The 573,689-nt window shown below is 36.1% G+C and overlaps 3 protein-coding genes and 1 long non-coding RNA gene across 14 annotated transcripts; 1 reads left to right on the top strand and 3 right to left on the bottom strand.

The window, feature by feature from the left end:
• The first annotated feature begins 54,173 nt into the window (after window positions 1-54,173).
• LOC149065636 (uncharacterized) lies at window positions 54,174-148,735 on the top strand. 2 transcript variants are annotated; one of them, XR_016195637.1, is made up of 4 exons: window positions 54,174-54,428; window positions 54,550-54,700; window positions 109,191-109,390; window positions 148,457-148,735. It is a non-coding gene; the product is annotated as an uncharacterized LOC149065636 (long non-coding RNA). The 2 variants fall into 2 exon arrangements; XR_016195636.1 differs by lacking the exon at window positions 148,457-148,735 and having other exon boundaries at window positions 54,179-54,428; window positions 109,191-109,856.
• Window positions 106,170-189,394, bottom strand: LOC149065635 (putative protein kinase C delta type homolog). Of its 10 annotated transcripts, none has more exons than XM_089253959.1 (18): window positions 189,257-189,394; window positions 176,046-176,212; window positions 175,254-175,328; window positions 170,909-171,027; window positions 169,383-169,443; window positions 168,489-168,642; window positions 167,409-167,440; window positions 167,222-167,307; window positions 160,306-160,435; window positions 129,680-129,781; window positions 121,759-121,979; window positions 120,526-120,699; window positions 119,489-119,580; window positions 118,146-118,208; window positions 113,239-113,377; window positions 109,862-110,050; window positions 109,139-109,279; window positions 106,170-106,482 (listed from the first exon to the last, which is right to left on the bottom strand). In XM_089253959.1, exons 2-18 carry the CDS (start codon window positions 176,185-176,187, stop codon window positions 106,336-106,338), a joined length of 2,067 nt encoding a protein of 688 aa, XP_089110085.1. In that variant the 5' UTR covers window positions 176,188-176,212; window positions 189,257-189,394; the 3' UTR covers window positions 106,170-106,335. The 10 variants fall into 10 exon arrangements, with proteins under 10 accessions (XP_089110085.1, XP_089110087.1, XP_089110083.1 ...); XM_089253961.1 differs by having other exon boundaries at window positions 170,909-171,024; window positions 189,257-189,393; XM_089253957.1 differs by lacking the exon at window positions 113,239-113,377 and adding an exon at window positions 114,294-114,435 and having other exon boundaries at window positions 189,257-189,389.
• A 6,531-nt stretch (window positions 189,395-195,925) lies between these two features.
• LOC149065634 (uncharacterized) lies at window positions 195,926-209,233 on the bottom strand. The gene is made up of 3 exons (XM_089253999.1): window positions 209,161-209,233; window positions 203,668-203,773; window positions 195,926-196,382 (listed from the first exon to the last, which is right to left on the bottom strand). The coding sequence occupies exons 1-3, from the start codon at window positions 209,223-209,225 to the stop codon at window positions 196,047-196,049; spliced, it is 507 nt and encodes a 168-aa protein (XP_089110125.1). The 5' UTR covers window positions 209,226-209,233; the 3' UTR covers window positions 195,926-196,046.
• Window positions 209,234-242,450: 33,217 nt separating this feature from the next.
• On the bottom strand, window positions 242,451-571,359 carry Rme-8 (receptor mediated endocytosis 8). The gene is made up of 53 exons (XM_089253740.1): window positions 571,050-571,359; window positions 568,744-568,836; window positions 562,364-562,439; window positions 556,199-556,342; window positions 551,274-551,315; window positions 545,833-546,033; window positions 538,930-539,072; window positions 534,895-534,958; window positions 531,939-532,034; window positions 518,890-518,981; window positions 514,594-514,760; window positions 507,053-507,135; window positions 506,711-506,868; window positions 506,515-506,614; window positions 497,485-497,592; window positions 496,415-496,570; window positions 482,838-482,894; window positions 478,571-478,768; window positions 473,896-473,991; window positions 471,366-471,479; window positions 463,966-464,097; window positions 461,978-462,192; window positions 445,527-445,686; window positions 431,092-431,154; window positions 428,492-428,593; window positions 424,021-424,125; window positions 417,389-417,591; window positions 412,146-412,230; window positions 408,159-408,359; window positions 406,000-406,154; window positions 397,956-398,157; window positions 389,622-389,734; window positions 387,966-388,044; window positions 379,430-379,565; window positions 360,739-360,923; window positions 360,203-360,394; window positions 351,857-352,036; window positions 348,671-348,835; window positions 342,398-342,511; window positions 341,239-341,355; window positions 335,439-335,613; window positions 335,267-335,358; window positions 318,583-318,688; window positions 303,818-303,892; window positions 302,848-303,048; window positions 302,658-302,739; window positions 295,797-295,839; window positions 285,710-285,883; window positions 283,583-283,762; window positions 268,060-268,200; window positions 258,456-258,590; window positions 250,379-250,478; window positions 242,451-243,161 (listed from the first exon to the last, which is right to left on the bottom strand). Exons 2-53 carry the CDS (start codon window positions 568,809-568,811, stop codon window positions 243,079-243,081), a joined length of 6,654 nt encoding a protein of 2,217 aa, XP_089109866.1. The 5' UTR covers window positions 568,812-568,836; window positions 571,050-571,359; the 3' UTR covers window positions 242,451-243,078.
• Between the last annotated feature and the right edge of the window lie 2,330 nt (window positions 571,360-573,689).

The raw sequence follows: 573,689 nt of genomic DNA, 5'->3' as shown, positions 1-573,689 counted from the left end.
CCATTTTATCAAAACTACTGATTGCCTGTGTTCAATTTACTAAGCAAAATAGAGTTGTTTATTCAAAATATGTGTGATAGGAGATCACAGGTTTACGTTTTTGAACTTACTCAGTATTAGAACAATGAAAATTTTATTGTCAATGTCATTCTCACTTTTGCACTTAGAATAAGTTATAGGAGCTTTTTTAATCATCATATGCAATCTGCACCTATAAATTAAAGGTCATTTTAGGCCTAGAATTTGGTATTTTTATTGCTAGCTATATATTCTAATGGTGTGCACAATAAGGGTATTGTTTTAAGTATCTCAGTGATTATCTAGAAAATTTAATAACAGAAATCAACATTATACATATATGGCGTAAGAGAACTTTTTAAACACCTATCTGTTATGAAAAGAGTATAGCAGATGGTTTGTATCAATACACATAAATAAGCAGTTGAAGGAAGTTTGAAAGGTCGAGAATAACGGTGAATTGAAGAATATCAGATACTCCACATAGTTTTCCCTTCGGCTTTTATGTTATGCTTTATTCAAATTGTATATTTTACTTAAAAACAAGCGCGCACTATATACATACAGGACGTTCATAATTAACAGACCTAATTTTAAAGTAGCCTACAGGCGAAACCAGTGATCAGAAAAGTGAAATTTTGTGGAGGACATGAAGTGATGGGAATTTGTTTCGGGGGACGAACATTAGTTGCACATGTCTTCACCAGAGGGCGTTTCACTTTGAATACCTGTAGTAAACATGTAAATCTATGTGATGTCACGCAGCAGCTGTTATAAAACCTAGAAACATTCGCGGAGATCTTATTTCTGAATGTTTGGAAATTGCCATATGATGATAGATGACTAGAGTTGGTGTGCAGTAAAGTAACCATCTAATCCTAACATCTTCGAGAGCCCTGACCTCATTCGTGGTGGCAAGAAGTCTCCATAAAACATCTCTAAAATCCTTTATGGAAAAGAAAGAAATGGAGGAAGAGAGCGTAAGGAGAAAAAATTCTAATCAAAGAAAAGTCATCTTTGGAGATAATCAGCCTGGAACACACACATCAACAAAACCTCCCAAAAATAAAACAAATAAATAGGACTCTATAAATACATTAAAACTGGTAAAATGTTCGAAGTTTGTTTCAAAAAGTGTGGCGTTACAAGATGTTTGATTGCGATTTCTGTAGGGATGACTAAATAATTTAGATGTAATGTATTTACACATAAACTTATTTAACTTATGTATAAACATAATAAATTTTAGTTGAATGAATTAGATGAAAAACATACGAGACCTTAACACTGTTTTAACCAAGTTCCCAATAAAAATAAATGCAAATAATGACTGGAAAATAGGGGACAGGAGTTAGGACACCTTTGAAGAGAATCCGAAATTTGGGTTAGAAAAAATTTAGTACAATCACGCTTGCAGCACTACGAGTTATGGTGTTGAGTTAAACATAATTTAAAAACCGATTTAAATAACTCAAGATTTTCAGAATTGATGATTTTGCTTAGTGGAGCGGTATTTGGGTACTTTCCCTTAGATACATATGTAGCCACTAATGGTTGGTATGTGCTGTGTCCAACCAGATAAGGGCTCTCAGAGTATTAATCTGCCCGGGGCACTGTAAAAATGGCCCTACTCCCGGTAAAAAGAATAGAAAAACTTTTTAGAATTTTTTTCCAAGCTTGAGATACTGTAAATGTTTCTGTTTTACGCATAAGTTACTTGGGTTATTTTGGGAACAGAATTTTACACCTGGTTCAAATTAGATTACACTGGAACATTAGCAGCATAATTATTGGAACCAATCTCAAGTTCAAAAGCACGGGGTCTTGCAAGCGACTGAATTAATCTTATCTATGAATTAATCTCGTATGGGGTAGATGAATAAAAATAACTTCTGCCCCCCCCCCCGTTGGTCCACTCCTTGGTAACCACTGGCGATTTTATCCTCTAGATTTATTCTTTCAATAGTAAACATTAATATAACCTTTCGCTTCAAATTTCTGGATTGTAAAACAATTCTTTTATTGTAGTCCAAAACCTCAAATACTTGACGGCACCAATACAAGTACCTGAAAATTACATAACAAGCTATGTACATAAATCAAAAATATTGACAGATTAGAAGCGAAAATGTTGATGGGAATTTCGCGTGTCGACAAATGTCGGAAAAACTTTAGATTGATGAGAGAAAAATCCAAGTTTGTCGAAAACGTCCAGACATCCTGTAAATTATAGTCTAGCGAAAATTGTTTTTCTCAGACAAAAACTTATATTCGTCCGAAAAACAAACTACACCAGACAATCAAAATACATGGACATTTTCACGTCTGATAAACTCGAAAACACTTTAGATTTAATGGGTAATTATAGTAATATTAAAATTTATATAGACCCAAGTCTACTCAGATCAGCGATCTTATTAGCGATAGAACTTTCACGAAAATTTTGAAATATTACGCAAGAGCTATAATTATGTTAAGGCTAAAGGATCTTGCAGATCTAAAATAACTGTAAGCAATTTATGCCCGCTTTCCATAAGAGTAAAGATTTTAGCCAAGAAAGCGATATATTTCAACTTTTGGATCAATAAAAATTTACCAGAAAAGAAAATTTAAAGGTCTCCGCTAAAAGTTTGTTTTACGTCCCTGTGCGGCTGCATCCTTTATACTAATTCAAGTCCAGCACTAGCTATAATCGTTATGAATTCAAAATAAATGTTTAAAAAACCTTGCCGGCATCAACAATTTCCGGCTAAAATTGACATCGGGATTTAATGCAAATCGAAAAATTTCAAACATCAGAATTTTATCATTTTATTCCCTAAAATGTGCCAAGAATCAGTTTTAACACGCATTTCCACGTTCAAATAACGATCTATAAAAATCAAAACTTGCCTTGAATAGTTCCTCCGGATATGGTCCGTCTTGAGTCATTCCTTTAGATTCAAGTGAAGATAAATGTACCCTTCACATTGCTTGGCACTAATCACAATCTTTGTTGATTAAAATCACACAAAAATGTGACAGTGCCAAATAACGGAAGAGAAATTATATTCCGAGCGATATTTGTTGAGAAGCGAAACACGATTTTCTTTCGTCTTTAGCACCCAAGAGTCCACGATTCATTAAGTCATCTGTGAATTCTTACAGTGCCAAGGACAATAAAAAATCATCCACGTGAAGAACCTTTTCCTCCATTTTTGTTTCGATTAGAAAAAATCTGCAAAAAGTTTCACAAGAAAAACGTACGAGCAAGAACAATTTGCTCCTGAATAGATAAGGCGTGAAAGACAAGCAACGCAAGAAAAGCACAATAGGCTTCGGATTAAGAAGAAAATGATGTCGCGCGTTATATGTGGATTTAGGTACGGTATAAGGCACAAGTCTTAACGTGCTTTGCAAGACAAAACTTGTTTTCATAAAACAGCTTAGTCAGCCAACTATTAACAAAAAAAAAAAAACAACAGCCAAGCGTGAAATTGCTAAATTCCATGACCAGAATCAGTACATACTCGATTTTCGCATTTAATTTCCGGTAAAAATAATAATTCTAAATCAATAAATTGAAATATTTAAAACCCACGGTCCCACAAAGACGAGGCAAACAGCTTCTCTCTCTCAGCCCGAGGATACTCATATCAGATCTTCTACTAGACTATTTTACAGGAAGACCGGGATTACACTATAAAAGTTTGATAAAAGATCTTTTACAAAACTTGAAAAAAACAACCAACGAGATCATCGCTTGCATTTGCTCGAATGTAACCGACACACTTATTGGCTGAATTTTTCAAGTTTTATAAAAGCTTTTACGAAACTTTTACAGTGCCGGCCTATCTAAGGCCAATATACTATAAAAGTTTTACAAATGTTTTTATAAAACTTGAAAAATGCTGCCAGTATCGGTTGCACATGCTCGAATGTAAGCGATTCGCCTATTGGTTATATTGGAGCGAATGTAATCGATAGGAAAAACAACCAATAATCGTAAGTTTTATAAAAGAACTCTTATCGAACTTTTATAGTGTAATCCCGGCCTATGGCTGAGATTATACTATAAAAGTTTGATAAAATTTCTTTTATAAAATTTCAAAAATGCAACCAATAAGCGTCTCGGTTACGTTCGCTCAAATGCAACCGATACACTTATCGGTTACATTTTTCAAGTTTTATAAAAGAAATTTTATTCTTAAAACTTAGTTTATATTTTTGAGTTATCGGCATTAATTACACTATGTATATAACTCAAGTAATATACTAATATAACCTAAGTTTTATAAATTAACTTTTATGAAACTTAGAGAAATCCAACAAATAAGCATATCGGTTACATGAGAAAATGCAATTGATGATCCTATTAGTTGCATTTTCAAGTTTCATAAAATAACTTTTCTAAAAACATTGCTTTAGGCCGGGATTACACTTCAAAAGTTTTGTAAAAGCTTTGATAAAACTGGAAAAAAAATTCAACCAATACGATCACTGGTTGCATTTGCTCGAATGTAACCGATGCGCTTATTGGTTGAATTTTTATAAAAGATCTTTTATCAAACTTTTATACTGTAATCTATAAAAGTACGATCTAATAGTTTGATAAGAGCTTTTACAAATCTTGAAGAAAATAACCGATAAGCGTATTAGTTAAATTTGCACGAATGTAACATGATTATTGGTGGTATTTTTCAAGTTTTATAAATGAACTTCTACAAAACTTTTGTAGTGGAATACCGGCCTAAAAACCTTAATTTTTCGAAGAACAAGAAACATTTGACCAGCGTATTTTGATGAGAATGTCAATTCACGGACACCGTTAAGCAAAATTGAATTGTCACGAAGCGATCCGTTTCAGCTGTTCAAAATAATGGCTTGAAGTGTTTCAACCACGTAAGGATAAGTGTGTGCGGGTAATTGTTATAAATATATGGAGGCGGCAAGCTAAACCTACGGTGTGGAGAAAACATCTTTCAGCGATCGTTGAGTGCATGTACGTGATCAGTTTCCGACGACCGTAGTTTTCTAGGCAAGTAGCCCCCCCATGTCTCAGCTGGGAACACGCGACTGCTGGCAGGTGTTACGGAATTAGCGTCATAAAACCACGTCACTGCAGGTTCAGGTTTTTCACCTTCAAAAATCTTGAAATCTTTTTCTTATGAAAAAGATTTCATATTTATGATCAAAAATTGAGATTAAATACAGCAACAAATTTTATCAAAAACAATCGATAACAAATGCTTTCAGAATCACCAGCAAATGATAAAATATCCATCAAGTTTTTCCCACGCAGCAAAAAAAAAAAAAAATTCTGAAAAATTCATTAGAAGTTCTTAAAAACTATTTTATCTTTATATGCGCAAAAGCTGAACCGAATAGTCCAGTCGATATAATCTTCTATTTAATAGAAAAAAATATTGCATTCGACTAGAATAAAAAGCGGCTTTTATTATACGAAGTTTGCGTGTGTGGCAAAATCGATTTGATGCCTTTCCCCTGTTCGCATTGGGTCTCTCTCTGTAAAAAAAAACCACTGCATTACTGAACTTGCAAAATGTGGAACAAAGCCAGTATCTCTTCGATTTGCTCTTCGTTCCAAAAAGATACACACCCTTACCAAAGATAATTAAGTCTCTCGTAAAAGAAAAAAACTCCATTACAAAATTTATGAAGCATAACATATTTCACAGAATTCTAGTTGGAGCATTCAGATTTTTGCCATTAAAATAAAGAGAAATAAGTTTTTAGTATCCAAGTGCGATTTTTTAGCATTAACTTGAGTGTTCCGATTATTCAAAAGAAAAAGATACGAATGTATGAAAGACTTACCGTTCATCACAGACCGAATCTAAAATAATTTTCAACTATAGAATTCTCTCTCCATAGATTTCTATTCATTTATAACTAAATTGTGTGAACTCGCGGAGAAAAGATTCCACGAGAAATCGGGCCCGAAATTACATTCCCAATATTACATCCGAGTCGTGACCTCGCGTCACCTTTTCGATTGATTACATTTTAATGGAGAGATGGGAATGGTCCAAATACTTTTTTTTTCGGGATTCCCATTTTCGATTGTTTCAGACATATTCATTCGATACAGGTCATGCATATGCTAATTTTCACAACACTTAATAGTGAGACAAAACATCCTTGTGAACCAGAGAGCATTTCGAAAAATCATCCAATTGGACGAATGTTTTTCCCCCTTTGCATATTAATTAAAAAAACCACTTGATATTTCCTGCAATAACCATTAGACACAAGTATATCCAACGAACACGAATGGATAAAAAAAACGCAAACACACACCTAAATCTGTTGTTTTCCCATTTATATACAAGTTTTTATTCCTACTTTTTTTTCCTTGAAGGAAAAAATGTTTATGGTGGTTTTTTTTACTTGTTCCGAGATACGCACGTCACAATCTCATCGTAATAAGATGGCCATAGGAAAGGAAAAAACCCATTGTTAAAAATCTTTCTCCCCCGCACTAGTGTCGTTCCCTAATAACCGGGAAGCCTTAAGCCACGTCTTCGTATTGTTTTGCAACTCTCTAATAATAGGTCTCATTTTATTCTTTTCAAGACATGTAAAAAGCCATACCGTTTGCAGAAGGTCAATGATCTCGTGCTTTGTTCAGGTGACTCATGCTTGTATCCTTCAACAATAGATTTAAAAAAAATAAGATTCCTCACAACTACTTTCACAATAAATAAAAAAAATCATAAACGAGTCCACAATTAGAAATAACTGGAGGGAAAAAAATGCATCGAACCATTTCAGCGGAAGTGGGAAATTCCACGCAGTCCAATCACGAATAATCATCCGCAATATTTTATTGACTTTAACAAGCTTTGTTTTCCACTCAATGTCTCTAGATGAAACACAGCACAGCGCTTTAAAAAATTATAAATCTCAACGGTATTATAGTTTTATTCAGCATGAATGACTAAAAATTCGAGTCATCCATAAGCTTCGGTTTGTTATCAGGAATATTTAGCGCGATACAGGAAGGGCCATGGGAAAAAAAAAAAAAAATAGAACTTATCTTTTAGGGAGTGGATTTCCGCGTAGTTACGAAGTTCAACTGAAATAGGCAAAAAAAAAAACCCAATGCCAATTATAACGAAAAGTTTACCGTGGAAGAGTTTTATTCAACATTAGCACGAAATAAATTTATTGACATTTATTCAATTCCCGATATGTATACTTATAAAAAACCCACACGCAACGTCTCACCTCCACTGTCATTAAAAGCAACTCATTGAAATTGGATAAATTGGTAAAACAGCGATTGTTGAAAATACTTACCTGACCATGTCAAAAAAAGAAAAAAAAAATGACCAAACTTACCTGATAACCGGTCATCGTTACTGTGGTAACGAACAAACATGGATTCCGCGAGACTCTTTGATCTTTTCACATTGGTTAGACACCAGCCGTATTTTAGACTCGTTTTTATTTGTTATTATTTTAATCGCATTAAGCATTTTAAGAATTTACGGTCAAAAATGTTTTATTGGGGAAAAAGAACCAATTAAAGTGAACGGCCATCGGTTTAAGCGAACAACCACTTTCTGCACCGTCTCGATGTTTCTGGGCATCTGTGTTTATTCTAGCCGGTTACCATGACAACACTTTTGGAGTATCACAACGCGCGCAATATCGCTCCGCTTTCGAGCGCCATCTGTCGGAATTGACGTTTTACTTTGGAAATTCCTCCGCCCCTATCGATGGGGCATATTCTACGACGCAGTCGCGAACTCAGACTGGTTTTTATGCCGCAGATCCGCGCGCCAAGTTTAATCGGTGCGTTATCGAATTTAAATATCCGGCACACCGCACATACTCCTTTCGGATAAAAATTACTCGATATGCTGTAACTTTTCGACGATAATTTTTCCGATTTTGTTGAGCCGTATTCAATTAGAATCAACTGACTGATATATAACAAAGTTGGATGTCACACAGGGTAACTAGATTTTGAATTCATAAAATACGCACACTAATGTCCAACCATATTTTATAATACAAAAACGGTGCATTCACGGCCGACTCAATTCAGTAATGTGGTACTTCCGAGTAACAATCATCAATCGGCACACATTGGTTGGTCAAATTATCACGACAAAAGCAAAATCTTGCCAGAAAGTATAGGCTGCTGATTCGGGAACCAAAGAAGGGGACGCATGATCAACCTAGTCACAACTTCATATTTCTTCCTTGAACCATAAATGCTATAGAAAGATTATGTTCATGAAAAGCGTAATGACGCGATGACCGGTGTGCAAGAGAACCCAAGCTCGATTCTTTTTAGAGGAGACAGCCAACTTTTTTTTCCAAAGGTTCGTATCGGCATAACAACTAGAAAAATCGTTTTCCCAATAAATGCTATAATTTATATCACGGTTAAAATTTTTCCCCTTTTTGAAAAAGTTTGATATGCAGGGTGTTCATAATTAAAGTTTCATTGAAGTTCTGAACCGTTAACGCTTTAACTATTCGTCAGAAGATAGTGAAATGGTGCCATGGGCCCGTATTTTTCGCACGTTCCCCCAAGTTCCCCGACACATTTCCCACTAGCTTCATAATACTTATACAAATATTGGGTTTTAGCACTCCCAATGTTTCTAATAACTTTACGCCTATGGACATTACTCCCTTGTTACACTATTCCCCGTTATAACGCACATTCGGATATTTTGCGTCTTTTATTGGAGAGAACTCTGTTAAGAATTTAACTAACATGAGAACTGGATGAGATCGTGATTTTTCTATCGTGCTTTCGATATAAACTATCCCACGAGAGCTTGCTTGGAGACGCTGGGTAAGATAATTAAAGTTAAAGATAATAAAAGTCTTTGTCAAGATCCGCGGTCGTCTCGGGCCTCGGGGAAGCAATAATTTTTATGGCTTTCAATACAAAGGCAGCGGAACGAGCGTCTTCCTTTGAAATGACCGAACAAGTACGGATTACTTCACGCCGGCTGTGGTTTTTGCGGTTTATGTCCAACAAAGACTTTTATTAACTTTAATTATCTTACCAGCATCCCCAAGCAAGCTCTCGTGGGACATAAGCTTTAAAAACCCGAAAGCCCAAGGCTGGTCGTCCTCTGGATGCTACTACGAGAGATAACAAGTCGCGTGTAGGACTATAGAACTATAGAAGTTTTGTGTATACACGCAGCCAGGGCCTGTTCCTCATAAGTTCGTTTCCTCGGCAAACATGAATTTTTGGGGTACCTTTTACACATTATTCTTTGAGGAATTGCTACAGAGTATTTTCATGTTACAAATATGAATAATTGGTAATCAAAATAAATTCCACGTTTGGCAATATTCTACCAAAAACGAGGGAAGGAGTAAGACAAAAATATAAAAGACAGCCGATTTTTGAGCCCCAGAAATTTTTTGGGCACGTGTTCCCCCATTTGCCCATGTGAGAAACAGGCAATGCACACGATGTTATCTATCGCTCGCAGTAACTTTCAGTGGACAACCAGCAATAGGGCCTATGATCCAAAGGGGGAGGGGGGGGGTTTCGATAATTTAACATTTTTATTGATGCATACACAATTTTTAATTCAGAAAATTAGGCTCAGGGAGCCTTCCAATCCGTTAAGACGATTCGTGATGAACGTTAGTGACAAAAATGTCGATATACGAGCGTCAAAAAGCATAACCGTATCAAGTTGGAATTTTTCTAGTCACGAAAATCTTTCGCTTCACACACACACACACACACACACACAATTCAAACAATTATTATTTTTTTTTTTCATGCATTATCGTGACTCCAACATTTTGGCATGGGCAGACTCGATCGTAAGATGTTATGTCGTCCTTGAGAAAACAAATGCGACAAAAAAACCAAAAAAAAAACGTGCTCATATTTCCGTTGTACGTTTTATGCTGATGGGAAATACAAATCCACACACATTCATTTTGATGCGACAATAGTAAAGTCATAAACACAAATGCAATCGTTATTCCGCGTCCATTTTTCAATAACAGTGATTGCTTTGCTGCATATTCAAGTCGAAACAATTGTAGATTCTTTATACACCAAATGATGTGATTTACTATTATTTTTTTATTTCTATAGCTTTCGATATTATCGAATCCATTCTTCTATATTCAAATACCGTATTTTGCATATATAATATATATATAGGATTACAAAATAATCTACAGATATCAAAGCCAGATTTTTTTTTTCTCTTTATGTACTACAATATTCCGAATGAATATCGTAAAATAATGAGAGAAAAAATAAGTCTGCAGTTCAGGGATTTCACGCCGTGTCTCCAATTTTTCATAAGGGCACGAAATCTAGTGTATGACACGCCTATTACTTCCTATTATAGAAATTCCCAACGTGAAAGATATTTAGACAGTCAAAGGTTGTTTTTTTTCCATTCGAATATCCACGGAGGAAATGACAGGGTGGAAGAGAAAAAGGCTATTTTATTTCGATACGGAAGATGGACCAAGCGAGTCAACCAACTCCTAGATAGATCGACGTTCGATTTCGACCACTTTTTTTTAGAAAAAAAAAAAAAGACTTCTAATATATAACTTATATAAAATGAAAAACAAAATGTGGAGCCATGTTCACTTTATATCTGTAGTAAACGATAAATTCAGCAAAAAATGTCGTTTAGAGTACGTGTATCAAATGTCTAGATCTGGATGAAAAAGCTGCAACGGCCAACGGTTTTTCAGCATGCTCCGCTGCTTATAGCATGCCTTGTGCGTATAAATCTTCTTTTTAAATAAAAAACGGTGATTGAAAAAGAAAACGTCATCCTATCAATCTAAATGTTTGGTTCCTTCATATAGCCACGACAATCAGGTTCAGCTCAATGCCTTTCAAAGAACCATGCATAGGTGGCTCGAGTTCACCTCCGTCCAGGTGCAAAGCTTCATATGCCGCCCCTAAAGACGACCCTGTTGGGAGGCTAAAAAAGCTCTAGATTGGGGTACTCTGGGATAAATCAGATTTTTGTTATCCGTCCAAAGCCGTAAACCAATCTTTTCCCAAAAATACCATCGACCATACGTCCCGCTCTCTTTTAAAGAAATTTTCCCTCCCCATTTTTTTGGGTCCAGGATTATTTCATCGTTCAATTATTACGGATAATTTTTCCCACATTCAGCTCTTAGTGATGAGTTGTCATATTCTTCTTTTCCCTTTAGGGTTGAATTTTTCAATTAATCGTAAATCTGCAACAGAGTTGAACTTCGTTATCGCCAAAATACATACTCCAAGGTTTTCAGGGCCGAAACTAGGGAAGTGCGAAGGGTTTCTGGCGCCCCAGGCCCTGCACAAGTAAGAATCCGAATTTATTTGACCGTTCCTGAAAAATTACTGGGTGGGGGAACCAAAATGCGCACTTGTGCGCCCTGTGTGATAGAATCCATCCTTGTTTCCGGTGTTACGGCCCTAAGCCAATACCTCCTACCTTATACGTAATATCTCGGAGATATTGTCCAGGCCCTGTCTGTTTTCTCAACATCTTCGTTGTCAAGGTATGGCTCAAAAAAGAGTAACAGCACGTGGTATTTTTTGTGAATTTTTTATTATACAGGGTGCTCTGTTAATGGACCGACAAACTCAGAGGGATGTTAGTAGACATCAAGAGGAACAAAAATTGCAATGGAACATGGTGTCACAAACCACGTTGAGAGGGTGAAAATCGCGAAACGCATGCGCTGAGGTAGGATCACGCGCTGCGGACGACGTGCATGCGTTTCGCGACGCTGCTTACGTCAGATATGGTGAACGGACCCACGAACGCATTCAGCGATCAACTGACATCCACCTTTCGTCTTCTCTGGACTCAGAGCCTGCATGAGTTTTTCGCGATTTTCACCCTCTCAATGTGGTTTGTGACACCATGTTCCATTGCAATTTTTGTTTCCCTTGATGCTTACTAACAGCCCTATGAGTTTGTCGGTCAATTAACAGAACACCCTGTATAACAAAATTTTAAAATCTCATGTGTCTAAACAAAAGTTTAGGCTGCCGCCCCTTACAACTTGTCACCCGGGTGCACCGCACCCCTTGCACCCTCGCTTAAGCCGCCCCCGGAATCATGCCTTAATACAGGGCTTGGGGAATCTCATGTATCAGATTGTCATGGTGACTAAAAAAATTAGCAACTACATTTTTTTACGTATGGATTAGAAACTGGAGTCTGATGACAATACAAAATGTTTGGAAATTACGTCAGTGTTTTCAACAATACGGAAAGGAGTCACAAATTCCCAGAAAAGATCGAAAAAACCATTATTTTTGACCGTTTCTCATAAAAAAATATACTTGGCTCCTGAGAAATTTGGATGGAGCATTTTTTTTTGTGTTAAGCTTTGCCTCAATTACCGATTTGGACCCCATGTTACTGATATTCGAAAAAAATTCCACATTGATATCTTTATATATATTATATATACAGGGTGATTCAAAACTCAACGTACAATCTTTTAGGAGAGGTAGAAAACACGAAAATAAAACAGAATCACATAGGAATGTATGACAAGAAGCCCGGATAAACGAAAATGCAGAAATGACAAGCCAATAATGGGAGGGAAAACTTAAAAGTTTCATTGTGTGCATAACTGTGGATGGTAAGAACTTTCAGCACTTGTTATGAAACTTAACGTATACACCTACTATCCTCGTGTAAAAGTATAGCTAAATAAAGAGTTTTTCCACCCATTATTGGCTTGTCATTTCTGCATCTTCGTTTATCCTCCAGTTGATCAGGTTGGAATTTCCGGTCATACATTCCTACGTGATTCTGTTTTGTTTTTGTTTTTTGTATCTCCCCTAAAAGTTTGTACGTTGAGTTTTGAATCTCCCTGTATATATAATATATATCCATTGGTTAATAAATTGTTTCCAACATGCAGTACGCAAAAACAACGGAAAAACAGCTAACGTAAAAAAACCGCAGAACGTGAGTTTTGACACAACATACGAGGGAAGTACGAGGGTAAGTCACATGCGCTATTAGGGTGTATTACTTGAGACATGAAAGGTCGGAAACCGCTGTATCGATTCAACGACCACACAATCAGAGTCTATAATGTTGAAAAACAGTTTTTAAAAATATTAAAAACATTTTTTTAAACATTTCTATCCGATGACCAGTCATCTTTGGGTCCAGTCTTGTTTTCGAAAATAACATACGAGTGTTAGTATTTTTCGAGATTTTTAGCTCGCGGTTCTGATTGAGCTTCATTTATTGAAAATTATGATTTCATAAATACTGTATAATAAACACAGTATGATGTCTACTTGCATGATTAATTAACAATGAGATTCCTACACGAATAACAAAGATTATCTATAGAAGACAAAATGATCTATGCTTCGGACATTCATGATTCATTTACATAAACTGTTCAAGATCAAGACAAATATTTTCGTATCAAACAAGATTGGTTTAGTTCCGAATCTTGGAGCGATTCATGGAAGCATTGTCACTCGAAACCGGCTTCGAACTGTAGGACTCAATCTGATTTGCCCTCGTGCACATGAAATAGGTAATCATGGTGCGACAAAAATGAGCAAGATATTTTTCAACCAAAATTTTCTAGAAGCAGCAGAAGAGAATAGTGGCCCACAATCCTTAATAAACGTCTTGAACCAAGGTAGCGTTAATTTATGCTCTGGTGTAATGAAGAAATTCATATCTTTGCGGAAATATTGTAAGTAATCTTAACCTTTGAGCAGCATTGATGAGATATCTTCCCTCCTTAAGGGACTCTTATTTTAGCATTGGCAAGCCCAAATATTTTGTATAGTTGATTTCTCGATGAAATACTTTTCCCTATATACCTTACTTTGTACCTGCTGAAAATCGGAAGAAGGTCTTCTTTTTCGGGGTTTTTTGCCGTATCACAAAACTGTAGAATTTTTCACAGGTATTGCAATAAAAATATGTGCATTTGAAATATGTTCGTGTTTGTGCGGGTTCCGGGGAACGGTCTCGTAACCATCAAGGGTTCCGCATGAATTAACTCTTTCAGCGGCATTGACGAGATACCTCGCCTCTGAGAATCGGAAGAGAGCTACTTCATTAATAAGGATATGACATTTTACAGGGAGTTTAGTGATTTCTACCATGCCACCGAAAAGGTTAAAACATTAGGAACCTCTGCTTTTATAAATACCACGGCCATTTTCCGATATAAGATTAATCTGTATAGTAACAGAACATCTCAATAAAATCTACCCGGTATCATAACAATAAATAATAACGTAATTATAAAAAAAAGACTATTTTCGGCGGGACATTTTTGCACAAAAAATCGAGAAAATTTCTAAAACAGTATAAAAATAAAAACAAATATTTCGAAAAAATTAATTCCGATGATAAATTAGAAAGAGAAATATTGCATACCTTGGATTAAAAGAGAAAAACGGCTGTTGACTTCCTCCTCGCGAGTAGCGGGAAAAATAATCACGATAAAACGTTTCCTTCTCGAAATCGTTCTTTTTTTTTTGCCTTATTTCAATAAATAATTTATACCTCCATTTTTTTTTTTTATCGCGTTGTTTTTATATTTTTAGGAAAACTGTTTAATAATTTTAATGAAGTCAGTTAAAATATCAGGCGACGATAATGAAAAATAATCCGTGGCTCGATATGTTAGATCACACAGCGGCTACCAACCAACCATCTAAAGCAGCAACGGAGCACAAGACGGACGGCCAAAGGCACATTTTCATGTAGACACAGCTTATTTTTTTTCTTATAGTGACGTAAGCACACATTGTTTCCAGGTGGTTTTACCTTTGCGCATGCGCCAGTAATAACGGGGTTTAGTCATTCAAAAGAAAAAAAGGTTTTTCTTTTCTTTTTTTCCTCTCTTTCATTTATTCATTATTTTTTCTTTCTTAGTTTTTTTTTATCTTTTTCCAACCAAAGTGGTAGCATCGGTATGGCGTAAGTTGTGTAAAGAGATGGCTGTAGGGCGGGCTTTTCATCATGGAAATGATTCAAACATTTTCGGTCCATCTCTCACCAACGTCCGTTTTCAGCTTTACATTATTTCTTTCATAATATTATTATTACTATTTTTTTCCATTTTAGCTCTTTGTTAATTGTTTGTCTCGTCACCTGTGTTCATGTGGCTTACAATTCTTCCGTTTGTGTACATTGCATATGAGACCAATACAGTATGTATAGGCCTACGGTGTTTATTTCAAGCGTTAAATAGCAGCGGTAGTATAGTGGGACCTCGATAACTCGACACACAGATGACTCGACTACTCTGGTAATTCCACACATCTATTATCCACAATACTAAATTTAATGGGAAAAATTCCTCTAACTCGACCCATGATGATTGAAGTCGACTACGATTTGTACTGATTTCAACAGATCACAACTAATTTTCAGAAATTGGTCAGTTGTTGATCAGTTCGAAAACATTTTTACGACGTTGGTCATCACCTGTATCTCAATAATTATGTTTTTTGTCCTTCCTCCTCCCGTTTTTTTTTTTTTGTCAATTGATATGTGTCGAAGATTCGCCTTCGCACTTATGTGGGGTAGGGTTACTTCTCCTACTTCCTCTTGTTTGGAATTTGAAAACTCGACCGATGGACTACGAAAGCCACAGAAAGATATGCATAATTTTTGAGAGAGGAGAGATGGTTAAGAAATCTACCCACTTAAATTAAAATGTTTTAAGTGAGAGGAGGAAAGTTCTGCTTATTTTTGACAATTGCAGTGCTTATTCACAAATAAAAGATCTTCTGGCAATAAAAATATGATTTTTCCGCTGATTTGGGATTATTCTCAATACAGAAACTTTTCATAGAATTTGTAGTTAAAAACATTTTATGAACCTTTAGACATAATATACGTACATACATAAACATATACATATACCTTAGACCAGGCATATTCAACCCGTTGTTCGCGAACATCACTGTGCTCCCTGAAGTACCCATAGTGCTCGATGCTCCGATTTCGTGCTCGCGAGCACTTGATCAACATTCCAATTACACACCTTGGAGCAATTGTATTCAAGGATTGAAATCAGCGCCATTTCATGCATTTGTATGTTAAACTCGCCGTAAGGGTGCTCTTCTTTTGATGATGGGTACAGGCAGTGCTCCCGACTGGAGAAAGGTTTAAGATCTCTGACTTAGACATGAATATATAAACGATTTTAAGAAAAAATCACATTGAATGTGAGATAAAATAAAACCTCGCTAACTTGACGCCCGCTTAAGTCGACATGCTTTACGATCCCCTTGGGGTGTCAAGTTATCGAGGTGCCACTGTAGTAGAGATCTATACTATATAAGCGTTGATATTTACAGTAATACCCGAAGTTACGTGACCGACGATAACCGTGTAAGTTGGGGTACGATTTTACGTACAAATGTATGTAAGTATTAGTTAATTGAGACTAATTTTTTTTGTACACTATGATACGTAGTTGATATGATTTTTTGAAATTTAACTTGTCTTGTGACTGCAATCCGGTCTTTAAAAATAATTTTATTCCCTAAAATCTGTGCGAATTGAAGTAACGTGTTAAAGGCTTTGAATGTTTTGATAATACATTGGTCCATCAAAAGAAATAAGCTGCTTGTACTTGGAGGCAAGGAAAAAAATTTCATCTGCAGGTTGAATCTAATTGAGAGTTGCAGACTAAAGACCCTATATACATAAAAAGCAGTGTTTTATCAATAATAATCACATTAAATTTTTATTTTTTTAACACTAACAATAATGTTGGATTTCAGGCATGAAATTGTGACCTTTCTGCAAAAATGGAAGATGCCATACAAGCCTTGCAATTCCATTTATAAATACGGCCGGGTTACACTATAAAAGTTTTACAAAATTTCATTTATGAAACTTGAAAAATGCGACCGATAAGCGAGTGCATCGGTTACAATCGCGCGAATGTAATCGATGCACTTATTGGTCGAATTTTTATCCCGGCCTAAGACGGCACGGTATTTCATCTTTGTATACTGAAGTCTCTCAAAAATCAGTTTAAGAATTTTGTAAACATTTCTTACTTGATTTTATCACTTTATAATCTCTATCAAGCAATATTCCCGTGATTATGTTTGAATTTCAGAAATGTGCATCTTTCACACAAAACTGCGTAACTACGAAGTCGAGCAATCCGGGGTAATGTATATGTTGGGGTATTTTTATTATTATTATTTTTTTCCAAATCAAATCAAATTTATTGTTATCATATAACAGTACAAAAAAAAGAAAAGAAAATTACCAAGGAGTCAATCAAAAAAATGACCCATTCTGGTAAATGCTAGTAAAAATTAGTATGGAAAACAGGATAGCCAACTAAAAAATCAATATTATTCAAATTAAAATAAAAATTCATGGCAACAGAGGAGTGCAATTTAAAAACAGTTCTACATGCTGCATCTAAAAATAAAAAAAATTTTTGGATGTTCGAATAATTGCTGTAGTATCTGTTTTTGAGAAAAAAGTAATGGAGTGAATTTCACGCCGGGATAACCTGTGGAGCATTTCTGAGGGGTTTTGAAAATCAAAAACTATAAAATTTTTCATTGGTAGTGTAATAAAAGTGCCTGTATTATAAACATATTCATGGATATGTTTGTGTGTGCCACGGTGAAAGTCCGAAGACCGGTGAAACACAGGATTTACCGAAACGAACTGGTAAATGCCCGAAATGGAGATGTCTATATGCATCGCATTATTAATTGATAGATATGGAAATTTTGGGCTCTGTCATTCAGAGAATTTATGATCAGCTAGTAATTATAATCAATATAAGATTAAGTATTTAGTATCAAGTGGTAATATATTTGAGTAATGATTAATTAGAAACATATTGGTAAAAACTCGTGCTCGTTCAATCACTGATAAAATCAAAATGGGTTTTTACTGATTGGTTTTGCCAATTCATTTGGTAAAAGAACAAAATAGGAACATTCGTGAGCATTCTTCGGACTCTTACCAATTTGTTTCTGCAAAACTCAGGATCTACCGACTCTCACTGTGACATAAACAAAGTGCAAACAACTGGATACAACATGGAGATGGATTTTGAAATGAAAATTGGAATGAAATTCTTCTCTTGAATGAACAAAATTTTCCTTTCACAAAATCCATCTCTACATTGTGTCCAATTGTTTGCGCTTCGCATGAAAAGTGGAGAGTGACATCATCTCTCTACAAGCTGTCCCAAAATGTTTGCACAGCAGATATCTCTGCAACCGTTGACCATAGAAACATACTTTAAATTATAAAAAGTTTTCAAATGATGTCATTTACTTGAAATCTTAAAATCAGTTTGAGGAGTGGTATATATAAACAAATAAAGCAATTAACTTTTTACACGGTGTCCCAGTATGATAAAACTTCCACTTATTGAAATGCAGATCCCACTCTGAAAAGTCATTGGCAAAAAATTTCATACTTTTAAATGCAATATTTATAGAGATATTAAATATTCTGTGTAAAATCTCTATGGGCAACTTATCATTGTGATGGCAAGTTTTCACTGGCTCAAAGTTTCTATTTTTAGGGATGGTACATGAATAGAATGAACTCAACCATTTTAGTTTTTTATTCATAATAAATAACAATAACGGTTTTGACAATTATTTTGAGAATTAAAGAATTTTTACAAATTTGAATTTAACTTACGTTCCGTAATTTGACTTCAAAGTCAAATATCTCAATTAATATTGCATTTAAAAACATGCAATATTTTGTAAATGTCTTCTCAGAGCCGTATTTACAGAGCCATTAATTAGAAATTTTAGCACACAGGGTATACATAAAAAATTAATTTTTCTATTTTTTTATGTGTACGATCCTTTGCAAAATTTGGCATTTTGAGTAACATCACGTCACTTGAAAAGTTTTTGTAATTGAAAGTATTTTTCTCCATAGTCAACGGTTGCACAGATCTTCACTGTGCAAACAATTTGGGACAGCCTGTATACTCATGCATGTTTGGGTTAGGCCGGTATTACACTATAAAAGTTTGGTAAAAGTCCTTTTATAAAACTTGAAAAACGAAGCCAATAAGATTAACTGTTGCATTTGCTCGAACGTAACCTATGAGCTTTATTGGTTGAATTTTTTGAGTTTTATAAAAGGGATTTTATCAAACTTTTATAGTGTAATTACCGGCCTTACATGGAATATTCTCATATGCAATCAAAGATTCCGAGCAAAATCCCCAACAGCGGGAGTCCATAACTCAAACGCAGTGAAGGGCCAGTCAGCTAGAAAAAAAAAAACAGACACAGACCATATATTCATTTATATTTTATCCATTCGCGGGTTGTATTCAGGGAGTCAAAACGAAAACCGAAAAAGGAATGTCTGCAACGAAAAACCATTTATTAACGAGCCTTTACGTAAACAGTTGCAGACATTATTTAAATTTTGAAATTACATTCTTTTTACACTAAAATTTAAAAAATATCTCAAATTTGAAATTTAATTCAAGTTCAATTACATTACAACCTGTGGGCCGTATACGAAGCTTTTGAGGGCTGCATCCGGCCTGCAGGCCACCAATTAGTGACCACCTGCTCTAGTGTTGCAGAGAAGGAAAAACTACCACTTGTTAGTCTGTACCAGGGTTTCCGAATTTCTGATGTTTTGGAACCTTCGAAGATTCGGAAACGGGAAATCGTATTTACAGAGAATTCTTCAAATCGTATTTCTTATTTAGTTTTCGTAGATTATTCAGTATAAAGCCCTACCCCACTCGCGCTGAAGCGGGACACTAGGTAAAAATTCTTGCTTAAAGTATAAATTTTCTAGTGTAGATTTACCGTGTATTTTTTTAAATAAGATCCAAGGTTAAAGCTCCAACAGCTCCCTTCTCTTCTATGGGGGTGCATGAATATTAAGTGACCATCAACTGACAGCAAAGTTGTCATGAGACAACTAACTCGGCCTGAGTGCAATCTTACAAAGGGTCCTGAGTCTTTCGTATAAAAGTTCGTCACAAAATTGAGTAATCTTTCAGATAGAATGTTGTCTCTTACACGATTCGGGCGTGGTAGCCGATGTCGATAAGATACTCGCCTACTGTACCAAAAGATGTTCGGAGATGTCACGAATTCTCCATATCCGACTTGTTCTTATCAGAATCTTTCCCGACACACAGGTACAATAGCACAGCGAAGGTTACCGCATCAACCTCTTGATGGTACATGTGAAATAAGAATTTCGAACGCTGACACTCGAAATGAGCAAGAAACTGTAGGTCCCAGCAGGTCCATAATAATGCAAGGCCGGCTAAGGATAGCCTCAGATGCTCAAGGCTCCCCCACAGTGAGATCAGGTACTATAACTCTCGAGATTAATTTGTAAATTAGTAGACTGGTACTTCTAACCAAGAAGGGGGGGGGGGGCAGAATATAGTTTTGCCTGAACCCACGAAGCTTTCGAGATGGCCCTATGTCCCGGTCTAATTAGCTTTCGTTTGCAGAAAATGACTTTATTTGTAGAGCTAAACAGAGCTTTTTTAGCTATGTTCCTGTTTAAAAATAAGAAAAAGTTTTTCTTAAAAAAAAAGTAGCCTCCTTTAAATAGAAAAATACTGATATATATATAATTGATACAAATTTTTATTTGCCCATACCTTATAGTGTACAATAAGTTTTTAAATGCCTCAAGCAATGTATTACACGCTCCCAAACACAAAATAAATATTTTAGTCCAGAAATCAAACATTAAAGAAACTGAATTCAAATATTTTCACCTCAAGAGTTGAACTGATCAATAATACTTCATACTTGATATCTATTATTTGCCATATTTAAAATGTGTAAATTTTAAAGGCATACACCATAGAGCAGAGAATTCTTCGAACTTTTCCAGTCGCGAGCACTGCCTGTACCCATCATCAAAAGAAGAGCACCCTTACGGCGAGTTTAACATTCGAATGCATGAAATGACGATGATTTCAATCCTTGAATGCAATTCCTCAAAGGTGTTTAATCAGAACATCAGAACGTACACCAAGTGCTCGCGAGCAACGGGTCTAGGATGCCTGCCATAGAGCATTAGTTGCTTGATCAAGATCTGATTCAATGTCAACCGATTTTGATTCAGTATCAGAAGTTTTTGTGTTAGGGGTATCTATTTTTTTTTCTTTAAACTTTTCTCATTTGGAGTAAATATTCTTTTTAGGAAGTCTTTCCCTTATTAATTTCATCGAGGATCGAGCGATTCGTTCTTAATCGACAATGTAAATAATTCATCTCCTTTTACCTCACATGAACGAATAACGTTGCTTAAGAATTTTGGTGCTAGACACATGATCTCTCTTTATTTCTACGTAAAATCCAATCTAAATTTATTTCCTTTTTCGAAGAATTTTATATATTAAAATTTTTTTTCTTTAAATTACCAGGAAAAGAACTTGAATATCCCTTCTCTTGTAATGTTAACCTCTTTGTTGCTCAAATTTAGAACTGCTAATCAAATAAGCAGTTCACCATACCTCTAATGTTTCATAATGTACGCTTCTTGCCAAGTGATCAAGTTCAGCTTTCAAGAAATAATTTCGATCAGATTTATGATGGTTTTTCAAATTTTCTCTATCTGTCATAATAAAATTATAAGAGTATATGTTATGGTAAATGTGATAAATCGGTGAGAGAGAGAGATTATCTATAATCACTAATCATCTCAGTAAGTTTGATAAATTTTCCTACATTTATCACTTTTTCCGATAATTATGCGTAATTCCCAGAATGAAGTATGATAATTATGGAAGAAATCATACAGAAATATCACTTAAATTCAACCGCTTATCAGTATCTCCCGTACGTAATGGGTGCACTACACATATATTTCACCATAAAAATTCAACTGAATGAAAATAAGGGTTATAAGGAGTAATTATTATGTCTTATAATGTTAGCTTTCTCTTCACATTTATCAACATTTTGTAAACATTATCAACATTGCCCATCGAATCCTGTAACATATAGTTACCGCATCCCCCCCCCCCCCGTATTAGCCGGTATGCCAGGAAACAGCGAGGGAAAAAGCATGTCAGAAATACAGAAATATCCATATTTTTCGGAGTCTGGACTCAAAGAAGCGATTGAATTCGCTGATTTGAACCTCGTCTATTCTCTGCATTTTAGGATCTTTTGCAGTTAACGAATTATTAAGAATACTAGTTCAAATTCCACATGTTTGCTTTTGCTTCCATAAATCTTAGTTTACTCCAAATGTTGGATGCTAATGCTATTCGTTCTAATAGATCAAATGAGCTGAAAAATTAGTAGACTGTGAACTGTTTTCTTTTATCACATGCGTTTAAGATTTGAATAAGCACAGCAAAAAATTAAATTTCACTGCAAAACATGATATTGTAATACAAAAGCGATGAACATGCAAAAAAACTGGCAAAACACAGTATCTGTATTTTGTATTAGGCTTACGACAGTTGGCTTGCGATAAGTAAATGCTTATCGTTATCAAATTTCTAGACAAAACGTGTTTGCTACAGTGAAAACTTTTACAGCAGACTCCGGATTATCCGGATTAATGTAGGATAATGAAGGGTGAGCCGGATAATCCCAATCATCAAAAACATATATTTTACGAAATTCCACTCTTATTCATATTTTCTGACCTCGAAGTACACAGGCGAGTACTTAATAAATATTTGTTATGTACATTTCTGTGTGTGTGTGTGTGTGAGAGAGAGAGAACTGTACTGTTTTAAAAATTTTACTACAGAAAAAGGAAGTCCAAGAATAAAAATATTGCACGCATTTCAAGAAAAACGTTATAATGTCTAAATTAATTGTAGGAAACATAAAACCATGTACACTGTACGTGTACAACAGTGTATTTCAACGGACTCCTGTAAGTCTGTGGGATCATTTTCATTTACTTCATGCAATAATACCTTCATGCAATAATACTATTATTGCATGAAGATTGCATGAAGGACATATTTAGTGTTGTGAAATTGTAATTTATACTCCCTTAATTTCATTTATGATATGAGAATTATAAAAAACAACACATTTCGGATTTCATGATGAGATTCATCGTGGAAATTGACCTTCACTACAGGGAGTCCATGTTGTTTTGACCTTCACTAAAGAGGGTGTCCTACATCAAAAGAATTGGAAAATACCGTTATTCTACACTACAAATGCACACACTTTAAAAACGAACAAAACACAAACGTAAAACAAGTTCTTATAAAAATTATTTAAATTTATTTTACTGTTCATTGACTACACAAACGTGAAAAGGTAATGTTATAATTCATTAATGTATTATTATTTTAAACTAGGCCGGATATAGTCGCGAGCCGGATAGTCGAGAGTCTAGTGTATTTCCGATTCGTGTATTAATTTAGTATTTAATATAGATTGATATATTGGTCTTCTGAATGTATCACGTGATCCTTATTGAACCTAACTTTTCTCGACATACCGGGAATGGACCAGACTTCAACATTCAAAAAACTGTATTTCCCCCGCCCCCCCCCCCGGTTTTAGGGAGAATACGGTATATGCATTATTAAGTATAGGCCTATATTTATTGCAATAGTTATGTTAATATGTGTGTCATAACTTAAGATTAACTTCTTAACAACTATAAGCCGTTTTTTTTTTATTTCACGTTGTGGGTATTAATTGGTTGTAAAAACAATTTTAACGATTTCCCGAAGGAAATTCTTTCATGACGAGAGCCGAAACCAACGAGTACCTAATGAGGTTTTCATATAAAAAATACAATGGTTGATAAGTAAGAAATTACTTTTTTGGACCAGAAGTGTTGCGTTAGAGGGGAATAATTTAATAGTTATAAAGTATAACATATTCTGAACTCGTCTTCCACGCCGTCAGGGGTGTGCAGAATCGTTGTTAGCGGAGCCCTCAGATGCAAGTTTTTTTCTTAGAAATGCGGTGACGAGTTTAAAAATTATTCCAGTCTAAATTCCTCTAGTACCGAAGTAGACGAGTTCCGAAGCTGTCGAATACCACAGTATGACAGTATACGAATAGTTAATAATTATTGATAAGTAGATAACAATGAAACGTGAATGATAATATAAGGCTAATAATATGGTGAATATTTCAAATCTAATTTTTCAAGAGAGCTAATTTTGCTGAGACAGTTTAAAACTCATTCCAAACGAAAATGATTCTATGTCTATGCCAGAAATTGCAACCAGATCTCTCAAACAGGAGCATAGTTTAGGATAGAGATGACGAGAGTTTTTTCCCGATAATTTTGAATTATTTAGAAAGAAAGATTTTGAAGCAGAGTTTTATAATTCATTTGAAAATCCTTTATGCTTAAGATTTACTTATCTTTTATAGTGGATGAAATCGCGTATTATCGATACAGTACTCATAATACGGAAAAAAAAAAAAACCAAATTTGCCTCCATGTCTTCTTTCGTAACAGTACTTTAGCTTATTTAACGAACGTGAAATTCATAAATCATTCAACCATGACAGATTTAAAAAGTGATAATCCTGTTATTCAGCTCCCTCTACCCTAGGTATAGTACTTTGAAGTACCAGGTTAAATAATTTGCTAGATACTAACTGTAAAACTTGGTACTGACTTAAAAAGCAGTTCAGTATTTTTATTTTTGTTTTTAATTAGAACTGAAATGACCTACTAAATAATTTACACAATAATTGTTTATTATTATCATTATGTTTATATTTTTATTTACATTTATTATTATTTTCTTCTCATTCTACTTTTCATAATGTGGTAGATGAAGGGTTAACATGCTGAAATTCACCGACTTGGCTAAATTGAACGGAATTTTAAAAAAACCATCTTGACGAATGATTTTTTGAAATTTTTGCCACTTAGCTGTCCATTTTATCTATTATTTTTAGTGTTTTATTTTAATATCCATTATATTTTAGCTATCCTTATATCTATTTAGAAATTTGATTGAAAAACAATTTATGAATGAAATATAAATATCATTAAAAAATTAACTGATATTTATATAAAGAACTATTTAACGTCTAGTGCTTCTTAATGAAATTGCAATATGGTATTACTAGTATTAGAATTCTGCTTCGTCGTTTTTAAAATTTAATATGTAAGTATATAAAGTATATAACCGAGAAAGTATTTTGCGTTCTTTTTACTTATTTTGCATTTAATAGAAATGGGTGTAAATATTGTTAACTAGTTACGTATTGGAATCATAGCCACAATAAAAAATAAAATGTTAGTGTGTAAATCTATATTAGCACTATACACCTACGCATTCGTTATTACCTCCTTGATGAAAACATCGCAAGCGTGTATGTTTATTGCAAAAAAGACAAAGAAGAACAAACGCAATGTGACGAAATAAATATAGCAATTTTATATGCAGATTGAAACTTATGCAATTTGACAATGGCAAAAATAAAAGTTCCATTCAAAATTTATCTTCCGTGATGCCACGGTTTTTCTTATTGTCTAGATCACGCACGAAATCGTAGAAATACATGTGGAAAAATTCTAATTCACCATATGATAATGACGTATATATGCAGTACAGTTTTAGTGTAACTGACTAAAAATATATATATATATATAAATTTGATCAACCATGAAATATTCTCGCGGTCTTATTACAGCGAGAGAGCATTAATACAAAATGAAAAAAAATATATTTGCACACAAAATCACGGAAAACAAAGTTCAAATCGGCTTTAGATGACTTTGGAATCGTTTGTTTGCAAGAGATGTTTTCAAGAATATCAGTCGCATCGATCATCAAAAATTAACATGTTATTATGAGTGATGTTTTTCACTTGCACGTGTGTCCTAAGGCCGGGGAGCTCGTCAGGTCAACTTATGAAATTTTCTCCGGTGTCTACTTACATTGTACACTGCCATTCCTGTATTTTATTTCCTCCTATTTTGCAATATAATGTAAATGCATGATTTAATCTTTTGTACACATATGCATATACATGTTTGTATGTCGATGAATAAATTTGAATTGGAATAATGGCCGCACACACACAGCAGTAAATTATCGAAGTTACAAATAAAAATAGGAAAGAAAAGGATTTCTTATTTTAGAATGACAACTTGACAAGCTCTTCAAAGCTGTCGGATGTAGCAAAACAATTCGCTTGGATCGCATATTTATATTATATAGCGTATACTCTATAATCAAGATGTTTATCTTGACATCATGAGCATAACATTTCGAATAAGCGATCAATTTTTATGAATTTTCGTTCTATTTATCGAAAGGTTACTGCTATTCAGTCGTTAAAATCTGCAGTAGATAAGAATCGACACAATTTATTGTGTCATCATAACATTACCTTTTGTTCATCGCTTTTGATTTGAGTACTGAACGTATGAGTACCGAGAGAAATTAAACATGTGCATAAAATAATGTAAAAAACATTTCCGATAAAAACGAGTTCCTATAAGCAAATTGTTTCTATGTCAAATCGAAAAACTAGATAACAATCTATCCATCTGAGAAACTTACCAATGATCGCTATATTCATTCAAATGTAACGCATTATATTCTTTCTAAATAGGAAAATTAAGGTTAAAATCAAGATCTGCGAAGGGTATACGCACAATGAACGTTAAATAGGTTTTTTAAGAACGGTCTGCGTGACATTTACGATATGGGCTCGGAAAACGAACCATGGAAAGTGATGTGACACGAATGAATATACACCAGAACTCTGCCACCGAACTTATCCCGTTGCCAAGATAGTTTCCAGCCCTGCTTAAAGTGACATGAAAGTAACCGATACCATGCTCTTTAGACACATTTTTTTACTTTTATTCACCTTTATAAAAATTAAATTTATATTGAATGTAGATTTAATAAGAAAACAATTTAGAAAGTGCGTTTTTAGATTCGAGTAAATAATGTGATTACGAGATTTTGATCCACCCCTAATCACACGGATATAACGTTTAAATGGCACGTGCAATTACCGATTCATCAGGAATTAGGATTATTTTACTTAAGAATGCATTCAATGCAGTCTGACCTTCACGAATTGAAATGAAGTATTTTTTCTCGCTTGTCACGTAAAACTTTCTCTTTTGTGGTATTTTCCGCCACATAAAAAACACTGCAAAGACAGAACCAATGTGAGAGTGTTCATCAACCCACCTTTTAGAGAATCCAATCCTTAGAAAGATAGCTACACGCATTTACTCGCATAAAATAACATCATCTTGAAAATGTTATTAATACCATAGTTGATAGGTTTGAGCATCATTTAAGATTTTTTGATTGAAAGTGACGTTTTTAAAGACGTTAGGAAATTTTCCACACCTTAAATTTAAAAACAACCTGATGCTATTGATTAAAAGAGTAAATGACTAAATATATATTTAATTATTTAATCAAAAAGAAAATCTACAGCCAACAGAATAAAAATGGATAGGAAGTATAAGAATGAAATGATAATATAGCTTTTTCCACTCAAGTAGAAACTAAAAAAAAGGTCTATAATTACTTGACGTTTTCATTGCCTTGCATTGTCATCTTGGCTCGTGACTGTGAAATAATAAAAATGACTTGCAAAAACAACGAGAATAAAAAAACAACTAAAAACATACCTACTAGATCCTGCAACCTGTTCAGTTGAGAATGAATGAAGTGCCATGTGGATTCACAAAGTAAATAAAATTGAACGATAATAATATTATTGTAATATAGCTGCTTTTTTACTAAACCAAAAATATAATTTGCAACTTCTTTCGTATATACACGATGTTGTTTTGCTGCAATGAATAAATCCTTTGGTTTTTATCTCTCGACGATAGTTCGACTCGCGGCTGTTGGCACAAGAGAAAACACGGATTCCATAATAAGAGTAACCGTGAATTCTTCCAGTGCCATTAGACGCAAGACGGTAGTTCCAACCTCTTGGGATCCATCGAGTTCCAGACACTTGATGAACATACGAATCCATGTGGAATGTTGTGATTTCCAGTATTTTTGGTGAGACAAATTTTACAGTAATATCCTAGAAACTCGTAAGAAAATAAGTTCCCGGTAAAGGTGGTTCAAAAAAAAAATCGAATGCGACTTATATATGAAAACACTCTTTCCCTTCAAAACTCATGGCCTTTCAAACGTATTGGAGAAATGAAAAACGTGAGATGGAAAATTCTTTTCCAATAAATACAGAGAGAGAGAGAGAGAGAGAGAGAGAGAGAGAGAAATTATTTATAAAATTTAACCTTCAAGAGACTTACATGATTCTTCAGAGGGGCAACAACTTGAAATATGTTGTCTGTGCAGAAAGTAAAAAGGATGGGAAAATATTCCGCAATTTTCGGATGATAATGTCTCAAATGAACGGTCAAATTTAAAATCTGAAATTGCAAGCCAAAAATTTATGTTCGCTTGATTCCCAACTTGGTATTTTCGAAAAATGAATAATGGTCTCATGGGACAAAAAAAAAATCCATTGAAACACTAAAATTTGGATTAGCGTTTGGAATATTTTGAAAAAGAATATCATCTCCCCGAATACACTTCTGATCAGTTCGTGAGACAAGAATATCTTCAAAAGAGAAATGCCCACGTGATGCGATGAATGGCAAATGAAAGAATATCGCAAGAGGGAGAAGATGGAGAAGTGGAGCACACGCGAACACACGAAACGAGATGAACGAGAGAATGAAGACTTAGTTGAACCTGAGCATATGAGATCTGGATGATGACTGAGAGGAGAGAAGATGCTCTCTGCAAAAATGAATTAGCGACTAACCTGATCTTTCTCGAGGATCTGGTAGTCCATGACGGAAAGTTGGCTTTACGACTGACAGACTGCGCCTTAGCATTATAAAGATAGAGGGGAAGAAGGAGAGGATGTGAGAAAAGAGTATGGAAGACAAGGGCTGCTGGAACAAGCCGGCCGACCATAGAGTCCAGCAACAGAAGCATTCTCCGGGCATCGACCTAAGAACGACAGGATGGCTGCACGATCACCGAATTCAGATCCGCGTGAAGAACGCCACAAAAGGGCCAATCTCGCCTCTTGAATTTTGCTTCTTTCCTCAACCACTTCCCCACGGTCTGGCTCCAGTGACTTTACCAGGAACCACCCTTCAGTGAACAGTCTTTTCCATGGATGCGCAAAAAAATCGACACAAGCCTACTCATAACGACTGTCACGTTGCTGAAAAATGTTGTTTTACTGTCTCTTTTCGGACCAATTTTTTTATATATATTTTTTCTTTTCACTTGGATTCACAAGGGCGAGTCATATCTTCTCACTGCGCTTCATTCGAAACAGGTTCAAGATGCTCGCGTTAATTGCCCAGACAACGTATACGGCGGTCACCTTCTTAGTCGATGTTGCACATGCATCGACCACCAGTACCATGTTATTCGGATTCGAGAGATATCAAGTCGATAAGCAAAAAAAGTAATGTATAATGGTTCATGTGACGGATGCATTTCTCAACTGAAACTCAATGAAAACTCATTATACTCGCTTGTTTTGATGAGTTAGTACAAACCGGATACCTGTCGACCAAGAAGAGAAGCCTCGAGTTATATCGTCTCCGTCGAACTGATTTCAATTTTTCTGAAGTTTTAAAAATGCATAATCAGATTAGAGAAATCCAGGTTCAAACAAGATAGCATCAGTGAAAATCGAGCTTCCAATCCTTGCACTAGGCAAAAGCTGCTGTCAGAACTGTATCGTGGGATGTATGAACTACGCATGCGTTTCTTGGTATCGTCAATTAACATCTGCATTTTAATACAGTATCTAAGTATCCCGAGGGCAAAAAATTAGTATTAAAATCTGTCGAGAGGGAATTTTTCCACACTTAGGAAACAAATATGAATCATTTCATGCTTCGGTCATGCAGCTGAAAAACTGTTTACTCAAACGATTCTCCGTGGTAAACAGTGGTACATATACGGGGTGATTATAAAAAAACTATCCCGACATATGGGCCCCTAACTATCATACCATTCACAGAAACTGAATGAAATTTTGGCATAAGGTATTTTGAGGTATGCGCTCAAGAATGATATGGAAAACAACAGTGTCACTCTAACAGCTACGGTTACAGTGAGAAAATTTCGAAAATATCAAATGGCAACACCAAGTTTTTTGTATTGGAATGCGATCTCCATACTGAAAAACACTAAATAGCGTTGGAATGGCACCTGTAGCACGAAAAGGACTTTGCCGTGCACCAGAGCATTAATGTTCGTTTCATTCGTCACACCGTTTCTTCGGCTGAGATCCCATCCTCCACAAGGTCATGTGGAAAATTTGTGAAACACAATAAAATGCTTTATTTTATGCTGCTTCTCTGCCCTTATTGGTTGTCCTCACTTTTAGCCTATCTACCGTGATTTTCATGCTACAGTTGCCGTTCGCACGCTATTTAGGGTTTTTCACAATGGAGATCACATTCCAATACAAAAAACTTGGTGTTGCCATTTGATATTTTCGAAATTTTCTCACTGTAACCGTAACTGTTAGAGTGACACTGTTGTTTTCCATATCATTCTTGAGCGCATACCTCAAAATACCTTATGCCAAAATTTCATTCAGTTTCTGTGAATGGTAGGATAGTTAGGGGCCCATATGTCGGGATAGTTTTTTTATAATCACCCTGTATTTAGCAGTTATTCGGTAATTTTACTTTTATAGCTTTCAACAGTTTCAATTTTATTAAGTAGCACAGTGGATAGTGTGTCTTAACGCATGGGCCCACTCGGGCACGGCCCGGAGGCCTCAAGAGAAGAGAGGGGCCTCCTAAAAATGAACTGAATAAAATTTTCTAGAATTTGTCAGGTAGGGAGAGAGAGCCTCAGAAAAATCACTTGGTGCGGGAGCCTATGTTTCTCTAAAGACGGCGCTGACAGGGGATCGCAGACACGAACGAAATTCTAAAATTTGACAATCACAAAGTTGATTATTTTCTCTTTTTTTTCAAAATTAAGTCTCATTCTATCAATTTATAATATTCAGATAAATAGCAAAGCAACCATCGTTTTGAGAGATTGTTAGATTCATTTGATCATTTTTGTCGCACCACGGTCATTTTCTGCACACGAGGGATAATTTTTTAGACCGGGACCTACAATTTATTGCCAATTCCGAACGGCAGGCTTGTTTTTTTTTTATATTCATCGAGAGGTTGGTGCGTCAACCCCTCTATGGGGGACTCTCTGCGGTAGCAATATTTCTTGCGGTCATGTCACCGTTTCTGTTGTACCCCTGTGTCAGTAAAGTTTCTGACAAGGACGAACCGGGTATCGAACTCGCTACAATTCTAAACATCCTTTGTACTTTAGGCGAGTATCTTATCGACCTGGGCTACCGCGTCCTTGCTAGATTCTATTTCGATTCAATTAATTTCACACGAGACTTTGAAATTGATCAGCCCTAGGTTTGTCAAAACCGATTGCAATCAGAATGTTTTATTGACTTTCTTACAGAAAACGGAAAACTTCATAATACCACTTCATAAAGAAATCTTTGTAAGTATTTAAATACACAATCTCTCTCTCTTTGCTCATATTTCAGTGTTCTGTAACGGGAGTATACAGAGTAAGATCAATACCTTCTAGAGCAGATATTCTTCTGCTCTAGAAGGTATTGGTAAGATAGAATCGAGGTCATCAGGAGATGAATCTTATTTCCAGTATGAAAATGACAAATGATAATAAAACATCCGTAGTTGACTTATCGGTGTCAAAATCAGTGTACAAATTCTTTTCATAGTGTTTCACCACGACAAACAGCACTTGGTTTTTGAAGTATCGTAATTTAATTGATAATAATAATAGCAGTTTGTGGTTACACAGATGGACGTTGGGACATCTACTCTACCGGTTTTCGACCGATACGCGGTTGCGTACCTGTGCTGTTCCCCATTTCCTGTTCACAACACATGAAAGACTTGATCCCGCTGACAAGAATATGCTTTTAAAATGCCCATCATATGATAAATCTGTCTCCGACATTTTCGACCCCCCCCCCTTTATCCTTTAACTTGATATATTCTAAATCGTGACTCGAATACGTCATTAAATATTCACTGCTCAGTAATACACCTGTTGAGGTAGATAAATATCGCAAGACAATTTCCTTTCATTGCCACATTATTTTTCAATTGCGAAAAAATTTAATTCCAATAAATGCAATTTTAAGTCAAAATGTGTGTTTATATAAATATAAATAAATAAATAAATAAATATATATATATATATATATATATTTATAATTTTTTCTCTCTCATACCAACAGCAAATAACACAGTGAAGAGATAGAAATTAATATAAAAAACAATATCAGTCATCTCGAAATTTCTGAGCGTTTTTTATAAGAACAAGTTCTTAAACAGAAAAACAAAATAAAAATTTAACCTCTATATTTTGCGAAGCATCTTACGTTTCTTTCCACAACGTTAGGCTATTTTTCCGACACTTCAAATATTCCGTGGAATTTGGCTGGTTTGGAGGTAAAAAAAAAGTAATCGATATGCTTTTGGCAGCATAAATATTCGAAAAACTATTTTCCATTCAGATAATTTTGAAGGAGCTTAAAAAATGAAAGCGAGATGTGCTGTGCCTGTTCAGTATTGTGGATGCGATTAAACATACCAGTCCATGACATGGAATTCGTTTTGATTGACAGAAGAGAAATGGTTTCGTTGCGTTTCAGAAGCATGTCACAAACTAAACATCAATCCATACAGTCTTCCCTCGGACGAGCAGTGCCATCTTAACGTATAGTCCCACCTGGGCACGGCCCGAGGGCCTCACAAAAATGAGATCTGGTTGAAATTTTCGAGATTAAGCATGTAAATTTGCCAGGTAGGGCCTCAAAAAATTACTTGGTCCGGGGGCCCAAGATAATCTTAAAATGGCCCTGCTGATGAGTGCCTTAAAATGTTTATAAACTATACTTTTAGAACTGTTTAGACTCTCTGCTAAATTTTAAATGGTCAAATTTTGGTTTTCTTCGATTTCTACATAATCTGTTGTTGCAAAGAACGATATCACACGACATCGTCATTTGCAACAGCACAAATCATCCTACTCTTTTCCTCATCTTCTGGACCAGGAGTGACTAAACTGTGGCATGCTATAGTACTAAGAGTGACATACAAATGTGTATCAAAAATTTTTTTTCGAAATGGTGAAAAGTATTTAGAGATAAGTTTTTGGGCCCCACTGTATTACTCTGTAAGAAAGAATTTTTTTTTGTCGTAAATTAAGCCATTTTTTCTGTGTGGGTAGCCTATATCCCACTGCTGACAAGTTTCAAGCTCATAATGTGAATCACAGACTATGTCTTAAAGAAAAAAAGGTAAAAAAATTAAAAAAGAAAAATATATAAAATGGGAAATTACGAATACAGCACGTCTAGCAACTCTAAATGAGAACGCTAGTGAAAAATTAGTGACACCTATAAAGATTTATTTTGTTGGAGTAGCACGTGTAAGATTTTTGATCGTAATATTCGCATGGGTTGACCCCCACTGTTCCAGTCTGAAAAATTCCCGGATATAAAACTTCATTAGACCATCGAAATGTTGATTCCCCCGGAAGCATTATCTCCGAAGACTTTATAAATATTCATACAACTCTTTTTTTAAATAACAACATGAAATGTTCAAAATGGAACTTTTGATCAGCCGTATTGAGAGAGAGAACACTCTTTACAAATATTAAAATTACATGGATTAAGATAGGCTAAAAGAGAGAGAGCCAGACTGGGGACACAGCGTTAGAATTGAAAATAAAAGTCACTGGTCCCAAAGATTTTCCCAAATATGTATATTAACATTTTGAAGAGTGATGTATCACCAAGGGGGTTTAAAAAACCATAAAAATCCGCTGCGGTTCGGTGATTCTCCCATAAGAGATTCTTCCGCGATCAATGTATAAACGCGGGAAAGGGCGTGCAAAGTTTTTCGCTACTGGCCCCGCGGACCACCACAGTTTTTTTCTCGATGGTCCGATTGTTTAATCAGTGGTCTCTGACCAGTGGACCACCAATGATTTCGAACACTGAGACACTTCGGTCGACTTTTAACTTCCTCGCGTTGCCCCTACAAAATCTTTATTTTAATATATAACAAAAAGATATCACAGCAGCTGAAACATGCACCTACCAAAAACGTTCGTAACTTTCGGGACTACATAATAATTAGTACGAGGGCTACTTCAAAAATAAAGTCTGATTAGTTACAAAAGGAGGGAAAATGAGAGAAACAAAAATGTTTCAATAGTTTCAAATACATATATAATCCACACTACTTTTCTACGTGATCATTATTTTTTCCCCATATTTTTGATATCATTAAACACGTTTTTTTCTTAGAAAAGCAAATAACACTTTTGTCCCGAAAGGTATACTTTTAATCACCTTTGCTTGAGATTAGATTAGGTTTCTCGAATTTTACCCTTTTGCATTCAGGAATCTGATTAACGAGGGGATTTTTCAGGTTTCGGGAATAATATAATAATTGTATTCACTTTCGCACTCATCACAATTTACTATCGTACAAAAGTGAATAATGATATACCATAAACCGGGGTAACTTTAGGACAAGCATTATTTTCATATTCGAAAATACGTGGCGGGCTGAGTTTTCGTGCTATCGTCATGTTCTTGATCTAGAAAATTGTTCACAATAATTAGCGAAAAACGCTGAGGTGCTTAAATATATTTGGTGTCGTGCTCTAAGCGACCAAATCCTTTCTTTTATGATATCTTAGTGAACAGAGTAATCTTTCGATTAGATTTCCCCCCTTTCTTCCTTTGTATGAAAACTTCCCCCATATTACCAATATAGGTGGAACTATAGGAATATAGTGGATACCGTTTATACGACCTTCTTGAATATTTCCAAGCATTTATACGACGTTTAGCTTCGGTCACAATCGGTGCTCGCCAACACGCTTCTAGATGCGTGATTCACGCATTAAAATTCAATTTTACTCCCCCAAATTTCATGGAGGAGTGGTTTTAAGAAACAAACTGAAAAAAAAGACAATTTTTCATTGTAAAACTCCCCCTGTAAACTTTCTACAGGCTACTATTGGGTTAATAATCAGATAAGAGCATTAATATGGCTTTCAGATTAAAAACAGCCTTGTCTCAAAGTTACTCCACATTCTAAGGTAACTTTAGGACAACAGAATTATGTCTCTCCCTATTTATTTTATAAATAATTTTAAATAATAACATAATCGGGCATGGTAAGCAAGCTGAGGGTTGTAGCAATATTTTCCTCCAGAAATCATGTTTTAACACTCACAGTACGGATACCATGTTCAAAAATGTGCAATTTTTGTCTTAAAGTTACCCCGGTTTACGGTACAGTTGAAAAATTTGTGTCTACATACTCAAAGAATCCGTTAAATTTTTTGTGCATGTTCAAATCTGGAATTCTTTTTTTTTAAATAAAAAAACAGTGCTTGCCTTTTTTTCGGATCTCGTACAAGCAATTAAATTATATACCACAACGATTGATATACTACAATCTCGATTGAGAACAATCAAGTCACACCCGCATACGCACCAAACATAAGCCGTCGATCATTTTTTAAAATGAGCGAAACGGAAGCGAAAATGAACGGAAAGCGAAATTCTTGTTAGAGATAAGGAATGGACACACACACACACACACAACATGTCCATCTCCAAGACGTACAGATAATTTTATCAAGATGTCAATATTTTCATTGGAGAAATAGAAAGAATTATCTATTTCTCTTCTACATTCAAGTAACTGGTAGGGAAAGAATTTTTTCAGGTCTAACGAGATGATTTCATTACCAAAATGAATGAAATAAATACAATATCCTGCTCAAAAAAAAACTTGGTTTTTCACCTAAATCATTTGTATTTTCGATGTTCCAGCATCATTGAAAATACAGAATGCTTAATATACGAGAGTCTCTGAATATCATGAACCCTGGAAATCGTAACATCACGTCTGTTAGGATCAAGATTTGATATTTTACTGCTACTATAAAATGACACATCTTTTTATTCTTATATGATTCTAAAATTCTAGATGTCTAGTATTTCTAGAAATTTAACAGAACAAGAAAAGAAGAAAGAAGTAAAGAGAGTAATGAGATGACTGAAGATAGGACAAAGTTAGATAGTGAACTTGGATTTGGAGTTAAAAAAATCTCTAAGATATTCGATAAAGGAGAGACACGGGGGGGGGGGGGATAGACGCCATCTATGCTATATTAAAATTCTTAAAGTGAACCCCTTTGCTCGTTAAAAACACTACGTAGAATTCACTGATATAAGCTAAGTATGGAGAGAATGAGAAAGAACACGAGACCACTCATGGAGAGGCTCTGGACGCCTCTTGCATTCCATCAGTTCACTAAACACTGCATAGGTGTAGTCATCTGCATACATTAAACACTTGAAAGCATAGAAGAACGGTGGAAGGTCATTCGCAAAGATTAAGAAAAGAAGTTGCAGATCTGAGCCCAGTGGGATGCCCATCTAATTATTACTCTTAGAGAATATATTGTCATGATATAAAACTAGCTAAGTTAAGATGCGTAGAAAACTACTTGATGGAACAATCTGTCGCATTAAGAGAGTATAGTTCTCGGAGCAGAGGCGATTTCAGTCAAATGCTTCTGTAAAAATTGTGCAAGGCCGGGATTACACTATAAAAGTTTTGTAAAAGTGCTTTTATAAAACTTTAAAAATACAACTAATAAGCTGATCAATTACATTCGAGCAAATGCAACCGATCAGTATATTGGTTGCATTACACATTTACCGGTTATTCCAGCCTAAGGCCAGCATTACACTATGAAACTTTTAGAGAAGTTCTTTTAGAAAACTTGAACAATTCAACCAAAAAGCGTATCGGTTACATTCGAGCGAATGTAACCGATACGCTTATGACTGTACGACACATAGGCTTATTGACTTTTTTTTCAGGTTTTGTAAAATAGATTTTATCAATCTTTTATAGTGTAATCCCGGCGTAATAGGTCCTACAGCATTGGACTGTCTGTAGGACCAAAAGACTTTGCAAGATCAGTTTTTCCTTAAGTTTTTAGGTAAAACTATATTTCTTTCGCTTAAATGGCAGAATGGACATGATAATGAGATTTATGGTAGAAAGAATGTTGCTATATATAGCTGTTCATTTATAACATAATAATAATAAATATGCATTTTCAATTAAAAAGGTTTAGAAGAAAGTTATTATTGGATTTTCCTTTTTTTTCCATTGCTTTAAAAGTATATTAAACACCATGCGTTGGTGAGTCTTATGAATGGGTTTTGGGAATGATCTAACAAACAATTCTACGTCATTCTGTGTTCTAATTATTACAAACTCTTTTTGCCAATATTGCGCTACAAACAATATGTAACATAAAACGACATCTAAAACATTCCACCCGTTCTCAAAAATTTTTAACAATATCCCGTTCCTAAAAAGTTGATCGAAAAAACTGTTCTTTGAACTCAATATTACCCGCAATGTAAATAATAAAGTTCTACTTGTGTGATTGGGAAGATCACCATTGGTTATGATACTTAGGCCGGGATTACACTATAAAAGTTTTGTAAAAGCTCTTTGATTAAATTTGAAAAATTCCACCAATAAGATAGCCGGTTGTATTTACTCGAATGTAACCAATGCGCTTATTGGTTGAATTTTTCAAGTTTTATAAAAAATCTTTTACAAAACTGGAAAAACCACCAATAAGCCTATTCGTTACAATCACTCAATTTTAACCGATACGCTTTTTCATTGCATTTTTCAAGTTTTAAAAAAAAAAATTCTAAAACTTTTGTAGTGTATATCCCAGCTCTTTACGCAATCAAAATGCAATCAAAAACTAAAGACTACCCAATGTATACATGATAAAATATAATGCAATGCCCATAAAAAATATTTATGGTTGTCGTTTTGAATATGGATAGCAATCAGAAAATTCCCCGTTCACCATAACCCGTTGTGACCTATCTCTCAACCATGATTCTATCCAATTCAACAAGTTGCCAACAACCCCAATCTCATGTAAACGTTCTTTGAGAATGAGAACAACTTGCTTCAGCTTTGCTCGAAGAGTGGAGGGCTGTTTTAAAACTACAACAGTCCTGCCCTACTGTTTTAAAACTACAACAGTCCTGCCCTACTGTTTTAAAACTACAACAGTCCTGCCCTACTGTTTTAAAACTACAACAGTCCTGCCCTACTGTTTTAAAACTACAACAGTCCTATATATTCTAGAAACCTTGAGTCCTGCCAACACACTGTCGACGCACGCATCAGGCAACAAGAAGGAGATGTCGGCAACCGCACTCAACTTAAAAAAAACTACATTTTAAACAGTTATTCACGTTCTTATTTGTATTACTTTTATATAAATATTGTGTATAGTATATAACGTCTTGTCCTCACATAATATAGTATAAATATTTTTTTTGCATTCAAATTCAATAATAATTCTCGCCAACGTCATCACTTGCAACGATATATATATATATATATATATATATATATATATATATATATATATATATATATATTATACTTGCATTTTAACATTATATACCGATATGATATTTTTGTAAATAGCCCTGTATTTGAACAAGTTCTCTCCAAAATCGGAATTTTCTAAGAGTCTAACTATTGCTCGAAATTTTAAGTCGGCTGCTACACATTCGACTAAGTCTGGGATTACACTATAAGAGTTTGATGAAAACGTTTTACAAAACTTGAAAAAAAACAGCCAATAAGCCGATACATTCGAGAGAATGTAATTAAAATGCATAATGATTGTTTTTTTCAAGTTTTGTAAAAGATCTTTTATCAAACTTTTATAGTGTAACCCCAGCTCAATTAAGATTTGACTGTATATCAATATACTATAGTGATATCACCAAAAATTCTAGCCTAGGCACCCACTTCAGGGTGTGGTGAAGTTTTTCTCTTTATATATTCTCATTATTATTAATAATCTAAAGAAAGATGATTTCAGAGGTTCTCCAGAATTGTTAGGAAATGATTTCCCACATTCCCTATTCCTGAAGGTAAAAAAATTTCGGTGTTTCGGAAACACTAACTGAAAGAGAGAGAGACAGAGGGGCTATTATGACCCCGGTCTTTTTAAGGATTGATTCTATTGCTTTAAACTGGCTAATATTATTCTTCGTCCATACAATTTTGCTGTCCATTAGTCACTAGGCAGAGGCCAAATTTGTTGGAACAATAGCTCAACTACGAATAGCAGTTTTATGATCGTCTTTTGCCCTTTATTACTCTTTGTGTTTATGAATTGAGAATAAGTTGAATATATTTTTGTTGGAAGCTATGACAAGAGGCAAAAACTACCGAAAAAAAAAACAAATACATACACCACTGCGTTAGGGCGGTATTCACCGAGATGGTTTAAACTATAGTAAAAATTTTTTGACAAGAGATCAACATGGATTGGTTAAATTCAGGTTTTTAACCAATCTATGTTAATCTCTTATCCAAAAATTGTGACTACAGTTTAGTCTTTAAACCATGTCGGTGAATACGGCCCTATTAGACAAGTAGCGAACACTCAAGTTCTTTTGTTATTAGCAATCGGATGCCAAAGGCAATTGTTCGATAGTGTTAGCGATAAAATTTTAAATTATTACGTCGAAAAAATTTGAGGGAAGATATTCAGTATCAAAAAATACGTTTTGAAAGAATGTTTTTTTTTTTTGTCTTTTTTAGTCAGAGCAATTTTTGTGCGTGGTTAACCCTGACCACGATGCATCAAACGGCCTTAAACATTCGAGAAAAATTTAGAACGGTTCAACAAATGAAGTATATCATGAAACGAATCCAATTATTTCGATAAAGGTGGCTTAAAAATGAAATGAGACGATGAGCATCTTAAATATAAATGTGAAAGTATGTATGCATGTTTGTTCTTTATACAAATCTACAATTTTAGACCGATCGTCGCCAAATTTTGCATACATACCAAACAGGACCGGAATTGAACCATAGGCTACTTTAAAAGTTTGTCAGAACTGGGCAAATGCCCGAAATGGGCGAGAAACTGTCGGGCAATGGTGATTCCTGAGCCCCAACAGTAACTTTCGGAATATTTACTTCGGTTACCATGGTTCCCAAACAATGCGTTTCAGACATGCATATGCCTTTACAATGGTTTATCACTTTTTTAATGCTGCCAGTATTATGTATAACTAGCTATAATACCCGGCGCGTCCCGGGTTTTCTTCAGTTTGTGGGAGGATTGAAAAAGTGACAAGCCATTTTAAAGGCATATGCACGTCGGAAACGCATTGCTAGGGAACCACGGTAACCAAAGTAAACATTCCAAAAGTGATTGTTGAGGCCCTTGAAGCATTGTTGCTCGACAGTTTTTTGCCCATTTCGGTCGTTTGCCCTGCTCTGACGAACTTTTAAAGTATCCTATCGTTCAATCCGGGCACCGTTTGGTATATATGCAAAATTTTTCGACGATCGATATATATATATATATATATATATATAGTTTATTATAATGGTTTTTTTGTGTCACTTTTCAAATCCTCCCAGTAATTGAAGAAAACCCAGGCATTGCCGGGTATTTTTGTTAGTATACTTATAAAAGTGATTAAATAACCACCACTCAATGGCTACAATGAGAGAAGCTTTAGGTGGTCCGTTGCCGATGCCTCCTCCTTGTTGTAGTAGTTAAGTAGTTTTCTTAAAGGCCATCACTGGACCGTGACGTAAGAACGGCCACTGTGTTGGTTCACTGCCAAGGTCATAATGGGCGGAGGATAGTTTTTAGCTTAGGTACATTTTCCTTCTGTCCGTCCGTCCATCCATTATAATTTTCGACTGAATTCGCGTGATCAGAGATTTTACCTTTGGAGTAAAAATCAAACCAAAATAAAGTAACATAACAGATTCGTACATATAATTCGTAAGTGATCGATTGTTTATTCATCGATCCCGGGGAAGACGCCGTTGTAATCGAAAGCACAGAAAGGAAGGTAACGAGTCCATTACGCCATACCAATAAGAGAATAAACGCTCTTAACACGTGTTTTCTTAAGAATTAAGTCGTAGGTCCATCTAAGAGAAAATATTTGAAATCTTTCAAGACAAGATTAGACACTGTGACATAATACTTTCATAATAACGCTTCAAGTTTGTTAAGATACGGCGTATTTTACAGAGTACATAGGTAATAGGGCGTATGGTATATTACTGATGAACCGTTGATCCTATATTTTCAGTTAAAAAAAGTATCTAAATAACGTGTAGTACTCAGATATGTCATTCATGTTGAAAGCGGTTTTTTGTATAGTTATTAAAATAAAAATGTTAACTTTTCATACGAACACCCTGTGTGCTCAAAAACCCAATTACAGAGTTGTTGCCCTGTCTTTCCTGATGTCAACAAAATACTATCACGTTTTTAAGTGCATTCATTGATATTTTTGTTTCTCCGTTTCTCTCCGTTTTGAATACGAAAAACGGAGGAAAGTCGGGAAAAAACAGCGTTAAATACGGGTAAACCCTTTTCCCTCACATTTAAAAATGTTTTTCCCAACTTTTCCGTTTTTCGATTCGAATATCTCAGCGAATAAAGCACCGCTTAAAAATTTGGAACTTTTTGTCGGTGGCATCAGAAGAGACAGGACAACAACTTTTTAATTAGGTTCTTGAGTATACAGGGACTGTATAAAAAGTTAACATTTTTATTTTAATAACTATAACCCCTTGAAACATGAATGACATAGAAGTATGCCTCCAAGAGATCAACGGCTCATTCAGTAAAATACCATACGCTCTGTTACCTATGCACCCTGTATGTATATGATGAGTTTCTCCTCACACATATAATCAGTATTGTCGCTTCTTGGTATATATTGCCAAGGAATCATAAATCGAATGCATTTGAAGTGATGAAATATGACGACAACCCTATTAATGAAATACTTCTAGCATATAATCCTTCAACTGAATAGATTTTCGGCAATACCACCTTTTCGCTCTCAAAGAGAATCCAATCCCACGCGTTTTTTTTAGTCCTTAGCTGAGGATGAAAAATAAATTTTTTGCACGTGGAATTTTTTATTACCCCACGAATCGCTCCCAATTCAAGACCAAATGCTCTTTAAGGATAAGTAAGTGGGTGGACACTCTAGATTCATACAATTATGTCTGATGGTTCGAGAGAAGTCAGCTCTAACCTTGTTCTTGTTGGTCCTGTTCTAAGCAGTCCATAAAAGCTTATAAAATGATTCACAAAATAAAACTCACAGAATAAGTACAATACAAACATATATTTAGAAATATGATCATGTTCTCTCTTTCTCGGACATTTCAAGGAAAAATTTATCTCATCAGCCATCCACCCACGATAACTCTGGTACCTTGTGATGTATCACAATAAATAAGTTTCGATTCAATGATTTAATTAATACACATACAAACACAAAGGCCACAACAGGCAAATTGTACAACGACGTGGCTGAAAAAATTATGCCCATAAAAAATAGGGAAGTCAAATAACCAAAATACAACAACCCAATATAAAAGCATATATATTACTAAAATAATAATAATACATAATGCACTGCTCATAAAAACGATTATGGTCGTCTCATCTAAGTATGGATAGCTTCTCGATTTATCCTACTATGATTGTAGTACTTCTTTTTAAAAGCGTCAATTACGTTAGAATTCACGACTCCCGGAGATAAGCTATTCCATTTATTAACAACCATTCAGAGAAAAACTCCTTGCGACATCACAACCTGGAGCTGTCCCTTACTAAACGAGACTGGTGCAATCTTGTCGAAGCAGTTTGACGGTCTATTAATAACTCGCGGCCCACCCTATTAAAAATTATAAACACTTTGATCATATCCCCTGACGCAGGGGTGGCTTAAGCGAGGGTGCAACAGGTGCGATGCACTCAGGCGGCAAAACTTAATCTTAATATTATCTTAATCTTAAGTTAGGCATCAAAATTTTTAAACATTTCTAATAGTTAAAATTCAATGAATTGCGACAGATAAACTCGAGCTGCCCGCCCAGACACCTGCATTCCTCCTACGTAAAAATATTCAATCTATCTATAGATATGGACCCTATTATATACATATATATTCCCTCTATAGATATGGTCTGCAAAACCATACGGCATACTACACAAGGGCAAAGTAAACCTCGAAAAACCAGAAGATTGACTTTAATAGAACGCAGAGACCTTTTTAAGAATGAAACCTCGAATTTTATTCGCTTTTTATATTGATATTATAATTGATTATATTATATTATATTGATCGCTTATTATATTGACATATATACCAATATCGATACTTGTATAAAACTTATTTGGCAGTAAAAAGAAGTGGGAGTAAAAAGAAGAGCCCCTATAGAGAATACTAGTGCAGGGGTTTTCAAACTGGGGTCATATGTCCCTCTTGTGGTCCTGGGATATTTTAAGAGGTCCCAGGTGAAAATCAGATGAAAAAGGAGCCATGGCAAATGATGGGGGGGGGGGGGGGTTAGAGAGAGCTGTGAAGATATAAAGTTCTCAGATGAAACATAACGTGAAAAAGTGTGACTACTTTCAGAATTCAGCAGAACTGTCCATATAACTAGAGACAGCTTAATCAATGGGTCTATTCCTGCTTGGCCCGAGACCTCATATCCATAGGAGGAGGGAGCTACAGGAACAGATCTGGTACTATGATTTAGGAGTTTAAGTTTGTTTATATATTTGTAAGCTGATACTTCCAGCTAAATATGGGTGCCAGAACAACACTTTGCTCGATGACCCATGATGTTGAGACGGCCACATGCATAGACCCCCCCCCCCACTCCCCAAGGAGGAAGCTCACAGAAGTGTACGCAGCCCAGAGTAGGCACTGACCCAAGGTGATGCGTCAGCCATTTATCATCCTCACCCAGGTTAATTGGATTGCCGCTGTGGTGGTCGAGTGGTCATGAAGACGGACTCGCATCGCGGGGATCCGGGTTCGAACCCCACCGTCATCGCAGTGGTGGTCGGCTGAAGTTGGTTTCCCGTGGTTCCCAACTTCGAGGCGCAAATGCGAGCCGATCTCCCCATTAAAAAGTCTCGCCACAGAGAGCAGCACGGCTACAACGATAAATTATTCAATCATTACACTTCACTCACAGTTAGAAAAACTGGTGGCAGATGGCAGCACGACACATAACAAGCATTACACAGAAACAAACTTCACGTCAGGTTTCACTACACGTACACACACATTCCGGCATGCACCAATTCGTTAGAGGTTCCGCAGAGGAATATGGACGAGGTGCATGAGTGGTTTAGTAGTAGTAGTAGGTTCATTGGATTGTACCGTGTTTTACAGAGACCTATTTATCCCCATATAATCCGGCCCTGCGGGAAGGATTATCATCCTCCGTTCTGGATCCGTGCTTGTGGCCCAGTATTCCAGAAATAGATCTCATTTATAAAATTTTTTGTTCATTATAAATTTAGTTTTGACTAAATTCAATTCAATAAGTAGAAAGTGTTTTGCTCCTGGATAAGGGTAGGGCCCCTGGATAAGACAGGGGAGCCACGAGAAGAAAATATGGTCCAAAGGGTGGCATGGGCTAAAAATGTTGAAAAACACTGTACTAGTGTATTCAAAGTTTGAGCTCTATGGAGAGAAATTTGATTCATTGAATATGTTTCTTCGGAACATCGTAGGCGTCGTAGAGTTATTATCGAAGTATTAAAGATTTCAATTTCCTATATGGTGGATTATGAAATATGGTTCCACTGTCATTTAATGCTTTGACTCGGGGATACCAGTTTCGGTTAGTTAGGGGCAATTCCAGGGTTATTGTGGCGCAAGGGGTTTTTTGTAATAGGGTTGTAAATACAAGATTCATTGAGAGACTGGTTATTTGTGGAGGTGAAGATTACAAGGAAGAAAATTCATCACTGCCCCCACGGGGACTCGAACCCTGGTCTCTCGCTTGCCCGGACGAGTGCTCTACCATCTAAGCTATGGAAGCAGATAGAATGTTTCACCCTTGGAGCGTATATATATGTTGAAAGACACCGTACATGGACGGCGTCAACAATCAACTAATAGCTCGTGAATGACATAGGCCAACCAGATGGCCACATGAATATAGAAATGTCCTCTCCACTTGTCAATACAAGATTCATTGAGAGACTGGTTATTTGTGGAGACCATCTCCACAAATAACCAGTCTCTCAATGAATCTTGTATTGACAAGTGGAGAGGAGGTCTCCACAAATAACCAGTCTCTCAATGAATCTTGTATTGACAAGTGGAGAGGACATTTCTATACGCAGGATTGTAAATGCATAGAGTAGCTCACCTTCGGTTGTCGTTAATTCCCCCATGATAAGTATCTTCAAGAGCTGAGTGGGAGTAATCGAGAATAAAATACACAGCCATACTTTTATATATTTTAGTTTTTTTTTTTCTGATTTATTTCTAATAGGTTGCTGTATCTAGGCTATGGACAACCATATTTTTATATGGGCTTTTTCCAATTTTATTTTTTTATATGGATTTTTGTGTTGATTGATTTTTCTTACTTTTTTATTAAAATTTTTTTTTTCCAGTCACCTTCTTTTCTTATCCACACCACACTTATGTGTCCACACCACCATAATTTGCCTGTTGTAGCTTCTGATTTTGTACAGTATTTGTGTTTATAAATGCAAATGCTATACAGTCCGACAATCTAGTAATTTAGATTAATCTCAAGTTTAGATCTCGTAGTTCGAGTTACCACTGTACTTACATTCATATAGGAATCGATTTCGGTGTGTGTGTGTTCCCGAGAAAAAACCCTAATATTTTTAGATCTCTGAGCAGCGTTTCTCAACCTTTCTGAACCCAAGGACCAGTAAAATGTCTGAAACAATTCGATGGACCACCAACTTACAGCGTGAGTGATGCGACCATATGTCTTGTAAACACGGGCCATTTAAATTTAGGAATAAAATACAGTAAAAGTCCCTTATAACAACTATCTCTTATAACGACAATCTCGATATAACGAGTGATTTGAAGGTGATTGCTAAAGAGCTCTAATATTACAAAAAAACATCTGCTTATGACGAAAAGTCAGTTATAAGGACAGCTGTCGTTATAACGGACTTCTACTGTACATACAGTATTATACAGGAACGTCCCGTATTTCAAGTAATATTCCTGTATTTGTGGTTGTTCGGACTTTCTTATACACTTGTCTCGTTTTTTTTTTCAACAAAGCATATTTGAATTTACAATCTTTACTAAAATTGTGAATGAAATTAACTTTTTAATCACTTTAAGTTATATTATGATAATTATGACTATAAATATCAATCTAATCATACATTTGTCTTGTTTTAAGGTATTTTTTCGTAAACTACTTTTCAAAACTCACTACGATTCCCAGTAATTCTTCATTACCCACTAATTGCTAATTTTTAAGCAATTGATGATTTTGCCGACTTAATTCAACGTTTTTGGTGAGAATAGCCGATGCTCCGTACTTTATCGTATTTTAAGCTCCCAATTTTAGGTATTTTTCTGAATGAATATGGTCACTCACGTCATGATGAATGTTTTCATTGAAACAAATTCCTGTTTACTGCGATTCTCAGCAGCTTTTAAACTTTATATTCTTCAGCAATATCAGCAATGATTAGCTATTTCGTCGTAAACTGCATTTTCTAGCCAAATAACTGCATATTTTGGCTACAATCATATCCCGTATTTAGGATCGAAATTTCACCTATTTTTTTCGTTGAGATATGGTTACCCTCTAGAGCCGCTCTTACCAGATGCGAGGCTCGGTGCTAAAATAATAATTTCGAGGCTCTCCTTAGCTTCGATTTTATTTATTTGGCGGGGGAATCAGGAATTACAGATATACAGGAATGCTAAAAAATGGTTATACAAAAGATATAGGCGCAATAAAATGTAAACTAACATAAAAATAATGAAAATTTGAAATACCGTAGATGAAAATTCAGAACTGAAGTATTTTTCAAATTGATGAAAGAAATAATTTCAAAATTAATGAGAATTCAGAATTCCAGATTTTTTGATGACAATTCAGAATTAAATGAAAGAAATAATTCCAGAATAAAATAGTTGAAGTTTCAGACACCTGATCCACTACAAAAACTGTGCTATTCGACTTATATTTTTTGCATTTCTCTTTCCGTAAGTGCGGGGCCAGGTGCGATCGACCTATCACACACCCCTTAGGGCGGCTCCATGCTGAGCTTATATCAATTATAACAATTCAATAATTTTTATTTTAGTAAGAATTCAATTACCAAGTCTGCCTGCGGACCACAGGTTGAGTATCACCGATCTAGATTGCATTAATACGTATAAAAAAAGAGAGTATTTGGTCAAGAAGAAATGAAGCAAGTGTTTTATTTTATCAAATATGCATCTTCTTTTTTTGGTCCCGTCGAAGGTGGCCATGTATACGTTTAAAGACAATACAGGGCGGGGATACACAAATATTCGTCATGCCCTTTCCTGTATTGCAATAGCATCAATGGATCATTACCAACAGCTAAACTAAAAGCAGTACAAACAGACGCGCATTTCCTTCCTCTATCTGTTAGTTGATGAGTTTCGCTTCTTTTCCCGGGGGAAAATAAAACATTATTTTTTATTTATTTATTTGATATGTATGTATCAGATACTATGGTATACATATTACGCGAGTGATATTTATCCCCGGTTATATTTCCACACCTGCCAGGAACATTAATCCTTTCCATCACCGGAAGTCGGGCGCCTTGTCCAAGAACTCCATCAAAATGGCTCGAACCGTTAGTTCAGTCTATTGACTCTATCTCTCTTCAACGTAGTAAGTACAATGGCCGAAAAAATGAAAATCTTTAGTCGGAAAAAACTATGAATGTGATGCATTCTATGTCGAGTCACCGAATTAAAACGTGCCCCCTCCCGGGCTGATCTAGGACGATGCGCCGGTAGGGTTGACCGGGGACATTTTTATGCGTGGCTACAACTGGGCACGAAGCCTCAAGTTCACGGAGGCCTCGTGATACCTAGATTCGGTACTATGGCATTTGAGAGCAGGTGTGGAAATTGGGAGGCAGGAGCCAGATAGGGCTCCGCGGAACGCCACTTTCCCGGGGGCTCCATGGTGATGTTAAGATGACCGGGGGGGGGGGGGACTAATATTCTGCAGGTTCGAGGGATCAACCCGTATTTTCCGGGACAGACCAATTTTTCCAAAATTATCCGGCTCTTGAAAGGGAAAATTTCCCCCATGGCCACCCTCTGGATCCGCGAATGCCCTCCCGCTCGATAATCATGGATTGCAATTAACTTGGAACAAGTTTATCGTAAAACTTTGGAACATATCGTTGTCCAACATATGAATTTAGTAGAAAACAATTCCTCCCTGTTATTGTTTCAGTGATTCTCTATCTAGGATCCCTGTTATACTAATGTGATGAAAATGATCCTGATCATCCCATATACACATAGAAATATCTAGTTTTCACGTATCCAAAGATCAAATTCGGATATGAGGGAATAAATATTTACACCGTGGGCGACAGAATCTGGAACTTTGCTACGGCGGAAAGCCCTCCTATTCCCAAATTATCCATTATCCATGAATATACAATATGTAGTAGAATATATTGACGCGTTATAACACTGTCAAAATAATTATACAGGGTGCATAACTAACAGCAGACACCACAAATTACTGGCGAGCCGTAGATCCTAGGGCATACTTCCAATTAGAAACATTATCCAAATAATGTATATATACACCTCAGAAAAAGTAATTTATATTGCAAGGGGTTGTGTATAGTTATTAAAATAAGAAAATTAACTTTATATACGATTACCCTGTGCACGAAAACCCACCTAGAAAGTTGTTGCCCTCTCTCTCCTGAGGCCAACAAAATCCCACGTTTCTAATCACAATATTTACTGAGATATTTGAATTTAAAAAAACGGAGAAAAGTTGGGGGAACAGGATAAATGGAGTAAAACGCGTTTGCCAGTAATTCGCCGAATCATTCGAGGGCAACTTTGACGCATGGACACCCCTCATGCACGAAGTCCCAATCACTGGCATGTTAACAGTTGGGTCAAATAAAGACCCCCGATTATTGAAGAATTTTATTCATATTCTGAATTTTTATCGATTTTTAGAGTGCGTACATTTTTTTAATAACCTTTTAATTTTGAGTGTATTTGCTATTTTTTTACTTTCCACAATATATGAAATCTTTTCTATTTACGTATTTTATTTTTGTTTCACATATCACATATATGTATTGTGAAATGTTGTGCAGGAAATCATATTTAAAAATTTTTGTATACCTTGATATCTTATGGCCTTTATTGGATCATTTAAATTGGTATTGTACGTTGTATTGTACATATGATAGGATGGTTTGATTTTGTTTTTTATAACTATTTTCATCTATTATTACTTTTATTTTTTTTGTATTGCGCCGTATTTGTATATTTAGTTCTATTTCTCTGGATAGTGTATTTTGTTTAACTTACGTTTGTAAGCCTATGACATGCTTTGTGGTGCACAAAAAGTTATAAATGTGTGACTAACCTTTCACCGGCCGAATTCAGATTTAGTTTGATTTTCTTAATTTTTTTTCCTTATATTTCTCTTTCTGATCTTTCAGTTTTTAGAGATATCTACCAGAAAAAATTATTCTCCTGTATGTTTTCTGGACTTGCCCACGTCCATAGCAACAACATTAAAATTATAAACAAAACAATTAAATTTTATTCTTCCTTAAAAACAAATGATTTAAAAAATTTGAATTTATGACAGTGCTCAAAGAATAAAATTTTCGTTTTCTAAATTAAGTTTGTGAAATCTCACACCTTCAGGAAAAAAAAAATCAAGTGAGCAGAAAATATATTTTGTTTGATTAATAAAACCGATGTTCCCAATCGGGAACATTGGCCATTAAAAGGTTAAGTAAAATTTTTTTTATCGAGGATGGGGGGGGAGGGGGTAAGGCACCCAAAAATGTTAAAGCTTCGGGCCTTCTGAACTGGTTGATACGTCCCTGGTCCCAATGTCAATCATGCGTTGTAATTAACGCAAATTTTGGCATGATTCTAGAAGCCCCTGTTAATTAATTCTCCCAGGGATTCCATTATGGCACAGTATAAGGTACACAAAATAAAAAGGGTATTAGTATTAATTAACTACGTATATCATTTTGATTAATCGAAGCCGTATCTTGAAATTCTATCCATTTATAGATACATCATGGAAAATATAAGTCCTATGGCCTCATTGACAAACACAGTCATACACATTCACAGAGCCTCCTTCGCTGAGCCAGATTTTTTGACGGGCTTTCTAGCCAAAAGGCTTTCAGTGAGCTCTCTCCATTGATTTTCTAGTCCATTTGCAGTGAAAGAAGTCAAAAATATAGTGGTGGAAGAAATGATAGGGCCAGGTGAAAATGGTGATTAAAAGAAAATGTATAAAAGCCAGAATTTTTCGAAATTTTTATCAGAGATGACGAATACAATGAGAAATGATATCTTGGAAACTTATTTGAAAAAATTCGCACAATACTTTTTCAGTACTTTCTATTTTCTTTAATCATTATACGACGCAAATGGGAAAAAAAACTATAAGGCCATCGTATCACACTTACCTAATTTGCATATCCCTTTGGCCAGACATTACTTATGGGAGCCTCTCGAATAATTCGGCGGGGTTGTTTTCCCTGAAGCTCTATTCATAAAAATGGGGCGAGGCAAAAGGCTATCTCTTATAGAAAAAGGTACGATCCTCGGTTTAAAATATGTAAATTAATTTCTCGAGAAATTGGATAGAATATCAATATCCCTAAGGCGGGATTACACTATAAAAGTTTGATAAAACCCTTTCTATAAAACTTGAAAAATGCTACCAATAAGATCATCGGTTGCAACTATCCATTATTTCACCCCTCTAGAACAATGTTTCTGCATCTTTGTTAAAAAATTATTCAATATTTCAAAATACACACCAGGTTATATAAGATTAGAACTCGGTTATACACTGCTTTATCTCTGTGACGATCATAAAATTGATAATTAAATACTGGATACGCATTCTTAAGATGCCGGAATCTAGATTTTGTAGGATCTCTTATCTGCATTTTTAAATTACTCAATTACAGAAAATAATTTTAACTGAGCCTCAGATCTCTCTCAAACTTCTCGTGGAAAACTCTGGATTTGCCTTCGTCTAGTTTTCACAAGACCCTAACATAGCTGCAAAATATCTACCTCAGATTTTACAAGTTTATATTGACCAAAATATTGAAAAGAATTTAAGCGCAATGGTAAATAGCATAAGAAATTCTCACTACAAGTTTATTAAACTGCAGATCTTTGCGGAGGATTATATACTTTCGAAACTAATCTGTCGATTAAAAGGGTCCTCTTCAATTAAGAGAACACAGTAAAACTCTATATTCATACATGGTAAAATTTTTAAAATTTCTCCTGACAAAAGTTGTAATTTCTGCAATTTGAAAAAACTTGAAACATGGTCTCATGTAATTATGGAAAGTCAGACTTATAAGTTCTGCAGAGAAAAATATTTTTCTAATATCCTGATCCATAATAATATACATTCCTTTCCAACATACAGACACAAAAAATACCACCAAATTGTAATCTTTTTCCTGTCCACCCTAAAACTAAGAAATTTTATTTTAGCAGAGAGTGAAGGAATATAGATATTCTGAAAGTCTCTGGAGGAAAAGGAAGGCAATGAATAGGCTATGCTATTCTCCTTTTTTTCCCTTTTTTTAAATTACAATTTAATTAATTTTTTTTCATTCCTGAGCCCGGCTTTCTATCATTTTTTTATGAATAAATTTGTATGCTTCTTGTTATATTTAATTAATTAATTAATTTTTTTAATTGTATTTTTCTGTTCGACTATTTTCATTTTACATTTCATTTTGTAAACATGTTCAACGTATATATGTGTATTTTTTTTCCAACTATGTGCCCACTTTTCCATATCTAATTTGTCTATTTATAATGTAACTTTTATAAAAGTTTGATAAATCTCTTTTGTAAAACATGAAAAATGCAACCTATAATCGTACCGGTTAAATTCGTGCAAATGCAATCGATAGCCTAATTGGTTGTATTTTGAGGTGTTGCAAAATATTTTTACAAAACTTGAAAAAACAAGCAATAACTTATTGATTACATTCGCTCGAATGTAACCGATGCGCTTTTTGGTTGAATTGTTCAACTTCATAAAAGAACTTTTATCAAAATTTCATAGCCTAAATCCAGTCTAATTCCGGGATTACACTATAAAGGTTTGATAAAAGATCTTTCACAAAACTTGAAAAATAACCAATAACTCTATTGGTTACATTCGCTCGAATGTACCCAATAATAACAATTGAATGTAACCGATACGCTTATTGGTTGCATTTTTCAAGTTTTATAAAAGAACTCTTCTAAAACTTTTATAGTGTAATGCCGGTCTAAGTGCCAATGCCGGTATTAGGCCGGAATTACACTATAAAAGTTTGATAAAATCCCTTTTATAAAACTTGAAAAATCTAACCAATAAAGCTCATAGTTACATTTGTGCAAATGTAACCGATAATCTTATTGGCTGAATTTTTCAAATTTTATAAAAGAACTTTTAGAAAACTTTTACAGTGTAATCCCGGCCTTACACTATGAAAGTTTGATAAAATCCCTGTTATAAAACTTAAAAAATCCTACCAATAAAACTCATAGGTTACATTCGAGCAAATGCAACTGATAAGGTTATTGGTTGAACTTTTTGTGTTTTATAAAAGTTATTTTATAATACTTGAAAAATGCAACCAATAAGCGGATTGGTTACATTCGTCCTTTAGCTTTAGGCTAGAGACCTTTCTTTTCATCTTCTCCATGTGAGGGCCATGATTACAGATAGGACGGCAAAATTATTTTTTGCACAGGGCCGCAAAAAATCTAAGCCGGAATTTAAATTTTATTAAATTAAGCATAAAATATGGAATACAAATCGGATTTTCTAGAATTAACAAGTTATCTTCACGGTCGAATTGCCTTCAAGGATGTGATACATATATTACGTTTATGTAAATAACAACAATACTTTTTCGGTCCTCAATTACCATAAACTACACGTCATACTGTATTATTCTGGAATATATTTAGAGAAAATTAAAACTCACACTCGACTTCACAATTCTTCACGTACCATAAAAAATCGCATATTCACGGAGCGTTAAAATATCGTGTTTCAATGGAGTATGGTCACTAAATGATGTGTGGCAAGTTTGTGGTAGTGAGTTTAAAAAGAAAAAAAAGGGCAGTAGATACACACAACAAGAGAAACCACTCCGGGGGCCCGAGGTCAAACATTTTTTGCGCCTTCCCCTTTACAATTTTTTACTTCCTTAAAAAACAACTTTATTTAATAAAACATTGAAACGAATCACGAAATAAAATAATTGAGAAGGAATAAAAATTTTAAATAATTATGGGCCAACTGCTTGATTCTGTTGCCTCATTGAAACGCCACTAAATACCACATGGAATTATCATAAAGAAATTTATCTCCGGCATTAAACAACGTAAATTAAACAAAATATAAATTCTTTTTTATAATTGATATTAATTATTTTATAGCATTAATTATCAAAGCGTTCATTCTTATAATAAATAACAATTATTTTGTTATTTATGATGTTCAAAAAAGAAAAAAGCGGACGACAAAATTTCACGATACCTTCACGTAACGGCAGCTTCCATCCAAATCCCGGTTGTGTCAGACGAACTCTTTGTTTTTGTTTTTCCAATGTTGTCTCGCTTTCTTTTTGTTTTCAGAAGACACCTGTTGACCAATAATCGAACGCGTTCGGAAAACAACAACTACTAATTAAAATTATTATTTTATAAAAAAAAAGCAAATAAATACTCTCTCTCTCTATTTTAAAACGGAAAAAAACCGCATATATGTTAATGTTTCTCTTCTCTTTTTTTTCCGTCTTTTATGGCGGAGATTTCAAATCTCGACTCGAAGAGAAATTTGGACTCTCGTCATGATGCTCATCATCATCATCATCATCTGATCCGAGATAGAGAGAGAGAGAGAGAGAGAGAAAGTAGCACGTGGAGGCAGAAGAGCAAATGAAAATTGTGTAATGAAAAGGCCCTTTTCTGGTAGCTGAATATTGTTCCTTTGTTGTTGTTTCGGATTTTTTTCTTTATTTGGGAAAAAAGCCACCAAAAAGGATGGTTAGAGAAGGTTTTTTTTCGTGAAACGCGAAATAATACAATTTCATAAGAGAATGAACAAACTGACTGGACTGACTCACATATAAAAGTAAGCGAAGGAAGGAAGAAATTGTGTGTATGTGTGTGTGTTTATGCCGCGTTGGTATTATTCCATGTGCCGCTGCTTTTTTTATATTTATTTATCTATTATTTATTTTTTTCCCCGCTAGATGGAATACGGACACGGCAAGGTAGCCAAGGTCGAGCGCCCTATGGCAAAATAACAGTTTTTTGAAGCTTCTCCCTGCTGGTGCAACCGCCGGATGGACCACCTCCTCCTCTCTACGCCACATTCGCCTTCGTACGCAAGCGATACGACAGGTACGTAATAAAAAAAAACGAGTGAGTGTTGTTGTAAACCCATCACTGTGTTACGCCAAGTATGGCGTTAAATCGCTCTTTTGGTATAGCAGCGGCTGCGTATGATGAATACGCTGCCGCTAAAGGGGTTGGTTTGGTTTTGGTTACCACACACCATTCTCGTCGCGCGAGGTGAAAAAAACCAAAAGGCGCGATTTTTGGTTCGCATTTGTAATTATAACGTTTTAGCAGTGGTACCAACTTGGTACAGTGAAACGATACTCTATATAACGATAAATTCCTCGGCACCGATATTTTTTCTAATCTTGTTTGGAATTACCTAGTCTAATCTAAACGACTCTCGATATAACGATATCCTTTATAACGATAAACTCCTCTATAATGATAATTTTTGAGATTTCAAAACCGCTACAACGATATTTTTCCAAAATTTCTCGAAATATTCTTCACTAAAATTTTAAAATCGTTTAATTTAATTTTTAAATTTAATTTCACTATAATTAACTCGTCACATATTTTAGTACTTTCGAAAACGTTAAATAATATCGGTATTTGGTACCACCTGATCAATGAAATTGTAGATTAAATTTTTGGCATTGCTACTTTTTTGTGTGATGCATCAAAGCTCATTGCGTTAAGCATCTTTACAGGGACATCTAACTGAGAATTTTGTTTATCAACTAATCAATTAAAATTTTTTGCGGCGAATAAATACTTAAAAGATCTTTTTTTAGTGATACTAACAACGCCAAATTTATAAAAGATGCCAACAGTAGCAGAAGTTTGATGGCACGTGATGATAATGTTACCTCTCGATATAACGATAATCCCTCTCCGACGATAATTTTTCTTGGTTCGCAGAATATTGTTATATCGAGGTTTCACTGTAGTTTTGAAATCTAGTCATTTTGCAAGGAAAAATAGCCATTTACTTGCTGTGGGAAAAATCTAGTCGTTTCAAAAAAAATTCAAAATTTCAAGAAAACAAAGTTTTAATCTAGTTTTTCCTTTTCTTCTTAGCTGTTTTTCCCCCGATTATATCGGGAAAATAAACAGTTAATAGCTAGTATATGTATACACATACATACATATAGAAAAATGTACAAAACGTTCAAAAATTAATTAATTTTTGTCGAAACTTACCAATACCAGTGCCACAGGCAGCTGAAATGTGTAGTGTATAAACATTGTAAATTATTCATTGTTGATATCAAAAATTATGGCAATATATGAAAAATTGAAAACAAAATTGATGATAAGATATGGAGTTTGAAAGCAGTACTTGAAAATTGAAATTAATCAAAACCAATGCCTATATATATAGGGCTCTCATCAGACCTTTTTTTTCACCCGTGAGGCCCCCCCCTTTGCACAATTTTTTGTTTCCATGGTCCCTTTGTCTTCTCCGGGGTCTCTTCTCCCCTCATTCAAGAACGAAACCCTTCCTACATATTAAATTGATTTTTTGAGTGAATTTATACTGAACACAAATTCTTGAAATGAAATATTGAGATAATGATTAAAATATTGAGATATTTTAATAATTACTGTGTTGCAGTAGAAGATGAAAGGGATAAAATAACTGTACTTAGTTTTATAAGCTTATCATTAAAAAAGATGTTAATATAAATGAAATAGTGCAATTGGTTTTTTTCTGAAATTGTTATACAGTAGCTGTTCATAGAAAAATTAATGCTTTTAGCAAAACAGTATTAAGATACAATCTGCAATAAATACTATAAAAGATCAATTTCAATCATTTAAAGTTATCCTCCATTTTATTTTTAAAAAACACCAATTTTTTTGATAAGTGTAATGAATTTTACCCTGCATGGTTCACACGGTCCGATACAGCAATTTAGTTAGTTGCAGTGCATTTTTTAATTGCTAAAATGGTTAATTAAGGATAAAATATACAGTTTGCCTTGATAATTTTTTAAACAGATAAAATTTTGCTCAGCAAAGTTGAATAGTTATTACTTTGAATTTTATTTCCATTCCCCTCAATTTAGTGCGATTTTATAAATCTCTGAAGGCGTAAAATTTCAGCAGTTCTAAAAAATGACACCAACAAGGAATCAACTTTTTCTAGATAAAAAATATTGTACTTATATATCCGTATTTTGTACTGTGAAATGACATTAAAAGATATATAAACTTTCTAAAATATTAAAAAGGCGAGAAAAAAAATGTTATAATATGTTTTTCGACTTTTTCGACCGCGTACAGTATTTGTCATGTATATTCAATTATGCACAGACCAAGAAAGTTGAATAAAAGTTGAAATTCCTTAAATATCAATTTTCAATTTAAAAAAACTAAACTACCAATTTTATTTATAGTTATAATGGTTTTCAAGAAAAGACGATATACAGTATGTTTTTTTAAATATGAAACTATAAGCCAATTTTTACACTGATTTTTTTTTAAATCTAAAATTTTTGCGATTCTTTAATGTAATATTATGCGATTTAAAAGTGCCCTTCGTCAATTATGAAGAAGAACCAGAGTTCTCATGCAATGCGTGTTTCTTTTCATACAGAATATCAGTCGTAAATCTCTATACTGACCGCTAAGATCGGCACGTGGTTTGCAACCTGCGGGCAGTAATGTAATGTAATGTTGCTGAAACAAACGGAGCGTGCAATGAAATACCACGCTTCGACGAATAGGAGGATCCTCCCTAATACGTATAATAATAAAGTGACTCGCCAAGGGAATGTACCAGAACATCAACAAAAAATAAAAAATTTCACAAACCTCCTCTCGTTCTTATGAATACTCACGCCCACTCTTACCTTCTCAGCACATAAAGGTCAATGCATGGACACACAAAAGGTGAACGCTCTTATCACGAATGGACGAGAAATCGACAATAAAAGTTCGACCGAATTGTTAGTTTTTTTCGCCTTGTGTAGATACAATAACATGTATGACACCAATAACAGAAAATCACACCATATTACAATGCATGAATTCTCTCGTATTTCCTGAAAATCCTTACATTTTTTTCTAATTTTTTTGGATATTCCCGGTTGCCTCCCTCATTGAACTTCGAATGCTCCCGTGTCTTTCATAATTAATCATTTTTACTAGTTTTTCATTCATAATCAATGAAAATTGGCGTACGTTAAAAGGGGAGGGGGTGAAGCCTCCCGAGCCAAGATTTTGGTGTTACTTCGCAATAAAAAACGTAACTCCCCACCCCCAACACTTCGAAGAAAAAAAAGAACACCCCCCCCCCCTTATATGAATCCAACGAATATGCCATGGTTAGGGATACGTAAATTTCGCAAAAAAAAAAAAATTTAAGTAGGAAATTTCGCATTTATTCGCAAAAAAAATTTTTTAAATCAGAAATTTCGCATTTATTCGCAAAAAAAATTTTTTAAATCAGAAATTTCGCATTTATTCGCAAAAAAAATTTTTTAAATCAGAAATTTCGCATTTATTCGCAAAAAAAATTTTTTAAATCAGAAATTTCGCATTTATTCGCAAAAAAAATTTTTTAAATCAGAAATTTCGCATTTATTCGCAAAAAAAAAAAAATTCAGATCAGAAATTTCGCATTTATTCACAAAATTCCAAATGAAAAATTTCACTTTCGTTCACACACACACACACAAAAACAACAACTCGAATAAATGAAAATTTTTAAATCAAAAATTTCGCATTTAAAAAAATATATATATTTTCTATTAATTTAATCTTATTTTTCAAATGCTTTTTACAGCATCATTTTCCGAGATCTAAAAAAGTTGCATATACTGTCGCAGACGTGCAAACTTTTGAAATCCAGAAATCCGGAGATTCTCCAGCAGGGGGACCCCCCCCCCCCCGGCACTCACAGACTCTATCAAAAAGAAATTTCGAAAACATTTGTTTTTTTTATCAATTCAGAAAAAGTTACATCCCCCCCCCCCCCAAGACAGGTTCTGCATTGCCTCTGAGCAGAATATAATTCCATGTCAGTCTTTCCTGATTCTATCTTGGGTATATGAACTCTTATAAGCTTTATATTTTAGCTTTATAATAGCTTATTTTATATTTTCTTTCTGAACACGTTTAATCGGAAGAAACAATTAAAAAAAACTCAAATTACAAAGCTGCCGACGAAAAAACGTGTTTATCGCATGGCTGTTAATGGAATACAATAACGATTATACAGGAATTTCGGCAACCAAGGGCTTCCCCCTTATAAATGATTGCGCCGATAAACGCTACGAAAACGAAGTCGCGTCTTTGCCAGTTGCTTAAATGCGGTCACAGACTTTTTTCAAGGCTGCTCGATGGAAATAACCACGGCTGTCTTCTATGGGTGTTTTCCCTAACGACGACGGTAATCATTGACGCCACGGCAACGTGAAAGCTTGCGTAAAATCTAATTTTCTGCCAAAATCCGAAGAAATTTTAACAAATCCGGAGAGCGGGAGAAAGGATGAAAAATCCGGAGTCTCCCGCCTATAAATCGGGAGAGTTGGCAGGTCTGCAGTTGGCAACATAACCGGTGGATAAAAAATACGGTTGGGAAATCCTTAAAATTTGGCTCATTCACGCGTCTACACATACATTTTTATCTCTATTATAATATACCATGCTTAAAACATACACTGTGGATATAACAAAACAAAAAAACGGGCTAAACGAAAAAAATAATCCAGATATAACACTGCAACAAAAAACAAAAAAACCAGGAAAATATAGTCAAAAACAGCCTTTTATGGATAACATTCCTTGTATACGGGTGATATCTTGGACCTAAATTTTTTCAATAAACGCGAAAATACATGGATGGAATAGTTACACTTCCTAACCAACAGATAGTACTGAATATTATAATTGGCAAACTTTAGCGTCTCCTGTCGATAATAAATGTAACTATTTTGGCAATAAAATTTTCGACATTTAAAATCCTGTCTTCCTGTGCAGAACTGTATCGTCTATGCTTTTCGGAATTATGGAATTTTTACTTGTTTTTATAACTTTGTGATCTTTTTATTGGCGGTCTCAATTCAAGTTGAAATTGGTGGAACACTGGTGGCAAATTTAAGTGTATTATTGATTGGTGAATTCATAAACATCGGTGGGATTATTTTTTCGGTATTTTTTAATTGTACAATACTGTCAACTTCAACGGAAAAACCATTAGCATAAATTTAAAAAAAAATCATTAACATCTCAAAAAATATATGTGCATGTTGTTGTATATATTATCTCGTTTTTTCTAAATAAATTTCCAAAATTTTCAGATACCAATCAAAAACTATATTCATGCTACATTATATTTCAATTATGTGAGGCATAAGCTTATTTTTTCCAGGACGATTTCAATAATGCATATATGTCATTGCTACGTAATCCAATTTCAACACCTCCCTTATGAAAACACGTCGGTTATTACATACACTTCTCGAAACACCTAGGGGCTATGTATAACCGAACTCGACTGTATTTACATCTAACACAACATCAAAGGGGAAAGAAGCGATGCTTGTGGTTTCCCTTTCAAGCACGCTCACAAGTACTGCGCAAACTTACTTTTCCACTTCAAAAAGTGTAAATTACGTAGATTTCGCGAAAAAGTAGTAAAAAACAAATTTCAGCATTTATTCATCAAAATTGGCAAATTTCGCATTTATCGCATTTATTTCGTAAATTTCGCATTTATCGCAGTTATTTCGTAAATACGAAATTTACGTATCCCTAGTCATGGTAAATGTAATAAATCCGGTTATATATTATGCATATAATTGCCGGTTATTATTCATAATTACCGACCATTTTGGTAAATTACATAAATTTTGCGAATTTATCACATTTACCGGTGATAATACGTAATCCCCCAGCTCATATTGGAAAATATGATAAATCTTCAATTAATTACTTAATTTTACCAGACAATTTGCTCAAACTTCAGTCAATGATGATGGATCCGATCGGTGATGTTGATTATGTTTTGTTAAGTATGATTATGTTTGATGTTGAGTAATGTGAAGAACGCTAATATTACAATACTAATAATAATTTATGCGTTTTTATCTTTATAACATTTATTTTCATTTAATTCAAATTATGTTAAGTGCACCTATCACGTACGGGAGAACCTTATAAGTAGTTGAATTTAAGTGACAATTTTGCATGATTTCTCCCATATTTGTCATACTTACCAACTTCACTCGGGAATTATGCATAATCACCGATAAAAGTGATAAGTTGGAAAAATTTATCAAATTTACCAAGACGATTCGTAATTATGCATTACCGGCGCGTATCACATTTATCTTAACAAATATATCATAATCGGTCAAGTTTTCTTCGACTCTGGTTGGAACATTTCGTTTGCATCAAGTATAGTTTTGAGATTTTGTTAATTTAAACTTTTGAGCCATGGCCACAACAGGCAAATTGCTCAACGAGGTGTCTGAAAAATTATGCCCATAAAAATTTGGAGTCAAATATTACCGAAACATCCAATATAAAAGTCACAAAAAGTTATAAAAATCACCAAAAAAAAAAAAAATAATACGATTAATGACATATAGGATGCATAGGTAACAAGGCGTGTAACATTTTAGAAAAACTTCCAATTAGAAAAAGTATCCAAATAACGTGTAGCACTCAGATTTGTCGTTTGTGTTGCATAGTTTTAATAAAATTAAAAAAAATTAACTACTTATATGGACACACCCTGTGTTCAAAAACTATTAGAAAGCTATTGCCCTGTACAATATTCACTTAGATATTCGAATTCGAAAAACGGAGGAAAGTTGGGAAAAACATCATTAAATACGGGTAAAACTGTTTCCTCGCTTTTAATGTTGTTTATTCCCAACTTTTCTCCGTGTTTCGAAATCTATATATATATATAATATCTCAGTTAATATTGCCCTTAGAAATGAGATTTTTTTTGTTGGCATCAAGAGAGACAGGGCAACAACTTTCTAATTGGGTCTTTAAGCACAGGGTGTCCATATAAGAAGTTAATTTTTTTTATTTTAATAAAACTATAAAACTCCTTGCAACACGAGTGACAAATCTGAGTACTACATGTTATACTTTTTCTAATTGGACGTGTATGCCTCTAGAATAAACGGTTTGCCAGTAATATGACATATGCCCTGTTACATATGCACTCCGTGTAATACACTGCCCATAAAAAATTATGGTTGTCTCATCTACGTATGGATAGCTCCTCGATTTACCCCACTATCAGCCGCATTCACCTACAAAGTTTAACTGCAATCGCAGGTTGAAAGATTAGAAATCGAAACATATTGGTAAAATTCGGGATTTTAACTAATCCGTCTAGATCTCTGATCCTTTGGCCGGCGATTGCAGTTAAACTCTGTCGGTGAATACGGCCGTACGTCTATCGTACTTCTTTTTAAACGTATCAATTTTGTTTCAATTTACGATCCCCGGAGGTAAGCTAATCTATTTATTAACAACCCTGTTAGTGAAAAACTCCCTGCGACACCACAACTTGGAATTATCCCTTACTACACGACACTGGTGTCTCTTCGTCGAAGTAGTTCATTAACGGTATCTTAATAACTCATGGTCCATCCTATCCATCCTTTTTCCTTTTGAAAATTTTAAACACTTCGATCATATCTTCCCGATACCTGCGATCCTCCAATGTAAACATATTCAAGAAATCAAGTCTTTCTTCATAGCTCAAACTTTGTGTACCAGCAAAGGCATGTGTAGCTCTTCTCTGCACCTCCTCAACCAAGTCTATGTCCCTCTATAGGCACGGTCTCCAAAACTTTACAGCATACTCCAGTCCAGGACGAACCGAGCCTCGGAAAAGTGGAAGAATGACTTTAGAACAACGTGAAGAAAGCTTTTTAAGAATGAAACCCAATGAGAAGTCCCAAATCTGTGATCCTTGTTCCGTCCGGGATAGTAATACTGTACCACTCAACTCATAAGTGAAACGTTGGTTGTTCGAACAAAATGAGCGACCATGCACTTATCAGCACTAAAGGTCATGCTCCATTCATTAGCCCATGCTACATATATTGCCATATATTCAAGTTCGTCTAAAGCATCTCCTAATCGCTTGGATTCCCGACTACTCCCATTAGCTTCACGTCAACTGAGAATTTGCTCACAATCCAATCGATACCCTGATCGAGGTTATTCATAAAAAGTAAAAAGTATGCGCCCCAGGACACTTCATTGAAGAACTCCACTTTGACACCTGTCCAATCAGAAAATTCCCCGTTCACCATAACCCGTTGGGACGTCCCTCTTAACTACGATTCTATCCAATTCAACAAGTTGCCTACAATCCCAATCTCATGTAATCGCTTCAGGATGTTACCATGTTGGACCCGATCGAATGCCTTCTGGAAATCAAGATAAACAACATCAATGTTTCTGTCATTTTCCAAAGCCTTAGTCACGTGATCATAGAAACAAAGGAGGTTAGCTACACACGACTACCCTTTCCTGAACCCATGCTGATTATCCGATATTACATTATTCTCGTCTATCTACTTCACCAATCGCCTTTTGATAATAATTTCCAAAATTTTCAAGAGAGAGAGCTCGTCAAAATCACTGGACGATAATTGCACTTAGCTTCCCTACTACTCTTTTTAAATATCAGAACCACAATAGCAAGTTTCCAATCACACTCAGCAACACTACTTCTGTAAATCTGTGCAACTGGCCCTCAACAGTTGTCAGTACATCCCCTAAGGACCTTAGAATAAATATTATCTAAATATTATCTGGTCCTGGTGCTCTGCTCTTGCAGAGACATTTTTTAGAAGTTTTAGGACTTCCACATCTTCTACCTGAATATCGTTGTGGGCTTTGTCACCCCATGACACACCCGTACTTTAGATATCATCATCCCAATTAAATACCTAAGCGAAAAATTCATTGAAAGCACTACACATGTTTACATTGTTCGCTACCCTAGACCCTCCTATCGAGAGGGGGACCAGCTGTCACTTTACATCCATTATTGACGTACCTGAAAATAGTTTTTAATCAGTGCCAATATTATCTTCCTTGCCAATATTATGCCAACCTTGATTCAACTTTCTTTTTACTATCCCTTATCGCTTTCTTCTTTCAGTAAATGATGACAGATCACCTCTTCCAATTTTATATTCTCTGAATACCCTTCTCTTTTCAAGATAAAGATTACGCACGCTAACCGCGAACCAGAGGAGGTGTGATGAACAAACCAACTTTTTACGAACAAAGGGTATGGCATCATGCAAAACCAAGGAGAGTTTTTTTCCAAATTCTTTTCACTGGCTTATCACACCCACTGATACCAACCGATCTTTGAAAATTAGTCCTAACCTGTCCCTTAAAATTTCAAAGTTGGTTCTTCGGAAACAAGGGACCATTTTTTTATTGTTCGGTTTATCCACGAAGAAGCTACAAAAAAGTTAATAACCCGATGATCACAAAAAGTTCTGTTCACTTGAGTTCAAGAAGAAAAAACATGTTCAACAAGATCCTCGGAGCTAGTGAGAATCAAATCAAAAATAGAAGTGTCCATAACAGCTTCTGACTCAAGAAAACCGACTCAAGAAAATATCTCTCATATTGATCCCTAGCCGTTAAGTTCTCCCAATCGATTCCCAGATAATTAAAATCCCCTAATATTACTACCCTCTTATGTTTACACATGTACGAAATTTCTTCAAGAAGCTTGGAGATGTCGTTTGGATCTGAATTCGGTGGGTTATATAACAAACTCCTACAATAAGCTTATGACGCTTTTTGTTTTCAAGCTCAACCCATGTAGTTTCAATATCACTTCTCTGTACGTTACACTCTCTAGCCCTCAAATATGATTTCACGTAAATCAAGAACCCACCCCCTTTCCTATCAGATCTATTTTTCCAAAAAGTATCGTATCTCGAGATTTGTAAGAAAGATTCATCCCCATCGTTTGCTCAGGATTCTGTAATGGCTACGAGGACTAGGCCCTCCGCAGCTACCATAGTTCTTAAAAATCTTTCTTATTACCCCAGCTCCTGGCATTTATCAGCACACATTTTACTTTGCCCTGTGATTTAGTGCCAATCGAGAACCTATCCATGTCAGAATTGGTTAATTCCACTTCTACATTGTTATTATTATTATTAACTAACCAACATTCTCGCCTACCTTGTCTGGGAGTAAAAACCTGACCTACGCCTATCAAATAATGAAAAACAGTAAAAATTATCAAGGAAACAGTTATTTTCCGGATGTTATGCTGAGGTGAACTCGGAAAGAAAAGTCATCACGTCTCCGCAGGGACTCGAACCCAGGCCCTCTTGCACCCCCTTGGCAAGCTTGCTACCATCTATACCACTGGAGACATGGCCCTGCCTTCCTTATTTCACGCAGGAGTCCCGGCGGAGACGTGATGACTTCTTTCCGAGTTCAGCTCAGCATAACATCCGGAAAATAACTGTTTCCTTGATATCTCGAGCTGAGAAAAAGCCATCTATCTATCTCTCTCTCTCTCTCCACCCCTCTCTCTCTCTCCCCTCTCCCTCTACCCCCCCCCCTCTAAAAATTATTTTAAATATTTCTAGCTGTTACAGTAGATTTACTGATATTTAGATACCTGACTCGCGTGATTCATAACTGTTTATATCATGAAATAATTAATTGGAATTTTAACAAGCAACTGCAGTAAAGTCTATCAAAATGTTTTTGTGGACTTGTTGTCTTTTGCTTGAACGCCGATGATATATTGTAAAAATAAGCTAGCGAATGACATTTTCTACCGATATTTGCATTCAGCCAAGATTTCACGTGGTAGTAGGCTTCTCTGAAAAATATTCTGCCTCCACGCCATGCGCAGAAAGAACTTCAGTGACATTTTAAAGGATAGTCAACTCCCCGTTTACGAACGTCTCGGTTTGCGAACAATTCGGTTTACGAACACGCAAAACAGGACTTAATCACGAGGGAATCATATTTCAGAAATCTTTGATGCTGATTTTTTTTTCTATAGAAGAGTTTGTGGAAGAATAGATTTCATCGGAATAAAGTTCCCGCCTCCAAATACGACTCCTCTTATCCAGCAAGATTAGCATGGATTACCAAGTCATTTCAAACTTTATAAACCTCTGAAGAAAAGATGTTTTTGCAATAATATTTGATATAGAATTAACAGTATAGAAACATAATTGTATTATCTTAAATTGCATAGTTCTTATTTTCAAAGCTTGCCAGCAAATGTTTTACAGAAAAATGAATTTAGCTTGGAGGATAATGGCCAAATTGTGTTGTAGGTAGAGCTTTTGAGGGCTTGCACTGAGATTAAATGTGATATTCATGAATCCAGACATTGCCCTGGCATCGTTTTCATTCCGTTTACATTTCATTTATTTGAAATTATGGTAATTTTTCTCTGTGTTGGTTTATTGGTCACCATTGGTTTTACGTTATGCACAAGAGCTGCTATAAAAGTTCACACTAAAAATCTTCAGTCCCAAGAACGGATTAATTCATTTTACATTCATTCTTATGAGAGAAACTGTTTTGGTTTACGAGCGAATTTAGGAACGAATTAGGTTCGTAAACCGATGGTCTGTACTGTACTTCGAAAGCCCCAGTACATTTCAATTTCAATCGCAACTGATGACTTCGACCGTAAGAAATAAAAGATGTTCCACCTGAATGCTAGATATCTTGATTCTTTTAGTTGTGCTCCTGGAGTTCATTCATCAAGGAAAGGAACTAAACAGCTTACTTCATTAATCGCTCACTTCATAGTCCCAAAACCGGTACCCGCGGAAACCATGTCACCCGCCACGTTTTCTTGACACCTGGGAACGAGTAACAAGTTGCTTGGTGAAAATTAAAACAAATAATGTATTTCATAGTTTAACCTTTAAAAAATGTTCCTTGCGAAAAAAAAAATTCTTCCAGATGAAAAAAAAAACGAAAGAAAAGGCTATTTGCGCAGCTAAACGGTTAAGTGTAATAGACTGTCTGTTATTCCTGCCTATGATTCTCTTTGAGCTAATTCGACTCGTCTGGTATTGTAGTTCGAGCGTGGAAAACGAAAACATGTCATTGCATGTCTATGCGTAGAAGTTTATATTAGTTTCGAATTGTTGTTTTTTTTTCTTTTTTTTAAATGCATTCTAGTAATCAGGCACATCATTGGTCTCACGTGCGCCGGATTAGTATACTGTAGTAATTTTTTACAGTAAATTTAGAAATTTGTCTACCACCAGCCTAATAAAAAACTATACATACGGTCCCTAGCCACAAAAAAGCCTGGGAACCATGGCATATACCTGCTCAACCCACAGTCCGCGGGCCAAATATAGTCCGTAGAGCAATCTAATTTTTTACCATTCTAAACTTTAACTGCAGTTCACAAACCTATCTGTTCTCGAAACACTAGGCTGAGATTTAATGCTATTTTGTGCCCAATTTTAGCTTACACTGAGGGATGCACCTGCCTCTAGTTAAAGTCACTTCGAATTCTAAGGAGCATTGTCCTGATTTTTGCTTTTCTTGATTATCGCAGTTTTAGATATAAAAATTAAGACTTTAGATTTTAAAAAAATGTCACTTTAGATTGTGTACATAATGCAAACTTAATGATAGAAGATGATATGCTATAATTTTATTAATTACTGTATTTTTGCATATTTTAAATACAAACCATCTTATCAGTGTAATCCGATAATATAATCTAAAGGGTAATTTCACTCCACTACAAAATTTTAAGGGGTAATTTTGAAAAAAGATGGATATTTTTTATTAGTGAGAAATAACTACTAAAAAATTATCTGAAATATGAAGGAGTATATTTTCACTCCTCAACAAAATTTTGAGGAATAAACCTGAATTTTGATACGTGAATCACGCATCTAGATGCGTATTGGCGAATACTGTATCTTATCAATTGGTGTGATATTAACGTCCCAAAAAGTTTGCTAAAGTCTGTGTCGTGCCCTAATGAATTTCTCGTATTTCCATGTTCAACCAGTGGTGTAACTCCAGGGTTTAACGAGAGCTTTTTTGTGGTTCCACGATATAAAAAAAGGGGGGGGGGAATTGATGTCACAATAAAAATACTGTATTTTTGTTAAAGAAATATTCGTGTTTGTTTTGTTTCGGGTGTACGCTCTCGTAATCAACGATTGCGCAGGAATCAAAAAACTTTGAAAACCTTTGCCCTAGATAAAAACACTAAAAGTAATTTTTCCGATTCATTAACCGCTATTGAATTTACATGTGGAATAGTGTGGTGTATTTGCCCCCGATTTGCAATATTATTTATTAAATTAGCCTTATAGTACGATGAACCGATTCCTTCAAGTAGTTCTCACTTTTCGCACAATTGCATTCAGTTTCCGTGAGATAATTGTTATCGAGGTATAGAAGCCGTGTGTGTGGGTATTATATACAATTGTATATATATGGGAGATTTGGAAATATACTGAGAGGTTTGCACGTGTCGAAATAGAAAATGGGAAAAGAAACGAAAGAGAAAAGTCTCACACAAAACAGTAGAATTTACTGAAGGCGCCGCCTTGTTGAAAATCACTCGAGTGTAGACGGAATTCGGAAAAAGTTTAACGACTTGGATGCCAAGGAACATAACTCGAGGCGATCATTGTCGTCTGGTTCAACTCCAAACGTGTGATCGTGAACATGTTTTCTGTGGAACAAAAAACCCTACTTTCTCATGGGAATCTATTTAAAAAAAAAAACAAGAGAACACACTTTTTCAGTGCACATGCCTCACATGGAATATTCTCAAGTTTTTAATTCTATAGAGGGGAAAATAGATTCATTCCTATACTTCAATATTACATTGTATGGTAAGAAACTCATAAAAAAATCATGTTGAAAAATTTTTCTAAAAATTAAATATTAATCTTCCTTAATCGGATATTGGCACTCATAAACATTAGGATTTTATATATAAAACGTGCAACACAAATTAAACTCATATAGTCCAATGGTCATCAACTTTCGATGATGATGAGAATGGTCGTGATTTGACGACTGGGGAAAAATAACACTTGCGTCCCCTCCTCAATGAAAATTGGGGAGAGAACGAGCTCTTCCCAATAATTCATGAATATGCATTTCCTAATACAATGGACGCTCGTTATAACAACCCCCCTCCGTAATTCCATGGAAAACGGACGTTATATTAGATGGTCGCTATATATCGAAAGTTTTAAAAACTATAAAATCTAGCTTCTTGAGCAAATCTCATATCCGGTCCAATGTGTTAGATCCTATGCTTCAGGGAGTCACAGGTAAGCAAATTAAATGTAGAAAAATTGAAAGTTAGGAGTGCTAAGGTTTTTTTCAATTTGATTATACAGTTTTTAATGTTTAGAACTGTTTCGATTTGGTTCTATACACGTCAGAACTTTTTCAGTGTTAAATGTGTTAAATATTGATAAAAGAAAATCTAGAAATAACGCAGACACAGAAAATGGTTTTTCAGAAATTCGTGCTGACGTTAGCAAAAGAAATAAGAATTCTTTTTCATTTGTTAGAAATTTTCCTGTCGGAAAAGACCGACATAACCCAAGAGAATGTTGGTGCAATACTACTGTGATGTTACGGTACCTCCATCAAATATATGAACCGGAGTTCTGCCAACCTGATACCTACCCACACCATTACTCTTCGGCCATAGCGATCATTTTCCTTGACATTCTGGTGATGTTAACGAGTTTCCTGCTCTCTCCACATTCGCTAATGTCCGGAATCGTTGTTGTGTGATGCTGAAGCGCAGTTCATCCAGAATATGACTCTGGACCACTGTTGCTGATCCCAACGAAAAATATGCTCATATTACACCAACGTGATTTTTCTCGACGGTGATGTACTCGAAGTAGAATGGATTTTACAGGCTTCAGCAAGCCCGTCATTTGGGGGGCGGGGTCGGGGGGACCGTTGCCTGGCTTTTGAAAATACACTAAAATGGGGGTGTGTGTATATATATATATATAAGTTGAAATGACGGCCCTGGGCTTCAGTGAATATAAGCCAACATTACTTAGTCTTCAAAAAATGGTTCTCGCACATACGCGATGCCAGTAGCACCGACACACAAATCTGGCTATCTAGCGAGGAGTGGTACACATCTCTGTTTCCTTTCACCACTAGGCTGATATATCTGTCTTCCTGAAGTGTGGTGATCCTCCCGCGGCCTCCAGCATGGTATGTACACAATGCCAACTTAGAAATCAGATGACAGCACCTACTGAACAAATGACACGTATAACATTGTTGTATCCACGCCAACACAATTCCGACACAAATCGCCTCTTTGTGGGAGTGAAAAACGGTAGTAAATTGTTTTCGTGGAAGGTTAAAAGAATGAAAAGTTTTATTTGAATCGAATTTGATTTGCGATACACCAAATTGATTAAAATATTGGAATGAAAGCCATAATACATGTAGCGTGGGGGGGGGAGCAATATCACCCACTTAAGCCATCATTTTAATCAGAAGACTAATTCATATGCAATTTATCTAAAAATAGTTCTCATCCATTATGTAGACTGTTATCCAAAAATAAACTCAATTACAACTCTAACGCATAATTTTAACACACCAAAAAAAACCTTTTTTCGACAGCGGCATTTTTCCTGTTAAAAAGTGTTCCTAATATCGCCTGCGTCTAAAATGGATTGAAATAAAGTTTAATTTATGTTATGATAATACTTGACTTAAAGTTGACATACGCTTTTAACACTATTCCTAAATACAACATCAAAATAAAAAAAAATTACTTAGAAGCATTCTATATACAACAAACGCATAACTTTTTATTTTCTTTACTTTCCTCTTATCTCATTTTTCGTGAGACCATTTGTTACATATCACACATTTTAACCATGTTTTTTCATGACAATTGTTTGTGTAAAGTCGATCACAAATTGAATATTGGACATCATTATCTTCTTCGCCACAGCTGGTGTCGTTGTCGTCAGTTGACACATATAGAGGCTTTTCATCATCTTCTGAAGAGGAAAAAACTTCCTTCCGTTTTTGCATTTTAGATGTTTTTTGGAGCTAGTTCCTTTACAGCTTTGCCTGACGTTTTTCCAGAAGTTAACGGACTTTCAAGTGATTGTGCTTTTGCCTTTTTCTCTTTTCCAGAGAAAAAGCAGGGTGTCTCTTGAAAAAAAAAACTGATCCACTTCCTACCTGAACTTTTTGTTTTTCTCAGAAAGGTGGCGTCAATGATTCTAATGACAAGTTCAGATGCCATCCTTTATACATCCTTTGTCGTAAGTCAATAATAAGTTTTATCCATTTGTAACTAATACTCAACAAATTGAAAAAAAAAAATGCGATTCATCTTGGGCCATTGGGATATAGAGTAAATCATTTTTAACTTATTATGTTAAGATAGAGGTGGGGGATGGGGTGGAAATATTTTCCTCCGGGCGGATAAAGATTTGAATTCCTTATTTCGTAGATTTCCCAACATAATATGCATATGCAGATATGAATTAATATGAAAAGTAAATCAATTTCGTTGTCGACGTCGAATGTTTTATGTAAAATATATTAGCATTCTTTTTCCTGTCGGCCAATGTTTTTTTATCTCGCAGCTGCGCTAACAGCCAAAGAGTTATGGGTTCCCATAGTGACTTTTGTGATTTGCACTTCATTTAAATATTCCGATAAATCATGATGTCTATAAAAACCGTGGAATTCCGTCAAAATGTTGAAATACCACTTACAGTGTTAAACAACACACTTTTATTTGGGCCTTTATCCAAGGGAATGTGTAAGTTTTCTCAAATCTGAAACTTATGAATTTGTTTATTTTAATTTTTCAGCTCACAGAAAAATCAGAATTTTAGACATTAGATAAATTGAGTAATGACTTACAATGTTTATTAGTAGTTTTTTTCAATATAGGTGTTTAATATTCGTAAATTATGTACTTTTTACATATAGGGTCAACTCTGTGAATCTTAGTTTTATTCTGATAATTTTAATTTCTTTAATACAAGTGCAGTAGTTGTCGACACTTTCTTCTCGTAAACAACAACGATAGGCTGCTATGAAGTTTTTTTGAATCGTCTTGAAATCACTTGTAGTAGTTCTTCGGATGTTACAGTACAGGTACCATTCTTCCTTCCATCTGACCACGGAACTGACGGCTTACAGATAACACATTTAATTGAATAATAAGGTTGAATCCTCTACACCTTGTACACATATGCTAGCTAGGAAAGGATGTGATATAATTAGAGGAACACACATTTTTATCGTATTGTCTATATAGTCCAGGCCTTTCGATTCAATCAGAGCAACGCCTGAATATAGAGTATCCTTGGTGTAACTCTATTTACGTAATGTCACGGAACATCTGCAGTGAACACTCGTTATTGCGTCTCCGTTCAATGCGTATATAGTTGTCAGCACGAATAATTTCTTTTCCACGATCTTTATAAGTGGACCATTGATTGAGTTAAAGGCATGATTTAATGTGTTCATCTCATCGGATAATATAAATACAAATACATACACAAAGACCACAACAGGCAAATTTCCCAATGCGGATAACACTTTCGCGAAAGTAAGATTTTCTATGGAAAAAAAAAACACCGGTTTTTTTTCAAAAGTTTTCATCATTTTTCTTTTTTTTTGCGAAGAAAACAAAACAAAAAACCGTAAGTCATATTCTTCAGTATATTTTCGGTCTCATGAAAAACCTGTGTGTGAAAGAAATGTCACCGATTAAACGGACCAGTTTTGAGGATCATTATTTATTTTAGCTACAGGTGACGTATACAATGTGATGAATTAACGCAAAAAAATAATTCCGTTGACTCATAATATTTTTTACCCAATTTAATGTGTACTTCGCTTAGTGCGAGCTTCGGAAAATGCAGACAAAAATCGGCGTTTCTCGAAAGTTCACAATAACGAGAGTTCAGTGTAGTAACGAAAGGTCACTTCCCCTCATCGGAAGTAGATATTTCCTGCTTGACAATGTTCTATACCACAAACTCGCACATTTCGCAGATGCTCAGAAGAGCATGACGAAACGTTTACCTTGCTTAATTAGCTTCTACAGTCATGGGTTTTCAATCCAATCGATCATTTATGGGATGGAATGAGCAGTCGAGTTCTAAAGAGGTATGAGCAGTCAAGTTCACAGAAGAGTAAACTAAAACCAAACTGAAGAATACAATATAGGCGTCAACTTCGATTAGACCCATGGGCCCATGACCCCTCACATATTCGCAAAATCATATCCATATAATACCTACAGAAATATTAGTTTTGAGCATTACATTTATAAGCAACCTATTTATAAGCATTCTCAAAATTTTCAGTAAATTTATGATTATGGAGTATAATACTGTAAGTATTTCGTGGAAACCGTACTGAGAAGTATCCCCAATAAATATTCAATAGGTAGTCATAAGCATTTTTCAACTATATATGAATATTTCTGAGTATTATTAATAGTTTTTTACCCTTTTCTTTTGGACATAACCTTCTTTTTTTACTTTATTAGGTTCAATCCCCTTTTACAAATTCTATCAACAAAAAAAAACCTTCCACCACTATCAAACTTACTTTTCAGGGTGGAAAACTAATTTCCACCTTTTTTTTTCTGTAATAATCAGGAATTTCCTACTTCTTGTGATTAATGACTGCAGCTTGATTGTTGTCATTCAGATGTGAAGAAATATTTGAAGAAAGAAAAGAAACAAATACTGAAATTTGCCCTTGTCTCATTAGCCCCCCACTTTCCCCTATACCAGGGGTTATCGAACTTATGGCGCGTATACATTTGCAATAACAATGATTGGCATTGCAATCTGCAATAAACAATGTAATTAATTATAGAAAAACTAAATTTTCTAACAAATAGGAAACACATCATCTAAAGGGTTGTGGGGAGGTAAATCGCATTGCATTCAAGAAGCATATTTACTGGGGGGCTTAGCGGGCTATAGTCTATGGTGGCAAGTTGGGAAGGGGGCGGTAAATTTGAGGAATGAGTGGTCAAGAAAATTTGTAGAATGGAAGAAGCGCTACAAAACTTTTATGGGTTACAGGCAGTGAAACCACAAATCTGCCTCTACCTAGACCAGTGTTTCCCAAAGTGGGCGATGGAATGGTCCAAGGGGGCGATAGAACCTACTGATTTAACATAGGATCCTATGGGTTTACTTGAGTTGGGGGACGATGAGAGGAAAAAATTTCTGATGAAGGGGGCGATGGAACAAAAAGTTTGGGAGATTATGACCTAGACCCTAGAGAGACAGGGAATAGGTAAGTGAGTGACCAAAAGCGTGTCTTAACCCTGTGAAATCTGAGCCAAAACTGTTTTAAAAAGAATTTTTTAATTAATTAATTAGATAATTAATTAACTAACTTAGGTTGATATATTTAACGGGACCATTTGAATTAGATACTCTTACGCATATCTCAAGTCTTAACATGAAAAAAATAATTAAAACCATTAAAAACCGTTAAAAATTATGATACACATACGTGTACCTCTGGAGCGAAGATGTTAAAGAGTGTGTAGCATAGAAGTGGCCTAGAAAGCGTCGGACCAAGTCAGTGAACGACCAAAAAGAGTGACCAAAAACATGTGCAAGCATGTGAATGACCAAAAGATTGACATGGAGAGAGCGTGATCGTGGGAGAAACCAAAAGAGTGACCTAGACGGTGTGTAAGCATGTGAGTGACCTAGACAGTGTGTAAGCATGTGAGTGACCTAGACAGTTGTGTAAGCACGGGAGTGACCTAGACAGTTGTGTAAGCACGGGAGTGACAAAGAAAGTGTTTAAGCATAAGGAATGACCTAGAGAGTGATGAAAATCAGGTCAGTGAACGAACAAAAGAGTGACAAAAAAAAGGATCAGGCAAGTGTTCAAGCATGGAGAGACTAAAAGGCTAGGGCTAAGTGGGCTATAGCTTAGGGCGGCAAAATTTGTATAGCCTACAGGCGGCGAAACCATAAATCCACTTTTGATTGCATATGGCTCTGAGTGGCATTGCAAATACAATGAAACCTCACTACAACGATACTCGATAGATCCCTCTACAACGATATTTCTTCAAATCATATTTGGAATTGCCTATAGTCCAATGTGTTCAACTCCTTTCGATACAACGATAATCTTTAGTATGATAAATCATTCTGTAATGATATTTTTGAGGAAATTTTAAAACCACTACAACGACATTTTTTATATATTTCGCTCGAAAAATGCATTCATGCATTTTTAAACTCGTCACATTTTAATTCTTTCTAGGACGTCTAATAATATCGGTATTTGGTATCACATGATCATCGAAAGTGTTGAAGTTTTCGGTATCGCTACTTTTTGTGTGATGCACCAAAGTGTATTGCAATAAACCTCTTTACATAAGCATTACATCTAACTGAATTTGGCTTACCAACTAATCAGTTAAAATTTTTTACAGTGAATAAATACTCGCAAGCAAATTTTATGATGACACTAATAACGTCGGTTTAGAAAAGATGCCAACAGTAACATAAATTTGATGACACATGATGATAATGTTGCCTCTCGATATAACGATATAATCCCTCTACAGCATACATGCTCAACCCATGGCCTCTCGCCAAATGTGGCTCTCGGAGTCATCTGGTGTTGCCCGCGACCACAAACCTAATTTTGTAAAAATAAACTTAATCGTTGTTCGTATAAGTATTGTCGGGTAAAACAGTGGTGATCCCGCATTGCGGCCTTTTGCTGTGAATGCCAGTTCCAGATCTTAATCGTCCTGCGGCACATTTCCAAATCACTTAAGCGACCCGCGGCACATTTACAGATTGCTTTAGCTACCCGAGGCATAGTTCCATATGACTTGAGTGGCCCGCGACGTGTTTTCAAACTAACGAAGTGGTCGCACTCTCTAAAAGGCTGAGTACCCTTGTTCTACAACGAATTTTTTTTTTTTTTTTTGGCCTGCACTGGCATTTATATTGACATTTCACTGTATTAAGCAAACAGATATTTTCTGGATATTATGCTGAGGTGAACTAGGAAAGAAAAGTCATCTGGTCTCCACCGAGACTTGAACCTAGGCCCTCTTGAAAACCGGGTAAGCATGCTACCGTCTGCACCACTGGAGACACGATCCTGCCATCCTTATTTTATGCACTGTGGCATTAGGCGCTAAAGTAGAGGCATTCGCATCCTCTCTTAACTTTTTAGCAAATGACCCCCGAGTGCGACGGTAGAGAGATATCGACGGGCTTTTTTCTCAGTCCAATGTATCAAGGAAACAGATATTTTCTGGATATTATGACGGAAAGCAAAGTCATCGTCGACTTTGCTTTCCGAGCTCGCTCTACCGCCCCACCTGGAGGCCATTTGCTGAAGTTTGCAGTAAACCCTTTAAGCTGTTTTTAAAATTTTCCTGATCCGCATTAGTGGTCGAGTGGTTATAGTGACGGACTCGCGATGCGAGGATCCGGGTTCGAACCCCACAGTGGTGGTCGGTTGAAGTTGGTTTTCTGTGGTTTCCAACTTCAAGGCGCAAATGCGAGCCGATCTCCCCGTTAAAAAGTCTCGCCACAGAGAGCAACAGTCCTACAACGATAAATCATTCAATCATAACACTTCACTCATAGTTAGAAAAAAACTGGTGGCAGATGGCAGCACGACACATAACAAGCATTACACAGGAACAAACTTCACGTCAGGTTTCACTACACGTACACACACATTCCCGCATGTACCGATTCGTTGGGGGGTTCCGCGGGGGGTTGTGGGCGGGGTGCATGTGTGGTGTAGCAGTAGTAGGTAGGGCTCGTAGGTAGGGTAAAAAAGGGCTCGGGATCCATGATGTTCTTAAGTACAGCCACCTCGTTGGGCGGTTTGCCTGTTGTGGCGTTGTATTTGTATTTGTATAACTGTCACATTGAAAATAAAAGCGTGTTAAGAACCCGAGATATTTCGGGGTGAGCGAAAAAAAGCAGATCAGGTCTGACGAGATATCTCGGGATTGCCGCTGTAAGGGTTAAGAGAGGATACTACCTCTACTTCAGCGCCTAACACTACAGTGCGTTAAATAAGAAGGCAAGGCCGTGTTTCCAATGGTGCATGTAGCATGCTTATGCTTACTTGATTTTACACGAGGGCCTAGGTTCTATTCCCGGTGGAGACCAGATGACTTTTCTTTCTGAGTTTACCTCAGCATAATATCCCGAAAATATCTGTTTCCTTGATACATCGGGCTGAGAGAAAAATATCGGTTTCGCCTTAATGTTAATCTTGATGTGTACAATCACCTCCACCCAATGTTGTATTTAACACGTTATACGATCACCCGCCTAATTTCTTGATAAGTATTAGGGATTTAAAAGGGAATTCAAGTTTCTTTTTACTTGAACTGAGACAGTCAGTGGCTCGATATTGACTTATTAGTCATAGCTGCATACACTTTCAATTCTTGTCTCGCAGAAAAGAAAGAGAAAAGGTTTTCTTTTGTCGGTAGATGTTCTTTTAACCCTCAATCACACAAATGAAAAATATAAAAAGACAGAAAAGCTAAAGAAAAACTGGTTTTTCGCAGACATTTGAAAAGGAAAACATTTCTTTTTATATTCTTATAAAAGAACGGGCAATTTAGAAACAGACATACACAGAAAAAGAAAAGAACCCGAAACCCTTCATCTGAACATAATGAGAGTAATTTTGATGTAGTTTAACCTTTTGTATCAAGGTTTGTAAATTTTTGAATAACAGCCTCTATAATGCGTATTTGCTACAAAGTTTATATTTTTTTATGGATACGTTTGGGTAAGCTGAATAAATTCTGACACCGTAACATTAAAGCATACGATATTTTTGCAGGAGGAATGAAATCTATCCATTGTTTATGCTCAGGAAATATGAATAGTGAATAGGCTCTTTCGACAAAAGAATATATCGCAAGGCTGGGTAACTTTAGGACAAGAATTGCACATTTATGAATCTGGTATCAATACTGTGAGTGTTAACAACATGATTTCTGGGGGGAATATAGTTACATCCCTCAGTTTGCTTACCATGCCCGATTATTTAAAATTATTTAAGAAATAAATAAGGAGAGACACACATAATATATATTATTCTGTTGTCCGAAAATTACACCGCATTCCAAGATAACGCGCAAGTTGACACCCTGTCCTTAGAGGCATACAGGAAACCGGCGTGATTCTTTTCCTAGAGTTGCCCTCATTCCAGAGTAACTTTAGGACAAGCCTTCTTTTCTACTCTGAAAGTCATATTAGTGCTCTTGTATGATTGTTACCCCAATACCACAATTACTAGCCTGTAGAAATTATACAGGAGGAGATTTACAATGAAAAAAATTAATCGATTTTTTAGTTTGTTTCTTAAAAACAATTTTTTTAAGCTTTCAAATACAAATACAAATACAACGCCACAACAGGCAAATTGCCCAACGAGGTGGCTGACTTAAGAACATCATGGATCCCCGAGCCCCTACCTACTACTGCTACACCACACATGCACCCCCCCCCCCCCGCGGAACCCCCCCCCCCAACGAATCGGTACATGCGGGAATGTGCGTGTACGTGTAGTGCAACCTGACGTAAAGTTTGTTTCTGTGTAATGCTTGTATGTGTAGTGCTGTCATCTGCCCCCAGTTTTACTAACTATGAGTGAAGTGTTATGGTTGAATGATTTACCGTTGTAGGACTGTTGCTCTCTGTGGCGAGACTTTTTAACGGGGAGATCGGCTCGCATTTGCGCCTTGAAGTTGGGAACCACAGAAAACCAACTTCAGCCGACCACCACTGTGGGGTTCGAACCCGGATCCTCGCATCACGAGTCCGGCACTATAACCACTCGACCACCACAGCGGCCAAACAGAACCGCATAGAAGACTGGTGATTTATTGTGAATGAAAAATACATGTGGACACTTACTACTTGGACTTTCCTCCCAGTTAAGTTCTTTTAAAGTTTAATAAGAACTATAAATTTTATTTTTGTACAGATTTCAGGAGTTAAGCAAAAAATTTAATGAACCTAAGTAAAAAATTAAATATTAATAACAAGTCAAGTTTTAAGCTACTTTTTTTTAAAATACTGGTGATGGGAAGTTGTAAAAGATTGAAAAATCTTCACTGATTTACAACGTTTTATTGAAACACAGAAAAGGTGAAAATTGTACAAATATTAATTAATTACGATTAAATTAAACCAATTTCTTTATGTCTACAAGAAGTAAATCATACGAAGGTTTTTAACAGATGGCTGATGTGAAGATGAATTTAGGAAAGAAAGAAAATTCAACTGCCTTTGCGGGAATCGAACTCACGTCCTCTCACTTGCTGGGTGAGAGCACTAGACTACGAAGGAAACGTATCTCAATTTTTCCTTAGAGTTCGTGTGTACTGAACGGAATTGTACACGGATTCCAACTCGGTTCAAAGCTCACCTTCGTATGAATAGTGGAGAGTGAAATCATCCTTGGATTGAAATAAATCATCTTCAATTTTTTTGGGTGCAGAAATGTCTTTTATCCAATTCGTAGCAGGTTACCAAAGTTTCCCCTCTTCGTTTGGCCACTTCCAATATTTTTCTGCCATCTGCATATAATTAACTTCGGATTCAAAGGTCAGAACAAACAAAAAAGATCAGGAAAAACAAAAAAAAATCGTTCTAAAATTACCAAAATTTAGACAGCTATATCCTAATATTACTCAGTCAAATGTAATATGTTTATATTTTATTATACGTAAAAAATTACCTAATTAATATACAGAAATAATTCAAACCGGAAGTTAATGTGTGGTGGTGCATGTGTGGTGTAGCAGTATTAGGTAGGGGCTCGGGGATCCATGATGTCTTAAGTCAGCCACCTCGTTGGGCAATTTGCCTGTTGTGGCGTTGTATTTGTATTAATGTGTGAACATAAAGGAGAAAGTTTCATTCCAATTTAAGTATCGGGGGAGGCGGTTTTTTCAAAATCATTACTCGTCACTGGCAGAAATTGAAACCATTCAAAGTGTCGTTACCCCCTTAAAAGACGAATTGGATTCGTTCCAACGCGTTCAGAAACGAGAATAGCTCCAGGTAAATGAATCATAAAGTGACCACTGGCCCTTGTTCGTTGGACCGATATTTCTGATTCCTTCATTTCCCCCTCTTATTAATTAGTCTAATTCTTGAAAAAAGAGAAGAAAAATTGAGACAGAAAAGAATAGAAATTGGAATGAAAACCCGAATGGAATACAAATCCGGAACATGGAGTACCCTTGGAAAACACAAAATGAGTTGATAAAAAAATTAGAAGAGAGGGTATATTTTCAAGCCAAACTAAAAATAAATTTGTAATAACGACGAGCGCGATCCAGGTTCAAAGAACCACTGACTGCTAATTGACCTTACGTATTATTAGTACAGTATTATAAGAGAGCAGCTGATCGATATAATGAGACAATAGCTTGAAAGATGATCTCGAAAATGGCGACAAAGAAAAACTATCTGAACGTGTGTATCTGCAACTCACTATCAATCAATGATTTTCAAATCACCGTTATCTTTATATTTCAAGGTACGGTAACAATGAAAATCAAAAAATCATTACAGGCTGGGACTCATCATGAACAAGTACCATAATCCTCAATTTTTTTCTAATTAATTTCAGACTCGAAATTGTGTCTGAAAGGGGAACGAGTATCAACATTTTCGTATTGTATACAATAACCAAAAAACGATTATAATTTTTGAAAGAAATTGGTATTGGATTTGATTAATTAAAATCGTTCAACTTATTTTTTTGCTTTGTGATAGAAACCATGTGATCCGACTACTTGTTTTGATTCTATTTTCTACAAAACATTTTTCATGAAGAGATTATGATTTTAGTTATTATTACTGTACACGGGATACGGGAATAAAAAATGGGAATAGGGGAATTTAAAATTCCCTGATAATTAACCAGGAGAAGACTTCAAATCTTCTTTATTATGAGGACTTGAAGGAATCGCTCATGAATGGTATTCGACCAGGAATAGAATAGTACGAATCGACACTGTCTCGTGGTGCAGCCCGTAAGTACCCATGTCTAACAAGTACTGAATGGAATAACAAACTGCACTGGCCAGTGAGGATGATTATGGCGTAAAAGTACTCCAAAAAGCAAATAAAATCTGTCAAAAACTTGAAACTCTCAGTCTTCAAAACCCTTTCCGACGTAGTGCCTCCATAGTTGTCCCCCCCCCCCCGGTTACATTGTTTCGTATTGGTTTTGGTAAAATGTCTGCCTTTCAAAAGGTTAAACTACCGAGAAGGCGACCTCATATAAGAAGCGGTGATGAGATCCAGAAGCTGGCTTTGGACTTAATTGGATGACACAAGCATCAGACGAAAGAAAATGGAAAACTTTAGAAGAAACCTACATCTTGCTATATGGATTGAAAAAAGTTGATGATGACGATATGCAAATATGATAAGTAGTAAAATAATTCACTCTGATATTAACGTTAAAAATGTCGGTGAGATGAAATAGAGGCTAGCTTTGATTCATTTTCTCCTACGACATTTTTGGCAGATGGAAAAAATCTGTCCAAGACAGATGATGTGCTTGCCATTTTAGGGTATCTTGAGATATTTTAAAGATAAAATTATTCACACACACACACACACACACACACACAGGATGTGTCCCAAATTGTTTGCACAGAGAATATCTGTGTAACCGTTGAGTTTCGAAACATACTTTCAATTACAAAAAGTTTTCAAATGATGTGCAGTTACTTAAAAATCTGAAAATTCATTTTAGGGGTCATAGACAGGGTGATGCTATCTGACCAAAACTCTTTACCGCTGTCTTAGAAGTATTCAGAAAACTGGATTGAGATAAGAAAGGAATTAAAATAAATGGAGACTTTCTCAACCATTTGCGTTTTGCAGACGACATTGTTGTTATCAGCAGTAATCCAGACAAACTAGAAGAAATGATACAAGAACAGGCGAAGGCAAGTATTCAGGTGGGCTTGAAAATGAATCTGTGCAAAAAACAAAAGTTATGTTCAACCCCTTTGCGTTGAAGAATACAATCTTACTCAACAACACAGAGATAGAAGAAGTAGAAAGCTATGTATACCTGGGACAAGAAATTACCATGGACAACGGAATCATTAATGAAATGAACAGAAGGATCAAGATTGGATGGAGCACTTTTGGCAAAAACTGTAATTCTGAAGTCACATGCCATTATGCCTGAAAAGAAAAGTGTTTAACCAGTGTGTGATCCCAGCACTTACTTATGGAGCTTAAACATGGACACTAACAAGTAAGACGATACAAAAGCTACAGACAACACAAAGGAGCATGGAAAGATGTATGCTAGGTATCACAAGAAAGGACAGACAACGAATCACCTGGATAAGGAACCACACAAAGGTATATGATATCATGGAAAGAATCAAACGTTTGAAATGGAAATGCTCTGGACATATTGCAAGAAGACAGGAAAACAGATGGACCACAAGTGTTCTAGATTGGTACCCCCGTGGTGTTAAACGCCCAAGAAGGCGTCCCCACGCAAGATGGATTGACGAGATCAGGAAAGTGGCTGGAGTCAACTGGATGGCTAAAGTATCAGACAGAGCAAAATGGAAAAATTTAGAGGAGACCTTCATCCAGCAGTGGATTGAGAATGGTTGTTGATGATGATGACACATAAGAAAATTATGGAATTAACTTTCTATTCAGCCCCCGTGTGCTCAAAAACTCAATTAGAAAGTAGTTGCCCTGTCTCTCTTGATACCAACAAAAAAAAAATTTCATGTTTCCAAGTGCAATATTCACTGAGATATTCGAATTTAAAAAACGGAGGGAAAAATAAATGCAGAAAAACCGCTTTACTCGCATTTAACGCTGTTTTCCCCCAATTTCCCTCCGTTTTTTTGAATTCGAATGTCCCAGTGAATATTGCGCTTAGAAACGTGGAATTTTTTTGTTGGCACGAGGAGTGATAGGGCAACAACGTTCTAATTCGGTTTTTGAGCACACGGGGACTGTATAAAAAGTTTATTTATTTATTTTTTCATGTATACGACCCGTCAAATAAATTTTGAAGTTTTAAGTAACTGCACGTTATTTGAAAACTTTTTGTAATTGAAAGTATTTTTCGAAAATCAACGGTTACAAAGATATCCGCTTTGCAAAAACTCTTAGACAGCCTGTATAGGAATTAGTAATCAGGACAGGGTATGCCCAACTTCTTCCCAACAGTTCTTTAGGGTATATCGAGATCGAGAAGGGAGTTGCTACGATATATTTGAAATTAAAATCCCATTCCCAAAGGTGTCGAGAACGTTAAAAAATTGAGAATCCCTGCTCGAGAATTGTGCAGTAGCTTTACGGACAATGATTATCGACGTGAATACGTCTTTTAAATCATCTGACGATACTGGGAACATTCGCAAAGAGTTGCGTGACGAAATTCCTTAAACACTCGTATCTGAGGAAGTACGCATAAACGACGAAACGCAAGTCGAAAGCAATGGTATCGTTAGATGCACATTGCAAAGGTGCAGCATTCAATCACTCCGGTTTTAATCGCTTTCCGTCTGGGCACTAGGGCCGCTACCCTGATTCGTAACAAATGGTTTTACGCTATATGTCGAAAAGTACGCAAAGCAAGTCGAAAGCACCGTTATCGTCAGATCAAGCACGGAACTAGAGGGGGTGATGGGGGCGATCACCCCCCCCCCTCCTAAGAGTCGAATAATATAGGGAAAACTTGTCTGTCCCGTATAATACAGGATACGTCTTTACACCTGCCGATAAGTCGATACACCTACACAATAATCGCTTCTCCGACACATCTCCCTGGATCCACCTGCATCGGCTTCATTCACAGCTGACGATGTCTTCCTTCCTAACTGAAGATGTTTGCCTCATTTTGTGTACCTCCATTTTATTCGCAGCTGAAGATGTGTACCTCCATTTTATTTGCAGCTGAAGATGTGTACCTCCATTTTATTTGCAGCTGAACATGTCTTCCTCTGTTTTATTTGCAGCTGAACATGTCTTCCTCTGTTTTATTCGGAACTGAAGATTCCTGCCTTAGCTTTATTCGCAGCCGAAGATGCCCTCCTTGGCTTCATTCGCAGCTGAAGATGCGCCTTCGCTCTGGGGCGGGACGATAAGGGTGATCGAAGAGCCGAATAATATTGGAAATGTTTCTCCTGTAAAATACGGGACGATCCAATGAACCTACACAATAAGTTGCCCCTCCCAACACGTCGCCCTGGATCCCCACCTGTGTCAGATACACATTGCAAAGGTGCATTCTATGATGTCACTCGGGTTTCAATATCTCTTCCTGTCTGGGCACCAGGCCCGCTGTCCTGATTCACAATAAATTGTTTTCCACTGTATCTCGAGCACTTCACAACGAAAATAGACGCCATTGATATCGTTTGTTAGCTATTTCAAAGACGAAGCCGATGATAATGGCACAATTTCATTATGTCAATACCTACCACGCGATCCAAGGCACAAAAAACGTATTCACGTCAAAATTTGTGGCCCTGTCTATGACACAGCCTACCCCAATTTTTATAGACGAAAAATTCTTTTTAGACGTCTAACTTCAAAAGCTTTTCTTATGTTACTTCCTCCGCAACATTTACGAGATAGCTCGCCCAACTTGATGTTTTGTATTTCGGCAATTATGACATGCGGTATAACCGCACTATAATGGACAGCTAAATAAATTGTAATTCTACATTTTTATCCGACGAGTTTAAAACTCGTTCTAAGTATCTAAAAAAATATTAAAAAATATTAACTCGTTTAAAAAACATTCCCAAGCAAGCGACTAAACATCGATCGTTGTTTTGTTTTGCGTAAATGTGGATGCGCTGCTGTACTTTTACTGATGCACACACCCTGTAGCATTAAACCCTTAAAATAATTATTTATTATAAACCGAACTGTTGCGTTATAATGGACAACCTTTAGCCCCTTTTATTTCGTTATAATGAGGTTCTACTGTATTTCGTTTCGTTAAAATCATCTTATTTCGGCAATGACGAGCCCATAGGCAGGGATCTTTGGTGGGCCTCCAGACTAGAATTTTCACAGACAGACCATTTTTACTATGGCAAATTTGTGGGGACCATGAAACTCGCACCAGTAAGAGCGAAAGAAATGGATCACAAATTTGAGTGACCATTATGAAACCAATGGTGTATCTATCCTTTTCTCACAATGGAAACATTTTTAAAAAATAATTGAAAGGCACAGTGTTTTTTCTTTGTTCCTGATATGTAGTTTACTCCGTTATCATGAAAAACTCTTTTTCCCAGTAAAAAATCTTCCCATTTAAACTAATTGATCTTTAATTCCTTACGCTTAATAATATTATTCTCATACAAATCGATAAACATGGTATAGCATAGTGTATTTTACGCAGAATGAAAGTAGTTTTTTGATTACAAGACAAATACAGTATCGTCCGACAATCGTTGTTAGTTTCAGCTTGTTCAAAAATATCGAGATTCCATGTATCGAATAAGCTTCACTCGTACGTTTCAAGCTCGTATAATCGAGTATTTACTCAGAACTTGAAGTATTTTAAATCAATATTCTTTACTCGTAACTTGGATTACTCGCGATTCGGTTGATTCGAGGTACCACTGCAATTAGCAACTCGGTCACTCCCAACTTCATTAAATCATAAATAGCTGAAAATGACCTTCGTAAAACTCTGTAACAATAGCCAGGGCTTGAAAAATTGAAAAATAATCGAAACTCCAGCAAAATTTCTTAGTTACCCAACAGAGCACATTTTTTCGAGAAAGAAACGATTCCGAAGAATATCATTTTTCCCCCGAATATGGGATTTGGATATACATTCCATGCTGGTTTTGACAAGCTGACATAAATTTGGAAATTTTGTTTCATCCTCAGATCTGAGGATGAGGTCTATATTTGTATGTGAGAGAGAAATGAGCTAACTATATCACATAAGCACACCACCTCACACACTTTTTTTCACTATTGCTCACGAACCCGACTGTATAGCATGAATAGTGTAAAATAAGAAGATCGGGCAGGGCAAATATTCCAGGTGCCAGGTCACCATGGTGTCTAAAAAATTGATATTTATGCGCCTAAAAACTTTTCTTTGTATAGTTACAAAATTGCAGACCGAGAGCAGCACAAAATGTTTGGAATTTATAACAACATGTAAAAGGGTCACTACGCCCTGAAATAGTCAAAAGAGGCAATGTTTTGGACCCTTTTCTCCGGGTAAAAAATTTTTGGTGCCTAGAAATTTTTTCTGGTGCCTAGATTTTTTTGCGATTTGTCCAGCCCTGAAAAAGATGTGTATAATTTTTCATCTTCCTTTAAACTCTTCCCCCATGCAACTGTGAAGCTTTTTATTTCGGCTTTCAATCAGTATTTGTGTTTTTTATATTGTTTTTTTGGAAATTACTTTGAAATTTTTCGGGCAGTTCCTAGAACGAATTAAACGATTTTCCATAAAAAGTATGGGAAATCGCGTTTTGGCTAACCGAATGCGATTCACAAACGAATCATCTTTGTTAACTAAGACATCACTGTTCAGATATTCCTCGAAATTTGAAATTATAAAAAAATAATTGTAGACTAGGGCCTGCATATATAACAATGACAGAAAAATTTCGTTGCTCTAAGTTGAAGGGCATAGTTACCAGAGTAAAATACGTGAAATGTTTAACAATTCTCGCCATATCTGACGTCAGCATTCTTGTATCGTGTTCTGCAACTAACGAATTAAATTTGAATATTGTTTTTAATACTAATAAATATTAACGCGTGATGATACCTTTGTGGTGAAGTGTGAAAAAAAACTCGCCAAACCAAGTTAAAAGATAAAAAAAGAAATGGATACCGCTATATTGCAGTCGTAATTTGTTCCTGTTGACTGTGCGCAAAAGCGTTAAAGTTGTATACAGGGGTCACCTTTGGAGGCAGCCAACTGTGAAAAACGTCACCAAATTGCGTAGCTGTGCAGGTATTCTTCTTGTTCTAACTGACGAGTATCAGTCAGTCCCTATGTCTAACATTCAGTATCCATGGTGTCTCGATTATATCGGTAGAGGTAACGTAGTGTAGTGGTTGTGTTTCACAGAGAGAGAAAGACTTCTCGCTAATTTTTTTTCCTTTTTCGCTGCATGGATACTCAGACAACGAAGTTATTGACGGATTTAGATTTGCTTGGATACCAGGCGAAAAAAAAATCACACACACACACATATATATATATATATATATACGTACTTATTTTTTCCCTGAAAAAAGTATTCATTTTTGTTAGTTTTGTTCGTATTCTTGACCGATGTCCATAACGTATTTTTAAAAATTAAAGGAAGACACCAGGAACTGCGTTTATTTCCATGATGGCTTCTTCCTTTTAGACAGTTCCCCAAGAAATATAGCTTTTATTATACGTGAACGAAATTGTTTTTATTTTATTTTTTTCAATAATGTTATTGCATGTGATATATCATCAGCAGGGCCCGACTTTGGAAGCCGAATTTTTCACAGACAACTCCTTTGGTGGTCATAGGGGCTAGGTATCGTTTCGTCTTTTCCCGATTCATCATTAGGTCAAAATAGTCCCGTTTCATCCGATCTCTTCTTTCCCCTTCCCTGGATTAATGTCAATCAAGATAAAACACCACTGAAAAGAAAGGCGAGTGATTGACGTACCAGCAAAATGTCTGAAACAATTCCACGGACCACTAATCTACAGCATAAGTGGCCTGACCATATGTACAGGGCATTTATATCATAGGCGGTGATAGACTTGGAGGTCTGGGGGGGGGGGCAAGGTCATTATTGCTGGGGAGGGCACGATGATGATAATGATGATGCCAATTCATATATACACATATACATTAGATCTGCACACTCCACTTTTGACCCTGGGGGGGGGGGGGGGGGGGAATGCCCCCCACGCCCCCCCCCCGTATTTCCGCCCATGATTTATATTCAGGAGTGAAATACATATTATACAGGAATGTCCCGTATTTTTAATGGTATTCCTGTGTTTTTGGTAGTTCTCACTTTTTTATACACTTTTCCCATTTTTTTTTTCAACGAAGAATATTTGAATAGACAATCTTTACCGAAATTATGAATGAAGATCATTTTCTTCACTTGTAAATTATATTATGATAATTACGTATAAATATAAATATTCATCTTAACAATCATTGTTATTTTCTAAGTTTATTTCCCTAAGTTGTTTTTGTTTTATTGAAACTACATTGCGATTTGGAATAAATTCTTCATTACCCTCTAATTTATAATTTATGAGCAATAATAGGTGATTTTGCCGTCTTGTGACCACGTTTTTGGTAAAAATTTCCCGTTTAAGCTCCCAATTTCTCGTATTTTTCTGAAAGAAATATGTTGGGTGTATAATAAAATATACACCCAAGTGATGATAAAATAAATTCTATTGAAAGATATCTGTCAAAATGATTTTTTTACTGTGATTTGTAGCTGCTTTTTCTCTGTCCTCTTCAGGAATTTCAGCAATAATTATCAAATTCATCATAAATTGCAGTTTTGACAATAATTATGTCCCGTATTACGGATAGCCATTTCCCTTATTTTTCTCGTTTAGATATGCTTGCCCTTAGAACGAAAAGGTCTAATTTTCTAATTTTCTATTTTAAATCATAGATATTACTGTACTTGAGTCAATTATATAAGAATTCATTAATTTTTCGGTCCGTTAGAGTTAAATTACCATATCTGCCTGCGGACCACCTGTGTCATAGGTTGACAAACGCTGCTATATAGAAACAACTTCTATGGTAGTGATGCCTCCATTAGAATAAAAACATTTTTTTGAAAATTCGATTATTCAAAAACAACGAGCTTCTTAAAAAACTTATACAGATAAAATTTGTAGGACAGAAAAAATATGTCACGGTTAAGTTCTTTCGTATCCAAATATAATCACTGTGCTTGTTTGTGTTTTTTTTTTTTTTTTTTTTTTTTTTTAAACTGGAAAAACAGAAGGAAGTTTTTTCTATTCAGAAGATGATGGAGAGCCTCCATATCGTAGGCGGAGATAGACATGGAAGTCTGGAGGGGCACGGTCATTATTGCTGGGAGGCACGATGATGATGTCAATTCATATATACATATATACATTAGATCAGTCGACTCCACCTTTGACGATGGGGGGACAATGCCCCCCCCCCGCCCCCCGTATACCCGCCCATTCTCCGTATGTGTCAACTACGACAACGACACCAGTTATGGCGAAGAAGATAATGATGCCTAATATTCAATTTGTGATGGACTTTACACAAACAATTGTCATGGAGAAACATGGTTAAAATGTGTGTTATGTAACAAATGGTATCACTCTCTTTTTTCTCGTCTTCGTGGTTGGGAACGGACGTGCTTTTATCGCGCTCTGCTCACCAATCAATAGCAGCAGTTTTATCTGAAACCGTTGCCGGGGGATTACCGAAGGACTATCTGTCACGTCAGTGCGCCATTTTGTGTCTTTCTTTGTGTTTTTCAATTTCAATTTTCAATTTTATTCATCACATCATAAAACTTACATTGGCAAAACGAAGACAATACATCCAAGGGGTCGTTGTAGATCTATACTGGTGGACACGATTATTATTGAGTTAATTTTCAGACGCGAATAGTAAATATTAATAATAAACTAATCATAATTAAGAAAAAAATTAACAAACAAAACAATGAAAAAACGCAAGACAGAGAAATCATCTTTTCTTCGTTCGAGTTTTACTTAGCGTGTTGTTTATTTTTGGTGTTTTTGTTTTTTTTTAATTGGGTTGCTATAAATTTTTTGGAAATATATGACATGCATATTTTTATGGGCATCTTTTTCACAGCCACCTCGTTGGGCATTTTGCCTGTTGGGGTGTTGTATTTGTATTCTGCGGTGTTTTCTTTTTTTTCTAGCACACGTTGGATTGCGAGATAAGTGGTTTTTTTATTATATTGCTCTAAATTTTGTTAATTTTCGTGTGTATTTTCGATCGACTTAAATTTTTTTTTCTCGTTCGCATTTCATTTTCGTTGTATTTTGGGTTGCCAGGTTTGTGTTTTCTCGTTTCTTTGATATAAATTCGTAGGTTTTTTTGGACGTTAGTGTTAGCAAACAGTGTATACTTTTTCCCGGGTACTCTCAATAACTTTGTTTTTCCTTCCACTTGGGCCTATTGTTGTAGTGTAAGTGATTTGTGTGAGATAGTTAGCTGATTCTAATAAGTATAAATTGTACTTTGTAGCTTAATACTTTTTTTAGAGTGTGCTGTATTCTTTATATATATACATATTTTTTTCTCCGTGATTTAGTGTTGAGCATTCTATTTTACGTAATTTTTTCGTACAATCTCTTACGTATATTTCGCATAGTAATGTATTTTACATTATTTTAATTTCCTGTTAACGTTTCTCATTTTCCTATTTTTAATTATTATTATTATCTAGCTTTAGCAATAGTGTTAGTATGCCTCGACCTCGACTAGTGTTGTGTAGAGCTTGCGACGGGAGGTTTCCCTGATCTAGGGGTATAGTAGCTGATAGTTTCAATTGTAAAGGGTGTTTGGATACGGCAATTCTGGAACTCGAGTTCGAAGCTTTACGGGAAAAAGTTAGGGTGCTAGAGGGCCCGGTTATAACGGAGCCGCTGGTCGTCGAGCCACCTGTTGATGAATAAGCAATCTCCACGAACAACGGCAGTTTAGAGGGCGAATGGAAGGTCGTGGATGAGGTATGAGTGATAGGGGTTTAATCATCTGCGATTGTATGGTTAGGGAACTTGGTAACAGAGTGTGTAGGGATTTTCGGGGTTTCGAGCGCTGTTGTCTTCCTGGGGAAGGATTGGCAACGTTCGAGACGTTTTTCATCGTCGAAAGTTGCCATTGCGGGTGATTCTGTGGGTGGGAACGAATCAGGTAGGAGCGAATATTAGTGAGTCTCTGTCAGAGTACCGGGATTTACTATTATCCGCTGGGGGGGGGGGGTTCAGATGTGGCAGTGATTCCAGTGCTGCAAAGGGATAGTAGGGGGTATAGGAGTAGGATCCACCAATTCAATATAGGCCTAAAGGACATTTGCTCCTCACTTGGGGTCATGTTCTTGGAGCTTCCCACATTTACCGATAGGTGGCTTCGTTCGGATGGGATCCATCTAAATAAAAGGGGGGGTCTGGGAGGTTTACGATAGTCTTAGGTTAGGTTTTTCACTCCCAGACCACGTAGTCGGGAATGCGGGTTAGTTAATGATAATCACATCAGTACTGACGGGGAATTACCCACCTCTGACTTGGATGGCTTCTCGATTCATACTAAATCACCGGGCAAATTAAAATGTGTGGTAATAAATGCCAGGAGCTTGGGTAATAAGAAAGATTTTTTTAGAAACTATGATGATTGTGGAGGGCCTGGATCTTATAATCATTAGAGAATCTTGGGCAAACGATGGGGATGAATCTTTCTTACACATCTCAGGATACGATACTTTTTTGAGAAATAGATCTGATAGGAAAGGGGGTGGAGTGTTGATATACGTGAAATCATGTTTGAAGGCTAGAGAGTATAACGTGCAGAGAAGTGATATTGAAACTATATGGGTTGAGCTTGAGAACAAAAGGCGTCATAAACTTATTGTTGGGGTTTGTTGCAATCCACCAAATAGGGATCCAAACAACATCGCCAAATTGCATGATGAAATTTATGTGTAAGCGTAAACGGGTTCTCATACTAGGGGATTTCAATTACCCAGGTATTGATTGGGAGAACCTTTCATCTAGAGATCAGTATGAAAGAGACTTTCTTAAGTTGGTGCTCGGAAATTTTTTGTATCAGAAGCCACACTAAGGGTACTGCTATTTTGGATTTAGTTCTTACTAGTTCTGAGGATCTTGTTGAACATGTTTAGGTGGGAGAAGAGTTTTCTCCCAGTGATCATAGTATAGTCAGATTTCACTGTAACGTTTCCTCGAGTAAGGTTGATAACGAAAGACTGATTCCTTGTTTTCGGAGAACTAACTTTGATGTTTTGAGAAGAAGGTTAGCGGAAGTTTTCAAAGACCGGTTGGAATCAGTAGGGGTGGTAAGTCAATGGGAAGAATTTAGTACGAAGCTGTCCTCTGTTTTGCACGACGTCATACCCTTTGTTCGAAAAAAGCGTGTTTGTACATCGTACCCTCTATAGTTCACGAATAGCGTGCGTAACCTTTATCTTGAAAAGAAAAGAGCATTCAGAGAGTATAAAAGTGGACGAGGTGACCTATCATTGTTTACTGATAAAAGAAGAGTGTTGAAGAGAGCGATAAGGGATAGTGAAAAGGAAGTTGAATCTAGGTTGGCGGATAACATTGGCTCTGACCCAAAATCATTTTTTCGATACGTCAATAATGGATGTAAGGGGACAGTTGGCCCCCTCTCGATAGGAGTCTCTAGGTTAGAGAGCAATGTAGGCATGTGTAGTGCTTTCAATGACTTTTTCGCGTCGGTTTTTAATGCAGATAATGATATTCGATATACGGGTGTTGCATGGGGTAATAAAACCCTCGACGATATTCAAGTAGAAGAGGTGGAGGTCCTAAATCTTCTAAGAAATGTATGTGCAAGCAAAGCACCAGGACCAGATGATATCTATCCCAGGGTCCTCAGGGAATGTGCTAATGAATTGTTGGGGCCAGTCGCACAGATATACAGAAGTAGTGTTGCTGAGGGTATCCTCCCAAGGGATTGGAAACTTGCTAATGTTGTTCAGATATTTAAGAAGGGTAGTAGAGAAGCTGCGTCCAATTATCGTCGAGTGAGTTTGACGAGCTCCATCTCGAAAATTTTGGAAGTTATCATCAAAAGGCAGTTTGTGAAGTGGATAGACAAGAATAATGTATTGTCGGATAATAAGCATGGGTTCAGGAAGGGGAAGTCATGTGTAACTAACCTCCTTTGCTTCTATGATCACGTGACTAAGGCTTTGGGTAAGAGCAAAAATGTAGACGTTGTTTACTTTGATTTCCAGAAGGCATTCGATCGGGTCCAGCATGGTAAACTCTTGAAGGTTTACACGAGATTGGAATTGGGGGCAACTTGCTGAATTGGATAGAATCGTGGTTAAGAGATAGGTCACAACGAGTTATGGTGAACGGGTATTTCTCTGGTTGGACAGGCGTCACAAGTGGAGTTCCTCAAGGAAGTATCCTTGGCCCCCATACTTTTTTCACTTTTCATTGATAAACTCGATAGGGGTATCGATGGGATTACTAGCAAATTCGCAGATGATGTGAAGCTAATGGGGGTAATCGGGAATCAATGCGATAGGGAGTTGCTCCAGAACAACATAACAGGATTGCAGAATGGGCAAATGAATGGAGCATGGCGTTTAGCGTTGATAAGTGCATGGTCGCTCATTTTGGTTCGAACAACCCACGGTTCTCTTACGAGTTGAATGGTGTGACTATCCCGGATGCAACTAGGGTCACTGATTTGGGAATTCTCATTGACCAGCGGCTTAGGTTTTCTGAACATTGTTCAGTGGTGGTCAAAAAAACGAATAGAATGCTCGGTTTCATTTTCAAAAAGGTCTCTTCGTGTTCTCCTAAAGTCATTCTCCCGCTTTTTCGAGGCTTAGTTCGTTCTGGACTGGAGTATGCTGTAAGGTTTTGGAGACCATACCTACAGAGGGACATAGCCTTGGTTGAAGGGGTGCAGAGAAGAGCTACGTGTGTCCTTATTGGCACACGGGGCTTGAGTTATAAAGAGAGACTTCATTTTTTGAATATGTTTACATTGGATGAACGCAGGTGTCGAGGAGATATGATCGAAGTGTTCAAAATTTTCAATGTGATGGATAGGATGGACCATGAACTTTTAGTACACCCGACTGCTTAGTATCATAGACTAAAGATATAATAGACAGCGCACGCTATTCATAAAACTTGTCGAACGTGAAGAAAAGATGAGCAGTATTGTCGGGGAAAGAACAGGTTCTGCGCTATTACATTTGGCTCGTTTTCGCAGAACATAGTGATTTCGTGTTAATGCTAGGATGTTGTAACAAAATTTGACTCGATCGAGTTGATGAAAATTTTCCTTCATTTGTTATGAATTTCATTCATTCCTTTCTAAAATATTTAGGGAATGTGGGATTTGAAAAACGAAATTTTTTTATTTCCCAAAAGGGGTAATTCCTAATAATTTAAGACTTTTGAGTTTTTAAATCTTATTATATATATATAACCTATCTCTTATATATACAGCCTATTTCATTTATATTTTTAAATATTATCTTCTCATTCACTTTGCCACTTTTAATTTCGAAAATTTATTTTAACTAGGGGTTTTTAAAACATAATTTATTGTTGTATGTTTATGTAATATTATCTATGTAAAATTATCTTCCAAGAACATTAAAATTACTCTAATCATACATTTATTTTGAGTATATAATTATAATGCATCATATTATGTTATGTAATGTAACACATTCACACTCATACCATATATTTAGTCATGAAATATTTAAATAATAAGCAAAAGTTTCATTTTCAACATTTTCTTGAAAAACCTTTTATAACCTTATCACACAAAAATGTAAACACTTACATAATATTTCAGGAATAAAATGAATTTTTCAAGAAAATTGCAATACCTCATCGTTAGTACTTTTCTAAATTATAAGAAATGAAATTTCGTGTAGCGTGTATATGTAATAATTTAGAGTACGTAAATGTATGTTACATGTGACATATGTGTAACCTCTTCGCTCCAGAAGTATACATATGTGAATCTTCATTTTTTTTTATAGGCATTAAGTAGTTTTTAGAATGATTCCTTCTTCAAGTTAACATCTGAGGTACACATAGTGACGTCAGATATTAACTCAGGTGGTCCTAATAAAGAATTGACTGAAAATTAATTAATCAATTAATTAATTGATTTTCTTGTTTGACGGCAATTTCATATACAACACAAACGCAAATTAATCAATAAAAAAATTTCTTTTCTGTAATAGTTTTATCTCAGGCGTGAAGAGAGGTAAAAATACTATTTTTAGAGGTAGTTATACATTTTTATGCAAAACTGCCATTGTCTAGAGGGTGAGTTTTCATTACATTTTATTTAAATAAAATATTTGCCATAAATTCCTCATTCTGAAAAGCATATTATCTTCAAGTTGAGCGAAACTCGAATAAACTAACTAACTCGCCAAATCTCGCCAAATCGTGCGGAGACGTATACTTCAGTTAAAAGTTAATAAAACTCATTACTTCAATCATTTATTACCAAAAATTCTATTAAAACATTTAATAATGGCTCATGACATTTGAATTTTACCAAAACTTGGAACTTTAATTGAATTAAATCCAAAATGGAATTGTTAAAAACTGCGAATACGTCAGAAATCAATTGAATCGTCAATTTAATATTGCAATTTTTAATTTATAAGAAGGGGAATAAGCAAAAAAGTATTCCTTTGTGAAAGGATACTCGTCCCCCTTTCCTAAACCGTTCAGAACATCCGAAAGCTGCGCAAGTGTTGTCCATTCTAATAAAAAATAAGACAGCACGTGTAGATCGTCATACGAATAGCCATACAGAAAGCATTGCCAGCGAGATTCCCTGACCAGCTTTTTGACCGGAGTCACATGACTCCGGATCTTTGCTTCACATTGTAACCCCTCGCGCGCTCTCTATATTATTCTAACTCTGTGCTTAGTACCAATCGATTGCTTTTACAAGGGGACACCAGTATCGATTGGTGAGGGAAAATGCAAATTTATGGTGTCGCTGGGAATTCTTCTCTAATAGGGTTGTTAATAAATGGAATAGCTTACCCCCGGAGGTAGTAAATTGTAACCGAGTTGACACGTTTAAAAAGAAATACTATAAACATGTTGGGGTAAATTGAGAAGCTATTCATACTTAGAATAAGACAACCATAAGTATTCTTTATGGGCATTGTATAATATTTTATCACGTGTATATGTTGTTTATAATTTTTTGTTAATTGCATTTTTAATTGGATTATTTTTGAAATATATGACATGCATATTTTTATGGGCATCTTTTTCTCAGCCACCTCGTTGGGCATTTTGCCTGTTGTGGCGTTGTATTTGTATTTGTATAAAAGTGACAGCTCACCTGAGTGAAATTCGAACGCTTAACCATCGGTGATAGAATTCTTTGCGTCAACCACTACACCAATTGCGATTAACGAAATGACGTAAGAATTAAGTAAATCTTTTGTTAAGCGTCGCTAGGAAATATGTTGGTGCCAACCAAAGCTGGTTACACAGTAAGCATTCCACAATGCATTGAAGGTGGGCACAAAGAAAACTGTAGCCACCTCACTTTCAGCCACCTCGTTGGGCATTTTGCCTGTTGTGGCGTTGTATTTGTATTTGAAAAATGAGATAACAGGAAAGCAAAGAAAATAAAAAGTTATGCGTTTGTGTATATATAGAATGCTTCTAAGTAATTTTTTTTATTTTGATGTTGTATTTAGGAATAGTGTTAAAAGCGTATGCCAACTATATTTCTAAAAGCTGTCTTGTATTATTTTCAATTTTGTTGAGTCTTAATTTTCCCATTTATTAAAGAAAGTATAATCATAACATAAATTAAACTTTATTTCAACCCATTTTAGATGCAGGCGATATTAGGAACACTTTTTTTTTAACAAGAAAAATACCGAGGTCGAAAAAAAAATTTTTTGTATGTGTTAAAATTATGTGTTATATAGTTGTAATGCAGTAATTTTTGGATAACAGTCTAGATAATAGATTAGAACTAGTTTTAGACAAATTGCACATGGATTAGTCCTCTGACTGAAATAATGGCTTAAGTGGGCGATATTTGGGCCCCTTACCGTATATTAAGTTTGTTCTTAAGCTTACGCCTCGTTAGGGCTTTGCCCTGTAGTGGTAGGTATACACCGATGTCCAAAAGTTTTGCATAAAGATGGCTTATACACATATGCGTAGGAAGGGTTTTCTCAAAGTGGGGGGGTTTCAATTTTTTTTTTGTTCTAAAGGAAAAAGGGAGATTATGTTTTTTCCATAAAAATAACACTAAAATCTTGGTTTGAAGAAGGAGGGTTATAACCCACCCCTCTTTACGTACGCCAATCATTATGCAGATCATAGTTTCTCTAAACTTTTATGTTCATCGCTTCCCCACCTCCAGAAATGTTCTTTCTCATCGACCTTGAGCGATGTCCTATAGTGTACATCCGTAACTATTATATCCTCCCACAAAGAGCGATATTGCTCACTATAGGAAACACTAGTGTAGATACAGGCGTAACTATATATTAGGTGATTTCCCGACAGAATCAGTGCAAACCTAGTCATAGGGTTATGCATGGAGGGACATGGGAGAGGGGCACATTACGATCACTTCTACGATCAGAAAATGAAAACATTTTCGAATAATTTTGTAGAAAAAATAATTAAAATATCAAAAGAAAACACCTTTGCAGGCTAAAATAATCAATTTCTGTTAATTTAAAGTGCTCTTTGAAGGTTGGTAACTCAAAATTTTTCTCTGGAAGAGATAGATTCTTGTGCTCCCAAATGTCAAATCTTGTGTGCAATCAAAATCAAATCAAAAAAATCGATCCTGTGCGGACAGTTCCATAGTACATTTTTATACTATACCTACGGAGAGACATAGACTTGGTTGAAGGGATGCAGAGAAGGGCTACGCGTGCTCTCGTTAACACATGCGGCTTGAGTTATGAAGAGAAAGAGTTCATTTTTTGAATATATTTACATTGGATGAACGGCAGATGTCGGGAAGATATGATCGAAGTGTTCAAAATTTTCAACAGTATGTATACGATGGACCATGATTTATTAATTCGCAGTAAACCAACTGCTTTTACAAGTGGAAACCAGTATCGTTTGGTAAAGAACAATTCTAGGTTATGGTGTCGCAGGGAATTTTTCTCTAATAGGGTTGTTAATAAATGGAATGGCTTACCCCCGGAGGTAGTAAATTGTAACACAATTGACACATTAAAAAAAAATACAATAACATGTCGGGGTAAATCGAGAAGCTATCCATACTTAGAATAAGACAACGATAAATACATTTTATGGGCATCGTATAATATTTTATCATGTATATATACAAGGGGTGGACAAAATAATATGACACCTGTGAAATGAGACAAAATCTTTATTAATAGGCTGTTGGCCCTCCTTTTTCATTAATTACAGCTTGTATCCGTCGTGGGATGGACAAATACAAGTCATGCACAACAGTCACAGGTATACGTAGCCTGCAAAAACGCCACTAATTCAGAACGTCTTTGGAGGTGAAAACCTACTGCACATTTTGGCCTGCAAAATACCCCACAAAGGTTCAATTATATTAAGATATGGGAACCGAGCGGGCCACACTAGGTGTTGCAGTTCATCACGGTGTTCATGTCAACGGGCGAATTATCTTCTTGGAACACAGGTCGAGAATCAGGGAACAAATATTGCACCATTGGATGAAGATGGTCAGCCAGAATACTGACATAAACCGCTGCATTAACCCGCCCATCCAGGACAAGTGGGCCGAGACCACGGTGAGACATCGCGCCCCACAGCATCACTGATCCCCCTCCATGCTTAACAGTAGGAAGGAGATAATCAACGTCATAGGCTTGTGCTGGCGTTCTCCAAACGTAAACACGTCCGTTAGTCTTTATTAATGTGAACGACGATTCGTCTGACCAGATGACATTCTCCCATTGTTGTTGTGTCCAATTCTTATGTTCGTGACACCATGTTCGTCGTTTCAAGGCATTGCATGGTGTCACCAATGATTTTGGAATAGTCGCTCTACCTTGTATGTTTGCTGCATGCAGTTCACGTCGGATAGTTTTTGTCGATACACCTTCCTGCAGATGTGTGTTCATCTCAGATGTTATCTGGGATGCTGTTATCTCGTGCTTTCTGGCCACAATCCGCTTCAAAACCCTTCTGGGTCTATCAACCATCTTCGACTTTCGGCCACTGTTATGCTTGGTAGATGATGTCTTTCCCTGTTTGCTATAGGCTGTCATTACCATCGACACAGTACTTCTCCTGACACCAACAAGAGTGGCCGTTTTCATTACCGTGGCCCCCGGCAAGACGGGCTCCAACAATCATGCATCTTTCGAAATCTGTGAGGTCAGCCATAACGAAGTTTTAACGCCCCAATATACACTGAAGAGCCAAAAAAACTGGTTACCTGCCTAATATCGTGTAGGGCCCCCGCGAGCCCGCAGAAGTGCCGCAACACGACGTGGCATGGATTCGACTACTGTATGAAGTAGTGCTGGAGGTCATTGACACCATGAATCCTGCAGGGCTGTCCATAAATCCGTAGGAGTAAGAGGGGGTGGAGATCTCTTCTGAACAGCACGTTGCAAGGCACCCCAGATATGTTCAATAATGTTCATGTCTGGGGATTTTGGTGGCCAGCTGAAGTGCCTAAAGTCAGAAGAGTGTTCCTGGAGCCACTTTGTAGCAATTCTAGACGTGTGGGGTGTCGCATTGTCCTGCTGAAATTGTCGTCCGTTGGAATGCACAATGGACATGAATGGGTGCAGGTGATCAGACAGGATGCTTACGTACCTGTCACCTGTCAGAGTCGTATCAAGACGTATCAGGGGTGCCATATCACGCCAACTGCACACGCCCCATACCATCACAGAGCCTCCACCAGCTTGAACAGTCCCCTGTTGACATGTAGGGTCCATGGATTCATGAGGTTGTTTCCATACCCGTACACGTCCATCAGCTCGAAGCAATTGGAACCGAGACTCGTCAGACCAGGCAACGTGTTTCCAGTCCTCAACAGTCCAATGTCGGTGTTGTCGGGCCCAGGCGAGGCGTCAAGGTTTGTGTCGTGCAAGGGTACACGAGTGGGCCTTCGGCTCCGAAAGCCCATATCGATGATGTTTCGTTGAATGGTTCGCACGCTGACACTTGTTGATGGCCAAGCATTGAAATCTGCGGCAATTTGCGGAAGGGTTGCACGTCTGTCCCGTTCTTGCATGATCTTTTTCCGGCCGCAGGATTCCCGATATTCACAGTACACTCGTGAAATGGTCGTACGTGAAAATCCAAATTTCATCGCTACCTCGGAGATGCTATGTCCCATCTCTCGTGCGCCGACTATAACACCACGTTCAAACTCACTTAAATCTCGATAACCTGCCATTGTAGCAGCAGTAACCGATCTAACAACTATGCCAGACACTTGTTGTGTTATATAGGCATTGCCGACCGCAGCGCCGTACTCTGATTGGTTCCATATCTCTTTATTTGCATACACATGCTTGTACCAGTTTTTTTTGGCTCATCAGTTTACATCGCATCCAAACGCTACACTGCTACGACTAGACTGATGTGTGCACATTATCGCCCACTAAGTGGAACTCTTCCACACTAGAGGTCGTATACGACAGGTTCCCTCGAGTGTTGTTTTTTGCACAGGTGTTCACATTTTGTCTAATCCCTGTATATATTGTTTATAATTTTTGTGATTGCATTTTTGTGTTGCTATATTTTAATAATATATGACATTTGTGTATTGTGTATTATCCATACTTGTTATGGCTATCTTCGTCTCAGCCACCTCGTTGGGCATTTTGCCTGTTGTGGCCTTTTAGTATTTGTATTACATGAAAAAAAAAAAAAGAGATAAAAAACACAGGATTCATCTCTCTCTCTCCCGGGCCCTATCAGGGCCCTCCATCTCATCCCCGTCTATATCAATTTAACTCCGCGAAATGTTGCGCGACTTGTTGCAAGTTTTCCATCCGAAATGGATTACAAAAAACCATAGGCGGAGATAGACTTGGAAGTCTGGGGGGGGGGGGCACGATGATGATGTCAATTCATATATACATTAGATCAGTCAACTTCACCTTTGACGCTGGGGGGGGGGGGGGGGGGGGGCGTATCTCCGCCCATGCAAAAAACCGGCTATTTTGTCTACAGGAATTTGCGGAACACCAAATTGTTGCAGAATTGTTCTGCGATTGTTGCACAACATGTCGCAGAACACATTGCAAAACACGTGTTGTGACTATGTATATGAGTGTAGACGTGTTCAGCGACTTGGACTTGGAGTGTGTACTCATATATGAAGTAACACGTTATTCTGTGACTTGTTGCTCAACTTGATATATGAGTGTCAACTTACCCTTAGGCCGGCATTACACTATAAAAGGTATTATATACCAGCATTACTGGTAAAAGTACTTTTATAAAACTTGAAAAATGCAACCAATAGGCGGATCAGTGAAGTTCGCTCGAATGTAACAGATGTGCTTATTCGTTGCATTTTTCAAGGTTTATAAAAGAATTTTTATCAAACTTTTATAGTGTAATACTGGCCTTAGGCCGGGATCACACTATAAAAGTTTCCTAGAAGTTCATTTATAAAACTCAAAAAATTCAACCAATAAGTTTATTAGTTACATTTTCGCGAATGTAACCGATAATCTTATTGGTTGAATTTTTCAAATTTATAAATGAACTTTCATGAAGTAAACGGAGTCCATTCTTATCATTGTGTAATACTTGTAGTGTATAATCCCGACCTTGATATTCCAAAATTTTTAAATTGCAACCGGAAAAACATCTCATCTCAAAATTGTTAGCGATAATTTTTCATTTAAGAGGTGTCACGAACCCTGAAGTTGATTTTTCAAACACGACTTTGAAAAATATTTCATTCAAATCAAAATCGAATTTCAAATATTTCCTGTCAATTGGGTTAATCTGCTTTTTCAAAATAAAAAAATAATGAATTAACACTTTTAATTCAAAAGTGAAAATTTGGAGGAAAAAAAAAAGCGTTAAATGCGGGTAAAACGGTTTATCCGCATTTCGAGCTGTTTTTTTCCATACTTCCCTTCGTTTTTCGAATACCTCAGTGAATATTGCACTTGGATGCATGGAATTTTCTTTGTTGGCATCAGAAGAGACAGGCAAACAACTTTGTAATTGGGTTTTGGGGCACACGGGGACTTATTTTTTATGTTGGTAACTATACAACCCCTACGATACAGGAATGACATATCTGAGTACTACACGTTATTTGGAAACTTTTTCTAATTGGAAGTATACCTCTCTATGATCAACGGTTCACCAGCAAAATGCCACACCCCCCGTTTCCTATGAACCTTGTATAATTGATCTTAGCGCTGCTACATTATTCCATTGTTCTAGAATTAGCATCTCTGTAAAATTTCTTGACCATGTTCAAAGTCCGATTTACGAAAATGTGATGTTGATGTAAATGAAAATAAGATTGTGATCTACGTGTTGCTTTTTCTTCTATTTATATTACTTCGCCAATTAATCTCTTTCCATTTGTAACTGATTTTGTAATTGGAAACAAGGCCTCAACTATGGGGGATATGGTGCCCCGGGCGCCGGACCAGAGGGGACAAAATTTCCACACTTTAACCTCTCCGTCCACATTACAACGGGGTGTCAAAATTAGTTCTTGCCCCGAATGACCAAGCAACTATTTGCGGCCCTGATTGGAAGTAACTTAACCGTTTAGAAATTAGGTAGAGTATTACACAATGATAAGAATGGACTCCGTTTACTTTTTCATTTATGTCGCGTGTCGGTAATTTCATGAACACGAGAGTTAATTACACGAACTGACAACTACTGCTTTTATAGCCAATTCTGCACTTAGGTTTGTGAGCTTACTACTCTACATATGCTTATACAATCGTCCTAGTACCACCTCTTTAAAAGACCTGCCCAGACCGGGGGGGGGGGGGTGTGGTGTAGCAGTAGTAGATAGGGCCTCCAAAAAAAAAATGGCTCGGGGATCCATGGTGTTCTTAAGTCAGCCACCTCGTTGGGCAATTTGCCTGTTGTGGCGTTGTATTTGTATTCTTGTATAGAAGGCGGCCTCCGCGCGAAACTCGTGACGTCACTGAAGTTGTTCATTTCACCTATAGCCATTGAATATACTGCAAAAAAAGTAAATATTTCGCATACGTCAGACTGCTTTATTCAATGGCTAGATGAAATGGAGACTTCAGTGACGTCAAAGCTTCACGCGGAGGCTTTCTGCTTTAGAAGGTGTTGCCTCCGAAGCTTGTGACGCCACTGCAGGCCATCTCACCTATAGCCATTGGATATGCTACAAAAAAGGGTAAAGATGGCGCATGCGTCGGCCTAATATATACATGACTACAAGGGCGTCGGAAGCGTTTCGAATCTGTGGGTGCCCATCTTGAGATTCATGTAGGAAATTTCGATTTTTGAATCAATTCTGTGGGTGCTCGAGCACCCACAGCTCCGACGCCACTGCATGACTATGTGAGATGGCCTTCAGTGACGTCACGAGCTTGGTGCTGAGGCCCTCTATAACTAATTTATCAGGGGGGGGGGGGCTGAGAAACGAATGCGTATTTTTTGAAAATTCTTTTTGATCAAAATTAAAAACAGAGATCCACACATACCGCGAATTATTTCTGAATATACAGGGTGGTTATTAAATTCTCCTTGCTGCATTTTACTGGCGAACCGTTGACCCTAGTGTGGCATACTTCCTGTTAGAAAAATTATCCAGATAACGTATAAAACTCAGATATACGTCACTCACGTTGCAAGGGGGTTGTATAGTTATTAAAATAAAAAATAAACTTTTTATACGGGCAGCCTGTCCTCAAAAACCCAATTAAAAAGTTGTTGCACTTCCTCTCCTGAGGCCAACAAAAATTTTTTATTTGTGAGCATTGTTTTGTTCGGTTAACAGTGAGCTTTAATTTTTATCGAGCAAAAAAGGAGGAAGTAGCAAATAGGGGATTCTAGGAACATTTATAAATAATAATTCTTTGTTTTTGATATTCTGCTCTTTTCATCTGCGAAGTTTTCATTTATTTGTACAATTGCACTTGATACTGTGTTAATATAATTTTTTATCTGGTAAAAAATAGAATTCCTTACAATGTTTATAAATATAACACGTTATTCAGTCTGCTCCCTCAAACTTTTTCGGCGCACATTTTTTTACGACCGGCAAATACGTTCAACTTTATTGTCAAATACAGCTAATTCATTAGTTGCAACATAAGCTATTGCAAAGGAATTTTTTAAATAAGTGTTGCTTATTGAAAAAAATAATTTTTATGAATATAAATTTTAATTTAGTTTTAATTTTTAGCCACTTTAAATTTTTAAAAAAATTAAATTTCAATTTTAATAAAATTACATTTTAATTAAAAATTAAATTTAACCTAAATTAAGTTTTCAATATATAATTATTTTTTTCAATATATAATTATTTTTTCAATATTAATTTTTATATTTTAAGTATGTTTGGTGCCTGGTTGAGTGTCACCAATCGACACCTTAAACTGTAAAAAAATAGCCCTCAACACATCACCCAGGATCCGCCCCTGAATTGGGCGGGGATAACTGATGGTTTGGCATCCCAAGGAAAAATTCCAATCGCATTCATAAGCTACAAAATGAACTGAAAAACAGACATTTCTGGAAGAAAATCTACACTACCTGAGGCACCTTTTATATAACTTCTAGACAGTATTTGTTTTAACTGGACAATGCTTCTATACATGTTTCAAAGTCTATAGTCTTGGTTTGAAGTCAATTCGGTGGAACAAGTTGACTGGACAGCCAGAAGTTGTAATCTGAATCCTGTACAGAACTCTTGTGGGGACAGTTTGGTACAAGTGTATAGAAATGGTATCGCAGTATGGAAATAAACAGGGCCTTATGGCAACAATAAAACAGGCTTAGATGATTCCGCAGTAAGTTATTTATGACTTATCTCTATCAATGACATCCATAATGATAAAGAATTGAGAGAAAGGGGGAGATTTTCTTGGTTATTAAAATGGTTTTGTGCATAAAATTTCCCAGTGTGTCCTTACCCTTTTTTCCAGATTTTGACCTTTACTATAATTTGAACAATTTTCTTTTGAAGCAGCACAGCACTCAATTATTTTCACTGGAAATGTTTAGCTCAACTTATAATAATCACTTTGAAATTTTCCTGTATTTACATCTACATGTTTTTGAAATAGTATTTTTTCGGTTGCACGTGAATTTTTTTTTTTTTGCACCACCTTTGTGATTAACTAGATCTCAAAAAACTGAAATCTGCAAACAATGTAAAGCAATGAATGGATAGATGCTTGATGCAAATCTGAAAATTTTTTGAATATTTCATTAAAATGAAAATAGTTTTTTTTTTCTCATCGGCAATAAAATACCACCATGAGAAAAATTTTAAAAAACAAAATATGGATACACCCACATAAACAATATAATTTACTTAGCAGGAATTTTTACCAGAGCATGAAACTTGAAAACTACACTGAAGATTTCGGTAACAAATATTAGTTTTATTAGGCAAAGACAGCTAATATCCTAAACCCGTTAATGCATAGGTCACTGGTGATTTTGGCATAATCCAACACATGAATAAAACAAGCTTCCAAATATTTTTAAAATTGCTGCTTGAAAAATACTAGTAACTGTTCTATTAGCTAATCTGCCCTATATTTCTTACATGTCTTATTAAAAAGAATTGCACAGACAACTCTAAATAATTGAGTATTTCTAATCAGAACAAAGTAACATCAATGCCTTAGGCCGGGATTACACTATAAAAGTTTAGTAAAGGTACGTTTATAAGACTTGAAAGTAACCAATATGCTTATTGGTTGTTTTTTCAGGTTTTATAAAAGCAATTTTACAAAACTTTTATAGTGTAATCCCAGCCTTATACAAATTTAATTAGCTAATGTTAGTATTGAAACACTTAATTTCAGACACTTGGGATTTTTTTAAAAAGTTCATTGTTTCTTTCAATGAATCTTTATACATGATTCATAACAATTACTTGTGAATATAAAACTATGTACAGAAAATATATACTATCATTTTGATATATATTAATGCTAAATCTCATTTACTAATCAATAAAAAATGTACAAACACTTATGAAATTTTTTCAGTCATGATATAATTTTATCATCAATTAAAAGAACGTATCTTATGAACACACTTTTTTGATAATTTAAATATCTTACTAGCAAAAGTTTCCAAAAAATCAATTATATGTTCTTAACTTGCCGATACTTAAAAAAACATGCACAAACACTTTTTAAATTTATACCTGCTGTTTTAAACCTACCACACTTTGTAAGGGGGGGGGGGAAACTATAAAAACTTGGTAAATAAACCAACATTCAAAATGACAGTTTCAATCAACGCAAATATAAAAACACATAAATAAACAAAAAGAATCAATGAAAACTTGAAGTGAATAAAACACATTCATATCATGAAATTCTTATACGAGGTTCATACATGTGAAATGAAAATTAAACTACCATGTAGAAATTAAGAGTTTAATATTCCTACAGATTATTTACATGCAGTATATATATATATATATACACACATCTCATTTTTCATACCAAAAAAAAAATTTACATTATGACAGAACAAATCTTCCATCAACACTTGACAGCCAAAACTAAATGATAAGAGACTCATAAGATTAAATTCTCAACTCTTTTCTTTCTTGATATTATGTGCTGAATGATTTCCCCAGGTAATCATCCAGTTATATTTGGATTTGTGTAAGAGAAACCTTTAAACTGTTCCTGGTCCATTGATTGCAAAATATCAGGATCAATTGGTGTAAGTGTTGCAGTGTCCATAGTGAAGCTACTGTCAAAATTGCTTGTATCACCAGCATATTTCTGAATATCAAGAATGAAAATTGGTTTATAAATTAAAAAAACCAAATAGATGCATAAATTTTCTGTAATAAGCTATATGGAATGTGCATTTTCTGCAAGTGAGGCATAAAAGAAAACATTAAGATGTATTAATCATTTATAGCGCATTAAATCTTTGAGGGGAAGAGAGAAAAGGCCTAAATTTATTTTACACACATTCTGCAAAATATGTATTCTACAATTTTAGAAAAAACATTCTATAAAAAAATCCTTTTTCAGTCCATACAATTTTTTCAGGAAACTAGTATTTGATTGATATATATATATATATATATATATAAAATGAGTAAAGACTAAAAAAATGAGTATATTATACAGGGTGCATAGCAAACTAATCCTAGAGGTATACTTCCAATTAGCAGAAGTTTCCAAATAGCGTGTGGTATTAAGATACATCATTCATGTTTCAAGGGGTTGTGCAGTTATTAAAATAAAAAAAAATAGCTTTTTATAGTCCCTGTGTACCCCAAAACCTAATTAAAAAGTTGTTGCCCTGTCTCTCCTGATGCCAACAAAACAAACTCAATGTTTCTATGTACAATATTCACAGAGATATTCGAATTCAAAAAACAGAAAAGTTAGGAAAAAACAGTTCCAATTGTGGAAAAACCGTTTTACCCACATTTAACACTGCTTTTATTTCTAAATTTTCTCCATTTTTGGAATTCAAATATCTCAGTGAATATTGCACTTAGAAACATGGAATTTTTGTTAGCATCAGGAGAGACGGGGTAAACCTTTCTAATCAGGATTTGGGATACACTTTTGGGACTGTATGAAAAGTTAATTTTTTATTTTAATAACTATATAACCCCTTGCAACATGAATGACATATCTGAGTACTAAACGTTATTTGACAACTTTTTCTAATCGGAAGTATACCTCAAGGATCAACGGTTCTCCAGTAAAATGTAATAACCCCGTTTGCTACGCACCCTGCATGCATGTGTGTGTGTATGTATATAAGCAGTATAAATTACATTTATTTTTCATTTATTCAATACTGTTTTGCAGGCGCCTATACAAGAGAATGTGGTGAAATTTGGCGAAAATGACAGCTAATATTACAAATAAAATCTGAAATTGTAACACAATCAATAATGTTTAATGGGAAGTTGTTCTTACCTGTTATAGTTTCAGGAAAGAAATTAATTTGGAACAATCTGTGGATGCGAAGGGTTTCATTTTTTTGGGAATGGTCGAGGCTATTGAAGATTTGATTAGAATATTGGTAGTGTCAATGTTAAAAAAAAACATGAAGAATTTTTAAAATAGTAAAGTGTTATGGGGGGTCATTCAAGTATCAAGGGGGATTTAGAGTTTGATGACGAGGGGGATTTAATGATGCTTACGTCATTAACCTTTATAAAAATATGAAATATCCTTAATGACATCTTCACCGAGTTAGCCAAAAATGAGAAAAACCTTTTGCTAGTTTGTGGGTACCTGAACTAACATTCTTCCTATTGATAAGTCCTCTATAGAGCCACTTTAGTGATCTCTAAATGTCCCGCTGATCCTTCAAGTGAGCTGGAAATGTGTCTGGGCTGCTCAAGTGTTCTAGAAATATATAGCAGACCGTTTAAGTGCTCTGGAACTGTGCCATGCATTACTCAAATGATCTGTAAGTATGCTGCAGATCACTTAAATAATCTGAGAATGTCCCACAGGTAACTTGAGTAATGTAGAAATGCAGTGCGGGCTGCTTAAGTGCTCCAAACCTGTGCCAAATACATAAACCATCTCTAAATGTGCCACAGACTGCTTACATATTCTGGAACTTTGCTGTGGGTCACTCAAGTGATCTGTGAACATTCTACAGGCCGGCCCAACTTGAGTGATTTGAAATGTGCCACCAGCTATTTGAATTTTCTGAAAATGTGCCACAGGCTGCTTAAATGCTGTGGCATTGTACCACGAGTCACTTAAGCCATCTGTAAATATGTCACTTTTTTCATTTTTACTAAATTATGTTTGAGGTGGTGGGCCACATCAAAGAACCCTGAGGGCTACATTTGGCCTGTGAGACAGAGGTTTAGTATATATGGCTTAGAGGATGGGTCGCCAAGAATTTCTTTAAAAAAATCTGTTCTTAGCCTTCAAACAGCATTGAAACTTGAAACTAGCAGCCTCTTCAACCCCCCCCCCCCCCGCGTACATCTGATACATTAGGAGGAAGTGCTAACGAAAATTTGCTGACAAGGGGGTCAAAAATGGCTAGAAATCTGCTGACGTAATACTTAAATGGCCCCTAATCAAATGATATGTCAGAAGTAAGCGGTTGGATATCAAGTTGAAGTTTGAGCTCCGTAATGGCGACAAAGACCAGCAGTTTAAAATGAAGCGGATAGCTTCTATCTTGTCTATATTGGAGAGTATAATTATAGTATGCTGATTATATAATTTTTTTTACAGTGCAATGGATGGAAAAAAAATATTTTTCATATTTGGGCATTTTGTGTTCACCAAACACCTTTTAAACCAGTTGGAAGAATCACACTGGAGCAGTTAAATCTGTTATTTTACAGTACATATGTATTCAATTCGGAACAAAAATTTTGCAAGCATGAAATTAAACATTCAATAAACTAATTAGTATTTAAATTTTTAAACTTACCACAGTGGGTTTGAAAGGTGGTTTTAATGCTTTCTTTTCTAATTTGTTCCAGTCAATGGATTGAAAAAACTGATGCTGAGTTATTTCACCATCTGGACATGATGGCATGCCTAGCCTTACATTTGGATTTTTAATGAGCAACTAAAAAAGCAGAAAAATTTGTTCACAATATAAATATGAACCAGATGTATATTAGCAATCTACAGACTTCCCATCAGAGTGGATTAGTATCAGACCCTGCTAGATACTCAGGTAATAGTTGTTATAACAAAAACCAAATATTATACTGATGAATTATTTTGTTCTTAAACTAAATATATAGTTCAATTATCCAACATCCTTTGCATTAGTGAGAGAACAGATTATATAGTTTGAACTATAAATTATAGAACTGAAGATTAATACAGCTTCCAGACCTTTCAAAAACTCTTAAAATGAAATCTTAGAAATGTAATTTGAGATAACATTAAAACTTATCAGAAATTTTTCAATTTGGAGATGATTGATAACTTACACTGTATTTCATATACAGAAGTAGTCTGTTATAATGCAAGCTCACAATCACTGGGAAAAGTATTACAGATTTTGTTATAAGCAATAGGTAGCACTTGTGTATTTAGATTTCTCATTATAAGCTGTATTCATTATATCAGACATTTACTATATTTCTCATGCTGGAAACACTGCTGTGACACCTAATAAATAATTTTAGTAGATGCTTACGGATGTTAAAATACTTTTGGCTTCTTTTGACAAAAATCGTGGATAAGAAGGCTCTTCATTACATATACTCCAGAACAATTCATCCTCGTCAGTACCATTAAAAGGAGATCTTCCAGTTAGCATTTCATACAAAAGAACCCCAAATGACCACCAGTCCACAGATTGATTATATTTTTGTCCAGTGACTATCTATGGGTGAAAAATTTATATTTTATTAACAAATACAAAAATATTATGGATAAAAAAAATGTTTTCACTAAATGCATATGAAATTAACTCCATGTGAACTATCCACAGTGAAAATCCTATATAATGATACCTTCTAGAACAAAATTACACTTGATTCATATGCATTGTTTTCAAATACAGGGTCTTTATAATTAAAGTTCCACTTTGAAATTGCCATAAAAGGAAAACTACTGAACCAAATGTTATCAAACTTTGTAATAGTTTACAGGTGGTCATAGGATTCAATTTTCCGCAAAAAAAAGTTAAAAAACTCACCACCACTGGGGAAATGGCTGCTGTATAATATATTGTTAAACAAAATAAGAATCATTTCTAAATTGGCGGAATTGAAAAATGTGATACACCAACATGTTCATAACATTCTTCCTAATATGCCAAGAGCTACTATTGAGAATGCAGTAATGCGATTTAACTTGCTTTCAAAAAATGCTGAATGCCACATTGAAATGCTTTGTAGCACATTTTAGAAACAATTCAAAACATGTTAACCTGATGTCTTCATGTCTTATTTCATTTAACAATATTGCATACATTGCCATTCCCCACTGATGGCGAGTTTTTGAACTTTTTTTTTTTTGTGCAAAATTGTATATAAATCCCATGACCTCCTGTAAACTATTACCAAGATTGATAACATTTTGTCCAGTAGTTTCCCTTTTATGGCCATTTCAAAGTGGAACTTTACAATTATAAAGACCCTGTATTCCATATTCTGTCTATAACAATGTTTCTCTAGCTCCTTGAGTAACAGTTATACAGGCATTTCACTTTATTTGAATTTTAAATTTGTGATTGTGGACAGTTTGGCAAGTTGGTATTAGGTTGTTTTATGGGAAGCAGAGCTGAATGTACTTAAAGGGTTTCTTGTTTGTTAAAAACTTCCAAACACACCAGTGCATTTTAACTCCAATTAAATCTCTAATGGCCTCAATGTTTAGTCACAAGAGTGGTGGTCTTATCTACTTGGTATAATTATCAATCCTGGCTAAGCATTACAGTCATAAAAATTTTCAAACACTAATATGATTTTAACAGAAAGGAAGAAGCCCTTTAGGAAGCTAAGCTTGGTTCACTTATTCTTCATAATACTTAAGGTGAGGTCTCCGGCAAAGTGATATACTTGAGGTTCATGTGTCAAGACATTTCTCTCAGTGACAAGTCCATGGCCAGACACCAACCAGATAGTCCAAACCAAAAAATTCTTCAAATGCCACCGCAACTCTGGCATTTCATCTCTGGTCAGTTGAGGTCATATCACACCCAACCCCTATCATTTATCTATCCTGAGGATGTCTGCTACAGATATGAACTAAATGTTTGAAAATCATAATTCCACTCAGGGCTGTAACTAGGATTTTTGTCGGAGAAAGCACATTTAATTGTCACTGCGCTTTTCTTGTTACCATCAAAAAAAAATTTTGTAACAGCTTTTTTATACATTAGGTTTTATTTTTTTAATATAATTTTTACTTTTCATCACTAAAATTTACCACTCCAAGATTGTTGCCTGGGATGCATACCCCTGCCCCCAACAATGGCCTTAACTCAATCATTTTATTTCAAAAATATACTGGATCAATCCTTTCATATTTGGCTGAAAATGCTGATAGTATCCCAATGGCTCTACCTTCCCGAAGGTGAGAATGGATGAGAATGTGAAAAATGTTCTATAAATAAAGCTGTAAATTTTTCCACATTTACATAGTTCAAAAAAGAAATTTAATAAAAAACAAATACAAAAAAAAGTTAATGAAAATTTTTCATGTGTTCTTAATTCTTCTACAAAATTTATGTATTGTATTTTATAAATCCACTGAAAAATTTTTTTTGCCAATACTACCAAATGTTCAAATTTTAGGAAAAGTTTAAAGTTTGACAAGATTTCTTTGATCTTCAAAATACTGTTCTCATGCAGATGAATGGTAAAATTTTCACGCATAAGAAATCAAAACTTTAACTGTTAAAAAACTCAACCAGAAGTAAATTTTAAAGAAAAATAAATTGGGTTCATTTATCACTTAATTCATTCAAATAAACTGACTAGGCATGATCCACAAAATGTAGAACAGCTAATCTAAACAAACCAGGTTTTGAATTAATATGGGGATAACCCCCCCCCCCCCCACTTTAGTAGTCAGGTGGCACACAAAGCATTTATATTTTCATGATTATTGCCATGCATTTTGTAGCAAAAACAAGCCAAATTTCTGGGGGAAACAAACTAAATCAGATGAATCAAAATATATAAACACTTTATTCTGATATATGAAGTATTTGATACAAAAGCTTTAAAAAAATCACTGGACCTAGCTCGCTTGGTAAAAAAAGTTTAGGCTCTGGATATATGGTCATATGGTGCAATATTTTTAGCTGGCCAACAGATATATACCTACTGATCATATGACAATTTTGTCTTATTTGGCAGGAGACTAATTTTTTTTTTATCACATCAATTGTATTACAATTGTACAGCAATGGTTCAACGAATCTCAAAAACTGCATTTTGTAAAGCCAAGATCTGAATGCATGAGTAGAATGAAAGATTTAAAATTGTGTGTATATACATATAACAAAATGCAAACGCAAAATTAATGGCCAAGAAAAAGTTGATATTTGTTTCCATACATATTTTTTTAGAAATTATATTTTTTGATAAACCGACTTTTATAAACACATAATTAAATAAAAATTGTATAACTTCAAATTTTTATAACTTTCAACAAGGTTTTATATTTAACTATCCTTAAAGAATTTAGCATAGAATGTTATATTATTAACATTCATTTGAAAATTTATTATTAAAATAACAGCTATACGTGTCCCCTGATAACACAAATGCGGCTGGAGCTAAAAATTAACCTTTCAAACTATATGCAAGCCATAAATTATTTTCAAAAAATTAGTGTTAACTGACAAAGATAGTCATTAACTTTGTAATTATAGCACATTAGAAATTTTTGATCAGATTTTTATTGTGTTTATGAAACATTTTGAAATTCTAATGTGAACAAAAGTATAATCTCAATAAAAATCAAATTAGAAAGCAGTAAAAAATTTCACATGCACTGCAAAACTGACTAAATGTGATTACACAAATATATTTATAGTAAATGTGGCAAACTACCAACCTCAGGTGGTATGTAGTCTGGTGTGCCACAAAAAGTAGCAGTGCGCAGACTGCCAGAGACTGCAGGTTTACACATGCCAAAATCTACTAGGTGAATATGTCCATCATCATCCAGCAAAATATTATCCACTTTAATGTCTCTAAATAACATGCAAAGCAAGGTAACATGCAGACTAATATACAGTCAAATCTATTCATGAAGCTGATTGAAGCCATCATCAACCAAGGTACAAAATAAAGCATGCAGTCACAAACTTAAAATTTAAAAAAAAAATACACCCCATTCAGCTTCATTAAATTTAAAAGAATTCATTTCGAGTGTGCATTTGCTTGAAACACCATAAAAACCAAAATATTTAATAGGAAAAAATTTGATTAAAAAAACATGATTTAGCACAAAATAATCAATATAAAAACTTCATGTATACTCATGGATTTGTCATTTGCTATGGCTTATTTATTGAAAATAATTCAATTATTAAATACTATGCATGCATATGAGAAAAAAACTTGTGCCTAATAATTATGTGGTTTGTTTTGGAAGCTCTATTGTTAGGAAAAATCTTCTGTAAAAACTTGTTATCTGAAGCAATATTCCATATTTGCTTGAATTTATTTGAAAAGATGATTCAAACATGCAATTTTATGAAGTAATTAAGATTTGCAATGATGCATAGGAGAATAGAAGGAAGTGAACGTAAGTGTTCTATAATGTAATAATAGAATGCTTCACAAACAAGAACCTTATGTATGGTCACAAACTTGAAACATTTATAAATTATTTGGAGCATTTCAATCTAAATAATTTTCTAATAATTTTAATTTAAGAAAAAAAGAGGGAAAAATGTAACAAAACTATAAACATTTTAAAGCTATTTTTGATAAGGAATTTCGTGCAGAATCAATTCCGGATCATGTTTAGTGAGACAGGTAGGAGGGAACAGATAGGTTATACTGATGAAAATTTTGGGCAACAGACTGATTTACATGCAGAGTATATTTAATGATTAGAGTGCCATGTGATATCTACTATATATGTGGTCCAAGGCAACATACTTCCGGAGCTATATACTGAGGTGTACCACAAAAATTGAATGGCATGCATTCTTCTCGGTAGATGCGGCATTGACACATCCCAAAGTCCACCAGACGAATGTGGCCTTCCTCATCTAATACCACATTGTCCAGCTTGATATCCCTAGAAACAAAATTGTCTGTGTTTGTGCTAAGCAAAAAAATTCTAGGTACTGAATACTTTATGAAATTTACCCTGTTGAAATTTAAAAATTGATTGGGAATCAATTGCATAACAATATTTGTTTCAGCAATTGGACATTTTGAAGACACTTTCTATAAAAAAATAAAATTTTGTCAAAAGAATCTTTATTGAGTATTTAATCTCCAAAATTGATCATTTACAACACTGCATTGCATTTCAATTTCTTAAAATATTAAAAAAAAATTTCATGGTTTTTAATAATCAAATTAAATTGGAATAGCACAAAAAATTGAATCTAATATAATTTAATTTTATATATATGAATTACAAATACAGTAAAAGTCTATTGTAACAAGTACATTTTACAATGAGTATCCTGCTATAATGAGTGATGTATGAATAATTGTCAAATAGCGCTAATGTCAGAGATACAAAACTATTTGGATATAGCAAGTTAAAAATTATGAAGCTTTTGCTATTATGTCAAAAAATTCTCCAAAAAAGGCCATTCTCTTTTTTCCCCTTTAGTAATTTGTGCTTTTAGTTCCATTCTTATAATCATGTTTTATTCCATAATCATACTGCACATGCTCCTCATACATTACTTGAAGTTCTTATAACAAAGGACTCCGACTAAATAGACTCAAAATAAGAGACATTTTACCCCGAATCAAATTTATAAGATTTAACATTATACTCATGGGATGTTATGATTCTATTTGGCTTTTGCATCTTCCAGTGACTAAGAGAGACCATGGTCACTGCCAGGGCTTGTTTGACCAGATTTGCTGTTTAAAGTTGTTTCCGAATGCCTGAATAAATTGTGTTAAAAAACTTTTCGATCAGCAGAAAAATTTTAATGAGTCCATACAGCCTTGGAATTGAGAAGTCAATTTTTTAATTGGTCAATGAGTTGGCTAGAATATGAAATTCTACAAGAAAATATCTTGGAGAATCAACTGCTGCAAGACCACAAAAAAATCAGTTGCATGACTGAAGTTCATTTTCTTCTAGCATAAGTGAATATAGATCTAAAAGATTATTATAATGCAGATATAGCAAAAATTTTCTAAAATTTATAACCTCACAGAACAAAAAATTGAAATCGCTTGTTACAAGAAGTCTGTTATAATGAAAGTTTCATGATTGTGAGCTTTTGCTATAACGAATGTTTACTATATTAGCATAAACCAGAAAATTCTAGAATATACAATAATTACAGTTTACTAAAAACCAGTTTCTATAAAAAGTTAAAACTGAAAGAAGTTTGTTTTAATAATAATAAAGTTAACTAGCTGCATAATATGCTTCATACTTTTAAATATATTTGTCAATAGTTTTGTATATAGTGTTTTGTGAACTGAATATTGTGTTTCTCTACAACTTGATCATTGTTCTCTCTAGATGCTATTTTTCAAATTACATTTCAGTTTTTGAAATTTTTATTTTACACTTCTTGCTAAACAAGTATCAAAATCAACAAACAATTGTGGAATACCAACTGTAAGAACATATTAACATAACATAACATAATTTATTTGTCCCCAGTCAATTTCAATAATACTATACAAATTGGAATTTACAATTAAATTACATATTTTACAATATTTGACAGAAAATGCAAAGAGAAAAATGTTTGAATGGACACGGTAGAAAATAGTTAATTCATAATATGGTGAAGAAAGCTGGGACAGGGAAGAGAGCAATAGCTAAAGCTAGTAAAATTAGTCCCATGTATGGATAAGATAAGCTCATGCCAAAGATATACGCATGATAAGATATAAGCTGATGCCCAAGATATAAGCATGAAAGTTTCATCATTATAGATACATGTATAATACATCCACGAATTAGAACATCTGCTCTTCTACTGGGTCTGCTTACATGTACATATATTTAAGCAGATAAAATTTCTGGCAAAAGTATCAGAGTTGAAAATACTTAAATGAAATCTTGTTGCATTCACAGTCATAGAAAACTAATCTTTTCATTGAATTACTGTAGTTGAGTCTAAGGCAAACTTCTCAAAAAAAAGGAGTCCCATATAAGTTATATCTTTTAAAAAGGAACCACTTCTTGTGTTGTCTTCTTAAACGTTGTTAATGATCTGGAATGAATATTCACTCTCATGAGTTTGGATCACTTTGACTAATAATACGATTGAATAATCAATGTTTGCGTGTACCCAAAATTCGAAAACGAACACAGATATACGCGTTATTTTTCTTTCTTCTTTGTTTCTGCTACTGATGAAGGAACTTCATATAGTTCCGAAACGCGTATAGCCGTGTTCGTTTTTGAATTTTGGGTACACACAAACGTAGATTATTCAATCATATTATCAAACCCAAAAGGCAATTCATTTCTATTTACACTTTGACTAATGACTCTTTGGATAGCGCAATGCCCTAAAGAAAGAAACTTAATATTTTTGATAGCTAGGAATCAAATAAATCTGAAAAATTCTAAATGACTTCAAGCAGGATAATTTTATTTTAATAAAATATTTCAATTTGCCTGCTTTGTATTTCAGCAAAAATTTTCGTATTAGCAATCATTAACAATATTAGGAAATATAGAGGCAGGTTCTCATTCATCACCCCCAACCCTTTTCAAAATCATGATTGTGAAGCTTAATGAAAATTAGTAGCAATCGTGAATATGAAAGAAATAACAGTCAATTGGACTCATTTAAGCAAAGCAAGAAAGTTGTTTTATCTCTTAGTCATTAAATTCCTGATGTAAATGATTTTGATCGACAAATGTTGCAATGCAAACACTAACATATTCAAGATCACATATGTTCAGCAAATACTGTGTGAAAGCTGTGAAGTAATTTTATTTTTGTAAGCTTGTGAGTTTTCATGCATCATGAAACTGATAATCACCATTACAAAAAGAAATTGAAACAAACAAAAGTAACTAAAAGCTGCTGTGTGTGTGTGTGTGATTGTAAAAGAATTAAATCTAGTCAGAATGTTTTCCAAGTTCCAAAATAAAAAATTTTCAATGTTAAAAAAAATTGGAGGATTCAGCTTAGAAAATTCATTATATACAGGGTAATTCAAAACTCAACGTACAAGCTTTTAGGACAGGTAGAAAAATAAATTAAAAAATCACATAGAAATGTATGACAGAAAACCCCAACCTGATCAGCTGGAGGATAAACAAAGATGCAGAAATGACAAGCCAATAAATGGGTGGAAAAACTCTTCATTTAGTGATACTTGACACAAGGGCAGTACATGTAAAGTTTCACAACAAGTGCTCAAAGTTCTTACCATCCAGTTATGCACGCTTTACAACAGTGATGCATTGGTTGTCAAACCCTTTCAAAGATACCTGGCATTTTGCAGATATTTGCAGCTGCAATGAAAATTCTTTTGAAGAGGTCGGTGTCAGAGTCAATCGGTGTTTCATAGACCATGGCTTTCAAGATCCCCCTCAAGAAGAAACCCAGGCTAAATATCACTAAGTAAAGAGTTTTTCCGCCCATTTTGGCTCGTCATTTCTGCATCTTCATTTATCCTTCATCTGATCACGCTGGGGTTTCCCCGGTCATAAATGCCTACGTGATTCTGTTTTTTTTTATGTTTTTTACCTCCCCCTTGAAGCTTGTACAATGAGTTTTGAATCACCCTGTATACATTTGTTGCATCTCTTTTAATGATACACAAAAAAATTCATACCTGTAAACAATACCTCTTTTATGAAGAAACTTAAGAGCACTGACTACCTCTGCCCCATAAAACCTACAAAAACAATTTTTTTTATAACACCAAATGTATATCCTTGTGTGTATGTATATATGAGTACTATATATTTATATCATAAACCAGGGGGCGTAGCCAGAAATTTCGTTCGGGGGGGGCCACTTTCATTTCGGGGGGGGGGGACCAAAGTGACAGAACAATGGATTTGGCCATCTTTTTCCCTTTTTTCGGTCATTTTCTCACATTTCGGGGGGGGACCAGACCCCCAAGTCCCCCCCCCCCCCCCGGCTACGCCCTTGTCATAAACTTAGCCGGATTATGGAATTATTTTCAATTGATTGATTTTATGTTACTGGCAATTGTCTTAACAAAAACTCACTAATGTGAAAACAAATCATCTTAGTCTGGGATTCCTCAACTTTTAATGTTTGTGGTAACCTTGGGAAATTTAAATATTTCCTGACACCCTTGTTTGGTGATACCTGAAAGTGCCATGACACACCGATTGGGAATCGCTGCCCTATAACTATGTTCAGTATAAAATTTTATCCATATACTTTTTTATAGCAGCAACTGACCAATCTCAAGGCTTACAAGGGTGCCATAGCACACCAATTTGGAATCGCTGATTTTGATAGTTTAATTGATCGAGATTGAAAAACCAATATGATTCCGAATTTTAAAATTAACACTAATGTTGCTGTATGATAAAACTTGAGTTGAAAAAAACTTAAAAGTAAAACATTTTTCAGAAATAAAGAATTTTATTTTCATGTCAATTTCCTTCTTTAACAGATCAGGTGTGACAAGATCTTATAAAAATGTATTTGATTTTAAAACATTCTTGTAAAAGATTAGAATTCAGACGTCAAGAACTCCATCAAAAATTATTCAACAAAAAACAAAATTCATAATGAATATTACAAATGAATTTCCTAAATCCATATGTAATTGGAGTTTTTCAAACATTGGGAATTGAACAAAAAAGACGAAGTAAAATCATAGGCGGAGATAGACTTGGAAGTCTGGGGGGGCAAGATGATGTCGATTCATCTATACATATATGCATTAGATCAGTCGACTTCACCTTTGATGCTGTATCTCCGTCCATGAGTAAAATATTTTAAATTTGTTTCTTAAACAAAGTAATGAAGTTAGTTTTTAAAAGTATGTTTAGTTATCTAAAAGTTCTTAAAACTTCCTTCAAATTGGAGTGGTCAAAGTTTGGCCCAATTTATAAATAATAAAATAATCTTGCTTTATCTTAATAAAAGATTCCCTTCCTCCCCCCTCCCCCCACCAATACAGTTTAAACTTACATTGCTCTGTTTTGTTCAAAGCGCCCACTTTCTTGTATGTGAAACATCAGGTCACCACCATTCAAGAACTCCATGACAAAGCATAAATGTGTCTGAAATATAGAATATTTGTAATTTTATCTGAAATACATGAAGTAAAACATACAATATATATAAATTTACTTTCACACAGATTTCATACTTTGGTACTCGTGTAATACAGTTGAGTATTACCATATCAGAATAAGCACAGTAATGAATAAAAAAACATTTGAGATCAACATAAGTGTTACATCTTTATATCCGCTGCACCTTTACAGGGTGAAATTTAGCTTTTAGGAAACTATTCTTGCTTTCTACAAATACTTGTAAGAAAGTGCCTGCTAAATGCTCAGAACTGATTCTCAATATTTGGGAAGCAATTTATTTTGTTGATATTTAAACATTGTGCAATAATTTTTAATACCACAATTTCTTGAACATTTTATTTTTAAAAGAGAAATTCACATATTCAACCACATTAGTTTAAGTGCTGCAAGTGTGTAAAATTATGTTTCTAAAAACCAAAGGTAATGGTGATAATTCTCTGGCCATGGTAATGGGGTAAAAAGTCATGCTACAATTTGTTTATATCAATACTTCAGCAGTTAGGGGAAATTTAAAACATATATACACATAGATAAAATCTCTACAACTTGAATATCATTTCTAAATAATCAAAACTCTCTTGTTAAAACATTTTAGTTGAGGAAATTGTCTATTATTAATTTTTCTCAATTTAAAAGCAAAATATCTTCTCCAGATCTAAAAACTTTTAAAAGAAATATTCGTAGATTCTAGTTTCTCCTCATAGCTCAAGCAATTTATAAGGGCTCTAACTTTCCGTGAATCCACTCAGTAAAGAAAAGATGCACCACCACCAAGAAGCATAATAACTTAAGACGACTTCATATAAAGAAACCTTTGTAGTCTTTCTGGAAAATCCATTTCGTGAAAAAAGAAAAATTATTTCCCTTGGTAATTTTCAGAACATGAAACTATGAGCATATGTAACTTACCTCTGTCTGGAAAGTGCAATATAATGTGCACATGTAAGGATGTTGCGTTCCTAAAGCCAAAACACGTCTTTCAATCATAGTAGATTCTACATCATCATCCTCTAGCACAACATCCTTTTTTAAGCATTTGATAGCAAAATAGATGCCTGTTTTTTTAAGTTCAGCCAGCAATACCTAATAACAAAAAAAATTAAATCTTCATTTTGAAAAAAAAAAAACTTAAAAGAACGAAATGCATGCGGCCAATTATATATACAGGGTGCATAGGGAACAGAAGGTATGGCATTTTACTGGTGAACCGTTAATCTTAGAAGTATACATACTTTTCAAATTAAAAAAAAAAAAAAGTGTCCAAATAAGGTGTAGCACTCAGATGTGTCATTCAGGTTGCAAGGAGTTGCATAGTTGTAAAAATAAAAATGTTAATTTTTTTTTATACAGTCCCCGTGTGCCCCAAAACCAAGTTAGAATGTTGTTGCCCTGTCTCTCCTGATGCCAACAAAAAATTTCATGTTTCTAAGTGCAGTATTCACTGAGATACTCAAATTCGAAAAATGGAGGAAACTTGGGAAAACAGAGTTAAATGCTGGTTAAAATGGCTTTTCTGCATTTAACACTGTTTTCCCCAACTTTCCTTTATTTTTTAATTCAAATATCTCAGTGAATATTGCACTTAAAACATAGAATTTTTTCCTTGGCATCACGACAGACAGGGCAACAACTTTTTAATTAGGTTTTGGGGCACACTTTAAAACTAAAAAGTTATCATTTTTATTTTGATAACTACAACCCCACGCAACATGAATGACATATCCGAGTACTGCACATTTTTTGGAAACTTTTTCTAATTGGAAGTATAATCTCTAGGATCAACGGTTTGCCAGTCAAGTGCCATACTCCGTTTGCTATGCACCCTGTATATAAGTAGCAGCATATTTACAGTAGGCTATATCCCAGGGTAGCAAGTTCAGGCAGCAAATTTAAGTACTTGGTGGTCAAAAACAGTAAATTAGAATGGAAGGAGGGTAGCAAAATTTAAATAGACTACAGTCGACGAAATTAAAAATTCAAATATCAATGAGTTCTATCTTTATTACTTTACTTCACACAGATTTTCTTAGAATTCCAATTACTGTTCATAAAATGCAAATAAAAAATTAATATACACATTTGCAATTAAAAATATTAAAAACATTTGTCATAACTATTTACAAGCAGTCATCAAAATAATACTTTTCCAAAGCTTCCTTTTCCTAAAAGCTTCAAGAAAGTGAAGTCATCCATTCCATACTTTCGAAATCTGAAAGTTTGTGAGGGGGAGTTCATAGACACATGCTTAATATCTTCAGTTGCTTGAGATATATCAGAAGAGATGGTAGAGTAAGTTGTAGCAGTTGACATCACTGATCCATGGCTAATTTTGCGATTTCTATGTTCATTCTCCGAGATGCTCACTAAGAAAAAAATGCAGAAAAAAACTTCTATTTAATCACAAGCAACTGAATAGGTTTTTCTGAAAGATGATAAAAATAAAAGGAATAACTATCTTAATTTTTTTATGCTATATTAGAAACCTATTAATGACAAAAGATTAGATTTTTTTTTATCTCCACCGAGAAATAGACCAACTTCAACGTTTTGCCTGCATAAGAGTCAGACATCTTCAGGATCAACAGCTCAAAAAAAAAATCCAAGCTGGTGGAGGCTCTGTGATGGTATGGGGTGTGTGCTATGGGGTGACTTGATATGGGACCCCTGATACGTCTAGATACGACTCTGACAGGTACGTAAGCATCCTGTCTGATCACCTGCACCCATTCATGTCCATTGTGCATTCCAACGGACGACAATTTCAGCAGGACAATGCGACACCCCACACGTCCAGAATTGCTACAAAGTGGCTCCAGGAACTCTCTTCTGACTTTAGGCACTTCAGCTGGCCACCAAAATCCCCAGACATGAACATTATTGAACATATCTGGGATGCCCTGCAACGTGCTGTTCAGAAGAGATCTCCACCCCCTCTTACTCCTACGGATTTATGGACAGCCCTGCAGGATTCATGGTGTCAATTACCTCCAGCACTAATTCAGACATTAGTCAAGTCCATGCCACGTCGTGTTGCGGCACTTCTGCGGGCTCGCGGGGGGCCTACACGATATTAGGCAGGTAACCAGTTTTTTTGGCTCTTCAGTGTAAAATCTTGTGCCAAAGTTAACGAGAAGCCACCATAGTTGAATATGCTACAAGAGGATATTACTCTGTAGAAAATGAGATTGTACAACAGTGGCTTTCAGGATAGCAACATGCAGGGCTCATAATAAATTTACTAGAACTAAAGCCCATAAAAAAATCCCTACTTAGAGATCTTGCTTGAGGATATGAAAAACCGGTAAGATTTCAAGTATGTAAGCCGCCTTTTTTCAAACAGATTTTGTATTTCCTCACTATGAGGTTTTAAAGGGAAACGCAAATAATTAAGTCTCGAAGACAAGTAGACAGCACTGTTTGAGTTATGGCAGTAATGGGCAGGTCCAACTTAAAAAGTATCATGAGCCTCTGAACCAAGCAATGCACAGAGGCATTTATATAGCCATGGTTACAGATTTTGTATGGCACATGAATTTACTGCCTGAAACTTGTGCAACAGATTTACCTTGCCAAACTGCTTACCAATGGCTGGATGAGGGTCATTTGTAACATGACAAAGATGTAGTCAGGAATAGGGCTTTTAAGAACTCCCCTCTAAAATGTGAAAAAATAACTGTCATAAGCTAAAGTCCCATGATTAACCTTAATGACCTATCTGTCAAGTCGCGGAAGAAATTTCTTGCTCTATGCCTTTCATCCTCCAATGTCCTTGAACAGGAATTTTGTGTTAGACTGCTCGAAATATCACAGTATGCAACACATTCACGTGTTAATTACATATATACTCATTGACAATTTATGACACCACCTACTTGAACAGATAACCTATAACAATACCTTGTGTATACTTAGCCAATACAATTCCATCACTACTTGCCTGTGAAATAGGGGAAAAAGTTGTGAATTGCCTGAATGGTGATAAACCAGGTTTGTAAACATTTAAAAGATGGCTAGGGATGATAAGTCTCCATGAAAATAGGTGTATGTCCCATTGTTTTTAATAGATTTGCCTATGGAAAACATCAACCACTCCATACAACCTTGTTTGTAATATCTCAACAGGACAACACAATCTTTAATTAGAAGAGGGCACTGAAAAGGCATAGTGATGGTAATTTCAAGTTCTGGCCAGAGGCTGATCTCGCCACCTGCACTGGCCTCAACATTTTATAAGTTGATGTGCTTTATGTTTCATTTTACACAACCTGTATAAATTATGATAAAAAAAAATAAAGAAAAAAATTATTATGCACATTTTTGTGGAGTTACACTGCTTTTCAAAAGTTGAGCATTTACTTTTTAAAAATGCAAGAGAGAACTTTTAAAAATTAACAGTTATTATGGAGCTTTTTCTTGGAGATGACCCAATTTTCTGTTTAATGAGAAAGACGCCAAAACATAAAATATTTATATTACTCAATTCACTGAGTCCCCTAACAATTTTTAAACAATATTAAACAGCACTTTGCTTTAAGTTGATATTTGTCTCATTGAAAAAAAAACAATTTCCCTCTTGTTAGCAACTAATTTTTACTGATACTGTGTATAAACAGTTATGAAATAAAATGCAATATTAATATGTAAAACAGAAAAAAATATGGATAACAAAGAATATACAACACTAATTGAAAATACGAGGTGTTCTGTTAATGGACCGACAAACTCAGAGGTTTGTTAGTAGACATCAAGTGGAACAAAAATTACAATGGATCATGGTGTCGCAAACCACGGTGCGAGGGTGAAAATTGCAAAAAACGCATGCAGGTTTCGACGTCACGCTGGGACGACAAAAAGTACAACTACAAAAAAATTTATTTTAATTATTACAAGAGTTGGTGGAAGTGGCGGTCGCTGACGTCAGTCTACAACGATGCAAAAACGATTCCCGGACGCGCTCGAAGATACCAGGTATGCTTTTGATGTCTGACGCGGCGACGGCAATCCGCGCTACGAGATCCTCCGATGCGTTACGAGATCCACAGGCGTCGCATAAACGAGTGATTTAAGGTGACCCCATAGGAAAAAGTCACACGGATTGAGATCTAGCCAATGGTCGATAGAGCCTGGGCGGTGCACGGAATGAAATGAAATTGATTGAGATCTAGTGAACGTGGAGGCCAAGCAACGGGTCCCGCGCGTCCAATCCAGCTCCTTGGGTATGTAACATCGAGATGATTACGCATCTCGCGGGAAAAATGTGCAGGGACACCATCGTGCATGAACCACGTGCCGCTTACGTCAGATATGATGAGCGAACCCACAAACGCATTCAGCCAAGGGCGTAGCGAAAGGGGGGGGGGGACTTGGGGGTCTGGTCCCCCCCCCGAAATGTGAGAAAATGACCGAAAAAAGGGAAAAAGATGGCCAAATCCATTGTTCTGTCACTTTGGTCCCCCCCCCCCCGAACGAAATTTCTGGCTACGCCCCTGCATTCAGCGATCAACTGACAGCCATCTTTCGTCTCCTCTGGACTCAGAGCCTGCATGCATTTTTCGCCATTTTCACTCTCAACGTGGTTTGCGACACCATGTTCCATTGCAATTTTTGTTCCTCTTGATGTTTACTAACAGCCCTGAGTTTGTCGGTCGATTAACAGAATACCCTGTATAGGATATAAATTCTTTAAACATTTTTTCAGCATTGAATAGATACAATTGTAAATCTGAAACTGAATACTGTGAAGTGTCTGAGAAAGTCAGGTGGAGGAAAGGTAATAGCCAAAATTTAAATTGGATATACAGTCAAACTCTGTTATAATGATATTGAAAGTCCGACGAATTTTATCGTTATAACCTTTCGTTTTTAAGATCTTTTTGATTGAAAATAAATTGCAATCAAATACTCTATGCATCAAGTTATTTCATTACGATTACCGTGACAATATTTTATCAAAAAAATTGGGATTATAAATATTCGACGTCACTGATTCACGCCAAAAATATTGCTTGTTGGCAAAAGTGCCAATTATTGATTACAAATATGTACCATTTGGAATGAATTAACGTGCAACGGTAACGGCCGTATTCACCAACAGTTTAAAGTACAATCGCAGGTTTAAGGATTAGCGGTCCTTCAAGTATTACGTCAGCATCGATGGGGGAGGGGTTTCCGATTTGCTGACTTTTCATGACGGGGGGGGGGGGGGGGTTGGATGATGCTTACGTCATCAATCACCTTTTAAAAATGAGATATTCTTAATGGCATCTTACTGGGTGTACCAAAAACGAGAAGAACCTTTCGCTAGCTTGTGGGTACCTGAACTAACATTCTTCCTAAGTTCTCTATAGAACCACTTCAGTGATCTCAATGTCACGCTGATCCTTCAAGTGAGGTGAAAATGTGTCCGGGCCGCTTAAAGTGCTGTGAAACTGTGTTGCGCGTCACACAAATGATCTGTAACTATGCCATTGAACACTTAAATAATCTGGGAATGTTCCGCGGGTAACTTGAGTGATGCAGAACTGCATTGCGGGACGCTTATGTGCTCCAAAACTGCCACATAAGAGATCTCTAAATGTGCCACAGACAACTTAAGTGTTCTGGAACTGTGCCGTGGGTCATTCAAGTGTGTCACGAACGTACCACAGGCCTACTTAAGTGATCTAAAAATGTGTCACGAATTCCATACTCTGGAATTGCGCCGCGAATCAGTTGAGCGATCTGTAAGCGTGCCGCTTAGTTCATTTTCACCAAAATTAGGTTTGAGGTGGCGGAGCACAGATATCCCCGAGGTTCACATTTGTTCCGTGGGCCATAAGTTTGGCATTTGTGGCTTAGACGGTGGATCGCAATGAATTTCTTAAAGAAAAAAATTGTGGGAGATAGATGGGGATATTATGCTGAGGATGACTTTTCTTTCAGAGTTCACACGTCTCCGTCGGGACTCGAACCCAGGCCCTCTTGCATACCGGGCAAGCATGCTACCATCTACACCACTGGAGACATGCCTTCCTTATTTCACACACTGTGGCGATAGGCGCTGAAGTAGAGACATTAGCAGCCTCTCTTAACTTCAGCATGCTTGCCCGGTATGCAAGAGGGCCTGGTTTCGAGTCCCGGCGGAGACGTGATGACTTTTCTTTCCGAGTTCACCTCAGCATAAAATCCGGAAAATAACTGTTTCCTTAAAAAAATGTGTTCTTAGCCTTCAAATAGCATTGAACTTAACATAAATTGATAACAATGTATTTTTGCCCAAATTAAATTTGTTTTTAAATTTTTTTTTTTGTTTTATCATCGGGAGGGTGGCATGAGCCCCACAATGCCCTCCCCCCGGGATTATGTATCTGATTTCAATGCGCGTTAGGAGTGCTGACGAAAATTTTTGACAAGGGGGAGAGGGTCAAAAATGGCTAAGATTCTGCTGACGTAATACTTGAATGGCCCCTTAGAGGCCTTTCACACGGAGCGGATGCGGGTCCGGAAGAAGTTTTAACAATTGGAATATACTGCGCCTTTCAGACGAGCCGAAAAATCTCCGCACCTAGGAAATGTTCATGCGGGTCCGGACGTCGTCCGCATGTGTCAAAACCTAAGTGCGGGCTCCGCATCCGCACATAGAAGTTTTGACAATAGGTTTATTCGGAGCTATTCAGACGATGCGGATGCGGAGCGAATTCGTCCGCATCTTTGGCTACTTTTTGAAGGTGATTTTTCACGGAATTTAATTATTTGCCATAAATACCCTTAAAAACACCATATGATGGTCCCTGCTCATTAATATAATGTGCCTACATACGTCTATCCCTTTGTTTCCTTCTGAGATTGAGATATAGCAACTTTAACTGCCTTTTGTCCATACTTTACAATTTTATACAATAAAACCTAACAACGGACACTGACGGGACCAAAATTATAAGCCGTTCTGTTCATTACGAATATTTAATTGACTACATACTTTAATAACTTTTAAATTTAATTTAAAAATTTTAATTTTTAAATTTTTAAAATTATTTAAAAAATATAAATATGTAAAATCATTTTTTTGAATTTTTAATCTTAATTTTTCTAAACTTAAAAAAAGTACTTTTATTAAACAATGTTATCACTCAGTTATTGTTCACTCACGGCCGGATTAAGACGTTTGAAGGCCCAAAGCACTTATATTTTTGGTGGTTCCCCCGATACCTCTACTAGTATATTTTACACGATATTCGGTCTATGAACTGAAAAAAAATGAAATTTTATATTTCAGAAGTGATTAATCTAAGGATGGGATTTCACTATAAAAAGGTTTATGAAAGTTATTTTATAAAACTTGAAAAAAACAACCAATAAATTTATCGATTGCATTCGAGCAAATGCAACCGATTAGCTTATTGGTTGCCTTTTTAAAAGAATTATAAAATTTTCATAGTGTAATCCGGGCTTAAGGCCGGGATTATACAACAAAGTTTTATAAAAGTTGAAAAACTCAACCAATAGGTGCATCGGTTGCATTCAAGCAAATGCAACCGGTGATCTTATGGGTTGAATTTTTCACGTTTTATAAATGAACTTTTATCAAACTTTTATAGTGTAATCCCGGCCTTATACAGATTTGTGATGTGAATATTTCTAAGCACAGACATTTTGGAAGTCTCCACCCCTACCCTTTTCTTCTACTTACAAATTCTTTGATATCTCCTGAATTTTTTTTTTTTTGAACACCGAATGTTTTGGATGTTTTTGGATTGGATCTTTCGAACATTGGATGTGTTTTTGGAATTTTTCTTTCATATTTTTTTGGAAAAGACAAAATATTTTCTAAAATTTTGAAACAAAATCTAAGATATTTTCTCCTATCGACTACATGTGAGGATCGGAATGAAGGCATCTTTATACCCATATTCTATGGGGCTCTAGATTAAACCACCGAAGAATGCCTCTAGGCTGCCTATGGGCACTGAATCAGGGGTGAAGGAGAAAAATGATTACAAAAATTGCGAAAAAATAGTTTTTATGTACGAATTTCAAACTAAAGATGCGGGTGTTTCGCCCGCATCTTTAGTGCTCGTCTGAAAGGGTACGCGGACCCGCGTCCGCATCCTCTCCTTGTGAAAGGGGCTTTAGCGATCGACACGGATTGGTTAAAATCCTTAACCAATTCGTTTCGATCTTCAATTCTTTCACCTGATATTGCAGTTTAAACCGTGTTGGTGAATACGGCCGTAAGAGAGTAAATGTCCGCAGAGAACAAATGTATTTTATGTAAAAAGTTGACTATGTAATTTAAAAATTATGCAAATCAGATAATGGACTAGAGTAATTTTCGTTGAGAAAAAACGGAACATTTTTATAAATGTCGGGAAGGGCAAAATACGGTAGTGTTCCGTATGCGGATCATGTCAATGAGCAAGTTGTAAGCGTCAAAACATGTAATTTTTTTTATCATTAGGTATCAATAGAACAAACATTGAGGAAATGTTTGTTCGTCTAAACCCAGGGATTTTTTGCTGCGCTTTCAACATTTTGAAAAATAATGTTGAAAACGCTGTTTTAATGTTCAAAATAATGAACAATTATTTTGAACAACAAAATTCATCAATATTGTTCTCTATGGGAAATCATAGGCGAAAAGGAGGGGGGGGGGCGTTCAGTGAAAAAATTTTATTATTGACATAGATGGATGAGCGGAGGTGGACTATCATCCCCCCCCCCCCACGTTCGAGGAACCCATAACCCGCATCCGCTTATGATGGGAATCAACTCGGACCGCCATTTATTGACTTTATAGACGATGTATCATTATAACCGCGAGTTTGACTGAAAATCATATTTTTACCCTGTATGAGCAAAACATTGGGTCATAACAAAGGTCATAAACATTGAGATTAATAAAAATGAATTTTTTGCATTGGTTTTAGGTTTAGTGTCCAGAAGATGTATGCCAGAATTAGAAAGCAAATAGGAAAGAAACAAAACCAAAGGGAAACCTTAATGAAGAAATCTTAGAATATGTCAAAGAGTATCATCAGCGTGTTTTAGAGAAGGTGTCATTAAATATTGTATACAGTTAACAAACCTTTCTTCATAGATTCTAGAACTTCTGCCAAAACCTTCTGGTTCACACCACATAAATTAGGCATGTGCTTTTCGCATTTTTGATGACATGTTACATTGCATTCTGGAATGAAAACTACACTTAGAATTGTTCACGGTGGAGTCTTGATTAGAAAAATACCCACCTTTTTTGAAAACTTATTCCAATTTTAAATGTAATTAATTACTGAATAGCTTATGCGAAAGTCGATAAAAAATATTGATTTTCATTCATATTTTTGTTGGATTTAAATTTTTACTCATATTACAGGATTAAACCTTAATATTCTGTAATATTTAAAATCAAAACGATACAAATTAAAATATTTCTATCTAAGCCAGTGGTTCTCAACCTTCTCAAGTCCGCGGCCCAGTTTTATTCATTTTTGTGAGTCGAAGGCTCAGTCAAACACGCGACCAACGGAAAATGAATGAGGAAAATTGAAACGGCTAATTACTCGCAGCCCAATAGAGGGCCGCGGCCCGGCTGTTGAGAAACACTGATCTAAGCCATCACGGTTATTACTCCAAGCAGGACCACAACTAGAAACGAAAATTTATTCTGCTGCCCTGGACCCAGTGTCGTTTTGGCAGCCTCCCCCCCCCCCCGTAATTTTGAACGGAAAAAAATTAACTCGGCGCCCTTCCGGGGCACCAGACCCCTAGTTGCGACCCTGACTTAAAGGGCCCCTAAACATGACTTGCGATTTTTGATGAAAAAGCCCTCCTCGAAGGAATTTTGCATTTTGGTAGTTCCTTCTAGAACAATGGTTCTCAACGTTTGGAAGCCCGCAGACCGGTTTCATTTATTTTTGTAAGTTTGAGGCCCGGTCAAATGCACAAATAAAAGAAAATTAATAGTAAAAATGGAAATGGATCAGTCACTCGCGGCCCGGTATGAATGATGTCAGGGCCCGGCGGTTGAGAAACACTGCTCTAGAACAGCGTTTCTCTGTCCGTGGACTAGGTGTTCCGCAGGCGGACTTGATAATTCGATTCTAAGTGAACGAAAAAAAAATTATTCGATTGTTGCAATTTATGTTACTGTATACTATCGATATAGGGGTTGGGACTTTTCTGGACATCTGCTCAAGTAGATTGAGTCATACCTTACTGGGAGATCTCAGTAATGTTTAATGGTTGTAAATCTTCTTGTTATGCATGTTATTCTGGTGTTTCCCAGGGGTAGATTTTGGGCCCTTTACTTTTTATTTTATTTATAAATGATTTTATCTGATTGTATCGATACTAAATGCTTAATGTTTGCTGATGTAAAAATTTTTCATGTTAATAATGCTGATGACGCTGCTAAATTACAAGAATCTATTAACAAACTTAATTTATGGTGTGTAAATAAGTTGTATTTAAACATTGATAAGTGTAAATTTATTACCTATAGTAGGAGGCATTCTCCACTTATATATGATTACACACACACACACACAGTATTGATGGTCAATTACTTCGAAGGGTTGATTATGTGAAGGATTTAAGTGTAATATTTCAGTTTTTTCATTTAACCAACATATTAATTATATTGTGTCTAAAGCATCCAGAAGTCTTGGTTTTATAATTCGTAATAGTAAGCCTTTTGAAAGTATGACTAAATGATGACTAAAAGTATGACAATGATGACTAAAGGTATGACACAATGATGACTAAAAGTATGACACAATGATGACTAAAAGTATGACACAATGATGACTAAAAGTATGACACAATGATGACTAAAAGTATGACAAAAATGATTCGTTCCGGAATCTTTGTTATCCGAAACGCGATTTCCCACAGATTTCTATGGAAAACCATTCCATTTGTTCCAGACTGCCCAAAATTTAAAGATAAGTTTTTTAAAATATCAAGTAGTGTTATAAAAACTGACCGATGGTTGAAATGAACAGTTTCAAAATTGGATAAATGAGAATTCACACGAAAATGTGAGGTACTGAAGATGATTGTATTTCACACTATGTAAACCACCAACACCAGCATTAGTCTACTGAAGCTGGTTTTGACACAATCTAATCGAGTTCATAGATGTCCTCCATGGATTTCGTCAGCTATTTTCTGTCTCCGATACATACAGATAGAAAAGATAAGCTTCTAGAATGTCCAGTTTGATGCTAAGACACACTTGCACACTTGAAAGAACGCATGTTCTAAAAACATAAGCCCATTTTTTTTAAATGTACTTTATACACGCAGTGAATCTTTCATTTTGCATAAAATTGTTCAAAACCTTTCAGAAAGAGAAGTGGAAGTATATATGGAAAACGTTCCGAGGTGGGCACGAGTTAATCGGGCTCCAGTGACAATAAGGACTCCCTTACACTAAACGAATCAAGGTGAATCTGACTCGCCACCTTACTAACAAAGGCTACCTATATTTTTTATTTGATTCCATGGTGTAGGGAAGTGGTTCTCAAACTTTTGTCACCCGCGGCTCTTTTTCCCAATTCATGGTTGATCTGCGGTTCCCACAGAACATAATGGTAAATACTTTCCCAAAATAAAAATATAAAACAGCTACTTCGAAGCATATACAGGATGAACGTGACATGCTCTGCCAAACGAAAAAAGGGTGATAGACGAGCCCAAGTGGAACATGAAACACATTACTAGCCCTGTATCGATTATAAAAAAAAATGCGTCAAGTCTTAAACAACCAGAATTTGTGAAATTTCCGAGAGAACTACTCGCAAACTAAGCACATATTTGGAAAAAAAAAATTCTATAAGGTGACGCCTTCATTGAAATATCTGGATTTAATGCCAAGCTACAAGGGCTGAAAGATTGGCGAAGTTCAAAATCAAATTGTCGCCAAAAGTTTTAATCGCCAATTCCGCAAATACCCTTTATATAGCTACAATCGTCCAAATCTACCAAAAACTTGTCTATTGCACCAGCTTTCGAAAGAACCTACAATAAATCATATCGGTGTGCTGGTTCAGGAGAAAATTAGCCTTTTGTTCACAATGCATCACTGAAATCAGCGTTTGTCGAAGTAGATTCAGAATTGGCAGATGTAGATTTTGGTGACAATTTAATTTTGCAGAAAAAATCCTATAAAGGTGACACTACCTCTATCTACAGGATATCCGTATTTGAGAGATTAGTGAAGTTAAAAATCGCGCGAATTGTCGTCAAAACCTACAAAAGTTACTTTGACGAACGCAGATTGTAGTGATGTATTGCAAACAAAGGACTAAATTTCTCCTGAACTAGATCACCGATATTTTTTATTGTACGGTCTTCCGAAAACTGGTGCAATAGACAAGTTTTTAATAAATTTGACCAATTGTAGCTAGGAAGGGTGTTTGCGGAATTAGCGATTAAAACTTTGGGCGAGACAATTCGAATTTGAACTTGGCCAATCTTTCAGTGCTGTAGATTGCCATTAACCCCATGGCGTACAAGCAGGGCGGAAAATTTGTATAACACTCAATAAATCCGCCTCTGCACAGACAGCTAGGGGCAAGGTCAGTGAGTGACTTGGAGTTTGCAAGCACGTGAGTGAGCAAAAGAGTGACCTAGACCGTGTGAAAGCATGTCAATAACCAGAAGAGTGATCTAGAGCATATGCAAGATTGTTAATAACCAAAACAATGACCTAGAGTAGGTGCAAGCATGTGAACGACCAAAAGAGTAACCCAGAGCGTGTGCAAGCTTGTGAATGAACAAAACAGTGACACCTAGAGTGCGTGTAAGCATGTGAGTGACCAAAACAGTTTACAAGCCTGTGAATGGTTAAAGAGGGACTTTAATAGCGTGTGAGCATGGAAGTGACCAAAAGAGTGTCTTTGGGCAGTATTCACCGACATGGTTTAAACTGTAGTCACAATTTTCGAATAAGAGATCAACATATGTAGATTGGTTAAAAACCTGAATTTAACCAATCCGTGTCGATATCTTATCAAAAAAATTGTGACAATAGTTTAAACCATGTCGGTAAATACCGCCCTTAAAAACGCAGGTGTACTTGTAGGATTGGAGGGAGGCCAAGCAGGGTGGCGAATTCGAGAAAATAGTAGTCAAGTAAGTTTGACTAGAATGGGAGATGGGCGGCAAAACCAGAAATGCGCTTCTGCCTGTATAGGCACAAATATTTCCAGTTCGCTGAAACACTCCGACAAAGGTTGGCGACGCCCACTTTGAGAAACACTGGTGTAGGAATATGGGCATATAAATTTTAATTATGTCTTAATTCCGATTGTTACGTGCAATCATTTAGATGACTGAGCAGTTTAGCACAAATTCATTGGGTTAAAAAAATTTTTACCAATTTTAATTTCCGTTTATTTTACAAAAACAAAATTCTCAAAAAAACAAATTTAATTTATACGAATAAAATATCACATTTATAACTGAAATTTAAATTTTTAAGTTTTTGTTGAAGCGAAGATTTCAAACTGAAAACTTGATTTTAATGAATAAAATGTTTTTCATAAACTCCATGTTTCTCAATTTGAAGGGGGGGGGGGGGAAAGAAACTATTCTAAGCTCAAAATTGTCACCGATCACACGACATCACAAAAATACTGTTCCTAATCACGAGTGTGTGTTCGAGCAACACCTGTTGTTTGAGTATGATCCTCAAAAAAGATTAGCTAGTAAAAACATCCACCAACAAAAAAAAACCTACGTGAAGCCATCATGAAGGGTGATAGATGCAAAAAACATCGACACAAAAAAAGCTTGCCAATATCTAAAAACAAAGTCTCCGGAGTTCTTTTTTGGCTCGAAAAAAAATACTCTGGAACAGATCCGGAAAGATGTGCCCGAGAATTAGAGGATTAAAAGAAATAAAAGGGTGAAATAGAGAAAACTTTGTAATCCTCCTCTACAAAATGAAACCAAGAACAAAAACTTCGCAGGTGCCAGCAATAGTAGGTAAAACTTCTAAACACTGATGGCTTCAAGCGATAGGATTTGGGCCATAAATATCAACACATGTGAATATCCTTAAAATAGAACCAGAAACAAATAACGCGAAAAAAAGCTTCATTCTCGGGTCAAAACTTTAGAAATACAAGTATAGAAATTAAATTTTACGTGGAAACATCCTAGTTTTTCCTTATGGGAATTTACAAATTAAATGTTGAAAGTAGCCATCGACGTTAGGCCGCCATGCTCTTGAGTGTTGTCTGGAGACGGCTTTATACAGGGTTATTCCATGATTCTCCCTCGCCGCCATTTAGTGGTGAACAATTGATCCTAGAGAGAGGCATACTTCCAATTAGAAAAATTATCCAAACACGTAGAACTCAGATATGTCATTCATGTTGCAAGAAGTTCTATAGTTATTAAAATTTAAAAAAATAACATTTTACACGGACATCGTCCTCAAAACCCAATTAAAAAGGTGTTGTCCTGTCTCTCCTGAGGCCAACAAAAACATTGTTTCTAACCAGGAAAGGGTCCCAAGGCGTCGTCCTCAAAAAATTATGAAACAATTTAAGCATAAGCATCTCACTTAGAAACACAAAAACAAAAACATTAGCGGTGGAATGCAATCATTAAAGCTGCAAAAAATTAAAATGACAGCACTTGGTTAGTCGCCCCTCTTGCATTGCTTGGCGAGATATCTATAAAAACATTTCATCTCACTGTTATTGCACACTTCCTATAACTCTTTCTTTTCTTCCTTTCTTTTTCTGTGCTCTACCAGCGCCTAGAGATAGAAGGCCTCCGCACGCTGCTCGGGACGTCAGCAAGTAGTCCATTTTCCCTCAGAACATTCAGGAAAAAAAATTCCCAGCTCGTGCCAGTATCATCGTTGAGAAAAAGTGCATTGACTGCAAAACGCAGTGGATTAAAATGAATCCTACGAAATAAAACGTTTACAAATTGTGAGACGATTATTCTTTTTGAGTATCATCGTTGAGGAAAAGAAATGGACTCAGAATTGGCGACTTCTATGCCCCACATCCAATCAGTGTGCAGTATTTGTGAGCCAATCATGAAGATTCAACGCCAAAATAAGAAACTAAATAGGATGCTGTATTTCAAAATGAGGCAAACTTGCTAGGTAGTCCTAATGACGTTACACATGAACTTGACAACCCGTGCGGAGGCGTTCTATCTCTAGGAGTTGCTGGCTGTACCCGATCTTGTGTTGTTTGAATAACGTCGCTCTAGAGAGGGGGGGATTTTTATATTCACTGTTGGCGTCTATTGGAGTTCAAAATATTATTTGGTTTTTTTCTGGGTGTAGCGCATAACTCCGCTGTTTGTTTTATATTTCTGTGCACATTTAAATGGGTAGAATCGTTGGTAATTTTTTCAAAACTTTTCGAAAACGTCACCTTGGGACATTTTCCTTGTAAGTACAATATTCTCTGAGATAGTTGAATTCAAAAATCGAAGAAAAGTTAGGAGTAACAGTATAAACGGGGTAAAGAAGCGTTGTCCGTTGGTTCTTGCTGTTCCCCCCCCCCAAACTTTTTCACCTTTTTGAATTCAAATATCTCGGCGAACTTTGCCCTTGGAAACATGGATATTTTTTGTTGTGCTCAGGAGAGACAGGGCAAAAGCTTTTTTATTGGATTTTTGAGGACAGTGTCCGTATAAAAAGTTTTCTATTAAAAATAACTATGCAACCCCTTGAAATATGACTGACGTAGCCGAGTTTTACATGTTATTTGGATACTTCTAATTTGAAATATACCACCAACCAGATCAACGGTTCACCAGTAAAATGCGGCAAGGGAATTATGTAATCACCCTGTATTGTAGTAAATGTGATGAATCCGGTGATTATGTGTAATCCCTGACCATTTTGGTAAGTTTAATAAATTTTGCGAATTTATCACATTTACCGATGATTATGTATAATCAACTCGTACTTGTAAACATGATAAACTGTCAATGAATTACTTTACCACATATTTTGCTCAAACTTTAGTCTAGGATGATGGATTCAATCGGTGATGTTTAAAAATGTTTAAATGTGAAGAAATCTAACATTACAAGACTGATAATAATTTGTTTTTATCCTTATAAACACATTTTTCATTTGATTCAATTTGTACGGCAAAATATGTGTAGTGCATCCATCATACGTACGGGAGATACTGATAAGTGGTTTGACTGATATTTCCGCATTTATCATGCTTACTTCATTCGGGAATTATGCATAATTACCGGTAAAAATCATAAAATTTCTCAAACTTACTGAGACGATTATTGGTTATGAATAATCATCGGATTTATCATATACTATTAATAATAATAAATATTATTATTATTATTAGTACTGACGGTACTTTAAAGTACCACGAACTTTTTAACCTCCGTAACATCCCTTGGGGCCCTCCTCACCCAAAAGCGAGACACTTTCCACTAATAGAATATAGTTTAATCAAAACTAAATTCATAATAAAAATTTTATAAATAAGATCTCTGGAACCCTGGGTTAGGCACGGATCCAAAAGGTCACCCCTCCCAAGAAAGCCGAATTATATGTGGAAAATAAGTCTAAAATACTGGACGATCCAACGAACCTACACAATACATCGACCTTCCCGACACATCACCGTGGGTCCACGCCTACTCTGAGCAACCAGTTCAATGAGCTTCCTTCTTATGGGGGGGGGGGGGTATGCAAGGCCGTCTCAATATCATGGGTCCCCGGACAAAGATTTTCTGGAGCCCCATACTTAGATGGAGGTAACCATGGAGGAAAGAATTATTCTTTGGGAGGTAACAGCTTAAATACGTGCATTTGAAAATCATAGTACCAGATCTCATCGTGCAGGTCCTCGCGATAGGTATGCGGCCCCGGTACATATCCACGTGGGCCCAAGTGTTAATCCTTAAATGTATATGTTTACATATGAGAAAAGGGTCCTTTAAACGTTCATTACTGCAACCAGTCTGAAGAAGGATGGCGGAGATTATCAGGACAAGATAACTTACTTCGTTATCTGGGCTCCGTATTGCCGAAATGAAAGGGTTTTGAAGCAGCGAGATATCTCGGAATTGCCCGAAATAAAAGGCATCAAGCTGGGTAAAAAATCTCGTCATTGCCAGTGCAAGGAAACGTTCATTACTGCAGCCAGTTTGAAGATAAAATTCAAAATTAACCTTACACATAAGGTGTGAGGTCATATTCTTTACATTTCATATTTTTAATTTGCTGGTCCCAATAACCGACAACTCTGTTGCAGAACATGTGTGGCTGTGATTTCGCTAATTCGTTGAAATGTTTTGTTCTGTGGTTTTTTATTTTTTATCACCTTGAAGTTTACAACCTGAATTTTTTTTTCTTACTATAGTTTGAATCACAAAGAAGATATTTATATATTTGAAAGTAATATTACTTCAATACATCAATTTTATATGCGATTTTTGATTTATAAGCCTTTAAGGCCCTATATAAACATTGCAATTCGAAATAGATTTTTCCGGCTTTCTATGCGTGTCGGTAACTATGAAAAAAATTATCAGCTCGAAAATAAATATCATGCATTTAAGGGTTAAGATGGCCCTGGTTCTATGGATAGCTCTGCTGGATTCTGAAAGTAGTCCCATTTTTTTCCCTACCATGTTTCACTTGAAAGCTTTATTTCTTCACAGCTCTGTGGCCCCCCTTAGAATATCCCAGAACCGCAAGCTGGCCATATGGCCCCAGGTTGAGAAACACCGACGGTTTTCAGGAGGCTAATTTGTTGCATGCCCTTGAGTTTGTTTTTTTTTATTTTAATACTACTGTTGACAAATTAAAAAAAAAAAAAACAGTGCTTTTCCACCCTTCATCTGATAAAAACATCTGACTTAATTCTGTTTCGGGTAATTTTTGGTCGATTTCCCAAATGTTGGAAATTTACACCCCACCTTTTTTTTATAGGTTTTAGCATGTCTGTGAAACGTGAAATCTTTTCTGGTGTAAAAAATACCCATAAAGTCTAATTTTCATTCAAAACAGACATGAGAAAAGCCGAACATGATGGTTGCTGGTTATTCGTAAAGGTGAAATTGTAAAAAAATATCGTGGATAGCTAAAAATACATTGCATACTACTATAAAACCTCAATAAATATGGTATAGTATGTTTCTGTCTATATTTTATGATTTTTTTAAACACACTCAAATTCACGTGATCCACCCTTCATGCCATGCGAGTAAGATTTTTAACACCCGTGTGAGAAAATGTTCCGCGAGTGATCGGGTTTGGTCCCACAGGCAAATCTTCGAATATATATATTATATGAAATATTTAAACAGCTTTTATTTATATTATGACCGATTAATGATCACGTAATTTTAGCCACATTATGAACATAAAATTAGTGTAATTAAATAGTTTCCTAACAACTGTCCATAAATGAAAAATAAATGTGCACTCGAGAGTTAAAGATAAAGTCACAATTCTACATGGAACTGGAGATACAGTAAGAAGCAGCTGCGAAATTCATGCGTTATGGTCAGGGCCGGATTTAGGTTTGATGGGGCCCTACGCTACTGAAGGTAATGGGGGGTCCGTTGTATGTCTAACTACTCTAGCTGTTCTTTGTCAACGACTAATTGTCCGTTTTCTGGGTTGCACTGAAGCATTTTAACACGTTCCCTGACGTGGGTGAGAGAGAACATTCCAGCAAGTCCAAATGACTTTTTATTTAAAAAACACTTTACAAATACATGGCCACAACAGGTAAAATGCCCAACGAGGTGGCTGAGAAAAATATGCCCATAACAAATATGGATGTCATAGAGGGTGGGCAAAAAGTCCGTAGAAAATTAAAAATGAATAAAAACCGGAAAACAAAAAAAGGTTTGCAGGGTTAGCATCGCTAGGTCACGGGAAGTTTTTTAAGACAGGAAAAAAATAACTCAAAAACAGCCGATAGGTAGCGCTGATGTACACAAGTCAAAGAAAAGATACTCAAATAACGAACAGAATGCCTCCAAATCGTTTATTAAAGCAGTATGTGTTCCACATGACCACCACCACAGGGGATAACACATTGCAGGCGAGTCACAAATCCAGCAACGGCATAGTGCAGCAGGTCTACATACACGGTTTACAATGGTGAACTGGTTGTGGATTAGGAGCGCAAGTTCTTATAACAGTCTCATTTGCATATTTCCACTGAAGTCACTCGTACCAGCACCACCTATCGACTGTTTTTTGAGGTTTTTCCCTCTTAAAAAATTCCCGTGACCTAGCGATGCTAACCCTGCAAACCGTTTTTTTGTTAATTTTCCGGTTTTTATTCATTTTTAAAGTTTCTACGGACTTTTTGCCCACCCTGTATTTCTAAAATATAGCAACCCCCAAATAAAAACATTAAAAACTATACATACATGATAAAATATAATACAAAGTCCATAAAAAAGATTGTGGTCGTCTTATTCTAAGTATGGACAGCTCGATTTACTCCAATATGTTTATCGTATTTCTTTTTAAACGTGTCTAGTGTGTTAGAATTCACGACCAGCAGGGGTAAGCTATTCCATTTATCCACAATTTTATTAGAGAAAAACTCCCTACAACGCCACAACCTAGAATTATCCCTTACCAATCGATACTGGTGTCCCCTTATCGAAGCAGTCGATTGACGGCGTATCCTATCCATCCCGTTTAAAATTTTGAACACTTCGATCATATCCCCCTCGACAACTTCGTACTTCCAATGTAAACATTCAAAAAATCAAGTGTTCATTTTTAGTAATATATGACGCCCATACCTGTTATGGGCATATTTTTCTCAGCCACCTCGTTGGGCATTTTGCTTGTTGTGGCCTTGTATTTGTATTTATATAACTTAAGCCCGTGTTGCCACCAAGTGCACGAGCAGCTTTCCTCTGCACCCTATCAACCAAGTCTGTCCCTCTGTATTGGTCTCCAAAAGCTTACGACATACTCCAGTCCATGACGAACTAAGCCTCGGAAAAGCGGACGAATGACTTTAGAAGAACGCGAAGAGACCTTTTTAAGAATGAAACCGCGAGTATTATATTCGCTTTTTTGACCACCGCTGAACAATGTTCAGAAAACCAAAGCCGCTCGTCAATGAGAATAGGAGTACCCAGATCGGTGATCCTAGTTTCCGTGCCAAATCATAAATTAGCCCTCCAAAAAAATTCAGATATTGATAAATAGACATTATTTCCGTGAAACGCATGTGGCTCACACGAGAGTCCCGAGACTTTTTTTTAGCAAGTCCAAGCTCAAAACTGTGCGACCCTAGTAAATTCAGTGAATATATTTTCAATAGAATTTGTATAATTATGTACCGTGAGCTACATGCGGTTCACGAGCATAGTAAGGCATCTCGGTGTCACGTTCCGTGAGTTGCATGTGGTTCACTTGGCAAGGAATTTGTTAAACACTTGTAATGCGAGATAAAAAATTCTAAACTTCCTACTTCAATGTATTAAAATTTTATCTTTGAACGATTTCTTCAAAAAACAGTTTGAGACCCTCTGCAGACCTTGGGGCCCCAAGCTGCCGCCTATTTAGTCTACAGAGAAATCCGGCACTGACTATGGTAACTCTCAAAACACCATTTTAAAATGAGATCAAGAAAAAAAATATTTTGATGAAAGCTCAGATTATTTCCCAGTTTCCATTGCCATTCGTGCTGTAGCTCCAGTGCTTTTTCACCCAAATAATACTAATAAACAAAAAACAGGACCTACCATCATTAATGTTTCCGTTAATTATATTCCCGTTAATATCCGGATTCTCCACGACGGTTTTCAGGTTTTGTTGCTTTGGCTGGATAAATAGTCCAATCATTTTTCGAGGTGGTCTAATTACAGGTTCTGGTATGTGAACAGGCTTGACTGCGGGTTCATTCGATTTTAGTTTAGGTTCTACACATTCAATTTCTTTCCCAGTCTTTTCTTCTTTGGCGGAATTTTTCTCAATTGCTTGCACTTTTTTGACATCGGCAACTGTGGATTTTTCAGCGGAACTTTGAAAAGTATTTTTCTCAGCATTTTTAGCTTTAACGACAGGTTTGTCTGAAATCAATTTCTGATTTTTGTCAGATATTTCTTCTAAATGCCCAATGCGATTTTGAATTTCAGGAGTTTCTTCGGGAGAGATTGGTATTTTATCGGCTTTTTGGGCGATCACTTCGCTAGATATTTGAAGAGTTGATTTCGGTTTTTCGACAACGAGTTTAGATTCATTCTGAGCTTTAGAATCACATTGCGAATCGGAAAAGTTTTTTTGGGTACTGTCGTTCGAAGCTGCTGTTTCTTCACTCTCCAAATTTTCATCGACTTTTTTGTCAATCGTAGTCGTTTTTTCTTCGATAGTCGATGAGCTAGTCTTTCCTAAAATCTTGAAAGAGTGTTCATTTTTTTCCGACTCCGATATTTTAATCAAATTAGTATCGTTTTCGATATGATTTCCGGTCACTGTTATATCATTTTGTTTTTTTTTTGGAGCAACGGAAGTCCCTTTTAGTTTTTCTATGCTTTCCGATTCCTCCGTGTTACCACTTTTAGATGCATTTACACTCTTAGGAAAATCCCTGGTAGCTTTAGATTTTTCGGTTATTCCTTTACATTTTAAGATATTTTTTTCGTCTCTCTGCATTTTCTGAGTTTTTTCGAGTTCTATTTTTGTGGACAAATCCACCGAGACATTAGGAGATTTCTCTTTTGCAGTATCGGAAGACACTATATTTGTTTGCTTCTTCACAGCGTGTTCAGTTTTCAGCACCTTTCTTTCATTGCTTTTCTTTTCTTCATTCAATTTTTGTATATCAAATGATTTCGCTTGCGATTCGAAATGTTTTGGAACATCAGCTGGTGGCTTGAATTTAGTTGGCTCATTCTTCTGTTTTACCGTAACCTCCGAAATATGCGTGAAAACTTCATTTTGACATTCTACGGAAGAATAAGCGTTACTTATATGATTTGATTCGTTCTTTAGTGCAGCGTCTTCAGGTTTCTCCTGAATTTTTGTTTCTACATGTTTCAAGGAATCAAGGGTTTTACTATTAATCATGGAATTGTTGGCATTTTCTTTTCCCACCGTTTTGACTTTAGTATCAGCCGGCATGGAAATGCACTTTTCAGACTTGGAGATTTTAGTCGTCGTTTTCTTGGGTTGCGATTTATTGCTAGATTCGTATTTGTTCTTTTCACCCAATTGCTTAGTGGTAATCGATTTCTTGGTGATGTCAAAGTTTTTCTCCAGTACTGGAACACATTCATATGCTTCGTTCCCTTTATTTTCACCTACTAACACTTTTGAATCCTCAGGTTTAACTTCTGGCATTTTTTGACCCTGTTTAATAACAGTTTTGAGTTTAGTTGACTTTTCTGGCTGTTTTCCTGGTACACGAGCATCGGTATTCTTTGATTTCAGGATCTCTTTTTTATCGAGAAAGGTCACTTTTGCATGAGCCTTTTTCTCCACCAAAGGACTACGTTCACGACTGACGTCAGACGTTTGGATTTCCTGTATTGGTGAAGTAATAGTTTTATCGAGGGCGGTTGAACTTTTTCGAACCTCTCCTTTTGCTACTTTTGGAATGGATTCTGAATTCTGATCAAGCACCGAAACATCTATTGCCTCAAGTCGAGGAGTGTTCTCGTGAATTACAAGCTTGTCAGGTGTTTGTTTCTCTTCAACCAACTTGGTCTTATCTTCCTGTGCTATCTTAGCCTGGTTTCTCCTCACTTCTGTCTCTATTTTCTTAGTTTCGTTTACATATGGGACAGATTTTGGAGCCTTTGGTTTTTCTAAATTTTCTTGTAAATTCTTATCAACTTGCTTAGATTTTAACCACTTTGGAATCTTGCATACGACGACTATTTCGTCTTCACTATTCCGCTTTTCTTTGCTATGAACTTCAGACTTTTTATTTTCTATTCTATGATTTTGACAAATCTCTTTTTTGCTTAGATTAATTTTGAAATGTTCTGTATCGGATAAGTCTGTAGATTCTTTGCGCTTAAAAGTCTGTTCTTTCCAATTCGTTAGAACTTTTTGCTTTTTTTCCGATTCAGTTGAACATTGAATTTGTACAGTGGAATTAGTAGGAGGTTCTTTGTGGATCGACGGAGATTTGTCAATTACAGACGTACCACATGAAATCGTAAGTTCGTTCTGCTCACTTTGCTTTTTCTTAGTTTTAGGCTTTGATGGAACATCTTTGAAGTGTACAGAATTAAGTTTATCAATCGAAGTTTTCCGACGAACGTCATTTCGTTCCTTTAGCTTACCGTCTACAGTAACAGATTCTATATTCGGTTTGGACTTATCTATTGAAGCCTTTCTATGATTAACACCTTTGTTTGCACTGCGGTGATATTCTTTATGATTGATTTCTTCTAAATGCGATTTGGCATCCGTAAAAGGCAATTCAGCACTTGGTTTCCTAGTTTTGTAAAAACACTGTTTTATTTCCGCGTTAAGCTCATCAAGTTGGCTTTCCCGCCTATATTCTAATGGTGTCCCACGACTTCTACTTCTGTATCGAGGTCTATTGCAGTTATTTCGAACATTCATCTCGTCATTGAACTCCAAATCCGATCTTTGTCGTCTACGTCGTCTCACTTCATGACTACCACGACGGCCGGCATCTCGATCATTTTCGTCATTCACTGTTTCACGAGGAAGATTGACATTCTCTTTAGCATCTTTGTCAGTCAAACGATCATCTTCGAATTGACTTTCACACAATTTTGAGGAAGTTGATACGGCATTATCTACATTATCCAAACCCTCAGGGGGTTTTGTGGATCCCAAATATCGAGATTCTTGCCCGAAATCCTCCGAAACCCTATTTGTTTCTCCGTTCGAACGCATTTCAACATGTTGATCCGATATGTCGGCACGTGTCTTTTTACGATTGTTAAAATCACACATACAGATAGTGAAACCACAATTATCACATTGAATATCAAGAATTTCCGCTTTTCTATCGTTTCGCATATTAATCCTCGACGAATCATCGGAAAAATCACTTTTTCCAAAAGAATTCTGGTTTTCTTCATTGTGTGTAGAAAAAGATTTCTGAGCGTCACTAGTTATAACAGAACCAATGTCGGAAGGCAAGTCCCAAGTAATCCTCGAATTTCTTCGCGTTTCATTCTCTCGGAACCTGATAAGTTTTCTTTGTCTCACGATAGGAACAGACGCCTCCTCTCTTTCGGCTCTTGAACGCGGTACATAACCGACTTTCAGCATTGGCCGGTTCTGTAAATATGGCCTAATATAGTCTGAATAATCTGTTCTCTTCGGAATCGACTTACTTATGAGAGATTTAAAATGCACTTGATGTTTGAAGTCACTCGTATAGTCAACGATATTTTGGCGACTATATAAACTGCTATCAAACTGCTTGCGGTTGAACGATGGAGAGCCTGGTAAAGATAATGTCTTTTGTTGGTCGAACCTCACCGGACTTCCAAACCTTCGCCGAACACCGATGTCTTCATCGAAGATAGATAACGGCGACGGTCGTACACGTAAAGGGTTCATACGCCCGGCGAAGTCATCTAAATGATTAACTTTCCACTGTGAAATATCGGATAATCCATAGTCGCCACCTTTCACATGACTTAAAGACGGCGTCATGGTTCGTTTAAAGGTGGAAAAACTAGAGTCCGTCAAATAATTAGAGCCTCTGACACGCGATGCACGAGAATTCCCAAAATCCATGTCCATCAAAACACTCGGAGATGTCTTGTGATAAAACATCTTGCGGTCTTGAAAAGAGAAAGAGTCCAGGAAACGTTAATCGACAATTTTAACCTTCACACTATTTCTTTCTTACGTTTGTCTTTGAAGTTTCAGAGCGAAAAAAAAAGGCAAGGCCTCCGCCACAATTTCAAGCGCATCACTCGTTTGCAAGTCAGGAAGCAAACTGAGCTACACAACAGAGAACGTCTGAGAAAGATTTTGAAGTGCAGCCACGTCATATGGAAGTTATCCAGAAATAGAGCAGTGGGAGAAAGAAAGCTTTTACAATACTTTGATTTCCCCTCACAGACATTGCAGAATATCGCTTCCAGACAAAGTGATCTAGTTTTAGGAATCTGATTCAGGATAATGAATAACAGTCGTATAAAAAAGGTTATCTTGATAACCGTAAAAAGCGGGTTACTCTTAATTCACCGTATTTTTATCTATTTTTCACCCGTTGTTTATTTATACTGCATAATTTGAAAGAAAACTTTCAGCATTTTGAAAATTTCTAATGCATTTCATATAACACGTAACGTAACCATTTTTTTGTCTATTCCAGACCGAAAACAGAAGTCAATGGGAAAAAAAATGAGGGCATATTTTCATACGCCTTAAATTCACTACGCCTTCATTTAAATTGTTATTTTATGGAACGATTATGTGTGCAAATTACTAATTATATATAATGAATTAAACATAATTGAATATTATGTGTACGTTGGGCAATTTGTTGTGGCCTTTGCATTTGTATAAAATTATCTTTTCAGTGCATCATTTGCTAAACTGTCATATGTTCTACGAGTGCATAGACTGGAAGTCTACAGCAGTGGTGCGCAAACCCCCAATGAACTGGGGGAAGGGGGGTCACGAGAGATTCTCCAAGATAAAAACTTCCAAATAAGAAAGTCATTTTTATTTAAAAATATGTCAAAAACGAGAAAGAATGCCTTTATTCAGCTGAGCTAATTGTATCATACAATGTAATTTCATCAAATTCTACTTGTACAATAATCAATATATTGGCTCCGTCATGCCAGAATCAAGAATGTGCAATGTCCTTGCAAAAAAAAAACGTGGGAAATGACATTTAAATATTTACTCTATGGAAGTTATTTTCCTAAAATGTTTTGCAACGTGTTTCAATAGGGATATACATTCGCGTTTCAGGCACAACTTAGATAGCAAAACAAGGTATCCAAACAGCTGATTAAAAAAAGAAAAGTTGTACATTCGTGCTTCTGGCGTGAGGTGGACGATATCGAGTTAGTACTTTTACAGGATGAGAGAATCATCCGATTTCAAAGTTGTATATTTCTTGAAAATTAAAAACCCAGAATAGAATGATGAGTTACGTGAATCTACGGGTGGAAATGTGTACGTTTTATGAACAATTTTTTTAAAGGTCGATTTCAAGTGTAGAATCATTTTGAAATTGGATGATTCTTTCTTAATTACCCTGTATAAGAAAATCAAGGACAATACACCTCGCTATACTTCCATCTTGCATAAACACAAAGTACATTAAAAACAATATATTTAAAAAAATTGATTATCTTTGGAAGTCAATATCGCCTAATTAAAATCGCGACAAGCGTTCTGAAAAGGGCTTTCGAGACAGCAACATTTACTAGCAAAAATCGGAATGTCCCAGAAAAACGGGACACATGAGTAACTTACCCCAGCCGGAAAATATGATTCGCCATACGGGGGTTCTCCGGAGAGAGTGTATTTAAAACGGGGCATATTCAGCCCATGTAGGGGTCGCCGGTAAATGTTTGGTCAAAGCGGGGTAGCGCTTCAAAAAATTTGCGCACCACTGGTCTAGAGCATAATGCAGATTCCACTGGGGTACAAACCCTTTATTTAGCAATGTTGTCCTCAAAAAAGCAGCTTGGTTCTATATTTTTCAAGTAAGTGCATTTTATATTTTGAGCTCGTTTCGGCTATGCTATCTCTGCTAAGCAACCCCTAAACATTTTATTTTTACTTGAGCCATTCATGAAGTCCATAATTACCAGCAAAATAGCTTAAAGACGCACGTCTCCTATTTCCTGACAAGCCAAACAAGAACGATTTTTGAGACTTGCATTCTGGACATGTGTTTAGATATATTGTTATACATTTTTCAGCAATGATAGAAAAGTAGGCAGCCAAACAATGACATTTTTAAACTATTCAAATCTATGTAAGTCATGAAGGGTGCAAAGATAACGGGGCGTATGCATAGGTGGAGATAGACTTGGAAGTCTGGGGGGGGGGGGCACGATGTCAATTCATATATACACATTAGATCAGCCGACTCCACCTTTGAGGCTGGTGGGGGCACGGGTGGGGGGGCATTGCCCCCCCCCCCACCCGTATCTCCGCCCATGGGCGTATGACATTTTACTGGTGAGCCATTGATCCTAAAGGCATACTTAAATTAGAAAATGTATTCAAATAACGTGTAATACTCAGATTTGTCATTCGTGTTTCAAGGGGCGTATAGTTATTTAAAAAAAAAAGTGCAATATTCACTAAGATATTCGAATTCTAAAAACGGAGGAGAGATGAGAAAAACAGCATTTTAAATGAGGGAAAATCGTTTTTAATGCATTTCAAGACACCCGCATTTAATTCTGTTTTTCTTAACTTTTCTCCGTTTTCTGAATTCGAATATCTCAGTAAATAGTGCAGTTAGAAACGTGGAACTTTTTTAGTTTACACCAAGAGAGACAGGGCAACAACATTCTGATTGGGCACACGGAAACTGAAAAAAAAAGTTATTTTAATAACTATACAACTCCTTGCAACGTGAATGACATATCTGAGTTCTACCAGCACCTCCTAGAGATAGAGGTGCTAGAGAGGATCTATCTCCAGGTGCTGGTTCTACACGTTATTTAACTAATTTTGACTTATTGTAAGTGTGCCCTCTAGGGTCAACGTTTCGCCAGTAAAATACCATACACCCCGTTTGCTACGCACCCTGTATAAACGCAGTGTGCTCCTTGAAGAGTGCAACATCCCATATTTTTTTAAATATTGATATTTTTTTGTCATGTAATAGCATTCAGGGTACCTCATTTGCTTAATATAACCCCTCAAACTTTTCTCTTCTAGATATCTCAATGTTTGTCAACTAAAGGATTAACCGGAGGCTAGTACCAGTGGCGTCTTTTAACGGCTGAGTCAAAGGGTCACGGACCAGAGTCAACGGGGTTGGAGACTGGATTATTAAAGACTTATAAACCATTTCCGATCGATTTAATATCGATTACGAAATTTCCCATTATAAATTTTCATATACTGTGAAACCTCGGTATAACGATACTCTGCGGACCAAGAAAAAATATAGTTGTAGAGGTTATCGTTATATAAAGGGGTAGAGTTATCAGTAGCAGCCCAAATTTATGCTATTCTTTACGTCTCTTCTGAATTGCGTTGTTAGTACTAAAGTGCATTTATAAGTATATTTATTCACAACAAAAAAAATTATTAGTTCATTAATAAAATTCAGTTACTTGTTCCAAGACTTTGCCACGAAGCTGGGCTGAAAGAGATTTCGGCAACGGGATAAATCCAGTAGCAGAGTTCTGTCGTTCATTCAGATAGTTGTTCCACACTGTTAAGTCATTTACAGCAAAGCACGTTTGTGTACTACACAAAAAGTAGCTTCATTCACACTTTCGGAGGGAAGGTAGTACAAAATACCGATGCCATTAAACACCCTCGAAATAACAAACTGATTAAGAATTTTTTTTATATTGGTGATTTTGAGCGAAATACAGAAAAGTATCGTTGTAGCGAAATCTATAAAAAATATCGTTATAGATAGATTTATCGTACGAAAGGATACCGTTGTATCGAGGAGTTTAATATTACACGAAGAGTTTAACACTACACCAGTGTTTCTCAAAGTGTGCAACGCGGCGAGCTGGAGATATTCATTTGTGTGCGTATTTAAGCTTTGAAATCGTTCTTTACGGGAAAATATCAAACTATTCTGGAGAGCTGCAGATAAATCAAATCGTGTAAGGGAACGGAAGGTGACAAAAGTTTGAGAACCATTGCATTAGACTACATGCATTCCAAACAAGACTTCAAAGAATATCGTTGTAGAAGGATTTATCGTTGTATCGAAGTTTCACTGCATTCCGAAATTTTCGATCATAAATTTTCATATATTCCGAAATTGTCTTATCCCGAAATTGCATTAATTATGGAATTATTTCTTTCAAAAATTCAAATTTTTATAAATTTTTATTTAGTGTGAGCATATTTTTGTGTACGTATTTTTCAGCATTCAGATGTACATTTTGTAAAAATTTATGCCTTCAGAATGCTTGAAATAACACATAAAATTCGACAAATACTGTCGATGCCGCAACAGATCAATCAAGAATTTCCTGGCCGATGGATTGAACGTTATGGTCCCACCTGTCTCCACAGATTTAACACTTCTACTCTGGTTTCTTCTTGTGGGGATGTATCAAAGATAAAGTTTATGCCTTATGTGTAACCAACATCAAATTGAAGATAAAAATCAAGGAAGTTATTGACTCTTCCACAATCGATGTTAGCAGATACGTAGGTTGAAATTTAGTATCGTTTAGATGTAGCCCGAGCAAAATACGGAATTAGCGGAAATTTTATTCATCTCGTGAAACCCCCTTCCCCCAATTATTTTCGTACCCAGGCCCTACCTGCATTTACCAATTTCTCACAAGCTTTTTAAACTGTTCGATGGATATGAAGTAAACCGAAGACGTTGCGTTAGCCAATTCTAGACTCGTTGTCTGCCGAATTCAGCGACTTCGCTGTTTTTTTAGTCAACCCCATTTGCCTATTCTCTTCAGTCATGCACACGTTTTATTACGCATGAGGTCGACGACTGCTCGTTTTGGCATCCACTGCGTTGAGAAACACTGCTGTAATGGGCCGCATATACGCGAATTCATCAGATAGCTCACTTAAGTTCCAAACCAAAATTAGAGCAATTAAAACTCCCTAATTTCCTTCATGAACTTGGGCGAATAAAACCAGTTCTGATGAATTTCAGTTATGCGTAGCACAATCATGATTATTAGATAAAAATATCCTCCTATATAATAGGATATTTTGATTAGAAAAGTGTAAAGTAATAAGACATTCGTAGTTTGTTTTGTTTAAATGTTTCCAACAAATGTCTTAAGCTATGTCAGAACATTATGATGAAATAAGCAATGATGAAAGAACATAGTTTTACTTAAAAGCAATTCAACAAGAATGAGCCATGCACGAGAAATTTATCTCAATATGAAATTTGATGAATACGTTTTTTTATAGTTTTCCGGTTGGTTAGCATTATAGATATTATTACATCTATTGTGTGTTTATTTGATGCAGCGTAACAAACGATCTTTAGTTTTACTTGTCATAATACCATTTTTATCATTCGAGATAACTGGGCCTCAAAATGTGCATTTGGAATAGCCAAAATAGCTCATTCTTGTCAGCACTCAGGATGGATACGCGACCGATTGGTCTCTATAGCGGCTAATCATATCTGCAGTTAGATATTTACCAATTTATATTTCATTCTAATAAGAGTTTCGGTGATAAAATAAAATTCGCAAACTTGAAAGCATAAAAAAATTATCAGATTCATTAATTATACTGTCATTTTATGGGAAATTTTCAGAAAAGACGAGGGGAGTGAGAAAAGTATCAGTAATTTGAAATTGCTATCTTGTCACGCAAGTTACAGCCGAATGAACTTGGGGACAATACGAGAGAAGCTTTTAATCAGAACTAGATCTATGTGCATCCAGCATAAGCGGTTTTTCCACTGAAACAGCCACCCGTAATACTTGGAGTCGTAAATTGCGATGTTTTCACGTGGAATCTTACGTGAGCATTAAGCGATTCAAATACAAAACGGAGGAATACATAACAGCATCTCCAGCAGGAGAACCTCTTTAACATTCTGCATGAAAGCGTATTTTATTTTTAGGTTGGCGCTCGAATTATTCTTTTATTAGTAAACAAAAGAAGGCCTAAATGTTTACATCCCGACAGTTTATTTATGGACGACAGTTGCTGCTGATGAACGATACAATGAAATGGACTCCGCGCGGACACAATTGTTAAAACCTCAAATTTCGATCTAGAACGATTAAAAAAGAAATATTTTTCTCTCGTGGTCGGTGGCCAACAGCCAACAAGTATTGCGTCATCTGTGAAATGTTCTGTAAAAGCATCTGGATCTAGTGTTCAAAGGGGGAAAACAGGAGAGCAAGAGAGAATGACGTCTATGAAGAATGAAGTCTGCTGGCTTCATCATTACTAAAAGAATGTTGTAGTTCCAGCAGCTGAGCTTTTACCATCCCCCCCCCCTTTTCTTACGAGTGCCAAAAACTGAAAAGAACGTTGAAACCATTTGGCCCTCGCAACAAGATGACAGATTCCTCCCGTGCACATGAAAGGTGACCGAAGATCCAGGAACTCGTATGGTAGTTAGATGATTATGTTAATTGAGATTAAAACGCTGCAAGGAATTTCTGAAAATCTCTTCACTCACAAAGGATACCACAAATAAATCGCTAAGAATGCAATTCCAATGCAAAAGGTATACCGTTAGCTACAATTTTATCCGCTTACTGAGGGCTAATATAGGAAATAAGAAAATCAAGGCAGTTTTTAAATGTTAATTAGAAATAAACCTTATAGTGATTTTGCAATACTACATCCATTTCTTTCATCAAGACAACGAATTCCTTGTATTTAGCGCTGGTGTTTGACAACTTCAAAAATTAGACATTTCTCCGAAGCACGAAGTCTTGTACCGCTTCATATATTTTTTCCAACGAAATCATACGTCAAGTTTCTTGCCAACACGGAATAAAAAATGTTTTCATACAATCCAAGAACTGTAGATCTTAATCACGGTTTTGTAAAAGATGAAATATTTCTCTTAACTGACAACATTAAGCTAAATATTAGCATGATGGATGCTTACGTTGTCGGAATTCTGAAAAAAGACTAGCATGCACTAAATCATGGATTAAAAAAAGCTCATGTAAAACTAACTTTTTGTAATACTCGACATATTGACTGAGCTGAGGTGTTACCATCAGAATAGTGACGTATTTATTTAACGACTAGCTGTTATCCGTGGATTTGGTAATCTGAAAATGACTCAGCGATGATTCTCCCATATAACATATGGACACCTCATGACCCCTTTGGAGGTTGAATTTTCCGAAATCCCGTCTAAATGGCTATATACATTATAAAATATGATGCTGACAAAATTCCACGTATAATAGCTTCAGCGGTTTCGGCTCGGCCATGATTGTCCCATATAACCTTTGAACCCCTTAGGGGTCGAATTTAAAAAAAAACCACCTTATTGTCTTAAATGATACTGACAAAATTTCATATTTATAATTTCAGCGGCTTTGTGTGTTTGGCTCTGTACGATTTCTTTATATAGCTTTTCCATTCCCTCATGAACCCCTCCCCAGGAATCGAATTTCAAAAAACCCTTTCCTAGGGAATCTTTACATCATGAAATAAAACCTACAAAATTTCATACTTGTAGCTTCAATGGTTTCGGCTAGGCGATGATGAATCAGTGAATCAGACATGTTATTTATATACAGGGTGAGTATAATTAAAGTTCCTGTGTACTCAGAGTAGTTTTTCTCAAAAACTGCTCATCCAAATAAAGAAAATTTTTTAGGATATCTTAGCATAGGAGAGATTTATGAAATCAAAAATTCAATTTTCGACCACCACGTGAAAAAAGTGGAGCTTTTTTATTGCATTTTACGTTTTCCCATGGTCCATATAGCGTATATGGGTCATTTCCAAAAAAAAGTACATTCCACATTTTTGAAATGAAAAATTCAAAGTTGAATTTTCATAATAAAATTGATCTCAAATTATAGCCAATGACTTGAAGTTTAATATTTCATTAGCATTTTTCACTTCTACTTTGTAATATTTTATTTTTTGGGTTTTATGACGAAGTCATGGATTTTGTCCACTGTTACGAAAACAAATATCGCTCTAAAAAAATTATTTCTGCTGTTTTTCTCTCTTAAAATGATGAAATCAGCTTATTTCTTACACATATGTGTAAACAATTATTTATCCTCCCTCTCCTGATTTCCACCTTTTTGAACAACTGGAAATTATTCTTGAAAAATTTTATAAAACACATTCTATTCTTATCTCCGGAGACTGGAATCTTCCCGGCATTGACTGGAAAAATATGGAATCCCTGTCCGGCAATCACGGAATTAATAACAAAGTCCTAGATATCTTCCTTAAATTTAACTTGGTCCAATCCATTTTTGAACCCACAAGAACCACCCTCTACTCCAGCTCTACCTTAGATCTCATTGCTACCTCCAATCGAATTTCAGTCCTTTCCACCTCCATCTTTGAGGGTTGCTCCGACCATAATATCCCAGTCATTAACTTTTCCCTCCGCCACTCTATCCCATCCTACAAACTCGCCCCTAAACGTAATTTCAACAAGGCAAATTATCCACTTATGCAAAATATTTTTCGCTCTCACTTCAATGATTTCTTATCCATATCCTCTTCTAACAATATCCACACCCTCTGGACCTCTTTTAAATGTATTATAGACAAATGCTTAACTACAGTTCCAATTAAAAATGTTTCTCCTAAGTCTTTTTTTAATCCATGGATCACCAGAGATATTATTCATTTAAAGAGGAAAATCCGCCGAATCGCCTTCAAATATAAAACTAACAAATCCAATTCACTCAAATCCATAATTTCAGCCTCCACCCGAGACCTCAGAAACCTCATTTCCGTCCAAAAGTCCAGATACCTCTCTCATTCTCTACCCCATTACTTAAAAACCAATCCAACAAAATTCTGGAGTTATCTTAGACCTAAATCTGTTGGTCCCACTTCCCTGAGAAGTTCAAATAAATATACATTTTCTCCTTCAGAGATGGCTACCGAATTCAATTTAGCTTTCTGCTCGGTTTTCTCAATAGACCCCTCTCCTCCCCAATACTCTTTTTTTGATTCTATCCACAACTCACCCCCTATATCCTTCTCCAAACAAGGTATCCTAAAACTTTTGAAAAAACTGAAACCCCATTCTGTTGGCCCTGACGACATCCCAAATTCTATTCTTAAATTCTGTGCTGATGAAGTCGCCGACTATCTTTTAATCCTGTTCAATGTTTCACTAAATTCTGCTACCCTCCCGAACGACTGGAAAATCAATAAAATTATTCCTATCCACAAAACGGGTTCACTTTCCAATCCCCTTAACTTCAGGCCAATAGCAATCACTTCCTCCTGCTGTAAAATCTTCGAGCATATTGTAGCAAAAGAAATCCGTATCCACTTAGACTCCATCAGCTTCTTTTTCCCCAACCAACACGGCTTTAGACAATCTCTCTCTACTACCTCTCAACTGGCCCTCTTCATCCACGACCTCTCTGAAGCCATTGATAAAAACCTACAAACTGATGTCGTATTCCTAGATTTCTCTAAAGCCTTTGATAAAGTTCCCCACGATAAACTTCTTCTCAAACTCTCCCGCCTTGGCCTTAACGTTCAATTACTTAATTGGGTGGAGGCTTTCCTAAAACACCGTAAACAGTTTGTTCATTTTAATGATCATAACTCGTCATCCGCCTCCGTAAAGTCTGGGACCCCTCAAGGATCGGTCCTCTCCCCGTTACTTTTCCTAATTTATATCAATGACCTTCCTCAATCCCTCAACTGCACCACTAGACTTTTTGCTGATGACTGTGTAATTTACCGTATCATTCTCCATCAATCTGATCAAGAACTTCTCCAACATAACCTGGCTTCCATCGCCGACTGGTGTTCCGTATGGCAAATGCCAATGAATATCTCAAAAACGGTTCACATGAAAGTTACCCGTAAACTTCTTCCTCTTGAATACTCCTACTCCATCAATCATTTACCGTTATCCCAAGTTTCACATATCAAATACCTTGGTGTCATTATTTCAGCCGACCTACGTTGGAACAAACACATCGACTACATTTACCAGAAGTGTCTTAACAAACTTTTCTTCCTCCGCCGCAATCTTAAACACTCTACTCGGGATATCAGACTTCTCTGTTACCAAACTTATATATCCCCCGTCCTCTCCTACGCCGCTGAAATCTGGGACCCTTACACCTCCAGTAATATAGACAAACTTGAATCTATTCAAAATAAATCCGCCCGATTTGTTCACGACTGCTGGTCATCTTTCATTTCTGTGTCCGAACTTAAAAATGAACTTCATCTCCTCCCTCTCTCTACTCTTCGTTTCATCTCTCGATTAACATTGCTTTATAAAATTTTCCATGGTCAGTTCAACATGGATACTTCTGGTATCTTAGCCAAACCATCCTACATCTCTAGAAGACTCGACCATTCCCTTAAAATAAAACCTATTTTTGCTTCCACTGACTGCTTTAAATACAGCTTCTTTCCTCATACCATTGGTGAATGGAACAAACTCCCAAGCTCTATTGTTGAATCTCCCTCTATCACTAGTTTTTTATCCAACACCAAACAATATCTTTGTCATTCTCAATCGCATCCTCTTGTATAGGCCCAAGGGCCAACAATATTGTATAAATAAATAAATAAATAAATAAACAAGGCAGTTTAAAATTGACTTTTTTTCCTGTCGTTTTGATGGTTTTTCATGATTTTTTCAAAATAGCACACAGAAAAGTTGACAGACAATGGGTTGGTAATTTATAATTTAACATCTTAGTTTGAAGTGTTTTTAAATTTTTCTGCCAGTTGAACTGCAAAAATGCTTCCCGTAGCAGAGTGGACACCATTATGACAGAGTGGACATCATTGACACAGAAATCTTTAACTGAGAGAAATATATCTCAAATATTCTAAATAGGCCATGCAAATACACTTTTTATTCTCAAAAATTATAAACAAAATGCGATAGGTGACCCAAGAAACTCCTCTTATAACGTTTAAAAAATGTCTTCCCCCCCCCCCCCCCCCCATGACCAAATTCTAAAAACACGTCCAACCCCCCTCGTAGTTTGAATTTTGGTCTGGTAAAATGTTTAAAATCTGGTCAAAGTGGACACTGGCCATATATTATATCATCAGGACGATTTTTCTTTTACTTCAAATTTTTTTGTTGAAATACACTGCTCAAAACAATTAGGGGAGCAAGCAAAAAAGTGAAGAAAACCGTGCGAGACAGCCACGTATTGGCATACAATAGATAGTACACGCGTATCAATGCGCAATACAGAAAAAAGACGTACAAAAATTTGGAATTAAGCTTTAATTCTTTGAAAATATGGAAAAAAAATGAAAAGATGATTTAGGGCAACAATTTGGTTAGATGTAAACGATAAAAAAAAGTACTGTTTAGACATGATGCATGAGTTTTAATAGGGCGTGTGGTCTCCTCGAACAGCTAAGGCTGCTGCACAACCTTTTTGCCATGGATGCGATGAGGTTATCGATCAGACTTTGAGGAATACTGTTCCACTCCTCAAGAAGTGCAATCTGCAAGTCTCGGACAGTAACAGGCGGCCTTGGTCGCACAGCAATGCGTCGTCCTCCTGACCTGAATCCGACGACGGATTCAGGTCAGGAGAGCACGCTGGCCATTCCATACGCTGTATTGTTTCAGCTTCAAGCATGTTCTCCACCAGACGAGCTCTATGCGGTCGGGCATTATCATCCTGGAAAACAAAGGAATCTCCAATGGCTCCAGCGTAAGGGATGACATGAGGTCGCAGTATCTCGTCTGCATACCTTCGGGCCGTCAAAGTGCCATTCCGAATGATATGCAGGTCCGTACGTCCGCCTATGCTGATTCCACCCCATACCATCCAACCAGCTCGTCTGTATTGTGACCTTTCACGAACGAATGCGGGGTTATTTCGAGTGCCCCTGTCCCTCCATACCAGAACACGTCGGGTGTCACACTCCAGACTGAATCGTCTGTAAACAGCACTTGGCTCCAATCATGTTGCTCCCAATCTCGATGTTCAGCAGCCCATCTTCTTCGGGCCGCACGGTGGCGTGGGGTCAACGGAATGCAGACCATTGGCCTACGTGCATAGAGCCCTCCCTCATGAAGCCGATTACGTACTGTTTGGCTGGACACCCTTCGTCCTGTTGCCAAGAGCAACCGTCTTTGCAGCTGCGTAGCATTCTCTGTTCTGTTTCGACGGGCTGTTAACCGTATATACCGGTCATCAGTTGCTGTAGTGGCGCGTGGCCGACCTTGCTCTGGTCGACGTCTAACATTTCCTGTTTCTTGAAATCGATTCCACAGCCTTGCAACAACACTTCTGGCGACTCCAACAGCGTCCGCGATACTACGTTGTGTTTGCCCGGATTCCAGTCTGCCTATAACACGCCATGCCATGGATTCCGGTAAATCCCGTTGTTGAGACATCCTCAAGTCACCTTGTCTCAAAAAAAAAAATACTGCGCAATCTAATTTCACAGTTACGGCAGTAAAACAGACGTTTCTGCAACATCCCGATTTCTGCCCTTATCTTCTTTTTCTGGTTTTTGACGTCATGAACTTTGATTTGCATATGAAGTTTTCTTCCGTTTCCTGCTAGGCTTTAAATTATGGATGATTCATTTTAAGTTACTTATCGGTATGCATCTTTGCGTAATTTTGTTAAACCATGTGCTCCCCTAATTGTTTTGAGCAGTGTAGAATAGCATTTTGATGTTACAAATCTCGCGTTTATGCCTCTCACATTAGTGCTCCAGAGTGGACTTGTGGGGGGGGGGGGAGAGATTGGGCCTGGAAACAAATATGGGAAAATAACGGTTCTGTCCCATAAAATACAATGTATTGTCATATAACGACCTTCACTCATACTAAAATGTCCCTTATGACACATCTCCCTGGATCTGTACTACTTTACTTTCGTTACTTAACTGAAAAAAGAACATGGAGAATGTGGTAAAGGGTTTAAAAATTGAACAGATAATTTAATAACTTATTTAATTTAAACCTTCAAAACCTTTTAACTAAGAAAACTTTACTGTAAATCATAGTTCCCATTCTGTTGCATTACTTGAGGTTTTGGAAGACGTAACAGAGTGGACAAAAATTAGCCTGTATTTTTTTTTAATTATAAATTTAAATGATTGATGAAATTTTATTTTATATTTTGAAGCATATCTCTATGCACTATCACTTGATGTTGATATATATGAAAAAAAAATCTTAATTATTTATGATAATGATGTAACAGTGTACATCCGGCAGAAAAATCTGGGACTAAAGGCGTAACGTGAATCTTGCAAAAGTACAAAATTGTTGATCAAGCATTAAAAGTAAACCTTTAAATCTGATCATTTTTGAGCACATTGAATCTGGTATAAAAATGTATTTCCCAAATGACCGTAACGGAGTGGACATTTTAAAATGGGAAAATTTTGGGACACAAACAAAAATAGTTTTTCATAAGAGAAAAAAAATTTTTACAAAATTTTATTGTCGGTTTTGTTCATCTATGGCACACAAAATGTGATTCCAAGTTTTTTGAAAAAAAATTCTAGAGATTTGCACCAAGTCTTTGTTTAACACTTTTGAAGCCGAGACAGCTTTCTCTATTTTTTCCTCGCTCCTTATCTAACGTTGAACAAGAGCCGACTCCACCCACTGCAGCTGATTGGTTGGGGGGGGGGGTGGAATATGTTTCATTGCAAAAAAAGCTTCATTGCATTTTTTTGAAGAACTATCTCGCGGTGGCAGAAATAAAGTAGATCGAATTTGACGAGATATCTCGGGATTGCCACTGAAAGAGTTGAATAAAGATTAAAAGCTAACTCATATTATAGAAGTGTTTCCCAACCTTTTTGATGTCACTAACCCCCCTGTGGTGAAAGTCAATGCTCCGCGGACCCCTTGCAGAGGTCAATTACGAACAACCCATCTTAGCCCATAAAATCCAAAATGTATTGTTTTCGAAATTTGCATATCATACAAAATTGATAAAGTAAACTACAATTTCACAGCACTAAATTTGTCATTTATGCAATGGTATTTGTGAAAATGATCCCGAGGCAACTGTTTAAAGTAACCTACTCACGAACCCCCAGAGGTCCATGTGGACCAGAGATTAAAAAACACTATTACAGGCAACCTATTGAGTCGAAATTTATTAGCCCCTGCCTGCCCAGTCTTCCCCCAGCCAAATTGCAGCTATTTATGGATATCAGGAGCTTTTCATGATTTCTATTGTTCTTTTATTTAAAAGTGATAAATTGCATGAAATTTTTGAAACAGTGACAAACAAGTTTGTTTTTGTTAGGATATTCATTGGTTTCTGCAAAACCCGAGTATATATTACCTACTTCATTGAAATGGAACATGTGATTACCTGCAATAAATTTCAATGTCGACTGCGGAACACCTGATATAAATATTACAATGAACATTTCATCGAACATCACTGTTCTCGCCCTGTAATGCCACACGAGCGTTAACTACACGTACGCGATTTTTTTTTTTGTGTAGGTTTTGGGGAATGGCGAAGATACTAGAGTTGCGAGACGATCAATGAACGGCGAAACTCACGCAGAAATTGACGGACGAGCGGGTTTTTTTTATCATGAAACCGGTTCCTCTGAAAAAATTCTTGCCTGACAACTGGTTGTGTGTTCCGTCAACTTCGACGTACAGCGATAATCACGCTCGCCTGGCATCACATACCGAGAATAATTATCAATATTTCTTTCCCAAATATATAATCGAGCTTTTTCAACCGACTGAAACCTAAAGATACGCTCGAATATGATTTAGTTCAATCTCTTTGTAATTTTCTATGGGCTCTAAAAATCTTTAAGATCAGTTTAGTTTAGAAAAAAAATTAAATGCGCATTTTACACACCACTAGAAATTTATGAAACGCTTCATTTTCTATCGAGAATTTGAAATGACTTTTACTTACGAGTACATTTAAGCCCTTGTTTACGTAAGCCATACAGAAGTGAACCACAGTGGTCACAGAATGTAGGGCTCCGAAAAGTCCAAACTTGAAATCGATGAGGAACATCGATGTTGAATCTTTCTCGAAGATACTACGAAACAAAATGAAAGCACTTATGAAAAAAAAACAAATAGCGAAAACATTTTCTGAATATAAAAAACGTAATTGAACATCATAAACTAGGGCTCAATTTCAACACACGCGGGATACCAAAAGTACACTTGACCCATCTGCATCCCTCCTTCCAAATTCACTACCTGTCCCGTATCACCACGCATCGATAAAAAAAACTGATTTTTACGTATTGTATAAGTGAGTTTCTCAGCGCTTATTGATCAGGGAAAACCGAAATTCGCGGATTATTCCGCTTACGAATTCAAATAGGTTAATTGCTGGAATTTGATGGTTCAACCCCTTAATGATCGATGAAAAGATCGAGATATCTTTCCTAACGCGAATGGAAGAAATTCATTCCAGCTCTTCCCGATTTTTTTAGTCTTTTCTCAACAGAAGCTTCATTCAAATGAAGTTCATTTTAACCCTAACAACGGAGAAAAGTTTTTGTTCCACTTCCCGTTCTTTCTATAATACTCCTGTTTAGTGACTTCCCCCAACATATATCTTTTTATCTACATATACGTACAAGAGGGAAAGAGAACACATACGAGAGGGTGAAAAAGGGGGAGGGGAAGGGCGAAAGAAATCTATTACACTCTTCCCCCCCCCCCTTCTGTTTATAATATGCGAACAAGAAAACCAGTTTACGTTTTATCGCTTATACTTTAAACACAGATGATCCAAACGCCTGTAAATGAAGGGGGTTGAAAAAGGCGATTGAGAAAGGCTGTCCCCACGAGACCGATTCAACAGTTACTTACCTTGAAGAGAAAGGGCCAGCCATAATATTCTTCTGGGCTTATGTTGCCGTGCATTCAATTTCATGGCAGACGTTTCGCTCACTACTGCAGGAACCATCTAAAGTTTCTAGGAAATCGCAGCATTATTACCTTGTCCAACATCACTGGCATTGTAGATGACCTCTGCAGTAATGGATGAAACTTTAGGGTCTTCTCACAAGGGATACTCAATTCGAACTAGGGTAGCCTGAACTTGAGTTGACTTGAACGAGTCGAGTTGCCCGTTCTCCTTCACAGGCGCAACTAAAAAATATCTCAAAGCCCGGGAAAATGAGTAAAAACGACGAAGTGTTTGTTCACCTTATCTCCCTGTGTACATTATGAACCGGGATGGGGGAAAATCAAATTTTTAGTGATTCTAGCAACGATGAAGATTTATTATAATAAATTATCATCCCACACTATTATGTCCAAGAAAAAGGGATAAAAAGAAAATTAACATTTAAATTGAAAATAACATTCATCGTACACTATTCGTTACGGCCAACAGGCGTTTACGGAATTAGGAAAAAGACTTACCTAGAATTAATTAATCAGCTGATTACCTGTGAGCCCTGGTGAGTGACTTAATACAAGGCCGAAACAGGCAAAATGCCCAATGAGGTGGCTGAGAAATAGATACTCATAACAAATATGGATGTCATTACAGTATATTTCAAAAATACAGCAACCCAATTAAAAATGCAATCGTAAAAACTAAAAACTATATACTATTAATGATCTTTTAAGGTAAGTCAAATTCGTGTTGTAAATAGTCATTATTTGCAGCAATCGTAGTTCTATATGATAAAAAAAAACAATTTCCTTTTAAGAGCTGACTATGCTGCCACCACACCGAGAAAAAATATATAAATGTACTTATCTTGGAGGAGAGAGCACGGGGTTTTCTCATACTCCCACACGCACGTAAGAGTGCGTGACCTACCTTTACATTTCACGCAAGCATTCGAGAGGGATTTGGAGTTAGGGTTTGCATCAGAAAACATTTCTGCAGAAAATAAAAGTTACAATATAACTATCTTGTTACGAAATTCAGCGTCGGGCACCCCTCCTGCAATCTCAACCGACGAAAATATGAAAGAATAATTTCAAGAGTCGCGTTCGTTTTGTTGCGTTCGACTAGTATGCAATGTCGCCAATACGCTATTATCCACACGTGAGGAGCTTCATAGAAATATTCGTGTTCAACTTTCTGGATACCAAGTCTCCTATCAGTCGCCAGACTTTAGTATCCCCGTGTGAAGAGGCCCTTTTAGACACAAACAACTAAACCATGGTATAACTGCCTGGAAAAAATCTTGCGATTCCACATTAACGCCGAGCACATAATGAGGCGACCAAGAGGTACGGGAGTGTATAATAGAGATTAGCGACGAAAACAGTTGTATTATTTTACACAGCACGTACACGAGAAGTATATATACTTGGTATCCTATTACCAAGTTACATAAAAATATCTTCATCAGAATGGGCGCTACATACGTCTGAGTAGTGTCAGTTTATTTTCAACCACCCTGTACTTTCCAAATATTTAACTATCTTCTTTGTAATTCAAACTATAGTAAGAAAATAATTTGGATCGCAAACTTCAAGGTAAAAAATGCAAACAAAACATTTTAACAAATCAGCGAAATCCCAGCTACACATGCTCGGTGATAAAGATTTGTTGACGTAAATACAAGGCCACAACGCCAAAATACCCAACGAGATGGCTGAGAAAAGGATTCCCATAACAAATATGGATGTCATTTCAAAAATACAGCGACCCAATTAAAAATGTAATTATAAAAATTAAAACCTATATATACATAAACTATTATACAATGCCCATAAAACATTTATGGTTGTGTTATATAAGTATGGATTGCTTCTCGATTTACCTCAACATGTTTATCGTATTTTTTTTAAACGTGTCAGTTATGTTAGAATTGACTACCTCCGGGGGTAAGCTATTACATTATTTACCACCCCCATTAGAGGAAAAATTCGCTCCGACACCACAATCTAGAATTGTCATAATTCATGGTCCACCCTATGTATCCCGTTGAAAATTTTGAGCACTTCGATCATATTCCCCCGAGAACTGTGTTCGACACAATCTTGGGACATCTACCAGCAAATTTAAAGCATAAAACGGAAAGAATATGACCACCTTATGTGCAAAGGCAATTCTGAATTTTATCTTCAAACTGGCTGCAGTATGATGAACGTTTAATGTTTACACAGGCAATATGACGAAATATATCTAACTAGATGCCTTTTATTTGGTTAATTCCGAGATACATCGCTTCTTCGAAGCCCTCTCATTTCGGCAATGCCGAGCCAACACCATCTATAGCAGGCCTCCACACGAAGCTCCTGACGTCACTGAAGGTCATCTCACCTATAGTGATTAGATATAGCAAGCCGACGCATGCTCCAGATTTTCCCTTTTTTGTAGTATATCCAATGGCTATAGGTGAGATGACCTTCAGTGACGTCAAGAGCTTCGTGTGGAGACCGCCTGCTATAGATGGTGTTGGCGGAGCCTAAATACCGTTGTAAGTTTTCTTGTCTTGATCCATCACCTCCTAGAGATAGAAGGCCTCTGCACTGTTTGCCATAAACGTCATTCAGACTACCTAGCAAGTTTGCCACATTTTGAAACACAGCATCCTATTTAGTTTAGTCTTATTTTGGCGTAGAATCTTCCTGATTGGCTCACAAATACCGCGTAGTGATTGGATGTGGGGCATAGAAATCGCCAATTCTGAACCCGATCATTTCTTTTCCTCACAAAGATGATACTGAGGGAATTTTTTTTCCCTGAATATTTCGAGGGAAAATGGACTGCTTACTGACGTCACAAGCTGAGTGCGGAGGCCTATCTTTAGGAGGTTCTGCTTGATCCCGTCAGTTTAATTGCCAGTGGGCGGAGTCGGCTTTTGCTCAGCGTTTCAAAATACAGGGTGATCAGCGAATAAGCCCTTATTTCAAAATTAAATATCTCTACAACAAAGATCAATAGAATTATGCGGTAAACGGTACGTTTATTAGCAAAACTGTAAGAATGTTGTACAGGAATTTTGAAAATTTAGTTTGTTTTTTTTAATTTTTTAAAGTTTAAAAAAAAACTGGAGATTTTGGGGTTCCGAAAATCCTCATTTGTGTGAAGAGAAACCACTGCATTCACCTAAAGTTACTGCATGGGCTGCGGTATGCACCAGAGGCATTATCGGCCTCTTCTTCGTGCGAGAAACGACTACTACTGAACGTTACGTTACAATTTTGGAACAATTTGTCAGCACACATGGCGCATACCGCAGCCCATGCAGTAACTTTAGGCGAATGCAGTGGTTTCTCTTCACACAAATGAGGATTTTCGGAACCCCAAAATCTCCAGTTTTTTTTTTTTTTTTTAAATTTTAAAAAATTAAAAAAAAACAACTAAATTTTCGAAATTTCTGCACAACATTCTTACAGTTTTGCTAATAAACGTACCGTTTACCGCATAATTCTATTGATCTTTGTGGTAGAGATATTTAATTTTGAAATAAAAGCTTATTCGCTGATCACCCTGTAGAAAGACACTGTTTTTTCATTCCCTTCGGGATAGTATAAGAATATACGTACAGTATTAGTAATAAAAAAAAGAGAGGAGTATTTCTCCTCTTTGTGTTTCTTATTATTCTCGGTGTTGTGCAGCACTTGTCAGCTGCACAAAAAAGGGAAAAAATGCGCTTGGAAAAGGTGTCATTTTGCAGAATTTTAAATTTTAATAAGCGTAGTCACCACAAACATGGCGACTTTTACTTTGCGTCAAACAATAGCAGCTTTCGCGGCGTCAATTCAAGATGACCGACAACGAACACATGCAATTACATGGATCAATCCAATATGCAGTAATATGCGATTTTCAATAGAAATATGGCGGGTAATGCAGAAAACTACGAAAAAGTTGCACAAAAAAATTTAACAAAATGTTGTTAATTACGGTTGATAAAGGGTAGCCAAAAATAGAAAATATCAATGAGGGTGACAGGGTTAGAAAATTTTTCCGAATAGAAAAAGTTGCCACGTTGGCGCTTACCACGCTAACGGAAAATTAACCGTTAACAATTTAAGCGGTTTTTAAAATTTTCCTGATACGCATTATAACTGCCACATCGGAAATAAAAGCGTGTTAAGAACCAGAGATATTTCGGGAGGGGGCGAAATAAAACAGATCAAGTTCGACGAGACATTTCGGGATTGCCGCTGTAAGGGTTAAGGTTTCGAAATATCTTTCATTGCTGAGAGAATAGCAATTTTTTTCTCAAGTGAAAAGATTTCATTTTTAAGTGGTACTCTGAGATGGTACTTCAATTTTAACTTCTTGAAGTTTCATCTGCCTGTACATATTATGTTTGCCTATGCAGAGATTTAAACCCAGACTCCGCCGAACTGAAAATTAGTGCGTTGACGTGACAATCAGCTGATTAATACTTTTAGACCAGAAAATATTCCTCAAAACTCTTATGATGTACGTATATTCAGTGAGATGTGTTTGGTTTGCACTCGTGTGAGAAATGTCAATCCTTGTGCCAACGGTAGCTTCAAGAAAATGTATCTAATAAAATTTCTGACGCGGTCGTAACGGCTAAAATTGAACGCAGGTAATGGAGTCAGGAACATGGACAACATGCTCTGATTATCCACACTCTAACTACTATTTCCTTCTTTTATTTCGGTTACAACTTTTTTCACGGTTTTGTACACCAGCTAGGGCCACAACTAGATTCTTTATCATCCGAAGCAAGCGCGTATTTGTGTGCCCGTGTAATGTAGAAGGAGCAGTTGTAGGGTTAATTCAGTGCCCCCTACCAGTACAGCGCCCGGGGCATCAGATTCGCTTATCCTCCTCCTTCCCCCCCCCCCCTTGATAAGAACCCGATTGATACACATTCGGGAAAAAGTAAAGAATAAAGTGATATGATCTCCGGGTTGAGTTATTATATCCGATTACTTCTCCGACAAGAGACCAGTACAGCTACAACTGCCAGAGTGGCGTGGTGGTAAGATGCTCGTCTACCACCGTGAGGTTGTCGTCAGGTCCCACGTTCGAACCGGGGGAAGAATACAAATAAGATATTTTCCCTAACGAGCTTGAGGCGATCATCGATAGATGGTGCCTTCATTACCAACCCAACTCGTTAACAGCAATAAATTGCGATATGACCGAAGTTGGTGTTTAGTGAAGTAGTACAGCTACAACTGTATAGTTTTCCTGTTGACAAAAAATATAAGTACAAATTCCGATTTCTTATGAATTTGTCTAAACAAAGCCTGTGTTTCGTAGGAGAAAAAAATCTTGGCATCAACTCAAAAACATGGAACCTGAAGTATGTGGTATGGGAATATGTTTGGTAGTTCAACGATGTTCCTGTTCAACGATGCATAATACGTCTTTGAAAACAGACAGCCGACACAAATCCTTCTTAACGCTTGAAACGATATACTGCATTTCCATGCCATGCACGTTGAATTGTGTTATTTTACCATTGACACCCAGAAAGAAGAATGGAACATGTAAGAGCATTTCTTATGGCACAGACTCAGCTAAGCAATTTTCAGTTCCAAGTTTTTTTTCTCTGGGATGATGCCACGGACAGTGCGACTATTAAAATATTGTTTCGGTCTTTATTGGGTTGGTTGTGCCAAAATGTTAACAACGAAGCACTTTGATGTCGACTGGGAAAAAAAGAAAATACTCGCATTAGCAGTGACACCTGCTAAATACGAATTTTCGTTTTGCATTCAAGGTCATTTTAGTCTGACAGTCGGTATTGGCTAACTAATTAAAATCTATTTATTAGACGAAAAAAAAATTGAAAGGTAATTAAGACCTGTCAACTCAATCCATCCTTCTATGAAGAGACTGTTTTGGCGACGAAGTCCTGAGTTAAGTAATAAGTATTGCACGCAAATATCAAAATACTCACCAAAGTTGCGTGTGATTCAAGAGACGATCCTGGACATTTCGCCAAAAATTTTCCATGACACCTCTTATGAACAGCTACTTCACAAGCTATAAAACCACACAAACAATTTATTTATGTTTAAAAATTTCAATTTTTTTTCAAATTTAAAATTTTTATAAAATCAGTTTTGATATCAAAAGGCACTCACATTGGCACTGGTAGCCTTGCTTGCCGAAACCCCTGGCAATTTGAAAAAATATACATAAAAAATAGGAAATATGTTTAAATACAGGGTATTCTTTTAATGGACCGACAAACTCAGAGGGTTGTTAGTAGGCATCAAGAGGAACAAAAATTGCAATGGAACATGGTGTCGCAAACCACGTTGGGAGGGTGAAAATCGCAAAAAAAACGCGTGCAGGCTCCGAGTCCAGAAGAGACGAAAGGTGGATGCCAGTTGATCGATGAATGCGTTCGCTCACCATATCTGAAGTAAGCAGCGTCGCGAAACGCATGCACTGGGGCAGGATCAAGCGCTGCGGCAGACATCAAAAGCATACCTGGTATGTTCGACAGCGCGTGCGCGTTCGGGAATCGTTTTTACGTCGTTGTAGACTGTGCAATGACGTCAGCGGCCGCCACTTCCAACTACTCTGGTAATAATCAAATAAATCTTTTTATAGTTATTGTAGTTCCAGCACAACGTCGAAACCTGCATGCGTTTTTCGTGATTTTCACCCTCTTAACGTTGTTTGAGACACCATGTTCCATTGCAGTTTTTGTTCCTGATGTCTAACAACCCTCCGAGTTTGTCGGTCCATTAACAGAACACCCTGTATATACAGCATTTTCTTTGGCAGAGATTACAAAGATTTCACTATAAAAGTATTAAAAATTTCTTATTTATGCATATTTTATAAAATTTTAAAAATGCAACGAATAAGCGTATCGGTTACATTCGAATAAAATTCTGGAAAATAATTTTTATAAAGCTTTAGTAGTGTAATCCCGGCATTGGGCTGGGATAACTCTGCCTAATGTCACTTGCTTCATTTTTTTTCAAAAGTTTAGCAATTCTAGATTGCATTTCTGGACTTAGAATTACTGAAAAAGTGACTTACAACCCTAACCCATCTAAATATTGGATGAAGAGGCTAACTTAATAAAAGAAACTTTGAAAAAGTACGTCCTTTATAAAAGTAGATATTACACTACTTTTTGGCAAAAGTATTTTATAACAGAACTCTTATAATGTAATCCCAGCCTTATAAACTAGAAATAAACTCACCATAAAAATTCCTTACAAAATGCACAGAACGTAGGTTGCCGGAAAAACTTAGCTATGAACTGATGGCCCTTAACTTCGTGAATCTTTTGATGTTTTATGGCACCTCTACGTCGTCTTAAACCTTGATTTGCATAAGATAATGATGGACTAGAACCTTGAAATGAAATACAATCACAAAAACAGAATTATTTTATTTAAAGACTTTCTCAATCTTCATAAGCAAATTAATTTATTTTGATAATCCATAAAACCGTACTCCTTCGATAGTTATCGAAGGACGAAAATCATTCTTCCACAGTCGTTTTAGGTGCATCACACATTTAATGCAGCAGGGTCACATCTCAAATGTTCTAAATATTCATGTAATTTGTCTAGAGTACTCAGTTTTAGTTAAAAAAAAATCTAAGCTGCAGCCTTACTGCATATTTGCGGTAGCCCAGGTCGATAAGATACTCACCTAAAGTATCAAAGGATGTTTAGAGGTGTCGCGAGTTCGATACTCGGTTTGTCCTTGTCAGAAAGTTTCCTGACACAGTGGAACAACAGAAACGGTGACATGACCAGAGAAAAAGATGCTACACCGCAGGATGTCCCACATCAAGGGGTTAGCGCACCAACCTCTCGATGAGTATATAAAAAAACCTGCCGTTCGGAATCGGCAATAAATTGTAGGTTCGTCTAATTAGCCCTCGTGTGCAGAAAATGACCGTGGTGCGACGAAAATGATTAATGCATATTTGCGAAGTGATGCATCGCAAAGTTTTATCTAAATTAAATTACATGGCTGATAATGCGGATACTCAGAGCATCACGGATTATAAGATGTGGCCCTGCTGAGTAACACGTATATTAAATATTCGGCAGAAAATTCGACAATCATAACTACATAATTACCTTCTTTATTCACAATCCTTTCGACTTGAATTTTTAGGCGTCCATTTGGCTTGAAACTAACCTACATCGGTAGCGGATTTTTTTTCATTAATAAATATCAATCACGATTACAAACTTTATGATGAAAATTAATAACTCCAACACAAGTCTATGTTCAAATGAACTTATTAATCAAACTCAGTTATAACGATATCGAAGATTCGGAAATTTTGTCGTTACAACCAAGATTTGTTTTCAAGACCTTACAAGCAGTGCCGTCTTAAGGCACGGCCCGGGGGCCTCACAAAATTGTGATCTGGTTGCGATTTTCGAAAATTTACATGGTAGGGCCTCAGAAAAATCATTTGGCCCGGGGGCCCAGGATGCTCTTAAGACGGCCCTGCTTACAAGTATAATCAGATGCAATCAAACACTATATATCGTCGGCGTTCAAGCAAAAGTCACCAAGTTCAGTTTGAGATTTTGTCAATTTAAACTTTTGAGTCTTTATGAAAAATAGTAAAAATCATTTTAAAGATTTCTGACTTAATGGCTTTTGCCTGAACGCCGACGATACACAGTTGAAATTTCATTAAATTGTAGGTCCGTCTAATTAGCCCTCGTGTAACCTCGATTAGGGTGACCATAATTTACCGACGGAAATCGGTATCAAACACAAGGGGGAGGGGTATTCATCAATTGTCAGCGAAATTGCTCATTATCGCTTATAAACAGCCTTGGTACTGATAAAGTGCAACATGAAGTCTGCAGCGAATGAAAATGCATTCGCGAGCTTAGAAGAAAAAAAATGCCATTTTTTTTAATCTAAAAGTCGGAAAGAGCAAAATTACGAGAATGTCCCGTTTACGGGTCATATCAATGAGCAATTTAAAGCTTCGATCACGTAATAAATCATTTTTTTTCATCGTTAGGTCTCAATAAAATAACATTCAGGGAATGTGATATATCAGCTGTAATTCTTGGAATTTAAGAAAATGCCATAGAAACGGAAGAAAAAGCAACAAAAAACTGTCGTTATATCCGAGGTCGGATTGCATTTTCATCGTCGTTATAGCAATGTTTATTAACACTATTTCTTATGGAAATCAGTTGTGATTACGAATTATTGACATATCCAAGGTGTCGTTATAACAACGTTTAGCTGTATTTCATTTTCGTCGTAATTTAGTACTGTACTTAGGTCATTATGTACTCGGACCTCCTAATTAAAGACTGTTCAAGGCAGATTCGACGAATCAGCTACCTCATTATCCGTAGCCAGAGATTTGAACCAAGATGTTGAAATGGAAAACTAATTCAATAAATTAATTAGCATTTATTGACTTACACTATAAAAGTTTGATAGATCTTATATGCAAAACTTGAAAAAAACCAATAATCCAATTGGTTACATTCGCTCGAATGTAATCTATACGTTTATTGGTTGAATTTTTCAGGTTTTATATAAAAGGTTTTTCTAGTTTTCTAAAGCTTTTATGCTTTTTAATGCCGGTCTAAGAAGAAAAAATGAAAAATAAGTCACTCACCCATGCAATTCTGGGTTTGTTATCCGGGCATATGGTTGTTATATTTCCAGCAGTCAACGTCACTGAAACTAACGAATGTCCTGGCTTTTGAAAAATATCCAAAATGATCGGCGAATCTACTAGATTTGAAAAAAGAATTTCAAGTTAAATTCAAAACTATTACAGCCAAATTATTCATGAAAATAATAAAAAATGATAGGAATCGCGAATATAAAATATCTCAAACTTTTACGGGGCACCCGAAAGTATAGTCCTCCGACCACGAGATGAATTTTCGCTGCGTCATGTCACGTCGGATGATTTTATTCAATTTTTTTTTGGTAAAACGATTGCACATACAGAAAAGTTCATCAGTGACTGAGCTTTCACGATTGGCATGTCCTTCTAGGATAAAATAGAACCGTTTGACGTGACATGACGTGCCGTAGCCAAATCTCATCTCGTGGTAGGACGACTATAACGGGGCGTTATAGATCAAGTGTGCTCAACCTTTAGGAGAGTGCGAGCCACTTCATTGTTTTGTAAACGTATCGTGGGCCACTTAAGTGATCTGTAAAGCGTACCGAGAATCACTTCGGCGATATGTATGTGTCACTAAAATGATCTGGAACTGTGCCGCGAGCCACTCAAGTGCTCTATTTAAGTGCCCTGTGGCACAGTTCCAATATGCAGATAGGCCGCGGGCACAAGTGATCTGAGAATGAGCTGCTGACCACTTAAATGATGCAGGAACTGCACCGCGATCACTCATGTGATATGTAAATGCACCGTTTAGTTCATTTTTACAAAATTAGGTATGTGGTCGCAGGCCATGTGTTGAACATGTATGTTCTATCTAGAGATGGAGACTGCTGAACTTACTATTTACAATAATTTTAAGTGTCCGGTAGACAACAGTTCATTGTAACTGTGCGTTCGACGGTACATTTCATAATTTGTCCAGTTTGACTCAAAATTATTACATGATAAACAATACGTAAATTTTATACTTGTAACTTGATAAATTTTTGAATTTGATGTATTTTAAAGAATTTGTAGTGTTCTAAATGACATCTTTTAATTAAGTGATGGCTTATGATTAAAATAAGGTGAAAACCTTTCTTACTTTGTGTCCCGTGAAAAAATGGACGGCCTTGAAGGTGACCACCAAATAGAGGACGCATGATTGTCACCGATTTTAGGCACAGAACTGCCTGTACTGTATTTAGAGATCCGGGGATGACAGGACTGTAGCCCGGAATCTTATTTTTTTTTTACATTAGGAATTTACTATTCAGGGACCGACCAGTGAAAAATTCTGGCTAAAGACAGCCAAAGATTACAGCCTAGGGCCCTGGATCCAGTGGCCTTGGTTGTAATCTTATCGCCTTCAAACTTGCGACAATTGCTTACATTTGAAAAAAAGCTAAATGTTTCAATTTAGTATCAATTCAGTATTTGAAATACGATTAAGGATAATGAATTGAAAGACGTCTGCAGGGCTAAACGGACCAGCTAGGAAAAAAACTTGGAATTCGGCTTTAAGTTTGCGTTCTAGGTCGGCTATATCGTACAGTAACGAGTCGAAAAAGACTTATTCGTGTCCAAAGTTGCGGTCGTGTTAAGAGGACATAGCTAGCCTTAAATTTTTATTTTCTTGCAAGATTTCATTTTCTAGCCGAGCTTTCCCAACATATCCACAGAGGAAGAATCGTTATATATAGCCCTCAATCCTCAGAAATAGATTTTTCCGGATGTGGTCGCTTTTATTTTTTAAAGGGTAGTCTCGAATTAAAACGTTTGGCCGAATAACGGCGTTACATTTTTGCGGAAAATGTTTTTTGGCAAAATAAAAAATTCTTCCCTAACTCAAGGATAACTTCAACATTTCGATGGTGGTGCCTCTGGAATAACACCAATGGTGGCATCTGATCTGCGAGATCCACGCCCAAAAATCGATCATATAATGAGAAGTGCATATCATATCGATCAGGAAAGGATACAGTACCTGATGTATTAATATAAAACACCAACTAATAATACGCGGGGAGAGGACTCCACCATCCCTAACCTTTGGAGAGAATAAAGTTCGAGCATGGATCTCTCAAATACAGCGCCATCATGAAAATGTTAATTGTATCTCCTCTAAAGTTTGAAAAAAAGCAGACCGTCGGCCGAACATTTCAATTCTTTATTTTTAGGATGATTATTTGAGGCATTCTTCGGTGGTTTTAATCTAGAGCCCCATAGAATATGGGTATAAAGATGGCTTCATTCCGATCCTCACAAGTAGTCGATGGGAGAAAATATCTTAATATATTTTCAAAAGATTTTGAAAAAAAATTTCTTTTCGGAAAAATATGAAAGAAAAATTCCAAAAACATCCAATGTTCAAAACTCCAATCCGAAAACATCGAAAATATTCGATGTTCCAAAAAAAAAAAAAATTCAGGAGATATCAAAGAATTTGCAAGTAGAAAAAAAGGGGAGGGGAAGGGTGGAGACGTTCAAAATGTCTGTGCTTAGAAATATTCACATCACAATTCTGTCTTAGGTCGGTATTACACTCTATAAAAGTTTGATAAAAGTCCTATTATAAAACTTGAAAAATGCAGCCAATAAGGTCAACGGTTGCATTTTCTAGAATGTAACCAATAACCTTATTGGTTAGATTTTTCAAGTTTTATAAAATGGATTTTATCAAACTTTTATAGAGTAATACCGGCCTTAGGCTGAGATCACACTATAAAATTTTCATAAAAGTTCATTTATAAAACTTGAAAAATGCAACCAATAAAGTGAACGGATACATTCTAGAAAATGCAACCGTTGACCTTATTGGCTGCATTTTTCAAGTTTTATAATATGACTTTTATCAAAATTTTACAGTAATACCGGCTTATAATAATGTGCATGAAAAACAAAGTTTGGTGAAGGTTGTCCTTGTTAGAGACCAAAGCAATATACTCAACTTCAATTTAACTATTCTTAAAAATAAAATAAAAAACAATTAAAATTTATTTTTAATTTCACTTTAGGCGTCTCTCATTGAAATTAAAATAATTTTTATAGCGATTATATATAACTTCTTAGTTTAATAATCGAAGAGGGTGAAACAGGTATGAAATTCTATCTACTCTTAATGCTAACTGAAATGGTACTCTCATAACAGAATTTTCAATATACTAGTGCAGCGTTTTTCAACCTGGTCTGTGACCACCTCTAGTTAAATTGCATTTCACGAAAAACATTTACACCTGGTGATCATACTTCATTAAGCAAAAATACTGAAAATTGGAATCTTGATTATGGCAAAATACAGGACACATCGCCAATTGAAAGGATCACGTCACTCTCCGCTATACGTTACGAAGGTTTTTAACAACTGGCTGTTGCGAAGATGAATTTTGGAAAGAGAAAATTCAACTGCCTTTGCGGGGAATCGAACCCACGTCCTTTCACTTTCCGGCTGAACGCACTAAACTACATAGGCAACGAATCTCTCAATCTTTCCTTGGAGCTCGTGTGCACTGAAAGGTGCAAGTGAAATGACGTGGGTTCGATTCCCCGCAAAGGCAGTTAAATTTTCTCTTTCATCTTCGCAACAGTCAGTTGTTAAAAACCTTCATACATAGGCAACGTTTTTGTGACAATTGGCGAAGTCAGCAAAATCCCCACCTATTACTAAATTCTCTGAAAAATCACCAATGAGAGGTAGACAAGGAGCTACTTGATATCGTGATGAATTGCAGTTCCCAGAAAAAGGTGAAAAAATGACAAAGTCAAAATCCACCGTAGTTTCAAAGTTATGAAAATTATCTACATTCATAATGTCAGTAAAGATAGATTAAAATGAGCTCTGTTGAAAAAACGAAGTTCATCGGTATGGTTAAGAACCTTTGCTATACTAAATCGAACCCCGATACAACGAATCAGATAAGACCCAACATTTTCATTCGGAAAATCGTTACATTAACACCAAGCATTACGACTTTAAAAAAAATCGTCGTATCAAGGAATTCGTTAAATTAGGAGTTTGTTATATCGGGAGGCTGCTGTATATAATCTCTTACATTTTCATTTATCAAACAAGATTAGAAACAAACTTGGAATTTTTTTTACTCAATTTCTAATTACGTTATTTTATATGTACAGTATATAACCATACATTTCGTACTACACTGGAGAATTATCCTGTTGGGGAATTGTACTCAGAAAATGTTTCAGATGATGAATTGCTGTCAGTGAATATCCATAAACGTCAAGATAGGTAAAGGGTGCTGGCTGATTATTTCTCCCAAGTTACCACGCTGGATAGTTTGAAAATCGCTGAACTAGATAAGTAAAGATGTTAAATATAACTTGCCATCTTCCATTAGCACATCAAACCATGTATTCCATTCATGATAGCGACCAGGTTGATCAAGAATAGACGAGTTTTCTGCAAAAATAAAAGAATTCTAAAATGAGAATTGTTATTTTATATGCATAGTTATTATTGATATGTTCTGATTCATCATGGTCGAGGCGAAACCGCTGAAGCTATAAACACGAAATTTGGTCAGTAGTTTTATTTCATGATATAAAGACTAGCTAAAAAGGGGTTTTTTGAAATTCGATCCCTAGGGGGGGGGGGTCAAAGGTTGTATAGAGAGATCACACCGAGCCGAAACCACCGAAGTGAAAAATACAAAATTAAAAAGTGACCAAATTTTATAATGTAAATACGCACTGAAAGGGGTTTCAAAATTAAACTTCTAGGGGGGGAGGGTTTCAAAGGTTACATGGAGTAATCATCGCTGAAGCTATAAATATGAAATTTAGTCAGTTTTATTTTTCGATGTGAAGACTGGCTAAGGAGAAACTTTTCAAATTTAAACCTCTAAGGGGGTCCATAAGGCGGTTTAAAGGTTATATGGTGCTATCATGGCGCCGAGCTGAAACTGTTGCAGCTATGAATATGGAATGTGGTCTCAGTATTATATTTTATAATGTAGACATCCAACTGAGACAAGATTTCTGAAAATTCAACCCCAAAAGGATCGTGATAGTTTCAAATGGTGTATTGGGGAAATCATCGCCGAGTAATTTTCAGATTACCAAATCCGCGCGAGTGAAGCCACGTCTATTTTTTATATAAATTAAAAATAATTCTTACCAGCATCAGGCGTGTTATTCGATCTAACTGAGCAAAAAAGATTCGACGTGTTGATAGAAGAATTTGGAATGATATCTTTGCCGAATTCAATTTCCAAAAGCTTCATCCGTAACCATCCAATGAGAGGAATGTGGAAAGTCATATTCAGAAAATTTAGACCAATATATCTGAAAATTGAAAAAACTCAAGTAATGATTCGATACATAATTAAAATCACGCGCGTTTTTCAAATCACTGCAAATATTGAAATTTAACTAACGGTCCCGATATCCGTTATAGAAAAAAAAATCAGAAATTGTGAGATATACATAGAATAATTGATCAGCATTTTTAAATTTTCATTTTGTAACAGCTTAGTCAAATTTTGTAGAATTCATTGTCTGAAATTGTTCACAAAATTCATATCACCCCTTAACCTTTTATGGTCTAGGATAATATCGCCCCCTGGTGGGCGATGGAAAGGTCCAAGGGGGCGATAGAAGCCACGGGTATCACATAGGATCCTATGGGTTCGCTTGAGTTGGGGGGCGATGAGAGAAAAATTTCGGAAAACTATGGTCTAGTGCTATGGTTCTTAACCTTTTTCTGCTATGGATGACATTTTTTTCTTTGTAATCCTGGCTATGCACGGATTCAAATGGTGGATTATCATCTCTCCCAGGAGTCAAATTATATTGTAAAAAACGGTTTGTGTAAAATACGGGACGATCCAACGAACCTGCACGATAAATCGACCTTCCTAACATATCAACCGTTGCTCTTGCGGCCCTCCTTACTTAGCTGGAAGTAACAGCTTACGCATGAAAATCATAGTCCCAGATCCCATATAGTGCAGTCCCCCCTCCATTATAGGCATGAAGACCCGGATCATGTCCACATAGACCCAAGAACTAAGATGTCCCTGGTTCTATGGACGGATCTGATGGATTATGAAAGTATTAATATTTTTCAACCATGTTTTTCACTTTTAAAGCTTTTCTCTTCACAGCTCTCTATCAACTCCCTTCACCACCTGTCGTGGGTGACCTTTCTTCTGATTTTCTCCCGTGGCCCCCTAGAATATCCCAGGACCGCAAGGGGGACCATATGGCCCCAGGTTGAGAACCACTGGTCTAGTGCAATGTTCCCAAAGGGGGCGATAGAAGCCACGGGTACAACATAGGATCCTATGGGTTCGCTTGAGTTTGGGGCGATGAGACAAATTTCTGAAGAGGACGATGGAACAAAAAGTTTGGGAAACTATGGTCTAGTCACTAGTGTATATTTGAATATACATGGTCAAAATACCCATTACACCGATTTCTTCTCGCAATTTTTTTTTTTTTGTTATTTCAATGAAAAATACGGCTACATGAATATAATACTTTTTTAATCTAGGAAAGAGTCGATTCATTGTCATTTTGTGAGAGCTGCTGTAATTTTACGTGCTCACAGAATCGCATCAAATTGAGCAAATCGAAATGAAATTCAAGGAAACTACTTATTCAACTTTTTTTGTGTCTCAAGATTTTATCCGTTTATAAATAACAGTAAAATAAAGGCAAACTGTATATTTTACCCATAATTAACAATTTCGGCTAATTAAAAAATTCACCAATTATACAATGTAACAAGAAAAAACTTTTTGTTTTTGGGTTAAAAATAATTCTGTGTTTGCTCGGTCTGAATAATCGTGAAAATGATGATTCTCCTCCTCAAGCTTTTTTTGTGGTGAGGAGATTGGTAAATGACCAATTCACAAATATCTTTGTCTCATTAGTAGACTAGAATATTGAAAATGACAAAAAAACTTTTCTCAGATATACTCTAAAACTTATATTTTTAAAATTAAGTCTCGTATCTGGACGTTTAACAGAAAAAATTTACGTTAAAATTAAATTATCAATTTAAAAAATGAGGGAACTTTTTCCATCTTTATTCCCACATACACTTCATCTTCACGTTTTAGCTCTCAATTGCCATGATTTTTTCGACACGCTCTTCCTTATATAGAGATGCTCCTAGTCAAAAATTCTTTGGTGAATGTGCTCTTTTGGGTAAGCACCCATGCTTTCTTTGAATTTTTCGAGATGAGCGTGGAAGATGCGATGTGTCATTTGGAGAAACAAAGGAAATTCCATTTTTGTATAGAGCTTTGTTTTTCCACAGGCTTAAAATGGTTTTTGGTCCAGCGATTGCCTAGAATAGGTTAAGCATGTGAACAGAGATATCCCAAGCATCTCTATCGGTCTGACCTTTTTTTTTTTTGGGAAGTTCTTTGTATTCCACATTATTTACTGCAGTCATAGTATTCCACATGCTTTGAAAAAATTCCAAAAAAGCACCTTCAACAAAAAATTCGACTTGAAGCATCTGTACAAGGAACAGCATATCGAAAATATAATGGCCATTATTTTTGGGAGCTAAAACGTGAAGACGAAGTGTTTATGGAAATGAAGACGGAAAAGTCCTATCATGTTTTAAACTTAAAATTCTTATCATTTAATTATTTCAACTCTAATTCTATTTTCTGTGAAACATCCAGATACGGAACTTGTATTCTAAAAATTATTCACAGTTTTTAAAATTATTAGTGTGAAAAGTTCTCGTCATTTCCAATATTCTAGTCAACCAATGAGCCTTTTCATGCTAAATGACCAATTTTCACAAATATGTCCTCACCACAAAAACAAAGTTTAAAGCATAAAATTGCCGTACTGTCTTTTTTCAGTCGTAAGCCATTGGAGAAATGTGGTCTGCTAACCAAGGACAAAAATCATTTTATACAGTAGTGTTATATTTGTGTGTTAATGTCTTGTTTTAATTAAAAATATGCTAACACCCATTTACATCCGTTTCTGTAAAAAAAATTCAATGCGTTTTTAAAGGGGTGGTTGATAATCTGAACAATTTTTTGGAAAAAACTTATTGTAAATTAGAAATCGGATCTATAATTACACTACTAAAAACACACTACAACTACATTACATTACTTACTACATTACACACTAAAAATGCATGTTCCCAAGGAAATTTGAACGGTTATAGGGTATAATGGGGCTGCCGATATTAAACTTGGTGTTTGTTTTGCCGAATTAGCTCGTTTTTCAAATAATGCACACTTTTGACATTCAATATAGTCTGCAGCCACTAATTTTTGCGTCGAATTTTTACTTTCTATTTTTATTTATTTTCCTACTTTATTCAATATATTATTACATTTATATCATGATCAGACATCAGTGGTCTTTATTTATTGGTATTACGTTTATTAACGGGTTTACATTTCGCACACTTCCAATGTGATTTGTATGTTACTTATGTATTATTGAAATTTCACTTTATCTCAAAAACTAGAGCCAATCTGACAAAACCAATGCGATTCGGAAATCAGCGTCCTAAAATCACTGAAATATCTTTGAGAACAAAATCAGTGTTGAGCAGTGTTATTAATCTGTACTAGAGATGGGACGAATATTCGGTCACTATTCGGTATTCGGCTGAATGTGTAAATCCCAGCACAACAAACTAATTTTAAAAACTATATTAATTGGAATTTTTCGCATAAATTAAAAATTTGCTGATTATATTTTATATATATTGTGTGGTGTATATCCCTTTCTGTAGAAGAGGCTATGTCCGGGTGAATTTCTAGGATAAAAAACATGAAACTGAAAATAGAATCCTACTGCAATAAGGTGAAAGTGAGCATGAATTACAAAAGTTCACTTAAGACGGGATTACACTAAAGGTTTTCTAAACACTCTTTTATAAAATTTGAAAAATTTAACCAGTAAGATTATCGGTTGCATTTTCTAGAATGTAACTAATAATCTTATTGATGGCATTTTTCAAGTTTTATGAAAGAGCTTTTACAAAACTTTTATAATGTAATCCCGGCCTAACTGAAGGATGTACTTAGACAAGAAACATTAAGCTACTGAAAGAGGCAAAATAAAAATAAGTAATAAATTTTATGATGCAGTACTAGTTGAGAGTAAATAATGGTCGACATTTTTTTTTTTTTTATTAGCTGTAAAATTGTGACAAGTGTTGAAAAAATTGATTCTTTAAGTCATTTTAAAATACTATACAGTAGAACTTGGTTAATTGAAATTTTGGATAATTTGAACTTTTACGAACTCCCCTCGAGTTTTCTGCCTAATGTTAAAAATTTCTTGTTTAATTCGAATGTTTCGGATAATTCGAAGTTGAAGGGAAAAAATTATGATTTTTATATCTACAAATTTAGTTTGAAAAAATTCTAACAGAAGTCACACAGAGATTGTTTTATTTGACCAAGTTGTTAAACAAATTTTCATAGCAAAAGTTTTGAATATTCTGTTTTTCTTTATTCTTTCTATTATAATTTAAATGCCCATTTTGATATTGTGCAGCTGGAGTGTATTGAGAATATGTATGATACCAATTATGTTGTTCAACCTATGGATCAAGGTGTGCCATTCAAAACCTGAATCTTTTTATAATCAAAGTACAAATTGTAATATGTTAACGAAATTTTACTTCCTTGATAGCATAAAAATGACAAGCAAAATTTGGAAATCAGTTTCGTAACTGATGATCATGAATTGTTTCCGTAAATAAGGCTTTAAGCATGGTCAAGAAATTCTGCAGTGATGTTCATTTCGGAACAGTAGCTAAGATCAATTATAATTACAAATTAAAATTTGGGAAACAGTTTCGTAACTGATAAAAATTTTAATAATTAACTATTACCCCCCCCCTCCTTTTTACAGGTCCAGGATAGATTAATTGGATAATTCGAATTTTTGATAAATCGAACTTCTTTCCAGTAACTTCGGATTTTGAATTAACCAAAAATTTGACTATATCATCGTTAAATTTGATTGTCAGTATCACGAAAATAAAAATCTCAATTACTAGTTTTTAATATTTATTTAAATAAATTGCATAATTGTAATGCAATATTTAAAATTACCAATAATTTCATTTTCAATTAAAAACACCAATTTTATTTATAATTTCGATGAATTTTAAGAAAATCTGTATTCGGCGAAAACAGCCGAATATTCGGTATTCCGGCTAAATCACTATTTGTCCCATCCCTAATCTGTACTGGGAAAATATTGACTGATGTTCCATGCATGTTGGAAAGAAATTATTTCCGAAAGAAAATAAATCGGATGCATACACTGTATTAGTGAAGGGAAACCCCAAACAAGATCAGAATTCGGTCGTTCCGGATGAATCTTTAGAAATGTGTCAGCTATTTTTCTTAATGTTCTACGGCAACCCAGTTAACGAACCGAAGATACGTTTTTTTTTTGTCCCGGAACGGGAATTCTAAGATATAGTGGATCACCGATGCGGCAAAAGTAGCATGAAGTATTTCTTCAATAGATCTAACACATTTGGCCTCCGAATATTCGTCGGCAAAGCCTCCCTTAAGGGTGTGCGAAGGGTACAATAGAAGTGAAAAAATATACATATATATTTTTTTTTGTAATAAACACAAGGTGTCCGAGCTTCAACTGATTTTATTTTGGAATTTTCTTTAATTTTGGAAGCATTTCTTTCATCGATTCTGAAATTTCAGCAACTATGCTTTTTGACCAATTCTGCAATTATTTCATTCATTTATTCTGAATTTCCACTGATTTTTTTCTTCCCTCAATTCTGGAATTAATTCTCTCATTAATTCTAAATCTTCATCAGTGCTGAAGTTCTCAATTATTTCTCATTTTTAATTCACCAACTCTAAATTTTCATTAGTTCTCAGTTCAATTTTTAAAAACTAACAAAAATTATAACATTTCTGTCAATTTAAAATTTTCTTCAGTACCGAATTTTCATCGATTACAAATTTCCAGTAATTTGTGTTAATTTACATTTTATTGCGAGTTTATATTTTTTGAGTGTATATTTTACAGCACTCCTGTATATTCTGAGTTAATGCATGAAGCTTTGTGGATGCCGGTTCCCCTTCCCATAAAATATATAAAATTCGGGCTAAGGAGTACCGAAATTTTCAGTCCGGGTCTTGCGTCTAAGAGCAACCCTGTTCTGCGGCACAATCCATCAATGGCAACCGTATATTCTTATTTTACGCAAGAATTAAACAAGAGATAACCTACTCGTAGATCAACACCGATATCAAATATTAGCTTTACCATCGGGACACTTAAAACGAGGCACAACGCTTTCCAAACACTTCAAGCATCATCGTTATCAGATACATCGAACGAATAGTTCATATTTATCATCATAAAAGATAATTTTAGTAGTGCTTTCACGGTTCTCGACTTGAACATGGAGATAAAATGCTCAATATATCATGTCAAAAAAAAATTTTTTGGTTACAAAAGCAGACTTGCTGTAGTAGTTTTTTTTTTTTTATCGCGCCAAGAGTTATTGTTTATAAACAATATTTGGTGGTTTCGTGAACATTTAGTAACATGCTTGGCGTAAAAAATTGGCAATGTCCCATATTTAATTATCCAAATTTCTCGTATTTTTCTCGATCAAATCGGTCACCATAAACAAATAAAAACTTCATGCACACAAATATTTGATTGCCTCTGATTACATTTTTCGTCAATACGGGTCTTGAAAAAACCTCGGCAGTAACACCTGTTATAATAAAATTTTGTGCAATCTTCGATGTCGTTATAACAGAGTTTGACTATTTCATCGATCACAAATTAATTTTTCGATTCTCAAGTTTGCTGTTTAGATTCGATTTTTAAATGTTCAGTTTTAATTCAGAATGTGTTATTTCAACAAACACATTGATAACGTAATAATAACGTGATCCTCACGTATTCCCAAGGGATCAGCATGATCCGTCCAGGGAATTTGTTAGTGTTAGTAAACATCCATGCCCGAACCCAGACAGTGAGAGGCTAGCTCCCTAACTACTCGACTGCCAGGCGGCATTGCACCGTTTATTTCAAGAAAAACGAAATACAAACCTTGATTTAAAAAAGAAAAACCCTGACACAGTAATCCAACCGAAACCAAATCGTTATTTAAAGAAATCAATAGCCCGTGAGAAATTCATGAGAAAATCGCTCTCTTGATGCATGCCACTTCGCAGCACCAATATCTTAAAAATTTTCAATCTTACATTTATATGAATATTAGTATCGATTTATTAAAATCAAAAATCTCAAAGAACTACGTAGAAATTATCGATTTTTTTAAGAAAGCCCCATTTTTTTGCGATTCCAAAACAGGCTTTGTTTTGTTTATATGACGCTTAGAACTGAAATTACGTCCACTTTAGTGTTACGTTTTACATCAAAGTTATTTGTGAATAAAAACTTTAAACTCGTTTTACGAAGAATGCTATTTTTGGCATTTTACTTGGGTTGGAAACTGATCTTAATATTCTATATTCATTATATCACAAAATTTTATGCAATATCGTCATATATTGTAAAGGTTATGGACCAAAATCTAAGGTCTATTGCATATATTTGTCTAATATGTTATACACATGTAGAATGAAATTTAAAAAAAAATTCACATGTACATCCAGGGCCGCAACTAGATGCTTCATCACCCGGGGCAAGCGCGCATTTTGACGCCCCCTTGTAATGTTGAAGGAGGTTTTAGAATGAAATTTGCGCACGAGACCCGCCTGCTCCCCCAGTTGCGGCCCTGTGTACATCAACAGTTCCTGCATTATTAATAGCTGAACGCACTGAAAATTACAAAATATTTCATAGAATTTTTCGTAATCTTGTTTTGAATATTACATGAATTTAGCTCAAAATTTGACAACTTTTTCGCAGAAAATGAAATAGTCCAAATATTATTCGTTTCACCATTGAGACACGTTCTATCAAAAAATTTTATTAAAGTTCACCCCAGTACCAGTTAATAGAAAAGTGCTAGGGAAGGTAGTCCGATACCTTAAATGATAGAATTTATAATTTATATCATTTTTTACTTTCCAGGGTCAATACTCGTTTTTTCCCGTACACCAGAGAACATAAAATATGAAGTTCTGCGAGTGAAATCGGCAATCTATTCATCAATACCGTGATAACGCGTGGACCCGCCCAGGGGTCAAGTCTAGAATGGAGGCCTTGCGAAAATAAGATCTGGTTAAAATTTTCGAGACTAGGCTGGCATTTCCGGCCAGGTAGGGGCATTAGATAAATCACTGCCCGGGAGCCCATGATGCTCTCAAGACCAGAGCCACCCTTAGGGGGTGTGAGACAGGTGCGGTTATTAATATTAAGGAACTCGCGTATTTCCAACGCTGCCAAGAAAAACAGGTACGGCCACACGGAACGACCATACAAGAGGGGCGCTGAATCGGGGATTAGTAAAAAAAAATGTAGAAAATTTTGAAAGTGTTTTAACTATAAAATTCAAACTATGAATGGGTTAATTTGCAGAGAAAAATATAATTTTTGATGCATACGCATGGCGTGTACAAATTTGCGAGTTTTCGATCATTTTACTGATGCGGCTTATACGCCGGAGGGTCCCCGAAAAATCTCACACACGGGTGACAATTTCGTCGACCAGTGGGATCTTAACGGATGGGAGAAAGCAGCTCGAATCCAGAAAGGGAACCAGAATTATTGAAGGATTTCACTACAATAATTCTGAAATAATTTCTTTAATTTTGAATTTTTATCAATTCTGAATCTTCATTAGTATGGCTTGGATTTTTATGACAAGTTATACTTCAAGCATTTTCGAGGAATTCGTCATATTTTAAGCATTTTTGAGCGATCGGTCATAATTTAGGAATTTTCTAGATTTTTTTTTTTTTGTCATATCACCGAAAATTTTAATCTGGGGGCATTTTCTTCAGATGTAGTATGCACTGACAATGAATTCTTTTCTTTTTTTGGGGAAAAAACAACTTCTGCATTTACAAAAGCAACTTTTTTTTGTTCTCGGAGGATCCTTTCGCTATGTTTCTGAATGGCACACACCAAAGTATGGCACATGCATCGGTAGAAGTTCATCTAACCTACACCATGTTGGGCATAACGGAACCTGAGAATTCAGGATGCTGCCCCCAATAAATCTTGTAAAAGGGCTTTAGAGTAGAAAGTTACGGAACTTACTCCGCGATTTTGGGGAGAATATTTTCAGCACCGATGGTAGCCGTGGGTATCGTAAGGGATTTGCATCACGAGGGCCTGGATTCAGATCCCACCGGTAGCGCAGAGTTGGTTGACTGACGTTTGTTTTCTACCTTAAGGCTCAGCCAGAGAGAGCAACATGACTAGAACGGTGAAATCTTCAATCATTCCACTTCACTCATAGTTAGAAGAATAGATGGCAGCACTACACATAACAAGCATTACACAGAAACTAACATCACGTTAGGTTCACAACACGTACATGCACATTTCGGCATGTACCAGTTCATCAGAAATTCCGCAAAGGAATGTGTACGAGGTGCATGTACGGTTTAGTAGTAGCTTCAGGCACAAATTAGAGTCAATATCCCCGTTGAAAAGTCTCAACAGATCCTACAACCGTAGCCGCAACCAAAATCAAAAACTGACACTGTCACCCGGGGCAAATACCCATTTTGAGGGTAGGCACCCCCTTCCTCAATTTCAAACGAGCATAAAAAGCAAACTTGGCACCCTTCCTTGTCCAGCGCACGGGACACCAGACCTGCCCCCCCCCCCCTTAGTTGCGCCCTGCCAACAACTATACAAATATTCAAGCATTATATTTCACTCACAATTCGGAATACATACGGTAGCACCCACTTCACACGCAACACTACATGCACACCTAGATGGTAATTTCTTGTTCGCAACTTTTTAACCATATTTTTTAGTTGCACCTATACTTTTGTCAGGCGACCGTGCGGACCAGTTTGCTGAAGGTCAGTACATATTTACTGTCGTGTAATAAAACATGGAGTGGAGTTTTGATGTCCCTAGGAGAAGGGGGGGGGGATTGCATGGGGTCCCGTATCCGCCCTCCCCACCTCCATAAGGAGATTTCACAGAATGCTTTAGGGGACCAAAGTAGAAGGATTGGGTACCACTACTGTAAAAATTCCCTATATTCATGATTGATTGAATTCAATCCTCCCATGAATTCCCTTCATTCATATAAAACACAAAATAACATTATTTACTTATTTCATTTGAACTGTTCAGCGGACACTATGATGTAAAAACTTTTATTCATTAAGTAATCAACGTACATTAAAATTATAAATTAATACTGTTAAAATTTTAATTCGTTAAAATTAATTTACTACATTTACTACTATTTTAATTTCACTGTTATTAATATTTAATTATTATTAGAATTTCATTTCCTGCAACCTTACTTTGGCTGTCGGTTTCCCCTGGTCCTATTTCCCACAATTTACCAGGATAATCAAGGTTCTGCTATATTTGAAGATATATATGTGCAGTGAAATCTCGATACAGTAGAATACCGTTATAATGAACTTCAAGGGACTGGAAAAATCACTTTCAATTATCATTCCCGTCCTAAGCCGGGATTACACCATAGAAGTTTGATAAAAGATATTTTACAAAACGAAAAAAAAAACCCAATGAGCCTACTAGTTGTATTTGCTCGAATGTAACGGATACGCTTATTGGTTGCATTTTGGAAGTCTTATAAAAAGAACTTTAATAAAACTTTTCGTGTAATCCGGGTTTAAAGGGCCGGGATTACACTATAAAAGTTTCGTAAACGTGCTTTTATAAAACTCGAAAAATACAACCAATAAACAGATTGGTTGCATTTGCTCGAATGTAATCGATCAGCTTATTTGTTGTATTTTGCAAGTTTTATACACGAGCACTTTTACAAAACTCTTATAGTGTAATCCCGGCGTAAGGTAGTGGTTTTCAAACTTTCGGCACCCTCGGCTAATTTGTCCAATTCATGGGTCAACTGCGACTCCCCAGAGAATAGTTTAGTAGATATTTTACCTAAAAAAGCCACTTCAAAACATAAATAGGCACACAAATCTATCTTCAGCTCGCCACGACGAACACTTTGAGAAACACTAAATTAATGTATCCGACTAGGTCGAAAATGTCACTTCAGACTGGGATTGGCACATAAGTTTCATAAAAGTTTATTTATAAAACTTTAAAAATGCCACCGATAAAGTTACATTCGAGCAAATGCAACCGATGCCCTTATTGATTGAAGTTTTCAAGTTTCATTAATGAACTTTTATGAAACTTTTATAGTATAATCCAGGCTGCATTTTCAAGTTTTATAAATGAAAAAATTTTATGAAACTTCTGTAGCGTAATCCCGGCTTTAGAATAAACTATAGTTTTTTTATTTTCACGAAAGTCCCATTTTTTGAGATTCCAAAACAGACCTTGTTTTGTTTATATGATGCATAGGCTGGGATTACACTATAAAAGCTCGATAAAAGATGTTTTATAAACCTTCAAGAAAACCAATAAGCCTATTGGTTATATTCGCTCGAATGCGATCGATAAGCTTATTGGTTGCATTTTCAAGTTTTATCCAAGAGCTTTTACAAATTTTTTTACCGTAATGCCGGTTTTAAAACCGAAGCTACGCCCACCTTAGTGTTGCGTTTTTACATCAAATAATGTAATTTGTAGATAAAAACTTTAAACGAATTTTATATGAAGAATGCTATTTTTGGCATATTATTTGTGTTTTGAAACATGATTTCTAAAAATCGAATCATTGTATCATTACAAAAGTTTAATACAGTCATAGGCGGAGATTGAGTCCCGGCGGGGGGGGGGGGGGCAAGGTCATTATTGCTGGGGGGGGCACGATGATGATGATGTCAGTTCATATATACATTAGATCAGTCGACTCCACCTTTGACGCTGTAGATAAACGTATCTCCGCCCATGAATACAGTACTGTGCCATTCATTATAATGCATACATGTATATTGTTATGAACCAAAATCCAAGGTCTGTCACATAAATGTCTAATTACAGCGGTTTATACACCATATGTTGAATGAAATTTAACGAAATTCACACGTACGTATACTACAGCAGTGTTTCTCAAAGTGTGCGCCGCGGCTCCTAGGAGCGTCGTGGTGAGTCGGAGATACAGTCGAGTCCCGTTATAACGAACTCCTCCGAAATCACTTCGTAATAACGAAATTTGGTTATAAAGGAATTCCAGATTTTAAAATTGTTTTTATGTAAACTTATCTAGGGGATTTAAAAAGTTTTTGTTGAAACGAGATTTTTTTTAGCTTAAAACGGTATTCCTTAAAACGGGAATTGACTGCATTGAACCGATTTGTGCGCCTATTTATGCTTTGAAGTGATTCTTTTGTATGAGAAAATATGCACTAAACTATTCTGGGGAGCCGCAGATGAAACATAAAGGGAACAAGGGAGGCGCGGGTAACGAAAGTTTAAGAACAACTGATCTACAGATTTGGGTGTGGCTAATCTCAACATACTATACAATCCTTTAAATTTCAGTTCACAACCTGTATTAGCTGAATGTACTGGGAAAATAAAACATTTCACTCATAGAATTCTTTGCAATCGTGTTTCGAATATTACATTGATTGTGCTTGAAATTTGACATAAAAATTACTTTTTCGTAGAAAATGAGTGAAAAAAATAAATTTTGCACTATTTTAAGACACTTTATATCAAAAAAATGCCATTAAAGTTCGCTCTAGAACCATTTTATAGATAAGTGCTAAGAAAGGTTGTCGGATACCTTGACAGAGTAAAAATTCCAGAATTGATGAAAATTCAAAATTAAAGGAAATGATAATTCCAAAATTGATTAAATTCAGAATTAATGAAATAATTTCAGAAATCCTGAAACCCTCCAAAAACTTACCGCGAGTGTAGGCCCCCATAAAGTTAGGGGCCGGCTGCGTCCACACTCCTAAGAGCGGCTCTGATGAACATCTACCCACAACGCGCTAAATTTAAACCAAATTGATCTAATATCTTCACAAGTGAACTTCGATAAGCGAACTTCCCGCCAAAACAGCTACAATCTTTGTCCTATTTTTTTTAACAGTATTTTTGACAGATCCGCTTCCGAGAAGCACGTGACTCACGTAAATAAGAGGAAATTCCAATGACAGCTCGAAGAACGTTCCCAACCGCATCGAAACTCTTACCTAATCTCCAAAACATCCCGTGTCCATCTCTTATATTCATTCTTTATAAAATTTCAAGGAAAAACAACAAAATACTAAAAACTACAATACTTTAAATTAAACTTCCTTGATAAAAAAAAATTTATATACTCACCGAGTTCCTAAAAATAAGTTATCCGGAATTGCTAATCGGGAATGTATTGAAGCAAAGTTTTTTTTTTCTCGGACAAATTCCTCTCGCACTTCACATAATGATCAACAAACAACTCTGCGGCTGTCGCTGACCGCTGTGGTAGCGCACGGAAGCAACAGGTAAGAAAAACACATTGCTTGCTTGCCTGCAACATTTGTAGCGCCATCTATTAAATATTCCTGTAGTTATCAAAGAGATACGCTCTTCACAAATTAACTATAATTTAATCCAGGGGCATCAAGGCAACACCCCCTACCAGGCCACCATATTGGCCCGCTCTTTAAAGTGCGGTAGAACTGCCTAGATGCAGCGGAAGCACCGATAAAAATTCTATTCGAATCAGGTCAGGTCCCAGGGCCGTCTTAAGAGCATCATAGGCCCCCGGGCCAAGTGGTTTTTCTGAGGCCCTACCTAGTAAATTCTAGAAGATTTCGACCGGATCTCATTTTTGTGAAACCCATCTTCTTCTCAGGCCCCCGGGACGTGCCCGGGTAGGCTCATGCGTTAAGACAGCACTGCCTCCTCCCCCCTAAAGAAGGAGGGGGTGTTGATCAAGCATGGGCGGCTTAAGCCGCCGCCCTGGAGGTGTGAAACTGGTACAAGGGCTGTGCGACAGGTGCAATTACACCGGGCCCCGCACTTACGGTAATAAAAGTGAAAAAATACTCATAAAATCAAAAATACATTTTTTTCGTTGTAAAACAAGGTATCTGAACTTCAACACATTGATTTGTGTGTGTGATTCTTGAATCTTCATCAATTCTGGAATTTTTTTCACTCATGAATTCTGGAATTTTTACTCTCACGAATTCTTAATTTTCATGAACTCTGGGATTTTTACTCTCATTAATTCTAGATTTCATCAATTACAGGCTTTTTTTTGTATACAAATACAAAAACAACGCCACAACAGACAAAATGCCCAACGAGGTGGCTGAGAAAAAGATGCCCATAACAAATATGGATGCCATATATTTCAAAAATACAGCAACCCCATTAAAAATTCAATTACAAACAATATATATACATGATAAAATATTATACAATGCCCATAAAGAATACTTATGGTCAGAGGCGGATTTAACGGTGGCCGGCCAGGGCCTCAATTTCTAAAGGGCCCAAAAAAACAGAAACTTCACTTTTTTCTAATTTAAGGGGCCCAATATTTTCTTCTGCGTCCGGGGCCTCGACCGACTTTAATCTGCCACTGCTTATGGTTGTCTTATTCTAAGTATGAATAGCTTCTCGATTTACCCCAACATGTTTATCATATTTCTTTTTAAATGTGTCAATTGTGTTAGAATTTACTACCTCAGGGGGTAAGCTATTCCTTTATTAACAACCCTATTAGAGAAAAATTAATATCCATTAAAAATTAATATAAATTAAACTTAAAATTGTCCTTTACCAATCGATACTGGTGTCTCCTTGTAAAAGCAGTCGATTGACGGTGTACTAATAATTCATGGTCCATCCTATACATCCCGTTGAAAATTTTGAACACTTCGATCATATCTCCCCGACACCTGCGTTCATCCAATGTAAACATATTCAAAAAATGAAGTCTCTCTTCATAACTCAAGCCCCGTGTGCCAATAAGGACACACGTAGCTCTTCTCTGCACCCCTTCAACCAAGTCTATGTCCCTCTGTAGGTATGGTCTCCAAAACCTTATAGCATACTCCAGTTCAAGACTAACTAATCCTCGGAAAAGCGGAAGAATGACTTTAGGAGAACGCGAAGAGACCTTTTTGAAAATGAAACCGAGCATTATATTCGCTTCTTTGACCACCGCTGAACAATGTTCAGAAAACCTAAGCCGCTCCTCAATGAGAATTCCTAAATCGGTGACCCTAGTTGCATCCGGCATAGTGACACCATTCAACTCGTGATAGAACCGTGGGTTGCTCGAACCAAAATGATCGATCGGGAAAAAGTTAGGGTTTTAGAAGAATTTTTATGCTTAGAGAAGTGAAGCGTCACAGATTCAGCGGCGAACCTGATGGGACCTCTAAACGAGCCGTAGTTTGCACATCGCAAGGCTAATGAATGGAACATGAGTTTCAGCGTTGACATGTGCATGGTCGCTCATTTTGGTTCAAACAACCTGCGTTTCACTTAACAGTTAAATAATATACGCTGCAAATGTGATAAATCCAGTAATTATAAATAATCGCCAGTTATTATGCGTAATCATCGAACACTCGGGTAGATTTGATAATATTAAGCATTTATCACATTTACCGGTGATTATGCCTAATCCCCAGCTGGTGTTGGTAAATGTGATAAATCGTCAATGAACTATTTAAATTTACCGGGTGTTATGCTCCAACTTCAGTCCATGACAGTGGTTCTCAAATTTTTTTGATACCCGCGGCTACTTTGCCCAATTCATGACTCACCCGCGGCTCCCCAGAGCATGGCGACAACAAGGGCGGGGCTGACAGGGGGCCGGGACGATTCTTATCATATAAATTAACCGTAGAAGGGCTCGTGAAAAGTCTGGCCGGGGGGGGGGGGCTTTCTCTAAAGATCCCAGCAGGGGCGTAGCCAGAAATTTCGTTCGGTGGGGGGGGGGACCAAAGTGACAGAACAATGGATTTGGCCATCTTTTTACCTTTTTTCGGTCATTTTCTCACATTTCGGGGGGGGACCAGACAATACCTTCTAGAGAGAGAAGATACCTTCTGCTCTAGAAGGTATTGGACCAGACCCCCAAGTACCCGCCCCCTCGCTACGCCCTTGGATCCCAGCCTAGGACCCTGCTCCAGTATGTGGGGGCCATGCCCCAGAGTAATTTAGTAGATACAGTAGAACCTCATTTTAACTGACCCCATTGTAACAAACTTCGCTTATAAAGGACAGTTAAGAAAAATTGTAATAATGACAGTAATAAAGGATGCTTATTTTTATCTTCCGAGCTTAAAACTCTTTTGAGTATTTAAAAAAGTATTGCCTCGTTTAACGAGCATCTCCAAAGAAGCGATTAAACATCGATCGTTTTGTTGTTTTGTGTAAACATGGATGCACAGCATAACACTAGAAAATTGATGACAGATGGCAGCACTACACATAACAAGCATTACACAGAAACAAACTTGACCGAGAAGGTTGGGCTACATGTACACGCACATTCCAATATGTACCAATTCGTTAGAACAGTGTTTCTCAACCTTTCTGAAAACAAGGACAGGTAAAATGTGTGAAACAATTTGACGGACCACTTGTGACCCGTATTTTTTTATTACGGGACATTCCTGTAATTTCCGTTGTTCCGATTTTTTTACACGTTTGTCCCGTTTTTTCGAACGACTTATTTGAATCTGTAATACTTACGTGAATACACACACATATACAGCGTTTTCATAATATAAATTTTATTATGGTAAAAATTATAAATATTCATCTCACACACAGTATTTGTTTGTTTTTAACGTTTTGTCCTCAATTTTTTTTTTTTTTTTTTAAATTTTACATTGGTGATTGCGCTTACTTCTGACAAGGTTTTTGCTGACAAATGGCGAAGTCCCGTATATTTTACGGATTATTTTTTAAGATCCCAATTTACTGAATTTTATTCTTCACAGTGAAATATGGTCATCAGATCATTTGAATATTTTTTCGTGAGAAACAAATTTTTCTCACGAAAAAAATATTGTATTGAATAGATAAAAAATATATTGTATAAAAAATTGCACGATTTGTGTAAGAGCCCTTTACTTCTCTTCAGCAGTTTTAGTAGTAATTAGCAAATTGTAAATTGCATTTAAAACAATAGATTGCAATTTTTAACAAAATTTGGTGATATCCCGCATTTAGAGAGGATCGCAATTTCCTACATTCTTTCTCCTCGATGATGTAGGGTGAACCTAAGTATGAAGGTATAATTTTATTTGAATACATATTGATATTACTATAAAACCAATTACAACGATAAAATTAAACAACAATTTTGTCAAGTCTGACTGCGGACCACCTCTGGTCCACGGATCATAGGTTCAGAAACGCTGCATTAGAAATTCCACAGAGGAGTATGAACGAGGCACATGTGTGGTTCAGTAGCAGTAGTAGCATAAAATTCGCGAGCCAGAAAAATTAAGATAATGCAGTGTATTTGTACACATCTCTCTTTCTGAATTCAACCTATGTTTAAGACTCTGTTTTTTTATTAATTATATATACAACGTATATAAATACACTGAAGAGCCAAAAAAACTGGTCAACCTGCCTAATATCGTGAAGGGCCCCCGCGAGCCCGCAGAAGTGGCGCAACACGATGTGGCATGGACTCAACTAATGTCTGAAGTAGTGCTGGAGGTAATTGACACCATGAATCCTGCAGAGCTGTCCATAAATACGTAGGAATAAGATCTCTTCTGAACAGCACGTTGCAAAGCATCCCAGATATGTTCAATAATGTTCATGTCTGGGGATTTTGGTGGCCAGAGGAAGTGTCTAAAGTCAGAAGAGTGTTCCTGGAGCCACTTTGTAGCAATTCTGGACGTGTGGGGTGTCGCATTGTCCTGCTGAAATTGTCCAAGTCCGTCGGAATGCACAATCGACATGAATGGGTGCAGGTGATCAGACTGGATGCTTACGTACCTGTCACCTGTCAGAGTCGTATCTAGACGTATCAGGGGTCCCATATCACGCCAACTGCACACGCCCCATACCATCACAGAGCCTCCACCAACTTGAACAGTCCCCTGTTGACATGTAGGGTCCATGGATTCATGAGGTTGTCTCCATACCCGTACACGTCCATCAGCTCGAGGCAATTGGAACCGAGACTCGTCAGACCAGGCAACGTGTTTCCAGTCCTCAACAGTCCAATGTCGGTGTTGTCGGGCCCAGGCGAGGCGTCAAGGTTTGTGTCGTGCAAGGGTACACGAGTGGGCCTTCGGCTCCGAAAGCCCATATCGATGATGTTTCGTTGAATGGTTCGCACGCTGACACTTGTTGATGGCCCAGCATTGAAATCTGCAGCAATTTGCGGAAGGGTTGCACGTCTGTCACGTTTAATGATTCTCGTCAGTCGTCGTTGGTCCCGTTCTTGCATGATCTTTTTCCGGCCGCAGCGATGTCGTAGATTTAATTTTTTACCGGATTCCCGATATTCACGGTACACTCGTGAAATGGTCGTACGTGAAAATCCAAATTTCATCGCTACCTCGGAGATGCTATGTCCCATCTCTCGTGCGCCGACTATAACACCACGTTCAAACTCACTTATATCTCGATAATCTGCCATTGTAGCAGCAGTAACCGATCTAACAACTATGCCAGACACTTGTTGTGTTATATAGGCGTTGCCGACCACAGCGCCGTACTCTGATTGGCTCCATATCTCTTTATTTGTATACGCATGCCTGTACCAGTTTTTTTGGCTCTTCAGTTTAGTACTTTTGTATAAATAGTACGTTGTATAAATAGTACTTTTTATAGCTAACTACTGAACTTTTATTGATATACTTCTTGTTGCGTTACACCTCTATAAGAATTATTTGTTATATAAAACGGACTTTTTTTTCACACAACCTTCAGCCCCAATTATTCCGTTATAATGAGGTTCTACCGTTATTTCACTAATGAAAGAACCACTGCAAAGCATAAATAGGCACACAAATAAATATATCCAACTCGCCGCGACACCCCTGACAAAGGTTGCCGATGCCCATATTTGTAGATAGACTTGGAAGTCTGGGGATGGGGGGGGGGGGCAGGATGATGGTCAGTTCATATATACGTTAGATAAGTAGGCTCCACCTCTCACTTTCGCACCACATGCCCCCCGCACCTTCGCTCATGAGTCTCCCTGTCCACCCAGTAATTTCCAATGAAAAGGTATTGCCCTAATTTGACCAGCAAAAAAAGTTCCATGTTTCTAAGTGCAATATTAGCTGCGATATTTGAATTCAAAAATCGCTGAAAATCAGGGAAAGAGCAGCATATAATAACGGACGAGCTTGTTCAACGCTTCATGCTCAGTTCTTACTCTCATTTTTAGCAATTTCTGAATTTGAATATTTCAGCTTATATTGAACTTAGAAACGTGACCTTTTTTTTGTTGGGGTCAGCAGAGACCGGACAACAACGTTTCAGTTAGAAGTTGGTGGACGGGGGATCGTATAGAAAATTAAATTTATTATCTCGGCACATGTACAGATAAAACACATGTACGTGGTAAAATACATTGCATATTTAAAATTGGTATGTTATTTGAATACTTTTTCTAGTTGAAAGTATGTTTCTATAACCAACGATTATTATATCAGATAACTTATTTGCCACTTATTTTCAAGATGATTTTTTTCCGATTACGAGCTGATAGCTGCTTTCTTTCCCCCCCCCCCAACCAAAAAATACTCCCCCATCGCTTTTATTTAACTCACTGTGATACAAAAACACCTGCCATGATGTGTGTGGTTTTCCAGGAAGAGGAATATTTTTTGCAAAGTTATTTGAGCTGAAAGGGATTTAAGTTTTACTCAGTAAAACTATCCTTGGCTGCTTCTCTCACTTTTCGACATAACTTTTGAATACTTTTAGCCCGGACACCCTGTATATGGGTGATTTATAAACTGAAAGACTACTAAATTATAAACAATCAATAAATGGATTCCAGTCAAAATGTTTTAATACACTTAACACACACACACGCACACTTCACTATGCAGAGATCAACAGAAAAGCAGTTTTTGATTTGAGTGATTTTGGCATGCACTCCACCATTCACATACGTTGACTATAATTAATATGCACGGCTGTGTGGATTGGCAGATTCTTCTGAATTTTCGATCGTTTCAGCAAGTGGTGAATATCGACTGAAAATGTTTTTGGGTATGCTGTGATAATTTCTATTTCCGATTATATGTTTTTTGTAGGAATCTCTTGAAGGAATTCTGATCATGCCTCGTCTTCCCCGAACTCCAATGAAACCGGGTGGAACATCATCAACTCCATCGGTGCGCTTTGGATGAATCGTTCCGTAAATCAGACCATGGAGATGATGGTTTTGCAAAGGAATGGGATCGATCGCTTGATGCAAAAGAAGTTCATTGAAAGACTGTGCTTCTTCTTTATCAACCTGAAAGAGATAACAAACACATTTTTTGCTTTTTCTTTAGACGTGGAAAATCAACACATCCTATAACTAGAGGAGTATCGCCATCCCAACGCCATCTATAGCTAGATAACTTATTTGCCACTTATTTTCAAGACGATTTTTTTTCCGATTGCGAACTGATAACTGCTTTCTCCCCCTCCCAACAAAAAAACACTTCCCCCATCGCTTTTATTTAACCTACTATGATACAAAAACACCTGCCATGATGTGTGTTGTTTTCTAGGAAGAGAAATACTTTTTTTTTTGGAAAAAAGTATTTTTCTATTATTTATACTGAGAAAGCATATATTTATTTCTCTCTTTTTCTTCGCCCACTTCGCCCACTGGCAGTTGATTGATTAGAAGGGGGGGGGAGAGATGGAAAAAACACGTTTTACAGTATAAACAACTTCAACGCGCGTTTTTAGAAGACGAGATATTTCGGGGTGGCTGAAATAAATAAGATCAAGTTTGACGATGTATCTCAGGATTGCCGCTGAAAGAATTAACTGAGTTTGACGGCATATACACATTCTTTTTAATTCGCCAATTATGGCCTCAGAGATTGGGGAGGAGGCCATATCACCAACCTATATCACTAACATTAACGAAGTTATACGAATGCAAAATAAATTTATCAAAAGTTTATCTAATTTTAATGGAAGTATAACTTTGGCCAACTACATAAACCTTAAAATCATATCCATCAGACACATTTGTGTTTTTATAAAATCTGTTTTGCCGTTCGGGACATTCCATGTCAAATCACCCAGCCATGACACCCATAGTCTCAGATTTCCATAATTTTTTTTTTATTTGTTGCATTTACCATCCTTATTAACCGTGTGAAATATTATTTGCATATCTCTAAAACTTTTTGAGAAAAAAAATGTTGAAATTTATCAAAAACTGATGCAGATGACTTTTCCGAGGCTCGATTTTTAAGCGGCATTGTTTGAGAAAATAAATCACAACTTTTTCAATTTTCAATATATTCAAGTGAAATTTTCACTAAAGTATTCACAAAAACATACAAAATATGAATAAAAATAATTCATATACTTACATTTGAAATTTACATGCAAAAAAATTATGTAAACTTTGTTTTTGTGGAATTTTTCGTTAGAAAAAGTACAATTTTTCAAACATATTTTTAGACCAGTGGCACAGCAGTTACCAAAACAACTTTTATTTTAAATTTCTCTTAAATATATGAAGCAAAATACTGGAGAAAAAAAATAATGGTTTTTTGACCGTTAATATGTTTATTCTGGCTCGCAACACAAAATTCATCGAAATAAGACTGGATCGTTCTGATTTCAAATCATTCAACTAGATACTGAAATGCAACCCATCATCCCGGATTCCAATTATTATTTTTTGTTTATTGCTTCTATTATGCTTGTTGACTATGCAAAATTTCATGTAAATATCTCAAAAACTTTTTGAGAAAAAATATGTTTTCTAACCTCACGAATGACGTCTCTTAGGCTAACCCCATTCAAGCAATATTATTTGTTAAAATATATCATAACTTTGCAGATTTTCAATACATTCAAATGAAATTTCCACTAAAATGCTCACAAAAAAATGCAGATTATGAATAGAAAAACTGTAAACCTTAGAGGAAAAAAGTCATTTAAATTTAATTTTTTTATTAATTATTAATTTTTTTATTTTTAGCACAATTTTTTAAACACTTTTTTTTTGGATGCACAGCATGAATTTCCAATTTTTTTAAAATTTAATCCTATTAATATATTAAGAAGAACACTGTAGAAAAGTAAACATTATTTTGACAGTTAATACATTTGAGTAACAAAACACAATTGTACTTATATGATTAAATTAATTATATTTGTACATTTTGACTTAATATAATGATTCATGAAATCACGAAATCATGAATATAATGATAAAGAAATTTATATTTTATTTTTCATGTACGCTTATACATTTATTACAGTATTCACTAAATTAAGTTTCATTAGTAGTTAATGCAATACTTCAAAACAATTAACAAATTTTAAAATTCAAGGATTAAATGAATTCATGAAATAATTAGAAATGTTAATGTAATGTGTCAAATGGGAGTTAGTGAAAAAAAGGTTTTTGGTGAATAAAATAATTTTTTTAAATTAAACCTTTATGTTCAGATCCTTAGAAGTGTTCAAATTCCAAATAATTTAATTCACTTTTAATTTATCTATAAATATTTCTTATGATGCAACAAAGGCGAACTTCTACAATCTGATATATTTTTGCATAAAGAATTACACTGCTGGCCACCGTAAATGCAACACACTGAAGGAAGCATGCAAATAATATGAAATTTACGACATGCATTAGCGGAGGTGAGATATGCAAATGATTAGAATTTCAGCGCAGACGCACATCACGCGCGCCTGTGGCGCCACTTCAAAGCGCTATTTAAGGCTTGGAGATTTCGACGATTTGAAATACGGCAATTGTGTTTTTCTTGTGGTTTTTTCAAAAAAAAACGATCAATTATGCCTCGTAGAAAACAGCGATCATCTTTTGATCAAGTGTCCGAGTTCGACAGAGGAAGGATAGTGGCCTACCGAGATTGTGGATTATCTTTCAGGGAAATCGGTAGTCGTGTTGGACGAAACCAAACAACTGTAATGCGGATATGTGATGGTTGGATGCAGGAGAGTACGACGGACCGACGTGTTCGATCGCATCCACCTCAGTGCACCACTTCACGTGATGGCAGTGACGGATCGCTCAGCCACATCACGAACCATAGCACAGCACATTCAGTCTGTACCGCATCATCCAGTGTCTGCGCGTACCATTCGACGCCGTTTACAGCAGAGTGGTCTGTCCGCAAGACGTCCATTGCTTCGTCTACCCTTGACGCAGAACCACAGACGTCTCCGCCGCCAATGGTGCGATGAAAGAAGGATGTTCACGGCACAATGGAATGAAATTGTCTTTACTGACGAGTCACGCTTCTGTCTGCAACACCACGATGGTCGGATTCGAGTCTGGAGACACCGTGGAGAGAGGATGCTGAACAGCTGCGTTATGCACCGCCACACTGGTCCTGCACCGGGTATTACTCTCGCACTCCTCTAGTACGCATTGCCGGTACTTTAAAAAGCCAGCGCTACATCTCCGAGGTGTTGGAGCCAGTTGTCCTTCCTTACCTTCAGGGCTTGCCCACAGCCATATTTCAACAGGATAATGCGCGACCACACGTGGCACGCATTGTCCAAAGGTTCTTCGTCAATCGCCAGATTGAATTGCTTCCCTGGCCAGCTCGCTCTCCGGATCTTTCGCCGATAGAAAACATGTGGTCCATGGTTGCTCAACGATTGACCCAGATTACATCCCCAGCTGCCACACCAGATCAACTTTGGCATCGCGTGGAAGCTGCTTGGTCTGCTGTACCCCAAGAACACATCCAAAGTCTCTTTGAATCAATGCCGAGGCGTGTGGCAGCGGTGATCTCCAACAATGGCGGCTACTCTGGCTACTGATTTTGGCAGGAACCACACTTCACAGAAGTCTATAAATTTAATCATTTGATGCTTGGTCAACATGTTATCTACAAAATAAATATTGTTGCGATATCTCTTGTCTTTCTTGGTATTGCAATTTGGGTGGCCAGCAGTGTAGCTTAAAGACACACGTCTCCTATTTCCTGACAAGCCAAGCAAGAACGATTTTTGAGACTTTCATTCTGGACATGTGTTTAGACATATTGTTATACATTTTTCAGCAATGATAGAAAAGTAGGCAAGTAAAGTAAAGGTAGGTAGTAAATTAGGTGAAGAAACTGAATACTGTGAAGAGATGAACAGTGATAGTAATGTAGAGAAGTAACTTGGAAAAATGTCAATTACTAAACAAGAACCACTTGAAGAAATAAATTCATCTCTACAGAACATAGAAGAGTCACCAATTAAACTTCATAGGGTAGCTCCACAGTGTAAGTCAAACAATTCCAAAAGAAAAGTTGAATCTGCCTGTAGCACTTTAAAATCAAAGGTTTGTAAAGTTTTTGAAGAAGAATTACCAGAAAATGAATCTCAAACACACTTAATGAAGATATTAAACAGAAAGCAAATGATATGATTATTTTGATAAAGTTAATTAGAAATAAGACTCAATTTAACCATCACAACAAGGGGAAAACTGCAAATTTTAACTCTGGCCCCTGCTTTAGGAAAGGGGAACAAGGAAAAAAATCTGAAGAGTTCAATGTCACTAAATATGCTGTGCGAAAAGCAGGAGAGCTTTTGTAAATGAAAAAGCAAAGGTGAGCCATTGTGTTTTTATTATAAAAAGAATCAAAAATTAAATTTCAACGATTTTTTTGCAATCTAATTTTTTAATGCAAAGGTTTAAATTTTCTTTCCTAATAATAATCTACATTTTTTTTTGTGAGCATTTTAGTGGAAATTTCATTTGAATGTATTGAAAATCTGCAAAGTTATGATATATTTTAACAAATAATATTGCTTGAATGGGGTTAGCCTAAGAGACGTCATTCGTGAGGTTAGAAAACATATTTTTTCTCAAAAAGTTTTTGAGATATTTACATGAAATTTTGCATAGTCAACAAGCATAATAGAAGCAATAAACAAAAAATAATAATTGGAATCCGGGATGATGGGTTGCATTTCAGTATCTAGTTGAATGATTTGAAATCAGAACGATCCAGTCTTATTTCGATGAATTTTGTGTTGCGAGCCAGAATAAACATATTAACGGTCAAAAAACCATTATTTTTTTTCTCCAGTATTTTGCTTCATATATTTAAGAGAAATTTAAAATAAAAGTTGTTTTGGTAACTGCTGTGCCACTGGTCTAAAAATATGTTTGAAAAATTGTACTTTTTCTAACGAAAAATTCCACAAAAACAAAGTTTACATAATTTTTTTGCATGTAAATTTCAAATGTAAGTATATGAATTATTTTTATTCATATTTTGTATGTTTTTGTGAATACTTTAGTGAAAATTTCACTTGAATATATTGAAAATTGAAAAAGTTGTGATTTATTTTCTCAAACAATGCCGCTTAAAAATTGAGCCTCGGAAAAGTCATCTGCATCAGTTTTTGATAAATTTCAACATTTTTTTTCTCAAAAAGTTTTAGAGATATGCAAATAATATTTCACACGGTTAATAAGGATAGTAAAAGCAACAAATAAAAAAAATCATTGAAATCTGAGACTATGGGTGCCAGTTTGGCATTTTGCCGGGTGATTTGAAATGGAATGACCCGTTCACAAAAATCGAATTCAGTGCAATAAACGCGATGTTATTAATCCCAGAAAACCAAATCAAATTTTAGTTATTCCTAAACCGAACAAAAATATTTTATGTAAAAAATTCATTTACTTAGTCCGCCCCAAAGTAATACAATAGACTACCCAACGAAATCCAAAATGAAAAAAATGAATATTCCTTCAAAAAATTGTTTAAAAAAAATCATACTTTCCATTTAAAATATCGTACTTGGCATCTTGTTGTTTATTTGTCACCTATTTTTAACTCTAATTCTGAAATAACACTGTAATGACTGATATTATATATTTTTATAAAACTGACTCTCCTGTTTGTCACAATAATATTAATATTTTACCCGAGAAATCTTTTTATTATTTATTTATCCGTTTCTTATAAAAAAAAATTGTCATTTTCATATATCTGATAAATTCTAACAATATTAATGAAAACCATTTCATTCATACATGATGAATTGTACTTATATATTTGTGTGAATTATGTACATGCATGAAATGAATTGTATCTTTTCATCTATGATCACCAGTATGGATCGTAAGAACCCTTGGTGATTTTATTTGTTCTCCGAGATGTATATGATATGTATGAATGATAATAGAAAATAAAAAAAAATCCACTATCAAATTCATTATCAACATATTTCAGAGAATTGGTTATACTTAATAATTAGAGAAGCATGAAATGAATTTTAATAATTGAACGTTCATTTTAAAAAATAATTTTTACGGGGAATTCTCTGGTTGGACAGACGTCACGGGTGGAGTTCCTTGGGGAAGTGTCCTTGGCCCCATGCTTTTTTCACTTTTTATCGATAAACTCTATCAGGGTATCGATGGGATTACTAGCAAATTCGCAGATGATGTGAAGCTAATGGGGGTAGTCGGGAATGAAGGCGATAGGGAGTTTCTCCAGACCAACTTAAACAGGATTGCAGCATGGGCAAATGAATGGAGCGTGACGTTTGGCGTTGATAAATGCATGGTCGCTCAATTTGGTTCGAACAATCCACGGTTCTCTTGCGAGTTGAATGGTGTCACTGTCCCGGATGCAACTGGGGTCACCAATTTGGGAATTCTCATTGACGAGCGACTTAGGTTTTCTGAACATTGTTCAGCGGTGGTCAAAAAGGCGAATAGAATGCTTGGTCTCATTTTCAAAAGGGTCTCTTCGCGTTCTCCTGGAGTCATTCTGCCGCTTTTTCGAGGCTTGGTTCGTCCTGGACTGGAGTATGCTGTAAGGTTTTGGAGACTATACCTACAGAGAGACATAGACTTGGTTGAAGTTGTGCAGAGAGGAGCTACGCGTGTCCTTATTGGCACACAGGGCTCGAGTTGTGAAGAGAGACTTCATTTTTTGAATATGTTTACATTGGATGAACGTAGGTATCGAGGAGATATGATCGAGGTGTTCAGGATTTTCAATGGGATGGATAGGATGGACCATGAACTTTTGGTACACCGCCAATCGACTGCTTTTACAAGGTCACAAGGGGACACCAGTATCGATTGGTGAGGGACAATGCAGGGTTGTGGTGTCGCAGGGAATTTTTCTCTAACAGGGTTGTTAATAAATGGAATAGCTTACCCCCGGAGGTAGTAAATTGTAACCGAGTTGACACGTTTAAAAAGAAGTACGATAAACATGTTGGGGTAAATCGAAAATCTATCCATTCTTAGAATAAGACAACCATAAGTATTTTTTATGGGCATTGTATAGTATTTTATCATGTGTATATATTGTTTACAATTTTTGTTAATTGCATTTTTAATTGTGTTGCTATATTTTTAAAATATATGACATCCATATTTTTATGGGCATCTTTTTATCAGCCAGCCACCTTGTTGGGCATTTTGCCTGTTGTGGCGTTGTATTAGTATTTGTATTTGTACATTAATATTATGGGTTTTTACCCCCGTTATTTCAATCCGTAATGAATCAGATTCACGGATATGCAAATAAATTATCTTTGAGATAGGCTGCTCTTACCTTTGACAATGGACTTTCGTCTTCTTCGTTGAAAGCTTTCAAAGATGCAACCGAAAGCAGCATTAGCATTAGGATTCTAGCAACCATATTAAAAGATTTGCAACACCTGTATGAAATGAACCAAATTACTGAAGTGTGTTAACGAATCCATAAACTTTGAAACCATATCTAATCGTTGCATTTCACAGTGGATCATAACATTTTCTAATCAACTAAAAATTGCATACCAGAAATGGAATACCGGAGTATCTGGTTAATAAGACATTATGCTGTTGATACATAAGCCACATTAAGAAAAATTTCGTAGAAACACCGCAATTAATTTTCGTTCAAAGACTTAAAATAAATAAATAACATCGAAATAAAATCAAATTTTGTGCATTTAACTCACCGTTCAAGTTTTCTTTGAGAACTTAAAAATCACGTGACACCAGACATTATACTTTGTAAACATTTAATCTTTTTTTAACAGGATTCAATTAAATATAAACACATCAGAAAAATTCTCATAAGAATTACTAAATTATTCTTAGTAATTACACTATAAAAGTTTCATAAAATTTCATTTATAAAACTTGAAAAATTCAACCAATAAGGCTATCGGTTGCATTTTCTCGAATGTAACCGCTAACCTTATTGGTTAAATTATTCATGTTTTATAAATAACCTTTTATGAAACTTTTATAGTGTAAAACACTATAAAAGATCGTTTACAAAACTTGAAAAATGTAATCAATAGGTGGATCAGTTAAGTTCGCTCGAATGTAACAGATGTGTTTATTGGTTACATTTTTCAAGTTTTATAAAAGAATTTTTATCAAAGTTTTATAGTGTAATACCAGCCTAAGGCCGCGATTACACTATAAAAGTTTGATAAAATCCATTTTATAAAACTTGAAAAATACAACCAATAAGCTGATCGATTACATTCGAGCAAATGCAACCGATCTGTTTATTGGTTGTATTTTTCAAGTTTTATAAAAGCACGTTTACAAAACTTTTATAATCCCGGCCTAAGAAACCCTGCAAGTCAGAGCATCAGGAAAAAAATTTATTGTGTAGGCCGTAACTTTGAACCAGGCCGGGATTAAACCATAAAAGTTTTATAACAGTTCTTTTGTAAAACTTGAAAATGCAACCAATAAGCGTTTTGGTTGCAGATGTAACCAACAAGCTCATTGGCTGTATTTCAAGTTTTGTAAATAATCTTTTATCGAAGTTTTATAATCTAATCCCTGCCTTTAGCCACAAGAGCTAAAACCTAACTTTTGAGGTACGTATATAAGAAGCGACTATACAGTGGAACCTCCCATAACGGACACCTCCCGTTAATAGGCACTTTTTTGAATTAAATCAATAGGCTTTCATGTATTTTACTACTTTAATAGGTAGTAAAGTATTAAAGGACACTCTGCTTTAACGGACAGAATGTTCGGTTCCAAGGGTATCCGTTATCAAGTGATTTCAATGTATAAGGCCGGAATTACACTGTAAAAGTTTGATAAAAGCTCCTTTATAAAACTTGAACAATTTAACGGATAATGTTATCGGTCACATTCGAGCAAATGCAGCCGATGCCCTTATTGATTGCATTTTTCAAGTTTTATAAATGAACTTTTATGAAACTTTTATAGTGTAATCCCAGCCTTACTGAAAATTGATACATTTAAGAAATAGAAATATTAAAAATTTACATGAACACGATAACTCAGTTAAAAACCTCTTTCACGGAATACAGGTTGTTCATTTGTTCAAAAATTCACGACCATTGAGAAAATTCTTCAGCGATTCAGGCTAACTGCGCAACTGGAGAAAACATGAACATCATGTTTCTTCAATTGCGTAGTATTCAATTGCAAACATTGAACATCTTGCAACTCGTAATACCTCAGGTTGTGTTCAAAACAATGTTTTGTGATTGCAATGTCATTTAAGAGAATCAAAACTTAAGGTTGAAATTTAAAAAAAATTAATATTTCTTAAATTTCACGCTGAGGCTATCTACCATCCCTAATGTTAATGTAGAAATGAAGTAAATAAAATTCATTTAATGGCGGGAAATAAATTTTCATTTTATTATCAATAAATATTAATTTCGACCTTGGCTTCTGGCTCGATTATACATTCCATCATTCTGTCCACTGAGTAACCTTTAGAGAAGTGTCAAACTAGTCTTGACGAAGACCCCAAGTCAGCAAGATTACATGTCCCATGTCTTAATTATCTTTATTTTTTATTTTGAAAACTAATTTTTTCACTTTCATTCGTCGTTTCTATCTGATAAAATATTACAGAAATAAATTTAGATAAGTGCTATTAATAATAATAATAAAAACTTAACGAGAGAAAAGAAACATTTTTCTTTAACAAGACTTATTACGTAACAATCGATCGAAACAATGATATTCATGCCTCTTGCCGTTTCCATCATAGAAAAAAAAATTAATCACACAGCACATGAAATAAAATAATTAAATTAATTAAAACAATTTAATAATTTAATAAAATAATTAATAATATAAAATCCATGGAATAATCCCCGCAAAAAAAAAAAAATCCACCAAAATTAGCATGGAGAAGATATAATACAGGGTGATTACTAGAGCCTGGAAGTTCAGGCACTAAAAATGATCGGAATAGGCAAGCAAAAAGGCACTAAAAATACCTAAAATAGGCACTATAAAAAGGCATTTATAATTTTTGAAAGAAAGAAAAAATAACTAAAACTAAGGTATTATAAATGTCCACAACTAGATGAACAAATGGTTAGAATAACTGCATTTTTATCCAAGTTAAACTGATTTTAAACCCAAAATAAAATGGTAATAGACCCTCAGGATTAGGTTAATTATAGGGCCACCGTTACCAGACGCAAAGCCCGTAGAGAAAATGGTCTGTGGGGCTCCTTCGAGTCGCGAATAATTCTTGTTTATTTGTTGTATTATTTGGAATAATCATCATTTCTATTGTTGAAACATAGTTACCTTGTTCTATTGTAGCAAAAAAATTCAACTTCTTTTATATATCAACTGATGACCTCTTGGGATCTTGGGATAGTCATTGGTCAGCTATACACGTACAGTGAAGTCCAATGTCTGAGCGAGACGTGAAGCATGTGGAGAAGCAAAAATTTCTAATTTTCCCCCGTTTTTCTAACGCGGGCCGCGTTCAACTGAAACAAAATCGTTCACGTCTAACACCATCCGGTCAAAGCAAAGTTAATGCATGTCAACACCGATCTCTCAGATCACTTATTCGTATTTAAATGGGACTGAAAGGTGTGGGGGCGGGGAGGTTATTTCTGATGTGGTAAATAGTACCGAGAGAGTCGGAAATTTTTAAAAAGGGCAATAATTTTGTTCTCAATATTTAAAATATCCAAGTTCTACTGATTATGGCCTTTGAAATTCATTAATAAACTTAATAATATGTTAAAATAAGGCATTTATGGCAGAAAAATCTCAAAAAAGGTATTTTTAACAAAAAGTTTGAAAATATGCAAAAAAAGGCATTTATGGCATTTTGCCTAAACTTCCGGGCTCTAGTGATTGCCAAGGCACGGATGTCATTGCTATAAAAAAATTTGAAAAATGACTAAAAAATTTCTCAAAAAATTGTAAAAAAATTGCATCAAAATGAGAACACAAAGTTCTCTTGAAAAACCGGTTATGTTCGAATGTCGAAAAAAAGTTTTGACAGCATCAAAATCCGTATACGTAAATTTTTCTCGAGTTTTTTTCCCCTCGTTCAGACGTCATCAAAAACAATTTTTCAAATGAACAAGTTGTAATTCATGAATCGGTTAGGAACACCGGCGTTATGCCCCCCCCCCACAAGGGTGGGGCTGACAGGGCTCCGAATTGTGAGCCGGAGACGATTCTTCTCATTTTTTGTTTTTCACAAGAAATTCACGATTGAGAAGCCCGTGAAGAACACCGGGTTTTTTTGCAATAAAAAAAGAAAAATGAAACATCCCCCGAAAAAATCCTGTGAATGCCTATGATTAAGACAAAAAATATCTTTTGTTTTATTATCCAAGAAATTATTTTTTCATAAGTGCTCGATGCAATCAGTATTCGTATAATTTTTTCAATCTTTTTCACTTTCAAAAAATTTAAAAAGTGAAAAAATATCGTGAAAATGCCAAAAAATTCCCCAAAAATCAAAAAATGCCGTAACAGTGAAAAAAAAACCAGAAAAATAAAAAAAAATGCAAATGTCATCAACATCCGGTTCCCTGGTGATTGCACATTGAATTTCCCTTGCCGCATTTTACTGGTCAACCGTTGATCCGAGGCATACTTCCAAGTAGAAAAAGTATGCAAATAACGTGTAGAACTCAGATACGTCATTCATGTTGCAAGGGGTTGTATAGTTATTAAATTTAAAAAACAAATACCTTTTTTATACGGACACTTTGCCTTCAAAAAACCGAATAGAAAGTTGTTGCCCTGTCTCTCCCGAGGCCAACAGTAAAAGTTTTTACGTTTGTAAGTGCAATATTCGCAAACATATTTGAATTCAAAAATCGGAGGAAAGTTGGGAAAAACAGCGTGAACACTAACGAACAACGCTTCTTTCCCTGATTTATGCTGTTCTTTCACAACATTCCTCCGACTTTTGAATTCAAATATCTGTGTGAATATTGCAGATAGAAAAGTAGAATTTTTTTGGTTGGCCTCAAGATATATTTACAACTTTCTAATTGGGGTTTTCCTTATAAAAAAGTGTTGTTTTTTTTAAATTTAACAACTATACAACCCTTTGCAACGTGAACGACGTATCTGAGTTCTACCAACACCAGCTAAAGCAGAGTTTTAAGCAAAGCAGAGCCTGCTTTAGCTGGTGTTGGTTCTACACGTTATTTGGATACTTTCACTAATACGATCATCGAAAGAGTGCGACAGATGCTTGCGGATGATCAGCAGCTGCCTGCAGGTAAATTGGGGATTAGCAAGGCCTCTCCAGACTTCTTTTTTGTTTCTCCTGCTCAAGGCCTATACTTGGTAGACGCACCGGACATCCAAGCAAGAGTGACGTCGTTGCTTCGGGTAATTCCAAAGAAAGCTTTTACTGAGTTTTCAGCAGCTCTACAACCGTTGTCAAAAGTGTATTGTAACTAATAGAGATTACTTTGAAGGCCAATAAAGGTATTTTGTTTGTATCTCTTCTGTTTCTCCTTTATTTTCTGAGACCATTCACCGAACTTTTTGACCGCACCCTGTATTTGATAGATGTATATTTTTCCACTTATAATACTATAAGGTCGGGCCCCCAAAACAGCGGGACCCGGTGTGACTGCACCTGTCGCACACTCCCGAGGACTCCTCTGATCCGAAACGACTATTTAACGAATATCCACCAGCTTAAATGCCTAAAAAATTCACTATGAACAGAGAAGGTTTATATTAAATATACATGTATATATAAAAAATGACATGCTAATTTTTCAATATATTGATATCGAAAACACACCACAGCGAAATTACGTACTTTCGACAGTTGCGAAGAGTGTCTGTTAGATTCCTGCGTTGAAATACGGTGAGGAAATGTTCCATGGAATGGAACTCATTCTCTTTATATGTGCTGTAGAATTTTCTTTTTATCTCGCAGCAACAGGTTAATGTGACTAATACGCCAAGCAACATTAATAGGGAATTAACTCAAGACAAATAGTCTACTGCCCTCGTAAGTAAGTTCTATCCTCATAATAGGGACCCAAAGTCGTCAGCCTACTGTTTATCTTACGATAATTATCAGACACACTAACTACGTTAAAGAAACTTGACCAACACTCTAGACGGTGAAATGTTTCGGTTCGAGAAAAAGTGACGGCCTTTGTGAGAAATAAGTAAATAAAAAAACACACACTCTCTTCTCTCTTTTACAAGACCTTAATCGAATAATCACGACGACGTCTATACTTCAATGGTCCCCTTCAGCGGGGCACAAAAAATAAAACACTAACTACATTATATCAATTGCGTAACTCTTAGAAAAAAGATACATTTGCTCACAAAAAATACCTGTCATTTAGTTTTTTTACAAGAAGGATGTTCGAAAAATATTTACCAAATCATGGCAGAATTTACGGATTAAGGAATTCACTTAAATCTATCACACTTACACACAGTCAAGCAGTATTAATATGAACACTAGCTAATAGTGCAGGAAAAAAAAGAATAGGCTGTCGACACTTCCGCAGTTATTTTCATGAAAATGTCAATCGTGTGTAGTAAATATTAACATTAAATGAAATTTTTCGTGCTATAAAATGCTGTGCTGAGGGATCTTAGCTTATGTTTAGGTACGTCACCAATGTAAATAAAAAATTGTAATTCACATCCGTACTTGATCCAGGCCTGTCGGATGCCGCCTGAGTTTTCCAAGCACGTTTACGTTGCCTACAGGGTCAGGGGCGGTCTTAGGGCAGTGCGACCGGTGCAATTGCACCGGGGGCCAAATGAGAAGGGGCGCTCAATAAAAAAAAATGAATGAATTAAAACCTATGATTTGTGCTGACCATTTTAAATAGGGATCCTGTACTTGAGTCTAGTTCCTGCCTGTCACACGAGGAGAAACAAAAATGTGCTCACACGAGAAAACCCATGCACTTTGGCTCCCCCGATCTCTGGTCAGTCTCCCGACTCGCCACTCTTTCCTGTTAGTTCAACCAGGGGCAGCTCGGTAGCATTGGGTGTGCTCTAGAACTCTAGAAGGGCGTCAAATCCGAAGTGAAAGGGCGAAAAAATTAGGAAAAATTATTTGTGCCACTATTGGAAGGGCGCCAAGTCTGAGGTAGAAAGGGCGAAAAAAAGTTAGGGAAAATATTTATGGCCCCCTCTAGCAGGAGCGTCAAATTCGACGTAAAAGTGTGAAAGAAATTACAGAAAATGATTTCTGCTTGCTTTAGGAGGGGCGTCATATCCGAAGTGGAAACGCAAAAAAAAAAAATTAGGAAAACTTATTCGTGCCCTCTCTAAGAGGGGCGTCAAATCCGAGGTGAAAGGGCAAAAAAGTGGGAAAATGATATCTGCCTTTCTATCAATCAAAATCTTTCTAAGGTGTAAGAATTTTAATCATCTTAAAGAGTCATTTTGAAGGTGTCATTTCTTTCTGTTTTCCTCAGTCCTCGACGTTAATCTTGAATAAGAATTAAACAAAACCTATCGAGTTTTGCTGCTTATAATCCACAGATGCAAACTTCGCTAGTATGAGGGAAAAAAGGCACCATGTAGGCCTATAGTCCGCAGCGGTATATAACCCGTATGACCCACATGAGAAAATTTCATTTATTAATATAAAATCTCTCTCAAGGAGGAGGGGGGGGTTATTTAACACAGTTTTGTAGAGAAAATGCCAATTTTTGTACTGGTATCTACCCTATCTAGAAATATTTAAAAAATATATGTTTTTGCAATTTGCAATTAAATTTTTAACGTAATTATAGCTAATGAAACCTCTCTCAGAAAAAAAAGTTGTAGATAACATGTGCAGTGGTTTCCACACTAAAGCCGCTTCAAAGTTGAACTCTTCATGTAGTTTTGATCCCATAGGCGGTGATAGATTTGAACGTCTGGGGGGGGGGGGGGCACGGTCATTATTGCTGGGAGGGGCAATTCATACATACACATATACATTAGATCAGACGACTCCACCTTTGACGGTTGGGGGCAATGACACCCCCCCCCCGTACCTCCGCCCATGTTTGATCCACACTAAGAAACTCATTTCCGACGTTTTGTTTTTATTTAAACGTAATTTTTTTTTTACGTATAATCCATGGGCTATAAGCAGAATATGGTAGGTTAATAGGACTCCATGGAGTTAAAAAAATCTACAGAGAGCAAACAACCCTTTCCCAGTGCCATATTAACACATGGGCCCGCCTGGGAGCCTCAAGAGTAGAGGGGCCTCACGAAAATGAGATATAGTTAAAATTTTCTAGAATTTACTAGGTAGGGCCTCAGAAAAACCATTTGGCCCGGGGGCCCGTGATGTTCTTAAGACGGCCCTGCCCCTTTCCCAGGGTGGTAGAGTGCTTTCTCGGGGACAGTTTTTTCTTGGAGTCTCCTTGAAATGGTTATGCTTAGAAAAAGAAGGAGTTACAAGCGCCCCCCCCCCCCATCCGGCTCGGAGCACAGCCAAAGTAGCCTCAGACGGGGGGGGGGTGCCCAAGTTGCAGGCCTGGTGCTTTAGCTGGTGTTTGCCTGCCCCTTCTTTTTCTTAGTACTGGGTCTGAAAGGGATAACTTCAAATGAAGTTTATGAGTTTTATAAATATGAAAGAAATCGTACGGAAATATCACTTTCATTTAACCACCTTTATTTAGCCTATACGTGATCCGTGCACTATATATATATGTATATACACACGTATTTTACCATAAAATTCAATTAAAATAAATATGAAGAAGATATATCCTTGTGATGAGTACCCTGCATAAATGTGTGACGTTTTGCTTTTTTTAATGTTTTTAAATCTCTGAATTAAATCAAACAAGTTGGGTTTATATTCTTGTTTACAAGTTAAATAGCAATAATCACATTTTAGGAAGAAAGCTTTTTCCCCCGTTTTCTTTGTCCCTTAATATCCAACCAATAGGGGGTGGCGATCTGTACGATCACCACACCAAGTCTGATAATATGGTAGAACGAATCTGTCCCGTATTTTACGGTAAAATAATGACTAGCAAAAATTGCCTCCTCCGACACATCACTCTGGATCCACGCCTGGGGGGGGGGGGGCGCTAACTACCATTTTTGCACCTGGTGCCACAAGGTCAAAGACCGGCCCTGCACAGGGTGATGCCTCAAGTCCCTTCGCCGCAAATTACTGGTGATCCGTTGATCCGTATACTTCCAATAGAAAAATTATCCAAATAGCGTGTAAATTTCATTTACGTCATTCATAATGCAAGGGTCTTTACACTGATTCATACACGATCCCGCCGCCTCCGCGGGACATCGTTAATTAATCGTAAATGATCAATTCGATTTCGCTTTTATGTCATAGATAATTGACGAATAGAAAACGGTATAATTAACCGTTACAAAAACTCCGTTGGATTTAGTGTAAGCGCTAATTACGGTTAATTAAGTGACAATTAATTATTAGCGATTTCGCTTTTATTATGTAATAACTAATTTTCGATTAGAAAAACGATAATTAATCGTTACAAAATTTCGTTGGATTTAGTATTATCTTCTATTTCACTTATTTCACTTCTATTTTGTCATAACTAGTTAAAGATTAGTATTAATAATAGTTAATCTTCCCAAAAATTCCGTTGGATTTAACATAATTATTAGTTATCGATAATTAATTGTTAAATAAAGATTTCGCTTTTATTATGTCATAATTAATCAACGATTAGTAATAACGATAATTAATTGTTACAAATACTCCGTTCGATCTATTATTCCACTATAAAACGAATACTTAGAGGAAAGTATGCGTTTTAAAAACTGCAAATCATCTAACTAAACAAAGGTGCAGTTAATTTCATCTCTTATAAATTTGGGGGCCAACTTTAACTGTAACTTACATCAACAGACAATTCCTAGACCTTAGACCTTGATTGGTGCGAGCCGGGGTTCCACAGTTCCACTGTGTAATAATAACTCAGCAAACCCCCTTCGTCAAATAACTCTGCCGATTGTATGAACAGTTGTGCGATTAAGCCATGATTGGAATAAGCAGAGTTGCCAACAGTCAAAAAAATTTCCAACTAGATTTTTCATCAAAAACAACTAGGAAACGGCCTTAAAACAACGAAAATTAATTCTGCCCATTATTTTAACGACGATACGTCCCGTTTTCCTGGAAAGTTCCCGTATTTTCACGTAATTTAATAAAAAACTAAAAAAGACTGACAGAAAATTTTTTGAAAAAAGATAAAAAAAAAACAACTAGCAACTAGATGGATATTTTTTCTAACTAAATGCCCGAAAAAAAGACCAGGGGAAATACCACATTCTGATTCTTAATAACCAATCTACGGCCGTAACTAGGCAGGGGCAACTGGGGCACTGTCCCAAGGCCCTGAGTCGAATATGGGACTCCAAAAAAATTTGCACTTACTTTGCATCATAATCATTTTAAGCAGGGTCCCCAAGAAAAAGTCTGTCTCAGGGCCCGAAAAAGCATACTACGGCCCTGAACCAATCGTCCATGCATAAGAATCGATTCGTAAGAAGCGCTTTAAGCATCCAGCCAACACTACACTAGAAATATCTTTTTGCTCGCGATAGCTGTAAACAACTTCAGAACCGCCTTCGAGAGTGTGCGTGTAAAGGCGTCATTCCAGCGTGGAGAAAACCTGGAGAATTACGCTCTCAAAGAGTGACTAATTTCCAAGTTCTCAAGCTGGACCAAAATTCACCATCTTAAAATCTCTGTCGAAACATTCGTCAGGAACTTTCATGCCTTCCAGTGCCGTCGTTGTCTTCGATTCTCGCACTTTGCTCATTCCTACGTCAACCCTTACAGATGCATTAAGTGTGCGGACCACCACGAGCCCGGAAAATGTAGCAAAGTGCGGGGAAACGATACTCCGACTGGCGTACTCTGTCTTGGCCCGCATCCAGCCAACTTTAAAAAATGTCCGGAATGTCTCAAAATTCTCAAAGGAAACTCCAAAATCAATGCCTGCCCTCAAAGGACTATTACAGACACCATCAAGTATCAAGTCTACGTACCCAAGAATCCCGTCTCTCAATCATCTTTCCTTCCAAGACCTGTCGCCCTCAAATTCAAAAAATTTCTCGAGACCAAATCCAGCTTTCAACCGGCGATGTCTACGGTCACACTCGCCACAACGAAAGCGGTATCCAAAGCATTTGCCGTCATCCAGACGGCAAATGCTCCGATAACGAACGAGAAACTTAACGGTGAACTTAGAAAGTCACCGAGCCGGCCCAGAAACTTTGAGCATGTAGCTGAGAAAGCGGTCAACGATCTCCATTTCGTCATTTCACTCATGGCAGAAGGACACTTAATGGATGGAGTTTCGGTACAAATTTACCGTGATTTCGTGACTTATGCTGAAAAGCTACGAGAAAGATGGACTTGATTCTTCTCGCTAGGACTTGGTCTAGCGCTAACCTCTATCTTCTCTTCTGCTTTCATTTCCAGGTAACTGGAAATGAAAGCACAAATCTTTGCAAAAAATCAAAAATTCTCCTTCAAAAAGACTAAACTTTCTAATAAAAAAAAAAGCTTTTATTTCATTTTAACTAACATTTTGACTATTTCTCTAACTTTACTTCCTACCATCTAGGATCTATTTTTTCTAAGTTTATTTTAAGACTAGGGGGCCAAAGCCCCCTGACGCCTCCAATGGACCAACTACTCGTCACATATTCTTTAATTGTAAAACAAAATATTCCCCAGGCACTACGAATGAATGCCTGCAAAATAGTCATTCAATTGCCAGTTTCTCACTCTGATTTCGAAAAGCAATGCATTGCCATCATAAATGCAGCATAATTACAGAATAATACTCAATGCACCACAATACATGCGTGATGCACCACGATAGGAAATACAGCACAATAAGTAATGCACCCCTATATGCAGTGCATCGCAGTAGTACACCATGATAAGGAATGCACCACAATACGCAACGCAATACAACACAGTACGCGATGCATCGCAATAGACAAAGTACCATAATATGCAATGCACCACAATACATATATAACACTGTTAAAATTACCAGAGACTAGTAATCTTTCCTGGCTATGCGAACCCAACTCCAGAATGTGAGAAGTGAGAACTACTCTAACCCTTCCCCTAGGGTTTTCATGAGACACAATATATATGGCAGAGATGGAACACATTCGGATTTAACCCATGTGGAGGCAAGGGTGACAATAATTATTATGTGTCAATAATATATTATGTGTATTGTACTTGTTTGCATTCATTCGCATCGGATTAAATAAAGAGCCATCGTATTAATGAATCAATATCGGCAATACAGCACAATAAGCATTTAGAACTCTACACCACTATACGTAATGCACCACAATACGCGTATACAGCACAGTACATGATGCTTAGCAATAAGCAAAGCACCATAATCCACAATCAGCCACAATACACCCTAAGCACTACTACTAAACCAGACATGCGCCTCGTCCATATTCCTCTGCGGAACCTCTAACGAATTGGTACATGTTGGAATGCGCGTGTATGAATAGTGCACCTTCGTGAAGTTTGTTTCTGTGTAATGCTTGTTATGTGTTGTGCTGCCATCTGCAATCAATTTTTTAAACTATGAGTTTTTCCTCAACTCATAGAGCTTGAAGTGTTATGAATGAATAATTATAACGTTGTCACACACCATAGGTACTGAAACACAATAAGCAATACAACACAATACGGAATTTAAGCACCATAATACACAATGCGCCACGATACGTAACGTGCACTGCAACAAGCAATACAGCACATCACAACATACTACAATTTGCAATGAACCACCGTCGGCAATAAATCAATATAACCAATGAAGCAATAAAGCAATGCACCAGTATATACAGTACATCACAATAAGCAATACACCACTATATGCAGTGCACCACAATATAAGCAATACAGCACATCACAATAAGCAATACAGCACATCACAATAAGCAATACACCACTATATGCAGTGCACCACAATATAAGCAATACAGCACACTACGAAATGCACCAGTATACACAGTGCATCGCAATAAGCAATACACCAATATATGCAGTGCACAATAAGCAATATAGCACAATACGCAATGCACCACCATCGGCAACAAAGCTTAATAAGCAATGCTCCACAATATGCAGTGTACAATAGCATTCCACTATAATAAGCAATACAGCACAACGCAATGCGCACTATATGCAGTGCAGCACAATACGGAATGCGCCAGTGTCGGCAATAAAGCACAATAAGCAATGATCCACAATATGCAGTGCAGCACAATAAGCAATTATATGCAGTGCAGCACAATAAGCAATTATATGCAGTGCAGCACAATAAGCAATTATATGCAGTGCAGCACAATAAGCAATTATATGCAGTGCAGCACAATAAGCAATTATATGCAGTGCAGCACAATAAGCAATTATATGCAGTGCAGAACAATAAGCAATTATATGCAGTGCAGAACAATAAGCAATTATATGCAGTGCACCACAATAAGCAATTATATGCAGTGCACCACAATCAGCAATTATATGCAGTGCACCACAATAAGCAATTATATGCAGTGCACCACAATAAGCAATTATATGCAGTGCACCACAATACGCAATACACCACCATCGGCAATAAAGCACAATAAGCAATGCTCCATAATATGCAGTGCACAAAGCACAATAAGCAATGCTCCATAATATGCAGTGCACAAAGCACAATAAGCAGTACAGCACAATACGCAATGCACCACCACCGTCGGCAATAAAGTACAATAACCAATGCTCCACAATGCATTCCTTCATAATAAGCAATATAGCACAATACGCAATGCACCACTATCGGCAATAAATCACAATAACCAATGCTCCACAATGCATTCCTTCATAATAAGCAATATGGCACAATACGCAATGCACCACTATCGGCAATAAATCACAATAACAAATGCACCACTATCGGCAATAAATCACAATAACAAATGCACCACAATATGCATTGGACCACAATAAGCAATACAGCACAATACGCAATGCACCACTGTCGGCAATAAAGCACAATAAGCAATGCTCCCCTATATGCAGTGCAGCGCAATACGCATTGAACCACTGTCGGCAATGGAGCACAATAAGCAATGTACCACGATTGTGTAATTCATCACAATAAGCAATACAACACAATACGCAATGCATTATCAGCAATAAAGTACAATAACCAATGATCCACAATATGCACTACACAACAGTATGCATTACACAACAATAAGCAATTATATGCAGTGCACCACAATAAACAATACAGCACAATACACAACGCACCACTATCGGCAGTAAAGCACAATAAGAAATGCTCCACAATATGCAGTGCACCAGAATAAGCAATACAGCACAATAAGCGAAGCTCCACAATATGCAGTGCACCAGAATAAGCAATACAGCACAATAAGCGAAGCTCCACAATACCCGAGAGAGAGAAAGAATACCCAAAGAGAGTTCAATAAGTTATGCACAATAATTCGGAATGCACCACAATATATATATGCAGTGCACCCAGTGGCGTAGCCAGGTTTTGGTCCGTGGGGGAGCGAAATTGTGAAAGGCGCCATTTTTTTGTTCGTGCTTAAGGCGCAAACTTAAAATTATGCATTAGTGGAAAAAGAACTTTATAAATTTCCCAATTTAAAAAAAATCAAATTTATTTTGTTCTTCAGTTGATATTATTTTTCAAATTATAAATTAATTACTTTTCAGTGTGTGTGTGCGCGCGAGATATATATATATATATTAATGTATTTTAATTTTTTAATTAATTTTAAATTCCATTTTATGTTTTGTGTACTTATACAAATATATATATACAAATATATATAATATATATATATATATATATTAATGTATTTTAATTTTTTAATTAATTTTAAATTCCATTTTATGTTTTGTGTACTTATACAAATGCAAACACCAAAAACAACTGGGAAGTCACCCTGAAAGGTAGTTGGAAAAAAATGTAGATTAAAATATAAAAAAATGATAGGAGAAAATATGCAAATAAAAAGTGTTATGCAAATAAAAAGGAAAAAAATATATTTTTTTCTCTCTCTAAAATTATTCCAAGATATGAAAGCACAGAGAAATCTTCATGCTTCCATTTAATCGCTTTTATCATGTTACACTCTTATCGTAAGCACGTATCACATGTTACACTACTTTCACTACTAATTAATGCATGCCGGAAAGTTCTTTCTTATATTATGCATGACCGTAATGTATATATGATGTCATAGTTATGTATGGTTTCAGTTCGAGAAGTTTTGCCATCTGTCTTCCATATTAGAAGTAAAACTGACAGATGCCTGACGTTTCGTGTTATGCAAATACCACGGTGAAAGCCTGCCTGAGGGGCGTGGTTGCCCGGTCGATAAGATGCTCGCTTAAAGTACCAAAGGATGTTTAGAGGTGTCGCGAGTCGGAGACCCGGTTCGTCCTTGTCAGAACACTTTCCTGACGCAGGGGTACAACAAAAAACGGCAACTTGACCGCAGCCAAAAATTGCTGCCGCAGGGAGTCCCTCCTCGAGGGGTTAACGCACCAGCCTGTCGATGAGTATAAAAAACAAGCTCGCCGTTCGGAATCGGCAATAAATTGTAGGCCCCGGTCCAATTAGCCCTCGTGTGCAGAAAATGACCGTGGTGCGACAAAAATGATCAAAGCCTGCCTGCTCTCTGCGGGAAGGCTTTCCAAACGAAAGGGTTAGCATTCATACCTAGAAATTGAAAAAAAAGAAGATTCCCTCTGGTCACCGCCACTGTGCCACTAGTGGGGTTCAAACAAGGGTGAATCCAACATGATGCCCACATGGTCGCAGTGGTTATCACATACTACTAGATTGCAGACGCACAGAGGGTGGCCTGAATCCAAAAAGGTTTAGGAACCACTGCTTCAAACGAATCAGTGTGCGCCAGAAATAGTCGCATGCGTCCGTAATCTATTTAAGTATCTCTTAGGCGTGTTTGTAATGCCACTGCTCATCTTCTGAATCGAAGTGAAAATGGCAGGTGTATGAATCGATTGAAATATTTTTATGCTTCATTATGTACCGGCTTCCTTTGGAGATACTATTTAAAGGGGAGTTCTCTCTGCTCGAAGTTGAAAAACTTAAAAAGGCATTGTGCATAGTATATGCATATTTATTTCTAGTGAAATAAATTCATTCCATGTTTTTTATAACAAATCAGAAGAATGGAAATGTGTCTAGTAATGAATGGTACAGACTAGCGCAGGGGTTCTCAAACTTTTTCCATCCGCGGGGCCCCGTTTCTTTAATCAATGTTTAGCCGCGGCTCCCCAGAGCAGTTTAACAAAGATTCTCTTTGAAAAACCTTCGGGATGCTCCGCGGTGCCCCCGACAAAGGTTGGTGACGAACAGTTTGAGAACCCTCTGGACTAATAAGTTCTTGGATTTTCCCCCTCGTAATTTGACCAGAGGGCCTTCGGGTAAATAGGCGCCAATGTAGGCAAAATTTAGATTGGGGGAGCAATCGCTCCCTCTGCTTCCCCCCCCCCTCCTGGCTACGCCACAGAGTGCACCACAATAAACAATAGAGCACGGGTTGTAGCAGTACAATATCCAAGAGATCACAATACATGATGCACCTCCATCGGCAATATATCAAAATACGCAGTGCACCACATTAAGCAATGCACCGCAATAGTATAATACACAATTAATCACTATAAGCGAAGCACAACAATACGCAATGAAAAGCAAAAAAAAACCATGAGAATCATCAACGGTCCCTCGAAATCAAGCTTGTCAACTTCCCCCATGAAGGTATCTGTCTAGTGCCCCACCCTGCGTACCCGGACCTTGTGTATTGGGAGCACTGGTGATATATTCGTACTTCTCGGTACATGCAAAAGACTTGGTCCCGACAGGTCAATCAGTTCCCGGTATGTTCAGCAGTTAAATTAAAAAATCGCAACCAATTTCCGTAACAGATTTTTGTTACACAAAAAACGTTACCGACTTCCGTTACATAAAATTATCACTAATTTCCGTTGCCTAGAAACGGGCCCTGAGCTGAATATGATTTGCCGGTATCGCGGCACAATTTTTTATGGCCGCTCTTCCGGTCTTAATCGTGGGCCACTGAAGTACGTGGCCTATATCGGGACGTCAGCGTGTGTAGGATGAAGTGTAAAGACAAATTTGGGAATTAATTTCATGCTCCTGCCTTTTTTGCAATTTCTCACAAGTAAAATGCCGCCGAGTCCTAACAGCACCTAAAAGACAAAAAAGAGAATAACACAAGTCCAACGCCATTGGCCGAGATCCCGCCTGCTTCAGGATTGGCTGCTGCTCTGAAAATAAGCAAGGAGCTAAAAATAACAAAGGCCAGTGGTGAAAGGAAAGAGAGAAGAGACAGAGAATTTTTCTTTTTACAAAATTTTTTAGATTTTTTTTTGAGAGAAGAGAAAATAAAAAAAAAGGATATAAAAAATATAGGTAGAAATAACACTTAGGAAAGAGGACGAGACAAAAAGAGAGGGGAAGAGAAAAGAGGAGGGGTCCGGCCGGAACTATTGGCTGACTGGAACTTTCATCGACTTTTCAAGCGCCAATGACTTCTTCAGTAGCGACATAGACTTGTCTATGCTCATCTGGATTTTCTCAGCAACTTGTTCAAAACTGAGGCCTTCCTTCTCATTAGCTTGATCATGGTAGCTTCGAAGGAGATGGCAAGCTCGTCAACTGGATCCAACTGGCTTTCGTCCGCACTGGTGTCCGGGGAGAAGTTGACCGCTTTAGGCTGTTTTCTCACCACTGGCGCCAGCATTCGTTTCGCCGTCCCCCTTGTGTCTCGGGAGCTGGTTTCTGGGTCTTGGCTTTAGCATCCGGCCTAGATTTCCTGTTGTAGGGGGAAAAGATAGAGTTCCTGTAATTTGCAGTGTGAAACTGTAAACAGTTTACACACTGGGGTTTGTCGACTCCTCGAACATTGGTACAGTTTTTCGTGACGTGTATACGTGTAGGCAAATGCACTTTACGCATCTTTCTGGAGCCAAATAGGTTGCAGAATGGTGTCCCCAGGATTGACAGCGGTAGCACATCGTGTGCTTCTGGGTTCCGCGTGCTTGATATTTCAAAACTTTTACTCGTAGGCAGTCCAATACTGTTAGGTCCAGGATTTTCGCTGATTCCGGGACGTTTGGCATGTCCACTTTTCGGAGGGGCAGCTTGGCACCATCTCGTTTCCGGCTCATCTGCTGGGCTTTGAGTACTTCGTCCTGTAAAGAGAGAATGACATCCTCGGTTGAGAATCTCGGATCTAGGTCTCTGATTACATACGAGTCAGGTTTTTCAGAGTCCGGTGTGAAGGATCGAAAGGCAATGTTCTGCGAATTGCAGTGCCTTTCCTCTGAGAAGTCTCGCCTTGAATTCGCTCGTACAGATGTTACCAAGGTCCCGCGACAAGGACTGCCATTTGCCCTCAGCAGAGATGAATATTGGTGGAATTTTCGGTCGACTGGGTTTGGCTTCTTTCTTCGGGCTGGATCCTATTGGCTCTCTTGCTTTGGGAGGCGGAGTCGCAGTCCTATTGCTCTGAGCTGCAGGAGGTGTCTCCGACACATAGGAGGACACGATTGGCTCGTTGTTGACCATGGGCGTGGCTGAAGCATCTTGAGGGATGGATGTGAGTTCTATCATCGTAGAGTTCCCCGACGGCGGGACCGGCGTGAATAAGGGCCTCGTAGGCACGGTCAGCGTGGGTTCAGGTTCCTTCTTCTTCTTCCTTTTGGCGTACAATATCACAGGTGTTCAAGGGGCATTTATCTGTCAGGCGGAAAAAGTTTTCCACTATTCACTGCATGATCGGGTCCCTTTTACTCATGTCCGTCAGGGTCTTTACTTCCTGAAAAAGAAGAAATGTTTCTCTAAAAAGAGAATCGGCCTTGCATCCCAAGTTGTCGCCTGACGTCAATAAAAACGTTTTTTGGAAGTCATAAAATGTCTCAAGCATGACGTGATAAAATGGTTATTGTGTCCATTTTGGAAACGTCAAAAATGACCATTTGCAAATAGTTAGACTTTCAGAAGATAGATGGCGCTATTTGAAGAGACGGGGGAAAAAAATATCGCTTTCTGGCGCAGGTCGGAGTCAAACCTGGTTTCTTTCCGGATTGTCCCTATGTATTTCACGCCATGCCTTAACCGATCGCGCTATCGTAGCAACTGGTGCTATTAAATGAAGACTTTAAAAGTATTGATTAGTTATATTACAGTTACCGTTTAATCTCTTGCTGAGTTTAGCCGATGGCAGTTATTTTTCGTTTTATTTTATTTTTTTATCCATGAAAAATATAGTAATATAATTATAAATATAATTATTTGCGTTATTTACAATTATCGAAAAAAAAAGTTTTTAAAAAATTCATTTTTTTAGATCAATGAATTCGTTGCATCTTTTTGAATTTTTGACAGATTTCACAGATCTTCTGATCGTCCGTAAAAAACATGATATGGATGCAATTATAATTTATATAACGTACGTTGATAAATTTATATGAACTCATTGAAAAATTTTGCATTTCCATTCAAAACAAAATCGCAATTAAAAGTACTTCATTTATCTTCTGACAACCAGTAACGAATAGGCCTAGGGTAATTTTGAAACACCCTTCATAACACACAGGTTCATTAACAAACATTTTGGATAATTTTGATATTTTCATCCGGAACAGAATTTCTCAGTTGGAAAGAAATTCGTGATTTTTATGACGCAAAATCGTTTACGCCATAAAAAATCACGTCATTTCATGACCTTCATGGCTAATAAGGTCATGAAATGACCTGATATTTCATTAAGGTCATCAAGAATCACGTTATTTCCTGACCTTTATTGTTCGTGGTCATTAAATGACTTTGAAATGACGTGATTTTTTTTTTTGACTGACGTCATTCAGAGAAAATGACCAAATGTTCACGTCATATTTGACGTCAGGCGACTACTTGGGATGTCCTTTGAGTATTTTGGGGCTCCGTGATGTTATCTTTCTGCCCTTCTATCTCGAGCAAGAAAGTAACAGATAGCACTATCGCTTCATTTTCTCTGTCTTCAGCACTAATAGAGACGGAATAATTTTCGTCATTGAGAAACGGGCCCTTTTGACCTGAATAAAACAATTTTCGACGGTGCACCGCTCTACCGTACTTAACTAGCGGGCCAATGGGGCGGCCTAAAGCTGTTTGTGTAGTGCATGTCTGATGTTTAAAGTGTGTGTAAGGTGTCTGTGTAGGAATAGCGTCAAATCTGGGTGAAAGTCGACATCGGGAGAAGTGAAGTCTTTCGATGTAGTATCTTTAGGGGGTAAGGTCTGCACCTGAAATGAGAAAGCTGAAAAGAGAAAATTTTCCAAGTCCAGTGGGTGTTGCGCCATTGGCTCTGAGCTTCCTCTTCTGGATTGAGCAGCTTTATGATTGCCGTCGTCAGGGTACCTAAGAGAGAAAAAATATTCGCAGGTCCAGAGGTGAAAAATGAAAAAGAGAGAAATAGAGAGATTTTTTCTTTATAAAATTTTTAGTTTTCTGGGGGTTTTTTAGAGAGAAGTTAGAAAAATAACATAAAGAAGGAGGACGATACGAAAGGTAAGATGGGAAAGAAGAGGGAAAAATTGCTGGCCGGCCGGAGACTTGAACGATTATTTCGTCATCGATGATGCGAGAGCAGATTTGACGGCTCTATCGATATATTTGCATGGAATCGATTCATGGCTGGCTCCTCGTTGGACCATCTTCAGGAGTGCATTCTTGAAAGGAATGGTGACGTCATCCAGCTGATCTGTCTTACTGTCGTCGATTCTGGTGTCAGGAGAGAATGCTGGAGATGCCGCTGCTTGAACCTCACGGGACAGTGGCGTCTGTATTTTCCCGGCTTGGATCGGGATTTTAGGCGAGCTCTTCCTTGGCTCTCAAGTCATCAACGCCTGGGCTTCGACTGCTCCCCTGGATTTCCCCAACCTAAAATATGGAGAAAAGCGGTAATTCCGATAATTTGCCGTATGGAATTACGCAGTTCGTACACTGGGGCTGATCAACCCCTCGCACGTTTGTGAAGTCTCTGGACGCATGGTTTGTGATGCATTTGACGCATCTTTCTGGAGCTCGGTATCCCAATGAATGGTGTCCCCAAGATTGACACCGGAAACACATAATGTATTTCTGGGCCCCTAGGGATCTGAATCTCTCTACGCGGACACAATCTAGAGTTTTCAGTTCAAGTAGCTTGACAGACTCCGGAGCTCGTGGTCTACCCTCCAGATGGGTAGTTTGCGGCATATCTGCTGGGCTTTTGTCGGCTGGAAACCTAGGTCCTGTAAGGAAGAGAGAATATCCTGTCTAGGCCCTTGATGACATAGGACTCGGGTCTCTCATCGTCCAGGGTGAACGAGTGTAAGTCGAGTTTTTGTTCGACGCAAAACTTAGTAATTGCCCGATGGTCATCGTAGATGGCTGGGAAGACCGAGACCTTCCCATTCCTGAACTCCGCCTTGAAATGAACGGCACATATGTTCTCCAGCTGTCGAGAGATCACCCTCCACTTCCCATTGGTCGAGATGTGTATGGGCGGTATCCTACTCAGCGGTGGTCTGGTTTTTGGATCAGGAAGCTGCCTTATTGGTTCTTCTTTTTCTGGAGAATGAGTCTGAAGTTTGGCCTTGCTGGCTGCATCCCCCTCGATGATCGTCGAGTTCCCTGATGGGGGGAACGGTACCGGAGTGAAGAGGGGGCCTCGTCTCCTCTTTAGAGGGTTCGAACCCTTTTTCTTTCGACGGCTTGGACCTTTTCCACACCACCTTACATACCTCACGATCTCGCAGATGCACAGTAAGCTTGTACCAGTTCTCGACAATGTCCATTCTGGCCTGTAGAATTTTCTTTTTATCCTTCATTCCATTGAGGTCATCGTGGTTCTGAAAAGAAAATCGTCCTTGCAGGACCGCTTGGTTTGAAGAAAGTCCAGGATTTCTTTGCGATCTTTTTCCATCTTGTACATGAAAGTAAGAGTATGATTCATATATATTCAACAAGATACAGTTGAAGGAAGTTGCTGATCATCCTAGATCCGAGATTCTCAACCGAGGATGTCATTCTCTCTTTACAGGACGAAGTACTCAAAGCCCAGCAGATGAGCCGGAAACGAGATGGTGCCAAGCTGCCCCTCCGAAAAGTGGACATGCCAAACGTCCCGGAATCAGCGAAAATCCTGGACCTAACAGTATTGGACTGCCTACGAGTAAAAGTTTTGAAATATCAAGCACGCGGAACCCAGAAGCACACGATGTGCTACCGCTGTCAATCCTGGGGACACCATTCTGCAACCTATTTGGCTCCAGAAAGATGCGTAAAGTGCATTTGCCTACACGTATACACGTCACGAAGAACTGTACCAATGTTCGAGGAGTCGACAAACCCCAGTGTGTAAACTGTTTACAGTTTCACACTGCAAATTACAGGAACTCTATCTTTTCCCCCTACAACAGGAAATCTAGGCCGGATGCTAAAGCCAAGACCCAGAAACCAGCTCCCGAGACACAAGGGGGACGGCGAAACGAATGCTGGCGCCAGTGGTGAGAAAACAGCCTAAAGCGGTCAACTTCTCCCCGGACACCAGTGCGGACGAAAGCCAGTTGGATCCAGTTGACGAGCTTGCCATCTCCTTCGAAGCTACCATGATCAAGCTAATGAGAAGGAAGGCCTCAGTTTTGAACAAGTTGCTGAGAAAATCCAGATGAGCATAGACAAGTCTATGTCGCTACTGAAGAAGTCATTGGCGCTTGAAAAGTCGATGAAAGTTCCAGTCAGCCAATAGTTCCGGCCGGACCCCTCCTCTTTTCTCTTCCCCTCTCTTTTTGTCTCGTCCTCTTTCCTAAGTGTTATTTCTACCTATATTTTTTATATCCTTTTTTTTTATTTTCTCTTCTCTCAAAAAAAAATCTAAAAAATTTTGTAAAAAGAAAAATTCTCTGTCTCTTCTCTCTTTCCTTTCACCACTGGCCTTTGTTATTTTTAGCTCCTTGCTTATTTTCAGAGCAGCAACCAATCCTGAAGCAGGCGGGATCTCGGCCAATGGCGTTGGACTTGTGTTATTCTCTTTTTTGTCTTTTAGGTGCTGTTAGGACTCGGCGGCATTTTACTTGTGAGAAATTGCAAAAAAGGCAGGAGCATGAAATTAATTCCCAAATTTGTCTTTACACTTCATCCTACACACGCTGACGTCCCGATATAGGCCACGTACTTCAGTGGCCCCAGTGGCGGATTACCGCACAGGCGCATGAGGCGCGCGCCTGGGGCCTCGGCAGAGCGGGGGGGCCTCCAAATAGTTGTGTGCTTCATCCTACATATGAATTTACATGCGCATCAACAAATCTCTTGAACTAAGTACAGTATCTGCTCTCCCTTTTTTTTTCAACCGCAATTTTTTTTTTTTTTTTTTTGTTATTTTTTGTATACTGTACGTATGGGTTATGGAAGAAAAACGGGAACTGAAAGAAAAGAACAATTTACAAGACGCAGCTCTCAAGGGCCAGTTCTTCCCCGACAAAGAAAGAAGAGACATTGTAAAGCGATCATTCAGGGAGGGTCATTTTCAAACAGTATTTCCCTAAGGGCACAAGCAGGAGGAGGGGTGAGAACAGCAGGTCCTAATGTCTGTCCGAAATGAAAATTGGAGTGAAGGCATAAACAGATGTCTCATTCCACAATATTAAATGCTTTTATAGGCGCCAATAATACGACAGCTTTGGTGTAAGCTTTTGTATACAGTATAATGGATGACAAGATGGCTATCGGCAAGCGGCGACATCGACAGGAAGAGACACTCGTACTAATTAAAATGAATGTAGTAGAGCTCTTATTGTGATTTTGTCTCCCACTTGTTTGAATGAAATACTATAAGCTGGTTCAAACAACATATACATTTGCAATCTATGACTGGAACCATACGACCATATGACAAAAGAAAAGTGGGGTTTGAAATGAATGCTGAATGACATGCATTCTGAATCACGTGATTTTTCTGTTGCTCTTTTAACACTCCCTCCCCGGCTGAAAAAAATCAAGGGGGTTTCTTTTCCTTCTTTCTAAAAAAAAGAGCTACATTTTTGGATTGGTCAAGGAGGCTTGGGTAGACAACATCTTTGTGTCAGACCGAAAAGTGTTTATTGTTAATGTAATTGTAATGTGTGTTATTGTAATGAAAAAAATTTTCATGCCGATCCTCAAGATTTCCTTTAGGATTTAGATTGCAGAATCTCCAAAAATAACGGTAAGCAAAACTAAAAATATATAAATTATCTGATAAATTTTTATTTGAGCATTTCAATTCAACTACAGTAGTCTCTCGAGAATTCGGTCGTGCTCCAATCCAGCACGTCCAGTAGTCCAGGATATTTAGGTGGTGTGGTGTCACTTTTCTCCTGATGCCCTAACCCCCTTAACACGTTCTAATATTTCTTAATTGCTGATCAAGTCCTGACTATGTCTTTGCACGAAATTTCATATATTATTTCAATGGGTTTCTTCAAAGTTAATCCAGCAATTTTGGTAAAATCTGGCACACCGTGGTGTAATACGTACCGGATTAGCGAGAGTCTACTGCAGGGGTCTTCAACCTTTGAGGCATAGCAGGCCATATTGAAACATTTTATAAAGTACGCGGGCCACAATGTTATACTGTGGCATTTTTCGTTATTAAACGAAACGGGGGGGGGGCATAATATAGAAGATTTTTATTCACTCTGAATACAAATAATGCAAAGGCAAAGGCCACAACAGGCAGAGTGCCCAACGAGATGGCTGAAAGAGAAAATAATAATAATCAATATAATAATAGTAAAAATAAAATAGAATAAACAAATAAAAATAATAATTTCTAAAAAAAATTTTTTAAATAATTTCTTTCATTGACAATAATTTTAATTCATTCTGATATAATTTCTTCCATTAAAAATATAATTCTTATATTTACTCCGATATAATTTCTTCCCTCTATTCCCTCTATTGAAGAAATGTTTTTCTATTAAATATTATCAGTATCTTTATATCAAATCAAATATATTATATTTGAGATATTATCAAATCTTTATTAATCAGTAATATTAAATTACTAAAACTATGACGGATCTCCATTTTTGCCGTGTGGCTGAAGGCACCAGGACGGACATCTTAGATTACTAAAAATATGATGCAGAATTTTACTGTGATTTTTTTTTTTTTAATGGGAGTGTGATTATTTTTCATCTAGTACCAGAGAATATCATTATATTTCCTTATCTTATTTTTGTGTTTATGGTTTTGGTGATGCAAAAATAAAAAAAAAGTTATGATTTTTCATAATATTGTTCATTTTAGTGAACCATCTCGTTCTTATTAGGGCCAAAAGGGTGCAGTGGTGGATAAACGCAAATTTGTGGGTGGGGGCGGTGGTTGTGACCATGTGTTCAATTTTTCAGGACGGTTCTGATTTCTTTTGGAAAAAATTCTGAATTTTTCCCTTTTTTTAAGCAAATTTATTTTCTTGGTTTGTTATTCAGTCAAAAACGTAGAAAACATTTTTCTTTCCATTTAATTTTTCTGATCTCGGGGGGGGGGGGGTCGTGACAGCCCCTACCTTTAATCCGTCCCTGATAGGGGGGCCTCCAGATCAGGTTGCGCCTGGGGCCTCCCAAAATCATGATCCGCCACTGAGTGGCCCACGATTAAGACCGGAAGAGCGGCCATAAAAAATTGTGCCGCGATACCGGCAAATCATATTCAGCTCAGGGCCCGTTTCTAGGCAACGGAAATTAGTGATAATTTTATGTAACGGAAGTCGGTAACGTTTTTTGTGTAACAAAAATCTGTTACGGAAATTGGTTGCGATTTTTTAATTTAACTGCTGAACATACCGGGAACTGATTGACCTGTCGGGACCAAGTCTTTTGCATGTACCGAGAAGTACGAATATATCACCAGTGCTCCCAATACACAAGGTCCGGGTACGCAGGGTGGGGCACTAGACAGATACCTTCATGGGGGAAGTTGACAAGCTTGATTTCGAGGGACCGTTGATGATTCTCATGGTTTTTTTTTGCTTTTCATTGCGTATTGTTGTGCTTCGCTTATAGTGATTAATTGTGTATTATACTATTGCGGTGCATTGCTTAATGTGGTGCACTGCGTATTTTGATATATTGCCGATGGAGGTGCATCATGTATTGTGATCTCTTGGATATTGTACTGCTACAACCCGTGCTCTATTGTTTATTGTGGTGCACTCTGTGGCGTAGCCAGGACGGGGGGGGGAAGCAGAGGGAGCGATTGCTCCCCCAATCTAAATTTTGCCTACATTGGCGCCTATTTACCCGAAGGCCCTCTGGTCAAATTACGAGGGGGAAAATCCAAGAACTTATTAGTCCAGAGGGTTCTCAAACTGTTCGTCACCAACCTTTGTCGGGGGCACCGCGGAGTATCCCGAAGGTTTTTCAAAGAGAATCTTTGTTAAACTGCTCTGGGGAGCCGCGGCCAATATATATTTGTATAAGTACACAAAACATAAAATGGAATTTAAAATTAATTAAAAAATTAAAATACATTAATATATATATATATATCTCGCGCGCACACACACACTGAAAAGTAATTAATTTATAATTTGAAAAATAATATCAACTGAAGAACAAAATAAATTTGATTTTTTTTAAATTGGGAAATTTATAAAGTTCTTTTTCCACTAATGCATAATTTTAAGTTTGCGCCTTAAGCACGAACAAAAAAATGGCGCCTTTCACAATTTCGCTCCCCCACGGACCAAAACCTGGCTACGCCACTGGGTGCACTGCATATATATATTGTGGTGCATTCCGAATTATTGTGCATAACTTATTGAACTCTCTTTGGGTATTCTTTCTCTCTCTCGGGTATTGTGGAGCTTCGCTTATTGTGCTGTATTGCTTATTCTGGTGCAATGCATATTGTGGAGCTTCGCTTATTGTGCTGTATTGCTTATTCTGGTGCACTGCATATTGTGGAGCATTTCTTATTGTGCTTTACTGCCGATAGTGGTGCGTTGTGTATTGTGCTGTATTGTTTATTGTGGTGCACTGCATATAATTGCTTATTGTTGTGTAATGCATACTGTTGTGTAGTGCATATTGTGGATCATTGGTTATTGTACTTTATTGCTGATAATGCATTGCGTATTGTGTTGTATTGCTTATTGTGATGAATTACACAATCGTGGTACATTGCTTATTGTGCTCCATTGCCGACAGTGGTTCAATGCGTATTGCGCTGCACTGCATATAGGGGAGCATTGCTTATTGTGCTTTATTGCCGACAGTGGTGCATTGCGTATTGTGCTGTATTGCTTATTGTGGTCCAATGCATATTGTGGTGCATTTGTTATTGTGATTTATTGCCGATAGTGGTGCATTTGTTATTGTGATTTATTGCCGATAGTGGTGCATTGCGTATTGTGCTATATTGCTTATTATGAAGGAATGCATTGTGGAGCATTGGTTATTGTGATTTATTGCCGATAGTGGTGCATTGCGTATTGTGCTATATTGCTTATTATGAAGGAATGCATTGTGGAGCATTGGTTATTGTACTTTATTGCCGACGGTGGTGGTGCATTGCGTATTGTGCTGTACTGCTTATTGTGCTTTGTGCACTGCATATTATGGAGCATTGCTTATTGTGCTTTGTGCACTGCATATTATGGAGCATTGCTTATTGTGCTTTATTGCCGATGGTGGTGTATTGCGTATTGTGGTGCACTGCATATAATTGCTTATTGTGGTGCACTGCATATAATTGCTGATTGTGGTGCACTGCATATAATTGCTGATTGTGGTGCACTGCATATAATTGCTGATTGTGGTGCACTGCATATAATTGCTTATTGTGGTGCACTGTGGTGCACTGCATATAATTGCTTATTGTGGTGCACTGCATATAATTGCTTATTGTTCTGCACTGCATATAATTGCTTATTGTGCTGCACTGCATATAATTGCTTATTGTGCTGCACTGCATATAATTGCTTATTGTGCTGCACTGCATATAATTGCTTATTGTGCTGCACTGCATATAATTGCTTATTGTGCTGCACTGCATATAATTGCTTATTGTGCTGCACTGCATATAATTGCTTATTGTGCTGCACTGCATATTGTGGATCATTGCTTATTGTGCTTTATTGCCGACACTGGAGCATTCCGTATTGCGCTGCACTGCATATAGTGCGCATTGCGTTGTGCTGTATTGCTTATTATAGTGGAATGCTATTGTACACTGCATATTGTGGAGCATTGCTTATTAAGCTTTGTTGCCGATGGTGGTGCATTGCGTATTGTGCTATATTGCTTATTGTGCTGCACTGCATATAATTGCTCATTGTGCTGCACTGCATATAATTGCTCATTGTGCTGCACTGCATATAATTGCTTATTGTGCTGCACTGCATATAATTGCTTATTGTGCTGCACTGCATATAATTGCTTATTGTGCTGCACTGCATATAATTGCTTATTGTGCTGCACTGCATATAATTGCTTATTGTGCTGCACTGCATATTGTGGATCATTGCTTATTGTGCTTTATTGCCGACACTGGCGCATTCCGTATTGTGCTGCACTGCATATAGTGCGCATTGCGTTGTGCTGTATTGCTTATTATAGTGGAATGCTATTGTACACTGCATATTGTGGAGCATTGCTTATTAAGCTTTGTTGCCGATGGTGGTGCATTGCGTATTGTGCTATATTGCTTATTGTGCTGCACTGCATATAATTGCTCATTGTGCTGCACTGCATATAATTGCTTATTGTGCTGCACTGCATATAATTGCTTATTGTGCTGCACTGCATATTGTGGATCATTGCTTATTGTGCTTTATTGCCGACACTGGCGCATTCCGTATTGTGCTGCACTGCATATAGTGCGCATTGCGTTGTGCTGTATTGCTTATTATAGTGGAATGCTATTGTACACTGCATATTGTGGAGCATTGCTTATTAAGCTTTGTTGCCGATGGTGGTGCATTGCGTATTGTGCTATATTGCTTATTGTGCACTGCATATATTGGTGTATTGCTTATTGCGATGCACTGTGTATACTGGTGCATTTCGTAGTGTGCTGTATTGCTTATATTGTGGTGCACTGCATATAGTGGTGTATTGCTTATTGTGATGTACTGTATATACTGGTGCATTGCTTTATTGCTTCATTGGTTATATTGATTTATTGCCGACGGTGGTTCATTGCAAATTGTAGTATGTTGTGATGTGCTGTATTGCTTGTTGCAGTGCACATTACGTATCGTGGCCCATTGTGTATTATGGTGCTTAAATTCCGTATTGTGTTGTATTGCTTATTGTGTTTCAGTACCTATGGTGTGTGACAACGTTATAATTATTCATTCATAACACTTCAAGCTCTATGAGTTGAGGAAAAAACTCATAGTTTAAAAAATTGATTGCAGAGACGTATCTTCATTAAAATTCTTAAACGAATAAAGATCGATTCAGAACACTATTTTTTCAGTATTCATTTTCAATCATTCAAAAAATTGAAATATTCTGCATAAATGATCATCGTAAGCCTCCGATATATGGGAACTATATTTTGAGGCGAAGGAATACACTCTCTACCTTTCCCTGCACTGCAAAGTTAACCTGAAACGGACTATAAATGGTTATAAATATTTTTGCACTTTTGAATAAAAATTTAATTAAATTTTGATCTATTTGTCACTATGTTCCACAAGTATGTTGATGTTCTTCTTGGCGACCAAATTTTCCGCCAACTACTGCAGCTCGGATTCGTTTTCTCAACCCATTTTTAACATGGGATGACATGATTTTGACATGACAACATCTTCCGATTTTTAACCAAATTGCACATAAATTTTGCATATGATTACTGTTACTTAACATACCTGAGCAGTTTCAAAAAAATGGAAAAAATTGTATGAATTTTGATTTCTGAAAAATTAAAATTAATTTCTTTGTACCTTTTTTTTTGAAATAGTATGACCATCCTACTTTTCTATTTCCTAAAATTATAATTTCTTGGAGAGGGCGATTTCTCCACCCCCACCCTTTTACAAAAATTTGAAAAGTAACAGTAAGTGAAAATAAATAAATAAAAAGTTATGCAAATGAGATGGTTATAACGGATTGGATTGGATTTTGAATTTTTTGGCGCAAGGACCAATTTGGCCAAACTGCGCCAAAACATGACACAAAAATAAGAAAAATGTCCTTTTGTCGTATCAAAAAACTAAAACATATAAAAAGGAAAACAAACGTAAAACAATGACATGAATTGTAAAACTATAATTCGTTATAAAAACCAATGGCTTTGATGAATTTAAAAATGCGAGATGCATCGCTATTGTCATTTAAAATGTCATGATGTGAAAGATGACTCTGACCAAAAGCGGTCGTGAAATGATGACGATGATGTGAACAAGTAAAAGCATGAGCAATGGACTTTGACAATGTGGGCACTGTGGCCGACTCTCTCGTAATAACAAATATGATTGTGTGAGGCGACTGTGTCCTATGCGTAACCGGGCAAGCAGAACTTCCTCCTTTCGGTTAGTTCTGCAGCTCGAACGCCAATGGCCAAGTGTGGGCTTGATGGCATGCAGTTTATTATTAACTTGATTGTTCCAGTGCTCCTGCCAGCGCCGATGCATCACTTCCCGGAGGATTGAGAAGTGGTCACTGGCAGGTACCAAAAGGCTATTATCAATGTTGGTTGTTGTTCGAGCTGCGTTGTCTGCTTTTTCGTTGCCCGGTATTCCTACATGACCTGGTACCCAGTAAAATTTTACTGCAGTACCATGATGAGTGAGGTAATGTAGTTCATGAAAAATGGTATGGATGAGTGTGAAAAGTGAAGGAATACAGTGCTTGCAATGCGCTGAGAGAGTCGCTATAGATGATGCATCGTCGGTGGCGTTTGCGTCGTATATGACGTCGAGCCTGAAGGATTGCGTACAGTTCTGCCGAATAAATAGAGAATGTGTCGTGAAGTTTGAAAGATGTCTCCTCACAGCAGATGTAGGCACAACCGACATGCCCAGGGCTCTTGGAGCCGTCGGTATATATGGGGAAGTACCTGTTGTACCTACCCCTGTGCCTGAAGAATATCTGTCGATATATGACATCTGCTGTGGTGGCTCTAGGGTATAATGATAATGAAAGAGAGACATCTGGCAGAGACTGCTCCCATGGTGCCAGTTGCCAAGCAACTGGGGCCACACGACTGATGTCTAATTCTAGTTCTTCCGCAAGTGCCCTCATACGAAGACCGTAAGATGGAACACATGAAGGTCGAGCAGCAAAAAGTCTATGAAATGAGGGATTAAAAATGACACGATGAAGTGGATGACCTGGTAAAGACTTCATTTTGATATAATATTTCAAAGAAAGTTGTTGGCGTCTTGATGTCAGTGATGGCTCTTTGCATTCGACATACAGACTCTCCATTGGAGACGTCCGGAATGCTCCAGAACAAATCCGCAGGGCGAGATGGTGGACTGGGTCGAGCACACTCAGATAGCTCCGAGGTGCCGACCCGTATACAATGGAGCCGTAGTCGAGCTTCGATCTTATTAAAGCTTTATACAAATACAACGCCACAACAGGCAAATTGCCCAACGAGGTGGCTGACTTAAGAACATCATGGATCCCCGAACCCTTTTTTACCCTACCTACTACTGCTACACCACACATGCACCCCGTCCACAACCCCCCGCGGAACCCCCAACGAATCGATACATGCGGGAATTTGCGTGTACGTGTAGTGAAACCTGAAGTTTTTTGTTTCTCTGTAATGCTTGTTATGTGTAGTGCTGCCATCTGCCACCAGTTTTTCAAACTATGAGTGAAGTGTTATGATTGAATGGTTTTTCGTTGTAGGACTGTTGCTCTCTGTGGCGAGACTTTTTAACGGGGAGATCGGCTCGCATTTGCGCCGATAAGTGAAGGAGCGACTTACGGTCAGCTCCCCACGATTTAGAAGAGATGACCTTCAAGAGGTTCATCGTCTTCATGCAACGAGCTCTTAACTGTGCAATATGAGGTTTAAAAGTGAGTTTCTTGTCGAATGTGATGCCGAGGAATTTAGTGTTTTCTACAATAGGTATTAGATTGTTATTGAGAAACAACTGTGGGTCATCGTGTAGGTCTCGACGCCGGCAAAAATGCACAGCGACGGTTTTGTCGGCGGAGAAAGAGAAACCGTTATCATGAGCCCACTTGCTGATCTTGTTGAGTGCGGTTTGTAATTGTCTCTCGGCTGACCTCATATTCACTGATTGATACGATATCAACAGATCATCCACGTAGAGTGCGCCAGTTACAGACAACGGGAGTTGGTTCAACACCCCGTTGAGTCTTAAAATAAAAAGTGTAACACTTAAAATGCTACCTTGAGGTACAGCTTGTTCTTGAATTTGGGGAGCTGATAATGTGCTTCCGATCCGTACCCGGAAGATGCGGCGAGCAAGAAAGTTCTTAATGAAAATGGGCAAGTTGCCCCGCAAGCCGCAATTATAGAGGTCGGAAAGAATTCCGTGCCTCCATGTACGATCGTAGGCCTTTTCTATATCGAAAAATATAGCTATCATATGCTCCCTCTTTACGAATGCTTGTCTTATTGATGTCTCAAGGCGTAACATATTGCATGTTGTGGACTTGAACCGTCTAAAGCCGCTTTGATGTTTAGATAAAATATTGTTAACCTCAAGGTAGTCCACAAGGCGATAGTTGACCATACGTTCCATGAGCTTACATAGACAACTGGTCAAAGCAATAGGTCGGTAATTGTTAGGTTGCTGAGGATTTTTGCCAGGCTTCGGGAATGCAAGAACAATGGCTGCTCGCCAGGTGTCAGGAAATGAGTGACTGACCCAGATCCGATTAAATAATATGAGTAAATGTGAGAGTGATTCAGATGAGAGATGCCGAATCATGGAATAATAAATGGCATCGGGCCCTACAGCTGAGTCAGGACTTCGCTGCAAGGCCGTCGTCAGTTCATGAAGGGTGAACAATGAGTTGTACCCCTCCGGTGTAAAAGGCCGGAAGGTGTACGATGTACGTTCGGCCGATGATTTAATGGGATGAAACGATGGGGGATAATTCTCATCACTAGAGACAGTGGCGAAATGGGCGGCGATGGTATCCGCAATATCCCTCACATCGCTGATGATAGTGCCATTGGTGTTTAAAATAGTGATCGGATGAGACTGATAATGACCATTGATTTTTCGGATCCGGTCCCAAATGACTTTAGATGAAGTAGATGAATTGATTCCCGTGGTAAACTTGTGCCAGGACTCGCGTTGAGCCTCACGCCTGGTTCTTCTCGCCATCGCCTTTGCTTTTAAAAATGCCAACTTGTTGTCATGGGTAGGATACCGCCGGAACCTACTCCATGCTTTCTTTTGTGCTTTAATCGTAAGATTACATTCGTGGTTCCACCAAGGTTTAGAAAATTTGCATGTTTATAACAACATGCACTCCTAATCCACAATCAGCTAACCGTTGTAAACCGTGTATGTGGACCTGCTGCACTCTGCCGTTGCTGGATTTGTGAGTTACCTGCAATGTGTTATCCCGTTGTGGTGGTCATGTGGAACACATACTGCTGCAATAAACGATTTGGAGGCATTCTGTTTGTTATTTGCGTAGTGTACGTCAGCGCTACCTATCGGCTGTTTTTGAGTTATTTTTTTCCTGTCTTAAACTTCCCGTGACCTAGCGATGCTAACCCTGCAAACAGTTTTTTATTTTGGTTATTTTTCTGGTTTTTATTAATTTTTAAAGTTTCTGTGTGTGTGTGGAATTTTTGCCCACCCTGTATAATACTGACTGAATTTCATATTTATAACTTCCAATGGTTTTGGCTAAGTGGTGATAGCCTTATATAACTTTTAAACACCCCTTCCCCCCCCCCCTCCTTATGACCCCATTAGAGTATGAATTTTGAAAAATATTCCTCGTTCATGAGTTTTTCCATTACAAAAAACTAGACAAAATTTCATATTTATAGCTTCAGCGATTTTGGCTCAGCAATGATTGTCTCACATAACCTTTGAGCCCCCTCATGACAACTTTAAAGGCCGAATTCTGAAAAACTCCTTAGTGAATCTTCACATCATGAAATTATTTATAAAAATAAAATATTGTTGGCCCAAGGTCTATACAAGAGGACATGGTAGATTACACATAGGCCTATGCTTTCAAACATTAGACAAGAAATCTGAGATCGTGAGGGAGTTAACAATAGTAGAGGGGAGTTTGTTCTATTCAACTATGGTATTGGGAAAGAAACTGAATTTAAAACAATCTGTAGAGGCAAAATAGGTTTTAATTTTTTGGGGTGGTTAAGTCTATTGGAAACATAAAAAGGCCTAGACAAAATACTGGACATATCGAAATTTAAATTACCATGAATAATTTTGTAAAGCATGGCTAAGCAGGAGATAAGTAGGTGAGTAGCGAGTGGGTGGAGATTAAGTTCGAGTTTTGAGATCGGAAACTGAACTAAAAGATGACCAGCAGTCGTGAATGAAGCGGGTGGATTTATTTTGGATAGATTCAAGTTTGTCTATGTTACCAAAGGTGTGGGGGTCCCAGACCTCAGCTGCATAAGAAAGAATGGGAGAAATATAAGTTTGGTAGCAGAGAAATAGGACGTCACGAGGAGAATGTTTGAGGTTGCGGCGAAGGAAAAAAAGTTTGTTGAGGCATTTCTGGTAGACATAATGGATATGATTATTCCAACGGAGATCAGCCGAGATTATGACTCCCAGATATTTAAATTGAGAAACTTGGGATATGGTTACTTTATTGATCGAGTATGAAAATTCGAGGGGAAGAGTTTTACGTGTAGTTCTCATGAAAACTGTTTTAGATAGGTTAATAGGCATGTACCAATCTGAGATGGAAACAAGATTACGTTGGAGAGTTTCTTGATCAGATCTGTCATTAATTGCACGGTAGATTACACAATCATCAGCAAAAAATCTAGTGGTGCAGTTGAGGGTTTCAGGGAGGACGTTTATATAAATTAAAAACAGTAACGGCAAAAGAACCGCTCCTTGAGGAGTACCTGAATTTACAGTGGAAAAAGTGAACCATGATCTTCAAAATTAACGAATTGTTTACGATAGCTTCTAACCATTTGAGCAATTGTACATGAAGACCAAGATTTGAAAGTTTAAGGAGGAGTCTATTGCGCGTAACTTTATCATAGGCTTTAGAGAAATCCAATATATCGGTTTGTACCTTCCCGTCAATGTCTTTGGTAAGGTCATGGATGAAAAGAAACAGTTGGGATGTAGTAGAAAGGGATCGTCTGAAGCCGTGTTGGTTGGGAAAGAAAAATTTAATGGAGCCTAAATGAGTGTGGATTTCCTTTGCTACAACATGTTCGAAAATCTTACAACAGGATGAAGTAATAGATATTGGTCTGAAGTTAAGGGAGTCGGAGAGGGGACCGGTTTTGTGAATGGGAATAATTTTATTGATTTTCCAATCGGTGGGGAGTATGGCAGTATTTAGTGAGACGTTAAATAGGATTAGAAGATAGTCACAGAGATTTCTTCCGCGCAATATTTGAGAATGGAGTTTGGAATGTCATCGGGGCCTATGGAATGGGGTTTCAGTTTTTTTAGTAACTTCAAAATACCTTCTTTAGTAAAAAGGACCGCGGATTTGAGTTATGGGCGGAATCCACGAATGAGTATTGTGGTGGAGTGGGATCAAAACTGAAAAAACTGAGCTGAAAGCCAAATTGAATTCAGTAGCAATATCTGAAGCTGAAATTAAATTACTGATAAAATTTCATTTATACTTTCAGCAGTTTCAGCTTGGCATGATTTCTCTATAAAATTTTTTAACCCCCCTTATGAACCTCTTAGGGGTCGAATTTTGGAAAACCCCTACTTAGTTTTTACATCATGAAATAAATACTGACCAAAACAAACATAACTTCAGCTGTTTCAGCTCGGCAGTGATAAATCAGTCTCTCTCAGGACATGTTATTTTACATGTATAGATATCCTATCTTTGTTTGGTAACACCACTACTCTGTACTTAGTAACAACTGTTTGGAAAAAGTGAAAACAATTTACAAAAATTTATCTGCCAATTCATTTAACTATTTGCCAAAGAACACAAAATAAATAATTAATAAAAAAATTAATATGCACTGAAGGAAGTTGACATTTGGGACAAGTGGAACCCAATGCCATTTGTGAAATTCAGTCAGGTTCTGGAAATGTGGTTTCTGGTGGAATTTTTCATTTGTACAGCTGCCCTAACAAGGTTGCAAGGAGACTTCATATGGAGAAGTTAGGTTTGTGATCATGTTGCTACTTGTTGTGTGTCATTTCAATTTCAACCATTTCTGAAAGTGAAAATCGACTTAATATCAATATTTTGTGATGTGAAGTTCTTCCTTCATTATTTATTCTTTCATTTAAATATATATAATTAGGATATTTCTTTTTAAGGAAAGTAGGAATTAAGAGGGATACACTTTTTTCCTCATGTTTTTCCTATGGTGGGCAAGTAGAACATAATAAATTTACGGTAACACTGCACCCTACTTGCATTAGCATTATCGATCATTGTAGGAAACAGAAGAAAAAGATAAAGCTCCAGAGATTAGAGAGTCGGTATAGGCTTCTTCAATAGACCTAAGATGATTGTTGAGAAGTAGGGAAACAACGAAACTTCATAGATAAAGTGTTAAAAACCATTCCAAAAGCAGGTGATTGGGGTCTTTTCAACTTCACACAAAACGTCAGTAACGATGTTTGTTAGGCACGTAACCAAAGTTACGACTCTTCGGGTCGGGAAGCGAAACTTTGAAGAATTGGTGCTACATCCCCCTTTAAATAGCCCAACATTCAAGACAAAAGTATGATTAATAAAAGTTCTATCATTTCCTTCACCTCTCAAGTTTGATAGTCTGGGAAAAATCAAATTGTTTTTCTCTTTTGCCTCATAACAACATAGATTAATTCATGCGGGGAGGATATTCCATTGTGAGTTTTCTACATACCAGAGTTGTTGATTAGCATTGTGAGTTTTCTGCATACTAAGGTTGTTAATAAACTTTGTATACCAGAATAAAATGTTTGGGGTTTTTATGGTCCAAATGAATTTTTCCCTTTTTTTCACACTTCTTTCATTTATGATCATTTTGGGAATGATTTTAAAGCACAATCAGCCATAGGTTCCACTTACCCAACTCATCGAGGCAAGTGGAACTCTTTGCCAAATAAAAACAAAATCAACCTTGAAAAAAGAACATTGTAGAAAATAAGTTTAAAATATTATATATGTACACTGAAGAGCCAAAAAACTGGTACACCTGCCTAATATCGTGTAGGGCCCCCGCGAGCCCGCAGAAGTGCCGCAACACGACGTGACATGGACTCGACTAATGTCTGAAGTAGTGCTGGAGGTAATTGACACCATGAATCCTGCAGGGCTGTCCATAAATCCGTAGGAGTAAGGGGGGTGGAGATCTCCTCTGAACAGCACGTTGCAAGGCATCCCAGATATGTTCAATAATGTTCATGTCTGGGGATTTTGGTGGCCAGCGGAAGTGTCTAAAGTCAGAAGAGTGTTCCTGGAGCCACTTTGTAGCAATTCTAGATGTGTGGGGTGTCGCATTGTCCTGCTGAAATTGGCCAAGTTCGTCGGAATGCACAATGGGCATGAATGGGTGCAGGTGATCGGACAGGATGCTTACGTACCTGTCACCTGTCAGAGTCGTATCTAGACGTATCAGGGGGTCCCATATCACGCCAACTGCACACGCCCCATACCATCACAGAGCATCCACCAGCTTGAACAGTCCCCTGTTGACAGGTTGTCTCCATACCCGTACACGTCTATCAGCTCAAAGCAATTGGAACCGATACTCGTCAGACCAGGCAACGTGTTTCCATAGGCGGAGATTGACTTGGAAGTCTGGGGGGGCACGATCATGATGTCGACTCCACCTTTGACGCTGGGGGGGGGCAATGCCCCCCCCCCGTATCTCCGCCCATGTGTGTTTCCAGTCCTCAACAGTCCAATGTCGGTGTTGTCGGGCCCAGGCGAGGCGTAAAGCGTTGTGTCTTGCAGTCATCAAGGGTACACTAGTGGGCCTTCGGCTCCGAAAGCCCATATCGATGATGTTTCGTTGAATGGTTCGCACGCTGACACTTGTTGATGGCCCAGCATTGAAATCTGCGGCAATTTGCGGAAGGGTTGCACGTCTGTCACGTTTAATGATTCTCGTCAGTCGTCCCGTTCTTGCATGATCTTTTTCCGGCCGCAGCGATGTCGTAGATTTAATTTTTTACTGGATTCCCGATATTCATGGTACACTCGTGAAAATCCAAATTTCATCGCTACCTCGGAGATGCTATGTCCCATCTCTCGTGCGCCGACTATAACACCACGTTCAAACTCACTTAAATCTCGATAACCTGCCATTGTAACAGCAGTAACCAATCTAACAACTATGCCAGACACTTGTTGTGTTATATAGGCGTTTCCGACCGCAGCGCCGTACTCTGATTGGTTCCATATCTCTTTATTTGCATACACATGCCTGTACCAGTTTTTTTGGCTCTTCAGTTTATATAGCCCTTAAAAAACCATTATTCAAAAACCCTGTTGCCATATTCAGGGCCGGTTCCGTACACTTTCCAAGTGTAAGCGACTAATATTTTGATGAAAAAAATCATCCCCCCTTCAGTTAGCACCCTAAAAAATCGGACCTCTTAGCTGGCGCCTTCTGCGGCCACGTAGTTCACAGGATTCGCGATGAGGCCGTGGACATATTTTCAAGAAGTTCTGTCGACTTCTCCAATGTAGGTGGAATTTGCACAACTGAAAAAAACCCAGTTCCACTTACATCAGGTACCTTACCTTTACAGAATTAATAAAAAAAAAAAATCAAAAACATACATATTATATATACATTTTTTATTTAAAACAAACATTTTAGAGACTGCCATAATGAAGATTAAAACTAAGAACAAAAAATAAGTTTATTTTTACTGTACAAATTATTTTACAATCATTTACATGTATGCAAATACACATGAGCATGCATGCCATACAACAAGTTATTTGCACATTTTGATAATAAAATTATTCTGATGTAAATACTTGACTTTGAAAGCATAATGAAAGAATTGAAAAATATATATATTTGTACATTATCTCCTGTCGAATGAGTGGCTCTGAACAAACATGATAAATTTGAATCTCATATGAAACATTAAAAATAGACTTGGAAAAGTACGGTAATGATGAAAGACAAATATCACTTCATTACACTTATTTGTGCATATATTAGTATATAAACTATATATATATTATCTATAAAAAGCAAATGAACATGATTTGAAAGTGTTGTGACATGAAAAAGCACTTTATTAGAACAAATATATGCAAAATCTTTAGAAGTATGGTAGCAATTTCACGATATATCGCATCTTTTTTTTAATAAAATATATAATTAGCATATTCATTTTATAAAAGTTTTTCTATCAATGTCTTTTTTTATTGAACGATTTATTGGCAGGAAGAACACTTTGAATGCTTGAAACTGCAATTAAAAGTACTGATCACGATATATTTCTGTCAAAATATGAATTAACCATCTTCCATTGGAGGTGGTGATGATGGCATGGCTTTTATACCTTGAGTAAGATAACCAGCAACGGCAGGTGTTCCCGCTAAAAATAAGTTAAAAAAAACATGCACAGTATATAAAAAATATTCACATCAAATTACTACAGTGATCGCCTTGTGCAGCAAAGCAGCATTAATTCAAATAAAAGTACAAACACAAGGGCTACAACAGACAAATTGTCCAATGAGAAAAAGCTGAAAAAACATGCCCATAAAACATATGGATGTCAAATATAACTAAAATACAGCAACCTAGTATAAGCTCGCCACAGAGAGCAACAGTCCTACAAACAGTACAAATATTCAGTCATTACACTTCACTTCTGAGATATAGATGGCAGCACTACAAATCATACACAACACTAGATACGCACTCAGACTGTTAGGTACACATACTTACACTTCCGGCACAACCAACTAGGTAGTAAATTGCCCATGGCGATAGACCTGAGTTGTGCTCGGCTTGAAAAAAAAAACCTAGTATAAGAGCATATGTTATGCACTACTGATAATATATATAATATGGGCATGCACTGCCCATAAAAATTTCATGGTTGTCTTATTCTAAGTGTGAATAGCTTATTAATTTATCCCAATATGTTTATTGTATATCTTTTTAAACATGTCAATTGTGTTAGAATTCACTCTGGAGAATTAAAACCCCCAGAGATAAGCTATTGCATTTATTGATAACCCTACTCGAGAAAAACTCCCACCACCACCAAAACCTGGATTATCTTTCACCAAGCGATACTGGTGTCCCCTTGTTGACAAAAATGACTGAAGGTGTATTAATAACTCATGCCCCATCCTTTCCATCCCAATAAAAATTTTAAACACTTTGATCATATCCCCCAAACACCTGTTTCCAATGTAAACATATTCAAAAAATCAAATCTCTCTTCATAGCTCAAGCCTTGCATGACATCACACACGAGTATGTGTAGCTCTTCTCTGCAGCCCCTCAACCAAGTCTGTATCCCTCTGTAGGTATGGTCTCGAAAACCTTATGGCATACTCCAGTCCAACACAAACTAAGCCTTGGGAAAGTGGAAGAATGTCTTTAAGAGAACACGAAGAGACCTTATTAAGAATGAAACTGAGCATTCGCAATTTGCTTTTTTTACCATCTTTGACTTTCGAAGACAGGACACACCCTGCTTCCCGAACCACTGCTGAACAATGTTCAGAAAACCTTAGCCACTCGTCAATGAAAATTTCCATATCGGTGACCCAAGTTGCATTTCGGATAGTAATACCATTCAACTCATAAGTTAAACATGGGTTGCTCAAACCAAAATGAGTAGTCATCCACTTATTAATACTGAAAGTCATGCTCGATTCATTAGCCCATGCTGCAATCATAGTCAGGTTCATCTGGTGCCTCTTCCTTTCGCTTTGCGATTCCTGACTACCACCATAAGCTTCGTCTCACCTGCAAATTTGCTCACAACTCCATCAATACCCTGATCGAGATAATTGATAAAAAGTGAAAAAAAAATGGGGTCAAACACACTTCCTTGAGGGACTCCACTTTTCACACCTTTCAAGTCAGAAAATTTCTCTTTCACCATAACCCGTTGTGACCTATCTCTCAACCACGATTCTACCCACTTCAAGAAATTGCCCTCAATCCCAAGTGAACGCTTCAAGCATTTACCATGTCAGACCTGATTGCCGTGTGGAAATCAAGATAAACAATATCTACGTTCTTGTCTTTTCCCAAAGCCTCAGTCACGTGATCAAAGAAGCAAAGGAGGTTGATTGCACGACTTTCCCTTTTCAACCCATGCTGGTTTTCTGACAATACATTAAGCTCGTCTATCCACTTCCCAATATCGTCTTTTGATGATAATTTCCAAAATTTTTGAAAAACTCATAATACAGGATGCATTATGAGTTCTTGTGCTGTTCAGGATAATACAGGACAGGACGATAATTTGACATGGCTTCTCTACCACCTTTTTTAAATATCAGAACCACATTAGCAAGCTTTCAATCCCCCTAGTATGATACCCTCAGCAATATTAGTCTTGTAAATCTCTGTGTAACTCTAGCTTCAGAAATTCATTAGCACATTCCCTAAGAGCTCTGAGAAAATATCATATGGTCCTGGTGCCTTGCTTGAACATACATTTTTTAGAAGTTTTAGGACTTCTGCATCTTCCACTTGAATATCTTTGGAATTCTTTAATGAATTTTTTTGCGTAGTCTTTACGCTCAGAACTTCATCATTTTTTTTGAGCGAATGCCACAAAAACCGTTTATTGTCAAGATATTTTTTTTTTTTTTTTTTTAATTTATTTGATTTTTAATGAATTTTTTCCCCAAATCATGTATGCAATGTTAAGTCAATGGAAGCAGCTCCTCCCTTCTACGAGAGGGAAATTCTAGAAACCATGAGAGGGAAATTATCAGGAACGCATCTTTACGGAGAAAAAAACATACAGGGAAAGAAAAATATTAGATACATTTGAAAGTGTTTAATAATTTTGGTTTAATTAAAAAAAATTTCTTGGTAATAACAGTTATTATTAATTATAATTTATTATTAATTATAATTTATTATTAATTATAATTTATTATTAATTATAATTTATTATTAATTATAATTTATTATTAATTATAATTTATTATTAATTATTATTAACTAGTTATTAAATAATAATAAATAACTAGTAATTAATAATTAATTACTATTTATTCTTAATTATTAATTACTAGTTATTTATTATTATTATTATTTTGAACTCGCCCACACCTGAACTTGTTTAAACAGTTATAATGTAGTGAAATTGATTCCCAAACAGGACGCCACGAAACCGTGGGTAGGGGCAATAACAAGAGGAAGGGGTTTTCGTTCGTTTTTTAACTGCATTAAAAAAAGTAATCGCGCTCTTTCCTAGTGTAGTCTTAACGCATGGGCCCACCCGGACACGGCCTGGGGGTCTCACGCAGAGGTGGCCCACATGATGATGAGATATCGTTCGAGAATAAGCATGCAAATTGGTAAGCAATCACGGGGCCGTAAGGAGGGGGAAGCAGTCATGTCTGGTACCCTGGACGCTGAACCAGAAGGGGTGCAAATTTCAACCTTTAACCATAGGAGGAGATTGACTTGGAAGTCTGGGGGGGGGGGCAAGGTCATTATTGCTGGGGGGGGCACGATGATGATGATGCCAATTCATATATACATTAGATCAGTCAACTCCACCTTTGACGCTGGGGAGGGGGGGCATTGCCCCCACACATCTCCTCCCATGCCTTTAACCTCTCCTTCAATATTAAAAGGAGGCACTAAAATGCGTGCTTGTCCCGACTGACCAATCATCTAGTTGCGGCACTGTGTAACCATTTCTAGTTAGGTAGGGAGGTCTTCCGGGGAAGAGGTTAAAAGTTGCAAGGGAGGTTAAAAATAAATTTTTCCGGGGACCCCAAGATTGCTCTTAGGACGACTCTGCTCTTCTCGCTGAGTACGGCAGTGCCGCGAGATATGTTAGGGATTATAATGAAGACAGTGAGACGAGGGACTGTGATTCCCGAATGGTGAGCCACATCATCTTGAGATGCCATTGCTATTTGTACTGCAAATATTCTGATATTCTGCTGATACTTTTATTGAAAATTGTCTTATTACTACACATAGGCGTACGCAATATTTTCTCAAGGGCTAGGTTTAATTTTTTTTCTGATGGGGGTGGGAGGCCCGTCATTTCAATATTTTCTGGGGGGGGGGACAAAGAACTTATACTCAATATATGTATACACATATATCGCTTCTGGTGCATTTTTTGAAGAGCCCTGCTTTATAATACGTTTGGTTAAACCTAGCGTGCACAACTTCCGGTCCCCCATGGCCGAAATTAGGCAGCTGCAAAACTTGATGAAATTCATCATTCCATTGATGAAAAATACGTCAATTTATTAAAAGACACAGACATATGGTAGTGAATCTGCAGCACCCCACATCCTTGGATGGGGGCCTTAATTTTTTAAAGGACCCCCAGACTAAGATTTTTATCTGGCTTTCTTGGTTGAAATTCAAGAAATTTTATATTTTTATATATTTATAAACATAAGACCGATAACTAAAGCCCCTACAGCCCGGTCTGCCTTTCCCATAAATTGGCCATGCCACTGTGATGAGCCCTCGTTGCAAGGGACTCACCCTATCAGACTTAAAGCGCCAGTTATCCCGATTCAAAATCTTATTTCACAGCATTAGACATCAGGGTCGCAACTAGATGCTTGGTCAGCCAGGGCAAGCATGCATTTTGGCGCCCCCTCATAATGTTGAAGGAGAGATTAAAGAGTGAAATTTGCACCCCCCTCTAGCACAGCACCCGGGGCACCAGACCCGCATGCACCCCCTCCCCCAGTTGCAGCCCTGTTAGACATTATATTGTTTTACATATTTCTCGTGAACGTGAAACTTTGTAACCACCTGCACTGCCCATACCCAGTCTGCCCATGCGCTAGAACGGCCCTACTTACTGAGGCCTCCTCCTTGGAAATATTTTTTACAGACCCAAATTCAAAGACCCTCCCACGCCCCTAAAAGCAATTTCGGTGGATTTATAGAGCAAAGATTAGTTAACCTCTGGGCCCAACCCCTATCACCAGGACCGCAAAACTGTTCTTGCACCGGGCCGCTGAATGACTAAATCCGGTCCTGCCCCCGGGCCATAGGCACTGGAACCTGGGGTTGAGGCAGTTCGACCCCCTCCCTAATAAATTTTACGAGGGGGGCTGAGCACCCTCCCCATAATTAATAAATATACAATGCAACAACCACTGCCCCACCCGCATAAGGGCTAGAGTCCCGTATATATGGGACTACCAGTCCCCCACCCATAGTGTTGGAATAACAAGAGATTCCATACGGCTCGCGAAAAAGTGTTGTTAAGAAAGTACCAAGTGCTTACAACACAATAATTGTATCAGAGAGAGTTTGTGGCCAGCAGCTAAAAAGTACACGCCTGGGTAACACGTATGCGAAATCGAATTATATTATATAATGCACTAATGATTGCGATGCAGTAGTAACTATGCAGAAATTATTCGAGCATCAATTAAACATTTTGAAATTAATTTTATCCCTGTTTTCATTGTCATATGGCCCGCGAACCTAAGTTTTTGAACATCTATGTCGGGGCCCAAATCAGACATGGGCGTTATCCGTGACCTGGATCGAAGACATTTTGTTAATCAGTGAACGCATGTTGTTTAAATGTTGGAGCTAGTAGGCAGGGCCGTAAACGGGAGGGGAACGGGTGGGTTTGGTGCTCCGGATCATGGGCTAAATTTTATCCTCTGACCTTTCTTTCGACATTACAAGGGGATGCCAAAATACTTGCTTGCTCCGACTGACCAAGCATCTATTTGCGGTCCTGTCCCAGGGCAAATGCTTCACTTCCCCATGCGGAAATCAGGCCCTGTTCTATGTTCAACAAGTAATGTGGGCAGAGCCGCAACCGATGCTTGGTCAGCCAAGCAAGTACATATTCTGGCGCTCCCTTGTAATCAGGGTCGCAACTAGAGGGGGAGGGCAGGTGGGTGTCGTGCCCAGGGCATGCCCCCACAAGGGGTGGGCTGGCAAAGCTCCAGCCCTGGGGCCCCGGGACGATTTTCATTATTTTTTGTTTTTCACGCTATAAATCCATCATAAAAGGGCCTGTGAAAGTCTGGTCGGGGGGCCCGCAAAAGATTCCAGCCTAGGGGCCCCACTCCAGGATGTGGGGGCCATGGCCCAGGGCACTGGACCAGAGGGGGAGCAAATTTTATTCCCAAACCTCTCCTTCAATATTACAAGGGGGCGCTAAAATGCGCACTTGCCCTGGGTGACCAAGCATCTAGTTGCGGCCCTGCTTGTAATGTTGATTGAAGGAGAGGTGAAAGGGTGCCTGCTCTCCCCTAGTTGCGGCTCTGAATGTAAGGCCGAGTTATAAGAAAAAGATGAAAATTTATTCCAATTAATACATTCCCACTGAACGTTGAACATCACAAGGCCATCATTTATGGGGGAAATATTTTCCCCCTTCTGATAATTCCCTTTCCGTTTCCCTTTTCGATTTTACAAACGTGCATACTTCCCATTGATTTAACATTGCATACATGGGTCGAAAAAAAAAATCTGTCAAAAATAAAAAACTTTCAAATACATAAAAAAAATATATTTTGATAATCAGAGGTATTTGTGGCATCTATTCTGAAAAAATGATAGAGTTTTGTGAATTAGAACTATGCAAAAAAAATTATCAAAAAACAGTAATTTTACTCAGTGTTCCAACGGCAGACGGTCGCGTGAGGAATCGGGTGACGTCACTTGATTTTTCGAAAAGAGTAGCTAGAAAACCGGTTTTACAGCACCCCCTGGGATCGACCGTTAGCAAAGGGGGGGGGGCTTGTAAGTTCCACATCTTTTTTTATAAGGAAAAAGGACAAAAAATTTTGTCCATTAATAGGTTGCAGCCAATTATGGAATTCAAAAATAGTGTCTATTAATGGGAAGTATCCCCTATGAGAGGTTCCACTGTATTTTACCTGTGCATGGAAGGCAGGAAGGCAATCTGTGAAGCTCTCCACTTAATGGTCAAACAAGAAAAAACATAGAAACCTGTTTTCCGTCAAAATTTCCCTATGCTGTGGGCTAAAATTAGATTTTTGAGTGGTTCAGTGTAGCTAGTCTAAACAGAGCTTCATTTGCACTGATAGTGTGCAGTCTAGCCTGTGGAACTTGTTTGGAAAAGAATGTTTCATCATAGGTACCACATGAGCTCTGATATGAAGAAAATGGTGTGGGGCTTTAAATAATCACCAATTACTAACTGCTGAAAGACTTCATGCCGATGTTGGTATGTATATATGTAAAGTTACATATTTAAAGGTTAACACATATACGTAAAGGGATATATCCCACCAACAGTACTTCAATTTAAAAAACTACAAAAGAACAAAAAACTACATGAAATGATTTTGAATAGATCTTCTGGCTATAATATTGAAAAATTCTTTTACATTAGAAAATTAGTTTAACACCAAGGAAGACTGCCATATACATTCAAAGATGTCAGAAGATATTAAATAACTTTGGCAATTTTCAAAATGAATATAAAAAATTTTATGCTTCATAATATTTAAAGATTTTTTGACAACACTAGTGATTTCAGTATAATAAACACAATTTATAAAAAACAAAAATGAAGGGAGATTTGTTTGAAAGTATTGTTCATCAATTCTGTTCATTGCTCAATCAACTTACCAGTAAGATAACCAGCAGTAGGGACATCACTTATAAACAAATCATGCTTTTGATCCTTGTACTCAGCCCATACACTTGACTCATTCAGCATTGACAGGATCTACACAAATGGAATGTTTCATGACTATAAAGACTTAATACAGTCAATTCATGATAAGTTTAATATCTGTAACCCATGAGTACAAGGGTAAGAAAATCTTCTGTGAGTGCACAGTTTGGGTCTTACAGACCCATCATGAACAAATAATTAACAAAATATTTAAGTAGCTTCTTTTTTTGTACTTTGACTCATTTATGATTATATCATTTAAGCCAGGGGTTCTCAAACCTTTTCCACCTACAGTACTCCCTTTTCCCTATTCAATGCTTATCCGCGAACTCTGCCAGCTCCCCACAGCTGTTTAACAAAGTAACTCTTCAAAAACCCTTTTTCAGGATCACCAATCCACAGCGCCCCTGATAAAGGTTGGAGGCAGACCAGGGCGCCATGGCCCACAATTTGAGAACCCCTGATTTACGCTATAATATGGACATAAAATCATTATATATAAAAAACAGAAGGGGCTGCGTCGCAACACAGCCATTAGGTTGAAGCTGTAAAATTGCCAGTGGGGCAAAATGACAAATGAGAACTAAGGAAATAATCTATTAAAGCACAATTTAAAGAATTTAATTTCCCCCACATAAAAATGTTCATCATATCATGAATTACAAATACTTACTATTCTAAAATTTCATAAAAAAATAAATTTTATACATTAAATGTTGCATCATTTTTATTTGTGAAACTTGTAATGAGTTGACAGAATTTTCAATGTATGAATCACTGGTCTATGATACGATTGGTATGACATCCTGTTCTCTGCAAAGATACTTTTCAAATGACAGACCGATTTGCATTCACACCACTTAGTTGAAAAACTGCAGAAAATCAACTTCAGCTGACCACCACTGTGGTTTCAGGTTCAAAGCTGAATTCTCACAAAGTTATACAAAATTGCTGAAAGTGAACATTCACAGCGATCCAGCTCCTCCGAAGACTTTGCTGATTATGAGCATCCAAAGCCTGCATCCAACACCGTGGCTGACGATCAGCACTCACTGTTCCCTGCTGCTGTTCATGATGAGCACTTACAGCTTACTGCTCCTATATGCCACCACTGAGGAATAATTTTTCCCACTGCCAACTTCACATCTTTATCAAACCACAGCTGGCAACAAACATAGAAAGGATATCCAAATACGTTATTACAGAGTACTGCATTAAAATATGTAGTCGCGAAATCCTACTGTAACAGGGCCTCTAATGCAATGAAATAGATAAGAAAGAGAGCTACATCCAGTATATATACAATTCAAGGGAGTACGTTGTATAAATTATCGGGATATGTTCCCCCCCCCCCCCGAAAAAACACAGGTTATTTGTTATATGAAAACATTTGGGACTTATCCTAGCAGTTGATGTAATGGAATGGTCGCTATAGCATGGGGTCGTTATAATGAATGTCGAGCGTATATGTAATATATTGGTATTTATAAATAATAATTGGTGAAGAATCTTGATGTCCCGTACTAATTGTCCCAATTTTCTATATTTTTCCTCGATTAAATATGGTCATCCCCTAATCATAAAAAAATAAAAACTTCATGCACCGTATTTGATTGCCTTTTATTATATTTTCTGTCAAAAAATATCTTGAAAACTTCAGTTGTAACAACACCTCGGTTATAATGACAAAATTTCGTGGAATCTTCAATGTCATCATAACCAAGAAAGTTTGGCTATATTTAACAAAAATTCAGAAGATATATTACTTCACAATCATAAATATGGACTCTCATTGATAAGAATATAAACAATATCTGAGACAATTGTTTATCTGAACACGCACACATATAGAAATCTGCATCAAAGAAACTCAGCAACTTTTGTTATTTGAAAAATTTGAAGGAACCATATTCCTATTTATTGAAGTAGGTCCTATACACAGGGTGCCAATAATTAAAATTATAATACTCTAAGCCATCTATGGCTTGATTTTATAACTGGAGCATCACAGTGAACAGAAAAAAAGTGACAAAACTGAAACATCATCCTTTATTCAGGAATTTGAAGTTTATGTTTATTATACCTAAACCAGGGGCCGTAGTTACAATTTTCTTTTAGATGCGGACAACTAATATTTTGGACGGGGGGGGGGGGGGACAGACTTAATGCAGACTGTACAGTGGAACTTGCTATAGCAACAAACATCCATCAACATTACAAATTTTTACATATAACGTTTTTCGTACCATGAACGAGAACAACAATTTCAGCAAAATACGCCTACAACAAATTTACGACCGATTTTCAAACATGAAAAACTGTCAAAAATTTCTTACAAACAAAGAGTCCAAAGGTATCATTTTCAAAAAGTTTTAAAAAAATTATCACTAATTCTACTAATTTAAATATGCACAAAAATATAAAAATATCCAGCAAAATTATTATGGGTCTCAAAAAAAAAATTCAAATATTAATATTTTGAATGCCAACAGAAACCAAGAATGAAATTAAAAATCCTGCAACCCTAAACTCTTACAGTGATGTCATTCAAAAAACACAAGATTAGATACAGCACAGAGAGAGAGAATAAAAGAGAGAAACAACTTGAGTTTCTAGGAGAGGGAACTAGAGAAAAGAAGTTTTTTATAGATACTGCCAAGAAGCGTGAGATGAGTAGTCAACTTGCGAAATTTTTAATAATTTTTTGTAGCTTTAATAACTGCATTCCACCACTAATTTTTTTGTTTGTGTTTCTGGGCAAGATGAATATACTTTAATTTTTTTCAAAATTTTTTGAGAATGACACCTTTGGATTCTTTCCTTGCTAGTAGTCTTATTTAAAAATCTTATCTGCAACTGATAATGTCTCCTTTCTTTGTTTGTAAGACATTCTAATAAGGCTCTTTTGCATACTGTAAAATCCTATTTTGCTCATTTTTCCTCTACTTTTCTCTATTAAATCCTATTTTGATTGCAGAAAACCTCATTCAGAAGAAAGGATTGAGGTCATTTATTTACAAGAATCTAACTTCCAAACTGCCTTTAATGCACATCTGCTATTCTTAAGCTAGATTCGAACGTTGGTTGTGATGTTATGCAAATTAATTTTAAGAATGTCCAAGTGCTACTCCTTGATTCAAAAATTGTAACTATACAGTTGATGAAAACCAAAAATAGAAAAAGAAAGCAAGGTATCAAAAATATTCGAGATTACTGATAGTTTGTTCTCAATTCTTTAAATGGATCAGAAAAATTAGATGAAACAATTTTGCGGTATCCCTGCTCTTACTAAAAGAAAAGGCGTTACACAATTTGCATGCTTACATGGCAAAAATAATTTATATGCAAAATCAGAGATGCTGTTATACTTTAATTTACCTGGGTCCCGGGACCTAGGGTATTAAAAAAAACTCTGGGTTCCTTCTGAGTGAAAGTGGGTCCCTCTTGAAAAAAAGTATTTCCCCACCCCCTCCCCCATAACTTACTGGTATCTCTATGAATTTTTTTCCAGCATGCCCCAGGTCTTTGCTGGGGCTGCTTATATCTCTTCGTTGAGACCGAGCAGCGGGCCATGTCCTGGGTAGGAGGAGGAGGTATCTCTGTGAATCAAATAATTCATTTCTAAAAACATGTTCTATCCAAAGGTTAATTTACACTGAAGAGCCAAAAAAACTGGTAAACCTGCCTAATATCGTGTAGGGCCCCTGCAAGCACGCAGAAGTGCCGCAACACGACGTGGCATGGACTCCACTAATGTCTGAAGTAGTGCTGGAGGTAATTGACACCATGAATCCAGCAGGGCTGTCCATAAATCCGTAGGAGTAAGAGGGGATGGAGATCTCTTCTGAACAGCACGTTGCAAGGCATCCCAGATATGTTCAATAATGTTCATGTCTGGGGATTTAGGTGGCCAATTTAGGAAGTGTCTAAAGTCAGAAGAGTGTTCCTGGAGCCACTTTGTAGCAATTCTGGTAGTGTGGAATGTCGCATTGTCCTGCTGAAATTGTCCAAGTCCGTCGGAATGCGCAATGAACATGAATGGGTGCAGGTGATCAGACAGGATGCTTACGTACGTATCACCTGCCAGAGTCGTATGAGACGTATCAGGGGTCCCATATCACGCCAACTGCACACGCCCCATACCATCACAGAGCCTCCACCAGCTTGAACAGTCCCCTGTTGACATGTAGGGTCCATGGATTCATGAGGTTGTCTCCATACCCGTACACGTCCATCAGCTCAAAGCAATTGGGACCGAGACTCGTCAGACCAGGCAAAGTGTTTCCAGTCCTCAACAGTCCAATGTCGGTGTTGTCGGGCCCACGCCAGGCGTAAAGCTTTGTGTCGTGCAGTCATCAAGGGTACATGAGTGGGCCTTCGGCTCCGAAAGCCCATATCGATGATGTTTCGTTGAATGGTTCGAACGCTGACACTTGTTGATGGCCCAGCATTGAAATCTGCAGCAATTTGCAGAAGGGTTGGCGTCTGTCACGTTTAATGATTCTCGTCAGCCGTTGTTGGTCCCGTTCTTGCATGATCTTTTTCCGGCAGCAGCGATGTCGTAGATTTAATTTTTTACTGGATTCTCGATATTCATGGTACACTCGTGAAATGGTCGTACGTGAAAATCCAAATTTCATCGCTACCTCGGAGATGCTATGTCCCATCTCTCGTGCGCCGACTATAACACCACGTTCAAACTCACTTAAATCTCGATAACCTGCCATTGTAGCAGCAGTAACCGATCTAACAACTATGCCAGACACTTGTTGTGTTATATAGGCATTGCCGACCGCAGCGCCGTACTCTGATTGGCTCCATATCTCTTTATTTGCATACGCATGCCTCTACCAGTTTTTTTGGCTCTTCAGTTTATTTTCATTGTCTACTAGTAGGAAAAGCTTGCAAAGAAGCCCATTAATGAGAAATTAACATATGGAATGTAGCACATATAACAAATCTAAACCAAATATACAGTTAATAGTGCTTATAACGTTCCCATTCAGAATATTTTTCCACTTAGTACAACTGATTTTCATGGTCCCAACTCTGAATAATTCTAATTAATATTTCTTGTTTGAAGTGTTTTCCTGCTTACAACTTTTTTATGACAGTTTTTTTGAAAAATGTTATAAGCAGGATCCACTGTAATTAAAAGCTTGTGCCCAGAAATTGATTGCTGCCTGTTGACAAGAGGCACACATTTATATATTTACTAATAAATCAATCTATAAATTCCCTTCTGATTGACTTTTCATTTGTTTAAAAAAAATCTTAGCTCTTTCAATAATATCTTCTGATTCAAATTTGAAAAAAGCAAATGAGCTTCTCTCTCTCTCTCTCAGTACACTCTCCCTCAGACACTTATCTTCCGATTCTCTATTCATATGAGAAAGGATTTCATACGAACCCTTTTGAAGCGATTTCCTGGTAGAATGATTTTATTTTCCCTCCCGGATGGTCCACCAATTTCATATGTCGTCATTTAATTGTCATATATTTTCACACCTGAATATTGGAGCTATGTCAGAGATTTGTGTTGGGGAAACTTAACAGTGTGCTTATGTGTGTGTGCCCAGCATTTGGCGTGTTTTGTGTTAAGTAGGTGGTGCCATCTATTTAGAGCCATAACTAAATACTTTCTCAAATGTAGCAAACATACATTTTGGCACCCTGTGTAATATAGAAGGAGTTATAAAGGGTGAATTCAGTGCCTCCTCTAGTCCAGAGCACGAGGGGGGCATTAGACCTGCCTGATTTCCCCCCCCCCAGTTGTGGCCCTACATCTATCCTCCAAATTGGTAATGCATGGATTTGAAATTCAATGTATACATATTTGTGTTGTAGGTTTGTGTGATTGTCGTAACAACCAGAGCTTTTTCCAAAGGAACAGCAGACTCAAAATTGGAAAACCTTAGATTCAAAATGATATTTTTAGCCGATTATGGCTGCGCAATCACGGGTTCCAAACCCAGATTTTCACCAAAGGCAAAATCTAGGGATATGGGGCTCGAGCCCCCTAACCCAAGAAAATGAAAAATTGAAAATATTTTTGTAGAAAATTAAAATATCGGAAAAAATAGTCTTATACTATGTTAATTTAAAATTCTTTTTGAGCATTAGTGACAGGCCCGTAGCCAGAAATTTCATTTGCGGGGGGCAAAGTGGTAGAACAATAGATTTGGCCAACTTTTTTCCTTTTTTTTTGGTCATTTTCTCACATTTCGGGGGCAGATTTCCAAGTCCTTCCCCCCCCCCCCAACTACAGCCTTGATTAGTGATCCACAATTTCTGTGGAAGAAATCCTTCTGCCCCTCCAAAAGCTGATTCTGCACACACACCAGTGATTTTTGCGATAAGATGCAGTGACACTACCACATAGCAGCTAGATGATAAAACTGTGGGTATTCAAGGTAGAATTTTTAGATTCACATGTTTTTTTCTGAACGATCTCGGAAAATGTTTTACACTTTGAACAGGCGTTCCAAATACTTTACGATTTTTAAAAAAATGCTCATTTGCAATCTTGTACAATCTAGAACAAGGCAAATTTATGCTGTATAGACTGCTGTCTTTGAATGCTGGCAGATAGCCACGAAAGTACCGTAATTTCCAATATGTAACCGGAGGGGAGAAAATCCACACAGGAGTAACACTCCAAAATTCTCTTTGAAAATTCTGTACACGGCCCCTCGTTAAGGGAAACTAAATATTTTCAACAACCCGTGTGTATATAAATACAATACAGTACAGTATACAGAGTAGTAAAACCACTTTTTCAAGGTTGCATGATCGTGATAGATTGTGATAGACTATAAAAAAAGTTGCAGAGGTTTTCTCTCTACTTTTTTCATCTTGGAACTAGGAAAGGTTGCGTGGACCAAATTTTTATGCATCCTTTCCCAAAATTTGTGGTATTTCAAGCATTATAATGCATCAATGGCATCTCTGAAAATGTACAAAGTTCACAAAGGACTAAAGGAAAAAAAATCAATGATTGATACATATTTTTGTTGATGATTCTCTGATACGCAATTACGTGAGATTTTAATAAAATGTTTAATCAATATTAAAATACATTATATTATTTTAAGAATGCTCAATTTCTTGAAAAATATGTATCGTTTGTGTAGAATGTTTAACTTTGCTTAAACACATCATTTTTCAAGCAGATACAGATATAACAAAGTTTGAGTATAACGAATAGTTTCACTGTCATTTCCAACTTTGTTATAAGTGGGTCCGATTGTATAAAGGATAACACAGTAGACTAAATCACATGATTCTATATACATAATGCCATTTTTTCCCATTTCAAAGGGGCACCAGACTCCTAGCTTTCCCTTCCTAAATATGGTCTCGTACCCATCATTCTTGTGGCCCAATAATTAAACCCTGTGCAAAACATTCTCGACAATAAAATGTAACAACTCTATAGGTATGTTTATCATAGTCATTTTAAATTAATTTCTAAGGTTCTCTCTTGTGGTAGAGATTGCCAACCTGCACCAGGTCAAAGTAAAAAAGATCCAGTTTATTTTATAAATTTCTGGATTATCATTTCCAATGCCTTAACTAAAAGCAGACTCTTGCATGATATTTAATGTGTTCTAGACTCATGAAGAGTGGTTGCTACATTGGACAGATGGAGGTAAAATAATTTCACTAGTAATGGCTGTTGAGGTAATGTAACAAGCCGAATTGATAATCAGAGAATGTCTATCTCAACTCTCTCCTACTTTTAATAGATCAAATTTAAAGCCTTTACAGAATTTGGATTACTACGACCTTAGTTTCATTTTATGAAAAGGTTCTGCTACATAGCCTCTCCCCCCCCCCCATTAGCTGATTTTAAAATTCATTTATTGTTAGCAGAATAATTTTTTTTATTTGTCTTTATTAGTCCCTACACAAAATTTTTGCCATTTCAGTTGTTAGATTGATATTAACAATAAAATTTATTTTTTCTCCCCATACCTGAATATGTTCCCTTTTATTCATTATGGAAAACTAGTAATTAATACTTACCAGATCCCCATACTGGAGAGAAAGGCACATAGCTTTTAGAGCCTGCACAATCTGTGCTTTAGTAGAAGCTGAGCTAGTGTTCAGCTGTGAATCAAGTAAACCAAGCAAATGTGGCACAAGCTTGTTTTCTATAGCCTAAAGATATAAACATTTGTTTTATATCCATTTATACAAATAAATGAACTTCTGTGAACATTAGCAGCAAGAAGCAAAATACTTGGACCATTCAAAAAATTTAAATGGTAAAACTGATTAAATTTAAAACTATAATGAAAAAAAAGTTTTCCATTCAAAAACCTTCAACTTTTTTAATAATTTTCAATTCAGCAATGTTACTGTTGTCAAAATCTAAGATTGATAAACTGAGAAAAATACAAAATATTTTTTTGTATTTATTTTTACAACACGCAATTTATGACATGAAGAGGCTGTAAAAAACCTAAATTAATTTTCAAATTGATATTTACACAGGTGTTTTCTAAAAAACAGCGTTATCTGTAGCATTGATCGGTTTCCATACAGAGTGTCTATACCACATATTCAAAATAAAATTCTGTTTCTGCTATTTCCTTGACCTTTGCTTGTCTAACCCAATGAGCTATAATGGGCTCTTTTGTTATAGCAGCTATATCCAAAGCAGTGCACACTGCACTAATGTGCCCAGAAATGGTAAACAATCTACTTGTTTACAAACACTCTCTCGATCAACTATGCTACAGTTGATAAAGCAAAGCAATTTGCAATAAAATTAGGACATTTGCAACCACCATCCTCATACAAAATTACGCATGCATTTCTAAGCATATAAATACAATACAAGGCCACGACAAGCAAAATGCCCAATGAGCTGGCTGAGAAAAAGATGCCCATAATAAATATGGATGTCGTATTTCTAAAACACAGCAAACCAATTAAAAAATAACAAATATAGTTATAAATACTTAAGGCTGTATATACATGATGAAATATTATACAATGCCCATAAAAATATTTATGGTTGTCTTATTCTAAATATGGACAGCTTGTCCATTTACCCCACCATGTTTATCGTATTTCTTTTTTAAACGTGCCAATTGTGTTAGAATTTAATACCTCTGGGGTAAGTTGTTCCATTTATTAACACAACCCTATTGGAGAAAAATTCCTTATGACACCACAACCTAGAATTGTACCTTACCAATCGGTAGTGGTGTCCCCTTGTAAAAGCAGTAGATTGACGATGTACAAATAATTCATGGTCCATCCTATCCATCCCGTTGAAATTTTTGAACACTTCGTACATATCTCCATGACACCTGTGTTCATCCAATGTGAACATATTCAAGATATCAATTCTTTCTTCATAGCTCAAGCCTTGGCGTCAACAAGAGCATGCATATCTCTTCTCTGCAGTCCGTCAATCCAGTTTATGTCCTTTTATAGGTATGGTCTCCAAAATCTTATGGCATACTTCAATCCAAAATGAACTAAATGCCAGAAAAGCGGAAGAATAACTTTAGGATAATACAAAAGGCTTTTTTGAGAATGAAACCGAGCATTCTATTCAATTTTTTGACCGCTGCTGAATAGTGGTCAGAAAACCTAAGCCACTCATCAATAAGAATTCCAAAATCAGTGACCCTAGTTGCATTCGGGATAGTGATACTATTCACCTCATAAGTGAAATGTGGTTTGTTCGAACCAAAAAGAATGACAGTGCACTTGTCAACACTAAATGCCATGCTCCATTGATTTGCACATGCTCCAATGTAAAAATTTACATTTTGATGAAAATTTTTAAAAATAATTTTTTTGAAATTACTTATGGCGTGGCGTGGGAAAGTTGTGTCTTGGATATATATATATATGTTGCATAATGTTTTTATTGAAATCCACTTATATATTCTGGTGGCCAAGTGCCCAAAAACTAGTTCAAAATTGACATTTTCATGAAAATTTATTAAAAAAAAAAATTGAAATTACTTTTGACATGGGGTGGGAAAGTTATGTCTTGGGCATATATTAGTGTGCATACTTTTTTTATTGAAATCCATTCATATCTTCTGGTGGCCCAAGCACCCCAAAAATAGTTAAAAATGCACACTTTTATGAAAATGTATTAAAAATTGTGAATTAATGAAAAATGTTTATAAATTTTCCAGAGCATTCAGGTATTAAAGTATAAACTTATAAATAATAATTTTATAATACATGAATAAATTTAAAAATCAAAGCAATAAATCATAAAATTTATAAAAGTTGAACTTATATAATGTTTTTAAATGTATTAATTTGTTAGATTTACATACTTCTAAATGTTGTAATGCTTTTTGGTATTAAAATGTCGTAATGCTTTTTGGTATTAAAATGTTGTAATGCTTTCTGGTATTAAAATGTTTGATATGGCTTCTTGATCTTATCCTATTCAATATGAAGCAGTGTCTCTTCTCCACACACACTTTCCAACACCTCAGACACTAGGCGAATGCATCTTTCAACTGCTTAGGTATGACATGAATATTTTCACCATTCCTTCCAACTCTCACTACACTAAATAATTTTATACATTTAATAATAAACAATAAATTATTTTTCATTCTCTGCCTATACTAATTTCCCTGTGAAATCAATTATTTAACTCATTTTTTATTTTTTATTCAAAAATTGGATAAAAATCAATTTTTGTATGCTAGTATGCTTTAAAAAAAACTTTTGCACCTCAAGCCGATTCTTTTATTAGCATAAGCGGATATAGGTTGTTTCTCGAATGGGGGGGAGGGCAAATGTCCACCTTCTGCCTATGCGGGGGGATTGTTCCTATTGCCCCTCTCTGTATCCCCAACCATGCCTTCAACCAACTTTGTGAGGTAACCTAAGCCCTCAGTAGGTCATGAATATTCAATGCAATCCATCCCTGTACATGCCCTTGCGGGTTGTATATATGAATGTCTAGCAACCCTACACTCCCCCCCCCCCAGTGTTTTTGTCGTATCAGAGTTCCTTCAGCACCTATCACAAAACTTTCAAAAATAAGCTCCATGGGGCATGTTCACGCACATTGAAAATGCATCCTGTGAATGCAAAACCACTGATCACGCGATTGAGCAATATTAAGCAGTATGCACAATAGCCACATTGCATTGCAAAGCACTGCTGCGCATAGCAATAATGTGCTCAAAACAGAGCAAACGAGCAGAACAACTTGAATGGAATGAGGCGTAAGTGATGGAGCAATTTGTTCCATCGGTTCAACGATCGGCGCGGCTGTCGCAATCGGCAGTTTGTCATCGAAATTGACACACATTGCCAGACAAGGATGTGCATCGGAAGAAACAATGCCTAAGTAGAATGTGCACAAATGAGCCCATTTCTTTACTGATTGCATAACCACGCGCACACAAAACATATCGAAGCAGGTAAAATAAAAAAAATGTTTAGAAGAAATGTTTCTTATATATAAATTCACTACACTGGGGCCTGTAAAAAATCTGGCATAGGCCTGCCGAAGATCTCAGCTTAGGGGCCCTACTGCAGGATGTGAGGACCACTAGTTCTCAATCTTTGGAATCTTGCAGCACGGTCGATTTCATTTTCTTGATTGGAAGGCCCAGCCTTACACATGATTAATGGGAAATAAATAGGTAAAAATGAAACAATAAATCACTCATGACCCAGTTTGGCCAATGTCATATATACACATATGCATTAGATCAGTCGACTCCACCTTTGATGCTGGGAAAGGACACCCCTGTATCTCTGCGCATGCACTAGACCAGGGGTCGGCAAACTTTTTTAACTGCGGGTCATTAAGACAACGTTTTGGGTATATACTTTATGTACCCAAATATAATTATACTTTATTTTCGGAATTCAAGTAGGTAGCTTGAAATTATGAAATGGGTCACTTAGTAACCTGCAGGTCATAGGTTGCCTAGGCCTGCACTAGACCAATCAAGGGCCCTTTCTGAAGGACGGATTTCACATATTCCTTTTCCCATTCACATTTTTCAAAGTCCAATATTAGATGCTTGTTATTTGCTCTATCCTCATGCTTTGGTGTCGGTCTAGATTGTACGTTTGTCACTGTATTCCAATGGTTCTCTTTTGTCAGCAGTCTCCCTTACGTAATTCATTGTTCATCGGTGGCTCCCCAAAAAGTTTGGCAGATATTTTCCCATATAAAAGAGAATTACTTCAAAACATAAATAGGTGCACAAATCAATATTGCCAGCTTGCTATGATGCTCCTAGAGAATCATAAAAAAATCTGTGATTTTCACTCAAATTTTGTAACTTTTTTGAGACTTCAGTGACCTTTTTCTCATTATGGGACTTCATGACTTTTCTGTGATGGTAGACACCTTGTAAAAGCAAAGGAGGTTAGTTACTCATGACATCATCTTCCTGAACACATGCTGATTATCCGACAAAACATTATATATTCTTGTCTATCCACTTCACCCCAGCTGCCTTTTTATAATAATTACCAAAATTTTTGAAAGGGAGCTCGTCAAACTCACTGGACGATAAATTGGACAAAGCTTTTCCACTACCCTTTTTAAATATTGGAACAACATTAAGAAGCTTCCAATCCCTTAGAACGATACCCTTAGCAACACTACTATCAACATTAACAATTAACTTTACCGGTTCATTGGTAAATATGAATCATTTTTCTGATATAAACATTTTATGAGTCAAGATTTTTATCACAAGAAAATTTTCTGATCTCCATGGCTGTCTTAAGTCATGGGCCCCTGGGCCAATAGACTTTTCTGAGGCCCTACCTGGAAAATTCTCGAAAATTTCAATTAGTTCCCATTTTTGTGAGGCCCTCTTGTCTTGAGGTGCCTGGGTGGGCTCATGCATTAAGACGGCACTGCTGATCTCACCAGAAAGGTCCAGCAGTCCAGTTCTCAATATATAACTAAGCATTTTCAGTCCTCTTTGATGATGGGAAATCATCGGCTTCCGTCAGGAATCGGTTTGCCAGTTATAGACATGAAACAACTTCATAGAAAATTGCCCAAGTTCCCAGTGTGGTTATCCAATGGTAGTTTCAGCAAACTGTCTCACCTCCGAGACTTAGTGAGTTGTGAGTTGTCATAGTTGAGATGAGTTTGGTTGCAATCAGCGATCGTACGATAATTGTGATCGACCTCCGGGGAAACAAAAAGGTAAATATTGATACATATTCTGACAGGTAAACATATTTTACCCAAACCACTGATCAGATTGAATCAAAAGTGGACTTTAGCGCCAAGGGTCAAACAACACGTTATTAGGATGAGTCTGTGGATCAATTACGATATATGGTTTTATTACAGAAACACACATTACTACAAACTACACAGCACACACAAGAACGGTTACAAGAGGAATGAGAACAAACAGTACGCTGATCAGAGCATAACAACATACGTTAATAGGTGCTGCCATCTATCAGACATTATTTACACCGACATATTTCACTGTTGTTATTTACACTAACACCCCCCTTTAATGTCTATCTGAATTATCTTAGTGGAAATCAGGTGACAAGTCCAAGTTCTCTGCAAAGCTTTTGATGAGCTGGTCTTGGCAGTCCTTTCGTAAGTATGTCTGCAATCATATCTTGACTCTGGACATATTCAAGGAGTATGTCCCCTTCTCTGATCTTGGATCTAATATGATGATGCCTTACATCAATATGTTTGGTGCGAGCACGGAAATTTGGGTTCTCGGCAGATTTTATTGCAGATTGATTGTCACAATAAATCACAGTGGATTTCTGATGTCCTTTCAATTTCAGTTTACACATTATTCCTCTCAACCAGGCACATTCCTGAGCTGCTGAACTTAAAGACATATATCCAGCTTCGGTTGAACTGAGAGCTACGGAGTGTTGCTGTTTTGACATCAAGGTGACAACTCCTCCTGACATCACGAATGCATATCCAGATATGGACCTTCTGGTGTCCAAACAATTTCCCCAATCTGCATCAGCATATGCAGAAAGCTCAGAGTGATCAGCTTCATACATCATTTTCATGGAAACAGTTGACTTGATGTATCGAAGAACATGCTTCAGTGCAGTCCAGTGAGCTTTCCCAGGATTTTTGTTGAATTTGCTTAGATGACCAACAGCAAAAGCTATATCAGGCCTCGTTGAATATGCAGCGAAGATGAGAGAGCCAACTAATTCTCTGTAAGGTACATTGGACATCTCTTCCTTTTCAGATTCAGTCTTCGGTTCATCATTCTTGGATAGACTAAGTCCTACTTCAAGAGGAGTGGCAACACCATGACAATCAGACATGCCAAAACGGACAAGAACATCTTTCAGATATTTTTCTTGATCAATGAAAATTTTTCTGTTCTTTCGATCACGAGTGATCTTCATACCTAAACAATGGTTCACTTCACCAAGGTCTTTCATCTTAAACTTTTTGACAAGGGCAGCTTTGAGATCATCAGTAGCAGATTTATCATCACTGAAAATTAGAATGTCATCCACATATATTCCCACAATGATTGTTTTCCCCCTTCGATCTTGAAGTACACACAAGAATCATATTCGGACGGAGAGAACTCAAGGTCGAGAAGAACATCATGTAGTAACATATACCATGAACGACTGGCTTGCTTCAAACCATAGACAGATTTCAAAAGACGACAAATGGATCCAGATGGAAGCTTGACATACAGGTCTTCATCCAACTTCGGATGGAGGAAGGCTGTCACAACATCCATGTGATGCAGTTGCCAAAACAGATGTACTGTCAACCATGGGTTTCTCTTTTAGTATCCTGCAACCGGTCTCATCAAAGATGACTGATAGCTTGGGCTGACTGTGTACAAGTTTGCTAACACTTAACAAATTCAGCGCGAGTGTAGGCACAGACTTGACATCTTTAGCATGCAGTGTTTTTCAAGAGCTGAGTACTATGGCGACGTCTCTGTGCCCTGTGACTGGCAATTTTTCACCATTGGCTAGACGGACCTCTTCTTCGGATGATACATAGTGTGAAATTGGCAATTAACAACTGAGATGAGTTGATGCACCAGAGTCTATGAACCATTCATGTTCGTCAGAGAAAACCGCGGCAGAAAATACAGAAGAAACAGTTGCTCCAGAAGCAATTTCTTTTTCAGAGCAAACTGCATTAGCAGAACACTTAGTTTCAGTTTTCCGGCAATTTTTCTTTTTTGGTTTTGAGCAGGTCGTAGACTTGTGTCTGCGCTCATTGCAATTAAAACAACGGATTCCTTTTGTAGCACTGGCAGGTTTCTTTTTCACGAAAAACACTGAATTCGATGGCAGTTTCGGAACTTCAGTTGCGTCTTCCAGCAGCAGGCTTTTCACGAATGAAGTCGTGATTTCTTGTCCAGATCCGCGAATACCCAGGACGAGAGGCTTGTAATAGTCCGGAAATTTCGCGAGAATGAAACCACAGATGACGTGGTCGTCCAACGGCTTGCCGACGTTTTCGAGCTGTTCCGCGACGATCGTGAATTTATTCAGATATTCGTCTACTGTACGGCAATCGTGAAAACGAATGTCCAGAAGACTCTGATACAGGCCTACCACATGAACAATACATTCATCTTCGAAGGTGTCATTGAGCAAGTCCCATGCTTCTTTGGCAGTTTCACATTTCCGTGTGATCGTTGCAGTCGCAGGCTTGAGAGACAAGTTGATTTTCGCGAGAGCTCGGCGATACAATGCGTTGTCGATTGGTTCGGTTCCCGACACAATACAACTCCACAGACCACAGTCAATCAGGAAGTTCTTCATGACGAATTTCCAATCGGTGAAATTTTTCGGACCTTCGAGATGTTTCGATTCAGGCAACGTGCCTACGGCAAAACTGGTTGTCACAGTCCTGGAAGTCGTCTACATCGAAAGCCTCCGAGTTTCCAATTCCCGCCTCAAGGCTTTGTATTCTTCAGCGGTCGCCATGTTGGAGAGAAAACTAATCGGCGCGAGAAAGATCGTTAAAAAACATCGGAACTCGCGAGTTTGTAGTCACAAAAATAATCTTATGTGGCGGGCCCCATAACCTATTAGGATGAGTCCGTGGATCAATTACGATATATGGTTTTATTACAGAAACACACATTACTACAAACTACACAACACACACAAGGACTGTTACAAGAGGAATGGGAACAAACAGTACACTGATCAGAGTATAACAACATATGTTATAGGTGCTGCCATCTATCAGACATTATTTACACCAACATATTTCACTGTTGTTATTTACACTAACATCTCATTTCAACGTAATGATTCGCACTTGCCATTAAAAAGAAATCTAAGTAGAAACTGATATCACGCTTGTTGACATGTTCCCGCACCAGCATCCGAATATTGTTTAGTTTTCACCTACGGTCACTCCCGAGTTGCATTGACTAAATTGCAATCACAATTTTTCCATTTCTAGAGCATGTAACCTATCTTTGACTCTTTCCCACACTTCTAGTTTTTCATGAGCGGATCTTTCGTGCGCGTCCAGTTCTTCAGTTTCCTTACATTCCCATGCTTTTTCTCTTCAATATTTTTTTTCCCCCTCTTTCCTGTCATTAATGATGAAATTTAGTTGCTCTTTCACAAATTTTTCATCATAATGTTCACTAAGATTATTTTTTCAGCTCAATCAGTTTTATAAATTCGGTAACCGTCTGTCATAGTTCTGCGAGAATTCCAAATCACCTCTCCTTGCCTCTCTGGGATAAGAAATTCCTATCAGATTTTTATTCGGAATCATGAGAAATGAAACACTGCATCAACACACTTGGCGGTGAACTAAACCATAATAATGCATCATCTGCCGTTCAATCTTCAACACCGTCGGGTTGTTACCACGTGGATTTCACTATGCTACAACGCTTTCCCCAACCACACATATCTCACTTCTGAATTATGGAATTCAAATCAATCAGATTAAAGATATATCTTAATTAAAATTTAATTGAAGAAACAATATGAACATCGTTCACATTTGCAGCTCGTGTTTCTACGCAGCAAAGACATCAACAATCCCCATTGTCAGTAAAACTAATATATTTAGTTGATTTGGCACCTCCAAAATATTAGTAGCTGTTGTTCTCTTGCGTAAGACTGTTGAAAAGTTTGCCACTCATGTGAATGAAATGTCAGAAGATAGGAAACTTTCTATAATGTCAGCCTAAAAACAAAAAACTATGAATTTTTCATTAAATAATGGCCATGAAAACCTTGATAGTTTATTTTATATGAACAGGGCCACAACTAGCGGGGAGCAGGCAGGTCTGGTGCCCCGTATGCTTTACCTGAGTATGCTTTTCTGAGGAGTCAAATTCGCTGAATTAAGTTTCTTCTACATGGCAAGGGGCGCCAAAATGTCTACTTGCGGCCCTGTATATGAAGACTGAACTTGAAAGGCTACCCAAAAGATAATGTTCAAAACAAAGTGACAAAATAAAAGGATTCATCACACATCGAATGTTCTTTTTACCTAAAATCTATTACTTATGAGTTATCACAGCAAAAATATACATACATGATATGCAAAAATCTATCAGATGAAAACTGATTCTCCTACCTAGTAACTATTTCTATTCACACAATCACGACAGAGAATGAAAAATATATTTCTCACTTGTTGAATCAAGTCTTCATTGCACTTGCGGAAAACATTATTCAGGGTTTCACATGCCACCCCAATAAGATCTTTACGTATTTTCATCGCTTTCATGATCAAAGTAATAAAATCTGACTGGGATAAGCATCTAGTACAGCTCTGAAATGAGAAATTGTAACTAATATATGTATTATGAAAAAAAAATCATTTTTGAATATAACTCAAAACTATAATCATTATCCTTTTTCAACAATGGAATATAAGGTGTGTCCCAAAATGATAGAGCCACCTGTATTTTTCGGTTTTTCCTGATATATAAGAGCTACTATATAACACCTATACTTAGCTTGCATTAAATCTTTTTCAGAAATTGTTTTTGTTGAAATTTCAAAGGATCAAAAAATTATAAAATATTATCTATTAAAGAGTGTCCCAAAATGATAGAGCCACCTAGGTTTATCGCACCATCATGCAAATCTTTTTTGCTGCTAGACTAGAGATGGGAAAAAACAGGTTTTATTGCATCAGCAACAGCATAGTTTTCTGTCTCGAATTTAGTTTTGCGTTTTTTTCATAATGGGTAGAGAGAAATCTTTAACAGCTCGAAAATGAAACAGAATTGATGAATCGCATTGGAATAAGCTGTCGTTAATTGAATTCGAGCAATTGCAAAGTTGATTTGCCAATCCCGAGCACTAGTTTCTAATTATTTAAAATTAAAGGGACTGTATGACACCAGAAAGACTAAAGATCGTCCTTCTGCATTGACAAAATGCCAGAAAAGTGTGATTCTACACAAAGTAAGTAACTCTTCTATAAGTTTAAGGAAAATAGCATCTTTCCCTGACGTGAATGTATCTAAATCTAAAGTTCATCTCATTCTTCAGCGTTGTAAATACTTCTGGCCATCGTAAAACACTTATTCATCCAAAACTTAGAGAGCATCATAGACAGGAAAAACTTCATTGGGCGAAATATCATGTCATGGACTTCCAAGTGGCATAATGTCATTTAGAGTGACAAAATTTTTTTTTTAATTTGGATGGTCCAAATGGCTGGAAATATTCACATGATTTCAGAAAGGGAGAACTAAGTTAACTTAAGCATCAGCAAGGAGGCAGATATGTAACCATCTGGGGTGCATTCAATGCCAATGGAAAAGTGTAGTTAGCAGTTATATCTGAAGTCTGAACTCTCAGACATATCATGAACTGTTGAATCATCTGTTTTTTGAATCTCAAAACGGCTCCACAGCTCAATTCCAACAGGGCAATGCACCCCTTCACAATGCAAATTCAACCTGTGAATGGGATTCCAGTGATGGACAGGCTCGCATATTCCCCAGACCTCAATCCGATGGAAAACATGTTGGGTTATAGTGGCACATAAAGTGTATGAGCATGGCAAAATACAACAATGTTTCAGAACTTTAACAGGTGATCTTCAAAGTGTGGCAAGATATTCCTCTGCAACACTGCCAAAAACTTAAATCAATGCCTAGACGAATGTTTGACATTATAAAGAACAATGGAAAATTTATTGGACATTCAAAATACAACTCAACATGAATTTTTCTGAGTGGCTTTATCATTTTGGGAGAGGTTTTGATTCCACTATTGGATCTAATGCAGATATGAAATGCAGATATATGTCAAATTATTATTGAAGTTTTAACCCTGTGCTGTGTTAGGGATTTCAAGTTAAAAAATAATTTTCACTTCGGAAAAATAAATTGTTATTTATAGAATATTGTATATGTGGCTGTATCATTTTGGAACACACCTCATATAAACTGAAGAGCCAAAAAAACTAATACACCTGCCTAATATCGTGAAGCGCCCCGCAAGCCCGCAGAAGTGCCGCAACATGACGTGGCATGGACTCGACTAATGTCTGAAGTAGTGCTGGAGGTAATTGACACCATGAATCCTGCAGGGCTGTCCATAAATACGTAGGAATAAGATCTCTTCTGAACAGCACGTTGCAAGGCATCCCAGATATGTTCAATAATGTTCATGTCTGGGGATTTTGGTGGCCAGCGGAAGTGTCTAAAGTCAGAAGAGTGTTCCTGGAGCCACTTTGTAGCAATTCTGGACGTGTGGGGTGTCGTATTGTCCTGCTGAAATTGTCCAAGTCTGTCGGAATGCACAATGGACATGAATGGGAGCAGGTGATCAGACAGGATGCTTACGTACCTATCACCTGTCAGAGTCACATCTAGACGTATCAGGAGTCCCATATCACGCCAACTGCACACGCCCCATACCATCACAGAGCCTCCACCAGCTTGAACAGTCCCCTGTTGACATGTAGGGTCCATGGATTCATGAGGTTGTCTCCATACCCGTACACGTCCATCAGCTCAAAGCAATTGGAACCGAGACTCGTCAGACCAGGCAACGTGTTTCCAGTCCTCAACAGTCCAATGTCGGTGTTGTCGGGCCCACGCGAGACGTAAAGCTTTGTGTCGTGCAGTCATCAAGGGTACACGAGTGGGGCTTCGGCTCCGAAAGCCCATATCCATGATGTTTCGTTGAATGGTTCGCACGCTGACACTTGCCCAGCATTGAAATCTGCAGCAATTTGTGGAAGGGTTGCACGTCTGTCACGTTTAATGATTCTTGTCAGTTGTCCCGTTCTTGCATGATCTTTTTCCGGGCGCAGCAATGTCATAGATTTAATTTTTTACCGGATTCCCGATATTCATGGTACACTCGTGAAATGGTCGTACGTGAAAATCCAAATTTCTATGTCCCATCTCTCGTGCGCCGACTATAACACCACGTTCAAACTCACTTAAATCTCGATAACCTGCCATTGTAGCAGCAGTAACCGATCTAACAACTATGCCAGACACTTGTTGTGTTATATAGGCGTTGCCGACCGCAGCGCCATACTCTGATTGGCTCCATATCTCTTTATTTGCATACGCATGCCTGTACCAGTTTTTTTGGCTCTTCAGTTTAAAAGATGCATATGCAAGAGGGCTTATATGGTATTTTACTGGCGAACCATTGATTCTAGAGGCATACTTCCAGTTGGAAAAAGTATCTAAATAATGTGTAGTACTCAGATATATCATTCATGTTTCAAGGGGCTTTTCATAATTTATTTTATCAGTGAATTATCCCAGAGAAAGCACTTAGAAACGCTACCAAAAAAAAAAATTCACATCAGGAGAGACAGGGAAATTTTTAATTGGGTTTTGGGGCACACTGGGATTGTATAAAAAGTTAGTTTTTTTTATTTTAATAACTATACAACCCCTTGAAACATAAATGACATGTCTGAGTACTACACATTATTCAGAAACTTTTTGGAAAGTCTACCTCTAGAATCAACAGTTCTGCAGTAAAATATCATAATCCACTGTTTGCTATGCACCCTGTATATTCAATCAATTTTGGTTGTTCAAAGTAACTGCAAGAAAGTTTGAATAATGTAAACTTTGAATTATCCAATTCAATACTAGATTCATAAATTGACTACAAATTAATCATCAACTATTATAGTTTGTCGTGAAAGTACAGGGTGATTATAAAAAAACTATCCCGACATATGGGCCCCTAACTATCATACCATTCACAGAAACTGAATGAAATTTTGGCATAAGGTATTTTGATGTATGCGCTCAAGAATGATATGGAAAACAACAGTGTCACTCTAACAGTTATGGTTACAGTGAGAAAATTTCGAAAATATCAAATGGCAACACCAAGTTTTTTGTATTGGAATGTGATCTCCATTGTGAAAAACCCTAAATAGCGTTCGAACGGCAACTGTAGCATGAAAATCAGAAGCAGCATAAAATAAAGCATTTTATTGTGTCTCACAAATTTTCCACATGACCTTGTGGAGGACTAATCAGGCTGGGATCTCAGCTGAAGAAACGGTGTGATGAATGAAACGAACATTAATGCTCTGGTGCACGGCAAAGCCCTTTTTACTTTTTCCTTGCCTAGCTCCGGGGATTTTCGTGCTACAGGTGCCATTCTAACGCTATTTAGTGTTTTTCAGTATGGAGATCGCATTCCAATACAAAAAACTTGGTGTTGCCATTTGATATTTTCAAAATTTTTTCACTGTAACCGTAACTGTTAGAGTGACACTGTTGTTTTCCATATCATTCTTGAGCGCATACCTCACAATACCTTATGCCAAAATTTCATTCAGTTTCTGTGAATGGAAGTTTTTTTATAATCACCCCGTATATAGACCATAGTTTCCTGAACTTTTTATTACATCATCCCCCTTCTTCAGAAATTTTTTCTATCATCGTCCGCCAACTCAAGTGAACCCATAGGACCGTATGTTATGCCTGTAGCTTCTATTGCCCCCCCCCCCTTCTGGACCGTTCCATTGCCCACTTTGGGAAAAACAGATATAGACAATCGCTTTTCTTGAATAAAAAATCAACCATTCCATATTTTAATTTTCGAATTTTTTATACATGAACTATGTATGTACTATAAATTTGTTGTCATTATAATCTAATGTTAATCACGAAATAAATTCTAGTCAGTTACCAGCATGGTCTTGCTGTATTTTAATCTTTCCCTCACTACAAGTGTGGTGACGAGAATGGGATCAAATCGACGGAATTTATACAACATGGAAAAACCTTCGTTTGCATCATCGGTTGAAAATGCTGATTTTCGCTCAAGATCATGGCTATGCTTGTCATCATTGTGGTCTTCTCAAGTTCATCCAAATGCGGTTTATTGATCTACAATCGTTCAAGTGAATGGAGTTCATGATGTTCTGATCATTAAAGTTTTGGTGGTGGTGAACTGACGATTTTCATGCATTTTGGCTGTGCTTCCCTGGGATTTTTCAGATGCTGGTATGCATTTAGAGTGGATCTCTATCTTTTTTTGGAATATTTAGGTAATTATATTATACACTTCGTTTTTAGTTTTACTAATTTTTCGAATCGTGTTTATACCAAAAAAATTTTTTTTTAGAATTTCAGTAAATTTTCATTCCCATTCCATTGAAATGGCTAGCATCATATCGTTTCAGGAATTTGACATTTCAAATCCAAATTCTTTTGAACTTTATGCCAAGCAACTAAAATTTTTTCTTGGGACAAATTACATAGACGATATAGGTAAGAAGCGTGCTACTCTGTTGACTATTTGCAGCATTAAGGCCTTCGTCGTTATTCTAACCTTGGTTTCTCAGAGAAATGTCTCTGATGTCTCTTTTGTTGGACTTCTAAGTTTCCTCCAATTTTTTTTTCGTCCAAAATCACACATCAGAAATTTGTCGACGTTTCAAATATCATAAACGAATTCAGAATAAACATGAAAGTGTTAATGCCTATGTTACTGAACTGCGTAAACTTGCTGAGGAATGATTTTGGAGGCACTTTGCCCGAACGCTTGACAGATGAATTTGTCGCATGAAGGACACGGCAATGTTCAAAAGGAACTCTCTTAACAGAGTCTAAATTGACTCTAGAAATTGCAGTTTCCATCGCAGTTGCGGCCGAAACCACAGCTTTTCAGTCAAGGTATATTCACTTTTGGAATTCATCCAAGACTGCTGATTGTGTCGATCATGTTGGACATAATGGCAAAGAAAAAAACTTGTTTAAAAAAAATTCATCCGGGAATGGGACTGGGAGCTCAAAAGTCAAATCAAAAAAACTGGTTTATTTTGGTTGCAGTTGTCATCATCATTAATCGGATTAATAACAGCAGAATGTCATTCCTGTGACATTAAAGGTCACATAAAATAAGTATGCCAAAAAAAAGAATCAGAACAGGGGATCACCTCATGCTAATGAAGTAGAAGTTCAAGTGGAGTATATGAATTCATTCCCAGCCTGCCTTCCGCCGTCCCCCTGAAATGGGGGGGGGGGCAGAAGGCAGGCTGGGATTTCTTGACAATGTTGAATCACAAACTCTGATGTTGATATTTTGGCCTTAAATCTAATCTTCGACTAGTGCGGGTAATTTCAACGAAGTCCGGTGGGCCCTGATCAGTCAAATCCACTTATCTTCAGGGCCCCCTGGGTTCTTGTATTCTAGCGAAATGAGATTCGAACGAAGAAAGTGGTAACATCCTTTGTGTGACCACAAGAACTGGAAGAACTCCTTGGAGGGTGGAATGGAGTCTCTGGATATCTGCAGTAGGGGATACAGGTGAAAAACTGGGTTTAGCATTTCCTGGGTTGCCAGGTAGTACAGGGGGCTCGAACCCTGTCTAGCCAACAGGGAGGCTGCCCTATCAACTGGTGTATAATCCCTCTCGTCCTGTATTTCCAGGTGGCACCTGGGTGGGGTAATGGTCGATGATGCGGGGGGGGGGAACTCTCCCAAGGCCACCACTGCTGTATGAGGGAATATGGGGTTAGTTTCAGGAAATCTTCCTTGGAGAGATCCCAGGGAAGCTGGTTACATATCACTAAAACAAATACCATGGATAAAAACAAAACAAGAGAAAAAAATTCATCAAGCCAATCCCCTAAGCAACTAACCCCTGCACCAGGAGAAGAGGTGGAAGTGAGAGTGGAAACATCTGTGGAAGCATGTGCAAAAACACGAATGGAGCACAAACAGAAGCCAGGAACCCTGCTAAAGTTCTCTCGACCAAAGAAGAAAAGAAAAACAATAAAAAGCAGCAAAAAGAAAGTCGTAATCTAAAAAAGACTCTGGCAAAAGTGACCTTGACAGAAGATGATGACAAGAACGAGGAGAAGGCTGCAACGCCCTGATCCTGAAGACTTACATCAGGCACTGTCAAGGCTTAACAGTCAAAGGGGACTATACTGTGCAAGCAAGGAAGAGTTCCTGGCGATATGCCAGAAAAAGGAATCAAAAAGCCTTGCAAGGATATATCCTACAGTAAGGCTGTAAAGAAAGGCATTACCCTCAGGTTTCAGGCCAAGGAGCCTGAAAGGAAACTGACCCCAGCTGACGTTTCACATACATCACCAACAAAGTTCAGAACCAAATGCTGGAGGAGACACTGCAGGTATCTATTCCCATGCAGGGCCAGGACACTTGAAGGCCCCAAGCACTTAAGTAATTCAGTGCCCCCGAGCATTATTGAATCTATCGATTGAAAAAAAAATTGGGGTAGACACGACCCCAAGTTTTGATGTGAATACGTTCTTTGTGATTGCGTGGTAGGTAATGACAAAATTAAATTTGTATCATCAGATTTTTCTGAAATAACTAAAAGACAATACTAATGTTATCTATATGAATTTCGTACCTTTCAAGATACGGAATGCATATAATATGTGAAACAATTTTGTTACAAAAGCGGACTGCGAGCCTGGTGCCCAGAGCAGAAAAGAGGTATTAAAAACAGGGGTATCATTGGATTTGCTTTAACGAGATCTACCCGCAGACATCAGAATCACTGATATATACTGAATATTTCTTGACATATAAGCGTTTAAATTATTTCATTTTTTCAAAAAGTTTTGCAACTTTTTGTGAACGCACCCAGTGTCGTCAAATGATTAGAAGACGTATTCACCTAAAAAAACACATTGGATGAAATTTTATATTAAAGTAGTAAATAATATGTAAGGCAAAATGTAATGTGAATATTTCTACTCACAAACTTAATTTATTTGAAAGCCCCCCCCCCTCCACTTTTTCTAGTTTTGCAAATTCTTTGATGACATTTTCAAAATCAATGCCACATAACACATCTGCTTGTATTTTTAGTTGAGATGGAGCATCAAGCCTCTTTATTGTTCTGCAAATTTTTGTTTCAGTGCTTGGCATAATTCTGCCTTGAAAATAACAGTTACATTTCTGTAGCTTTTTCATTAAAATTTTTCTTATTCGATATTTCTTATAATTAGGATGTAAAATTTATTAGAATTTTTATTTGTTGAATTGAGCAAGCTAAAGAAACGCAAGTCAATGTTACTATCACTGTTTTTGAATTTTTCAAAATGTAATTTTTGGAATTTTTATTTCATGTTTTCAAGAGAAAAAGACAGACCTCAGATTTGCACCTTTTGTTCTAGTCCAGTGTTTCCCAAAGTGGGTGATGGAATAATCCAGGGGGACAACTAGAAGCTACGGATTTAACATAGAATTTTATGGGTTCACTTGAGTTAGAGGGGGCGATGAGAAAAAAAAATTCGAAAGAAGGGAGCGAGATGAAATGAAAAGTTTGGGGAAACTATTTTGTCTTTTAAAACATTTCAAGATATTTTCTCCCACTGACTGCTTCATAGAATTTCCTGAACCGGCTTCAGAAGGAACCACTGAACTGGAATAGACACAATATTATCTACAGGTATTTTTGGTTAATCACCATCATTGGGTACCTTGTCCTTCTGATACATTTGAGTTCTTTTGCAATCTAGATCTGGTAGCATTTCTCTTTCTTTTGCTTCTACAGTGGATCAAACTACACACAGTCAATCTTATTATTCATAAATATCTGCACGTTCTAAGTTCGTCCTTATTCTATTAAAACTTGGCTTGCTCTGTGCCTTCTCAACGCATAGGATCACCCGGACAGCCTTGAGGTCTTAGGTGCAGACACATTATATCCTCATGACAATTAGATTTGGGTACAATTTTCGAAAGAAGTTGCAAATTAAAAGGTATGTATTTTTTAGCTGGGGGGTTTTCGGGAAAATTACTTTGCCTTCCAGGCGTCACATTTCGAGGGGTCACAAGGAATCTTTCCAGAGGAATTTTGAGTAATTAACTTACAGAAAAACATTTTAAATATACAGAAATTGATTTAATAACATACAACTTTTTATTTTGAGTATTTTTTTACGATATTTTAATTTTTTGATTGAAAAATTAAAAATATTTTTTGGACATCTTTTGGAGGAGGGGTGCGGGCCTCCTAAGACTTTACCTACGTAAGCCTCTGGAGTCTATGATGTTGATCAAATACTCTGGACTTACTTTATGGAATTTTTGCAACATATTTCAAAAACTCTACTTTAATGTAAACTCTTGTTTGCAATATTATTAGTTTCTCTGGAATTGAGATTTCAATATTGTTGCTGCGGCCATAGCATATGCCTCTCATGTGTCAAAGAAGAATTTCAAGATACTTCAATTTCCAATATGATCTTATGAGGATTTTCTACCGAATGATTGATGCTGGGAAAAAATACAATTTGACAACTTTTTGTGTGATGCCCCTTTTCTCTTGATGCCCTAAGCACATGCTTTTTTGCTTCATTATGCTTATTAACTATTAATGCTTATTTTGTTTATTATTATTTTGCTTATTAATGGTTAATCTGGTTCTGTCCCCATGTTGATAGAACCATCTTAGGGGTGGAAGGTCTACGCATTATTTGTAGAGACCAGACCACCCTAGATTAGCTAAAAGCGGTGACCAATAGGTTACCGCCTCCACCTAACATTGAGGGTGACACCATGTATCTAGCTTTAGGTCCCGGTGATTTAGACCTCCAACCAAAAATTTCTTCTTATGGATTCCTGGAGACAAGCATCCAAACAGATCTATGAAACTCCTGAGTATATGAGGTCTGGTGTCTGGGCAGCTCCACCTATGGGCTGTCATCCGGGAAATAAGGGTAATACCCTGGTGATTGGGGTGCAGCAAGTGATGGTTGATTGGCTTGCCACCAGATCTTTCACGGTGCACTGTGGGCTGAATGCAGTTACGTTCAGAGAGCCGACAGCAGAAGCTAGCCACACTGTCAACCCCGCATCCTGAGGAGACATTCACATCTCAGGCAGAACAACAGGCCAAACCTGCAACTGAAGCAGCAGCTGCCTCCAGAACCGCTACAGGAAAAGCAGATGACCCAGCAGCAATAAATGAAACCTGGAACAGGACTCTGGGTCCAACTCCAATCCATTCCTTATCTTATTATATTACTTATCAAGGTTTACCTGGTACCTAGTGGTAGCAAAATACCCACAGGTAAGTAAAACTTTTTAATATACTTTGCCAAATGTTATTTAGACAAATAAATTTGGAACACAGCAAAGCTGCATACCACAACCTTGCAGCTTCCTTTCATAATCAAAGTTACTTTGCAGCTCTGATTCAAGAACTATGGGTCAGAAACAGGATATATATGGGTCGCTTCCCAGAGCATGTGTGTACCTTGCCAAAGGTATCCATACTTGGATGTTTCTGCAATTTACATCAGAAGATGTTGTTGCTGTTTGAATGGTTCTATCATGATTTGTTCTGTCTATATGGCCTACGATCTTAAAACCCCACAAGAGTTCTGTGAATTGGTGGAATAATGTGAACATCATAATATAAGTATGATAATTGTATGAGATGCCTATGCTTATCATACAGCTCGGATATAAACCAGAGAGGCAAAAAATTGTTAGAATTCCTCATACAAACAAATCTGGTCTGGGCTAACCAAGGGCACAGACCAATGTTTTGCACACAAAATTGTGAAGTTATTGATCTGACCATGGTCTCAATAGATATCACAAATGTGATCAAAAAATGAATCCTCCTTGTCAGATCACAGGTTCATAAATTTCCATTATGAAGCAACAGTTGTTCCTACTTTTTTCTGGAATTTTAGGAGCACAAACTAGGATCTTTTCGAAGAAAATCTGGGAAACCAGCTCAACACTCTCGTCAATCATGGAGATGAGATCTCAACAGCACATGATTTGGACTATCATGGCATCACATGGAAGTGATCAGAAACTCTGCAAATCAAGTGTGTCCAACCAAGATTGGAAAATCCAAAGTATACTAAAAAAAATGGACTAAAGATCTCTAACTCCTCCACCAGGAAACGAGGAAGGCTCACAGGAAATCTGTCAATACTAAACTTGAATCCAACAGGACTAATTTCAAGGAAGTTCAGAGAAAGTTCAAGAAAGAAATCAGAAAAGTGAAGAACAGCTCTTGGCGGAAGTTCTGCACAGAAATGAGCTCGCTGTCAGAAACAGCCAAGGTAAGCAAATTGATCAAAAAAACTCATAGGATAAAATAAATGTTATTGAACGACCAGATGGAGTATCCTATTCTACCAGCCCAGCAGAGAAGCTTGAATGTCTACTGGATTATCCCTTGGAGGACCTACAGAACCAGACTAGGCCTACCTTGGAACTGGTAGTCACCTTAATAGCCAACATGATAGTTAAATATAACAAATGAGCCAAAGCCTTGAGGGGATTATCTCCTTTCAAATCACCGGGAACAGATGGAATATAGCATATCTTTCTACAAAAAGGATGGGAAGTTATTGACAACAATATGATTCATCTCTACAAAGCCAACCAAACTTAGGATACATACTTAAAGTATGAAGGAGCTCCAAAGGTATCTTCCCCACCAAAACCAGGAAAAGATGTCTATTACAGACATGCCAACATTGGCTCAAAGCTTGTTAGTAATGATGAATGTTCAGCTTTACCATGGATGGGGGTACCCCCTAGGACAACATAATCTTAGTACAGAAAAAAATATTTGATGCAATAACGATCGACCTTAGTAATTTCTGCTGCTTGCAGTGGCAACTTTTTTGGTTGGTAGACTACAGCCAACCCAGTTGCACAGCCACAGATATTATCAGGGTTTGTGATGAAAAGCCTAAGAAGAGGAGATGATAATTTAAATAAGGGCCATGGTCATTCCAATCCCATTTTTAGGGATGAAATCAATTGCGGGAACATCAATTCAAAAAAAAATCATCTCTCTCTCTCTCTCTCTAATATCATAAATTTCTCGGGACTTCTGGCAACTCTTTAAAGGAGAGACAGGATACTATAATTTCATAATAAAATACTGCTCTTTTTTCAAAAATACCCTATAAAATTTTGGAGAAGAGTGAAATTAGTCTTAAAACTATATTTTCAGATAATTCTGAGCTTGACTATGAAAGATGGGAAAAGGGAAAGTGGTGCTGAAGTACAAAGGAATAAAACATGATCTTTCGGAAAGAATCATTTCGCAGCATGTGGGAAGAAAATTTTTCAGCATCCTTTTCCAAAATTCAAGGAATTTGAGGATGCTGAGGGACACATTGGCGACACTGATACACACAAAGATGGTATAAAAGTATATTCAAGTTTCCAAAAGTACACAGAAAAAAAATTAATATTTTTACATTTAACAAACAAGCACTATTTGGCACAGAAAAATACAAAATACACTCTTGGAGAAGGATGTTGATTTTGGCACCTATGTCGTAGAGTTCCCACCACTGGTTGTGGCACCATTTTCTGGCAGGAAAGATATTTAAAACTTACAAGGAAAGGGTTCAAAGGTGTCAACCTCAAAAAGTTTTGAGAATATTACTGCTAATTCTATTCATTTAAACATGCACAAAAATATAAAAATATCCGGCGAAATTATTTTGGGTCTCTAAAAAAAATTGCAAATATTAATATTTTGAATGCGAATGTAGGCCAAGAAGGAAATTAAAAAAATCCAGTAACCCTATAGTCTTAAAGTGATGTCATTCAAACACCACAAGATTAGATACAGCACAGACAAAGAGAGAAAAAAAAAGAGAAACAACTAGTTTCTAGGGGAAAAAAGCTGGAGAAAAGAAAGAGAAAGTTTCTATAGATATCACCAAGAAGAGCAAAAGATAAGTAGCCAACTGTTAAAATTTTTAATAATTTTTTTGCCTTTAATAATTGCATTCGCCACTAATTTTTTGTTTTTATGGGTGAGATGAATATACTTATGACTCCTTTGAACCCTTTCCTTGTTAGCTAACTCCTTTTTTTATTCAAATTTCATTGTCAATTTCTTTGACAGCACAACAATCTTCTTTTACCATTTTTCTCAGCATATCAGAAGCAGGTGAGGCCACTGGAGTCCGACCAATCAGGTGTTATAGTGTCTTAGCTGTGCCGGTCGTCTGCAGAGATTTTCCCACCTGCTACAGGGTGGCTTTGAAATCCCTATAAAGAAATCCCCCCTACAACACCTCTTTTCTTTTACTCCCTATTATCAGGGAACTTCTTTCAGCATCAAGTACAACCCATCATCAACCTCAACAGAAAATATTCCAGGGTGGGTGAAAATGAATGAATTTTTTTTCTTTTTTTTTTTTGGAAACAGATGGAGGATTTTTAAGGCACCTTAAAAAGGAAACTGAAAATTAATGGTTTTTTGAAAAGTTCAAGCACCGTACAAACCCTGTAAACCTATTGGAGGTAAAAAAAATTTCTGTATCTGATTAACAAACTTTTCAAACCAGTCTATCTAAGGCATGACTGACAATGGGATTGACACTCTTTACTTGCTGTAGTCATTACTTGCCCTCTAGAACAGCAGCAGTTTGAAAAAGCTAAAACTTTAAAATAAAAAGTTTTCAATGTTTTTCTTGAATCAGTAACTTATTCAACAGAAAACCTCAACTTGAGGGGCTGATACCACCTGAGCATTACTTGCATGCATTGAGGGAATAAGAATAAACTAGAGTTGCCCAACGATTGCGGACAGCAAAAATCGTACAGCACTTTACAAACTGGAGGTTTTTCTCTAATGAAGCCAGCTCCTTTGTGAAAAACAGCACTCACTGGGCAACATCTTGTGTGGGCAGGGTAGCTCAGGTCGATAAGATGCTCGCCTAAAGTACCAAAGGATGTTTAGAGGTGTCGCGAGTTTGATACCCGGTTCGTCCTTGTTAGAAAAATTTCCTGACACAGAGGTACAACAAAAAACGGCGACATGGCTGAAAGGAAAAAATTGCTGCCGAAGGGAGTACCCCATCAAGGGCTTAGTGCACCAACCCCTTGATGAATATAAAACAAGCCTGCCGTTCAGAATCGGCAATAAATTGTAGGTCCCAGTCTAATTAGCCCTCGTGTTCAGAAAATGACCGTGGTGAGACAAAAATGATCGAATGATCCAACTTCTTGTGTGTTAAAGGAATTTTTGCATACAGGGATAATCTGGCTCATCTGGCATTGGCCTTAATATTTTTATTTATTAATTTGTGTTCAATAGATGGTACCATCTATCTTCTAAACTGAAAATAAGTGGACATCCATTTTATATGTGTGGTGTAGGTCTGCTGATCACCATGGCAACACCTATTTTCTAAGTGTAGCTGAGACAAACTTGGAAACCCCACAAAAGTTGTATTCAACCAACAGAGATGGCAAGAGCCAAAATTTTCACATGTGTGAAACATAGTTTTGCCCCCCCCCCTTTCTACTCCAGATTTTAAGCCCCTGTGACACCTGTGCCCATGCGGCCACATGGTCAGCCAGCCATAGGGTCGTAGACAGGGCTGCAATTAAGGGGGGGGCAGGTCTGTCTGGTGTCCAGAGTGCCTGACCAGAATGGGAGTGCAAATTTCATCTTTTAATTCCTCCTTCAACATTATGGGGAAGGGGATCAATATGCATGCTTGCCCAGGGTGACTAAGCATCTAGTTTCAGCTTTGGTTAAAGATGTCAAACCCAGATTTTTGTGATGTGAAACTGTTACAACACATCAACCACCGCTGATAGCTACACAACCACATAGCGACTAGATGACGAAACTGTGGACACTTCAGTTAGTTTTTACCAATTAAGGTTTTTTCAATAATCTTGGAAAAACTTTTGACGATTTCAACAGGTAAACACTTTTTATGTGATTTTTCACAAAGGTGCATGTACTATTTAGTCAAAACAGAGTGAATTTATGGCATAGATAACGCTGGCTTTGAAAGCAGGTAGGTAGCCACAGAAGTACCATTTTCAGTACACAGCCCATAATGTTTGTAGCCTTTATTCAGTTGGAGCACACATGTATTTTAGCACCCTCTTGTAATATAGAGAAAAAGTGGTTAAAAATGAATGGCTTCCTCTCCTTCCCCCGTACTCATTTGGGATTTATACAATTTATTCCAACAACTCTTTCATAGGGGGGGGGGGGTGCAAAGGTCAATATGAGGTGGTTATTACTTTGATGTGTAGCAAAAAAAAAAATAATCTGTCTTCAGGTAAAAATATGAAGGATGAGTAAGAAATAAATATTTTTGGAAAAAATTTTTCTTCTCTTTCTGAACTGAAAAAAGTCTTTCAATTGCAGCAGAACATAAAAAAACATTTTCTTCCATTACCCACGAGTTATATAATGCAGTACAGTACCTCCTTTATACTTCAAAGCAGTAAAAATACTTTCTAAGGACATAAGATAGCACTATTCATGTGGAGGAAGGGAAGAAATATGGAAGGGAAAATAATGCTTTCTTGGAAGGAATGTGTCCCACGGCATAAGTGAACAAAAAAAACTTCGGCACCTTTTTCCAAAATGTGGAAATCAGTGTTACATTCAAAGTGCATATAAAAAGCATTTCGAGGAGCTCTGGGTACAAATTTAAGCAATTAAAATACAAGCAATTCATTTGATGTAGAATCACACAAAAACACATGATTGGAGCAGGATGTCAATTTTGGTGCACTATGGTGCAATAGGCATTGAGTTCTCACCCCACATGTATCAATTGATCTATTTTGTTTTTGTTTGAAAGACTTCCAGCTCATCTATATTCTTGAAGGGTCAAATGCATTTTCACAAAATTACTTTCGCTTTATAACACTTCATTATTTTATGAATCAGTTTGAAATAAGATTACTTCATTATATGAAAACTGTTGAGCAATGTGTAAACAGGCTCCACACACTACAGAATCATCTTTCTCCATTTTATTTAAAATTTGCGGGATAAATCCCAGTCCAGGTATTTCTTCTAAAAGGGATGGCTGTGCCTGTAGAAGTAAAATCAATGCCTGACTCACAGTCTCAATTGTTTCACCCTGAAATGAGGAATAAAATTCAATTACTAGAAAAACATTTTCAAACTTTTTGTCAGTTGGTTACAAATTAAAAAGCACTCCAAAACAAAACCTACATTTAATAAAAAATAATGTCATATTTGAAAAAAAAAACCCAGCATTATGCATGCAAAATCAATTAATCTAAGCTTATCTAGATTAAGGGTGGTCAACCCCCAGCACGCATGCTGAAAGGAGGGTCCCGAGCCGAATGGGGCCCCACAAATTTTCCTTTTTCTGAGCATAACCCTTTAGGGGGCTCCCAGAATGCAAGCTACAGTTTTGGGATAATTGTAGTATAAGAAGCACAACACCATGATTACGTGCCACTAAAATTCATGCTGTTGTTAACATGTTTCTTTTAATCGGCATTGTCAGCACCAACAGAAAAATGCAATCATAACTATTTATTCACTGAAAAGTATTATAATTGATTATTTGATTAATAAAATGAAGTTGAATGTATCGCCCCTGTAAAAGGGTTTGCCGCATTATACTCTCAGAAATTAGCAAGACCGAAAACTTCATTGTCATTTTTGGTGCAAAATGACAATGTTATTGGACAACCGCGAAAGAGCAACCAGGTGAGGAGTTTAAAAATGTATCGAAGGTGATTTTGAGAGAGGGTGTAAATAAAATATAGCTGTGTGTGTGTGTGTGTGTGTGTGTGTGTCGGTTTCAAAATCTTTTCGAAAATATCGTTATAGCGGATTTTTTGTTTATCGTAGAAAATGATATCATTGTATCTGGAGGAGAGGAGTTTAGCATTAGACTGTGGGGGGGGGGGAAATTGCAAGGTTTCTCAAAGTGTGTGTGCACGGCTCTTAGGGGCGTCGGGGTGAGCTGCCCATATTGATTTGTGCCTATTCAATGTCATGAAATTGTTCTTTTCGAGACTATTTTGGGGATCCGCGGCTATATTATTGGCCATGGCTCCCCACAAGGACAAAAGCGACAGAGCTCTAGTCCTGGGGCCCGGGAAAATTTTAATCAGTTTCTGCTTTTTCATGCTGAAATTAACTATAGAAGGGCCCGTGAAAAGTCTGACCAGGGAGGGAGCCCGCAAAAGGTCCCAGCCTAGGGACCCTGCTCCAGGATGTGGAGGTCCATGATAAAGACCAAGGAGAACCGAGGGTGACGAAAAAGTTTGAGAACCACTGACTGCTATAGGCTATTCCAAACTTCCAAACAATATTTGATTTATAATTACGGATTTTGTAATGTCGGATTTGGCGTAGAAAAGAATAACGTTGTATATAGGGGCCCAACTGTCCCCTTACATCCATTATTGACGTACCTGGAAAATGATTTTGGTTCAGATCCAAGGAAACTGTAGACAAAATAATAACTGATATGAAAGTCACAAAATCTTGTTTCAAAAATGTCAATCTGTCAAAAATACAACCAATTTTAACAAAAAGGCATGTGTGGATGATAATAATTTTTTTTAAATCAATGGTCACACAAATGCCTCAATTTTGACAGATTTGAATGGTGGACAGTCAATGAAATGATAGATACAATAGATAGAATGTGCATGGAAAACAAGAAAACCGGAACATTTATGAATTAGTTTAGAGCATTTTAAGACTAAGCAATGTTTTCTTATTTCATGTACATCTGAGTAAAACCATGCAGTGACAGAAAATAATACTCTGTAATTTACTTTTACATCTTCTCTCAGTTCTCTATGACAAGACAACAAATTACACAGCGCTTTATATATTTTTAAGACAACACAAATGTTTTTCAGTTTTATAAAAATTGAAATTCACCCAGTTTTTTATTTTTTTAACTTAGTAAACATCCAGATATTTAATACATAAATACAGATAGATAAGGACCAAACATCGTCCTTGTGCAAATCTGCATTTGTAAATTTACAGGCAATGCTACAAAAGAACATGAATATAAAAAGCATAAAAGTACCACAATTATCTCCTTGGACATAAGATTACTGATGGTGTTGAAAAGCTCTATCAAAAATTCTTTTGGTTTTCTAATCACCCATGCTGGATTCTGAATAAAAAGACGAAGATAGACACCAGCTACAACAATTTCTCCTTGCTCTTCTGGCATACTCAGATCCAAGTCTGATGGAATCTGAAATGCAAAGTGAATTGAATAGTACACAAACATTTTTTAAAATAAAAAGATTTTCTATACCATATAGATAATTGTACTGGTAGCTAACAATGTCACCTCTAATTTTTATTTTACTTGCACAAACCTGTTTCTTCAGCAAATGAAATGACAATATACCATATGCACCTATAGGGTATTTCATGACTTTGTGTGTGTTGGAATATTTTTACAGTGCACGGTTACATGAAGAGCTTATGAGGGAACAGTGGTACCTTGACTTAGAAGTGTCTCTTGTTTTGATTAACCCAAGTAACTAAAAAAAATTAGAAATGTGACACCTGCAAGCAATATAATTTTCATATAGAAACTAAAAATAACATTATTTAAATAAAATGTTGTCTCAACATGATTCAACACAATTTTTCTAATCGGAAGCTCTATATCAGACTTCTTATGTTTGCTCATATATAAATTGAGGTTTCAAACATAGTTGAAACAGAACATATAAATTGTGTCTCTCACACTTTTGCTGCATGTTCACATTGATTTAAAGCAAGAGCCAAAAAAACTGGTCACCTGCCTAATATCGTGAAGGGCCCCCGCGAGCCCTCAGAAGTGGCACAACACGACGTGGCATGGACTCGACTAATGTCTGAAGTAGTGCTGGAGGTAATTGACACCATGAATCCTGCAGGGCTGTCCATAAATACGTAGGAATAAGATCTCTTCTGAACAGCACGTTGCAAGGCATCCCAGATATGTTCAATAATGTTCATGTCTGGGGATTTTGGTGGCCAGCGGAAGTGTCTAAAGTCAGAAGAGTGTTCCTGGAGCCACTTTGTAGCAATTCTGGACGTGTGGGGTGTCGTATTGTCCTGCTGAAATTGTCCAAGTCTGTCGGAATGCACAATGGACATGAATGGGAGCAGGTGATCAGACAGGATGCTTACGTACCTATCACCTGTCAGAGTCACATCTAGACGTATCAGGGGTCCCATATCACGCCAACTGCACACGCCCCATACCATCACAGAGCCTCCACCAGCTTGAACAGTCCCCTGTTGACATGTAGGGTCCATGGATTCATGATGTTGTCTCTATACCCGTCCATCAGCTCAAAGCAATTGGAACCAAGACTCATCAGACCAGGTAACGTGTTTTCAGTCCTCAACAGTCCAATGTCGGTGTTGTCGGGCCCACGCCAGGCGTAAAGCTTGGTGTCGTGCAGTCATCAAGGGTACACGAGTGGGCCTTTGGCTCCGAAAGCCCATATCAATGATGTTTCGTTGAATGGTTCGCACGCTGACACTTGTTGATGGCCCAGCATTGAAATCTGCAGCAATTTGCGGAAGGATTGCATGTCTGTCACGTTTAATGATTCTCGTCAGTTGTCCCGTTCTTGCATGATCTTTTTCCGGCCGCAGCGATGTCATAGATTTAATTTTTTACCGAATTCTCGATATTCACGGTGCACTCGTGAAATGGTCGTACGTGAAAATCCAAATTTCATCGCTACCTCGGAGATGCTATGTCCCATCTCTCGTGCGTCGACTATAACACCAAGTTCAAACTCACTTAAATCTCGATAACCTGCCATTGTAGCAGCAGTAACCGATCTAACAACTATGCCAGACACTTGTTGTGTTATATAGGCTTTTATAAATAATGTTTCCTGAACTGGTTTAACATTAATATAACTGATTAATTATTACTTTAAATGTGGAGATACATAATCTAAGCACTGGCGTGAAAATGCACAAACAGCTTACTTGCTGGAGAAACAAAAACGTTGTGTTGTGTTTACAAAAGCACCGTTGCCACTATCTGATAGCAAAATAACATCTTTAGGTTTTAGCTCTTTAAATGGCTAAGTATATTTATTACAATACTCCCCCCAAAAAATATGAAATACAAAGATGATTATATGAATACAAAACCGAAGTTAATGTTCATAAATCAAACAAGAAGGCTTTTTCCGCTCACGCAATGGATATCGACGAGTCACTGGTACAGTACTTTTATCAGCAATATCATGATTCACCGGATCACTTTTTGTTGCACAGTTCTTATCAAGAGCAGAAGAATTCACTCCACTGTCTTTGACATCTGACACAGGAATACAATTGTCATAGCTAGATGAAGATTCGCTGTCATCACTGGGATTTGGAAGTGATGAATGAGTGATGTTCTCATCAACAGGAACATGTGTAATGGATCTTTCACTTGCAATTGATTTCCTAGGAATATCACATTCACTACTATCAGTAGTCACTGGATTATAAGCATGATCAGGGCGTAACTGATCAATGTGAGCAAGATATTTCTCACTAGCAATGTTAACAATCCATGTCTTGCTTCCCTTGGGTTCCACCAAAGTTCCCCCGACTCCACTGATGATTCTTACTGGATCGAACAAAAACTTTCTGACCAGGGTGAAAATACCTTTTTGCATTATGACTACGGTCATAATACATTTTCTGTGAACCTCGTTGTTTTTTTACTCTTGCTTGAACACTGGGCTGTACAAGAGACAATGGTGTTCTGAGTTGTCTAGACAAAAACAATTCAGCGGGTGATACACCAATTGTACAATGAGGTGTAGAACGATATGTCATCAGGAATTGAGAAATTTTCTTACTCAATGATCTATGATTATTTGGATCATTTTGCATTTTTGACAATGCATGCTTGAAAGTCTATACTGACCTTTCTGCAAGTCCATTAGATTGAGGATGATATGTTGGTATCAGAGTAAGAATAACTGCATTAGATTTTAAAAAGGATCTGAATTCCTCTGAAACCAATTGAGGACCATTGTCAGAAACCAACTCTGACGGTAAACCGTATCGAGAAAATAACTGTTGCAAAGCATCAATGGTACTGAAAGAAGTAATAGAAGGCATTTGTATCACCTCCAACCATTTAGAGTGGCTATCAACAACCAAAAGATAATTCTTTTGATCTTTTTGAGCAAAGTCAATATGCACTCTATCCCATGGAAATTTGGACCATACCCATGGTTGAAGTGAGGTTCCTGGCAAAGCTTTGCTTACTTTCTGACATGCAGAACAATGTTGAACAAGATTTTCGATTTGTTTGTCCAATTGTGGCCACCAAATATGACTTCTCGCAATAGCTTTCATCTTGGAAATTCCAGAATGTGTATCATGCAGTAAATCTAATAAACGTGTTCTAAATTTTTCTGGAATAATCACACGCATTCCCCATAGAAGACAACCACAGTCCACGGACAACTGATCCCTACGAATGAAAAATGATTTTAAAGCCTCATTATTGAGTCTTTCAGGCCAACCATTCTGAACATACTTCAAGGCCATTCCCAAAATTGGGTCATTGCGAGATGCCTTGGCAATATCTGAACTAGTTATCGGCAAATCCTCACAATATGAAATCTTAAATATATCAGATTGTGCATCCGTCTCAGATTCTACTGGAGCACGAGATAATCCATCAGCATTAGCATGATCAGAACCCTTTTTGTACTCAATAGAATACTTGAATGAAGATAACAACAAAGCCCACCTCTGCAGCCTAGCTGCCACAATTACAAGGATACCTTTGTCTGGTGCAAAAATGCTTATTAAGGGGCGATGATCAGTTACCAATACAAAAGGTTTACCAAACAAATACTGCTGAAATTTTTTTTTATAGCAAAAATGATTGCTCCTGCCTCTTTTTCGATTTGAGAATAATTTTGTTCAGCTTTAGTTAATGTTCTAGAGGCATACGCTATGGGACGTTCCTTGTTGTCTATGACATGTGATAAAACAGCTCCTAAACCAAATGGAGAAGCATCACAAGATAATCGCAATGGCAATGTTTCATCATAATGGACAAGTACGGCATCTGATGATAGAATGTTTTTACATTTCTGAAAAGTTTCTTCACACTGAGACGACCATTTCCATGGTGTGTCCTTATGAAGCAATTCATATAGAGGACCCAATAGCATAGCAGAATTTTTAATGAACTTTGAATAATAGTTCAAAAGACCTAAAAATGACTTGAGTTCAGTGACATTAGTGGGAGCTTTCATTTGCTTAATGCATCTAATCTTTTCATCAGTAGGATGAATACCTTGACTGTCAATTATATGGCCAAGAAATTCTACACTTTCTTGCAAAAAACTACATTTTGACAAATTAAGTTTGACATTATAATCAGAAAATCGTTGAAATACCTTCTCTAATGTTTTCAAATGTGCATCAATTGTATCACCAGAAATCAAAATATCATCTTGAAAACATATCACTGATTGCAAACCCTGAAGGATCTTTTCAATTGATGATTGAAAAATTGCCGACGCACTATTTATGCCATACAACAATCTCGATGGGCGTACTAAACCTAGGTGAGTGTTGAGAGTAAGGCATTCTTGTGAGCGTTGATCAAGTTCGATTTGTTGGTACGCATGACTCAAATCCAACTTTGAAAAATACTTTCCACCGTTGAGAGTCGAAAACAAATCCTGCTGTGTAGGCAGTGGATACTGATTTTGATCAAGATACTTGTTCACAGTGACCTTAAAATCACCACAGAGTCGAACATTACCATTCTTTTTCGGCACGATCACAAGAGGTGTTGCCCAACTGGAATGCTCCACAAATTTCCAAACTCCACGTTGTACGGATTTGTGAATTTCTTCGGCAACTTTCACCTTCAACAAACAAGGCACAGGACGTGATTTGCAAAAAACTGGTTGAACATCCTCCCTCACTTTCAATGTTGCCTTGATACGTCTAACTGGTTCACAACTTTCCTCGAAAAGCTCATAAGTGACATCTACAATCACCTCCCCGGAAACATCGATAGGATTTTGATTGTAATCTTTAAGAAATACATTCGTAAACTTGGGAACAATATGAGGTAAATGTTTCCTCAGCCAACACTCGGAGATAATGGCTACATCTGCCGCAGTATCTAACTTCATTTCCAATTATTTACCACAGATCTGTACGTTAACCAAGAAACAGGATTCTTTATTCAATTTATTAATTGAACGGATTGGATTTTGAATTTGCTGGCGCAAGGACCAGTTTGGTCAAACTGCGCCAAAAAAATGACTATATAAAAACAAGAAAAATTGTCCCTTTGTCATATCGAAAAATAAGACTGCTCATGATAAAAAGTGATGGGAAACGTAAAACACTGACATTTATTAATTGAATCCACTGAAAATAAATTATACTCTTCAGTGTCCAATTTATCTGCAGTAGATACCATTTTAGCAGAGAAATTTTTCTGCTTTGACTTGCATACTGGAGAAATATGTCCAATTTTATTGCAGGCATGGCACCTAGCATTTTTGTATTTAAATTTTTCGGCAGTGTGTGACGCACCACATCGATAGCATTTCTGAGAACTTGACTTGTTACCGTGAACACCTTTACTCTGGCTTGAGATACTCCTCTATCTTGGCTTATTTTGATGAAAAGTCGATTTTCCCACTTTGTTTACATACGATGAGAGTTCAGCCGCTGTAACCTCGATATTACTAGAGCCTTCTTCAGCAAGTTCCATTGCTACAGCTATGTCAATGGCATCTGCAAGTTTCAAATTTTTTCTTGCCAGTAGACGTTTTTGAGTTGCCTCGCAGCGAATACCGCAAACAAATCTATCCCGCAAAGCCTCGTTCAAAAAAATCGCCAAAAACGCACGTTGATGCAAGCCGTTTTAATTCCACCAAATACTCGGCGATGCTTTCACCCTACTTTTGATTTCGTCTGTGAAACTTGAATCTTTTAGCGATGGTAATGGGTGCAGGACGAAAATGTTCTTGAAGCAATTTGACGAGCTCTTCATACTCACAGTCCTTGGGTAGACGCTGTGTTGGCAAGTTACGAAGCAATTTATATGTTTTTGCACCAAGCACGGAGATCAACACTGGCACGCGTTTTTCATCTTCCACTTCATTAGCTAGCAAATACTGCTCAAGCCGTTCGATGTACAAGTCAAAACCTTCATTGGCATCATCATAAATCGACAACTGACCAACTACGCCTACTTTCAACATTGTAGCTATAGCGTAATCAGTTTCTTTTTCAGCGCGTACAAGGTTCGATTTATTTACCTTCACAGGAACACTTCCTCGTCGCCATTTTTATAAATAATGTTTCCTGAACTGGTTTAACATTAATATAACTGATTAACTGATTATTTATTACTTTAAATGTGGAGATACATAATCTAAGCACTGGCATGAAAATACATAAACAGCTTACTTGCTGGAGACACAAAAACGTTGTGTTGTGTTTACAAAAGCACCGTTGCCACTATCTGATAGCAAAATAACATCTTTAGGTTTTAGCCTTTTAAATGGCTAAGTATATTTATTACATAGGCGTTGCCGACCACAGCCCCGTACTGTGATTGGTTCCATATCTCTCTATTTGCATACACATGCCTGTACCAGTTTTTTTGGCTCATTAGTTTACATGCAGTATTACAGAAAGAGGAAGCAGCAAAATTATACAATCATAACAGGAAGATATAGGAAATGCTTGTAGTCAAGTAAGGCTTGAAGGTTTTTAACCAATAGCAAATAATCTCATTCATGGACTTTCCATTTCTTGCTTGTGAACAAAAACAAAATGTGGTTTTTGTTCATTAAAGCTATTTCCTTATGATGTAGATGCATGTTCCTTACTCACTTTGATGCATTTGCTGCAACTAAACCCAAAGTTATCTATCAGATATGGCCAGATACAATTAAAATTGGGATTGCAGACACCGATCATGATAAAAATTTTCAAGAACCTCACTGTCCACCAGATTGGGCTATGGACAAAATGGATAGACTGTAGGAGAAAAGGGATTACCTACCTCCATTATGAAAAAAAAAAGGTTATGCAATATGCATTGCTTTCCTCTACTCCTTTTGTAACCCTTCCATATTTCTGACTCCACTGGTCCATTTTATCATCCCCTCTGGGGGAGATAATGACCACCTCGAGAGACACTGCTTCAGGTCAATGCTAAAAGAACAGCTAAAATTTTAAGAACTAATCAAGGCCGAAAAATAAATAAAAATGTTTAAGGAAAGGCAATGAAAAAAAAAAAAATTAGCTGCAACAGCCAAAAATTAACTCTTAAAGCAGAGTTCTTCAACCTTTTTCCAGTCACGAGCACTGTATATACCCATCATCAAAAGAAGAACACCCTTACAGCAAATTTGACATACGAATGCATGAAAGCAAGATGATTTCAATTCTTGAATGCAGTTTGTAGAAGGTGTTTAATTGTAATGTTGATCAAGTGCTCATGAACATGAAATCGGATACAAACATCAAGCATTCCGTGTATTTCAGAGATCACTGTAGTGTTCGTGAGCAACGGGTTGAAGATGCCTGTCTTAGAAACACAAAAGTTACTGCTTTATTGTGGGAAATTACTGTAAATTTTATTGAGACATGTATATATCGTCTTGCAACTTTTTCTGGAAGATGAAGCAATCTTCCAGATCCCTTTCTTCAACACCCTTCTTTTAATGTGATGTGCCAAAGGAAAATTTTCAACATTTTTCTGGCGCCTGATCAAGGTGGTTTCACAGATAATCCATTGTATTAGGACCAGGGCCAAGAAAATAGTACCAATGTTTTCTTAGACCCAGAAATCGAGCTAACTGAGTAGCCAGCCATTGGACTACCTCGATCATGTTGTTCACTCTATACTCATGCAACTGCAATCTCAGACAACTGGCAGATACACTATAGTCAGCATTACACACATCCTTATGAACACCTTATTAAGAGAGAGCTAGAATCACTCCCCCATTATATCTAACTGATACCATCACAGAATTAGCATGAATAGTGAACACGGGCAGAGATACAGGGAGGGCATGGGGTATTGCCTCCCCCCCAGCCTAAAAGACAGAGGCCTGATCTAAAGAATATGTGTATACAGGGTGATTCAAAACTCAACATACAAACTTTTAGGGGAGGTAGAAAACACAAACAAAATAGAATCACATAGGAATGCATGACTGGAAACCCCAACCTCATCAGCCGGAAGATAAACAAAGATACAGAAATGACAAGCCAATAATGGGTGGAAAAACTATTCATTTATTTATACAAATATTGTTGGCCCAAGGCCTATACAAGAGGACGCAGTAGATTACACATATGCTTTGAAACATTATACAAGAAATCGGAGATCGTGAGGGAGTTAACAATAGTAGAGGGGAGTTTGTTCTATTCAACTATGGTATTGGGAAAGAAACTGAATTTAAAACAATCTGTAGAGGCAAAATAGGTTTTAATTTTTTGGGGTGGTCAAGTCTATTGGAAACATAAAAAGGCCTAGACAAAATACTGGACATATCGAAATTTAAATTACCATGAATAATTTTGTAAAGCATGGCTAAGCAGGAGATAAGTAGGTGAGTAGCGAGTGGGTGGAGATTAAGTTCGAGTTTTGAGATCGGAAACTGAACTAAAAGATGACCAGCAGTCGTGAATGAAGCGGGTGGATTTATTTTGGATAGATTCAAGTTTGTCTATGTTACCAAAGGTGTGGGGGTCCCAGACCTCAGCTGCATAAGAAAGAAAAGGAGAAATATAAGTTGGTAGCAGAGAAATCGGATGTCACGAGTAGAATGTTTGAGGTTGAGGCGAAGGAATATACAAATATACAAATACAACGCCACAACAGGCAAATTGCCCAACGAGATGGCTGAGAAAAAGATGCCCATAACAAATATGGATGTCATAGATTTCAAATATACAGCAACCCAATTAAAAACTAAACAACCCAATTAAAATCCAAGGAAAAAAAGTTTGTTGAGGCATTTCTGGTAGACATAATGGATATGATTATTCCAACGGAGATCAGCCGAGATTATGACTCTCAGATATTTAAATTGAGAAATTTGGGATATGGTTACGTTATTGATCGAGTATGACAATTTGAGAGGAAGAGTTTTAAGTGTAGCTCTCATGAAAACTGTTTTAGACAGGTTAATAGACATGTGCCAACATGAGCACCAATCTGAGATAGAAACAAGATTACGTTGGAAAATTTCTTGATCAGATCTGTCATTAATGCGCGGTAGATTACACAATCATTCAGCAAAAACTCTAGTGGTGCAGTTGAGGATTTCAGGGAGGTCGTTTATATAAATTTAAAACAGTGAATTTACAGTGGAAAAAAGTGAACCATGATCTTTAAAATGAATGTTTTTTCAGGAAAGCTTCTAACCATTTGAGCAATTGTACATTAAGACCAAGATTTGAAATTTTAATTTCTTTATTTAGTGATACTTTGCACGAGGACAGTACGAGCACCCAATAAGTTTCACAAGTGCTTTTTCTACTATTGACAGTTATGCATGCATAACAACAGCAATGCCAGGTATTTAGCAGATGTTTGCAGCTGTGATAGAGATTCTTTCGACATGGATGGTAAGAACTTTGAGCACTTGTTGTGAAACTTAAAGTGTACATATACTGTCCTCGTGTAAAGTATCAATAAATAAAGAGTTTTCCACCCATTATTGGCTTGTCATTTCTGTATCTTTGTTCATCTTTCAGCTAATCAGGTTGGGGTTTTGTCATACATTCCTATGCGATTCTGTTTTGTTTTGTTTTCTACCTCCCCTAAAAATTTGTATGTTGAGGTTTGAATCACCCCGTATATGAACAGATATCATCATCGTGCCCCCTCCAGACTTTCAAGTCTATCTCCTTTTATGATTGTGAATGGAATTGGAGTGTCTAAATTGTAATTAATGCTGTTTTTGCTGTCCCTACTGTAAAAAATGGCTACTCAGAATATCCAATGGTGGTCAAATTGGCATGGCTCAACTACATGTTATCTTTGATAATATCTAATATTACATAACTGCTCAAATGGCATGATGACTGAGTCATACGTTAGGGCTATTTTTATTTTATAAGGAATTATTTACCTTCCATATAGCAGCAGGTTCATCCCTTTGCATCTTGTAATGACTATAAAAATGCAAAAAAATATTGCTTGACATGCTGATTTTAAAAACTTAAAAATAATTGGACACAATATAAACAGACATATAATTGGACAACATAAGCAAAACTCTCATACATGTACAGTGAAACATCTGATTATCTGCAGAGGTGACCACTAAATGGCAGCAGCATTATTATTCTCTTTAAAGTTTGGGTACTATACTGTGAAAAATACAGGGGGAAAATAGAAAAACTTATATTAGCTGCTTCGCTCATAAGCAATTGGAGAGGAATTTGGATGATCTCTGCTGAACTATTTTGATGATTTATTAGATATGTGGATTTCACACATATTACTAGATCGATACAATCCAGGCATATATAATTTTTTTAGATATCCTCAAACTGAAAAAATTCTAACTTACTCATAAAAAAATTATGCAAAAGATAGAAAGAAGGCAAAACATAATGAATGGATTATGGATGACCTAATTAAAATGATAAATATGAAAGAAAAACTATATACAAAATATTGTGAAAATCTATATAGACACAATCATGAAATTGAATATTAACAATACAATATTAATTTTTAAAAGAAAGTGAAAAAAACAAAAATGACTATTTAAATAAAAAATTTATCAGTTTGGGATCAAATAAAATAAAAAATGGATTTATAAATGATTTCATAAATGACAAGAAAATGATGAAATTGCCCAATTTGGATGACCAATACAAACTTGCTAACGACTTTAATAATTATTTTATACATCAAGTGAAGAATAAGGATATAGGTAATCAAATAAATGACTAAATTATGAAAGCTTGAACATAAATGTGTGTGTTTTTCATGAAATTGACTTGCCACAAACTGAAATCTTAATTAAGTCAATTAACATTAATAAGCCAGCAGGAAGTAATGGTTTGACACTGAGAATGCTTAAGATTATATACTGTTATCAACCATCACTAATAATTCATTTGATTAATAAATAATCAGGAACTGGCATTTTTTAAAACGAATTGAGAAAGTCAATGGTTATGCCTATATACAGGGTAAATCCAACATATTCTGGAAAATGAAAGGGGGGACAGACAAGCCCAACAAAGGGAATCACGAAACACTCCACCAACCCTGTTCTGTCTCAAAACATTTGAGTTATGGTGGATAATCAATTATGGAAAAAATATGTGTCAAGTCTAAAAAAAGCCTTCAATTGTGAAATTTCTAAGAGAATTGCATGCAAACTAAGCACATATATGAAAAGAATGGGAAAAAATTCTATAAGATGACATAATTTCCATTGAAATATCTGGATTTATTGGTGAGCTACAAGAGCTGAAAGACTGGCAAAGTTCAAAATCTAATTGTCGCCAATATTTTTTATTGCCAATTACACAAATACCCTTCTGGCTACAATTGATCAAATTTACTAAAAACTTGTGCATCGCACCAGCTTTTGAAAAAGCCTACAATAAACCATATCGGTGTTCTGGTTCAGAGGAAATTTAACCCTTTGTTCACAATACATCACTGAACTCTGCGTTCGAAGTAATTTTAGTATGTTTTGACAACAATTTGATTTTTCACTTCATCAATCACTCCGCGATTGAAGCTTGCCATTAAATACAGATATCCTGTAGATGTCGATGATCCTGTACTGTCATCTTATATGATTTTTCCGGCAAAATCTAATGCTTGCCAAAATCTGTAACTGCCAATTCCAAATTTTCGTCAAATATCTGCTTCGACAATTGCTGATGTCAGTGATGTATTACAAACAAAAGGCTAAATTTCTCTTTGAACAGAACACAGATATGGTTTATTGTAGACTCTTTCAAAAGCTGGCACAATGCACAAGTTTTTTGGTAAATTTGACCAATTGTAAGTAGAAAGGTGTTTGAGTTTAAATAGGCGATGAAAAATTTCGGCGACAACCAATTCTGAACTTTGCCAGTTTTTCAGTGTCTGTAGCTCCCCAATAAATCCAGATGTTTCGAAAAAAATAATGTCATCTCATAGGATTTTTTCCGTTCTTTCCAAATATGTGCTTACTTTGCATATAGGTGTCTTAGAAACTTCACAAATGCAGGTTTTTCAAGACTTGACACATATTTTTTCATAATTGATTATCCACCATAACTCGAAAATGGTTTAGATAAAACAGGGTTGGTGGGGTGACTTAAACACCAATTTCAGTTTTGCCTATAAAGTCAAAATTACTAGAGAAATGGGTTAAGCAACAACTCAATAACATTCCAATGCTTATTACTCACATCTTCAATTTGGCTTCAGGGAAAAAATACAGAAATGGCTATGATTAAATTAATGGGTTAAATAAAATAAATAAAAATAAAAAGTGGCAGCTGTGTTTACAGTTATCAGTGAAGCTTTTGGTACAGTCAACTGAGACATTTGAAGAAAAATTTAAAAAAAAAACCCATTGGTGTAAAAGGGTTCCAGCTTGACTGGTTCAGATCTTTTATAACAAATAGAAAACAGACAGTTAAAATCTATACAGGCTGTCTGAAATTGTTTGCACAGTGGATATCTCAGTAACCGTTGACTTTACAAACAAACTTTCAATTATAAATAGTTTTAAAATTACATGCAGTTACTTAAAATTTGAAAATTTATTTTGGGGGTTGTACACATAAGAAAATAAAGGAATTGACTTTTTATACAGTTCCCGTGCAATTAAAAAATAGTTGCCCTGTCTTTCTTGATGCCAAAAAATAAATAAAATACACGTTTCCAATTGCAATATTCACCGAGATATTTGAATTCAAAAAATGGAGGAAACTTGGGGGGAAAAAACAGCATTAAATGTGGGTAACACTTTTTTTTGCAATTCAAACTATAAAGAAATGCACTATAAATATCTTGGAATTGTTATTTTAACCCAAAATGGAAAGATCATTCTAATCTAATTGTCAATAAATTAAGAGCAATCTCAGAACCGATATTTAAATTGAAAATATTATATCATATCAAAGTTTGAGAGAAACATTGTTTGCATGGGTGTTCCCTCACATTTTATATGGACTAACAGTATGGGGAACATATAAAAATTTGATCTCTACTATAAACCTATCTCTATGACTGTCTTCGGCTTAATATCTTACAAGCCGAGTTTTTCCCATAACAAGGAATTATTAATCCAATTTAATATGCAACTTTATATAAAGTTTTACTATTTATGTGTAAGAACTTTAATTGGCATCAGAGAATGGCTACACAAAGTAGCACTGACATTCTAGCACCTATATCGCATACCATTGCCAAAAAAAATCTTCATGTTTTCTTGCTCTGATATTACGTAGGGAATTTGATACTATTATTAGGCAACAACAATAACTATATGTAAAAAAGCCTATAAAAAATCATTCTAAAAATTTAAGATGTTGAGCTGTTTGTCTCGTTTGATAGTTGAACATTACGAAAATTTAAGAGAAATACTATGTATGTAGTAAGCATATCACATACTGTATGTATTGTTGCAGCTTGATTGCAGCTATTGTTGTGTGAAATATTTTTGTTTACTATTGTTGCCAAAAAGTTTGTTCAAAGTAATCTGTTAGTATCACTCATGGAAGGTTTTTTCCATCCCTTTGAATCAAAACTCGTATGTTCATGTTTTGAATAGTCTATTGTGTTGTTTGTTTGTTTTGTTCAATAAAGTGATTATTATGTATTATGCAACTATATATATTTAGTTAAAAGATATTCTTCAGAAGGAAGAACACCATATATATGAGTAAGATATATTTGAACTCAGCAGACAAATATACTTTCTTTACCTGTCATGTATATGTATAAAATAGATAAAGTATACAAAAACTTAAAACCAAAATTTAATTTGCTGAAAAGTCAGAGATGCCACAGTTGAGTTATAGTGCATCAAATACCAGGAATTTCAGAAAAGGACACGTATAAAAATTTTGTTCAAACAAAAGACACATTCTTTTTAAGAGGAGAGGAAAAAGTATGGAGGGAAAAACAACAGTACTCTTATACTTTCTTTTTTTTCTTCCCACAGCCTACAAAATCATGCTATTTCCTAACATTGGAAAGTAGTTGCACTACTTTGAAGAAAAGTGCTGTACTCTACTGGTGTCAGGTCATCTAAGGAAATGTGTTTTTTTCACGCTACGTAATCAAAATCGAAATAAAAATAAATTCCTGTACGAAAACAGGAAAAAAACCAAAATGTGTGCATGCCCGGCTGACCAAGTATCTTGAGTATCAGCGCTGAATTTACCTATTTCTAAGAGCATTTTCTCTCTTGCAAGTTATATACCAGAAATAATGGCACTGTTGTCACTACCTCTCTGCTTTAACAAAAGAATATTTACAGCATATATTCACTTTGTTCTCACTAGATTGTACTCTTGGTGAAAAATTATATAGGACTGATTCGCTCGTTCAAATCATCATAAATTTTACAAGATTGAGGTAAAAAAAACTGAATTTGCAAAAACTCTATTCAAAATATCCACAGTTTTACCACCAAGCCCATAGTTTCACAAAATTTTTGTTCCCCCTCTTTTTAAAAATTGTTTCTCATAGTGCCACAGAAAATTAGGAAATCCCCCCCCCCACACTAGATTAGGGAAACACTAATCTAGATGCTATGTGGCAGTGAGGTTATTGTTGGCGGTTGTCTGTCATGCCGGTTTCACATATAGAAAATCTGTATTGACACCTGAAACCGCACAGTGGTAGTTGGCTGAATACAACTTTCTGAGGTTTCCCAACTATGAGATGGCTATTATTTTAATAAAAAAACATGTTGCTGTGACGAAATATGCATCAAATTGCATATACACATTAGTGATTCGGAGGACAGGTGGCACCACTTACTGAACAGAAAACCCACAAGCATGCTGTTAGTCTTCACCAGCACACATATGAAATAGCTCCCATATTCAGGCGTAAAATATGTAGCAATAAAGCCCCTTAATGGTGATTGTTTAGAGTTGTAGACCATCAGGAAAGGAAAAGAAAATCATTTTAGCTGATTCTGAGAGTGGTTTTTCATATGTTATTAAATATATATTAAAGAAAGCGATGGGAATGCAGTCTTGCAAAGTATAGCGAAGATAATAGTAATAATAACCCCAGACCTTGAAATATAATTGTTCAACTCCATGTAGCAGCGAGATAATAAAGTAGAAGGATGCTTGGTGCAGATAGCAACAGCTGTATGATGAATTATTCCATCATATCCATGTGATAGACAGAAAAATCTGCATAACAGCATACGCTGTCGTAGGCACCAACATTCCATATAGCCATAACAGCAAATGCTGTTGTAGCCAGATGACTGGTTGAAGGGTGTAAGAACTTATTTGAGGTAAAGTTTGGCAACTAAGTAGTTCTTATGATATGTTTCTATGCAATTGATATGGTAACATCATCAGCATTTAAGTCCAGAATTCCAGAGTCAGATAAAACAGATGTGTAGTAGTGAAAAACCGACAATCTGCATAAATTTCATATTGCAATTGTTTTCAGGCACTAAGGCAGGGCCACAACTAGATGCTTGGTCACCCAGGGCAGCGCATTTTGACGCCCCCTTGTAATGTTGAAGGAGAAGTTTAAGAATGCAATTTGCGCCCCCTTGGGTCTAATGCCCGGGGCACAAGACCCGCCTGCTCCCCCTAGTTTCAGCCCTGCACTAAAGTGTTTCCTGTTGACCAAAATGTGAACATTCTGTTAGGTAATTTTTCCATTATAAAAAAATCCTAATTTTTTCTACATATCTATGGAAACTGTGTCGTACTGCAAATACAGGACGATTAAAAAGTCAGGAAACTATCTAAAAACTCTATTTCAGCAAATAATCAAGATATTTTGATGAAATAAACCCAGTTATTTAAGATTTAGCCCAATTTTAGGTTTTACTTGAAACTAAGATTAAAAACGAATATAAAATTAGTCATAATTATTTTCACTAGGCACTGCAACACCTATAGTAAAAGAAAATCAACAGAGATCATCAAAAAATTTTCAGTCTTTAAAATTTGCGTAAGCTTGGATAGTCGATGTGTGTGGGTGCTATACTATTTGGTGGACATATATGATTGCAACCAATTGTTCCTTGCTTCCAAATAAAGCCTGATGTTTTATATCATGCTTGTTTGTCTCCAAGAGATGATCTTTCCAGGGAATTTTTCATTGAAATATAGGATAATTTTTTTTTGATACACTTATTACTCACAGAAATATATTTTCCAAAATGTTTCCTGACTAATCTGTACAACAAAACCTCTCTGTGTAGCTTTATGCAGTGAAAAAGCTTTATTAAATTTGTTCAATGGATACTTCATTACATAATTTTCAAACAGAGCTTTTAATGTGTAAATTTCTACATTTAAACATGCTTGCTACATACATTGTGTAAATAGTTGAAAAAGAAAATAAATAAAAATAGAGCTATTTGCATGTGTTTGAAGATTTAAGACAGAGAATAAGCATTCATTTGAGTGGTTTTATCAATTAAAGCAACATTCACTTGTCTGATTTTCCTTATACTTTTCTGTATGAAAACACAACTGGGCTAAAAGGAGTTATCCACCAGTTAATTCTCTTTTCAGTAATCCACTTAGAGGTTTGTCTGTACTTTATTGATAATTTGTGTAAATTTATTGATATTTGAAATTTTCTGTGACACTATATAATAAAGTATATTTTCATAACTGTTTTTCATTCCAATTAATTTACAAACTACATAGCATTTAATTTATATATGTATGAGAAAATTAATATTTTTATTTTTATTTAAATTTTAAACTTCCTGAATGAAAAATTTTCAGCATGCGATCAGAAAAATACTCACTTTTCAGATAACTTCGAAACAGTTGAACAAAGACGCTCTCTAGCATCATCATTCCAAATCAATTCAGGATTTTCATCACTCCCTATCACAGTTTATAAAGTGCATTTATTATGATAAAATTTCTTATGACAGAGCAATAAACAGGAAAGTGAATGGACGATAACAACATTAAATATCTTGAAAATCCTACCTTCAAACATATGAACAGATGAACATGGTTTATCTTTCATAGCATCTATAAATAGCTCTGGTAAAAATTTTGATAAAGTAATCCTAATTTTTGGGCCTAACAGTTTATCTGATGTCATTTTCCCTAAAAGCTCAGCAGCAAGTTCTCTAACTCTTGGATTACATGAATTGCAGAATAAGTTCAATAAGTATACTATGGCACCTGTAAAGTAAATAATATGTAAAATACCAACTTGAAAAACTGGAAAACATTCCTTCAAAGAATGCACTCAATTTTCTACAAGGGTAAATGTTACGGTAAAAGCCACAAGACCAGCGAATCTCAAGTTTTACCGGTAAAGTTCAAAATTACTGATGCGAAACTGGTGAAAGTCCAAAAAATGCTAGTGAATGTTCTTATTCTGGGCTTTCACTAAATAACCAAACAAAACCAGTCATAAAAGTCCATTTTGGTCTACCGGTGACTGAACTAACACACATTTTTATGAATCTGTCATTAATCATCACCAACTTATCACTAATATGATTACTTAATTTTCTATTAATTTTAGTCACCAGTTGGTTCACACATTTTCTGAATGATATAACTAATGTGTTCCAAAAATGGTCGCATGTAAAATCCAAACATCGCATGTTTCAGAAATACTGTGATCCATTACACACTCATCTTTCATACAAGCCCTAACAATCAAATTAAGTTGAAAATCACTTGAATAGATTAAAGTGACATTTTAATGTCAGGCACAGCTTTAAATGCTCCAACTAACCTATATCTACCTCTTTCTATTTTACAACTGGTGGAAGTAATTAATGATAGACGATATAGTGACATTCACATAGAATTTTCAGTACCAGGTTTCTCAGTGATTTTGTATAATTGTTGGAATTCACTGCACAAAAAACAAATTTATTATTAGTTGTGTTTCTTTCCCATTTCAATTCACATTAATTATATCTAACAAATATTTTACCTTTGGATTCCCCTTCTTTTACCAGTTTTCCATTTGACATCAAAGGCATCAGCGTTTCCAACACTGTGACTTGACCTATATGGTAGTTTGAAAACAAAATTTATCTTTTTGAGAAAAAGAAGTGAATTTAAAAAAAGAAAAGGTTTTAGAACCTCATTAACTCATGATCAGTTACCAAACAGCCATCCCCTCCATTTGAGCAAAGCTCTTGATCTTTTCAATTGATTATTTGGAAAAAATGTGGAAGTATTGAAAACCAATTACCTCCATATTTAATTAAATCAGAAATTTGAATCTAAAAAAAATCTTATTTATTAAAAAAAACAATATGACCAATGAGATATAATAATACGAGCATCAAAAACACTTTGATGCAGAGTATCAGATAATGATGGTTTATGACATAGAAAGTTGAAATGAGAAATCTTGATTAGCCAGAATATTATACAGGGTGGTTATAGATAAACTGGCCCTATCAGGACCCAACTTGTCTAGAAAGTGGAAACCTGTTACACTCATCAGATTTTGATGAAAGTCAGTATATGTGTTAAATGGATCATGGAGAAGAAATTTCTGAAATAAAAAAACAATTCAGACCAACAAATGGCAATTCCCACAAAATCCACATTTGCCCTATTCAATACAGTGCAGGGGCGGCTAATGGGCCATGCGACCCATTATGGTCGCACAGGGCACTGCTCAAGAGAAGTGCTAAATACAAATACAATACAAATACAACGCCACAACAGGCAAACTGCCCAACGAGGTGGCTGACTTAAGAACATCATGGATCCCTGAGCCATTTTTTGGAGGCCCTACCTACTACTGCTACACCACACATGCTCCCGCCCACACCCCCCCCCCCCCCGCGGAACCCCCCAACGAATCGGTACATGCGGGAAAGGAATGTGCGTGTGAGGTAAATGGGTGAAAAAAGTTTCATTGGCCATAAAAAAAAATCAAAATGATTTCTGTCCGCTCAAGAGAAGTGCCAAATCCGAGATGAAAGGGCAAAAAAAAGACTAAGGGAGGGGTATGACCTACACAGGTAGGTATGAAAGGGCTCCAGCCTGAAGGCCTGGGACTCTATCCTTATCATTTTTCTTTTTCTCACACTATAAATTAAATGTAGGAAAAGACCACCATCAAAAATCAGGCTTGGAGCCCTGCAAACGATTCCAGCCTAGAGCCCCTGACACAGGATGTAGGGCTATGGGGGGAGAATATGCAGGAGGCGCAAAAAATAAGTCAAGCATGTGTAGAGATTAATGTGGCTGCGATATGTACCATAAACCATTCGAGAGTGCATATGCACCTTTGGATTGCATAGGAGTTTGTTTTTTAATCTGTGCAAGGACCATCAAGGTTATTGTTGAAGTTTTATATTCTGCTGGTTTACAGAATGGCAACTCCTCTGTTTTGTTTATCTTGTACAATTTACTTTTGATATGAGTGGCAACTATCAGTCTTGTTTACGCGGCCATGCTGTACGGTTGTATCTGTCTATCTCTCTATACAATTAAACTTATATTACGGGATTCCCTGCGCCCAGTCAATGTGTTTGACTATGAATTAGTTTCATAATATTCACAGATTATGTCCCCAGCCCCTGTTGACAAGTAAATTGTAAGTTTTGAGGGATTTATGTTCTTTGTGAACAAGTTCTAGTTTCCGAATCCGTTAGTTTACGTTTCGACTACCACGATGGCTGCAGTTGAGATTTCGTCAATCAACAAATTCGACGGCTCGAATTATTTCCAATGGAAGTTCTTGGTGAACTGTGCGTTGAAAGCTAAAGGAGTCTACGACGTGGTTGTAGGCGAGAATGCTAAACCGGATGCAGGTCCTGCCCTCGCACGATGGGAGAAAGCTGACGCAACAGCGATGTTTGTTATCACATCGGCGATGGAGATGACCCAGATATCCTTGATGCAGAACTGTCGTTCCTCAAAAGAAATGATTGACAAACTAGACTCGATTTATCAGCAAAAGTCCGCCTTCAACAAAATGTTATTGCTGGACAGATTTCATCAGCTGAAAATGGAAAGCAACGAGTCAGCTGTGGAGTATATAGCGAAAGTTGAAAACCTTGCTCGTCAAATCACGGACGCCAGTGAAGAGGTGAGTGATGTTACAATCACAACGAAAATTCTAAGTACTTTGCCGACAAAATACAGGAACTTTCGTCAAGCCTGGTTGTCTATGGATTCAAGTAAACAAACCATCGCCAATCTAACGGCACGTCTCATCGATGAAGAGCTTTCGATTTCGCGCAACGAACAGAGTGAAACTGCGTGTCTCAGTTTCTAAGCCGAAGAAGTACTATTCGTCGAAAAACAAAAATTTTCAGAGTCATGAAAAATCCGAAAAGCGTCTCGACAAGTCTAAAGTAATCTGTTATTCTTGCGGAAGGAAAGGACACTATGCCTCCGAATGTAAACAACGAAAGCACGACTTCAATAGTCGTTCCTCCGAAAATGGTGGTGCGTCCAATTTTACCGATGTGAATCATGATTTGCTCAGTGCTGAAAGTATCTCCAGTGCTCTACAATCAGGTGAAAATGAGTGGATTCTTGACAGTGGCGCATCTGCTCACATGACGTGTATTAAAAAGTGTCTAAGTGATTATCAAGAGGCAGATGGTCAAATTAAGCTCGGCAACAACACTGAATTACCCGTTCTTGGTAAAGGTAAGGTTTTGATTAAGAAATTCGTGAATGGTACATGGAATAATGGGGAGATCCATGAAGTATTATATGTCCCTGGTCTAAAAAGAAATTTACTGTCGGAAGGTGTACTGGCTGCCAGGAACATGAAAATAATTAAAAAAAATCACTATGTGAAAATTTATAATGATAATAGATTAATTGCTGAAGGTATTCGTACTGCAAATAATTTGTATAAAATGCTTTTCAAAGTCATATTTAGTGATGAGGTAAATATTACACGTAACAACGACTTGCAATTATGGCATGAAAGAACTGGTCACATAAATATGAAGGCTCTTAAAGAGCTATGGAACGAAATATTTTAAAAGAAAACATTAATTTTTCTGATGCCGAAAAATTCTTTTGTGAGGCTTGTCAGTATGGAAAGCAACATAAGCTATCTTTCACAAGAAGGGAACATAAATCGACTATCCCAGGTGAACTAATTCATTGTGATCTTTGTGGACCGATGTCTGTTCAATCGGTGGGAGGATCAAATTATTTCATTCTTTTTAAGGATGATTTCACAGGCTATCGTTCAGTTGCTTTCATAAAACACAAAAGTGATGCGTTTGAACAGTTCAGAAAATTTGTTCATCTCTGTGAAAACAAATTTCAACATGTTGTCAAAGCAGTCAGAACTGACAATGGAACTGAATTTATCAATAACGAGTTCAACAATTTCCTTGGTCGTAAAGGCATCTTGATGGAAACAACGGCACCATACACACCCGAACAAAACGGTCGTGCAGAAAGAGACATGAGAACAATTGTTGAAAGTGCCAGATCAATGCTGTACGCAAAACAGCTACCTAAATACTTGTGGGCAGAAGCAGTGAATACTGCAGTATATATTCTGAACAGAACACCAACAAGTCAAGCTCCAAATTCTACCCCATATGAACTTTGGACTGGAAAGAAAAATTGCCTGAATCATCTCAAAATTTTTGGAAGCGAAGCGTTCATGCATGTTCCGGACTCTCAAAAAAAAAAAAACTGGAACCCAAAAGTAAGAAGATGATTTTCGTGGGATATGATAGAGACTCGAACAACTATCGATTATTCGATCCGAATAAAAGAACTGTGAAAGTGTCGAGAAATGTCAAGTTCGATGAAGTCCATGATGTGAAGATGCTTCCCTCAACATCCAAGGTACATGTCATTCCGGATGAAAACAATGATATAAGCCCGAACTGTGATGAAGATATGCAAGATGATATGTCTGATCGCGAATCTAAGAATCCTGATAGAGAAACCCATAGGTACAATCTTCGAGATCGATCTGCAATAAAGTCTCCGTCTTACTTCGAAGCGAATGTGACGGAAATCGAAACACCTGTTTCATATGAAGAGGCGATGTGTACTCCTCAGTCACAGGAATGGAAGAAAGCGATTAAAGAAGAAATCGATGCTCTTGAGAAGAATGAAGTTTTTGACTTTGTCAATCTACCAGATGGCAAAAGGACTGTAGGTTCAAAATGGGTATTCAAAATTAAATATTTCCCAGACGGAAAAATTAAGAAGTTTAAAGCAAGGCTGTGTGCAAAAGGCTTTTCGCAGATTGAAGGAATTGATTACTCAGAAACCTATTCACCAACTTCAAGATGCGACACGATAAGGGTTCTGTTTGCTATTGCTGTCCAACGCAATCTCAAGATAATGCAATTTGACATAAAGACAGCTTTTCTCCATGGTGAAATAGAGGAAGAAATATATCTTGAGTCACCTCCGGGATTAACAAGCGATGACAACAAGGTATGCAAACTAAAGAAATCTTTGTACGGTCTGAAACAAGCTTCAAGATGTTGGAACAAGAAATTCTCAGACTTTCTAAAAAGTTATGGTTTTGTACAATCAGTTGCAGATTCTTCAGTTTATTTTGGGATATCCAAATTAAAGACTGTGTTACTAGCCCTTTACGTAGATGACGGTTTACTATTTTGTGAAAATGAAGACATCCTCAACGAAATCGTCAATAATCTGAAAAACACTTTTGAAGCTGTGGTGTGTGAAAAGGGACTTTTCGTTGGTATAGAGTTCATTGAGAAGAAAAATTCCATCTTCATCCATTCGAAAAGTTATATTCATAGAATGCTGAAACGATTCTCTCTTGAGAATTCAAATCCTGTCAGTGTTCCTGCGGATCCCAATGCTATAATCTCTGCAGACTCAACACCACTTGAAAAAGGTTCAGTACCTTACCGTGAAGCAGTCGGGACATTAATGTTTCTAGCTATCACTACTCGTCCCGACATAATGTTTGCCGTTAATATCGTGAGCAAGTACCAAGAAAATCCTGGATTGTGTCATTGGAATGCCGTCAAAAGAATCTTTAGATACCTGAAAGGTACATCATCGTACGGAATCGAGTATACACAACAGAGCTGTGATGAATCAACCTTGGTTGGTTATTCTGACGCTGACTTTGCGAATGATGTGGACACTCAAAAATCGACATCAGGATATGTGTTCAAGATTAGCGATGGAGCTGTGACATGGGCTACCCAAAAACAGTCAGTTGTGTCTACATCAACTACAGAAGCGGAATACATCTCTGCTTCGACAGCTGTGAAAGAAACTCTGTGGTTAACTCAACTTCTCAAGGATTTTGGTGAAATTATTAATGCCGATGGAGTACCCTTGTGCATTGATAACCAAAGTGCCATAAAACTCATCAAAAACCCGGTATTCCATAAGCGAACCAAACACATAGATGTTAGGTACCATTTCATAAGAGAAAAATATGAGGATAAATCCATCTGTGTGAAATATGTTAAATCAGTTGATCAAATAGCCGATATTTTCACCAAACTCCTTCCAAAAGAGAGGTTTGAAAAATTGCGAAATCTGCTCAATGTAAAAATTTCATGATTATATATATATATTTTTGACAATGTTTGTTTTATATATATGTTACCTGTAAACCATAGAATTGGTGGGAGTGTTGAAGTTTTATATTCTGCTGGTTTACAGAATGGCAACTCCTCTGTTTTGTTTATCTTGTACAATTTAATTTTGATATGAGTGGCAACTATCAGTCTTGTTTACGCGGCCATGCTGTACGGTTGTATCTGTCTATCTCTCTATACAATTAAACTTATATTACGGGATTCCCTGCGCCCAGTCAATGTGTTTGACTATGAATTAGTTTCATAATTTTCACAGTTATGTTGCACCAAACAATAATTAAGTGGTATGATGACTTGTGATAGAATTTGCATCATCTAAGTTACACCCTGGTGATGAGCATTGCCGTATGCAAGATCGAATCTACTTTTAGAGTGGGCACATTGGGTTTGGGGAGAACAAGGAATCTCTCCCCTGAGAGAAAAATTTTGAGATACTCAAATTAAAAGCATTTCAAATTAACAGAAATGGATAAAGATGAAGTACAGTATAAAGGTATTTTCTTCTGATAGTTTATCTTTTTACTGAAATGTTTGGAAATATTTTTAATTTTTGATTGTATTAGGGCAAGGCCCCCCCCCCCCAGGCTCTCTCCTGCGAACTACCACTCTGGTCCCAAACGTATGAACTCGGCTGTTATTTGGCCAAAAAATTTGCATTTTGCAGCAATATATAAATAAAAAGGTAGGAAAAACTTATCTTTATGCTACATAACATAACAGCATGTAAGCAACATAGCATGGAGAACCACGATTTCTAAAAACTAGGAAATGAAGAGAGCGATTCCTGGATTTTTTTCATCGAGTAATTTTTCTCAGGGATCGAAATAAATATTAATTTATTAATTTACATGTTTTCTCATAAAAGTGTGCAAAAGCACATTTGTGATACTTGATTAAGATTTTCCTTCAAATTATTTTAAGTAAATTTTATGAAGAGTTTTGATGCGTTATATGATACACATGTGCTAAATAACTCAAATAATCTTTTGAAGGACAGACATTTTCCCAAAAACCCATAGGAAAAAATTTAAACAGGTGTGTCCACTATGGGACCCACCCTCCGTGAACTTATATCCCCTCCCCACCAAGGGGTCATGACAAACACTTTGGGAACCACTGTATCAAGGTAATAGAGGTAAAGAAAGAAAACTTTTCAGACAGTCGTATCTTAAGGGTGGCAAAATATTATTCGCTTCAGGCGACAGAATTTATAGGACTGGCCCCAGAAGGGGTAGACCACCTAGTTCCCTCCTCCACCACAGCTTTGCTCAAGACCATGAAAAACGCACTGATTTTCATTCCAGATTTTGGCAAGAATTGTAATATATGACACATGGTCTTGGTATATTCTATTTTCTTTCTCAGTAAAAGTGTGCCGATCTACATAATGGCAGTTGTGAGACATTCTTTTCTTCAGAGATAACAGCTGTGAATAATCAATATTATTGTATATGTGGGATGCCGCACAGCCAAATATTCTACACCAGCAGTCACTGCATTCTAGTTAAGAGACTGCATGGTGTGGATTTATTGCACTGTATTATCAACTCCTTCAATAGCAAGTCATAACTGCTTTCCAGGAAGGACAATGTTTGCAGTCCACTGTTTTCATGCAAGATGAAGCACCTACCTTCTTTAGACTACAAAATGCAAAACTGCTTTGTGCTAACTTTGGCAAGAATCATATAATATCCAGAGCTTGTTACCCAATATGCTTGGCCTCATTGTTCACTAGAATTATATTCCTGCAAGTTTTTAGTTGTGGAGATTTCTTAGAGACATTATTTATAGTGGAGGAATTCGGACTCGTGCCTAGTCTCTCTAGCCTCGAATTAGACCTCGATGTGTATGTGTGAAGTTCTGTTTCAACCATTTATTGTTTTGTTAGTTGTATTCATGAACTCTTTCAATTTTTCGGCAGTTACATTGTCAAATATATTGACAATGATAATGGATTTTTATACTTATATTAGTGAAACTATTTATATTTCTTGTTTTTAAGTACAGTGGAACTTCAGTTAACGAGCGGTTCGGTTAACAAGTAATTTTCACAACGAGCAAAAAATTTGGACAAATTTTGACTTGGTTAATGAGCGATGATTCGCATTACGAGCAAAAAATTTAGCAATTTGTTTATTAATTTTCACGTCATGACAACTGAGCTGATGATTTTTTGCTTTTGCCCACACACGTGTTATGGAATTGTGGATAATATTCTCCCCTAAGATCTCCAATAAGCGTGCCTCACTAGGAAAATTAACATGTGCGAGTGAATATTTACGATATAAAACTAAATGTAGCATTGTAGTCATGCGTTTGAAGGTTTTTTTTCAAATTCTGCTTGGAGAAAACTGTGGGCTGATTTGCATTATTGAAAGTGACTTTGAAAAGCTAGCTAATGAACCAGAGCCACTACTTGTCGAACAGATTGTGTGCTTGGGGAAGACCTTGCACTGAGGGTGCACGAGGATGGCATTCAAGAACTAGTGGTGAAAAATGTCTAGGAATTGATGGTAGATGAAGTGATGGATCTCTTTTGCACGCACCAGTAAAAGTTTATGGACAGTATCTCATCTGAAGAAGAGAGAAATAAGGAGATGTCCTCCACATAAAATGAGATTAGAAAGACGTGTAGAATGTGGGAATCTGTGCAGAACTCTGTAGAAAAAAACTACCCAAATAAAGCTGTAGCAGTGTGCGAGCAATGAATCTGTTCAAAGAACACTGCAATTTCTCATTTCCTAGAAATCCTAAAAAGGAGGCAAAAGCAAGTGTCATTGGATAAGGCTCTTTTTGAAAGTCATGTAAAAAAATTAGTTTGCAAACAAGGAGTCTGTAAATTGTCCTAAATAATAGTCCTTCTTTCCCTCGTTGTTTAGAATTAAGTTATTTGTCAATCATGTTCATAAACACATTATCGTATTGTATATTTATTTATGGCGTTATTCATATTATGTATATTTTAATGTAATATTTGTTATTATTGTGTTTAATTATTGATTGAATGCCGTTTTTATTAGTCATTTTTAAGTGAATGAATAATTGCGGAACAAATTATCCAAGTCTCTTATTTCCTATGGGGAAGTTAGATTCGAATAACGAGCACATTCATGGAACAAATTAAATTCATATTTATTATCGTATTTCGTAGTTAGCTCGTATTTAGTTTTTTGCATACTTAGTTTGAGTTCATTTTTCTTGAGCTAGGTATTGATTTTATAAAAGTCCTTGACATTTTAAGTAAATTTGTAATTTCATTATTTTCAACATTGTGTTGTATTGACTGCAAACAAGATTATTTCAACATTTATATTGAGTTTGAACAAGTAGTAATCAAGAACAATATTGGCCCAAGAGGATGTCCCTGGGAGGACTCCTTTTTCACTTCTAGGAATGAAATGATTTCTTCATACATTTTGACTGATTGCTTTCTATTGTGGTAAAATATTTTGAACCAGTTTAATATATTGCCGCATATACCAGATGATGACATTTTCTCTCTGTGAGTATATTTAAATCCACATAGTCAAACGCTTCTTTTAGATCCAGAAAAACTGTTATGGAATATTTCTTACTGTTAAAACTGTTGTTTAAGTGATTACTTAATTCTAGAATGGCTATTTCTATATTTTTATTTACTTTTTTAATCCATATCGGTTAGTAGCAAAATATTTCTGACAGTGTAGGAAACCTACAAGCTGTTTTTAATACACTTTTCTATTACTTTTGAAAAAATGGGAAGAATTGATATGGGTCTGTAGTTCAATACATTATCTGTCTCTCCTGAATTATAAAAATGGGATGTACTATAGCATATTTTAAATCACTGTAAAAGAATCTGTTTGTTATAGATCAGTTGATTCAAATGACTAGATTACTGTAAAATACAGGGCGTCACCAATTGTCTTTAAAAACGTTAGCACAAGTCAGCGAAATCCCCAATTATAGTTAAAATCTCTGAAAAATTGTGGAAAACCAGTTTAACTTGACAATGTGAGATGAATATTTGTATTCATACCCAAAATTATCATAAGTTATAAAAACGCTGTTAATGATTTCAGTGAACATTATAATTTACACAAACATAATTGAAAAAAATGGGACAAATGTGTAAAAAGAAATTCAGAACCACTAAAAATACAGAAATGTCTCGTCTCGTAATACGGGACACAAGTGGTCCGTCAGATTGTTTTAGACATTTTACTAGTCCTTGGGTTCAGAAAGGTTGAGAAACACTGTTTTAAGGGATAGGAAATTTAGTTTTTATTTTGCACTAAACGCAGTATTTACTTTTGGAAGAGGGAAGAGTAGTGAAAAATCCAAGTCTGGGATTCAGTGAAAGAAGCTAGCTTGGAATGAGTTATACCAAGATGTGGGATCCCAGCATGGAGGCGACTTTTTGACAAAATTGTCAATAGTGTGACACGAAGTTTCGGCACTGCTCTGGCTTATAAGCTGTAAATGACCCTAAGAACCCGGCGCTATATTCCTCAGCTAGATAAAATGACCAAAAAAAATGTTTTTCCTGCAAATCATTTATAGTTTGAATTTTACTAATAGGCCCTGTCTATGTGTCAGAAGGGAATATGGAACTAGAGGGGGCAGGGGAGCAACCTCCCAGGGTGGCAAAATTTAGGGGGCGACAGTTTTAGGTGGGGACAAAGAACACAGTTACAAAACTACGAGGCACAAAATTTACTACGAGGGGGGGTTACAGCCCCCCCCCTCATAGCAAATTTTGTGAGGGGGCTGAGCGCCCCCAATAATTAATGGATATAAAATGCAAAGCAATGTTTTCTTGCCCCTACCCCAGTGTACAGGATGTAGTCCTATATATACGGGACGATTGGCAACTTTCAATCCCCTCAATGTTTTTTTTCATGTTGGTGCCTCTAATAGACAAAACATTTTTTCTAAGTCTTTTTGCTATAATTCTCCCCTTTTCTCTTGATTTAGCACACACGCCGCCCCTGCCCAGCATGGAACTTTTTGCTGTCTATAAATATAATTTTTTTTACATAAAGAATTTTAGATGCCAGTGGTTCTCAAAGTGTGTGTCGTGGCTCCTAGGGGTGTCACTGTGAGTTTGAAACATTAATGCGTATCAGTTCCGTGCTCTAAAATTTTTTTTCCTTTTTCTGAACTGTTCTAGAAGGCAGCGGAAAAAACAATGGCTAGGACAAAGAGGGTTGGCAAACGTGCAAGAACCACTTGATACTTTTTAAATGGAATTATTGCTTACTTAGTTGCTTAAAAAAAAAAGGTTCAAACACGCAGAAATAGTCTTATCTTGATGAACAGTTAAAGGAAATGGAGGTTTAAAATATTAGGGAGGTTTTTTCCTCTCTACTTTTTCATCTTGGAACTAGGAAAGAACGCATCCCGGAGGACGCGTGAACCAAACTTTTATGCGTCCTTTTGCAAAATTTTGGGTATTTGACGCCCTATAATACGTCAATGGCATCTCTGAACGTACTAATTCATTAGAAGTTCCACAGAGGAATATGTACGAGGTGCATGTCTGGTTTAGTAGTAATAGTAGAAAGAGTGGGAAAAGTAGGGGAGGTTTTTTCTCCTTCTTGATCTAGGAAAGAATGCACCCCACGAGACACTTGAACCTGTACTGAAGGACCTGTAACCATGAGGGTCTGCAGATTGCATGAAAGTCACACGGTGAGTTGGCATCCACCTCACACACACAGTTAAAGAAAATGTTTTTAATTTAAAATATCTTGAAATATGATTATAAGTGCAATATATTTACTTTCACGCTAATCATGGGTCATGGACACTTTATGGTCAATAATGTCATGAAAATACTTCAACTACAATAGGCCTGATGTTGATCCTGGCCAATTCATCAATGTTTACAGTTGTGTTAATTCCAGATTCAGAATATCATAATTGATCAGTGTTGTAAAATTACATAAGCAAATGTAAACTAGTTTTTCTGTCCGAAGTATTATGTTAATTTCAATACCAAACATGTCTCAAGCAGATTGGTTCTAGTGAACTCGTATAAAAGGAAATTTCCCTTTACAACTGGTGTACGTGTTATGAACATTTGCTTTTTTCAATCTTGTTTGCTTTCGTATACAGATGAAATGATCTAAGACCAGCTATCCTGAGTGCTTAGGCACTTCCTGAATCGACCGAGTCCTGACTCATTGACTGCTCCTGGAAATGAACAGAATATAAGTTTCCTCCCAGAAACTCTCGTTGGTACTTCAATTGAGATCCTGCAGACCTTGATGACCACATAAAGCGTTGGAATATCTCTGGTTTCTTCGGTAGAATGAGAGAAGGCGCGTTGACTTGGACTCTAATTAAAAGAGACTGGCATGGCCTCATGGATGAAGTGACAGAAAAGAAACTGATGCTGTCTTCATGGATGGAGTGACGGTTCTTGAAAAACAGACAGTGACATTCTAGTCGGACAGATTCATTGAGAGAGTTCAAATTTTAATGTGATATTTCTTTTAAAAACAAAAACTTAAAAAAAACCTCTAAAATTATAAAATTTGCATTGTGTTTATTAGAAGAATTCAAAATTTTTAAACTGTAATTTAATCTTAACATTGTATTAAATAAATGTTTTCAAGTAGAAAACAAATTTGCTATTCATTACTGCCATCCGCTGATGATTTATTTGTTGAGATAACAAAAAGATTAACAGGAATGTGCTAAAAATGGTACAAACCAAATTTTTTTGTCCTTTTTCGAAATTCCATGTATTTGACATGCTACAGTGTGTCACAGAATCTTTATTACAAGGGGGGTGCCAAAATATGTGCTTCACGGGCTAACTAAGCATTTTGTTGCAATTTTGTGTTCATGGACACCAGGCAATTGGGAAACCCCATTTCAGATAGAGGGCTGCAAAGCTGTTTTTGCACCAGGAAGCAAAATACTTAAAGCCCATTCCTGGTTGTTGGGTCAACTCAAATAACAGATTGTTCCTCTGTCAATCTGTCTATTGTGTGATGAGGATTGTCAAAGATTCCAGTTGGGAACAATCAAAATGTGCCATAGTAACTACTCTGGATAAAAGAATATAATTGTGAAAGTGAAATGAGGGACCTTGGTGAGAGAAATATATGTTTACTTGCGTTCAGAAATGTTTTTGATGAATTTTGCTAACCGATGTGTAAACAAGCTTAATGATTGTAAAAATCTAAAAATAATTTGTAAAAGACAATTAAACTGCTTGTGGTGTTTTATGGTAAGACATTGTTTTATATCACTTTGTTATCTGTTGATATGGGATACATTAAAAAATATACCAGGAAAACATGCAACATAGCATAATTATGGTGTATGAGCCAGGGTGTATGACCTGGGCTATAGCCCGCTAAGCACTCCTTGTAAATATTTCACTGTATACATGTCGTGAAAATTTGTGGGGATTGTTATAATTATTTTTGTAAAAAGCATGTTTTGGCCCGATGAGCCAATTTAGCCTGTATAATTGAGCAAGTAGTTTTTCTTTGTTACAGCTATGAGGATGAGGCGTTTCCAGTCAGTTCGCTCTGGATTTTCGAGATGTACAGTTAGCTCTCAATTTCTCTGTTTATGTTTTTCCCTTAACCCTTGTGATGTCGTATTTAGTTATGTAATAAAATGTTTAATATGTTCGCGAGTTGCTCATCTCTGTTTTCCACATCATCGGCAATATCCCGATAAATTAGCATACAACATCACAGTAGTTCAAATAAAATCAGAGATCGGCGGCGATTGTGACTCACGGTCATCGCAAGTGGAACTAAAAATATTGTTTTGCATATTCTAGCGTAAAAATTAGCGACTATAAATGAGTAGCTGGAAACCTTTCAACAGAGGTATTGGGTCCCATAATAACTGGAATAGAGTTAATGTGAGAGACATCACTGTCAATCAGAGGCGCTGACCTGAAGAAAACATTGGAGGAACTGAAAATTGATGGTCTTCCTGTATATACAGGACTCAAGCACGTATGCAAGAGGAGGAAGGCGCATTGCATTATTGTTTTTTCAGAAATTATTGCGGGGGGGGGGGGGGGGGCTCAGCTCCTTTACAAAATTTATTTGGGGCTCAAATGGCCTCAGCCTGTCAATTAATTTAAAATTTGGCAAATTTTATATTTGTTGCATTCGAATAAAAATAAAAAGTTTCAGCCCTCACTTAGCATATATTTAAAACCTGTTAACAAGAAAAAACCAGCCCAGCCTCTAAAAGTGTTTTTAGTTATAAACAATGCTGATTATGACCATTTCTACTCTCATATACATGTGTACATATTATTCGAAATTTGAAATTCTAAAAAATATCTGTGCATTAGGCCTGTATAACCACACAAAATTGTGTTACTTTGAGCTGAATGGCTTAGAGATCACAGCAAAATATGCAAAATTTTGGTATCCTCATCCCATACAATGTTGTAGCATAATTTTTCTCAATTATATATATTTCGAACTTTTTAAAAAATATATTTCAACGAATAAGGAACTAGTGATATGTAATAGCATTTAAAACTCTTTACTGAAAAGCGGAATTTTTGTGACATGTGCATCAAGTTCATAGATACTGTAGTTCTTTTTGTGGGTTTACATATGAGGGGGTTAAATTTCAAGTTGATTAATTCACATTGTGAGAAAAAAGATTTTACTAAAATTGTTGTCATAGGTCTCTATGTTAAAAATTTTATTATTTCACAATCTAGAGGCAAACTATTGAAGCTGAGACTTAATTAATTTTTTCTTTAAACAGTTCAGCACTTCTAGATTGCATTTCTGCACTCAAGTCAGAATTGTTGAAAATCTGATTTACACCACTCTGACGTTGACCCCCTTATATTGTGTATGGCAATAAAGAGATTTTTTCACTCGCTAACTTAAATTGGACAAAAGAAAGGAAAAAAAGATTTCAAACATTATCTCCTTTCCTATTTTTAAAATGTGAACGAAAAAGTTTATACTTTGAGCAACTTTTTGCAGCTGAGGTACGAGATACATCCCAGTCAGGTGAAAGTAGACTGAGATTTCAGTCTCCTGCCTGTGATGTGTTAAGTATAACTTTTATGATATAATGCACTATGAATACATTTAAACACAGTTGTTATATTTTGTAATTTCAAACAGAATAAACATTTAAAACAAAGAAATTTACTTACTATTTGATTGAGGAAAAGAGTGAAGAATCAATAGGAGGTAAACCAAGACATTTGATGCAGAAATGTCAGTTACACATTCCTGTGTTCCTGTAACACCCGCAATAACCTACAAAATATAATAGATATGAATAACAATAAATACTAGCAAAAATACGCAGCATTGTCTGGGGAAATTGGTAAATGCACCAAGTAAGACAGCTGAAAACCAGAAATGGTAAACACTGTAAATGTCTAATCGCAAATTTTACAGACGAGCAAAAAACAAGTATCAGGAGCCATAGACCAACATGTTAAGCGACATCTACTGACAAGTTTTTCTACTAGCCACCTCGTTGGGCAATTTGCCTGTTGTGGCGTTGTATTTGTATTTGTAGAGTGAATTAGACACATCATTTCCCAGGTAGGCAAACATGGTATTTAGGGCCCGTTCAAGTACTACGTAAGCAAATTTTTAGCCATTTTTGACCCCCCCTCCCCCCTTGTCAGCAAAATTTCATCATCACTGCCCCCTACCTCCTAACGTATAATGGTGGGATCAAAAACGTACGAGGGAGGGGGCATAGGAGGTGTGTGCGCCTCCACCCAGACAAAAAAAATTTTTTTTTTTAACACAACAAAATTTAAAATTTGTAAATAAATAAAAAATTAAAATTTCAAAATAAAATATCTTTATATGTTATTATAATCAATTTCTGTAAATTTCAATGCTATTTGAAGGATGCTTTAAAAAATTCATTGCGACCCACCCTTTAAGCCATATACGGTAAACCCTTGACCCGCAGAACAAATGTGGTCCTGAAGGTTATCTGATGTGGCTTGCCCCCCCCCCACCACCCTAAACCTAATTTTGTAAAAATGAACTTAGCAGCACATTTACAAATCGCTTAAGTGACCCGTGGCACAATTCCAGAGCATTTAAGTGGCCCATGGCATAATTCCAGAGCATTTAAGTGGCCTGTGGCATAATTCCAGAGCATTTAAGTGGCCCGTGGCACATTTTCAAATCACTGAAGTAGGCCCGTGGCACATTTTCAAATCACTGAAGTAGGCCCGTGGCACATTTTCAGATCACTGAAGTAGGCCCGTGGTACAATCAAAGATCACTTAAGTAACCCATGGTACATTCAAAGATCACTTAAGTAACCCGCGACTCAGTTCCAGAACACTTAAACAATTCGTGGCACATTTAGAGATCCCTTGAGTGACATGTGGCACAGATTTAGACACTTAAGCGGTCCCCAGTGCGGTTCTACATCACTCAAGTTACACGCGTAACATTGCCAGATTACTTAAGTAATCCGTGGCATAATTATGGATCACTTGAGTGATATGTGGCACAGTTCCAGAGCACTTAAGTGGCCCGGAAACATTTCCAGAACACTCGAAGAATCCGTGAAACATTTAGGGATCATTAAAGTGGCTTTGTAGGGGACTTATCAATAGGTAGAATGTTAGTTCAGGTGCCCAATAACTATCGAACGGTTTTTTCAATGTTTGGTGCACAGAATAAGAGGCCATTAAGAATATTTCATATCTTCATAAAGGGTGGTTGATAACATAAGCATCATACAAATCCCCCTACCCCCTTGTCATCAAAAGTCAGGAAATCGGAAACCTCCTCCCCCCTCCCCATCGATGCTGACAAAATACTTGAATGACCCCTTATTACGTTTTGATGCAGAATTATTTTTTTTATACTTGATGCATTTAACATTTAGACTTTCAGTTATCATTTTACAATAAGGGTCAATCATACCTGAGCAATTCTTGAAAATTTGAACCCGTTCTCATTTTTGTGAGCCCCCCTCCTCTCTTGAGACCCAGGTAGGTCCATGCATTAAGACAGCACATCCAGGGCTGCTTCCTGTATGGGGAAAGGGGGCTTTCTTTCTTAGCAGCTATACAGGCCGGCCAAATTGTTTGTACAGCAGATATCTCTGTAACCATTGACTTCACAAACATACTTTCAATTAACCCTTCGACAGTTACGCATATTCAAAGAAAATCTTCTGAATCGGGAACACGATTTTACCAAAATCCTTTGAAAAACGGCAGGGCCTCTTGAGGTAAGACGATGCCTTCCCCCAGTTGTCAACAGTAGGGTGCCGAATTTTCACCGATAGGATTCCTCCCACTGCAACAATAAGGCCAAAAGCATGAATAGGTCTTTTGTAAGTTGACGATAATAGCCTTACTGAGTGTAAAAGGTCCATGAAATTCAGGAAAGAAGTTTTCCGTCAGTGAAAATTCTTCTTTCCTCCTGTTTCTTTGACTTCTCACAAAATTATTCACATTTATAGTGATTATAAAAATTACAGCAATATCATCGGATCAAAATCTGCTATACTGTGATATTCACATAACATTCGATTAAAAATAATTCGATTACGTATCACTGTATGGATACATCTGATACGAATTCGTATGCAAAAATGTATGAACAATAGCTATAATTTTCCGTAATGGAGCGGTGTCACATTTAACCTTTACAGTCAATTTTTAGCTCAAATTAGCGGCCAATTCTATGTCTAACAGCCTATCCGACAATTTTTTTTAGTACTATAGCTTCGATGATTCTAATTAACTTTAATCAAAATTTTTGCACACCAGAATATGGATTAGTGTTCAATCGGTAATGTTATGAAATTTTTAAATAAACCAGAAGCACTACAAAAGGGTGGAGCTGACACGACTTGGGGTCCCTAATGATTCTCATCATTTTTTTCATGCCATAAATTCACTTTGAAAGGGGCCCCTGAGCGCAGGGCAGTGCTGTCTTAACGCATGAGCCGGCCGGGAGTGCAGACGGGGGCCCCGAAAATAAAATCAGGTTAAAGTTTTCGAAAGTAAACATGTAGAGGGCTCTAGAAAGATCACTTTACCTGAGGGCCCATGACACTCTTAAGGCGATCGTGACTAGGGGCCCGGCTTCAGGATAGGGGGAAGAAGTTAAGTTGATTTTTCATAAGTTGGTTTTATTCAATTTTTCTATCTCAGTAGGCTGATACGAAGCTTCTGTGTGCCGGTTACGGTTGTTTAAACGAAAACCTTTTTTTCTTTCTAGTCACCTTTCTAGAGACTGCACTTACACATTAAAGCGGTTTCTTCACCAGAAATCACGTCAATTTAATTGAATATTTATGAGAAATTACAATACATTACTGAAGTTTAAATCAAAATCATAATATGCAGCAAATGATTTTTCCCCCCTTTCAAATCATTATTTTCGATAATGAAGTGAAATATATAGTCCTATATTTTTAATTTGTATGGAGAAATTCAAATCCATAAACAGAAACAAAAAAAAGTCAATATGATATATGATATGCAATAGCCTTTGTGGCAGTGCTCCTCAAAGTGTGCGTCGCGACAAGATGGAAGTATCGATATGTGTGTGTGCCTATTAATGCTTCGAAGGGATTCTTTTATGAATGCACATTACCTACTAAAATATCCCAGGGAGCCACAGATGAACCATGCGTGGGGCAAGGGAATTGCGAGTGACAAAAAAAAATGTCCATCACTAATTTAGTTGATACAGTACTGTGATTTTTGAGAAGAACCACCTCAAAGTGCATAAATAAGCACACAAATCAATATCTCGAGCTCGCCACTATGCCTCTGTGAGTCGTGATGAACCTTCGGAGAATGCTATATGAGTATGTATCCATTGTTTGTGTGTGTGTGAGATCGGGGGTGGGGGAGGTCGTGCCCACGAGAGGTAGTCATCTCACTTATCTAGCCTGACAACGGATTGTTAATCCAGGCATACATTCATTAGCTATCGAAACAAATTGTGATCGGTTATGAAAACGTTCTAGAAGAAAAATACACACAAAACATCTTGGTGTATGAGAGCCAACTGAATTAATATTCAATGAATAGAAAGGACTTGGTGGAAAATGAATCAATGAAACGAATCTGATGCTTCCACGCATATTACCGAAATTAACAAAGAAAACTATTATACGTTTCCACCTGTAGAGCAAAATATCTTGAGTAATCCCAGCTTTAACAATGCTGGGATTATCGGTTACCCATTTTTGGTACAAAGTTTAGATACGCGAAGAATTCACGCTAAGGCGTGTATCGATCGTCTTGAAGAAAAAAAACAGTGCCATATTATCTTTGCCATTGTCACCTGTTATCAGGACTAATGAATCAAGAGCTCATTAAGACTCAAGAATCAAGAGCTCATTCAACACCCCCAAAGAAAAGGGAGGGTTATTTTGGGAGTGTTGGTTCAATATGGATGAAAGTATTTAGGGGACGGGGGAACGCGAGCTTATAGAAATGAGTACATATTCGTGAACAGTTCTGAAGAAAAAGAGGAAAGATATTTCTTTTCTTATACAAAAGTATGTTCGTTAATGAAGACAATACATGTCTATTAATGAGAATATAAGCATCGTCTCGTTTTTCTCAGTTCGGTTTTATACTGTGTTTGCTAAAAGAAAACAAAAATGTGTGTGTGTGTGTTGGGAGATATAATTTGTGACCCGACCAAAAATAAATAAGAGAAATAATTTTTCGGACAAACAAAAATTAAATGACAGAAATAATTTGAGGACCGGTGACAAATAAATAAATGAGAGAAATAATTTTCAGTTCTGCTGACGGGTAAAATAGAAATAAAAACCAATATAGAGACAGTAGTATATGTAGTAGTATCTATGTACTGTATTTAATATTAAATTGAAAATCAAATCGAAAATTACGTAGCGACTATATGAATTGGGCGAAATGTTCCATGAACTAATAAAACTTTTAATTTTTTCCCCCATCTCTCGGTCATTTTGCATGTATACATGATTTTGTACTGTAATTTTTTTAAATACCAAAAAAAAGTTATTTTTTACTGATGTACATCAAGTATTTCAACTTGTTTCGACATCTCTTATTATTTGGTGCCCTGTGCAATTGTACAAGTCACACTGCCCTAAGAATGCCATTAGCCTTATACTGTTCTGGTGGCCTTTGTATATTATTCACGGTATTGCATCGTCACCTTTACTTTATTGGAACAAAGGATCCGTGAAACACAAAAGGTTTAGAATCCTGACTTATTTTATTTGTTTTAATTATACCGGGACATGGTCTCAAAAAGGTTGAAAACTAGCACACCAAACCTGAGTTATTTTTAACTCAGCTTTGTAACACATTAAAATATATTGTAAAATGCGTCTATAATAATAATGAAAGAATGTTTTTACTCTCCGTCCCTGCTGACAACACACACACAGCTCTCATACCACTGATAAAATTCCATTCACTTTCAATACATGTTGTATAGACTTATGGATAAGTCAATGAATAGAAGAATTCAGTATATACTTGTGGGGGGTTATTTACACAGGTTTCTGTGAAACGGTTTATCTACTAGAGAGGTACACATCTATCTGACATTTTCTTTTTTCTCTCTTAATGCACGGCTAGTCACATACAAATACGACTGTACAAACATTTCCTAATTTAAAAGAATTCCAATTATCCGGGATTATTCTTGGATCCGAAATTTTCTTTCAGCACTGTACATAAAACATCGTTTTATATACAGTGTTGTGTAATATTAATTAATTGCATCTCAATATTCCTCATTCTCATATTATTTTGCTAAAATTAATGTTACTGTAAAAAGAAAAGGTAAATTTTTGTATCATTTTTTACTTCATAAGGCAAATTTGCAGTCTTTCGGGGCATATTCATTTTTTATAGAGCATTTTGTATCAGTTTTCAGGTCATGAAAATCCTAGCACTAATTATAAGCATACTTGCCAACTACAATGGAATTTCCGTAGTTTCTACGGATTTCCACCACAAAATATGAAACTACAGTGAATCGTGAAAAATTACGGAAATATGGTTTTTAGAAACTCTTCTCTTCTTTTGTTCAAGGATTTCTTTGACCTCCATTATCCTATTGTGTACAAAATGACGTCACACAAAGACTGCACTTGCGAAGAATAAATATCAAATTAATAACAAATCAACAATTGACCTAAAAATGTGCAGTTTACACTAAGATAACTTATCATGCCGGTGGGTAACTAGGCTGGGGCAACCAGGGCCCTCTCTGAACTTCCTCCTTGAGAGAGAACACATAGTAATGTGTTATATTTTTTTTACAACCAACATTCCCCCCTTATATTTATTACGTCATCATAATATTATAAATTATAATGCAATTGTAATTTCTATAATTATTTTGATACAGTAATACCCCAACTTACGCTACCAAAAGTTGCGTGATTTCCTATGAAAAGTTGCATGTTCTGATATATTCAAACTTAATCACGGTATTAATGCTGAGATAGTAAAAGTAGAATGTATGTAGTATGTTAAGTAAAAATCAAGTAAGAGTTGTTTTATTCGATCACAACACCATATGTAATGAAACTACATCGATTTCTGGGAGGCTACAGTGCTCTTCAAGAAACGAGTTTTCTCAAACACACAGTTATAAACATATTCCCAAATACCACACCCACACACGCACAGAGAGATTTCGCTATTCAAGATAACTATAGTACATAATAGAGAGAACACAGTGTCTTTATTCATGTCTACTTGCTGTATTATGAGCCAGTGAAGAGCTGCCTACAATGAGATCAGTATTACTGAATACAGAGGGAGGAGCTCGTCAAACAGCATGGGTGACAAGTCTCACAAAGCAGCTAGGGGAAGGCACTGGTCTGACCAGGACGTGTTGACATGTCCTAGACCGTTTTCGAGAGAATTTTTTGGTCGCGTCAACACGTCCTTGCCTGTTTTCGAAAGAATTTTCATGATGCGTCAACGCGTCTTCGACGATTGAAGGGTTGAAAGAAGTTTTCAAATAACACACCACGCAGTTACTTAAAACCTCAAAAATTTGAGGGGTCGTACACAAAAAAATAAATTAATTAACTATTTAAACAGTCTCTGTGTGCTCAAAAACCAATTATAAGATTGTTGTTCTCTCTCTCCTGATGCAAACAAAAAAATTCCATGTGTCTAAGAGCAATATTCACTGACATATTCAAATTTGAAAAATGGAGGAAATATGGAAAAAACAGCATTAAATGTGGAGAAAAACTGTTTTACTCTTATTTAGAGCTGTTTTTCCTCTAACTTTCCTCTGTTTTTGAATTTGAATACCTTGGTGAATATTGCACTCAGAAACATGTAATTTTTTTTTTCCATAGGAGAGGCAAAGCAACAACATTCTAATTGGGTTTTCGAGCACACAGCGGGATGGGCAGTGTAATATATCCAGGGAAGATGTCATCGCTATGCTATCCATACAAGGTTTCCAACAAGATGTTAGATCTGATCATCCATGAATGGTCTCATTCAACACACTCGAGCTCTAAGATTGAGAATCATTGCCTTTGTAGTCTAGTGGTATAGGGCAGTGTTTCTCAACCCCCGGGAAGCTGCCCAGTACCGGGCCATGAACTGTTTACACAGTTTCATTTTTTCCCATTTATTCCACATTAGTTGTGTGTATGACTGGGCTTCCACGCACAAAAACGAAACCAATAGGGCCATGGGCTTCTAAAGGTTGAGAACCACTGGTCTAGGGCACTCACCCGGCAAAGTGAGGGGACGAGGAATTTTCTAAAAGTACAGTTGAATTTTCTTTTTTTCCTAAATTCATCTTTGCTTCAGCCAGCTTGTTGGAAACCTTGAGTGTAATATATATTTATCCGTTTTTCCTTTCATGATATGTGCTTTTATACTACTACACTGGAGTGCTGTATTTTGGTTATATTTGACATCCATATTTTTTATGGGCATCTTTTTTCAGCCACCTCGATGGGCAATTTGTCTCTGTTGCGTCATTTGTATTTTTATTTTCAGACTAAATATGTGATTCATGTTTAGTGAGTGCATAAAATCGACTGTAATAGTACTGCAGCTATAATGAAAATTTATTTTTCCTTCATCTATGTTATTTCAGTTCCAAATTATAATTGATACCCAATATTAAGTAAAATGAATAAAATGATTATTGTCTCTATAAAAAAATGTTTTTTTATGCTAACAAAATAATTTATTAGACAGTGTTTTGTGTATATTTTGTTTCTCTACCATGTTTTAGCCACAAAAAATAATCACTTATATGAAATGATGCTATTACAAAACAGTGACACAACTGTGAAATAAATGTGTTGATCAAAGTTTTTCAACTGGTGTGCCCCGAGAGATTTGTAGTTTTGCTGTACAAATGTATGACAGCTATAATTCAGAAAATAAAGAATAGGAAAAGTTAATAAATGAAAGAAGGTAGCTATTGAAATATTGGCTATGGACATAACATGTAATTTTTATCATTTAATGGAAGAAATTTGAAACATAGCAAAAAAAACAAGGATAGAAATACTTTTGTTCTAGTTATTAAATGTATGTTTACGTGCAAAGCAATCTTTTCTGTGTTTAACACTATCGAAAGCAAAAATGCATTACGAATAGAAAATCTAACAAGAAGACTAGAGTAAGTATATGCCAGCCTAAAATTCAACCTGCCAAAGCAGACATTCAAAAAATATGTTAATTTGATTGAATTGAAAGTTGAATTAATTAAATAGACAAAGGAATTTGGATGGAACTTCTGGTACATGAATTTTAATTATTTTTGCTACCAATGACAACAAATTACTTTGTTTTAAGTGTGACTGAATATTGAAAGCAAAAAAAAATTACATTTCATATGAATTTAAGTGATGGAGAAAGGCTATTTTTCACGATACAGTCAAAGATCGTTTTTATAAATTAGACAAACTTAAATTTCGTAAAAGTATCGTAAAATCAGAAGTTCATACACGGGAAAGATGCTCAAAGAATGATATATTATTTGGAACCAGAGGACTAGTTGGTAAAAATTTGTCGGTTCGTAAAATCGAACATCAACTGTAGAAACACATTGGATCCAGATATAGTTTGACGTCAGATGTTCTACATCGAATTGCGTTGCCTAAACCATGCCATTTTTTATGCTGTTTGATGTAATAATGCAGCATCAAACATCATTGAGTTCAATATTGTTTGCCATCGGACTCTCTACATTGAGCTATATAAGAAAAACTATGTAATTTTTATATAGTTTGATATTGAAAAAAGACATCGAGCGATATCACATTTCTATATTGATCGATATCTAAATATGAAATCGGACGACATCAAGTTGGATATAGTTTGATGGCGAATTCTCTACATTGAGCTATAAAGAGAAAATGATATTTTTGTCGTTCAATATTGGAATATGATGCCAAATAATATTTTATATCATGTACATATAGTTTTTGTAATTGCATTTTTAATTGGGTTGCTGTATTTCATAAATATACGACATCCATATTTGTTATGGGCATCTTTTTTTCAGCCACCTTGTTCGGCATTTTGCCTTGCTGCCTTATATTTGTATTTGAAAACTATACTCTACGTCGATCTGTATCGTTGTGCTACTGGGAAATAGTTAGAAATTTAATTTGCGCGAATTTAAAGATATTATTTGAGATCCCACTGCGTGAAGCCAGTAGAGTGGGGTTTGAATTTTTTTTTTTTAATTCAGAAGACCACCTTTAGAGAAAAAGGCAGGACTGGAGTTGTGAAGTGACCCAGAAAAGGAGTATTGGGAGGGGGAGTGGGATCGAAGGAGAAAACAGAAGAGAAAGCTTGATTAAATTTGGAGACAATATCAGGGGGGAAGTAAGGTCTGAGTTCGAAGTTTTAAGTGAGGTGGTGTCAGCTGATTTAGGGTGAAGAAAATTTGGGGGATTTGTTTTAAAATAGGTAGGCAAAAAGTTAGTTAGGTAACTGGATTTTTGGTGAAAAATGCGATCTTTGATTATGAGTTGAGACTGAAATCTTCATTCTGAGAGGGGGAAGAGTCATTGAATTTGAGTTTAGAGATATAAAGGCAAATTTTTCTTTTCAGATGGATAATATCCCAGTTGATCCATGGGTTTAGAAGACATTGTGAAGGAGCATTTGGTAGGAACAAGTGGCTTTGTTTTTTTCATTAACAGCTTTGAATTTACTCCAGAGAAGTTGAATATCATTAGAGGAAGATGTCGAGATGAAATCAGGAAGGTGGGTACAAAGGATATTTTGTATGTGGGGGGGGGGGGGTAGTTGATCTTGATAAAATCGAGTTTTGTGGCGAATTTAAAAAGGGGATGGTGTGATGAAGGAAGTATAATAAAAGGAATTTTGAAGTTGGAACAGCCGTCAAAAATAGGAAAATGACTGACAGGGGATTTTATTGGAAACAGCTATTAGGTCTAAAGTAGAGATTGATGTGGTTGGATATTCTAGTAGGATCTACGATAGTTTGGACGAGGTTAAGTTTGAGGAAAAGGTCAAGAACTCTATTGCTAATTCTGTAGTTTCCCAAGGGACTGCATTTTATGCCAGTCTATTCCAAGTAGATCCAATCGCCTGCTATAATTGAAAGTGTGAATTATAAAATCCACCCAGAATTGTTTCAAGTACTATGAAGCCACGAAGGTCCGAGATGGGGGTATGTAAAGGGGAAAAATACCCATATGAGTGCAGTATAGTATATATAACAGTAGAACTGTTAAAGACAAGGGCAAAGCCCCTACATGGGTATTTCTATCTTTACGAAAGGTAGAGAAATTAGGTGGTAAGAATTTGGTGTTGCTGATATTGTTATGTAACCATTTTTCTGTGACAGATAGAGAGTTAGGATTATGGGCTAGAAGGATGGATTCGAAAGAATGCATTTTATTGATTATGCTTTTTGTATCCAATTCTGAAGGTTTTCTTTTTTTTAGAGTGTTACATGGAAATTTAAGGAGTGACGGTTTGTGGGGTTGGACCTAAAGGGTAATGGACAAAGACTGAGGAAAGTCAGAGGATGGGACAATAGTTCATTGGGAAAAAAATTAAAGAAAAATACAATATATATATATTCACAATATTCTACTCAAACTACTGGAATGGGTTTGGGAAATCAGGATATTGTCATTAATGCTGGGATCTCAAATGTATTTGATGTTGCTGACAAGGGCAAAGTTACGAGAAAGTTTATAAAAAATTATAAAAAGTCTTTGTAACAAGATGGGCATGAAAGAAACACTGTGTTGTTTACATATGTCCTGTTCAACCAAACAGGATGTATGGTCATCATAATTGAAACCGTGACTTTTTTCAGGTAAAGTATTGAATTAATTGCTTATTTTTTATCAGAAACCCTAAATCCTGATGTGATTACAGCTGTGTGCACTGTATTCACATCTGTTTTCTCAATATTAATGTTCACTGAATATTAATGTTTTGTTATCATATTAGTGCAGCATCTCTAAAAAAACTTACATACAATGCAGTTCTAGGTCAAATTTCATTTTACCACTCAACTAAGAAACCTAGAACACATACACTGACAGAAAATGAAATCTCAACACCAAGGAGTTGTGCTAGATAAACGAAATTTGGAAGAAGTGTTTGCACATATAAAAGATGACGCTCATTCAAATTTGGCACTAGACGAATAAGAGTGGAGCTAGTTGCGCCACTATGATCATGCAACTCATGTTTGCTTTAAGTATGTGATGTAAACTTCGTGAGCGTTATTTATCATCCGCATTGGACGTTATGAGCTACGTTTGAGTCAAGAATGTCTTTAAGGAGACGAAAAAGGCAGTATCATCAGCTTACTGAGTTTGAACAAGGCCGTGTAATAGGATAACGAAAAGGTGGATTTTATTTCCGCCATATTACGGAAAGACTTGGTAGGGATGTATCCAGTGTGCATTATTATTGGCAGCAATGGTCACGGGAAGGCACTGTCTCAAGACCGGAGTCAAGCAGCACACAGGACACTACTGAGAGGGAAGACCACCGTATTCGCCGCAGGGCTGTGGCGCATCCTGCAACGCAAGAAAAGTTACATTCCTGGTTCAATTGATTACTTTGTGTATTCCAATATTGCACCACAGATGACAAGAAAGAATTAACACTTTTTGCTTTGTTTTAAAACATTTATTTTAACATTTCGAGAATCAGATCATACACAATTAATATTTCATTCAAACTTGGTTATAAATATTAGATTTTTCGTTAAAGTTCTTTTAACAACAGTTTCTAGAAAAAGCTTCGATCTCACCAATTACGTAGCAACGGACCACTGTCACAAGAGCCAGACGATTCAATTGAGAGGTTTGTCCCAACCATCACTTGATGATGTCACCGCGGCATCGGGAAAGCAGGCGGCCAACGGCATCTCAGATGAACTTCCATACCAGTAGAATCGATGTATTCCCATTGGATCAGTAAAGTAGCAGCCATGTGAAGAAATCTGATGACCAGAGTTGGCACATGATGTTGGTAGAAGCAATCGGCAACCTGGCGGAGCTTTGTGTAAGTCCGCTACTCAATCAACGGTTCATAACGATGCAAAATGCGATGTCCGGCGTACACCTGGTCGGGCAAAACGCTTTAGTAAGAGCAGTTCAATGCATTGGTGATTCGGTATATTTGCGCCGTTTCCAGCATACGGCCGCTATTTAAAGGGCTATTCCCAGTATCCCCTGCTTCACCATCGAATCAGGATGCGCGATCTTCTGCGTGGAAAGGCAAGTGCTATTTGCATAATATTCAGAATAAAAATACAATGACATGAAATCTGGCAGTACTGATATGTAAAAAATGGCAGCCGATCGACGAAAGTCTACAGCGGAACAGTTCTCGGAAGTGAATTAAAGGTAAATAAGATTTAAAAATGACCAGATCTAGGACTATTCCGCAAGGTACAATCCTACTGCATCTGCAGCAGAAATTAGAGCTTCTGTTGTCCCCAGAGTGACACAGTGAACTGTAACAAATCGATTACTTGAGGGACACCACTGAGCCAGATGGCCTGTAGCATTCATTCAACTAACCCCAAATCACTGCCATCTACGACGTCAGTGGTATCAAATTAGAGCTCATTGGAGGGCGGAGTGGGAATCTCTTCTGTTCTCAGATCAGAGTTGTTTCTGTCTTGGTGCCAGTGCTGGTCATACATTGGTAAGAAGGAGGTCGGGTGAGCGTGTGGAACCAAGCTGTCTGCGGCGTAGACACATTGGACCTACACCAGGAGTCATGGTCTGGGGAACGATTTCCTATGACAGCAGGAGCACTCTCGTCGTTATTCCTAGCACTTTGACAGCAAATTTGTATGTCAGACTGGTGATTGAACCGGTTGTGCTGCCATTCATGAGTAGTATTCAAAGGGGGTGTTTTCCAACAGGATGACGCTCGTCATACCGCTGGTATCATCCAACATTCTCTACAGAGTGTCGACATGTTGCCTTGCCCTGCGAGATCACCAGATCTTTCTCCCATCGAGGACATATGGGACATTATTGGAAGACAAATCCAGTGTCATCCCCAGCCAGCATTAACCGTTGCTGATTTGACTGACCAAGTGCAACAGGCACACACGGCACCTGTATGACACAATGCATGCACATTTGCAGGCTTGCATTCATAATAGTGGCAACTACAGTGGTTATTAATGTACCACCATTTCACATTGGAAATGCATTTTCTCGCGCTTACTTTAACCTGTGTCCATAGGCGTAAAGTTATTCAAAATGTTGGGGGGGGGGGTTCAGTTTCAATATAACGAAACCGTGTTTATACGATGCGCCGTATAAACAAAGTTTGTACGCTCATACAGGTCAAAACGGCGTATAAATGCAAAAGTCGTTCTACTGAAATTTTTTGAAAATGTCCCCTTCCCTTCTCCAGCCATAGCCCTTTTTTTAAAGAATTTAATGGTTTTAATTCAAAATCATTGGTTTCCATTTCTGTGGAAAAAAATTGTGATAGGCTGTGTGTCGTGGACAAGGCCACAAGTTTCGATATGAACACTTTCTTTGTCCCTTCAATCTCGCTATCGGTACTTTCTTTCAAAAAAAACATGCAGACCAGGCTCTATCGGATTTAGCCAATTTTAGCCATTGCCCCTGTGAAGGGGCAGGACCGTGTCGGAAAAAACTTTTATAAACAATACACCTCATTGTTGCTACTGACATAATGATATTGGTATATCGGATTTGTCTTTGCTTATAGGCGATACCAATATTATCTATTTACGTTGCAAACTTTTCAAGATAAAGTGCAAAATAATTTCTCTATAAAAGCGGGACGCGAGCCTGGTGTCCAGACCGGGAAAGCTATTTAAACCAGAGTAGAGTACCCAGGGCAGCAAATAGACGCTTGGTCAGCCGGGGCAAGCACACTCCCCGGATATTTTGATGCCCCTTTATAATGCTGAAGAAGAGGTTAGATGGTAAAATTTGTACCCCCTCTGGCCTGGCACACCATACCAGCCTGCTCTCCCTAGTTGTGGCCCGGGTAGTACCATTTTAGATTTGTCTTAAAAATGCCTATCATTGGCTTATATTTTCATTGCGAAACCGGGCCTTTCACTTACACAAATGAGATTTACCAGTCCAGGGGCTTCTAAATGTTTAGAATGGCTGCCTTATACTACGAAGGCCGCAACTAGATAGGTAATAAGTCAGCACGGCACACATTTTGGCACACCCTTGTAATGTTGAATTATAGGTAAGAAGGGGAAATTTGCTCCTCCTCTGGCCAGGCACCCGTGGCAGCAGACCCACCTACTCCCCTGTAGTTGGGGCTCTGTACTCAGGAACTAAGCTTTCCTTTTTTATGACAGCCTAGCCCTCTAGCAGCAACAGTGTGGCGCCATAGTTCATTTGCTTAAAACTGTCAAGTAATTTGGCCACTCAGTGTATAATGCAGTAAAACCTATCTTCTGCGGACACAAGTGGAACAAAAAAATTCTTCCATAAAAGAGGGGTGACCATTAATCAGGGGTTTGAAACGCATACTTTTATTATACAAGGGTAAATTATTATTTGGCCGTAAAAGAGGGGGTAACAGCATCTGAGAGGTGTCCGTTAAAAGGGGTTTAAGAAAAATGAGTTAATTGTTTTCTCACTAAAGCTCCACTGATCTCCAATTAAGAACAGTTGATTTTAAACCTTCGGTTCACGTGTTTAGACACATTGCTTGTTAGTTCCACTTTTTATCCATATCTGTGGCAGGGCCGTCTTAAGCACATCGTGAGCCTCCGGGCCAAGTGATTTTTTTGAGGCCCTACCTGGTAAATTTCGAAAATATCAAACAGTTGTCATTTTTGTGAGGTCCCTGCTCTGTTGAGGCTCCCAGGCCGTGCCGATTGGGCGCATGCGTTAAGACAGCACTCATCTGTGGTCAATCATAATTTTAAATCAGCGAAAAAATTTAAAAGTTGGCGACTCACAAGCTGGGATTTTTGGTGGGTTTCTAGATTAAAAATTTTTTTCCCCTTGTTCAATAAATTTTATGATGTAAAAAATAAAACACAATAATAGAATTCGTACTCCCTCCACCCTCCTTAGCACTCTAAATAGTGGGCCAAGCATCGAGTAATTGTTATTGCCTCGAGCTGGAGCCTTGTTCAACACCACCCTTGGGGGAAGGGTGCGGGCATAGCATCCATCCCAAGAAAGTAGTGAAATGAGCAGGCCTAGAGTCAATACGAGTTCCCAAAAATCCTCCTAAAACAGTGGTTCTAAACCTTTTTCAAACAGCGACCCAATGAATCTAATTTCTGAGTCTATGGCCTGGTCTGCAATAATTTACTCGTTCATAAGGTAATAAATAATTAATAAACAACCAATTACTTTTTAATTCAGAGCAAATTAATTTATTAATTACTTAAAACCCTTCACACAAACAAATTAATTAATTAATTTAAAACCCTTTTAATCAATTCATGAGTGGAATTCATTATCTTACCTTTTAATGGACTGTTAGAACGTTTTTCCTTTTTGGTGCTGTATTAATAACGCACAGAAGTCAAAATAGGTACGTATGAATGAAGCGGTTCATCAGCAACTGCAAACATCCTCATTGGAAAATATAATTGATCACAAAATTAATCGAAAGGTCTTTTAATTTTCAAAAATGTCCCTCACCATTTAACTTGGACTTCTACGAATCATTCCACATCTACAAAAACTCAAACCAACTAGTCAACGACCTAACTAGCACACCCACCCTTTTCAAAAATCTGGCAACCGTTTCCACAATAATTTTTTCTCCATCAGGATCACCATAACATTCTTGCCTGCGATTGGTTTCACCATTTTTCTTTCCTCTTCCTTTTCTCATGTAGCCGGTCATTTCATTTTGACTCTTTGTCATGAACAGCAAAAAAGTCCCAAAATATGAAACATTTGCCTTTCTGCTATCTATCAATTTTTCTTGGCCACTGAAGAAGGAACTTCATACATTTCCGAAATAAGTCAAAATAACAGATAACAACAGATAACTGTTGTTCTCTTCATAGTTTAGGTTTACCAACTTTGTTTCCCTTGTATATAGATTGAGTTGATTGCTAAAGTTTGAATCTGATTGAAAAAGAAATTAGAATTTATTATGAATCATAGTTAAATCCACTTAGAAAATGGATTTTTTTTTAGACACTGCTGCATGATTTTTCTTTAAAGAATGAAATTTTGGGGATATGTTTTGATAAACTGAGTTTTGTTGCTGGAAACATAAATATAAAAAATCAAATTAGAACAAGAAAACATCAGTGATGACAATTCATGACATTAACAAAATATAATATATATACTCACAACTTATACATTAATAATTAAGGGAAAAATACCTCGATAGCCAGTGCTTGAACTTTGGTGCAATTCTCTAGGCGTAAAAGACTAAACAACAATTTGAAATGACCGATGCATTGAATTTCAACACCTGAGGAAAATAACAAATGTCAATGATGGACAGATAATTAATATAATAAAACAAATAAACATTTAAAAATTTACACAAACCTGGATTGCTTCTAATCACATTTCTGAGTGCTTCTAGAGCCATTTCCACATTTTCTAGTCTATTTTTTTTAGCTTCTTCACTGAAGTTTGTAGAAGAAAGTGCCATAAGTGAGTACAAGTATTGTGCTTGAGAACATAAATAATCTAAAAGCTCAAGAGTGAACTTCTTTGGATTCTGAAAGAAATTAGCATAAGATTAATGGAATAATAATCATTATTTATTTTGTTCACTGTTAATTTTAATAACTCTGATGGTTAAGTAGACTAAATCATGAAGTTACCATACAAAAGCTGGGATTCAAATTCAGCTGTACGCAGCCACAAGCCTTTTTTTTACATGTTAACTGGTGGGGCAAATCCCCACCAGTGAAGATAAAAAATGACCACTTGTGGGGCAAAGCCCTTTTCTTGTTTTGTTGAAGCAGCTTCAACTTCAAACCCTATTAATACGAAGGAAGTAAAAGAAAAAACACAAAATGATTTCGCCATTTGCAAGACTGATTTTTTGACTGATCTTTTTTTTAAGGAGGAAAAAGAAAGTTCAACTGAAAAGATATTTTCCAGGGACCGTCTTCTATGGAATAGGTCTTTTGCTCTCATAAAAAATCAAACAAAGAACAGGTGGAGGATGGCCGAGGCAAAGGATTGGTTTTTTTTATGCTCATTAAAGTGAAAATGATTTATTTATATAACCCTGGGAGTAGAAAGGATACTGTACTTGATGGCCGTGTACGTACAATCAAAGACACAATGAAGCATACACTATACAATTGATAAACGCAAGTTTTTGAGTAAGGAAAAAAGAGGGCTTAGAGAATATACATGGACTGCGGTTGTCGTAAAGCTTATAACTTCTTCCAGAAGCTTGTGATCGTTTTATGGTATCATTGCTCTTCTCTACCACTTCAATAATGATATCTTCATACCCTAAGTGGAGTACTAAATTATTTTTTCATCAAGTGGTCAATATTTTTTCCAGATATTTTCTTCCCCTTAATATTTGATTGGTGAGTATTTTCGAATACATATTTTTTTCTTTGTGTTCATACAATATAAATTATTATTAATATTTGTTTATACAATATTAAGTAATACAGTTGCCTCCATAAACAGGCCGTGCACTATTCTGGCCCCACCAGCAATATGGCGTTTTCAGGCTGACTTCCTTAGTGTCTAGAAGTGGAAAACCTGTTACAGCCTCTCAGGGCTGCAACTAGCAGGCGGGTCTCGTGCCCCGGGCGCTAGACCCGAGGGGGCGCAAATTTCATTCTGAAGCCTCTCCTTCAACATTACAGGGGGCCTCAAAATGTGCGCTTGTCCCGGGTCACCAAGCATCTAGTTGCGGCCCTGCAGCCTCTCCAGGGCCCGACTTTGATATGAGGAGCCATGGAGGGAGCCTGCAGAAATCATGGGACTTTTACAATTTAGGTCAAAGATGTTTCATTAGTCAATGGATATATGTTTCAACTTCCAGGCCCCCAAAATTATGATACCCGGGGGCAAATCCCTCCTGCCTGTGCGGAAATTGTGCCCTGTTCGTATCTATGCACAGAAATTTGCAGCACATTTAATTATTTTTCAACTACCTTCCGGTAATCCCAGCAGGGCCGTCTTAAGAGCATCATGGGCCAAATGATTTTTCTGAGGCCCTACCAGGCAAATTTTGGAAAATCTCAACCAGATCCCATTTTTGTGAGATGCCCGGGTGGGCCCATGCCTTAAGACTGCACTGAATCCCAGTATTTCATCGTAACCCTAGTCTTATATACGCCGTATTAATGAGAGTCTACTGTGTACTTTTTGAGATCTTCGAAACGATGTCATGTTAATACTGTATACCAGGAGCAGTGATTTTGCAAATTCTATATATGTATGCATTAGAAAAACAGCTGCAGATATATCACTGATTATCGTACTCTGGCACAAGACATTATTGCTGATTATCGTACTCTGGCACAAGACATTATTGCTGATTATCGTACTCTGGCACAAGACATTATTGCCATCACTGATGGCAATAATGTCTTGAGAAGTACAGACGACTGGATACCAAGTGAAGATAATTGGAAAGGAAAGTCACATTCCTCTGTGGGGAATCAAACTACCATCCTCGCACTTCGCTTGGTATCCAGTGTCTGTGTGTGTCATCTGTACTTTGTATAATTAGAGGAGAGGTTCATTGTTTTGTTCTTTGTCGTCATCTGGAGGCCAATTTTGATTACAAGCTGCTGCTGAGTTAGGAGGCTGTCTATTCCGCAGTCCCGTTCAGCCCAAAGGAACAGTGTTCTTAGTAAAGAAAATGCCTGTCCTCTGTAGTTTAATGGTAGAACACACGTCCAGGAAGTGTGAGGCTGGCGGTTCGATTCCCCACAGAGGAATGTGACTTTTCTTTTTAATTATCCACACTTCGAATCCAGTCTGTGTGTCGTCTGTACTTGATATAATTAGCGGAGAGGTTCATCATTTCAAACCCTGAATAAATTCACCTCTACAAAGACAGCTGGGAGCTAGGTCGGTGAGTAACTAAGAAAGTGACCTAAATAGTTCGCAAGCATGTGAGTGAGCAAAAGAGTGACTTGGAGCATGAGCAAGCCAGAGCGAGGGATCAGGTCAGTGAGTGAACTAGAGCATGTGCAAGCTTGTGAATTATCAAAACAGTGATCTAGAGCGTGTGTAAGCTTGTTTGAATGACCAAAACATTGAACTAGAATGCATAAAACCATGTGAATGACCAAAAAAATGACCTAGAGTGCATAAAAACACGTGACCTAGAGTGTGTGCAAGCATGTGAATGACCAAAAGAATGACTTGGAGCATGTGCAAAGGTGTAAATGATCAAAAGTGTGACCCAAGCAAGGAACCATATCAGTGAGCAATCAAAAGAGTTACCTAGAGCTTGTGCAAGCATGTGAGTGACCAAAACAGTGTGCAAGCATACGAATGATTAAAAGAGTGACTTAGAGAGTGTGTGAGCATAGAGCATGTACAGTGTGTGCAAGCATGTGAATGACCTAGAGCATGTGAAAGCATGTGAGTGACCAAAATAATTTGCAAGCATGTGAATGACCAAAATAATTTGCAAGCATGTGAATGACCAAAATAATTTGCAAGCATGTGAATGACCAAAATAATTTGCAAGCATGTGAATGACCAAAATAATTTGCAAGCATGTGAATGACCAAAATAATTTGCAAGCATGTGAATGACCAAAATAATTTGCAAGCATGTGAATGACCAAAATAATTTGCAAGCATGTGAATGACTAAAAAATTATGAGCATGAGAGTGACCAAAAGAGTGACTCAGAAACATTAATGTTCTTGCAGGAGTGGAGGAAGACAAGTGGGTGGCAAATTTGTGAAAAGAGTTGTCAAGAAATGAGAGAAAGGTGACAAAATTTGTGTAGCCCAAAGACAGCAAAACTATAAATGTGCCTCTCATTACCAGATACAGTTTTATACATTCTTTGAAGGTTGATTAGAACTTTCTGATAAGGAATATGCCTAAAATTCCCAAAATTCAACATAGAATAACTGTCAGTTTTATTCAAAAGAATGAATTCTGTTTTTTTGAACATGCCAGTGCATGAGGTTTTAACAAACATGACTTGAAGAGGCAAAGACAATGTGAAAATCGAAATTTGTAACTTTTTAAAAACACAATTATTTACCTGAGCGGCTTCTAGGATGCTGGATGGCAACATAAATATTTTTTTGTGATTCCCTTCAAGACTAATGGTTAAGGCGTTAGCTACATGGATAGTTTGATTGAAACATTTTCGTCAAACATCGCCAAGATCAACTGAGGATTTTTAAGAATGCCAAATACAAACAAACTTGGCTAATTTAAACTTAGTTGATTCAAATTTTTGAATAATTCAAGATTTAGGAATTCTCCTTGAGATTCCTATTAAATTTAACATTGAAATTATCTGTTTAATTTTTTTTGCTAATGTTTTGGATAATTTGAAGTTTAATTAAAATATGTCATTTGAGAAATGTCTCTTTCCTCCAAATTCCTGGCCAACTTTTAGTCAATCTTTTCTTTATTACATGGTTTAGTAATTTTTTACAGAATATAAAATGCATCCAACATTAAAAAAATTACAATCATTAAAATTTTTTTTTCTTCTTGGTCTAAGTAAGAAACAATGATTTCATTACTAGTTTCACAAACTGGCTTTTGTCCTATTGCTTCAACTGGTGTTTTAGCGAATCTTGGTAATCACTTCTCCATGAATCAAATGCTTTAAAGTTAGAGTGCTGAAATCCTAGCTTATTGGCTGTTCAAATATGTTGGAAATTCATGTTTCTTCAGCAATAATGTTCATTTATTTTAGAATATCAATGTGGCTTACTAACATTTTTCCCCATGTTCAAACAAGGTTCATACGCTTGTACAACCCCATAAAAAGAATTTGAAAAAAGTTCTTTTTGGTTGAATTATAGATGCATACGTTGGAAGAGAGGTAGAGAATAAAACCAAATTGAATCTTTTCATGGATGAAAACAAATCTAAGAAAGCAACAGACACATTCCTATTTTCCTTTCCAAATGACAGAGTTTGTGAGATCGTTTTAAGTTTTATACAAGCAACTAGTTGCAATAACAAGGGAACTGGCATAGTAAGTGATAGCATTCGATACATGAAGAATTGAAGAATTTATTTGTTTGAAAAAGTGAATTATCCTATATTAATTAAAAGAATAATTAAAATTTTGGATAATTCAAAATTTTTTCTGTCCCCTTCAGCTTTGAATTATCCTATTTTCACTGTATTTCAGTTTATCACTTGAATTGATTGGAAGTTAGAGAGTTGACGTGGTACTACAACCTCTGACAATCAAGTTTGGTGAATGAAGTCAGAATGGCCGATCTGGCAACACTGGCGAAGCAAAACGCTGCACATGCGTAGCGGCAGGTGTTGACCATCTGCTGCCACCATTGTTCAGTTGAGCGTCGTTTGTGTTCCGTGAAAGACTTGTTTTACAAAGTGCTTGTTTAGTGTGTTGGTTCTTAACTGAGAACAGGAAAATGAACGAACAAAAGATCACTGAGGATGAGTCCTGATGTCTCAGGTACAACCCTGAAATGAAACGGCAAAGTATGGAATGGCGTTCTCCTGCATCACCTCGTCGGAAAAAGGTCAGAGCAGAAAAATCACGCATCAAAACGATGCTAATCACCTCTTTTGATAGTCAAAGCATTATCCACAAGGAAGTTCTACCCGAGGGAACGAGGATGAACGACTGCAAGTTACATTTAATTTTTGACCCGTTTCATGAAACGTCTACACAGGGTACAACCTCAGAACGCACAACAAGGTTCATGGTTTCTTGTTCACGATAATGCTCGCCTTCACACAGCCAATATCGTCAAACAGTTCCTGCCCAAAAAGGGGGTGGTGCAAATTGAACATCCACCATACTCGCCAGATCTCAATCCTCCAGACTTCTTCCTATTCCCACGACTCAAACTCGCTTTGAAAGGAAAGAGATTTGACGATATTCCGGACATCCAACGAAACGTGACGAGGCTTTTGAACTCCATCCCAAAAGAAGACTTCTTGCAAAGTTTCCAGGACATGTATAGGAGATCTCAGCGGTGCATAGTAATGGGAGGTGACTATTTCGAAGGACAGTAAGGTAACTTTCGTTAACATTTCATCTACGTTAATGTTACAGGACTATTCACCGAACTTTATTGTCAGAGGTTGTATATCAATAATATTATATGACAATTTGTATTAAATAACCTAGAATGACAGCAAAGGATTTGTGTGAGATAAATTAGAATGCTTACTTGTAAAGGAAACGTTGGCATTTTGTTGTATATCCTGACAAAGATATCACCTATCACAAGCTCAGAAGACAGTGATGAAAAAGTGAAGTTGGCACCATATGAAGGATCACAATCCCCCTGCACAAAAGAGAAATATTTCTAACAAAATTACAGAAACAAAAACAAAAAAGGTCTACTTTCTTTAGTTGATGATTGGTTTTTTTTTTCTTCCATCTAAAATGATGCAAAGTGCTTAAGGCTGAGAGATCATACTATAAAAGTTTAATTAAAGTTCTTTTATAAGACTTGAAGAAAACAACCAATAATCACATCAGTTACGTTCAAGCGAATGTAACAAACAGGCTTATTGGTTATATTTGCTTGAATGTAACCGCTGTGCTTATTGGTTATATTTTTCAAGTTTAATAAAAGAACTTTAATTGAACTTTTATAATGTAATCCCGGCTTAAGAGACATTGAGCACATGTACCTAACCCTTTATTTCGCTGTGTTGCTCTGAAAAGCAACATTAGTTTCTTATATTTTTTAAATAAAGGCATAGTATATATTAATCTCATTTCCATATTGATGCTTCTAAGCAATTCCTAAAAATTTGATTTTCACTTGTTCATCAAATTTCTTCTCTGAATTTTTCTGAAGAAATTCTTTTAAAATTTTTCTTCTCTGTATATTTTAATGCTTGCCAATTAAGTTAATAAAAAATCATTTTGCTATGAACATTGTGTAAATTAGTTTGTAAGGCTCAATGATTGTAAATTTCATAAACTCTGAAATAAAATTTCATTCAGTTCAACTGTATTTTTATGATAGCAAGTCAATATTTTTCCACATGATCAAAAAAATATTCTATTTATATATAATTTTTAGATACAAAACTAACAAAATGATATGAACTAAAAAATCTCCTTCCAGATTTGCAACAGATTTTGGAAGCATTTTCTTTATTACTATTTTCTTTGTTTTTTGCATACTTCCACAGAGCTCAAATTAGAAACTTGACAAAAAGTCCATTAATTTTATGAACTTGTACCATAAACCCCATGTAAACCTTTCATATGATTTTCTACACCTTAAAATTAAATAAATCATATGCAACTTTTATGGGAAATTGCTCATATAAATCATTTAGTGTGATAACCAAAAGGCCTGCTGTACTCACTGATCTAACTATATTTTTCTGTTGAGTTTTCAAGTAGTCTAGAAGCTCTGCACGAGTTGCATTGTTCCATATCAGATAAGGATTTTCAGTATTGCTGTTCATCATCTTGAGAACCTGGAGAAATAAAATTCAAATTTATATAACAATAGCAACTCAAATTGTGGCACCCAGAACCGGATCATTCTAGATTTCTCAACTTTTTCACCTTTTGAGAAATTTTGAATTATCTTCGAAAAAATTGATTTGATAGTTAGCAAAGCATAAGTTCAGACCCTCACTTTAATTCCCCTTAAAAATGTATCCCATTCCTTCTGAAACCAGAATATTTATTAGATTTAATCTTAATTTTTCAGGAAAAAAATATGAAAACTAAAATTGGCATGTTTCAAAAGTTTATGGCTAATTTACACTGGTTAAGTTATTAAGTAGTCAACTTTATTTGAAGTGAGGCTATAAAAAAATCTGTAAGCAACATATAAAGTAACATGTTGCAGTGAACAATTTGGCAATTAAGTTGACAAGTATACTATATATGACCCATAGGTGAAGAACCTTAGCTTTATACAAATATAAAATCAAAAACCACAACAGGTAAATTTTCCAATGGGAAAACTGGGAAAAAAATAAAGAAAAAGGGGATAAAAAATGAGGAAAATAAATATAAAAAACTCCAAATTACTCCATTTCTAAAAAGAAATTGAGAGAGAAAAAAGGTAACAGCCGTGTTTTAAAATTCTTTAAGTGGCCACACACACACAACTAATGGCAGAATAAAACCCCACAAAAGTAGAACCTGGTCCATCCACGAGCGGGTAATCTTAAGGACACACCTTATTAATGAAACATGTTTTGTGTGAGACTGGTTCCATAGAATACTCTCCATTTCATTTTTCTTCTGTTATTTCCCGCTTCTGTTTCGCGCCTATGTGACCGCAGTCTCCCTCTATGCAGTTTTATTTGCCTCCAAGAGGGACCACTTGAGATTTGAGTGGGAGGGAACAGGATTTTTTCCCACAGGCTGAAATAGTACTGGGAGTCTAGGGAGGGGAGCACGATGATTGCTAAAGGGGAAGAGGGCATGATGATGATGTCAATTCATATATATGCATATACAATAAATCAGTTGGCTCCGCCTTTGATGCTGTGGGAATGGTAATGCCCCTGTGCTTCCCTGTATCTCTGCCCATGTCTTTTGCACAGAAATTTGAAGTTATTGACCTTAAAAAAACATTAAAAATAAACAGAAATTCATTGAAACTGGTGTAAAGGTTTCCTTTTTGATTCTTAAAAAATCTTAAATTTTTTTAATACAAGATAAATTTCTGTTCTGAATTTTATATATTTTCTTCCACCAGTTTTAAATCTTTCTTTTTAACTTTCTATCATCAAAAACCAGATCTTTAATGATGAATAACTGCAAAAAGTATGACGAAAACCCAAACTCGAAAGAAAATCCTGATTTCACGTCATTGGTCCCATGATGAAAACTACCCAATCAAATCTAGTACTAGAACGGAATCAGGCAATATTGAGGTGCTTGTACCAAATCATGCAGAGGAGGCAGCGGAACTTCAGTGAATGATTCCGAGAGGAACCATACTTTTTAAAATTTTTTTACAATATAAATTTACTACAAATGGGGACTGAAAAATGTTTACGTATTTCTTTTTAAATGTGTCAATTGGGATAAAATTCATTACCCACGGAGGTAAGCTATTCCATTTATTCTCACTAAGCAGGGGTTTTCCATGAGGTTTCGGCTAAGCGATGATGAATCAGTCAGTTAGGACATGATTTGAGTGGCAGGGAACAGGGGATTTCTTCCCACAGGTGGAAATAGTACTGGATGTTTAGGAAGGGGAGCACGATGATGATTGCTGAAGGGGAAGAGAGCATAATGATGATGTCAATGCAAACATATGCATATACAATAAATTAGTCGGCTCCGTCTTTGATGCTGGGGGAATGGCAATACCCCTGTGCTTCTCTGTTTCCACAGGGACATTTCTCCCCATGCCTCTGGCAAATTTCCTTGGGGCATGGGGATACATGGGTGGGTATATCCCCATCCCTGTTTATTGAAAAGTTTTTTATTGGTATAAGCAAAAGAGCAGGGGGGGTCCCGGCAGAGAAGCAACCTATATCTGCTTATGGGGGGGAGGGCTTTATGTGGCTTGAACCCTTAGGATTCTGGGATCCTGTAGGGTGTTGTCAGTAATTCATGAATATTCAATGTAACCAATCCCTACTACGGCATTGCGGATCGTATATACAGACGTCTGGCAAACCGTAGCCTCTCCCCGCAATGTTTTCATCATATTGGAGTTGCTTTAGCACCTACAAAGAAACTTTCTGAAACAAGCTCCGCTGGGGCGTTTGCACGTGTCTTGTGAGTGCATAACTACTATTGAACGTTTTAAGCCATGTGCACGATGCCTTTGTTGCATATCAAAGCACTGCGATGCATAGAAATAGTGCGCTCAAAACAGCCTAGAATATCGTTGAGTGACAAGCAGTTTGTTTTATTGGTTCAACGATCTGCGGTTTGCGGTCAAAATTTACGCTCATTGCTAGATAGCGATGTGCATCAGAAGAAAACGCCATCTAAATAGAATGTGAACGAATAAGCCCATTTCTTTTTTACTGATTGCATTACTGAGCACAGACAAAACATATTGGCAAAGGTAAAAAATTAGAGAAAACGTTGCTCACAGACGAGGAAACCATCGTGTGAGGGCACACACATACGCAGGCTGATTTTCCGATTCCGACAGTCAATGACCCATACACTCGTGCAGGGAAGCACAGTAGGGGCTGACAGGGCTCTAGCTTGGGGGTCCAAGATAGTTCTTATTTTTTCACAATAAATTCACTATACAGGGGCGCGTGAAAAAACTGGCCTGAACGCGCCAGAAATCTAAAATTAGGGGCCCTGCTGCAGGATATGGGAGAACATTGGACCAACCAATGGCTGTTCCGGAGGATGGATTTCACATATTTTGAAGTCTGATGTTATATGCTTGTTACTTGCTCTATCATCAGCCTAGACCGCAAGCTTGTTATCGTGTTCCAGGGGTTCTAAAACTTTTGTCCCCTCCATTCCCTAATCTAATTCATGATTCATCGGCGGCTTCCCAGAAAAGTTTGGCAGATTTTCTCATTTTAAAAAATCATTCAAAGCATAAATAGGAACACAAATCAATACCTTAAGCTCCCTGCAATGCAAAGTTGGAAGTAGGAAGGCAACTGCCCGGGGAGGCAAAATTTAAGGGGCAGCCATTTTAAGTGGGAACAAAGAATACTGTCATAAAATTATCTAATTATAAAATTGTAGGGGGCGGCGAAAATTCTAGTTACACATACTTTACCTTGCAAAATAATTAATGGCAAATGATTGAGATTTGTGTTCTTCAACTCTCTCATTCCGTCGCATGCACATGCGACACAATTTTGTCATTAGCAATAAAGATTGTCGCGACAAAAAAAAGGATGATATAATTGCAAAAACCACAACTTTCTTCATTTGTGAAAAAAAAAATAGTGTCCTTTCTCATGGCTCCCACAAGAATAGGGCTGTAGCCTTGAGGTCCTGGTCAGTTACTGTCATTGTCTTTTCTTGCTATAAATTTACTATAGAGCCCCTCCCCATGAAAACTGGATTTACGGACCTGAAAAAGATTACAGCCTAGGGGCCCTGCTCCACGATGTGAGGTCATGACCTTTCTCATATGGAAACTGATATTGTTCCCAAGAGGTCTGTAGTCCACTGCTTCAGGGAAATATTGCAGATGTTGAAAGGTCCCAACAAGCAAAGAAAGAAAAAGTTGTTCATTTTGTTCATCCAGCTAAATAGCTTTTCCCCCTACCCATAATGATACCCATCCTTTTCACCAATATACACATAGATAGATGTCTTTCTTCTGATTCTTTTTTGGTTAGCCATCCCCACCCCAGCAAAAACAAAAGCTTTTTAAAAAGAAACATAGAAAAAAGAAAAAAAATATTGAATGCCCCAGAAAAATAGAGTAATTTAGAGAAATTTTTTTTTTTTTCAAGATGTAAAAAATCTGACCTTTGCCCAAATTTTATGACTTTTTCATGATCGTTTCCTCATTCCGGGACTTTGTGACTTTTCCGTGATGGTAGACACCCTGGTAAGGAATGGACTATTGTATGATAAAGATACATAGCTACTCCAGTCAGGGTTATAGTGATTTAAATCAACTGATTATTGAAAAAAAAATCACTGATTTAAATCAATTTTTTTCAAATATGAAAAATTATCTGTTGTAATTGAATAAAATTATTTATGCAGCTCTTAAGTGATTTAAATTTTTATTAAATTATTTTAAAAATATCAATTAATTTAAATATTATATTTTCAAATATTTTTATATTATTATAATATATATATATATTAATATGTGTATCAAATATCAAAGATACCATAGTCGTACCAATTAGCTGATAAATAGTTACCCAAGATTTACAATGATGAAGTTAGAGGATGTAAAGTTGACTTAGAAAATCAAAAATTGCATGGCGATGAATGGATGGATATACATAATGAATAAATTCTGTATGTTATCAAACGGTGTGGTAAAGCCATCCATGTTGATACTATTGACATATCCGGCTTATCACAAGCTGTAAATTATTTAGCAAATGTGGTTTTTAGTTCAGTGAAGTTAACAGAAGAAAACTTCAAATGTAACATATCAAGTTTTGTTATTGCAAATATGGTTTCTTTCAGAAAGACTCTGGATGAAAAGCTTGGCTTTTCCAGACTTACAAATTAGTACAGTGTCCACATTTTAAGCCGAATATTTGGTTAAAACTGATATAACAAAGTATGTTACACGTATATTTAGATATACTTCCACAATCATTTCTCAAAAGCATGGAATCATGTGTAAGGTGGAAGTGCATTGGTCTTCCTGCAGAGGTATGATGGAATACTTATTGTGATTCTCCTTAATCTTATGTTAAAAATTCGTCAGTTGTTACCAAAGTTTGTGAAGACCACAGATATCAGATAGTAACATCTCTAGTGAAATCTTAAATATTGATTCAAAAAGAAATATCAAGGACATAATTGCAATTCTGAAACCAATAACTAAAATTAACGATTTTGTACAAAGGAAAACACACACAACTGCATATTGGCATGGAAAAAGCTGCAATTGAAGATAAAAGAAGCATCAACATCAAACAATAAAAAGGTTTTGTCATCAGAGTATAAAAATATATATGAACAATCATTAAGAGATGCACACTTTGCTGCATTTATTCTAAGCTCATCAGTGTTAACTTCTAATAAAGAATTAATGTCACAAAAAAAGAGAGAAATGTGGGTCTTGAATTTATCTTACAAAAATGTGGCTCTGGCTTTTTGGCAATTACATTAAAGTTTTTGGGAAAGTTGGTGCCATTTCATGCTAAAAAAATTTTTTTTTTTCGCCCTAAGATTGTTGATACAATGTCTGATTTTGAGTGGTGGAATAGTTTTTATAATGTTTTGGGTAAAGATACAATTACAGAGAGCGATATGTAATTTGTAAACATGCTAACTACAGCCAAATCATTGATGCCTGTGTTGAAAGGATTTTTTCAAGGTGCAGTTCATTCCAAATAGCGAAACAGATTAAGAGTAGACAAAGCATTCAAACTAGTGTTTCTAATGAAACAAATGAACAATTATTCACACAGGGTAAAATTATTTAATACTTGATGTAAGATATCTATTCAAGAAGTGTTTTTCTCCCTTCTCTTAATAAAATGTTCTGAAAAATATTTCACAAGTATATGATTCTTTATCTTTAGTTTGCAAATATTTTTTAAATAGTCATTATTTTTGTAAGTTTAAATTTCTTTAATTTTATATTCTTTAAAGAAAGCATAGATTAATGACTAGTGTGTTAGTAATATATATATTTTATATATGTTTAAAAAAATCAAAAAAATAAATGATGTTTTAAATCAATTTTTTTTTAAAAAATCAAAAAAATAAACAACCCAGACTCTAGTTTAAGGATAGTAACAAACTATTTAAAGCCATATAAACAAATAAGCCAATCCTACTTTTTTAGAACTTTAAATACTACTTTCCAAGTGCTAAAATTTACTGCCTCTTTATTTTGTATCAAATAGAAAACCACTATTTTCTACTGCCTTCAAATATTTTATTACAATTTTTAATGACTATAAATGGTATAGTATATTTAGAATGATTCTCTCTGAAGGCTTTGATAACTCATTAAAATATGTACTAACTTGAGATGACATAGATGAATTCAGCTGCTTGGCTAAATATGGTGTTAGCATAGCAGTCAATGCATGTATAAATGAAGTATTTTTTGGAGTACTCTCTTCACCTGTAACTCCTGATAACCGGCTGCATGCAACAACACTGAGTTTTCCTAGCTGGTTCGCTACCTCCTAAATTAAGAAAAACAGTGAGAAAATAAAGATAATTTCATATCTAGGTTTACATCATTTAGATAAAAAAAATTTGAATGGTTTGAACAGAAAAATATTATGCCATATTTTCCCAACTTTTTCTACAGTGATAAAATTCACCTTCCCATAAATGCAAATGGGTAAAAATGTGTTAATATACATGTTATACAAATTTTGTTAAATTAGCATGAAATAAATTAGCCTATACAAAGCATTCAAATTTATATGCACACTATTGGAAAGAAGCACTCGATAACTTCTATGAAATATTATTTACAAAATCAACTGATAGAGTGAGGTTCTCTATACAGTCTGGTATGGATTTACATCAAGATTTCTCCCGAGACATTATTTTTTGAAGAAATCACTGCAAATGGTTTGAAGACAAAAAATGCTCTGTGACTGCAGCCAGATATTGTGACATACTTCCGAAGTTAATTGTACCCCAGATGCAATTCATTTCAATCAAATAATTACATGTATCTCCCCCACCACCTGCTGCAACATTTTCCAGACTAAATTTATTTTTGGCTGTGGGGGTACCTTAACCCTTCAAAAGACAAGGTCATATTTATCTGCTGGCCAAACCAGTTTCCTTTCCCTATTTGCTTTGTGTAAAGTTGTTATCCATGCAGTTGATGAGCTCCTTCTCGAATATTCATAAAAGATCATGCTATTATAGGACACTCTACACAGCTACACAATACAGAAAGCACACAGTAACAATGATGTTATCCTTTGCATTGTAACCATCATCTTGAGGAACAAACCAAACATGCAAGGTATTGTGATAAAAGTGAATTCTTGATGCTATTGTGGCCTTGATTTTTTTTCTATCTCCAGAAAGATTTATCGGTTTTTTTTCTCCTTTCTCAATTATGTCTCCCCATACTCGGTTTTCTTTAGATTTTTTGAAATTTTCAGGTAGTAATTAGTTTATAAACTAATTTGTATACAAATTTAAGTTTAAAAAATTGACACAAACCTCAATCCCCCAAGCCAGAATTTGTTTTTGCAGTAAAAATAACGAACCTCCGACCTCATGAATGAAGAAAAAAAATGGTGAATGCCCCCCAAAAAACTGTACGCATGTGTGTCTCAAATGTAAAAAACTATTACAGGCCATAGTAAGGGTTGGTCAATGTACTTCACGCATGCTGACAATTTGTATGCAGACATTTAGCTCAAAAATTTCAAGGAAATTGATAATTATCCTCTTTGTCATGTTATTAAATTGAGATTTTTGCAACATGAGCTTTGCTAGAAAAAAAATCACATTATTAACACTCTTTAAATGAGTTTACTAGCCCTTCCCTAAACAATTTCATAACTTGTATGGATCTTCATACTCCTTAATTACTGTATCTTGAATTTTCAATAATTAAGCAGCCTTTAGCAAATGGAGAGCAGTGGATTTGTGAAGGAACGCACATGCTTTAACACACCCTAGGTCACCCAACAGGAGAAAGAATCACCTCATCTGTAGGCAAGCCAGAGCGACGCCAATGATAACTGCATCGACCATTGAATCGCAGATGCTGTATTCATCAAGGAAGCCATATGTGGATCATTTCCAGACAGTTGAGAAAAGTAGATTTGTTCTCACTGTGCTTATTCAATTTGCACTATTCACCAGCAGACAGTGTTGACTTCATTTACAGTGACCCCAAGAGAAACAATCCTGGACATCTGTAGATTAGTACTGTATTGTCTTCAGCGATGAATCGTAATTCTGTTTGGCATGCAATGATATTTGTGTTCTACATTAGCAGATTATTGATCAGCAGGTGACCAATGCTTATTCTTTGGAAAAGTATATGGTCTGAACTGCAGGTCTAATGGTCTGGGAAACCATCGCTTATGAAAGACAGTTATCTCTAGTTGTGATATGGCGAACCATAACTGCTCAATGGTATGTCTAAGAAATCTTGCAGTCACATGTTTTATCACTTATGGTACGGATTTCAGCAGGAATTTTTCAGCATGATCATGCTTGCCCACAAACATAGGTCAAAAGTTTCTTCAGATTGCCTACTTCAAGTTAAAACCCTTTCTTTGCCAGTTTACTCTAGCCCTAAATATAGACAAATCTGCCTCAGACTAACATAAAGAACCTGTATGCATTAATGCCAGGCCAATCATTATTTGTATTCACCCCAGAAGTGGCTCGACAGTTTACAATTCGTTTTGGGGTCACTGCGCTGTTCTCTACTATAAATGATCGTTTTATTCTGATATTGTGATATTTTACATTGCATATGAGTTGAGATTTAAAGCAGTCAAAGTCACTGTAGTGCCATTTTTCATATAACAAAGCTTCCTTTCCTGAAAGCTCTGAAAAAAATCAGTATTTTTTCAAATGTGTCTTTGCTTATAAGACACCATTTCAAAGAAAACTAATTTTTTTGGAAGCTTTCAGGAAAGAAAGCTTCATTATGAAAAGTAGCACTCTAGTGACTTGGACGACTTTGATTCTCAACCCTCCATATGATCGTTACATTGTTATGATATTAAAAAGGCATAATGTACATTGTAAGTGCAAGCAACAATTGGACGGCTTTTACATAAAAGGAACCAAGTGTTATTTTTAACATTTTTGAGATACACTGACATCTGAACTATTGAAAAAAGAGGTGGGATTTTTTATTTAAATAGAACCAAGTGACATAGGCTGTGATGCTACTTGTGTTCACTTGAACCAACCACGAAACTGAAGAGATAACTGAATCGAAGATAACTTTAAATAGCTTTTTCTCAGTTTCGATTTAATGGCACTTGGTTCCTTTTACATAAAAGCTGTCCAATTTAAGCTTTTTCCATGCTTAAAAGTCAAATCAATTAAAGTGTTATTTCATATCTCATTTGCACATTCTATTTTTCTTTGAGAGGGCAATTAAGATGACATGACATAGAGATTTTCAAGTTTGGGTAGGTTACTAAAGATTCATACATAGAGATGCAAGTTTTGCATTTCATGCCAATAGAAGAAAACAGCTTAACCTGTTGATTTGTTTCTTCTGATCGTTCAACACCACCTTCCTCCAACGTAAAATCATAATGAAAGAAAAACTGAAGCAAGTGAAACAATACGCCAGCTTGGAACATATGATTTTGAAGAGCTTCATCAACTGCTAAGGCACTAATGCACTGAACCACAAAAGTACAGAGCTTTGTTAAATGCTGTAAATAAAATTGAGAGAAAAAATTATACGATGATTATTGCAGCTGAATGAAATGATCTCGCTTACAATAGGAGCACTGTTAATGTGAGATCATGGTAATACAAGAATTTCTAAAACAATCTCTGGTATTTCAGTTAATTCTATTAGAAATTTCCCACATTTTTAACTGCGCTCAAATAAGCAGTTTAAGTAATACATTCGAATCCTGTTATAACGAACACCAAGAGACTGGAGAAATCACTTCGTTATAAAGAAATTTCAGGTTGTTTACATTGTTCCTGTGTAAACTTATTTGAGGGATTAGAAAAGTGTTCATTAAAACGAGATTTTCACTATAATTGTATTAAACTGCACAAGAAAATTTTTAAAACTTGAAATCAGTAAACATGACAGCTTGATCACTTCCCATCTTATTCAAGGTCAACAAAACGTGCTAATATAAATAATTATAAACAGTCTATATAAAAAATTTACTATCAAATTGAATTAATTAATTGAATGCTATATGCCACGTAACAACGTTTTGTGTGATTTTGGTCTTTGCTACTGCGATGGGAGAAAACACTTCCTATAGCAATTCAGCATTTGTTATTGCCAATAATAAATCTGATGGGAAATAAATAAGAAAAAAGATACATATTTATTTTTTTCCCATTTTCTTTCATGCTATTCAATGTTTTGTCTTGTACTCGATCAAACTTAAAATCATGGTCTTTTATTCTTTCATAGATTTTACAAGTAATGGCTGGTATAAGCAACAGCTCAATTTTCTTAATTCTCACATTAACCAAGTTCAACTGTAAAAAAATTAGAATTAAACTTTTTAAACAGTTAAAAATCTTAAGTGTTTCCTTACTGGAGAAAAAAAAACTTGATGCAAATTTCACTTCAATAATGGGCTAGGAAATAAAAAATAAAGCAGATATCTTTTCTTGATTAATCACAATAAAGCAGTACAAACTCAGCAAGACATATGCATAAATACAGGGTATATTCTGAGCAATCTATCTTTTCAGCACTGACTCCCTAATATGCATAATGCAGACATCTCAACACAGGCACAAAGCTTCTCAGTAGTGATGAATGTTGACCTTTATCATTGGGAGGGGTGGTGCAACCCCCTTCCTCCTGGACACCATAAACGACTCAATGAAAAAAAATGACTCAAAAATTTAAATTTTTATTTTGTTTCTTTTTATTTAATTGCAAATTCATTTAAATACAGCACTTTATAAGCACAAAAACCTAGGTACTAAGGCCATCATGAATATTGAATGCAACTGCTCATGGTCTGCCCTTGTGGATCATGTATATGGGTGTCTGGCTACCCTAGATTCCTCTCAATGTTTTCTTTCACAGCTCTTACAGAACCTATGACAAAACATTCCTTTCTAGCTGAGCAGGCATGCCCATGCTTATTGAAATTGAGTCCTGCACACAGGCCAGTTATTTGGAGGAGGTTAGGGGGCAATTGCCCCCCAGCCTTAAAAAATACAATATAAATGGATCAACAAGGTTAAATAAATAAATAAATAAATATATATATATATATATATTGAGTACCATAAACTAGTGGTTTTGTGCCAAGGTTCCAACTATGTGCCATTCACAAATTTTAGGATGCAAGCACTTACTGGGAGCATATGGATGAACTATCAGTTTCAAGATTTTTCATGCCGTTTCAAGAGCTGTCGAAATGCATCATTTCCTGTCAGCTGTTGTCTTGAGGATTTTTTTAGATTATATATTGATTTACACAAAATTTTTTTAAGTGTGTTTAAACTTCTCCTGATTAATATATATTTCATGGAAACTAGGTATAAGCTAATATTTGAATGTACAAGTTACTTATGATACAATTGAATAATCGAAGTTAGATTTACCCAAAATTCCAAAATGAACACAGCTATACGCGAACTATATTCAGAACTATATGAAGTTCCTTCATCAGTAGCAGAAACAAAGAAAGAAAGAAAATATTGAAAAACTCCTTATAGCGGGAGTTACTCGCTGTTGTAGACAAGAGTCAAATTCAAAATGAACTGGCAACAAAAAAGTAGAGGAAGAGGATGGAAAAAGAAAAATGGAGGAGCCACTCGCAACTGAGAACGTGATAGTGATGCTGATGGAGAAGAATTATATAGTAGAAACTGTTGCCAGATTTTTGAGAAGGGTGGTGTGCTACATAGGTCGTTGACCAACTGGTTTGTGTTTTTGTTGATGTGGAATGATTCGAAGAAATCCAAGTCAGACGGTGAGGGGCATTTTTGGATGATTTTGGCAGCAGAGAAGTCAAATTTATGGTCAAGGACCAGTGTTGGGCTATGGATGAGTGGTTAAAGTCTTGGTTGCTTAAGTATCTTCTATGCTCAGTTAAGGCACGTTTAGTTTGGCCTATATATAATAATCCGCATTGGCATGAAATGCTGTAGATGCCCCAGTTGTTGAGTGTATCAATGGGATCTTTTAGTTGAGAGAAGGGAAGTTTATTGACGGGGGTGAAAACAACAGAAAAATTGTATTTTCAAAGGATTTTAGCGATGCATTAGCTGGTTTTTGAGAAGAAAGGCAAAATGATCAAGTTTTTGTGTTCAGGTTTAGGCTTGGTTTTGGAAGTGTTTTTAATCAGTTTGATGTGTAGATTATCAATGAGAGAGCTGCGGTTGGATAAATCTAACGTCAATTATTCAATTGTATTATCAAACCCAAAAGATAATTGTTAAGTTACTTATGACTAGAAATACCTATTCGAATTGTGAAAATACTGCATTTTGGCAAAAATATGAAACATTAGAAAAAATGTAGATTTGCATAACAACTTTGTGTTGCTGTTTTTTCAGCATTTTTTTTCTCACTATTTTATTATTTTTTATTGTTCCAGCAATGGTTTGCAAGTAAGTGCAGAAGCTGGGTGGTCGACCCTACTGCAATTACTCCAATGAAACACTTGAAGAGACTCTGTGTGCGATAAGAAACAAGCAGATGCTCACCAGTTTTTATCACAGTGGGAAGGCGTGTGTGAGGGCTATGAAGAAAGTTAGCAAATTTTACTCATGGCCTAACCCAGTTGATGAAATTTGGTATCAGAGGAGCTAAATCATAACGAAAATCAAGAAACCTCGACCGATTGGCAGTGACAACAATTTTGTAGTGAATTTGAAGAAATGAATTGCCGCTGTGGTGGTCGAGTGGTTATAGTGCGGACTCGTGATGCGAGGATCCGGGTTCGAACCCCACAGTGGTGGTTGGCTGAAGTTGGTTTTCTGTGGTTCCCAACTTCAAGGCGCAAATGCGAGCCGATCTCCCCGTTAAAAAAAGTCTCGCCACAGAGAGCAACAGTCCTACAACGGTAAATCATTCAACCATAACACTTCACTCATAGTTAGAAAAACTGGGGACAGCACTACACATAACAAGCATTACACAGAAACAAAACTTTACGTCAGGTTGCACTACACGTACCGATTGTACCGATTCGTTGGGGGGTTCCGCGCGGGGGGGGGGGGTGCATTTGGGGTGTAGCAGTAGTAGGTAGGGCCTCCAAAAAATGGCTCGGGGATCCATGATGTTCTTAAGTCAGCCACCTCGTTGGGCAATTTGCCTGTTGTGGCGTCGTATTTGTATTTGTATAATGTTATATTTATACAGTGTTATTTTTTAAGAAGAGCCTTATATTTTCAAGTTTTAGTCTTCTTTATTCTTGTTTATGTTTTAGCAAATTAAAATGTTCAAAGAAAGTTGACCTTATTTCAGGAAGAAATAATTTTTTCTGAGAATTCCTAATAAAGTTAACACCCAGCATTCAATAAAACTGGGTGCGACAATGTGACACAACTTGTTTCCAGGGAGTTATAGGCAACAGAAGGTGCACAGTCACCACCTCACAGGTGGGATTTCATTTTCCGACAGTGTATGTTTCGCAATGACTGAACTTTCTCTTTTTCCCAAGTGACAGCTTCTCTGGTGTTACTTTATTCTAATAGCAGTACTTCTTTTTGCTGTTCCTATGTATACATTTACTATACTGTGATATAACCAAGTAAGCATGGAACCCAGTAAACACCTGCCATGCAAAGTGAGTCGCTTAGATCTTTTGCAGAGCGTAGCGATTGTGATACCCGTTTCTGGTGGGTTTAAGAATGGGCTTGATGTTGAACTTTCCCAAAACTCGCCAGATTCGATCGGTGACCTTCCAAATGTATGATAAATAGGCTTTGGCTCAGGGTTCCCGATTTTCTTCATCAATATAGATGTTTATCCTGCAAGGCCATACGGCTCTTTGAATCTCTTTTATCGTATAACCGCTAGCTTTGAAGGCCTTCTGCAGATGGATCAGTTCTGTGTCCAGATGCTGCAGCTCACAGATGCGATTAGCAGGGTTCACCAGTGTCTTCAGTACACCTCTCTTCTGTTTCTGTTTCAAATGGCTTTTGAAGTTTTTCTGGAGGTACCAACCTGTATGAGTAGGTTTCCCAAAAACTGTGTCTTAAGCGGTTGTTATCAGTTCTGTTCACCAGGACATCCAGAAATGCTAGCTGTGGGTGGAATGCTAGTTCCATATGAAAGCAAAGCACAAAGCTTTGTATCATGCACTGTGTAAAGCTAGACGGCCAAAATAGTTCAGGTTAGACGCAAGCAAGTGAAACTCATGACATGAATGGATTGTTAAATAGTAATCATGATAGTTAAGGCCTCCTCATTAAAATTTTGAAATTTGATGTTATTTGTCGCAGTGATGCAAATCTATGTTGTGAAAGCATTGTTGCCTGGCAGGGCAAATCAATAACAAGAGTATTTTTTATCATCACTGTGTTGCTAAACGTTTGAATATTTTGGTGAAATTTTTCAACCTGTCATGCATCCTTGAAATGAGCAGTTGTAAAAATCCAAAGATTGTATCTATATTTTTGAAGTACCATAACACATTTTATGTGCTCTAATTATTAAATCAAGCTGGAAATCAACTAAATCCAAATAAAAAGGTATTTTCATAGCAGAAACAGTTTCGTAAGGTTTTAAAATGTTTGGCACCATCTATGTACAATGAACAAAGCAATCAATAATTTGCACAGACAAAATTTCCACAAGGATTGTCTGTAATAGTTTTTTCATTTCTGCAGTAAATTTTATCCAATGAAAATAAATGGAGAAATTAATGGTTTTTCCCCCTTTTAACTGTCTATTGTTCACCCTTTTAAAAACGTGTATAATTTTTTTTTTACAAAAATCCAGGTGAATTGGTGCTGTTAGTATATTTTTAATTAATTAGAGTGGATTTCTTAGTCAGCTAAAATGCTTAATTAAAGGTAAAATATACTGTTTCCTTTGATTTTAATGTATACCTATAAACAGAAAAATCTTGCTTAGTAAAGTTGAATAGTTGTTACCTTGAATTACATTTCCATCCCCCTCAATTTGGCAAGATTTTAAAAATTTCTAAACAAGTAAGATTTCAACAGCTCTCAAAAAATGACACAGACAAGGAATCAACTCTTTCTAAATCAAAAAGTATTGTACTTACACAACCCTATTTTGCACTGAAATGACACTAAAAGATGTACTTTCTAAAATTTAAAAAAAATTGAGAAAACAAATTGGTAAAATTTATTTCTAGACCATGTATTTGCTATACATATTAAAATATACACTTGATCAATGATGGTAAATGAATTAGTGGAAAAAATCTTGCATAGGCATGAATGGTTTTAACAAAATTAATAAATGATTTTTGTATTCATTAGTAAACTAAGAGATAAGTTGCCTTTTAAAAAAAAGATAATGCAATTTTCGAACTATTCGAAGCAAGTGTTAAATCAAACACATATGAAATTATTGTATGAAGAAATTATTGTATTAAACAAAAAAAAATATCCTTGCCCAAATGAATATAAAATGATAGATTTTTTAATAGAACTACACTGATACGATATTGGTAATAATTGAACTATATTAGTTCAATTCCAGATTGTGTCATTATGACGCAGACAAAATTTCATCTCAAAAGCTTAAAAGCATGTCTAATGTAAGTACTAGTCAACAAAATATACATTTGCATGTGTTTTTAACATGGAAATGTGTATGGATTTGTTTCCATCAGTGTGATATTACTTAATTTTAAATGTTAGTACTGTAATGGCGAATTGCAAAAAAATAAATAAATTATGAACCTATGAATAAATGTGTGTTACAATGATCACACATATGTATAGGTGACGTGCAGAAAAGTGTGATTATTACACACACACAGGTGAAGAAGTGTCATTATTATTGTTATTTTGTGTCATTATTTATACACATACACCCAGAGGTGCAGACATGAAGAAAACATTGGAGGGGATGAAAATTGATGATCGTCTCATATATACAGGACTCAAGTGCATACGCAAGAGGAGGAAGGTGCATTACATTGTTTTTTCAGAAATTATTGGGGGTGGGGCTCAACCCCTTTACAAAATTTATTGGGGGGGGGGGGGGCTCCAAATGGCATCAGCCCCTAAGTTCCGGCACCTATGCATACACTCATTAATTATTATTATTTGTTTGTGTAGATAATCCGTGGAATTTTGTGAAATATGCCATTATTTTTGTAATTATTTTGTGATTGACAAATTCACACATAATTTTCCTCCTCCAATGTATGTAAATCTCACACAAAAAACACTACACACATTTCGTGCGTTTTCATATAAAATGCATGACGTTGCAGTCACTTGACCCCTCCGTGACCACTCAGGTGGGTTGAAAGTTGGACATCCAGAGAGGAGCTGACGAAAAATGGAATTTTTTGATCGAAAAGATGAGACGTGCTCTCCACAGTTTGTGTGGCCCTTGTGCTGCTTTCCTGTCTGTAAATTCAAACCTTCCCATGGCCACTAAAGATATGGCCTCCTGACTAAAGAATCCTTGAGATAAGAGGCAAACACACCCACAGAGTTCACAATGCTGGGATACTTTGATGGTCCTCTGCTTTTTGGACGAAACCACAACCTCACAAGTCGAGTTCCCCAAATGACTGAATGTACAACAGCTGTTGCCCGTTCACCTCTATCGCTGCTCTTCCCCATCGATGATGTATACTCCAGCTAACACCACCGTCTCAGCCGGTCTTGTGGTGGGCAACTGGTGAGGTCCCATTTGCCCAGCATCGCCACTCTTGTCCATGGATGATGGACAATTCAGCAATCCTTGCCTCTCTACTGCCCCATCTCTACTGCCTGTCTTCACAACCACTGACACTACATCTGATCAGCATTGCCACCACTGCCAGTCTTCACAACCACTGACACTACATCTGCTCAGCATTGCCACCACTGCCAGTCTTCACAACCGCTAATGCCACATCTGCCCAGCACTATCGCCACTGCCAGTCTTCACAATGATGCACAATTCAGCTTAACTTTGTTACCACTGCCAGTCTTCACAATGATGCACAATTCAGCTTAACTTTGTTACCACTGCCAGTCTCCATCACCACTGTTGCTTCCCTTTTGCCTGGCATCGTTGCCAATGCCGCTCTCCTCTGTTTGATGGTGTACCAACCAGTTAACGTCACCTCTACTGCTAGTCTACACAGTTACTGATGCCCCTTTTTACTGAACCAATCGCCCTACCGGTCATGACTATCAGTAAGTAAAATGATTTGAACAAACCAACCTAACTTCTCAGTGCCAACCTTCCCTTCCAGTGATTTTCTCAACTGAATGAGTTATATATTTGAGGGTGTTGTTACAACCATGTCTACCACTTAATCCTAGTAATTTTTTCTGAGGGATATTTTTCAATATTTTGTCTATTATGGACACCCCCCCCCCCCACACTCTGACAATTTATAACAAATTTAATTTTCATTAAAATTATGTTGTAACTGAAATGTTTGTTCGATAGCGTCAAAATTGTTGAGATCATGATTTCCCTTAAATAATGGTAAATGTTTGATAATTGTAAAATTGTAAATGTGAACCTGAGCACGTTGATATTGGAACCCCCTCTCTTCACGGCCAATCTCCTAAATTTTAATTTCCAAATTAAATGGTAACTTAAAGAGTAAACTTTAATCCAAATAAAAACAACAGCACACATTCTTTAAAAATTAATTAACTTTTAAAACAAGATTGCAAAAAGAGGGTAATTTATATACTAGTACAAGACATTTATTTACACTTACTTCATAAAAAAGAATGTGACAGAGATCTTTTATCATGACAGGTATCTCAGTCATACGCTCTCTGCAACCACGAAACTGAGCTGCAACAGAAAAGCATTGAGAAATGTGCACACATACTAGAACTGCCAAATCTTCCATCTTGGATGAACGACTTATTACTGCAACACAACGTGCAAATGCTTCTTGAAGAGCCTACATAAAATGAACACCGGAGCTTCAAAAACAACATAAATCTTTCTAAATTCAAAGAGTAGAAAAACCTGGAATTTAGATATCTAATGTTAAATACAGAACTTTTTTTAAAAAAAGACAGAATTTCATAATCAATATGTCGCACCTGTGATATGCGAACACATTAAATTAGAATACAGACATTGCTCAAAAAAGTACTCAAGATAATGATAGTTTTTATAAATTACTTTACAGTTAAAGTTCAATTCTTATAATTTTTATACCGGCTACTAAAAAAAACATACTTTTCACTCACTTATAAGTAAGATTCAAACTAATGCTAATTAGAAATAAAATATGATTACCTCAAGCCCTCCCTCACGTCTTAGTTCTTCTGCATTCAAAGCAGAGCAATTAACGGTGTAATAAGCTGTTTCAGTCGCAGCTGCTAAAAGTGGTGCAGACTTCGAAAAAAGTTGGGGATCACATGTCTCCATTCTGATTGTTTTCACCAGCATTGGATAGCCAGAATACTTATAAGGATGTAATTCTAAAGAAAATTAATGATTTGTTTTTACTATAATGCAAAATAATGACCAAATTGTTACAGTGAAAATGACAGAGCACTCACTTTGTGGTGAATCTGTAGCTAATAACTAATACGAGTTATAAACTAGATTATTTAGGTAACTATTATTTGACAGCAAATAAACCAATCCTATTTTTACACAACTTAATACTACCAATACACAAAATAAAATTATGGTACACTAAGGAAAATGTTTTTTAAATATTGTGATACCTTAACTTACGTCAATAATTCAAGGGGAAGCTTTTAAAATACATTATGCTATGAGCACATCATCAAGAAAGCTTATGTTGGTATAATCAGCATATTTGTTGGGAACAGAAATAGTGGTCCAGAGTTATGTACTCTGATAAACTGTGCTACAGCATCAACAGTGATTCTGGACCCCAGCTATTGTGGTGAGAGCAGGGAACTTCTTACCATCAGCAGAATGTGTAGGAAATTAATAATAATGATGTGGGGGTATCATACACAATGGTGCAACTCTGCTTTATATCTTTGAGTGAGACATACTGTATCACAGAGGTATTGCACTGGCATCCTCCTGGGTCATGTCCTTTTTTTTTATGGTGCAGTTGGTCTAAACTTCCAGTTTATGAATGACAATACCTGTCCGCATAGGACATGAAGTGTCAGACACTCTCGCAAGTGAAGATAATTAGTGCATGACATAGCCTACACATTTGGCAGACCTAAATCCCATAGAGCACACCTGGGATGCCCTTGGTAGATGTGTTGCTCAAAGTCCTAACCCTCCTCAAACCATACAAGCAGGGGACAGATTGAGCAAGGGTGCACCCAGGCAGCAGGTTGTAAGGGGCAGCAGCTTAGGCTTTAGTTAGACACAAATTTCTTTTAAATTTCCAATGCTAAAAATTCACATGACCAGAGGCAAATTTATGGTTTAGCTGACTGTAATACAAAAATTTTGCCAAACTTCTCTCATCCTAGTCTAATTTCTTGACCATTTATTTCTTAAATTTGCCGGGCTACAGCGCGCTCAGCTTGTAAACATGCTTGTGTTTCTCAATTTTTTAGTCACTCACATGCTTGCACCCTGTTTAGGTAACTCACAGGATCGAAAACTCTCAAGCTCACTCTTTTGGTTACTCGCTTACAAACTTGTTCATTCACTCACTGACATAGTCCCTCGCTCTCTGGGCAGAGCCGGATTTATAGTTTTGTAAATTTCAGGGCCCTTCTTTCATTATATCAATTTTCTTGACCACTCATTTCTGTAATTTGCCACCCTAGGCTGCTAAGCCCCTCTGTAAATACAAATACAATGCCACAACAGGAAAAATGCCCAATGAAGTGGCTGAGAAAAAGATGCCCATAACAAATATGGATGTCATATATTTCAAAAATACAGAAATCCAATTAAAAATGCAATTATGAACAATATATGTACATGATGAAATATTATACAATACCCATAAAGAATACTTATGGTTGTCTAATTCTAAGTATGGATAGCTTCTCGATTTACCCCAACATGTTTATTGTATTTTTTTTAAAACGTGTCAATTGTGTTACAATTTACTACCTCTGGGGGTAAGCTATTCCATTTATCAACAACCCTATTAGAGAAAAACTCCCTGCGACACCATAACCTAGAATTGTCCCTTACCAATCGATACTGGTGTCCCTTTGTAAAAGCAGTCAATTGACGGTGTAACAATAATAATGAAACCAAGCATTCTATTTGCTTTTTTGACCACCGCTAAACAATGTTCAGAAAACCTAAGCTGCTGGTCAATGAGAATTCCCAAATCGGTGACCCTCGTTGCATCCGGGATAATGACACCGTTCAAATTGTAAAAGAAATGTGGCTTGTTTGAACCAAAATGAGAAACCATGCACTTGTCAATGCTAAAAGTCATGCTCCATTCCTTTGCCTCCTGCAAATCTTTTTAAGTTGGTCTGGAGCAACTCCCTATTGCTTTGATTCCCAATTACCCCCCATTAGCTTCCCGTCATCTGCGAATTTTTGCTAATAATCCCATCTACCTTTAAAAACCTTAAGGTAGAAAAAAAGCACTTGTAGGACAGTAACATCAGAAACAAGACTGTACTCTATCACAAGAGGCAAGAGTGCATTTTGACAACACCATCTTTAGAAGAAGGCCTCTGCACAAAGCTCGCGACATCACTGAAGAAGGCCATCTCGCATGTAGCCATTGGTTATAGCAGGCTGACGCATGTACCATTTTCACCGTATTTTGTAGCATATACAATGGCTATAGGTAAGATGGCATTCTTCAGTGACATCACGAGCTTCATGCTGAGGCCTTCTATAGCTGGTATTGGTTTTGATATCCTCATCTAGTCTGTAATGGTAAAAAATGAAGGCAAATTAAGAATTATTCTTCTTACTTGGCCAATCACTGGTGCACCGAAAAAGCTTTAAACATTTTTTTACATAAAAGTTGCTTTGTTATACTTTCTCTTTACAGGATAAGTGTCAGTAATGATGACGTTTTGTCACCAAAAGCTGCTGGCATAATTAAGAACAGTAAAATGACTCTAAACCGAAAAAAAGAACAATCATTGCAAAAGCAAAACATATGGTCACGCGATTATGCTTGGTAAACAATTGCGTGATTTTTTTCCTCTGATTATCTTTACCAGGGTTCCCGAAAGAAAAGTCCTGTCAACCTCCCACAAGTCTTCTTTAGGGGCAGTACATGAGGCTCTTGGCACCCAGGTGGCAGGTAAGCTCAAACCACCCTTGTATACAAGAACTCAAAATTGCCTTGAAAGATGAATGGGACAAAATCCCTCAAGCTCTCTCCAACAATTTAGTGGACAGCATGTGCAACAGCTACCAAATGTGCTTAAGTGCCAGAAAAATCACTCTTCATGCCGACAAACACTTCATATCTGTTGCTATTTGCAGCAGAATAAGCATTTATTTTAACTACACTGCTGGCCACCGTAAATGCAACACCCTGAAGGAAGCATGCAAATGATATGAAATTTACAACATGCATTAGCGGAGGTGAGATATGCAAATGATTAGAATTTCAGCGCAGATGCACATCACACGCGCCTGTGGCGCCACTTCAAAGCGCTATTTAAGGCTTGGAGATTTCGACGATTTGAAGTACGGCAATTGTGTTTTTCTTGTGGTTTTTTCAAAAAAACGATCAATTATGCCTCGTAGAAAACAGCGATCATCTTTTGATCAAGTATCCGAGTTCGACAGAAGAAGGATAGTGGCCTACCGAGATTGTGGATTATCTTTCAGGGAAATCGGTAGTCGTGTTGGACGAAACCAAACAACTGTAATGCAGATATGTGATCGTTGGATGCAGGAGGGTACGACGGACCGACGTGTTCGATCGCATCCACCTCAGTGCACCACTTCACGTGATGACAGGTGTATTGTGCGTATGGCAGTGACGGATCGCTCAGCCACATCACGAACCATAGCACAGCACATTCAGTCTGTACCGCATCATCCAGTGTCTGCGCGTACCATTCGACGCCGTTTACAGCAGAGTGGTCTCTCTGCAAGACGTCCATTGCTTCGTCTACCCTTGACGCAGAACCACAGACGTCTCCGCCGCCAATGGTGCGATGAAAGAAGGATGTGGACGGCACAATGGAATGAAATTGTCTTTACTGACGAGTCACGCTTCTGTCTGCAACACCACGATGGTCGGATTCGAGTCTGGAGACACCGTGGAGAGAGGATGCTGAACAGCTGCGTTATGCACCGCCACACTGGTCCTGCACCGGGTATTATGGTTTGGGGTGGTATTGGATATCACTCTCGCACTCCTCTAGTACGCATTGCCGGTACTTTAAAAAGCCAGCGCTACATCTCCGAGGTGTTGGAGCCAGTTGTCCTTCCTTACCTTCAGGGCTTGCCCACAGCCATATTTCAACAGGATAATGCGCGACCACATGTGGCACGCATTGTCCAAAGGTTCTTCGTCAATTGCCAGATTGAATTGCTTCCCTGGCCAGCTCGCTCTCCGGATCTTTCGCCGATAGAAAACATGTGGTCCATGGTTGCTCAACGATTGACCCAGATTACATCCCCAGCTGCCACACCAGATCAACTTTGGCAATGCGTGGAAGCTGCTTGGTCTGCTGTACCCCAAGAACACATCCAAAGTCTCTTTGAATCAATGCTGAGGTGTGTGGCAGCGGTGATCTCCAACAATGGCGGCTACTCTGGCTACTGATTTTGGCAGGAACCACACTTCACAGAAGTCTATAAATTTAATCATTTGATGCTTGGTCAACATGTTATCTACAAAATAAATATTGTTGCGATATCTCTTGTCTTTCTTGGTGTTGCAATTTGGGTGGCCAGCAGTGTATTTACAATTGATGTAAAGAGCATCTTTATTTCTTTTACTTATCTTGTTTTACTATAGGGGCGATATCTGTTCCATTTTGCAAAATAAAGATACCTAAGGATGTGTTAAACATGTGCCAAAATTCATTTCTTTAAAGGATGTCTATCATTAAGTACAACAAAAAGTAACACTGCCCCTCAGCATTTGTCAACCAGTGTATTTAACAATCAATTAATTGTATTCATTTTCACCAATGTCAAATCACTAGCATAAAAAAAATCAAGATAGCTAAAATTATAGGAATGTCCAGTAAATTACAGTCATCCTATCCGTTTTTATTTATTCTTCTCTTCAATGTGACTTTAGGGGACTTCAATGTGACATTTATCTTCTATGAATGAGATGTCACAACCCTTCAAGATTTGCTCAAAATGTATAATAAAAAAAAATTATAATTTGAGACCACATAAACACCATGTTCTGAGGATATGCAATCATTATTTTGAAACTTTATGCACAGCTACCTTGCATGGCATTAAGGAGTAGCATTCCAATGTGGTTTAGGGTATTGCTTACAAAGTTGGAGCAAGCTTCCCTAGTTAATTCTCATCTTGTTGGCAGTCAAGAACATTCATTCGATGTCCAATTGATAAGATTTTTAAAGAGCCTCATCACTTCTTCAGCAAACACAATTCCTACATCTCCCTTGAATAGAGAATTTATAGGATACAAATGGGCATGGAATGCTCTTTCCTGCTAACAAAATGAGAATGAAATGGGGAAATCAGTAATGCCTCTTTGTCAACAATATTTCAACATGACATTAGAATGCAAAACCAATCAATGCTACACAAAATATCTGAATGAATAACTTTATGGCAGTCAGTTATTTACAGATCATACTACACATTCAGTCACTCTATGAATTGAAGGTTTTAAAATTTTGCCTTTCTGACAGTAGCTCAATTATTCAAATCATATTTATTATCTCTAAATTTGATATTTAAAATGCACCCACCATGCGTTGCCACAATGATGTTACTATTAATTTTTTGTTTTTCCCCCTTCACCCATCTATTTGATATTCAACTATTAATTTCCCTCCCCATTTATATTTACGTTTATGTAAAAGTGTTTATATATAGGTATTTCCCCCTCTCACACATTGTACTTCTTTTTTTTTAATAACCCATCATCCAGTATGTGACAGTCATGTTCACCTTGGATGAAAAGTTGTCTCTATTTGTATATGTATGTTTGTACATTTCTTTGATAAATAAATAAAAAAATAAAAGAATGCCATTGTTTCTTGCATTATTTACCCTTCAGTATACCCACGCTGAATTGCTTTCATGAGTATTATTAGAGATTAAAAATAAGCTTTGAACTATATATTTTAATCACCTTAGCTTATTTAAGGGGGAAGTAAAGTTGCAACAAAATAAAAAAAAGGAACAAACAGTAACAGTAGTAAAAAGTAAGTAAATAACCATAAGTCGCCATCTGGTGGCAGCGTCAGCAGTTGTGAGCTTGGCCTGAGTCAGGTCCAGCCATTCATGTACATGCATACGATCCCTTTCAGTGCATACGAGCTCCAAGGAAAGATTAAGAGATATATTGCCTTTGCGGTCTAATGGTCTGGGGCAGGGTTTTCCAATGTGAAAGCTCATATGGAACACTTGATGGTAACGAGGCTACCCTTAAGAAATTTTGAATATTTCTTCAATATACAGGATTAGGGCTGCAACTAGTGGGGAGCAGGCGGGTCTTGTACCTCGGGCACTAATTTCATTCTGAAACCTCTCCTTCAACATTACAAGGGGGCGTCAAAATATGCGATTGCCTTGGGTGACCAAGTTGTGGCCCTGTACAGGGTGTCCTGAAGTCCATTGAGAACGATTATGTGCTACTACAAAGGGTAGGAATATTGACATTTTCGGTGAACTCACCCACATACAATGATGGTCATTCATGGGAAATTTATTTCCCTTACACTTTTCTTTCAACATTAAACAAAAGAATAATTGGAAGAAAAAAATGCAGATAAATGTCGATGCCTTTCTCGAGACCTGCTTCCGAGAATGAGCATTTCTATACATTGAATCGATGTGATTATTGTGGATTACAAAAATGTATCACTATAATAGTTTTTCATTGCATATTGTCACCTAAAAGGCCTTAAACTTTGATGATGGACTAATAGACTGAATGTTAACAGAGGTACGGTATGAGACTGCAACCAGATGCTTGGTAAGCCGAGGCAAGCACACATTAAGGAGGTCCCCTTTTAATGTCGAGAGAGAAGTTGTAGTGAAATTTTCGCCTCTTGTAGTCTGGTGCCAAGGTCACCAAAACTCCCAAGTTCCTCCCTAGTTACAGCCTGGCTCAGAATAGTTTAAAAAAAAAAAACCCCTTCGAAGCACTAAACAGGCAAGCAGCAATGTCGACAGCTTGCCATGATGCTTGCCCTTGACAAAGGTTGGCGATGTCCCTGAGAGAAACATCAATATCTAGTATTTCGGTTCTTTTCTTTTAAACAACTTTTAGAGAGTTGGACATCTGCTTTGCTTAGATAGAGAAGAAAAAAAAATTCAAAAAGTGAAAAGTTATGCTTTTTCTTTCAAATCTTCAGCAGAACAATATAAGAATACTCAGGATTTAAGCAACGGTGATGAAATGTGAATCAGTTATTTAAGTAATTTATAATATTGTTTTGAAAACTTTTACGTTGTGGCTAATAATTTATCTCAAAAATTATTATATAACAAACAAAATGCAATTGAAACCATTGAATTTTTTGTGATATTTTCAGTGAGGTTTGGGGGGGGGTCATTTTCAAAGAAGTTTCAATTGAAAGATTTTCATCCAAATACAACATTTCGACATGGCTTCTTGAATGTTGTGTAAACGAGGTTCCATTTGTGGTAACAAATCTGTAGAATGGGAGAAATATAACCTCAGGCAAGTTAAAAAGTGAAGCTTTTCTTTTTTTCTTAGGATTGCTATTTACAATTTGCTAGTCAGAAAAGTGATAAGAATCCAACACCATGGATCTCAACTGGCGATTTCAAGGAAGAGAGGCAGGCTGGGGGGGGGGGGCACAGAATGCAATGTAACAACTTAATAATTCAGAATCTTTGAAGGAAGACTCATAAAATCCTCATGTAGGTCTTGATAGTTTTAGGAATACCATTTCCAGGATGTCTTTGTTGTCTGAAGGACTTGTGTGTGAGAATAAGAAGAAAGAAAGGAGCCAACACAAATATTGTCTCCTACTAGTTGATTATTGCAATATTTTATCTGAATTATTTTAGAGTACTTGTTCTCTTAATAGAAATAAAAATTTGCTTTACATAAAACAGTAACAAGAGCATTTTTGAAACTACCATGGTTCCGGGATTTTTGGGGTTTCTTCCCTTTTGATTCTGCAGAACCCCAAAATGCTCTCACGGAACACAGGTTGGAAAACCCTGGTCTAGGGCATTCACCTGGAAAAGTGAAAAACCGTGGGTTCAATTCCCTGCAAAGGCAGTTGAATTTTTTTCTCTTTTTCCAAAATTAATCTTTGCAACAGCCAGTTGTTAAAAACCTTCGTATGTACAGCGGAGAGTGGCATCATCCTTTCATAATTTTTACTAAATGACTTCCATTCCCAAAGACAGAAATATGGAGCTTCCAGTAAAGATTATGCAAGATCAGGATGAACCAGTATATCAAACTTTTAAACTATCCAGAAAGAGAAGGACAGAGAAGTGTGAACTTGCACTTATTGCCTGTATACTCTAAAAAATCGAGCAAAGGGCTAAAAAAAGCAAACCTTATACCAAAGGGTAATATTATTATTTAGTAATTACAAAAAAAGGGGTATTATTGTTGCAAGCAATGTTTCCCGGTTTCACCTGCACATACCTGTTTTTCTGCTCGCAATATGGCAATATCTATACAAGGTTCATAGGTAACCGGGTGTATGACATTTTACTGTCGAACCGTTGATCCTAGAGGCATACTTCCAATTAGTAAAAGTATCCAAATAATGTGTAGTATTTAGATATGTCATTCATGTTTCAAGGGGTTATACAATTATTAAAATAAAAAAATTGACTTTTTATACAGTCTGTGTGCCCCAAAATCCAATCAGAAAGTTGTTGCCATGTCCCTCCTGATGTCAACTGAAAAATTTTCACATATTCAAGTGCAGTATTAACTGAGATATTCAAAGTTGGAGAATAGGGGAAACTAGGAAAAAAACAGCATTAAATGCAGATAAACCGTTGTACTCGACTCGCATTTAATGAAGTTTCCCCCCCCCCCCGATTTTCCTCCATTTTTTTAATTTGAATATCTCAGTCAATAATGAACTTAGAAATGTGGAATTTTTTTGTTAGCATCAGGAGAGAAATGATAAATACTTTCTAATTGGATTTTTGGGCACAATGTGTATGTATAAAAATTCAATTTTTTTTTATTTGAATAACTATACAAGCTCTTGCAACATTAATGATATATCTGAGTACTACACATTATTTGGATGCTTTTTTTAATTGGAAGTATGCCTCTAGGATCAACCGTTCACCAGTAAAATGCCATACACCCGTTACCTATACACCTTGTATATATAACAAGATGTCCTGACTGATTCATCACTGAGCCACAACTGCTGAAGCTATAAATATGAAATTTGGTCAGTAGTTTTATTTCACAATGTAAAGATTCCCAGAGAAGGGATTTTCCAAAATTTGACCCCTAAGAGAGTCGTAAGGGGGTTCAAAGGTTAAATAGAAAACCATCAAAGTTATAAATATGAAATTTCGGCAGTAGTTTTTGAAATTCCATCCCTGGGGGGGGGGGGTGAATTCAAAAGTTCGTTTTATAGAGAAATCATGCCGAGCTGAAACCGCTGAAGCTATAAAGATGACACTTGTTCATTATTTTTATTTTATGATGTAAAGACTTGCCAAAAAGGGATTGTTCAAAATTCAACTCCCAAAGGGATTATATAAGGGTGTTAGAAGTTTATACAGAAACTCTAAAGCTATAAATATGAAATTTGATCAGTCGGTTTATTTTATAATGTAGACTCATTAAGAAGGGATTTTCCGAAACTGAACTCTTAAGGTCTTGGGGGGGGGGGATTTTCAGATCACCAAATCCATGTGAGCGAAGCCGTGGGTAATAGTTAGTGCTATATATATTATATACAATGATATGCAGTATTCAGTGATTTTGTGAGTGCAGATGCATTTTCACTATGCATGGCCATCAGGGCCATTTCAATATCATCATGGGCTTGAGAGAGAAAGTGTTGATCTGAAGTCCCATACATAGGCAGAGATAGACTTGGAAGTCTGGGGGAGGGGGCACGATGATGATGTCAATTCATATATACATTTATACATTAGATCAGTCGGCTTTGACGCTGGGGGGGAGCAATGCCTCCCCACGCCCCCAGTATCTCCGCCCATGGTCCCATACCTTGAAGTGCCAGCAATCAATTTGCATACAATCAAGTACACTTATAGCATAAAACATGGATATAACAGTTTTTTACCTCCAATTTTTGGCTTATATAAAAATATATAAGTAGTAAGAAAGTATAAGAACTATGCAGGGCAGGGAAAAAGTCTGTACAAACTTTAAAAATGAATAAAAACCGGAAAAATAACCAAAATAAAAAACAGTTTGCAGGGTTAGCATTGCTAGGTCATGGGAATTTTTTAGGACAGGGAAAAAACCTCAAAAACAGCCGATAGGTGGCGCTGGTACGAGCGACTTCGGTGGAAAAATGCAAAGGACACAGTTATAAGAACTTGCGCTCCTAATCCACAACCAGTTCACCGTTGTAAACTGTGTATGTGGACCTGTTGCACTCTGCCGTTGCTGGATTTGTGACTCGCCTGCAATGTGTTATCCCCTTGTGGTGGTCATGTGGAACACATACTGCTGTAATAAACGATTCTGAGGCATTCTGTTCATTAATTGCATATCTTATCTTTGACTTGTATATGTCAGCACCATTTATCGGCTGGTTTTTTAAAGTTTTTTTTCCTGTCTTAAAAAAATTCCTATGACCTAGCGATGCTAACCCAGCAAACCGTTTTATATTTTGGTTATTTTTCCAGTTTTTATGAATTTAAGTTTCTACTGCCTTTTTTGCCCACCCTGTATGAAAATATTAAGTGGTTTCCGGTTTTCGACGATTCAACTTTGAATTTTTCAGGGAAAGGCTAGCTGTAATTTTGAAAATCCGGTTGGGATAAATGGGTGTGGCTAGTCAATGGGAGGAATTTAAGACAAAACTACACTGTTTCTAAAAGTCTGTCTCCTTTTTAGAGTTCAGACATTTTCTCAAATTTCTACAAAAATACTGAACAAATCTTTCTGAAATTTTGTTCATGTGAACCCTATGCTTATACTCACAATTTCCAGAGAAAATTTAGTCATGATTGCATTTAGGAGACCGAAAAAAAAATTAAATAAGAAATAAAGGTTTTTGATCAACCCTGTATAATAAAAAAGTGCAAATGATTTGTAATCTTCACAAAATATTGTACTAAATTTGTGCAATATTCGTGTGTATTTCTATAAGAATAGAATGTATATTCACAAAGATATAAATGTTGCGTATGAAAATTCCAACTTTATCGGCATGTTTTTCGCTCATAACATGCCAAGTTTTCAACTAATTTTAATAAAATTTACAGAAAAATTGGCAATTCCCGTCACCCTGTGTAGGAATTTAGAATGTAACAATTTATTATTCAATCAGATATGAGCATTTCTAGTAAATGATTTTTAATCATGCATGCACAGAAAATACAGATTTCAGTTTCTTATAATTTGGTTGCCAGATATATAATGCAAGTTATATAAAAATTATAGTTGAATATCGTGAAAATTCAGAAGATGTGATATTGTGTGCTGTAATTTATGTTACTGGCTGAGAGTACTTGGATGACAAGGAATTTTCCAAAAATTTGTCTTTCAATTATTTTCTGTCATTTGATTATTTTGGTCAATTTCTTCATTTTGATATTATACACGTGTGTATAACGTTTAAGCATTTCTCTTATATAGCATCAGACACATGTCTTTGCTCATTCACATGAAGGTTGTGGGCTTATTTTTGAAATAATCAAATAACAAACTTGGTGGGAAAAGTTTAATAATAAACAGTATGTAACCTTCTCTCTTGAATTGTGACTTTTTCTTAACTTATGTGATCTTTTTCTTATTTCACGGCTTTTATCAGATTTTGCAATTTTTGCAGAAGGGAGACACCCTATTATTATACATAACATTAAATTTTAGCAAATACACACATTCAAGTAACAATGTTATTAACACTTTCAAATCTGCGCTATTTTGACTGATTGTCCCTGTGGAATGAGGGTTTTGACACTTTTCATGATTTTTTTAAAAATACTTAGATATTCTTCAGTTTTTTTTAGCTACAAATTTCAAACTCTTTTCTTTCATAATATAGCAATTATTTAAAGGTACTAATAATTAATACAGGGTTCATACAATGAATTTCATAAATGAAAATTAAGGAGTTTTTAAGGACTTTTCAAGAAGTTTCAAGCAGTTTTTAAGGAGTCATGGCAAACTTCATACCTTACAAGTTTTACAGCCAAAAAAAAGGGGGCGGAGCACATATGCAAATTTATATATTTTTTAATTTGCCAAACAAATTTTCCCTCTTCTCAAAAATATAGATGTAGAAGTGGTTCAGAAATTAAAACTTTTGATTTGTTACAAATATAAATACAACGCCACAACAGGCAAATTGCCCAACGAGGTGGCTGACTTAAGAACATCATGGATCCCCGAGTGATTTTTTGCAGGCCCTACCTACTACTGCTACAACCCAAATGCACCCCCCCCCCACGGAACCCCCCAACGAATCGGTACATGCGGGAATGTGCGTGTACGTGTAGCGCAACCTGACGTAGAGTTTGTTTCTGTGTAATGTTTGTTATGTGTAGTGCTGCCATCTGCCACCAGTTTTTTTTTCTAACTATGAGTGAAGTGTTATGATTGAATGATTTATCGTTGTAGGACTGTTGCTCTCTGTGGCAAGACTTTTTAACAGGGAGATCGGCTCGCATTTGCGCCTTGAAGTTGGGAACCACAGAAAACCAACTTCAGCCTGTAACGTATCGGGATCCGATCCCTCTACGTTAATGGTGATCTTGTCGTTATGTGGGAAATTCCTACTTATTTTAGACCCCAGGGACCTCTCAGTTACCGGAAACCACCCGAGGACCCACTGGTGAACCGGTAAGGGCCAGAGTGTTCTATTAGTTCGGCAGTCGGCGGGTGGGGTCTTTCGGCTGTCGAACGAGAACGGGCCAGAGGTCGGGCTACTGATGTCCCACATAAATTAATTTCCCTCATGACGCCGATGCCGCTATTATCGTGGAGGGGTTTGATCCAATATATGTATAGTTGGGCGAGGCTTAGCCCAGTTTAAATTATTTTTATCGAAGAACCTCCCGGGGGAGTTATTGCAAGTCTCGTTGTGCGGATACGAAAATATAGTGTTGTACTCACTTATTTTCGGCGGGGGGCTGTGAACCTTTGCTTGACCTGGAGAACTTTACAAGTTTCCCTCATAAGGTTTGATATAAAACAAGAACCATTATCGGAAACTAATCTTTTTGGAAAGCCATATCTCATACAGTACTCATGAACAAACTTTTTAGCAACTGCACTTGTCGTAATTCGTCTTAGTGGAAATAACTCTACCCACTTTGTGAAATAATCGACGACGACTAACAGATGCACGTTCCCTCTGGAAGAAACGGGAAAGGGACCCATGGTGTCAATCCCAACCATTTCTCCTGGATGATCAACAGAGGTTGACACCATGCCTCCCCATCGCCTCGTATTGTCGAATTTGCATGTTTGGCATTTTTTACAGGACAGGACAAATTTTTTAATATCTTTACGCATACCAGGCCAGAACGCGCGTTGTCGGCATCGCTGAAGAGTTTTATTGACTCCCATGTGACCTGAAATGGGATGCATGTGCATTTCAGTCAAAAATTTCTCTCTACATGGTGGAGGAATTACTAGCAATTTTTTATTCCTGAATCTAAAAAACAATTTTTGATTTTCGAAAAGGTAATACTTTTTAATTTTTTCATCAATTTTTTGTCTTCCGACAGATTTATCATTAAAATACTGTACAATATCTTGGTAATTTTTTTTCTGTTGAACAATTAACTCAGGTAAATCCAAAAACGAGAACAAATATAATTTATTATCAATTTTTTCCTCGAAATCAGTTTCAGCGGTGACAACAGCGGGCATTCTGGACAGGGCATCAGGGGCCTGCATGGTCGAACCTTTTCTATATTCAAACTTTAAAGGATATTCCTGTAGTAATTGAGCCCATCGGCTTAACCTCCCCTTCAATTGTTTAGCCTCAAAATACCAGGCGACTGCCCTGTGATCTGTTACTATAGTAACAGGTTCTCCTGAAAACCAGGCTCAAAATTTATTACACGCCCATATAACAGCGAGTCCCTCCTGTTCTGTTACCGAATAATTTTTTTCTGCTGAATTCAAGGTACGACTGGCATAGGCTAACGGCCTTTCCCCGTCAGGCTCAACTTGCTGCAAAATGGCTCCAAGCCCAATTCCTGAGGCATCTGTGTAAATTTTTAAAGCACAATCTTTTTTTCTTGTGGTTAGAACGGGAGCACAAGACAAGAGATGTTTCAATTTTTCGAACGCCTGTTGGTGTATTTTGTCCCATTTGAACCTTTGCCCTTTTTTTGTAAGGCCGTAAAGGGGGTTAGCGACATCACCAAAATGGGGAACAAATTGCCGGTACCACCCGCAGAGTCCCAGAAAACGTTGCACCTGTTTTACTGTTTTAGGCCTAGAAAAACTCAAAATGGCGTCGGTTTGGTCCTGTTTTACGTGCCATCCTTCTTTGGTCAAACAAAGACCTAGATATTCCAAATCTTTTTTATAGAGATTACATTTGTCTGGCTTAAGTGTTAAGCCTGCTTTTTCCAAACACGAAAATACTGTTTTCAAGTTTTGTAAATGTTCCCCAAAATTCGAACTGTAAACGACAATGTCATCCAAATAAAAATCGGCACACTTACCGACTAAGTGGCCCAGGATTGTAGTCATCATGCGTTGGAACGTGGCCGGGGCATTGTTGAGTCCAAAGGGCATTACCTTAAATCGGTACATTCCAGAATCGGTTATGAATGCCGTTTTGTCCCGATCCTCTAGCCGCACTGGAACTTGCCAATACCCTGAGGCCAGATCGAATGTAGAGACGAATCGTGCGTCACCCACTCGTTGTAGAATTTGATCGATGAAAGGCAAAGGGTACCGATCGGGTGCCGTAATTTTATTCACCTTTTTATAGTCGACGACAAATCGCCAATCACCAATTTTCTTTTTGATTAAAAAACACGGGGAAGCCCAGTTTATGGAGGCAGGCTCAATGACGTCATCACAGAGCATCTGTTGCACCTGCTCTTCTACTAATTGTTTTTTCCATCGCGGGAGAGAAAAAGGGGATCGAAAAACCGGTTTTCCGTCAGTCACGATCTTATGCTCAGCAACGTGAGTTCTACCGGGAGTGTTTCTGAACAAATTCGGAAATTGTTTTAACAATTCAAACAAACTTTTTTTTCTGATCGGAATCAAATTCCGATTTACTTACTAGTTTTTGCATGTATTTCTGTAAATTAACTTTTTTTAACCTATAGAATTTTTTTTTTTGGGAAAAATTCTTCCGTGGTGAGGGGGAATGTAACGTATCAGGATCCGATCCCTCTACGTTAATGGTGATCTTGTCGTTATGTGGGAAATTCCTTCTTATTTTAGACCTCAGGGATCTCTCAGTTACCGGAAACCACCCGAGGACCCACTGGCGAACCGGTAAGGGCCAGAGTGTTCGATTAGTTCGGCAGTCGGCGGGTGGGGTCTTTCGGCTGTCGAACGAGAACGGGCCAGAGGTCGGGCTACTGATGTCCCACATAAATTAATTTCCCTCATGACGACGATGCCGCTATTATCGTGGAGGGGTTTGATCCAATATATGTATAGTTGGGCGAGGCTTAGCCCAGTTTAAATTATTTTTATCGAAGAACCTCCCGGGGGAGTTATTGCAAGTCTCGTTGTGCGGATACGAAAATATAGTGTTGTACTCACTTATTTTCGGCGGGGGGCTGCAGACCTCCGTTGGAACAATTCATTTCATATTGTTATGTTGGTAATGTTTACATAATCGGGAGAGTCTGATCAGCTCTCCGGATTGTGTCATGTTGCCAGATTCCAATGTAATTAAATTGTAATGTTTATAATAGTGACGCATGAATATGCAAATTCGATAATTTTGTTGAGGCGAAAAGGCCATGCGAGGACATGTGGTCCCAAACTTCTTGTAAAAGGGGAGTATAAATTCCTCCCTCTTTGTCTCTCACATTGCGTTCGTCTAATCTTGTTCTGTTCAACTGAAGCCCTCTAGTAGGACGGTTCACCGTCTTACTACCGTATCTATTGGCCTTAGGCTGAATTATTAAAATGCAATAATCTACATTATTTGAATCCGTTTTCCGGCAGGTCCGGAATCAAAATATAAAACAATCTTCACAGTCAAAGTTCTTCATTGCTGATCGAGGTGGTCCGGCCCTCAACCGAGAGGCCCCCGGAGCTGATCAAGGTGGTTCGGCCCTCAACCGAGAGCCCCCCTGGAGCTGGTCAAGGTGGTTCGGCCCTCAACCGAGAGGCCCCCTGGAGCTGATCAAGGTGGTCCAGCCCTCAACCAAGAGGCCCCCCGGAGCTGAGCAAGGTGGTCCGGCCTTCAACCGAGAGGCCCCCCAGGAACTGATCAAGGTGTTCCGGTTCTCAACTGAGAAAACTCCTCTGGTATTTACGGAAAGGCTAACAACATCGGATGTCCGATCGCTGCACAGGTTGACTGTTTTTGATCATCAATTGGTGAGCCAGTATCTTTACTGCTAACGTCAAATAGAGGGCTCCAAGATATACTAATCCATTGTTAAAATTAACTAACCCATATAATTAATTTGAATAAATAATATTTCATGCGAAAGTTTGTTTCTAATCATTTTCCACTTGTCGTTTGCCACTTTATTGCTGGATATTTCGAACCGGGCAAGCAACTCCCTTAAGGGACGTTGCAAGCCGACCACCACTGTGGGGTTCGAACCCGGATCCTCGCATCGCGAGTCCTTCACTATAACCACTCAACCACCATAGCGGCAAAAAATTTCCCCACGAGGCACCAGTGGGATTCGAACCCACGATCTCCTGTTTACTAGACAGGCGCTTTAACCAACTAAAGAATCATAAGAATTCAAAAAATAATCAATCCACATACATGCTTTCTGTTGTCACCAAAGTGTTCTAAAACCTTCAAGTTTCAGTCAAAAATATAACTCATAACAGCATCACATATATAAGTTATAAAAATTATAAAAGTGATAAGTGATATTCGTTCCCCCTCCAATTATTCAAAATAAAAACCACAGCTGACAAAGATTTTTCTTGCAAAATTATTTATATTTGCAGCAACTCTTTATTCACCTCTCGCTTAAAATGGATCAACACATACACAAATTCTTTAAAATTAAATTTTTCTTCTTGTTTTTCAGTTATACTCGGAAAGAAATTGTTGCAAAATGGGAGGAAATTTCAAGACATACAACACAATTTTTGGCGATTTAACACTCGTTATTTGGCGAAATTTACAAACTAACTCGTAATTCAGAGGACTAGCTCTTATTCATGAAATGAATTTTTTTTTCCACGAAACATCGGGATTTGATGCAATGACCATCGACTATAGTAATTTTTGCTGCTTGCAGTGTGGCAACTTTTTTTTTCTTTTCTTTTTTTGAAAACTTAAACAGCGGTAGGTTGTTGAGAAACATTGAACTAGAATAAACCATCTTCAGCTGTAGGATTAAGGATATGATCGGGTTTCACGATGAAAAGCCTGATGAGGGGCCGATAATTTGAATAAGGAGCTGCGGTTACCACAATCCGATTTTTGGGGCCAAAATCGAGAGAGGGAACTTTCTTCAACCTTAGCAGGAAATAATTTCAGGGGAAAGTCTACCTTTTTTTAGAAACAGATGGAAGGATTTTAAGGAGTTTTTAAGGCCCTTACAAAGGAAATTAAAATTAATGACTTTTTTAGCACCGTACGAACCCTGTAATATTTAGTGAAAAATAATTAAAAAAGGATGTTTTAGAGTTTTAAGTTCTGCATAAGAAAACATCACTTTTCAACATAAAATTACAAATAATTCTGAATAAAAACTTACCCAAATGTTGAACAAATATCTAAAAATAGCTTTAATTTAAAAAAAATATATCTTGTAAAATTTTATTTGGTATGGTACACTTTAAAACACACATTTACGCACAGAGCAATACCACAAGGTTTGTAATAAGTTCAAGTTTCTTTCCTTTTTCCAGTTTCTGCCTTTGATTTGATCCGTTGCTCCTTTTCATCATCTGAAACGAATAATAATTTCGTAAAATATACGTGCTAAAACATTTGAAAAAGTAATATACACAAAGTTGTTCAAAAGCAAAAAATCAAATATATTTACCAGTGCTATCATCGTCATCTGAGAACTACAATTTTCAAGCGATTTTACACTTATACAAGCGAGCTGGTATTCTGGATCATCTGAATCTGATAACTCTGACAAAGAATTGTGTGCTAATATATCGTTCAGTTAATTCATCAGCATCTGATAAGTCTAAAAACCGTTTACGAGACATCGCGAAACACAACAAACATAGCTACCTTACCTAGGAAGACAAATATGTTTCAACTATACTTACTTCTACATTGTTTCATAAAGCTACATTCGTTGTCTGCTGCCATCTATATATTTTTTTTTGGAACTAGAAGATTTATAGATTATGTTTAAAAACACTGGGAACACATATATTTCAGCTATTTTATAGCTATGAGAGTAAAAAGCTCAGCCTGAATCTGACTCTGGCTTAGTTCCCTTGAACAAAAATGGCATCGGGTCAGGCTTGGGCTTAAACCCGAAAGTGTTAATATTCAACAACTTAAGAATTTTCTGAAGGTGTAAAATAATATACATAAAAACTTTAACAAACAACACTGCATACCCTCTTTATATCGACAAAATAAAATAGCTTGTGACTTTAGAATAAGTACAATATTATCAGGATCTGGCCCTTCAAGCTGTTTTGATGACTTGCTACACAAAAATTCGTATGCTTTATTGACTTTTTCAAATATTTCCTAGACAAAAAGATTTGAAAACAAATTTTAAAATTTATAAAGCATTTCAAACATAGGAAAAAACATAGTGTATAAAACAGAACGTATCATAATCAAAAGGTTGGGGGCCATTCAAATATCCGGTAAAAATAAGTTTAGTCATTTTTGACCCCAACATCCCCCTTGTTAGCAAAAGTAAGCAGAACTGTAACACCCAATGCTATTCAATAAAATTACGAGGAACAATTACAAAGTATCTAACCATACTTTTTCGTACAAGAATCAATGAAGCTAGAGAGGTGTGGTTTGGTGCATGTATGTAGGTGATCCTAGTGCATATGCTTGAAGTTTTTGAAGCCTGCAGAAGCTGCCAGTCACCAGCAAACCATAAATGGGTTTGTAAGTGAGTGCTGCCACATTTTCATTCAATGATGAAGCACATGTTCTGGTAAGGTCTCAACATCCAGAAATAAGATCATTATTGGCCAAGTGAGGACTCTAGCAATGTCAGAGAACTTGTTGAGAAGGAGAGCATCAGCATTGGATCCATGGGTTCCATTCTGACTGACAATTTAGGTTTAAGAATTCTCAGCAAAGATTTGTGCTAAAGGTGCTAACAATCGAGCAGAAGCAACTCCATTTGGAGATTGCACAGATCTGTGTTAAAGGTTCTGTGTCACAATTGGCAGCTCCATCATGATTAATGTAGAAGTGTTGTTCAAGTTTTTCTGGCACTTTGTCAAAAACCAAAAATGTGATAGCGCTAACTTACACTTACTCACTCATCAGCAGTCTGCCGGCGACTGACAATGGCTGTAGGCAGGAAATCTGGAGTATGTGCATTAGGATCACCTACATACATGCACCAAACATGACTCCTTAGCTTCATTGGTTTACACACGAAAAATTATGGTCATACTTTTTGAACAAACCACGGTTGAAGAGAAGCTCATCTAACTATTGTAAAAACTGTGAAAGGCTTTAACTTCACTGAGTATGGACAACACAAATAACAATCAATAAAATTAGAGAGGGCATCAAAGTTAATAAAAATCATAAAATAGATCACAAACACAAATTACAGGCATAAAATACAATAATCATATATATAAATATAAAAAATACATAAAATATAACTTATTAAATGAAATAATAAAACAGTGTGAACTACCAGAAAGATTGATAATAAAAATTATCAAAAACATAAAATTTAAAATTACAATACCACAGTGAAAAAATCCACAGATCATATAAAATAAGCGATAAAGCAAAAACATAATAACATAAAAATATATACATAATTTAACTCAATATGTAATAAATTCAAAAGCCATAAGCAGAGATAGACTTGAAAGTTGGAAGGGAAGGGCACGATGATGTCAATACATATGTTATGGTGAATGTGAGAAAACTGTTGATCATGCCTAATCGCTGACAATTTTGCTAAGTTCGATAAATTTCATTCATCGATTGTAAATTTATCACATTTACCAGTGATTATGTATAATCGCCATTTCATATTGAGAAATATGTAAATTGAATAAAATTTATTACATTGTCTTGATGAGATTTGATCATTTTTGTTGCACCATGGTCATTTTCTGCACACAAGGGCCGATTCCAAATGGCAGGCTTGTTTTTTATACTCATCGAGGGGTTGGTGCGATTGATGAGATTTATTTATAGGAACATATTATGATCCCAATATAGTGAAGTCCTATTTGATAAATTAATAAATTTTTGTGCGTATGTGATATACAAACTCCAATTTAACAAATTATACAATGGCACCCTGATAAATCAAGTAATTCTTGCAGAGTTTTAATTAATTTTACAACTTCTTGTGCACTCACATTCAGACCCTAATAAAACAAAATTTAACAAAGACTCACATGACAAATTTTGCAATCTCACACCCTGATATAGCAAACTCTCATTTGAGCCGCTGTGGTGGTCGAGTGGTTATAGTGATGGACTCGCGATGCGAAGATCCGGGTTCGAACCCCACAGTGGTGGTTGGCTGAAGTTGGTTTTCTGTGGTTCCCAACTTCAAGGTGCAAATGCGAGCCGATCTCCCCGTTAAAAAGTCTCGCCACAGAGAGCAACAGTCCTACAACAAAAAATCATTCAATCATAACACTTCACTCATAGTTTGAAAAACTGGTGGCAGATGGCAGCACTACACATAACAAGCATTACAGAGAAACAAAAAAACTTCACGTCAGGTTTCACTACACGTACACGCACATTCCCGCATGTACCGATTCGTTGGGGGTTCCGCGGGGGGTTGTGGGCGGGGTGTATGTGTGGTGTAGCAGTAGTAGGTAGGGTAAAAAAGGGCTCGGGGATCCATGATGTTCTTAAGTCAGCCACCTCGTTGGGCAATTTGCCTGTTGTGACGTTGTATTTGTATTTATACCACCAGAACCCAATATAACGAATTCACATTACGTCAATTTTTCAATAAACCCTGATATAATGAACTTGTGGTTTAAACTAATTACTGTAGTTAACAAATTAAACAAGTTCTTTTATGCATACAATCAGACCCTAAGATAACAAACTCTAATTTAACAAATTCTGCAATCATACCCTAATACAGCGGGACTTGGTTATTTCAAACTTGGATAGCTCAAATTTTGGACAATTTGAACTTTTGCAGGCTCCCTTTGAGTTTTTCTAACTAATTAAATGTAAAAATTTCTTGTTTAATTAGATTTTTTTCTGAATATTTTGGATAATTCAAAGTTGAGGTTAAATAATTTAAATAATGGTTTTTGTACGAGCAAAATTTAATTTTGAAAAATTCTATCAGCAGTCGGACTTTGTTTCTCTCAACCCAGTTGTTCTACAACAAATCTTTGAAGACCAAAAATAAATAATTTGAAAATTCTGACTTAATTTCAGCACACTATGGATGACGGTTTTCTTTTGATCTTGACTTTTGGTTTGAATTGTCATGCTAACATTGTCTGCTGAGGAATGTGTAAAGAAATGTGGAGCCAGTCCTTAAGATAAACCCAGGTTTTATAATAGACTTTTGATAAAAAATTAGTACTTCTTTCTCTGAAAACCACACACTTTGTATACTAAAACGTACGTGAGAATTTACTTTGCTTTTCACGCTAGATTCATATTTTTAGCAACACAGTTCAACAAAAAAAATTATAACTGTTGATTGGCCAACTCTTTGACAGTCAACCTGTGATCTAATTTCATAAAAAGCCTATCTCTGCTGAATGAATCTAACAAAAGTGCTTCAATGAAGAGTGAGCTATTTCAAATAAAATGAATTGTTAGCATAGAAAAATACCAAAATGATAATTTCTAATTTTTATTTAATATTTGATAATATTCAATGCCCATTTTAACACTGTTCAGTTGGAGTGCATTGGTATGTTTACCACTTGATACGAATTACGTTGTTTCACTTATGGATCAAGAGCTACTATTCAAGAACTGACACTTATATTGTCATCAAGAGTAAAGAATGTATCAGAAAGTACAAATCTCACAATAATCAATTATCATTTATACAAATTCAATTTATTAAATTTAGGAAAGAGTTTCATAACTGATGATTGAATTTTGATAACTGATAATTATCCTATGGTAATGCTAGGATGCTTAAGATGCAATTTGTAGTCATTTAACAGCTTTGTGATAGATTAATTGGATAATTCAAACTTTTCTCCAGTGACTTTGGACATCAAATTAACCAAGTTTGACTGTATAATGAACTTCCATTTCACGAATACACATTATAACTTGATATAATTAAATATTACCCCTACAGAATTTCTCCATTTAACAAATTTTTATGCATATGAAATTTAACCCCAGTACAATAAACTTATATTTAACAAATTTTTACAAGTTCTTGCATGAATGGTAATCGCCACCCAGATATTATGATTTTCTTTGATTTAAAGAATAAAAATTTTATCTTATTTGTTAAATCAGGGTAGAGATAAAAACAAATATTTGCACACAAAGACTTTTGAAAAATTATTAAATCAAAAGATTCATCAAGATTTTTTTCTTTATTTCAGTTTCTCTCAATCTCAGTTTATTGTATCAAGGTCTAACTTTTTATGGAATGACTTAAAGATTTTCCTTTCCAATTCAAAGAATTCCCATTACAAACTGGATTTAATGAATAAGATATAACAAACATTTTCAATCATGAAATGAAGGAAAATTGTTATTTCAAGGCTGCAATCACAACAAATATCGGCACAAGGACTTCCAAAAAAAATTTTACATAAAGTTTCATTATGTCATGATCTGATTGTATTTGTCAAAGGCACAACATTCTTTTGGGTTTTTTTTTTATGTATTTATCAAACTTTTATAATAAAAATTTATAAATTAGGGGCATACAGAAGGGAATTAGATACATTTACTTGTAAAAAGTGATAATTTTTTTAGCATCCATTGGATTTACCAATGGCGATAAGGTAGTATGCATAATCACTGGTAGAAGTGATAGATCTAGTTTAGTGTTTCTCAACCACTGGGCCCGACATCAGTCAAACCGGGCTGTCAGTGATTCACAGTTTCATTTTGCTCAATTTGTTGTTCAGTTGTTCATTAGTCAAGTGCATGACTTCCACTCACAAAAAAGAAATCAACTGGGTCATGGGCTTCCAAACATTGAGAACCACTGATCTAGTGAAATTTATCAAACTTACTGAGACGATTGGTGATTATAAAAAAATCTAAAATTTATCACCTTTACCCTAATAAGCATGGATAGTAGATCCAGCTTATATCATTTTCCAAAAACCATCATAAGCAGAAAAAGGTTTAAAACGAGAAATCCTGATGAGTATTAATAAAAGTTGGGACCACAAAAAGAAGTTGGGACACAAAAGTCATACTAAGCAGGAAAACATTTCAAGTGGGAACAAATATATATATATATACTAGAGTCTAAGACAGCATTCACTTTAAAGTTTAGACATTTTACAAATTTATAGAAAACTACTGATTGAGTTTATGTGAAATTTTAGGCATTTAAGCTTAAGGCTCACACTTTTGAGTGAACATTAATTTACAAATGCATCTAGGGGAACAACAAAAAATAAAAGTTATGTTTGCGATCGACCCGCTATCATAAAAAACTGCAATTAATTTTTAACTTTCACAAAATATTTTACTTGCTTAGAACAATATTTACATGCATATTCACGAAGATGTTTCTTCTAAAATTTCATAAACATAGGTCAGATACACGATAATGAAATTTAAAATGAAACAATTTGATATTTCATGAGATATAAGCATTTTAAGAAATTGATTTGTAGATATACATGCGCAGAAAACAATTTTTTTCTTTTTATAATTTGGTTGCCAATTATGTAGGGCAAATAATATGAAAGCCATGAAAATTCAAAAAGATATCAATGATATAGTGAGCAGTAATTTAAGTTGCTTCTTGAAAATAGATGGATAAGATATTTCGCAGAAATCTGTATCTCAATTATTTTCTGCCATTTGATTATTTCAAGAATAAGGCATTATGCTCGTCTGGTGCAAAATAATAGAAGTGCTTGAGCATAACATGTGCAAGATGTCAAAATGAATAAACTGAAAAGGAAATAATTACATAGCATGTTCCCCCCCCCCCCCCCAGGGAACCTGACCACTTTAAGTCTCTGCAATCAATAAGAATTCACAATGTCCCACACGACAATTCTGCCCACTGAGTTCTGCATAGCGTGCTATCTCAGGAGGTAACCAGAAGAGTTAGTTAGTTGCAAACAAAATTCATCGCTGAAAGGCCACGTATAAAAACATTCAAGGAACAACCGGTCCAGCCAAATCTCAAATTATGTCTAGGTAGTTTAGATGCTTACAGGTATGAAAGTGGAAAGTGGAGGTATGAAGACTGACAAATGCCATTTAATAAATTGTAACATACTTTGAACCCCTGTGGAACAGGCCTGTCTCGCCTCTATCTAATTTGCTTTGTACATGTTTATATAATTGAATATGTATACATTTATAGTAGAAATTATGCAAAAATGTTTATTTCACTGCACAATAACTGTTGTTTTCATTATTCTATCCGCCATAGCCTGAGAAGTGCAATTGTGATCAAATTGCCATTCCAATTATTGTTACCAGAATAATTTTCAAGTTTTTAGTTTTTGTGACTGATTATGTAAATCAGATTTGAAAATGTTTAATTGGCTGTATTAATACTTTTTTTTGATACAGACGGCAGACGGTCCCCAGAGTAAAACCGTGTCGCTAATAATATTTTTATAGCTATAAATATATCCCACCAGCAGTGGGTTGGGATATATTTATACCGGGTCTGCTTGTTCCAGTCATTTAAATGATGTAGTTTGCTAACTACTCCTTGGGGAGTTTCCCATTTGCCTGTTCAATGCAACCATCCTTGTGTGAAGCCATACTACTAATCTTGCTAAAATCTCTCTTGTGCAGTGGCATAATACCAGCTGGGCCAGACCCTCATCACCATTGTCCATTCATGTTGCTGTCCTTCATCCTGATTCTCTACTGACACTGCCGGTTGACTTCTTCCTGATGATATCATGCTCTCTTAGTCACATCGCTGCTGTGTGACCTCCATGCTCAGAGGTCGATCCGCTCCACTGACATCACTTGTGTGTGCACATGCTTTCCGCTGATCAGTATCTGTAACAGTGTTTATGGATATTCCGAGTATGCTGATGTTTCAACATCTAGACTGATGTCGTATGACAGTCAATATAATTTTGTATCTGTTATTATTGTTAAAATTCAAATACTTTAAATTAATTGACATGTTAAATTATTTCCATGGAAACTGTGTTTTATTTGTCTCTCTTTCTCACTTTGCATCACTGTGCCAACTCTGGAGAAAATCCTGGGTTGTGTAACAGCATGTTAGGTAATACTGATGGAAAGGAAATCAATGCCATGGAGTGAACTACAGATTGTTAGAGATAAACAGCTTTCCTTCAGCCCAATATATCAAGAAAACTGATATTTTCCGGATTTTATGTTGACGTGAACTCAGAAAGGAAAGTCACCTGGCCTCTGCTGAAACTCGAACCCAAGCCCTCTTGCAAATTGGACAAGCATGCTATATATACACCACTGGAATAGACCATATTGGGCTTACAAAAAGCTGTCTACCTCTACCGTCCCACCTGGGGGCATTTGCTGAAGTTAAGAGACGCTACTAATTACTAATGGCTCTACTTCAGCACCTCACGCTATAGTGCTCGAAATAAGGAAGGCAGGGCCGTGTTGCCAGTGGTGTAGATGGTAGCATGGTTGCCCAGTTTGTAAGAAAGCCTGGGTTTGAGTCTTGGCAAAGACCAGATGACTTTTCTTCTGAGTTCACCTCAGCATAATACTCTGAAAATATCTGTTACAGATTGTTATTTATAAAAAATATATATAAGATATATATATATATATATGTACTGGTTATTACCAAACCATCCATCTCAGATCAAGAAAATAATCCCAACACATATATCTGATAAAAAAGTTTCAGGAAAATACACATAATTTGCATATGAGGACAGATCAAAACAAAATAAAATCAACTTTCAAGAAACAAAATGGCAACAAAAACTAATCCTAAAGGTATATTGCCAGGACAGGGCCATAACCAGGATTTTTGCTTCCCGAGGCAAACATGATTCAGCAGCCCAGGGCAAACATTATTTTGCTCTGCCCCCACAACCATAAAATTTGATAATTATGTAACAGTGTTTTTTTGTTCCCACCTAAAACTGCTGCCCCCTTAAATTTTGCTGCCCAGGGCAGTTGCCCCCCCCCCCAGTTCCAGCCATGGGCCAGGATGCCACATCAGGCCTACAGACTGAGGCAAAATAACAGTAATCCAGAAATGTTCATGACAGTCCATAGGAAGACAAAACATAATTCAGCAAGCATGTAACATATACTATAACAATCAAAATTTGCTAAATGCACCCGATATATATCTGATACTTTATGAGAAAAAAAATCCTCTCTCTGTACAGAATCAATATTCACTCATCTCTACAAAGACAGTAAATTGGAAGGGGGGGGGGGGTGCCATGGAGAACGAGGAAAAAGGTGAGGAGAACAGAGGGGGAAAAAAACACATGCAACTTTGTTTCGTAGGGTTGCAATAAGTTTTGTGTTGAGGTAAAAAAGAGGTTGAAGAAATAGCTTGAATGAATTCATTTCTCTGGCATTTCGACGTATTATTGCATCTCTGATTGTAAAGAGGTTAAGCTACAGATGACTGGCATTTTCTTCCCTAAAGCATATTATGTGAAATATCATCCCAAAATCCTCTCACACTCACATACAAACACAGCTAATTGTAAAAAAAAGTGTGTGGCACAACTCTAATAAGAATTTAAAAAATTGGAATGACATAAAAATTTTAATCAACTGACTTACTCGTCCATCAGGATTCTTATCTGGATGGTACTTCTGAGCTAATTTGAAATATGCTTTCCGGATCAAACTTTCATCAAGTCTGAGAAATATTAATAAAACATATTTCATTTTTGACATTTTTTAAATTAATATATAACTGATGCATAACAAATACAGTGAAACTCATATATAATGATACTTGAAACATTTCATTTCATGCTGTGCATCGCCCAGGCTATATCGACAATTGTCAATTTTAGCCATTACTGATACTTGAAACAAATTTTACTATTTAATAGTAAACAGGGCATGAATAAAAAGATTAAATTTCTATTCAAACACATCCACTATTCTGTGTGACCACTAAATGGTGCATGCTTCACTTCTGGTAGCAGCAGCAACCAGAAAGAGGAGGTTATTTTCGTGTCACATTGCATGCAAAAGGACAAAAAATGAAGAAAAAGTTGTTTGTGTTTTGGAAGATGCGACATCTTCATTGCTTGTTTCACTGCAACGAATATACCAAAGAAAAAATAGAGCACAGTCCCATAAGAGCATTTTGCGATGGTTTTGCCAATTCAAGGAGAATACTACTAAAATAAGCACATGCACCTCGTCCATATTTCTCTGTGGAACTTCTAACAAGAGAATTCATACATGTTGAAATATGCATGTACATGAAGTAAAGTTTGTTTCTGTGTAATGCTTCTTATTGATCTGCCATTTGCCATCTATTTTGCAAACTATGAGTGAAGTGTAATAATTGAAGATTTGTACTATTGTAGGCCTGTTGCTCACTGTGGCAAAACTTTTTAACAAGGAGACTTGCATTTGCCCTTCATAGTTGGGAACCACTGAAAACCAACTTCAGCCAACTACCACTGTGGTGCAGGAAAGATTTGAACCCGAGTCTGTCGAATGTGAGTCCATCACTATGATCACTCGACTAGCACAGCTGCAATTCAAGGAGACTGGTTGTTTCTGTAAAAAAAAAGCTGTGGAAGTCCAAGTGATTTGCCATTAGACATTCTTTAGCACATAACCCACAAAAATCCACTTATTGAGCTAGTCTTGAATTGAGTATTTCACAGACAACTGTGAGGAGAATTTTATTTTCACATATATTTTACTTACACTTATTATACAGTATTACTTATTTACAGTAAATGTGTTTGCAGTTAACTTGTTTAAAATTTATAAAAAATGACACTGGTAATATGTCCGCTTGGTTATATAATGATGTGATCATCTGACATACCCCTTGTCCTGTGTGAGACCCAAAATCAGGAATTTAATGCAAGCATATTCTTTTCATATTTAAAAAAATTTATTTTTGGTTAAACAGAACAAAATAATAGAAAAAAAATTCAAATTTTTGTAAAATCAAAAAAACATAATTCAAATTAAAAACCAATGGGGTTAAAAATATTACGGCACATGCTACACTTTCTAATTTCTGAAAATGTTACTTACAAATACATGTGTGAAAAGTGATTGAAAAAAAGAAACAGATTTGTGCCAACATGTCAGTGAAAAATTGTTTTAAGAGATTCCAAATGGATGTCAATGCTTCTATAACTAAGCTAAGATTCAAACTACATGTATACCAGGTTACTGAAAATCATGAAATTTAAAATGTCTTCTTTGAGAAAAAGTTCAAACAAAACATATACATACTGGTCCCTAATATCAAGCTCTAAAGTTTCATAAGCTTCCTCAACAGATATAGCGGATGGCTTCCTTTCCACTTCTCGCTTCCATGATTCTAGTACATCTTTCAGCAGTCTTACCTTAAAAGTCATTATACATGTGTATATCAAATGTGCTCAGGATAAAATAACTCACAAATAATGTGAGCTACAGCAACGCAGCTTAGATGATAGTATAGCAAAGTGATCACCCATGATAAGATGCAACTTTCATATAACATAACATAATTTATTTGTCCCCAGTCAATTTCAATAATACTATACAAATTAGAGTTTACAATTAAATTACATATTTTACAATATTTGACAGAAAATGCAAAGAGAAAGAAAAAATGTTGGTGATGAATGATGCGAGGTGACATTGAATAATCTCAGTTTTTGTATGAGAATTTTAGATAATGTTATTTATTTACAATATAGACATTAAGAAAAACATGTGACTATTGTATGTACATTATACACTCTCTCGTCTCTGGCATAGTGCTGCTGTGTAGATGCAGGCGGCGAAAGTGCAGCACCATCTCTCAGCATATATATTCAGCATAATTTACTATTTGTGAGATGATTCACTATACAACTAACAGCAGCACATAAATAAATGAGAGGGGATATAACAACTAAAATTTGTATATTATTTCAACTCCGCGAAAAACTGAAATAGTAAAATTTGTGCCTCTTTAAAATATATAAAAAATTTTCGCTGAAATGAATTGTCAATTATACTGTGCATAATTGATTAATTAATATGATTAATTTTACACAAAATTAATTACAGCTTCTAAAAAGCATGCTTCTAGTAATAAAATATTGAGACACCTCACCGTCCTCGTGCAAGGGTATCTTTTGTTTCTTTGGATTCGCATTAGCATTAATCTCTTAGCAAGATCTTTGGTTTTTCTTGGATTGTGTTCATGTTATTTGATATCAGCTACTGCATTTATGTTTTGAAAATTGCTTTGCTCCAGAGAAGAACCGCCATCTTGGATTTGGGAGATAAGTGTTTTTCTTTCTTCTTTAATTTCTATTTGCATATTTCTTGATCAGTTAATTTTTTATTTATTAATGCTTATAACGTTTTTCAAAAACCATCATAAAAAATGTGAATAAGAAAACACTTTAAACAGGAAATTTTAATGAAAGTTACTTATTGTTAGTACAATGAAAATAAGTTGCACTAAGTGGAAAACGTTCTAAATGGGAGAAACGCTATAAGCTGGATCAACTGTATATTTTTTTTAGATTTATTACACGTGCAGAATTACATACTTTAAATTCTCACTGCTAATGAGCTTCTTTGTAAGCTTTGCCTACTAGTAGACAGTGAAAGTAAATGAACCTTATGATAGAACATGTTTTTAGAAATGAATTACTTGATTCACAGACACAGCCTACCTTCTTCTCCTACCCAGAACTTTACACACCGCTCAGTCTCAACGAAGAAATATAAGCAGGTGATAAAAGACCTGGGGCATGCTGGAAGAAAATTCATAGATATACCAGTGAATTATGGGGGGGGGGCATAATTTTTTTTGAGAAGGACCCACTTTCACTCAAAAAGGATTCAGATTTTTCGAATTACCTGGGTCCCGGAATCCAGGTAAATTAGAGTACAGTGGCATTGACGCCAAGTTTCAGCCTCAGGTGAGGCTTCAGTTATGTTTTTTTCATTCCTGTGAACCAGCGTTCTAGGGTTATATCCTTTTCTTTTATGAGTTGACTTCTTCTATTGACTTGATCTTTTAATACACAAGGTTACTGTGGCAGTGGTGGTCATAAATCTCAACTTCTCTACACTGTTCTAGGATGGACTATAAGTAATGAATATACTGTCAAGTGACTGCTTTGATGGGGGGGGGGGGGCACACCAATATCAATTGGTAAGGGACAATTCTAGGTTGTGGTGTAACTTAATTTTTCTCTAATATGGTTGTGAATAAATGACACAGCTTACTCCTAGGGGTTGTGAATTCTAACTCCACTGACACATTTAAAATGAAATATGATGCTTAAAATGAGAGGAATCGAGAAGCTATCCATACTTAGACAAGACAACTATAATCTTTTTTATGGGCAGTGTATTACATATTAATTTTTAGTTTTTTCATGATATATATTGGGTTGCTATATCAGGGTTCGTACAAAATTTTCGAAACAAAAAGTAAGGAGATTTTAAGTAGTTGGGGCTGATCCCCCCCACCCCCAATTCCCCATAAAAAAATTGTATCTCACTTAGACTGAAAATAAAATAATTCCCTCCCCTCCATGCAGATTGTTTTTCTTTTAAATATCATTTTTTCAAAATTTTTTGTCCAATGGTTTCAAGATTTCCACTTTCAGAATTAAAAGTATGATGTGTAGGTATACCGTGACAGTATGCGTGAGTAACAAGCAACTGTCTCGGAACATAAATTCGAACAGTAACAGAGCATTACGATGAAGATTAGGTATTGAGAAGTTCAGTAGGGAAAAAGAGTGTGAGTTGCTGTAGTAGTATTGAAGTGATTTATAGTAGTCGGAAGTGAAGTACTGTGTGAGTTTGCAATAAATTTTGTTTTTAATGTAAAAAGACCCGGAATTCATTGCTTTAGCTGCAGCCACTCCTGCAAGATAGAGATATCAGATGTCAACCAAATGAGAGTTAAATCACTGTAAACTGTTTAAGAAAATATGCTCATATATAAGTTGCAAAATAATTGACTTCATTTTTCATTCTAATGCTCTCTTTCATATACATTTTTTTTATGGAGCCACAAAATGTATTTTTAAGAAAACTCATCCAGTTTTCTCTTCTACAAGTCATGACAGCTTCACATGATATGCATTTGTGAATGAATAAAACATTTTTTATTAAAAATTAAATATCAGGGAAAGTTTATGAATACAGCAGAACCTCTCTATAATGGACACCCATGGGACCAAAAATTTTGTCAAACAGGGAGTGTCCGCTAATGGAGAGGTACGATATACAGTGGAATCTTGTTTGTACAACATTCACATTTATACGATGTTCGGCTTCAGTTGCAATTGCTTCCTATATATTTTAAAGTTAAAATGTATATGTTACAGTAAAAGTGATACACCAGTTATGCATAATTGCAAATCGTCTTGATAAAGAAAGTTCGATTCAATTCTACTACATTTTGATTATTATTTTCAACCAGTGATTATACATAATTTCTAAATAAAGTTGGAAAGCCTAATAAATGTGGAAAATTTTTTTAATTTATCTTTCCTTCATTCAATCAATTAACTATTTTTATCCATTCATCATATACACACTACACATATATTTTGCAATACACCTAAAATCAAAATAAGTGTGAAGAAAATAAAAACATTCATCACAACATTACCAGTTTTGTAAAGTTGGCTTTTTTCACATGTTGCAACAAACAAAACTAACACACATTACCATTCATCACATCATATCTTGTTTATTTTGTCCCACTCTTGTCAGAGTGCTATGAAAAGTGGCACTTCCCCCCCTCCCCCACCCATGATCATCAAGGAAAATTTTAATTCATAGTCATTTTAACAAAATAAAATCCAAGATTCCCCAACCAAGGAGCAAGAAGCCAATATGCAGATTTTTGATGGGCCCAATAGGTAAATTTATAGCAGGCTCCTATTTTATTGCAGATTTTTAGTGGGGGCCCCAAGACTGGATTTATCTCTGGCTTCTGCTGTTGCAAATTTTACAATGTTAAATTTAAAAAAAAAAGATTTATTCAGGGCCACCCCTCTAAAATGATTGGATTGTTAATTTAAAAAAAAACAAAAAACATTCTCAGGAAGAGACCCACTCAGCAACGAAAAATTGTTTGTGTCTATCTTTTGACATTTTTGCTCTACCGTAATGTTTTATCTAAAATGAAATATAATTTTGCTCAATGGGACACAGGATCCTTCAATTGAGCGAAAAAATCCAAAAGATAAAAATGAATTAGATGGATGCTAAAGGGTTGAAAATCAACTGATATTTATCTCAAAATTAGACATTTTAGTCACCTGAATGATCAGTATTAATAGAACTATATCAAGTGCATAGTGCAATATTATTTGTGTTTGAAATTTCCAAAAATCCTGAAAATTTCAGACACTGATTAACTTTATATTAAAAATTAATTTTATAAATTTTTGACAAAAAAATTTTGACAATACTCAAATATTGGAAAATAATGGTCTATTATTTTCCTAAAAAACACACACCACACATGAATTATTAACTCAATTATAGCTACAAGTCCATTTAGAAAATTCGGCCTGAATTAAAAAATAAGCTCATGAAAGCATAAAGGGTTAGGATGGCATGCAAATTTTGGATAAATATTGATCCATCAAATGAATGCTAAAGGATTGAGGCACTACTCAGTATACTACATAATACAGTCAGAGGGAGGCAGGTCGAGACATCATTTCGGTACATAAGCCACACCAATAAAACTACCACGAAAACTCTCACTGATATTCCAATTTTTCTCACCATGGGGTAATTTTCGACTACTGGTTCCGCGGAGTGATGTCGATCACTGGACCATCGATTTCTAACACTGACCAGTTTGGGACACAGGCAGAAAACGTCAGTATTAGCGATTCAGTAAAAAATCATATTTTTACAAAAACCAAAAGCGTATAATCATATTAATTTGCTAAAATTGTTCTAAATACGATAAAATCGCAATGGCAGGTATGCACAACCACTGGATGTTTTAATCCCCTCCCCTGCTTTCACATTTCCTCTATTGCAAAGGAAGATTTTTTCCCCACTCTATATTTGGGGAAGCTTCCTCTTATTTTTCTGGGTAATGCTATTCATCACCATGGGGCATGCCTATTCTAAGTAGGATAATCGCTTCAGAGAAAAAAATAAGGACTTTTTCACGAGTGGGTGTAAAACATAAGTTATAAGGGCCCTTCCAGAGGGGAAATAAAAGTCATGACTTTTAACAGTTTGTAAGGATGTACAAACCCTGTATATTTTAAATATATTTGGCATCTATATTTTTTATAGGCATCTTTTTTAGCCCCCTCATTGAGGAAGTTGTGGCTTTTCTGTTTTTATTTGTATAAAAACTTCTTCAGCACCAAAGTCCAATTAAGTACACAAATGTGACCTGGTTCAACTTTATTTCTCATCCGGGATTCTGGTAAATTCCTGGTTACATTTGGGTGTGGGATCCTGTTGTGTGACTGTGTTAATCTTCAACAGATTAATACTAGAGATGGGACGAATAGTTGTTTGGCCCAATACAAAATATCCAGCTAATATTTTGGAAGAATATAAATTTCTTAAAATTCATCACAATTATAGATAAAATTGGTGTTTTTAATTGAAAATAAAATTACTGATAATTTCAAATGATTGATAATGAATTTTAATTATGCAAATGATTATTTAAATAAATATTAAGAAACTGGTAACAAAGATTTTTATTGCCATGATACTGACAATCAAAACTGATGAAATAATATTGTATTTTAATATTACTTACAGAATCAGAAATTTTTAATTTATGCAAAAATTCTAATTGATATAACTTTTTAAAAATTAATTTGTTGTGCTTAGATTTATACAGATATTCGGCCCTACTGAACAGCAGCCAAATATTTGTCCCATCTCTAATTAATACCCTTAAATACAGAGGAGTTTCCATTGATTCTCAGAGAAATCACACATATATAGTATATTATTCTACACTTTCATAACTAATCTAATGATTCTACTACCCTAAATCATATATCAACCCCTCATTTCTTTTGGTCTGAGATTCTTTTAATTATTTTCACCTGATTTATGGACTATCAGGTAGGGATCTGACAACATTAATAATCTACACCCTTTGATTTGAATTCAAAATTGACTAATCAGATTAATTACTAACAACTATAGATGATCATCACACAATCTTTACTGCTGTTATACATCCTCTCTTTGTGGCATCTATACTTTCTAAAGTCTGTCCCAATTTTTAAGGACAAAAATTTATTTACCAATTAAAAGCTTCAGAGCTTTTCTAAGATATAATAATACAGTTAAACCTCCAAATAACGGCCACTAACGGGACCATGAAAATGTGGCCGGCTATTCGGGAGCGAACATTAGGAATGGCCATTTTTTTTCTGAAAAATAAAACTACTAAAGTTTTTCCATCTATATAACATGTAAAATGACAATTCATTCTGTGATTATGATAATTGTATATTTGATCATATTAGAAAGTTCGATTAAGAATTGACACTGTAATATCATAATAATTAATTAATCAACAGGGTGGTAACTGGAGGGGAATCAGGTGGATCTGGTACACTGAACCAGAAAGGGGGGGGGCAAATTTCACCCTTCAAACTCTCCTTCAACATTACAAGGGGGCGCCAAAATGTGTGCATGCTCCGGCTGACCAACCATCTAGTTGCAGCCCTGTTAATCAATCTACAGCGCTATTTTTGCATCATAAAATTTAGGCTTGAAGTATTGAAATAGAACACAACAGAAATAACTTAACAAAAAAAAAACTTGATATGGATTATGACAGCGTATACCAGCAACCTCTGAATAGTTATTCATTCCCACCCAAGCCCAACTAACTAGACCATAGTTTCCCAAACTTTTTTGTTCCATCACCCCTTCTTCAGTAACCTTTTTTTTCTCATCGCCCCCAACTCAAGTGAACCCATAGGATCCTATGTTATACCTGTAGCTTTAATCGCCACCCCCCTGGACCATCCCATCGCCCACCAGGGGGCAATATTGCCCACTTTGGGAAACACTGAGCTAAACCATACATGCTCAACCCATGTGTGGGATAAATGTGACTCTCGGAGTCATCTGATGTGGCGCACATAATATCAAACCTAACTTTGTAAGAAAGAACTAAGCTGTATATTCTCAGATCACATTAGTGACCCGCGGCAAAACTATAGATCAGCAGTTCTCAACCTTTTTGACTCGCAGAGCCCTTTTTAGTATATAATTTCTATGGCAGAGCCCTGTTTGACTCGAGGAGTACTTTTATAGTTTTTACGGCAGAACCTTGTAGGCCTCATTTATTTATTTGTCTATGAAATTACTGATTTTATTTTCCTCGAGTCGCCGCGGAGCCCTATAGAGGTGCACACGGAGCCCTAAGGGCTCAGAGGACCCCCCCCCCCCTTTCCACTGACTTCAATGTACCCATCTAGTATTTATACCCAGGAAAAGAAAGCATAATTTTTTCTCCACAGAATTTCGGGGGTGACCCCTTGAAAATTATTTTTCTCATAGCATTATGTTTGGCACCAATAAAATCAAAATCCAATCACTATAGCGATATACATTTTTTTTTTTCAAACTCCATGCCCAAAATGGCCATAGTTTATAAATTGTTGTTCAGAGGTTATTTGTAATGTTAAGCCTATGGGACACAATCGGTACCAGCAAAAGTGCCCGTTGTTTGAAGATTGCTGTTGTTCGCAGGTGGCTGTTAGAGGAGGTTTTACTGTATTGGATTCAAAAGTTAATAAAACAATCAGAAAAAATTTCAAACATCTGGTTTCAAATTTTTTACAATAATTTACCAAATGAAATTAATAATGAACAGCATCTATATCCACCTTCATTAAAATTTTGAAAAAAATACCTTTTTAATGCAAGATTCATCGAAAGACTGGTTATTTGTGGAGATGAAGATTACAAGGAAGAAAATTCATCACTGCCGCCACGGGGACAGTGATGAATTTTCTTCCTTGTAATCTTCATCTCCACAAATAACCAGTCTTTCGATGAATCTTGCATTGACAAGTGGAGAGGACGTTTCTATATACCTTTTTAATATTACTAACATTGAGCAATTTTTTAAAAATGTTCAGACAGTACTCCTATTTTTCAATGGTTACTTAATTCCGACTAACTTCACGATACAACACTTTCAATTTTTTTAATTAATGACCTAGTGTGATTTTCTTTTTTTTCTGTCTTTCATATTCATACTGAATCCAAATATCTAAAATAAAAACATTTAGTGATTACTAGTAAACGCCATGTCGTTGTTTACCCAATTTTTTATTGCTTGTATTGTACTATATTTACTCTGTGGATAAAATTGTCAAAAAATTAAATAAATATAGCACAAGGTATGCAAAAGATCTTATTTTTGGGGGGGGGTGGAAGGAAATATCTGATTAAAAACAATTTCCTTAGTATTGAGAGAGTTTCCCATAGTTTCATATTTTAGTGCAACTATTCATAAAACTACTGACAATCCTTAGAAGTTGGTAAGTTTTTAATCAAATTCAAAATAGAATTATAGAGCAACAAAAAGTTTACCGGTTCCTTTATTGGCCAATCAGGGAAACGAACAGTGTCACACAAATGTCTTAAATAATAAATATTGCAGAAGAGCTCTCTCTCCAGCTGTGGATATTGTATGACAGGTATAGCACAATACTGATACAAAGCTCTTGTATTTGATCTCAAGCGTGGAGTAAAATCGGCTAAATGAGCTGCAATTTTTTCAATCATCATTCTCCTATTATAAATATAGAAAATTCAGTTATCAATTATTCCACAAGAGAATAATGTCAATCATTACAAGTAAAAAAAACATTAGGCTTCATTCTTCTAATAGAAACATACAAACTGTTACATGTATATGATTACTGAAAATATAAATGTATGATGATACAATGTTGGCTAGCATGCCCTTCAGGGACACCGGAAGTCAGAAATGATTGGTGTTGCTCGAAGTATGCGAGTCATTTCTCTGTACAGACCATAACATTTACATATATTTTCGCCTGACCATACGTCCCTTTTTGAAGTAGGGTGCCCTGTTTTTTTTCGAATCTTCTATTATAAACCGAAATAAAGTGGTGGAAAATAGGTTTAATCATCAATCAATGATGGTTTTGATCATCAATACTTTAAAACCATGCTAATGCGTATTCTGAAATTGAATAGTTCTATCGTATGTATTTTACAGTTTTTAATCAATGATTGGATTGGATTGTTGATAATTTAGTTGAATTCGCATTTCAAGTTCCCCGATATCATTTAAATTGACAACCAATACCACACAGTAACGTTGCGGGTCATTTGAGTAAAGTGGTTTCAGAATATTGGGGAAGCTTACATTGAAAACAGAAAGTGATGCAAATACATAATGCAGGGGTTATTGAACTGTGCGCCGCGGCACCCTGAAAAGGTTTTCCGAAGAGACTGTTAAACTGCTCTGGGGTGCCGCAGATAAGCGATGATTATAAAAAGAGGTGCTGCGGGTGGAAAAGTTTGAGAACCCCTGACATAATAAAGTGTATAAGAGGTCCCACACATCCTCCAACGCTGCCTGCACTGGGACCTTTGACGGGCCTCCAGGCCAAGTGATTTTTCTGAGGCCCTCCCTATTAGGCAAATTATCGAAAGTTTCAACCAGATCTAATTTTTGTGAGGTTTCTTCTTCTCTTGGACCCTCAAGCTGTGCCTGGGTGTGCCCATTCTTTTTGACGGCACTCCCACCCTTAAGGGCCGTTCAAGTATTAGGTCAGAAAATTTTTAGCCATTTTTGACCCCCCCCCCAGCAAAATTTCGTCAGCACTGCCCCCTACCTTCTAACGCATATTGTTGGAATCAGAAACGTACACAGGAGGGGAGCCAAGGGGGCTCGTGCGTCCCCCCAGATGAAAAAGTATTTTTTAATGTAAAAAACATTTTTAAAAAATTAAATTTTCAAAGAAAATACCTTTATATAAAATTATAGTCGATTTCTGTCAATTTCAAAGCTATTTGAAGGGTGAGAAATCAAAATTTCTTTTTAAGAAATTCATTGCAACCCTCACTTTAAGCCATATATGATAAAACCTGGACCCCCCCCCGGACCAAATGTGGGCCTGAAGCTTATCTGATGTGGCTTGCCCCCTCAAACCCAATTTTGTGAAAATGAACCAAGCAGCACATTCACAGATAGCTTAAATAATCCATGACACAATTCTAGAGCATTCAAGTGGCCCATGGCACATTTTCAGATCACTGAAGTGAGCCTGTGGCACATTCAAAGATCACTGAAGTAAGCTCGTCGCACATTCAAAGATCACTGAAGTAAGCTCGTCACACATTCAAAGATCACTTAAGTAATCCGTGACACAGTTCCAGAACACTTGACCGATCGTGGCACATTTAGAGATCCCTTGAGTGACATGTGGTACAATTTTAGAGCAGTTAAGCGGCCTCCACTGTGGTTCTACATGACTCAAGTTACCCGCGGAACATTCCCAGATTACTTAAGTGATCCGTGGCCATGACTGCCACAAGGGGTGGTCTGAGAAGGCTCCAGCCCTGGGGCGGGGTTTGATTTTCATTATTTTTTTGTTTTTTCATGCTATAAATTTATCATAAAGGGGCCGTGAAAGATCCCAGCCCAGGGGGCCCTGCTTCAGGAAGTGGGGGTCATGTCCGAGGCATAATTATGGATCACTTGAGTGATGCGTTACACAGTTCCAGAACACTTAAGCAGCCCGGACATATTTCCTGAGCACTTGAGGGATCCGTGAAACATTTAGAGATCACTGAAGAGGCTCTGTAAGGAATTTATCTTTGAGGAGAATGTTAGTTCAGGCGCCCACAATACATCCAAAGATTTTTTTCGTTTTTGACGGACCGAGTAAGATGCCATTAAAAATATTTCATATTTTCATAAAGGGTGGTTGATGACTTAACCATCATCCATACCCCCTCCCCCCTTGTCATCAAAAGTCAGCAAATTGGGAACCCCCTCCCCCATCGATGCTGACGTTATACTTGAATGACCCCTTACCTAAGGGGCCTGGTGCGTCTCAATAGTCGATTCTCCAGCTCTAACTGGAATTTATATTGATGTTCTTGAAGCTTTACCATATCTATGACAGTTATTCCTGTATTGAATTTGTTGAGAACACTGCAGTCTTGCATCATATGCTTCTTATTAGATAGGATGTAGTCGATCTCACTAGTTGTTCCAGTTGGGCTTCTCCAGGTCCACTTTCTTTGGGGTTTCTTTTTAAAAAATGAATTCATGATGCATAACTGTTCGCTCTCTACAAATTCGACGAGTCGGTTTCCTCTGTCGTTTCGTACACCGTAACCATGACTTCCAACTGAGACTTTAAACGGACTCAGTATTGTCAGACTCTAAACAGACATATTTTGTAAATTCATTCACCATAGAAAAACGACGCCTTTCTAAGACTTTTGTATGTAACCAATAAACGGGGAAAAATTAAATTTCATCAGCACAAAATATGCCTTTCAGAAAATATTGAAAACAATTATACAGTACATGTGAGAAAGACATCAATGAAGTAGAACCCCTTCTGCAACCTACCAAATAAAACTGTTACAATTCTTCAACAGAAATTAGCAACCAGATTTTAATTTATGTGTCGCATGAAAAAAGCAATATGATACAGTGGAATCTCGGTAACTAGACAGGTGGATAACTTGAGTGATTATATCATACTGCAAGCGGAACAGACGATTTACCAAGAGGTGATCACCTTCACCTCAAGTGAAGTAGTAATGAGAAAGGAATTGAAAGCAGGGTTGAATGTTCATGACTCCAGGTATTTATACCTAAAAAGGAAGTGCGGCACGATCCAACTATCTCAAAAAAAATATACACCAGAGCACGACCAATAGAAAAATAAAATATCCAATTTGCATAATGAAATGATAACAGATTTTTATAGGAACTTTTACAGACATTTGCAACAATTCAAAATAGCAACGTGATCAGGATCGCACATTTTTCTAGACTACGAATAATGAAAATAATCACAGATTAATTTAATCAACCGTGCACTCAAATATTTTCATTTTCTTCGAAAGTTTTATTTAACATTAATTTGTTTACCATATAAATTATAAAAAAAAAAAAAAAACTTGTAAAATCTACCCTAGATTTTATACACAGTTAGTTGTGTTTAAAAAAATTGGACACGCGCGATTGGTTTTTCCCTCTAAATGAAATGGAAATCATGTTATGCAAATCGGAATTACATTGTATGATGTCTATCTACATAACACATACGACTGAGTTAATTTTATAGAAAAAGCAAGCATATTGTAACATGGTTTGGTGAATTAATCCAGGTTCAACAACCAAATACTTATGAATTTTAATTGGATTTATTCTTCACACACTCGTGAGAAGGTAGTCGTTACAGGAGAGAACAATTGAGTGCACTAGTAATCGTTCAGTGTCGGATTACATACGGCTCTTGGAACATTCCAGAAACTAGTATGTAAATCAATATCAAACGTATTTCCGGTTTCAGAGAACATTCTAGAAATTCCACATACGCACCTTGAAAAATGCCTTTTTTGTCCATACCAGGATTCAAACCTGGGATCACGGGATGAGAGACATATACACTACCACTATGCTATAGCTGCCGGTGTTGTCTTTCCTTGCATTTCTCCCCTCTCAAGAGCTTCAGCAGCTCGTTGACACTGCTTGGTCCAACTCCTCGTCACAGGGCCAGGAAGATTACAGGGCCATGGGATATATCTGGATGTTGGCTCGCATTCTTTAGTGTGATGCTTGGTTCCTCTGGATGTAGATCTTGTTGCTCTTCTGGGTTATGATACAGCTTCATCCATAAAACATGAATGATATCCTTTAACTGCCGCTTCTTCTGGGACTTTTCTTCACATAGTTTTACTTCATACGTGGCCTCTGACAGCTTCTTCAAAACATGATATGGTCCAAAGTAGTGCTTCAGAAGCTTCTCGGACAAACCTACTTTACGGACTGGTGTGAAAATCCAGACGAGATCACCTTTCTTGTACTGTACATCACAATGAGCCTCATCGTAACGACTCTTATATTTCACCGGGGGGCCTTTAAGATATGTAGTTTTGCAAGTTTTTGAGCTTCCTTTGCATTTTTTATTAATTTAGCTACATAGTCACTAGGGGTATGGTTGGGATCATCCGGTAATATGGCATACAGTGGAGTCTCTGCCTCACATCCAAGCCACTGTGGTAGTCGAGTGGTCATAGTGACGGACTCACATCGTGAGGATCTGGGTTCAAACCCCACCAGCACCACAGTGGTGGTTGGCTGAAGTTGGTTTTCTGTGGTTCCCAACTTCAAGGTACAAATGCGAGCCAATCTCCCCATTAAAAAGTCTCGCCACTGCTGTGGGGCACGATGTCTCACTGTGGTCTCGGCCCACTTGTTGTCCTGGATGCAGCGGTTTATGTCAGTATTCTGGCCAACCATCTTCATCCAATGGTGCAATATTTGTTCCCTGATTCTTGACCTGTGTTCCAAGAAGATAATTTGCCCATTCACACTGCTGGAATTGTCGGAGACTGACTTGATGAATACCATGATGAACTGCAACACCTCGTGTGACCTGCTAGGTCCCCTCATCTTAATATAATTGAACCTTTGTGGGGTATTTTGAAGGCCAAAATGTGCAGTAGGTTTATACCTCCAAAGACACGTTCTGAATTAGTGGCCTTTTTGCTGGAGTGGTGGCTACGTATCCCTGTGACTGTTGTGCATGACTTGTATTTGTCCATCCAACGACGGACACAAGCTGTAATTAATGAAAAAGGAGAACCAACAGCCTATTAATAAAGATTTTGTCTCATTTCACAGGTGTTCATATTATTTTGTCCAACCCCTGTATCTGCACACTTGGTTATCACAAGTTAATTTTTCTCTTTTCTCACAACATATTTATTTTACTGAAACTATAATTAAAACGCTCTCTCACCACTTGTCGAGATGACTGGAATACTACCTTGCGATCACATCGTCCATATCACTAGATCTATGTCAGCAGGGCCACAGTCAATTAAAAGACAATCCTAGATCTTTGTTTGTCAGTCAATTAGTCTTGTACGTACCGAACAGTCCAAGAAATGCCTGAACCAGGATAGCGTTGATTCACACCATGAGGTATCTGGTTAAGCTACTGGCAGGACCATCTTAAGAGCATCATGAGCCCCTGGGCCAAGTGATTGTTCTGAGGCCCTACCAGACAAATTCTTGAAAATTTCCACCAGATGTCTCCCATGCCTTAAGACAACATTAGCTACCGGTCAACCACAGCTTTGAGGGCGAGATCAGGCTGATACCAAGGCAGGTCTGAAGGTAGCCAGACAGGCTACCAGTCAATCTGTGGAGAAGACAATGGAAGCAATACGACGTTGAACAACATGAGGTGTTACCCGGGCAGGCCCCCGATCAAACCATAGAGTGGCTGAGAGGCCAAGCACGCCGTTCCACTTTCAGTACATCACTCTTATTGAGAGATCACTTGATGTATGCCTTAACAGAGCAAAATGTCTTTATGACAGACTCGAGTGTCTAGAAGAAATAAATCCGTGCTGTATCTCGCTGTGTATCTGGTATTTCTCTGAGCACAATCCCATCACACATCATGAAAGGAACCAATCATGGATGGATCTACGATACTTAATTCAACATCTCATTTAAATATTATCACAGAGAATGGTAATACTGCAAAAAATAATATAACCCAGAATCTGGCAACAATACAAAACAAACATGGCAGCCAATCGGTAACAAACGATCTTAAGGATCGATCCCAGAAAAAATTTAAAAAGGTAAGACAAAAATAAACAAAAAATTACTAGAATAAGGACCATTTCCACCGGGGCCTAACGGTAATGTTACATTTCTCCTCGGTCAACACAAAGTTGAAGAAAAAGAAGTTGGTCTTCAAGAAAAATTTTGGGAATTTGGTAAGAAACAAATCTATATGCTTTATATACCGATTGTATCCATGCATTAAAATATTTTAGCAAAAATAGGGTCGCCCGGCTTTTTATGAATGCAACTGTACCGGTTAATGTCTGTAATTACAGTATTTTAAAATTATATATTGCTTTCAAAATATATTACGATGTAATATATATTTTTTATAAATCAGTTTCATCTGAGGAAAGGAAAATATAACAGAAAAATATTACTATGCATTATCATCGCATTTTTAAATCACATTAAAGATTTCTAAAATTTTTATTTTTTATTAATATTTACCAAGGAAAGGATAAATAATTACTATACTTATCCTTTTGATGCAAAAATAAAATCTTGAAAATTCATTATCATACTATACAAAGGTGGGCAGTGGATATGCCAGTAAATCAGCAACCACCTCCCTTCTCAGGAATGCAAAAAAAAATTCTCACCATATTTCATTCATAAGGCCCATACATTAAATTTATGAAGATATTTCATTAAATATTGCAAAAAATAAAAAGCGCCCCTCAGAGGGTTAAAAAACAATATCTATAAACAAAGGAAAAACTGAAAAAAGTAATTTATGTAATGAAATATGCAAGTTTCTATTACGAGAGGACCATTTTAGTTGCCAATCAAGTATTACATCAGCAGGTTTTTGACAATTGCTGATTCCCTTCCCCCCCCCTCACCCCCGTCAGCAAAATTTTGTCAGCTCTGCCCCTAGAGACTCACTAAAAAGGGATATTTCAAAATTCAACACCAAGAAGGTAATAAGGGGGTTTAGAGGTTATTATGAGGCAATAATCACCGAGGGCTAAAGTGTTGAACTATAAATATGAAATTAATAATTTTGTAATGTAGAGGCTCACTAAGAAAAGGGTTTCAAAATTTAATTCCCCCCCCCCCCCCAAGGGGAGTCATGAGGGGCTCAAATGTTATACAGGGAAATCATTACCAAGAAATTTTCAGATAACCAAATCCAAGAGAGCAAAGCTATGGGTAACAGCTAGTATTATATTAAAAAAAACACTGATATGCATATATTCTTTGCAATGCAATTTTTTATTCATATACCAACATCAAAAGAAAGATTCAAAACTTTCAATAGTAGAGTTACCAAAATGTGTAGAGCATCTACAAAATGAGCATGTCTGATAAACCTAGTTAAATTTCAATGACTTCAAATCATCCACAAAGAATTCCCAATGAACAACAATGCCAGTGAAATGATTCAGACCATTACAGAGTATGCATATTAAAAAGCCCCTGGTTTGAACAGCCTTGCTAAATCATCCTGTCCAATGAGCAACATAGAGAAATGTCAGGCTAGTCTTGACAGGGACGTCAGATCAAATGGTTTGTATACAATAAAAAATAAAGTACAAAAAAAAAAAGCACCCATCGCTGCAGATCCGTACATCAGAATTGTATCTGCTCTTTTTGTTGGATTTGTTATTTTACTCAGCTGGAAATATTACAGATGCTGATTAGAATTATATCTAAATCCTGAACTATTAATATCCAAGAGATTGAGTAGAAATGGCAAATCAACCTCTCGTGATAAACACATTAAGAGATCACTGTTATTATGCACAGAAGCACATGAAACTATACCTCATCTCATTATTCCATATAGCTTCAGGAGTATCAAATTCACCAAGGAATATTTCTGCAAATTTTTCTGCACCATGATTTTCTAAGTAACACACCATTGCTTCAGGCAACAACTGACCAAGGATGCTGCGTGTCATAAGGTTAGAGCTCTGAGCCTGTTACAAAACACCAAAATGCATTATAAAAAATTAAATATATATATTTTAAGAAATATATTTATCTTATTATATCACATTTACTTAATAAATGCATGAGTATATTAGGTGGATTTTCAACCAACATATTTCAACGTATTTATGGTCTTCTGGGTCAGACCAGTGAAATAATAGTCTCAGGCTTCAACCAATTCAAGTGAATAATGAGGACGTGAGGTATTCACTAGTTTTAGTAAAACCCTTTCTTTTCATTTTCGTACTTACTAAAATGAACAGGGGCACCACCTGTAAAAATTCTTACACACTTCCTCACCTTTCATATGGCTGCCTATTTCTTTGAGTATTCTGTCCTAAAAAAACATGTTTTCTCCCCCTACTCTGGTGAGGAGGCTACTTTTCTGGGGGAATTTTTTTTCCACTCACTTTACCAGAAATTTGTACACTTTTAAAATTTGAATAAAATTTAAAAATAGCTCATTCTTCAAGTTATATCCTGTTTGGGAAACCATGATTTAGAGTATTCATTATTTGTATGTAAATACATCATATTCATCAAACAGGATATATATTTATATATTCACATATATAGCATATTCATTCTAAACTTTGATATCTTATATACAGATTCTACTACCTCAAATCATATCAACTTCGCATTTCTTTTGGTATTATATTACGCTTTTTGTCACACTCATCTACTTTATGGACTATCAATTTGGGAATCTCAATACATTACTAATCTACATCCTTCGATTTTGTATTCAAAAAAGACTAATCAGACTAATCACTAACAACTACAGTTCGTCACGTGAGCTTTTTCTTTCATTAAATATCCTCCCTTTGCGGCATTCATACTTTCTAAAATCTATTCTTATTTTGAAAAAAAAAACAATTTTCTTTACCAATTAATAGCTTTAGATCTTCCCCAAAATTAAATAATTTTTATTTAATTCCAAAAATTAATAAAACAGTTGGTAAAAAACATTTCACCTATCTAATTCTAAATTTTTACAAGTAATTTACCAAATGAAATTATTAACAGTACAGCATCTATACCCACTTTTAAGAAAATCTTGAAAAAATATCTTTTTACTATCACCAACATTGAACATTTCTTTTAAAAAATTTTGCATTCACCAACCGCTTTTCTAAATCATGTTACTTTCCATTTGCCACAGGTTATGTCTCCTTAATTTTTTCTGACTACCTTCATAACCTTTTCAACATTCTTCTTTTAATCTATTGGTAATTTTTCTTTTGACGTTTTAATTAATTTCAATTCAACAAAATGTCGGAATCAAATGATGGGAAAACAGATCAAATAATTTATTTCTGATTACTATTGTTGTTGCACCGCAATTGCCACCACAAAGTTTTTTTTATTTTGTCATTTTCGAAAAAAAAAAAAAAATAAATATATATATATATATATTTCCCCCTTATTTTTTTCTATTTTCTCTTGTTTTTTTCTTTTGTCTTCTCTTATTTATTATTACCTTATATAATTCTGAATCAAATCCTTACAACTGTCTAAAACCCCAAAAATTGTGATTGCTAGTAAGAGCCAAGTCTCCGCTTCTTAGCAATTTTTATCCCGCTTATATTGTTTTGTATTTATGAATAAAATTGAATTGAAAAAATTTTCAAGTACTACAAAATTTTAATAAGTTTATGTATTGAAGTAATATGGCTTGTTAGTAATTTCAAAAGAATGCAAAAAAAAATTACTCAAGGATTCTTACCCACTGTTTTCAAAGAACTGAAATTAGATTAACTGACATTAAAATCAAAGAAACTATATTAATATAAAAGCACAAGGTAAAATAACATCCACATATTTTGTATAGCATAAAAGAAATCAATAAAGTTTTGTATGCGCTCTTATTTTTGTTCTCTTGAAAGCTTGTGAAGATGTGTATATCAGTAAATATTGTTTTTACAAAAAAAAAGATCTTGCAACTTAATCTCATAACTTTTTTGAGACAAAATAGAACACAGCGATACCTCATCTGAACGAAATGCTTGACTAGCATGAGTAATTTGCAGCAGATTTCCAATTGGCAGCAAATTTGAGCCCGTATACATCAGTATGAAGTAAAAGAACCCAGTAAGATACAATCTAGGCATTTCTGGGTTGTCTTGGATGACAAGTGTGAGCAAGGATGCAACTTTTTCAACCAAAACTGGATCAAACGTCAACAGAAGCTAAAAAAATTAAAATCATGTTTTCATATCATAGAAATACAAAAAAATATTAATAGGGAAAATTTGTATTTGAGACAAGATGAGATTTGTTCTCTTATCTGCTCAAGAATAAGCATATATTAAATTACTATTAGATATGCCAACATTGGAATGAAGCCTCTCAGTAGTGATGACTGTTGACCTTCAACAACAAGAGGGGGACACTATAATTATACGTATAGAAACGTCCTCTCCACTTGTCAGTACAAGATTCATCGAAAAACTAGTTTTCATATTCTGCCATATGCATATGCATATGGCCAACTGGTTGGCCTTTGTCATTCACGAGCTTTTAGTTTATTGTTGACGCCGTCCCTGTACGGTGCCTTTCAACATATATATACGCTCCAAGGTTGAAATATTCTATCTGCTTCCATAGCTTAGATGGTAGAGCACTCGTCCGGCAAAAGAGAGACCAGGGTTCGAGTCCCCGTGGGGGCAGTGATGAATTTTCTTCCTTGTAATCTTCACCTCCACAAATAACCAGTCTTTCGATGAATCTCGTACTATAATTATAGCCCAACATAAGAAATTCATTTAAAACTTCAATATTATTTTATTACAAAAAAGTTTCATTTTAATTGAAATAATTTTACTTTTCAATTAAAAATTCATATACAGCATGGTATATTTGCAGGAACCTACCAGCTTAGGCCACTTATATATAAGCCCCCTACCCACAAGAAACTTTTCACGACGGCTGCTTTCCTTAGTAACTAACGAATATATAATGCAAACTTCCCCATGCATATGTCCTCACTGGTCATATATATGGATGTCTGGCGAGCAAAGACCTTACCCCTCCCCAGCACAGTTTTCTTCCTATCAGAGCTGCAGCAACTACAACAAAATGTTTCCTTTAAGCTGCACAGGCACTGGTGGGTCAAAAAAAAAATAAAGTTTTTATTTTCAAGTCGCTATAGCGCGCAAAAGTTGCCTCCTTTAATAATAAGAAAAATATAAAAGATGTTAAAATTGGCTGATATCTTCCGGTCGAGCATCATACTTGAAGTTAATGTGTAATGTATCTACAGAACCTGCTGTAAAGGTCCAAAATCATCATTCTATGCTTAAATGAATACATTGTTATTTACCTTTTTGTCGGCAATCAGCGGCAGTGGTCGCATATTGGCGATCATTGCCAATCGTATTGTTGCCATAATAAAATAATATTGTTCAAATGTTGTAATCCCGTGAAAATATGTAAATGACTTGGATGATGGGGGACCAGACCCCCCAAGTCCCCCTACTCGCTACATCATTGAAACATAGTATAAATAGAATGCAAACGAATCAGCCAATTTCTTTACAGATTGCATAACTGTGTACAGACAAGCCGATGGGTGAATGTGAAATTTAAGAAAAATTAAAGGGAACATTGCTTGAACACAAGAGCCAAAACCTTCATGTGAAGGTACAAACATTACGCAGGCAGATTTTCTGATTCCAACAGTCAGCGCACCATTCATCCATGCAGGGGAGCACAGTAGAGGGTGTATACACTGCAAGTCAATTTTTGGCAGCACTCATTTTCCCTCTCCAGCCGGTGTTGATTGTTGAATCAAAAAACCTGCTTGCACCATGTTTATAACCTGAAGATTGCCATTTGAGTTTCTTTTCCATCATTTTCCTTCAACAGAGTAATAGCTTTCCGTGCTTCTGTGGCACTACATCAGACAGATAAACATGGTTAAAACTTGGAGAACTCTGAATTTGCCTTAACTCATCTAAATTCTCTGTTAGTGGGCACTGAAACCAATTGTTATTAATTCCATGGACACAACAAAACCACCTTTACCAGGCATGGACCAAACCAAGAGCCCTTCCACAGGATGGATTCCACATATTCCTTATAATATTCAGATTTTTCGAATATTAGATGCTTATTATTTGCTCTATTGTCATGCTCTGGTGTCAATCTGGATCACAAGCTGGTCACTGTATTCCTTTAAATTCAGCCAAAATATTGCATCACAACACAACATAATGGGAAACAATACATCAATTTGATTAAGACACTGTTCTAGTCCAATGTATGTCTTCTCTTGAATCTCTTGAACGCTCTCATTCTGTGACATGCATATACCATTTTGTTGTTGCATTTTTGCTAGTCTGTAAACATAGACATGATTTTAAAAAAATAAATGAAAATATTGAGGAAAAAATCTCAGGAAAAAAAATCCACCCTCTATCTCATGAAAACCCAATATTGATCCCAAGAGGACTCTCGACTGCCCTAAGTCTGTCACAGCCCCATCACCTTCCTCTAGGAAATGATATTGCATGATTTTGAGAATACTGCCTTAAGTGTATATTAAAGCCATTAAAACATCCGGACAAGCAAAGAAAGAAAAGTTATTTTTTGTTCATACAAATACAAAGGCCAGAAAAGGCAAATTACCCACTGAGGTGGCTGAAAAAAGAAGTCCATAAAAAATATGGATGTCAAATATAACCAAAATACAGCAACCCAATACAGAAGCACATATCACAAAAGAAAAAAGTAATAAACAAAAATATAGTACACTGATCATAAAAAAAGATTACATTTGTCTTATCTAAGTACAGATATCTTTTCGATTTATCCCACTTCGTTACCCCTGAGGTAAGCTATTCCATTTAATGACAACCCTATTAGAGAAAAACTCTCTGCGACACTATATAATAGAATTGTCTTTTACTAAACGATACTGGTGTCCCCTTGTCGAAGCAGTTGATTGACGGTGTATTAACTCATGGTCCATCCTATCCATCTCATTGAAAATTTTGAACACTTCAATCATATTCACCCCCCCCCGACACCTGCATTTTTTCAATGTAGACACATTGAAGCAATGAAGTGAAGCATCCAGCTAAACAGCTTCTTTCTCCCAGCCCATAAAGTCTGCCCAATGTAGGCTTTCTTTCAAACCAAGCACAACTCAGGTCTATCGCCATGTGCAATTCACTACCTAGTGAGTAGTGCTGGAAGTGTAAGTGTGTGTACCTAACAGTCTGAGTGAGTATCTAGTGTCGTGTCTGATTTTTCAGCGCTGCCATTTTTATTTCAGAAGTGAAGTCAGTGTAATGATTAAAAATTTGTACTGTTTGTAGGCCTGTTGCTCTCTGTGGTGAGACTTTTTAACTGGGAGATCGGCTCACATTTACACGCCCATTGTAGGCTACACATTCACAGATAACCTTGTTCTTTCCTGTTGCTCCTCACCCATCCATCCCCGGCGGAAAAAAAAAATTGAGAAAAGAAACAGGGGGGGGGGGGGGAGAAGAAAGAGGCATTCAATGCTGCATTTCCAATAGCCTAGAATGTAAGGGAAAAGGGGTCTCTCAAAAAACATAAAAAATCGGTGACCTGCTATTTTATTTTGTGACTTCCATGACCATTTTCTCATTTAGTGATGATGGATACCCTATCTCGTAAAGCCATAGCTAGTGAATAAAGATCAACCAATTAAAAAAAAAAATTCTGAAAAAAAATTATATTTAAAGGTACATTGAAAAATTTACATAAAATATTAATTTCGAAAATTGAGTTATGATATGGCTAAGTATAATTTTTGTAAAGAATGTTGCATTATGAATGAGCTTGAATATGAATCTTGCTTTTGAGAATTTTTTCTTCAGTTAATGAGCACAGTAAGAATAAGCGAATTGGTCTCTTTGATAAATAATATTATATTGTTCAACTGTCAATTTATTATAGATTAATGACTGTTAAAACTATTTCATTTTGTTTAAAGAAACACTCACTTGTACTATATGAGGTAAACTTATAGATTCTGACAATAACCTCTTGGCTTTAGGCAATGGTCGAATCACAGCACCATCAGAATCCCTGAATTCAACAATTAAACCTTCAGTTTCTAAATGCTAATATAATTTGATTTTTCATTTCAAATGACATAAGCAAAAAAGAAAATAGCAAGAATTATTTTTAAATTCTTCAATAGTGCGTGTACTTGAAATTTGAATCTTTAATTTGAATAGAAATCTGATGTAATTTTTATGTTTGTGTGAGAAACATGAAAACTCATTATAAATTTTAAAAAATTGTTCAACTATATATTGATGGCCGAATATTATTTGTAATTTCAATTACCTTTTAAGTAGATAGAAATATTAAAGTCTTCAGAATTTTTGAAATTATCAAAAGAGAGACAAACATTTTAACAGAGGTCTAAATTTCCCCCTTCCCTATCAAGATTCAATTTCATGCTTAAAAGAGCAATAGCGGAGAGTGATTTCATGCCATCCTTTATCATTGTTTCTTATTACTTTGAAGAAACACAATCCTGTGACCAGTGGCATGTACTGTTGGGTCCATGTATATCAATATACACTGCTGGCCACCATAAATGCAACACCCTGAAGGAAGCATGCAAATAATATGAAATTTACAACATGCATTAGCGGAGGTGAGATATGCAAATGATTAGAATTTCAACGCAGACGCACATCACGCACGCCTGTGGCGCCACTTCAAAGCATTATTTAAGGCTTGGAGATTTCGACGATTTGAAGTACGGCAATTGTGTTTTTCTTGTGGTTTTTTCAAAAAAACGATCAATTATGCCTCGTAGAAAACAGCGATCATCTTTTGATCAAGTATCCGAGTTCGACAGAGGAAGGATAGTGGCCTACCGAGATTGTGGATTATCTTTCAGGGAAATCGGTAGTCGTGTTGGACGAAACCAAACAACTGTAATGCGGATATGTGATCGTTGGATGCAGGAGGGTACGACGGACCGACGTGTTCGATCGCATCCACCTCAGTGCACCACTTCACGTGATGGCAGTGACGGATCGCTCAGCCACATCACGAACCATACCACAGCACATTCAGTCTGTACCGCATCATCCAGTGTCTGCGCGTACCATTCGACGCCGTTTACAGCAGAGTGGTCTGTCCGCAAGACGTCCATTGCTTCGTCTACCCTTGACGCAGAACCACAGACGTCTCCGCCGCCAATGGTGCGATGAAAGAAGGATGTGGACGGCACAATGGAATGAAATTGTCTTTACTGACGAGTCACGCTTCTGTCTGCAACACCACGATGGTCGGATTCGAGTCTGGAGACACCGTGGAGAGAGGATGCTGAACAGCTGCGTTATGCACCGCTACACTGGTCCTGCACCGGGTATTATGGTATGGGGCGGTATTGGATATCACTCTCGCACTCCTCTAGTACGCATTGCCGGTACTTTAAAAAGCCAGCGCTACATCTCCGAGGTGTTGGAGCCAGTTGTCCTTCCTTACCTTCAGGGCTTGCCCACATCCATATTTCAACAGGATAATGTGCGACCACACGTGGCACGCATTGTCCAAAGGTTCTTCGTCAATTGCCAGATTGAATTGCTTCCCTGGCCAGCTCGCTCTCCGGATCTTTCGCCGATAGAAAACATGTGGTCCATGGTTGCTCAACGATTGACCCAGATTACATCCCCAGCTGCCACACCAGATCAACTTTGGCAACGCGTGGAAGCTGCTTGGTCTGCTGTACCCCAAGAACACATCCAAAGTCTCTTTGAATCAATGCCGAGGTGTGTGGCAGCGGTGATCTCCAACAATGGCGGCTACTCTGGCTACTGATTTTAGCAGGAACCACACTTCACAGAAGTCTATAAATTTAATCATTTGATGCTTGGTCAACATGTTATCTACAAAATAAATATTGTTGCGATATCTCTTGTCTTTCTTGGTGTTGCAATTTGGGTGGCCAGCAGTGTATATATTCTGGGACATTCTAATTCTAATACAGAGGAAATGTCTTGACACCAAATTTTTCAATCAAATAGTACACCAATATAAAAAACGTGTATGAAATTTGTTTCTGATTCATCTTGTATTTTTTTTTTGCAAGAGGTGTCTATGTATTTTTCTTAGGTGAAAATTGGTATAGTCCTCAGATCACAAGAGTTACGGGAACGCCCCTCTGTAGAGAGGGTCCATTTCGGCGCGGGGAAAAGATAAAAATTATCTTAGGTTGCTAGTAAAGGCTGTCTTGGCCCAAATCGGTTCTCTCTGTATGCCCCGGTATTCTTCACACTTCAGTGAACTCCATCAGTCAGTCTTCACGTTTGAGTGAGCTGCGCTTTGTGTTGGCATTTGTTAAAAGATGTGTACTCAAAAATTGTTATAAATTCTGGAAGTAAATTAAATTTTTTAATTTTAAAGGAATTGAATTTTAATTAAATTTAAATTCAGTATTTTGAACTAAAATATTTGATACAGAAAAAACTTAGAGGGGTAGTTATAATTTAATAATAAAGGGAGTAAAATTACTTTAAATTAATAATTCATTTACTAAAATAATAAAATAAAATAAATTAATCGTTAAATTACTTTAAATTAATAATTCATTTACTAAAATAATAAAATAAAATAAATTAATCGTTAAATTACTTTAAATTAATAATTTAATACAAAGGGAGTATTAGTAATTTAATAATAATTTATTACTACTGTAAATTATATGACACTTTCTTCAGGTTAATTTCTATACCACAGCAAGAGAATGCCACCTGCCAGCAATTAGCCATTCTTTTTCTGTTTACCTTCTCTTATCGCCAATATCATCGTCGTTTTTTTCTTTTTTACTTTCTACACAGAAGCCGCTCAAATGGGCTTTTCAAAAAGATGACAAATAAAAAGACTGAACATGCATGCTTGTCAAGTTTGCAGTTACGCGTGTATCCACCTTAAGGGCATGACCCCCCCCCCCCCACAAGGGCAGGGCTGACCGGGCTCTAGCCCTAGGGCCCGGGATGATTCTAATAATATTTTGTTCTTTCACACTATAAATTAACTTTAGAGTGACCCGTCAAAGAGCCCAGCTTGCAAGATGTGGGGGCCAAGCTTAAGGGCATTGGTCCTCTCATGCTGCAGCAGGGATCTCTCACCAGCTGTCCATAGTGAATTTACAGTGTGAGAAAAAAAGAAAATTATAAGAATTCTTCTGGGTCCCCATCCTTCTGGGGCTGGGGGCCCATGGTCAAAAATGTTTTATAAATGTAGTGTTCGGCTTCAGCTTGATGCATGGAACTGATTATTGAAAAAAGGCTGGTGTTTTCGATCCCTTCTGTGAAATAAAAATATGCATTTTTGTATTAAAATAATGTGCTGTAACTGCTTGAGCAGCCGGGCTGTCTTAAGAGTATAACAGACCTTCCCAGACCAAGTGATTTTTCTGAGGTACTACTACGTAAATTCTGGAAAATTTCAACCAGATCTTATTTTTGTGAATCTAATGCGACAATGCCTTAAGACAACGCTGTCAAACAGTCTGTGTTTACGTAACAAAAACACTGCGATGATGATGTAATCAAGAGCACTGACATGGTGCTTTTAGTGAAATTTCTTGGAGGCCAAAATAGCGCTCAGGGCGCCAAATGGGAAAGCACCGTTTCTAATGCTCTATTCTCAATGGGCAGTCAGTTTACCTAAAAGGAAATAATAGAATCGTCCAACATGACGTAACCTGACCTAGGCGATGTTCTTCTAGTGATCGGTGGACTATACTTATTGTTCGAAAATCAATTAAGTGTAACCTATTCGCATACAGAAGCAGAATAATTAGCAAATCAGTGAGACTTTTTTCACAGAGCACGGAATAGTCTATTTGTCTGGAATGTAAAAACCTATTTTTTCTCATCTTTAAGTAGTTATTCAGGTCAAATAGCAAATGAGGGAAAATGCAAAAGAATGAATTAAAATATAAAAATAAACACTTATGTTGTGAAGAAAAAACTGGTGTGTTTCAATGTACTTTGTGTTAAAAAATTTTCACACGATTTTACACAGTATACAGTTGGTGAAAAATTACTAACCTTTTTTTAGTTACCATTCACCATTATACTCATAAGAAAAATATTTATTAATTTCAGTGATTTCTGATACCAATTCTTCATACGCTATCTCTCTTTTTTTCTGTTGCAAATTACTCAAAACAAGATTTATATTAGATGTTTCTGTAGTTTGATCCTCTGTTTTTGAATTCTCATCCGTAGGATGATACTTAGGAAATATGTCACTGACATGCTCATAGATTCAGCTTTTCTATTAAAATCATTACAAAATTTACTATTTTGTCCTCCAAACAACAGATGAGAATTGCCTAGGTCATGATGATAGGTACAGATGATTATTTTCTTCCCTCTTAGGGAAAGCAATTGCAAAATGAGAATTGCTATTTGTCGCAGCTGTACGGGTTAATAAAAATGAGCATCAATATACAGAATACAGAGAAACCTCACTACAAAGATACTTGAGGTATCAATCAATCCTTCCACAAAAAAATTTTTTTTTTTAAATTTTCTGTAGTCTTCTGTTGTTAAACTCTTTTTGATACAAAAATATTCTTTACACACTACTATGAATCCTTCAAAAATAGTATTTTTTTTAGATCTTTCTCAAAATAACCTTCAATATATGCATATTTTTAAATTCCTCACCTGTTCTTGTTCTTCCAAGGACATCTAATATTGACATTTGGCACCACCTGATGGAGTGTTGATGAAGTTTTGGGCATTGCTACTTTCTGTGTAGCACAAAAAGAGTGTGATACCTAAACTCTTTACAAGGGCAAAACATGAAACTGAAAATTTTTTAATCAATTATACTTTTTTTGGCACCAAGTAAGTACTTGTAGGTGCATTTTCTGGTGGCAATAACAATGTTGATGTGGAAGTCTACAACAGCATAAATTTTGTAGCATGTTATGACAATGCTACCTCTCAATATAATGATAATCCCTGTACAACAATATTTTTCTTGATCCATAGAATATCATCATATCATGATTTCTCACTGTACTTAAATTACTATATTATTAATACACATAAGAAATTAATTGAATGTATCTGAAAAGCAAAAAAAAAAGAAAAAAAAAAGAAATTTTACTTCTGCACAGATGCCAGATGTTTGGAACATGTAAAAATAGTTCTTCTTAAGGTATCATTATTACGTGTAAATTTTTATCTTGTGAATGTTTTACCTGCTGGGAAAGTATTCACAAATTTGAATAAGCATTTTGAGAATTTGTGTTGCTAGTTCACTTTCATCCATAAGAGAAGTTCCAGAAGCCATCAAACACCATTTTAGTTGAGGAATGTTTTGAATTGGACGCCATCCATCCATACCTTGTGCCCAGCATTTGGTCTTTGAATTTATCACATTTTCAACCCAAAAATCTTTCATCTGCGGTAAAATAAAATCTCATATCAAATACCTTAAAATAGTACCTACATGAAATGCACTACCTGACACAAAAAAATGTCATGGCAATAAGATGTAAAGGCAGCAGCAAGCAAATTGGACAGCAGATCAACACACACTATTAAGTGGATAATTGTATTTTTAGACAAATCACATAAAGAGCACACAGAATATAGGCCCGAATGATCAGCACTTAAAACCATCATTTCGACCACAGACATCTGATAGCTTTTTATTCATGCACGTACCGTGACAGCTCTTCATTGTGAAAAAAGGTTCAATCCCAACAACTGTAAAGTGGTTTTTTGACTGGAATTGGTTTTCTCTGATTTTTCCAACTTTGAGGTGCCAACCAGCTTCAATTTCAAAAAAAAATCCTCAATGGGGGAAAAATAAAAAATTCATTCCACTATGTATATATCACGCATATGCTGAATTATGAGAATAATATTCAAAAGGGAGAATGTGAGTGTCTAGAAACTCATCTAAAACATAACATTCCCTGGGTCTTCAAAACTCACACAAACAATACACACCCTTCTTTGAACAGCCAAGGATCTTCATGACCCACTCTTATCAGTGGGAATCTATAAAATCTGTAATCCTTGTGGATTCATCTACACTGACACCAACTTACACTTTATAGATACTTTAATATCTGAACACCAACAGCACTGTTGTCTAAGGATAACGAAAAATCTGCTGCAGCTAAACTTGCCTTTCTTAAAAAGACCATAACATCCAGATCAAATACACTGACATCCTCTCATCTGGATCACATTATTGCCCTAATATGGACTGTGGAGAATAAAGAAATATATATGTAAAAAAAAGAGATTTTAAATAGAAGGAAGGACTACACTTGAGTCAGATATTGCACCCTATTTTACAGATGATCAAGATCAAAACGTCTTGAATATAGACCTCTCGGATAAATTAGAAGCATCAAAGAACTGCCATGCGTAGGTGTATGCAGGAAGGAGCATGGGGGGCATATGTCCCTCAATTCAAACAAAAATTCAAAAATATTCACAGGAAATATCTCTATACCTCATTCCAATCAATTTCTTTCAATCTAAAATGTTAGTAATTGTAGAAAGACTAGTAATTGGTAACTGCTAGTAATTGGAGAAAAGCATGAAAGACTCAAAACTTCTCAGGAAAAAAGATCCTTCGCACCCTTCCCCTTTACAATTCACCAATGTATCCTTCTATAGGTAAGTCCTCAGAGATGCCTCTGACACGCTATAGCGTGTGCCAAATTCTCAGAATTTGGAGAAAGGATGCATAAAAATTTTGCTCATGCACCCCATTGGATGCGTAATTTCTGAGCTTTCAGAAAAGTACGGAAAGAAAAACCTCTATACCAACTTTTATTCTCCCCACCCAGGGCCGGATTTAAGCAGGTGCGATCACAATGAGTCACAAAATGTCAAGGGCCGTAAAACTGAATTTTATTACATTGATTACGTAATAATATCCACCCCGTATATGGTGCTATTAAAAATATTTCCTCATGTATCAGACATTATTTTGTTTTGCATATATCTTGTTTACGTGAGGCTCCTTATCCACCTGAACTATCCCCATGGATCAATATCCATGCATTAAGGCGGCCCTGCACTCTGGAACCTACTTGGAAAGATTCTTTGCCATGCCCCATAATAGGGATGGGAGGAATAGTGATTTAGCCGAATACCGAATATTCGGCAGCTGAATATAGATTTTTCTAAAAATTCATCAAAATAGTGTTTTTAAATGAAAATGAAATTATTGGTAATTTTAAATGATATTGCATTTCAATTATGCAATTTATTATTTAAATAAATATTAAAAATTTTTTGTCATGATGCTGAATTTTGTCATGATACAGATTTAACGATGATATATATAGTCAAACTTTGTTAATTTTTCAAACTTTGTTACACCTTGATCCATAGGTTGAACAACATAATTGGTATCAAGTGGTACACATTCTTGATGCACTCCAGCTGAACAATATCACAATAGGCACTAAATTATCATGGAAACAATAGAGAAAAAAAAGAATATTCAAAACTTTTGCTTTGAAAACTTACTGTTTAACAACTTGGTAAAATAAAACAAAGGCTGTGACTTTTAGAATTTTTCTAAACTAAATTTTCTGATACAAAAATCATAATTTTTTCCCTCTAACATTGAATTAAACAAGAAATTTTAACATTAAATAAGACAGAAAACTCAAGGGGAGTCGTAAACGTTTGAATTACCTAAAATTTCAATTAATCAAGTTCGAATTATACAAAATTTGAATAATTAAGTCTGAATTAACCAAGTTCTACAGTATAATTGTATTTAAATATTACTTAAAAAATCAATTTTTTCAACACTTTTCGCAATTTTACATCTAATCAAAAAATGTCAACTATTATTTACTCAAAATTAGTAATGCATCATAAAATTTATGACATATTTAAATGTTCTTTGCCTCTTTCAGTAGCTTAATACATTTCTTATCTAGGGGCCGTTCAAGTATTACGTAAGCAAATTTTTAGCCATTTTAGACCCCCCACCCTGTCAGCAAAAGTCAGCAAAACGCTGACCTACCCCCCCCCCCTCTTGTCAGCAAAATTTCGTCACCAGTTCTGCCCCTCTGAATCCTAACTCATATTTTCATACTGTGGTCGATGACGTAAGCATTATCCAAACCCCCCCCCTCCCCCTTGTCATCAAAAGTCAGCAAATCGGAAACCCCCTCCCCCCCCATCGATGATGACGTAATACTTGAATGACCCCCTAGGTACATTCTTCAGTTAATGAACTTGTGTAATTCATGCTCACTTCTACTGTATTGCAGTAGAATTCTATTCTCAATTTCGTGATTTCTTTATCCTAGAAATACACCCTGACATAACCTCTCTTACAGAAAGGGATATACACCACACAATAAAACATAATCAGTAAATTTTTAATTTATGCAAAAAATTCCAATTAGTATAATTTTTTAAAATTAGTTTTTTGCGTTTTGGATTTACACAGATATTTGGCTGAATACCTGAGCATTATTTGGCAAAAGGGCTGAATACCAAAATAATGGCCTAATATTCATCCTATTTCTACCCCATAAATTGATTTTCATCTAATGTATAGAACAAAAATGAGTTAATCTCTGGGTCTAATCCCTATCATATCTGGAGGATGCAGCATGCATATAAACAAAGTGTTAGAGAGGACCGCAAAAATGTTCTTGCACCTGGCTGCTTAAATGACCAAGTCCCATCCCCACCTCACCATCTATCATGATCACATTATGTCCTGATCTTGAAAAACAGTTCCACTACTTTAAATACAAACGAAGTACTGCACTGTATTGTTATAAAATATATAATTCTATGGGTTATCACAAATAGGCTGATGAAATATCAAGTTCCGCCTCTGAATGAGTGGCTATTATAAAAATTTTTCTAATTTCCTCCTGCGGGTTATATATCAGATAATGTGGTACATTCGTGGCTACCCACCAGCATTCAGAGACTGCATATTTTTCGCTTCGTTCCTGCAAAATTGCACACCATTATGTGATCACGAGTTTCACAAAACAAAATTTGAGTTTTTCAAAATTTAAGTTGGCTATCCCTTCCAAAAGAAAAATTCAGTTGACACAAGACAGCTCTTTGGATACGCAGCTGCACACAGGGTGCCACTCTAGAGGGTGTGCCAAATCCAAGATGGAAGAGCAAAAAAAATTTTTTTTAGGAATTGCCAGGATAGAGAAAAATCGAGATGGTGGTGGGCAGGAGGTATGTAAAAAACAGGTTCTGCTCGGTAGAGATTTTGTCTCGAGCCGCCCCTGCCATGATCAGCAGAACTACAACACAAATATAAATTAAATTTCAAATCCACACATCAGTGATTTACCGGATGGATAGCACCACAGACTGAATACAAGACACAATGCTGGACAAACAAGCACACTGTTAGGTTTCACAAATAAAAATCTGACATAGCTCCCATATTCAGGTGTGAAATACGTGGCAGTTAAATAGTGGTAGATCAGAGTTGTAGACAATTAGGGAGGGAAAAGAAAATAATTTCTGCTGGAAATCACTTTGAAAAAATTATTAGAATTAAAAGATAATCATTAGAATTATTTGCTTTAAATTTATGCAGAAGATATCACTGAAAGAACTAAGGTTTTCTGAAATGAAAAATCCATCGGCAGAGAATTTATAGACTAATTTATTAGTAAATATACAGGGTGCATAGCGAATTGAGTGTGTGTCATTTTACTGGCAAACCATTGATCTTAAAGGTATACTTCCAGATAGAAAAAAGATTCCAAATAACATGTAGTACTCACAAGGAAAGGGTCCAAAGGTGTCATCTTCAGAAAATTATGAAAGAAATTTAAGTATATTCATCTCACCCAGAAATATATAAAAACAAAAACCATTATTATTAAAGATACAAAAAGTTATTAAAAATGGCAACAACTGATTACTCATCATCTCTTGCACTTCTTAGTGATATTTATAGAAAACTTTTTTTTACCAACTTTTCTTCAATAGAAACTCTAGTTGTTTCTTTTCTTTTCTCTCTGTCCGTGCTGTATTTAATGTTGTGTAATTTGAATGACGTCGCTCCAAAACTTTAGGGTTACAATATTTCTAATTTCATTCTTGGCCTCTATTGGCATTCAAAATAATATTTGCAATAATTTTTTTTACAATTCTTTTGCAATTTTTATTTTGAGTGACCCATAATAATTCCACTAGATATTTTCATATTTTTGTTCATATTTAAATGAGTACAATTGGTGGCAATTTTTGCAAAACTTTTTTTAGGATGACATTGTTGGACTCTTTCCTTATCAAATTTGCCATTCGTGTTTCAAGGGGTTGTATAGTTATTAAAATAAAAAAGTAACTTTTTATGCCCTGTGTGCCCCAAAACCCAATTAGAAAGTTGCTGCCCTGTCTTCTTAGATGCCAATCAAAAAAAATCTATTTCTAAATGAAATATTCACTGAGATATTAAAATAAAAATAAAAAGGGAAATTCGGGAAAAAAACAGTGTTAAATAAAGTAAAACAGTTTTTCCAACTTCTCTTCACCTACAGCACAGAAAATTAAAATTGACAGATCTTAGATTTTCAATTAGTGATCACATTGATTCCATGTGAATCAGCATCGGTAGTCAGAAAATTGATAAATTTGACCCTGAACCTAATAGGATGCCTTAACAAGGGAGGGGGGATAATAAGAAAAAATTCTTACAATGGGCCATAGAAGAAATGTAATTGGGAATCTCTGCTGGTTTTCATCTTATCAACAGCAATGATAGGGCAGATTCAGATGATCGGAATTAAAAATTTGTGTATTCTGTTTTTTTAAGATGATTTACACAAATAACTAATACATGAAGCTATTTTGTGCATTCTAATGAGAAATGATTTTTACAATGAAATAAGTAAATCCAGTAATAATATTTGGTGATATTTTTCAGGCATGTATATTTTTGGAGATCTGTCCAACTCTGCTTGCGTGTACTAGAGCAGGGATCCTCAACCTGTGCTCTGAAAAGCACTTAAAGCTATGTATGCTCTTCCCAGAAGTTTCATGGCCACTCGAGGTCAATAAAATAAATCAGTATATCTGATAAATAAATAAAAGGGCCTATGGAACTCTGCCATAGAAATCATACAGTAAAAAGGACTCGGCGATTAAAAAACATGTTGAGAATTGCTGGGCTAGAGAATGCTTTGGAAAGCTTTTCAACATCAATACTCTCAATAAAATACAGTACCAGCCAATAATCTGGAATAGGTTCTTGAAGAGTTAGACGAGCTAATTTCCAGAGAGATAAAATGATGCAAAAAATCATATATCAAGTGTAGCAAAATTAAAATCAGTTTTTTGTTGAAATGATTTACTTTTGTTAGTTACACTTCTATAATTTGCATCCATTCAAAATATTTCAGTTTAATCAAAATTTATTGAGCTAATGAAATTTAGCTCAGATACAAAAAATAAAAATGAAGGATTAAAAGTGGTTTAATAATGCAAACTCAAAATTAATTTTTTAAAAATGCATGTAATATTGAGACATTAAGGTTAGAACTAAACTGTGTCATACATCAACATTTATGTTCTAAACCATAATTTCCCAAACTTTTTTGTTCCATTGCCTTCTGCAGAATTTTTTCTCTCTCTCATCATCATCCTCTCTCTAATTCAAGTGAACCCATAGGATTCTATGTTATACCTGTATAACATATATGGAATGGACCGAGAGGCGATAGAAGCTATCGCCTCTCGGTCCATTCCATCACCCCTCAGGGGGCAATACTGCCCACTTTAGGAAATAATGTACTAATTTATCATTTGATATTTGAAAGCCACAAATGAAAAAATAAAATGAAAATTATTTTACCTCATTGAAACTGTATGGGCCATTTCGCTCCTTTCCCTCATTTTGGTAGTACCATTCTTTTTCTGTTTCTTCCATCATATGAGGGGCTGCTTCAATGACATTAGTCTGAAATATAGTGTTTTAATAAAGTGTACATTGTCTTATAAAAATCCGAAATGTGTTAGCTCAAAGTTTCTAAATTCAAATAAATATTAAAATTTTCAAAAATTTGATTGAAAAGTTTGAACAAAAAAAAAACAAGCTTGAAAAATTAAGTTTCATTAGGTAAAAATTATGATACAGTACTCTCTCACTAATTCAGCACATATCAGGGCAGGGTGTGCCGCTTACTAGAAGTTCATTGAAAAAAAACCCATTTAAATAATAAACTTACGTGCACAAACATGCAGTGACATATTTGCCTCTTCTATGGCTTGAAGAATCCCGCCCAAAAATGCTGGATTACTGGACGGGCCGGATTGGGGCCTGGCCAGATTAAAGTACAAAATAATTATAAATTTCTTCTTTTCTTTTATTGACCTCAGTTATCAACTGCCTAAAGCAGGAGTGGCGAACTTTTTCCCCTATTTATGTAACTAAAGACGTTTTTTTTGTGTGTGCCACTCTTAAAAATTCGATCAGAAGAACATAGATCTGCTTTTATGTGACAGTCACTCCCCCTCCTACAATGTTTCTGCTGTCATTTCTTAATAAATTTATTATTTTGTGACCTTTTTGAATTTTTTTAGCAAATTTGGTTCCCAAAATCTCAATCCCATGCGTACATTTATTAAAGCTCATCCAGCATATATTGTGATGGGCATAGGCACCAGAACCTCGAGGCTCAAGGTGCTGGACCTCCCCCCACAAAATAATTAATGGATATACAATGCAATCCATGTGAATGCTCTTGAATCTTCAACATATTTGTACAGCAACTCCCCTCCCACCGTACTCTAAGCTTTTTTTACTCCTCTGGTTGGGTGTTTTCAAACATAAATCAAAACTGATACACATTGAATAAACGTTACCTCAAGAGCTGTCTTAATGCAAAGACGGGGGGGGGGGGGGATTTCAAGTGCATAGGGGACTTCATGAGGTGGTGATTTTTGAAAGTAAGTATGGTTATTGGTTGGCATTATCCATAGAGCGACACATTGGGACCCCAAATATCTTTTTAACCAGAAGCCTATAACAGGGGTGCAAGTGCCCCTCATTCTGCCCATTTTGGGAAATAATATGGAGCAGCAAACTTTCATTTTTGGAGCAGAAATTTTGAAAATGGAGCAGAAGTAACTATACCTGCAATATAAGGAGTAATTTACCTGTGAAATGCTAAAAGCATTGGATGGACAGAATTTTCACTGTTCAAACATACTTTTGTTAACACTGAACTCTCTTTCACTGTCTGCATTACCATGTGCAAAAGATAAAAGAGCCTCCATCAAAACTGGCAAAATTTTGAACTTCTAGCTGCTTTCAAGGTTACAAAGTTTGAACATGTCTGCCGAATATCTATCTATTCTCTGAACCGATTTCACTTCTTGTAATTCTTTGCATTAAAGTGCAACCCATTCATCACCCATAATTGATAGTCCTGTTGGTAATACAATGTTGAGCAACATCCCAGCAATACGTGAAGGAGTAATGTACCATCCCAGCAATGCACGAGAGGGAATGCGAAAAACAAGAGAGGGTGCAAACATATCATTCTCTCCAACATGTTTTGGAAAGGTAGGACATCTATATATAATAGGTATCTCACAGAAGTTATGTAAAATGAGCACGCACACACACACACTCCTAGTACAAATTCCTTCCTTTGACTATTTGTTAAGAGCATGCCCCCCCCCAACACAGGGGGCGGACCATACGGCCATATTGGGCACCGCTCTAGGAGGGGTGCCAAATGGAGTTGAAAGGGTGAAAAAAAGCTTTGTTGACCAAAAAAAATGTGGTCAGTAACACCAAAAATGGGTTCTGCATGGGTAGAGATTATTTCCTCTAGCCGGCCCTGTTTGCCAAATCCAGATTTTTGCGATGTGAAATTGTCGCGATTGGCAACCGCTGACGATAACCACCCGACCAGATAGTGGCTAAACGACAAAACTATGGATATTTTACAGATCTCGTTTTTTCTCCAACAATCTCCGCAAAATTTCGGTAATTTAAACAAGTACACCAATCCCCTTTGTCGATTCTTGGCAAAGGTGCATGTGCAATCTTGTGGGGAAAAAAGCGAATTTAGGGCGTAGATAATTGCTGTCTTTGAACGCAGGTTGGTAGCGGCAAAATTATCGTTATTTTCAGTATATAACCCGCAGGAGAAAAAAACGCTCTCCGAAATCAGAAAATTCAGCATATTCATTCAGGGACTTTGATAAACCGCGGGTTATACCGATAACAGTACAGGACCGTTATTGGACTACTTCAAGTTCACCAAAAAGAAACAGACCTTCAAGTGGGAAATAGTTCATCAGGAGGCATTAAAGAACTGAAGAGGGTCTTGACGTGCGCTCCAGTTTTGACCACTAGAAAGATGAATTGTCCTTTGAAAATTTATACAGATGTGTCCGGCATTGGCGCCGTACTACAACAGGTCGAATTCGATGGCGAGAAACCGTTAGTATAAGCTAGCCGCACCTTAAACACAGCTGAGAAGAACTATTCGGTTACTGAACAAGAAGGGCTTGTTGTGGTTTGGGCGTGCAATAAATTCCGAGCATGGTTTTCTGGTGATCCTATAACCATTGTAACCGACCATAAAGCAGTCTCCTGGTTTTTCGATACCAAACAATTAAAAGGAAGACTTGGTAGATGGGCCTGAACCCTTCAAGAGTACCCCCTGAGGTTCGAATACAGACAGGGTTCTGCTATGCGGGATCCTGATGCATTATCTAGAAACCCTATTGGTATATACAATGAAAAAGATTTTGAAGAAAATATTGATAACAAATTATATTTATTTTCCCTGTTAGATTTGTCTGAGTTAGTAGAGAAACAACTATTAGAGTACACAGACATAATCCAGTATTTCTTGGAAAAAAGTTTGGGAAGTCAAAATTACAATGATAAGATAGACAAAATGTATTTGTTCAAAAATGGAAAATTGTTTTTTCGTCATAAAGAGAGACCACTCTTGGTAATTCCTCCTTCATGTAGAGCTAAGTTTCTTTCTGAGATGTATAGTCACCCTTTTTCTGGTCATATGGGGGTTGGGAAGACCTGTCAGCGCTGTGTCCAATGCGCCTATTGGCCAGGTATGAGAAAGAATATCAAAAAATTTGTTTTATCATGTAAAATTTGTCAAACATGTAAATATGATAACAAGAAACAATGGGGACACATGGTTTCCACTACAGCCCACAGTCCCAGAGAAATAGTCAGGCTGGACAGCATGGGACCTCTTCCAATTTCTTCAAGCACATAAAAATTGGGACAAAAACTTATCGTTTTTCGGCCTGGCCATACATTCAGTCCCGTCAAAAACTACCCGACAGTCACCGGCAAAATTATTTCTTGGGAGGGAGTTGGTTCTACCCATGGCCCCCACAAGGGGGAGGCTGAAAGGGCTGCAGCTCTGGAGTCAGGGAGGATTTTCATCATTTTTTTGTTTTTTCACGCCTTAAATTCACTATAAAGGAACTCATGAAAAGTCTGGTCTGGGGGCCCGCCAAACGTCCCATCCTAGGGGCCCCGCTCCAGGATGTGGGGGCCATAGTTCTACTGTTTGATTGGGAGATATATCTTCCCGTCTGGGAGAGAGAGAGTCAGTTTGCCAGAAAAGCTCCTAAAACAAGTAAAAGATTGAGTCAAGTGTGTAAGGGCCATGAAGAAAAATGCGAAATAGGGAAATTTCGCTCATGGACTGACCCAGTTGATGAAATTTTGGTATCCGAGGAGCCCAATCATAATGAAAATCAAGAGACCTCGACCAATCGGCAGTGACAATTTTGTAATGGGGATTTGAAGAAATTAATGTTATATTTAAAGTTTTATTTTTTAAGAAGATCCTTATATTTTCCAAGTTTTGAGTCTTCTTTATTTTTGTTTATGTTTCATCAAATTAAAATGTTCCAAAAAATAAATAAATAAATGTTTTCTTTACTTAAAAATGTTTATAAACTGTTATTTTTCCAAGGTTTCAGAGGCCTTCATTTTATTTAAAAATTCGAAAATGATCTTATTTTACAGAAATACTTTTTTCAAAGGGTTCCTAGTAAAGTTAATACCTAGAAAAAGTGATGCCACATAGTCACCACCTGAGGGACAAGGATTGTGTCACGTGAAAAAATTCTGTCTCTTCCTTGTCACCATAATTTTTGTTTTTAAAACCAGAAAACAAAAGCTGAGAGATGTGAGGCTACCTTCAGTAAAATCCCAAATATCAAGGAAAAACCTCAAAAAGTGACAGTCACCCCAGTTTACGTTAAGGCTTGAAAATTGCAACATGCAAAATTTAAATATCTCAAATGATAAGACCTATACTTACTTTTGTTGGAATTGTTGCCCTGTTTGTGTGAAGATGAGCTAAAGTCAAGAGCTCAACTAAAATCTTTATACCATTTGCATCAAGAAGTTCTTTGACATTTTTCTTTGTGAAAAAAGAAACCAGAAAAAATTACAAAAGATAAGTGAAAAAAATCTTCAGACCAATTAAAATACACACTAGAAGGACCAGGCTGGTCATTTTCACAGTCTTTTTTTTTTTTGCTCTAATTTCATAAGAAACCAATTTATTTAAAATGATGAAATTTCATGACTTTTTCTTAATGTTGTAACATTATGCTCTCCACCACTGATTATCCACCTATCAACAACTAAAAAAAATTGACAAATATTTTTGCATGCACAGCAAATATTTCATTAAATCATTACATCTAATATCTGCTTATATATATGTGCTTGCTTTGACTAACCGAAACTTTGACTAAAATAGAAAATACTAGTTTAGCCACACACAAAAAAATTTAATAATGTGAATCACCAAATTTTATCTGACAGCTAGTAGAAATGTGATCAATTGATGATTGTTTTAGTCTACCAATATTAGGTGGAAAACTGAAGCAGAACATTAATACCTTGGTAGGTATAATAAAAGATTGAAAAGAAGTTTCATGTAAAATTCAACAAGGACACCCCTTCTCTCAAATGCAACCTGTTTGACAATACAGTACATAAAGATGCTACACTGAGTGTTTTTCAGAATAAGAAAAATATTCTAAGTTCAATACATTCAAATGTTGAGATGTATGTTCTCAAAGTGAGAAAAAAATTCCTGAAACCACTGAGTTCTACAAGACAAAGTATCATGTTGATAATGTTTATCAGACAGCTCGAAAGCACTCTATGCAAGTATCATTACGCAAGTTGCCATTGCACATTTTCTACAACACTTGAGTTACTCTCAATAAATACTTGGTTGATTTTAAGAAGAAAAAACCTAAGAAATTTCCTTTCTGTTAAAATTAACTAAAAGATTACAGAACCTTATTTGAACAAAAATAATTTTTGCTGACATCAAAAACAAGCACTACTGTATTGGGAAAAGCATAAAGATTTCAGTTTGTTATGCAATAACAAAACAAGCACCACATTTTCAATGGATAAGAAATCCGTGAGCAGAATATACATTTCTAATGTAACAAAGGTACTGAAAAATTTAAAAAGTGAAATGCGCACACAAAATTGCAGTTATAATGTTTAGCAGATATATTTTATTGGTTATACATAGTGAAGTTTTTGGGTAGGTATTAAAAATAGAATGAAATTATGAAATTTTAATTTAAAAAAATTATATTTTTCATATTTTATGGTTCATCTACACACTCATATGCATTTTTAAACAAAGTAAAATTTACAAAAATCAAGAATATTTAGTGAAAATCAATCCCAGTCATTTTGACGGCATTGGTTCTTTCAGGTAGAATGAAACGTAGGTCCTTTTATTGTCAATATATTTTATTAGTTTACTCGTAACATGTTCAATAGCATATCAATAAGGATGGTTAGCCTCTTCTGGTGCAAATTCATTGTTGAATATTAGTTTTACATTCAATATATTATTCAAATATTATGCAGTTTTGGCATTTTAATATTAGGAATAGTTATCTATTATCTCTCTTGGGCTACTTTAACACTATTGATTTTCATTTTCTCTTAGTACTATATATTAAAGTATAAAATAATATTTTCCCTCTTACTATGTCATTGTTGTTTATATGCCAATATTAGTTGCCTTTAGAGGAGCATGTGAGGGTAATTTTTCATTCGGGTGTTTAGAATAGGTTGCAATGCTAGTGAAAAAAAAAAAAATTACCCGTGGAAAACAGATAGGGCTTCATTATGCTTTTATTAAATAATGTTTTATGTTTACAATTTGAGCTTCTTGTTCTTTAACCACTTGTATGATGGGTTTTAAATTTTTTTTAGTACAGAAAATGTCAGTTTTTTTTCATTTTTTCATTTCATTCATGTCTATGAATAGGATTAACAGACAATTATAGAAAAAAATCACACTTATATTTTAATTAAAAAATCATTAAAATTTTGATTCACTCACCTTTTTTTGAAAAATTATAATTTTTTTTCAAAAGCTCCGATTCGAATTTTTTCATGGAATATAAATAATATTGTTTTTAGATACATTATGTAAGTGAACTAGATTATGTACCTATGTAATTAAATTACAAGATATCATTATTACTGTTGCATGAAGCCATAGAGTTTGTCAGATTTAGTTAATTATTTACTTTTCGTTAGCGCCCTCTAGGGACAAAGATTATGATGCCCGTACTACATTCTGGTATAGTAATCTTAAGTCAATTTTAGGAAGAACCATGTCAGATACGGGCATGTTAGGCAAGTCGTTAAATGCCACTTTTTTCTTCATGGGCAAAAATTGAACTATTTTTTTCATTTCAGTTCTCTTTTCCTTATGGCTCATATTAAATATATACCAAGCACCAACAAAATACTTCCACCAGAACAAAAGCTACAGAGGCCCGAATAGTGAAGGTTTGATTATAACCATCCTGTATAAGCTAGAGTTTGTATACAGATCAAACAAGTAAAAAAAAAGATAAAACTTACTCTATTCAGGATGAGTTTACTCATAAAAATTATCAGTCTGTCACGTTCCAGCTTGTCGAAGCACTGTGTAAAAACCAAACATTTCTATTTAAATATTATTGATGGTGCACTATTTTCTTAAAATTCAGCATAAATCAATTCTGTTGAAAAATCATAATAAAAAATAAACTAAAATACATAAAATTTCTGATTTTTTAAAGAAAATAAATATTCAAAACATTTTTTATCTAAGATGATGTGAAAAAACAATGCAGGTTATATCACAAAAAAAAAAAAAAACTCGTATAATTTTTAAAATGATGGTGGCACAATTTGTTAGTAAGCTGGAAAAAAAACACCAATGAGAAGTATAGGTATCCATAAAATAATTTTCCCTGTGTTTGGAAGCATCTGCAGCTAAAACGAATGAACAGAATTAAACCGAATTTCACATACAGACAGTGGAAGGCATTGGAAGATGAATTCTATGGGAGAAAAGTATCAAAAGTCACTGATGAGGTAGATTTTAGAGCTGTTGGAACCAAAAACAAGTGAATAACTGCAATTAATGCATGCAAAATGAAATATGAAGACTGAAATATATATTTACCCATATCAAATTTATACTTAATAATAAATAAAATATTAGGTAAATTCAAATATTATAGAAACAATAACTCGATTTGGTTATGCAGACAGTTAATATCAAGTATGAATTCTATTAATTTTAATTTTTACTTTTGTTTATTTTTCCTCTCTTTTATATTAAATATTTGTCATTAAATAAACGTAAAAATGTTAGCATAAAATCTTATTTAATCCTATTTTGGTTGTCATCATTCACTCTTTAATTTAATACATAATATATCTACACCTGTTGAGATGATATACTAAATTCTTTTTATCTTTCAGGATGTCTACCAAATACCAAAAGCAAAATTTGGTGTCTTTTCTGTGACCTTTTCTCATTCGACAAAATGAACCATGCTGGATTGTTTTCTTATATAAGTAGTTTTTAAACTGTGAGTAGCATCAACCTAGGGTGTTTGGGTTAATAGAATTGGTGGTCTTAATGAAAGGGGGAATGAGAGTGAATTAACAAAATAAAACATTTGATAAGAAATCATTTTTTTAATCATTCAAAACTTTCAGCAGAGCATGATGATGTCAATGTATAAGCACGCATATATATATATATTTTGATCAACAGTACACATCTTTGATGCTTGGGGGGCAGCTGCAACCCCTTCATGTATCTCTGCCCATATGAAGACTGTCTCACAGCATAAACAGCAAGCAAATTTCTCTATAAGAGTCAAACCTTGTTAATGAGATAATAAAACAGACTGAGGAAATTATTTCACTTAGACCAAATTTATTGTTAATGGTAAAATTTTTAAAATTTACTTTTAACGAAACAAAATACACATTTTATGTAAAGCAGTAAAATGTGCTAAGCACATTTGATGACTTTCAACTTTGTTTATTTGCGATTTGTTTATTTTTGCAGCCCTACGGTCATTTTGTGCTCACAATGATTCATTCGGATGAGATCTAGTAAAGCCAATTACAAAATAGAATTAGAACCCAGTCCTCAGTGGAGTCAAAGCCAGGGGTGCTGTGGGTGCTTGAACATTCATAGTAATTTGTGACATGGGTCTCAGCACCACCAGAATTTATTCAGAAATTCAAATTTCCTTCATATAAAGCTCAAGATGAGCACTCACAAGTTTGAAACACTTCAGACACTCCTGCTAATCCAGTTATATAAGACATGTTAATCAATAAAATTCAATGCTTTCGAATATTTTTAAAATATTTCTCAAGTCAGCATCAATTTTGTTACTTCTGGGTAACCACGAAGCCAATCATTTAAAAAGTGCTTAGATAATATAAAGTTATATTTGGCACAAGTGTGTACACAAATAAAATTGTGATTCACATGGTCAAATGAAATAATAAACGCTCTTACCCTTCTGGTATTATATTCAACGCATTTAATTGGTTTTTAATTTTTTTTAATTTAAATAGTTCAGAATAAATCATACTCAGTGTAAACTGCACTCAAAGTTGTAACTGCCCTACTTTATATAAAATCACTTTTTGTAAATATCTTGGAATTCACGTTGATTCAAATTTGAAATGGAAAACCTATATTGCACATCTAACTAAGAAGCTTTATTTACTTTCTAGGTTTCATCGCATACAAAATCTCATTAACAATTATTTTCTATGTTCCATAGGCCTATACTTATGCTTGGTTTCAATCATCACTACTGCTGTCATAGCTACTAACCTACTGTGGCATTGTATTTGTACTACTTTGCAGTACATGCACTTTGTACACATTCCTATCAGAATTTCTAACAAATTAGTACAAGCAGGAATCTGAGCGTGGCCCTAACATATTTATGTTGTCAGAACTGTGCTTTCTTCATGTTCTTGCTGCTACCATCTGACTTCCAAATTTTGAAATAAAGACGGTATATGCTTGAATTTTTTCATGTTATGTCAGTATTGTGTTGTAGGTCTGCAGAGAGACTTTTTTTAAACAGGAGATGGGCTCCCATTACACTTCAAAGTTTAAAAACCGCAGAGAGAGAAAAACAGCTTCAGACAATTACCACTGTGAACCAACAGCGTTCAATCATCACTGCAATACAAAATAAATATTTGGGGGGATGCGACTTTAAAACCAGTCTACTTCCAATCATAAAAATCCAACAACAGTTTCTTACATTTTTGCGTAATTCAATTTCAGATAATGATTCCATTGCAAAACGTACCCTTGGTTGTAACTGGCCTACAAATTGGTTGGTCCTCTTCCTGAATTTATACAAAAAAATATTCATGTTCTGCAAAACATGAATGTCTTTCAGAGGACCCAATGAAATCTATGGAATTCGTTTACATAAAAAGGAAATATTCCATAAACATTTCTTCTATTCAGCACCTGAAATTTATAATACATCACCTCATGATTTTTCAACTAACACTTCATACTGTGTACTCAAAAGAGAATTGATCCAATATATATTTACCTCTTAAAATAATGAAGTTTATTTTCAAAAGTGAATTTTATTGCACATTTAGAGCTCAAATATTTCTTTCTTGGAGACTCTAACAATCATGTTTCTAAATGCACCATTTTATCATTTTATGTAACACCTTTGTTCCCACTAGCTGCTTTAGTTGCTGTCTGATTGCACATTGATTTTTTTTAAATTAAGTTTTTTTACATCCCCCTCCCCTGCAAAAGTATTTAGCAACAAAGGTTGTTTCTCAAACGGGAGGGGGGGGGATGCTCTTCTGCCTATGGAAATAATTTTTTTAATCAGGAGGGCAATCGTCCCTCTCCTGCATCCCCACCCATAACTTTAACTAACTCTGCGAGGTCGCCTAAGCCCCCAAAGGATCATGAATATTCAATACAATTCTCATCCCTGCATATGCCCTTGCGGGTCATATATATGGATGTCTGGCAACCCTAGAACCTCCCCATCAATGTTTTTGTCGTATCGGAGTTCCTTTGGCACCTTCGATAAAACTTCCTAACATGAACTCAATGGGAGTGCCTGTGCATGTTGACAGCGCGTTCTGCGAATGCAAAACTATTGAACACTGTATTAATCGATATTAAGCAGTGTGTACAACAGCAACGTTGCGTTGCAAAGTGCTGCGATGCATAATGACATTGGGATCGAAACAGAGCAAAAGAGCAGAATGTTGGATTGTTTTCCCTTTTTTTTTCTCTCCATGCACGTGCGGGAACCGGTTGTTCCGACGCTATACGCAAATCGGCGGCGGCGTGCTCTCACCCTCATGGGAGCACTGATATATAGACTGGTTTTTTCCTCTATATTTTAGATGTCTGTTTTTTCGGTATGTATGTATGTCGGGATTTGATTTGTTTCTCCCTTTTTCTGATTGCCGGCCGTATTTTTTGATGAATGAAAATTATCTTGTTTTTTTTTTGCAACTTTTATGGAATAAAAGTTAGAGTTCAAAATGAACTTCGATCGTTGTTTTTCTTTCTTCAACTCAGTCGACACGTTCTGCCCCCAACAAGGGTTATGGGCCCAGTGCCCGTTTTCGACTGAGTTGTTGAAATTAGAGACCTAAAAAATTTTGAAAATGACATCGGATGGTAGCATCTTTGCTTATTCGAAGTTGAATAAGGACAATTATCGTCATTGGCAATTCAACACAAAGTTGTTGCTGATGAACCAAGGACTGTTTGGTTTTGTGGATGGTTCTGAATCCGAGCCTTCATCGGAAGCTACACGGAAAGAAATATCGCAATTCAACGTAACCAGGGATAAAGTGTTCTCTGTCATATGCCTGAGCATAGCGGATGAGCTGAAAAACCTCTTATTAGAAACCACAGATCCTAGAAAGGTTTGGAAAGATATAGAGCAAGCCTATGAACCGAAAACTCGAGCAAGAGTGGCAGCACTTCAAAGCGAATTCATGGGTATAAAATTCATGCCGTCTGAAACGATGTCTATGTACGTCGGCAGAATTTTCAGAGCTGTCAACGATATGGAACTAGCCGGACGAAAGGTGCCCGATGATGAAGTGCTGTTTCAACTTCTAGCCCATCTACCACAGGCGTATGACAATGTGGTAATGCAATTGTATCAAATTCCAGATGGAGAGTTTACATCAGCGAAAGTACGAGAAGTGCTTTTGTCGGAGTACGATAGAGTTCAACATCGGGAAGATGAGATGACCTCTGAAGATACAGTGTTTGGTTCGAAGGAATGTCGAAAATCATCCAAGAATCAAGAACTCGAGAGAGTGCTACAAATGTGGAGTGATCAGACATATCGCGAGAAACTGTAAAGAATGGAAAACTGTGATCAGCAGGAAAATGAAAAAAAAAAAATCTTCCGTGTGTGGACAATAGTGAAAGTGGTGCCTTATACGCGTCTGCGATGATATCAACATCAAAAGATGTGCAGTGGCTAATTGATACAGCCGCGATCAAACATTTTTGCAATGACAGAACCTTTTTCTCAACTTTTCGAGAGATCATGGATGGCGAAGCCATCATTGCAGAAGGAACGACAAAGATTCTTGGATCCGGCGATGTTAAAATTAAGATACGTGGGACAAAAGGTAATGTAGAACTTTTATTGCAAAATGTTTTGTATGCTCCAGGTATGTGCCGGAATTTAATTAGCAGGAGACTAATAGATATTGCGGGTTGCAGAGCTCGCCTAGGTGATCGAAAAATTGATGTTTTCAAATCAAATGGAAAATTATTTTTCAGTGCCCCTTTATCTGGAAAGCTTTATGTCGTTAATACAGAGGTAATTAACACGAATACTAAACATGAAGCTCATTTGCTTGATAGAAACAACATGATGTTATGGCACGCCAGATTTGGACATTTAAATGCTAAAGCATTAGGTAAATTTTCAAAAAGTCGCTTAGTATACGGACTTGATAAACTACGCGGGAGAATTAAAAATTGTGATACATGTATGATGTCTAAAGCAAAATGCTCATCATTTAAAGGAGTCGATGAAGTCCAAACCACCGATATATTAGAATTATGTCACATGGACTTACGGGGACCGGCGCCCATATTATCAAAAGGAGGAGCCGCGTATTTCTATACTATAATTGAGGACTTTTCACGATATGCATTTGTATATATCCTGAAACACAAAAATGAAGTTTTTAACTGTTTCAAATCCTATCAAGCCAAAATCGGACGGCAAACGGGGAAAAAAATCAAACAGATTAGATCCGATAATGGGTTAGAGTTTTGTGCTAAATATTTTGAGTCATATTTGAGAGAGAATGGAATAAAAAGCGAAAGAACTAATATCTACTCTCCAGAAATGAACGGTATCGCGGAACGATATAATCTAACCCTCATGGAAGGAGTCCGGTCCTTGTTGCTTCAAGGAAAATTATCAAAAGACATGTGGGCTGAACTAGTAAATACACAGAACTGTTTACGAAATAGATTCCCGCATAAAATTTTGAAAGGGAAAGCACCCTTGAACGTTTTCAGTTGCAGAAAATTTTCCGTCAGACATTTGAAAGTCATAGGAAGTTTGGCTTACGTCTTCATTCCTAAAAGGTATGGCAACAAGCTAGATAGCAAAGCGGAAAAGGGAGTGTTGGTTGGCTATGCAATAAAAACAAAAGGATATAGAGTTTGGATTTTGAAAACGCACAAGGTTATTGAGACAAAGCATGTAAAATTCAATGAATTTACTATGGGTACAGAAATTCAAAGAGTCTCAAAAATGTCATGAAAATCCTTTGATTAACTTCCATAATAATTCAGAAGTAGAAATGGGAGATTCTGAAAAGGACACAGAAAATCGGAAAATGCAATATGACGAGAACGTGAAATGGAAAAGGGTTGTAAAAACAAGAAAAAAAGGTGATACAGCGGGCAGGAAAGATGTCTATTACTATCCTGAAGAAAATATCCGACTCAGAAGTAAAAACAATGTACAAAAATATTGTGAACGAAAAGGGATCAGCATAAACTTAGACAATTTTGATTTCAGAGGGGACACAAAGCGAGAAAATGACGTTTATGATGACAGATCGAATGAATCGGATACGAACATCGAGGCTCACTGCATCAACATAAAAATCCCTAATTCCTACTTTGAAGCAAGAAATTCTTCACAGAAGGACCATTGGCAAATATGATGAAAGATGAGATTGAAGCACTAAAATCGCGGGATGTATACGATCTAGTCCCAAAACCTGACGATCGAAAAATTTTTGGAAACAAATGGGTGTGCACAATCAAAAAGGACGAATTCGGTAACATAAAACGTTATAAAGCTCGACTAGTGGCACAAGGTTTTCGACAAGTCGAAGGTGTCGATTATTTCGATGTTTATTCGTTTATTCACCAGTAGTGAATTTCACATTAGTTAGATTATTCATGGTCATTTCAATTATTTTGAAGGGCTGGATTCATCGACATTTAGACATAAAAAATGCATATTTGTATGGTAAACTCGACAATGTTGTGTATATGAATCAACCACAGGGTTTTGAAGATCATGTTTTGAAACTGAAAAGGGCATTATACGGTCTACATCAGGCCGGAAGACAATGGTTTTTTGAGTTGGACAAAACATTTTTAGAACTAGGTTTTGAAAAATTGTTAAATGGAAATTGTATATATGTATATAATTGGAATGTTATTATATTAGTATATGTTGATGACATGGCGGTATTTGCCAAAAATGAGGAAAATATGAATATTGTAGTAAGTTTGTTAGAATCAAAGCTTGAAATGAAAAATTTGGGTTCAATTTCATGTTTTTAGGCGTACAATTCGAAAATGTGGGAAATAAGTTAATTATGCATCAAAAAGGTTATATTGAGAGAATGCAACGAATTTACAAAAATATTCTCTACCAAACGTAAATCTAATATTCCATTAATACAGGTATTAAAATTCAGGAGTGTCAAGAAAGTGATTCCGTAATCACTGATGTTCCATAACGGAATTTAATCGGGAGCTTTTTTTTTTTTTAGCAAACAGGACGAGACTGATATAATGATCCAGTTACTCTATTATCACAATACTGTGAAAAACCATCTGTTATTCATTGGAAATTATTATGTCAAGTGTTTAATTACGTTGTTGATACAGCTCATTATTGTATCAATTCAAATCATAGTAAGAATATGGACTTGATTGCATATTCAGATGCAAGTTGGGCGTCTGATAGAGATGATCGTCGTTCCATGAACGGATATGTTATTTTGCTAGGGGGTATTTTGATTTCGTGGAAATCGTCGAAACAAAAATCTGTAGCGATTTCAACTATGGAAGTGGAGTTTGTAGCATTATCGGAGACAAAGAGGTTATTTGGTTGAACCGAATTTCGAAAACATAAGTATTCATTATTAATGGACCATCTATATAAATCGAACATGATTTTTATTTACAAAAATATCAGATATAAATTGAGAGATTCAAACATTTCCGGTTTTTTAACGTGTATAGATGAGAGTTCAAAGTATTTTTTGAAATAAATTCGGAAACTTCAGGTTAATTATAAACATTTGACAGAATTTTGAAATTTCACATTTTTGGGCATTTTTTCCTCTTTTCGATTAAATTTGGCTAAATTTCAATTTTGAAGTGAATTGAAAATTATTTTGTGTGTTTCTACCACTTAATATATCAATCCAAGTAAATAAATTTGTTTTTTTGTACTGTTAAACATTAAAGAGCTATGCGCGTTCAAAAAGGCATATTCCATTTATGGAACATTGGTCTTTTAAGAGAGCGGGATTCTAGGGATATCTAATGTGTAGTGCGCTGCTTTGATTTTCTCGTTCAAACCCCAGGGTGTTGTCATCATTGGACATGTGTATAGGGGCTAATTCTGGGCAATATGACACAGAAGAATGGGTTTTCTGGGGTGGATTGCTTATATTGGGCAAGTACTTTTTTATTCTTGCATTCTTAGAAATGTATGTTTTAGCGAACTGCAGACTAATCAAACCGAGTTCGACAATCTTAGATAGTCTTGTTGTGTTCAGCTGAGTGTAACCATATAAAAAAGATATCTAACATTAGAACAAGCCGTAAAATATTTAGAAACTCTTTCAGATTCCGAATTAAAGAAAGTAGATATATACCAATTATGTGCTAATGAAAATGGGAACATCACGGATGAAGATGATATTGTTGAAAATGATCTAGTATTGACAGAGACTAGATCTGTAGATCTAGATCAACTGGTGTATATGAAATGCTAGATAATTTTGTAACAACAAGGATGATATGTTAGAAAACTCTTGAAAGGTGTTCTTCAAAAAATGTAGGACAGAAAAAAAGAGCAAAACGTAAGTGCAACACTCAAGTTTCAAGAAAAAGCAAGACAGTTTTGAGCAAATCGAAAAGAAACTATTGCATGGGATAAAAAAAATTCTTTCTAGAATCTGATCAAAACATCGGCTCTAAATTCCTTTGGAAAAGATTTGGCATATGACTGTAGGTGTCGCTGTGTGAATGTTTTATGTTACGTTTTATGTTGTAACGTCATCGCACCTTGTGTTATGTCGATGTGACGTCACCGCTAGTGTTGTATAAAATACGATTGACGACTCGCTCTTCACTCTTTTCCAGTATTTAACTTTTTACATTATGTATCCCCGTTATCCGTTTTAAGTTATATAAGTTTTTAACATGTTAACCAGTTCTGAAGTTATGTTTTTAATAAATTAATTATTTGATTATCAAGATCTTGAGTAGTGACAATTCATGGAGTCAAATGAGTAAATTAAATAATTGTTATCACCATGCGGTTCTAAATAAGTTTCTTGAGGCCACATTCATGGTGGTACATGACCATCATAGCACATTGGATTATTCATTCAGAGTTGTGAGAAGCGTATCTTATTTCGCATTTGGAATTCTGAAGAGAAGTAACAATGAACCTACAAACGAAGGAGGGGTTAATCAGTCGTCAACTGAAAAAAAGATGTCAGGTCATTTGATGGCCTGTGTATTGTGTCTATGATGCAAGGACAGCGTGCGGTTTGCCAAAAAATACTATGTATAAATGCTATCAATGTGACAAACGGGCCCATCAAATATATATGTTTTCCTTCTTTTATCACGGACATTAGAAAAAATTTGAATTTTCTGCATTTATTTTTATGTTAGAAAAACCAGTATGTGTTACAAATTTGAATTTTTAGTAGAAAATAGAAATTTTCATGCGATAACTGTACTTCAGAAACAAATAATCGTGAGAATATAGACGATACCGATTTCCACTTTCACCTCTTCTCAAGTGCCAATGTTCCAAAATGGAACATTGTGAAAACAAAGAAAAAATTTTTTCCTTCAAATTCAAAAGGTGATCTATGTATAGGAATGCAAAAGGACACTGAATTCCAAATTTTGATCAATAAGTGACTTTGTTCATAGTTCGGCCTTTAAACGGTTAATGTGATCAAAAACACAGATATTAACGCAGTGATTTGAAATCAATTATTGCCCAATGCATGTTAATAACATATATGTATAGTGAAATACACATCTAACATATAAAAGAGCATTTGCTGAAGAAAAATTTAAAAAATCATACAGGACTGCTGGAAGGACTTTACTGTCGCTTGGGGCTACACAGTGCATGTAATATATGTGTGTATTTTGTGTCGTCTTTGTGTAATTTATGTTTGTATTTGCATATTACATTTTGTATTAGTATCTTGTAATTTGTTGTTTGTTTAATAAATAAAAAAATAACCTAAAAAAGATATCAAGGTATTGCATCACAAACTATCTTATCTACTAAGATGATGGTATTTACCCTAAAGAAATATATACCGGTTACCAAGAATGGCACCACTAAACCATGCATGCACCTCGTCCTTACTCATCGGCAGAACCTCTAATGAATTAGTAAATATTGGAATGTACATGTACTTATTGTGAACCTAATGTGGTTTGTTTCTGTGTGATACTTGTTATATGTAGTGCTGCTATCTGTTATCTATTTTTCTAACTATGAGTGAAGCGTGATGATTGAATAATTGTATGGTTGTATGCCTGTTGCGCTCTGGGGCAAGACTTTTTAATGGGAGTTTGGCTCGCATTTGTGCCTCAAAGTTGGGAAAATTTCAGCCACCATCACTATGGGGACTGTGATGTTTGAACCCGGGTCCTCAAGATGCAAATCAGTAAATATACCCTATAACACAAAGAACACTTGAAAAAATAAAACTATTCTGCTTGCTACACCACGCTGCAAAAGCCAAAAAAAAAAAAAAAAAATTATTAAAAAGAGGGGGGAAACAGCACAATAGTCAAAAGTCAAAAACACAGAACACTATTTTCCCAAATAGTAAGAGCAAATAGGCAGCCCGTAGATTATCAACTACAAGCAAATCAATTGAAAAACCTGAAAGAGTTTATATAAAAGTGAAAGAAAGAATAAAAAAATTAAATCAATCTGAAACATGCAAATGAAAATGAAAAAGAAAGAAATGATAAACACTTATCTCAAAAATCAAAGATGGTTGCCCTTTGCAGGAACAAAGAAATTCTACAAAATAAAATCCACTGGCAAATACTATGTAACACTAAAATTTAAACACTGATCAACAAATACAATAAGAACACAGAAGTATTAAATCTAAAAAAGCAAACACTAAATTGATGTAAGCACAAAAAAAAAATCGAGAACCAAACACAAGAAGAAAGAAAACACCACAAACCGGCACATTTATGCTGTTACTGCATCGTCTGGTACTGCTTTTTATCCTCTGCCAGTTCCAACTCCCAGCAATCCAGTTTCCCCGAATTTTTTTAATTATAGCTCTCAGTGCTACAGCACCAATTGACCTTTATGCAGCTTAGGAAGCCTACTAAATCCTCTAAAAGCTGCCACTGAATTAAACTGTCTAGTGTAGAACAGCTTGGCAAGTAATGCACATTGATGTGAGGTAGGATGCATATTAAGAACAAATCAACGGTCAATCGAAGAACTGCCACCTGACTAAACTTTCACTCTTCCCCTTTTAAAAGGAATGAGTGGCCCAGTTGCCTCATATACAATAGACAATTTGCACAATTTATCTTGATATGCAAACTTCCTACTGTGTATGCAACAAAAATGCCAAAATCTCCCCTATAAACATATTTTTGTACTTTTTTTTGTGAAATTCTCTCCTCATGCCTACCACAATGTGTAAATTAAATCTGATTTTATTTCGTTCATTAGTTTTAGCTGCAGATGCCTCCAAACGGGGAAAGTTATTTCATAGCCACCTGGACATATGATGTACATTGCATGCATAGTAGAATGCACATAATACTGTGATTACTAGGGATAGGATTTTTATGCCTTAAAACTTCTAAAAAATGCTCTATGAAAAATACATTTATGCCCTTAAAAAACTGTAAATATACCCTATAACACAAAAAATATGCACTAAGATTTTTTCATTTCTATCTCAGATAACATGTATCAAAATAATATGATGAGAAATGTTGATCAGTCCAAACTATTTTGAACCATTACTTATTACAAGAACAAAGATTCATAGTTTCACTAACCACTACGAGAATCAATAACTTTGCTCTCAATTTTTTTTCATACAGTCAATGTACCAAACAGAAATTTTGGTACATTAGTTTTTTTTAATGTAAAAAAGAAAAAAAACAATTGTTTCACTTCCTCTAGTCATTGAACACTTGGTTTATGTTTTTCAGCGTTAATGTGCTGCAGATCTGTGGATTTCTTTCCTGCAGCAACTTTAGTATTGCACAGTTTGAAAAATAGTATTGTTTCATCTGTACAGAAAACTTTCTCACCATATTCAGAAAGAAATGAATTTCTTCAGTTTCTGTGAAGTCCTTTGCTTCACTTCAGGCCAGGGCCGTAACTAGGCTGGGGCAACTGGCGCACTGCCCCAGGTCCCCCCACCCCCAAGTCAAATAGGGAGCCCCAAAAAAATTTACTCTTATAAGGGGACGTCGCGTTGAAGGTGCGTCTCTTTTCCGTGAGGTGGCGGAATATCCCCAAGCTCTTGATATTGGAGGGGGTGTCCAATTTATACACGAAACTATGGAACTTAACGAAGAAGCCTTTATTTTGAAGCACACTCAAAACAGACAACCGTACAGAACGGAAGCCACATTCCAACTCACGTTCTCTTCTCTTGGGAGATAGATTTTCTCTTCTCAACTTCTTTTAACAACGTATAAACAAACAAAGCATATTATGTGGTATAAGGCCACAGGGTTAGTAAAAATGTCCATACTGGAAAAATAGATTTGTTACACTCTTTTATTTACGTACTCCTTTCAAGAAGGGCCACAAGGAAAAGGCTGCCCCAGAGCCCCAAAAAGACACACTACAGCCGTGCTTTAGGCATGCTGAAAATTCAATTTCACAATACACAAATCATTCACAATCAATACAAAAATTATTTACGGTTACTATGTAACCTCCAAAGAATTTGAAAATACTGAGGTGATCTCATCAAGCCAAATTTTCCATTAGAATCAGTTTTTACCCCACTAATTCAGAATTAATGTGCTGCCATCTATAAGCAAAAATATCTAGGCTAGTATTTAGCTTTAGAAAAGCATTGCAAAAACACTTAAGAATTTCCCGGTGGACCAATTTTTCCCACAAGTTACCATCACCAATTCAGATGTTTAATCTATTTACACTCAAGCACCAGTGTTGTTCAGGGGCTAGTATTATGTTGTAAAAAGTCAATGTCATTGCTTGTTCATTGAAAAAACTGAATTTCAGGATTTTTTACCAATCAGCATCAACATTTCAGCTTTAGTGGATAAAACCCTAGCCCTAAATGATGCACAAACATTCATTATGCATGCGCATGATTTTCAAAAAAGTTGCTAAGATTATATTAGCGTGCATATTTCTGGTGTTTAGCAGAAGTTTGACCCCTTAATTTGACCCAGGCTAGAGACGGGGGAATTATGTTTTGGAGGCTTTTGTGAATAATGGGGAAGGGCAAGAAGACGACGACGAAAGAGCTCTCGTTAGAGGCGAGAACCGAAAAAAACCAGTCTGAAGCAGAATCGGGATAACAGGTAAATTTTAACTTATCAAAAAATATGAAACATGAAAAATATGCTTTAAAATTTTGAAAATATGCTCTATCATATAAAAATAGTGAAATATGCGAAAAAATATATGCAAAGACAGAAATCTGAGCCCTAGTGATTACTTTTCATTGAGCATCGAAAGTATCACATCCCATGTACTGCGTCATTACATGAATTCGCATGATAGCATATTCCAGAAAATGAGCTCTGTTTTTCAATCTGCTATTTCACAGATCTCCTTATTGTTTATTTTAATTAACACTTTTAAATTTGTTAAAGGTTGCAGATTTATAAAATAGGTAACTAAGTTCACCTGATCAACTTTATGACTTTCTTGCTTACCGAAGATAAGTTGTATATAATGCAAGTCTCTGCTACTTAAAATTATTCCCAAAAATCTAAAAGAATTACTTTATATTTCCTCTGTTATGGTATTATATATAGCTAAAATATATATATTTTTTAATTTAAGAAGTTCATAAGTTAGAAAGTGGCTGAACACAAAAGTATAATAAACTAATTAGCTCTCGGAACTCTGATTATGTTATAATTTAATATGAATATGCTTAATATCAAATTTCTTTATTTCATACCATTCTTTATTTTGTGTTTTCTAACGTAATTCTAAATATCATCACACATGAAAGCTAACTAGACTAAGATCTGCAGTTTACTGCCAAATCCAAAGAGTTGGTGAAATGCTTTCATTCCCAAGCAAAGACTGAAAGAACCAAGGGTTGATATACCACTGAGATACAACCTTTCTTTTATAGGAAACAGTGAAATATGCAATTGATAATTTTTGTGAAAGCTGCATATAAATTCACTCTTAGATAACTCAATCAAACTGACTTACTCTTTCAAGCATCCCTACAATAAATCTGGTGTCATTAAATGGGCCGATATCTTCATGATGCCTACCATACACAATAGCCATAGCTTGTAAACACATGGCTTTCATATGAGGCTTTGAGGTCAACAAGAAACGATGATATAGATCATTGAAGAATTCATACCTACAAAAGAACACACACATGAAAGTTCAGTTTCTCTTTTTATATTCTCATGGGTATGACTGCAAATAATGTCATTGATACCAGTATAAAGAAAACAATGAGCGTGACCCATGAATAAATATTCATTTATAAGAAATACAGATAGAAACATCAGTTTACTTTTTGCATAATTCCACCCTAAACCATATGATCAATGGTATAATAAAATAAATGAATAAATGGTATAATAATAGTGTGAATAGTGAATAAATATTTTCAAAATATTTAGTTCCACTATTCTATTAGAACGCATTCATGAGTTATAAGACTTTTTTAAAAAAGTGATTTGATAACTTTTGCTGCACTTACTTTTACATTATAACACTTATGTGGGTTGTAAACAACCAATTCCGTAGTGGTATATAGTCATCAAAGGAATAAAATTTTTCTCTGCTAATAATTTCACTACTTTACCACACACCAAAACTCCAGTCATATATCGCCATAAGGCAATTTCCAACTAGCAGAGTTGGGTGGAAAATAAAGGCGCCATCTATCAGTGGTCACCCGTGTCTCGATAAGTAAAGAACTTTTCTGATGTTCCTTTGGCTGGATTCGAATCCATGGACCTTGACAGCAACCTTCACAGTGGAAAATGATCCTCTAACCACTGCGCCACTCAGGCATTTACTGGTCATTTATACTTTAAAATAAAGGGATATATTTTAAATCTGAAATTTATTATGGTAATTATGAATTTTTTAATACTAAATTATACACATGGGAAAAATTTTACTTTTTTTTATTTCATCCTATGTGTGATTCAAAAGGAAATCAGTACATACATCTTTTCACTTTTGAACTGTTGATTATTAGCAATACATACTTTAAAAATTAGGTCTTTAAATTACAATTCTGGTGTATCAGTAATTTTCAAAGTGTAAAATCGATGAAAATGTTTGAAAATACAATAGTTAATTTTAACTGGATTATTTAGAAAAAAAACTTGCATATATAACTAATTTTGTTTTCATAGTTCAATTTTTATGAATGAGAAGAATTTAGAAGAACAGTCGGCCCCCATATTCACGGAGGTGACCGCAAAAAACAGAAACCATAGGGGTTTTTTGTATATCTCATTTATTGAACATTATGAGAAAGAGAAGGGTGACGCAGAAATAGAGGGGAATGTGAAAGAGGGTGCGGCAATTGTGGGCATGTTTTCTGAAAGAACATTGTGATTTCTGTTTGGAGTTTCTTCTTCATATCATCAACTATGGTGGAGTATGTTGACAAAGCTTCCTCTACTAATTTTTCTGCACTTGAAGAAATCACCATAGAGAGATCTATGTCATGAAAATAATCTATTGCTGATTTGAACTTGCGAAGCCCTTCCCAGACCTGCCAACTCTCCAGATTTTTCATCCTTTCTCCTACTCTCCGGATTTGTTAAAATTTCTCTGAATTTTGGCAGAAAATTAGATTTTAAGCGAGCTTTCATGGCATCAATGACTGTCGTCGTCATTAGGGAAAACACCCATAGAAGACAGCTGTGGTCATTTCCATCGAGCAGCCTTAAAAGCAGTCTTGGTGACAGCATTTAAGCAACTGGCAAATATGTGACTGTTTACGCAGTGTTTATCGGCAATTGTTTATCAGTGACAATTGTTTATCATGACCTTAGTTGCTGAAAATCCTGTATAATCATTATTGTATTCCATTTACAGCAGTGCAGTAAACACAAGTTTTTTCGTCAGCAGCTTTGTATTGCAGTATTTTGAAGTTTTTAAATTGTTTCCTTTTATTAAATGTGTCTTCAGAAAGAAAATATAAAACTTTAAGCTATATCAAGCTAAATATAAAGCTTTTAAGAGTTCATATACCCAAGATTATCAACCACTCATAGCATCTACAAAAGGAAACACTTATGTTTTATGAAAAGTATGTAGATTTGGTTTCTCTATTCTGAATGGAAAGACTGACATGGAATTATATTCTGCTCAGGGGCAATGCAGAACCTGCCTTGGGGGGAATAATGGAACTTTATCTTAATTGATTAAAAAAAATGTATTTGAAAATCTTGTTTTTGTGATTGTTTTTTGATCAAGTCTATGAGTGGCGGGAGAATCTCTGGATTCCAAAAGTTGGCATGTCTGCCTTCCGCTATATTACTTGTGGTGAACTTGTCTTCTACTTCTTTATCTTGATCTTCATCTGATACCACTTGAGTTTCAGGACTAGTCATCTGCATTAATTCCTCCTTGGTCAATCCAGTATCAAAAGAACTTCGAATGGCATGTATTTGCCCTTAGGTACCTCCTGACTTCCAAAACAAAACTCTGTTTAAACTAATCCAGGAAAAGTGTTTTTGTAGTCCAAGCCTTTTTATTGTTAGTCCAAAATACTGGAAGCATTGGCTTATCCTTCCGTTCAATGCTCACGGATTCGCAGATATTTTAAAATGATGATGGGCTTTATCATGTACCCATATAAATTTGCAAAAAACCGCATAGTAAGTTAATCTCTACTTGCCTTAAAACCGGGAGCTTGCTTTTCTTCTCTTCCTTAGCTTTTTTACGGCATTTTCATGCAAAATAGTGCAGTTTTGTTTGCGTTAAGCACCTGCTGAGGTGCATAACCCATCAATAATTTTCTGTAAAGTCTTCATAAATTTTCTAGCTGCCTCCTGGTCGGCAGAGGCTTGATCGCCAGTGATTTTTACACTGCCTGATTGTTTCTTGAATCTATGAAACCAACCTTTATTCACATAAAATTATGATGAAATAAAAGTTTCACTAGCCCTTTCCTTATAGACGAGTAAAATTTTTCGCCTTTTCTGTTATAATTTTACAATCAATTGTAATACCTTTTTGTATCAGTCTTGCACCCACATAAAAAGCATTTTCTGTACAACAAACACAAGAATCATGTAGGTGATGCAAAGTTTTTACTGCCACAGGAGGTGCAGCTACAGCCACGGCTGAATGAAGTTCAGATTTCTCTTTCTTGATATATCTCACAGTAGATCCATTGATTTTGTGATGGTGGACTATAGCACAGGTATTCACTTACTTTTACTAAGCATAGTCAATAAATCCAATTTTGCTTGTCAAGTTTTCATTTTTTTTTTTTTTTTTGTCTTTTCAAAGCATTATCAGTAGCAGCACTAGAAGGAGTCATACTAAACATGCACTACTCAAATTTTTAAACAAAACATGTGAATGGCAATTGCTGAGTGTTGTCAAAAACAAAATAATTCAAAAAAAAGAAAAAAGACCGCAAATACGTGGGGGGGGGGCAACTGTATATGTATTACTAGAATAATTTTTTTTCTCTACCCAAAGAAAAGTACTTCGAACCGCAAAAAATTCTGGAAATGCTTGAAAAGCTGGAAAATATATTTGCTGAAGGCTCAGCCAATACAGTTGAACTTCGTTAATTCAAAGTTCAAAGTCACTGGAAAAAGTTTGAATTATCCGAAAATCGAAATTTAATCATCAACATCCACAAAGGAAAATAATTATCAATTATTAAAATTTTATCAATATTACGAAACTGTTTCCCAAATTTTAATAATTTATAACTATAATTGATCTTGGTTCCTACATTATTCCACTGATCAGGAATCAACATCACTGCAAGATTTCTTGACTATGTTCAAAGTCTGATTTATGGAAACAGTTCATGATCATACGTTACACAACTGTTTTCCAAATTTTGCTTATTCTCTCTAATGCTACTAAGGAACTATTCTTTCATCAACAAAGTATAGTTTGTATTTTCCGATACTTTCCATACTCTTACTGAAGATCAAAAGATTCAGACTTTGAAGGGTACACCTTGATTCATAGGTTGAACAACATAATCAGTAATAAGCGGTACACATTATCAATGCACTCCAGCTGAAAAAAGTTAAAAATGGGCATTAACTTATCAAAGAAAGAGTAGAGAGAAAAAAAGTTTAACTTTTCTTTGTCTTTAAAGATTTGTTTTCAACAACTTGGTTGAGAAAAGCAAAGTGGGAGAATTGAAAATTGTGATACCTGTATGATGTCTAAAGCAAAACGCGCATCATTTGAAGGAGTCGATGAAGTCCAAACTACCGATATATTAGAATTATGTCACATGGACTTACGGGGACCGGCGCCCATCCTATCAAAAGGAGGAGCAGCGTATTTCTATACTATAATTGACGATTTTCCCCGGTATGCATTTGTATATATCCTGAAACACAAAAATGAAGTTTTTAACTGTTTCAAATCCTATCAAGCCAAAATCGGACGGCAAACGGGGAAAAAAATCAAACAGATTAGATCCGATAATGGGTTAGAGTTTTGTGCTAAATATTTTGAGTCATATTTGAGAGAGAATGGAATAAAAAGCGAAAGAACTAATATCTACTCTCCAGAAATGAACGGTATCGCGGAACGATATAATCTAACCCTCATGGAAGGAGTCCGGTCCTTGTTGCTTCAAGGAAAATTATCAAAAGACATGTGGGCTGAACTAGTAAATACACAGAACTGTTTACGAAATAGATTCCCGCATAAAATTTTGAAAGGGAAAGCACCCTTGAACGTTTTCAGTTGCAGAAAATTTTCCGTCAGACATTTGAAAGTCATAGGAAGTTTGGCTTACGTCTTCATTCCTAAAAGGTATGGCAACAAGCTAGATAGCAAAGCGGAAAAGGGAGTGTTGGTTGGCTATGCAATAAAAACAAAAGGATATAGAGTTTGGATTTTGAAAACGCACAAGGTTATTGAGACAAAGCATGTAAAATTCAATGAATTTACTATGGGTACAGAAATTCAAAGAGTCTCAAAAATGTCATGAAAATCCTTTGATTAACTTCCATAATAATTCAGAAGTAGAAATGGGAGATTCTGAAAAGGACACAGAAAATCGGAAAATGCAATATGACGAGAACGTGAAATGGAAAAGGGTTGTAAAAACAAGAAAAAAAGGTGATACAGCGGGCAGGAAAGATGTCTATTACTATCCTGAAGAAAATATCCGACTCAGAAGTAAAAACAATGTACAAAAATATTGTGAACGAAAAGGGATCAGCATAAACTTAGACAATTTTGATTTCAGAGGGGACACAAAGCGAGAAAATGACGTTTATGATGACAGATCGAATGAATCGGATACGAACATCGAGGCTCACTGCATCAACATAAAAATCCCTAATTCCTACTTTGAAGCAAGAAATTCTTCACAGAAGGACCATTGGCAAATATGATGAAAGATGAGATTGAAGCACTAAAATCGCGGGATGTATACGATCTAGTCCCAAAACCTGACGATCGAAAAATTTTTGGAAACAAATGGGTGTGCACAATCAAAAAGGACGAATTCGGTAACATAAAACGTTATAAAGCTCGACTAGTGGCACAAGGTTTTCGACAAGTCGAAGGTGTCGATTATTTCGATGTTTATTCGTTTATTCACCAGTAGTGAATTTCACATTAGTTAGATTATTCATGGTCATTTCAATTATTTTGAAGGGCTGGATTCATCGACATTTAGACATAAAAAATGCATATTTGTATGGTAAACTCGACAATGTTGTGTATATGAATCAACCACAGGGTTTTGAAGATCATGTTTTGAAACTGAAAAGGGCATTATACGGTCTACATCAGGCCGGAAGACAATGGTTTTTTGAGTTGGACAAAACATTTTTAGAACTAGGTTTTGAAAAATTGTTAAATGGAAATTGTATATATGTATATAATTGGAATGTTATTATATTAGTATATGTTGATGACATGGCGGTATTTGCCAAAAATGAGGAAAATATGAATATTGTAGTAAGTTTGTTAGAATCAAAGCTTGAAATGAAAAATTTGGGTTCAATTTCATGTTTTTAGGCGTACAATTCGAAAATGTGGGAAATAAGTTAATTATGCATCAAAAAGGTTATATTGAGAGAATGCAACGAATTTACAAAAATATTCTCTACCAAACGTAAATCTAATATTCCATTAATACAGGTATTAAAATTCAGGAGTGTCAAGAAAGTGATTCCGTAATCACTGATGTTCCATAACGGAATTTAATCGGGAGCTTTTTTTTTTTTTAGCAAACAGGACGAGACTGATATAATGATCCAGTTACTCTATTATCACAATACTGTGAAAAACCATCTGTTATTCATTGGAAATTATTATGTCAAGTGTTTAATTACGTTGTTGATACAGCTCATTATTGTATCAATTCAAATCATAGTAAGAATATGGACTTGATTGCATATTCAGATGCAAGTTGGGCGTCTGATAGAGATGATCGTCGTTCCATGAACGGATATGTTATTTTGCTAGGGGGAGTTTTGATTTCGTGGAAATCGTCGAAACAAAAATCTGTAGCGATTTCAATTATGGAAGCGGAGTTTGTAGCATTATCGGAGACAGTCAAAGAAGTTATTTGGTTATACCAAATTTTGAAAAATTGTGAAAAATTGAATTTACTGTTGTATATTCCTACTATTTATTGTGACAATGAGAGTGCGATACATTTTTCAAAGAACTGTGTTGAAAATCGGCGAACTAAACACATTGATATTAAATTTTTCTTTGTAAAAGATTGATTAGAGAAAAATGAATCTGTATTATCACATGTATGTGGAAAGAAAAATGTCGCGATATGTTAACGAAACCTATGTGTAATGAAAAATTACGTTTTCATTGTAAATATTTATTTTCAATGTAAAGAAAAAAAAGGGGTGTTTTGTTGGATTGTTTTCCTTCTTTTTTCTCTCCATGCACGAGCGGGTGTTCCGAAGCTGTATGCAAATCGGTGGCAGCGTGCTCTCACCCGCACGGGAGCACGGATATATAGACTGGTTTTTTCCTCTATATGTGAGATGTCTATTTTTTCTGCACACGTATGTATGTCGGATTCAATTTGTTTCTCCCTTTTTTGATTGCCAAAAATGATCTTGTTTTTTTGCAACTTTTATAGAATAAAAGTTAAAGTTCAAAATGAACTTCTGATCGTTGTTTTTCTTTCTTCAGCTCAGTCGGCACAATCTGCCCCCAACAATATTCAGGATCAAGTTCGAGATGATTGCTTCCGTGAAAAAATGGGACTGTATGCCCAAGGCCTACCACGTAGCCGCTGCACTGCGAGGTGAAGCTGTCGAGGTTCTGCAGACGCTCACAGCTTAAGACCAATCATACTATACAGACCGAACTCTGATGAACACACTTTAGCTGAGGTTTTGAGAAAATTACCTCAAGCACTTTGATAGACTTCAGCTCAACATTACAAAAGATGGTCATGGACATAGACTCACAATTGGTGTACCCTGATTGCCCGCATGACATGAGGAATAGACAGACCCTGCATATTGTGTCATTGACTCCGTCAAGGACCCAGACATCCAACAGGTGTTGCGTCTGGGCGAATATAAGAACGTGAGAAGTGCTCTTGTCTATGCTATGAAATTCGAAGTAGCCCAGCAAGCTTCGAGAAGAGAAATGTATGGTCAGCAGTGCTGTTGCAGAGGACTCTACGGCGGACATGATCAGAGAGTTGAAAGAACTCCTGAAGAATGCCAACAATGATTGTTGGAACCAGAATGACAAATCACAGGAAAAGCCCTGAAAAAGGCCACCTGTGGGAAAAAGGGAAATACACCATGGCAAGTGTGCCACGTTTCACAGCTGCATGGTGGAGACCATGGACTCTACGTGAGAGGCAAAATTAATGGACTCCCGTGTAGAATGGTAATCAACACTGGAGCCAACGTGAGCATCGCAGGACAGACCTGGATCGAAAATTCCAGCAACGACTTCTCTACATACCACCATCGTTGATGCTGCAGACAGTCACGGGAGAGAAAATGACTTTGGGCAGAAAACTGGAAGTCTCTGTGAAGTTTGCCACGGTCGTCTACTGACACACCATCTTCATGAACGATATGAAAGGCCTGTGTATCATTGGACTGGATTTCCTGAAGAAACATGGATTTTCCTTGGACATGAGAAATGACCAGCTGCACACACCAAGAATTCCTAGTAGGATGAGGTCGTGGCGAATTTCCTCCACGGAAAGTGATGGTCATTCTAGAAGCGAAAAAGTTCATACCCTATGGGGTGAAGATCTACCCTCATAAAGAAAAAGCACATGGAAATACAGACACCCTGCCGAGAAGATGGTGTCTATAGAACCGTCGTCATTGCATCAAGGCTAAAGAAATATGCGGGTCCATGAACCATACATTAAGACAGATAACATCACAAGTCTCAAGTGGCGATCCTTGGAGCGATGAGAAAACCTAGATGTCCGAACTAGAAGATCCTGACATACGACCAATAATGGACTTGAGGGAATGCACCGGGAGTAAACCAACTTGGCAAGACGTCGCCTCTTCCAGTCCGACAACCAAAAGATACTGGACACTATGGGACTCCCTGGAGATGAGATGCCGTGCTGTACCACAAACGGAAGTCAAAGGATGGAAAGACAATCAGATGGCAACTTGTCTTCCCAAGAGGAAGAGTGGAAAAAGTTTCGAAATAGTTGCATGGACACCGGTGGACATTTCAGCATAGTCAAGACTCTCCAGAAGGGCCATGGACAATTCTATTGGGACAAGTCTAGGGCCGATGTGGAAAAATGGTGCTAAAGTTGTGACACATGCGCCATTCACAAAGGTCCACCAAAACTAACCAGGGCCCGCCTTCAATGCTATAACATTGGTTCGCCATTTGAGAGAATCGCCCTGGACATCCTTGAACCATTACCCAGAACTCATGATGGCCAGTGGACGATTTTACCAAGTGGCCGGAAGCGTATCCCATTCCTGATCAAGAAGCAGTGATGCTGGCTGAAGTTTTAGTGCGAAATTAGGTGTCTCAATTCAGAGTCCCCATGCCGATTTATTCTGATCAGAGAAGGAACTTCACTTCAGCAGTTTTCAGCAGTACGTGCAAGCTACCAAGAATGGAGAAGACACAAACTATGCCACTTGATCCGGAATCAGAAGGGGTGGTTGAGAAATTCAACAAAAGCTTCATGAACCACCTCTCACTGTTCGTGACCCAGAACCACCAAGATTGGGACCAAACTGCTGTCCACGAGAGCGCTAGACATTCAGCAGCCAGGTGACCAGCTCTTTGGGCTACCGTCAGATGCTCCTCTTCCAAGAATATGTCGAGGGACTCCAGGAGCACCTCGAGGATGTGCATCGAACTGCCAGAGACAAGATCAGCATCGGCTAAAAAAAAATGAAGAACCACTACGATGCAAAGGCCACTTCTCATGATTTCAAGGAAAAAGACCTCGTCTGGCTCTTGAACCTGAAGTGCAGGTAAAGACTGTGCCCAAAACACCATACATCATGGGAAGGACCCTACGTAGTAGTAAAAAAATTTAACACTGTCGTGGTACGGATTCAAAAGACACCATCATCAAAATGCAAAGTGGTATATGTGAACAGACTGGCTCCTTACCACGATAAGTGACAAAGTGCAACCCACCGACTTGAGGACTGAATTGTTGAGAGGAACAGTTTTTAAAGGAGGTTGTTATGAAGATTATACGTAGCACAATTTTCGGAGAACCCCTAAGGATAGTAATATCCTGTTGCCAAACTGGAAATGTCAAGATATGATCGAAGCTTCTAGATTGGTCTAGAAAATCACTTTTGACCTTGGGGGGAGTGGGTGGGTCTAGTTCCCCCCGTGCTCTAGACTAGAGGGGTGGCGTTGAATTCACCCTTTATAACTGCTTCTTCTACATTACACAGGGTGCCAAAATGTGTGCTTGCCCCATTTGAGAAAGTATCTAGTTGCAGCTCTAGATAGATGGCACCACCTTACTGAACACAAAACACGCTGAATACTGGGCACAAACACACTTGAGTTTCACCAACACAAATCTGACATAGCTCCCATAATCAGGTGTGAAAATATGTGGCAGTTAAATGGCAGCAGATCAGAGTGGTGGACCAATAGGGAGGGAAAATAAAATTCTAATAGGAAATCGCTTTGCAAGGATTGGTATGAAATCCTTGCTCATATGAATAGAGAGAATCGGAAGATAAGTGTCTGAGAAGTGTGTGTACCGAGAGAGAGAGAAAATCTCATTTGCTTTTTAAATTTAAATCAGAAGATATTATTGAATTTAATTAGATTTTTTTGAAGAAATGAAAAATCAGTCAAAAGGGAATTTATAGATTGATTTATTAGTAAATATATAAATGTGTATCTCTAACTTTCAATTACAGTGGATCCTGCTTATAACGCTTTTCAGAAACTGTCATAAAAAAATGTTGTAAGCAGGAAAACACTTCAAATGGGAAATCTTAATAACAATTACTTAAAGTTGGAACCATGAAAATCAGTTGTACCAAGTGGGAAAATGTTTTAAATTTGAACATTATAAGCGGGATCAACTGTATATTTGCTTTAGATTTATTATATGTGCTACATTCCGTATGTTAAATTCTCATTAATGGGCTTCTTTGCAAGCTTTTCCTACTAGTACACAATGAAAGTAAATGAACCTTTAAATGGAACATGTTTTTAGAAATGAATCATTTGATTCAGAGATACCTCTTTCTCCTACCCAGAACATTACCCGCTGCTCTGCTCTGTCTCAACAAAGAGATATAAGCAGGGGAAGAAAGGCCTGGGATATGCTGGAAAAAAAATTCATAGAGATATCAGTGAATTATGGGGAGGGGCGGCAAACTTTTTTTCAAGATAATTTTTTTTTGAGAGGGACCCACTTTCACTCAAAAGAGGCCCAGATTTTTTTGAATTTCATGATGAATGATGATTTTGATGAATTGATGATTTTTGAAGTTTATATGAAATGGTTCAAAGAATTTCAGAAAGAAAAGTATAGGTACATCTGAAAAAGATTCCGAAGTGGATACTAGTTAATTGGGCTATTAGTGGAAGTAATTCTGATGACTGGTGCAGAATTCAAGTACACAACATGGCTATTTTATGTTAGTGCATGCATTCTTATAGAAAATGTTTGTTAACTGAATTCATATTCGTTAGCCAAGCCAGAAAAAACCTCCATTAGCAGAAAAATTTGTAAGCCGAGGCATTTGTTAACCAAGGTATCCTGTACTTACAGAATAAATTTTTTTTCAACACTCGTTAAAATTTTAAATCCAATTAAGAAAATGTCAGCCATTATTTATGCTCAAGTATTAGCGATTCATAAAATTTACTACTTATTTTTCCTCTCCAGATGTTCTTTGCACCTCTGAATAGCTCAATACATTTGAAGCATTTATTTCAGAAACTCAGTAAGTGCAGAATTTATAATTTTGAGATAATCAAGGAAAACATTCTAAATTAACTAAAAGCAGGTATTTTTTTTATGAAAAAATTCCTGAATGTGAATGGTTTTATACATAAAATCGAAACGTGATTGATTTATTAACGTTCAGGGGAGAGGGGTAAGAAAAAAATTCTAAATTGCAGTTAATAAATTTTCATCACTATTTTTACCACTTTTATGATATTAATGAGTTCAGTTAGGGGTAAAAATCAAGAAAACTAACATTCTGATAACAATGAATTTTATTTTGGTGAATTACACAGATTTTCGTAGAAATAAAATAATCATATGCGATATCACTCTCTATTCTGCATAGTTGGAATTGTCTCTTAACTTCAGACATCAGCCAACTCAAAATCACATGGTAGAATTCAGCATAGTCTGTGTTATATTCAGCAAGCTTTTGTAGATTATCGTTTTTTTCTTGTTGATTGGGATTTTTCCAGCTGGGTAGGCTTTCGTAGTTGGCAGTTCTAGAAGGCAAACTCTAGAAGTGCTCTTTCTCCAAATAAATGTTAACGTGGTCAAGCCATTAATGAACGTCTTGGCTTTCACTTTGCCCATGGTGCTCAGAACTTCTTGGGTGCCAAGTTTGAAACACTTGGCGGAACATTTGCAACTCATTTTGTCATGAAGAGTTTTTCCAAGTGATTGTCTTACCTTTGTAAGTGGCACATACTTTGCAATAAACTCGTGATTTGTATACTATATTGCGTTTGTAAGGGCCCTTTCACACGGAGTGGATGCGGATGCGGGTCCGGAAGAAGTTTTAACAATTGGAATATACTGCGCCTTTCAGACGAGCCGAAAAATCTCCGCACCTAGGAAATGTTCATGCGGGTCCGGACGTCGTCCGCATGTGTCAAAACCTAAGTGCGGGCTCCGCATCCGCACATAGAAGTTTTGACAATAGGTTTATTCGGAGCTATTCAGACGATGCGGATGCGGAGCGAATTCGTCCGCATCTTTGGCTATTTTTTGAAGGTGATTTTGCACGGAATTTTTTTAATTATTTGCCATAAATACCCTTAAAAACACCATGTGAGGGTCCCTGTTCATCAAATACGATGTACCCACATACGTGTATCCCTTCGTTTCCTTCTGAGATGGAGATATAGCAACTTTAACTGCCTTTTGTCCATATTTCACAATTTTATACAATAAAACCTGCCAACAAGGGCCACTGACGGGACCAAAATTATAAGCCGTTCTGTTCATTACGAATATTTAATTGACTACATACTTTAATAACTTTTAAATTTAATTTAAAAATATTAATTTTTTTATTTTTAAATTTTTAAAATTATTTAAAAAATTATAAATATTTGAAATATTATTTTAAATATTTGTTATTTTTTTAAATATTTGTTATTTTTTTAAATATTTATTATTTTTTTAAATTTTCAATCTTTTAATTTTTTCAAACTTAAAAAAAAAATACTTTTATTAAACAACGTTATCCACGTACGGTGTTCACTCAGGGCCGGATTAAGACGTTTGAAGACCCTAGCACTTGAATATTTTTGGTGGTTCCCCCCATACCTACAAGTATATTTTACTCGATATTCAGTCTATAAACTTAAAAAATGAAATTTTATATTTCAGAAATGACTAATCTAAGGATGGGATTTCACTATAAAAGGTTTATGAAAGTTATTTTATAAAACTTGAAAAAAGCAACTAATAAATTTATCGGTTGCATTTGCTCTAATGCAACCGATAAATTTATTAGTTGCTTTTTTTTAAATAATTGTTATAAAATTTTTATAGTGTAATCCGGCCGGGATTATACTATAAAGTTTTATAAAAGAACTTTTATGAAAGTTGAAAAATTCAACCAATAGGCGCATCGGTTGCATTCAAGAAAATGCAACCGGTGCACACACACACACACATTTTGTATTCAAAAAATTCAACTAATAAGATAATATTGGTTGAATTTTTCACGTTTTATCAAAGAGCTTTTACAAAACTTTTATAGTGTAATCCCGGCCTAAGGCTGGTATTACACTATAAAACTTGAAAAATGTAACCAATAAACATATCTGTTACATTCGAGCGAACTTAACTGATCGGCCTATCGGTTGCATTTTTCAAGTTTTATAAACTAACTTTTATAAAACTTTTATACTGTAATCCCGGCCTAAGACAGAATTGTGATGTGAATATTTCTAAGCACAGACATTTTGAACGTTCCCACCCCTCCCCTTTTTTTGTACTTGCAAATTCTTTGATATCTCCTGAATTTTTTTTTTAGGAACATATTAGTTTTGGATGTTTTTGGAATTTTTCTTTCATATTTTTCCGGAAAGACGGATTTTTTTTTTCAAAATGTTTTGAAAATATTTGAAGACATTTTCTCCCATCGACTACTTGTGAGGATCGGAATTAAGACATCTTTATTCCCATATTCTATGTGGCTCTAGACTAAACCACCAAAGAATGCCTCTAGGCTGCCTATGGCCACTGAATCAGGTGTGAAGGAGAAAAATAATTACAAAAATTGCGAAAAAATAGTTTTTATGCACGAATTTCAACCTAAAGATGCGGGCGAAACACCCGCATCTTCAGTGCTCGTGTGAAAGGGTATGCGGACCCGCTTCCGCATCCGCTCCGTGTGAAAGGGGCCTAAGTGCCTGGATTAACGACACCTTTTCTCCTGAGTTTTCATATCTAACTGCGATTCACTAGACACTTTTTCAAACTTAGAGAACAAAAAATAATTACTAGAACCCTCAAAACACAGAATCAGAAACAACCTGTATAACCCCATTTAGGTCTCATAAAACCCGCCAAATGACATCAGTGCTGCTAACTGTAACACCTTTTTAATGCATAAATCCCATAAATGATGTCGCTTATGGGGTTTCTGCACTAAACGAATATTTCAGGGAAGCAAAATAGGGGTATGAAATATGTTTTTTCAGTGGGTTTCTGCACCAAATGAAGCGTCTATCAATCAACTACAAGAAATCAGTATTAACTCAATTTCTAATTTTTTGTCGGCTATGGGGTTTCTGAAATAACCACTTCATTTCTTGTCTAGGTAAATTACATTCTTCAGTTAGTGAACTTTTGTAATTCATGCTCACTTCCACTACACATTATTGCAGTAGGATTCTATTTTCAGTTTCATGCTTTCCTTATCCAAGAAATTCATCCTAATGTGACCTTGTACAGAAAGGGATACATGCAACACAATGAAATATAATCGGTAAATTTTTAATTCATGCTAAAAATTCCAATAAACATAATTTTTTTAAAAATTTGTTGTGCTTAGATTTACACAAATATTTTGTTGAATACCTAAGCATTATTAAGCCAAACCGAATATTTGGCGAAAAGGCTGAATACCGAATAGCAGCTGAATATTCATCCCATGTCAATCTATTCCATGATGTGAAGACCAACTAAGGTGGTTTCTTTTTTCACCCCAAATTCGACCCATACGGGAGTTCAAAGGGGTCATAAGGAAAATTAATCGCCAAAACTATAAGTATGAAATTTATTCAGCAGTTTTATTTTATGATCTAAAGACACACTAAGGAGGGCCTTTTCAAATTTCAACCTCTATAGTATACAGAGATCATACGGTAGTTTATAGGTGATATGGGCCAATCATGACCGAGCTAAAACAACTGAAGCTTTAAATATGAAATTTGGTCAGTAGTTTCATTTTAGAATGCAAAGAGTTATAACAAGTTTTCCGAAATTCTGCCCCTAAGATGGTCATAAGGGGGAGGATTTCAAAGGTTACATAGGGAAATCATGCAGAGCTGAAGATATATTTATGAAATTTAGTCAGTTTTATTTCATGACGTAAAGACTCACTAAAAAAGGTTTATCCAATATTTGACCCCTAAGAGGATCACGCGGGGGTTCAAAGGTTACATAGAGAAACCATGCTGAGCCAAAACCACTCTAAAGCAATATTTATGAAATTTGATCAGCAGTTTTATTTCATAACGTAAAGACCAACTGAGAAAGTTTTTATTTTTATTTTTTAAATTCGATCTCTAAATGAGTCATAAGGCGGTTCAAAGATTATATGGAGCAACCATCGCCGAACCAAAATCACTCTGAAGCTATAAATATGAAATTTGGTCAGTATTATGTTACCATGTAGATACCCACTAAGGTGAGATTTCTGAAAATTCAACCTTGAAGGGGTCATTAGGGTCAAATGTTATAAGGAGAAATCATCACAGAGTAATTTTCAGATTACCAAATCCATGTGAGCGAAGCTGTGGGTAACAGCTAGTTTTCAAAAATCACTTACTACAGTACAGAAGGACTATTATTTAACTGGGAGTAATGTGGAAGTATGGAAAACTATTTCATAATATCATATATTTTTTTGGTAGTGATATACAGTACGAGATATATATCACCACCACGCTTCTGACAAAAAAAAAGGGAATTTCTGTACGGTAATAAGCTACCCTACACTGGTCACTTTGCCCTTTAGGGACAGCAGGTGGTTTTTTATTTGATTATAAGACCACCTGCCCCTTTGCAGATGATGGTGAACACTGTTGTTGCTTCTTTCAGGGGGGGGGGGGAAGTGCTAGATAAAATACTATTACATATAAACATGTGATGTAATTCTCATTCATGAACTTGCAAAAGATAGAGCATCAGAATGTAGTTCAATGTTGGAAAATGTGGTAAGAATGAGAAATTGTGGATATTCTATTTAACTTTGCATAACCAAGTGACTTCTGAATACATAGTTTTTTATGTAAGGTCACTTTTATGTAATTTTCTGAAAAAAGACACTCGTATACCATCTCATACCATTTAAAGACTCACTTTCAGAATGTACCCCTCAAGGTTAGAAAACTTGGTTAGAATGAAAAATTTTGGAATAATTAAGAACTAATATGATACTTCACAAGGTAAAAAAAAATTATGTTTAGGCAGTTTTATGTGATTTTAAAAAAATCAATCGATTTAAACCAATTAATCCTGACACAACTATACATGATTATAATAAATAACTTACGATTTTCTTATATAAGAATTGCTTCCTTCTTTCTGTTCTTCTTCTAAAAGGAGTCTAAGATAGTATTCACCTATTTTTATTTCATCATCTAAAGAATGATACTGAGCCTCAAACTCTGTATGATTCCATGAAAATAGTGTGGTACGGCTTAGCTCCTTGTCAATCACAAAACTTCTCATTTCATTTTCCAAAGAATCTTTCAGCTCTTCACGTGTCTGTAATAAAATAACATATGAAAGTTCCCAAAAGAGAAAAAGTCATTAAGTTATACGTAGCCAGACATTAGTATAGCGTCTATCATTTTTTGTGTTGCCCTGTTTATAATGTCAGTTTCAGGGTTCCTGCAACATAATAAGCAAATTAGGCTTATTCTTTATCAAGTCAGCTAATGAAGTCATCTTCGTTTTATATGCAGGTAATTTTACCTCAAGGTCTGATTGAAATAATTTTAAAAAAGTGTCTATATACAAAAGTTTAGATTTTCATGTGAATATCAAATAAACTTGGTTGTCACGATCTCTTATCAAAATTAATAAAGCTTTAAGGTAACCATTGTGACCATACGCAAACAGCTTTGAAAGAACAGCGATAAAGTTCAGCTATTTTTGTTTAAAACATCAAATGAAAACGAAGTTGTGATTTTCATGTAGCTCAACACAGATCTTGATATGTCAAGAAAGATACTCTTCTATGTTGCCATGAAGACATTTGAAATTGATAGTTATAGCTCAAACACAAGTCAATAGATATTTTAAAATCTTGTTGACCAATTTTTGCTCTATTTGTTGACGCATGGTTTTGAATTGTAAGAATGAACTATATATATATATATATATATATATATATATTTAGAGTTAAAACCAACTAATGCTTCCTCATCCCACCCTTCAAAAGTTCAGTTTCCTCATTCATTGTCGACTTGAAACATTCAAAAAATGAAGTTTTTTTTTTTATTTCAGTTCACAAAAAACAACTTTTCCTTTTTTCATATCTGAAAAAAAAGACCTCTTGCCTTCCTTAATCTCGGGAGGGGGGGGAATCAGTTTCCACTTTTTACATTATACCTGTGGGTGAACTATTCTCACTGTATACAGTCCATTCAAACACCCCCCCCCCTTTTTCAGCAAGTAGCATTGCCTGAGTTTAGAAACACTTCGTTAAACAAATGGTTGAAATATCTAGACCAGCAAGAGAAGAGCAAATAATTTTTCTTTTTTGCTATGGCATAACAACATGATAACACGATATCAAAACTAGCCCTAGCTCTCTTGCATGTGCTATTCCGATTGGAATATTCTGAAAATTGGTTGATAGCCTTTTGAGAAAGTAACACATAAAGGTGCTGATAAGAAGTACACATTGGGAAGAGCTCAAGGTTTTCAGACATCCCATATATACAGGACTAAAGGGCATACATGAAGGTGGGTCAGCTGAAGTAGATTGTATATTCATGAATCACTAGGAAGGGCTCAAATCCATGGGCAGTGGTGCCTATGGTATCAGCTGTGATAGCATAGCAGTAAAAGATGAACTCACCTGTTATTAATGTTTGCTGCATGGGCCAGTAACTTAAAATGTCAAAGTGTCTGGATACTTGTGATCAGATAGTATATACTACAATGTCTAATTTTCCAGTAATTATGAGTTAATTTCTATATGTCATAATTTTTGTCTTAACTGTACAGATGACATGCTTTTTAATTAAATTAGTTTGATCCTATTTCTTTCATATATGAATTTATATATGCTCTCAGTATGCACCATTGCAAAAAATGTGAATGGCTGGTTCAAAAGAAGTATTAACAAAAGATCTTTTTGACACATATGCAAAAAAAGAAAAACTGACTGCCATAATAAACAACTAAATAATTAAAACCTTCATGTAGTCAAATACATATGTGCATAAAAATATGATTTCATGAGTTTGGACATGAATATAATAATAAACAAAATAAAGGAAGATATTCTCAATTTTACAAAATGTATACCCTGCAATTCCATATTAAATCAGGCTGCCTATGGTCTTGATTAAAATAATAATAAAACAAAGGCCAATTAGAATCATTCTTCATGCGTTCTCTCCTTTTTCTCAAAGCAATCGGTCTCTGTTGATTTTTATCCTACAAAGTAAGAAGATTGGATTCTCAGAAAAACTCAATATAATTGTAGTCGATTATACATATGCAAGAATAACTAAACCCACATGAACTTTCGTGAAAGCTGCATAGAAATAATATTGTACATTTTATAATTAGTAATGTATGTTATATTGTACATTATATTTGTACATTAATATATAGTACATCTTAATATTCTAAATCACATTTTCATAATCAGTTCTAGCAATTACAGCCATTTTCAATAATGCAACAGTCTACATAGTTTAAGAAGTTATTTTTAGCTCATTTGGCAATTACAAAGCCACTGCTTATTATATAATTATTTTTCTTCTTTTTTATTTTGTAATTTCTAAAGCAGGGTTGTTTGGTTTTAACCAAGTGTTTTTTTTTAAAAATCACATAAAAGTGACCTAAATATAATTTTTTCCCTTGAAAAATTTCATATTAGTTCATTATTAACCAATATGTTTTATTCTTACCACACTTTATATTCTTGGCGTATATTTTGATGGTATAGCTTGAAATGGTGTAAGATGATATAAGTGGTTTTTTTTTAAAAAAAAATCTCATAGAAGTGGCATGAATATAAACTTTTTTTTAATATTAAGTATCTTGGTTGCTCAAAGTTATAAATAGAAGAAAAAATTTCTCATTCTTACAAGATTTTCTAACTATTGGCTACATTCTGATGCTTTATCTTTACAAATTCGTGAATAAGGATTGCATTACACATCTTGATGTAGTGGTGTATTATCTCACAGGGATGTTTTTGTTTTTTCCTTCACAAAGAAGCAACAACAGTAGTGACACCATCACTACTGTTAGGACACACACACACAGGTGGTCTTATAATCCAATAAAGACACCAGCTGTCCCTAAGGGACACAAAGACCAGTGTACTAGTAGTTAGATTACTTCAGACATTTTCATTCGCTTTCCCATAAGAAATAGCACATCTCATACTGTATATCACCCAGTCTTAATATTTAATAGTGTATTTTTACTTTCACCATTAAGCCCAGTTAAACAAGGTTCTACTGTAAAGTAGTAAAAGCTTTATGAAAAATAATAAGCTATACGCAGAGGGAGATGCTAATTAAAGTTTTGATTCCAAAACTATACAATAAGAGCTACTTAGCCGCTGTGGTGGTCGAGTGGTTATAGTGACGGACTCGCGATGCGAGGATCCGGGTTCGAACCCCACAGTGGTGGTCGGCTGAAGTTGGTTTTCTGTGGTTCCCAACTTCAAGGCGCAAATGCGAGCCGATCTCCCCGTTAAAAAGTCTCGCCACAGAGAGCAACAGTCCTACAATAATAAATCATTCAATCATAACACTTCACTCATAGTTTGAAAAATTGGTGGCAGATGGCAGCACTACACATAACAAGCATTACAGAGAAACACAAAATAACTTCACGTCAGGTTTCACTACACACACACGCACATTCCGCGGGGGGGAGGGGGGTGCATGTGTGGTGTAGCAGTAGTGGGTAGGGCCTCCAAAAAATGGCTCAGGGATCCATGATGTTCTTAAGTCAGCCACCTCGTTGGGCAGTTTGCCTGTTGTGGCTGTGTATTTGTATTTGGTCAGAATGACTTGAAATTTTGCATGGATAATCCTGAACCAGTGGAAGTTTCTTTCGCAAAAGAAAAAAGTGCAAAAAGATCATGCTGTACTTGGCCAATAGGATAATCTATTTTGTACAACCACATCATTTCGACAGTTCAACAGCATCAGTGTGTGGATAGCACAACTTTTATCAAGATGCACATCGCAATACCAGCAAAATAGTTGCTGAAGAACCATTTTGACAATAACAGGACGGCACAACACCTGGCCAGCCATCAGTTCATGTGACCTTAACACTTGCAACTTCTGGCTGTGGGGGGGGGGGGGGGTGAGTACCTCAAAATGTTATGAACAGAGGTCGGATTGCAAAATTCGGTGAATTGCAAGCATATCCATATCATGACAATGATATAGTTTGATCTGTTGTTGAACAAGCATTTTTTTGCTTTCACCTACCTCATTGCCATTTTATGGTGGACAATGTATTTAACATTTCTTGAGTAAGTTGTGGTTATTTGTTTAATTACTTCATTTTTTGTGATGTTTCTATGAATTATGAAATCATGCAATGCTAATTGCATGACTCTCTTCAAAAATATAGAAATTCTACCACTTAGATACTTATATTTTTATAAATCCCTGTTACTTCTCTTTAAACGTCAATACTCCCTACCATTAATATCCACTCGATCTTCTGCTACGCATAACACTACATATTCTTTGCCAATTGTTCACAAAAACATTAAAAAAAATTCATTTTTCTTACCTAATATTTAAGTTTTATAACTCTCTGCCCATTGAAATTAGGATTCAATGCCGCTGTGGTGGTCGAGTGGTTATAGTGACGGACTCGCGATGCGAGGATCCGGGTTCGAACCCCACAGTGGTGGTCGGCTGAAGTTGGTTTTCTGTGGTTCCCAACTTCAAGGCGCAAATGCGAGCCGATCTCCCCGTTAAAAAGTCTCGCCACAGAGAGCAACAGTCCTACAACGATAAATCATTCAATCATAACACTTCACTCATAGTTAGAAAAACTTGTGGCAGATGGCAGCACTACACATAACAAGCATTACAGAGAAACAACAAAACTTCATGTCAGGTTTCACTACACGTACACGCACATTCCCGCATGTACTGATTCGTTGGGGGTTCCGCGGGGCGGGGTGCGTGTGTGGTGTAGCAGTAGTAGGTAGGGGCTCAAAAAATGGCTCGGGGATCCATGATGTTCTTAAGTCAGCCACCTCATTGGGCAATTTGCCTGTTGTGGCATTGTATTTGTATTTTGTATTTGTATTTGAATGCTTCCTCTCTTTACACGTACAAGAAGTACCTCAAAAGATATTTATTGTCTATTGATGATATCTCCGTGCACTTTTAGTCTTCTGTTTCTTTTTAAAGAAATCGCTCCTCACACTAATTATAAGTATATTATAGTAATTGATTTTCTCCCATTATATTTATCAACATTTTAAATATTTTGCCTTTCTGACAGTAGCTCAATTATTCAAATCATATTTATTATCTCTAAATTTGATATTTAAAATGCACCCGCCATGCGTTGCCACAATGATGTTACTATTAATTTTTTGTTTTTCCCCCTTCACCCATCTATTTGATATTCAACTATTAGTTTCCCTCCCCATTTATATTTGCGTTTATGTAAAAGCGCTTATATATAGGTATTTCCCCCCCCCCCAAAACATTGTACTTTTTTTTTTTAATAACCCATCATCCAGTATGTGACAGTCATGTTCACCTTGGATGAAAAGTTGTCTCTATTTGTATATGTATGTTCATACATTTCTTTGATAAAATAATATTAAAAAAATAAAATAAAATAAATAAATAATTGAGTTATTTTGCCCTGAATGGCCATTGTTCCCATTCTGCAAGCAAATTGGAGTTGGATGAGTACAGTGTCGTTAATTTTCTATTTTTAAGTATTTTTTCCCTCTTTGCCACATAAAATTCCGTTGCTTCAGGAATATTCATGTAAATTTTCAAGTCATTCTGACAATGGGTCTTCTTTTACATTGTTTTAAATACTAACTTCAGTTATAATCACCCGGTACATCGTAAATCACCGCTAATTAATTGGCATTATTTAAGCTTCATTAAATACATTATATTCACCTAATTTTTACCACAGTTTTTGAAAATAGCTTCCTAATTAAGTGTACAGAAAGTAACTGAAGAAAACACTTTTAAATTATGTGGTTAATAATAACATTAAGAATTTTCAAACATAAAGTAATTCATTAGGCAAAAAAATAATTAAATTGCAAAAGTTGGTTTTTGTTGAAATGTTAGAAATATTTATAGATTAATTAATATGGGAATTGTGTTAATTACATTAATAAACATTTTATTTTAATTAGTATAAGTTTGAATGATTTTTCAGAAATGTTATTGTTTTTAATGTTAATGCTACTTAAACCAAAAAAAACTTTTTTTTTAAATTGGATTTTTACCAACCCTGTTCTGAAGGTATTCTTTTTCAGTGTCTGTGAAAGAAATTTTAATTTTTTTTCATGTTGGGGTAACAGATGAGACTGTTTTAATCAGTCCTGCACTGTGAAATTGAGTTTTCTTCAGATAGTATGAAGATACAAAAGATAAAAAGATTTATCTGTATAGGAAAAAGGAAAATACTCCACTTAAAAGGAACAAAAAATCAGCAATACTGGCATGCTCTGATTATAATCAGCAAGAGCAACACTACGAGTTATATAGCAGGACTAGATCTCAAAATTCACATTAATTGGGCAAGGGACTGATGACAAAGGACCAATGAAATATCATTAATGTTTATCAATTATAACAAAACAGTGTAAACTTAGTGAAACTAATGCAGAAATGAAGGATTCTTTCTTGCGATTGAATCACTTGATCACAACTCTCAAAGATGCCTATCATTCAATCAACTTTTGAATTTATAAACTTATCCATCATGATCAAACAGCCCAAAATCATTCCAGTATGCACTAAAACACCACAGTCAAATCACTTCACACAAGTGGATACAGTTGGGAAAAAACATAAAATTCACTTGAGTGGATCATCCACTTACCCAGTCACTCCCAAAACACAGTGAAACTGTTTCGTTAAATTTATTTGCTATGAACTTTATGACAAAATGTTAATATCCTTACAAAATATGTTTTAAATGTTGTCACACATCGTCTTAGAAGCTGTTTAATGAAAAATATATATTACAGTGAGACCTTGATTATTTTTAAGCTTTCATTAATAGAGTTCCAAGATATTTTTCATGAACTAATTAAAAAAATTTGGTACCTTAGAATAACGAGAAAAAACACTCTACATAATGACCAAGGCACAGATATTGATGAAATTTGCAATTTTATGCTATTTTTCACCAGTTAGAACTTTTTTTTTGGAATTTTTGCAATATTTCTTCATTTTCTAAATTTTTTGACAATGGAAAAAATTAAAAAATTACATAAATATTGATTGCATTGGGCACTTATGAAAAAATATGTTTGAATTTATTGGAAAATGTTTTTTTTCGTTTTATAACCATAGGCATACATAGGATTTTCTGGGGAATTAATTTTTCAATTTTTGCTGCAGAAAAAAAACTTATTTCCCCCTTCCTCCAGTCATGGTCCCCACATCTAGCAACAGGGCCCTCCTATCAGATTTTTCACAGGCCTCTCAATAATTTCTTCTGAAAAACTATAGAATAGTCTCAGGCCCCAAGTTCAAGCTTTGTCAGCCCTACCCTTGTAGGGGCCACAACGCCAGTGTTCCTAACCGATTCATGAATTATCATCATTTATTAGAAAATTTGTTTATTTTTCAAAAAAATCCAAATAAGAGAGAAAAAAAAAGTTGAGCAAAAATTTACATATGAATTTTTGATGCTGTCAAAACTTTTTTTTTCTCGAAATAGGCAGAGGTAGACTTGGAAGTCTGAGGAGGGGGCACAGTCATTATTGCTGAGGGGCACAATGATAATAAAGTCAATTCATATATACACATATACATCAGATCAGTCGACTTTACCTTAGACGTTAAGGGGCCAATGCCCTGTATCTCCGCCCATGTTTTTTGACATTCGAACACAACCGGTTTTTCAAGAAAACTGTTGTTATTTTGATGGCATTTTTTTTCTAATTTTTAGAGCATGTTTTCAAGTTTTAAGGAATTTTTTTAAGTGATTTACCAAGATTTTTTTAAAGTAACAGCATCCGGACCTTGATAACGACACATAGGTTCACAAAACGAACAGCCTATATCAAGAGCTCTACACATTGTGAAGGTATAAACTAGACTAGTATCAACAGAAATGAGCGATATCTCATATATGTAATATAGGATCCTATACCCTTTCCAAACGTCTCCTCCATCCTTGCAAGTACAACACGACTTTCTATAGAGAAAAATTACTAACCCAACTCGATCTGTAATAAATTGTTGTATGGTGATATGACTTTCAAACAGAGCACAACTCAAGTCTATCACCATCTATGGGCGATTTACTACCTATTGAGTTGTGCCGGAAATGTAACTGTGTGTACCTAACAGTCTGAGTGCATATGTAATGTTGTGTTTGATTTTTCAAAGTGCAGCCATCTATATTTCAGAAGGGAAGTGAGTGATGTGTTATGATTGAATTACATTTGTACTGTTTGTAGATCTGTTGCTCTCTGTGGCGAGACTTTTTAATGGGAGATTGGCTCGCATTTGCACCTCGAAAATGGGAACCACAGAAAACCAACTTCAGCCAACCAACACTATGGCAACAGTGGGGTTCGAACCCGGGTCTTCGCAATGAGAGTCCGTCACTATGATCACTCAACCACCATAGCAGCCATGGTGATATGATTGGAGTTTATATGCCGTGAAAAGAAAGTGAATGCAAAGCACCTTTCCACAGTGAAATATAACTTACACATACAATGTTTAACAGTTATTTTCTTTCATTCCACAAACAATTTGCAGAAATTTATTTACTTTCACATGTTTATGGAGTAATTCTTGCGAATTCAAATTGTTAGTTATAAGATCATGTATATAAATTATAAATACTTTGATTTTAATTCAGTGAACTGATTACATAACATGTATTTTAATAATTTTCTCTTTTCATCAATTGATCCCTGCATAGCATCTCCTTAAATGTCTCAAGCCTGTAGCACAAATTTTGGAAAATACTGTATTTGCATGGATGCATCCAAGAATTTAAAGCCCATATTTAAATTTTTTCACTAATTTGTTCATACCAAATTTTATGCTATTGATCTTTAAATTCAAATATTACAAGTAAAATTTTTATCATGAAAAAAATCAAGTTCGACTTTTAAAAATCGTATTTTCACAAGTATGGATGTTTTTTCCCAATCTTTGTCAACTTAAACTTGTTCCAGACTCTCCCACGAAGCTGGGCTGGAAAAGATCTCGGCAACTAAGTCCAGTGGCAAAGTTCTGGCGTTCATTCATTCATGTCAGTTTAAACTGTTTTCTATGCATTTTTATGAGTTTGTAGAAAATTTGTTCCAACATATTGAAAAAATGCATAAGAGCACGAATTTCATAAAAATGACATATTTTCTGTACCATAACTAAAACATATAAAATATTCAAAAACATTACCAAAGTGAAAAAAACACCAATTTCAATAATCTTAATAAGAATGTTACAGCTATTTGAACATAAGGTATTCTATATTACTTCTTTCTTTGGTAAACCCATTTTTGCTCTCCAGTGTTCAAAAATTGTTTCAAAATGTTTTTCCAATGTCTGCCAAGAATAAGGTATATTTTTCATATTCTTGCGAGCCATATCCTAAAATAAAAATAGTTTTTTTAAATTCTGAATTTGGTTATGCTCATGAAAATCATTTAAAAAATGTCCAATAGACAAAAAACACACAACTTCTTCTTTACAATAAAATTCAAATTTAGCACATTTTAAACTTAGGTGGTCATGAATATATTACTATTTTAATTCTTATGCAATTGCTTTTGCTATTGTACAAAACTCAAATGCTGACAATATAAGGCCTTTTGTGCGTCATTCACCTACTCCTTACACTAACTCAACAGAACGTATTTGGCGCCATCACATCCCCCTTTCAAAAAATATACAGTACATTCTTTATAACCTAACTCATGAATACCATAGTGTGCCAGGTACTGTATTTATTAATTCTAATTGCTCAGGACACTAGTTTGACATGAGCTTTAGAATATTTATTATGAGGAATATTTTTGATTGGGAGTCTATGACAATTTTTCATCTTAGAAGAACAATATACAACCACAGACAATTTGAAGTAACTTTTGAAAAGCAGGTCTTTCACATGCTGAATGAATTAATGAACTTCAGAAAAATTAAAAAAAAATTATTTATAGTAATAATATAATACGAAGATGAAATCAGGAAAGAAAATTCAACTGTCTCTGCAGGGAACAAAAACTCATGTTCTCGCACATGCTAGATGAGCATGTCAGACCACTATGCTAGCTAGTGGGATTGCTATGGGATATAGGCTTTCATACAGAGCTTTCTGAAAGTGTTTCTTATTTGTATGAAGATATTGCTTGATGCAACAGTATCTGCTTGGCTATCTTGAACACATGGATTCAGGCCATCTTATGAACATGCCTATCAAGGTCAAACAATATTCATGTCTCTCAGGAAAAATTAATCATCTCAGTTAAAATAATGCTGGTATTGATAAAAAATCCAACTGTGTTTGGAAATCTGAAAATTGGTTATTGTGGGCCAACATTCATCACTATTAGAAAAAGAGCAGCTCACCTCAGCAATGCAGTGAGCCATACTTGACTGATCTATTTTTTAATGGCGATTCTAATCAGTGATGACAGCGACAGGGTGCTACGGTTGCTTGAACACCCACAGTATTTGTATCACGGGGCCGAACGACCCAAGAATTACTTCAGAAATCTAAGCCCCCCCGCCCCCACAAATTAGTTGAGCAACCACGGGCAGGACTGTAACTAGGGGGGGCAGCAAAATTAAGGGGCAGCAGTTTTAGGTGGGAACAAAGCACATCATTACAAAATTATGTAATTTTAAAAAGACCAATTCTGCTTAGGTAATACTTGAATGGCACTAATTCAAAGTGTTTGCTACCAACATATTCAACATATGTGGTATGTCAAAATAGAAATTTAATGGGAATGTTTTGATGAAACAAATGTATAAAACTGGATGCATGTGAGAAAATGTCTTTATTTGCCTTCAAGTACCTGACACAATAGACATTTGACAATGTCCATAAAGCTTATAAAAACTGCATAGAAAGTCTAAAATACATAAAAATAAAGCAGATGTAAATTTGATATGAGGAAATATTTTAGATACAAAAGAAAAATTGAAATGTCACTTGGAGGGGAAAACCTTGCTAATCAGAAAAAGGCAAGTTTTGACAATGCCATGCCAATTCAAGCCCTTTTCATCAAAACAACATTGTTACTATAGGTAAAGTGACTATTCATCAGTCTGCTACACTGATACTTTAGACCAGCGGTTCTCAACTTTTTTTGCCTTGTGGAGCCCTTTCTGGTTTATAATTTCTATGGCGGAGTCCTGTGGGCCTACTTTTAATTTATTCATCAAAGTTACTTATTTATTTATGTTATTTAAAATATTTATAACTTTTTTTTTCAAATTTACTGGGTTTTTTTACTTTCCTTGAGCGGCCGCGGAGCCCCTGGGGAGTGGTTGAGAACCACTGCCTTAGACAAACAACTCCTTGGTTCATTAAAGTCCTTCATTGCTTAACTGTAAAACAGAGCTCTCAAATATCATACTTACCTAAAATTGACATATAAAAGCAAAAATTGTGAAATGAGCCTAAAATTACATTCAGAGCAGAAGTAAAACATATTTACATGATGAAAAAGAACTTAATACAAATTCAAAGACTACAAAAGGCAAATAGCCCAACAAGATGGCTGGAAAACGATGCCCATAAAAAATATGGATGTCAAATACAGTTGACGCTTGTTATAACAACCCCTATCATTCCGCGGAAAACAGACGTTATATTGGAAGGAAAACATATAGCACAATCGTTATGTGAAAACATTTAGGATTTTTCCTACCAGTCATTGTAATGGAATGGTCCCTATAACATACGGTCATTATAACGAGCATCGACTGTATAACTAAAATAGAGCAACCCAATATGATAAGTTTGATGACAGTTCAATGATTAGTACTATGCACCTACTTGAGCAATCTGTAAATTATCTCTGATGTTGATGTAATCTCTGGACTTTTCTGGGACTGTTTCTTGGGAATCTAGTAAAATCAGCAGCGCGTTGGGCTGAAACCAAAACAAGATGCATGTCACTTCTGTAAACCAAAATAAAAACTCTAAAAGAAATAGGATGACCTCTAACCCCTACTTCAGCATAAAAAAATTTAAAAGCTGCCATATTAATTTATGAGATTTTTCATGGTCATCTTAACATTGATACTTCTGGTATTTTATCTGTACCATCTCATTTTTCAAACGTATTTATTCATAACAGAAACCCTCTACAGGAAAACTTTTAATTATGAGTAACTTTGTTCACGAGTGTTCCACAAGGTGAGCAAAATTTTAAAATAAATTATGACTTCATAAATGAACTATGTCTCGCAGTATGAGAAAAAATTTCATAAAGCTTTGATTCAATGAGCCAGTGATGCAAGTAATATCCCAAGTTGTCGCCTGACGTCAATAAAAACGTTTTTTAGAAGTCATAAAATGTCTCAAACATGACGTGATAAAATGGTCATTATGTCCATTCTGGAAACGTCAAAAATGACATAAAAAAATTACCATTTGCAAATAATTCAACTTTCAGAAGATAGATGGAGCTATTCAAAGAGACAGAAAAAAAAAGTATGACTTTCTGGCGCAGGTCGGACTCGAACCAAGTCGGTTTGCGGTTTGTCCCTACGTATCTCACACCATGCCTTTACCGATCGTGCTTTCGTAACAGTAACCATCTGGTGTTATTTAATGAAGATTAAAAGTATTGATTAGTTATATTACAATTACCGTTTAATCTCTTGCTGAGTTTAGCCAATGGCAGTTATGTTTTCGTTTCCTTTTATTTTTTTATCCTTGAAAAATATAGCAATATAATTATAAATATAATTATTTGCATTATTTATAATTATCGGAAAAAAAAGATTTTAAAAAATTCATTTTTTTAGTTCAATGTACACGTCAAAGAATTTGTTGCATCTTTTTCAATTTTGTTGACAGATTTCACAGATCCTCTGATCTTCTGTAAAAAACATGATATGGATGCAATTATAATTTAAATAACGTGTTGATAAATTTACATGAAAAATCACTCATTGAAAAATTTTGGATTTCCATTTAAAACAAAATCGCTATTAAAAGTACTTCATCTATCTTGTGACAACCAGTAACGAATAGGCCTAGGGTAATTTTGAAACACCCTCTGAAGGTTCATTAACAAACATTTTGGATAATTTTGATATTTTCGTCCGGAACAGAATTTTTCAGTTGGAAAGAAATTCGTGATTTTCATGACGCAAAATCATTTATGCCATGAAAAAATCATGTCATTTCATGACCTTCATGGCTAATAAGGTCATGAAATGACCTGATATTTCATTAAGGTTATCAAGAATCACGTTATTTCCTGACCTTTATTGTTCATGGTCATTAAATGACTTTGAAATGACGTGTTTTTTTTTGACTAACGTCATTCAGAGAAAACGACCAAATTTTCACATCATATGTGACGTCAGGTGACTAACTGCAAGACAAAAATATCTTAACACGTTTAGTAGCTGGAGACAAACATTTTTTGGGATTCCTTTCATCCCTTTTATTTTTGAAAGACTAAATTAAAAATATATATTGTATGCATATATACATACATTAATAAAAACCTTAAATATTTTGAGGGCACATCGATAGACTTGGGATCCTTTCCAAGCCTTGTGGACCTATATCATTCACAGCACAAGCTCATTAACCCTTAGGCTGGCATTACAGTATAAACGTTTTGTAAAAGCTCTTTGATAAAATTTGAAAAATGCAATCAATAAGCGCATTGGTTACATTTGAGTGAATGTAACCAAGACGCTTATTGGTTGAAATTTTATAAAAGAAATTTTATCAACCTTTTATAGTGTATTCCCAGCCTTAGACTACCGGCAAATTTCTATACCTTTCAGTAATAATGGGGTTCAATGGATCCACACTGGCATTTTCTTCAATTTACCCCCAAAACATGTATGAAAATTATTTAAAAAGTATAATAAATCGAATCACAGTGAGATTCATTTATTAAAAAAATAGGTTTATACTGTTAGAAACTAGTTCTGAAGTCCATTTCAATTATTTTTTCCAATATACATTGCAATACTCTCATAACATATGTGAGCATTACATGCAACAGGTTTTTGTCTTGCGGCTCTTGTATATGGACATCTTCTACATCTGGCTTTCTTCTCATGTGGCTCATCGTCTTGGCTGATGGATGGACAGTCTTTTAAAACTGTCCATCGTTTTCCAAGTGAAATCAGAAATCTTCTTTGTTTCCGACATTCACATTTGTGGTACCTTCTTGAAATGATAGTCAAACAATATATGTATTGACACCACTCGCATTGACTACATTGTGAGAGTACCATTGGTCATAATTTTTGTCTTTCTATTATTACTATAGCATCGGGTTGTTTCATCCATGGATACCACGGATAGATAATCTACACCAGATTTTCTGTTGGTATGAAGTAAAAGACTAAATTTGGCTTTTCTCTGGTGTTGAATTATCCACCTAGGGTTGACTATGCATTGTGTTGAGAAGTGAACATTTCATTTTCCTTTGACAGTTGACCATTTGAATTCAAACACACTATCATTGAATCTTCCAAAATAGGAATCCAAAAAGACTACTGTTTACTGTCCTGTGCAATGTGTACATTAATCTATTTTTATGAAAACAATTGGAAGTTCCACACATTTTTTGATGGGTCTAACATAATTGAGTTGCTGTTGCTCTAATTTACGAACTGGATATAAGCTAGTGAAGAAATTATCAGTGGTACTATTTCTACCTGCATGCTCTGTCAGTGTCCAGAACTACTCTTACATCTTAATCAGTTTCCCTTCCTTGTTGTGATCTTTTTCCAGTGAATATCTGCGTGTAACACACATTGCTTGTTGTACTATAGCAAGTAACCCAGAATTTTATACCACATTTCCGTGGTGTAGTGAGTATATGCTGCCTAAAAGAACAACACCCTTTGAATGTAATTAACTGCTTTTTGACCGTTACGTTATTGTTGAAATTTCTTGTTTTTTTTCATTAGAAAGACGGTCACATGCCAATATCTCCAAAAGAGAACAAAGTTCCTTTCTTACTCTCAACCATTTTAAAAACCTTGCTTTGAACAAGCCGAATGTACCCTTGTCCACTTAATTATTCGGCTTGCCTCTGTGGAACCAGCAAAATTTGTGCTAAGCAAAAGTGGAAGATGAGGCTTCAAAGGAAAAGAAGATGAAAAACAGTTACCTCTGATGAAAAATCTGACCTTTAATTGTTTTTTCATAAAATCCCTATAGGGGTGCAATAGACCCCATTGATATTTAAAGCTACAAGTTTGAATAAGTAAGTCTTAATTGAAAAAAGGATGAATGCCCATCAAAAAAAAAAAAAAAACAAGTCAGTGAAGCTTGGCTCTCAGAAATGCACAATTTACTCACAAATTAAGATTGATTACTTAATTAACCATCGGTAGTCTAGTCCAAGAGTTAAAGACTCTCTCACCCTTTTGTTGTGTGTAAAAGCAAGCAAGGATCACCCCAAAATAGTGAAGCCTTTGCTCTTCTGCATCATTTTGAAAATACATGAGCCTGACACGGGGGTACAACAAAAAAATGGCAACATGACTGCAGGAAAAAATTGCTAACACAGGTTTTCCCCCATCGAGGGTTTAGCAATAAATTGTAGGTCCCAGTCTAATTAGCCCTCGTGTACAGAAAATTACATTGGTGCTACAAAAATGATCAAATACCTTCAACATATAATAATTAAAAGTACAATACCACAAAACAATGTAATTAGCTAGCATCTTATGCAATGGCTAGCATAAGATGGATGGTAGTGGAATGAATTATTTGAGTTAACATTATTCAATTCAAATCAATTTTCTTCAACAATGGAAAAAAATTGTGAATCTGGCATTCTATATCAAACTAGCAGTAATACCTGGCACAACCCAGACTTTCTTCATACACTGGGAACATTAACAAAGTGACAAACCATTTTTTTGGGGAAAAAAAGTAGACATTCCAAAAGTTATTCTTGCTGGACAATTTCTTCACATTATCAGGCATTTGCCCCAAGTTGGGACCTCTTTGGTACACATACAAAGTTTAACAAAAATTGGTATGAAATTGTAGATTTGTATAGAGAACACACACACACAGAAAATCAATTTTATATATATGTATGTCTAGTTTTTCGTTCCATCTATAAATGAAATTTTGAACTTTCTTTTATTTATCAAAAAGAACTCTAGGCCATGATAGTTTTGAGTTATCTTCAAAAAAAAAGGTGCAAACCACATGTTTTTTATGTCAATTGGTTGATTTATTATTAATTTGATATTTATTCTCGGCTCAATATTTATTCTCTGGAGATGCTGTCTTTGCACGACGTCATTTTGTACTTAATAGATAAATTTCAAAGAAATCCATGAACAAAAGAAGTAATTCTAAGAAAAAACTAGATTACTGTAATTTTTAAAGATTTGTGGTAGTTCCATATATGGTAGAAATCTGCTAAAACTATTGAATTCTGTAGTAGTTGGCAAGTATGGTGCAGCACAAGAAGTCATTTTCACTTGATTAAAGGTTAAAAACTTACCAATATTCTGTGCAATAATCCCATGGCAATAGGGTGACCAGAAACCCACAATGCCACAAGGTGGCGAGAAAGTTGTTGCAATGCTAGAAGGCGACTATCTGTAGTTTGAGTAAACATAGCAATGTGTAAATGACGAGGCAAGGCACCTTCAGCAAGAGACAGTTCTTGCATTTTGGAAGCTACAGTTGGATCACCTTCCTAAAAATAGGATTCCAATTTTAAAATATACAATAAATTGAAAATCCCCAAAAAAAAATAATAAATAAAATAACTCAAATGGATTATTAACCCATTTGTAGAAGTGTACATACAGTGGAGCCTCCGGTAACAGACTTGCGTGGGATTGAAAATTTTGGTTACAAATACAAAATTTATGCCACAACAGGCAATTGTGAAACAAAACGGTCAGAATGAAAATAATATATGAATTTTTTTTGTAGAGATAATATACAGGGTGGATACTATTGACCATCCAATATTTACATGTGATTCCATGTCAAAAACTATTGCATATATATATGAGGGGGGGCATATTTATAAAGGGGCAACTGCTCCCTTATAAATATGCCCCTGTATAAAACAGTTTGAAAATATGACCAAGTTCTGTGCGAATCGCGAAGGCTGGAGTACATTATGGAGTCATCATAATCAGTCTTATAAAAACAAAGTAAATTTATTAACATTTCAGCTTGATAATTAATTAATGGCAGTCTCAAAAATTTGAAAAATCTTCATTTGCAACATGTAGAGTTAAATATGAAAATGTAACTCAATGAATAATCAATAGAAAAACTTTGAAACTACTAATTCAATTGCAATTTTATTCGTCACATCAACAAACGTACATTGCACAAAACAAAGAAAATCCATCCAAGGGATCGTTGTCGATCCATACTGGTGGGCACAATTATTGAGTTAATTTTGAAACACGAAAAGTAAATAGTAATAAACTAATCATAATTTTAAAAAAATAAACAAAATAAAAAATGCAAGACAAAGAAATCATCTATGAATATGACATATATACACACACTTATATACAGACACCAAAAAATTTTAAATTGATTTAAATTAAGTGACTTGTTTTATTCATAAAAATGAAATAAATTATGAATGAAGCAAATAATTAGTATTAAATAACGGCAACAATGGAAGGTGAGATCCAAAAATTTTTAAGTGATGGGGTAGTGTATTTTTTTTTTGGAGGACTCAGTTCAAATAAGGGGAAAAAAATATTGAATATTAAAAATAGCTTTCAATGTCATTTATGGAGAACAAATATTGTTTGAAACATTTTTTAATACAAATAATGAAGTACAGTAGAGAATATAAGATGGCAGATTGTTGTAAAATTTCGGAGCAAGTAATGTGAAATGATTTCTCTCTACTGTTTTATGAATAAGTGGTATATATAATGTATTGCTAAATCTACTCAATGTTTTTGGAGTATTGACAGGTAGGTCTAGTTGATTTTTATTTAGAGGGATCATCGACTATCAAAATATAGATAATGGAACAGTAGTATATATTTAGGTGGGGGAAAAGTTTGCATGTGTGAGTGGAGGAGAGAGATTAATCATTACTAAGTGCTCTATTTATTTTTATTTTTTTGTATTTGAATAACGGGTTATAAAGTACTTATGTAATCGCTTCCCCACACAGTTAGGCCATATAATAGATGAGAATGAATAACGGCATAATACCATGCCAATAGGGAAGGTTGATTTACATATTGCTTAAGGTAACAGAATTTGTATAGGATGTATCGAAGTTTTGATTGCGTTTTATGTGTGTTATTTTGAATATTTCAATGTATGAAATAATTAGAATGATTCATAGTTTCTGATTGAATCATTATTATTGCACTGTTCCCACAACTCACCTTCATCAAGACACCATTTTTACATCCTTCATTGTGTAGCAGTTACTATAAAATTTTAAAATTGTTAAAAATATTACCCTGTTTCATAGACCACCATCTGATTTAATTCGAAAGACAGGGTAAGACAAAACATTCATGTAGTAAACACTATGCATTCACCTACCTTCAAAAGATTTCACTTAACCCTTAAAGTAGCAATCCAGAGATGTCTCGTCAAACTTTATCTGCTTTTATTTTGATCACCAAGAAACATTTTGGGTTCACAACACACTTTTATCTCTAAAAGTTATAATGTGGATTAAGAAAATTTTAAAAACCACTTAAAGGGTTAACTGTGATGGACAGAAAATTACCACATTTTGGCAAAAAATATTGATTTTGGGAAAACAATTTTTCAAATAGGTCCCACTCGGCTAACACTTTACAAATCTGGTGATAAATTTGCTAATATAATGAACAAAGGTAACACATAATAACAAGGCTATACCATCACACTACATGGACGGAAAAATTGCAGTTTTTCTGCACATGTAAAGTACCAATAGTGAAAGAAAGCCAAATTTAACTTCTATAACAGGATTTAATATTTCAGTTCATTTTTAAGAAGTGGGAACCCTCTGCTGTGGGAGAAATTTATTTTTGTTGAATGTTTGATGCCGAACTGAACATTACAAAACTGACGTGTCACAAAAATTTAAACAATAATACTCCGTAAATATTCGTTTCATCCTAAAACGGAAACAACTATGTTAGTTTTAACAAGGAATCATGCGTGTAATTATTGGGCGGTTGATAGTATTCCCCCTATATATATATATATATATATATATATATATATATATATACATAATAAGTGTCTATGTCCATGGAACCAACATACATTCATTCATTAGACCGACAAAAGCTCAGCTCTACCACAAGAAGTAACCAAAATGCAGCAACACAGCAACTCAAAGTCAAAAACTAATAACAAACAGCTATGCACTTATACAGGGTATCGCACCCTGCTAATAACAAAATATGGTTGTCATCATCCAAATGCGAAGAGCTTTTTTTTAAATTTCTTCCCCCATGTGCATATCACCTTTATTTTTAGATGTGTCTAGTGGTGAAATTTATGATCATCACAGGTCAAGACCTTTTTTACATATTAAATTGAATTAAATCGAAACTAAATTTATAATGATCAAAAATTTTACAAATATGATTAAGCTCTGGAACCCTTATTATTATACAAACTTGTCTTGTGGAAACAGTGGTTTTTCCGTGAGAAAAAAATAACAATAAACAGAAAACAGTGACTATTTGAGAAACCTAATTTTTATTGCTTTACTTGCAGTCAGGACATTTGACTTGAATGGGCTATTGAAAAAACTTTCCATTTAAGAACCCAATGATTATGATCCAAGATGTTTGATTAAAAGCAAATACTGTCAAATTTAGGAGATAAAATTATTAGGGCCAAGGCAAATGCCCCCTGCTTATCAATGCGAGAAGCAGACCTGGTTTGTACATCCACCATGGAAGAGAGTGTAAATAAGGATTTTTTTTGTATTTTCACTTTCCTTAGTTCAAGTTATGATTTTTTGATAACAAAATAAGGATATATAATGACTATTCATTTTAAACCAGCAAGAATGCATAAGTATAATATTTTTCTAACTATATTCTGTGATAACTGTTGCAGCCAGCTGTTTAAATGTGGCTCTCGTTTATCCATGATCCTCTTCCCCACCATTACCCTGGATTATTCAAGTTCTACTGTACACAGAAAAGATACAAAAAATTTGGAACAAAAACAAGGTAGGATATTACATGTAGTTATTTACACAACAGAATTTGTCTTGAAGATCCTTAACTACTTAGCCAATCATCCTGTATTGGGATAATTTGTCAAATTAAATTGAGCTTCTTAATTGGATCTTTTGATTAGAAAAAAATAAACATTACGCATATCACAAGCACCCAAAGACAAAAAAAAAAAATTCGAATTTTATATGGGAAATGATAAGAAAATCTCAACTAAGAAAGCTGTGCTAAGCAGAAGCAATTTCATTCCTACAACAGAAATGCTCTTAAAGCCAAATGAATAGTTGCATACTTATTTTTGATTAGGAAAGAAAGACTAAAATATAATATACAATACAGCAGAAAAATTTGAAATGCAATAACATATTCATATAAATGTTTTGCATACTGAACTAGTCAAACTTTGGTATAGTGTAGGTAATTTTAAATGTCAACCAAAATGCTCATTATCTCAGAGTTTCCCACAACCCTTGTGGAGGAAGTAGCAAATTGGCTACTAAGTGAGTTGTCATTATACCAAGGTCTGACTTCATACGAAAATGTCTTTTCCACAGAAAAATGAACAAAAAAACTTACTTCAATTATTGCTTTCATTACTAAACCTGCACCTTTCACAATAGCTAATGATGGATGCTGCATTGGAAAAAAAAAAAAAATCAATATGATACAGAAATAAATTTTTAAATTGTTTTGATCCCAAAAACTTATCTCTATTGTTTTGTTGTACCAAAAACACAATCCAAGTAACACATTGGCTGTATGAACACAAAAAACCATTAACCCCTTTACGTACAGGCACTTAGCAAAAAATTGAATGATGTATAGTTGTAATAACAGCAGACATGCCAACATTGGCTTAAAGCTCGTCAGTAGTGATGAATGTTCAGCTTTGCCATGGGGGGGGGGGGGGGTGTACCTCACAAGGACAACATAATAATAGTACAATAAAAAAAAAATCACTCAAAATTAAATCTTTTCGAAATTTAATTGAAAGTTCATTAAATGCAGCACCTCATTAGCACTGAAACCGAGCAGTCTCAGGCAACACTTTCTATAGCAGAAAGCCTCGGCACAAAATTCGTGACGTTACCGAAGTCATACATTTCACCTAGTCATTGAATTATACTGCAAAAAAAATAAAGATTTCACATACTTCGGAATGCTATATCCAATGGCTGCAGGTGAAATGGACGACTTCAGTGACATCAAAGCTTCACGCAGGCTTTCTGCTATAGATAGTGTTGGCTCAGGCCACATGAGCCCCCTCCCAAACCAACTTTCAGAGATTGCAGAGTCCCGTAATAATTTATGAATATTCAATGCAATCCCAACATGCATATGCCCTTGTGGGTCATATATATACGGATGACTTGCAACCCTAGAGAGCCCTCCCCGTTTTTTTTTGTATCATGGCTCTTACAGCACCTATGACAAAACATTCTTTCTAACACAAGTTGCACGGTCTCGACCATGCACTATGCAAATAAAGCCTGGTTCCGACCAGCAGTGCCGAACTACTCAAAAACCTGTTTTTAGTCCACACCTGGGGCGGTTTCGACGGAAAACAGGTTTTTGTGCATTTAGGCATCAAGTAGAGTGGCAGGTTTAGACACAGCTTTACAGATTGTCTTCCGCTCACAGACAAAACAGATCAACTCAGAGTCTGTCATCTCTCGAACTCTCACATGCCTATACGAATTCATAATTATGGTAAAGATCGCTGCACAATTTGGAAATAATAAAAATAAGTAAAACACTGCAAGAAACTCTAAGACCTGATTTTTTAAACTGATTTCCGTAGTAATGAAAGTATTTCCCATAGCTCTGTAGTTTAATGTGGCTGGCCATAGAAACTACAGACAATCCGTAGCAGTTGGAAACTCTGTAACAGTGACAGATCTCAGAAGTTAAGAGCAACAATTTTCAATGTTTACAAAAAATAATCTGAGAGAAACTTCTTTACAGTGCTGTTTATGATGGGAGAAAAGGGAAATTTTGTAACCAGCTCTGTGCACAAGCAGCATTTTTGCTCTGTTTGTACAGAGGAAGACAGAGTAGACAGAACTCACTGCGATTCGAATGAAAGTATTTTATTTCTTGCAATGGGTTTGTGTTTGTGAATTTTTTAAATAATCACAATTTTAATTAATAACATTAAATACTTTTATTTTATTATGCAAACTGCAATTTTTCTTAGGAAAGGAATGGAGAATTGATGTTTTTGCTTGTGGAATAAGGAATTTGTTTAAATTTTACAACTGATCAAGCACAATTTGAAATTCATAAATTTAAAAGTATTTTGCAATCACATAACAAGTTCAATAGTAATCAAAAGCATTAAGCAAGGGTCGTAAACACTACTTGCACTACTTCATCACACACCAATACAGGCCATATTGTTATACCACAATTTACTGCCATTAACGAGTTTGAAATGAAGCTGTCATCTATCGGTGGTCGCCTCAAGCTCATTTAGGGAAAATATATTTTTCTATATTCTTCCCCCGTTTCGAATTTAGGAACTGACAGCAACCTTCACAGTGGTAGACAAGCAACTTATCACCATGCTATTCAGGCACAAGGAACGTGAACAATCAAGTAAGGAAAATTTATCAACTCTGGAAAATATGCACTTTAAGTATAATCTCAGAATTGTGTGTGGGCCCTGAACAGCCTGCTATTATATTTTACACTTTCCAAAGGTGACAAAATCATTTCATCGTGAAAAATTTGATTTTTTATACTATAATTATCCTTTTAAAATTGTAAACTAAGAGATCAATATGCATCAATTCCTTGGAAAGAGTGACCGACCTTCCCCCCAACATACAATTTTATTTTCAGACACTACAAACAACAATCTCTGCAATATTTTATGTTCAAACATAATACGCAACCAAAACATAGCATTTATATGCACAACACCTGAGAGGTCTCATTCTCATTGATTAAGTTTTTCCAAAGAAAAAACAAAATTGTGTGGTAAAACCATTTTTCATTGAAGCATGTTAGAGGCTATTCAAATATTGCATAAGCATCAATTGGTAGGGGGGAGTTGCATTTGCTCACTTTTTATGACAAAGCAAGGGGATTGGTTTGAATGATTATTTCAGACAGCTGAAGTTGGTTTTCGGTGGTTCCCAACTTCAAGGCACGAATGCGAGTTTATCTCCCCTTTAAAAAGTCTCACCACAGAGAACAACAGACCTACAAACAGTACAAGTGTAATTCAATAATAACACATCACTCACTTCACTTCTGAAATATAGATGGCAGCACTGAAAAATCAAACACAACACTAGAAGCGCACTCAGACTGTTAGGTACACACACAGTTGCACTCCCGGCACAACTCACTAGGTAGTAAATTGCCCATAGATGATGGTAGACCTGAGTTGTACTCAGTTTGAAAGAAAGATTATTTCTGAAATTTTGCGTAAAAATGGGAAATAATTATATTGATAACAAAATTAAATTTTACTGAGCAGAGATGCCAATGACACATCAAGTACTTGGAACGTTGGAAAAGGACATATAAAAATAAGGTTCACACATCAAAAGTAGAGAAAAAACCCAAGGTTTCTGGAATATAAAGACCCTCCCCAACCTTTTCCATTTTTTTTTCCTCCTTCTACTGTCTTTCAAGATCGTGCGACCTTGAAAAAGTTCTTTCACAACTTTGAAGTACAAATGAAGCATTTTACTGTACCGTATTATACTGATATACACGTGGGCTGATGAAGAATAAGATGACAGATATCTGGTTGCATTCCTAAATGAGGGGCCATATACCAAATTTTTAAATTTCAGCATTCCCCTGTGGGTTTTCCCCCTCCAGTTATATACAGTAAATTACGATACTTTTGCGGCTATTTACCAGCATTCAAAGACAGCGTTTATACCAGGGTTGTAAAAACCCTGGTTTTTTGGGCAAAATGGGGAAAATTGAATTTCCTATTTCTGCAACCTCAAAATATCTAATTTGTACACGTATGTATATCCTTTATGTGTACATCTTACATTATGTCTAAATATACATTTTTAGTGCACGTTAAACTACATATTTGATTAATAAAATTGACCATACAACAAGGGAATAATTGTAACACACCCACTTCTGCATAATTGTATCTGAAACTTGAGTTGCATGCAGAACTGCAGCAAGAAAATTGTTTGTGGTAAAATAAATGATTTGGATAATGAAAATTCTGAGAAATCAGGAAGGTGCCTGAATTTTTTTTTCTCCAAATTTATTAACCTCGCAGAAAATGTATCCAAAAGTGTCTTGATCCATCAAAAATAAAACCTTTGGCTATGTAACTAGAACAATAAAGGTTTTTTTTTTAAACAGAATCCAAACTTTCAGTCACGTGCTAACGTCAAGCTAAAGTCACATGCTTCTTTTTTTCTTGAATTCCTCACATTGAAGAATATCCATGCTTCATTAAATAAAATTCAGAGATATTTTTGAAATAGTAGTAATAATTAATTAAAAAATGATTTGGTTTAGAGGAGGAGATAGCAGTCATTCTGAGGACTCATTAATCTGGAGGTGTTTTCCACTTGTCCAAATTAGCCATTTTTGGGAACTTAAAACTACAGAATAACTTGAATTATCATTAAATACAAATGTCAATAACATTATTGTATATTAATATCACTTTATATAAGACAACCTGTCATGTATAGCAAAAGACCTACAGAATGTCTTCATCTGGCTGACGATTTTAACAGGCCAATTTTTGGGGTTGGGCTTATATTTAATCTTGAAAAATCAAGCTAAGGCTTATTTTCTGGTTAGGATTTATTTTCGAAGAAAAACTATACTTCTTGTTCTGTTTCACTTGAAGGTGTTTGTTACCAATATGTTAAATTCAAGAATCCCACAGTTATTTTCTTCTCGTTATGAGCTTATGTTATTTTTGTCTCTTGATATTTCAGTTGTGAAAGTCAGATGTACCTGTATAAAACTTATAAAAAGTAATGCAAACATGTAAATATTTTTTGAATGAAAATTCAGTTTACATACATTGGTTAATTCTTCACAGAGGCTTCAATTTATTTATAAGATTTGTGTGTGTGTGAAAAATTATTGTATTATAAATTAGCAATAATTTCTTTGGATACATTTATAATATATATGTTATGTAAAATATATATATATATATATATATATATATATATATAATATAAAAAAAGTGTGTGTGTGATTCCAAGAAATTATCACATTTTTGCTCCCAAAAAAAATCTTTTGAAAATACTTCAAAATATGCATATTCTAAACACTGCATTATGCATAAATTTTTGGAATACATAAACTAACCTAAACATAAAATTTTAACCTGAAAGCAACACATTTTCTTTGAAAACAAACAATTCTCCCCCAAAAAAAATTAATTTTCGCCAAAAAATCCAACTGGAGAAAATGGGTATCTACTCGGGGAGCAAATTTGACAATCCTGTCTATACTGTGTAAATCTACCTTGTTCCTACAAGATTGCGAATGCACATTTTTTGAAAAATCGTGAAGGATTAGAATCCTTCAAATTGGACTGGAATCGTTCAAACTGTAAAACATTTTTAGAGATCGCTGAGGAAAAAACCGAATCTGTGAAAGACTACCTTGAATATCCAGTTTAGTTATCTAGCTGCTATGCGGTAGTCACAGTTTCGCATTGCAAAAATCACCTGCAACCTTTTAGGACCCATGTCTCCTAGTTTATGGAGGATGCATATAAAACTCTGCTTGAATTGAAAATGAACATAGCAGGCTATGCTGCTGCAACTGCTCAAGAAGCCTTTTGTTCAACTCTAGAACATGCTATACAATGCTTTGAACATAGAAAAAATGCTGTTATTAAATTAAGTTTTATATTTCCAATTTGTATTTCTTTTTCATATGACACTTAACCTAATTTTCAAAATTTGATGTATTATTTTTTTATTCCAGTTTTCTTCTTTCTAATGTTCCATAAAACATACAGTAAAACCTTGATAAGTCATCACACACGTTATCAAAAAATTATTTCAAATTAAGCGGAGTCATGACTTAAGCAAAATGCCACCATGTTCAATGTGCAATATTGTGAAAATCATAGAAATGCAAAATAATATAACATTTATTAAAATATGAATTTTTTAAAACTAAAATATTAACAAAATTTATGGATTACAAAAAAAAAACCAAATTTTAACTTTAAGCTTTTGGTATTTAACTCTTATTACAGTAGAACATCGATTATCCGAACAACTCCGTCAAATGAACACCTTTACAACTTAACTCACTTTTGGGTCTAGGTCAATTCGTCGCACTCAACTTGTCGCGGGACAATTCGTCGCGGAACAAATTTGTCGCAGGCTCATTTCGTCGCGGTACAAATTTGTCGCAGGCTCATTTCGTCGCGGTACAAATTTGTCGCAGGCTCATTTCGTCGCGGTACAAATTTGTCGCAGGCTTATTTCGTCGCAGTACAAATTTGTCGCAAGCTCATTTCATCACGACAAATTTGAATTGCTTTAAAATTCATATGTTTGTTGTGATCTTATAAATAGGGTAGTTGCTTTAGGCGTAAAAAATGGAACTAATTTTTTTTCTCATTTATTGGAAATGTTCCCCCTGCCCATCTGTTTTAATTTTTAACAAATGAAGGAAAGTATTCATTGAAGTCATTAAATTTTTAAAATTTAATTTTTACCATATGAGTCGCATCTCTGTCGGGATTTCCATTTCTCGCAGTGAGGGGTGTTGAACAGCTCACCCAAATAAAAAATTGAGATCAAATAAATTTTTAAATTTTAATTTCCACCGTATAGGCCGCATTTCCCACTTTTTTTCGGGATTTGAGTCCCTTATAAACGGAATGGATGGCGATTTTCAGCCCCCCCCCCCAGCTCCTCAATGTTTCCTTCATGTCGGCACCTTTGACTGGCCAAGCATGCCGGAAGTGTTTGGAACTAGTGGGTTCTTGTCTTGATCTTGAAGTAGGAAATTTTGATTTCTGAATCATTTCTCTGGGTGCTCATACCCATTCCATAAAGTACCCTGGGCACCAACAGCATCTCTGTCTCTGACACCACTGCAAATGTCAATCGATTTTTGATTTTTTTTCAACTCTAAAGTAACAACTCTCGAGCAAAAAGAATGAAATCAGACTTTTAATTAGATCATTATTCTTCATGTACATGACACTCGAAATTAAAATTACAATATCAATTACATTTAAAAACTTAACTGCATATAAAACTTTAATTATATTTGAAAATTCGGTTATAAAAATTTGAAATGTTAAATAATTGATTTTTGCTGTGATAAAATTTCAATATCATGTGGAAAAATTTCGGTTTGTATGATATTCCCCAAATTACAGTGAGCCTATCTTTAACGGTAAATTTCTATCTGCCCCATTACAGTATCTCCATAAGAACCTGAAATATTTAATTAATTAATAATTCAATTAAATTAATATTTAATTTTCACCGTATAAGCCGCACTTCTCGCTTTGGTTGGGATTTCTCACAGCGAAGGGAGTTGGGCGCAGATCAAGGATGGAAATGTACAGTGCTTATGAATGACGATTCGATGAAGTTTTCATAATGCCCACAGGATGAGCACCGATAAAGGCAATGTAATCACCAATAAGAAAGATGACTATGGGTCAGTCACATAGATACAATATAACCATTAATCTTATGTTTATAATCAGTCGCATATCTTTGGCTGGCTTGTTTGAATATTTTCACATAGTTTTCATTAGCGTCTAAGCTTTTGATACAAGGCTGGTTGTGCTTGGTCTACGGCTCCAGTCAACGATTAGTAAAAATTTCTTCTTACAATACAAGTGAATTAACATTAACAGACAATGTAAGATTATTATATTCAGAGGTATATTTCCTAGGTGGGGAGGGGGTATGCGGGCTTTATCCCAAAATGACAAGTTCAAGTGAAAGGGCGTGACCAAAATTAAGTAATTGGTGATCAAGAACATGAATTAGAAAGGAAGAAGGAAGGCAAGGTTTGAATAGCCCACAGGTGGGAAAACTATAAATCCGCCTCTGATTATAGCCTACATTTATTAGGATAATTTTAATTTTAAAAACAATTCGTATCGTACATATAAACACTCCACAATATCTAAACCTTTATTTATTTTCAGTGCTTTGAGAGTATCATTTTATTTACACTTATATACGTGAATATCGCAGTAAAAACCCGATGATGATTTATAGAATAATATGTGATGGTATTTTGAACTACCATAATTTTTTCCTTTTGTTTTAAAGATACGTAGAAGATATCAATTTACTGCAATTTAAATTGAATTCAAACAATTTAATTTTAAAAAGTACTACATTACTTTTTGTCATCCGTATAACCTGTATCTCTCTTTAAGATACAACAAAAAACTCAAATAAAGAAAATTTATAATAGTCTAATTCATTTTGAATTGCATTAAAAGTTTCTATAATTTCGGAACATGAATTATGGGGGAAAAAACTTTTAAACACACACAACGAATTTGTATCGCGACGAATTGACACTGCGACAAATTTGTATTGCGACGAATTGACACTGCGACAAATTTGTATTGCGACGAATTGGAGGTGCGACAAATTTGTACCGCGACGAATTGGAGGTGCGACAAATTTGTACCGCGACGAATTGATACTGCGACAAACTTGTACCGCTACGAATTTGTACCGCGACAAATTGACCGGCTACGTCGCTTACGCTCACTTTTAGTTTCCTATAGTCAATGATGCTCAACACAGTTGGTATTTTCTTGGAACTTGAGAATCCTCTAATCTCCCAACTCAATAGCTTCGTTCTATTGTACAATAATCCACTTCGAAACAATCATACATACCGTACCTGTGAGCTATAGATGTAAACAATGGCGGATCCAGATACAGTGGATGTAGTTATAAACGATTGTCACACAAACAAATGAGTGAATAGGAGCAGAGATTCAGCTGTCATCTTTTTTTCTCGTCTACGAATTCATCTTAATTTTGTGAGTGTGCCTTAATGAAAGGGAGGCGAGGGTCTTCTTGACAACAAAACAGTTCTTATCACGATTTTGTCTGGAGTGAGAGTATCTTTCTTAGCTTGTTTAAAAAAAAAAACCCAGATATTTTTCAATCTTTCTTTAGCTTCAATAATGTCAACACTTTTCGTCTTTCTCAAGTGCAGAATGGCAACAAAACTAAAACATGTTGTTTTAAACATCTGGAAAAAAGTGGAAATTGTGAAAGCGGGTGATGGTGGAAACTTGCAGCTGAATACGGAGTAGGTGTAGCAACCATCAGTGATTTAAAAAAAATTGTGATAAAATAGAAAATTTTGCAGCCAAGTTTGAAAACAGCAGATAGACTAAAATCTTGTGAAGTTTTAGGAAAGCATGCCCATATTTTCACGGTTTTAAAGCAACCACTGAAGACGATCAAAATCTACCAGATTCAAAAGAATGATTAGATATGCTTCAGGAACTCCCTGTATTCTAGTCCTGTCGTGAAGAGAATGTGTCTCAGCAATTGAAAATTGATAGTAATGATCCGGGATATCATTTTTTTGGATGACGGAGAAATAATTACGAAAGTGAACGAGAGTTGATCAGGATGACTGTGAAAGTGATGAAGATGAACCAACGGCAGATGTAATAATGCACAGTGAGGCAGAACAGTGTTTCACAAAATGTCTAATGTGGTTAGAACCTTAGAATCGCAGCCTAACGCTGACCTGCTTCAATTTTTAATGTTGAAACTATTACGGGATGAAACTGCAAAATGTCGTATAAGCAAGTTGAAGCATTTAAAGATAAATTAATTTTTTTGAATGGTTGGCATTATTTATCATGTGCGTATGTATTTGTTTCATCATTTTATATTTTCCTTTAAAATTTTTCTTTTGTGATATTCTAAAAAGTAAATGAAAAAAAGCAGTATAAGTTGGTTAAATTTAATTATTTTAAGGTTTTTTGTTGCTGAATTTCAATTTATTCCTTTGAGTTATTTAGTTAGCTACGAAATCGATTTTCCAAACTTTTCACTTTTCCAAACACCCTTCAGTCCCGATGTGTTCAGATAATCGATGTTCTACTGTATACGAGTAATTTTTCATTTAAACTAATCAGAGCAACTCTTAGAATTATAGCTAGCTTTTTCTCTATAACAGAACTATTACACATTAATTTTACATATGCATGACATTTAATATCAGCGCTTTGAATTCATCAGTAGTTCATGATACTACAGTAGAGTCTCATTTATCTGACATAAATGGGGCGGCAGAACGTCAGATAAGTAAAAATGTCTGACAATAAAGTAGTGTTTAAAAAAAGTATATTAAACGTCAAACTATGTTATGATTTTACACATTACGAACCTAATAATCATGTTTTACAACAAAACAACAGAAAAAAATTCACTGAGAAAAATATGAACTTACAGCTACAGAATATTCTAAAGTTAAATACAGAACTTAAAAATTTCAGTCGTGATGATTTAAAGAAATTTTTAATTTTTGTCTGTTTTCCTGACGAGGGCCATTTCTTTGCAGCATCATTTTATTGCAGTTTCTAGAGCCTTAACTTTGTCGCTATGCGAAATTCTGAGAGGCTTGGCAGTTGGTGCTTTATCTTGATCTTAAATTTTGTTTTCATGACAATTGAAGAAAGTAACAATTTTTTCATCAGTTGTTTCATACTGATCATCATTTTTCGAACTTTTGATTTCGTGCAAAGATGCATCGTCATATCAAAAGATACGTTGCACTAAAGGTAGAATGGTTTCATTTGTGCTTCCTGTTTCCATACTTACATCACCACCTAGCAGCTTCTTCCATGATATGGCAATTGTTGGAGCCCTTACGTCAACCTAGGCCATTGCAACCCAATAAGCAACATCCTTTATATTTATGAGTTTCAAATTTTCAGTCGTGTCTTTTTCTTATTCAATTTCACAGACACATCAGTCATATTGTAGATGGGCGGCACACTCTACAGTCAAGGTAGGTAACTAATGAGCTACGATAGAGTCGAGCGCAACAAAAGTAGAATAAGCTTACACTTGCAACTTATAGTTCTTGTTGCCGATTAATGAGGTTTTTTTTACATTGGGATGTCGGATAAATGAGACTCTACTGTACTTTAATGTAATCTCAAATACAGAGCCCACTTTTGACTTGAAGAGGACACAGGCATTAGAAGTCCTCAACTTGGGAAAAATGTCTGGTTTTCAACATGGTTATTTTGCTTGAGTTTGAAGGCACAAAGTAGTGAGGCCCCAAGCAGAAATTAGATCCAGCTTAAGCAGTTTCTAATGTTTCAAGAACTTTTACTTTTTAGTTGGCCAATTAACTTCCTTAGCATACTACTTTTGAACAAATGGCAATGAAATATATTCAAGTTCTTATTTTAAAGGGAGCCATAGAAAAATAACATATAATAAAGCCCTCTCTATCTTTTCCACAGTGACAAGTTAACGAAAATTAGAGAAGGGTTTATGAGCATTGTTGTCTATAAAAGCTAGATGGGACTGAAGAAAAACAACAACTTAACTGGAGTGATGACTTATTGAGGCTTTACTGTATATACCAAGTTGCAGTGAAATATGTGAACCAGAATGGGTTGATATTCGAATTTGAATATCTCAGGATATGGCATAAGGAGAGATAGGGCAACAACTATGTAAGTAGATTCATTAGCATAGGGTGACCGTATAAAAAGTTATTTTTATTTTAATAACTACACAACCCCTTGGAACATGAGACCTCTGAGTACTACACTTTATTTGAATGCTTTTTATAATTGGAAGTAAGCCTCTAGGGTCAACAGTGTGCAAGTGAAATATATCATATGCCCTTTTACCTATGCACCCTATATATTACAGTAGAGCCTCGATAATCCAAGGTGAGCAGGACCAAGACCACCTCATATTTCTGAAAACTAAGATTATCCGTTAATCTATAGAAAACAACTTTCAAAGTGGGGGGAAGGTTTCCTACTCCTGTTCTGCCCTTAATTCGAGGGCTTAATTCATAATATTACTCCCAAGACTTATAAACTCTGAATAATCATGGTTAATAAGGGGCTTTAGCCCTGGGGACCAGACATAAATGTTATTATTTTTTTACAATCAAATTTACTATCAAAGAACCTGTGAAAAATTCTGGCTTGGGGGATCCACCGCAGACCCCAGTCTATGAATCGAGACCCCCTTCAAACTAAAATGACAAACATTCCTGAGACAAAATAAAACAAAAATAAATCTTGGCAAAAAACAGAAAATTTAAAAAGGAATTTTAGAAAACTTTACCACCTCTGATTTTCCGGAACCTCAAAATTTCGGGACTCAAATTATCGAGACTCTACTGTACTACAATCAAGATAAAAAACATCACTTATGCGGACATATTTAATCAAAACCTGAAAAACTAATTACACAATATATAGTAAAAATCAGAAGTGCTGTGATCTTCCGATGCTCAACATTGTTTGACCAATAACTATAAATTTGACTTACCCTCTCCCAAAATTTTCCAAAAATGATTAACAAATTGTGACTTTTATTTCCACGAAGCTCTTAAAATATTCAAAATCTACTGTCTCACAATTAACTCTCATCAACCAGTTAACAAACCATTCTTTTTCAAAACCCAGACAAGTGCTCTTATCATTCCTCTCAACCATACCATCATAAACATTCGACAGCTGAGACAAATTAATTCTTTAACATCTAACTATTGCTCTCTCATCTCTGATTGGTGCCACCATTTTGAAGTACTCATTCACCAAATTATTTAAAACCAGCTATCAACCTCCACTTTAAATAATACACTCTTGTATTGTATACATCAACGATGTATATATCTATCTACGTGTATATATGCTATATCTCTGTTTTCTATTCACAAAGAAAACTTGAAATTCTGAAACATATTTGTTTTCCTTTGTGTACATTCAGGCTGATGAACATCATGTTTTGCAATCCTTTCATAAACTTTACAGAACAAGTGACCTTTAAGGGTTCAAGCTCTCATAAATGAATTTTTCTCACTTTCCTAGGTTTTCCAGTCAATTTTTTTTTGGTAAAAATTTATCAAGGTTTTTTTACCACTAAAAAGATACTATTGATATAAACTGAATATTTTATACACAAATCCTTAGTACATATTTTTATTCAAATTAGTTTATTTCTTTTCATTTCTTAGTTCAACATTGTCATCAATCAATGCAAACAGCTTTACTTTTTCTTTTTCACCAAATTTTGTGCTCTCTTTCTCCAATTGCTTTTTTTTTTCTTCCCCTTCCTGTTGTTAACTTTCCTCAAAAAAGATATATTAGAGTAATTTAAGGGGAATTTTGCTATTGGCAACTCCCCCTCACATAGCCTGACATCATAGTGTTTTAAGCTAAACTATTAGTTATGACTTGTCAAGTTTATTCCCGTTTATTGAAAAAACCTTATTCAACAAATGCATTGTCATGTGATAGCATAAAAATGTTATGATAACTTGCCACAGCAATTTGAATCTGCTATTACCTTTGCCAACATGTCACCAAAAATGTACCAACTTTGTCAATGTCAATTGTACATCAAAATTATCATGAATTAACACACTTGTGAATAAATTTTATTAGAACTGAACATTTTTTTTATCTATAACTAATATGTGTATTGCACGAGTGGTTTTCAAAAATTTTTAAGTGAACGACCCCCAAAAACCCCAGGTAGACAGTCATCTCAGAGCTGAACTTGAAATTCCATAACAGGAAAGAAATGTAAACATTTAGGCATGTTTTTTTAACATCTGAGCTTGTCAAGACTAATATTTTTTATGATTAAAAGTTTGATAAGAATTAGAAACGATTTCATTCACAAGACCTTGGGCAACCGAAATGCATTGTTTGCAAAACAAAGATTATATAGTAGGTTTAATTTCACATGCAGCATGAAATTCAATTTTCTTAGACATTTTATACACCGCAAGAAACATCTGCACTTGTGAGGTTATCTGAAAATGCCATGCTAACAAATCATTAACTTCAGCAATCCAATGGCAATATTCAAAAATGGAACTTACTGAATGAAAATCATATTATACAGAAAAAATTTTAATAGGCTTTTGCAAGTTATGTATGACAATTTTTTTTTTACCTGGAACAGTCTAAACAAACAACGTCCATTGTCTGCTACCATATTCAAAAGATTGTCAAAATGACTTCCATCTGTTGTTTCACTATAGGGTGCACACAATGCAAAAGTAAGGAAGTCTAACATAGAAGCCACAACCAAAGCACCAGACCCTTTTTGCTGAAAATATTCATATCGAATTATATTGGCTATAGACAGTCAAATCTGAATAACATGAATATGTAGCAACCAGCAAAAAACTTTTAATTTGCCATTCATAAATATTGTGTTGATTAAAAATTTCAAACTGCATGATATGGATAAATTAACAAGAATGAATTATTCCAATGCCAAATTATTGAATGAGAATATAAAACAACATATACATATGCATTATGAGACCATTCAATGAACAATGTTATCTGAACCCAAAATAGCAAAAAGAACTACGGCTATACGCGTTTCGAAACTATAGGAAGTTCCTTCATCAGTAGCAAAAACAAAACATAGGAAAAATAACGAAATATACTCCTTATAGCGGGAGTTACTCGCTGTTGTAGACAAAAGAGTCTAATTCAAAATGACTTTGAATTTGACTATTTTGTCTTAGACTCTTTGCTTTTATTTTCAGGTGCTAAACAACCACAATTAAAAAAAAATTGAAAAATTTCAAATACGTTTATTATATTAATAAATATTTAAAAAAAATTATATAGAAGTGAGAAGAAAAACAGACATTTTTCCCACTATAACCTGACAAATGACCGATTTTATTAATAGAGAATGAAATTTGTATATATGGACACTTTTACAATAATAGAATGTAATTTTTTTTTTCTCAAAGTAGTAAAACCAAAAGAGCTTTCAAAGTATGATTTGTGTTGAATGCTCTCCTATATCAGAGATTTTGGTCGTTTAGTGAAATTTGGAAATTCATGAAATTATTTGCTTCCACATAATCAAGTTTACTTCTGTGTATCCTCAGAAGTGCAAATCTGCCATTTTTGGGACACTCACATATTTTACTAAACAAACATAAATAATTCCTGCGAAAATAAAAGTTTCTTAATTTTCACTGCTAAGAATAGACTTACTACATGTTGTATAAAAATCTCCATTAGGCCTTCCAAAAACTTTTTGGATGATAGAAGGGAGCTTTTATTCAATTGTTCTTGTCGTAAATCATAATCATTATGCATGGGCTGAAAATGAAAAATAAAAATTATGATAGTTATTTATGATGGCAATTTTTTGCAATAGATTTATATATGAAATTTCACTTAAAGTACAATTCCATGCACATTAACCCTGTAATTGACAAACGTTGAAATTTGAAAAAAAAACCTTTTTTTGAAGAGTTGTACAGAGCAAATGAGGTAGGTGTCTTGAATGTAATTAAATGGTAGAAAATAATTGTTAATATTTGAAAAAAACACAGGATGTTGCCCGTAAACAACATTGTCAACCCATTAGCAATAAACAAAAAGAAAAAAACGTGTAAATAAAATTAACAAAATAAGAAAAAATGTAAACATTTAAAAGAATTTAGGAAGAAGTTTTTTTTCCTTTTAACTTGAAAAAGTATACTCAAAGTAGGATAAATGCATTCTAGGTAGATAATTTGAATATAAGGTAAAAATTTTTTTGGGCTATTTACTTTTTGATATGAAAAGCTTTTAAAAAGTTCCTATATGGCACAAACAATAGAAGCATGATGCTTCTTCGAAGAACTACAGCTGAATGATGCAAAAATAAATCCAGGAAAGAAAATTCAACTATCCCAGTGGTTATTTAATATTTCTATTCGAAATCTTAAGTATATTTTCAGTCTTTTGCAAATCCAGATGATTTTGAGGAAGATTTTTCTCTCTTTTTTTTTTCTTTACAAATATCACCTAGATTTCACAACTCGTTTTGAGATCAGCTTAGATATTCTTATGTATCTATAATACTTGAATGTACACAATTCCTTTTCTTTTGTTTTTGAGAAACAAAATCTGACACTATACCATATCAAACGCAGTACAAATAAATGTTGAATAAAGCAGTTGTGATATTCTAGCCTTTTGGAAGTCCCATCAGAGCAAATTCTTCTCAGAATGTCTAGCACCAGGTGTCGTAGGTAACTTCTGATAATTCCAAAACGAAAAACCACTTTTACTGGTGATTATCAATACAAAGTGGCAATTATGTGTAAAGATAATAAATAGGTTCTAGTGCAGTGCAAAGTTTTCATATTTAGATGATCATACTTGTGTGTGAGCTCGAGTATTTACCGTACATAATGAACTCTGATTGAACAAATTTTTTTTAACATCCTCGAAATAACTCATATTTGATGAATTCTGCAATCAGACCTGAATATAATAAATTCCTATTTAACAAATTTTACCATCATACCCTGAAATAGGGGTTATTCCTGGGGGTTATGTTTTTTTCCTGCAAAATAAAAATATAATCTTGCCATGGGGGGGGGGGGGGGTTAAAACCCCAAAACACACCAATGCACCTTGATACAGGGTATCATGTATAATCATTGATAAATGCGATAAATATCAAGTATTTATCATATTTGCCTGCTACGTCTAAGGATTATGTATAGGCCTAATCACTGGTAAAAGTGAATTTTTTTTTTTTTTTTAAATTTATCAAGTTTGCCAATGACACTTGGATGTTATACATAATCACCAGTAAAAAATGAAACATGACAAAATTTATTACACGTACAGCGACGATTGGTGATTACCATAATCACCATAATATATGCAGAGGAGTATTTGCGGATAAACGAGATAATAGTCTAGGGTGGCAAGCTAGGAGAGGCGGTAAGTTTTAGGAATGAGTGATCAAGGAAATGAGACTAAAATGCGAGAAGAGTCGCAAAACCATACAGATTTGTAGTAAACACACTCACTGACCTGATATGACCAGGTCAGTGAGCGACTACAAGAACGACCCAGAGAGTACTTGAGAAAGTACAATGTGAAACCATGTGAGAAACGAAAAGAATAACCTCAAAAACTTGAGACTACATCAGTGTGCGACCAAAAAAGCATGGCTCCAACAAGCAGTGGCGTATTTACAGGGGGGCTTAGCAGGCTATAGCCCAGGATAGCAAGTTCAGAGGAGCGGCAAAGTTGAGGAATAATTGACCAATAAAATTAGCAGCATGGCAGAAGGGAGGTAAAATTTGAACAACCCTAAATAAATTTGCCTCTGCAGATACAATAGACTAGGTCAGTGATTGATCTAGAGTTTGCGAGCATGTGAGTGAGCAAAAGAGTGACTTAGAGCCTGAGCAAGCATGTGAATGACCAAAAGAGTGACCTAGAGCATGTGTAAAAATGTAAATGATTAAAATATTGGCCTATAAAATAAGGAACCATGTTAGTGAGCTACTGAAAGATTGACATGGAACGAGACTTAAAGAGTGTGTGAGCATGGGAGTCACTAAAGAACACCTTAGAGACACTGGTTACTCAGGGGCACCCTTAACAGACATGGGGCCTGGTGAGAAAATAGCAGGACCAGAAGAGTCTTGATAATTTCGCCTCCCACAGCCCAGAATTTTATATTGGAAGAATATATTCTGTGGGCAAGAGGATTCAAAAATTTAAAAAATGAAAATCCCAAAAAATTCAGAATAAATGGAAGAATTCCCTAAATTGATGAAAATTCAGAATAAATGGAAGAATTCCCTAAATTGATGAAAATTCAGAATAAATGGAAGAATTCCCTAAATTGATGAAAATTCAGAATAAATGGAAGAATTCCCTAAATTGATGAAAATTCAGAATAAATGGAAGAATTCCCTAAATTGATGAAAATTCAGAATAAATGGAAGAATTCCCTAAATTGATGAAAATTCAGAATAAATGGAAGAATTCCCTAAATTGATGAAAATTCAGAATAAATGGAAGAATTCCCTAAATTGATGAAAATTCAGAATAAATGGAAGAATTCCCTAAATTGATGAAAATTCAGAATAAATGGAAGAATTCCCTAAATTGATGAAAATTCAGAATAAATGGAAGAATTCCCTAAATTGATGAAAATTCAGAATAAATGGAAGAATTCCCTAAATTGATGAAAATTCAGAATAAATGGAAGAATTCCCTAAATTGATGAAAATTCAGAATAAATGGAAGAATTCCCTAAATTGATGAAAATTCAGAATAAATGGAAGAATTCCCTAAATTGATGAAAATTCAGAATTACATAACTAGATGAAAATTCAGAATTCCATAAACAGATGAAAATTCATAATTCCATAAACAGATGAAAATTCAGAATTCCATAAATAGATGAAAATTCAGAATTCCATAAATTGATGAAAATTCAGAATTCAATAAATGATGAAAATGCACAAAATTCCATAATTATTTCTAAATGAAAATCCAGAATTCTAGAATTTATGAAAAGAATTATTACTGTAAGTGCAGGGCCTCCCAAAACATGGGGCCACCTGTTGCACACCTTTAGGACAGCTCTGAGGTTACTTGCAGGAGTGGGGGAAGGCCAAGCAAGTTATAGAACATGGTGGTGAATTCGAAGAAAGCGTAGGCAAGAAAATTAGACTATAATAGGAGAAAAGTGGCGAAATTCATGTAGCCCACAGGCGGCAAAATCATAAATGCGCCTCTGCCCACAAGGGTGGGGCTGACCTCTGCCTTTGCGTATGGATGATTCTTATTATTTTCTTGCTTTTTCACACCATAAATTCAGTATAGAAGGACCCATGATGAGTCTGGTCTTGACCCTCGCTAAAGATCATAGTCTGAGGTCCTACTGCAGGATATGGGGACCATTCAAAAAAGTTGAAAAAGAGAATTTGCAAGCATGTTAGTGATTAAAACAGTATGCAAGTACAGTATATGAATAACATAGAGTGTGAGGAGCCAGGAGAGTGAGTTCTACCATCATCCTCACAGATGAGAACTAAATTACCAAATATTGCTCTTGCTTGTGATAGGACTGGTGTGTCTGATCGATCAGCTGTAATTATTGTGAATGCTGTGCTGGAAGATGTTGGGTTATTGAAGAAAGAGAAGCCAAATATGACAATAGACTGGATGAAAATAAAGCGTGAAAGAGCATCACAGTGAGTTCTTTTGCAACATAAAATTCCTAGAACAAAACGTGCGAGGAATATATTTTGATGGTCGAAAAGACAAAACCTTAGCTAATATCAAAGAAGGTGATTCTTTCCATAGAAGAACCATATCAAAGAACACATAACCATATTGCAGGAACCCGGGTTAATTTATCTCGGTCACACAACTCCAAGAAGCAGTAGAGCAAGGGATATGAAGCCATCAATCCTAGACTTCTTGAAGCAAGATTTTGATATGAAAGAATTGATGGCGATCGGATGCGACGGAACTGTTACCAATACTGTTTATAAAAATGGTGAAATCAAATTAATAGAGAAAAAAATAGGCCATTCTTTGCAATGGCTTATTTGACTTTTTCACTTCAATGAGTTACCTCTAAGGCATCTTGTGAAGCATCTAGATGGATGTTCCATCAGTCCACAGGGGCTTCAATGTGATATCGGAAAAAATTTTGGAAAATTGTGAAAGATTACCTATATATATATTGTTTATTAATTAAATTGAAATTTAAATCAATCTCTAATAACCTTCCGATAATGGACAGTGACAACAGTGATTTAAGTGCAGATCAGAGATATCTTGTGGGAAAAGTACGGGCAAAGAACTTGGAATCAAGAGAATTCTAAAAATTAGAAATGAAGGATTATCAGAAGCAGAAAAGCCGTACATTCCATGTTCCGAAAATAAACTTTTCTGCTAAGCAATATTCGAAACTAATTGCATGTGATCAAGTGCAAGCGACTGAACCACCTATTATAAAAAATCAGGAACTGGACCCACAAAAATTATCTGAACCAGCTTTTCCATTTATACCAAATTTTCCGTGTCACACACAAGCAGTTGAACGGTGCGTACGACTCGTAACTGAAGCATCTCTTGCTGTATCAACAACCGAGAGTCGTGAAGGCTTCATTCAAGCCAGAATAAAATCAAGGAGTACTCTTCCATCGTTTGAAGAAAAAAACGGACTAATTTGCAAAAAAAGTGAAATGTAATAACAGTGTGATAATAGAGGAAGCAATATAGAGGCATTCTCCTGACACCTATATCGCCAAACTATGTTGTTTTTTTGTTTTTATAAGTTGGAATATGGTTATAGTTTTGTCCCCACCCCCAAAAAAGGTTCGTTATATATATATATATATATATATATATAAATGTGCACTTCTTAGAAAAGTCTTTTTGCTCGACCTTTAGGGTCTGTGAGGAATCTCAATATATTATAATATTTTTCTAGATTTTGGTATAACGTCTTAAAACCTTGAAAGGCATCTTGAATACTAAGGCAACATAAGGCACCATCAATTTCCAAAAAAAGTGACAAAACACCCTTTTTCGTTCCACCCTACTGCCCATACATAAAAGCTGTGCTCTATCTTAGAATGTGAACCTGTTGCATTCGCCAAAAGTGACAGTATTATGTAGATTTTCAGTATCATTTATTCTGGGCATGTACTTGTTTGGGGAGTTGACTCCAACAGGTCCAGTGACATGCTCGATCACTGGGCAGGGATACGCATTACTGTTAGAGAATGAAATTGTTCCAGCTATGCAAGCACAGTAGGGCCTTTACACACACGATCTTTATGCAAGACTGATCTCTTCCACACATTGCAGTGTTGTAAAATGTCTTTTAACCAGTCAAGTGTCCAATTAATTTCTCAGAGTGTTACCCGCAGTGCCCACTTTTTCTTGAAGATGAGCATGCTTTTCCCTTTTTTTTCTCCTTTTTTTGGAAGTTTGAAATATTAAAATATTTTTATAGCATGGTTTTTTTATAGCTCGAATGTGTCGAGACATAATATGACACCCCAAAAGTGGGGAAGGGGGTTTTAATGTCCTGTGACTAGAAGAAATGCTGTTGATGGATTTATGTGGAACCATGGTAGTTGAACCTTTGCTAAAAGATATATGAGTAATAAAAAAGATGCATCTTCACAAGGGAATCGGAAATCGAAAAAAAAAAAAGCGATGGGGATGCAGCTTTGCAAAACATGACGAAGATAATAGTAATAATAATCTCAGACCTTGAAATATAATTGTTCAACTCCATCTAGTGATGAGATAATAAAGTAGAAGGATGGCTGTACAAATGGCAGCACATGTATGACAACTTATTTCATCATATCTATGTGAAAAAGACCAAAAAGTCTGTGCGTCGGCAAATGCCATCGCAGGCAACACCATTACGTATGGCAGCGATGGCAAATGCCGTCGTAACCACTTGACTGGTTAAGAACATACTTAACAAAGAACATATCAGCCAGCACATTCCTAATGTGTGGCCGTCCAGATCCCCAGACCTCAGTCCATGAGATATATTTTTGGCTTTGAAGGCATTTGAAACATCTGGTAAGTCATAAAAACCTGAGAACTTTACCTGATCTTAAAGACAGCATTTCACAGCATGTGCTCAACATATCCAATCAAAAACTTTGCACAACTGTGTAAAATGCTATCTTGAGATTTCAGATGGTAGCTGAAAATGATGGCTATCATGTGGATATGTCCGTTATATTGATTGGGTCATTATATCGAAAATAAAACTGCCTATATAAAATGTAATTGTAAGAAAATTTGCTTAGACCAATCAGATAGCTCCATTTTGCAAGCAGCCAATCAGAACATTATAGAAGACTAACATGCAGGCACTCGGCTTCATTCTGGTCACAATGTTTGACTTGGACATATATTTTTTTCTTTTCGCTGAGCAACCAAGTTAAGATTTGGTAATTAATCCAAGTGGGATACTCGGTCAGTGTGATAGTTCATATCCTCTGAAGATGACAACCATAGCATGTAAAAATGCATAAGGAATTTTAATTTTCTTCCGTTTATTTGCCTTTTTCGTGAATGACTTTTCTGAAAAATTTAATTGAAATGAACAAACCTACTAAAATTACCTCAACGAATGTAGATTTCAGTGATGTATTGCAAACAAAAGAATAAATTTCTCCTGAACTAAATCACTAATATGGTTTATTTTATTCTCTTTCAAAAGCTAGTGCAATGGACAAGTTTTTGTTAAATTTGACCAATTGTAGCTAGAAGATAGTTTGCGTAATTGGGGCTAAAAATGTTGACAATTTGATTTAGGAATTTGCCAATCTTTAAGTGCCTGTAGCTCGCCATTAATCCAGATATTTCAATGAAACGAGTATAATTTTATAGGATTTTTCCCTGCTCTTTTCAAATCTGCTTAATTTGCATGTAAATCTTCCAAAAACTTCACAAATCTGGATATTTTCAGACTTCACACAATCTTTTTCCGTAATTAATTATCCACCATAGAGTTAGTAGGGTGATTCATGTTCCAATTGGACTTGTCTATCACCCTCTTTTGTTTGGCAGAACATGTCATGTTCACCCTGTATATATCAATATGACCCAGACGTATTATGTTACATCTTGGGCTTTTACGTAATTGGCAATATGTACTTGTATTCTGTGTTTGTATTTCATGTGTATTTTGTTTTTGTGCATAATTGTATATGTTATTATTGTATGTGTGTAAATAAATTTCTAATTTTTTGAAGAAAAAAAATCGGAAGATCGTTGTATACTTGCATGTAAAAAATTACAAAGATCCTAATTGAATGCTTCAATAATGGCTAAAATTCATGAGTTGTAAAATATTGCACAATAATGCAAAGTCTTTGCTGCTGGCCAAAAATTGGGCCAAACAACAAACTAAACACTACAATGAGTGTCAGTATGCATAGAAACTGAAAAAAAAAATTATTTAGAAGAATATAGTGCTGCCACTTACAAAAAAATATTGCATTCACAATCAATAAAATTTGAAAAATTAAGTATTTCATAACAAGTTGCATCACTTTGAAATTACTCAGACAAAATCTTGCTTAGCAGAGTTCAAAAATTCTAACATTGAATATTATTTTCAATCCTCATCAATTTTGTGAGCTTTTATAAATCTTTGAGAACACAGAATTTCAGCAAATCTCAAAAAATGTTTATATCCTCTATACAAAAACACTTGGTCAGTCATTCCGCCCCCCCCCCCTAAAAACTATTTTCTTGGTCAAAAATTCTAGACAAACTTTTTTCTTTTGAAGTGTCTAAAATTTTATATTGCATATCATGGTATGTGATGCATTGTCAGTTTCGTTGCATAATGTGGTGGATTAATTGGAAGGAGGTTGGATATCAAAGCTGAAAGGGGGAGGCAAAGTCTCCCTAGTATTAGAATCTTTTGATAAAAAACTTTAACCCTCTATGTTCCCGTGTATATTTGAATATACATGGCAAAATATATGATCAAAAAACCCATCATACCAATTACTTTGATTTTTTGTTATTATAGAAAGTACGCATTTTAGACCAGGATTACACTACAAAAGTTTGACATAAGAACTTTTATAAAGCTTGAAAAATGCAACCAATAAGCCTGTTTGGTTTATTGTCACATTTTTCAAGTTTTACAAAAGAGCTTTTATAAAATTTCTACAGCATAATCCCGGCCTATGTGTCATTTCAGTACAAAAATATAGCTACATATATTTTTTTATCTAAAAAGAGCCGATTCCTTTTTGGTGTCATTTTTTGAGATTTGCTGAAATTCTGTGTGTTCAAAAATTTATAAAAGCTCACAAAATTGATGAGGATTGAAAATAATATTCAATGATAGAATTTTTGAACTCTGCTAAGCAAGATTATGTCTGTTCACACATAGAAAACATTAAAATCAAGGCAAACTTTACCCTTAATTAATCATTTTAGCTAATTAGAAAAAAATCCATTCTATATAATTAAGTTGCTATGTTGATGTATTGTTTGAATTCATTGAAGTTCATTTTTTTATTCAAACACAGATCATCAGTTGCATCAAGAGTTCGTGCATTTACATCATTTCATTGAAAAGGAATTTTTTTTCAACTCATTTTTATGGGGGGTAAACCACTGAGGGTTAATGCATGTGAACTGGAGAGAGAGATATCAAATATTGCAGAATATATGTATATAAAGGAAAAAACAAAACAAAGAACAAACCTGCATAAGTGCACATAGCATATCAATGCAAGAATGTGCAACACCATCATCATTCCGTTTAAGTGCTTTTACCACTTTCAGGCCTAGTTTTTCTCTGAACCTATAACATAGATGAATGAATATTTAAAATTTTTATGCAACAAAGTAGACCTCAGACATCTTACAAACTTTAAATAAAAAAAAAAATCCAAATAACCTTGGATGTTGAGTGAATGTGGCAAATCCAATTTTCGATGCGACTAATCTTCGTATGGCCTGAAATTGAGCTTCTAATACATCATTGGATAATGCATCTTGATCACCTTCTTTTTCCAATAAGGCAACCAGTGCCGTCTGAATCAGCTTTTCTTTATTCTAAAATATATAAGACGTAACAGAGTAATGTTAAACGAAAGTATTTCAAACTATACAACAAGGAATTATTTCCATATCTAAACAAATTAGTAATTGAATTGAGAAATAAATAATAATTGTACTCTTAAAATTTTTTTAAAAATTAAGAGAAACAGCTCAAAAGTGACACAATGGTTCAATTCACCTCTTGACCAGAACTGTGAACTAACCCACTGTATAGTACGTTGTCATTGAAATGAAATACTACATCAGCAAAATCCCAGCCAGCTGGAAGAGAGGGGAAAAAAGTGAGATATTTGAAGTAAAAAACATCATGACAAAAATCAAGAAAATGTATAAATTTGAGCATTATGTATGAGCCACTCATAAATGAAATAAATTCAGACTAAAAAATTTTGAATAAGCTTTAATTTTTTTTTAAGTCGAATATCTCAACTGGGACTGACAAAATCCTCTGTAAAACAATATTTGTAAAAAATTTTATTTTTACATTTTTCACACAGTTCTTAGTCAAAAAGTGAAAATAAGTTAAATTTGTACCCCTCAGTACCAAAAAAAATTTATCCTGTGTCATTTTAGTAAAATTTTACCAAGATATATCAATGAGATTTTCAACATTTGTCGATTTTCATGTGCTAAAATGTTTCTGTAAAACTAAACACTGACCACTATGTGGGTTTATTCTTATCACTACTGAAGAGTGGCAAAAATCAGGAGTTTCAACTGTTGATATCCCGACAAATTTTTCTACAAATGTTACAAGGTAAATTTCTTTCGCTATAACACAGAAAGTCACAAATTTGCTGACTGATATTTTTTAATTGAGCGCCATATAAAAATTTTAATTTTTACACTTCTCTAATATCATTCCACACTAATGAAATTATGAGAACTGAAATTTAACTAATAATTTTGTCATTTTTAATCTTAAAACTCTCAAATGGACCATAGAGTATAAACGTTTGTTTCAAAAAATTAGAATACCTTGAAACTTTTTTGAAAATATTAGAACATGTACCGGACCGATCTGAAAGATAGTTCTGCAAAAAAAGATTATGACGTCAGTGATGCTGACTTTCTTGAGAATTCAGTTCTTTATTAATACGCAAATTTAAACGTTGTTAGAAATTATTCAAGACAACTCTAACGCTGTTTGTTACTCAATTTTTTATCTAGCACTAACCTAGGTCATCATGTTTAACTACTCATTTTAACATTTAAAACTGCTGTTTAAGTTTATTTTGCAGTTATGTTTTAGTTTGAATTAAACCTTTTAATACAGATGAGTCGTAGAGAGCTACATTGCCTCACTAGTGACCAGTCGCGAGCTAAGAAGCAGATGAGCTGCTGGACATTGTCACATTACAAGGGGCGAGTTAATTTCAACTTTGGATCATTTGGAACGGGACTTGTGTAAGACAATTTCTGTGTATTGCTATTTCTCAAGAAAAATTCTTTGAAATAATAATTTTACTAAAAAAAATTACCCCCAAAATTTGGCGGACTTTTATACCACAAGATGGAAAAATGAGGAAAGCATGCATTCAAATGACAAATCAAACAATATTTTGGATGTAGCCTGAATAGCCTTTAGGCTAACACAAGATTTGTGGTTTGGTCAAACTGAATCACTATCTTTTATATCAGGGTTAATACGAATCATAAAAACGAATTTCACTGAGTAATTTCAGCTCTACACACCTAAGTGTTTGTAACTACATAGGATTTGTTAACTCTGCCATACGAGAAGAAATTATACCTGACCTTAAAAATTGTATTATCAAAGCTTATTCGCAGATGGAAACGGCGAAGTTAAAAATGTTGCTTCAAGATTTACAGTTGAGAGATAGGAAACCTTCTGTATTTTTGCATGAAATGCAATCCTTGGCTAACAACAAAATTAGCGAAAAGGTTTTGAAATCCTTGTGGATACAAAGACTACTAATTTCCGTTCAACAAATTTTATCTGTACCAGATTCTTTTTTGAAAAATTTGTCAACACTGGCTGATAGAGTTTATGAGATGAATTCCTGTGCTATAATCCAATCCATCTGTGTCTATGGGCATATCGAATTTGGTATCCAATTTAAATTGAGAAGATTTGAAGGCTAAAATTTCTGAATTAACAGTTAAAGCAAATATCTCTATCTTATGACAGAAAAAAACCCTTGCAGGAAAAGACTGAATAGGTCCTGGAGTCATGATTGTAGCATGTGTTGAAACCATCGGCGGTTTGCTGAATGTGCTCAAAAATGAGTGAACAGTGTGGTTTTCAGGATAACTACTTTACCACACACCAATTCCAGTCATATATCGCCATACCACAATTTCCAACCAGTGGAGTTGGGTGGGAAATGAAGGCTCCATCCACCAGTGGTCGCCCCAGGTTCGGTAAGTTAAGAATTTGCTTCTGACGTTCAGTGCCCGGATTCGTACCCCCGGACCTTGGTGGTAACACTTTTTTTTTTTCAAGACAAGCACAACTAAAGTCTATTGCCATGGACAATTTACTACCTAGTGAGTTGTGCCAGATGTGTAAGTATGTGTATCTAACAGTCTGAGTGCATATCTAGTGTTGTGTATAATTTTTTAGTGTTGCCATCTATATCTCAGAAGTGAATTGAGTGACTGAATATTTGTACTGTTTGTAGGACTGTTGCTCTCTGTGGCGAGACTTTTTAATGGGGAGATCAGCTCACATTTGCGCCTTGAAGTTGGGAACCACAGAAAACCAACTTCAGCCCACCACCACTGTGGTGACATTGGGGCTCGAAACAGGGTCCCCGCGATGCGAGTCCATCACTATGACCACTCGACCACCACAGCAGCCTTGGTGGTAACCATCATAAGGGAAGACGAGCATCTTGTCGCTGCTTGGAATAACTAACTTGCTTATCGTGACAAAAGCCCTCTTCATTGCCGGCTTTTTATTTTTGACCAAAACACAAAAGTAAAATTTTTGATTCATAGAGGCACAGCAGTGTATTGCTTACCTACAAATTTCGTAAAATGTAAGCAACTGAAAGAGCTCAAATTACATACAGCAAAAGGGTAATGTATCAACACGTACAGTATGTAATCAATTGTATTAAATATTTTGGACTCTGTAGAAATTTTCCTTGGAAATTCATAATTGCAGACTTATCTAGCCCTGTGGAGGGTGCAGATTTTTTTTAACAATAGATTATTAATCAGCATTAAAAATCAGCATTTGATAGGTGGTTTAAAACATAACCTAGGATTTCTTATACAAATCTTAATTCTCCAACTCCTTAATTTTTATTTAGACCCCAGGGTTCGTTTGGCTACCAGAAAGAACCCGAGGTACCCGCTAGCAAACCGGTTCGGGCTAGTTAGTTCGCTTAGTCTGACAGTCGGAGGATGGGGGTCTCCTGGCTGTCGGGCGATAACGGGGCCAGAGGTCGGGCTGCCGACATCCCATATAAATTCTGGTTTACATCAGTGTTGAAGAAATCCCAATAGCTCATCTTGTTACCTTCTCTTTCCCTGTGGGGTTCCGTGGCTCGTTGGTGGGAATCGTGTTGAGTCAATGTCAAACTCAGAATTATTAAACCATGTTGAGAAATGAACTATTTGTGCAATATACAAATGTTTTATATTGTATTGCACAAATATATTTGTCCTGCAAAATGCAATAATTTTACCTTCACGCCGTCTGTGGGTGCTAGGACCATCTCACAGTTAATAATGTCATGAGCTTATACAATTTACAATAGGCCTAAAAGTTGTGGATCTTGGACAGATCTCCAATTTCCCGTATTTGTGTTGTTGACAGATTCTGTGATATATTTCGTGTAATATTATTTCCCTTTCATGAAGATGTGTAAATTAGATACAGAGTTTAGTGCCGTGCCTTCGACCTTGTGATTGGTTCCTATTGTGGTGGGAACACTCTCGTATAAATACTTGATGCAGATTCTGTGATATATTTTGTGCAATATTATTTCCCTTTCATGAAGATGTGTAAATTAGATACAGAGTTCAGTGCCATGCCTTCGACCTTGTGATTGGTTCCTATTGTGGTGGGAATGCTCTCGTATAAATACTTGATGCAGATTCTGTGATATATTTTGTGCAATATTATTTCCCTTTCATGAAGATGTGTAAATTAGATACAGAGTTCAGTGCCGTGCCTTCGACCTTGTGATTGGTTTCTATTGTGGTGGGAACGCTCTCGTATAAATACTTGATGCATAGTGAGATGCATCACTAATTCCAGCTCCTTAAAAACTGTTACCTTCATAAAGGGGTTCATGCTCCAGATGATCTCTCAACCATAATGATGTACTAATTGTGGAAAGGTATGCTTCGGCGCACTGCTAGCATCTCATCACTTGATTACATGTGATAATACAACAGTCTATTGTATTTCGTCGTCTATTGTATGGATTGATCGGAAGCCAGACTGGCTACCTCATGACTTCCCTCGAAGTCTATCAGTTGATGTCTCCTGCTCAATGTTTGGCCAATAGCTTGATCAGGCACTTCAAGCAGCAAGCCTACACTATCTTGGCTCAAGGGTTTCTTTGACCACTTGGTGTGTAAAAAGACTAATCAATTGACTGAGAGACATCGGACTGTCTTACGGGCGATGTGAGAGAATGCATGTGTTTCCAGTCGTCTGGAAGTGGCAAGAGAATAAATTATTGTTTCAGTATAATAATGTGCTGAGAAAAGGAAGTTGAGTGTGATAACCGAGTGTGTAAATATGTTAAACTAAATTCTAATATTCAATTGAATAAATGTTTATTTTATAACGAACTAGCTTACCCATCGAGCGTGGCTGCGATCACAGAAGAAAGGAAATTCAAGGAAATGAAGGAAAGGAAAAAAAAAAAAATTTTAAAAACCTATGCCAGAAACCTTCGTGGGAGTGTACTCAACTTCCCAAACTTTCATGGCGATCGGATGAATGCATAAAGGACAGACAGACATACATTCGATTTTATATATATAGATTATGTAGAAGAGTTGATCAACTTTGCCCAAGAATATTAAAATACAGAAATACAAATACAACGCCACAACAGGCAAATTGCCCAACGAGGTGGCTGACTTAAGAACATCATGGATCCCCGAGCCATTTTTTGGTGGCCCTACCTACTACTGCTACACCACACATGCACCCCGCCCACACACCCCCGGAACTCCCAACGAATCGTTAATGTGCGTGTACGTGTAGTGAAACCTGACGTGAAGTTTGTTTCTGTGTAATGCTTGTTATGTGTAGTGCTGCCATCTGCCACCAGTTTTTCTAACTATGAGTGAAGTGTTATGATTGAATGATTTAACGTTGTAGGACTGTTGCTCTCTGTGGCGAGACTTTTTAGCGGGGAGATCGGCTCGCATTTGCGCCTTGAAGTTGGGAACCACAGAAAACCAACTTCAGCCGACCACCACTGTGGGGTTCGAACCCGGATCCTTGCATTGCGAGTCCGTCACTGTAACCACTCGACCACCACAGCGGCTTAAGAAGACACCAACGAATTGACGGCACCAATGGGTGCCGTCTTGAGAGGAAAATTTAACCACTAGTCATGCCGACCGAGTTTCCCACTTGGGTTGAATACCAAATGTTAACACTCGGTTGCTCAGCGGAAGAAGTACGTCTGTTCACTTGTAACGTGGCCTTGTTGGGGCTCGCCTGACCTATACCCCTTATGTAATGGAAGTGCATGTGTTATGTTTTATTCTTGAGTTTGTGTTATGTCAATCATATACTTTATGTTTATAATTATTTTTTGTCGACTAAACAAACTTTTGTTACTTACGGACGTTTTCGGTGCCGACGTGTCACGAACTGTTTTAGGAAGAAAAGAAACTAGTTGCCGAACTTGCAGCTTGGAACGCTGATGTCGATGGGGGCACATGTGCGTTACTCCTCATTTGCATGCTTAGTGATTTGAGAGCTATATATAATCACGTCCGTGCTTCAAATCGGTCTTCAGTCTCGTGTAGCGCTAAATCAGAACAACTCGGCTGGTCCGATGTTCCCGTTATGCAAGTTCCTGTCAGTTGCTCTCCAAAATGCCGTTCAGGGATGTCTGGTGTCCGTTCTCGATCTTAATGCCTTCGTAGATCTTGCCGACTGCGACCTAGCATTGGCTGGCATGGTCAATAGCAGTGATCTGATAGTTTCCTCATATGATGCTGCAATCTGATGCTACCCCTTCACCATGACCTCCACCATCAGACTCCACTGCTTGAATGCCGAAATCCACGTGTAGCACGGCCGATGTCCGCGATCTAATGACGCCTCTCCGTCAACGCCCTGGGTTCGTCGAGATATCTGTTAACTGGATTCCACCACTTGATCGCTGAATTCCTTGTGTGGTTCTACCGGTGTTCATGATCTAATATCGCCTCCTCAACGCCCTGGGTTCGTCATGATATCCATCATCTGACTTCTACTGCTTGATCGGTGAAGACCAAGTGTGGTTCTGTCGACGTCTGTGATCCGATTCCGCCGCCTCGTCGACGCCTTGGGTTCGTCGCCGAGCTCTATGTGTGACTCTACTGACATCTGTGGTCGAGCATCATTTCTTGAAGACCATAGCTGAGTGTCACTTCCGCCCTAGTCGCTTCACCATAAGTATACTTTGCGATTTTCCTACTAGTGAAGGGTTTGCCCTTGAATTGATGTCTTAACTAATGTGTTTTAATTTGTAATAATAGAAATAAATAGTTGTTCGAAACTTTTTTGTTCATTGACAGATAGAGACATATGTTGCACACTTCAAACGTGGTGGTCAGAATGAAGCTGTGAGCCTGCGTGAGATACTAATGCAGCGTCTTGATTGGACACTTGCGGAATAGTGCTATCCGATTGGTCAATTCGAATTTTCTTATAATTCCCGCTCAAAATGAATTTAAGCCACGGTGTGTTGCGATCGGGGTGTAGATTAATTATCGTTAACTAGTGTATTTCTGAAGGCCCGAATATATGTGCCTTCGTAGAAATCTAAATCAACTGTGGACTTGACTTTGTGAAAAACTCTCGCTCCTTGAAATTTGAATCTATGGCCTTCTTGCCAACAGTGAGCAGCGATGGTCAATTTTTCACATTCCTGATTCTTAACACAGCGAGCGTGCTAATTTAATCTTGCTTTAATGGGTCTCCTTGTCTGTCCTATATAACCAAGAGAGCAATCACTACATGGAATGTAATAAATGCCCCATTGTTTATTCTGCAGTATAGCATCTTTGGGGGGCATGAAACCAAAGTTTTTAGTGGGCACATCTATGGTTGTTAGATTAAACATTTTTTTTTTTTTTTTATACTAAAGATTTTGGGCAGCTAGAAGAAAAACCAAACAATTTTACCAAAGAAAATTTATATAAATTTTTTGGTAACACAAGTGATACCATTTTATATTATCAACAAGACATTATTTTATAAAAATAAAAAGTTCCAAATTGAAATGAACAGTTTAAAATTCATAGGTTTTTTTTGCTAAACATCTGCAAAAACCAGCAATTCCATTTAAATCTCCTCCAAGCTTGAGGCGTTAATTATATTCAGGTTTAAAAAGAGAAATTCTGCCATACAATCACCAATCTCTTCATGGAGCACCAAAAAACCTTTGGCAGAAAACAGATTAGGAACCTCTGCTTTCAATTTTAACTGAAAAAAAGCAAGAAGTCCCTCATTTATGTGGTTCAATAAATCTTACCTAAAAGAGAAGAACTTCATGTGCAACCAACCTGGTGGAAATTGAAAAAATTTCAAATGACTAGATTCAATGTCTTCATCTACCGGGATACTAAATGGTCCAATTCTTTGCCCACGATTTGTGTGTTTCATTTTTACGTGAACTCCACTGTTTCCAGAAGCTCGAACGCCATCAACCAATGATGCGAGTAAAGCATCTCTGTAAAATACCAAGTTAAATTAAAATTAGAGGAAATTGTCATACAACTACACTGAGTTATTTTGTATCTTTCTACAACTTGTGAGTTGATGCGTTATACAGTTAAATCTTGTTTTAATGAATAAGTTGTAGCTAAAATTTCGGTGTAACAAAAACATTTCAATAATGCCCAAATAAATTTATGCAGGCAGAACGTATTGTGATTTCCAATATTACGAGATAAAAATATGTTACAACGAATGTGAAAACAAATTCCTGAAAATCAACAAAAAAAGTAGATTATAAAAAAGTAGATCTCATAGAAACAGTTTCAGAGGATTTTACTTGCTGAACTATCAAAAAAGAAGGGTTGTTCTTCTATGGCTTATGGGAATGAAGGAATAAATCTTAAGGGACCATTCAAGTATTATGTCTACAGCCATTTTTGACCCCTTTCACAGTATATATATAAGCTCAGCCCTTCCCACCTCCTACCGCATATTGGGATTAGAGGCATATGTCAAAGGGGAGGGCCAGTGGCGTAGCCAGGTTTTTGTCAGTGGGGGAGCGAAATATAATAAGGCACCTTATTCTGCTCCTCATTTAGGCACAATTAAAAAAAATTAAGTATACAGAGAAACTTGTTAAAATTTCAATAAAAACTTCATTTGTTTACGTTTTGTTTTCGTGTTTATTTTTCACACAACTTTTTTAACTGAAAATAAAATAGTTTGGTGTAAACTACACAAGATACACTGCTCAAAACAATTAGGGGAGCACATGGTTTTAACAAAATTACGCAAAGATGTATACCGATAAGTAACATAAAATGAATCATCCATAATTTAAAGCCTGGCAGGAAACGGAAGAAGAAAACTTCATATGCAAATCAAAGTTAATGATGTCAAAAACCAGAAAAAGGAGATAAGGGCAGAAATCGGGATGTTGCAGAAACGTCTGTTTTACTGCCGTAACTGTGAAATTCGATTGCGCAGTATTTTTTTTCGAGACAAGGTGACTTGAGGATGTCTCAACAACGTGATTTACCGGAATCCATGGCATGGTGTGTTATAGGCAGACTGGAATCTGGGCAAACACAACGTAGTGTCGCGGACGCTGTTGGAGTCGCCAGAAGTGTTGTTGCAAGGCTGTGGAATCGATTCCAAGAAACAGGAAATTTTAGACGTCGACCAGGGCAAGGTCGGCCACGCGCCACTACAGCAACTGATGACCGGTATATAAGGTTAACAGCCCGTCGAAACAGAACAGAGAATGCTACGCAGCTGCAAAGACGGTTGCTCTTGGCAACAGGACGAAGGGTGTTCAGCCAAACAGTACGTAATCGGCTTCATGAGGGAGGGCTCTATGCATGTAGGCCAATGGTCTGCATTCCGTTGACCCCACGCCACCGTGCGATGGGCTACTGAACGGATGGGCTGCCACAATGGGAAAATCACAGAATGAGAAAAAGGTCACGGAAGTCCTGAAAAAGTCACAAAATTTGAGTGAAAGTCACTGATTTTTTTGATTCTCCAGAGATCTTTTTTTTTTCAATTTTTTCCTTAAAATCTAAGTTTTGGAGCTGCTGTGGCATTTAATATTTATTTCTTCTCTCTTAGGTTTTATTCATTCTTTTCTTGCCTCAGAGAAATGGATGGGTGAGTAGCCACAGAAAAGAACAATGCCAATATGTAGCCACCCTACATTGTGGCAGACATACGGGTGGGGCAAAAACGCTATTTAGACTTGATGAACAAAAAAGAACTTTTCTTTCTTTGCTTTTCCAGACCTTTCAACATCTAATATTCTCCCTAAAGCGGTGTTCTCAGGATCACACGATAATTCCTAGAGGAGGAGGGGGGACTGTAATAGACCACAGCAGTAGGGGGGGATTCTTGGGAACAATATTGGTTTTATGCAGAAAGAACATGATCTTCTCCCCACATCGTGGAGCAGGGCTGTTGGATCTTTGGCGGGTCCGCAAGCCAGAGGTTTCACTGAGGGGGGGGAGGGCTTCTGTAGAGGGGGGTTCTTTTTTGTTAATTTACTTGCATTCTCCCTTTTATTAAGACCCTCTATTTTATTAACCCAAACCCCCATTTTGTGGTCGCTACTCACAGTTTGGAAACAACTGATGTAAGAAAACAGTCCAGCATGGCTCATTTTGTCGAATGCAGGGCTTTCACTTGTCCTACTTTTCCTACTTTTTGGTAAAATGTTCCAACAAAATCTGTATGATTGATTATAATTGAGAAGGGAATCATGGACATAATGCCAAATAATACAAATGTACACTGCTCAAAACAATTAGGGGAGCACATGGTTTTAACAAAATTACGCAAAGATGTATACCGATAAGAAACATAAAATGAATCATCCATAATTTAAAGCCTAGCAGGAAACGGAAGAAGAAAACTTCATATGCAAATCAAAGTTCATGACGTCAAAAACCAGGTACTATCTTGTTAACCGTGTGAGGAAAAATCGAAACAAAGAAATAAGAAAAATAATTTCTATTATACGTGAAATTGCCACAGAATTTCAGCTCACAAGTAAATACAAAATTTCATTATTTAAATTAATATCATTTTGAAATGACAATAAAATGGTAAAAATTTGATAATTTTTTAGTATAATTTCATGTTTCATTTGGAAAAAAAAATTCACAATAAAAAATGTCTAGTTTTTTCTCTATAAATGTGCCTTTCAGTACCTATATATATTGGATTTTATATTTTTATTGTTTATCAGTTAAAATATTGTCACGCAGAATTTAAAGTAGTTTCATGAGATGAAACGACAAAAGCTGGTCCCGAGAGGCAAAAAATAAACTATAGGCAAAACTAGAGACAAACAACACATGAATGGTTTGTTTCAGGGAATGATTTTCCCCGAATACTCCCACACACAGATGTGCGTGTACGTGACCTAGATTACAGACATTCCAAGCAAGGGGGAAAATCAGGGACCATCCCTATGGAACACGTGCTTGTTTAGGTACATGTGAAAGTAGACAGTATTTTGAAATTTTCTGGATGTTCTTGTCCAGGGCCGTCTTAAGAGCATCATGCCCCCCCCCCCCCCAGCCATGTTTTTTTTTTCTGAGACCCTACTTGGCAAATTCATTTGGTTATTCCTGAAATTTTTTACCAGATCTAATTTTCGTGATGCTCCATCTTCTTGTGAAATCCCCCCGGGAGGAGTGCCCGGGTGGGCCCATGTGTTTACCACAGACCAGTCATCTGGGGGGATCAGGGGGCTCTTGCCCCCCCCCCTCGGCTTTCAAAAATACACTAGAAATAGTATATATATATATATACATACAGTGAGTATATGTTCTTTGCCCCCACCCCCAAAAAAAGTTGAAATGACAGTCCTGGTTTACCATCTCATTCAGTGGCGTAAGAGCCAGTGGTGCTCAAGCACCTACGATAATTTGTGACATGGATCCGAGCACCCCAGAATTGATTCACAAATTAAACTTTCCGACATAAAACTAAAAACGATCACCCACAGTTTCGATAAAATTCTGACGCCCCTAATTTCATTATAATTTCAAAATAATATCAATTTAAATAAAGAAATTGTGTATTTACCTGTGAAATGAAATTCTGTCGAAATTTCATTATATTCTTTCAACTGATAATTTATACATATACTCTGGATTCCTTTTCAATACGAGTCCAAACTCGCATGACGAAAATATGAAGGAATGCTAAAGGCAGTTTCTAGTTTCTTCAACAAAAGTTGGCGACGACTAGCATGCCAGTCGCCAAGTGACTGAGTCGCGTTTGATATACATTTTGTCGCCAAAACGCTAATTTCCTCGTGTGAGGGCATCTAGAGCGATATACGTACTGGTCTTCAGGAAACAGTTTCTTTTATAAGTTGACAAACTTTAGTTTCCCTGTGTGAGGAGGGCCTTATACTTTTTCAGGGTATGCTATGTCCACTACAGATTTCAGTTGGATGAAATACTGAGGTTTACTATAGAAAGTATATATTTCATTCCCAGATTTTTTTTGTTTCACAGTTTTTGTTGGTTTTTAACACTAATGTATATATCCAATCAACTTCTAAACCATGTAAATGTTGAAGTCTGATTGTTCATTATAGTACTTGTAAAGAATTTATAATTAATTTAATATACCTTTCTGTTGAAGTATATTTTTTGACATGGGCTCTGATATCTTCTATTTCAAATACTTGAGGATTTTCAGTACATCTAACTATGGCAAATATCTGGAAAAAATTTTAAATAATTAATGCCAAAAGAAGTTTAAGTTCAACAATTTGAAAATCTCAAAAACTGTGAAAGGATAAATAATCGCATGTTACAGTAATATTTAATAGTTGAGATATATATTTGACATGCATATTTTTTATGGACATCTTTTTTCAGCCACTTCAATGGGCATTTTATATGTTCTGGCCTTTGCATTTTATATAAAAAGATAAATTTGTATCCTTCACACCATCGATGTACAAACTTTTGCTCATGGGCTCTAATCTGGCCCATTCAAGAATTTCATCCGGCTTGTGAAGCTATTTCAAGAAATATATTATTGTTTCAAAATAAATTTTATGATGAGCTTAACACTAGAAAGAAAGGCAGGGTTCTGTGTGACCTTTTAGCATTTTCCAGCAATTGTTGAACATTTGAATATTTTAGAGCATGGTACAATATTTTTTAAGACAGAACAGAGAAATTTGAAACAATTGATTGATCAATCTTTTCATTACTATTTAGTTTTTAAAGCATTCTGTGCATACAACCTCTCTTAATGTACATCAGTGTAAAGAGAACTAAGGATTTGTATTTTCTATATTCCCGATAAGATTTCAGTGTTACGCTGCTTCCAGGTTTTGAACAGAATCAACCAGTGAGATCTTGCTTTATTTTGTTTTAACAGCTGCAAGCACCTGATGATATTTTTGAAAGGTTTAAACCAAACTAGCCAATTTTGGTATGGAAAAATTCAAATAATTCTTATCATATAAAATCAGTATATGTAAACAATGAGTTTTTCATAAAATATTTTGTGAACCCTTGACATCCTATTGATGAGGAAGGGTCCTGGGACATTTCATACATTTCTATCACAAGCAGTTGCAACCAATATATAGGATATTATTGATTTCTCTGATATTTATGCATATCGGTACCACTAGATATATAATTTCATTCCAATTCACACATCTACCACCTATGTTGTTGCTTAGTTCACTAATGTTTTGCCTGGGGTAGTTTTACACTGCTACTGGATTTTTCTCACGCAATCATTGCCAACTTCTGAAAAATTTTCTCTTTAATGAAGTTGCATCTTTTTGCCATTTCTATAGCAATCATAAGCACATGGATATCTCTACTTGGCAGAACAAACAATTTATCACACAAAATGACAAAAATACTTGACAGCAAAAGCTGAGACCAATGCTGATCGACATAGGAAGATATGATTGATAACAGAAAAAAGTCTCATGAATGAGGATTACGTCGTGTTAGATGCACAAAGAGACTATCAGAAGAATTTTTATCTTGCGAAATCAATTTTGACTGACAATGTTTGCAGTATTATACTGTGAATGTGTTCTTAAATATATTGGAGGGTCAGTATGAACCCTTTCTATCTTTTCAGGTATTTTTCTTAGCAGTTTGTATCTCCGTTGCTAATAAAGACAGCTTTGGTATATAAGGATATAGTAATTCAGGAAAAGTCCCAAACATTTTAAGCATTTGGTTCATTCTTATCATTCTTACTTGATATGGAAGCAGAAAAAGCGCACAGAGTCACACAGATCCTGTCCGTCTTTCTAGTGTTAAACATAATATGCATACAAAATAAATATATTAGTAAGATTAGTGAAATGGTAATTATGCAGAGGTAGCTCAGCACCAATATGTCAAAATAATTTTTTTTACAATTTTTAATTAATATTTGGTCTGAAGTGATATAGCTTCATAGCTTTTATACGGAGTGTATAAGTAATTGTGGATGAAATATGACGTGCAAACCCAAAGGTGAACCCTCTCCCCGATTTACAAAAAAATCAATAAATATGCTTGGATGCTCATAATATTTATATATCTATGTATATTTTGTTTTGAAAAATATAATAATTTATTGAAAAAATAGAGAAAAATAAATACAGAGAGTATAGGCCTATATACACAATATTCTACTCAAGAGATTTCTTGATTCATGCAGAGTATACAACATATATATATAAATTTTCTTCTGTGGTATGAAACACTTTCATAGTAGTTATCAAATACTAAAACACAATATACAAATAAACAGAAATATTATAAAGGCCTTGTTGTGACAACACTGCATACTGGAAACCGAGAAATATTTTATTAAAATAAAAATATTAATATTTTTTTGAAAATTCATTTTCATTTTGCAGGTTATTAATATATAATGAAACCAGATATATGAATTACTTTTGGTTAATTTCATTTAAGGTTATACATAATTATATTGAAAACCTCAACAAAGACGCTCATTGGATGGACATTGCCCGATTTCAAACTAAGTAGGATTTTTTATGAATTAACATTGGACTTTAATATATATGTAATATTTCAATATTAAATCTATAGTTTGATTAGATATGTAGAGGTGTGAAAAGAAATAATATTTGTAGTTTTTTCTCAAGAGGAACATTCAAGATAGATTCATAATCCCTAAACAAGCATTCTGAATAAGTACAACCAAGCAAAATAAAATGCATGAATAAATTGAGGAGATTTATTTTTCAAGCAATATAAACAAACATTCATGTATTTTACTTTGCTACTAACTGCAGCTACACGAGTTCCATTTTAGTTCATAGTAACTCCTATAAACATTTAAACTCATCAGTTTCTAACACAATCAGGCAAAAACATTGGTCACCAGAACATCCCAATTCATGGCACCAAATTATAAGTGTTTCAATATTTTCATTATCTATTGAACACTTTTCTTTATATTTTACTCCATTCTACTATTTACTCAATTGACTAGCTCCTAATTTTTTGATTTGATAATCTGAAAATTACTCGGCAATGATTTGCCCATATAGCATTTAAACCGATCGAGATCTCCTTGGGGGTTAAATTTTCAGAAATCCCATCTTATAATAGGTATCTACACTATAAAGTATAACAGACTAAATTTCAAACTTACTGGATGATAATTGGACACCACTTCTCTACTACCATTCTTAAATATCGGAACAACATTAGCCAGTTTCCAATCCCTTTGGACAATACCCTCAGCAAGACTACTTCTGTATATCTGTGCGACTGGCCCCAACAATTCATTAGCACATTCCCTGAGGACCCTGGGATAGATATCATCTGGTCCTGGAGCTTTGCTTGCAAATACATTTCTTAGAAGATTTAGGACCTCCACGTCTTCTACTTGAATATCATTGAGGGTTTTATTACCCCATGCAATACCCGTATATCGAATATCATTATCTCCATTAAAAACCGATGTGAAAAAGTCATTGAAAGCGCTAAAAAGCATTCTCTTGTTCAGCTTCAACTTTTGATAATTAACACCTTCTTTATAACTTTCTCGAATGATTCAAACTAAAATTCATTTCTAGTACAGTAATTTAATACATAACATTACTTTGACAATAAAGTAGGCAAGATTGTGATTCACCAATCGGCACACAAGATTAGACGTTAGTTGACAGGAAGACGACACACCAGACATACTAGTGAGATCTCATCACGTGAAGAAGTGGACAATTGCTATTTGTTGCAAGAAGCCGTATCACGATAACATCAACTACCTTATCACCTTGTGAACTTAACGTAGATATCTATTAACTATACGTGAGAATTCATCACCGACCAGCCAGAGTAGAAGAAACACAACACTCGAAAATATTAGTCGAACACTCATGTCATTGGATGGATTTGCATATTGAGATGTATTATCAGAACAGTATTATTTTTTCTATGGGTGGCAACAGGCTCAACAAAGTGGAGGAAGTTGATCAGGCTTCTCCCATTGTTTACAAGGCCATGGCAGTTTGAGATTGTGGAATTGTGATGATGGGACGGAAGCCAAAAACTGGTACACCTGCCTAATATCGTGTAGGGCCCACGCGAGCATGCAGAAGTGCCGCAACACGACGTGGCATGGACTCGACTAATGTCTGAAGTAGTGCTGGAGGTAATTGACACCATGAATCCTGCAGGGCTGTCCATAAATACGTAGGAATAAGATCTCTTCTGAACAGCACGTTGCAAGACATCCCAGATATGTTCAATAATGTTCATGTCTGGGGATTTTGGTGACCAGCGGAAGTGTGTAAAGTCAGAAGAGTGTTCCTGGAGCCACTTTGTAGCAATTCTGGATGTGTGGGGTGTCGAATTGTCCTGCTGAAATTGTCCAAGTCCGTCGGAATGCACAATGGACATGAATGGGTGCAAGTGATCAGACAGGATGCTTACGTACCTGTCACCTGTCAGAGTCGTATCTAGACGTATCAGGGGTCCCATATCACGCCAACTGCACACGCCCCATACCATCACAGAGCCTCCACCAGCTTGAACAGTCCCCTGTTGACATGTAGGGTCCATGGATTCATGAGGTTGCCTCCATACCCGTACACGTCCATCAGCTCGAAGCAATTGGAACCGAGACTCGTCAGACCAGGCAACGTGTTTCCAGTCCTCAACAGTCCAATGTTAGTGTTGTCTGGCCCAGGTGAGGCGTAAAGCTTTGTGTCGTGCAGTCATCAAGGGTACACGAGTGAGCCTTCGGCTCTGAAAGCCCATATCGATGATGTTTCGTTGAATGGTTCGCACGCTGACACTTGTTGATGGCTCAGCACTGAAATCTGCAGCAATTTGCGGAAGGGTTGCACGTCTGTCACGTTTAATGATTCTCGTCAGTCGTCCCGTTCTTGCATGATCTTTTTCCGGCCGCAGCGACGTCGTAGATTTAATTTTTCACCGGATTCCCGATATTCACGGTACACTCGTGAAATAGTCGTACGTGAAAATCCGAATTTTATCGCTACCTCGGAGATGCTATGTCCCATCTCTCGTGCGCCAACTATAACACCACGTTCAAACTCACTTAAATCTCGATAACCTGCCATTGTAGCAGCAGTAACCGATATAACAACTATGCCGGACACGTGTTGTGTTATCTAGGCGTTGACGACCGCAGCGCCGTACTCTGATTGGTTCCATATCTCTTTATTTGCATACGCATGCCTGTAAAAGTTTTTTTGGCTCTTCAGTTTATATATCATTACAGGGAAAATATCACCAAATAAACATTATATAAACAAAAATCCTGTGACTTGAACAGGTCTTCTCCCGGGGGCCACTCTGTGTTAAGGTTAATAGAAAAGGTTAATGGAACATAAAGCCCTAGGGGGCGATATGTTACACTGGCTAAACCCTAGACCCCCACTTCATAAACCCCTTCCTTATGTTTTTGTCATATCAGAGTTCCTTCAGCACCTACAATGAAACTTTCCAGAACAAGCTCCATGGACAGGCCCGAGCAAGTTGAAAACGTGTCCTGTGAATGGAAAACTACTGATTGATATTAAGCCGTGTGCGCAACAGCTGAACTGCATTGCAAAGCGCTGTGACACATCGCAATAGTGGGCTCAAAATAGCAAAAGAGCAGAATGACGTTGAACGAAATGAGAAGTAAGTGATCAAGCAGTTTATTTGATCGGTGCACTGAACGGCAGTTTGCCGTCGGAATCAATGCACATCGCCAGACAGGGATGTGTATCAGAAGAAAACGCCATCCAAATAGAATGTGCACGAATGAGAGCCCATTTCTTTACTGATTGCATTCCCATGAGCAGACAACACATATCACTGCAGGTAAAATAAAAAAATTAAAAGTTTCTTATATACGAGAGCTAAAACCGTCGTGAATGGTACAAACATAGTCCAACCAGTTTTCCAATTCTGACAGTCAATGCCCCATTCACCCTTGCAGGGGAGCTGACAGGGTTCCAGCCCGGGGACCTGAATAATTTTTTCACACTATCAATTTGCTACAGGGGGCCTGTAAAAACCCAGATTTTTCACGGCCGAAGATCTCAGCTTACGGGCCCTACTGCAGGATGTTGTTCTCAATCTTTGGAATCAAACGGCATGTTTAATTCTTTTTTATTGATTGGAAGGCTTGGCCATACACACGATAGATGTTAAATAAATGGGGAAAAATGAAATAATAAACTACTCAACACGGTTGGACTGATGTCAGGGCCCAGCGGTTGAGAAACAATGCACTAGACTGGGGCTACCTTCGTGATGTTCATTTTTTCCTCTTACTCCAGTAATAGAGAATAAATCACAACGGCCCTGACTAGATCAACCCAGGGCCCTTCCGAATGACGGATTTTACATATTACTTTTCCTATTTACATTTTTCGAAGTTTGATATTAGACGCTTGTTATTTGCTCTATTGTCATACTCTGTTGTTGGTCAAAGATTGCAAGCTTGTTGCCATATTCCAATGGTTCTCTTTTGTCAGCTGCCTCCTTTGCATAATTCATGGTTCATCAGCAGCTCCCCAAAAAGTTTGGCAGATATTTCCCATATAAAAGAACCACTTCAAAGCATAAATAGGCACACAAATCAATATTTTCAGCTTGCCATGATGCTCCTAGGAGCTGTGACGTACACTTTTAGAAACACTGTGGTATTCCTAATAAATTTGGCCTAAATATTGCAAATTGAGTCAAATGTATGTCTTCTCTTGAACTCTCTTTCTGTCACAAGCATATACTGTAAGATTTTTTTGTTCGCTACAGCTAGTCTGTAAAGATCGACACCTGGCCCCCACAAGGATGGGACTGAAAAGGCTGCAACCCTGAGGCCCTGGACAACCACCATTGTTTGTTTTTTCATGTATTAAATTCACTACAGAGCACCACACCCCGTGAAACTTTGGCTTGCCAGCCCGCCAAAGATCCAACGGCCCTGCCCCACGATGTGTGGGGGAAAGGTCATGTTCTTTCTATGGAAAACCAATACTGTTCCCAAGAGGACTCCCTACTGCAATGGTCTAGTACAGTCAAACCCCCACACTAGAAATTACTACATGATCTTGAGAACACTGCTTTAGGGGAACATTACAGATGTTGAAAGTTCCAGACAAGCAAAGAAAGAAAAGTTCTTTTTTGTTCATCTAGGCTAAATAGCTTTTTTGCCCCACCCATATAATGTCTGCCTCCATGTAGGGTGACTACACATTGACATTGTTCTTTTCTGTAGCTACTCACCCATCCATCCCTCCAAGGCAAAAAAAAAAAAAAAATAGAAAAGAAACCAGAGAGAGAGAGAAGCAAAAATATTGAATGCCACAGCTTCTCCAAAGCCTAGATTTTAGAGAAAAATCCAAAAAAGAAACATCTCTGGAAAACTGTAAAAAAATCTGTGACCTTTACTCAAATTTTGTGACTTTTTAAGGACTTCGTCACTTTTCCATGATGGTAGACACTCTGATCACATTATGTCCTTGGATCACCCTTATTTTATTAACATATTTAGAAATAAATACTCTTATCACACGCAAAAAACTTATACATTTTTTTAAGACTGATTAATAAATAAATTGAAAAAATGAACAATTTTCGGAGCACAACATGCATGCATTTTACTTGACATGTTGCCACCAATTTTAATAATTTAACTGATAAGCTGATACTTTCTAATCAGTTACAACTTCACCATATATTGTTAGACATGCAAAAACAGTTTTTATTTAATGCTATTTTGACTCAAACATTTAATTATTTTAACTGATAATACAATAAATTTATCTTGCCTTGTCTTTTAACTTTCTTTTGATTTATAGAGAAAATTCAAGTTTTACCTCAAAAATAACATGTGATAAGAGACTAAAAACTTGAAAATATATTTTGTGCTAGTAGGATCTCAAAAACTCTTAGTTCAAACTATGAAAAATACATTGTTACTGGTTTATCTAACACAATCTTATCTTTGGTTTTGTCAGAATATAAATTCATTTTTCATTCCAAGATTTGTGGTTTTTTGAGGTACAGGAAACATCTGAAATCTGTAAGCTACAGTACACAAATCGCTCACTTCAAGTAAAGCAACCTCTTCTATCCTGTGTATAAATCAAGTACAGAAAATACAGGAAGAATTTTTTTTTCTATATTTCTCCTCTGCATTGTGAAATGTACATTTCTTGTTCATAAGATACATAATTAAAATTACTATTATGTATCTAAGCAGAAACCTTAACATAAGACTTCAGCATTTTTTTTTCCAGAATTAGTTACCAAATCTACTTTGGTTATGAGTGATGCATTTAATTATACCTATGTTGAGTAACTAATGTAAATTTATTTAATGTCTTCTGATTTTACTAAAAATTTATTATATTAGTCACATTACGATGACATACATGAAAAATAGTGGCAAAAATAATAAAATTTGACTGCTGAGAATCAAAGTGAATATGTCTTATAAATTTAAGTAACTGCTTTCAACTTTAATTCAATGTATGACTTTTGACTGAATTTTCAAATTGAAAACTCTAAATAAAAATTGATTTTAATTTGCATACAGAGTCAAACCTGCTACAACAAATTTCAAGAGACTAAACATTTAGTTCATTATATCTGATCTGCATAATAAAATATGGAAGATGACAAAATCATAAAAATAATTAGCTTAGTCACATCTACCACAAAAGACTACTAATAGTTACAAATTAAAAAAGAATATTATTACAAAACCTAATTGAATTGTAATTAATTATGTGCATTAGGTTACTTCTTAGTCCTGACAAATGATAATGCATTCTTGCTCTCTACCAAAATTGTATCATTCAACTGATTGGTGATTCTAATTTATTTGAATAACAATCTATTTGAATAAAGTTCTGAGTGTTGTTAGAAACAACTTGAAAAATACTGTATTTCTCAAAGAAAGGACATTTCAAAATGGCTCTGGTCATTATCTCTACCCTTTCCCTGTACAAAGCTAGATGCTAGAATTCAATTTACATACTTCTTAGAATCAAAAGTCTGCCTTAGTATATACTGGTGTCTAAAAAAAAAAAATGAGTACAAATGTTAGGTGCAGATAACATCTAAAGGCAGTGTTTTTCAGCCTATGGTCCACCGCCCTATCCACAAGTTCTTTCCGGGCGTCTCTGGGATCATATTAATTTACTACCGTTGCATGAAATTGTAGTTTTATCAATTTTTTACGATATGCAAAATTTAAATATGCATTTTGGGTTTTTCGGGGGCGTCAAAATTTATCTACTGATGTTAAGGGGGGGGGGGGGAGTCTATGGATCATTGACAATCACCAATATGGTACATAGTGCACTAACGTTCACTACAGGGTGTCTGCAACATCAAAAAGGTTCGGAAACACTATCCAAGGGAATGAGTGCACAAAAACTTATAACCAGGAATGTCACCATAAGCCGGTATTGATTGATACTGTTGACAGCACTGTTGATTGATATGCTAAAGATAAATTTCAGTTTTTTTGTTTTCCTTATTTCTTTAAAACATTTAAAAAAATTCTCCAGAAAAAAAGTCAGGTTTTCTCTATCAGTGTCAAACTAAGGATGAACTACTGCCACTATAATTGCACATACACTTCATTAGAAATTTTTTTAGCAACATCTAACAGAGAATGTACAGAAAAGTTGAATTTTTTAACGGAAGTGGGAGTTATTTTTTCTCTTCTGAAGGGAGGGGGTGTATATCATTGCATACTAAATTTAAGGCGGCAAAGACATTGGTATTGTTCATTATATGAGTTTTATTTATACAGTAGAACTTTGGTTTACTAGCATAATCATTGCATGAACATGCTCATAATCCAATACATTTGTATATATATATATTATCAAAACAAACTTTCCAAATGATTTGATCCACAACCATCTCACTAACACCAGCCTTGTTGCTAATCAAAGATAAAATGCAGGTAGATTTATATAATTGCATTTCTGTCTCTTTTATTTTGAAGGCTGAAGTATTTTTTTAGAACAATCAACAAGAACAGGGGCTTCACATTGAAGCCCCTATTTGCATCAACACTCAACAAAAGGTAAGGCAGACATTCTTTCCATAGGCTTGGGCCATGAATGCCACTCCCATAGTCTGTGGCATCCTGTAGAATTAGCCCACAGGGTCTGGAAAGGAGTCAAAATCAAACAAGGGGCCCTCAAACTATTTGAAGGATTGCATTAATATGTCTACAATACATATATGTATTGGAATTGGTTTTTTATTGGAAAAATAAAAAGATATTGAAAAATGTTTGGGCCCGCCCTACTGAACTTATTAAATTGGCCCTTGGCTTTGCCGACAGTGAGTGAAAGAGAACTGACATCTTAGTCGTGATCACATGATACTTTTGTCGTAAATACGCCAAGTCTCTTGAGAGAAATGATGTCACTCTCCATTGTTTGTACAAAGTTTGGTGAGCTGGATACCGAGTAGAGATGAAGATACATATATGCTCTAACTAAAGAAAATGCCAGTCCTCTGTAGCTTAATAGTAGAGCACTCACTCAGTCTGAGAGAAGTTGGTTTAATTTTCCAGAGGAATGTGAATTTTTTTACAAAATGCATCTTCACTTCTTTGTATCCAGTCCATTGTACTGTACAAGGTCTTTCGTGAAGTTGTAAATGTAACCTCCTGATTTAGGAGGCTTTAGTATACGTACCACAGAAATACAGCGCGTCAAATACCTGAAATTTCGGAAAAAGAAACAAAAATTTGGTTCATAAGTCCTCTGGGACTCGTTCTTTCCTAGTTCCAAGAAAAAAAAGTAAAAACAAAAACCTCTAACTTTTTTTCTCCTTTTCACAGTCCATCACGATCATGTAACCTTGAGAAAGTGGTTTTACTACTTTGTATACTGTACTGTAATGATATACACGTGAGTTGTTGAAGGTATTTAGTTGCTTCCCTTAATGAGGGCCGCATACAGAATTTTCAAATTTCTGAGTTTCTATTCCCCCTGCGGATTTTCTCCTCTCTGGTTGCATACCGGAAATTACAGTACTTTCATGGCTATCTGCCAGCATTCAAAGACAACGTCTTTATGTCGTAAATTTGCCTTGTTCCTACAAGATTAAGAATTAACATTTTTTGAAAAATCTTAAAGGATTTGGAACGCCTGTTCAAAGCGTAAAACATTGTCTGAGATCGTTAAAAAAAAAGAATCTGTAAAAAATACCTTGAATATCGAGTTTTGTCACCAATAGCTGTGATGCGGTAGTCACCGTTTCGCATCGCGAAAATCACAGATGTGTACGCAGAATTTGGCTTTTGGAGGGGCAAAAGTTCTTCCACAGGAATTACAGGTCACTAACGCTCACAAATAATTTTAAATTAACATAGTATAAGACTATTTTCTCCAAAATTATTTTCAATTTTTCATTTTCTTGAGGGGGGGGGGGGGCCCTGGCCCCCATACCCCCCAGATTTTGCCTTTGATGAAAATCCAGGTTTGGAACCCACGATTGCGCAGTGTTAATCGGCAAAAATATAATTTTTTCAAGATTTTCCAATTTTGAGTTGGCTATTCCTTTGAAAAAATTTTGGTTGCCACGAAAATAACAGAGACCTACAACACAAATATGTATACATTTAATTTCAAATCCACACATTACCAATTTGGAGGATAGAAGAAGGGCCGCAACTGGAGGGGAGAGAGGAGCAAGCTGGTCTAGTGCCCCCTGGGTTCTGGACTAGAGGGGGCACCAAATTCACCCTTAATAACTACTACTTCTACACTACACGAGGTGCCAAAAAGTGTGCTTGCCCTGTTTGAGAAAGTATCTAGTTGCGGCCTCAGATAGATGGCACCACTTACTGAACAGAAAATACTCTAAATGATGGGGGCAGGCACACACACACACTCAAGTTTCACTAATACAAATCTAACGTAGCTCCCATATTCAGATGTGAAAGCCTGTATATGTGGCAGTTAAATGGCGACAAATCAGAGTGGTGGGCCATCAGGGAAGGAAAAGAAAATCATTCTACCAGGAAATTGCTTCACAATGATTTATATGAATAGGGAATCAGAAGAAAAGTGTATGAGAGAGAGAGAAATTCATTTGCTTTAAATTTAAATAAGAAGATATTATTGAAATAGCTAAGATATTTTTTAAAAAGCAAAAAAACCAATCAGAATTATAGACTTATTTATTAGTAAATATATAAATGTGTGCCTCTAACTTTTAATTACAGTGGATCCTGCTTATAACATTTTTCAAAAAACTGTCCTAAAAAATGTAAGAATGAAAACACTTAAATGGGAAATCTTAATGAGAATTATTTATAGAGTTGGGACGATGTAAATAAGTCAGACTAAGTGGAAAAATGTTTGAAATGGGAATGTTATAAGCGGGATCAACTGTATATTTGTGATAGATTTATTAAATGTGCTAAATTCCAGATGTTCAATTCTCAGTGTTAATGGGCTTCTTTGCTTTTCCTACTAGTATAGACAATGAACGTAAATGAACCTCTGGATAGAATATGTTTTTAGAAATGAATTATTTATTTGATTCACCAAGATACCTCCTTCTCTTCCCAGAACATGGCTCGCCGCTCTGTCTCAACGAAGAGATATAAGCAGGTGATGAAAGACCTGGGGCATGCTAGAAAAAAATTTATAGAAATACTAGTGAATTATAGGAGGGGACCATACTTTTTTCAAGATAATTTTTTTTCGAAAGGGACCCAAATTTTTTTTAATACCCTGGGTTCCATGACCCTGGTTAAATTAGAGTGCAGTGGCATCTCTGATACCACTTTAATTGAGAGATCGCTTGTTCATCAAGTCAAAACTAACAAAACAGTTGGTATTGTGAAACATCACTCGTAAATCATATACAAAAATACATAAAAAATTTTTACTCATTTTAGACAACAATTGTGAACCAAGTTACTCATAATCCAAAAATTTACTATATTTTTCATAGTGTAAAATAATGTAGTATGCATAGGAATATTAAAAAAATCTAAGTCATTTATTAAATCTTAAGGTTTGCTATAGCAGAGTTCGACTGCATATTATAATGCTGATATTTTTTATTCATTTTTGTGCATATGTAATAAAAAAACAAACTGAATTACTGTTTGATTCCCAGCACAATACAATAAATTCAAAAATTAAATATGGTTTTGATTTTACTTCAGATAAGGGCTTTAAACTAATTATTGAGTAGGTACGTGGATCTCTTTCGACTATGCAACTTTCAGTTAGACCAAAAACCCTTTTCACTGGTTCCTGCAAATAAAAACACAATGCTGAATATCTATCTACAACAGCATATATACTTTCTCAGATCATAATCTCTTAACACACAATGCCAAATCATGTACCAAACACTAAAAAAGTTCACTATACAAGCAATATATGAAGACTGATAATCATATTTTTATTAGTAAAGCCTCAATTAACATAGCCACCATTAACTGAAGTCAGTATTAACAGAGCTTATAGAGCCAGATTAAAGCCAACTGGTTGCATAATATTCACTGGCACAGTGCAGTGCATGAAAAGTAAAAACGACATTCATAACTGGTGATTTCAGAATTTTTTCTTAAATAATCTTTTAATTTTTCACATTTTCGTTTGATTATTTACGTTAACTCAGGAGCTCACTATTCAAGGTGCTCATGATTCCATTACCCCTGGGTAGTCGAGGCTCTACTTTACATACAGTCAGATCTCAGCACAATTTCTATTAATTTCAATGTAAAATCAGTTTGTAAAGGTACCTGCCTGCTTATGCTTTCTTTTGTGAGCTATCACATGTTTAACATGATGTTTGAATTAAAGAACTATTTATAAAATCACCTCACGAATCTTCTTGCTTTTATTTCAGTATCATAACTAAAATCGAGGGAAGAAACAAATTCTTTTTTTTTTGGGTTTATCTTCCACTTACTTCCCACATTTAGAGAACTGGTTATCTACTGCGATGGAAGAAACATGGTGTCCAATCGGTTTTTGAAATAGAAAGGTGTTTCAACTGGATATGCAAGACAACTAGTAAACTGAAAAATAACATTATTCAAAACAATCAAATTTGCAAGTGTCATTTCTCATTGGGCAAGAAATACCTGTTGAATAAAAAAAATGTCTTTGCTGAAAAAAAATTATTAAAGATATTGAAAAATTCAAATTTTCTAAAGCTTTCTCTCATAACAATGTGACATCAGAGGTACACAGTAAGAGCTCTCTTGAAATGCACTATAGTTGTACCAGCTAACGTCATGCGTAACAGCATTACTGTGAAAGAATCGAGTAAGCTCCCTTTGCAACTGTTATTAAGATAGTTTGCAATCCCTGTACTGTCTTTTTCACTGAACTATTTCCAAAATTATCTTCGATTATTGATATTAGTATCTGTATATTTAACAGCTTCTTTCTTCAATCATTCAAATGAGAAATTTCTGTGTTTGCTGATGAAGTAACTTTCATTAAGAACATTTTTCTTGGGTCCATTTTAGTTTAATTACGTATGTTAGTTAAATTTTATTGGCTTGATTGAAAGCCAACTGGAGACGGAGAATTTCAAGTATCTTTTCAACTTTGATACTTTTTTTATAATCTTCATAGTCTTATTTGAATTCTGTATAACTTTCAACCCCTTTACTTCCAAGCGATTGGCAACAAATTTAAATGATCACTATTAGACAATTAGATGAATCAGCGATAAATATGGTAACCTTGTTCTAACCAAACTGTGTTTTAGAAAAAGGAAAATAAGAAAGAAAAAAACAGAAGGAAAAAAACAAATAAAAGGGGAAAAAAGTATAATAGATAAGTAAATGAGTAAGTACAAAGTAGATTTCTCTTTCCACCCTCACCCTACCTGTCTTCTTTTAAAGGAGTTGAGGACTTATTCAATTTTAATGCACATTCTTTCAAATTACCTGAATTAACACATACAACACCTTAAAAAATTTTTCTTCCTCAAAGCTATCATTTACAACTTCTTCAGAAACTTTACATGCTATTGACACAATTATTTCCAGTTCTGGTTTTTTATGGGGTGCACCAACCGTGGGCCAAAAACAAACAGGCACTGATAAGGAAGGGGTGATGTGAGCTACCATCCTCAAAGAGCCAGAAAAATAATGGAAAATAATTTCTTTATACCGTAAAAATATGAGACGTATATTCCTCATACTCTTTATATATTCTTACTAATTTGCCTTCCTCAAAGTATTGGCCTGGATTCGCACCTGGCCAGAAACTGGTGTACCCGTCATGGTCTTTGTGTATTGATATCATTTTTTAAAAACACCTTTCATAGGCCCTGGTAAGCTCCTGCATTAAGCCCGGTCTGGCAAATTGCACCACAACTAATATTTTTCATCACTGATAAAGGTAAGAATCATCAAGATGAATTACCAAAATACCACACAAGCACACCACTGACACTAAAACAACACTATAAACAAGAAATCACTCACTTAACAAAACAGTAAAATAAGCAGCTAAAATAAGCCACATCAATACAGCATGTGCTAAACAGTAACAGAGCAGTAGCATCATGCAGCAGTGCCTAGACACCTAGAGCCAAAACTGCAATCATAACTTCAAACGATGAGACAACCCCTCACTATATAGCTATGTGTGGCATACCAAGAACATCTTTGAACCTAACTTTAGAAGCATATTAGATAACTTAAGATTTGTTATATAGAAATTGAAATGGAATTTTGCAATGTGTTAAAGTCAAAGCAGTTTTTGAAATAAGTGTAAAAACTGCTGAAATGCATCTCAATGTACACCTAACAAGCCTCGTCCTGGAAATAAAAAGCCATTGAAATCACTACAAAGACAAATTAATTTTTAACACTAGTAATAAATAAATGGAAATATTGAAATCAAGGCATGACTTAAGCTTCAAAAAATTTACAGAGAAGCTGGGTAGGTTGACATGAATTGGACATGACATGGTTGAACGGAATGCTACTGTTCTGAACAAATTTTTATGAACCAAAATTTTATTTGATTCTCAGAGGTGATGTTATGCCAAGGTCTGACTGTACTGAAATGCACAATTATTGTTCCAAACATATTGTTATCAATATCGTAGCAAATATGTAAATGAAAAATTGTGAATTCGTACTTTTTGTCTTGAAGAAATTTTATGGACTGAAAAATCATTGACTGATGTTATAGCTTCATCAGTACTGGAAAAAAAAAATACAGATAATTAAATTGATTAGAATAGCAAGTGTACATGTTGAATAATTTCAGCAATAAAAAAAATCTCTCGAAATGAGAATATTTCAAGAAAAAAGAAAGTGAAGCTAGAATACGTTGACCACGTACGATGCAACATTTGTGCAGTCAACTTAGATTGGTTATCTAAAAAAGGTGGAATTCTGTTGAAAATAAAAATAACAAACAGCATTATAACAAAGTACATATTATGTCCAATACATCATTATCAGTTAATTCCAAGTATACATACATACTAGGTTTGATGTTTCATGAACAAAATATTTTTATAATACTCATATTTTATAATTAATATGTGTGCAGAGAATATAATAATTTTTTCTTCATTAAACATACATAGCATACAATGAAAAATACAGTCGTTTTTCTTTTAAAATAAGAATTTATTTCTCATTACATCATTATAGTATACACTTTTAATTCTATATTTCACTATATCTTCTATTATTCACCTGCCTACTGATATTTTCCAAACAATTTTTATAACTCTTTATTTTATCATACGTTTAGTTTGCATGTTTAGCAGTTTTTTTATAATACATATACAAGCTACACAGGGTGGTAACTATCGACCGTCCCCAATAATTACACACATTGCCATTTTTAAAAATAATAAAAATATATTAACTCCCACACAGAAATCCAGAAAATGAAAGAGATACGAAAGCAAGTTTTTTTTCTTCAGACTTTTCAGGGAACAGAAAACTTTTTTTACAAGTCAATAAGAATATGTTCTTTGCATCTCACAAAGCCAGCTTTACAGAGGTTATAGATAAGCTTTAGTCATTTTGTTTTGTTCTCCAGAAAGTACCGAGTCTATTTTATTTTATTATTATTTCTTTGGTTATAATTTCTAATTTGATGGCATTCAGCATACAAGAATATTGTATGCTGAACTACCCTTAAAAAATTTTGGAGAACAATGAAGTTATTCTTCAAAATTATTTTTTCGAATAATACATTGACTCGTTAAATTTGTGAATTTGCCATTTAATCGAAAAAGTTTATACAGGTAATTTTCAATGGACTGATTCAAAAAATGCAATATTATCATATAAAAGTTACAAAAATTTCATGAATTATCACATTTTGCTTGGGGGAAGGGGGGTGATCGCTATACATCTGCACCTGACTTATGGTATTACCATTGAAATTTAACTTTCACTTCATCCCACACACTAAAGCCAATCTGATACAACCAATGCCAGATTCAGAATCAGTGCCCTAAAAGCACCCTAAAATCAATGAAATCTTTTTTAGAATAAAATCAGTATTGAGTAATGTAATCTAGGGTTTTTGAAAAACTAAAAAAAAAAGGTTTTTTGGTTTAAATTGGTTTTTTGTTTTAAATAGTATCAACATTAAAAACAATAAAATTTCTGAAAAATCATTCAAACTTCTAATAATTAATTAAAATAAAATGTTTATTAATGTAATTAACACTATATCCATATTAATTAATAAATGTTTCTTAAATTTTAACAAAAACCCACTTTTGCAATTTAATTATTTTTTGCTTAACTCAACGCCTTCCTTTACATGGACGAATTAAAATATATAAGAGGTGTAAATCATAAATTCTCATTTCGAGAAAAATAAGGTTTCACTAGAATATATGTCAGAGTCCCATGTTGAAAATTTTGTGATTTTGCCCTCAGGGTCATGTAATGTGACCCGCAATCTCAAACCTAATTTTGTAAGAATGAACTATGCAACACATTCTCAGATTACTTCAACGACTCTCAGCACATTTACAGATCATTCAAGTGACCTGGGGCACTGTTTCAGATCACATACATCAACTGGGATGCTGTTCCAAATCACTTAAGTGACTTGCAGCATATTCCCACTTCAATGAAGCAGTCCGAAGCACATTTTCAGATCATTTAGGTGATCTTTAAATGCAACTACAGATCACTTGAGTGACCCTTTTTCCTCTCTACTGCGTCATATATCCATATAGCATTTGTATCCATGAAAAGAAAGCATACATTATTTTTCCCTGTACAGTTCGGTGGAGAGTGAAGAACACTCCCTTGAAAATTACTTTTCACATAGAGATACATGAATTTTTTTGACGTGTCTATAGTAACATTATAGGTAACCTCTGAACAATGGCTAAGTCCATGGGACGGTTCCAACAAAATGTGGCCATTATTCAGAGATTACCGTTAAAGTAGGTTTTACTGTATTATTAATTATATTTTAAAAAATTTTGTAATTCAAAACAGTATAAGTAAAAAATTGTATGACTGATATCAGGTAATCAAGCTATGGGATTGCACTTTAAAACTAAACTGTCTTGAAGTTAAATATTAGATTTATTGAAACATATGAAAGATACAAGAATGGGGAAAAAAGTGATGAAAATTAGAAACATGCAATATAGATTTGACTACAAAATCAAATTAAATTTATGTAATAATTGAACACTAATAATTAAACTCAGCTGCACCTCTTAACATTTGATAAAGCATAATTAATTTAGCTGTCCTATCTGTAGTAAGGTGATTTAGTTTAATGTACATCACTACAAAATTGGGAAATATTCTTTCAATTGATACAGAACTTGCAGGACACCAAAATAAAAAAGGGTTGAAGACAGTCTTTTGTAAAACCTTCTTCTTCTGCTGTCTGTTTTTCCATCTTCTATGTGATAGGATTGTATATAAAGCTTGTATTTATTCAGTGAAATATTTGTTTCAAGCTTCATAAGAGAAACAATTGAAATTTAACAGAAATTTTGGGTCTTTTATGATCATATAGGTGTAAATCAGTGTTTGTGAAATGTTTTTTTAATGATAATGTGATCACATATTCCCAAGAGATATTTGAAATCTGTCCAGGGAGTTGATTAGTGTTAGTAGACATCCATGCCTGAGCCGGGAATCGAACCCAGACCTGAGCAGTCAGAAGCTAGCTCCCTAACCACTCAACTGTCAGGCGGCTTGTATTGTCAGTTACGTGTAAGTGCTAAATAGTGGCCGGATTTTGTTCAGATATTTTCTTACATTAAAAAAATTAATTTTTTAAATTCGTAATTTCAGAATGCAGAATAGAAATTTTGTTTAAAAACATCTCAAAAGCCAAAATAGAACAACAATTTCTATTAAATAAACATTATAATGATGTAAATAAATATCAATGGTGTATTGTAAATGAAAAATAATATTTATGTTGAGTTTTCACAATAATGTAATTATTGCAAGTGTGACTGTGTATTCGGTACCCTCAAATACAAATACAAATACAACGCCACAACAGGCAAAATGCCCAACGAGGTGGCTGATAAAAAGCTGTACGGTGGCTGATAAGGTGTACCCTCAATACATTTTGATTTAGTTGTAAAGTTTCGTGTTCTGCTAGTACTTGTTTTATAATATGTTATTATCATGGGAGAAAAAACTATAGTTTTGCAAGTAATATTTGGAAACTTGGAGGTTTTGGACAGTTTATTCCACGTATCCTGTTTAAAACTTGGATGTCAAAACTCCCAACTTGACAAAAACATCCTTACTTTATTTTTTGTGGGTCTCCTATATAAATACACTTGGAACTAAATCTTCACTGGAAAGTGCGAGTCCAAACATTAGGTATACATGCCTGAAGTATTTTTCTTCAAATTTGAGAAAATGTCTAAATTTCAAAGTAAACACTGACTTATGATTATATTGTGTAGCTGGACCCCCATGCATTATGACCCAACTTCCATACCTAGATTGAAAACATTGGGAATTTCCTTTATTTTGCTGTTTCAACAAATTCATTTGAGCAACCAATTTCTAAAATGCAAATGAACTTATTTCAAGTACTGTAATTACCTCATCAAATAACTTGCTTTTAGTATCACCCAAACATATATATCATTAACATCACATATCATACTATTAACTTCTACAACTTAATATGACTGAATTACCTATATATCCCTAAACGATGGTCCTTGAAATTTTGAAGTGTTGTGGCATCTTTACTGATTTTTATGTACACTCCTACATAACACAATGCTTGGTCCACAATTTTCTTCATAATTTCATCCCGTCTATCACATGAAAACAGGTGCTGCAGAAAATATATTGCATCATACAATTTAGGATATTTTTAATTGATGATAAATATATTTTAATTTTGTTTGCATACATGAAAAAAATTGAAATATTTCTTTACTATAATGTTAACATTATTTGCTTTACACATCCAATACTCAAGGGAAAAAAAAATTTTGATTCAAAAAAAAAAATGTCTGTTCTGAGTAACTGTCATTATTTCATGTCATTTGAAGTCATCATTTTTATAAAATTAAAACTTATTTTTGCATATGAATGTTTTAAATTTAGTTTCTTTCTTAATTAATAATTGACTGGAAACTTCTCAAAATCAATATTATCTTAAGTAAAGCAATTTTATTTTATCTAAAATGGTATTTTATTGGCCTCATTGGACAGGCTTTATTAACCTCAGTCGTGAAAAAACTTTCAGCACTTTGCGTTTGTTTTTAAAAAAGCAACACACAATTCTGAATTGAATTTTCTCGAGGGATACTTCATCAGAACATGCCAGAATTTCCTCGTTAATGATGGAAGAAACACGCCACCCATTTCGTCAGCTTGGACAGGCTTTATTAACCTCAGTCGTGAAAAAACTTTCAACACTTTGCAACAGATGGCTCCCCAATTCGCATTCAAAGACCACTCGGACGCAGCAAATACAAAGGCGAACTCTTCGGACGACCATCATCACCCCTCCACGACTCATTTGTGTGAATTCTGACCACGAGGTCCTGATGACGGCTCTCCATTGAAGAGCCGAAACGCATCGATCATTCGACCAATTGAATTTATTTGTCTTGAAAACGTGGCAATTTTTGTATAAATTAAAACCAGGCAAAGTTTCTTATTTTTGTGATAATAAAGGTATAAACTATCATACTGGCAGCATTAAAGTGACAAACCATTGTAAAGGCATGTGCACATCAGAAACGCATTGCTAGGGAACCATTGTGACCAAAGTAAACATTCTGAAAGTGATTGTTGAAGCCCAGGAACCATTGTTGCCTGACGGTTTTTCGGGCATTTGCACAACCCTGACGAACTTTTAAAGTAGCCTATGGTTCAATCCTGGTCCTGTTTATTACACATGCTATGGCGACAATCGGTTCAAAATTGTAGATTTGTATGAAGAACATACATACAAATACTTTCACATTTATATATAAGATGGTTCAAAGAATTTCAAAAAAAATAAGTGTAGGTACATCTGAAAAAAGATTCCAAGATGGAAATGAGTTAATCAAGCTCAAGAGACAATAATTTTGACGATGATTGGTGTGAAAATTTAACTCACGACGTGGCTATTTTATGTCAGTGCGTGCACTCATATCATCAAAAATGTTCACACATTAGCTGAATCCATATTTGTTAGCCGAAGCAGAAAAATCACTAAAAAACCTTTGTTAAACAAAAAAACAAGCAGAGGCATTTGTTAGCCAAGGTATCACTGTACTTACAGAATGAATTTTTTTTCCAACACTTGTTACAATTTTGTATCTAATAAAGAAAATGTCAACCATCATATACTCTCAACTATTAATCATATAAAACCAATCATCATAAAATTTAAGATTAGTTTCCTTTTCAGATGTTTTTTGCCTCTTTCAGTCGCTCAATACATTTCTTGTCTAGGTACATCCTTTAGTTAATGAACTTGTGTAATTGCAGTAGGATTCTAGTTCAGTTTCATGCTTTACTTATCCTAGAAACTAACCTGACATAACCTCTTTCACAGAAAGGACATACGGCACATAAAATATAATCAGTAAATTTCTAACTTACTCAAAAATTCCAAATTAACATAATTTGTTAAAATTAGTTTGTTTTGCTTAGATTATTTGGCCAAACCGAATATTTGGCAAAAGGGCAGAATAGGCCGAATATTTGTCCCATCTCTAAACTCTTCGATAGATTGGCGCAAATTCAGATAACATTGGCATTTTTTAACTTCAAACCACTTTTCACAAGAAATATGCAAATGAAAAGATGGTTTCATTGTGAAACAATATGACTGGCAGACGTGCCAACTTTTGAAATCCAGAAATCTGGAGATTCTCTCGAGGGGGTACCCCAGGCACTCATAGAATCGATCAAAGAAAAAAATTCACAAAAAGTTTTTTTTTCAAATTTTTATTTTTTTTTAAATCAATTAAGAAAATGTTCCATTCCTCCCCCTCCTCCAAGGCAGGTTCTGAATTGCCTCTGAGCAGAATATAATTCCATATCAGTCTTTCCATGCAGAATAGAGAAATCACATCTACATACTGTTCATATACACTCATGTCCATAAATTAAGAATAATGCCAGCTCCGGCAAATAAAGGTTCAGAAACAAAACAAACGTTACTTATTCATAAAGCCCATTTATTAAACAAAAGATAAAGAACAAAAACGATGGTGTATGTATGATACCATTCATAAAAACTATGATTTTTGTTCCCTGGAGCAATTGTAAAAAATATCTCCTTTACAAAAACTTACTATTACATGGTTGGTATGATGGTTAATACATTGTATGTCTCCCATGCGATGAAATACAGTCCGTACAACGCCTAGGCATGCTGAGTATCAAACTATCGATCTGATCTTGGGGAAGATCACTCCACTCAGCAAGCAATGCTCTCCGAAGTTCCGGTACACATGTAGGAGGTGGTTGACGGGCTGCAACTCGTCGGCCAAGCATGTCCCCCACATGCTCTATCGGATTCAAGTCAGGTGAGAATGCTGGCCATTCCATACGGGTTATATCCTCAGATTCAAGGCATTCATTTACGATGTTTGCTCGGTGAGGACGGGCGTTGTCATCCATAAACACAAATTCTGCACCCATGGCACCCCTAAACAAACGTACATGTTGTTCCAGAATGATGTCCCGATAAATTTGGGCTTTCATGGTTCCGGTTTGAACATGCAGATCTGTTCTGGAACCCAGTATAAAGTACACTGCTCAAAACAATTAGGGGAGCAAGCAAAAAAGTGAAGAAAACCGTGCGAGACAGCCACGTATTGGCATACAATGGATAGTACACGCGTATCAATGCGCAATACAGAATAAAGACGTAAAAAAAAATTTGGAATTAAGCTTTAATTCTTTGAAAATATGGGAAAAACATGAAAAGATGATTTAGGGAAACAATTTGGTTACATGTAAACTATAAAAAAAAGTACTGTTTAGACATGATGCATGAGTTTTAATAGGGCGTGTGGTTTCCTCGAACAGCTAAGACTGCTGCACACCTGTTTGCCATGGATGCGATGAGGTTATCGATCAGACTTTGGGGAATACTGTTCCACTCCTCAAGAAGTGCAATCTGCAAGTCTCATACAGTAACAGGCGGCCTTGGTCACGCAGCAATGCGTCATCCGGGCATGTCCCAAACATGCTTGATTGGATTCAGGTCAGGAGAGCACACTGGCCATTCCATACGCTGTATTGTTTCAGCTTCAAGCATGTTCTCCACCAGACGAGCTCTATAGCGGTCGGGCATTATCATCCTGGAAAACAAAGGAATCTCCAATGGCTCCAGCGTAAGGGATGACATGAGGTCGCAGTATCTCGTCTGCATACCTTCGGGCCGTCAAAGTGCCATTCCGAATGATATGCAGGTCCGTACGTCCGCCTATGCTGATTCCACCCCATACCATCCAACCAGCTCGTCTGTATTGTGACCTTTCACGAACGAATGCGGGGTTATTTCGAGTGCCCCTGTCCCTCCATACCAGAACACGCCGAGTGTCACACTCCAGACTGAATCGTCTGTAAACAGCACTTGGCTCCAAACATGTTGCTCCCAATCTCGATGTTCAGCAGCCCATCTTCTTCGGGCTGCACGATGGCGTGGGGTCAACGGAATGCAGACCATTGGCCTACATGCATAGAGCCCTCCCTCATGAAGCCGATTATGTACTGTTTGGCTGGACACCCTTCGTCCTGTTGCCAAGAGCAACCATCTTTGCAGCTGCGTGGCATTCTCAGTTCTGTTTCGACGGGCTGTTAACTGTATATACCGGTCATCAGTTGCTGTAGTGGCGCGTGGCCGACCTTGCCCTGGTCGATGTCTAACATTTCCTGTTTCTTGGAATCGATTCCACAGCCTTGCAACAACACTTCTGGTGACTCCAACAGCGTCCGCGACACTGCGTTGTGTTTGCCCAGATTCCAGTCTGCATATAACACGCCATGCCATGGATTCCGGTAAATCACGTTGTTGAGACATCCTCAAGTCACCTTGTCTCAAAAAACAATACTGCGCAATCAAATTTCACAGTTACCGCAGTAAAACAGACGTTTCTGCAACATCCCGATTTCTGCCCTTATCTCCTTTTTCTGGTTTTTGACGTCATGAACTTTGATTTTCATATGAAGTTTTCTTCTTCCGTTTCCTGCTAGGCTTTAAATTATGGATGATTCATTTTATGTTACTAATCGGTATACATCTTTGCGTAATTTTGTTAAAACCATGTGCTCCCCTAATTGTTTTGAGCAGTGTAGTTGGATACATAGGCCTATTCTAGGTTAGGCGACTTTCATGTTACCCAATAGCATTCAACTGTCTTCTATATTTTTAAAACATGCAGAAAAAAAGGCATAAACAATGTTTAAAGCTCTGTAAAGAGCTAGAAATGAAATTGCTTCATTTGTTGAAAACGATGATGCTGGGATTGAACAGCAAAATATAAAGAAATCATTTTAAAAAAAGATGAACAGCAAAAGCAAAGTAAAGTGAACAATTTTACTTCTTTGCCAACATTCCTTATATACCCCCCCCCTTACACTCTTGTCATTGTGACGTACTATCGGCATCATCTGGTGGCTTCCTGAAATTTGCATATCATTCTTGCAGATGTGTGTAATAATTCTACAGGTGAAATTTTTACTTTAGATTTCGATTTCCGTGTGATTCTGAATTATCCTTAATTTATGGACATGAGTGTAACATAAGTGTTTCCTTTCGTGGATGCTATCATTAATTGATAATCTTGGGTATATGAACTCTTAAAAGCTTTACATAGCTTAAAGCTAAATGTCTTCAGAAAAAAAAATATAAAATTGGAGGAAAACTTAAAAAAACTTCAAAATACGAAGCTGCTGATGAAAATACTTGTGTTTACCACATGGCTGTTAATGGAATACAATAACGATTATACAGGAATTTCGGCAACCAAGGTCATGCCCTGATTAATGATTGCCGATAAACGCTAAGTAAACAGTCACGTCTTTGCCATGCCAGTTGCTTAATTGCTGTCACTAAGACTTTTTTAATGGCTGCTCGATGAAAATGACCACAGCTGTCATCTATGGGTGTTTTCCCTAACGAAGACAGCAATCATTGACGTCACGACAACGTGAGAGCTTGCGTAAAATCTAATTCTCTGCCAAAATCCAGAGAGCAGGAGGAAGGATAAAAAATCTGGAGTCACCCGCCTAAATCCGGAGAGTTGACAGGTCTGGACTGGAAAGGATTTATCATGAAAATTATTTAAGTGTGAAACCATTTCATTTTTTAATCACAACGGCTATTTTAATTTTTTAACTTTGAGTTTAATTTACATTTTCGAATTGTGAACCCTTTCTCAATCTTTGGGAGAAAAAATTTAATAACCTTTTTTTAAATTACTTCTCAGAACAGGAGTCACATTTTACTAATCGGAAGTTTTAGCATACAGTCTACGTAAAATGGTTATTTTTTATATCTTTTTATATACAATCCTTTCTGAATACGACCCTTCAGAAAATTTATGACATTTTAACTCCTTAATGATAATGGATAAGATATCTTATCCAAATGCAAAGGGAATAAATTCATTCATGCTGTCTCTGGTGTTTTTTACATTTTTTTATTACCATATAGCTTCATTATAATCTTATAAATGGAAGTTTTTTTCCCTTCCAGCGTTCTTTCTGCATATTCCTGTTCAGCGATTTTTTTCCCTACATACATATAATGTATCTTTCTGTTATAAAATTGGAGAATAAAGGGAGATGCATTAGGGAGGTTGAGGGCGAAAGAGAAATCTACTGTACTGTTTTTTTTCCAACTCTGCCTTTTCCTAACTTGCGAAAGATGAAACCAGTTTTACTGCCAATAACATAAATAGAGATCATGCAAATTTGTTGTTAAAAGCCTGTACCCAAAAGGGTTAAGCAACTGCAAGTTATTTGGAATAATGTTTTTTTAATATAATGTCCTCTAGGAACATCCAATGAATGTTCCTAAAGTCAATGGTTGGAAAGATATCCACTGCGCAAACAATCTGAAACAGCCTGCGTTGCTTAAAAAGGTAATTTCTAACTCTTGTGGCCAATTCAAAAAAGTGGCCTATATATTCAATAACTTTTCTTTCTGTCATTTCAACTTCTAAGCTAAAGAACCTCAAAGTTAAGATGAAAATGAATAAACGCAACATTTTGATGTGGTCCATTGAAAGTTGTTAAATTGGTGCAAAGCTTCCTAAATATAAAAGGAGGTAGCAAACATTCACAGAAAAAATCAAGTAATACTGGAAAATTTTTGTTCTCTTAAAAAGAAAAAGAGATATCCTCAATTATTTTTCATAAGATTCCTTGAGTTTCAACTTGAATGTAACTAACTTGATTTGATAATAAAATACTAATTTCTATTTACTTTCATCTATAAAATCTATCAGCAATAATTATGAAACTTAAAAAGCTACATTAAAATTTAAAATTTAAAAAAATAATTTCCTTTTGCTTTATAAACCAATTTTTATGAACATAAATATTATTCACAAGGAAAGCAGCATATTACAAACCTGTCGACCAAAGCTTCCACAGACAATAACAAAACCACCAGAGTAATCAGATACAGGAATCAAGTGCTCAATGTCTTTGAATTCATAAGATGCTAGAATATTACCACTTTTAGCATCTTTTTGCAAAACAGATGAAACAGAAACTTCTAATGTCATAGGAATTTGATTATCAGACCACTGATGTTTGAACACACTAAAACGCTAAACCAATGGAAGAAAGAGTTAAAGCACATTAAAAAAACTTCATAAAGTTTCAAATTTAAATTACGAATTAAATATTTATGGTACATAAAAAAATATTCATGAGGTAAACATTAAAAACATTCCATATCAACCTGGTGATAAGTAATAAAGTTCTGAAAAATTGAAAATGCTTCATGCAGTTATTGAAATTAATTGCTTGACATGACATTGCATGCTTGAGGGAAGTTGGAATAACGAAAACTTAAAGAACTTGAAATTCTAACTTAATAAATTCGAATGAACTAAAAAATAAGAATTTTTCTAAACCAAAAAATGATTTTGAACTAGTACCGGGCAATGTATAGATTTATAAGAAATCACTGATGTAAGGCCGAGATCAATATCCAGATTTTATGATTTTGAACACAATGCATTGTTAAATCCGATATCTAACATCACGATGTTGATTTAACGAACGTGATTGTGCGATGCTTCATATCTATGGGATCTGATGCAACAACATCAGAGTTGAAATGGTGATGCCAATATAGCGAGTAGGCTTGCACGATGTTGTTACATCTGATTTCACCAATATAGTGAGTGTGGTTGCGTGTGATGTTACATCAGATTCCGCCAATATAGTGAGTGTGGTTGCGTGTGATGTTACATCAGATTCCGCCAATATAGTGAGTGTGGTTGCGTGATGTCACCTCACATTTCACCGGTATTAAAAATCAGAGTTGAAATGACGATGGCGATATAGCGAGTGTTCTTGCATTATGTTTATTATCGGTGAAACTGACTAATCGATTTCCTGGGTACACAAGCATGGTATATATCGTAGAAATCTGATAAAAACATTGCCGTACAAACCCACATATGGTGCCAATTTCAAGATAATTAATTTTTTTATAGTTCTTATTCACAGAACTTGAATGAATTTTCTCAAATGGATGCCACAAATATTACTTAGCATTTTTTCTAATTTAAAAAAATATATATTTGATTTTTTATTTGATAATTTTTTTTCTCAAGTCATATATATAACATGTTAAATCAATGGGAAGAGCTGCGATAATTAAATCTACAAGGACAAAATCATCAAAAATGCTTCTTTATGTGTGGGGGCATATAGGAAATAACAAGACAGTGTTAAATTTAACATTTAACGGGTATGATTGAATTTGAAAAAAAAAAAAAATTCACATATTTATTTATTTATTATTGTTTTGAACTCTGCCTCACATAAATTGGAATAATGCAGGTTTTCAGATTTCTTGCACAATGTTTCAGCACATACAAATACACAAGTTTTTTAGAACTGTTATACTGTAATAAAACTGATTCCTAAACATGAAACAGCACTAAAAGCAGTGACAGATTAATGAGTTTTGGTGGGTGGACGGGGGTGGTCGGTTGTAAGATGCAACAAACCAGGGGGTATGTGATGTCCCAAGAGAATATTTCATTGTTGTTGCTCTCTGGGAGGGAAGGGTCAGCCCTTCACCCATCTTTTAATCCATCAGCGAGTGGAAGGTAGGGGCAGTAACCCATGCAGGATTTTCTCAGGAGGAGGGGGTGTTCAACTATTTTTTTTCTTTCTAAGAATTTTTTTCTTTGTTTTTTACAAAAAAGAAAAACCAATGCAATTCTGCCTACCTCTTTTCTCCCTTGTACGCCAGTGATAGGGTCGCATTATATCAAAGGTGATGGCAGGGCTTAGATTTCTAAAGGGTGTGCCACGGCACCTTGGGATGCTGTGCTATTTGTGCTGCAAATATTCTGTGGATAGTTTTATTAAACAATGTAGTGGACTGTGATTACAAAATGGTAAGTACTGAGTTTATGTGTAATATACAAATACTCAGTGATTCCCCCCATACAAGGAACCTTTATCTGCTTATGGTCAGGATGGCATATTGCAGAGCTCCCACTTGTCTTACTCTTTGTTGAAATGTCCTACTTTCCTAGGTTTTTTCCGTACTTTTTTAACTACATCTTGTCAAAAAAAATTTGTCTAACTTGTTTTATATGAAAATGGAATCGTAGAAATATTGCCAAATAATACAAATGTAGCAGATTGCAATTAATTGTTCAGTCAAAGTAAAAGTTGTATCGTTTTTCAGGTTAATTGGGGGTGTATGTGAGGCTATATGGTCTATTAATTTTTCTTTTGCTAAGTTTGAGGGTTCAAAAACTCATTTTGTGTCAATGTTTTTAATAGACATTAAAATCTTCTATCTGGAAAAAATCACTTTGTATTTATTACTTCAAGGTTTTGGACTATTCACTATACAGTAACTAACACTCATCATTCAAAATGACGTTGCACATCTTGAGTATAGGCGAAAAAAAAACTTGCATAACAAAGTAGTTGGATACATAGGCCTATTCTAGGTTTGGCGACTTTCATGTTACCCAATAGCATTCAACTGTCTTCTATATTTTTAAAACATGCAGAAAAAAAGGCATAAACAATGTTTAAAGCTCTGTAAAGAGCTAGAAATGAAATTGCTTCATTTGTTGAAAACGATGATGCTGGGATTGAACAGCAAAATATAAAGTTTCCATCATCTGCAGCATTCAACCAGATAACGCTACAATGATTTCCTTCGATATCAAATCCATGTTTACTAACATTCCTATCAGCGGTGCAATTTCTTTCCTGAAACAACGCCTGCAAGAATTCCACTTCTCTTCGATTGAAATCGATGAAATTTGTCAACTCACCCAACTTTGTGTATCGCACAATTATTTCTCAGTGTTTGGAAAGTTTTACCGCCAAACAGAAGGTCTTGCCATGGGAAACCCACTCTCGCCTATCCTCTGTGACATATATATGGATTTTTTCGAAACAAAACTTTTGGAAACCCACCACTTCAAACTTTGGATCAGGTATGTTGATGACACATTCACTTTAGTTGATGAGACTGATGTTAATGTCATTGAGTTATTCAATTTTATGAATTCTTTTGACCCACATATTGAATTCACCTATGAAATAAAAAAAAATAATATGCTGCCTTTTCTCGACGTACTCATTAAAAAGACAGACACTGAATTTCATACATCTGTGTACCATAAGCCATTCGCTATCTCCATGCCACCTCATGCAAAATCCTTTCATCCTCCCAATCAGAAACTTTCGGCCTTTTCTTCTTTTGTTTATCGAGCACTAAAACTTTGCAGTGATTCAGCCTCCCTCCAGAATGAACTCAATATCCTTCGTGACATCGCTTCTAATCGGGGGTTTTTCACCTTTTATCATCGACAAGATCCTCAGAAAAATGACCCAGACATGCACCACGAACCTGCTCCCAGCTGACTCAAAACAGTTTTCTAACACCGTTGTTCTTCCATTCGATTCTTCAAGTTTCATGATCTCTTCTATCTTCAAGAAATTTGATTTCTATACAATATTCCAGCCAACAAATATACTCACCTTTTCCCATCTGAAAGATCCTATCTCACCCTCCAAAGAATCTGGTATCTACTTCATCCCATGCAAGAATTGCGAAAATGGATATATTGGCCAAACTAGAAGAAATCTAAATATTCGCGTTCTCGAACACCAAAAGCATGTTGAGAAGGGACGGACGGATAATTCGGCTATTGCCCAACACTGTTGGCAACATTCACATTATTTTGATTTTGATAAAGCGTTTGTTTTTAAAAAAACAACACACAATTCTGAATTGAATTTTCTCGAGGGATACTTCATCAGAACATGCCAGAATTTCCTCGTTAATGATGGAAGAAACACGCCACCCATTTCGTCAGCTTGGACAGGCTTTATTAACCTCAGTCGTGAAAAAACTTTCAACACTTTGCAACAGATGGCTCCCCAATTCGCATTCAAAGACCACTCGGACGCAGCAAATACAAAGGCGAACTCTTCGGACGACCATCATCACCCCTCCACGACTTATTTGTGTGAATTCTGACCACGAGGTCCTGATGACGGCTCTCCATTGAAGAGCCGAAACGCGTCGACCATTCGACCAATTGAATTTATTTGTCTTGAAAACGTGGCAATTTTTGTATAAATTAAAACCAGGCAAAGTTTCTCATTTTTGTGATAATAAAGAAATCATTTTAAAAAAAGATGAACAGCAAAAGCAAAGTAAAACCATCTGGTTCACCTTGACTTATATACATTGGATCTTGTAATTTACAAATTTTGCACTGTGCTTTTAGTAGAATCTTCATAATTTGCTGTGCATTGTGGAAGAGAGTTGACAGACAACTTCTGAAAACTCCTTGAAAAAGTAATATATTTCGCTGGTAATGTATTTACAATTTGTAACATTTTGAAATTAACATACAGTACTTCAAAAAATAGTTTTCAAATTTCTTCTGACATTAAGCATTCTTAAATGTTTCAGGAAGCACCATGGTGCTTGCTAGCAACAGGTTCAAATTATATGTCTAGTCAAGAGTTTTAAAAACTATTCATCTCATCTGCCGCCATTCCACAGAATGAATATAATTCTTATCACCCTTCCTTTGCTAAGTCAAATCATAGTGTATCACCTCTCCACTTAATGAGAAATAATGCCCATTTTGAAACAATCATTTTTTGCATATCTCCACACTGCATGAGCTTATGGCATTCTATGTAAAACTTTGTCATGATGCAAAATTTTTTTTTGCAAAAAATTATTTACATCAATTTCCCAAATCCAAATTTTGGTGATGTCACAATCAGCAACCAATGATAATAAGCACATGACCACCTAGTGACTAGATTGCAAAAACTGCAGATATTTTACCTAGTGTTTTCACAGATTCAGGTTTTTTCCCGTATGATCTTAAATCATTTTGATGATCTCAAAGGGTGAACTAATCCTATATAATTTTTCTACCAAGATCCATGTACAATCTACTTAGGACTAAGAAAATTTATGGCATAGATATGTTGCCTTTGAATGCAAGTAAGTTGCCACTCAAGTACCTAAATTTCTGTTATATAGCCCGCTGGAAAGAAAATGCTCTCTGAAATTGAGAAAGTCAAAATATATAAAACCTGAACTGTTGTATAGCCCTCATTCAGTGCCAGTTTATTTTTAACCTCTGAACATAAGATAACTAATTTTTTTATCCTATTATTAGCAAATTATGAGCAATAACATTTTGGTAGTATTATATAAGTCTAAATTTGAATATTCAAAAATCAGATACACGAACAGATTTTTTTAACATCATAAGATATTGTATTATATACAAAATAAAAAATAAAACGCAAAAAATCCACTTACCTCGAATGCTACAGAAGGCTCTGCTAGTTTGTCTTTGTGTTTCTAAAGAATGTAGTAAATGATAATTATTTATAAAATTAAAGTTCTAAATTAAATACCACAGAAAATAAATATTTTAAAAAATTAATGAATATTGTAACTTGTTTAATCCTTTCTGACATGAATTTTTCAGGAGAATTAAAAAAAAAAACTTATATAAATTTATTTTGTATTTGGGTCTAATGAAACCTGAATATCAAGCATTTTTCCAAAAAAATACTTTCAGTGTTGAGATTCTGAAACAATTCCAATTGGCATCACTAGACATTTTGGAAGCTAATATTCTCTTTCAACTATAACATAACTTTACATAAATGAATTCAAAAATATAATTTATGTGTATTATTCTCTGATAGTACGAGAAAAAAAATATTATATAATGATTCAAATACACAATAAATACCTTCTAAAATTTTCAAAAGTTTCACAGAATTCAAGAGTGACATGTGTATATCAACAAAGAGAATAAAGTTGAGCGTTATTATTTATATATATTTATATATCGGTAAAGACTTGAACTGCAACATACAATGCTAACTGATATCCATTCTCCACAAAGAATGGGCTGTGAAACTCATAAACATAAGTGATTTCAATTGGAATCACCACGGCAGATAGGATTAAGGATTATAGTTTGTTAAACCATTCCCAATAATGAATATGAAATTTGAAAGTGGCTGAAAGGAGCATTACAGCTATAATAATGCAGTAGAACCTCTCTAATCTGGACAGCCATATATAGGAAACTTCTGCAGAAAATTGCTCAATCAGGTACTTCAATGTCTTTTCTTCACCCAAATTCCATTTCGTTTTTTTTCTATTTTACACAACAACCAATTTCTTTCTTCTTTCTCTTGATATATTATTGATGTTCACTGCGGTTTTTGGGTTTCTGGGAAAGTGGAAACAATGATGGCATCTGCATGTCTCAGTGAATGCGATTAGTCAGCTTTGATCAGAACTTTTAATTTCTTCACGATGCATAGTTAATCTTTGTGTTTTAAAACTTGTCCAAAGCTCTATTGTTTTCTCTGATTATTTTGGTGCCAAGATTCCTTGGCACCAAAAACTCCCATAAACAGGTAAATTTGACATCAAACAACCTTTGTTAATCGAAAAGAACGTCAAACATTACAATCAAGATTTCAACCCATATAAACATAACATATTTAAACTTAGCATAGTACTGATGACGTTAAATGTAAAGTACTAATAAGTTTATTTATTTATAAAGAACATTACATGAGGTCGGATGAACAGGCAACTGCTAACCAAGGAATGTTACAACTTTTCTGTGACGTTTTCTTGTCCAGTAAAATTAGCCATGCTGGACAGTTTTCTAGAAGCAGTAGTTCCCACACTGAGTAACAGTGTAAATATAATAGGGAGTCTTAATAAAATGAGGAGTTGCGAGTGAATTCCGAAAATAAAAACATTTGATGAGAAATCAAATTTCAATTCTTCACAACATAAATTAATCAAGCTATTTAACATATACATAACATACAATACAGTGGAACTTTGGTTAATGAGCAATTTGCATAATGAACAAATTTTGACCCGGTTAACAAGTGATGATTTGTATTACGAGCATAAATTTTACGCCTTGTTCATTTATTTTCACATTATCACATCTGAGCTGATGATTTTTTGCTTCCGCCCACACACGTGTTATGGAATTGCAGTAATATTCTCCCCTAAAGTCTCTGGTAAGCGTGCTTCACTTGGAAAATTAACACACGTGCGAGTGTGAATATTTATGATGCAAAACTAGATGTAGAATTGTAGTCATGCGTAAGTGCAATTGAAGGTTTTTTTCTTGGAGAAAACTGTGGGCTGATTTGAATTATTGAACATGACTTTGAAGGGCTAGCTCATGAACAGGAGCCACTACTTGTCAAAGAGATTGTGTGATTGGGGAAGCCCATGGAGTGGGGGTGCATGAGGATGGCATTCAAGAAATAGTGGTGAAAAATGTGTAGGAGTTGACGATAGATGAAGTGATGGATCTCTTTTGCACGCACCAGCAAGAGTTTATGGACAGTATCTCATCTGAGCAAAAGAGAAGTAAGATGTCCTTAACATAAAATGAGATTGTAGAATGTGTGTGGGAATCTGTGCAAAACTATGTTGAAAAGAACCACCCAAATAAAGCTGTAGCAGTGTGCAAGCAATGAATCTGTCCAACGAACACACTGCAATATATCCCATTTCCTAGAAATCCCAAAAAGGAGGCAAAAGCAAGTGTCATTGGATAAGGCTCTTTTTGGAAGTCATGAAAAAAAATAAGTTCGCGAACAAGGAGTCTGTAAATTGTCTTAAATGATAGTCCTTTTCTCTCTCGTTGTTTAGAGTAAGTTAATAGTCAATAATGTCTGTAAACATTATCATATTGTATGTTTATAAATGGCGTTATTTATATTATGTATATTATATAATAATTATTGTGTCTAATTATTGATTGAATGCCGTTTTTATTAGTCATTTTTATGTGAATGAATAATTGTGGAACAAATTAATCAAGTTTCTATTATTTCCTATGAGGAAGTTTGATTAGAATAACGAGCTATTTGGATAATGAACATGTTGACAGAATGAATTAAGCTTGTTAACCAAAGTCCCACTTGTATATTAAAATTTTATATCTACAATAATCAAAGAAATACAGTCGACACTTGATATATAACCACCCCCTTCCTCCCATAAAAAATGGACGTTATATTAGAAGGGTCATTATATCAAAAGTGAAACATATATGATAGTTGATCTATGAAAACATTTGGGATTTATCCTATCGGTTGTTGTAATGAAACTGTTGCTATAACGTGGGGTCATTATAACGAGCATCAACTATATATATTTAGAAGTACATGTTTTGAATTAAGCCTTTAGCCATCATAGCAGAAATCACTATACCTCCTGTAAATGGCACATTTTTTTTAAATGAAGTAGGATTTCTTCAGATTTTCAGCAGGTGCAAAGCAAAGGGGGTAAGAAAATGTTCTCCATTAAGAAATCAGATACAAAATGTTTCAGCTTGTCATTGCCAAATAAAAAGCTTTTTCTCGACCAGATATATGTGGCCTTGTCCCCATTGAAGGGTGAATTTATATACATGGAAACAAAAAAAAAAAGATTTGATAGCAGATGGCAATGCAGGCACTGTTTTACTTTGAATAAAGCTGATTACATAAGAGAGAGAGAGGAAAAGGGTTTACCAATAAAATTGTTGTCATGGGTGGGAAGGGGTTGCGTTGATAAAATTTTTATTAAAAGAAGGCAGCGCTTTGAAAAGTTTGGAAACGACCATAACTTGATAGACTCGATGTGGTCTGGGGTGGGGATACGTGATGATCATGTCAATACATATGTGCACATCGTGTATACAGGGTGCGTAGGAAAGTTGCTTTGCTGCAAATCCATCATGAAATACCTCTCAAACCATTGATCCTAGAGGCATACTTCCAATCAGAAAAAGTATCCAAGTAACATGGACTTTGATATGTCATTCATATTGCGAGGGGTTGCACCATTATTAATATAAAAAATTAATTTTACATTTGGTCAACCTGTCCTGAAAAAAATTAATTAAAAAGTTGTTGCCTTGACTCTGACGAGGCCAACAAAAAAGTTTCATCTTTTTTAAGTGATATTCGCCGAGATATTTAAATTAAAAAATCTGAGAAAAGGTGGGAAAGAACAGCATAATGAGCTGGTGTGTATGTGTTAGTTTTTTTTATGCTGTCCTTCCCACCTTATTTCCAATTTTGTTCATATTATGTCAATGTCATATATAGACATTTGCCAACTCTACACCAGGGATTGACAAATCCCAGGTCGCCATGGCGACTAAAAAATTTGCACATTCGCATCTGAAATTTTCTCAGTGTGATGATTAAATTGGAGTCTGAAAACACAAAATTTTTGGTATTTGTGTAACCGTTTCTTCATTTGATCATTTTTGCCGCACCACGGTCACTTTCTGGTGTCTGCCTTGGTTGTGAGCTTGTCACTGTATTCTTTTCAATTCAGCCAAAATACTCTCTTAATGGTGAAGTACATAAAAAAGGATTGGTGATCAAATTTATGTAAGTTCTTTTAGTCCTGTGTTCGCCTTCTCGCATTCTGTCACAAGCATAAATGAATTTGTCAGTATGCTACAGCCAGTTGGTAAAGATTGACCCTATTTTTAACCCTTTAAGCGGCATTGATGAAATACATTGTCGCTTCAAGCCTTTTAGTTTAGCATTCACAACTCCAGATATTTTTTAATGTTTATTTCCCAATGAAATGCTTTTTCCTATATCTTTTACTTTGTACCTCATGAATACTGAAAGAAAGCTTACTTTATTAAAAAAGATATGGATTTCGGAAGGGGGTTTAGTGATTTCTGTTGCGGCGCTTAAAGGGTTAAAGAAAAGTAAAATACCACAAGAAACTCAAATAGACCTGAATTTTTCTCCAAAAAAAAACTGTCTAAGGAAAAAATGATTTCCATAGTATTTGGAGCAGCTTCTATAGCTCTGTAGTTGAGTGCAGCTATCTGTAGAAACTACAGATCTCTAGCAGTTGGCATCTCTAAATTTCATCTTATTTCAATAAAAATCTGATATGGTGTTTTGTACCTCTTTTTGGGTAATGGCTGGAATTGTTGAGTCACTTTTTTGAACTCTAAAAATAGAACATCCTTTGGTTTTGTTTCCAATTGGCAGATGTTAAATCGACCCATCAGACTATTGTGTTCTATTCTTATTTGCATGTTTAGCATTTAATTAAATCAGTGCAGGTAAAGGAAAAAAATATATAATAAATCATGAAAAAATTAGTTTTATGTATCCAGAAAAACCAACATACAAATTTCTTCAAGTTATCAAAAAATATTTTACCAATGCTTCCGTCAAAATTTCAGCCCTATGTTCAGACGAGAATTTCATGGTATCAGTCTTCTTTCCTTTCTTAATGTTTATCATAAATTCCTCTGAGGAACCCTTAGTAACTGGTGCTATGCTAAGAAGATCACTATACAGCCACTGCAATAGAAAAACACCATATGTAAAAAAAAAGTGTAATTCAAAATATAATAAAATTTTATACCAGAACCTAAAAACCATAATCTCAGATTAAATTAATGGAAAAATCATTATTTTTTTTACGTCAAACTCAATGATAGATTACTACAATAATCTGTGAAGTTCGAATTTCATTGCTTTGCTTTTTTGAACCAAATGAATACTTAACTGTGTAAATAAGTTGTGCAGGTATAATTTGTTTCCCTTTCTTCAAATTGTAGTTGTTTGACATGAATAACATAAGTACACATCTATTTGAAACATATGAAATGTGTAAAAAAAATCTTTTATTCAAACTGTTTTGTGATTACTGTTATTTTGCAATATTTTTTATTCCTGGAAGTTGAAATGTAATGTTTGATTATTTGTGGTGTCTTTGCAATTGAACCAAATACAGTGGAACTTGATTACTGAAATTTTGGATAATTTGAACTTTTATGAACACCCCTTGAGTTCTCTAATTTAAAGTTCAGACTTATTGTTTGATTCAGATTTTTTTCAAATATTTTGGATAATTCATAGTTAAAGAGAGCAAAAATCATGATTACAGTAGGAGCAAATGTAAACAATTTGGGGTAAATCCCCATGATAGTTTAGCAACTCAGTTCGAAAAAATTGCCGGTTTTGATGATTGAAAATTCACAAAGCCACATTATCTTAATTAGTAAAAAGATTATCCGTGTTTGAACTAATCCACCAAAATTGTTTAGATGACTAGTGACAATATCAGGAACTGTCTAGAGAAATAATTCAAAATACTTATTAGTGAATTTTTTGGTTTTTTTTCATAATTTACTGCTTATTTTAAATGTTGAAGCATCAAAAATGTGTATCACTTAATACGAGTTCGGTTGTTCAACCTCTAGAAACAGACTTCAGAACAGTTTCTTCTAACACATTCTAATGAAAATAGATTTCTCTAATACACTCATGTCCATATATTAAGGATAATGCCAGCTCCGGCAAATAAAGGTTCAGAAACAAAACAAATGTTACTTATTCATAAAGCCCATTTATTAAACAAAAGATGAAGAACAAAAACGATGGTGTATGTATGGTACCATTCATAAAAACTACGATTTTCGCTCCCTGGAGCAATTGTAAAAAATATCTCTTTTACAAAAACTTACTATTACATGATTGGTATGATGGTTAATACATTGTATGTCTCCCATGCGATGAAATACAGTCCGTACAACGCCTAGGCATGCTGAGTATCAAATTATCGATCTGATCTTGGGGAAGATCACTCCACTCAGCAAGCAATGCTCTCCGAAGTTCCGGTACACATGTAGGAGGTGGTTGACGGGCTATCGGATTCAAGTCAGGTGAGAATGTTGGCCATTCCATACGGGCTATATCCTCAGATTCAAGGCATTCGTTTACGATGTTTGCTCGGTGAGGACGGGCGTTGTCATCCATAAACACAAATTCTGCGCCCATGGCACCCCTAAACAAACGTACATGTTGTTCCAGAATGATGTCCCGATAAATTTGGGCTTTCATGGTTCCAGTTTGAACATGCAGATCTGTTCTGGAACCCAGTATAATTCCACCCCAAAGGAGCAATGCTGCACCACCGTAACGGTGCCGTTCAATGATGTTGTCTTGGTGGTAACGGGTACTTGGCGTTCTCCATATAAAAGTCTGACGTGAATCAGACTGCAAGCTAAACCTGGACTCGTCGGAAAACATCACACAAGCCCACTGTGACAATGTCCACATTGCATGTTCTCTACTCCAGGCTAATCGCTGCCGACGGTGAGTTGCCATGAGCGGAACACACCTGACAGGCCTGCGAGCATATAGACCAATATCCCCCAAACGTCTGTACACGATTTGCCTTGAAACTGTGGTACCCGTGGCTGCAGATAGCTGACGAGACAGGTCGCATGCTGTGCTCAGTCTGCTTCTTTTGGCAGTTACTGCCAAATACAGGTCTTCATTCGGCGTTGTAACTCGGGGGTGACCTGTACTGCAATGTCTACTGGCATTTCCGTTATCTTGGAATCGTTGCCAAAACCTAGAGATGACACTTTGGGCAATTCCAAGTTCCTCGGATACTTCCATCTGAGTACGCCCATATTCCAGGCGGCCAATAATTCTACCACGTAAAAAATCCTCCACATGCGTCCTCTGTGTCATAACTATTCGCTTATGGCACTGAGCGCCTCTTGTGAACAATTTTACTTCCTTGCCACCATTCCTTATATAACCCCCCTCTTACATTCTCGTCACTGTGACGTACTATCGGCATCATCTGGTGGCTTCCTGAAATTTGCATATTATTCTTGCATATGTGTGTGATAATTCTACAGGTGAAATTTTTAATTTAGATTTCGATTTCCGTGAGATTCTGAATTATCCTTAATTTATGGACATGAGTGTACAATACGCGATTAGCGAAATTTAGGAAAAAATTTCATAATTGATAAAATATCAGTAACTGTTTCTGTAAATAAGGCTTTGAACTTGGTCAAGAAATTCTACAGTGAAACTCATTCCACAACAGAATAATACAACATTTAATATCAATTAATATACACTGCTGGCCACCCAAATTGCAACACCAAGAAAGACAAGAGATATCGCAGCAATATTTATTTTGTAGATAACATGTTGACCAAGCATCAAATGATCAAATTTATAGACTTCTGTGAAGTGTGGTTCTTGCCAAAATCAGTAGCCAGAGTAGCCGCCATTGTTGGAGATCACTGCTGCCACACGCCTCGGCATTGATTCAAAGAGACTTTGGATGTGTTCTTGGGGTACAGCAGACCAAGCAGCTTCCATGCGTTGCCAAAGTTGATCTGGTGTGGCAGCTGGGGATGTAATCTGGGTCAATCGTTGAGCAACCATGAACCACATGTTTTCTATCGGCGAAAGATCCGGAGAGCGAGCTGGCCAGGGAAGCAATTCAATCTGGCGATTGACGAAGAACCTTTGGACAATGCGTGCCACGTGTGGTCGCGCATTATCCTGTTGAAATATGGCTGTGGGCAAGCCCTGAAGGTAAGGAAGGACAACTGGCTCCAACACCTCGGAGATGTAGCGCTGGCTTTTTAAAGTACCGGCAATGCGTACTTGAGGAGTGCGAGAGTGATATCCAATACCGCCCCATACCATAATACCCGGTGCAGGACCAGTGTGGCGGTGCATAACGCAGCTGTTCAGCATCCTCTCTCCACAGTGTCTCCAGACTCGAATCCGACCATCGTGGTGTTGCAGACAGAAGCGTGACTCGTCAGTAAAGACAATTTCATTCCATTGTGCCGTCCACATCCTTCTTTCATCGCACCATTGGCGGCGGAGACGTCTGTGGTTCTGCGTCAAGGGTAGACGAAGCAATGGACGTCTTGCGGACAGACCACTCTGCTGTAAACGCCGTCGAATGGTACGCGCAGACACTGGATGATGCGGTACAGACTGAATGTGCTGTGCTATGGTTCGTGATGTGGCTGAGCGATCCGTCACTGCCATACGCACAATACGCCTGTCATCATGTGAAGTGGTGCACTGAGGTGGATGCGATCGAACACGTCGGTCCGTCGTACCCTCCTGCATCCAACGATCACATATCTGCATTACAGTTGTTTGGTTTCGTCCAACACGACTACCGATTTCCCTGAAAGATAATCCACAATCTCGGTAGGCCACTATCCTTCCTCTGTCGAACTCGAATACTTGATCAAAAGATGATCGCTGTTTTCTACGAGGCATGATTGATCGTTTTGTTGAAAAAAACACAAGAAAAACACAATTGCCGTACTTCAAATCGTCGAAATCTCCAAGCCTTAAATAGCGCTTTGAAGTGGCGCCACAGGCGCGCGTGATGTGCGTCTGCGCTGAAATTCTAATCATTTGCATATCTCACCTCCACTAATGCATGTTGTAAATTTCATATTATTTGCATGCTTCCTTCAGGGTGTTGCATTTACGGTGGCCAGCAGTGTATAACCCTATGTGAATATCGATGAGTAAGTTGCAATTTGTTGTCATTTTACAGATCCAATATAAATTAGATCATTTGAATTCTTGATAATTCAAACTTTTTTCTGTCACCTTTAGCTAAGAAATTAACCAAATTCCACTATAATATAGTTATTACCTGGCCCAGAAGTTTATCACATGTGCATTTTTCCGCCTTCACTCACTGTCAAGGATATTTTTTTTAGCTTCGGGATATTTTTTACATTTAAATTTTCCCATAAAAATGAGAATACAGTTTTGTGTACTCCTGAAAAAGTATGCTTGAATTTCTTGGGGGGAAAAGATGTATTGCTTTTACATCACTTCTCTTGTATCTTCCTATACAGATAACAGGCAAGATTTAGTACCAATTCCAAGAAAAGTTAATGTTTAATAAAGATTTGAAGAGCTGGCTGCCTAACTGAACAATGAATAAAATCAAATTTAAGGAACTTTGATCCTGTACAAGGAAAGAAAGACTTTTTTCTTTAAAAGGGGCTGATGGGAAACATGGCTAAACATTTTCAAAAAGAATTTTCAAATCATTAATACCATATTGAATGATTTTGATTCAGAATATTCTGCATGCATAGATAATCTGAAAACTTCATTTTGTAAAGGGAATATTCATAGGCGGATATAGACTTGGAAGTCTGGGGGGGGGGGCATGGTCATTATTGCTGGGGGACACGATGATGATGCCAATTCATATATGCATTAGATCAGTCGACTCCACCTTTGACACTGGGGGGCAATGCCCCCCATGCCGCCCCGTATTTCTGTCCATGGGAATATTTAAGGGCTACTAGGGGGGGGGGAAATCGAACTTCAACATTCTGGTTTCCGCCACTTAGTTCCTATGAGTTTATAAAAAATTTTTGGTTTAAATAGCATTTACATTAAAAAAATCATATTTTTGAAAAATCATTCAAACCGCAAATAATTAAAATAAAGTGTTTATTAACGTAATTAGCACTATTCCAGGGCTTGACAAATCCCAGGCGCCAGGACCCTATGGTAATTATAAAATCGGTATATGTACCTAAAAGTTTCTATATGTAATTTTCAAATTGGAATTAATGAATAACACAAAATTTTCTTATTTCATGATAGTGTCTTTTAACATATGAAAAGGATATATCCCAGAAAAGTAGACTATTTTGGTGCATTTGATCATTTTTGTCGCACCACGATCATTTTCTGCACATGAGGGTTAATTAGACTGGCACCTACAATTTATTGCCGATTCCGAACGGCAGGCTTGTGTTTTTTTTAATACTCATTGATGGCGGACTCCCTGCAGTTGAAATTTTTGCTGCTGTCATGTCGCCGTTTTTGCTGTACCCCTGTGTCAGGAAAGTTTTCTGACAAGGATGAACAAGGTATCGAACTCCCGACACCTCTAGACATCCTTTGGTACTTTAGGCGAGTATCTTATCAACCTGGGCAACCGTGCCCCTTTTTTTGGTGCAAAGCAAATCATTTGATGTGAAAAAAAATATTTTACTACTCGTAGAGTACAGCATTATCTATCCGTACATGTTTAAGTTCTTTTCTTTGTGGAACAAAATTTCACTGCTTCAGCATTCATGTAAATTTCCACATCATTCTGACTAGTGGTTCTCATTTTACAATGCTTTGAAATCGGAAATTTAGTTATTGGTCGAAAGGAATCTTCTGAAGAGAAAAAAATTTTAAACCATTCTGTGGATTTTTACAAACTAATTCTACCTATAACTACTGGAAATTTTGCAAAGCAACAACATCTGGGCCTTGGTTATTACTGTATAGATATTGAGAAGTGATGACAAAAAAAAGACTGGGGAAAAAGATCCAATGTACAAAATTTCCTGTCTTCTCTTTGTTTCATGGAACACTTCTACCAATCTTTTTTCTGAGGTAAAAAAATTGGCATACTATAGTGTATCAAATATTTAGTGAAAATCTGGGCAGATTCATTAAAATAATTCAAAATAAATGGCATTGACCAACAAAGAAATTGTAAACTCTTACTTGATTTGTTACTTCAAGCTTTGTAGGATTATAAGTAGATATACCCATAGAGCCAATGGAAAATATTCTCTTGTATCTTGAACATAAAAGTACAGAAATATCAGTTTCCCATTAAATCAGTTCTAAATCAATGACTAAAGTCTTCAATTTAATTCTTTAAAAATATTTCACAGATTAAAAAACTGAAGCAAATTAATTTGTATAATCATGAACAACCTGTGAGATAGGGTGGAACAAAAAACAAAATTTTCAAAATTGCTATTGTAATAGAATTTAAAATATGCCTTTATGTGAAAAAATATTCCTAATTTTTTCCTCAAAATTCAAACTTTTTGAGGTTCCTCATTGCCCCTGAAGTTTTACGCGTCTGTGGAATTCTGTAACATGACACAGTGGAGGGGGATTTTCTATTCCCCTGAACATGATTCGTTCAGTGACCTCGATGCTTTTCCCTTGTTTTCAGTATTCACTTGCAATCTTACCCCTTCACTGAGAAGTAGTAGTCAAAATGACGACTAGAAGCTTTTATTGTTATGACATTTAAGGAAATCCCAAAGAGTGGAATTCTAGGGTCTCGCCCACCTATGGCGGTGTTAAGCCTTGTTATTTGCTGACTCAACGCATTATGAAGGCACAACAATCAAGAAAAGATCCAGCTATTGCAGACATTCGTGAAATTATCGTGCCAGAGATATAAAATATTTGGAAAACTATTTCAATTCCTACGGTTTCTCATCAACGGATATGAAAAATTTTCAAAGACCTTTACTGCAAATCAGAAAAATATGAAAGCAAGGAAAAATTCTCAAACTTTCAAGTTGAACATGAAATCTTTCCAGTGCGAAGCACGGAAATTGTTCGACATTGCAGCAAGCAAATGTGATTTTGAAGACCTTAAGTGTGACCAGTTGAGAAAGGTCTCAAATTTAGAGAGAGATTTCTTGCAAGATTAAAGAAACACATGCAAGATGGCCATTGGTCGAGCAGATATCCTAACAACGAAGAAATTGAAAAACAATGAACAAAGGAAAATGAAAATGGTATCCCGTTTGAAGTCATCTCAAGAAGAAACATCGGAAACTAGTTCATCAACCACTGAAAACTCATTCTGAGGAGAGTGATCTATATTAGCCAAAACATAGTTTACCGATCTACCAATACTGAAGCTGGTCCATCAATCGGTGCCAAAGCAAGTACTTCATTTGCTTTTGAAGTTCTACCATCATCCTCTCAGATGAAAACTAAATTACCAAATGTTGCTCTTACTTGTGATAGAACTGGTGTGTCTGATCGATCAGCTGCAATTATTGTGAATGCTGTGGTGGAAGATGTTGGGTTATTGACGAAAGTGAAGCCAAATATGACAATAGACCGGATGAAAATAAGGAGTGAAAGAGCATCCCAGAGTTCTTTTGCAAGATAAAATTCCTAGAAGAAATGTGCGAGGAATATATTTTGTGATGGTCGAAAAGACAAAACCTTAGCTAATGTCAAAGAAGGTGATTCTTTACATAGAAGAACCATATCTGAAGAACACAACCATATTGCAGGAACAAGGGTCAATTTATCTCGGTCACACAACTCCAAGAAGCAGTAGAGCAAGGGATATAAAGTCATCAATCCTAGACTTTTAAAGCAAGATTTTGATACGAAGGAATTGATGGTGATCGGATGCGACAGGACTGTTACCAATACTGGTTATAAAACTGGTGTTAATATAAATTAATAGAGAAAGAAATATAGGCCATCCCATACAATGGCTTATTTGTGTTTTTCACTTCAATGAGTTACCTCTAAGGTATCTTGTGAAGCATCTAGATCAGTGATTCCCGACGTAGGCATTGACATCCCCTGGGGGTGAGATGGAATGTTCCAGGGGGACAGTAAAAGCTGCGAGTGTAACATAGAATCCTATGGGTTAGATTGCGTTGGGGGGCGATGGGAGGAAAACTTCTGAAGAAGGGGTGATGGGACAAAAAAGATTGGGAAACTACGATCTAGATGGATGTTCCATCAGTCCACACGGCCTTCAAGGTGATATCAGAAAAAAGTTAGAAAAGTGTGAAAAGATTACCTATTGTGAAATTTAAACCAATCTGTAATAACCTTCCGATAATGGACAGTGACAACAGTGATTTAAGTGCAGATCAGAGATATCTTGTGGAAATAGTACGGGCAATAGAAATGGGTGATTTACCTGCTTCGTTATCACACTGTGACCAGGTAAACTTTCGCATGCTGTGTGGCTTATGACAGATAATGCTATTTTAAGGTTGTACTCTGCAACAGAAAAGCCTAATGAAAATCTCAGTATTTTGAATGAGTACATAACGAAAGTTTACGCACCAATGTGGTTCAACATTAAGATAAAGTCATCGTGTGTGTTGTTCAATTTAGTAGAGTTATCCAGGTTTTTACCTGACAAAATACATATTTTGCATCATTGATCCCATCAAAGGAACGCTTTATACGCCCACCCAGAGAATTTATTGCTCTACTCTCAGATGAGAATCTCATTTACAAAAAACTGGGAATCAAGAGAATTCTGAAAATTAGAAATGAAGGATTTTCAGAAGCAGAAATTCGTACATTCCATGTTCCGAAAATAAGCTTTCCTAATAAGCACTATTCGGAACTATGTGCATGGAATCATGTGCGAGTGACTGAACCACCTATTATAAAAAAATCAGGAAATGGACCGACAAAAATAATCTTTAACCTGCTTTTCCATCTATACCGAATTTTCCATGTCACACACAAGTAGTTGAATGGTGCGTTCAACTTGTAACTGAAGCATCTCTTGCTGTATCAACAACCGAGAGTCGTGAAGGCTTCATTCAAGCCAAAATAAAATCAAGGAATACTCTTCTATGGTTTGGAAAAAAAGCGTACTATTTTGCAAAAAGGTGAAATGTAATAAGTGTCATAACAGAGGAAGCAATATAAGCCCCGTTCACATGGGAAATAGAAAGAGCGCGGTTAAAACGGGCTTCAAGGATTTTTGCTAAAACCCGTTCACATGGACAAGTTTTTCTATAGAGGCATTCTCCTGACACCTATATCGTCAAACTATGCTGTTTTTTTTTGTTTTTTAATTTGAACATGGTTATAGTTTTGTCCCCACCCCTTCCCTCTCCCTAAAAAGGGTTTATTTTCATCTCCCTTTATCAATCACTATATTTGGAGTGCTTGAAAAATTCTCCTTCCAACTTCCATGACAGCTGCAAATATGCTTTTGAACTTCATTTTAAAAATCTAGTTTTCAAGATAACAATTTTTGACAGCCAATGCTTCTCCAGCTTCCGACATCTGTGTGGTTTGATCATCATGCTGGTCATAGATGATTTAAGACTCCATTCCTTAGTTTGTTCCTTAATCTCGATTGGACTTGTGCCGTGTTTACAACCTCAACTTGAGCTTCTGGATTCTCAAAAAGAGATTGGATTCTCAGCTGATAATGGACTATCATGGGTGAGATAACATCAGTTTGGCTGAACTAAATCTTTGAACGGAGATCTCAATGAAAAATTTGTTTCAAGTCAAAAACAACTAGAAGTTTAAATTGTAAATGTAATGCCTTAAAATACTTTACAAAATAAAGAAATTAAAGTGAATAAAAACTTGTTTGTATTTCCTTCTTGTTGTCTGTATTAACTAAGGATATTTTGAACCAGTCATGTAATCTCAAGGGAGTTTACAGGGGCATTGGAGGAAACCGATCAAGATAATAAATTGCGATCAAATAAATTTGGAAAATTTCAATTTTTACAGTATAAGCAGCACTTTCTGTTGGGATCTGCGTTTCTCACAGCATGATATTTTGAATGTCTGGGGGGGGGGGGGAAGAGGCCATCTAAGGAACAAAAATTTTTTATATAGTTACTAAACACATTTATACAATGTTTTGACTCAGCCTCTTGGACGTAGTATAAACAAGATTCCCCAGTATTATATGCAGTGGAGTTGGCTAGAGGTCACGTTATTTCCTGTTATTCTCCAACCCTATTCTACTTGTCTATGCCAACTGGATGCTTTCCTTTGCTAAGCTGCCTATACACATTTACATTGCCAATTTACTTCCCATCTCTGTGATTGGTTTAATATTTGAAAAAGGAATCAACAATATATTGAACTTAATCCTGGAATTGCACTGTTTGTAAAAGTAAATTTTACTTTTTTTTATATGAAAAGAAATTTCAACTGTCTAATCCAGGGTTCTTCAAACCTATCAAACATTGGGAGAAAAATTACTCTCCATGAAGACCACAGGTCAACAACTCTGAATCTAGCAATTCACAATAGCTTAACTCAGTATACAATAGGCCAATGGGAACCCAGTTAAACAGGGAAGAGGGCAAAATAATTGAATATATTTAATTACTTTGAAAATATTTCTTCAGTTTAAGTCAATTCTAAAATAATTTCTTTCAGTAATTAAATGGCATGATCCAAAGACCTCAAGTGCAGAAAGGGCCTCATGGCAATGAGATCTGGTCAAAATTTTCAACATTCAATATGTAAATTGGTTAGCAGGTGTTTCTAATTAAGTGAGGCTGGAAAAACCACAAAACTAATTTTCCCAGGAAAGGGCCCGAACTGGGGGGGGGGGGGCAACTACCATGGGCAGAAAAATATAAGGGGTGCCAGTTCTGGGTGAGAACAAACACTGTTATAAAATTATCAAATTTTAAAGTTGGGGGCTGCAAAATCGTTTGCCCCGGGCAGCTAAAATCCCAGTTACGGCCCTGGCCCAGCGGACCATCATACTGTTGAGACGGCTATGGTCAGGGCCTCCTTTAATGAATAGGCTAGTCAGGGCAATGCGGGCAGTGTCGAATATTTTGGAGTGAGTATCGCTCCCACAAGGGTTCCAGCCCAGGGGCTTGGGGCACCTGTTCATAATTTTCGTTTGTACTATAAATTGAATATGGGGGGGGGAGCAAAGATACCAGCATAACTGGCAAAATGTGGGGGGCCATGGTTGCGCTACAGCTTTTGAATGTAATTCTACAAAACAACTTGATTAACATAATAAGCTTGTTGAGTGTGAAAGCATCAGAGTTATAAATTATCTTAATGAAGTCTAACAAATACAGTTAAAAATATTTATAAAATCTCCATTAATGTCACGAGCTTGTGTATGAAACAATGTTCAAAACCATATTTAAAACAAATACTAAGAAATGTCTTTCATACAGTTTTAATTGTGTTAAAACTGTGCCACATGTCACTCAAGGGATCTCTAAACGTGCCACAAATTGCTTAAGTATTCTGGAACTGTGTCGCAGGTCACTTAAGCGATCTGCTAATGTGCCGCTTAGTTCATTTTTACAAAATTTGGTTTAAGGGAGGCAGGCCACATCAGATAACCCCCAAGGCCACATTTGGTCCGCGAGCCAAGGGTTTAACATACACTGAAGAGCCAAAAAAACTGGTAAATCATCATTGTAGAGGGACTTATCATTACATCGAGTATCGTTGTAGTGAGGTTTCACTGTGTTCATTTTTTTTAATCTTGTCCTTTTTTTATTTTTCAGCCCATTGTTTCAATTTTCCTGTTGTAATTTTAGAGTTTTTATTAGTATTTAGGTCTATAGTTTTTATTTTTATTTTTAAATGGTGTAATGATTTTAAAATAAAACCAGAAATTATTATTTTTGTTTAACTTTGACACATCACTTATTGGGTATTCATTGGCACCCACAGTGGAAAAAATTAAAGGCACCAATTAAGATACCCACTGTTCAATCTCAATCACCAAAAAGAGTGAACAACACTAGTTTTAACATTGGCAATGTTTTCTTCCACAATGAACTTATTTTCAGGTTTAATGATAATTGTTCATAATTCACATTTTTATCAATTGATAATAAAATTAGATTTTAAAATGTGACATCATCAGAGGACTCGAAGGGCCAAATTTGGCTGTGGGTCATGTGGGTTGAGTAAGTATTCTCTACAACAAATACAATATTGTGCAGGCCCCAGGGCCAACAATATTGTATAAATAAATAAAATAAATATACTTTAAAATTCAATACTTCAGAAGTTAAAGTGTGTCCAAGGGCTTTAATTTGCATCCTGTATAATCCATCAAATCTTCAGAACTTTTGTGAAGTGTTAAAAATAATTTCAAAATATTTTAAACTCCAGCAGATGCATGTATATAAGAGATGTGCAGATTAAAGAAAATTATACATCTCCTACATCCTGGAAGGTTAAATGAATGAATAAGAGATATTCCAGTTCGAATAACTTTCCATATAATGCCATACTAAATACAATAATAAATTTGGTTTGAAAAGTACCAGAGATATTCTAGTGTTTATCAAAATAAATCAGATGTAATAACTTCACATTAATACACAAATGTAACTTACTTTCCTTTCCAGGAAATCTTTGTAACTAAAAAACATGCTATGTCCTGATTGCCTTTCAAAGCACTCATGTCTACCAAACATACAGAGGAGGACCTTGAAGTAGAGCAAGATTGATTGTTATAACATTTAAAACTTGAAATAGATTGATTGATTAGGATATATATGAAGATTTCAAAACAATAAAGAAAAAGAAAGCAAATCTCTTCAGCAGTTAGCTCATAAAGTCAGAATATTACACATATTTTTTCCAATTAAGAAAACGAAATGATATTTGTGACAAAGTTAATAATATAATTAATAATATAATATGTGCCTAACTGCAATGATTTGGCAAACATAACAAAATTCTAACTTAGATTGCAATTAGAGATCTAAAATTCTCAGTAATAATCTTAAGGAGAATATTCTCTGGAAAAGCTACAGCAATAAATAGTTCATCTAAGTTTTTACTTGTTAATAATTATCTAAAAAACGTTCATAAAATATTACAGGTTTAAAAATAAGTTTTAAAAAACAAACAATTAACAGTAACTCTATTACACCGATAGAAGAAAGCTATATTTTGTTTGATTTTTCTGCACACACAATAGCTTTGCGTAAAATCAAAATTGAATATCTCCACTCACAAAGTTCCCTAATTATGTGTATATTCAAAATAGTATGGATAGTAATTAATTCTTCTATATTAGATTGAGATACAGTGTAAGTTTGATTTTACGAACTGCACATTTTTACAAACTGTTCTTATGGTCCCAAACAGTATACTATTCCTTTGATCATTTTGATCAGTTTTGTCGCACCACGGTCATTTTCTGCACACAAGGGCTAATTAGACTGGGACCTACAATTTATTGCCGATTCCGAACGGCAGGCTTGTTTTTCATACTCATCGAGAGGTTGGTGCGCTAACCCCTCGATAGGGGACTCCCTGCGGTAGCAATTTTTGCTGCGGTCAAGTCACAGTTTTTTGTTGTACTCCTGTGTTAGGAAAGTTTTCTGACAAGGACGAACTGGGTATCGAACTCGTGACACCTTTAAACATCCTTTGGTACTTTAGGCGAGCATCTTATCGACCAGGCTACCGCGCCCCTTACTATTCCTTTCAATGTCGTTTCCATTAATGAGCTTTAAATTTTACAAATTGTTTTTTTGTCTGCACAGCTTCGTAAAAACAAATGTCAACTATATATATTGACTGGATGCCTAAAAAATTTGCAATTCCCGAAATCTTGCAAGGGATTAGATATTTATTACATCCAGGGCCACAACTAGGGGGGTGCAAGTGGGTCTGGCGCCCCGGGTGCTGTACTAGAGGGGGGCGCAAATTCCACTATTTAATCTCTCCTTCAACATTATGAGGGGGCACCAAAATGCATGCTTGCCCCGGCTGACCAAGCATCTAGTTGCGGCCCTGATTACATCTGCCAAACTGAAAATTAGTATGTCTGCTAAATTAGGTTCTAATATTTATTAGTTTTGAAATTATTCCTTTCATCCCTCAAGGCTGTAGCGAGGAGGGAAGGACTTCAGGGGTCTGTTCTTCCCCGAGAACGAAATTTCTGCCAATGGGCCTGTCATCAATGTAAAATACAGTCAAATCCTGTTATAACGAACGCCAAGAGACCAGAGGAATCACTTCATTAAAACAAAATATTATTATGAAGGAATTCCAGGTTACCTAGCACTGTTCCTATGTAAACTTAATCGGTAAATTAAAAAAGTGTTTGTTAAAACAAGATTTTTGCTATATTGGTATTCGTTAAAACAGGATTCGACTATATTCTTCAGTTCTATATTTTCACCAATTCTAAATTTTCATTAATTTTTGCGCTAATTTACATTTTCCAAGCATACCCTGTTGCCCGAAATATACAAAATCAGAGCTAGAGCCGAGAAATTATTTGCGCACTGGGCCTGGCGTCTCATAGGGGCTGCCCTGTGTGAAGGTACAAGGTGATTGGACACAATTGTGATAAACAAATAACCTAAGGGGTGCATATAACCACTGCTGTAGCTATAGTGTATTGACAGTTCATTCCTACTGATACAGTTACAACAGAATAGTTAAAAGACATAAATGACAACTGAATTAATACATTTTTGTTCATTAATAGTGCTTAATTAGTCAAGTAAAGTGATAGAAATTTGTTTCTCTGGTCACATTATCATATTAGATGTTGATGGAAATTTGTAAACAAACTTTTAAAAAGTCATTTTGAATAAATAATTACAATATTAATTGTTAATTTTGTTTGAAAATGTGTGAAATTCGTGCATAATTTGTAAAATACAAAAGATCTACTCACTTCAGAAGCAAGTGACATACAGAACAGGGAGTTTTCCTGAATGTAAACACGAGGTCCTTCCCTCTTGTAGCACTTGAAGCAGACGGCAACTAATCAAAACCAACGGAACTGTGGGTAATTTTTTCAAGTATCGGTCGTGATGAGTTGGAACTTATTACTTCATTGGATATCTGAAACAAAACAATGGAATTTGTTATGTTCTTCAAATAACGATAGCGCTGTATTTAATAAATTTCAAAAAGAATAACGTTAACCGGCACATGATGACAGAGGAGGCGGGTCAAAATTGGTGGCATATGAATTGTTGCCAAATAAAAATACAATGTCTGAAAAACAGGATATGACTGAGAAATGGAGATTATTAAAATTTTTTATTAAGATTTTCATGTGCCTCTTTTTAGATACCAAAATGACACTTCCAATCGTAAACTTTCGTGGAGTGAATATGATTTAACCTTTTGCAAGAACAAAATTTTTTAATTCTAATCAAATTGCTTATTCTCCATAGGAAAAACAAAATTTTCATATTTTGTTGTTAAATTGTGGCGTTAAAAGTTACGTGACCATTGACCATCCACATTTTTCTCAAACATTCCTCCTATTTTCATGTGCAGTAGGTACAATAGGATCACGATTATCCGAGCAAACGGACCGGACCTAACTCGGTTGGCTGAAACCAGGCGCGGATCCAGGGTGATGTGTTGGGGGGGGGGCGATTTTTTACAGTGAAGATGTCGATCGGTGAGACCCAACCTTGTGTCCGCAGGTGCCAAACGTACTTAAAATAAAAAAACTAAAAAAAAAAATTAATTAAGAATTAAAATTATTTAAAACTTTCAATTAACTTTCATTTAAAATTAATTGAACATTAAAACTAATTGAACATTAAAATTAATTACGATTACATTTAATTAAAAATAAAAATAAATTAAAAATTGAGAGAAGGCAGTTAAAAATTAAATGTAAATAAAATTTATATTAATAAAAATTATATTTTTTCAATATGCAACATACTTATTTAAAAAATTTCTTGCAGCAACTGGTGTTACAATTAATGAATAAGCTGTTTTTGATAATAAATTTGAACGTTTGTGCCGGCTACCCTCGCAAAAAATACCGTACGAAAAAAAAGTTTGAGGTGCAGACTGAATAATGTGTGTTATATTTATAAACATTGTAAAGAATTCTGATGCACATTACCAGCTAAAAATGTTTTTTATTAACAGTATCATGAGCAATTGTACAAATAAATAAAAACTTAGCAGATGAAAAGAGAGCAGAATATGAAAAGCATATGAAGAATTATTATTTTTTAAAATGTTCCAAGAATCCTACTTCTTCCTCCTTCGCTTGATAAAAATTAAAGCTCACAGTTAACCGGACAAAACAATGCGCACAAATAAAAATTCATCCGGATGTATTCGATAAATGCTTTTTTTTCCAGCTTTTCAAGTCAAAGTAGATAGATACTTTCCGTTTAAATTAATTTTTTTTTATCCCTGTGAAAGTATTAAACGTTTCTCTTTGTGACGTTATGATAACAATTAGGCAAAATAATATGAATAAAATAAGGATCTCGGTCAACCAGAGGAAATGAATTCTAAGCTAACTCGGATACAAGAAACCTCGTTTAATAGAGACGATCCTTGAACATTTGAAGGAAAAAAAATTATATAAAGCCCTGACCATGGCCTCCACATCCTAGAGCGGGCCCTTAGGCTCAGACCTCTAGTGGGCCCCAGACCAGACTTTTCACGGGCCCCTTTATGGTTAATTTATAGCTTAAAAAAACAAAAATGATGATGAGAATCGTCCCCGGCCCTGTCAGCTCCACCCTTGGGAGCATGAACTTGACGCACAACAACAAAGTAATTATCAAATAAATAGGTACTACGCACACACAATGACAGCCCCCTTACCCGTAACGGGTCGCACTGAGCTTGTTGTGACCGTTCAAACTTTAAATTACTGCATGCTTTCAGATAAAAAGCTGAACCTATGTGGCGCAGCTTTTGTCCTCTCATATGTAAGGTCCGTGATAAGGCAGTTTCGGTTTCAGTTCAAAACAGGGTAGATGTTTTCCCTTTTCAGACTTTGAATGCCGGTGATGGGATCGGCCAAATGAGCTTTGTTTACATCAGTTATTCCAGGTGAGCCCTCTGTGGTCTGTCTCGTTCGATAGAGAATTCTATCTATTTGCCGGCAGATCCATATGGGGCCCTCAATTGGCTCTGCTTGTCTCGTACTAATTCATATCAGCTCAGTACTTCCCACTTGGCACTGGACCCGACCAAAGGGACTTTGTTTCCATCCGTGGGGTCCCTAAGGTGGTCCCTCTTGTTTCTCCTTGTTTAGTATTTACTCATGATCTGCTTGGCGTATGCACTGAAAAGGTTCGGAACCACTGCTGGAAACTCAAGCATCCAAAGCCGAGCTACGCTCACTACAGCAACTTTTCGTGTTCACGTATACGCTTCGAGGACTTGGCGATTGGTATAGGGAACATTAAGCAGTCTTCTTTCATTTACTCACGTTCTAGACAGTTAATTTGTCTTTCTGTGAACAATTTTATAGCACACAAAACTTGTATCCTCTCTGAAAATGAAAATAAGTACTACACTCAGTAAAACACCCATTTAT

Source organism: Pholcus phalangioides, unplaced genomic scaffold (genome assembly GCF_987345545.1).
Source record: "Pholcus phalangioides strain wild (caught in Gottingen) unplaced genomic scaffold, Ppha-v1.0 ptg000039l_1, whole genome shotgun sequence".
Lineage (NCBI taxonomy): Eukaryota > Metazoa > Arthropoda > Arachnida > Araneae > Pholcidae > Pholcus > Pholcus phalangioides.
The sequence above is the reverse complement of the archived record's forward strand: the minus strand, read 5'-3'. Positions and strand labels throughout refer to the sequence as shown.

Excerpts from the sequence above, each read along its gene's own strand:
- LOC149065635 (XM_089253954.1), bottom strand. The coding sequence starts at position 145,366 with ATGTTTTATCACAAGACATCTCCGAGTGTTTTGATGGACATGGATTTT. Across the intron at positions 119,581-120,525 it reads ATTGCACTTTCCAGACAGAG|ACACATTTATGCTTTGTCAT; the intron begins GTAAGTTACATA and ends TCTATATTTCAG. Across the intron at positions 118,209-119,488 it reads TTTGAACAAAACAGAGCAAT|GTTTTATGGGGCAGAGGTAG; the intron begins GTAAGTTTAAAC and ends TTGTTTTTGTAG.
- LOC149065634 (XM_089253999.1), bottom strand. The coding sequence starts at position 209,225 with ATGGAACATTTCCTCACCGTATTTCAACGCAGGAATCTAACAGACACT. Across the intron at positions 203,774-209,160 it reads ACTCTTCGCAACTGTCGAAA|GTGTTGCAAATCTTTTAATA; the intron begins GTACGTAATTTC and ends CATTTCATACAG. Across the intron at positions 196,383-203,667 it reads ACGAAAGTCCATTGTCAAAG|GTTGATAAAGAAGAAGCACA; the intron begins GTAAGAGCAGCC and ends TATCTCTTTCAG.
- Rme-8 (XM_089253740.1), bottom strand. The coding sequence starts at position 568,811 with ATGAGTGCTTTGAAAGGCAATCAGGACATAGCATGTTTTTTAGTTACA. Across the intron at positions 352,037-360,202 it reads GTCACATTCTTTTTTATGAA|CATTTAACAAAGCTCTGTAC; the intron begins GTAAGTGTAAAT and ends TTTTATTTACAG. Across the intron at positions 302,740-302,847 it reads ATCTGTTCATATGTTTGAAG|GGAGTGATGAAAATCCTGAA; the intron begins GTAGGATTTTCA and ends AAACTGTGATAG.